Genomic DNA, 520,010 nt, shown 5'->3' on the forward strand with positions numbered 1-520,010 from the left:
TAAGTGAAGTCTTAAAGGGCAAAACTTGACAGGAGGGATGAGGGGAGCTAATAGGATACTCTCCAGATACACAAGAAAGGAATAAAAGGAATGATGGAAGTAGTAAAACATGCAGAAATATTGGCAAACTTTACATAGATCAATATTGGTGTAAAACTGAGAGATGCACAGAATCTGCTCCAGCTTCTTTGTCTTGAAAAGATATTTGTAAGCAGATGAGCTCCAGTGTCTGCCTGCAGTGTCACCCTAAACCACTCAATTACAGCGGGAAGTCTGAACCCTTCTACAGCAACTGCAGCCGCTCAGCCCAGGGGGAATGAACGAGCATCCGAGACAGCGAGGCTGGGATTTTCTGAAGCTTTACAAACCTACACCTCCCGTTGACGAAAAAGCGAACTGCAGGCACTCAGAATCGTTCCTAGAGCCTTCCATTTTCTCTCCTGCCACAAACGGAGTTGCAAGGATGTGGTCAGCAAATGTACCTTTTGATTCTGTGATACCTCCTACCTGTGACTTATGCAACAGCATGTAGCAGATAGAGCAGGAAAAAAAAAAAGGAATTTTATAAACTGGAATGAATAGGAAAAAATCTATTTCCATCTATCTTAGTATAAAAACTGAAGATGTGAGCAGAGAAAAACAAGGGGGATTAAAGATTTCCTCCCCCCTCCCTTTCCCCCCGTTGCTATAAATATTTCTGAATGTACTTTAACATGAATCCCTAAAATTGCATGTGGCCAAGCATATGTGTGTTTCTATGTATGGCTATCAACATAACGACAGTTGTGTATGCTGATTTTGTCGCCTCATGCAAATAGGACTCCCAGTTTAGTTAGCATAATTAGAAATAGACATTTGAGAGCTGGATCCTGTCCTTCAATCCCTGCCCTTGCAAAAATAACACATCCAGTCCTCAGAGGAAAACAGAGGCAAAAATGTAGAATGCAATTAGCTTATGAGTCTGTAAGTTATTTGCAAAATGTTTCTGCTGATTCCAGGTAGTGTGAGTGTTTAGAATATTTCACTGCAGGTCTTGAAGTGGACAATTCTGGCCTTTTGAGTCCTAAAAATGGTTATAAACACAGGTGAGAATTTAAATTGAATGTTTAAAAGCAGAGGTTAAAAGTTCCAAAAAGAAACAGGCCCAATAACAGTAACAGAGTGTTATTGTCCATACTAAGACTACATGACACAGCTGAACAGTTAAAAATATTAACTAAAATTAGCTTCTTAAATTTCTATAACTATCTAAAGCTGCCAATAGAGATAGAAAACGTTTAAGTATCTATTTTATAGGTACTATAAAGTGCTACAATAGTAACATCATTGATCTCTTGTGCTATCAGTTGCTCAGAGAAAAAAAAGTTGCTTTCTAATACTCCTATTAATTGCAAAAGCTATTTGAAAGAAAAGCAGCCTTTGAGTTTTCAAATATAAAGCTTTTCTTCATAGAATAACATAGTGAAATGCTTCTTCATCTTCTGTACTTCAAATGAATTGGTGTGCAAATCTCCCAAAAAAGGTAAAAGAAAGTAAATTTAGTGTATAAGACACTAGGACAGTATTATTGTTACTGTGACTCCCCAGAAGCCAGAGTATACATAAGGAAAGAAATAAGCTGAATGTTATACTCCATTAAGAATGGGATCTGCACACCAATGTGAGTTTAAATAAATATTTTAAGAGCAACAAAGCTGAGTTCTCTGTGCTTTCTGCATCCAGTGAGATGTCACAAAATAGCTCCTGGATATATTTTACTTTGTGAGACTGAAAATCACTAATAGGACCTGACTGACCATGTGGTAAAATGGATATAAAAACTGTATCTTTACCTCCTGTGGGCCTGTCCTGCCCAGCAAGAAGTATCAGGAATTGGTTTCTAGAACTATATTAAAAAGAATAAGGGAAAACATCCTTTAATGCACAGATAATTTTGGTTTGAAATTATGTGTGAATCCAGTCATCCTCCAGATAAAACAGACACGGAAAACAGTGTAATTCCAGTAACTATTATCAGCTGTTGCAAGCATGTCTGGTGAAACTTGACCCATTCTTTCAATAGATAGGCCCCCAAATTGGGAGAAGAAAGTACTTTAAAGCTCCATATGCTTTTTCTCCAATAAGTTTGTGAGGCTTAAATACATCATGGTGAGAACTAGTTATATCCTGGTGAAATGGATGAGTAATACCACCATCCTTGCAGATTGCAGAGGAAATTGTGGGCACTGCAGTATGTTGGTGCTGTCATAGGCACTGAGAAAACTTGGGTTTTCAAAAGCAATGTGGCTTCACCAAGGGTTGCATACCAAGTCTTTTTCAAAGCCAAAATTAAAACATAAAACTGCACAGTGCAGTCATATGCTAGAAATTAGAAATCTCTGATTATCTGCATGCCTGATCCAGTCTCTGGAAAAAAATCATATAGCCCAGCAGAATCTTGGCTGTATGATACAATCCAGCTCTTGAATAAAAAACATTCATATGTCCTCTTATCTGCCAATAAATTTCATAACCCTGATCTAATCATACAGAGGTGTAGTGCAGGTTCCCTTACAGTCATGATCCAACAACTCCACTGACTATAGTCTCTGCATTGCAGGATACTTTCTGGGTCATTCTCTTACCCTGAACTTCTAAATCTTACTCTCTTTCATTCACTCTCATTGCCAGTGAGGCACTCCCAAACCTAGAGGATACATGGGTTGTTTTTGAGGGATGATGCTGTAGTCTGCAGTGTGGCTCTTTTTAAGGTTCTGTGTATTCTCCCATTAAGAGCTGTATTTGCCCCTCCACGCTGAGTAATGAGTTGCTTAATTATTGAAAGGGAGATGTTTCTTGCAGGAATAAACAACTGTCAGTGGATGTGAGGTCGAGGTCTGTGTAGCAATGATCGCTGGGCACTTTTCAGTTGTCAGCCTGACACACTGTTTTGTTGCTTGTAGTGAAAGAAAGGATCTTAACCCAATTTTCTGCAGTTCCCTTATATCTCTGTATGACTTTCAAACTAAATGGTGTGATTACCTGAATCTGGAGCTTTCTCTTCTGTATTCAATTAAACCCTCTCTGGTAGGTGTGATGTTCAAATTTGGACATGAAGGCATGTCTGAAATCTGTCTTCGGGTTGTAGATTGATGGAGCAGCACATTTTTCCTTGCTTCCCATAGCCCTAGTCCTGTCTTGTGTTGTGCAGGCACAGGACTAAATCCATGTCAGATATATGTTCAAGGCAGTAGAGCCATGGACTGTTTATAAATTCAAAAATGTTGTTTAATTAATGATTTGTATGTAGGACCTCAGAGAGAAAAGCCCAGTTTATGAGTGGAGCCTCTAGACTATGTCAGAACATAAAATCTAACAGTGAAGAAACTTAGTTACTTCAATGTTTCATTAGTCTAGTGGTTTGTGGATTTCCAAATGTAACAAACAAAGAATACTTACAAGAGCTTTAGTTGTAGAATTAAGAACAGAGGGCATCAATTTCAGATTTACATTGATCTATACAAGCTGAATTCTGCCTTTCCCAGGTCTGGCTAATTTATGTACTGGGATGGTAGGATTAACCCTTACCCCACAGCTGCTAACCAGCCAGGCCAGTGGCTGCTCTAACAGCACAATTACAGGAACAGAGGTTGAACTATGCAAAATGATTTTTAAAATACTCCAGGCATGTTTTTTTCTCCATGTGTGTGTTCCCTAGGATGACATTTAAGTTGTCATGCTTAACAGGAAAGTATTTTCTCTGTGTGCAGACTGCCATAAAGGACTCTGGACATGAACAGAGCCCATCACTGATTAATATGGATGGTCATCTCCAAGTTGATTATTGTAAAATCAGGATGGTATAAAAAGGCCCAAAGGAAAAATCAACATATGCTGCTGCATTGAAAATTATTAATAACTGTATATCACCAATAACTCTCTGTGTTCAGCTTACAACGTTTCAGGTAAAAATCAATTCCAAGGACTTTAATGAATCAAGCAGTTTTTACTGGCATGAATAAAAAAGACTATAAAGTAAATTATTTCAGGATGGATTCTCTGGGGTAGCAAGGAGCAGAAATGCATACTTCTCCTTGTGAGGTTTAGCATAAGAAGAAATGATAGTCACAGTATATTTTCATAGAGAGCCTGTGTGTACTGAAAGCTCTTAAAATAATTTTGCTATGGAAAACAGGCCCTGCAGGAAAGATTTTGCTGCAAACCCACCCCCTGCCAACCCCCCCATCCAAAAAAAAAAAAAAAAAAAAAAAAAAAAAGGTGGGGGGACGGACCTGCTAGAGAAGTCATCTCAGTCTACAGCATAGATCAATATTGCAAAAGTCCCTGTTTGTTTTCTTCCAGGTTCTCATGACAGGCTTGCCAAGATGTGACCACAGCAAATGGCCAGTGGCTGCTTTGGGGTTTTTTCCATCTTCTCGGTGAGATGGTTACCAAAGATTCCCCTAGACTATTTAAAAAAAAAAAATTAAAAAATAAATTAAAAAAAAAATAAATAAAAAAGAGCAGAAAGCCCACGCTGTTGGATGCCATCTGCTCCTCCTGTGCAGCAGTTTATTCCATTCCCTGCCCAGCCCTGGGCAGATGGTGTCCATTCCCTCCCAGCCCTCTCGAGGGACAGGGGACCTCAATGCCGCCTCTGCTCGGGGAATGAGGGATGGAGGTGCTGCGGGTTGGGGCGACCTGAGAGGAGGCTCCGGGGGTGATCCCCAGCCCCGCCGGGGCGGCCGTGTCCCGCAGCCCTGCCCAAGGAGCTGCCTCCCGCCTGGGCTGGGCCGGGGAGCGGGGCCGGGCAGGTGCTTGTTGTCCCCGGCGGGAAGATGGAGGCGGCGGGCGGGGAGCGGTGATCGCCGCGGGCTGCGCCGTGAGTGTCGGCGGGGCGAGGAGGCGAAGGGACGGGAAGCGGCTGCGGGTCCCGGCGCGGCCCCGCCGCGGGGAGCGGGACGGGCGGCGGGCGCCGCGGGCAGGGGAGGGTGGGAGCGGGTTTTGGGAGGTGGGGTTTGGAAACCTCTTCCACAGGCTGCCGCTTGCGATGACCCCGGGGGGAAGGAGGAGGCAGCAGGGGGGGATCGGCTCAGTGAATGAATGGGCGGCAGCGGCGGCGGCTCCTCTGCTCAATGGCTGCTGGGCTGATACGCGCCAGCCCCGCAGCCGGTGCCTCCCTCGTCCTCCCGTATTTTGTCTCAGGCTCGCCTCGCTCGGGGCTTCCCAGACATGTTCAACCAGCAGCAGTTCCAGCAGCAGCTGCTGCAGCTCCAGCACCTCCTCCAGCAGCAGCAGCAGCACCATCACCACCCTCCGGCGCAGCAGGGAGGCCGGTAAGCGCCGCTACGCGAGGCCGGGGATCCGGGGCCTGTCCCGGGGGACCGCTCTCCTCCGCCTCCCTGCGCTCCGTCCCTCCTCGCCGCGGCGGGGCTGGAGCGGGGCTGCCCTCCCCTGGGGGGAAGGCGACAAAGGGACGCGAGCGAGGCTTGGGGGGCGCGGGCCGCGATCGGGGCAGAGCCTGGAGGCACCGAGGGGCCTGGGGCTGTGGGAGGGAGGGAGGGAGGGCGGCGGCCCCTGTGGGGTCTTGCCGTGTCCCCGCAGCGCTCTGGGGATCTCTGTCCGCCGTCCGGGCTGCCAGACCCCGGGAGCCCCCGGATGACCCGGGCAGCCCCTGGAGGAGCGGTGGGTGGGTGGATGCTCCGAGCCCACCAGGGCGGGCAGGGCAGCCGGGGCTCAGGGAAAACGCCTTCTCCTGCAGAAACACGGCAGAGCCACCCTCAGCAGACACGAGCACTTTATTGTTTTATTGTTGAACTTAGCTGTCTATTTATTTGCTTTCTCTGCCTGGGTCTCCCGCTCTGGGTGCGATGATTTAACTTATTTCTGCAGTGGCACCGCCGGCTTAGGCTGTGGCTGAGCACGGTGGGGCAGGGAGGGGATGGAGAAAATCATGTTTTGTTTGTGAAAGGAGAAAGGACATATGCCCGAAAATAACCACGGCTTTACTAAAAAAAATGCAAGATGTAAAACAACTTGGATATGATCAGTTGTCCCCGATGAGCTGAGATTTGTAGAACCGACACAAATTCTCCGAAATGATGCATTTATTTGCAGTTACTGTTATCTTTAAAGCCTTATTCGTTGCAAATTAAAAGCAATGGGATGTGAATTTAGAAAGAAAGTTAATTCGTTATTTAAGGAATTATTGTATTGCTTTATCCTTATAAGGCATTTGTCTCTGAGGTAAGCGTGGGAAATTTTCTGTTTTACTAGAAATATGAACCTGCAAATCTTTTTACCATTTTTATATGTTTTATACTATAAAAAAAGCTGCACTTAAAATGCCAGTAAAGGGCTGACTGCTAGATAGCACGGCCGCATCTTACACCCTTAAAAGTATGATTTTTGTGGTATAAATATCTCGGCTCAGAGACTGGAACAATCTAGAGCAGCAAATGTGAAGATGAGCTACTGTGAATTCTGTTAAAGGGGTTGGGTTTTTTTGTCAGGGTGGATATTTCGATCTGTGTTTGTACCTCTCTTCAGCTCTGACAGATTTAGCTGTGTCAGCAGCGTGCATAGAGGTGGGCCTGACCTTGCAATCGCCTGAAGAAGTGCCTGCCAGTTTCCTTAGACTTTTCTCTCACGTCTGCTCCACCCTCCTTAGAACTGGAGAGTTCTTCTCTGCTGCTTCTTCCTCCTCGTGTTTTAAATATGAAGGCCGTGGTTTATTTTCCCATCTGGTTCTTGCAGTTAGGGGGCACCATTGACAGTTCTGACCTGTCTGGCTCTGTGTGGGAGGTGTTGATTTTGGGAAAATGAGCTCTAAGCTACTGCGAAAACTCCCTGTTTTTTAGAACTTTTTTGTTGTCGTGTTAAATGTAGCTGCTGATCTAGATCACTCATTTCTCCTGACGGGTGCTGCATAATTCTGTAGAACCGCAGTCAGCTCCTGGGCTTTTTTTATGCTGCTTGGGAGGCTCTATGTGGGATTGGTGCTAAGGAGTTGTCTCTGACCTCAAATTGTTTGATAGACAATCTGTCAGCTTTGGAAATTCCAGAAGAGTGGGGGAAAGAGGATACAGTACCAGCGCATGGTGTCTTTTCATGCACGTATATCAGCATTTCAGCCGTTTGCTCCCCCCTTTTATGCTTGCTAGGTGCCTGGAATGGAAAGGTACAGTTTTTATTGGGTTCTCATGATAGATGCCTTTTTTCCAGGGGTTTGCCGCCGCCGCCGCAGCAGCAACAGATGCTGAGCTTACGGGCAACAAATCAGCCGTCGCTGCTCAATGCCAATCCTATGCTTCAGCGGGCCTTACTCATGCAGCAGATGCAAGGTACTGTCGTTATGGGAAACGCTTACTTACTGGAGTTATTTAATCATCCTCTTGGACTGAAACCATACCATGGCTATTTCCTGCTGAACCAGTGCAGTTCTTGTACTTGGCAGTTCCGTTTGTTGTCTAATATTTTTTTTCCCCTCTCTTTAAATTAGTCCATAGTCCTCAGAACAGAGGTTCTTCAGTTGTTGAAAATCACGTGTGCCCAACTGTTCACAACTGGGAATAGCACTAGGAGGTGTCAGGTTAGATACTAAATACATGCCTTCCCATTTAGGCTTGATGGAGCAAGTACTTTTTCCATCAATATATTTAGATAAAATACAGAGATTGTGATTATTTATTTGTCTTTCTTGGTTACAAGGTTAAGGCCATTTATTTGATTATCTGTTACATACACACTAACCTTGTTTGCAGTAGATTCTTTTGTCCAAACTTAGTACAAACAAATACAGTGTATTAAGGTAGAAGATGGTTTGGGTGTCAATTGTATTGTGAAATTTTGATTCCCTGAAATGGCTGTAATTTCTATGGTGGGTAATATCTCTGTCTTTCCATTACTGTGTTTCCAAAGGATTTTCCTTTTATTTTTGTGTTTTCAAAACAAATTTATGAAGCTGCCTTAATAATAGCATTACTAATGTAAAGGTAATAGGAAAAAAGGTATGTTTTTATTTTTTGCTTATGTCTTAACCTGACAGTTCTTTTCAACTCAGAAAATCAGTACCTGGGATAGTTTTCAAGTGCCTAGTCTACATTAATGCCTGCAATTTCTACCTTGCCTGTGAATCATGCCCAGATGTGAAGACAAAAGATTTATTCTGCATGTCGTTAACTCTCCTTTTGTTCTCTCTTGCCCATTTAATGAGAGGGCTCTCTAGTGACTCCAGTGGCTCTCCACAGATCTCTCTCAGGTTGAAGGGAAAGTGACAGTGAAAAAGGACAAGCCATGCTCTGAAGATGAGTGTACATATATTATTGTCAGGAAAAATTGTGACACTAGCCTTCAGTCAGTCATGCTCCTTCTAGATACATTTGCAGTCAGCTGACGTTTTTTCCCTGAATCTTTTATTGAGAAGTTGTATTTAAATAGTGTGCTAAGGACCTGGGGCTAATCAGATAGACCAGGATAAGATATGTTAATGAGCACTTTTACATGCACTTTGTCTTAGTGTTGCTCCTCTTCACCTCTCCATGGAGTTGTGACTTCTCTCAATAACCTACCTCAGGTAGCCACAGGTAACATGGAATATGGTTGCCAATGTTCAGTGTGGCCCTGTTTAGTACTATGAATTTTTTTGGTCATTCAGGTTTGGGTTACATGTACGAATATCTGATTTCTGTCCCTGGGAAGCATCAGCATAAATAATTCATTGGCCGTGTGTGGCTTCAGCAGTGGGAATAGGAAAAGATAAATACTTCAAATTGAAACAGATGTGTGGTGCTTTAAAGGTATCAAACCAAGAGAAGAAGATGATTTCTTGTCTTAGATTTTTTTTTTAATATAGCTATGCCCTTTTACAGTGAGGGATTATATATGGGAAGTAATAATAGATTAGATTGCTTTTGAAGACAATCATAGGGAGTATTTCCTATTGTGTTGCAGGCTTTTAACACTGTAGCTTGGTTTTTCAGATGTTGGATGCCTGTTTCCAAACTTTGCTGCCCTGTTTTGACAGCTGCTGAAAGGCTGGAGTATGCACTAATTCAAGTGAGAGAGAAAAAATGGCAATTTAAGTCCAGGTTCCCTGAATGATGGATGTTTTCTGAGGGTATAGCTGAGGCATCTGGGCCCCTCCATTCCCTCCCCCCTGAAATGGGGTGACAAGGACTGTCTTCAGAAGAAATTTTTGAGACTTGATTAATAGTCTGTGGATGCTGAATTGTTCAGAAAGCAGAGCATTATAATTGGAAATGGCAGAGTCTCAAGTGTCAGTGTTGAGGTTGACATGTTGAGCTTGCATGACAACCAGGTGGCAGAGAGGACGGTGGGATTTTTTAAAAAACTTTGATGGTGTTTTAAATAAAATGCTGTTACTGGCTTGTGTTAAAGGGCTCCATGCTATGGTTTGGGCAGTAAGCTGCACAAATGTGGGGTGAATTTACCTTTTTTTTTAACAGAGAGTTTTCATAAAATGAGACCTTGTTTGTCGCAAACACGAGTGCTAATGTGCTCAGATCAAATAATTGCTCTAATGATCTTTGCCTGGAGTGACAATTATAATTAAATAGCCTGATCCATAGTAATGTTTGCTATCACATCAAATCATTCTGTGTGCTGAAGAGGGTAGAGCGCAGTGCACCTATACAGTGCCCAGTAAAGGACAGGGTCATGTGTAGAGGAGCCCTTCCCCTCTACCTGCTGTTTGTTCAGGTGGAAGATTTTCTTTCTCCTTTGCACAGCACAGGGTGGTGAAATGCTGTGTTTGCATCTATAGGAAACCTGCGTGGATTTAACATGACAGCGCCAGCACTGCAGCAGTTCTTCCCTCAGGCTACAAGACATTCCCTCCTGGGGCCACCACCTGTTGGGGTCTCCTTAAAGCCAACTCGGCTGGGCTTCCCCAGCCTCCCATTCCAGCGGCAGAACCGGACCTTCCGCAAGGTGGGATTGTGGTTTCCAACTGCGGGGGAGCTTTGTGCTCCTTTCACACTTGCAGCTGCTGACTGTATAGTAGGTGGAGTACAAAGGAGAAGGGAGAGAGCCTTACAAAGAAAATAATGTTTTGTGCTATGCTGCTGACACAGAAATGCAGAATTCATTCCATCCCAAAGGCTTTTGCATTTATTTACATTTATGATGCAAAAGTTTCTTGCCACTACTTGCCCAAGAGAGAGAATTCCCCACGATAGAACTGTTTAAACCTAGGATATGAAAGGAGCCTTTAGAAGTATCAGCTTAAAAGTAATTACAGCAGAAGAAATCCTGGCTAAGTGCTTTGGTGTTCCAAAGCAGTTTGTTATTCCCAGACAACTTGCTCCTGCTGTGGACACTCGGCCTCTTTGGGCTGTTCTCCCAGTTTTTAAGATCAAATTCATATTTGTCCTTGTGGATTTTGAAAAATCTATAATTCTTGTTTTGTAGAAACCTTTCTCACTTTCCATCATTCAGACCTCTTTTGTATCCTGGAAATGTTTATTGGATTGACTGCTAGTTGCCTCCTCTTAGATTAGCTTTGGCATATTTCATCCCATTCTGTCAAAAAGGTGTAGTGGATAAGGTAAACTTGCTCTCTTGGGCTGTCCTCTAGAGTAAAAAGAAGAGGGATTATTTTGGACTATCCTTTTCCCTGCCCATGTACCTCTTTCCAGAATTCCTCTATCATGACCCTACCCTCTGCAAGCAGCTGGATTTCCTACAGCTGCTGCTTAAAGCACTGGGGACATGTCCTGGCTGCCTGAGGAACTGAAATGCCTTGCTCTCTTTGACCATGTAAACTTGCCTTAGGCAGGGCAGTCTACTGTAAACCATCTATTCCTTTCCATTATCACGTGCTGGAATTCCTGTTCCTGCCCCACAGTAAAACTCTGGTGCTTTGAGCAGTGTGTGTTAAGGACTAAGAGCTGGCAGTGACTCTCTCTGCCCATTGCAGGACTTCCAGAGGGTTCCTGACAGGAAGCGGGAACTAGATCCTGGTTCTTCATCTCAGACACAGGGTGATGAGAAAATGGAAATTCCAGAGGGAATGCAAGCAGGGTCAGAGCAGAACAATTCTTCACCATCCACAGGTAAGGGGGAGCCATAGTGAAACAGCTGCTTGCAAATATTATAAATTTCTCTTGACTAGTCCTGCAGCAAAAACTGGAGATGATTTTAGGCTTAATCAGCTATGTTTCTCTCTAATTGTAAATATTTAAACTGCTTGTGATAGCCCTCTGCTACGTGCTTCATGTACCACTTTTACCTGAATATTTTTCATTTTTTTAATGATTCTACTCCATTTCTCTTGCATGGAAGCCTCTCAGAAGTCCTTTTGACACTGAGCTCTGTTTAAGATGCCGGGAAAAAAGAAAACTGGTCTGAAATTAAAGCTTCCACATTGCCTTACCCCTGCTGAAGTCAACATCTCATTCAGCCAAACACATCAAGCAGAACTAGTTACAATCAGCATGCTAAGGAAAAGATGAGTTGAAAGTCCTGGTGCCAGTTGTCAAAACAGAAACTGCTGGCACTGAGTATCTTAATGTCAGATACAACAGAGATGTGGGAATGTCATCTCTGACTGAAGAGTGCACGATTTAAAACTGCAGGCTTTGATGAGGTTGTGACCAGGGAACATGAAGCAGTGAAAGCTGTCTTATTAACTGGTTGCTGTCAGGTAGATGTGCCACCTTGGCTTATATTAATGTTACCATGACCATGGCTGTTGTCACTGAGCTACAGGACTAAGACCCACTTAGCAGATATGAACATAGATTTCTTTTTTTTGACCAACACCTCATACAGTGACATTGCAATAAAACTCAGATATTTGAGGTCATTATATAACCTTGTCAGAGCAGCTCATAATTTCAGAATAAGCAAGTATTTAGTACTATTTGCTCTAACAGAGCCTCATTGGCATTTGCCATTCAGATATGGAGCGTGCTCAACGTGGCATGGTCTGTTTTGCTAAGGAAATCTCCTTCTGTGTTCCTGCAGAACCAAGAACTCCAACTGAGTCTGTGTTGAACACTGAGCCTGCAGCAAAAAGACTGAAGAGGTATTTATTGAATGGGGTATTGAGATAGTTACTGAGTTTAGAATTATTGTCTAATTTTATTTTCTGATAATTAGGGCTGTATACTTTACTGGCCTGATGTCTAGCATGTAAGAGGTGTTTCAGATGCTTGTGCACAGTTCAGAAAATCTCGTGGTGCTTGATGAGATACTGGGTGTTGTGCGGTCTCTGCAAGGGGTGATCCAATTATGAGAATGAAAAATGAGAGATGCAGCTCATTTAAATGTGCAACAAAGCTGAGTTTTATCGTGTCTTGTAAGAAGCACAGAGGTTTTTTTCTATTTTGGTGTATTTCTCCAAGTTCGTTCCCTAAATGTCAAAAATGTGATATGAACAGAAAGGGAAAGCCTTGGAATATGTTAGGTTACAGCAGACGTATGAGAGGGTAGTTTGAGAAAGGATAAAGGAAAGGGAATCCATGGTCCCTAGTATCCATGAGCGTTGAGTTCTGTATCCCTTCTGCAAAGGTTGCCTTGCCAGTATCTCTGTCTGTTGGGTAAAAATAGACAAAGGCAATCCTATTATCCCCCGGGGATGCACGGCAGGCTGGCCTTGGCAGGCCCATCCCGGCTCTCCCGGCCTCCAGAGGGTGCGGCAGGGACAGGCAGGGCTGCATTGCCATCTAGTGGGAAGGCACCTTGCGGAGTTCCCGGTGCCATCTGCACCGGGCTGCTCCTCTCCCAGAACTGTCACCCTTGGCTGGTGTAGAGGGAGAAGAGGAGGGAGTGCATACAGATTTCTGTAGGCACTGACTTGAGAATTCTCCAGCATATGTTAACGAGGATGAGTCAGGACTCCTGGGTCCTCTTACCTTCCCGGTTAGGCATTCGCCGCCTGCTCTTGGATAAGTTTCTTCACCTCGCTGTTTCCCATCTGTAGATTACAGATTAATGGATAGCTTTAGGGGGAATATTCCAGGATTACATGATCAAGGTAATATCTGAACATCAAAGTAAAACATTAAAGGATGATAAATATTGTGTGCTCAGGGACCATTGTGAGTTATGGACTCTGATTAGCAAGGAAGTGAATAAATTCAATTAAAGCTAGGTCGAATACATTTGAGTGTATGCTTTGTTAATCTGTTTGCCAAAGCTAATTTAATTTTAATTACATTAATATTTAGCAGGGTATTAATCAAAGTCCTGTTACATGCACTGAAAACAAGAATCAAGTCTGAGGAATGACAGCTCTCGCTGCAGCAAGCCAGCTATTAGGAAAATTCTTTCCTAAGCTGCAGTTAGGGACTGCCAGATTTGATGCATATATTATGGCTGGTATTTACCTAGAATAGATTATTCCTTAGCTTTTTTTTTTTCTAAGTGTTTCTAGTATCTTCCAATGAACAGATGATGGATCTGTGAGAAAAATAGTTTACTGTTCTCATACTGCCCTTCACAGATGACAAGGGCATTTCCCCCATCTATGTCATAAACTTGTATTTCATGCTTCATTGTTCCATTTCCCTTTAGCCAGGAATACCAGCCTCCTTCTTCATTTCAGGTTTTTCCCACTTCTGCCTTTGCTCCTATGTACCATCTGTACACCTGGAACAACATCCTCATTCCAGTGCAGAAAGCACTCATCATCTTCAAATCCTCCTTGAACACCCACTTCTAACATGGCATGACAAGTATCCATAGAATACCATTTCCTCTTTAAATCATGCTCGTGGTAGCTTTTGCTCCCTTAGATTGCTCCTTAGGTTTGCAGTTCAGGCTGCAAACTCTCACCCTGAGTGCTGGCACCATCTGTGTGTGGTACCGTTAGCATTGAGCCTGCTGGCAGCACCTGACAAATAATGTTGATGCCAGTCACTCTTGTTTAATTTGTGTTTGCAGTGCCCAAACCCTGCTGCATATTTATAGCCGTGTAACCCAGTTCCATTATCACTTATCAATCTGATAAATTATGCGGTGTGCATGTGTTCGGATAGCGGGATGCGGTACCTGTGCTATCAGCTGTCCTGCCTGTGCAGAAGGTGCTGCTCCCTCTTGGCAGAAGGACACCAGCAGGTGGGAATTTGAGCCACCCTCAGAGCAGACAGTCAAGTCATGGTGGAAAGTTAGTCCTGACAGAGAAATAGGGGATGGAGAAAGAGACTGCAGAGAACACTCTGTGCCCTCTGGAAGTCAGACATTTATTCTCAATAGTCCCCTCAGGAGCATTTTTTTCCTTAGCAGATCACCAGTACCAAATAAAACAAAGCAAGGCACTTCTGATTTGCATCTTGTAGGGTTTCACTTCCCCCACAAGCAGAGCTGTAGGAACTCTGAAATGAAACACAACTGGTATTAATAGAAGAGGCAGATATGGTGAAATCCCTGTAGAGGCACCATGGAGAACTCTTTCAGTTCTGACAGGTCTCTTCTCTCATGCACAGAGCAGCCAGGAGCACTGTACAGGTGATGCAATTTCCCTACAGGTCACCAGTCGCTACAGGAGAGACTCTCAGAACTCTTATTAAGAATATTTCTTGTATGAACTTAACTCCCTTCAGGCTTCTTGCAGGAGAGGACAGCTGACCAAACAATCAGTTGGTTAGCTTGTTGTCCAGATTATTTGGCTTCTGAATCCATTCTAGAACACCCACTCTACATTATTTTTATTTATTTCTGCCAAATTCTTGCCTGAAATACCACTTCCAGTAGCTTATTGATTTGGGAGTTTAGTGGAGAGTGTAGTAGGTTAGACCCCAGCCTGTGCCTTTGTGTGTCTTTTGAAACTCTTGTCTGTAACATGGCAATTAAAGTACTTTTCTTGATATCCTTGAAGTGTGACTGGAGAGTCTGCATTAGAGGATGCCACAGACAGCAAGAAAGCAGGAGTCTCGTGCACCCATGTCCAAGCTGATGGTGAGTTGCTGAACCCTGTGATTTGAACTTCTAGGGCACTCCTTGCTGGAAATGCACCTGTAGGTCCCATGGGTCTACAGAAATGTTTTCCCCCAGTTGTATAGGATGGGGAAAGGAGGATAAAATTTAGGAACCAAATCCAAACTTTGTCCCCTAATCTGTTACCTGGCAGAAGCAAATGATTGGATGTTTCCATCTTTATTAAGGATAAGGAGAAAGGTTTGTGAACTGGCTTATGGCCAACAGTGCTGTGAGGAAAGCTCCCTGACTTCACTCACCTGCTGCTTTGTATTTCCTGTCATTGCTGTTTTGATTTAAGGCTGCTAAAAGGACTCTCCCTTCTTAGGTACAGACAATGCCAAGGAGTACACAGCTGAAGATCTCTCCAGAGAGAGGAAATTCTCTGAGGAACCGAAGGCTCCTGAGGTGAGCAGACACCGCTCCATGCAGGGGTGGTGCAGAACATACAACCTCCCCCTCCATCCTGGAGAAGCCTGTTGCCACTGGGAACCAGCTGGCACCCACGTCTGGAGCTCTGTCTCCTGCTGTAAGCTGTTGTCCCTGGCAATAAGGCATAATATGTCTGCAATTAGTGCGCAGTCTGCTCTGACTTGCTGCTTTTGTACCTCTGCTGGCCTGTTCCTTACCTACTGCTGCCTATGGATAGGGTGTTCATTAAGATTTTTGTATTCAGCTGGAAAGATGGAAAGCTGAATTGAAAGAGTTACTTAAAACTCTATGTAGGGAGGGCCATAGCTAAATACATCTTTCATATTGCTAAAGAGCAAGTGTAAAAAGATTCGGGTGGTGTTAAAAGATGCAACCTGAGAGTCTTTTGCATGAAATATGTGGCCCCCATGCTAGATGTTAAATCACGACCTTAGGCTCTGTAGAGCTGTGAGCAGACAAAGATTTAATCTCAGGTGTGAATCAGACTTGGCAGTCTTCCATAATTGGAGATATTTATTGACGTGATCAAATGTATCATCCTGCCCATGTCTGAGTTCCTGACTCCATCAGGTGTTGTGCTGAGTAGACTTTAGTTTTGCTGTGGAGAAACATGAGTTGACTGTGTCCCTTAGCAACAATTGTTTGTGGCTCCAGTCCCCAGAGACTGGATCATACAGAGGCTGCAGAAACAACCATCTGTGTTAATAGGGCTGCTGCTGTGACACAGGGATTGCTGATTTAGCAGCTTTGGGAGGAATATGTACAAGAGTCCTTCTGATCAGCATCCTGTGGGTTCAAGCTTAAGTGCATTTTTCTAAAGGGTAAAGAGCTTAGGTGACATACAAAAAGCAGGTGGTGTAATTTTTGGAGTTTTCTATTGAGGGATTGAACTTAATGTTGACTCCTTCTTTTTGCAGGTGTTGAGCTCTGGAGGTTCACTGAAAGTGACTATTCAGCAGAGCAGTGAGAGCAGAGCCATCAGTACAACAGCTCTGAAACCAGGGCATTGGGCCTGCGATGTGGGCACAGCCGATCCCAACCCGGAATCAGTCCTTAAATTCTACTGTTACATCTGCAAGACCAATTGCTGCAGTCAGCAGGTAAAAATGCACAGGTCTGACAGGGTGGGCAAGAGATGGGAATTAGATGGCTGGCTTAGCAAGGGCTCATGCTTTAGGAACAAGAAACATAAGAAATAATGACAAGTATGCAGATAAAATAAACCTCTCTTGAGAGCTGGCAAGCAACCTGCTAGAGAGAGAATGTGGGTGGATCCACAGGCAGCCATGCTCTTAAGCTTTTATATTTCATTGTTAAACAGCAGTCAAAAGAAAGGAAAGCATAGCTCATACCTGTTATTTTCTATGTTTTGGATACATTTAAAAGCATTTTTCTCCTAACTGCTCTTTCAGAATTTCCAATCCCACATGGCTGGAATTCAGCACCAGCAGCGACTTGGGGAGATTCAGCACATGAGCAATGTTTGTTTTGTTTCACTACTGCCCATGGTGAAACAGCAGAAGGTGCTAGCAGGAAAAGATGGGTAAGTGTTGGTCTGCATAGAAAATTCAGTCTGAATGTGGCCCTACATGGGTTCTAAAATTTTTCACTGCACCAGGGTACCTCTCAGTTTTAGATAAGGTACAAACTCCCTCTGGTTTCAAGGGCCTTAATCTCCTTCAGGCAACTTTCTGTCTTGCTGAAGGATACCAGAGTTGACTGTGGCCTGTGTAGTTTTTAATACAGTAGATTAAGTAGGAGACCTGTTTTATCTGGTGCATTTCTGTCAGCACAAGCTAAAGCAACCTATAAGTGGGTGAGAAGGAGACAAGATAAATCCAAGTCTGTAAAGATAGGAATTGTGAAGAAAACAATGCCAGGGACTGATTGCTAACTGCAGTATTCTATGGGGAATGAAAAAGGTGTGACTTACAGCTCTATCTGTTGTCACTTCAGAGAGACCCAGCAGCGGTGGTGTAACACATGTCAGGTGCATTTCACAGGGGACCTCATCAAACATCGCAGGACCCAGGAACACAAGGTAACAGCCAGAGTGTGGACTTCATTTTGCACTGACCTTTTGTCTGGGGATTAAATGGAAGTGTGTAGCATCTCCTGCTCCCCAAGCAGCAAAGGAAAAATGACTGAAGTGGAGGGTTGTACATAAAGTTCTGCCAGTAACTCCCTCCCTAAGGGCACTGCAGTGCCCCCTCCTGCCTCTGGCATTGTTGGAGCTGCCAGTTGTCATGATGTGTCAGTATGGCCTGAGGCACCTTTAGTGTGTAATTCTTGACTTTTCTTAAGAAATACGGCTTATCATACCTGCCTAATCGATTGAATGAAGGAATTGGTGGGCAACCTCTTTAAGCTAAACTTCAGGCAGGCCAGCATATTAATTGACTTTTAGGGAAGAAGTGCCAGAACACCTATTGTGAGACACTTATTTTTGCTCTGCATGTTTTTCATCTTTTTGGTGGATAAGAATTAGGGAGTCCTTTCTGATAGAAAGACTATTTTCTTTGTGGTTTCCCAGGATGCAGGGCTGACTTTGTTTCAGGATTCATCTGCATTCCTGCAAAGCAGTGCCTCTTGTGACTTAATGGAATTTGGTCCCTCTTTCTTTAGCTGGCCAAACGCTCGCTTCGTCCTTTCTGCACTGTCTGCAGCCGCCACTTCAAAACCCCTCGCAAGTTCGTGGAGCATATGAAGTCCCCTGAGCACAAACAGAAAGCCAAAGAGGTAACACTGCCTGGGTGGAGAGCTGTGCAGGTCTGGAAACAGCTACAATGTAGAGCAGCATAATTTTCTGCTTCCCTGACTACTGCAGGGCTGAAAGAAAGGTGTGCAGATCTTGCAACCCTGTTTTAATTTTCATTTTTTGCTGAACTTCAATTGTTAGTGCTGAAAGAAGATGAGTGAAAAAGGGAGAAGGGGTTGGATGTGTCTAGAAGTAAGCTTGTTGCCCCTCTTGCAGTCCCTTCTGCTCATCACATACAATCTGCCCTGAGTCTGGGCTCTTCCTTGGTTTAACGGCGAATGCAAAGTTGATCTGATCTTTCTTTTCTGTACCTTACAGGTTAGGCTAGGAGAGAAGGAGTTGGGGAGCCCAGAAGATTCAGAAGAGTTGATCACTGTGGATGCTGTTGGCTGTTTTGAAGATGATGATGACGAAGAGGAGGAGGAGGAGGGAGGAGCCGGTGAGGAGGAAGACCGTGATGCAGTGCTGATGGAGAATGAGGATTCTGCTGCCAAGCAGGTATGCTATGCAAAAGGAGAAGGAATGACCTATCTGAAAATCTGCTGTGAGATCTTATGACTTAGTTGGTCTTTCCTGGCTGAGCTCAGACTTTCAAGAGTCTGCTCCACCTAGCACAGCAGTAGGGTGGGACTGTAGGGTTCTTCCAGAGCCCAGAGTGATGCAGAAGACAATCAGGCACTATGTGTGGGATACATGAAGGTGTTTCTGCTGTGTTGTACAGCTTCTACTGTCTTCAGACATGAACCTTGTTGAGGAGCACAAAGCAGGATTGACACAGTCTCTTTGAATATAGCCCAACAGTAGCTGGGTCTGATAGAACACGTGTAGAAGTTTATCTTGACAAATACATTCCCACTAGAGAGCAGTTACCAAGAAGGAGGTACATGGCTAAGCTCCTTCAGGCTTGGAGTGCAAGGGGGGGTTTAAAGAAGTAGTCTCCTGACAATGGGGTTTGCATCTGTCTCTGACCAGAGGCTGTGCAACTCTGTCTCTGGTATGTGAATCCTGTTTTGATCGCAAGCTTACCAGAAAAATACAAAAGCCTGGCAATTGTCATAGATACAGTAGGCACTAATGTTCTTTCGGTTTCCAGACTGGGCTGAAGGAAGTGTCTTTGGAGGATTACGAAGGAAGTGAGAAGTATTGTCCAGACACAGCCTATGGTAAGCAAGCAGAGTTAAGCACAAAGGGCCACAGAGCCTTCTCTGGCCACATGCTGTATCTGTAGGAGAGGATGGTCTCTACCTACTGTTACAATGACTTCTTGGGCCATGGTGCTGCAGCATCTGCATTGGACTGGTGCAGGTCACTGCTGCCTGGAGAAGAACCTCTCCTGAGAGCAGGATGTTTCTTTATTACTGTGTGGTAAAACATAAGGATGTGATTGATGTTTGTCAACTGCCTTTTGCTTTGAAGAAGGATGAGAGCCAGATACATTTCTAAGGTAGGACATGGAACAAGCAAGGCAGGAGTACTGAAGAAAGTAGGTAGCAAATGAGGGATGCTCTGGAAAGATGAAGTCGGAAAGCATATCGACTGGAATGCTTTCCAACAGAAATGCAGCTTGCAGAGAGATACTGAGCATCACTGACAGTATCAAACTCTCTGCTAGACCCAAACTGTGCATGTTTCCTCCGCTTCAGAACCCCCACGCTGTACCGAGCAGTTCCTCAGTCGTGCTGCTGGCCTGGTGGGCACTGGTGCCTCCAGATGGCTGTGTCTGGTCCCCACCCCGTAAGCGACCGACTTCAAACCCCTGATGGCCACTCATGTTTGAGGCGAGGCTGTTTTGTGCCCAAGGAGAGCTCTGTTTACATGAATCTTCCATATCGCTGTAACCTTCCACTATCGTGTGGCAGATGGAATAATGATTCATGCTGTGAATGTTCTCTGCGTGTTCCTCTTGCGCGCCTGCTGTCTTCTGCTTGGTTTGATCCCATTACATTAGATCACATGTTCTCTGTAGTTTTCCATTGTATTCTTTTCTCCCTTTTTCCCCCCTTAATGCTCTGTGTAGTTTCTTTGCTCTGGCAGCCAGATTTCCCTCTGAATATCAACCCACAGCCATTCCATGGTAAGACGAGATATTCAGCAAGTCATCTTGCAAATCCCTGATTAACAGAAGCAAAGCTTTCCACATCTTTTTTACCCCCACCCTCCCTTCTCTTTTAACATGCTTTCATTATTTGAGTTCCATTCAATGTGATCTGTGATTTCCCTTCCCCTCCCGTTTCGCAGGCCTGGATTTTCTGGTCCCCGTCGCAGGTTACCTCTGCAGGCTGTGTCACAAATTCTACCATAGCGACTCCGCTGCCCGGCTCGCACACTGCAAGTCCCTGATGCATTTTGAGAACTTTCAGGTTAGACCCTTTGGCGATTGCATGGCCTGACATTTGTTACCCCCCGTGCGTGTCTCTCCAGTGAATCCACCACGTTAGCTGTCTTGTCTCCAGCTCATTTCCATCATCCTTGGTGTCCATTATGCCGTAGCTTTCTCCTGGTGTGCTCTGTCTTTGTCTCCCTTGGCCCTTGTAGATCTAAAACCAGTAAAATCCTGCTTCCCAGCTACTGCTGCTGTCATCTTTTTGCCTGTTTCTGGCTGGGAATCTTCCTCAGAGTGTCCGCTGTTTGCTGAACCTGTGGAGTCTGTCATTTAGTCTAGGCCTCTTCTCTGTTAGATTACAGGTTGGTCAAGGTGGGTTTGAGCAGGAAGAGAGGCTGTTCCTTGTAAAGAAAGCTGGTGCATACGCATCTCCAGGTGTGATAGTGCAAGAACAGCTCCTTTAGCCAAAAGTGTGGGTATGATTCATCCAGGAAGAGGCCTGGTAAAATCAGATATCTTAGAAATCTGAAAATTTAACATTACAGACTCTTTATGTGATAGAATCTACAAGCTGGTGAGAGTCCATTTGTCCCCAGGGTCAGCCTGCAAGAGGAAGTCTGTCTGTCTGTCTCTGTCTGCTACCCTTTCCTAGAAACTCCTTAGCACAAAGCTCTGCAAACTGATGCTGTTCCTTTGCTTTTCTGGCTCCATCTAAAGAAGCCGTATTGCCCCTTGCTGCTTTTGTATCTAAAGCTTTTCCTACTCGGCTGGCCTGGAATCTGCCTCCATTGTTCTGTCCTGTTGACTTGCCAGGGGGTGAGGGGCCTGGATTAGTGTTTGTGGAGGGTACCCAGGGCTTGCACTGATTCTGCCCTACCCCGCGACCACTGCCTGGGCCCTCCTGTATGGGAGAGCACTATTCCCTGTTCTTGGCAGAGAGGCTCCCACATCGACTTTGTCCTCTGTCTGCACCCACAATCTACTCCCAAAAACTGCTGTACTTCCCTACCACTTTTTAAAATAGTGCTTTAAAAACCCCCCAAACGCATACACAGACATACACCCCTAACCCCCAAAACTTTGTGGGTTTTTTTTTAGTCTTCAGACAGAAGAAACTATTCCCAGTTGGCCATCACTGCCTCCAGGAAGGGGTGGAGTGCTTTAGAGTTCTGCCAGCACTCAGAGCAGTGGATTTGGAATGGGAGGAGACCACAGCTGTTCCTTCATGGTTGCTCATCCTCTCCCACTCCTGCAGCTAGTCATTTCAGGAATGAAGGAACTGGCCTTGCTGTTTTCCTGGCTTGTTTTAGATCAGCATAGAGTGAAACTGCAGCAGCAGTCCCTTATGTTACTCTTTTGGCCCATTTAGAGCTGAAATCAGATGCTCTTCAAATGCATGCCAGAATGACCTGGGGAGTTCATGAGAAGAGTCCAGACTTACATATCTGCAGGCAGATAACTATTCTTGGCTGCCTGGGTGTCTTGGGGTTGTCACAGTCTGAGTTAAATCACTGCCAGCTGCTGGGGTATTAGCAGAGTAGCTCAGCAGAGGGTTTCAAAGCAGAGAATTGTGTGCTGTTGAGACAATTTACAGCATCACTCTGGACACCAATTTGCATGCCTGCACCTGCTTAGGATTGGGTACAAAATGACTCAATTGATCCAATTCCAGTGTGATATAATATTGTTCATATCCCACAATTTGAGGACAGAGGAAGAACAAGCCTGCAGTGATAAACTGAATTACAATGTAAAACTGCCTGTCAGATGTGCTGTGATTCCACATTGCAGACTGGTGAAAACCCTTGTGCTCGAAATAGTTCCCTTAAATTGTCAGGTGTAATGCTAGTGCCATTCAAGGAACCCTTCAGCAGGCAGCTGAAAGGGAGTTGACTATGAAGAGAACTGCTGTGGGAAAGAGTGAACTTCAGTTTGTTCCTTTAGGTCTTGCTCTGTCTGGGCATTGAGGACTGGGTTTGTGCTATGTGTTAACTAGCTACAGTGAGTTGTTTTCCCAAAATCCAGTCTAGAACATGCGTAGTAGCCATTTTAATCTCTTTACAGACCTCTACTGGTTCATCATGATAGCAAGTGCAAATGAGTCATTTTATTGATGATGATTTACTCTGTGAAAAACCTCAGTGACTTGTATAACAAGATATAACTGATATTGTAGCCTTCCTGTCAACAGTTCCACTGACCGCCAGATTGTATCAGCAGAGTGAAGAAATACTGAGCTCCATCTTAAGCCTTGCTTTGGCTGATAAACATTAAATCACACCAGTAGCTGTGCAGAGCCTCACATGCCCAGGGTATGTGTCCTATCAGCAGTTGAAGCAGGAGCTGTCACTTGCACTGTTGCATCTACAGAGTCCTGAGTCTGACTAAGATTAACAGTTGCCAGATCGTGATTTCTGTCTTAAGAGCCACAGGTCTGCCATGCACTCGCTCAGCATTAAGTAATGCAAGAGGGACTTCAGTTTTTAATATCACTTTTCCTCACAGGAGCTGACCCTTCTCTGTTGAGATCATCAGCAGCCAGGCCAGGAGCTGCTGAGATCACTTGTGCCCCTGCCACTCACCACTGTTTTTGTACAGGTGTTCCTGGATCAGCTGTTGCTTTGCTGCAGTGATAGGAGCTGAGCTGGGCTTCTCTCTCACGTTGGTTTGTTTGTATTTGCAGAGATACAAGGCAGCAAGGCAGCGTGCCACAGCTGCCTACTCCGAGGCTCCTTTGCATTCCCAGGGCTCCAGCTCCCAATTGCTGGATGATCCAAAACAGCCTCTTGCTACAACAGCACATACCAGCAAGATGATGAATGATGATGGTGGGATAGATAAGGAGGGCACAGAGCTGTCAGCCCTGCAAGAACAAACTTCAAGGTCTCTGGAGGGTAAGGGTGAGCTGGCCACTTCTAAGCCAGAGGGCAAGAGCCTGGCCAGTGTGACTGACGATGTGTGTGGTATCATGGTTGTAGAAGAAGAAAGTCTACAGGAAGAGAACAAGTCCACTGCCAGTAGTGCCGACTGCTCATTCTCTGAGGAGAGCCACGCCCTAGGGGAGTCACTGGGACGTGAGGAAGAAGCCAACACAGCCAGGCTGAGGGCAGGCACAGACGACCACCAGGATCCAGGGAGTGGAGGAGGCTTAGGACAGAACGAGGCAGCAGATGCAGGCCAGGAGGCAGCAGCAGAGCCTTCCTCCCTCGCCAAAGGTGAGACAGCCGGTCTCACCTCTGCTGGGTGCAGACGCTCTTCCAGGCGCAAACCCAGATAGAGTGGCCTTAAAGGAGAGCCCTTTACATATGATATTTGCTGGAAATGTTTATTTTCTGAGTCTTTTAATAGAGCAAAACCTTCAACTTTACTGCTGTTTTTATTTTAAGAATAAATAAGCCTGGCTTTAGCGTGTCTAATACAGGATAGTGTTGCTTATTACTTGTACTGTTGGGATACAGCAGTTGTGTTGCAAGACTGAGGCTTGGACTGTTGAACCTGAAAGAAGATGGTAATGGGATTTCCATAGGGGACAAACTTTATGAAGTGATGGATACAGACTTAAGAATTCTTTGTAGTTCCTCTCATTTCCTTTCCAGAGAAAATGTTTATTATGTCTTGGGAGACTCTGCTGAATTCTGCTTCTCAGAACACTTTCCTTTCTAAGACACACACTGTTGGACAAGCAGTCTTGGACAAGTCCTAAGCTAGGCAAGAACATGCACCTTGGTCCTTTGTTAATACTACAAGGCTTAATCCAATCTGTTCTCATAGTGGAGACTCTCAGGAACAAATTTTGTTTCAAACTGATTTTAATAAAACAGATTTCTTTTAAATAACCTCTTTAACTTTCAAAAAAAACTCCTTTAACTCTACATAAGCAGAACAGTAAGACTTCCATCAAAAGTGCTGGCTCTAGGACATAATGACAAGATCACAAGGTACAGACCAGACCTCTCATGCCTTGTCAGAATATACAAGGAGGGCTCTGCTCTCTATTGCTGCTGCTGTGGTGGGGGCTAACCAGGCTGCTCTTCCTCTCTCCACATCTTGGTCCTTAATAGCAGCTCCCAGTTACAAGAGTCAGAAACATCACCCTGGTAGCTTATTTGCTTGGAATGGAGTGGAAGTGTCCAGTGATCTGGAACAATGTGCCAATATTTTGTACATCACAGTTAATGTGACTAAGGGAGAAGCTGTAGCTTCAAGGCAGCAGCTGGCTTAGGCCCTCCCTCTCCAGGGCTGTCATCAGTTACACTTAGGGACAAGCCTGGAGTCAGGACAGCCCCTGCCAACTGTGTTTACTGAGGGAAGGGGTAGAGCCATAATACACCTTGCTTGGATTTAAGGAAAAGAGAGCAGAGAAGGAGGCCCTTTCCACTTTGTGAGGAAGGCCTGCCTGCAAACTACTTGCATGGCCTCAGGTTTCCTACAGCCAGCTTTAACCAAGTGTGAGTGCCAGGCTCATGTTGGGGAGCAGAAAGAACCAGCTCTCCTATACCCACCCTTGTGCTTCTGCACCTGTCTCACAGCTAAAGGAAAACAGAACAAGGAGGTGAATGGCAGGATACAAACACAGAAAGGAATAAGTAACAGACACGAGGCACCTCTGCTATTCAAGTTTTACATTAAATTGGTGACCAGTAACTGTCCCCTAAGCAACACCAGCTGAGTCTGTGTCAGACTCTAGGCAGGAGGCTGGGATCCCTGCACATCAGCTCCTGTGTTCAGCTGCTTGCTCTGCTGCTGGAACTCCAGCCGGGTCTGACGGTTGGACTCCAGCAGTTCCTTCAAGCAGACATGTAGGTGATCATTCTTCTCCTCCAGGTGATCCAAGCAGGAGTTGATCTGGTCCAGCATGGAGTTTATTGCTGCATATTCTAAAAGCAAGGGAAATGAAAGACTGAACAATGTAAGTACATTGTCACTGCAGTCAGAGCAGGCAGTGAGAGCTCTGGCAAAACATGCCCACAGCATTTTGGCTGTGCCTTACTTGCTCTTGGGTGGGTAAAATAAAATGCAACTGAATCCTGCATGTGCTCTGATCAAGTTAGGCCAATGGGAAGCTGGAACACTGGTAACAAGATCTAAGGCAAGGTACCTGGGCAGTCCAAACCCATTGTGGGCACATCTGACAGCCTGAGATCTCACACACAAACAGGCAGTCATGGGCTGAGTGCTGACTGCCACAGTACCAGATAAATCCCAAAGATAAGTCAGCCTTTTTTGCTGCCTTTGGAATCATCTTTCCTGATAGTACAGGCATTTTGTCAGCATCTTGCAGTGTTTATTTTCTGTGAATTATCTGGATAAGGCTTTCAAGCTGGAATGTGCTGCACTCAAGCCTGGCTGGAGCCAGGCTGCCATAACAGTGCAGCCATCATGGCTGTGGCAGGAGCAGGGGATGAGCCCCAAGGTGCTGGTAGTGGCACCATTATTTCCACAGGAAGGTAAGTGTTGGACACCGAGTTCACCCACAGGATTTTCATGCTCTATTAAGGCTTTGGGTACTTCAGATTAAACGTAGACTCACTGCAGATGATCCTGGCAGTTGGTTCTCTAGGTACAGTTTCTTATTCACAGCATTGTTTCAAGTGCAGCAGTTTGCCTCAGTGCAATGGCATTTCACAGTGGTGTGTGTTAGCACTGGTACTCAGCTGAAGAGTGCTGTGCTACTGCAACACTTGCTTTTGGATTGCTCCAAGCAATACTCATACAATCCTGAAGAATAACAAAAACCCAAACTAAAAAAACAGACAAGATAAACTGCTGAGGTTATTCAGGACCCCTGGGGGGCTACAGGGGACCCCCGATGGAGACAGTCCCATGTTCCTTTCTGAAGCTGGGGGAGTGCAGGGAGGCAGAGGTAGAGCTGTGACCTGTGGGCTGAGGATTGTGAGATTGTCCCTGCAGGACAGGGAAGGATGCCTGTGTGGGTGGGACAAGCCCACACTTCAGGGGCTGGGGCTGGCTCCTCTCCACCCAGCTCCTCTGAGCCAGCCCAGTGTGATACTCACGGTGCCTGGAATGCTGGGCTGAGCTGAAGGACATGGAGAGAAGAGCGAGGATGAGGATGTGCTCTGGGCACCCGAGGAGGGTCAGGCTGCCCTGAAATCCCCCACACCAGCTCTGCCCCTCTCAGCTGCCCCTTTGCCAGGGTGTCCCCAGCACACCAGGTCCAGGCACTGCTATTTCCCACAGCTTTAAAAGAACTGTGAATATTTAAACATTGAAGTCATTTGCATTATTAATAAGCCAAGAAGTTTCGTTATGAAAAATAATCATCCTTCTTTTCTTATAACCACTTTGGAGCCATTCAGAGTGTTGCAGCCTTTAATTCTTTGGAGAATTGTGAAAGTTGGATTTGAGCTCATTAATAAAAGTTTGGCCTTGCAGGTATACACAGAGGTGGCGTTACAAGGGAAAGCACTGATGATGTTCTTGCATTTAGAAGTCAATCCCACAACCACATGCTTTCCAAAAATGAGGCACTATCAGTATTTTTCAAATGAACAGCATTTTTCAAGGTACTTGAGTTACAGCTCTTCAATGTGATGCACCATATTCCAGTGAAATGGTGAGCAGATCCCAAGCAGACATGGTAACTACTTCTGACAAGGAACATTCATCAACTTGGCAAGAAGTCTCTAATCACAGCAGAAGCTTAATTTTCTCAGTACCTAAAACTTGAAGGTTATATAATTTGTGCAGCTTTGGGAAATTAAAAAAAATAATAACCATTTAAAAATAAGCTGTAAAAACTTTTATTTGATTGCAAGCTTGGTGAATTTTTGTGGAAATATAAACCATGTCCCTGTTGGAAACACTGAGCAGGAGTATGTCAATTGCAATTAACTCCTCTACATTCTTACAAGAATAGTTGACAAAAATCAGGTTTCCTACTTGAGATGGAGAGGTCCACAGCCTCAGCTCCACTAGACCAGGACATAATTGCAACCCTTTATGACCAGCTACTGCACACAAAGCCCAGTTAATTACAAGCTGAACAACCCAATTAGTTAGGATGTAGATCCAATTTAGTGACTTTCTCCATCATATCCAATGTGTCTCTAAGCTCTTCAAAAAATGTGAAATGCAAATCACTGTGATCATGCAAAGCAGTGAATGTGCTTGGGGTGTTTCAGGGCAGAAATGATTGTCCTGTCACTGCAACCAGAACCCAGACACAACTCCTAAAATCTCCTGTGTAGGTCACATCTGGAAACTGAATGTTTTGGGAAACAGCAGCATGCAACTCTACTATTTTCAACAGAAGAGTAACATAGTGTTTACTCTGAAAGAATTCCAGTTTTAAGAGTGACCTCTACACATTAATGTTCTGCTGTCTTCTCACTTTCTCCATTGGCTGGTTCTAACCGGACAGGGCAGTGTCAGAAACTTAATACCCAGGCACTGCAGAGATGCCCCGAAGTGGAATTTCCCAAGCTACCTGCATTAAATTCTCTTTTTCCATGCATGACTACTTCTCCCAGATGCACTCACGTGATCTGCCCCGTGGTTTCGAAACCTGAACATCCTCTTTTCTGACACCCGCACCCCGTACGCCAGCAAAGGCACAAAATAGTTTTTTCACAAGGAAAAAATTCACCCCCAGAGCAACATGTAGGAAGGAGCTCGATGCCCCATGGCTGGGTGGGAATCAAACCCTGCAGCCCCTCAGTCCTACTGCCATGCAGCGAGTGCATCGCTGGCGTCGAGCACCGCTCCGGGCAGAACATCTGGGCACACCTGGGCACACCTGAGTACACCTGGACACACCTGCACTCCGCCCCCCGCAGCCCAGGGGACCAGGCCAGGCCATCCCGCGCCACGGGATCCCGTCCGAGATCGCGGCCCCGCTCTCCCGCACGCACCTTCCTCCTCGAAGGTGTCCCCGCCATCGTCTCCGTCGTCGCCGGCGCCGCCGCCCACCACGTGCGGGTCTCCGTTGGGCCCCGACATCCCGCCGCGCCCGCCCGCGCCTCGGCGCCGCCCGTACGGCGCGCCCGGGCACGCGCGGGGCCTCCAGCCAATGGGAGGGCAGGGCGCCTTGCGCGTCATGCAGGCCGGCGCTGCGGTCAACTCTGTGGTTAGCGCGGAGGGCGCGGGCCGCAGGCGCTCGGGCGGGCGCGGCGAGCGGCGCTGGGCAGGGGGCGGCCCCGGGGGTCAGTACCACGTTCCTCCGGGGATTTTTCCCCAAACGCGTGGCCAGCGCTAGGCTGTGTCCGTGCCCTCCCCAAGTGTCCTCAGGTCCTCCCAGACCCCCGCTTAGGGGTCGCCATCAGCACTAAGCCCTTCTTTCCCAACAGTACAAAGCCTTTCTTTTCCCAAGTGATGCTCCGTATGGGTAAATCTGCATCCTGTCCGTGCGGGCCATCCCGTCCTAGCGAGGGCTTTGCTGCTGAACTCCCAACTACAGCCCTGTCACCAGCTCTGCTTCGTCCACTAAGCGGCTTGAACCAGCCTCGGGTCACCTTCACACTCCTCTTCTCTGAAGCAACAAACAAGCAGGATTCACTTTGCCCTTCTCTGTCTTTGGCCTGGTGTCAGCCACACCTCAGTCACCTCGAGGAGATCCGGTGTGTGGTGCTTTCATCCCCAGGAGGGAAGTTACTGGGATGAAAATAACCCACAATTAGAGCATTGATTCAAACAGTCCTCCTGAGATCAAGGACTCCGTTATTAAGTGGGTATTTGGGACAAAGACGAAAGAAAAGGTCATGTCCTCATTTAACATTGCAGCCGCCCCTCCTTTCTGTGGGTCATAACCCTGTTGTGCTGCAGAGTCAGGCTCGTGTCGCACCCCAATTAGGGAAATTCACTATAAGTGTAATTAATAGATGTAACCACATGTTAATAAAAAAGACGATGGATTTCAGCGTGGAGATGTGCACTGGCACTGTGGGTATGTGCTGGTCAGAACCCACAGCTCCCCTGGGCAGAGAATCCCAGAAGGGGCCGGGCTGTGAGGGGTGACAGGGGCCATCTGGTGTCCCCCTCCTGCTCAGGCAGGGTCATCCCAGCGCACACGGCACAGGATTGTGTCCAGACGCCTCTGGAATATCCCCAGAGAGGAAGACTCCATGTCTTCTCTGGGAAACCTGTTCAGGGCTCGGTCACTGCGCAGGAAAGTTCCTCCTCATGTTCAGGTGGAGCTTTCTGGGGATCAGTTCCTACCCGATCCTCTTGTTCTATTGCTCTCTGCCCCCTCTCTGCAGACCCTGACAGACATCGATGAAGTCCCCTCTCAGCTGCCTTCTCTCGCGGCCGAACAGGCCCAGCTCCTTCACCCTTTCAAACGACTATTTGATTCCCACTTTAGAGTCTGGTATGTTCTCAGATTTGATAAACACAGGCCAGCGAGTCCGCCCCTCGTTGGGTGTCCCGCGCGGAGTCTGCCCTCAGCGGGGAGCGGCGCGGCCGAGCCCGAACCCCGAGCGGGGCCGAGCCGGGGCCGAGCCCGAACCCCGAGCCCGAACCCCGAGCCGGGGCCGAGCCGGAGCCGTGCCCGAACCCCGAGCCCGAACCCCGAGCCGGGGCCCTGCCCGAACCCCGAGCCGGGGCCGAGCCGGGGCGGTGCCGCCGTGCCCGGGGCGGGGCGACCGCTCTCCGCCCGCCCTCAGCCGAAGATGGCGGGTGCCGGCCGAGTGTGGCGGGTCGGAGCGCTGCTGTTGCCGCCGGCCTGGCGGCTGCGGGCCCCGGGACGAGCCTTCGGCGCCGCGGCGGGACGGGGAGGCAGCGGCAGTGGCGGCCGGCTGCTGCTGGGCGCTGCGTTCGCGCTGGGCGGCGGCGCCGGGCTGTGCCTGGCGGCGCGGCAGCGCCTGCGGGAGCACTCGGCCGCTGAGGTAACGCCGGGGGCGGCTCCCCTCGATCCCGCCGTGCTCTCCCCAGGGCCTGCGGGGACCCTGCGAGCCCCTGGGGACGGCGGTTCGCCCGCGGGCCGAGCGGCTCCTCCTGTCCCGGTTTGAGCGAGGGAAGAGCTTGAAATGGTCCGGGAGGCCCCTGGCAGAGCGTTCCTTGAGGAGCTGTGAGGAAAGGCTGTCAGTGAGGGGCTTCCTGCGGGTGCGGAGCCTTTTCTGTTGTTGCTTTTTCGCAGCACCCGCGCGGGGTTGTGTAACCCAGTAAATTGTAAATGAGAAACAAAGCCAGGTGACTACATTTGTTCTTTAATGTGTGAGGAATGATCGGCACGGCCTGTCGGGCTGCCGAGGTGTGGCAGCTTTGCGAAACATCCCGCAACTGGTGTCCCGGCGGCCCTGGGCTCTCCCTGCCTTGGTGCCGGTTGTGCCCAGGAGTGTGAACTTGGGCAGACACAAATGCAAACTCTGCTCTCCCTACCTTGTGGCCTCAACAGAGGCTGTTGTGGGGGAGGGATTGGCTTGCAAAGGCTTTTTTTTTTTTTTTTTTTTTTTTTTTTTTTTTTTTGGGTGTTTATTTGAATCCTACTGCAAATGGTTGCAGTTTTCTATAGACTTCTGTTTCACAGAATAGAACCTATAAAGGGGTAAATTGTCTGGATTTAACTTATTTTTTTTTCCTGGCTGCAAATAGGAGTTTCCAGCACATTAAATAGTTGTTTAGATAAACAGGTTATCAATCCCAATGAATGGTGAATATTTAAATATTTGATGCCAAAGAAGGCATCTGATAGCCAAGATATGCTCACATCAGATGTTGACACTGAATGTCAGTGACTATGACTTCATGACAGAAATAAGGGTAGAAGGAAGGTAGTGTTTATGTTTTTAGCAGAAAATGGAATCTTCTGTTCTCTTTCTTCCCCAGCTGCCTGCAGGGAACCTGCAGCTCACTCTCTACCAGTATAAAACCTGTCCTTTCTGCAGCAAAGTCAGAGCTTTTCTTGATTATCATGGACTACCCTATGAAATTGTGGAAGTGAACCCGATCATGAGGAGAGAGATTAAATTCTCTTCCTACAGAAAGGTGCCCATCCTGCTGGCCAATGCTGGGAGCCCTCTGGTAAGTCTCTCTGACTTGGAGCCTCAGCATGTAGGGGAAAAGGTTTTGAAGAATTTCCTTTTCAATTTAACCAGCTTCTTTTTTAAAAGTTGTTTTAATCCTGTTTTTCAGCAATTGAATGACTCCTCAGTGATAATCAGTGCAATAAAGACCTATCTTATTTCCAGGTAAGAAAACAGGGTGATGAGAGAAGAGTTGAATGTGGAGGGCCCAGGTTAAGTAGAGATTTGGAAGACTCTGAGTGTGCTATAAGTCTTTGCTGACCTCAGGCTCTGAAGCTCTGAGTGACCTGAGCCTGGCTGTGATAATATGGGTGATGCCTATATATGTTGTGATGTGTGTGATGTAAAGCAAAGCTTGTCCCTTTCAGAAGTACTTTCTCATCTGTGAGATTCTGTTTGCACAAAACCTACTTAAACATGGACTAGTGTTAGTCCTGGAACTGAGCTTACAATTAGCCAGTTATAACATCTAGAGTGAAATAACATTGTTGTGCCTATGGCCTGTCCTTTAGGTCTGCTTGAGAATGGTAGGAAGTTTTATGCCTGCAGAAATTTCTGTTCTGTCACAGACAAAAGTATGTGCACTATTATTAGTTATTTGCAAGTAGCTGTTCCAGTTGCGCTTTTTTTTTTTTTTTTTCCAAATAGAATCTGGAACATTGTGCACTTACTTTTAGAATAATACATTTTATAGTGTGTATCTTTCAATCTGTCCTTTGCTCTTGCTTCTTTTTTGTAGCAGCCAGATCAGTGCTAACTGTGTTTCTTTTCACAGGAGGAATAGCTTAGAAGAAATTGTGTCCTTTTATCCACCTGTTAAAACAGTGACTGAGAAAGGCAAGGAGGTGGTTGAGTATGAGAATAAATACTGGCTCATGCTGGATGAGAAGGAGACAAAGAGAGTCTATCCTGTCAAAGAAGTGAGAGTGTAAGTGCTCTTCAGTTTCTGAGCTCTCCAAGTAGGGTCACTGCCCCCTCCATATACCCTCAGGGTTGATGTAGATGTGAAATCCCACTAGGGCTGACAAGTCTTGTCACACCCCTGTTAGTGTTTCAAGCCTCATTAGCGGGTTTGCTGTGTTTGTTAGATAATTCAAAACAAAGCTGTTACACAGCATAGCTACCACCACCATGGTCGCACAGGCCTTCAGCTGCCTCCACTTTCCTTCTTGGCGTTTCCTCTGTGTCACAGAGGAATGCTATTGAGGGAGAGTTTCCCTTGCTGCTTTATTTCTCGTATTGGGCAGAAAACCTAATGCTGTATCTTAGTCTTAAATTCAGTTTGAGATTGGAGGAGGCTTGCCAAAGATAATGATGCTGAGTGCATTTTAGAGGGGTCACTGGAGTGTTTGACCACTGGGTAGGAGTGGGTAGGTTTGTCCAGTGGGTAGGAGTGTTGGACCTTGGAAGGATCTCTGGCTAAGGCAGCTGTGATCCTGTCTCCTGTAGCCCTTCTATCTGTACCTCATTCACTGAAAACTTTCTTTTGACTGCTCACAGGGAAGAAATGAAGTGGAGAAAATGGGCAGATGATTGGCTTGTCCACCTCATCTCCCCCAATGTTTACCGCACCCCCAAGGAAGCCTTGGCATCTTTTGATTACATTGTCCGTGAGGGGAAGTTTGGCACCTTGGAAGGTCTCTTTGCCAAATACGTGGGGGCTGTTGCCATGTTCTTCGTTAGCAAGAGGCTGAAGAAAAGGTTGGTATCACTAAGCACCAAGTACACAAGAGAAGAAATAGCTCCTCCTTAGCTGTGAACCCCAGATGTCAAAGGGCAGAACCTCAGAATTTTAAACTGAACCCTCTAATTCTGTAGGAGTAACAACTGTACTTCTTTAACTGGAGGCACTGAACCCCTCTACTCATCCACTGTTTAATTACTGATTGCCCCTTCACTCTGAAATACTGCCCTTACTTGCAAACCAAGACCAGCCCATAAAGCTGAAAGGTGATAGAAGGTTAAAGAAAGAGACAAACTTGTGTCTTCAAACTGATTCTTCTCTTGATCCAGACACCAGCTTCGAGATGATGTCCGAGAAGATTTGTATGAAGCAGTTAACGAGTGGGTAAAAGCTGTTGGCAAAAATCGACTGTTCATGGGCGGGAACCAGCCAAACCTTGCTGACCTGGTAAGGGCTTCATCCCTATGGTTATTATCATTCATTGTCACAAATTATCCTGCTGCTCATCTCTGTGAAATGGTTAATACAATTGTCCTTTGTGCAGTAATACAGTTCCCACACAGTGAGGACTTCCCCATAACTGCACACAGATCCTGATCCTTCTTTACTGTTTCCTCATGGAAAACCATGCATATTCTTAATTACCTTTCTGCCATTCACTCTTCTTGCTAATCAGAAGAATGGATCAGATAGCAGGGCAGGGGAAGAGCTGTACTGGCTTGGCTGACACTTGTTGAGTGAGACACTTGTTGTACCCTAAACTATTCTCCACTGCTTTTTCAGTGTTGTTCTGATCTCTCTGCTCTGCACAGGCAGTGTACGGGGTGCTCCGGGTCATGGAGGGGCTGGAAGCCTTTGATGACATGATGGTTCACACCAATATCCAACCTTGGTACCAGCGCATGGAAGAAGTCATTCAAAAAACTGGAGTTGCAATCTGATCCCAGCTGCAGCTGCCTCCCTGAAGTACTTGCATGGTGAAAACTTCAGAAGAAATGGCTTTTATTTTTAGAGTTGACTGGTCATACCTAATGGATTGACATGTGAGCACAGAGACCACCCTGTTCAGAACATCGAGTTACTGTGAGAGAAGGGTCCAGCTGGGTGTTTGTAGAAGGATGGGGACAGGTAAAAGAAAATGATCCTGGATGCTGCTGGAAAGGAGATGCTCTGAACTGAAGAATGCAGCAAAAAGCACTTGTCTTTCAGACAAGTGACATCCTCAAAGCAGGTTACTGTAAAAGCAAGATGATCTTGGCTGGTGTTACGGCTGTGTCAGATGTGGTTGGCCTGACCAGCTTTTGCCTCAGGCTGTCTTCTACTCATCCATGTCACCTGAAGTGTTTTCCTGACTGAGGTGCTGGAGACTGGTTTTTAAGTGACAATATTTCCTGCAATACAATCTTGTAAACCTAGAGCTAAGAAAGCTGAGGAATCTGCAGTGCTGGAGAAGGCACTACAGTGAGGCAGCGAGGCTGCTCGGCAGGGGCTCTGCTTTCTCTCTTCCATGTAAACGGTTCTCTCAGGACTTGATTCTGTATGGTGTGCACGGATAAAGGCTGGCTTTATTCTGTCCCCTTTGTGAGATCTGAGTCCTTACCTTACCCTTTACACCCAAAGAATGCGGCCTACACTGAAATCACAAATGCAGAGTGGTTATTGGAAAGGTTTGTCTTGCATGAGATGTCTGTGGAATATCCTGAAGATCAGTTTGTTCTTGTTTTAGGACAAGGAGGATTAAGAGCCATCTGCATGGCCAGGGGATCTCTAAATGTTTCTGTCATGAAAGAGTAACAAAGGATTTGCTGATGTGGCAGTCAGATTAGGAGCTGTACCTGCAGCTAAGTCTGCTTGAGCTGTGCTGAGTAGAATCATAGAATGGTTTGGGTTGGAAGGGACCTTAAAAAAACATCTTGTTCCAACCCCTGCCATGGGCAGGGACACCCTCCATTAGACCAGGTTGCTCCAAGCCCCATCCAACCTGACCTTGAACACTTCTAGGTATGGGGCAGCCACAGCTTCCCTGGGCAACCTGTGTCAGCACCTCCCCATCCTCACAGGGAAGAATTTTTTTGTAACATCCCATGTAACCCTGTTCTCTCTCAGTGGGAGCCACTGCCTCTGTCAAAGTCCTTCTCTAGCTGCAGAAACAATATTTGCCATATCAAGAGACAGTGCAGGTTCAAATGTGAGTGATCCTCTGCACAGCTGAAGGCTTTAGTGTCTTTAATTACCACTTTGATCAAGTTCTGTTTCCCTGGAAGAACAGGCAGGTTTCAGGGAATCTGATTTGTGGTATTTCAGGTGCAGCTGAAGTTGCTCTGTAATACAACTGCTTGCCCACTGTATGTTCATGGGGAGTACCTTTATTGGTTATAACAATGGTGGTGATAGAGGTTTGGGGTTTTTTTCTGAATGGAGGACTAGTTCCAAATTCAGTTACGATCTGACACTGAAAGAAGAAAAAAACTTTACAGTACAAATGGCTGTGTGGCTGCTCTGACTTTTATTTCTTTGAACTGTTCTGTACTGAAACTTATGTTCCACAGTATCAACAGGCAATGTTCTTTTAAAGAATTATATTGAGCATGCATAAACAGGAGGTTGAAGAAATGCTTGATGATAATTTCAGCATCCACCTCAACCTGAGAGAGAGGAAGATATTTTCATGTTAAATGAGGATCTGAAGCACCAAAGGTTCAGTGACTCCACTTCTCCTTGCTGTGCCGTGCTACATGAATCAGTCCTCTCCAGATGAATATCCCTAACACTAACATGCCGGTAATATTACATTAAATAAAGACTGTTTCAGGACTTTGTATCACCTTTTACAGAGTCCAGGAATGTTAAGGGATTGGAATGGACCTTAAAGATCATCTACTCCTAACCTTCCCTGCCATGGGCAGGGCCACCTCCCCCAGGCCAAGTGCTCAAGGCCTTATCCAACCTGGCTTTGAGCACTGCCAGGGCTGGGCATCCACAACCTCCCCGGGCAACTTGTGCCAGTGTCTCACCACCCTCAGAGGGAAAGATTTCTCCCTAATATCTAACCTAAATTATCCCTCTTTCAATTTTCACCTCATTGTATCACTACAGTTCCTGATGAAGAGTCATTCTCTGGCTTTCCTGTAGCCCCCTTCAGGCGCTCTGAGGTTTCCACACGACCTTTTTCTTTTCCAGGCTCAGAACATCCCCAGCCCTCAGCCTGTCCTTCATAGGGAAAAGGCTCCAGCCCTTTATCAACTTCGTGGTCTCCTCCACCATCTCCACGTCGTTTTGCTGGGGATGGTCAGAAAAAGGACCACACGGTTAACAATTTACAGTAAAACCGGCTGCATACACAATCCTGGTGTCACCTTTTAGACAGGTAAAACCCATCTCAAAGGCAACGCCAAGAAAACTGACTTAACAACCCAGTCATTTCGTCCTCCATTCAGACGCCAGGACGAGCAGCCCCTGGCCCGGGGGCGGCGGGGCTCGGGGCGGCCGTTGTGCCGCTCGCGGGGCCCGCCCGGCGCCGGGGCCGTTGGTTACCGGGGGCGGTAACCGCCGCTCGCTCAGGGCCGTTCGAATCGCCCAATGGTGGAACCGCGGGCGACGCGGCGGCGGCGGCGGCCGGGGCCTTGTGGCCGTCTTTCCTGTGTCTGCTGCGGGCATCCCCCCCCGAGTTCGACCCACGGCCGCCCCTCCAACTCCCGCCGCGCCGATGGAGAGCTGAAGTGGCTCCGCACCCCGCGAGGCGCCAATTGGTGAGAGCGGCGGGCAGGACGGGCCGGGGCCGGGGCCGGGGACTGGCTCCCCTCACCGTGTGGGCGTCTCCTCGCCCTGTAGGGAGTGTCCTCGCCATTTGTGTGGTTCCTCGCCGTGTGGGTGTCGGATTCCCGGGGAATTATTCCTTCCTCCGTGGGTTTGGGGCTCTTTCCTGCTGGGAGGCAGCGGGAGACAGCGGGCTGGGCATAACGGCGCGGGGCGGGCGGGCGTTGGGAGCTGCCGGCCCTGCCGGGCCTGCCCTGCCCTCAGAGCGGCGAGCGGCGCTCGGGCCCCGGGCCGCCTCCTCTGCCAGCCCGGGCTGCCCGCGGATTCCATGGAAAACCTCCTCGCCTAAGCCTCGTTGCTAAGGGAGGCGCGGTGGCAACGTTTGATTTGTCACTCGTGGTGATTCCAAAGCTCTGTCAGCGCTGGGCCCGGGAAGACTTCAGACCGCCCTTGGAAAAAAAAAAGGTGATGAAAACACCCAGAAAATGTTTGGAATTGTTCATGGCTGGAAGCTGGGGAATCCTGCTCCTTCAGAAGGCTGTGTCTTCCTCTTCCTGAGTTAAAAGAAGTACTGCTGTGTTCCTTAAAAATTGCAGCTAGAATTTGGAAGTTTGTAAGTGAATAGTGCCGTCATGTAATTGTACTGTTTAAAACAATTTCCATTGTCAGTATGTTAGGAATTATAGTCTCTGTCCTTCCCTCATCCTGTGCTTTACAGAGGAAGCTTGGGCACAACAGCTTTTATCGTTTGGGTTCCTGCACTTGATATGTTTGAGCCTTAGTATTCCCTTAAATCAAAAGGAAGAGGATGTTCAGAAATTGGCACCTTTTACTCTTAATCATTTTATTATTTCTGTATCAGGTGTGTCTCATCTGTCAATGAAGAAACTACCTCTTCCCCCAAGAACGTGTACAGAAAAGCGAAAACCCTGAAAGTAACTGTAAGTAACTTTACCTAGGCTGACAATATCCTTTCTGCCAGAATCAAATCAGTGCTGCTGGTGGCTTTGTGTAAGATTTGCAATTGCATTACACCTTTACGTCAGCTGAGGTATCAAGCTCCAAGATGATGACTTGAACCTTGTGTCTCTAGGCTTTTCTGTGTTGTGTCAGGTTATGGTTATGTGTTTCTGTGGAGATTAAAGAAATACTGTGATGCAATGGCTTCTAAGGATTTATGCTTTAAAAAGACACTCAAAGTTAAGCACATGTGAAGGAGCAGACAATTTCAGGGTTCTAGGATGGAGTGGTCTGATGACTTCCTGATGGTTTTTCTTTACTGTTAAATGAATTCTCCTCTTTTCCCTGCTTCAAGTTTCTCTTCGTAATCAGATTTTCTTCGCTATAGGAACCCTTGATTTGCTCACTTCCTTTAAGACTCTGAACTTCAATGATTCTTACAGACACCTGCTGTCAATCCAGCTGCGTTTGATCTTCAATAACCAGGGTAAAAACAGAAAATACAGGAAGCAGGGGAATTGTTTGTGTTAATCCTGGCTTTACAGAAGAATTGTGTGCAGTTCAAAATGGCAGATGCTACTGTTAAAAAGCTCAAATGTTAGTTAACCAAGGCTGGCCACTGTTCCTCTCTGAACACTGAAGGAAATGTTGTTATTTCCAGTTTCCTTATTCACAGGTTTCCCTTCATTGTATTTCCCTTTCCCATTTGTGGGAGAAGAGCCATGAAGAACCGTTCCTCATCTCCCCCTTTGCACGTCCATGTGGATGAAAACACTCCTGTCCATGTCCATATTAAAAAGGGGCAGAAAACCACACCTGCAAAATACCAGGTAGGAATGTGTACCTGGTTGGTTGTAAGGGCTGCAGAGAGGAAGTTGAATGGCCCTAGAAGCATCACAAAATCTTCCAGGTCTGTTCTGCTGTTGTGTTAGAGCTGTGAGACTTCATTTCATATTCAGTGGTGAATTTGCAGGGACACATTTGCTATGTTGATTTGTTGAAAGATGATTTTGGTATGATACAGGATTGCTTTTTATGTTCATGTGAGAAATGTTGCTTCCGACATTATATTGTTCAGAGGATTTTTTCCCTTTTATTTCTTGGATCTGTGTCCTGATAATGTTTTTTATTTGGCTTAATATCTGTTTTTGGAGGAGAGCTTGTACTTAGGCATTTCAAGTAGCATCTTGAGTGTTTTAAAATAAATGTGTTTAAAAAAAGAATCTTGATTCAGACCGTCTTCTGGTGCTAAGGACATTCTCTGTCCATTGACCTCTGCAGCAAAGATCTCTTCCCAGCCTTAGCCACAGGAGGCACAAGGCAAAACTGAAGCTGAGGTTCTAGCTATTCTATATCCTCTTTTGTTGCTGGATATTTATGGAAAGTTGTTCTAAAAAGTTGATGGAAGTTACTATCTCATTCTTCCTTATCTACAGACATCCTGTTCTAAGTCTTGATTAATTCTGTGTTTATTGCTAATGGCAAATTTCATAATGGGATGGAATGACAGTGAAAATAATGAGTCCTATTAATTAATTGCCAGTAGGGAATGTTTACAGCATCTGATTTTTCTCTAAGGTTAGAATTGTGCAAAAACACTTTAACTCTCCTTCCGTTAGAGCAGCTCAAGTTCAATACAAATAAATGTGAATCTTCCAGTTGACTACAGAGTAGGGAAAACATTTCCAGGGCTTTCCAAAATCAATCACAGTGTCAAATGATACAGCTGCTTTTTTGTGAGGTGAATCTGGGATGGAGAAGAGATCTTGCAGGGATCTGTCTGGTCCTACATCCTGCCATCCTGTCAGCTGAGTGTGCAAAAACCTTTCCTTCTGGCTGCTGTCAGCTTCCTTTGGTGGCTGCTACCTCATCTCATCTGTTGCATCCTGTGAAACACTGCTGATAGTTCCGTATAAATGATCTTTCATTTGCTTTTGCCTCTCTAGAAATTTCAAATGGTTCTTTAAGGGTCTGTAATTTATTTTATTTTCTCTTTCTTTAGCAAAAGCAGAAACAGAAATCAAAAGGGGATGGTGTGCGAACCGTGAGGGTGAAAACTAAGGCCCCTTGGATACCCCCAGGCAAAACAAGTACCCGTGATACCATCTTGAAGTGGGAGGTACAGCTGGCTTTGCTCTTTAAAACAAACTTTGAGGTTTATCCAAGGCTGAAGAGAGCAGTTGTGTAGTGAGAGAGTTGGGCAGATCTGAAAGAAGGCTACTGTCACCTGGCATCTATTTGAAGTGTCTTCTACAAATCTTTTTCACTTTTCAGTATAGAAAACATGAGAATCCATAGACAGCCTGTGGTCATGCCTTTCTGTCTCTAGAAGCCAGACACATTTATTTGTTTATTGTCATTTTACTAGTGCCCATCAAGATCTCACCTGGAGGCTCGGCGAGGGACTACTGGTCTCAGTCTCTTCCAAAGCATGGAGCGTTTGTGTAGCATTGTGTCATATTTTCTTTCTCGTGGCTTGATAGTTTTGCCTGTTGTATTCCTGGCACTTCCTACATGAGGATTTGCGCTTTGATTAGTTTTTCTTCTTTTTTGTTGTACTCTTTCTCCATTCTTGACCTTTCCCAGATGGAAACAGAAGGACTGTTCATAAATGTTTTTGGTTTTTTTTCTAGCCTTGCTGCAGTGATGTGACCCAGTCTCTGCTTTTTGCCAATGTTAGCTTTACAATGCTATTTATAATGTTATACTGAAAAAATGATACCCCTTATTCTCTGTCAGGAATCATCTGAGCGTCACGAAGCTGCACCTAATCCTGACTGCGAAAGGATGCAGTCAGTGCTGCGCCTCAGTGACCTCTCCACAGATGATGATGCTGCCACTTGCTGCAAAATAAACCAGTACGAAAAGAAGATTGATAACCTGATGAATATGGTGGGAACACTGAAGAAAGAGGTGAGGAGACAGTGGAAAGACCTGCTGACTGGGGCTTTGTAGCTGATCTTTTGACAAGAGGAGGCTGGAGGGAGGTCTTTGTGCAATGTAAGGCTACCCAGGCTGTTGGTGGCTTGTTCGAAAATCAATCTGAATTGTTTAGAATAGCTGAAGTGTCTTAGGGAGAAATTCACTAAGCCACACTATGAAACATTTCAAAATATTATTAATTTAATAAGTTATTGCTGTGCTTTAGCTTCCAAATAATCTCTCTTGCCCAAGCCCATTACAAAACAAAAATCAACTTTAGAACCACAGAATCATTAAGAATCACAGGATGAACTAGGTTGGAAAGACCTTTGATATCACCAAGTCCAACCTATGACCTAACACCTCCTCATCAACAAAAACATGGCACTGAGTGCCATGTCCAGTCTTTTTTTAAACACATCTAGGGGTGGTGACTCCACCACCTCCATCACCTTTCTGGGCAGAAAACTCCAGTGCCCAGTCACCCTTTCAGTGAATAATTTTTCCTGATGTCTAAGCTAAACTTCCCCTGGAGTAGCTTAAGGTTGTGTCCTCTCATTCAGTCAGTGGTTGCCTGGGAGAAGAGACTAACTTCTGACTGGCTACAACCACCTTTGAGGGAGTTGTAGTGAGAGATAAGGTCTCCCCTGAGCCTCCTTTTGTCCAGGCTAAAAAACCCCGTCTCCCTCAGTCATTCCTCGCAGGGTTTGTGTTCCGAGCCCCTCACCAGCCTCGGGGCCTCCTCTGGACACATGTAAACAGCTCAACGTCCTTCCTAAACTAAGGGCCCAGAACTGGACACAGCACTCAAGGTGTGGCCTCACCAGGGCCAAGTACAGGGGAAGAATGAGCTCCCTGCTCCTGCTGGCCACACTATTCCTGATCCAGGCCAGGTGCCATTGGCCTTCTTGGCCACCAGGGCACACTGCTGGCTCGTGTTCAGCTGCTGTCACCAGTACCCCCGGGTGCCTTTCCTCCTGGGCACTGTCCAGCCACTCTGTCCCCAGCCTGTAATGCTGCAGGAGTTGTTGCAGCCAATGTGCAGGACTTGGCATTGGACTTGTTAAAGGTTGGAAAAGACCTCCAGGATCATTGAAATCAACCTTTGATCCATCACCACCTTGTTAAATAAACCAGAGTACTGAGTGCCATAGCCAGTTGTTCCTTGAACACCTCCAGGGATGGTGACTCCACCACCTCCTTGGACAGCCCTTTCCAATATCTGACAACCCCTTCCATAAAGAAATCCCTCCTGATATCCAACCTGAACATCCCCTGACACAGCTTCAGGCTATTTCCTCATGTCCTGTCACTTGTCACCTGAGAGGAGATGCTTAATTTTTTTTATACTTTCAATAAGTTTATTGACTATGAACGATTCATTGATTTGGGATATGGGTTCTGTGTATTACTTCCGAAGCCCCTGGTTTAAGTTTTATTCCAATATCTTCAGGTCAAAATGCAGAAAATGGAGGAACAGGAGGACATGACAATGCGTCTCCTGGAGGAGCAGAAGGAAGAGCTGAATGAGGTCACACAAGAGCTGGTACAAACAGAGAATGAGAACACTCGGCTCCGGCGCAACATCGAGCGCATAAAGGAGGAGAAGGACCTGACTGTGTAAGAAAGCTTCACTTCTCACTTTCCCTGCACTAGTGGTATCCACAGGCACCTTCCTCCTTTATTGCTGACATGATTTGAGGTTGTAGCTGCTGCTGGAGAACTGATGCACTTGGATTTCTTTGTCACCTTTTGGGAGGGGGCTCCAGATTGCAATAGCTGCAGAGAAGGGCTCTGGCATGATTTTTGGAGTGGAAAAAATAAACCTGCTTTGAGAAAAAAGAATCTGCTGTTGAGGAACCTGAGAGTAGTTGGCTTGTGTGGAGGGTCAGCCTAACTCTGCAATTAGTATTTTGATGATTAAGGGGTTCTGCTTGAATCGTGATGATATTGATGGAATAATAATGAATAAACATGGAGCTGAAAACTAGAGGAGAATTTTTGACCTTTATAAAAATACAGAGCCAGGAGTGACAGCCCCTGAGAGGACAGAACCATGGCTTTTTTCATAGTGATCCTGAAGGTCTGCAAGTCTGACATTTTTGCATCTGCTTTGTATCTAAAGAATTAGTGAAGTTTGTGTCTCCAGGGGGACATTAGTGTTTTAGAAGAGTTAATTTTATTTCTTTTCTTAAGAAGTATCACTTGGAAGTTAATACTTTGTATTCCTTTTTCAGAAAACTCTGTGAATGCTTCTGAGATTACAAGTGCTGGCTAAAAACATGGAGCTGCATATCTTGGTGTGCTTTTCTGTTTTCTATTTGGCCATTCTGAGTCTTACTTCTAGTGTGGCATAAGGAAAAGCACAGCATTATGGTTTGGGTTTAACAGTGTAGTCTTGATAGAAACCTGATTTGTCTGTCCCCTGTAAATTTCATAGCTGTGATCTTAGCAAGCTCCTGGTGTCTGCTTACTGTGTTTTCTCAAAACAGCTTCCACACTGAAAGATGTTAAATCTTAAGTAGTTTTTGTTTGGAACTTTTTATCCTCTGATTTGGGCTTTTTATGAATTTTAACCCAATAAACTCTGTATCAATAGTGTCTGGTACAGCTCCCAAAGCTTCTTGTTTCTCTGACGGCTGAATTCTCCTTGCAGGCTAGAGAAGGAGTGCTTGCAGCAGGAGAAGGAGTGTTTGCTGACCAAGCTGAATGAAGCAGAGAGGGATGGAGCAGCAGCTGCCAGACAGATCCACGCTCTGAAAAATACCATTGGAAGACTCAATGTTGTAGGTGTCCCTTTTGTTCTTGCTTTTACTTCATTGTCCTGTTATATGATTATCTTTAAAAAGTAATGTTATAGTTGCTAATCTAGCAAAACCTAAGGAAAAGTGGAGGGATTTAACGTCCTTAAGATGTTTGCTGGTTTGGTTTTAAAGTGGGATATTTACTTCCAGTTACCTTCTGCACAGAACTGGACAATTATTTTGTTTTGTTTATGTTTTGTGGGTTTTGTTTGAGCTGATGTGTTTTGTTTTTCTCATACCTTTGTTTATTTTTGTTTGCTTATTTGTTTGTTTATTGTTTTTCAGGAGAAACACATGAGCAGCACAGATATAAATGCTCTAACAAGACAGAAAGAGCTTCTGCTCCAGAAGTTGAGCACCTTTGAGGAAACCAACAGAACCCTCCGAGAGCTTCTTGCAGAGCAGCAGTGCCGGGAGGTGAGAACTGCTGTGTGTGGAACCTGCCTGAGTACAGGAGGCTGTGGTGGCTCATGGGCTGGAAGGGGATTTTGAGTTTGGAATCTTTCAACTCTTTTTCCCAGCCCTGCAGCAGACCCTGTCGACCCATAAATGTTGGATAGTTTTTATTTGGGATTTTTTTCTTTATCTCCGCCTAATTCATAGAATAAGACTGGTTTTTCTCCTCTGAGCATGGTAGAGCCTCTAAGTCTTTTACTGCATTAAAAGGTTCAGGCACTGCTGTGTTGCCACTGTCTCCTCTGGATACAGCTGTATCTGCTTATCCTGCTGGTCTCAAACGCTGCTGCTGCACTTGGATTGCTGGAGTCTTGATATGGCCTCAGCTAATGGGACCCTATAGATATTCAGAACTTTGATTTTGTAGGCTCTGAGGGCAACAACAGAGAAACTGGAAACAATTCTATGCTGCACGTACAAAACAATTCTCTATTGTTTGTAAGAGCTATAGAAAAATGAAATTTCTATTCCTTCTGTTGTCTATATTCCATTTCGGCAAAAGCAGGCTGATGGTAACAGTTACCTCAGTCACCAGTGAGGCTGGATAAAAGGTTTGAATTCTTCCACATGACTTTCCCTGAGTAGTGGGAGAGTTCAGAATGGTCTTACATTGCCATCGTGTTTTGTTTTTTTTTAATCTTTGACTGGGAAGTGGAAAAGCTTTCCGAGATGGATAATGATATTTGAAATATTTAGCAAATGTGATATTTCTCTGTATCTTCTAAGAATTGCTGCTGCAGCTGGGAAGAAATAGTTAATTTTCCCAGTTCCATTTAAAGAATCTGTATAAAATTGACTTTTTAGTTAACGGTATTTGTCATGCATTTATTTTGTAGAAAGATGCCCAGAAGGTACTGGATAGGCAAGCACTGTTGCTGAAAAGGCTGGCTGACTCAGATGCAGAGAACATGGTAAGCAAACCACAATCTCTCATTTCTGTAATGATACAGCAGAAAGTTCTAAAATGGCAAGCCCTTCTTTGTCTTGTATTCTGCTGTCAAATCTTAGACTAGTGCCTTTTAGATCAATAAAAAAATTATTGAGCTTTTGTGGTAATCAGAGCCACTACATTGCTCCTCTGGTTAACAATCTGCATTTCAAAGTAGGTGGATTTTCATTTCCTTTGAAATATGGGGGCTTAGAATGGGGATAATTCTGTGTATTGAGCTCTGTCACTGAATGGATTACCTTGTACCAGTTTTTGTTAATTTCCTTCTCTGTAAACTCAGACAAGAGTTCTTCTGGGGATGAGGATGCTGTTGTTGTGGATAACAGACCATGCCACAGATTAGGTGGTCTTGACAGGGAGGCAGTTACACCTCTTGCCTTCTACCTGCCATTCTAAATGTGTTTGTTCCTGAACATTTGTGTGGTGTTTGTTTTTCCAGCAACTTCAGATCAGGCTTCAGGGAAAAGAAAAGGAATTGGAAAGCCTCACAATTCAGATAGTGACAGAAAAGGTAATTTTGTTTTTCTGGTTTTCCCTCTCTTTTCTACTTTCCAGTTCTGTAAAACCATAGGCAGTCCAAAAGATGAGGTTGTTTGCAGACTGCTATTTTGAGATCAGATGACTGGTTTGCTTATAAAACTAGACAGATACCAACTCTTACACCACCAACTCTCACACCATTGTGTTCCATATTTTGCTAATAAGACACCTGTCACAAGGATTGATAAGTAGAATTCTCTTTGCTTGGGCACTGAATTGCCATTCTGTTTAAGGTCCTGTTGGTTCCCAATGGCAAATTCCAGTCTGTTCCTTAGTTTAGGAAGTAGAGGGGGAATGCAGTGGAAGAAATCAGATATGAAGGATATTTTGCCCTAGAACATACCTTTCAGGCCAGTCATTCACATGTGTCATAAAATAAATGGCTGCTCATTTGGTCCCCTTTTGGTAGACTAAATGAGCTGTGAGGGGGCTGGAGAGATCATTCATTGAAGAAATCTGAGATTACTACTGCATATAATAAAGTGTTCCTTCTATTAGCTTGTTGAGTAAAAACGTATTTGTCTTGTTCCTGCTTATATAGGAACAAGCAAAGAAAGCATATGAGCTGGCCAAAGCTATGGAGACTATGAAAGCCCATTTACAAGCCCAGCTGCGGAGCAAAGAAGTTGAGAACAACCGTCTGGCCACACAGCTGCGGGTACGTCTGCACGGCTCCCTGGGGATTGGCTCTTCCTTTGCTCCCATGGACCAAATTCACTCACAAGGGGGAGTAGCACAAGCTTCTTACCAAGTGTGGTTGACTGAAATATTGGCTGGTGATGTTTCTGCCATTAACACACAGCATGATACCCAAATTGAGTAAGAAAAAGAGAAGTCTTTTCACCTTTGAGTCAGGAGGCAAAATCTTAGCCTTAAGGTCTATGTGCATTAATTCGATTTTATTTTTCCTAAGTTAGTTACTACATAATTATTGAAAAGATTGCTTTGGTTTAGTCAAGCATCAAGACAAGCTCAAACTATTTAATTTGCGTTTTTGGAAAAATGCTGTGCCAATTTGATCATCCTTGTTCATCTGTTCTACAGTATTAATGAGGAGGTGAAAGTTCCCCTGGTTTATTTTGATTAGAGTTTTATATTTAGCATATGTTGGGATGATGTTACAAGGAACATAAATGTGTTAATAGTTTAGAGGAGCTTTAATCTGTTCTAGTAAGAGCTGCATAAAGCAACATTATTATATGCAAACATTCCATCAATAAAAAGAATTTTCTCAGGTAGATCAAAAGACTGTTAAAACAGTATTTATTTTGGTTGGGAAAGAAATCAGTGTTTTAGGAAGCAGCTTATGAAAGAAGAAAGGAAGACTCTTGGAAGAAAAGGAAGATGTCATGCTGCCATCTCTTTCAGCATTTAGACAGGATTGTGTTGGTGAAACCTGACTGCAAATACCTCCAGGCTGAACATTGGGGATTTGTGCCTGGTTCTCATCACAATTTCTAGGAAATTAGTTGCTGCTTTGGGTTTGCAGGTGTAATATGGGCATTAATCCATATAGTGGGTTTTGTTCCCCTGCAGAATGTGGAGATCAGTGAAGCTCAGCTTAAGGAAGAGCTGGAACTTGCCTTGGAACAGCAGAAAGACACGAAGATGAAGGGGGATGATGATAAAGAGGCCCTGAAGAAAGCAATCCGTGCACAGAAAGAGCGAGCAGAGCGGAGTGACGAGTATGTGCAGAGACTGACTGCCCAGCTAGCAGAGAAGGTACCTGCTGAAACAGGAGAGGCCTAGTTTGAGGTCATGCTTTTAAATTGTTGACTTCTGGTAGCAGCCCTGGGGAGAGTCTCTTTCTTTGGACTAATGAAATTTTTTTCTGTCTTGATGCCATGGCCCATTTACGCCAAGTTTAGAACAAATCCAGTTTGCTCAGCTGTCACTGTATTCACTGCATGTCCTGAGTTAAGGGCATGTCTGATTATTATCTGTGTATCTCACACCAGTGATTATTTTGTCTTCTCCCTTACGTTTTTCCTCCTGTGTTTCCCTTGTCTGACAGGAAAACACTATTGCTGAGGTCCAGGCCAATCTCGAGTCCTGGAAGACGCGCTGCAGCAAAATAGTGAAGGAGAAGGATGACCGTGAACTGGAAGTGGTTTCACTGAACAGGTTAGAGTAAAATCAGTGCAGAGAAAGAGGCATGAGTGGGGATGCGCTCAAAGTTCAAGGATAATTTAATTGAGTAATAGCATTGAAATGAATATTTTAATTGGATTGATTGTAAATAGCCAAGTAAACCCAGCAGTGCCTAAGGGCTAGAGCAGAATTTAAGAGGTGGAGAGAGACATGTGACTTGTGCTGCTGACTTGCCACAGCAAAGGCAGACTCTTTAGGGTTTGCTGAGCCTCAAAACTGTTCCTGTGGCATTTTGTAATGCTTTGAATTAAGATAATTTTTTGGTTTGAGATCTTTTTGAATAACTGAAAATGGAAGACATTAAAAGAGATGAGTAGTATAGTTGATGCCAATTTTGTTATTAAGGTAAATAAATGTGTTAATATCACTGCAGTACAGATGCTGCTGCAGGGAAAAGTAGGTAGGTGTGGGTTGAGAGAGGCATATCTTTATCCCATGCATGCTTGAGACAATTCATTTGAGCTCCAGGGGGACAACTCCAGTTAATTTCCAGGAGGTATAAAAAGATTGAAGTAGTTGAACAGTGAAACACAGAAGTGTGCATACATGACTGGAGATGGAAGATTAAAGGATAGGGAAAAGCCATGTTTCTGAAGCTACTTTTCAAAGGTTAAGAGCCTTGCTCTTGTCACTTAATGGATTAATTTTCTTTCTGTGTGACAGCCGTATTGCAGACTTGATGGAACAGCTGGCAAAGGTCCAGGAAAAGACACGGGATGAACACGAAGCTTTGGGAGACAAAGTGCAGCAAATGACTGGAGAGAACAATAATTTGAAGAGAGAGAATGAAAGACTAAAGGTCAGTGACTCTAAGAATTTGAAGATCAAATGCTAGGAGGAAAAGAAGGGGGAATTTGAATAACTTGCTTGGCCATTGAGGACCGAGTCAAATTGCACCCATTGCTCCTACACAGTTTCAAACCTGTTCATATAACCTGACTGTGACAGGGCCAGTGTGCTGGGAAGAGACAGAGGAAGTGTACATACTGGGAGAACTGTGTTTCTTCCATGTTTTGGCTAGGAGTATCTCCAACTACTGTTTCATCTAGCTGGGTCTTAAATCTTGCCCTTACCTTTATGCTGCTGACCAGAGAATAAACAGCTGTTGCAGCTCATACAGAGAGAATGGTAATCTCCAGAACAAAAAAAAAAAAAATGACTGGCACATTTCTCCTGTTGTCCTTTACCATGAGTGATCTTGTGGGTGACCTACATCTTTTTTTCCATCTCAAACCTCTGTGCTCTGCCGACGCAAATTTGGCAGTCTACTGAAGTCTGGAAAGTTTTGGCAACTTGCATGGATAAAACTGTATTTTCTCAGTCTAGACAGCATTAGACAGCTCACGTGGCTGGTACTTCCAGGCACTCAATGGGAAATGTTTTCTTTTTTCAGTCTGCTCTGAACTCAATGGAGGACAAGCTGAACCGAGCGCAGATGGAACTGCAGCATCTCCAGAACTCTGTCAGAAGCTATGAAGGGTTGATTGAAACCTACACGGCACAGGTGGGTCTCAGAACCTTCAGTCCTTGCATAAAGGTGTTTTCTCCTTCCATTGTGGCTAATTCTGTAATGCCTTAGCTATTGCCAACTGGAGCAGTTTTAATTGCTCCAAGGCATTGCACGCATGTGTTGAAAACTACATATAACAGATAAAGCCTGCGGTCTTTTTTTGAATGTCCAGGCACAGAAGGCCCGAAAGGAAGCAGATGATCTAGCAGCAAGACTGGAGATTTGTGAAAATGAAAACCAGACAATGAGAGATGAAATGAACAAGGAGATTGAAGAGGTAACTATCCCTCTAAAGACATGTTGTAGACATTCATGCATCTTAGTGTTTTGAATCTAGTGAAAAACAGCTGTGAATAGGAAAGAAAAGGCTTATCTTGACTCTGCCTTTTGCATCAGATTTTTCTCAGGACTTGTTCAATAAGTTTTGCAGAATGAATATTTAGCAGCTTCTTTTTGACTATATGGCATTCTTCCAAGATGTATAAATGATTTAGTGTGTCCTTTGCTGCAGGAATAGTGGTTTAGAACAGTGGATTAGGTAGGTTACACCATTATCTGATATGGAACAGCTGACTTCAAAAGCAGAACTTGTACTTCTAGAAGAATTGAAACCCACAATCCAAAATACTCATTCTTACCCCATCCATAGGGAATGCCTGATCCTAAGTGAAAGCTTTTTCGAATAGGAAAAGACTTCAGCACTGGCAAAATATCCACACAGTGTCATCATGGTTGTGGACTAACAAAGCTTTGTTGAAGTAGAGAAATTTTTTAGTCTTGATCTTATGAACATTTGAAAGTTCCTCACGTTCTCTTCTTTGATTATAGGCTCGTGAGAAGTTCAAGTCCCAGCTTGCTGATCTGGAAAAACTGCCCGAGATCCTGAAGTACACTGAGACACAGCTGGCAGAGTGCCATGAGCAGCTCATGTGTTATGAGAAGAAGAACACAGACCTGTGTGCCATGATTGCAGATCTCCGTCAGCTGGTAAGGGACTGGCAGAAAACGCCCGTACCAGTGCAATCCTCAACTATGAAAGCAGAATGAATTTCTAATCACAGCAAGGTTCAAACTTCGTCTCTGTTCTCGTCTCTTTTTTGAAAAGATTAAACGTGCACTGCAAAATAAAAGTGTGTGCCATGTCTTTGTGCAAGAAGTTAGTGTCTTTGCTGGTAGCATTCCTTAATATTTGAAAGGTTTCACATGCCTTGGTGCAAAATCTTTCTGGGGCTTGTTAGCAGCTGTGGCAGCACTTGCTAATGCCAGCCCTTGCTTTTGTTACCTCCATCTTCTTTCCAGCTTTCCCTCCTGTAGTTTTCTGCTGATTATCCTGGCCTAACCATTTTCTCACCCTGATTTCAGGTTGTTTTCCCACTTTCTGTTTTTTATTCCCAAAGACTGAGTAGGTATTGCAGAGCAATTTCAGACGGATGACATCTACAGCTGTGCCTCAAGACAGCAAATTATCTCTTTCTGACTTTAGTCTGCTTAGTTTGGAATTATAAATCTCCCTGGTGTTTCAGGCTCTGATGCTGTTGTGGGCTGCTGACGTGTTTGTGGCTGCTGTTCTTGTGTGTGCGCTTGGCTTGCCAGGTGCTGCTTTGCTTGCAGGAATTTATGGGCCTGGCTTTTCCTACACCTTCCTAGACTGTAACTGGAAGCATCAGCTAAATGCATGTTTAGTTCTTTTCTATACAGTTCTCCCTTTCAGAAGCTCTCCAGAAGTTACAAATGGAACATACTTCCTTCTGAGAGCTGCATATGTTTTAGGTGGTTGGACTTGGGTGTGTAGTAACTACTCTGTGAAGTAATTATTTCCTGTAATTTTTAGATTGACCTCCAGGGGGACAAAATGGAGATGACAAGAGAGAGATATCAGGCCACCCAAGAGGAGAAAAGGCAACTCACCTTGAAGGTGGAGGAGCTAGAAAGGTTAGAAATACTAGGCTGTCTTGCTTTTTTTAACCTTCCATTTCCATTGTTTTTACAGGGGATTGAAACAGCTTCAGTCTTGTTCCAGTTCCCCACATGCCTCCAGGATTCTGTGTATTTGCTTATCCCACAAGGTTCTCTAATCAGTAGCTATCCACTGAGAGTTATATGCTTTTGCAGAAGCACCTGTTGTGAATGTTGTTAGACAATATGATGGCTTAGACAGCAGAGAAACCAGCTCCTTGTCCAATCTAGCCTGGCAATTCTGAGGTTACTAGATATTACAGTATTTTTACCTATGCTTATAAATTTCTCTCAGTGACAATGTCTCAGAAAGTGCAGTTATATGGGTATGCTGTAGCTCCTTCAGTCTTTGAAATTTTGATTAGAGGATTGGAGACCTGTTTGAGGCTCTCACCTTTCAAAGGGGAATAGTATCTATTACCAGAGGAGTCGGCACCTGACAGAAGTCAGAATGAAACACACTCCATTTAAAATGAATAGGTTTCCTTCCCTTATTGTCTTAAACTAGAAAACTAGACTCCACGAGTGCCCAGAACATAGAATTCCTTCAGGTCATAGCAAAACGTGAGGAGTCGATCCACCAGTGTCAGCTGCGGCTGGAGGAGAAGAGCCGTGAGTGCAGCTCCCTGGCACGTCAGCTGGAGATGGCCATTGAGGATGCCAAAAGACAAGTGAGTCATTTCTCATGTTTGTGAATTCACCCAAAGATACCCAGGCTGTGAAAGGGGAACAGCGAGAATGCTGAAAATACCCTTCTCAGCTTCTCAAACCTATGATAATCATAGTGTTCAGTGAAATACAAGTGATGTGCTGGTGCTGTTTGTCAGCACTGTTGAAGAACTGAATTCAGTTTGCAACAGAGAAAAGCACAAGACTGAGCTGCTGCTTATGTATGAGAATGTGTCAGTTAAACTTTAAAGGGCTTTTGTGGGCAATGGGTAGGGAAAAAACGTTCTTCCATAGACCTCCCTTTAACAAAGTTGTTCTGTGTAGGTGGAACAAGCTCGAGAACGAGCAGTCTCGAGAGAGAGGGCAGCCCAGTCCAAGATGTTGGATTTGGAGACCGAACTGAGCAGGAATAAAACAGAGCTGAACCAGTTGCATCGGAACAAAGAGGATGTGAGTGACTTGTGGGGGATACTCTTGCTGTACTGGTGGTGCCCTGGCAGCAGTTGGATTCCATAAATCATCCTGTGGATGTGCTGCTGAAGTCATGCAGAGCTGTGCCTGAATGTGATGTGCTTTTGTGTATGTCCATATATGTGTGACATTGGACATGTCTGCTGTGTCACCATTTCAGGAGTGTGTATTAAATGATAGGCAAGTGAGAGTACAGTGATGTCAATGAACTTGGTGTAAAGTTCTGTGTATGTAAGAAAAGAATCAGACTTTCCTTGTATTCATAGGAGATTTGCACCAGGTATTATAGACAGATTTCAACTTCATTTTGCCTATATCAGAGAGAGTGCTATTTCTCTTCTAGAGGAAAGGATTTCTTCTAGAAGAACTGAGAATCTTTTGTCATGTCCTATTTACCTTGCTTTCTTGCTTTAGTTTTACTTGGAATTGTACTGGCTAATGGATCAGGTCAAGCTGTCTTGTAGAAAAGGGTGTATTTAATTCCCCATAACTACAGCTAATATATTTTAAAAGCCCAACTAATTAGCCATGTTGTCTCCTGCTTTTATCAGCGGGTTGCTGAATGGAGTTGGGAACGAGCAGAAATTATAAATATCACAGCACCATCTATGGTAATGTCATCTCCTGCTGTGCTAATTCTGGCTCTCCTCAGCACTTTGGGGGAAGAGTTTAAGATGAACAGGATGAACATTGCTGCCTTTTGAGCCTGTTTTGTGCTCCCTGTGCAGGCAGAGCGCCGATACGAAAGCCGCCTCCAGGACCTGCGGGATCGGCTGGAGCAGTCGGAAAGCACCAACCGCAGCATGCAGAACTACGTCCAGTTCCTCAAGTCTTCCTACGACAATGTCTTTAGGGAAAGTGCTTTTCTGGGCTCTCCCAGCCATGCTCGCTCTCTTGTCTGAGGGAAATACTCTCCTTGCACCTTTTTTAAGCACACAGAAGGAGCTTTGTTTCAAAAGCCATATTGATAGAGAAAACTGGATGGCATTTCAGGGTCACTGTTGGGCGATTTTTTTTTTTAATTGCAGAATGAGATAATAAAATGATGTTGGCATCTGATCAAAATGTGGGGTATCAGCAATACTGGGTTGGTGCTGGAGGTTGGTGTTACACCATAAACTAAGCCCCAAAACCAGGTGGTTTTGCATATGATGGAAAATACCCTTTTCTTCCTGTTAGGTCATGATGGTTTCAGCTCTTAAAACATGTCAGAGGTTTGTTGAGTGTGTTAATTTTTGTAAGAGCTCTCTTCGTGCTTCACTTCTCATTTGGTTTCTCTGCTGGGGAGATCATGTGGGGGTTTTTGCCTGCGGGATTTTTTAAATAAGTTTTTTATACTGTTGGTGTGATGCTGAAAATAACTGAGGTGCCTGGGCTCTACACTCTCAAGAGATAATCTCCTGCACAACCACGCTGTTTGTAACAATTTTGTACCAGAAATTATGAGTTTGGTTTGGGTTTTATACTTGATTCTTATATACACCCTGATCCTTACCTTTATTTGTGAGTGTGATGATAATACTGCTTTACTCCTCCTACTGTGATTTTCTGATCCTGAGTATGCCCACCCAGGACTGAGCCAAAACAACCTAAATTTGAAGGAAATCAGTGTCACTTCATTTGGGATTTTGGTGCAAATGTCGTGTGAGTTCTGGATGTGGTGTGTGTGAAATCCTGACTTCATCTTAAGCCAACTAAGGAGCAGCTGCAGATACTCAACTTCTTAATCAAATTCCCATGCATCTTCTGGAAAATCAGGTCTTTTGTGTGTCAAGTCTCTAAAGCCCATGTGCTCTCTAGTGTCTACTGTTTCTACTAAATGTTTTTTAGGGGGACAAAAATAAACCTTGTTTTTATTTTCCTCTCTTTTGTGCTCTATTTATGTGCTATGTGATGTGGTCATTGGCAGTGTCATAGAAGTTTTCTAAACTAATCAGTTTCGAAAGATCTGTAATTGCGTGTGTTCAACACTTTAAAAATTCCACAAGTGCTGGGGGAGAAACCAATAAACTACATTTTAATTGGTTGTAGTGGGGATTTCCTCTTCAGGTACTGTGTGTGTCTGAGTTTGGAAAAGCAAACACACCCCAGAGTTGTTGGTGCAGGCAACTGAATTCCAAACTATTTCTGTGGTTCATGGGTGGAGCCTTCCCTCTGCTTCTGCGCCAGGGGCTAAGCAGCGCAAGGGGGCTGCAGCCCTCCCTCGGCGAAAATCACAGAATAAGTGGGAAATCAGTGAACCTTCGGCCGTTTCCTTAGCGCTCCGCTGCCGGGGGCGGGACTCGAACCCGCGGCCTCGGGCCGGGCCCTGCCTGTCCGCCAGGGGGCGACCGCCGCCCCTCCGCCCGGCAGGAGGCGGATGCGGCCATCGCGGGCCGGAAGGGGCGGGATGGGCCCGGCCCGGCGCGAGGCGGATGCGGCCATTGCGGGCCGGAAGGGACCCCTAGAACCGCGAGGGACCCGCCGGGCCGGGACAGGATCGCTATGGAGTCGTGGGAGCTCCGCTTCGACACTCTGGAGGCCCTGCGCCTCTCCAGCAAGGGCCAGCTGAGCTACTGCAGCCGCTGGCAGGAGGATGAGGTGAGGGCTCGCCCCGGGAGTCGGCCCTGCCCGCTGGGAAACACCGACCGCTCCTCTCGGTGACGCTCGGGGCTTGAAACACCCCCAGGGCGGGTCCAGGCTCGGGAGCGCGGGGTCAGGGAGCGGGGCTGGCCAGAGGGGGTTCAACTGTCCTGCAAAAGTGGGAGAGTCCGGAAAAAGTGTTTGAAAGACAGCAGGAAAAAGGGTTAAAATAGGATACCGCGCTTCGATAATAAAGCAGCTACTTACTGTGCAGATGTGCTCGTGGCGTGTTAAAGTTTTGTTGAATGTTAAGGCTGTGCCGCGTTCACGGAGAATGTTTTCTCTCGAGGCTGCCTTGGAAGGATGTGTGGCTCCCGTGGAGCTCTCTCCGTACTGCGGCTGGGTGCTGGACAGCCTCGGGGGGCAGTTAGCCCAAGAGATCACACCCTCCGGGACTTCAACGCCCAAACAATCCACTCCCCTCCCGAAACGGGCATCTGCCGAGAGGATCCCGCCTGGCAGCTCTTCACCACCTTCATCTACAGAGCCCAGTGAGACCAAGGTAGCTCTCTGATTATAATTCATATGTTCATGGAGCAGCTGTAAGGAAAGAAAAGTCTTAACTTGCTGCCATAAATTGTCAGATTAAGGCTGATTTGCGCTCTGTTAATTTATGGGGAAAACATCCTTAGTTTTAATTTTTTTGTGGCATGAACAGGTGATAATAAAATTAGTATTAATAAGATTTTCACAGAAGACTGTTCCACAGTAGGCCCAAAGCAAACTCCATTTCTCACCATAAAAGTCCAGGAGTAACCACACTGAGTTCTCTGGAATCTTTGAGTGATTTACGTGTATTCTGACTCTATTTTAAGAGGCAGAAGAGTAGGAAGCTGGGTATTGAGGAGTTGAGTTTTAGAAGTAATTAAGTTCAGGAAGCCATATCATGATTTCCCTCTGGAAAGAGAAATGTCCATTGTTTCTTCATTCAGTGATGGTTTCACCACATGACAGTGATACTGAGCAGCAAAGTTTTTATCATCCTGCCTCTAGTGAGACTTAAAAAATATATTGCGAGGAAAAGATATTAATGAAGCAGTGAGACGTGATAAACTTCATAAGAGAGTCTCAAGACTCCTCCTGAAGAATGATTCAAAGTATAAACCTGTCTCGACTTCTTCCAGTGTAATGCCTTCCCTGACTGTTGAGAGGACATGAGGGGTTGTTTGGGCTTTCCAGGTGTCAGTTGGCCTTTGTCAATGTCCTCGAGACTCTTGGTATGTCTGCTCCCAGTTTTATGATTGGAAAAGTAATTACCCCAATCTCATAAATGTGCTAGAGGATACTCAGAATTAGTGAGGTTGCACTGCTGGGGTATGTAACTGCTCTAGAAATGTGTATTTGTAGATTCTTTTGTCTGTTTCTTCACAAATAATAGTTTTAGGAGACTTGTTTTATCTGTTTTCCTCTGTGAGTTGCTGATCCTGTGCTTAGTTGCTGATTTTGCTTTTATGCTGACCATGCAGGAAAATGATCATCTTAGTGTCCTGGAAATAAATCAAGAAGTTGTTCCAGCAGTTCTGTCGTCTAAAGTTGCAAAAGTCGAAGGCTGCATCCGGATGTATGAAGAGATACACAGGCTGAAAGCAAAGGTAAGAAAAAATTATTGAAATGGTTTCTGTGAATCCCAGGAGAGCTCCACAGTCAGAGGTAACAGTGCAAGCATGGAAGTTATAAATATTGGGCAGTTTAGTTTGTGTTTTCTTCTGTCCAAATTGTTCAATGCCTACCTTTGGTGCCCCTCTGTCATGCAGGAGAGGCTGAGGCAGCGGCAGGAGGAGCAGGAGCAGATGGTGAGGGCAGCCTATGCCCAGGCCAGTGAGCAGCTGAAGCGCTTTGATGAGCTGAGGGAGCTAAAGAGGCATCAGGAATTCCAGGAGTTGCAAGAAGTAATGGAGAAGAGGTGAGATTACCTCTGGTATCATTAGAATTTTATAGCATTTAATCAAAGTGAGGATTAATTCCTGTTCCTGGCAATTCTGTGGTAGTCACTTGTGGTTGGAAATCTTACCTGCTGCTTTTCTTACATTAACTATCCTGTTAGAGTTTGGCTGTCAGACTAGATGTCTGGCTGTTGTTGAGGTTTCAGTGGTTAGAAAAAGACAATATTTGTGATAGCTAAAGTTTCCTTTAGCTTCTTTGAAGAATAACTTACTGTGTGTTGGTTTGTGTTTTGTCTCCTGAATGTCTTGAATACAGTTTTTCTGTCTTTATGTGTATTGTAGCTCAAAGGAGGCTCAGGGGCAGCAAGAGAAGTTGAAGGAAGAACACCGACATAGAGCAAAGGTCTGAGACTCTTAAGAATTGTCTTTCATAGAGGACCATGACTGCTGGGTGGGAACTGGAAAGACCAATTGATTTATTTGTATTTCCATGACACTCTGAAGTGAGGATAGATTTTCTGGTGCTCTCTTGGGCATCTGCTGCAGTGTGGAAATGCAGTAAAGGCAATTGTGTCATAGGAACAGGAAGGCCCTGTAAAGCTGGAGTCATCAGACCAGGAAGGAATTGTACAACTGGAATTATTGATGTGTTTTATGGTTCTTGTGTCTTTGTCTCCCCAGATACTGAACCTCAAATTGCGCGAGGCAGAGCAGCAGAGGCAGCGCCAGGAGGAGCTGGAACGTTTGCGCAAGGAGGAGGGCCAGGAGAGGCTGCGTCGCCTCTATTCCATCCAGGAGGAGCTGCTGCAGCTGAACCAGCAGATTGATCCCAACTACAGGCACAAAGATTTGCCCAGAATCGATCTGTCTGCATACAGCAATCGTGGCAACCAGCTCTGTGGGCTGGTGTCAGGGCTCATCCGCACCACGAGTGAGGTACAGGCTCTGGAGCTGTTGACTTGGGCTGTCATTCCTTCATAAAGCTCCCTGTAGTTGTCTTCAAAGGCAGCTCGTCATGAAGCCCTTAAATAAGATGTCACAGCAATGTTTTTAGATATTCATCCTATAAAGCACTCAATTTCAGAGGGGAATTCTTTCCTCTGGCACTTCAGCTGTTCTCTTGAAAATGGCTTATCAAAATGCATGAGAGCTTCTACAGGAGAAAGATTCAAATTAAATTGCTGTAAACTCTTGGTGCTGTAAAGTTCCCTTTGTGACAACAGACTGGTTCATGAATTGTTAAATACTGAACATCTTATGATTCTCCTCTGCTTATAAGCTTTTCTGCAATAGCTGGCTTTCCTTGACCTTTTTTCTTTCTAGGGTGTGATATAAATCTTGAAAGATAAAACACTAATAAGGCTAATCCTGTTTTCCAGCTTGTCACAGCTGGCTTTCAGCAGAGGGACCTGTCAAGGCTTTGTACCAGAGTTCACTTGACCTTGTCCAAGTGTATTCTTAATTTTTGTTGTCCAAGATCTTATGAGATTTAGTCATGAACTTACATTCTTTACAAATATTATGACTAATGTTATGTACAAATAAAGGAGATGGGAATAAAATATGTAGTTAGCTCCCAGATTATCTGAAGGCAAATGCTTCAAAGGCTCCTTGCTCTTGCTGTTGGCCCTCTGACACTGGAACCAAAGGTTAATGCTGTGTTACCTCTCATGTTCTTGGCAGAGAGGGTTCCCATCTCAAGCAGACGTGGCCAGCACTGAACGAGCCCTGCAGGAGATGCGAGGGTTGATATCCAGCATGCAGCAGGAAATCACCGCAGCTCTGGAAGAAAAAAAGAGGAAAGATGAAGAGGAAAAGAAACAAAAGCAGAAAGAGTTAGAGAAAAAAGAGCAGATGAAGAGTCAGACTCCTGCCCCTGCACAGCAGTCAGGGGGAAAGCAGCAGAAGGAAGGTTCGTTAGGCTTCTTTAAAAATCTTTTTTATTCCTTTGCCTTGCATTTTTTAATGAGTTTTCTTACTAGAGGCTTAGTCTTTCTTAGTTACCAACTTTTTTTATTTTTTTAATAACAGGACTTCAACTTAAAACAGAAGAAAGTATCATGCAGTGGTACCAACAGCTTCAGGATGCTGCTGAGCAATGTGTCGCTGCTTTCAGTGAAATTGGAAACTGCAAAGGCAACACTGAGGTAAGAACAAATTGTTAATATTGTTGTACAGAGATTATCCTAATTTCCAGGGTAAATAGGATAGCTTTCATTTGAAAAAAATTTAAAACTCCGTTGTAGCAGACTCTGTTACCACTTCGCTCATCCAAACTATTAGAGATATATACTTGTTTGGAAAGGATTTTAAAGTTGTTTTTTTGTTTCTTCTCCAGGTGAAGAAGATAAAAACAAACTTGCAGAAAGCAGCTACAATCCCTGTGAGCCAGATCTCTAGCATATCAGGTCAGGAAAACACCAAGAGTTCAATCCCACTGATACTGCTTTTTCTTTAAAGATTTTATCAGGACAGAAGCATATCAAGAGTCCCCCTAATTATCCCTATAGCAGAAGGCTGACCTGCACACAGCCTATCTGTGCAGTAGGGTTTGCTTGTGTTTTGAAGGCCTTCCCTCAGAGGCTTCTTTCTTCATCAGGATTAAGTTTGGTTAATCAGATGGAGCAAAGGTGCCCTTTGGGATGTGGGTCTGGGTAAGACTTTTCTGCTGTTCACTTATCTTCTGTCTCCATACATTCCCTATGTATTTGCAGGCTCTAAGCTGAGAGAGGTGTTTGACAAGATCAATAACCTGCTGTCTGGGAAGCCTGTTCAGACTGAAGGGCAAGCAGTGTCTGTGACTCAGCATCCACAGGGGCTGGAGTTTGTTTGTTACAAACTTGCAGAGAAGTTTGTGGTGAGGAAATCTCTTTTTTGAGGTGGCACAGATAGCCAGTGCTCTAGGAGATGTCTTTGGATATTTAACTGTCTCTTTAGCTATGAAGAACAAAATTGGATGTTGAGTTTGCCTGTGTTAATGCAGTGAAAAAAACTTAGTTTCTCTTTCCCTTCCAATCCTTATTTTATTTCTGCTAGGATTAAAAACTCTACATCTTACATATTTTGAACTAGGAAGGTACAGTGTCATAGAAGATAGTTTGATAGTTAATTTATGGTGTATCACAAAACTGTATACAGTCTCAAACCTTGTGTCTTGGCAGAATTTAGGGAATAAAAAACCCAACAATAATGCTCAAGAGGCAAACTTCTGACCCTGCTTTGTTGTTAGCACCTCTTAAGAAATTAAGTTGTTTTTTTGAAGTTGACAGTATTTTTCTCTCGTCTTTATTTGCAAAATTTGGGCTGTTTGAAACTTTTATCCCTGCAGGAACAAATGCATGCAAAAATCAGCCCATGGAGTAAAACTGTGACTGATTTGTAAACATTTGAAAGTGATTGTTTGGGTTGAGAATATCTGTGCAGCGTGCACTTTGAGCCTGTGTTTGCTAATCCCATTTTTCTATCCTGAGCCAGAGTTTATTGTCATCCTCTGTGGGAGCTGAGGATATGCAGCTTCATCAGCTTTTCTATCCTTGGCTTCATAGCTATGGAAACATTTGGATCCTTTAGTATAGGCCAACTACAAAAATGAGGATTTTTTTTTTCTTTTTTTGCCTGAGGAATGACTTGAAGTAGTAGTGGCTGACTTTCATTTTTCACCCTCCAGAAACATGGGGAAGGAGAAGTATCTTTTCACCATGATTCAGCTTTCCCAATTGCTGTGGTGCTCTCAGGAATCTGGGAATTACACCCTCGAGTGGGAGACATCTTTTTAGCTCATCTGCACAAGAAGTGCCCGTATGCTGTGCCATTTTACCCTGCTCGGAAAGAAGGGACTTCTATGGAAGAGTATCAGAGGTAAATTTATTACTAGGCTTTTTGTACATGAACCCTGCAAGGGTGAATACTGTTCTGAGTGAACTCTACTTTCCCCCATCCCTGAGCACATAGGTATTGACCCTGGAGGTTCACTCACAAGTGTGTAAAAACCATCCTGATCCAACCCCCTGCCATGCCAGGGACACCTTCCTTTAGAGCTCAGAGCCCCATCCAACCTGTCCTTGAGAGTTTTCTTGGATGGGGCAGCCACAGCTTCTGTGACCTGTTCCAGTGCCTCACCAAATGGTAGAATATATGATCCAGTGGGTAATGATCAGCCTTTGCAGTAATTCTTCCATGTTTTTGAAAAATCCCTATTCTCAGTACAGTTGACTGCAAGAGCTGCAGGGACTTGAGTGAATGTCTTTTGCTGTACTAAAACTAGAATGTTTTCTCACATTAAGGATTCTTGGGTATGAAATTCATGATTCTAAAGTGGAAGAACAAGATCATTTTCTTAAAAGGATGTCAGGAATGATTCGTCTCTACGCTGCCATCATTCAGCTCCGGTGGCCTTATGGAAACAAACAAGGGGTACGTGTGCGGCATTATGCTTAGAACCTTGTTACTATCCCAGGAGTCCATTAAATATATTAGAAGCTTGTTTTGCAGTTGAGGTGTGCTGAATTTAATCTAGCTCAGGATATATTTGAAGGAAAATGGTTATAACCATGATGAACAAAGCAATGCCAAGTAATTAACAGTGTGGACTTTATGTCTTCAGAATGATCCAAGTTTTATGTCAAGTTTTATAAAGAAGAAAGTCAATCAGAAAACTGTCTGTTTTGATAATTGTGCTTTACCAATCATGAAAAAAGTGCTAAGCAGCTTCTTTGTTGCTTTGTAGGCACATCCTCATGGTCTAAGCTATGGATGGCGCTGGCTTGCACAGATGTTGAATCTGGAGCCTCTGGCAGATGTGACAGCTATGCTGCTTTTGGATTTCCTGGAAGTAAGTGGTGCAGATAAGTGTTAGTAGTTAAATGTCACCAGTTTACATCCCTTTTGAGTTCTGAAGGGATTGCTGAGGTGAGATTCGCAGCAGATTTTTTTAACTTGTTCTTATTCCTTCAGAAAGGAACATGACTATTTCCACATTCTTGCAAATACAGCTTTGGAGCTGAATGGTTTCAAAACTGAAGTGTTTATAAAAACAAATTCTGTTGTTGTATTTGATTCTGTTTAAAGTTCCTGGTATTTTAAAAACAGTTGTATGGTCTTATATAAGGTCTGTTCTAAGCACTTGTCAGTTTGTACAGTGCAAGGAGATCCTGTGGCTGTTCCAGCCAAATTAGTTCATAAAACAGGATAGATTTTTTTCAGGCTGAAAAGATCAGAGCCTGATGGATATTAATCCTGTATCCTAAGAAACAGGCCTGTGCTAAATAAGAGCCAAAGTTAAAGGCTGAAGTCAGGGGGGACAAACGCTGTTGAACACAAGCAGCTTCTCTGCTCTTCAAATGCTTCTAAAGAACTGTAAAAGTACAGATGAGAAAGTGCCAATAGAAATACCCCATGGGGGGTTCTGTTAGGGGTGGTGAAGTCAGAGGAACATTTGTCCTGCAAGCTGTGTGGAGAAAGCTGATGAATCACTGCACACAGCAGTAATCACAGTGGGGAAATTACCACATTGTGCCCAGCAAATACTGTTAGGGAAGAGAACTATTTTTGGAGGGAGATGGGGGGGTGAAATGAGAGGTAACAATTTGTATCAGTGGCCACCACAGTCAACATGAAAAAAGGTAATTGTGGTAGCAGTAACAGCATTTAGAGGATTTACTTGTTTTAGTGTAGGTGTATTTCTTTGAATGTTTGAATAAAGCATTAAGTCGTTGGTATGGAACAGGATCATTGCAGCTGTCATGCAAATCTGAAACCCAATTCTGTAACCTGCAATTTGTGCCTTTCTGTATCACAGGTGTGTGGTAATGCTCTGATGAAGCAGTATGGGATTCAGTTCTGGAAAACAATGTTCTTTATCCAGAAATCCTATATCCCAAGGTATGATATCTGGGGTTAGGAATGTTGGTGTTCACTCTGAAATGACTCATCCATGTTTTCCAATCCTTGCCATCCACCCCCACACCCACTTGTGAATCAAACTCAACTTTTAAAACAGATTTTGAAACGTGCTGTTATTTCTGCAGGATTGAAGCTGTGACCAGCTCTGGACAGATGGGCTGTTTGTCACGTTTGAAGAATTTTGTGCAGGTAAAGCAGTTTTGGGGGTCTTTTTTATTAATTTAATTTTCAGGTGTTTTGGTTTTTGTTTTTTTTTTCTTTTCCCATCACTGAATATATGTATCATTTGAATAATGAGGCTGGCACTGCCTTGCTTTAATTCAGACCTCTCTCTGTGATCTAACCCATCTTTTGTAGCTCTTCAATTACTGAATTACCTTAATGATAGTTATGATGTCAAACATCTCGCTGCTTTCTTACCTTGCATTTAATATTTATCAATGAAAGTGTATTTTGATTATAAAGGAAGATCACTGAGAGGAGATTTACAGGTTGAGGAGGATTCTGCTGAGTCATTTCTGTCACAGCTACTTCTTATCAGTAGTCTGGTTTTTAGCACTTGTCCGGATTAAATATATGGGGAAGTGACACTTTGAACTGCTCTCTGTAGTGTTTGTTTGGCATTGCACTCTGCATATTATTTTAATAAAGCTTGCAAAACTGTAAAATACTTGATTGTTTAAATTAAATTGACTTAGATGATATTAAAATATGACTTTGAAGTTGTACTTTCATTTCATAGTTAATTCTGGTACATTTTATAAGAAATGCTTTGAATGTATAGTAAGAGCCAACAAAATTCCTGAGAAGAAATGCCAAATCAAGATACACATTTATTTATCTTTATTATTTGTCTTTCTCTCCATTAGAAATGTCTACAGGCACAGGAAATCCCATTACCAAAGGGCATTCTGACACCTTCCTTTTGGAGAACATAAATAAGTCCGTATTTCCTTTCCCCTTAACGTTTCATTCAAGAAGATTTATTTGCTAATCGTTGCATTAGATCTTTATAAGGTTTTTTTATAATAAATTACTGAAATTTCAAGAACTTTTCCTTCATATGTTTAATCATGTGGAAGGTGCTTTAAATCCACTGTCCTGGTGGCTACGGAGATTAAGGACTCTTGGACTGAAAAATTGCACAGTGCTGTTCAGCTCATGGAAGTGAAAATACCTCACAGCTTTATGAACTCTTAACAGCATCATCAATCCAAACACTGCTAGAACTTTATTTTTGTATTTTTTACGTCTTTTATAATTCAACTGTAATTATGCTGATGGACTTGTTTGTCTCAATATCGTCTAAAATCCGTGATGAGGCTGGTAAAGGTTGAGCAGTGCTGACTCTTGGATGTAACTTCACTCCAAAAGGCAGGACTCTGGATTGAAGGGAGGTAGACTCACTGCTCCAAAAGGTTTGTGGGGGAAAGAAGAGCTCCTGTAACCATTGAAATTCTATGGGTTTTTTTTTCTGTTGGTCGAGAAAATCCACAGCTCCTTGATGAATACAGGAGATGAGAAAGTTGTTGGATTTACAGTGATCTGTCCTTGAACTGTTTTGGTGGCTTCTAAGATGACAAAATTTACTTCTGAGTTCTACAAGGTAGTTAATTATTCTGGCAATGTACTATTGCAAGTTGAAAAATTTATTTTTACCAGACTGGGGTTTGTTTTTCCTGGAGGCACCACGGTTTGAAACTGTAGAACATGGAGCTGAGGCCATACGAGAATATGAATTTGATTTTCTATATAGTTCTTGAGATTTCTGAAAAAAGGTTGTAACTTGTGCTTTGAAATTCAGGCCTGTAAAACTTTGAAGTTGTCTTTAAAATGGTGTAGTACCTAAGTTAATTTTTTATTTTGGTTATGTATTTTGTAAACTGACTCTGGAATACTTCAGACTACTGTTACCTTGTGATTGTTCTGGAAAATTGGAAATATCCTCCTGGCATCTTTTTTTGCCAAATAACTCTAAAGCAATGCAATTTTATTAGTATACTTGAAAATGTACAAGGTTTTTTAATACTGAGTGGAGATGTTTTAATTATATATTGCATATCCATGATTATGGTGGGGATTGACTTTGCCAAGACAGTAGTTAGTCCTGTCTGTTAGAGACAATTGTCTGCATGTGCCAAACCCAAGGAAGAATTTGATGATGTACTTGTGAAATACAATACTTCTTTTTTTGCTGACAGTTACTCAGGGTTTCTAACATTTTTGGGGTAAATAAAAGTATATATTTTTGTAAAAAAACCCAAGATATCCTTTTCTGCCTCACTAAAGAACGCATCCACATACCTACTGTTTTAAAAATGCTAATAAGATTTTCAAAATGAATAATGTGTGGGCTTCATAAGAATCAATATTTATTTTTAGTTGTAGCCTGAGGGTTGTGTCTGCTGCTAGAGCTGAATGTTTGGCTTGTTTTTGTCATTTTAGCAGGTTTGGATGTTAGCCAGTTGGTTGTTGTGAAGATGCAGTGCAAATAAGGTCATATGCATATATCGCTGGTGGTTTTACATGTATGTTTATTTCAAATATGACTAAGGAGAGCATTGCAGATGTGGAATTGCTGTGCCTTCAGGACGAGAGGCATCAAAGTTGGTGTGAGTCAGACTCCTGCTTGGAGACAGGAGTTCTGGCAGTCCCAGGGATGCGATGTCACCATAAGTGCCTGTGCTTCCAATTAAGTACTTCACTCACATAAACTGTTACTAATTCACAAAGCCATCAAACCCACTCACCACTTTGAGCCAATAACATTCTTGCTGCCTTCCAGCCCTCTAATCTCTAATTATTTTATTTTTTTTTAGAGTGGAATGTGTCTATTTTAAACATTGATTTAACGCTAAAGGCTCATTTTCCTTTGAATCTATGCATCAGCTTTTCAGAAATAGCTTTCCCTTGACAGGCATTCACAGCCTTTTGATGCTGTGTCCTTGCCAGGCTTCTGGGTGACACTGCACACTGCTTCAGGCAGCCACTCTTACCTATACATCTGGATTTAAATTTTATATATATATATATATATATATATATATATATATATATATATAGGGAGGGAGGCCGTGTGTGTATTATACATGTTATCTATACATATATATATAAATGCATATCTATATCATGTAAAACTAACGAAGCTGCTGCTTTGACCGTGACTGGATACTGCACAGGTGACCTGTCCCCATCACTGAGTTGCAGAACCTCTACTCTCTGAGACCCAAACTGACCGTGACTCCGGAGAAGGGGGCAGAGACCCCTCCTGCACTGTCATTTTACCCGATTCCCCCTCTAATCATGTGCTTTTGGGTGCCCGAGGCCGGTCCCTGCAGGGCGCAAACGCCCTCCGCGCCCTGCTCCTCCGTTCGGCTCTTGCCGGAGCCGCTCGGTGCCTTCCGGAGCCCCTCGTTCCTTTCCGGACCCTCTCCCTCGGGTTTTTTCCGAATACTTCCGTCTCTCCGGAACTGCTCGTGACTTTCCGGATTCACTCGGCTCTTTCCTGATCTCCATCGTTCACTGGCGGAGCTCGGGTGGGCGTGGCTTCCCCCTCATTTCTTTCCCGATTCTTTCCGAAATCCTTCGGCTCTTTCCGCTGACCGTGCAGGGCCTCTCTGCGGCGCTGACGTCATCTCCGGCCCGGGCTATAAAAGGGGCGGGTGCGCGCGGCGCGCGCGGTCCGTGGCGGAGGGCGCGGAGCCGGCGGAGGTCCTTGCGCACCCACAGACCCGGTGAGGGGATGGGGCGAAGGGCGGGCGGGGGGCGCCGCGCGGCCTTCACCGCGCCCCGCTCGGGCTCGCCCGGCCCCGCACGGCACAGCCCGGCACAGGTGTGCGGGTGAGCCGGGGGAGGCTGAGCCCGGCCCTGCCTCCTCGGGCGTCCCGGCCGCCGCTCGCTCTCGCCCTCCGCGGATCCGCCGGGCGGTTCTTTATCGCGGGGCGCCGCAGAGCCGGGCGCGGTGTCTCCCCGCGGCCCTCGGGCGAGCGGAGCGGAGCGGAACGAAGGGCGGGGGCGCGGCGCGGGTGAAGGGCGGGCGGGCAGGGAGCGGCCGCAGCCGCCCTGGGCAGCGCGACTCGCCACGGGAATCCCATTCAGCGCCCCGGGCGGGGACAAACAAGCGGAAAATAACATCCCCGGCGGGGAACAGCCCCCGCTGTGCCTGCCCGTGCCTTCAAGGGGGCCACCCAGAATTTCTTGGGGAGAATTCCCGGGGGATGGAGCCCCCGGCGCTCCGCGGCGCCGGGAATCATTGCACAGCAATGGCTCCTGCGGCTGCCCAGCCCTGTCCAAGGTCAAGGGATGCGGCGAGGAGGAGGAAGGAGCGATGGAGAGCCCGTTCCGCGGGGCCAGAGGGTCTCCGGGCAGGGCCGGGCACGGGGGAGGCTCAGCAGGGCTGACAGACAGCGAGGCTTTTCTGCCGACCTCTGTTCCTTTCATATATGTGTTACTTTGTATGTAGGGCAAGGTCTGCTGCTTCCTTTGTAAAATAATCAGGATTTGTCCCTGCCTTGTGGTGTTTTTTTTCTTTTTTTTAAATTTTTTTTAAATTATTATTTTTTTTTTATTATTTAAAATAAATCCAAATCAAGTGTTTCTCAATTTGTTGCCCGCATACACCTTACATGCTTCTAACAGTATAAATCTGCATTGCTGGGTCATAAATGTGTGCCAATAGGACAACTATTTTCCCCGATAATGAAGGAAAACCAAGCAATTATCACTGTATATTTTTTCAGCAGGTTCGTGTTGGCTGTTCAGGATTTTTTTATAGCTGTTTTATCATAAACCAGATTCGTGTTCCAGTCGAAAAATGTACGTGACTGTTGAGCAGTCTTTCATACATATTTAAATAGATTTTGAAGGGCAATTGTCTGGAGATGGCGAATGAACATATCAGGGGAAAAAAAAAAAAAGAAAAACCAACCTAAAAAAAGCCACCTCCGCCTGAAATGGTTCTGTATCTTTCTGGAAAACAAATAATCCATTTTCATTTGGCATTTTTTTGTTTTCAGCAATGTGCCAGAAGATTCCAATGACTGTGTTCCCCCGAAGGCCTTAGTCAGGGATTCAGATCTGTTCAAAACAAATTTAAAATCCACTATTGGATTTTCATGCATTTATATGCAACTAGCAGAGAGTTCTTCCTTAAAATCTTCATTCGTCCTTATTTATGGATTGTGCAGAGGAAATAATGGACAAAAGGTTGAAAAGGGGTTGCTTTCTGCTGCATTATGTGCAGGATCTGTAGCTAATAATGGAATGGGTTAAGCTATGGAAAATATTTGAACCAAGATAACAGGTTACGTTGCTCACAAGGAGTCGTTTATTTCCTTTCTTGTTGAATTAAAAAGCCACAATATCCATATTGGTCTGACTGAAATCAAAATTTTATTTAAAGAAACAGATTTAGGTGTAATGCTTATGTGAGATCTGTAGTTCAGGAAGTTAAACATAATTCTGGTTGATTTTTTTAGTCACAAAGGTAGCAACGATACCAAAAATGATGGTTACATTTACACATTTTAAGCATTTTTTTGCACATTTTCCTCCTGCACAGCAGTAGGATAAGAGAGGCCTTAATTCTCTTGGTGGAGGGTGGTACCTCTTGGTGAGAAATTTCTATTTCTCAACTATGACATTTACAACTAACCTTAGTAATTTAACACAAATAACTTGATATCTTTGCTGCTTTTTTTTTTTTTTTTGGGGGGGGGTGGGTGCCCATTTAATGTATTTATGGGGTTGTAACTGTTTTAACCATAAATACATTGCTTTTTGGAGACAATTGATCACTTCCCCTCTATGGGAGGAAATAATACGAATTCCTCCCTTCTCTCCTCTGCTTGTTAGTGCAGTGTGGGAGTTTGTTTTTTCCATTTGTCCCCGGAGTGAGTGTAGGCAGCAGAAGAATTGGGTGGAGCAGGCTGCAGATGCCGTGGATGGAGGCTGAGCCTGCGCTCCCGGAGCTGCCCCTGGATCCAGCACAGGGGGAATGTGCCGGCTCCCTGCTGCAGCTGACACAGGTGAACCTGTGCAAATGCCACACAGAGACGTCCCCGGCTCCAGCAGGCACAAAGGCACACACACACACACACACTGCTGCAGTTCTCCATGGAGGCATTGCAGCGTGGCCGTGGGGTTGGGGAAAGCAAGGAAATTTTCAGCTGAAAATTCAGTGCATTGGACGCTCCTAACAGCAGCTGCATCTCAAAAAATACCTTCTGTCACAACTGCTGCTTGTTCGTTTTTTATTGTGGCAATTGAAAGTCAACATTTTTGTAGATACTTAGATTCCAAACTTTCTGATTGAATTTGTGTCTTCAAATTAAGCCGTCACGCCTGATTATGCCATAGCAAGAACCATCATTTGCCAAGTCCAGATAACTTGCTTTACTTTCTGTTTTGACCTTCAGATTATGGTAGTTTTTTTGGTTTGTTTTGAACTAACTGGAAAGGTTAGTACCTACTGAATTAACTAAGTTTTCCTGTTGATATTGTAACCTTCTTTTTGCATGAGGGCAGTCTGTCATTTTCAATAGCTTGGGTAACACTAACACCAAATTGTTTTTATGTGACAAGCAAAAGGAAAGTAATTAACATGTACTGTGACAGAAAAAATTCAGTCATATCCTTATACTGGTCATTAGTTGAATGTTATCTTGATTTCCCCCTCCCTTTTAGACTCTGCATTCTTCAATCATGTTCTCATCGTTTCGTAAAGTCAAAGTCCAGGTATTTTTCCATAATGCATGAAGTGCCCTTGCCACACTTGCCTGCCTTTATTGCTGTGACCTGTTTGTAACAAAAGCCACTACTTTGAATTTATTCTATACAGCAGGTACTTCATTTGCACTTAGTGTGAGTCTAAACTGTCTTTCCTTTAATACTCTTTAGTTGCCTAATTTCTGCCTGTGATGCATGATGTGTGAACATTTTATAGGAGTTGCACTTCAATATGATCAGGTTTTGATACTGATTGATTTTCCAAGAGGTTTTCATTTTAAAATGTGCTTGAGCAGAATCTTTTTCTTTATAGCATCTGCAAATCAACCATGAGGAGATCTACAGTGTAGAACATTGTGCATTCAGAGTTGGCTTTGGTTCCTATTCATCCACTTTCACAAATTTATAATCCTTGAGTTGTTGTGGTGTAACTGTTCCTACACAGTGATGCTTCTGTTTCAGTGGTGATAAAATAAATAGGTTGTATGCATCAGACTTCACCTGGGGAACACAAGCAACTAGATTTTATTTGGAAATGGTAGTGATGTAAATGTTTATACTACAGTTAAAATGATAATGAGAAGATAACAAATGGGGGAGGAAAATGCTGGGGTTAATTATATAATCTTGCATTACCTGTAAACTCTGCATTTCTGCAATGCAGTCAAGGTAATTTGCTTTCTCAGGAGTCTCAGCAGAGTGCAGTCCTTGCCAGCCCTGGATAGTTTTATCAAAGGTCTGTGATGTTAAAGCAAAAGCAAATCCAAAAAAGACCCCTTCTATGTAAAGACAACAGATTCAGGTGGGCATTTCAACTGCTCTTGTTTAAATGGTGGAACAGAGATTTTAAGATTAAATGCCTAAAAATGAACAGGTTTTTACCTGTCTTCATATTTCAAAAGTGCATAGTTGAGGCTGTGTTCAAACCCTCTTGTTTGTCAAACCTAAATCACCAGCTTTGTAACCACTTTGGTTTAAACAATTTACATTTATTTTTTCTTCTAATGCCACAATTTCTGTGTCCCTGCAATACCTGCTTAAATTTTGGGGTTGGTTTGAATTTTGCCTGCACTGTGGTTAGTCTGTAGAGGTCTACAGCATCAAGCAACAACTTCAGCACATCTTGATTTTTTTTTTTTTTTTTTTTTTTTTTTTTTTTTTTTTTTTTTTTTTTTTTTTTTTTTTTTTTTTTACTGCAGTGCTTGATTGATTTTTCTGCCTTGGAATATGTGGAAGTTTGGGGCTGTTAGTGACCTTCCTTAATAGGATATTTGGACACATTGTTCTGCTGCATGTAGTCTAACCTTAAAGTGGCTTTATTTTGTACAGTTAAATTCAACAAGGCAAAAGGCTGGGTATTAATTTTGTCCGAATAGTGTTTTAAGTCTCTGGGGTAGGATATGGCATGCTTTAGCTCCTTCTCTGTAACACAACATGCTCAGGCTTCCTTTGCAGGAGCCAGTGCTGTGCATGTTTTCAGAAGGATTCTCTTTGATTTTCCAGCAGTACAAGTACTTATGGACTTTCCTAAACCAGGCAGTCATGGTGGTTTGTCTCTACCCTGGTGTTTTTTGAGGGTGCTGTGAATGGGAGAAATGAAAGCTGGGAAGAATGTGTGTTATTCTTTATTTTCTTTGTCCTTTTGAAGGTTATTTTCGCATCCATTTTTTGCTTAAAGAAGAACGATCAGCAATCTGTTCCCATTCCCAGGAGGGAGTAGCTGATACCAGTTAAATCTTCTTTAGACAAGACTGACGATGTGTGATGTTGATGAATATTAAAAAAAATGCATTGAGCTGTTCATGAGTGCATACTTGGGAAGCAGGAATGTTTTTGTAGGGAAAATATATCTGTCACAGGCTACTGCTGAGGTCATGTATGCTGAATATATGTAATACATCAGGACTTGTCTTAAGAAAAATTTTTTACTACTTTTGAAGATCTTTATGCACTGATATCTGTTTTTCAGGCCAAAGGAGTTTAATTTTTTTTAAGCTTTATGTAATTGCTTTTAAAAATACACTAAAATCTTCTGCCTAGCGCTGAATGTATTTCACATTTGTGTTTTTAAATCGCTGAAAACATGTTTTGGAAAGGGAAATGCTGACAGCTCTGCTGTGTGGCACCAGAGTAATTCCTGTTGAACCCACCTCGATTCCGCTGTTCCCGAACTTGAATGGTGTTGCTGACATCATCGTTGTTGCACTGCGGTGTCTGTAAATACCTGCAGTTGTATATTTTAGTCTGCTATTATGTGTAATTTGTATTGACTGGGGAAGGCATAGATGGAAGGATTAGAGTAACAAGTTTGTTTCGTTGTTTTGAGTTTTTTCCCTTAATTTTCCTGCTTCTTTTTTTTGGCTGGTTGGTTTTTTTTTTTTCCTTTTTAAATAACGTCACCAAAACGGTGCAATGTGAAGAAGAGTTTCTGATTTTTTGAGTTAAAACATAAGGTGACCTAATGTCAGTCTTACAGTATGAAAGGAGGAATTAAATGTCCCCAGGATGGTCCAGATCTGCTGTCTGGGGCCTGGAAAATTCCCTCAGCCCCGTCCTTATCACCCTGCACCGGCTGTGCCGGGTGGGGCTGGAGGGGTGACACTGGTTATCTGGGGACAGCCTGGCACAGTCACATCCCAGTGCTTTGCACCTTAAAAACACAAACCACAACTTCCAGTTGGTGGAATTTGTGCGAGAAGTGCGGAGGTGTATCCCAGGTGTCTTTAAACGGTGTAGTTGAACCAAGAAGTTTTGGGAAGGTCTTGGAGGGGTGCTTGGTATTCCAGGGAGTGCTGCAGTTGGAGGTGATAACATGGGAGGGAGGGAGGGAGGGAGGGAGGGAGGGAGGGAAGGAGACTGCATTGTTCTGCAGCATCCGTGACTTTTGAGTTCTGAGCTCCCTGGTGGCTCTGGCAGCACAGAGACTGCTGACGTCGGGCTGGGGCTGCAGGAAGAACAGTCCATTATTGCTACACTAAAGCTCTTCTTTTACAATTGACTCGCTCCACTGTAGTTACAAAAGGAGCCTTTCTTTTAACCAATTCCAGCAAAAAGAGGAGCCAGATTGCCTGGCTTGTGTGGTGAGAGGCAAACCAGCTCCCAGGGTAAATTACAGAAGGTCTCCCATTTGGCTTTCGATGTTGTAACAATATTTGAAATGATATTTAAATAATTAAAATATTTCCCTAGATTAATCATGTAAATAACTAAATAATTTAAAATGTTTTCAAATCACTTTGCAGAGGTTATTTTAATATTGAAGTACAAGTTGAGTTGTATTGTACAGTGAATGAGTGTACAGTGTTCCAGAGACTGACCAGGATTTAACCTTCTCCCAGCACTGCCCAAAACCAGAATCAGCAGAGGAGCTCCAGCCATGCAGTGCATTACACCAGCTGGCACTGTGTTATTCCTGAACACAATGCAGTTTAAAAGAAGTGTTGTTGGGATTCAAACACAGCATGACAGGGCAGGAAAGAAAGTTTTTAGCAATAACTTCCTTTCCTGAAGGAAGAAGGCTGTTTGAAATAGTACTGGAAAAAACAGCTATTTTCTCAGGGAAGCATATCTGTGCTTGAGCTTGAGTTGCATTCAGGAGTTTGAGCTTTTAATACTCAGATACACTAATCAAGTGGAGGTTTTGGTAGCACTGCCAGGCAAAACCTGGGCTTCGTTTATGTAACAGTCTGCGCACACTGGGGTGGTTTTTTTTTTCCTTGCCCTCTTTAGACAGTAATGAGTGGAAGAAAAAGCAAAGCTGAATTTTCTTTCCTTTCTGCGAGTGCCGCAGTGCAGTTGGGGCTCAGAGTTCATGGGAGCAAGGAGTGCTGCTGGCACGGCTGTCCTCTGGAGGGTGGGGACCTTGGAAGGCTAGCTCAGGAATGTCTGGATTCGTCCCCATATGTTCCTTTCTATCAGATTGTCCTTTTACAAGTGCTTGGAAAACATGGCCCTGTAGATCACTTTCCAACCTGTGGAGTTTTCCATACAATTATGCAAAGTACATGTCTAGTTAAAGCATGCAGCTAACTAATGACTAAATAACAATTTAATATTTAATAATGTATTTTAACTGATTGCCCATGCCTTTTAGTCTGAGTTTCTTCCCTGTCTGATAGGATTGAGGAGAAGTACCTTTAGCTTGGAGAGTGCAGAATTGATGGTAGAAAAGCATTAAGTGAGTGACTCATGTAAAACTTGCACACAAAGACATTAATTGCAAAATTTTTTGGGCGCAGACTGTTTGTTGCAGCAACCTCATGGTATGTAGTTAGTTGTTAAACAAGTGGTTAAAGATTCAAACTTCAGTGATAACAATAGTTCCACTTTTAAAATTTGTATTACAGTTCTATTCTAGTGCCCAGATCTTTTACTGAAAATCAAATTGCTTTCTGAATGTTTAGGAACTGAAAATTAAAGGTTGTTGCAATTTTAACAAAAAAGAGAAAAAGCAGATCAGTAGTCAGGTCTTTGCTGCCTGTGGTAACAATATTAGGTTTTAGTACATGAAGAAATGTGGAAGGATTTTCATTCAGAGCAAGATCAGTGGCTAAGCAAAATGCTCCTTGACTTATTTGTCTAAGGCCAGATCCGTGAAGCTTCTTTGAAAGGTTACAGAGAGAGTGGTAGGATGGGTTTGTAACTTTTTTTAATTGAGAGAACAAAGATGCATCAGACAGAGATGTGAGTATATATATGTATGTATATGTGGGTCACTTAACTGTTGTTCGAAGAAGAGTAATATTCTTTAGTTTAGTATTGACTATTTAAAATACAATATTTTGAGATATTGTATGTTGTAAAATAGAAATATTTTATGTCTGTATCTACACGTATTTGTGCACAAACCCACATTTTTAGCTGTTATATTGGACCACTTGCATGCTACAGTTTGAGATGACACAGACTTTATATGACTGCAGCCATATTTGTCCAGATAGGTGTTAAATGTCTTTTCCTTTGCCACTTTCTGCTAGAAGTGTGGGTTTATTTATTTGTAAGATAGTTATATTTTATACACACATCTGCACACACAGAGTAAGACTGTACGTAAACCACGTGTGATTTTTTTAAAAAACAGCTTTTTTTCTGCATGGATCTCTTCCTGATTACCAATGTTGTGTAAGACAAACATAATGGAGTTCATTTTTGCTTTCAGAAAATGGATCCAAGTGGTGTAAAAGTGTTGGAAACGGCAGAAGATATCCAAGAAAGGCGTCAGCAAGTTTTGGACCGTTACCACAGGTTCAAGGAACTCTCTTCTCTAAGGCGCCAAAAACTTGAAGATTCCTATCGATTCCAGTTTTTCCAGCGTGATGCAGATGAGCTTGAAAAATGGATCCAAGAGAAACTGCAGATTGCATCTGATGAAAATTACAAAGACCCAAGCAATTTGCAGGCAAGTCCTCCTGCCACTTTATATTTCCTGTACTATTAATTTTAGGGCGTTACAGGTCAGCAGGGATAGAACAAACACAGAAATGAAACTTCATCTGAGAGTGAAGAAAGATGGATGCAAATACCCATGACCTTGCAAAGTACTCTTCAAAAACCTGGCTTTTTTACTGATGTAATTGGAATATTTCTAATCATAGATTAGATGCTACATCAGCATAGAAAAAGTTGCTCAGTGCAATGTAGTGTAAAACCAACTTTGTTTAATCCTAGAATTTGTTGGATGCCTTAACTCCCTGAATAAATGTGAATTATCACTTATTGTTTCCAGGAAAAAAAAAAAGATATTTGTAGAAAATAAGCTTGTGGTGGGTAGAACTAGCTGACAGGTTCTCTGGGGTTTGAACACTGTCATGTGCAAGAGCAAACACAAGAAAGAAGTAACTAAAACTGGGATGTTTGAAATCCCCTGTTGATCCACCACATGATACAACTGATTTCAACTGTGCAATTTTATTAGTTTGTCAGTCCTAAATATGCATAAAATACACTTCAAATCTTGCTGCTGGGGAATATGGAGGAGTCCCTGCACCAAATCTCAGTTGCATTCTTTGATGTTTTCCTTTCAGGGGAAGCTGCAGAAGCACCAAGCCTTTGAAGCTGAGGTGCAGGCCAATTCAGGAGCCATCATTAAACTGGATGAGACTGGAAATCAGATGATTAACGAAAGCCATTTTGCATCTGAAACCATAAGAGTGAGTTTTAAAGCTTTTTTCCTTCCCCCCCCCACTTACAGGCCTTTCCTTAAGCACATTGTTCAGATTGCACAGATAATTCCATATTCAAAACCTCTCTTTAAAGTTCTACAGGTATTTAATTAGTGAAATCACGAGAAAATTTGTATTTGTAAAGGTCAGAGATGGTTTTCTCTTTCATGAGCACCCAGCTCATACCTTCTTTTGGATCCAGTTCTGAGGAGAGAACTGTTCAAAGATAAGATGTTTTTGTAGTGATTATCAAACTTAATTGATAAGTGCAGCATTTCATTCTGACTTGCCTTTACTGGTTCAGTCCTTCACGCCGTACCGGACTGCCCAGCGCCCGATAGTCACGGCCACCCAAGTCGGGTCCCACATACGAGTAGGTGAAGCTTGTGGCTGTGCAGTGCAACTTGTTTTTGCAATGTCTCCTTCCTTCCTCGGTTGACAGTTTGCACCATCCTTCTGGGCAGTGCTCGGAGCTCTTTCCTCCCTTGAAACCTCTTTAATTGAACTTTCTGAGTGGATTAAGTGGTATCCGCCCATGATGTTCAAAAGCTTCTCTTGAATGACTTTCAACTTTCAGGTCTTGATGAGCAAATGCTATAGACAATGGGTGGAGTAGTTACTTTCCTGTTTTGCAAGTTGTGTGCATGTGTGGGAGTGTGGTTTTACTTTTTGTTGCCTATAAAGTTTATAGTGGTTCCCAATACTTTTGGAAGGCCAAGTGCAGCAGAGAAAATCAGTATTAAAACTAGTAATTGCTCCTAGTATGTCTATATCATGTCACTTCACAATGTTAGTTAAATATATGAATTGTTTAGTGTTAAGAGAAGTGGTTAAAATACAGTGACATGGCCTAAGTTTAACTTGAAACAAATGTGTTGTCTTAAATAAGAATAAATTCCCAAAGGAAGATGAAATTCACTTATTGAGAGTTGATTTTCATATAAAAGACTGAATATTTGAAGGGGAGAGCAGCAAATTTTTGGTATGACTTCATATTAGCATAGAATTTAAATCGAATTTTATCTCAAGATGTTTAGCTCATAGTTACGTAAAGATAACTATTTGATAGCTTCATTAATTAATAACAACTGTCTAAATACTCAGTTCAGTAATTTCTAATTTTGTGTTGCAACACTTTACATAATCTGAAAACTATTTACTGGAGATAAAATCACGAGGCTTGTCCCTCACCCTTTGTCTAAAGTAAGATTTAGGATGTACAACTGCAGAAAAATAAATAAATCTGCTGTTAAGGGCAGGAAGGGAATAAATCTCATCTTCTTTGACAGGGGATTTTAATAAAAACATCCTTTTGTTTCAGACCCGACTGCAGGAGCTGCACCGACTATGGGAATTACTGATGGAAAAGATGAGAGAGAAGGGAGTCAAATTATTGCAAGCACAGAAGTTGGTGCAATATTTACGGGAATGTGAAGATGTCTTGGACTGGATCAATGATAAGGTGTATAATTACCTCCCTTTATTGTGTCCTTGATGGGAAATTTGATCTGTGTGTGAAGAAGTTCTGTCAGCATAGAGTTGCTGGAGGTCAGGTAGTCTCAGAAAGCTTGTAAAGGCACCTGTACATTTTATTTAGTTATTCACATTGCATCAGCAGTACATGTGCAAACTACTACTGTTCTTTTCCAGCCACAATAAAAGTTATTAGTCTAAGAGGAAGCCTGTGTGTTGGAGAATACTTTTAGCATAATCAATTCATTCTTTGCTTTAAGAAGAAAAATAAAATTCAAGTTTCCTCTAAGGGAAATCTTCAGCATAAAAGCAAATATTTTTAAATAAATATTCTAAATTATTTGTTTCAGAAAGGAGATGGCTCAAAGAGCAAGCAGTATGTAGATAGTTACTAAATGATTGGAATATCTTTAGATATACATTGTAAGGACATGAACTGCAGGAGGACTGTTGGATCTTGATTCTTTGAACTCTAGAGAAGCAGACCGCAGACCACACTATCAAAAGGAAAAAGAACCACAAAATAATCACACTGGTTTCCTTAAATGATGGTTTGTTATTTTGTATCACTGTGGGTTTAGACTGTAAACCCTTTATATATAACTGTTACTGAATACAACACTGCAATTCTTGTGCAGAAATCTTGCATCAGAAGCCTACAGCAAATGCCCATAAACACTGTAAAAAGGAACAAATTCTAGTCACTCTGTGTGCTAAGAATTTGTACTTGAAAAATTAATATGACCAAGGAAGATGAAAAAATAATTCCCTTAGTGATCTTGCTTATTTTCTGCAGTAATGGATTGGTGTTGGGGCAGGGAATGGAGTTTAATGAACAAACTTTATAGTTTTAAGTCTGACCTTAAACACTGTGATTGTCTTTGACCTATTGAAAATTAGGACAGTTTGCTTCCTAATTTTTAATAGTAATTTCCCCTAGGATACACTAAAATTAACTTTTTTTTCAATGTGCTAGGAAGCAATAGTGACGTCAGAAGAGCTTGGACAGGACTTAGAGCATGTTGAAGTTTTGCAAAAGAAGTTTGAAGAGTTCCAGACAGACCTTGCAGCTCATGAAGAAAGAGTAAATGAAGTGAACCAGTTTGCTGGCAAACTTATCCAGGTAAACATTTATGGATATGGAAAATCTCTCTTGGCAAGTCAGTTATTACAGCAAACATTTGTCTGTAACTTCCCTTCTTTTCCCCCTGGTTTGGGGCAGATCTTTAAGCTTTGCTCCACTTGGGTGCTTGGCTATCTTCACCTTAAATGGTCACTATTTGATTCACTTCTTCTGCTGAATAACTGCCCCATCTGGGAATGTTCCTGAAAATGTGGAGAGTTGTGATTAGTAAGAGAAATTGTCATATTTGGGTTAAGTTTATTTCCCTGGGACAACAAGGAGGTTTAATATCTCTTCTGGTTTGATATCTGGGGCCTGATCAAGGATGGAGGCAGGGCAGAAAATGTTTCATTCCAGGGAAAAAGAAGATACTGTTTATAGCCCTCTTCCCATGGACTAATTAGTATATAGGGAAAACACTACAAGAGTATTGAATGTTTGCACAGTGAAATTTCATGGAAACTATTGAATTGGGTGATCATCTGGAAAGGACAGTAATTATAAATTGATCTCTTGAAGACCAGCAGCGTTTTGTCAATGGATGTAAAACCAAAGAAGATATGAAAAAAGCATTTTTCCTTTGCTTGCCAGGAAACACACCCTGAAGAGGAACTGATAAAGTCCAAACAAGATGAAGTAAATGCAAGCTGGCAACGTCTTAAGGGGCTTGCCCTTCAGAGGCAAGGAAAACTCTTTGGGGCAGCTGAAGTTCAGCGTTTCAACAGGTATGAACTTGGCTGGATTTGCTGAATGATGTAACCCTTGTGTGGGTGTTTAATGATGCATTCAGCTGCACACAATAGTATGAGAAGAGCTACTGTCTCCTATGGCTTTGCTTTGCTCTTCTGCATGACTTGCTGAATGAAGACCTTGTTGTTCTACAATTGCTCTAAAACGGTCATTCTGATGGAGCTTTTAAGAACTTGGCCATTGTGTTCATTCCTGCTAATGGCAGTTTTGCTCTCCTTTCCTCTAAGGGCTTTTTCCTCCAGTTCTGTCCTAGATGACCCTTAAATGGTGTGTGTTTTTTTATTGGATGTCAGCCCAATTGTTCTGGAGGCTTTGAGCAATACCTCTCTATTCTCATCTCCATCTACATGAGCAATACCTCTCTATTCTCATCTCCATCTACATGAGCAATACCTCTCTATTCTCATCTCCATCTACATGAGCAATACCTCTCTATTCTCATCTCCATCTACAGCATTTTGAGATTTGGTGTAATAAGTTGGAGAAGGATCCAGAGGAGGAAGTGGATGCACTCCATGACAGTGCTCAGTGGTGCTGTAACTCCTTGTTTGCATCTGGTGACAGTCACCTGTAAATGTGCTTCAAAGTTTCTTGATATGCAAAGAAAATTGATTTATTTGTTTTCTAAAGTATATTTGTAGTTGGCCGCAGTGTTTATATATGTGGGTTTGTATGCCAATATGTCTGGCACACGTTTGGGAACACATTGTGCTTCCTTCCTTTTTCCATACAAAACAAACTGCTTTCCATTTGTGCTTTGTTTTGAAGGGATGTGGATGAAACAATCAGCTGGATTAAGGAGAAAGGGCAGCTGATGGCCTCAGATGATTTTGGCAGAGACTTAGCCAGTGTGCAGGCATTGCTACGCAAGCATGAAGGCCTGGAAAGAGACCTGGCAGCTCTGGAAGATAAGGTACCCCCCTGAGATATATTTTACCTACAGTTTAAACAAGGTATCTGGCTTGTCAAAGGCTGGAAGCTCACTCCCTGTGCCTGGGTTTAGGTGAAGGCCCTGTGTGCAGAAGCTGACCGCTTGCAGCAGTCTCACCCAATAAATGCTTCCCAAATCCAAGTGAAACGGGAGGAGCTCATCGCCAACTGGGAACAGATCCGGACGCTGGCAGCGGAGAGACACGCTCGCCTCAATGACTCCTACAGGTGCGTCACTGCAGCAGGACGGTGCTGCTTCCCTCCTTGGTCACATTTGACAGAGGGCTTGTGGAAGGAGAAGAAAGGAGTACTGTTTCCAAAATTTTTGGATGTTTCTGGTGGTTTTGGAGCAGTCTTGTTCACCAAATTCTCTTTTACACTAACTTCTTGTAGTAAAACAAGTATTTATATGATTGAAAAGTTATTGCAGCTTTTTGTCATTCTCTGGATGTGGATCAACTATGAAAATAAATAGATGTTTTAGGACATTTGCTATTTTCTCCATCTGAGTTGAGACATGCATTTTGAAGTACATTATGTGACTATGTTTCAATTTTCCTGAAAAAAAATCCCTTTTTTAATACTTTTGTTGCATATCTGTTCACTAGTCTTTTAAGAGTCTATGAAGACTGAGGTATGAGATACTATTTGATATATTGTCCCAGACCAAATTTGTTTCTGTTGTATTTTTTTGTGCTGTGGGATTTGTCTTCATCCAGTCTTGTGTCTATACTAACCTGGTCTCTGAAACATAACCTTTTAGATCACTGTTGAGAAGACATAGTAAAAACAAACTAATTCTGATATGGTGGTTAGTTTACATCCTTTCTAGTTTTGTTTTTCTGCCCTTTGTTCTTTCCCACGATGTGGGACTTTTGGCAGTGGAGACCCACACAAATAAACTTTTCCTTTACCTTCCCTGCCATAGTCTCTTCAGAGCAATTAACAGCAAATGTAATAAAAACCAGAAACTGATCACTTTTGGTGATAAGTGTTAAGCATATGCCAAAGGAAACAACTTAAAGGCATTCTGGAAGGAATTTGAGGATTTGTTTGCTTGTTTTAAGGCTGAGGCATGTGCAGTCAAAATTTTCTGTCAGTTCCCTTCCCCTCACACTGTTGTGATTGTGACAGAAGCAGCCCTGTGGATTATCTTGAAAACTATATTTTGATTTCTGTTGTCCTCAGTGTGCAGTTAGGAATATTAATTTTACTTACGATATAAGTTATATGCAAAATGTATCTTCAGGACATTGATTTAGAACCCAACATTTTTTTTAACTTCAAAAGACTTATTTTTGACTGAAAGCATATTTAATTATGTAATAGTCTCAGCACATTTTTGTGTTGTTCTATTTCTATCTGAGGAACAGCTTTTGTTTGTAACCCTTTCTTTGGGGAAAGGGGAGAGATACTCAGCAAATTAATTATTCCCACTCATTTTTTCCTTTGCTTACCTCAGGCTGCAGCGCTTTCTCGCAGACTTCCGAGACCTCACCAGCTGGGTGACTGAGATGAAGGCTCTGATAAATGCTGATGAACTTGCCAATGATGTGGCTGGGGCAGAAGCCCTTCTAGACAGACATCAGGAACATAAGGTAGAGTGCTTATACAGCCAAATCCAGTCAGCAGCCCTCTGCTTTGTATGTCTAACACAGTCTCTGAGTCAGTATTGTGGCACTGGAATGCTTTGATTATGCAACTAACACAGTACTAGATTGCTGTCTTGATTTAATATTTTTAAATTGTTTCTAGATGGCAGATACATACTAGTTACTAAGTATTTAAGAATGCTTATGATAATATTTTATTAAAAAAATAGGCCTGATAGCAGCCAGTTGGACTAACAACTGTTTCAGTTCTCCATCATGACAATTTCCTATAATTAGGGAGAAAGAATACGGCTCAAATAAATTCTTAGTTTCATTTTAATATAGGAATTTATATGTACCTTACATGCATTGCAGGCTAATTCTGACACTCTACTAAGATAAATTTTGGTAACAGCTTTTTCACATCTCCTTCCGTAGGGAGAAATTGATGCCCATGAAGACAGCTTCAAATCTGCTGATGAGTCAGGCCAGGCTTTGCTCTCTGCTGGACACTATGCTTCTGATGAAGTTAAAGAAAAGGTGAGTTGAGAGCAAGAGCTCCTAGAAGAATTTTGTCTCTTTCTTCTGTGTCCCTTAATTTAAAAGGATGATCACATCAGGAACTGGAGATTTCATTGTTCACACAGGAGGTCATTTTCAATTCAGTGCTAACCACTTTTTTAGAGTCACAATTTGATTTTACATTGAGATGGAAGTGAACTAGATGTTAAATAAAATTATCTATTCCTCTTCCCAATCAATTAGTTGACCATCCTCTCAGATGAAAGGTCTGCCTTGCTGGAACTGTGGGAGCTCCGCAGACAGCAGTATGAGCAGTGCATGGACCTGCAGCTTTTCTACAGAGACACTGAACAAGTTGACAACTGGATGAGCAAGCAAGAAGTGAGTGCATATCTTTGAATTCTCCAGATATGGTGGACTTTAATTTCTGGGTAGTCTTCTGTAAGCTTAAGCAATTGCTGTTGCCTGCTGGCAGGGCCATAAACACCCACGAGTGAGTGGGTGCTGTGCAGAGTTATTTATCTGACTGCCTGAAATGGTGAACTGGCTGTTTCCATCTAATGCTGAAACTATGAGCTGTGACAAGTGGGCTTTTGTGTGTGTTAACTCTTGTAAAATGCTGGTTGAATACGAAGGTAAAAAGAATTATTGGCTGTTAGAAGCATAAAGCAAACAGCATGTCACTATGCCATCTTTACCTTTCAGTAATAATATCAGGAAATATCACTGGCTGTTCTTGAGCTCACTTAGAGCAGCTGAGTATGGAAACATAAACATATGTTTGTGCCCTTACTTCAGGCATTTCTGCTGAATGAAGACCTTGGTGATTCTCTGGACAGTGTGGAGGCTCTTCTAAAGAAGCATGAAGACTTTGAGAAATCCTTAAGTGCCCAAGAAGAGAAAATCACAGTAAGACATTGACATTCGATCATCACTAAATGGACAAGTAGTGAAAAAAGGGCATTTATTGACTGGGGAGGAGACACTGCTAGAGGGTGGTAAAGGATGGGGTTTGCTTTGACGAGTGATCTTCTGTTATGATCCCACTGATCTTCTGTGGGATGTATTAGCTCTAAATAACAGGTATTGTCTCTAACATGGAAAATAGTGGAAAATGTGTGGGATAGGGCTCGATTTCTGTCTCAGAGCTGGGTAACCTGGTGCTTACTTATCATACCAGCACACAGGTGGATGAATATTTGTCAAAAACCTGCACTCTTCCACATGAAGAGGATGAGGGTACAGAGAGAAAAGAGTATAAGGATAGATCTGCTAATGGCTTTCTGCCAGGTTTACTGTGATAAACTTTGGGGAATTGATATACTAAGCAAATTTGCGCACGTAATTTCTATTACACCAAATAAATGGAAACTTATTTTCCCTCTAGGCATTAGATGAGTTTGCTACTAAGTTGATTCAGAATAACCACTATGCCATGGATGATGTCGCTACACGCAGAGATGCTGTAAGTATCCAAAATACATTTGAGCTGTAGACTTTAAATCTTGTTCTGCTTTATTATTTTACATGGTTTGACTTCAATATAGGATAAGTCAGTGGGATTGTCTCAAGAGGGTTATGGTGGTGGTTCTTAGGAGCTTGAAGAATTTTAAAACCTTTTACTTTCTTTTTTTTTTTTCAGCTGCTGAGCCGCAGAAATGCCCTTCATGAAAGAGCCATGTACCGCCGCGCTCAGCTGGCGGATTCTTTCCATCTGCAGCAGTTTTTCCGAGATTCTGATGAGCTCAAGAGTTGGGTTAATGAAAAGATGAAAACTGCAACTGATGAGGCCTACAAGGTAAACACAAAAATGAATGGTAGAATGCTTTTAGAGGCAGTACCGAGCTTAATCAGTCTAATGACACAAAGCAACATCAGCCAAACAAAATGTTGCTGATAGTCGGTGGTGTTAATGACATCAGGAGGAATGGTGTAATTTTTTCCTGACCCCAAGAGGCATTTTCCCATCATGCGGTAATTGTGCTTATCCAATAGCTTAAGAATTCTGATTTAAGGCTTATTTTTGGCACCAGATCCTCTAATTAAACACCACGGCACGTCTATGAATGTAGTCCAATTTGAAAAATTCTTCAGAGACCTTTGGGTACTGATTTTGTATTGGAATGTTCTGTTTCTTTCTTCGTCTGTAGGATCCATCAAACTTGCAGGGTAAAGTTCAGAAACACCAGGCTTTTGAGGCAGAGCTGTCTGCTAACCAGAGTCGTATCGATGCCCTGGAGAAAGCTGGCCAGAAGCTGATTGATGTCAAGCACTACGCGTCCGATGAGGTGGCCACTCGCATGAACGAGGTCATCAGCTTGTGGAAGAAACTTCTGGAGGCCACTGAGCTCAAAGGTATGATTTGCTCAGCATAATGTGGGAAAATTTCTAGAGAGTTTAGCTGGGAGAAGACAGGAAATGAGTTAACTTCAGTTTCCATTTCACTTACCATGTCCTGTTCTCCTCCTGCACATCTCTCTCAGGTATAAAACTGCGAGAAGCCAATCAGCAGCAGCAGTTTAATCGTAATGTGGAGGACATTGAGCTCTGGCTGTATGAAGTAGAAGGACACTTGGCTTCTGATGATTATGGAAAAGATCTTACTAATGTTCAGAATCTTCAGAAGAAACATGCACTGCTAGAGGCAGATGTTGCTGCCCATCAGGTAAGGGAAATAATTTTTATTCCTGCCTTTTCAGATCTGTTCACTCAAAAGATGGTGTTTTCAGATATGCTCAGTCAGAGACCTTAGCAGGTCTGTTTTTTTATATATTTTTTTAGTTTTGAATTTTACAATTTGCATATCAAAAATAATTTTGAACTGGAACATGACTTGTATGTCTCTAAAATAATATCTTTATAACTTTAATAGAAATGAACTTCTCAGTCACTGTAGCCACCTCACAGAAATTCTGACCTAATGCTGTTGCTGGATCAATTTTAGGACCGGATAGATGGCATTACCATCCAGGCACGCCAGTTCCAGGAGGCTGGGCACTTTGATGCTGACAATATCAAGAAGAAACAAGAGGCTTTAGTGGCTCGTTACGAAGCTCTGAAGGACCCCATGGTAGCTCGCAAGCAGAAACTCGCAGATTCTCTTCGCCTGCAGCAGCTTTTCCGTGACATTGAGGATGAAGAGACCTGGATTAGGGAAAAAGAACCTATTGCAGCTTCAACAAACCGAGGTTGGTCCATCCTGGTAGCTCTAGGATTTAGGTATCAGAATTGCTCTGTTATGAATTGTAACTTTATAGAACATTCCCTGAAAATTTCAGAGCTGTTTGGTGTCATTGACATTGCCCAGAGTTACATATATGCCCTTGCCCTGGATCTCTGTTACGTTGCTTATATAATTCCAGTGGTAATGTAGTTTCCATAGTGCTCTGTCTTCAGTGTTAGAGTTCTCCTTGTGCAAGTTCCTGTAGTGCTGGCTGCAGCTGCCTTGAAATTTTTGTTTCATGTAGTGACTCTGATTTAGCTGATTGATTATTTTGTATCTTTCAGGCAAGGACTTAATTGGTGTCCAGAATCTGCTAAAGAAGCACCAGGCTCTGCAGGCAGAAATTGCAGGCCATGAGCCTCGCATTAAAGCTGTCACACAGAAGGGAAATGCTATGGTGGAAGAAGGTATGTCTCAATATTTTTTAACTCTGGCGAGGCTTTTGTTTTCTGGCCCAAGACAGATAAGAATTATTGCCTGATTTTTTTTCTGGTAATAGACAGATACCTGCTAGCAGAATGAACTCCTGGTCATCCTTTCACCTGAAAATAAAAATGGGTTCCTAGATGGGAACCTGTCATAATTTTGACAGATCTCTGTCTGCTCTTGATGAACACTTGTTTAGCAATTTTGTGCCTATTTTATTTAGTCTCTATAATTAAATCTGTTAAAGGGTTCTATCAGAGGTACATAATCGTGATGTGAGAGAGAATTCTCTAGAAAGACAGTAATTCTTGCTTTTAAACAAATAGGCATCTTTATTTCTGACTGGGTGTTTTTAACATGAAAATTAAAAAAAAAAAAAAAAAAAAAAAAAAAAAAAAAAAAAAAGCCAAAGGTCTGAAATAATATTTGTATGCCGCCAGAACTAACTCTGGAAAGAGATGACCTTTTCTGTTTCATCATTGAGAAATGTTATGATGTCTCATTTTATTCCTAATGATTAAGATATGGTAGTGCAGCTTGATCAACAGGTTCGGTGTTTTCCAGGCTGAGGCAAAAAGACCAGCTAAATCACGTTTTTATAATTGTAGTCTAAACAGGCTTTAAATTAGTCTAATTTCTGTGACTTTGAAGAATTACAAGTAATTTTCTATTATCTATTGGTTTTATCTGATGAAGTCCTTCAGTTCCCTCTGCTTCTGTTCCATAGGACACTTTGCAGCTGAGGATGTGAAAATCAAACTGAATGAGCTAAACCAGAAGTGGGACTCTCTGAAAGCCAAAGCATCTCAGCGTCGACAGGACCTGGAGGATTCCCTGCAGGCTCAGCAGTACTTTGCTGATGCTAATGAGGCTGAATCCTGGATGAGGGAAAAGGAGCCCATTGTAGGCAGTACAGACTATGGGAAAGATGAAGACTCTGCTGAGGTATTTGAGATTCTTGTTTAAATCAATTTTGCATAAATACAGTGTGAGGATTTGTCCCATGGTAAAAAAACGAGCTGTGATAATTTCAGGATTCTTAACAAAGAGAGCAGGTTCTTGCATCAAGCAAGATTTTGGCTCTTGATGACATGTTTTCCTGTGTCTTAGTTGCTGTTGCACATGAAGTTCTGCTGCTCAGTATATTAAACTTACTGTGAGGAAGCTTTACCTCTTTTACAGGGTTTTGGTTTTTTAAGTATAACAAAAATAATATCAGCAAATTCCTCATGGGATGAGCATTTCAGTATGAGTCTGGTTTTTGTCAGTTCATTAGTCTGGAAGTAATTTTTTTTGTCTGGCTTTGTTTTATTGATATCATTCTGCAGTCAAATACCATGTCCCAGGCAGTGCTGACTGACATTTTATCAACATGAAGTGCAGTTTAAAGACACACTTTAAAACTTAGCCATATCACTCTGGTAATAGTTATTTCTGGTCAGAGCAAAAGAATGTTGCTGAGATAAGGTAGAGGCAAAGCACCAGGAGCATTAGGACCACTATCTAGCCTGTGAATAAATAGAAGTGATTATTCCCATGAGAGTCACAAGGCTGGTAGCTCTGAAAAACCCATGTTCCCTTTGTATGGAGTCAAAGTATATATTTTAAGCAGAGGCATATTTTTAAAATGGCAAGGTGTGCATGTTGTTATTATCCTCCACTTTCAGGCTCTTCTGAAGAAACATGAAGCTTTGATGTCTGATCTCTCCGCTTATGGCAGCACCATCCAGGCTTTGAGGGAACAGGCCCAGTCATGCAGGGTAAGGAAAGAAGCTAATCATGTACCTAAAATCCATGGCTCAGCAAAAGGTAAAAACAAAGCTCAATAAGAGTTGTTGGGTTTGAGAGCTTATTGCAGACTATGCTTGATTTTCTTAGAAAAATCAGCAGTCTGTTTTTATAATCACAAGACAGCTGTATTGTTTTGAAATAAAACAATTTAATGTGGTGGTTTTCATGGTTTGAGCCCAGACAGCACCTAAACTGACTCTACAGTAGCTTTAACTAAGGCTGAAGTCCATTCTAGAACAACATTGATTATAATAAACATAGAACATCTCTTTTTTTTCTTTTGCTCTTTTATTTTTAGCAACAAGTTGCTCCCACAGACGATGAAACTGGAAAAGAGCTCGTTTTGGCACTCTATGATTACCAGGAGAAGAGTCCCCGGGAGGTGACAATGAAGAAGGGAGATATCCTCACCTTACTCAACAGCACCAACAAGGTGGGTTCTGGCCTCCTGCTTTGCTGCACTGCTTGGCTCCCTCAGTGCTGTGTGTTTTGTTTGGTTTTGGCACTTTTAGCCCATGTCTGCATTCAGCACTTCAGCTGAACCTCTTCATTTCCATCACTCCTCCACAGCTGCCAACAACTGACAGGGGACATGTCTGTGAGCACTTTAATTCCCTGATGTGGAGGAATTTTTGGCCAAATTTAAAGGAGATATGGGAGTAAGATCTCTATCTTCAAAAGACAGTTTTTCTGAAATGATCTCTGTAGTAAGAGCAAACTGTTGAGAGCATCACTGGTTTACTTGTGCTAATAGAAGTCTCTGATTTGCAACATTCAGTTGCCCAGCATTCTTTATGCTTGATGATGGCCTCACAGTGGTTGCTTTGTGGTTTTTTCGCTTCCAGGACTGGTGGAAGGTGGAAGTCAATGACCGTCAGGGATTTGTACCAGCTGCCTATGTGAAAAAACTGGATCCTGCCCAGTCTGCATCCCGAGAGAACCTCCTGGAGGAGCAGGGCAGCATAGCACTGCGACAGGAGCAGATTGACAACCAGTAAGATCTAACTGATGAGATATGACACTGCCAGCGTTAGCTGGCTTGGCCTTTGCTTCACAGATTGCCACCAGCTTAGGTTAATGCTTCTTACACTAGGGAGTAATTGTTGGAGCAAAACAAGGGGCTCCTTTGCCAGAGGCACCAGATTCAGTTGTTTTATTCCTACTCTAGATTTTCGTGTTGCTTTTTCCATTTTTAACCGTTAAACTCATGACACTAGAGCTCAACTTACTGTCTGACTTGAGTATTTTGTGTTTCTTTTGCTGTTGTACCTAACTACTTAAACTTGTTTGTTAGTTATATATATGTCCTAAGCAACTCTTGTATATGTAGTTGTCACTTCTTAATATGTGATCTGCTTTGAAAAGCTTTCTTAAATTTGATTCCGTTAAGTACAGTGCTCTCCCTATACAGGGCTGCCTCTGGAGATGCCCTCCTTTTGAGCTGGGGCCACTTTGCTGCTAGCTCATCGCTTTTTTTCTGAAATGTGGTGCCAATATTTGTTGCCATATTAGGAGCTAAAATGTGTCCCCCCTGTTCTTTTTTTTTTTTTTTTTTTTCAACATTTATAATCTTTTTTAAAAGAGCAACATATCATTGCAAACAGAAAACTGCAAGGCCTCTTGGTAATGACCTTAAAGCACATGGTGGCTGGAGATTAATTCAAGCAAGGGCTGTGGGTGATAGCTGTGAGTGCTGGCTCATCTTATCAAGCCACTTGAAAGCCAAAGCTGAAAGTTTTCTGTATACTCCCATCTGTTTGTGCAGCTACACTGTCGTTCTGTGTGAGGATTTCCTCCCACTCAGTTATGTTGAGTCATCAGTTATTACAGTGCCATGCAATAATTACTAGCCTTAGCTCTTGAATTAAAAAAAATAAATAAAATCACATAAAAAAACCCCACCAACCCTTAACAAAAAAACTTTTTACCAACATGAAGAAAAAATGCTGGAAAATTGTGGCACATTGGTCAGGATTTTAATAATATAATTCCCTTCATGGGTTTGCATGTGGCTTTTAGTAACTAGAACAGGGTGCCTTATTTTAGAGCCAAGGAGAGGGGACCACCTTTTAGTTTCCAATCCCATGGCACAAGAATGAGGAAATTAGGAGACCTTATAGAGAGAGCTCAACTGTACTGCTGAGGTTTCCTTACATGAATTGTACTCTTGGTCTGATTTGCTCTGTTTGCTTCTGAGCAACACCTAATTTTCTCCATTTAAATGTGAACTCTTACTCATCTCCTACCACAGACCAGCCATGGATGGAGCTGCTGCTTTCATTATTTTTGTTAATCTGACTAATTTTTCGCATGCATTTGCTGTGCTCCCTGTCTGTGCAGGACTCTCATTACTAAGGAGGTCGGCAGTGTATCTCTGCGTATGAAACAGGTCGAAGAACTGTGAGTAGGATTAGCCCTTTCCTAAATCATGCTGTCTCCACACTGTCACTGTTCATCCTCCCTTTGCTTCTTTCTTTGGGAATGCTGCTCCAAAGAGACACGAAGGAGGCCATTTCTGCAATGAGGATTAGTTTAGATGAATGTGGTGGTCTGTGTTTCCTCTGTTCCTCACAACCAGCCTCTTTATCTTGCTGGGCACCTCTGTGCTGCTAAATTGGTTCATGTTTATTCCATCATGCTGGTTTTGCTTACCAAAGAGGCTTTAGGGCTATCTAGACTGTTTTCCTTTAAAAGCATCGCCTGCATTTTCTGAGGTGCAGATAGAAATATTAGTTTGTTTATATAAATATATATAAAATACATCTACCAAGTATTGCATCACATCTGAATGTCTTAAGAGTTTGGGAAGGGTGGGGCTGCCATGGTTTGTCATATAAAGTAACATTCATGCTGGGTAGTCAAAAAACATTATTTATATAATGATTATTTCTTCATTTTAACAATAACTAAATTTTGAAACCTGTGTTCATATGTCCTGGAAAAGATAATCAAGTTTGCATCATACTGGTGGAAGTTGCTGGGAAATCCAAAGTCACAGTGTTCATTGGCTCTGCCTGGCTTTTCATAGCAAATATATTTAGTGAAAATTAAAAGTGAAACTTTTACTTAAATTTGTCAAATGTTGCACAGCAATTCTAAAGTTAGGTCTGCTTCTGAAAGAGTTTTGTCCTAGATCCTCTATGAGCTTTACAAGTATTTGATACCTAATGTTGTTCACTGAGGCAAACAGGTGCAGTTAGGGCAGCCTTCAAAACAGTCAGGGTAGGAAGTTTCTATTTAAACCTAATATGCAAGATGCTTAGTTCCTTTCTGCCCACTCTTAAACTACAGTAAGCAGGAAGGCACAAAGTCTCTGCTTCCATGGAAGGAGAGCTGATTTATCAGTTTGGTATATAGAGATTATAGCCCAGGATGTTGAGGATGTTTTTCAGGAGGCTGTCATCTCTGAGCTCTTGGTTAGGAAAATGCTGCAGGATTGAACTCCTCAAGCTGGGAGGTTGTAGCTGCTCAGTGTGTGCCCTTGTGCTTCAGGGTGGGAAATGAAAATATCCCCATTTGAGGCCTCTGCAGATACCTCAGTAGTGTCTGGTATTATTTGATTTCATAACATCAAAAGGAATATACTTAATAATGAAAATCGACTGCTGCTCTTGATCACTGTGGTAGGCCAATGTCCAAACTGATTCAGGACATAAAAAACCCTTCCAGATGCAACTAAAGTGTTTCATCTTCTGGAAGACTCAAAATAAAGTAAGAATGAGTATTAAGAGTGTGATTTTTCTGAATGCAGTTTTTTAAAAAACAGGCATTTTGCCTTGCTAGAGAGATTTGTAATTCAGTATCAGTGACTGCAAAACTGCTCTTGGCTTTTTTCAGCAATAGCTTGGGAAAGGTCTTGTAGGATCATCTGTGTCTGGTTGATTACAACGTGGTTTTAAATGACTGGCTGAACTTAAGAGGTTTATTTGCCTGTGCAGACCAATTCAGACATTTTTGAGGTTTCACTTTGTGTCTGTTCTAATGTAAAGCAGGTGATGTTGAAATTTTCCACAGATATAAAAAGTGTCCATTAAATGAGTTTCATGGATTTCCCAGTTGAATATAGGTGTGTTATCAAAGATACACATCTTGCTTAAACATTCAGCAGATTTTGCACTGGAAAATGGCTAGCGAAGATGTTTATGCCCTAAAGCTTGGAGGCTGGTGGATTTTCATAATCTGATGGCAAACTTGATGTACTCTAGGAAAATACCTCTTGGCAAGTAAGAGCCTATGGAGTCATTCCTGCCCTGCAATGATATTGTGGTTTAAGAGCCTGTCTTAGGCTGTGATTTGGGTTTGCACTTGCACAGTGAGGTGTTGCATGTGGAAGTTCCCATTTTGATGTGCAATCCATGTGGAGGAGAAACATGGACAGTCTTCATTCCCAACTGCACATGAGTAGCTCATCCTGTAGCAGAACAAGGCATAAGTTCTGGGATTCCCCATTTTTGAGAACCCCAGGACTTGGGAAATTCCTGTGATTGGACTCAATTCCATCTGACTGTTCCCTGCTTTCCTTTCCTGCTTGTCCCAGGTATCACTCTCTCCTGGAACTGGGAGAAAAACGTAAAGGAATGTTGGAAAAAAGCTGCAAGAAGTTCATGCTTTTCCGTGAAGCCAATGAGCTCCAGCAGTGGATCAATGAGAAGGAAGCAGCTCTCACCAGTGAGGAAGTGGGTGCTGATCTGGAGCAGGTGGAGGTTCTGCAGAAGAAATTTGATGATTTTCAGAAGGTATGTTGTGATGCTGCATAATGTGTGTGTTAATTTTGGCCTTTCCCGTCAGGCTTTCTGATCATGTATCCATGACAATTCTTCATAGCTGAGTAGGAAACATGGCTTTGATTGGACATAAAAGGTCCATAGAAGGTATATATGAATTTTTTATTTTATTTTGTGAGGATAAAGAATCCCACATTCAAGTGTCTTCAGTTTGATTACATTCCCCAGATTGCTCCATGCTTCCCAGCTCCCAGAGATCTGAAACTCTTTCACTACCTTGCAGTAGAGTCTGCCAAGCTTTGGAGGAATTTCAGTTTGTGTAAAGCATAACCTTCAGTTATGCTGTTCCTATTGAAAGGAAATACGTATTTGGTTTCCATCTGTAGAGTTATTTCCCTGAGATATGGGGTGAAAAAAAAATCTGGCAGCTGGGATTCCCTGGCACAGGCTCTCTGGGAAGTCACTGTGCTTAATTCCTGCTGTTCACACACTGGGCTCTCCTGGTGAGGCACCTTGTTCCACGTGCTTTGCTTGGGTGAATTTTAAGGCTGGGATATTTCCCTGTCCTCTGTAGGATCTCAAAGCCAACGAGTCACGCCTGAAGGATATAAACAAGGTTGCCAAGGACCTGGAGTCAGAAGGGCTGATGGCAGATGAAGTACAAGCAGTACAGCAACAGGTGATCTTTTTCTCTGCCTTAATCTAATCTTAAGAAGCAAAAGATTTTCCTCCTTTCTTATGTCTGTTGTCTTTGTCTGGCATTGCAAGATTCAGGCTGCTCTCTAGTGTGGCCATCCCAAGAAATCCTTTAGAGTTACATTTTTTAATAATGCTAGAACAAATTGCAGCAGCATCTAGAGTTGTTTCCTTTCTTTTTTAGGAATGGAAAGTCTTAACAATAATATTAAAAGTCATGAAGAATTCTTGCATTAACTTTGCTTCATATAAATTTGAAGTTTAGTCTTTATTTATTTGTGGGAAGATAGGTGAGGAATGCTAGGGAAAAAGAGAAATAAAATAGTTCAGTTCTGCATGGAGGGAGTTTGTGGGTATTCCTTTTTGGTTTGCATTTTTTAGGGGTTTTTGACAGCTTTTTACATACTTGTGCTGTAATTTTTATCCTGCGCCAACTAAGTATGAAGCATGTTGGAAAAAACATTCTTTCTGTTAGAAAATAATAAATTGTTTGTCCTGTCTCCTTTGCAGGAAGTCTATGGGATGATGCCCAGGGTAAGTGTTAATTTCTGAGGTGGATGGAGTGGCAATTGTAACAGGTTTGGGATGTACAAGTAGAAGTTCAGCCATAATTGTAGTTCTTTTCATGATGGAACTCACTAATGACCTTGAATGGACATTCAAAGATTATCTTGTCTATGATCCCTTTATTTCCTGAGTGTCTTGCCCCACATCACAGATCTAAGCAAGCAGCACAACCCAGATTGATACAAATACTTGCATGAAAAAATGTATGAACTTTGTTAAGGATTGAACACAGAGATATTTTCAAGACTTTTTTACTGTATTCTGATAGTTTTAGATTCTGCTTCATATTTAAAGCTGTTTCTTCACATTTTCAAACAGGATGAAACTGATTCTAAGACAGCCTCTCCTTGGAAGGTAGGTGTCATTGCATAGTAGCACACAACAAGAAAATAAAACAAAAACTACAGCACATCACCTTTTTTAGACCATTTGCTTCTCCTGTGCTATAGAAATTGTCAACAACCTGGATTTTGTCTATGCTACAAAATTCTGTTTAGTTTTGAGCTTGTACTATGAGGGTGATTCCAGTTCCTGGGCAGTAGATGTTGAATAATCCCTTTTTCACTTTGCATGAGTTCTTTGCTTTCTGCTTGCTACAACAAAAATGTTTTCATTCCTCAAAGTCAAAACCATTTATGTCAATACTCCTTTAGTAAGGAATATGCTGTATCCTATTAGTCATCTCTAGCTCATTTACTCCAATAGTTAGAAGAAGCCTTTCTCCATTCATTAGAGGCTAACAATGGAAGAGCTGTCACCTGCTAAAGCACAAAAATATCTTAAATATTTTTTAAATTATCCAACATTGTGTTTTCACTAGCATTTCATTCCTGTGTTTTATGTCTTGCATCCACCCTGTTATACTTAAAGCTGCTTGTACATCTTTTAAGCTGTGTGAATGTGGGAAAACCAGGTTAGTATGCAATATTTTGACAGAAAATGCAGCCGTGTTGCCAGGAACTGGTGACTTTTAAAGTTGGGTTTTTTCACAAATTATAAACATGTACGTTGAATTCTAAGAGTCTTAAAATAACCTAGCAAACTATGACTAAGATTCTGGGGATTTTTAATTCATGTATTGAATGTTGCCTTGAAATTTCCTCTTCTTTGTCCTCATTAAGATTTATTTGCTTCAATTTACACTAACATGACAGTGTTCACTTGTGAACTCTGCCCTGTAATACTGTAGTTATTACAACCAATTATTCTTAATTGCTTTTGTAATTTACATACATTGTCTTTCTTAGTGGTTTCTATTTGATTTTTAAGGACTTTTTTTTCAGTCTAGTTTTGCTTTTGGTTAGAGTTGACTTCGATGCCATAATTTTTATTTCTACCTTTTCACACAGTCTGCACGTTTGATGGTACACACTGTGGCAACCTTCAACTCAATCAAGGTAATTCCACAATTTTCTCTGACCTGATTAGAAGTTGTGAACATTTTTTACCCTCCTTTTCCATAGTCTTTGTCTTTTATTAAGCTTTATAAACTCTTTTGAATCAATTTATTGAAAGAAGTATTAATATATACAGCATTTGCTTCTCAGGTTACATCACTATCTTATTATATACATAAAGTCAGTTTTACAGCTCAGGAGAAACCCTTCAATTGTTTGGGTTTTGTTTTTTTTTTTTTTTTTAACTAAGCTATGTGAATTTGTGCATTCTTCTGGAGTTAAGCAGAATTTAGTAACCTTCACCTGTAGTGAAAGGCCAGTCACGACTTTTCACTTCCCTCATCCAGGAGCTGAATGAGCGCTGGAGATCCCTGCAGCAGCTGGCAGAGGAGAGGAGCCAGTTGTTGGGCAGTGCCCATGAGGTCCAGAGATTCCACAGGTGAGGAGTGTGTTTGGTCTTGACTCAAATGCTTTGTCTGTCAAGAATTCTAAAATACAGCAGGACCTGTTCTAAACAAATCATATTCAACCTCCAGCTTGTTCACTGGAAGGTGGTCTTTTAATTCTCTTTTTGCCTTTCCTTCCTTCAAATCAGAGATGCTGATGAAACCAAAGAGTGGATAGAGGAGAAGAATCAAGCATTAAATACAGACAACTATGGGCATGACCTGGCCAGTGTTCAGGCTCTGCAGCGCAAACATGAAGGCTTTGAGAGAGACTTGGCAGCTCTGGGAGACAAGGTGAGATTCTGAGGAAGAAAACCCAAAGCTTTCTTTTTATCTACCTGAAATGATTGAACTACAGCCGTTTTCTCTGTCTTCATTGTGTTCATTTCCCTTTCTCTAATCCTAGGTGAATTCTCTTGGTGAAACTGCCCAGCGTCTGATCCAGTCACATCCAGAATCTGCTGAAGATCTCCAAGAAAAATGCACTGAATTGAATCAGGCTTGGAATAGTCTGGGAAAACGTGCTGACCAGCGCAAAGAGAAGCTGGGAGATTCTCATGACCTGCAGCGTTTCCTCAGCGACTTCAGGTAGTGATTATTCCCCCTCTCAATTTGTTTATTATTAGTGAAGTATACATGACTTACTGTTCCACAGGAATATTTCTGTGAAGGGTTCAGAAAAGGACTGTTCTCCCTGTTGTGACTTATTTCAATGGAGAGAGGGAAAAATTCCCTATTACTCTATTTTCACAGGGATCTCATGTCTTGGATTAATGGGATCCGGGGCCTGGTCTCCTCTGATGAACTTGCAAAGGATGTGACTGGAGCTGAAGCACTATTGGAAAGGCATCAGGTATGTGAAAGATAAGTGTTTTGTAAATATCAACAAGTGTTTTTTTTCTGACACTTTCCAATTAGAATTCCAAAAACAGATCAGTTCCAGCTCTGGTTATTGAGCAGCACATCTCTGCCCCTTGCAGGAGCACCGCACAGAAATTGATGCAAGAGCTGGCACTTTCCAGGCATTTGAACAGTTTGGACAACAACTTCTAGCCCATGGACACTATGCCAGTCCAGAGATCAAAGAGAAACTGGATATTCTGGACCAAGAAAGGACAGACCTGGAGAAGGCCTGGGTCCAGCGCAGAATGATGCTGGACCAATGTCTGGAACTACAGGTACTCTACTGCCGTTTGGATAAGAGAAATAATTCCTCTTTTTATTAAAAAGTTTATAATTTCGTGGTGATAACGGTGCTCTTGATCAGTCTTGCTCATGCTTTGGATTTTTTTCTCCCCAGCTGTTTCATCGGGACTGTGAACAAGCTGAAAACTGGATGGCTGCCCGGGAGGCTTTCCTAAATACAGAGGATAAAGGAGACTCCTTAGACAGTGTGGAGGCACTCATCAAGAAGCATGAAGATTTTGATAAAGCAATCAATGTCCAGGTGAGGAGTGTAGCTGAAGTAAGGGGAAAATAGTTTCCTTTTTCTCATGCGAATTATTAGCAAAAGGAGTTCCTGCCATGTATGGCTTCTAAAGTTCAGTTCTGAATATTCAGCCATGTGAAATTTGCTGCAGAAATTTAGAAATAGCTTATGCAGATCAGGATGTATTTTATTGCCTACGGACAGTGTAGAAATAGTGGCAAGTATTTGTGTAACTTTACTGATTTGAAATTACTTTTTCCCTTTATTTGTGGCAGAAAAGGGTTTCCAGTTTCTTGTAGCAGAAAGCTGCCTAAATTTATTGAGAGCTCATACTGCTGAAGTTTTTAGCCCAAAAGATCCTATTTTCTTAAATGCCACAAGTGAAAAGTGTTGTATGTTGAATGCTGCAGTCCTGCAGAAGAGCGACTTCCTTCATAGGGTGCCAGTAATGTAAATTTAAAGAAGATAAAAAGGCTTGTTCTATTCCAGACATTGCTCATCATCATTCGACTTTAGAGAACTACAGTTCTAATTTGTGGTTTCTGGTTTGAATAGGAAGAGAAAATTGCTGTCCTGCAGTCCTTTGCTGACCAGCTGATTGCTGCAGATCATTATGCCAAGGGAGTCATCGCCAACAGACGCAACGAGGTCCTGGACAGGTCAGTGCTGCCCTGGGAGGAGAAGGCAGATGACTGGAAATCCTCTTTAGGGATGCTCTGTAGCTGTTGAAGGTGATGCCTCATGTGGCTCTAGTGTTGTGTTCATTGTATGTGTCAAATTACTGCAGGTGGCTTCGTCTGAAAGCCCAAATGATTGAGAAGAGGTCGAAGCTGGGAGAGTCTCAAACCCTCCAGCAGTTCAGTCGTGATGTGGATGAAATAGAAGCCTGGATCAGTGAAAAGCTCCAGACTGCAAGTGATGAGTCCTATAAGGATCCCACAAATATCCAGGTGAATGTGGTTCTTGGCAGAAAAATCAGAATATAATTGTTAACTTTGCAAGGCCTCCTCTGGTTTGAAAATCCATACTCAGGAATTCTTGTTCAGAGATGGCAGAACAGTGCGTCATGTAGGACATTTTCTCCTTTTAACAAGGAGAAAATGGAAGTGACATTATGCATGAAAGGAGACCCAAAATAGGACTAGGTTAGTAATTATTCATGCCTATAATTAATTATTTGTGCATATAATTAATAAGATATGTGGTATCTGCAGCAGAAAGTTTCCTAAAGAAACCCAAGTGGCTGTTCTGTCTCTCTCCCAGCATCTAGACAATAATATAAGGAAAGGGAATCCTTGGGTCTCAACTCTTTAACATTATAAAATGTGAAATCTCATTTATTTTTCAGTATTAAGGAATAAAGTTGCCTCTTATGTTTTAATTCTGGTTTATGAAGTAGTATAAATGCACTGAACTACTTCTCTTAATCTGTTTTATAGCTTTCCAAACTGCTGGTAAGTAGTTTGGACTAGCCCTGGTATGTGAATTTATTTTCTCTGTATAAACTTCTGTGTAAGCCCAAGCTCTGGTTGCTGCTCCATCCATCAGTTCATGCAATCTCTTTGTTTTCTGTTAGTTCTTGACCTCCATCCAGGTACAGCTGTTGATCCTCGTCCTATGGGTGTGGCTTTTTTGTTAATTCCTATTCAGCATCATTTATTTATGTATTTGTTTTGCAGGTGTTCTGCATGATCTGTTTAATTTATGCCCCGTTAATGATGTAGGTTAGGCCTTTTTAGGAGTTAGCCCGTAGGAAAATGTGGTTCTATCCCCCTTTTTCAGAAATTTGGCTGTTTGATCATCACTTGTGATGATTGAACACAGGGCATTATGCCAAATCCATGGGCTTGTGTTTGTAGAATCAAATGCTGGAGATGGAGGATTCAGTAATGATTGACTTTGATTGGCTTAGTTCTTGCAATAGCATAGAAGGGAATAAAACAGAAAGAACACTCCAGAAAAAGAGATGTACCAGATGGAAAGCTGACAGCACTTCTAAGAATCCAAGGAGTGGAGTAAAATGAGGATATGTGGAGGGAGAAGATAGAACAAAGAAAGGGGAAGCTAGCAAGTAAGGAATCAAAGAATAATTTGTCACTTCTGAGTGTGGTACATTAAAATTCTATTTTTTTAGTTGGAAAAAAAATTATATTAAACTAGAAAGGCTTGTTGGCAATTTGTTTTCATGGTAATTATATGGAGATATGCAATTGGCAGCTTTTAAATTGAATTTTTCAAATTGGTAGATCTAGCTTTGAAGGGTACGCTTTTATAATCTCAGGATTTGGGATTTACAGTTCCCAAAGTGAAGCAGTTCATGCAGAATTTCTCATACCAGCACTATAGTATTTTTCCTTTTTTTTTTTTTTTTTTTTTTTTTTTTTAATCTAACATTTCCTTTCATTCCATTCTCTAGGACACTCTCTACCCATGTCCAATGTCACTAGCATTTCCAATTTATACTTGCAAATTCTGTCTTGTCACTTTTGTTCTGTTGTCATATTCCTGGTGGGTGGATGGATCATGGATACATGAGAGCTGCACACTCCTTCCTACACCAAGGCTCCTGTTGTTCTCATGGTGCTCTCAACTTGGCAGAGAAAAATTAATACCAAATAATTCAGTTATGTTTTTATAGAACTTTTTGGCTTTTAATTCAGTATTTTTATATCTATATAATGGGACTGTGTATGACTAATAGCACAAAGGTGCAGAAAGCAGATAAGCTGGAACAGTGATTTCTATTAATTACCTATAGATTAGGAAGGGAAGTAGGAATTTATGCAATTACTGTAGGAGTAGAAAGGATGATCTACTCTACTCAGGATATGTGTAATTGCTTTTCAAAGGGGTGCATTGAAAACTAGGAATCTTTACTGCAGTGGCAGCTCAGCTCAGTGCAAGGAATTTTGCATTGGCACCTGTGAAATGCAGAACATGCTGCCAGAATTGTGTGTATCAGCTCACCCACAGTTTTCCCAGGCCAGAACTTGGTGGTTACTCAGGTAATCAGAGTAACCACTGGGGCAAACAGTAAATACCCTACCCTGAGAGAAAATTCTTCAGCTCAGTCTGTCCACAAAGCTGACTAGAAGCCCATGAGAACAATGGAGGAGCCCTTTGTGCAGTGCCTGATGGTGTTGGGTTTGTCCTTGCAGAGCAAACACCAGAAGCACCAGGCCTTTGAAGCCGAGCTCCACGCCAATGCCGACCGCATCCGCGGCGTCATCGACATGGGCAACTCCCTCATCGAGAGGGGTGCCTGTGCCGGCAGCGAGGACGCCGTCAAGGTGGGCACCTTCAGGACTTGCTTTGCTTTGTTTTGAGCTGCGTTCGGGTAACTGAGGCAGGACACTGTCCCTCTAGAACAAATCTTGCTTTATAGAAGCTTTTCTATTTCAGCTAGACAGTGTAGATCAGGTCAATCATTCTGCTTCAGACTCAAGGAGGATAAATTTTCTGATCTGAGGTGTAACTGGGCAGCATGAAATAGTGACTCTAACTTGCATATCTGGAATCAGCAGCCAAACTTTCACTATGTTCTAGTTTTGCATTTATCAGAACTTTTTTCATGTTTCATTTACTTATCTTTACCACTTTCTGACAGGCACGCCTGGCTGCCCTCGCCGACCAGTGGCAATTCCTGGTACAGAAATCAGCAGAGAAGAGTCAGAAACTGAAAGAAGCTAATAAGCAACAGAATTTCAATACTGGAATCAAGGACTTTGACTTTTGGCTTTCAGAGGTAATAAGATGGCAATTAATTACTTGCAAAGCATCTTTTTTTCGGTTTTTATTACTTTTGCTGATGTTAGATTTTGTGGAGCACTGTTTACCTTTGAGCAAGTCTAGATTTATTTAAAAAAAAACTTAATTACTAGTAAAATTCTTGTGTACATGTTCATGTTATTACTTATAAACAATAAGGTGAGAAGAAGCAAATTTGCATGGAATCTTTTAGGTAAAGGTTTAGTACAAAATTGAGAAATAATTTGCATGGTTTTAAAGCATTATAGTTTCAAGCAGTTTGTGAAACAATTTGTTCTTCATTCTGTGTTTCCTTCACCATCCCCAGGTGGAGGCTTTGTTGGCATCTGAAGACTATGGGAAGGACTTGGCATCAGTTAACAACCTTCTGAAAAAACACCAGTTGCTGGAAGCTGATATATCTGCTCATGAGGTATTGCTTTCCCTTTTAGTTTTGGAAGATAAATCATAGAGAAAAGCAAATTCTGTAGGTACAGCTCCTGATACCTGCTGCAGTCACAGACTTGTCGTAATATGGTTTTAACAAAACCTGTGACTGCGAGTCAGATTCTGATTTTCATCCTAACTTAATGAGCACAGAAACGAGCTCTGAGCAGTCCCTGCTCTCTCTCCCCCTGTGTCCAGGACCGCCTGAAAGACCTGAACAGCCAGGCTGACAGTCTGATGACCAGCAGTGCCTTTGACACATCCCAAGTGAAGGACAAACGTGAGACCATCAATGGGCGCTTCCAGCGCATCAAGGGCATGGCCAGCGCCCGCCGCGCCAAGCTCAACGAGAGCCACCGCCTGCACCAGTTCTTCCGCGACATGGACGACGAGGAGTCCTGGATCAAGTGGGTGTTTGGGCAATTCTGGGCTTGCCAATGACACTCATAGCCTTTAGTGTGGCTTTAGAGCTGCCTTCCAACAGCTGTGTGTCTGTAGGAGATCACCTTTGCTGCCATTCCAGAAAAACTGTTCTGGGTGTGGTTTCTTATCTGCTGTTTTCTTTGGTCAAATCCCAGTAAGCAGAAAAACACTGTTTAGACTCAGACATTTCATTCTAGTCTTTTTGGGAAAGTTCCTACCAAAAATTCCAACCTTTTTCAGTTTCAAGTACTTCCTTGATTCTAGCCAGTTGTTGTAATTAATCAAATGGTCCTTCCACATTGGTGTTAGTACCTCAGGAGGAGGGAAAGACATGAGAATGACAGAAATCATTCCAATTAGAGCATTTCTTTTGTCATGCTTTTAAAACAAACAACTTTAAAAAAGACATCTATATATATTAAAAAAAAAAAAAACTAGTACAGAGGAATTCTGTTCTTCAAAGATAAATGATGGGCCCTCTGTCAACTTCTTTCCCTCACACAGGAATGTGCTGCCAAGAGCCACTTGCCATTTGCTAATAACTATTGTACGCAACTTTTTACATCAAAGATCTTTGTGCGATGCAGAGCAGTTGTGTATCTGAGGAGTTTTTTGTTCTCTTTGTCAAGTTAGACATTTAGAAGTAATTTTCATATTTGATCTTTCTCTCTTCTCTGTTGAATTTAGAGAGAAGAAACTGTTGGTTAGCTCAGAGGACTATGGCAGAGACCTGACTGGTGTGCAGAATCTGAGGAAGAAACACAAGCGCTTGGAAGCAGAATTAGCTGCCCACGAACCTGCTATCCAGGTAAATGCCTGTCCCCGTGACAGATTTCTCTATAAGCAGCCCCTTTCTTGATTGTGGAAGAGATGAAAGCCAACAGTAGTTTTTCTGGACCCTAAACCATGCACATGAGGAAGGCAGGTGTTGTTCCAATAACTGTTTCTCTGCAGGGTGTACTGGACACGGGTAAGAAGCTTTCAGATGACAACACAATTGGAAAGGAGGAGATACAGCAGAGACTGGCTCAGTTTGTGGATCACTGGAAAGAGTTAAAACAGTTGGCAGCTGCTAGGTATGAATTTCTGTAAAATTCAGTATTAATTCAAAGTTACACAGACTCATAATGATCAGATTTACAGAATTTCAGGGTATGGGTTATTAGGAATATGATGTAACAGCATCTATCACTGATCACAGACTCTACAAGTAGACTATTGACAATGTTCCTCAGTAGAAACATGAGCCTCTTTTTGAGGTGTATGTTGTGTTTAGCCTTTTCTTGCACCAGTTGGAAACCTCAGGCTTGCAATCAGCTGGCTTTAAGCCACTGCCAGTAGGTTTTTCCTGATGAGAAACTTCTGGGAGAGAAATTGCTTCAGTCCTTTGGCAGCTGCAGGCTTTGTAGTCCAAGGAATTACTGGAGCTCCAGCCATGGCTGCTTCTGGAAGAGTGAGGGGTAGAGGTTCAGGTTCTGCACATTGTTTTTTATACCTTAGATCTCAATGCCATAAAGCAACATTGAGAAGTTTTACCTTCCCCACACAGGGGTCAGCGTCTGGAGGAGTCTCTGGAGTATCAGCAGTTTGTAGCAAATGTTGAAGAAGAAGAAGCCTGGATCAATGAGAAAATGACACTGGTAGCCAGTGAGGATTATGGGGACACCCTTGCTGCAATCCAGGTATGGAGGAAGTTGTCAGCACTTTAATTGTTGCATTATTGTTGGTTAGAACATAATAAACGTTTTCTTTATCTGTCTTTACAATTTAGAGGTTACCATTGGTTCCCTTTGAAGGCCTACATTGTAAAAAATGTAAATTCACTTTATGAAAGCATACCAATAATGTTATTTCCTGTCGAAATTACTTGCAGTTTGATGTAGCTTTGCATCTCTTGACCTCTGATTGGAAGTCAGTCTCAGTTTTCTTTTGTCCACAGAAAACCAGTAAGTTGTGCTAACCAGCTAAGATTAATTTTTGACAGAAAAAGTTTATGCTAACTGATTTATAAAATGAATTACTTTTAATAAATGGTGAGAAATTATTTTTAGAAGTGTCTGTGTCTTGTATTTGCAGGGCTTGCTGAAGAAGCATGAGGCATTTGAGACTGATTTTACTGTCCACAAGGACAGAGTGAACGATGTCTGTGCTAATGGAGAGGATCTCATTAAAAAGGTGAGCATGAGCTAGTAAAGAGAAACCTTCAAAGGCTCCCCAGGACATCTTCATGTTACAGAAGACTTGCCATTCTCTGTCATGCCTTTGAAAAGAGGTCTTACTCATTTTTTGTGGCTGAATAAGCTGTTGGTTTTTTGCTTTCCAAAGCTGTTTCTGAGACAATATCTTTCAGCTGAAGTCCTTGCTCTGTCACCAATGTCCTGAATGCCTCAGATTACTTTAATATCACACAGGATGCCTATATGTTTTTTCCTCCCTGTCACATAGAACAATCACCATGAGGCGAACATCACTGCCAAGATGAAGGGGCTCAGAGGCAAGGTGTCAGATCTGGAGAAAGCAGCAGCTCAGAGGAAAGCCAAATTGGATGAGAACTCAGCCTTCCTCCAGTTCAACTGGAAAGCAGATGTGGTGGAGTCATGGATAGGTATGTTCTGTACTGGAGTATTTGGTCACAGACAAACCTTAAACTCCTTCATTTCCAAAGGTAGCTCCTCATGTACTGTTGTAATAAGCAGACCTAAGCCCAGAGTAATCAGCAGTGCTAACCCTTTATGCTTTTGCAGTGACCCAATCTGGAACAGAGGGAATGTTTGAGATGGAGAAATGACATTTTTGCAAAATGTGTTTCATTTTCCAGGAGAGAAAGAAAACAGTCTGAAGACAGATGATTACGGACGTGACCTCTCTTCAGTGCAAACCTTGCTCACCAAACAGGTCAGTGCTGATGCTGCTGCCACCCCATGAGGGAGGAACCAGCTGAATTCTTGAGAACACACAAGAATCCATGTTTGAAATATATGCAGGGTATTGGAAAGACTAAAGAAAAATACCTTTTGTTCTTTTAATGCTTCAGGAAACATTTGATGCTGGACTTCAGGCTTTCCAGCAGGAGGGAATTGCAAACATCACTGCTCTGAAAGACCAGCTGCTTGCAGCCAAGCACATCCAGTCCAAGGCCATCGAGGCCCGGCATGCTTCCTTGATGAAACGCTGGAATCAGCTACTGGCCAATTCTGCTACCAGGAAAAAGAAACTCTTGGAGGCTCAGGAGCACTTCAGAAAGGTGCATGGCCAACCATGGGGCTACAAAAATCTAGTTGTGCACGTGATAAAAAATACACACTTGCAACTTCTGTAGCTTGTTCGTGCTTTTGCAGCTAATGATTTTGGAGATCCTGGAGAATTAACATAAGAATTTCTGAGATGCTTACAAGGCAAACTCTTGCAAGTTAATTCCAGATGAGCTCATACAGAATATTTCCATTACTGAACAACTGGATTTTTGCTCTTTTTAAGGTTGAGGATCTGTTCCTGACTTTCGCGAAGAAGGCCTCTGCTTTCAACAGCTGGTTTGAGAATGCTGAGGAGGACCTGACAGATCCTGTGCGCTGCAACTCACTGGAGGAAATCAAAGCCTTGAGAGAAGCTCATGATGCTTTCCGTTCCTCCCTAAGTTCTGCCCAAGCTGATTTCAACCAGCTGGCAGAGCTTGATCGTCAGATCAAGAGCTTCCGTGTGGCCTCCAACCCCTACACTTGGTTCACTATGGAGGCTCTTGAAGAAACCTGGAGGAATCTGCAGAAAATTATCAAGGCAAGTCAGTGAGGGAAAGATTCTCTTCATAGTTTATGACCTTTCAGTCATCCCTAGAAGCTGTTCTCTGAGATAATGGGTACAAGAGTTTGTCACCATAATACAGTCAAAATATCTCAAAATTTGTGAGCGAAGAAAAATTGCCGTTAACTATAACCTTGTGCTATTGTCAGTTGTTCTCTTCTCTGCTGTGCAATGAAGCAACTGCTGGTTCTGTTCCAGTTTTTAGGATTTTGGTTCTTAATTATCACCTGAAATGCTCTTCTTTAGATATCCACGACACTGAGAACTCAATCATGTTTTGAGGCTTAGAACCGCTGGGATGCAGCTTTTAGTTTTTGCTTTCTGTTACAGGATGAAACCAATCTCTTTATTTCTCTGAAATTACTGTTGTTCATTTCTCAGGAACGTGAACTGGAGTTGCAGAAGGAACAGCGAAGGCAGGAAGAAAATGACAAACTGCGTCAGGAGTTCGCTCAGCATGCCAATGCCTTCCATCAGTGGATTCAGGAGACCAGGTATAGTTTGTCCTTCCAGGACCTGCCCTTAGAGGATCCCTTAGGTAGTATTTGCGTGCATCCTCTGTCTCTTTGGACTGTCAAAGCTGTAAATGTCTCCTACTGAAAAACAGCTCATCAGGACTTGTCCATTCCCTGCAGTTGGGATTTGAAGGAGGCCCCATTAGCTACAGGGGAAATGAAAGCCCTGAAACACCAGACTTTAAAATTGTTCCTACTTCTGATTTCATTTTCCTACAGTAATTCCATTTATCCAGGACTTCATTTTTCTCCAGTTATTCCTGAACTAGGCTGCAGCACAGCTGGGAAGGTGGAGCACAAATAGCTCCAAGCAGACTCTGAAGTGCCAGTGGCGTTTCTGTTAATGCCCCTTTTGTATTGGGTGGTGTATTGGGAATCTTACTGGAGTTCAAATAGAGAAAGAAGATGTGAAAAGAGCTTAAAACTTCATAATCATTTCCCAGGGCTACTCTCTAATAATAACTTTATCTAAGGAGAGGGAGTGTGTTAGAAATAAAAAGTCTCAATGTTGAGCATTGCAGGTGCCTGCATTCAGTCAGTGCTGTTAGCAGCTCTGACAGGTTCTGGCTGGGGGTCAGAGGAGGTGAGTTCTGTTCCATGTAACCTGCAATTCTCTGTCTGTGTGTTTACAAATAGTTCTGTGTGTGTCTTCATGAAATAATGAAATATAAATATGATTTTTTAACTTTTTGATGTTTGCTTCCCACCCAAATATCTATCCCTCTCTTACTGTCTTGTCTCTGTCCTGCTGCCTGATGTTTGGATCTTCACATTCTACAGGACTTACCTGCTAGATGGGTTAGTATTGAATTTTATATCTTTCAAATTTTGGTGGTGTGTTCTGCTCTGTGTGTTTTCTCCTGTCATTACATCTCTTGTGAAAGCTGTGCTCAAACCCCTCTTCTTTGAAAAGAACAACCTTTTGCTGAGGTGCACAGACACAGGAAACAAGATTTTGCAGTAGTTAACTATAAACCAGTAGAAACATAACCATTTCCTAGTCAAAAGCAGAATTACAACAGGCAGCCACTGGCACACCGTGGAATTCCTGACTTTTGCTCTTGCTTTCTCTGAGGGCTTGCACAGGAAAAGCCCCTTTATTTGAGAAGATATGTGAGAATGTAGCTGCTTTCCAAAGGCAGGCTATTCTGACATTTCTAGTTTTTTAGCTTAAGAGACTTGCTTAGTGAAATAAAACATTTGACCAAAACTATTCTGAGAACAGTGAAATCTCCCAAGTATTGACTGCTTTTGATAAGGAGAAGGGAAGATTCTTACAACATTTTGCTGAATTTACATATCTTAAAACTCTGTAGTTTGCAAATATGAGCTGCCCGTTTTTAATCTGCTGCAGAACCATGGCCCACACAGATTTTAGTCTTGACAGGAAAAAACCAATCTTCCAACATGAATTCAAGAAGCTGTTGGAGTTTGCCAGCAGTTTTAAGCCCCTCTGTGTCCACAGCAGTGATTCCTAATGAGGGTGTGTGGTGGCCATTTGTCTGGAAGTGGAAAGGAAATAATAAGATCTTTAAATGTTTTCAGACTACCAAAACCTCTGCAAATGTGTCTGTCTGGTTAAATTCCTTCAGCAGGACAAGTCTCAGCACAGTGGAAGCTTTATGATAAGATGTGATGCCAAATGCCAGCAGTCTCTGGGCCAGGGCAGAGGCTGTGTGTGTGAGCCTGTGCACGCCTGTGCACAGGGGTGAAGGAGACCAGGGCCTTGCTCCTAAAGAGAAAGCTTTTCCTAATAAAAGGGTAGAATCTTCACAGATAATTCTGCTGCTTATTTGCTCTGTAAGGATCACAGTCTCTTGTGTTCTGCCGGACAAAAATAGTTTGGCCTGGTTTTGTTGTACAGTTTAATAGAACCAAGCAGATTTTCCTGGAATAGATGCTGAATTCCCTCCTCCTTTGTCAAGTAGTGTTGTAGATTAGTTCTGGTATCCAAGAACGAGTGAACAGAAAGGAGCCATTCACTGAAAGACGCAGGGTCAGAGTTAGAGATCCTCATGCCAGGCTCTTTTGTTGAACAAATTACCAGAGGGCTGCTGATACGCCAGGCAGAATTTGTCCCTAATTCTCTGTGAATAGATTAAAAATGTGGATTTAGTTCCAAGAGACATTGGCTGTGCTTAGCCTGGCTTGGTGAGAGGGAGGGCAGAGCTTCAGGCAAGTGTCATGAGAAGAGCTGCCATGTTCACTCCTTGCTTTGTAGCTTGTGTGTGCCCAGCACTGCCTGGGAGGGGTGTTCTTTGGGGAAGGCAGTAAGAACCATTTAGAGTTTAGGAAGAAAAATGGTTTTAAACAATCTGTAGATGAGCCAACTGCAAAATTTCAGTTTGTCTCTCAGAGAGACTCACTTTTTTGTGACTTACATGGAAAAATAATAATGGTTTATTTTTGTGTATGTGCAACCAGCATTTAAATAATTTTCTCTCATTAAGTACTTGCTTGTATTTGCTGCAAGGCAGTGCTGGCTTGGAGTGTGGCTCCACTGCAGTGGCCGTGTTTTGGTGTGTTCTTTCCTCTGTTCTTTCTTTCTTCCTTTTTGGAATTTACTTGGTTTCTTTCCTTTGACTAGCATAGCATATCGTCGTGTCATTCGTGTCTATCAGTATGAAGTTGGGGATGATCTATCTGGAAGGTTTTTTCCTCTTATTTTCTTACCTCACTTTGGTTTTTAAACGCACTCGTTAATTCCAAGGCTCGCTTTCCTTCCAACTAACTTTCACGGCTTAGAGATGCTTGGAGGTTTGTTTCCCTGTTGGTTCTTTCCACGGTTGGTTCCCAGCTTCCTGCTCAAGGGTCTGGGTGTGCGCTTCATCTCTAGGCGGGTGTTGAGTCTGAGCCTTAACCCTGTGGTGAGAAACACCCAGATGTTTGGTGCATTTTCATTGCTACAGAGTGATTCAGCACTTGAAATCCACATTCTCAAGAAGCTCAAAAGTATGTGGGAAGACAGAGTCCAGTGGGGATGAAAACCTGGTTTTTAGTGACTGAAATACCAGAGATTCAGGTTTTAGGAACTTTAATACCCCAGGGTCAGAGGACACCCCACCTGCACAGCACCCAGACTCACTGTCCATGTGTGGGTCATCCAGTGCGAGCTCTCACCGTACGTGTTGGAAGGACAGAGATTCCCAAACACGGCTGCTTAGAGATTGCTTGGGATCTTGGGGTGGGGGAAGAGCAGCATCCAGAGACTGTCCATAGCTAGTCTGTATGAAGATCCTGGAGCCCTGGCCACCCTGGGGACCTGCATGTAAAGCTCAGGGTGGAAATCACTGGGCAGAGTGGCTGAACCTCAGCTGCTCTGGGTGCAGCATGGAGAGATGGGGTGGGAAAGGCACCTTTCCACCAGGCACTACTGAGCAGCAGAGGTCTGTAGCTCTCTGCAAGGATTATGCCCACATTAAGACTACTTTTCAACCAAACCAGTAGTTCTCACCATCTTTTTTTACCCTCATTTTCCCCTTTGTAACACACCTTTGTAGAGCTCCTATACCTGACTGCAAATACAGCCCATTCCCAGTGACTCACCTGCAGTTGGTGTGTGTGGTGTGTGCTGGGCACAGGGCAGGGGGTGGGACTGCACTAAATTCTAATTCCATTAGGTCCAGTAAAGCGGGTGCTTTGAGTCTGGCATGAAGTGTGGCTGCTGATCACGTTGCCTTTCAAATGGGGCTAGAAATTAACTATATACAGAAATAAGAATCAGACAAAATGTACAGTGTCAGTCTGAAATAGGATGAGTCAGAATAAAAAAAAAAACACAAAACCAGTGTTTAAATATCTGTAAGGATTTTTCATTTCAAGGAAGGACTGTTAATTTCAAGCCCCACGTGCCGTTTTTTTTATGAGATAAGTGCCTTGTCTCACTCTTGTTCTGTGTTTAGGTCATGTATGGTGGAGGAATCAGGAACACTGGAGTCACAGCTGGAAGCTACTAAAGTAAGTGATGTTCACCTATGGCTAAAACAGCATTTCCAGCTGGCTTGGGAACACAGGGTAGGAAGGGAAATGCATGTAATTGTGGGGGAAAATCTTAATTGATTTTAGACATTTGGACACCTCTGGGATTATCTATTTATATACCTGATATTTACTTACATTGCAGGCCATTAAACAACACTGATGTAGTTTTCCATTTTTTTTCCTTTTTCTTAAAGGAGGTGGGGTAGGGCAGAGAAAAGGATACAGTATTTTCAGCACATTTCTTAGTAAGAGGTTTTTTAATCTTCAGAATTCGTTTGCAAGCCCTGGTTGACAGTGAGCATGGAACTGAACATTGCTCTGAATTCAATTTCACAAGTCCCAGTATATGGACATAGTATAATCCTCCTTCCCTCCCACCCTCTGTTCTAACTTTTAAGTGGTTTATTTTGATGCTCCATGATTTCTCTCCTCTTTGCTCCCTTCTCACAGCGCAAGCACCAAGAGATCCGAGCTATGAGGAGCCAGCTGAAGAAGATTGAGGACCTTGGAGCAGCCATGGAAGAGGCACTTATCTTGGACAACAAATACACAGAACATAGCACTGTGGGGCTGGCACAGCAGTGGGACCAGCTGGACCAGCTGGGGATGAGGATGCAACACAACCTGGAACAGCAGATCCAAGCCCGGTACTGCCTGGCCCCCATGTGTGGTTTGAAGTGTCTGACTGGGGCTGGGGGAAAGACAGGAGCCACAGCTGCCCATGTCTGCAGCCAGCCTTGTGTGGTCTGTGCTAAAGAGTCTCCTGTGCTCAGACTAGTGGATGCACTGAGCTTGTACATCCCCACCACCTCCCAGTTCCCTTCTGAGGGATGAAGTGAGCGGTTTTGGCCATGAGCAAGGGTGGGATCTTAGTGGGAACGGTGTTGTTCTGTGGAATAAGTGTGTAAAAGTGTTCCCACACGTTTGCTCCTTTGTCCTCACTATGGGCTGCAGCCATTGGACTCAGAGTACCACAGCTCAGGAACTGCTAATCAGCTTTGCTGCTTCCTTTTCAGGAACACCACTGGAGTCACCGAGGAGGCCCTGAAGGAGTTCAGCATGATGTTCAAGTGAGTCGCAAGAAACACATGCCAGAGAAAGGCTTGGGAGATATTTCTGCCACATGGATCCTGTTTGCAGGATCCTTTGTTGCCTGCCCCACTTTGTGCTGAGCTGCCCCATTCTCTGCCAGAGGGCAACAGCCTCCAGCCCCTGCTGCTGGCAGTGCCAATGCATTCCAGCTGGGAATACAACTGGGTTTTTTTTTGGTCAGGGAGAGGTGATTTTTAAGCGAAGTTGAGAATTTGTGCATATTTTTCATGTATGCTAGATAGAACTATTTATTGATACAAACTCATTTGTCCAGAATAGAGCCTGGTTATAACCTTGATCTAGTTTTCAGCCTATTTTACAGCTCTCAGGACTCAATAACTGACACAGATGGGTTCTGGTTTTGTTCTTAGACACTTTGACAAGGACAAATCTGGACGACTTAATCACCAGGAGTTTAAGTCTTGCTTGCGCTCTCTTGGCTACGATCTGCCCATGGTTGAGGAAGGAGAACCAGACCCTGAGTTTGAGTCTATTCTTGACACTGTAGATCCCAACAGGTATGTGAATTGGACCTTTCTGCACTGCAAAATACATGGAGGTATTGGCTGGGGAGTTGGCTGGAAGGTCCTTCAAAGGCAGAGAGCTGTGGTTGTTTTTACAAAGACTCATGTGAAAGCCTTTAGGGAGGCAAGACGGACGTTTGTAAAGAAGAAATTCACTTTCAGAGAATGATCTGGTGTTGTGTCTCCTCTGTTAAGACCTCCACTCCTTCCAGAACAGTTCCAGCCCCTCTCTGGAGGGCCTGGCAGTGCTGTGCTCTGGGTGCTCACACTGTGTTTTGCTGGCAGGGATGGACACGTCTCGCTGCAGGAGTACATGGCCTTCATGATCAGCCGGGAAACAGAGAACGTCAAATCCAGCGAGGAGATTGAGAGCGCTTTCCGCGCCCTCAGCTCCGAGGGGAAGCCCTATGTGACCAAGGAGGAGCTCTACCAGGTAAGTGCTGGTTATTGACCCTCAGGGAGGAACACACAAGACTTTTGTTCATGGATAAAGCCCAGCACTAATGGCTTGGAGGCTCATGTCACAGTGGCTGAGTCAGTTCTGACCCTGACAGGAGATCCCCTGCAGCAAACACTGAAATTGCTGTGACAGTCCTACTCAGTTGCTTTCTTGGCTCTATAGAGGAAGAGCTTTATGTACCTAAGAACTGCTCAGGTTGAATAAAACAAGAGCTACTCAAAAGCTGGGAAGAGAGTGCACTGTCTTCAGAATTTCCCTTCCATCATTTGGCAAACTAGATGGGGGATGTTTCTCCAGACAGCAATTCAAAGGAAAACCTTGAGCCTAAGTTTAGACAGTATGAACATCTCCTCCCTCTCACTGCTCTGCCAAGACAGCAAGTTTTTCCTGTCTGAATACCACCAGCTGGCAGGGAAATAAAGAGTTTGCAGTGTTTCCTTGTCGCAGTTACCTGTTCTGTCTTCTGTTTAGTGGGAAGACTCTGCTCAGGCCTTCCAACCCTTAACTAAATAGTGCCAACAGCCAGAGCATTTTCATGCTGGGTGTAGTTGTGCTGCTTGGTTTCTGCCCTGGGGAATGGGAGGGCTGCCTGTCAATGCCCCTTGGCGGCCCCAGAGCCCTCTCACCCCCACACTGTCTCTCTTTCAGAACCTGACCCGGGAACAGGCCGATTATTGCATCTCTCACATGAAACCCTACATGGATGGCAAGGGCAGGGAACTGCCTTCTGCCTATGACTACATAGAATTTACACGTTCACTCTTTGTGAATTGATCTGAAACACTAGTACCAAAAGATGCAAAAGACATGCTCACGTTTGCTGACTGTAGCTCTGCATGTGTCTCTCTCTCTTTGTGCTCTACAATAATCAATGTTACTTTATGATGTAACCTTAAAGTGCTTAGCTTAAAACTCCTAGGGAAAAGAAACATGTTGCAGTTTGCTTCAATAAAAGTTACTGGTCGAACCACATCATCTTGTGTTTAATGGTTAAATGCAAATGTTTAGGTGGAGGCAACTCCAGCTGTTGGTTACCTGTGTTTTCCAGGCCAACACTGGAACAGGTGATTGGGGAACTGTTCTGGAGTCAGGGCAGTTACAAGCTTCACACAGCCGTTGTGCTGCTCTCTCAGTCCATGATCTCACTTGCCAGCTGCTCCAGGTGACTCATTTCCCTTGGTCCCTGCTCTGTGAAGTCAGAGCTCAGCTGCCAGACTTTGACTGTCCCAGCAGCATCCCCTGCTGCCAGGAGCCGCGTGTGCTTGGTGTTGAATTCCAAACAGAACACAGGACAGTCACTCATGGACTGCTTCAGGGACACTGCAGGCTTCTGCGTGCTCCTCGCCAGGTCAAACAGGTGCACCTCTCCTGCAGACACAGATTGCAGCTTCATGGCAACAGACATAATATCTAACAGCAGGTAAGTATCTGCTTTGTCTGACACTGAGAGTTATTTTTAACCTGTTTCCCCGGCTGATGGGTGTCTAGGATGTGACAGACAACTGACATTACTGCAGGCAGCACAGATTTGTTCTGCTGTCAGAAACCTGAAACCAGCTCGCCAAATTCTGTGAAATCTCCATTCTTTAACTCAATAATGGTTGGGCAATTCTTTTAAGGAGAAAGTTTTCATTTTAAACCATTAGTTCTGGAAGTAGATGTCAAAAATAAGTTGGAAATAGATTTAGCCACAATGATCTTGCTGTGCTGCATTCCTGTGAATGACTGTGGCAACAGATTTACAGGTATCATCAGAAGTGAAAAATCACTGTGCTGGTTCACCTTCCTGAAGTTAGACATTGTTCCTTTGTACTGATTACACAGTGCAAACAACAGCCACTGCTCTGTGCTAGTGGGATCTGCTAATCAGTACAATCGATTTTAATTAATACCCAGAACACTCTTCATTTTATGCTCAAGAGGAGGCACCTGCAGATACTTGCCTTCCCCAGACGCAGCTGCAAAAACCAGTGGTCGAACTGGAGACCAGCATACACAGAACAGGTATTTCTTTGATAACTGCAGAGCAAAGAGGGGCTGTGTCTGCAACATGGAGTGCAAGTGAACTTGTCCGTCGGTCCCACAGCTCAGAAAGAGGTTCCTGGGGGAGGCAGGAAGCAAGAAACAGCTTTTTATTTTTTGCTAACGATAAAGAACAAAAATCAGTCAAGGAGCATGACCTCGGACAATATTCCTGCTTTGCAAAGGTCTGTGTTTCCTACAGAAGCAATTGCCAGGCTGTGCTGTGGGCTGTAGAGATGCAGCTTTGTTACTGCCCTCAATTAAGCTTAATGAGGGCTTGTATTGACCACTGATGGGTTGTGGCCCAGGGCTGCCTGAGAACTGCTGATCTAGAGCTGGGCATTGTTCGAGCTGGGCTTGTCTCATGCAAATTAAATACAAACCTGGGCTGTCAGCATGTTTCACAGAAACAGGGCTTGGGGCCTCCACGGATGGTGGGTGAATTGCTGGCAGAGATGGGAGCTTCTCATTTAAATTCTGGCAGCTGCTGATGTTAGAAAAATCTTCGGTAAGATACTTAGTGATCTGCCCAAGTGAAGGACTTTTTAATCTCCTTGACTTTAAACTGAGTTTTAATTGTAACAAACAGGATGATCTAAGGCAGGTGCTAATGTTGCTCATGTGCCCACAACAGTCCAGTAGGCAGCTTCACCGGAGCCCAGGGGATGCTGTTTCTCCTAATGCCAGCTGACCCTTTTTTTGGAACCTGTACACAGCCCCAGGGGCTATTTGAAAAATCTGTGTTTAGAGCCAGGCAGTGATAGTGTCCCACGCGCAGCACTTGCCTGTGGAAGGGCGAGCAGCTCACGGAGTACACGGGCCCGGCGTGAGGGGAGAAGGCGAGGTCTGCCGGAGCCCTGAGGGGAGCGGAGCCGCCGGGCCGCGGGAGAGCCGGAGCCTGGGCTGTGGCAGAGCACCTCAGGGGATACCCGCCTTCCACACCCACAACGAACACGTCGGGGTCAAAGTGTGAGAAGGACAGCGAGGTGACCCCCACGGCTGCCTCTCCCCAGCCCACCTGAAGAAAGAGATACAGAGCTGTGTGAGCTGGGGCTCCAGAGAGGCACACGAGGGCAGAGCCTGCTGCGGGCCAGCGGGCTGTTCACAGCACAGCTTGTGCCAGCTCCGTGTTTGTAGCACTGAATCCTTCCTATAAAGGGGTTCACATGAATTAACATTACAAGCAAGTTCTCCATCCCGGAAACTTCTCTTTAGAGCATGGCAAAACCTCAGCTGTTATCAGTCTTCTAAGAATTATTTCTGTATGGCAAAGGACCTGTGGATCAAGGGTGTCTATGTTCAGAAGGGGCTTTTCCTGGCCCTTCTTGGAGCAGGGCAAGCTCTGACACTTGAGCTCCAGGGTTTGGAGTGTTTTTGTGGAAAGAGAACTCTTTGAGCTGCTGAACTCACCTTCTTCAGCCGAGTGCTGCGAGGGATCTGCTGAGCCACAATGGCAAATCCTTCAGCCAAGGCCAGCCGCCCATCCTGCTCCTCCCTCCACACGAGGATCTTCCCGTCTGTGGCTACACTCAACAGCCGGCCGTGGTTTCTGTGCTTGGTGTCAGGTAACCACTTAACCTGTTCCAAATGCCACGAGCTCAGGACGATGGAGACTGTCACAACTGCCCAGCCTCTGCAGCCTGCCGTGGCTGCATCTACCCGGACACGGGAGCAGAGCCAGGCACCAGCCTGATACCAAACCAGCTTTTGGAGCTGACACAGATGCAAGGAGAGAAATGCATCTGGTGTTTAGGGCTGAATCTCCATTGCAGTTTCTGTGGTTCACCTGCCCTCACTTTTGGGATGGGCATTTATGGCACTTTGACCTAGTTCCAAACAACAGCATTTTCCTGAGTAGCAGATGAGAAATACACAGAATGTCCAGAGTCACAAGGCCCCAGAAGGACAAAATGCTTAGGAAGCCAGATTACATGACAAGCTTATAAATCCCCTTAAAGCATGTGGCTTTAAGCTTCCAAGGATCAGTAACACTTTCCCATTTGTTTTTAAACCACTCCAAGTATCATTGACTGCATCTCCCTTAATAAATGATTACAGTTGTCTGCTCTTTGTTTATCCTGGACAGTGCAAAGTTTTTGGTTTTTTTTTACACACTAAGTGTCTTTTCAGGAGCTAGATTTGGGGGAAAATGGCTAACCAAAAAAGAATCTAACTGCTGAAATGTCTGCTGAAGCACCTGGCTGTGGATGGGAACCAAAGAGATAACACAGAGCAGTGGCAACTCTCACCTGCCCCAGCCCTGTCTGCTGTCAGTGTTCTCTGTTACCTGATAGACTGGGTCAGTGTGGGTGTCATCTGTCATCCCTGTCCTCCAGATCACAGGGTCCTCTGTCCTGCTGGTATCCCACACCACCAACTCCCCACTGAACAGCCCACCTGAAAGGACAAATATAAAACATTTAAGGTCTACAGGTCAGAACAAATAGAGCAATAGTGGAAATACCCACCAGCTTCAAAGGGCAGGGCACAGCCAGTTCTGGTGTAAGAGAATATTGCTCTGCTGAAATAAGCTTATTCCCTTACAGCCAGAGATGGATTTCCTTATGTCACCTCTCTCTGAGAAGGGGATATAAAGGCAGGTGTCACTAAAGAGGCAGCGAGTCCCAGTTCAGATGCAACAGTGCACTTGTCTATGTTGGCGGGCATTAGTTCCTCAGTTTCAGGAGCTACAATGCTGTTCCTTTACAGGAAATCTGAGACTGGACTCAGAGAGAGAAACCAAAGGATCCAGGTTGCAGGACAAAAGGGTGTGTTTCAAGCATGGTCTGAGGTAAGACCAACCCACCAGCTATCAGTGATGGCTGGGAGGGATGGAAAGCCAGGCACATGACAGAACTGGGAACATCCACCACCAGGTCAGGGTGCTGTGGATTCAATGCTCTTCTGTCCAGATTCCAGGTACAAACATAGGATCTTTCTGTGCTCCAGTCCCCATCGTCCAACCTGAAAAACAAAAAGCTACATCTTGCTTTGTGTGTTCCAGAGGATTCCATGGGTCATCTCAATGTGCTGCTTTGTGTCCCATCATGAGGGGATGGAACTTCTCTGTGGGCTGGTTTAAACAGGATGTGACAGGGCACATGTCTGTGCTTACAACAAAGCGGCAGCAAGTAAATTTTGGGTACAATTTCCCTATTCTGAGACCTACTAACCATTCAAATAATGGGGACAATCAAAACAGTGCATATGAAAAGTTCATGGAAGGAATTCTGCTGGAGGTACCCACAGACAAAGAAACCACATCCTTATCTGCAAACAGTTGTAGACTGGGAGAGCAGAATGAGCAACTAAGATACAGGTTTGCCCTGTTTTACTCTTCCCTATGCATTGTCTCATAGATACCCTTTTTTGCTGGAGCTTTTAATCTAAGGAAAGGGGAGCATTAAAAATAATAATAATAAGGGCAGCTGTAGGGCCAAGAAAGAGGGGGCTGCTACAGACAGTAATGGATTAGAGAAATGATTTGTGAAACCTTTATTTCAGAAATCCTTAAACATGAGGTGTTACATGTCCATGGCAACAGGCACATGTGTGAACAGGTGCCAGGTTCATCCAGGGTGCTCAGAGACCACATTAAACATCAAGATCTCAGTGAAGATAAAGTGCATTCTCCCAAACCTCACCTACAGATATTTGCAAGTGCATCTGCTCTTTACATTTTTCAAACAGACTCTACCTAGAAACAAGTCAGTAAGATCATGTATCCATTCTCAGGATGGGGGGAAGGTAGAAGAAATTAAAGATATAATCTCAGGACTTCCCTGAGATTTTGTTACTTTGTAGATTAATTATTTAACTCGCATAAGGAGTGTATATAGATATAGATATATATGTCAGTTTATTACTGCAAAGAAAGCAAACATATCTAGACCTCAGGTCTGCCTGAGGCATCACATCAGCCTCAGCTGCACTCCCAGCTCCATCCGGATACTCACCGGCCATAGGAACAGGCAATGACAGATCCTGTGGCATTCCATGAAACACTGGTGACCTGCAGGTTTTGATCCTGAGCCTCTGGGTATGACAGTGTATGCAAACACAACACCTGGAAGAGATCAAATCCAAGCACTGAGGCAACAATCTCTGAACAGAGAGAAATGAGATCCGTGCCCAGCCCTGATGTGATTGTGTGGTTGCAGTGTGAGTTTTCCTCAGTCCAAGAATTTATGTGAAAAGGTTGTTGAATTCCTGTAGGGAAACAAACCCACAACACAATTGTCACTCAAACACAACCTCTCAGAGAGTGCACAGCTCTGGAAGGCTGTGCCTAAGAATTTACAGCAGCTGCCAGGTGTGAGTTTGGCATTCACTGAGCTCTACAAGTAACAGTTTGAAAATGCCAGTCCCAACATGTACTGTCTGATACAAATTGCTTCCATTCCTGAGCACCATGCACTAAACAAACATAATCTAAGCAGGCAGAGCTGCCAACTCACTGACTGCAACTGTTCCTAGATCCCTGCTAGGCTGGAGTGCTCTGAAGGGGCTGAAGAAATGCCTACACCAACTGCAGGCTTCCTCCTCTCACTGCTGCTACAGCTCAGTCACAAGTGGGAAGAACAGTTTTACCAAGCAAGGAGAAAGCTGGAAAAAATCCCCCAAGGCAATCCAACGGGTAATGTTTAATTATTAGAACCTGGCAAGAACAATCACAGCAATAAGGACTAGAACTACCAACTGTAACTGTAACTGACTCTGCTTGGACAGTCACCTGAATTCCGTCACTTACTGTTTCATCCTGATCTGTCCCGTTCACTTCAAAGCCATCAAAAGCATGACTTTTCCAGTTTTTATTTAGCTCTTTGATAACAGCATTCTCCACTCTTTGAAGGAATGATAAAAGCCCAGTGTAATCTACTTGGACTTCTTGCTGGAAGTCTAGGGCAGCATCTTTGCTCTGTTCTGTCTGCACCGCAGCATCTTGGGCAATATGAGACTGTGCTGCAGCTTCTGCTGTTGAAATTTTCCCAGTCTGGCAAGCTTTCTAGTAAAAGAAGACAGGCAGTCTATAATCCAAGCAGAAAAACAAGTTGCACAACGCATTCAAAGCACCTTCCCCCTCCTGCCGTTTCACAGAGACATCCCAGCCCCTGTGCAGAGCTCTAGTTCATGGTCAAACACAGGGTACCTCCGTACCTGCCCGGGTGTTGGTGATGCGTTTGTGACATTGCCATAATCTGATGGGAGCAGAGGTGCCCGAATGGCAGTCAGATTCAGGCAGTGCCCTAAGGCACGGAATAGGAAGGGCGGGAGAAGGCACGAAGGCAGCGAGCTCCAGAGCAAGGAGCGAGCAGCGCACACAGTGACAGTGCAGCACTGTCAGTGCTCAAACCGCGGGGCGGCAGCCGCTCGGGGGGTTCTTCGGCAATTGGCACACAGGGGCGAAATCAGCCAACGGAACAGAGCTGGCGGGCAGACACAGGCCCCGCTGCCTGCGGCCCCGAGCAGCGCCAACAAATACCTGAGCGGGAGGTTTCTGTCCCGGCCCCCGCTGGAGCCGCGGGACCTGCGGGGAGGTCACGGACCAACAGGGAGGGGGAAGGTCGGGGCACGATCCCAGCAGGTTCGGGGAAGGCGCAGCCCCGCCAGCCGCCCCCTGCCCGGCGGTACCGGGGCGCGGAGCGGGGCCGCCCCAGGGGTCTCTCACCGCCTCGCAGCGCGCGCTCCGGGCGCTCCTCCACAGCGACGGCACGTCGGCACCGGGGGCCGTGCTGTCCGCGAACATGCCGCGGCCGGAGCGGGCCCGGCGGTCCCGGGGGATCGGGGGTCGCTCCCGGGGGATCGGGGGTCGTTTCCGGTGGTGGCGGCCCGTGGCGCTCCCACCGCCCGCGCCTCCGGTTCCCATGGAAACGGGAGCGCCGTGATGTCACCCCAGCGACCGGCGGTGAACTGAGCCGGGCGGGGCCATGTTGGGGAAGGGCGCGGAGCGGCGGTGCCGGCCGGGCGGCGGCTCCGTGCGGGAGAGGGCTGCGGCCTATCCGGTACCTTCATTAGAGCCCTGGGTCCGGCGAGGGCTGCCCCTTTCCCCTGGGTCGCTCCTGCCGTAGCCGCGCTGGGGCCCGGCCAGTCCCGCCGCCTCGCCGGGGGCAGGAGCGGCAGCGCGGGCGGAGGGCGCGGGGTGCCAGGAGTTAAGATGGCGCCGGGGAGGGGGCGACAAAGCCGAGCGCGGCGGGTGAGGGGGGATGGGGCCGCCGCGTGAGGGGAGCTCTGGCTGCAGTGACCGTGTGTCTGCCCGGGGAATGGGGCCGGCTCAGTGCACGCCTAGTGCCCGGCGTGCGCTCTGGCCCGTTACTCGGCTCTCTACCCTCCTTGGTTTTGACGGGGGAATTACGGTAATTACCGTGTGGCCGGGCTGGCTGCAGGCCCGCGGGGCACCTCTCCGGGAGCCGCCCGGGACCCGGGTAACAGCCCCTGCCGCTGGATAATAACCCGTGCTGGTCCTGTCTGCAGGGACAGTGACTGCTGGGGTAGCTTCTTTAAGTGATTCTTCCTAACAGGTATGACTCTGCTTGGAGATTTTTTTCTAACTAACTCATTGGAACAACTTGATGATGAATGCACAGGCTAAATTTAGTGCTGGCATAAGCAGGCACAGATGCACCAAGTTCAGTGGAGTTACTCCGGCCGTTGCTGGGAGGGAGTCTGGTCTGGCCTGTGTGTGGGCACCAGGATTGCAGGATACAGAGTAGGAGCTCAGCAGAAGGGTCGTAGTGCTTCCACCTCTTGAGCACAAGTGAGTCCATTTATATCAGAGCTGAATGCAATGGTTCTTCTGAGGAATTTAAAGAACTACACAATTAACAGTGAAGTAAGAGTCCCTAAAACGCCTGGTAAAGAACTCTTATAGCCATTTTACAGACAGTGAAACTAGAGCAGAAGGAGGTTCAGTGGCACCTCCTTCAAAAGCAAAACGTGTCAATGGAACTGAATCCTCTAGAATTTCAAATCCTGGCTGGGTACTTGCTGTGATTCTTCCTCTGGCTGGTGTGGACCATTACGATACCCCATAGAAGAGCCAAGAACATAAAAGCATAAACACCCTTGGGCTGGACTGATGGCTCTTTTAGCGCTGTCATCTCTCGCTGATTAGCAGAGGGGTTAATCTGAATTTCCAAAGTTCAAGCTTGGCATCTCCAGCAGCAGCTGATTCATGTGGAATTGTGAGCAGTGGCAATCAGAGCCTGTCTGGATGTAACTCTGAGCACTTTCCCAGCCTGTTTCTCCTGCAGACAGGCTCCTTGCTTTGGGTCACTGCATGGGGCAGCTTTTCCTGTGTTGAAAAACTGATACTAAGTATTTGAACCCAGTAGCAGAATGGTTTTTTTAAGAGGGTCTTAATATTTAAGATTTATCCTCTATAAATAGATCATCTTCAGTCATCATTAAATTATCTTTAATTGGTATGATTAGAACTGCCAAGGCATTTTACTCGTTAGTACAGGAGTAAATATTATGAGTGTGAATTAATATACAGGCTGCATCGTCATAAAAATGCGAAGCACAAACTGCAATTTAAAAACTTTAAATAACTTGTCAGGGGGAACTTAAGGAGAAAAGTTTGTGGGTTTTTGAGATGGCAAAGAGATAAGAGAACTGGAATTTAAGTATGTGGAACAGACTGAAATAAATCCATTTTTTTTTAGCCAGTAGTATGCAAAGTTACTGCAAATGTAGAACATGTTCCCTGTATCGTGGTGCATGTCTGGGCTTTTTCTTCCCTGAGGATGAGAAAACAGCAAACAGCTTGAGACAACAACTGTTCTAAGTAACTGCACTTTGATCCTTTATTCCAAATTCTCTGATTTGCTGGGGTTTCAATATATCAAAGGTATTTCAAGAAATCTTACTATCTTACTTTTTTTCCTTTTTTTTTTTTTTTTTTTTTTTTTTTCTTTCTTTCTTTCTTTTTTTTTCCTTTTTTTTTTTTTTTTTTTCTGGCCTGGCAGTATCAGATATATGGATGCTTTTGTTTTCACATCATCAGAAATAAGGCAAAATCGGGGATGAGTGGGGGAGGGCTATTACTTGCCTGAGGCTACCCAGTCTCTCCAAAGTGGCTGCTTTTACAGGGCTGATCTGTGCTTTTTCCTCCCTCTTTTATGAGACAAAGTGCAGGAAGTTTTCACTTTCATACAATCGAGCAAATCAGCATCAGAAAACAACAATAGAGGGTTGAGGTAAAAAGAAAATAAAAACAAAAGCGAGGGGGAAGGCATCAGAAAAAAGACTGAGCTGTAACAAGAAGCTGCACGCTCTCGTGTGATCCCTGTGACCTGAACGAAGGAAATACTCGGAGCTGCAGCTCAGTAAAAATTCCCCCACTAGTGGGTGCAGTCGCTGCCCTCGATTTGTGGTAAATACAACTATTCAGTTCTGTTGAGGCTCTCAACAGGCGAAGCAGCAGATTGTACCCGAAAATGGAGAGACATAACTGAACCTTCTCCTTTTACACCTTCCCCTCCATTCCTTCCACCCCAAAGAGATGCATGTAAAGATGACTAAAACAACATCCACGGATCAATCCAGTCATGAGAAGGAGTTCTTGGACTTAGTCTGGCAGGGAGTGGCTTGAGAGGGGATCGATTGCCTTTGGCGATTTATGACTCTGTTCAGAGGAACAGAACTTTACACGTGTTCTCGTTTATTCAAAGCAAACCACAGCCACAAACAAAACTCTTCAACCAATGGCAAGAAGACAAAGAATTGTCACTCCAGAACCTACTTGTTTCTCTACCTTCTGTAACCAGCAAGACCTAATTCTGTTTGTTCCCTCATTGTTCCTGTCCTACCTGTGCACTGCTGAACAGCCCGAGGTGATGTGGTCTGGCTGAGGCCTGGGTACTGAACAATTGCCTTTGCATTAACCAAAGGATGTAATTTGGAGTTTGAAGTGGCTTTATGCTGACGTTTGTGCTTATTATTTGAGTATGGACAATATCTGATCAGTTACTCCCATGTTTCTTTTTTGTTAGAAATTCATGAGTTTAAAATTTCACCAGACCTTGAGGGAAGTGAGGTCTCCACAACTGTCAGTGTTCACCCCATGTCCATGTACCCCCCACCAGGTGCTCAATAGCTTCATGAGGGTTCAGGTACTCCTGTGGACTCTGTGTGTTACCTCAAGCTGTGTGAATCCCCCAGCTAATTTCTTTTCTAGTGCCATCTTTAACAGGCTCATGCATTTTCTCTAATTTGTGCCCTCCTTTTTCCTGTCCCCTCTCTCAAATGTCCCTGCAAATGCTGTGCCCTTTTTGCTTTGAAAACCTATTTTTCCATCGTAGCAGAAAACGTCAGCTCACTTCGGAAGTCCTGTAACACCAAAAGACAAGATACGTTATCAAAAGGATCCATCTCCATTAAAATCATTATTTACTGTGCTTTGCAGAATTACTTGGGGGCTCCTTACAAACTATGGGTGTGGTTTCTTGCCCTGTACAGGCGTTGTTTTTCCCCTAGTCATTCCTTCATGATTAATAATAAGACAAAGATTTTAGTCAAGTGTAACCAGACCAGGAAGGAGCAGGTGGCAGCAAGTCACCGCCACAGGGGCACAAAGGTACTGCCGGCAGGGTTAGAATGGCAAGCAGAGCTGGCACGGGGCCGAGTGCCATGGACTGCCCAAAGAGGCATCTGTGAAAGGCTCAGGATCCTGAATCCTGGCTGCCACGGTGCTCTGAACTTGGTGGCAGCTGGGAGTCTCTGCCTTGGGCAGGGGATTGCTGCTGTCAACAAGGTGACTGGCAGTGTCTCTCTCGTTTTGGTCTCATCAGCCTCTAGTTCCTGCTGAGTTCGTAGCAGCACGTCCAGCATCTCATCTCAGAAATAAAGGTACAATTTGCTGTACCACTCCTCAAACGTACCTGACCTTTTGCAGTGCTGACAGTGTGAAAGAAAACAGATCTCTTAAATTAATACTGTATTCAGTAACCATGCATGACTAAAAATTAGTTATCTGTTCTGTACATCACTTCATCAATTCATATTGTGTCTGTAGTATCTCAAACAGTTGGAATTTTAACTGCTATGTTTAAAGCCAGTGGCCATATTAGCAAGCAATGTGGACAGATATTAATCCTCAGAACAGAAGCGGCTCTCCTTTGCAAATATGTGGTTTCAAAAAAGGACTTTCAGAAATAAGTTGTGTTCCACTTGGCACCATCAGATTTGTGCTTTTGTAAAGCAAGCAAACAGAATTTGCAGGATAATTCTGGGTCACTCTTCAGAAATCTCTGTATTTATTTAATTTCAAGCACGCCACTTTCATTTCTGGGAGATTATTTCTATGAACACTGAACATTCAGTAAATACATTTTAGTTTTACTGGGGTATGGATATGTAATTTAAGAGTGGGGAACAAAATAACATTCCTACCATATTAGCCAATGCAGTAGGAAAGAGATTTGCAAGGACTCCTTTTACTGATATAAATTTTACCTCCATTTAGACAGTTTGCATATTGCCAGGTTAGCTAGACCAGCAAAAGCACTTACTCTAAAAGCCACTTCTTAAATGGCAAATAAAAATACCTCTTTTTTTTTTTTATCCCAGGTATAACAGAGATCACAAAGAATCCTGGAACATATTATACAAGCACAGAGAGATAACTTTACAAACTTATGCGCTGCAGAAAGATTATTACCTTCTCAAAAGCACATGGAAGACGAAGGGAAGCAGTGTCTTGTATAGACAAATTGGATGTGTCAGTGCGAGTGTTTTAACTGCTCGCAGAAAATGCCAAGTGATTTGTAATGATCACTTTCTTTTTATCGCCTCCCTTTATCTTGTAGCAGAGTGACAGTCTGTTACTGAGAAATAACAGAATGAACCACCCATACAGCCCGTTTCTGTAACTTCTTTCTCCAGTATATATGTAGGGTTCCCAACACAAGTACTGATCCCAGCCCAGCTTGGAAAAAAAAAAAAAAAGGGAAAATATGACAAAACAGGGCTTAAGCAGCATGAATGTGGCTCTCTCTGGAGAAGTGTAAAAGACAATTGCACCAATTACATGCTGGTTTTGGAACTCCATGTAGCCTAAGCCTATTGAAATATATATTTGTGAGCGAGAGTGGAGGGGAAGGAGGATGCTCTGGAATAAGGCCTGGAGCTGGAATGCTGTCATAAAGGCAGCAGTAGGAGGGAGAGCTATAAACTGGCTGCAATCCTCAAATTAAAAAAAAAAAAAAAAGAGTCCGGAAACATTTAAATGCCAAATTATGTGACACCTTTCGTTCCTGTTTTTTCTTTTGTCCTTAGTTTTCCATTTAATTGACTGAAACTTTTCCTATTTATCCCACCAACTGTGTAAGCTGGGCCGACTAAAGGCATTTTTATTTTTCTCTACTCTAGCCTGACGAACTGCTTATGCAACAGCTTACACCTTTAATAACACCAATAAAACTGCATCAGACCTTTAAAAAAACCTCCAAATTTCTTAGCATCAAGGTCTGAGAGAACTTGCTGCAGTGCTGGCATGTGACGGGAGGCAATTTATAAGGAATTAACTCTGACAGTCACTTTATACAGCTGATTTTCAAAGATCTAGGCACTAAAGATGTGTTAATGAGGGTACTGAGGCTTCATAATTAATTATATTAGCATCTCTTTGTTACTCTCTACAGTAGTGGCTGGTTAACATTTCAATGGGAGTCTGGTGGTATTCTTTGTGATTATTATCCAGGAGTACAGTTATACCTTAGCTCCCAGAGGGAAACGTTGCATGTAAATGCCGCTGTGAATTGCAGGAGCCTTTGGAGCTCAGTAAAAGCCCTTGAAGGAGACCCCGCTGGAAACTGAATGCATGTCAGTAAAATTTCTCTAGACTGGAGTCCCTCTTCAGATATGGACTCTCCTCCCCCTTCCTTTCCCTCCCCCCTTCCTTCCACTGAGCTGGTCCTTCTCACAAGACTAAAGAACAGCAACATCCAGCCCTTGCTGAATGTCGAGCCCCAGACCCCTAAAGGAAGGAACACTGACCTGAACAAAGCAATGAACAAAGTAAACCTGAAAATAAGGAATATTTTCACAGGCTTGAATTTTAGTGCAATAAAACCAGAGCTGCCAGAAGGAGTCCCAGAAGTGGTGAGTCAGATAATAGATGTACGGCTGTGGTGGGAGGGAAATGGTCTCTACTTTGTTTTATACCACCCCAACCCCCCTTTACAAAGGCAGATGAAATTATTTTCCAGTCATAGCACTGCAAAAACAAACATGGAGTTTAAAGGTTATTTCCTTCGTGTGTTTCTGAGAGACATTAGTTTTGACTCCAAAGGGGAAAGGAAGATGTTTTGTCAATGACCTCAATTTCTCCTCTGAAAGTTTTTACAGTATCACCTGAAGTGGCAGAGCTGCTCTTTTGTTTACTTATATATTCCACTTATTTGTGTTATTTAAAAAACCAAACCAAACCAACCAACCAACCAAACAAACAAACCAAACAAAAAAACTTACAAAAACAATTTGCTGATTTTCACACCAGTTGCAGTTAGAACCTTGTCATGGTTGGGCTCAGTTTAGGGCACAGCTTGACAAACACCTCTGCAAAGTGAAACTTGTGCAATGTGTTTTTTCATTCCTGTCTTCATGGGACTCCTTTACTTGTAACATTGTTTCTGCGTCTGCACCAGGGAACCAGATCGGAGTACTAGTCTGAGTTTTAAAAAAAGGGTTGTGGGGACTATTTCTAATTGAAATCAGATTCAGATTCAATTTAACACACACCAGAAAAAAAAAAAAAAAAATCACTGGCACAATGCAGGAACAGTGTAAAGGGGAAGAGGGGAGGAATGTGTGGCGGGGAATGCTTAAGTAGGAACTTTTACCAAAAAATAGTTTGTCAAACCATGTCCTGAGAGACTTTTCATTCTTCCAAGCCAGAGCCACTCTTTGCTGTGTGTGCAGGTAGAAATTTGCATGCAGGGATTACAGTTGCAGGGCTCTCAGAGCTATTGTAATACCCCAAAATAATAACTGTTCCTACAGACTGACACAATTAACCAAATTCCACTCACAGATCATTGTTGGCAACTCATACAGCATTTTATGTAGCTGAAGTTGGAGACCAGTTCTATTCCTGAGTTCCATCTCCAGCTCTAATGAGCAGTAACTCTGAATAACTCTGGCATTCATTTCACCTACCAGTAAAAAATTACTTTCCCCACAGAGCTTTTTACATTTAACCAGATTTTTTTAATGAGCTTTGGCATTCTCAGATGAAAATAATAATGTGCACAATGTATTACTATAGCAAAAAGCTGTATATGACAGATTCCTACATAGTTTTCCTGTCTTTTGTCTCACCTTTCCTGTCACCATACTCCTACACGGGACTCAATACACACCGTCAATGTTTGAGTAATGCCAACTTCAAACTAATGAATTGTAATTAATGTACTCGTTCTTTGCTGAGCAATGCTGTGTGTGTTTATTTTTATCTGATACTTTTTGGATAGAGACAGAGGTTACTCCCCCTGAGAGTTCAAATATCAATAGTGCTCTACATAACAAGGGAAGTTTTTAATGATTCCCACAAAAAACGCTGCCACTTGGTAACAAGACAATGCATGAAATACACAGAGTGTAAAATTTTTGCCTCTAGTGCTATTCCCAAGGGACCAAATCTAGAAGTGATAGTCAACTTTGCCTAGGATTCAGCAAGAATTTTCCTGCTGTAGGACTGAGGAGATGATAAATAAGAGATTTAAGAATTGGCCAGAGTTAAAATCCTGGAAAGCACACATTTTTAAAATTGATTTTCTAGAAATGTTGTCTCCCTTTTAATTTCCCTAAGAGTGGAGAAGATGGAGAGGATCTCCATGCAGAAGCACAAGGTACGGTTTCATCTAGTCCTCAGCATGTCTGAAAAGCCTATCCCTCATGTTCAGAAATGTCTAAGGTTTCATTGACTTTCAATTTAATATTTTAAAGAGTATTTTGACTGCCTCTTTGCCTCTAGTATCTGGGAACAAGCACCAGTGTTATGTGGCTATACATCTCTTCATGGATTACAAGCAAGTGCTCTGGTAAGTTAAAGATTGTGTAGAAAAAAAATAAGTCAGGTTTAGCAACCATGTCTAATGGAAATTTCATAGGAAAAAAATTAATACAAGTAGGATCACTGGATTTATTCAGTGACATATTGTTACTCACTGCCTGTTTTTTGTGTTACTGAACTGCTGTCCTGCTTCAAGGCAATTATCAGCCCCGAAATATTTTCATCTGAAGGTTTTAAACTGCAACAACTGTGAGGACATGTGGAAGATTCTTCTGTCATTATCTCACCCTTCAGTTCTAACATGAATGCTTGACTGGGAAGGTCTGTGACTAGTGGAGATAAATAAACAGTTGGAGCTGGTATTTGACTGGTTAATGCATGTGCCAAACTGTGTGTGTAGTGCCGGGGAGGCTCAGCAGTTCCTGGGGGCTGTCAGACTGATCACACACGGCAAACCAGCCCCGTGTCGGTGCCTGTGGCTCCCAGCAAGCCCTGATGTGACAGCCAGGCTTTGCCATCAAGTACAAGCTTGAAATGTGTGTTCTTGAAATGTGCCTTCAACTCACAGGTGTACTCAGTAACTGGAAAGCTTTCATATACTCTAAAAATTTGTCTTGCACTCCAAGGGGGAATCTTTGTTTTTAATACAGAGCCCAAGCCTGCAAGTTCTCTGTGGAAAACCAGGCTCCCAGCATAGATGTATAGTTGTTAAGCAATTGGTTACATTGCAGCAATGGTAAAATGATCCTTGGTTTGTATCTCTCTACAATAATTTCCAATTCTTTGGGAAGGAAGGCTGTGAAAGGAAGGCTGGGAGTTGCTAGTAATTACATTTACTTACTTGTGTGATCGTATATGTGCCCATTTTGCCTTGCAGAAATACTTAGGGGGAGATGTAATTTTTTTTCACACATCACTGCATTGTATTGGAGAGGATTTTGGCACATTTTCTGATTTCATTTGCCAAATGGGGGGGGTTCAAGTTTAAAATTTACAGCTGACTTGACATTCCAGAAAGTAAGCATGATTACCAATTATGCCTCTGTCTTGTAGTAACATATCTAACCAAGGAAAGAAATACTGCAGACCTGAACTTTAACTTCAGTGAGCAAATATGAGATTTCCTTTACAAAGAAAGGAAATTGATTCTGTTTAGTCAGTTCTTGAGGAAAATGTACAGTTATAACTGTTACAATATAACAGTTATTCAAGGACTGAAACTGCCTTAGAGGTTAGTTACAGGTCATGAAAACATTAGAAAGATTTGAAGGGAGGTAACTGAATATTTATCAATAAACCCTCTACGTTTTTGGGGGTTCTTTTGTTACTGTCTCAGGGATAGTAAACTCATATTCTTTTAAATTTATATTCTTTTTAATATTTATATATAATCAACATACCCTTTTTTGTTGATAATAGCTGGTTTTAGGGTAGTAAAAACAGATCTTGAAAATGTTTTTTTTAACAGTATAGCAGTTACAATTAATGATTACTTGGTTTTATATACATCAGTGTATCACCATAATCGTGTACTTCAGGAATACCTGGTAATTCATAGACTAAAGAAGCAGTTCTAGTAGGGAACTGACAGGTGCCACTTGTTCCTGCTTGGAACGAGCTTTCAAACTTGCCATCTGTATTTCAAATTCTAGCCCTTCAAAGACTAATCTAGAGAAAGACAATATAGTAAATTACAGGTGAGAAGAAAGGAAAAAAAAAACCCAAGCAGATTCAAGTGCATAGTCAAGAGACCCAAACGAAACAGAAGGAAGAAAACCAAGCTACACACTCAAGTTTACCTTGCCTGAATTGGAAGATATCCATATTAATCAATCTTGGGAGATGCAGGCAGAATAAGAAAAGAGTCATCTTGCTGTGATGGGCTTCAGGAGGGCTTTGAGACATTTCCCTCCCCTTGGGAAGGATTTCATAATCGTGCTTTTATAAAGTGATGCTTTGCTTACCTTTTATGCCCAGCGGTTACAATTGCTGTATGTGAAACCAGAGAAGGAAGGGAAGGGAGCTCCTCTCTCCTGCTGTTTGCACAGGGGAGCACAATGCAAACCCTGCACACACAGCAGCCCTTGGGGGTGGCAGTGGAAGCGAGGACATGGCTGGCGGGAAGTGACAGCTGGGAATACAAAAGAAAAAACAATGGGGATTTGGAAGCAACAGGTGGGAGCAGGATTCAGAAAAGTATAACTCAAAACTCCCGAGGAGGCAGGAACTAATCCAGGCCTCACTGAGTAGGTCCAGTAGAAGAGCAACTTGAAGACGCAAAACAGGAAACAAACAGGAAGACTATGCTAAGGTTGTATGACTGGGGAAGCAAATACAGACAGCAAAGACCTACTTCATCAAACCTATACTTCTTTCTTAACCCAGTCTGTATCCTAACACTCATCTGTGAATTATATGCTGCTGCTTTTGATTGAAAAGAGGTACTTGGCTATTCCTTTAAAAGCAAATGCGGGCGAGCTGTAGCTGTGGAGCTGCACTGAGCTCTTCCATGACAGGTGGACAGGAAAGGGACAAAAAGGGTTATTTAAAGTCTGCCTGCTCTTGGTGCAGTGGCAGGTGTGCTGGCAGACAGCTCTGTGACCTTCGGGAGCCCAGCTCCCCAGTAACTTAGCTGGATGTGACTGACAGGGCTCTGTGCCCTCAACACGGCGTGTCCCAAGTTATTTATATGGGTTTGTTTAGTCTCGAGGAGGTTCAGGGGGCACCTCATTGCTCTCCACAACCACCTGAAAGGAGGATGTGATGAGGTGGGGACCCTCTCTTGTGCCTTGCCTGCAGCGAGAGGACAAGAGGAAATGGCCTTAAGCTAAGATGGGAGATTCTGATGAGATATTTGAGAGATTTTTCCCTGCTGAGGTGGCTATGCATTGGAATTGGTTGAGCCACCATCCCTGGAGGCACTCAAGAGGTGTCTGGATCTGGCACTGGGTGATGTGCTTTAAACGGTTTGGGGAATTACAGTGGCAGTACTCGGTCAACATCGGACACGATGTTCTTAAAGGTCTCTTCCAACCTTAGTGATTCCATGATTACTTTGTGCCATGTCAAGGTAAGGCGGGCACCGCGAGAAGGTGTGGATGCCACATCCCCAGAGCACGGCAGGCTGGAAACGCGACCTCACTCCCGGCAGGGAATCGCTGAGCTCAGTCCCGGGGGAATGCCTCAGGCAGTGGAACCGCAGCCTACTGAGCACCGTGTGGGGATGGCGGAAATCCATTCCCGCCCCTCGCTGTCCCCAGGTCGGGAGCGGGGACGGGCCCCATAGCGGGCTCGGTGTCTCCAGGGGCCGTGAGGGGACGGAGCGGACGAGTGAGGGGGAACTCACGGGGCCTCGCGCGTACACCATGCCGAGGGCGCGCGGGCGCGTGCAGAACGCGCATGCGCGGCCCCTTCTCCTACACACCCCGCGCGCGCCCCCGCCCTCCCGCGCGCGCCGTCCTCTGTGTCTCCGCGCCGCGGCCACACCCCCCTGCGCCTCCCGACCAATGGGCGCCCGGTTTGGGGCGGTCGGGGGGCGCGGCCTCCCCGCGGCTGCGCACGCGGGGCCTGCCCGCCGTGTGTGTGTGTGCGCGGAGGGCAGTGCGCCTGCGCATCGCACCGCCCGCGGCACAGCGCGCCCGGGGCGGGGGGCTCGGCGCGCAGGCGCGGTACGGCCGCCGTGGCCCGGCCGGACGGGGGGGCCGCGCATGCGTGCCGCGTGCCCGCCCCTCGCCAGCAGCAGAGGAGGAGGCGGCGGTGGCGGCTCTGGGCGAGGGAGCGCGAGGGGAGTGAGAGGCGCCGTTGCCGCCTCGGTATCCAGCAGGACCGCGCGGAGGAGGCGGGAGCGGCCCGGCGGCGGAGGGAACCTGAGTGGCGGTGGCAGCAGCAGCAGCAGCGGCGGCAGGAGGAGTCAGTGCCCGCCCCCCCCCCGCGCAGCCCCATTGCAGCCCCCCCCCCTCCCTCCCGCCCTCCGCAGCCACCAACATGTCGGCGCCGGCGGCTAAAGTCAGTAAGAAGGAGCTGAACTCTAACCACGATGGGGCCGACGAGACCTCAGGTGAGGCCGCGCCGGGGGCGGGACGGGAATGGCGGCAGCCGGCGCGGCCTCCGCCTCGCGCCGACCGCCATTTTCCCCCGCCGCACGGGCCGCGGCCGCGCCGGGGGCGGGCGGAGCGCGGGCCCGGCCGGGCGGATGTGCAGGCCCGGCGGCGGCGGGAGGAGGCCATGTTAGCGCCCTTTTGTCTGCGCTGCCGGCCCGGCTTCCCTCCCCGCGGGGCCGGGCGGGGGGCGCTGCGGCTCGGCGGAGTAGCGGGACCCCCCCCGCCGCCCCTCCCGGAGCAGCATCCGCGGAGCCTCATTGTGCTCCGCCGCCGCCGCCATGATGCGCCGCCGCCTCCCGCGGCCGCGTGGTGCTGCCGGGCCGCGCGGGGATGGAGCGGCGGAGACACGCGGTGCCGGGGCCGCCCGCGCCGGCCCACGTGCGATCTCGGCTTTTAAAGGTCGGGCTTGCCCGCGGCCGCGGCGCCTTCCCCACGTGCGTCCCCCGCGTCCGCGAGGGGAAGGGTAGGGCTGTCCCCCAGCGCGGGTCGGGCCGTGCGGGACGCGCACCGGGCGCCGCTCCGCTCCGGCCGCTTCCCGCTGCCGCTCATTCATCTCCCGCGCGGTGGGTAAACAGCGCTCCGTAACACAGGCCTCGGCCGAACTTGGTCCAGGGGAAGTGCCCATTAGAAAATATCTGCCGAACGGCGGCTTTCGCGTCTCTTTCATTTGTAGCCGTCCTTTCGAACGTTCTTTTCGGTTTTTGGAAGGAAGCATGTGCCCAGATAGGCTATTTCTATTGATATTCCTTTGCTCTATAAATTACTTTGCGTTTCTTCAAATGTGTTGGTCGTAGTAAATGTGGCTTATTACTTTTTAATTAAATTATATTGACTTATGATTTAAGTGTGCCTGTAAAACAGTGTAGCGGGATGTGAGCTGTAGTTTCTAGGGGGGAACTCACTTTAAGGGCTGTTTTGTCAAACTTTGCTGTACTTCAGCTGCAGCACACCCTTTAAAGCTGGTGCTTTGAGGTCTTGTAACTCTTGGGACATTTAATAGAAATACCTGAGAACTTCTACCGTAGATCACTAGGGAATGTCTCAAAGAGAAACCCCAGGTGATTTGTCAGGCTTTTGAATGAAGGGATATTGACACGTTTTCGTTTGTTTTTCAGAAAAAGAGCAACAGGAAGCAATTGAACACATTGATGAAGTACAGAATGAAATAGACAGGTAAACATTATCGAACTTTGGAAATGTTTTAGCAGAAACCAACAAAAGTGAAAGTGTTTAGTAAAGTGAGTGCTCAGTAGTACTCACTGTCTTTGAACTCTGCCAAGATATACCTGTGTTCTGACTTTATTAGAGACATTAAAATAACAAAGAAGTGTCCTTGCTTGTTTCTTGCTTAATTGTCTATAATTAAAGAGGTAGAACTTGAGTTTGAAAATTTAAATTAATTGTGGTGTTTTTTATAATAGAAATGTATTTCACACTGGCTTCTTAAGTTAATGTGTAAGCTATTTGGTTAAAGCATTTCCCTGTTAGCAAGCAGAACCAAACACTTGGCTGAAAAGTCAGCTTTTATTATACATTTTTATTATAATATTCATGTGCTTGTGTGGTAATACACAGAAAATGCCTCTGAGATGTTAATTTTGTATGCCAAAACTCTTGGGACTGTGGGTTCTGTGTCAGTCCCTGCCTGCATGTTCTCTCCATGCCCAGTGCTCTACAAGGACTGCAAGTGACTGTTGGGAGGGTGAACATGTGAAACTGTTGCAGTATCAGGGCTTTGGATTTTGACAACGACAGTTCAATTTTAAGTCTTCAGATTTTACTTGCACAGAGTACAAAAAGCTTCCTTACCTGTCTGAAAGTTACAGTGAGCAGGTGATAGGGCTGTGTTACCCATCTGCAGACAAAACGTTTAAGAGGTAAAACACTGCTTTGCTTTCCGTAAACAAAGGTCCACCTCTGAAGAATGTTCAAGGTGTTTAGGAGGTTCCATTCAGACCAGTGAGATTGCTTGGCAGAGTGTTTTTTAACAGTTGTTACAGTTCTGAGCTTCTGGGGTTTTTGGGACACTTCATCTGCAGAGTATGGCACACTGGTCTTGTCAAACCCTTTCAGCTTTTAGTTAACTGCTCTGATGTGTCCTTAAATCCCAGTTCTCTCTGTGGTTAACATGGCTCTTTCTATTACAGACTGAATGAACAAGCCAGTGAGGAAATTTTGAAAGTAGAACAGAAATACAACAAACTCCGCCAGCCATTCTTCCAGAAGAGGTCAGAATTGATCGCCAAAATCCCAAATTTCTGGGTAACAACATTTGTCAACCACCCACAAGGTACGTCCTTAATAGCCCTCTTTTTTTCCCCTTGTAAATTCAGTGTGTGCTTGCTTGTTATGTGTCTTAAAGCTCTGAGGGTCTTGTGGAGTTGTTACTAAGCACACAAAACACCTCCTTTCTGTCCTAGATTGTATTTTTTAAGCTGTTTCTTTCTTGCACTTGTTGACCAAAAGAACATCTTGTTTACTGAAATACTTCAACCCTAAAATTTCTTTCTGCGTTTTAACTTGAAAGCTTCCCACTTCATTCAGTTTATTGGGAACTTAAAGAAAAAAAAAAAACCAACAAAAAAAAACATGAAACAAATTTATTCTAGATTGTTTGGGTGGTTTTTTTTTACTTGAAAATTAGTTCCTTGGGACTCTTGACAATAAACTTTCTACAAAGCAAATTCGTAGACTGCTTAGATTGGGCAAACTACATGCATGAAAATCTGTTTCAGAGAGAAGGATGGGTATGTGTGGGTAGGCTGTTGGCTGGTAACTTGAAAAGAAAGAGCCATGAGCAGTTGGCTTGGACGGATGTGTTACTTTTTAGATCTTCCTGTCTATCAGTTTCCTGTGTTTTGCCTGCCTGTTTTATGGCTTTATTAATGTAGGATTTCTCCTTCTCTCAGTATCTGCACTCCTGGGAGAAGAAGATGAGGAAGCACTGCATTACTTGACCAGAGTTGAGGTGACAGAATTTGAAGACATCAAATCAGGTTACAGAATAGATTTTGTAAGTACTTTAAATGATCTGTTCAGTTGAGATTTTACTGTAATTTTTAAATGTAATTGCTTGTTGGGTTGTAGTTTATAACTTAAATCTCTGCACTTACCTGTTTAGTGGCAGGTTTGACTTGATATGTGTGTTTCCATTTTGTGGGTTCTATCTCTTTGCTTTCCACTCTGCAGTATTTTGATGAGAATCCCTACTTTGAAAATAAAGTTCTCTCCAAAGAGTTTCACCTCAATGAAAGTGGAGACCCATCTTCAAAATCGACTGAAATCAAATGGAAATCTGGAAAGGTATGTGTTGCATCTGGGAGAACACAAGTGTGACCAAGTGAAAACATTACCAAGTGCTTGTCTCTTCCTGGCCAGGATCTAGATTGTGTTGTGTTCTTTACTTAAAGTAACTATTAAATGGAGAATTCCAATGACAACAGGTTTAGGGGGATCACAAAGCAGTGTGTGATCTTGTTTTATATTTTCCTCTATTTCCTCTACTTCATTTCCAACAGCCACATCTTTTATAGAATTGGCAGCCACAATAATGTGGGACATACCCAGGCAGTGTTCAAGCATTATTCATTTACTGCAGTTCATTTCTGTAGAAGTTAGAAATTACTTCAGTGTTATCCTGATGATTTTGAACTGAGTTTTTGAGAGTAGAGCTGAAGGTTGCAGTTAAATTGCTGCTTGTTTTGTCACTCTCAGACCAAGGAGAAAATGTAACACTTTTCTTATTGAGAACTAGAACTTTTCCTCTTGTATCAGAAATTCAATTTCTGTACAGACCAGTTGAGTGATCTTTATAGTACACCACAAAATCAGTGTGAATTCTGCTGTTGTTCTTCGTTAAACAGTCTAAACCTATAAATGTTGTCATTCTGTCAAGATAAAAAACCACAAGTGTGCTGTAACCATATGGTCAAAGAAATAATTTATTTCAGACTTAACAAAAAGATTGTTGCAAATTTACTACATTTCTTTTCTAGGGTAAGGTGATAGATATAGACCTTACTTGTGTTCTTCTGACCATGTGTTTTAGCAGTTTGTGTGGGGTTTTTTTGCACTTACCACAGAGAATGGCCTGAAGACTTCAGAGTGGGAAATCTTAGGCAAAAAGGCCTGGGCAGGTCTTAATCTCCAAATGAATATAGAGCTTAGAGGTGTGGAGATTTCCTTAAACTGGGTGTATGTAGTAGTTGCTGCAGTTACAACTACTCTGAGTGGCATTTAGGCATTGTGAGACCTTGTAAGTTCAGTGTGTCATTAAACACTTGTCATACTTGTGTTTCTCTGAGATAGGGAAAAGTAAATCAAATGTGAGATTCTATGAATTTTCAGTGTTCTAGTGGAGGCCATTGCAAGAAAAAAAGTGGGTTTCCTGTTCTCTCATGTTCATGAGAAGTGCAGTATTTTCTGTCAGTTGTTTGGGTTTCAAATGTGTTTTACAGACTTACCCTCAAAGAGGGAGGGGAAGGTAGACTTATTAGGGTTCTTCAGACAAGTACATTTTTTAAATAGTGCTTATAGGGGGAAAACGCCGTGGAAAGACAACTTCAGGGAACTTCTTAACTTTCTTTTCAGGACCTGACAAAACGTTCAAGCCAGACACAGAACAAAGCCAGTAGGAAGAGGCAGCATGAAGAGCCAGAAAGCTTCTTCACCTGGTTCACTGACCACTCTGATGCAGGGGCTGATGAACTAGGAGAAGTCATCAAAGATGACATCTGGCCAAATCCTCTGCAGTACTACTTGGTAGGTACAGCCCTGAGCAGGGTGTCTGCACCCACAACAGTGCTGTGAAAGAGTGAATGTGATCACTGTGGTTGATGTTGCAAATGTGTCTTTAAGGTTCCTGATATGGATGATGAAGAGGGGGAGGGAGAGGAGGATGACGATGATGATGAAGAGGAGGAAGGATTAGAGGATATTGATGAAGAAGGAGATGAAGATGAGGGGGAGGAAGATGAAGATGATGATGAGGGAGAGGAAGGAGAGGTGAGTAATCTTGCCCTTCATGCCATTCATGTGGTGTTTGAGAGGGATCTTGTAAGAATACCAAGCCATTGTGATGAACTGGTTCTTTTCTGCACCCCAAGGTGTGAGAACTGTGGCTACATTAACTTGAGTGGTTTCAGGTAGTAATAACTATGTTTGTGTATATGACAGGGAGTGGAAGTACATGGTTTCAGCAAATTTGTAAGGGAAGTGCTCCAGGAGAACTAGGATATTAATGTGACAAAATTCACTTCATTACTGAGCATTCTAGCAATGCTTTACATATAAATGGCTCTTGTTGATGCATCCAGTCATCCTTCCTACTTGTTAGTTTATTTCTGCTTATGGCCAGCCTAACTAAGACTTTCTGTTGAGTTCAGGAATTAGAAATTTGTTTTAGTAGTAAGTGGGATCCCAGGGTCAGCATCCAGGGTATTGGGAACTTAGTTTAGAATGTCTTTGTTTCTTGGAACTGGGTGTGGTGTGTCTGACTTCCAGCAGCACAAACTATGTGCAGTGGGAGGAGGGCTGCTCTGGGCTCTCTTTTATAACCTGGAATTTGGCATGTGAAAGGTGAAGCATTTTGCTGTTTGCAGTTTAAATGAGGGGGGAAAAGGTGACCACTTCACTTTCCACATGTTAAACTCATGTCAGTGCTTATAGTGATTCTAAGTCACAGTTTCTCAAAGCTCTGATGTGTTTTCCTTGGGACACTCAGGTAGTGAGTGATCTCTGTGTGGTCAGTAGCTGGGCACCTAGAGCAAGTGTTACCATCCTTTAATGAGGGAAGAGATGATCATACAGCACCATGAGTAGCACTGTAAAAAGTTCTGGTCATTACATTTGCTATCTGAAGTTTAGTGAGTAGATTTATTTAATTGTTGCTTATCTTTCAACAGGAGGATGAAGGAGAAGATGACTAATTGAACACTGATGGATTCCAAACCCCCTTTTTACCTTTTTAATTTTTCTCCAGTCCCTGGGAGCAAGTTGCTGTCTTTTTTTTCTTGTGCTCAGTCGCCTTGTTCTCTTGAGGTCTCTTTTTCTCTCCTCTACACCATGGTTCACGATTTATTTTGGGGAAATACCTTGAGCAGAATACAGTGGAAAAGAATCTACCAGTTTCTGTTTCAAGTTCATTTTTATCCCTTTCTGTCTCAAAACAAAAACTGTTTATGAATTCAACACACCATGTTCTGTGGGAAAAAAGAAAACCTTCTGCTCCCTTCACTCTGCTGGAAGCTGAAGAGTGCTAGGCCCCTGTGTAGTAGTGCATAGAATCTAGCTTTTTTCCTTCTTTCTCTGTATATTGGGCTCAGAGATTACACTGTGTCTCTATGTGAATATGGACAGTTAGCATTTACCAACATGTATCTGTCTACTTTCTCTTGTTTAAAAAAAAAAAGAAAAAAAATGACAAAAAAAAAAAAATAAAAATGGGGTTATAGAAGGTCAGCCGGGGGTGGGTTTCAGATGTTTGGGTGGGTTAAGTGGGCATTTTGACAACATGGCTTCTTCTCCTTTGGCATGTTTAATTGTGATGTTTAACAAACATCCTTGCAGTTTAAGATGACACTTTTAAAATAAAATCTTCTCCTAATGATGACTTTGAGCCCTTCCACTTGATGGAGAATCAGCAGAACCTGTAGGATCTTATTTGGAATTGACATTCTCTATTGTAATTTTGTTCTTGTTTATTTTTAATTTTTTTTTTCCTTTTTTTTTTTTTCTTTTTTTTTTCCTTTTTTTTTTTTCTTTTTTTGTTTTGTTTTTATTTTTGGTTTTTTTGGGTTTTTTGTTTTGGGTTTTTTTTTTTGTTTGTTTGTTTCACTGGAAAGGAAAGAAAGATGCTCAGTTTTAAACGTTAAAGTGTACAAGTTGCTTTGTTACAATAAAACTAAATGTGTACACAAAGGGACTGGTTGGTCTTCACTGAAAGAAACAGTTTTGATATCCTCTTTAGAACTTGCTTGTAGTTTCTCGGCTTTTTTGGGGGCATTTTGTCAGTATCTCTGTAGTGCAATGCAGCCTTGTGGTTGTGTGGACTGAACCAGTTCATGTAGTTTCCACTATTTCAGTACCTGTAAAGTGTTTCCTTTGGTAGTTCTACTGCACACTGACTCTCGAGTTCCCTGCAGGGTCATGTGCTGTGTGTGAAGACACAGGTATATTCATGTTTTGCAAAAAGGAAAGTCACTTGATTTGTAGAATTTTTAATAATTTGCAGTACTGTATCTCCAGTACATCAGTTTGCATGAAAATACCATGCAAGCTCAAAATAAAAAGACCAAGGGGTGGTCTTAAAATATTTGGGTGGTTTTGTAAGTCTTTTCAGTTGAAAACAAATCTTATTTGCAAGGTAATTCGGGGCTATTTCAAAGAGCAAGATTCTTAGTAAAGTTCATGTATAAAAAATTGCTACTTCACTGCTTTTATTTTTCCTTGGTAGCAGCATGTATATGTGCTTTAGATACACTGTACTCTCATTTTAAGAGACTGCATTTGAGAAACTTGTAACAATTTCACATAAGAGGTTGTTGGAACTGGTATTCCACAAAATGTAATGGAAGTTGTTTTAACATGTTTGCTTTTGAAATATTTAAAAAAAAATGTTCTATCAGCTCATCTGAAATTCAAACAGCTCTTTGGGTGCGTAGAAAAGACTGTCTTCTGGGAAGACTTGTTATATTCTCTGATTCCTTTTCCTCACAGAATCTGCTGTAGTCAAATTCAGCTTTTTTTTATGCTTAAGAATACACTTGGCAGAACAAGATCAGTGTCTGGTTGAGACGTGCACAAATAACATGTGTGAGGGAAAACATTCTGTAAGTGTGTGGTCCAGCTTGGATTCAATCCAGTTATCAGAGACAATGCAACGTCCAGTCTCATGTGATCAATGCAAAAATAAGACAACTATGTACTTTATTCCATCTCAACAAAAGCTTCTGCCCTCATCCTGCTTTGCAGAGCCAAGTACAACGTTGATCAGTAATGGTTTCCTGCCATCTAGAGAGAGAAGGAACAAAACCCATGAAGTCCTATAAATTCTAGTGTTTTTAAATTTGATTCCTTTTTGTTGTAAGATTGAAAATAGCTTCCTGTTGTGGTAGAGGGTCGATGTGCTGTTACTTGCCATGATGCCTCATTACTTAATTTTTATGTAGTCCTAATTGTAGTTCCTCAAGGAAAACAATCTTTTGATAGTCTTGAATGCTTTAGGAAAAATATTGTGCCATTGTTGTTCCATCCCTGTTGCTTACTAGCAGAAAACTTATAAAAACTGTTTTGAAAGTAATCAAAGCTTCAGGCTCTGTAAAGTCAAATACCAGGAACAAGAAATGAGAAGTCTGGATAATTAAATGCTACTTAAGAGATTTTTTTCTTGTGCATTCTTTAGGATTTTACAGGGTGCCAAAATACTCTTGCTACTGTACTGATAATACTGAATTTGCTGTGAAACTTGAGGGTTTACTCCTGGCAATGGCTAAAGAGTAAACTAACATGGTAAAAGAATAAACCATATTAGTTATGTTATTTAATTTTTTTTTTTCTAGCATGGAAATGGTTAGGGATTAACACATTTCTCTGCAATGCTAAAGAAATACTACAGCTGGCCATCGTGTGCTCTAACTGTTCACTTAATGTCTAATTTGGCTGAATATATGTAATGGGTGTCCATTTCTTACTGGATTTATTTTATATGTGTATAAAGAGCTTTTTAAAAGACATCCACCTTGGATAATAATGGAACATTCATTCTTATTAAATATCATTAATTCCCCACTGCTTGAGCTCCTCACATCCAGTTAATCCCACCATGTGAAATTTGTCACAGGTGCTGGCTAACTTCAGGTTTTTTGGCCTGAATTTCCAGGGTTAGAACATAGAGTTGGCATCAATTTAATAAAGGTGAAGCTTCTGTGCTGGGGCTTTATGGCCTAAGTATCTCAAAGGTTATTTTTAAGTTTAAAATTTAATTGCTATAAAATGGAATCTTTTGTCTGTAATTTCTAGTGCCAAAGGAAACAAATACATCTGAGTGTGTAAATACAGTTAGAAAGGTTTGGGGTTTTTAAAGAGGTTATCTGTGTACTTATTCATACTTGTCAACATAGTTTCTGTCCCTGTAAACAACCATTATCTGAATCAATTTCTCAGCCATTTATGATATTCATTTGAATCTGTAAGCTCTTTGTACCACACGAAACCAGGTGCATAAGGATAGTACTTTGTTTATTGGATACTGTTCCTGAATTTTGAAGCCATGTTGGTTTTTTTGTTTTGTTTTTGTTTTTTAAAGATAATGAAATCAATGAAATAATTTCTCTGCTGTACCTTCAAGCTATCCTTCAGTTTGAAGGAATTAAAATACATTTAACTGTTACTTGATGTTACCATTTCTAAGAGTCTTTTTCAAAAGAATCAGTTTTTTAGTCCCAAACTCTGCACAATCTTTCACGAGTGAGGTGGACAGTGTTTGCTTCTCCTTTATGGAGGGGAGTGAGGGGAGGTCTCAAGTGACTGGTGCACAGTTGCTTCCTGCGGGAAACAGATTTATGCTTAATGTCCTTCCTTCCCTCTCCTGGATTAAAAATTGAAACTTTTAAGACTTTTTCTTGATCATTACCTTCCCCGCGGTATTGTGCTCTCTCGGGTATATATATGGAGGACAAGGGCTGCCGGTTCAAGGTCGGGACGCGCCTTTAGCCCCCACCCTGCTCCGGGAACCCCCCCCAGAGTCCGCAGAGCTCCCGGGCCGGTGCCGCTGCCCCTTGGCGGCTCCGGGGACAGGACCGGCACCAGAGCACGGTGCCCTGCGGGAGGGATCCTGGAAGGGCTGGCGGGGCACGTCGTGCACACAGTTGTGACACTTTACCTTCCCGCGGGGCAGGGGCTTACCGAATGGGCAGGAACTGCTGATCCCACCCACGGCCCCCTCTCTCCGCAGGATTTGCGGGGCACAGCTGAACCACGCCCAGGGCAGGGGGCTGCGATGTTGGGTAGCCCAGGGACACGGGCTCTGGGATCACCCGGGAGCTGAGATCCAGCCCTTTCCCTCCAGCCTGGGGAACTCCGGCTCCCAACTCTCTGAACTGCCCCCTGCCCTTCCTCTGCCTCTCCTGGAGGGTCTGAGACCTGAAGGAAGGAGGGGGAAGCCGCTGCAGGGACCCCAAAAGACCCCTGGAGGCACCGTCCCAGCCAGAGCCCCCCAAGCACATCCCCCCAATACCCTAATTCTGGCTGCTGGAGGTGTGAAAGCGTCCCTGCTCCTCTGGAACTCAGTCTACACTAAATAGTCGGATTTTCCCCTTTCTAGTATTTCCACTGAATGAACAGTCAAATTAAAATAATTGCTTCAACACTACAGAGAGCCTGGATCATGTTCTAAATAGCATCAGGTTTCTGAAGGGTTTATATTAATCAAATGCACTTGCTTTATTAACAACAGGCTTTGTATTAGTTTAAGGCTTTATTAATTCAAGTCAGTTAAGCTAGGTCCAAATTTCTAATTTTATGATGAGTTTCTTTTATTAATTACTCAGTTGTAAATTGCTTACAAAACGTTTAGGCTAGAAAAAAACTGTTCTAATTCAATAAAAGAAACACTTCTGTTTATTAGTATATTTTTAAATTTCTATGTGGGAATACTATCACCTCCAAATGCTTTCTGATTCACAGTTGTGCACTGCTCCATGATTGAAAAACATATTAGTAGGGTAGTAACATTATGTAAGACTGCTGAGGAGCCTCTTTAAACACCTGAAAGCAACAAGTATCTTTTCATTTTGTTTTGAGCCCTGGGCCTGTGACACACAGCCTGTTCTGTGCGATGTACACGGCGGTCCTGCAGCACGGTGTATTTTCACCACCCTAGCTGGGGGATTGCTGCCAGCCTCCCCACTGCCGGGGGGATGTTTGTTCACTCAAATATTCAGCAGAAACCCCAGACCCTGCCTGTGAAGGGGCAGTTCTGCAGGGGAAAGCTTCCGCAGAGCCCAGCACTGTGACAGGCATCGCCCCGTTCCGGGGATGGGAACCGGGGATGGGACCCAGGGCGAGCCGCACTTCGCTGGTTCCCCCGCGAACAAACGCCGGTCACGGGGCCATGTGGAGAACTGAAACCGGGAACCACCTCTGGCCCAGCACAAAGGGCCCGGCTGGGGCCACCCGCAGGGCTTTCTGCTCAGGGCTTCCAGAGGGACGGAGCGAGGGATCCGCCACTCGTCCCCTCCCCTGGGCACGGACCCGCAGCCTCCGCGGGCACCGACCCCTTCAGCCTCTCTCCAGCCTCTCCTTCCCCGGCGGGAGGTGTCCGCTACCTCCATCCCTCCCTCACGGCACCTCGGCCGCGCCTTTCCCCTCGGGGCGGGCGGAGGCGGCGGCACCACCTCGGCCGGGGGCTGAGCACCCCTCAGCCTGGGGCTGAGCACCACCTCAGCCGGGGCCGGAGCACCACCTCGGCTGGGGGCCGGAGCACTCCTCAGCCAGGGCCGGAGCACCCCTCAGCCAGGGCCGGAGCACCCCTCAGCCGGGGCCGGAGCACCCCTCAGCCGGGGGCCGGAGCACCCCTCAGCTGGGGCTGAGCACCCCTCAGCCGGGGCCGGAGCACCACCTCGGCTGGGGGCCGGAGCACCCCTCAGCCGGGGCCGGAGCACCCCTCAGCCAGGGCCGGAGCACCCCTCAGCCGGGGCTGAGCACCCCTCAGCCGGGGCCGGAGCACCCCTCAGCCGGGGGCTGCAGCGGCGGCGCCCCGGGGCCGTGAGGGAAGGGCGGCTCCCGCTCCGTGTCCCGCTCCCCAGGGCTGCCCGCCGGCAGCTCCCCCGGGCCGCCCCCGCCAGAGGGCGCTGGCGGCGGCCCCGGGACCGCCGAGTTTGAAAAGTGCCGGTCCGGGCGGAGCAATGGCGGCAATGGCGACCCCGCAGGTGAGCGCTGAGGGCTCGGGGGTGGCAGCGGGGCGACCGGCGCCTTAGGGAAAGGCGGCACCCGCGCCTTTTGGGGTTCCCTGCCCCCCTTGGGCGTCCCTGTACTCTTTCGCGGTCTCTCCATCCGTGCTCCACCGGGAAAGCGCCGCACCCCCTCCGCCCTTTGGGGGTCTTTCGCGGGGAAAGCACCGCTCCGCCCTTCGGAGGTGCCTCCATCCGTGTCCCCGCCGGGAAAGCACCGCGGCCCTGCTCCCTCTGGGGGTCCCTGTGCCCTTTGGGGGGTCCCTCCATCCATCCCCCCGCCGGGAAAATGCCGTGTCCCGCCCCGCCGGGAGCTCCGGCTGTGGCGAGGGGCTTCACGCCGCTCCGCTCCGCTCCATGGCCGCGCCCCGAGGAGGTGCGAGAGGGTGTGGGGAGCTGGTGGGGTCCCCTAAAAATGTCCCTGTCCGCCTGAGGGACATGGGGTTCGGGCCAAGTCGATGCCTGCTGGGGAAATCTCTGGGTGTCGCGGAGATGGTGGAGGCGAGGCGCTGCGGGGCCGGGAGGGCAGCCAGGCTCCGCGCCGGGAACACAGCGGAGAGGGGGAGATGTCCTGCCCTCTTCCCTTGAGACTAAAGTTTCAAGCCTAATCTGGGAAAGAAGGGACAGAGAGACCGACACAAAGAGCGCTGGCTCCGCCTGACCGGGTTCTTCCCATCATCGGGCTCGCTGCTTCCCACCCTCAGCCTTGGGCTTGGGAAAGCTCCAGGCAGGACCACAAGTGTCTTTTTCCTAAGTTAGCCGTGACTTTTTCTTGTAAGACGTGAATGTGGCTCTCCGACGTGGGTCTCATTGCTAAAGCACAACGTTGCTGTGAAAGATGGGATTTAAGATGTCCTGAGAATGTTTGGGCTGCAGGGAGGATGGCAGCCTCACCACTGGCTTGTTAAATCAAATTATAAATCAATTTCTGTGTTAGTGCTCAAAGTGTAAAGGCCAGGTCTTTGCTCTGGGTTTTGTGCAGGTGAAACTAATTTCCAAGCTGGGCATAACTGATGGGATCTTCCTGGCTGCCATCCAGAGGATTAAGTGTAACTCATACTGCTGAAATTTTTGCTAGTTAGAAAGCAGTCTGGATACTTGGGTATGACACGAGCCTGGCAGAAGCCCTGGGTGAGCTCCAGTATCCCCATTACAAGTGCCAAAAACAAGCCAAGTTCAGCTACTTTGGGTATTTCTCTGCAAGCTGTAGATGCATTTCAGGCTTGTATTGGAGACTGACCTTCCTGGGGAACCCAAGAACAGCTGCAGCACAGGCTGTGGCAGTGTCCTGACACCCCCCTGAAATTCCTGAACCAGAAGGCAAAATGGCTCAACTCAAATGCAATTTTTTCTTTCTCATGCTTCTCAAAAATGGAGGATTTTATCTTTCTGGTGCAAACAATGTTGACATTATGACATATTACCCTCTGAACCGCAGAGAGGAAGATGCGGAAGTGAAACATGTTACATTCTAGATATACTTAGAAATTTAGCCTATGCATTAACTGATGTTCAGATTAGCTTTTGGCAGAGGCTGATGGGGAGAAAGTTGATCTGAGAACTGCTGAGACTTACCTGTTCTCTGAATCAATACCCAGAGCTTTGTATTCAGCACCTTTTATTGGTATTACTGTTGTGCCACTGCTCATTCCTTTGCTCTGAGTGCATCCAAGGGGGGAAATTCTTACACCCATTTGCATAGTTTGGATAGAGGATGAATCTATGTGCTTTTATTAGTTATTTAATTGAGAATTGTAACCATCAAACTCCTTTTAGTAACTTGCTACAGACTGGATAAAGAGCTTTTTCATTTTCCAGCTTAGGGCTGGTAAAGGTTGCCTGTGACTCAGGAACTCCATGATTCAAGTTCTTCCTCACAAAAACTTTGGATGTCTTTCAAAGCTCTGGCTTAGATCCTGGCTTTACTAATTGGGCGAGAACTTCCTGGAACCAGGATGTTAGTCTGAACCTTTTTGTTTTGTTACCAATCTGAACAACTCCTATTTTGGCTATTGTGGCCAAAGCTTGGATTTAGGCCAACTTTTAAAATGGATTTTTTTTTTCCTTTTTCTTTGTGCTATTGGACTGAAATTGTAGCAAAAACTAATCAAGGATGTTTGGTTGAGTCTTTGATTAGGTAGTTGTTTCTGGAGGGAGCTTTGGATGCACAGCACACTCTGGAAGTGTTTTAATGTACATGAGTAACACAAAGCCAGTGTGGTTTGTTGTTGGAAATGTGGTCAACCAGTGACAGTGTGTGAAAACAAGTCAGCATTCTCGAGCCCTGTCTTTAGGCACTGATGTGCTCTGTGATGTTAAGCCAGTTACTGTAGCAGTGTTTGACCTTTTTTTTTTTTGCATTTAAGCCAAGAGTGTGAGTTATTAATGTAAAGTCATGAATGCATTCATTGCTTTGGATGCCTTAAAGCTGCTGTTCCTGTTGAAGAGAGAAGCACAAGCTTTTCCTTGGATGTGTTTTGGTGTTGGGTAGCACCCTTTGCAGCTCCTGTGTGAATCCAGTATTTATTTGGGCAGTTAGATAAACCTCTGCTCTGCCCAAACTGGGTATGTCCAGAGTCTGTGACAGAGCAGCTCTGTACAGAGCTGTTGCTGAGCCATATATCACTAGAACAAGCAGTATTGGAAAAGATATAAAACAAAGCCCAGGACAAGCATGAATGTCACTAATGCTACTCAAAATAATCAGTGTTTAACACAGCCTTTAGAGAACAGAGATTGGGACACCAGTCTGCTCACCATTTCAGACACAGCAGACAGTCAAACTTATTCTTCTGCTTGTTCATTTGTAGAAACAGCTGTAGGGCTTGTGTTTTCCTTCTTCAGGGACAACAGCTGAGAGTTAACACATGTTGTAGCATTCCTAAAGCCTCTAACAGATTAGCTGAGCTGTGTCTTTGAGCAGCCAGCATCAAGGCATAATCAGATAAAAATCTGTATCTAAAAGATCATATTGATAAAAGTTAATGTTGATCAGAACAAGAGCAAATATTGGCTGAGCTTTGATTCTTGAAGAACAAAGATGTGTGTAGACATTAAATAACAAGGGGACAAGTAAGATGAAGGGTTTTCTCCATTATGGTTTAAAATCAAATTAAGGCATGTTAAGATCAAAGTTGTGTTCTGTCTTCTGCAATTGAAATGTAGGTTTGTCTTCTTGACAAATTGGTGAAAAAATCAACTTCAGAATTTCTGAATGAAATGAAGGAGTGGAATCTTTTGAGGGTATTGCTGCAGTGTTGTAAAAATGGTTGGACAGTGTTCTCTCTGAAATCCTCTTGCTCAATGCTCTTGGGCTACAGGGCAGCTCTCTCTTGCAGCTGGGCAATGGTGTGAACTTAATGGATCCAAGCTTCCAGCAGAAACTGGAGGGTGAGAAGGAGCTGCTTCGCCGGGCTATACAGAAAGAACTGAAGATTAAAGAGGGAGCAGAAAACCTGCGCAAAGCCACAACAGACAGAAAGAATCTCGTTCACATCGAGCACATGCTGAAATCTTCCAATCGAAAACTGGAGCAGCTGCATTGGGAACTTCAGGAGCTCAATGCAAAGATTGTGATAACAGACAAAGAGGAGAGTATGACAGGTAGGTCTTGGATCATGATTGACTGGAACATTCTGTTAGAGTGCTTCAATCTCTAGAGATAGTGAATTGATAGAGCCTTCTATTGAAGGTTCATGAGTAGTGGGAGCCTCTTGCTATTTAGCTGATGAAATTGTCTATGGTATAAAAGGTTCAGAATGGTGCTATAAAGGTGAAAGGAGGTGTAGGGAGAAAACCAGCTGAGAGTGGTGGGCGTGGGCAATATTCAGGAGTAGGTTGTAGGTGGAATTGAAGAGATTTGAATAGAATTTCTGAGCAGTTGAACATCCAAGTATTTTATAGGATGAATGATTATAAAATGGGAAGAGTGCTTTTTAGGATGGATTCATTGATAAATTAAGAAATATTTACAGATATGAGCTTGAACTTTATTTGAAAGTGCTTCCCAGTCTGTTTTGTATACAAGACCTTTTTGTACCTTATTTTATAGCCTGACTTTCCTTTGCAGAGTCACCCATCTATAACCCAGTGAAATGAAACAAGACAAGATGACTAATGGTATCGATTGTGTTGTTTGTGCAGATGGATCTGTATCTCCAGATCCCTGTCTCTGGGAGAGAAACCCAGACCCCAGGGCAAGGAAGGTTGAAGCTTTGAAAAAGCAGCTGCATGTTGAAATGAAAGTGAAACAAGGAGCTGAGAACATGATCCAAATGTATTCAACGTCCAAGGTAAGCAGGAATAAAGAGCCATTTGGGAGCATGGATTACTGGATCAAAATTTGTATTTTAAGTCTATACAAAAATGTCTCTCTGATAATTGACGTGGGAGAGAAATTAATTTCAAAGCTTGCTTTCCTGAATCCCAGCTCTGTACTTTGAGTCTCGGCATAAAGACAGCATGTAAGGGTAGTATAAATTTACGTTAAGTCACTGACAAGGAAAGAAAGCCAAGAAAGCTTTGGTGTTGTAACTGAGTTAGTTGGTGTGATGTTTTGATACAACTGAGTTGTTTAGGATAAAGACAGAATGTGGTATCTCTTTATGTGAGAAAAATTTTCACAGGTTTACTGGATTCATATTCATCTCATTTTTTGAGTTTGGCATAATCGTATTTAAAAGTCAAAAGATAATTTAAAACATTTCAAATCCAAGCTTATTGTGAAGCTGAATTCAATAAGACCAGCAGTGTTAAGAGGGCTGTGGTGTTTTTATTTGTTCAAAACCTCTGCTCACAGAACACCATAAGTGCAGTTAACCAGGGAACAAGAAGTCTCAGTGACTGCAGGATTTGTTATTAACTGGGCACGTCCTTGACCTCTCCTTTCCCTCTGCAAATGGAGATCCTGATCTCAGAGCCCTCAATCCTCACTGGTGCCTCCTTTACATAACCACTTGTGTATTCCATTCCAGAGTCAGTTTTGACCCTTTGTGCAGGTACCACCTCACCCTCATATGTGAGGACATCATCATCACGCATTTTTAGTGATCATGGCTCTCTCTCTGCATCTGATTCATTTCGCCAGGAGCGGAAGCTGTTGGCTACAGCTCAGCAGATGCTTCAGGACAGCAAGACAAAGATTGAAATAATCCGCATGCACATTGGGAAGGTATCTCAGTCAGCAGGAGGGATGGAAGATACAGTGGATCCAGCAGGTAACATGCTTTAAGTAACTGATACAGCCCACAACAGCCCTAAGATCCACAGTACTTGGCTGATTTTTATCCTTGCCATGTTTTACCTCCCAAATGGCCAGTGAGGATGGGGACCCCCATCAGTTCTTTGGAGCTGCGGATTGAGGAGCTGAGGCATCACCTGCGCATTGAAGCTGCTGTAGCTGAGGGGGCAAAGAATGTGCTGAAGATCCTGGGGGGGAGTCGGGTACAGGATCGCAGGTTTTTGGCTGAGGTAAGCAGACATTGCTCAGACCTTCTTGAGAGGGCGGTTTCATGACCCCACATTAGTTATTTAACATGAATGAGCAGGGTTAACCAAGTTACTAATTTAAGAATTCTTGTCTCTCTGTCGAGACAGACTAGGATCACTTTTCCTTCTTTGGATAGCATTCCTTGCTTTGGTGAAATTTCTCAGGAACATCAGAAGTGACACTGGTGGGGGGTTCAAGCTCTATGGGAAAATATTTTGTCTTTGGCCTGTATTAGCAAGATGATGTTGTCTTGTTGGTTTTTTTCTAAGCTTACTCTGGTTCATAATATCTGGTCTGAGGCGCTACATGGAAATTTTCTGCCTGTTTTCTGTTCTTCACGCTGGTAGGCTCAGGGTCGTTTGCAAGAATCCTCTCAGAAGATTGATCTGCTGCGCTTCTCCCTGGAACGTCAGCTCAGTGAGCTTTCTCCTGATCACCCAAAAAGAGCACTCATCAAACAGGAGCTCGTAAACACTTCCTCCCTGGGAGCCCGGCATGGCAATATTCAACCCACTTCAGTCATCAAACCTACAGCCCTTACAGGTAAAGGGATCCTGCATGACATGTTGTGAGGAGGGCAGAGAGAAAAATGAATTCTATTTCTTCTCATTGTTATGTGGACACTGGATTTTCTAGGAGCTGGACTTCTGTCTTCTAGGTCAGGCAGAGCTTTCTGAGCATACAGATTTGCAATCTATTAATCTGAAGTTAATTTAAACTATTAGCCAAGAAATCATGAATCTGAGAAATTCTGGGACCTCTTTGAGGTCAGATTGGCTGGAATCACTTTATCTTTTACATAATAATATTCCTTATTCTCCTAAAATTCCTCAGGAACACTGGAAGTGAGACTGATGGGGTGTCAGGATCTATTGGAAAATGTTCCAGGACGTTCCCGAATGACAAGTTCTTCTCCTGTCTGTGGCAGCCCAAGTGATTTGAGGTCCCTTTCCCGGACACGAGTTGGGCTGGGCATCCATGGCCGTGGTGTTGCAGGAAAATACCGGAATGAAGAGCCATGTAGTGAGTACAGGGTTCCCTTTTGACCTGCCTGTGGCATATCAGAGCAAAGGGGCTTCTCAGTGGGTCAGCCTGGTATGAACGTTGTTACAAGAAACCTGATTTCTGCAGAACTAAGAGAGAATGAATTGCATTATGCCTGGTCCTCCTAGAAATTGGAATCTCCAGAAAATTGGTTGGGATGTCCACCTTCAGCATGAGAGATTTTCTTTGGTAAAACGTTATAATCTATGTTCCCTCCTTTGTCCAGATGAGGTCCTTGCTGTGCTCAAAGTGGACAATAAAGTGGTTGGCCAAACAAGCTGGGGACCAGTTAATAACCAGGCGTGGGATCAGACCTTTGCCATTGAGCTGGACCGGGTAAGTCTGCCTCAGATTCATGTGGTGTTTGTTTTTCCATTTAACCTTACTTTGCTTGTTTAGCTGCCATTCCACTTAGCTCAACTCTGTATTGCTGCTGTCCCCATGTCCTTTGATTTGTCAGTTAGCTTGGCCTTCCCCTGAAGGCAGAGCATCTCTGCTAGACATGCAACTTGAGCAGCATCTGCTGTCCTTATCTCCTCATCTGACCAGTTTTATTTCATCTTATCAGCAATGTAGTTCTTAGGGAGCCAAGACAGCAACTTCCAAGAGGGCTTGTAGCTAAGAACATCTAAAATCATCAAAAGCAGGGAACAGAAGCACTAAAGAAGTTTTTCATGCCTACTCTTTAGTTTACTGATTTTATTTTATTTTTACAAATACGTGTTCAATTTCCAGATCATGGAGCAGTATGTAATTATTCTGGCTTTGTTTTTTTGTCCCCCCACCATTCACCCATCCCACCAGTCTCGTGAGCTAGAAATTGCAATTTATTGGAAAGATTGGAGAGAACTCTGTGCAGTGAAGTTTTTACGTTTGGATGACTTTCTTGATAATGAACGTCATGGGATGTGCCTCTCGCTGGAGCCCCAAGGAATGCTTTTTGCAGAGGTATAAATGTAAGCTTTGTTTCTTTTTCAGAGAATTCTGTCTGTTTAGGGTGTCTGCCCTGAAAACACTTGTTCAACCCAGAATACAAGGAATAGAAGGAGTAATAATCTAGAAGGATGGAATGATACCTGAAATCCTCTTGTATCAGTAGCCCATATGAAAATAAAGAACAACACGATGTAATAGAAGTGCACATGCTATAGCCTGGAGTGACTCTTGAGCTGCTCCACTGTAATTATGTGTGTGTGTACTGTGAAATCCGTTCTTTTTTATTTGCTTTCATTATGAGTCATTGGTGGCACTTTAATTAAACATATGGCTTAATGGTCAGGATTGAATCACAGAAACTGTAGAATCAGAGATCTAAACTCCCTCTGGCTATGCTTATTTTATCATCTTTCTGAGGCTAATAATAGTTTGAAGTACCATCAATGTAGAGATCATCTTGATAATCCCTTAAAAGCTGCAGTATTTTCTCCTTTGTGTTGTGATGAAAGTTCCTGTTGTCATTCCAAAGTAGGATCTGAACCTCATGTACCAAAATTTGCCTCCTCTCTCTGCCTTCTTGTTTTTTGTGGTTGGTTTGTGGTGTTTGGTTTTAGTTTTTTTTGTTTTGTTTTGTTTTTACTTCTGTGCCATGAACTAGTGTGTCTGTTATTCTACAGATGGGTGTGTTCTTTATGCGTGGCTTCACAAATTAGATAAAGTTTTTGGGAGATACAAATTGGTCTTAATTCTGGGGGTTTTCCGAATTTCAGGTAGCAGATAATTCCAATCTCTAAACCCACAATTGAAGTAGCAGCTGTGTAGAGAGTGAATTTGGAATAACCGAGTCTGGGAGTGACTCAAAACTTACCAAACAGATAGGAATGGAAATTTTGATGAGAAAAAAAGCTTGTGTGAAAATTTAGGTTTACAATTTAAGTGGAGAATCCTGACAAATCCCTTTTGCTTCTCTGTCAGGTGATGTTCTCTAATCCTGTTATTGAGAGGAAGCCAAAACTGCAGCGACAGAAGCGCATTTTCCCCAAACAGAAAGGTGAGTTGCTGGAGAAGTGACTGTCCAGGGTAAGAGCATGGGTTTGCACAAGCAGATTCAGCTGTCCTACTCAATCTGGGAGATGTTAAAACTCTTACTTAAAATTGCTGTATATGTGGAAGTTTGTTTAGTCACATGAAGTGCAGGCAGTCTGGCTGCAGCACCATGTGTAATGTAGTATTGTCATGGTGCTGTTACTCACAATTAACATTGCTAGGAGGAATTAATTGCTAGTTATTTAACAGACTACTTAGCTCTGGGGCCTCCAGCATAAGAAGGACATGGACCTCTTGGAGCAGGGCGGGCCACCAGGATGCTCAGAGAGCTGGAGCCCTCTGCTCTGGACACAGGCTGAGAGAATTGGGACTGTTCAGCTCAGAGAAGGCTCTCAGGAGAGCTTGGAGCCTCTCCCAGTGCCTTAAAGAGGCTCCAAGAAAGCTGGAGAGAGACTTTGGACAAGGATCTGGAGTGACAGGACAAAAGGAGAATGGCTTCCCACTAGCAGGGCAGGATTAGATGGGATACTGGGAAGAAATTGTTCCCTATGAGAGTGGTGAGGCACAGGTTTCCCAGAGAAGCTGTGGCTACGCCATCCCTGGAAGTGTCCAAGGCCAGGTTGGACGGGGTTTGGAGCAAACTGGAATGGTGGAAGATGTCCCTGCCCATGGCAGGATTTGAATTAGATGGTCATTAAGGTTCCTTCCAGCCCAAACCATTCCATGATTCTATAAGAAGATCCAGGACTCAAACTGTACTAATTTAACCAGCCATGCTGTTACTGATGAACAGATATTGGAAGGTTTTCTGGAAAACTCTGAATTACAGAACACTGTAGCATGAACAGGCTACTGACTATCTATCAAGTCTCTAGAGCTGTCATCTCAGATTTAAGAGATCTATGGACTGGAATAGCTTGCATACTTTCTTATTTTTCTGCAAATTCTTTCTTGTGAAGCTGAATAAGGTTAAACTTTACATACAGAGCTTTTGTGGCAGTGGGGATAAATGAGATTTTATATTTATACTCTTCAGGAAGTTGTAAAAATAATGAAAATATCCCAAATGTTTTACTCTTTTTAACACATTTTCAGAAACTTCCTGTTAACAGGCTGCATAATTAAAATGTAGTGTTGAAAGAGAAGAAAACCTGACTTGAAGTAAAATAAATTTTTAATGTTCTATTCAATTTCAATTTGAAGATTGTTATGGTATTATATGGAGCTGAACTTAGGTGAAATAGCAGATCTGTTTCATCATCATCATTAATCTTTATTCCCGGGAGAAAAACCCATTCTCCCAAGGGTGAGCTACACTTTTGGGGTAACCCCCAGGTGTTTGGTTGAAAACTAGAGTTTAACACTACGTGAGACTGTAATTTGTTTGTTGTAATCTTACTGGTAATTTGACTCTGACTCCTCCAGGGAAGGAATTTCTCCGAGCTCCTCAAATGAACATGAATGTTGCAGCCTGGGGTCGCCTGATGATGAGTTTCCTCCCTCCCTGCAGTTCCATCAGTACTCTGAGTCCCCCACTTCATGATCCCAATGGCACAGACTTTCCTCCAGTTTCCCCACAAAATCATGGTGATTCAGTGGCCAAATTGAGTAGGTGAGTGATGTCCTGAGTGTTGTGTAACACTCTGGAATGGGCGTGGGGTAGATCTTAAAATTCTGTAGCACCTTATTGGGGTGGAAGAAGACACTGATGAGAAAAACGTATCTGTCTAAAAAAAAGATATACAGTTTCTGTGTTCTAAAGGAAAGAAATTTCCATTCATTAAATGTCTTCACTGGTACAGTAACTGATCTGTGCAAGGTCACCATGTGATTGTTGTGATAAAAATGCACTCTGCTTTCATGAATAATCTAGCACTCAGAAGGGACATAGCTGAGATTTTGAATGTGCTATAGAGGAAAATTTCCCCCAAGGTATATTTTTTAAAATTGAATCAGTTATTCTCTAAAGGCATTCTTCCCACTGAGGCACAGGACATAGGAAAGAAAAAAAAAATTACTCAGTTACTGTGTTGCTATTAAAATCAAGATTTCTTTAAATTCTTGACTTATTTCTACATACCTGTGTTTCATTAATTTTATGGCATCAGAGAGCCAGTATTAGAATTTGAGTCTAACCAACTTTTAATTAATTTATGAGAGAAAATGTTTTGTTGGTACTTAACAGACTTATGATGTGAGTCAGGGAGTCCTGTTGTCCAGTGGTTTGGACTGAATTAGCACACCAGAGGTGATGCAAAGGTGTCTGTGTACAATGCTCTGCCCTAAGGCAAAATCTCCTTCAATTCTGTCTTACAAATGCAGTGACTTCCCTGTGGCTAAGCTTACATTTGCTGATGAAGCACCACCCAAGCCTCCACGCCTTTTTCTGATGGCCAACTCCAAGGAATCAAGGCCATCTCCTGCAGATTCTCCGGTAATCATCTGGGCTAATTTGGAATGTTGTCTTTGCTGGTTGGTGCTCTTTTAAGCCCCTGTTCCTCTTATTTGTTTATTACTGAAGAAATATAGTCTACTTTAGGCAGGTGCTTCATTAGCTGGCTGATCTCCAGGAATTCAAAATCCAGTGAGCCATTTTGGCATGGAGTCTTCAAAAAGAGTTGCATTTCCACCCCCCACACCTTATTTTTTAAAAATTATAACTTGCTTTTCTTGAAGAAGCAAAATTCGGCATTGGGAGTTCAGGGCAAGAGTACAGAACAGACTGACAGACTGCACAGAGAAAGCAGGGAAGGAGGGTAAGCAAGACTTTCAGGAGCAAATTAGGTTTTTTGTCATTGAAGAAACTGAACAAAACCAAGAGCAGCTCTACTTTTCTGACAGGAAGGAGCAGGAAAATTGCTTTGAGCAGTAAAATGACCTGTTCTACCACATTTTACCCTTTTTCATTTGGTTTTTATGATAGAGGAAACTGCATTCTTTGATCATTGTGACTCTTGACATGAGATGGCATTTTCTAGGAAGTAAATGTTCTATCCTAGACTTTTTAAAGTATTTCTTTTAAAATATTTGACCCTATAAAATCATTATAGATGGGAATAGTTTTGTGTGCTCATAGATAATCTGTTTTTATGCTACTTACCTTCAAGCAGAGGCAATGACTGTCTGCAAGAATATGTCTGTGGTTGTGCTGGATCCTGGCAAAGGAGAAAAATTGGATGTGGGTGTTCAGGAGACGTGGTAATTTCAGAGAATGACCCACTGTATTTTTCTTTTTCCTCCTAGTGCCTGAAGAGGCTACATGTTGAGGAAAAGTCTTGCAGCACTTGTGTAACAGGATTTCCGGTCCCAGCGCCTCCAAGGTAACCGTGGATAGCATGGGTTGTCTCAGGTCACAGATTAAGGAGTCAGATTTTTGAGCATGAAGTCTAAAATTCTGCTCAAGGTGTGCTTTGGTTTCTCAGCAGCAAATTCTTAATGCTGAGTGTGAACAATACAATGGAAAATCTGCTCTGAACTTCACTTGTTTAAATGTCTGCCGTGTCTTATCTGTTCATTAACCCAAATAGTGAGCCTATTGTTAGACTCTGCATTGCAGTGTAAGAGGTGATTTAGTAGAAGGTAAAGTAATTTAGCTGCCTTCAAGGGCTTCCTTGTGTTTGAAGTACTGTGGTGTAGTATATTTAGATGTGTCTATGTGCTAAGTAATACATTCCAGAACTACTTTTGGCATCCCTCACACTCTTCTATTTCTGTTGATTTGCAGTACATTGTCTCTCATTAGGATGAGAGGCATAAAACAGGAAGATGATTATAGTCTGTGGCACTTATACTGATACATTTCATATTTAACAGGGATACACAGCAGTAAAAATAACCAAGACAAGTAAAAAACCAGTTTACTGCTGTTGGCCAAAGACTGACTTAAAAAGCGAAGACAGCAAAATCTTTATGGACAGATACTCAATACTCAGCTTTTCATTTCACTTTACTGGAGGAGTATGGAGTATCTGTTGCCTTTTAAAAATGATCCTGGACTAAAGCATTTAGGGTGTAGGTTGTTCTATTATTTGCAAGCAATTTCATAGCCTGAGTTTCCTTGATAACACCTTGTGGCTGACATAACATTCTATAGCATCTCTTTATTCAGCTGTTTTCTTCTAAAATGTTGTCTGTTGTCCCAGTGTGTTTTATTTTCAGTTCCTGCTTGAGAACTTCTATTCTTCTTACACCCTTGTACTCCTAGCACTGTAGACATGTTCATTTCTGATTACAATTGCTGCTGAGCCTGCTCAAAGGAGAGTAGGTGAACTGGAGTTTTACTATCCCAAGGATGGGGGTGGAGAGGAACTAGTCCTGTTGTTGAAAGTAACTGAGAGAACAAGCCTAGAAGAGTCAGAATTGTTGTTCCTGTTGCCAGTACAGGTGGAAGTCGGACTGATGCCAATTTCTTTACATCAGGGTTGCCTTCTTCCTTCTTAAGTGGCAGAACAGCAGCACAAGTTTTAGTTGTCAGGATTAGGTGAGGGGTGGTTGGCACAGCTGATTGCTTTCCTTTTTGCTATAAAGAGCTTCTTCCCTTGACACAAACACACAATCCTTTGTTATTTGCTCATGCATCTCTTGGATACTGTCTCTTCTCTGTTTTTCTGCAGGAAAAGGACAGTTCAGCTCGAGGATTTTCACTGCATCGCTATGCTGGGCCGTGGCCACTTTGGGAAGGTAGTAGAGAAGTACATTGTGGAGGAGGGCAGTGGTTGTGACAATGGGGCTCTGCCTGGAGGTCTGAAGAGAAATATTGCAGTATAGGAGAGATCTGTTGCAGTGCAGATACAGAACAAAAAGCCCAGCCCAGCCACAAACCCAGCCTACCCACACAAGCAGCTGGTAACTGTTGTTAACAGTCAAAATTGCTGAGTATTTGTGACTTCAAAGCCTGGAGAAAGCTGTCCTGAGAGTGCTAAATCAAGACATACCATTACCATTCCTTTCATGATGATCACTAGTGGAAGAGCTCCATTCCCCAAACTGTGGATAGCTCCCTCTGTGAGAACTCTGAGGTGCTCCTAAAGCACTGGGCCAGGTGTGATAGTACTGTTTGGGAGAAGGACATAACTTACTCTGACATCCTTCTGGACTGCTGCAGCACAAGGAGCAAAACAGAAGTGCTCTGTTTTTCGAGTTCCTTGAGTTTGGTTTTGGAGATGACTGTCTGGAGTGGATGGAAATAGTTGGCGTCAATTTGACTTAAAGTAATCTGATAAGGAAATATGTGATCATTTGAAGTACAGCTTTTCTCTTGTGTTTTAGGTGCTGCTGGCCCAATACAAGGCAACTGGGAAGCTCTATGCCATCAAAGCCTTGAAGAAAAAAGACATTCTTAGGAGAGATGAAATTGATAGGTAAGCTTTGTTTAGCGATGGTACTGCTGCCAGTAATCAAATGTTAGCAGGGATGGTGTGTACTGGCTGTGGTACTCTTAAGGTTAAATGTGACCTTAAGACTTGGATAACTAAAATCAGAAATAAGGAAACTTAGAATGGTATCTGACTTTTGTAAGAATGACACCTGAAGAACACTCTAAAACTCAAGGTTTGGAAGTATATAAGATAAATATTATATTAGCCCTCACTCTTAATTTCTCTAACTTAAGATGTAAAGATTTTCTTCTTTGTCCTCTCTTTCTCAAAACAGGCTTTTCTGCTGAGTCTGTTTAACGTTTTCGTTCTTTTAATCCTGGCAGCTTGAACTGTGAGAAGAGAATATTTGAGGTGGTCAATTCTTCTGATCATCCATTCCTTGTGAACATGTTTGCATGTTTCCAGACCCCTCATCATGCCTGTTTTGTGATGGAATACACTCCAGGTGGGGATCTGATGATGCGCATACATGAAGATGTCTTTCCGGAGCATATGGCACAGTGAGTTAGAATTAGTCTTGTCTCCAGGGACTGTAAATTTTTTACTTGAATCTCATATATTGCCTGATAACTATTTCTGTCTTTTAGGTTTTATACAGCCTGTGTAGTGTTGGGGCTCCAGTTCTTGCATGAGAAGAAAATTGTTTATAGGTAATGCAGCAGAGACTCAAGACAGTTCAGCAACTTGAAGGTTGATTTTTCCTGTAGCTGTGTCTGGAGCTCACTCTCTTGCTGGGGTTTCTAATCTTTCTGCCTGTCTTTATTTTCCCTGTCACTATCAGCATGTTCATTGTGCTCACAGTAGAGAAAGTCACCTAGAAGCTATTCATCTGGCATGTTGCAGGTGATTAATCCTCTGTGACATGTCAATACATTCTGGGGGGCACCTGTAAGTCAATGCTTTCTTTTTCACTGGGGTAGTCAGGTAATTTGTCATGCTGTTGTGGGAGCTCTTTTCCAGATGAATAAGCTCCACTCAGCTCCAAGCTGCTTTGTGAGCCTTTCATTTAGGGGAAAGTATCAATCAATTAAGGGAAAACTTCCAAATAATGCACAATTAAACCAAATGTAGACTTTACTCAATCTAGATTTTATTCTCTTTATCAACATCTACCTCCTGCATCTTGCAAAAAAACCCATTTTGGGTGGAAATCCTCAGTCTTCATCCACTGTTTTCTTTCATCTTCTTTGCATGCAGGGACCTGAAATTGGATAATCTCCTTTTAGATGCTGAAGGATTTGTGAAGATTGCAGATTTTGGATTGTGTAAGGAAGGTGAGTAACTGGAGAAGCCGAAATGGAGCCGTCAGGATCAGTTTAGGATCTGGACTTTAGTAGATGTTTGTTTGTAACTTGTATTAATCCCCATTTAAAAAATTAAAGTCAAAAAAGCCAAACAACAAAAAGCACCTCACCTATCTGGCCATGCTGAATTTGGGAAGAATACCTTGTGTTATCTTCAAGAGACTTACGAAAGCATTTAAAATGTGCTTTTTTGCTCAAAGGAGCCAGAATATAGGATAATATAAAACATGAAAATGAGTAAATGAGCAGTGGAACATGCAGGAAGTTCCCTTGGGTTTGCTGGTTTTTTAAGCATTGTCTGCATATTTGTTATTTGGAGTCTTTGGGGGCTTCAGGTTTCACATGTCTCACTTCCCCTTGCCCAGGTAACAACGTTAGGTGACAAACTACATCTTTCAGGAGGTGGGGCTGCATCAGATCCATTCAGGAACTTGTGCTGGATTTAACCAAAATGTCCTTTTCCTACAGGAATAGGTTTTGGGGACCGCACAAACACCTTCTGTGGCACCCCTGAGTTTCTGGCCCCAGAAGTGCTGACAGACATCTCATACACACGGGCAGTGGACTGGTGGGGCCTGGGTGTGCTCATTTATGAGATGCTTGTTGGTGAGGTAAGGCTAGCTTCCCTCAGAGGATCTCACTAACCACACTTGGGGACCTGGCCACCCCAGGTAAAATTCACTAACCAGGCTTGGGGACCTGGCCACCCCAGGTAAAATTTTGCTAAATGTAGCCAACTATTTATTAGTACTTCAGTTACATTTTTCTCATTCATAGTGCTTGCCAAACAGTAATTAATCCATACAACTCCCTGCTATTCTCATGCTTATTTAATAGTGAGGAATGGGTGCTATATGGGTTGAATAACAGAATGTCCCAATTGCAGTCACCATTCCCTGGAGATGATGAGGAGGAAGTCTTTGACAGCATTGTCAATGATGAAGTCCGGTATCCACGATTCCTTTCAACTGAAGCACTTTCCATAATCCGTAAGGTAAAGGGCTGATGGGTCTCTGGGAGCTTGAGGAATCTGCATTTACTGTGTAAGTGGATCCAGAGGGGCTTGATGAGGATTGTATAGTACTTGTGTGTGTAATCTGGAGCTGCCCACATAGGCTAAGGAAATATTAAACATTTGCACATATTTTCCCTTCCTTCTCTTTGCATAAATGCAATTCTTCTGTGTAAGAATGACTAAGCAGGCTGCTTACTGTTCCTGCTAAGTCTGGCACGGAGAAGTGTTAATTCAAGGGCAGAAATGTCAGAGCCATTCAGTGGAGAAGACTGGATTCAGGTTTTGAATGTGACCCCATAGTCACAGGTGCACAATTAAGCTGAGATGCTCCATGCAGTTTATGGCAGGTATCTTATTGCTGTTGGCAAGTTGTTTACAAGGAACTAGGTCTGAGTTATTCCTGGCAGATGATGACCTTGGTGCAAAGTGAAAATGAGGAAACACCAAGGGATCATTCCACCTCCTTTCTTTTGTTTTTTTTTTTCTCTGGAACATTATTTCTGTCCGTCCTTGTTCCCATTGTTTAAATTTGAACTGGTATTTCTGCAGCTGCTTCGGAAATGTCCAGAGCGTAGACTGGGAGCAGGGGAAAAAGATGCAGAAGAGATTAAAATTCAGCCCTTTTTTAAGGTAGGAACCTGGTTTATACCTCTCCCTTGTTTCTTGTGTTTGAGCAAAGAGTGATTTGCTCTCTGTTGGTATTGAGGGTTCCCTTTGTTTTCAGGGAGATCTTAGTGATAGTTTCTGTTGCACCTCATTGCTTCAGTCAGGAATACACATGACTCTTAAGAGAAATGGAGATTAAATTGTTTCATGTCAGGGGTATGCATCTGTTCCAGGCAAAGGTGTCACCATTCCTCCTCATTATTACTCATCTGCCCAAGTTTTTAGCCTTATAACCCTTGTCTGGCTTTGCACTGGAGCGAGAAAAGAACTTGGATGTCAGCAGAAATTGTTGGGATCTACAGATCTAACTGGCCACAAGTGAGCTATAGTTTTGTGCCTCCTAAAGACAGTTGTAGCTGTAAAAATACACTACATGGAATCTCTGCACTACCTCCTGTGCTCTTTGTTTTGGGGCTTTTTTCAGTTATTTTTTTTTTTTAAATTAGTAGAAATAAGACGTGTTGCAAATGATCCGTAAGGGAGGCTGCATTTCTCCCTCTGACTTTCACATTTCATAAATAATCCTTGTATCAATCTGGCCTGTTGCCTTCCTTTTCTTACAGGGACTTGATTGGGATGCCTTGCTTGCCAGGAGGCTGAAGCCCCCCTTTGTTCCCACATTAAGAGATCCAACTGACACCAGCAACTTTGATGAAGAGTTCACTTCCCAAAAGCCAATCCTTACTCCTCCTGAGGAGGTTTCTCTCCTAACCTGTAAGGAGCAGACTGTCTTCAAGGACTTTGACTTTGTTTCCAGACACCTTTTAGATGTGTGAATTCCTGGGCTATGAAAACGTGGAGAGATTGTTACCACCTTGAGAGAGCATAGAGAAGACTTTGCAGGGGCAGTGGAAAAGCCAACGGGATCTGTAGTACAGGTAGTGCTGATGATCTGTAATACAGGTAGGCCCCAGGATGAGGTGCCCTGCAAGCTGAATTAACCTGCTGTGGGTTTTCCAGCCTCATTTGTTGGAAGGATACTGGATGTCAATTATCTTTAAGGAATAATTAACGTTTGACTGGGTATATCTTCTTCTGTCATTGAATGTAGATGAAATTTGGAATTTAAGCTGAACTTGATGAAATCAAATCATCTCTGCAACCCAGGTTACTCTTTGCAAAAAGCCTGAGTAAGTAGTGTGACTTTTTAAAGTTGTAGCATAGTAGGGGAATGGCCACTGATTTTCTAGAGATTCCCTCCTGGTAATAATTTTATGCCATTTCCCACTCATAAAAATGTGTATGCCAGACAAGAAATGGACTTGAACACTACCAAGACAATGATGTTTGATAATGATCTAAGTGATTTATCATAAGGAAGTTGAATCTTTCTACTTAAGGTTGCCAGCTCTTAGCTATTGTTTTTAATGATATCAAACTCCACAGCTTTGCACTTTTTTTTTTCTTTTTTGAAAATAAAGTTACCTTTCCATATAATATATATTTAGCTTTTCATCTCCTTTGTGTCAGCTGAATGTTTCAGATCAGGGCTAACCAAAATGCTCAACAGGTAGAACTTTAGTTTTCTCCATAAATGCCAGTAGTAATATTTTCTTTCTTCCTGCCTTCTCACTCAGGTTGTCTGTCCACATATTGCACGGAGTCATCAGCTGTCAGAGACCAATGACTGCAGTCAGGTTATCTCTCCACAGATTTTATCAGTGTGTACGTCCTGTATAATTTTTTGGGACAACTAAATGATGACAGTCAATACTGGAAAAATCAGTGAGTTAAAGGTGATTTGACTGCCTCATAATCTCTCTTGGAATTATACTTGATAAGATACATTTTCATGTCTTAAATTCATAATGTTAGTTTATTGGGCAAAAAGGGAAGGGTTATTAGAGATAAGGCATCTGATGCAAACAAGGACATAAATCATTGCTCTTTCAGTTTGTCTTCACTAGATGGAGACAGGAGTGGGACTAAGGCAGCTGTGCTGTAGCTGGAGACAAGGATCTAGGGAATTGTTAAGCCAAGGCAGGTCCTAGTGCTTCAGGATTCAGTGAGGTAAGAGCTCTGTTCGTGCAAACCAGGGATATTTCACACTCAACCTAGAGTTTCTATTTTCAGAGCCAAGTCTAGCTGCTTTTGAAAATTCCTGTGTACAAACATCCTTTCTGCCTCCTGGTCACCCTGGCAGTGCACTGGCCAGTTTAGAGCAGGATACACATTTTCCTCACTCTTGTTTGAGTGGCAGTTGCTGTTGGCCCCTGTGGTGTGTTTTGTGGCTTTAGTTCAAGGCCACTGTACCGTGGGAGGCAGCACAGTGGATTGTTAGCACAGGTGAAACCTAGAACTTGGGTTTGAAGAGAGAGTCACAGAGAATTTAAAAATGCGTATTTAATATTTTATTTTATAATTTATGGTTGAGTTAAAAAAAAAGGTAAATTAACATCCTGGTGTACTTTAAAGAAATACCAAACAAAGCAAAACTGCTTTGAGCTGTTGCACCTGCTGATTAACTTCCAGTTAACTGATACATGAAGAACCAGGAACTGCAGTGTGACAGATGATCCACCCTTTAGCAGGTACCACAGCAACACAAGCAAACTGCAGAATCCTTCTGAATGGTGTAGCAGCTTTACAAAAACAATCCTTAGTGTTCTGATATCCCCCTGATAAAACTTCTACCCTAAACAAACCAGACTGTGCACAGATTACAAACTCTGGAGCTGGTCAAAAAAAGGATCTGTTGCTGCATTTAAATTGCTTTTGGGCTGTCATGCTGTGTTAGTAACTACACTGTCTTTTCATGAGTGTTCATCAACTTTAAACCCTGAGTGCTTCTGAGTTGGTGTTAATTCCTGAGCCAAGACAATTAAGGCACAAGGTAATTTTAACTAATATTTTGTTGTGATTTTTTTTTTCTTTTCCTTGTTTTGTTTGTTTTTGTTTTAACAGAAAAGGGACTAAAATTCACACCACAGCCTTTTTTGTTTTAAAGCTAATATCAGTCATCCCAAACTTCCTTTTAATTCCTCATGGTAATCTGAAGTATGACCTTTTATTTCAATGGAAAACAGGTCCTCTTGCTGCTGTCCTGAAAACTGTCAGCATCTCTCATCTCAGTTAATCAACCAGGACCTGGCAGCTTTCCTCCTGCATTAAAATTGTATTATTTTATTAAAATCTCACACTAGTGAGTTGAGGTAGCAGTAGTTTTATCAACAGTGTTACTTGAGTTAGGCATGAGGTACCCACTTCTGCTCCTGCTTCTCTCCCAAGCTACAGCAAAGGCCTGAGCACAACATTATCTGAGAAATAACTCAGTAGCCAAGGATTACTTTTCTGTCCAAAGAAAATGATGGTATCATTCTTCACTGACTTGATTCAAAACAGTGAATTGTTAGCAGCATCATCAACTTAAAAACCTGTGAGGAAGCTGCTCAGGGCATCACCAAATACAGGTTAATTATCACATAAGAATAATTGGGTGTCTTACAGCTCTTTCTCATGCACATTAACAGTATTAAGCCTTAAGTCTTTGTGGAAAGCATTAAGTTGAAGCGTGTGGCCAAATAAAATTTGCTTTTGACTCTAAATATTTACTCAAATATTTTTCTTACATGCCTGATGCTACTGCCAAAAGACACTGCAGTTCTCACAGTCAGAACTTGGCTGAAAAAAGGCCACAGGAATTACATTGATCCTAGCTGGTTTTATCTGTAATTGCTGCTGTTCCCTAGCAGCAAAAGGCAAGGGAGACCTTGGAGAAGTCAACACAAATAGTCACACTAATCTTACATTTTTTATGGTGAGATGTGGATGCACTTAACAAAAGGAAATAAATTTAGAGAAATACTTTTCTCAGTCTGGAAATGAGCTCTGCTGGCAGCTTTGCCCTTCCCAGAGCGGGATTCTTGCCTTTAACAGTGTTATTTATATATAAAAATAACCCTGACTATCCCTGAAATGTAATTTTCAGATGAACAGGTTGTGGGGCAGGTTGCATAGTCCCTGATGTGTTAAAGTTCAGTGCAAGGAAACAGAAGCCATTGCATTAGCAAAGCTTTACCCAGCAGCCTGCCAGGTGTGTTGGCACAGTGAGACTAGACAGGCTCACTGTTCTTGTGAAAATAGATGTTCTCCCATGCAGTGAGGTGGCGTGAACAGAAGAACCTCCAGAGATTGAGGATTATCCCTTGGTCAAAGGGGTTCTCCAGCTCGGAGTGCCGCAGGTAGGAGATGCGGTGGGACGACATGAACTCCCAGGTCGTGGTGTTGCATGAGATCAGGTACAGCTGGGAAACAAGCAGCAGCAGGACCACAATGGTGAATATGAGTATCAGGAGGAAGGACATGAGGAGGAAAATGTTGTGCTGCAGCCACTCCCAGGATTGTTCAAAGTAGAGGCCTGACCTTCCAATTCAAACAGAAATAAATCTGCAGTTAAAGAAGCAGAACTAGTTTCATCAACTAAGCAAACCTGATGACACGTTTAAGTTTGATTCATAATTAATGAGCTGGTGATAATCCTCAAATACAGAGTGTTAATACACTATGAAGTCCTGAGAGACTGCACCATAGGGATTGGAATCTAAGTTTAGAAGATGCTGTTTCCCCTGGCAGCTGTGAGACACAATCACTCTGGGTTAACTCCTCTCCTGAACAGCTGGAACCCTGCTGGAGTATCCAGCACTTGAATGTGTAAACAAAAATCATGTTACAGTGACTGAAGCAAAATTAACAATGAAACCCAAATTATCAAATTCTGCTCAAGATTAGGGCACTTCAGGATGCAAAAGAGGGTGAAGATCCAAAGCCAGTCCAGCCACTGCTATGTTCTCTGCCAGCCCAAGGAGCACCACAACTTTCAACAATCTCAGAGGTTCAAATGTCATCTACCAGCCTTACCAGGCAACATGGGCTCCCCACAGCAGAACCACAAGCTGCACACTCAAGTAGACTATGAAGAGGGAGTGATTCCTTTCTCCTACACAGTTCTCAAGCCAGGGGCAGTGATGGTCATAGCGCCGCACACAGTGCTGGCACAGCTGGCAGTGCTTGGCTCGCATGGGTTGCTGCAAAACACAATCAGAAAAAGAAAATACCCACTGGCTACAGTTCATGGCTGTCCCATTCCTGTTTGGTAGAAGAGAACATAATGGAAATCTGTCTTTCTCTACAATATTGTCCCTAAACCATGTGCTCATGAGACAACAGTACATCAACATTGCAAAGACAAATCAAAGGGCTTGTGATTCTCCTGGTCAGGACCCAAATGGGTGGCATTCAATTTAAGAGACTCTCCTACACTCCTCCTTGTCACTGCTAGGGACACGAAAGAACTACACTCGCCATCAGGTTTAAGTGAGGAAAAAAGAAGGGCAGTTTATTATGATTTGGGGTTTAAATAGGATTTGGAATTTGGTTAAGGATTGGTAGATGAGGGGAATACCTCTCTGACCTCAGTGGTCCATTCAGAAGTCCAACACAGAGAGGTATGTGAAAACAATCTACTTGTTCTTGTTACATGTGTGAGAAACTCCAGTTCAAGAATGTAAACAATCAGAAGGCTAAAGAATCAGAGTGCCACCTCCTATCTTCACATTTTCATTATTATCTACGTATTATAGGAAGTCCAGCATGCCAAGGAGGGAGACAAAGCCAATCAGTGTAGTCAGGAAAGCATGAGCCAGAGTATTAAGGTAAAAAACTAGGACCACTGCTATCAAATGGAGTGGGCAGGGATGCAATGCTTTTTGGGGATACACAGAGAAGTGCCTCCATGTGAGTACAAGACACTTGCACAGAAAACAGCTCTATTACCAGGCACAGAGAAGATAGAAGACCTGGCAGAGAAAAGTAGCACTTCCTTGGATTTGTCGCCTGCAGAATATAAATGCTTTGCCAGCTTTTCCTTTTGCAATAAGCTCATTCCTCCTGGTTGATACTCTTCAGAAATTTATGGGAGCTGGAGTAATGCTTAATTTCATTAAACTGATAAGGATCACTCTGAAAACAAGCCTTTCTAGGCTTTAGGCAAACTGTTTTAAGAGCTAATTTCACTGCTGTAATTTCTCCTTCATGTTGTCTTTTACCATTCAGGCCAATGTTTTGTTGTTTTAAGGCCTCTGAACAAGTTCACAACAATGAGCAGTTCCCACATGTCACACTCAGCTGCCTTTCTGACTATCAAGGTATTTTCAAAATAACTTCCTTGATAGTACTGCAAGGTCTGGCTGACATGGCAGTAAGAATGTAGAATGCAAGTTTCTCATGGCAAAAACAGTTTCTTGTTTCTATAAGCCAGCAGGGACTTGTTTCAGCCTTGGAAAATTGGCCTGTGTGCCAGTGTCCATCACTACTACTTGTGTAGCTACACAGTCTGCCCAGCCTCCTATGAGCAGCAATTACAGGCCACCAACAGCAGCTGAAGAACAATATAAGCTTTCAAATCACTCATCCCTTCCTCTCCCAGTATGTTCTGGATGCCCACCTTCACCAGGCAGTAACCACAGCGCCGCAGTTTAACGTCACCTGGAATCTGAGGGATCACCACACCTTGTCCTTTATTTTCACCTTCCTACAAAAAAGAGAAAGGGAGGGATTGAGGAGGGTTCTTGGGCTGCTGTCTAGACATGACTGAGCTGTCTTGCTGGATCCTTTTACTTAACAGTTACACAGTGCTTGTTATCTCTATCATTAGGAACAAAATAATTCCTTAGAATTCCTACAGAAGCTGCAGACAGTTATGGTACAATGAGAGAGAACAGGTTACTGTAACCCTCCAAAGAACGTTTGCACAGAGGCAGAAATAACTGGACAAGATACACTCTGGGAGAAAAACAAGGTTAGACTTCACTTCGAAACACAATACCAATGTCTTTTCAGTATGAGCATTGCTAATTAGTCATACACAGCCAACACTGACATTAATGATGGGTGACTAAGATTGATAATGCTTTTGTCCTACACGGTCTATAAGGTAGTGAACCTTGAGCAGACTATAAGTTACTGAAACTTTGCACCTCCATTTATTTCACTGTAACTTGTAACTTGTTTGTGGACGTGTTCTCTGAGCAGGCAACAAATCCATAAAGAGTTCAATAAACAGAGCTGCAGAGAGCACTGTCTGTCAAGCCTGCCCTTCAATTCAGGGCTTCTTAGCAATGGTTATTGTAAAATAGGTAATATATACATTCCACAGGGCACTGCAGCCTCTGCTCTAGGACAGGACTTGGGCTCAAATGGCACAGTTATGTACAAGGGCAGTGTGGTGTGGAAGGCACATTTAAAACCTGTAAACCCTACTGCTGTTACAAAATACCAGTGTGAGACAGTTTGTCCTCATCTCCAATGGTCTCTGCTTGTGCCCTTCATGCCAGCACAACAGAAACTGTTTCGGATTGTTCTTACCTACCAGAGTGGAAAAAGCAGAAAAGCCTACAGACTTTACAGCTCCTCCACTTTGTTCTATTCATGAGGGGATTTACCTTCACTTCCTCTTCAGGTTTAACAAAACCCGGATCCATGAGAGACACCCTGAAGTACAGCAGAACCGAGCATAACACCAGCAAAACGAAGATCAGCGGCTGAAGCAGCTCCCCGCGCTCCTCTTGCTTCTGCAGATCTGAAAGGTACCCAAAAAACACAGAGCAGCACTCCTTTTGAAGCGTCCGGGTTTTTCCCCTCTGGCCTCACTAAAGGGGTCACGAATCTATTAAAAGGAAAAGGAGAGAGACCAGGCGGAGAGAGGAGAGGCTGAGAAGGGGCTCCCCAGACCCCTCCTGCCCTCGGGGCACCCCCGGGCCGCGGCCGGGCGCAAACAGCCCGTGTCCCGCAGGGCCCGCAGGGCCCGGCCACCACCGCCGTGCTCCCTCCCGTCCCCCGCCGGCCGCCCCCGTCCCCCGCCGGCCGCCCCCGTCCCCCGCCGGCCGCCCCCGTCCCCCGCCGGCCGCCCCCGTCCCCCGCCGGCCCCTGGGGGCGGAGCGGGCCCGGCCCGGCCCCGGCCCCCCTCCCCGCGGCCCGGGCGGGCCCCGCCTCACCCGTGCGGTGCAGGAGGAGCCCGAGCAGCAGGGCCGAGCTGAGGGCCGCGTGTGCCGCCCGCACCCAGCGCCCTCCGGGGTCCATGGGCCCTCGGCTCCACGGGCTCCGGGGCTCGGCCGGCCCGGAAGGCCTGCGGGCAGCGCTGGCGGGGCCGGGCGGGACACGGGCAGCGCCCCGAGGCGGGGCCAGGCCGGCCCAGCCCTGCGGGGGAGGCTCCGCTGCGATGTTGGGCTCCTGCTGCTGTCCCGGCCTCGGCGCGCACAGTGAACCGGCTCTCCTGGGTCCTCTTGTCCCCCACTCCGCCCCGGTGGTGCTGTGCCCTGCGGGACCTTTCCTTTGGGAATGTTCTCCCGCCCTTACCCTGCGCTCTGGAGCGCAGGGCTGGGCAAACCGTTCAGAACCTCCCTTCCAGCGGGGCAGACACTGCTGGGTGTTCGGAGTTATGGAAAGGTCTTGCATGATGGGTTGGGCAGTAGGTGCCGTTCAAAGGCTCCTCGAGGTGGTTACCGAGGTGTTGCACTGTGGTTATTCCATGCTTTGGCTTACAGCCCCTGGGAAGAAGCGCAGAGAGGCTGTGCCTGCCTGGGAGCTGCTACACGGCCCATTAACCAGAGCCTGGAGAAGGTTTGACATAACTCCAGGAGGGATTTGATCTGGCTGAGATGTCTGCAGTCAAGAGGATCCTGGCTGGGTGAGGATCCCCGAGGGCTGCCGCGGGAAGCAGGTATAGACTTCTCAACAGACACCTAAAAGCAACTGAATTGCACCTGAGATGCGTTTTTGTGTCTTGCTAACAAAAAAACCCCAAACCACCGAGGTGACTATAGCATATATATATATTTGCACTTTGAGTGTCTAAGGGAGATGAATGTCATCACAGATCTGTAAAAGTTAAATCAGTGCTTTCTCTTTAATCTCTGTTCACTTTTAACATAGATATATGTATACCTCGCTGCTTTTGTTACCTTCTTTCCCAATAAAAATTTGGAAAGAAATACATTCTTTATAAATTTACCCTCCAGCAGCTGGTAGTGGATTCCTTGGTATTGTTTGCCCACAAATTGATTATTTTAGTCTCTTCACATGAGTCAGTGGCCACCTGCTGATGCCAGGAAAGCACCTGGTTGTGTGGGTCACTTAAATGGTTTACCTGAGACAGGTGGGTTGAAATGTTAAAAAAAAATTGTCGACTAAATTTTCAGCAATCATTCAAACCGTTTTGGGTTTTTTTTAATTCTAGGTAAATACAAAGCCTATGCTTCTCTTCCCTCAGACACCTCAGGCTGTACTGGTGCTCAGGACAAGGTGGGTAGTGTCTTTCCTTCTTCACGGAGAGGTGTAAATTTTAAAGCTTAATGAAAGCAATTTGAGTAGTAGTAATATTATCCATTTGGAAGTAGAAATATTTTGATGTTCTAAATTTATCTGTCTTAAGGAATGTATTCTCACTCTCTTTGTGATTAAAATAATTTGGTGCATGTTACTCCTTATCTTCTCCTTCAGCTTTGAAACCTGTCTGGCAGAGATCAGAGCTTATTTCTTGTCTCAAGGGTTTCAGCCTCTGTGACTGGTTGAAATTAGGCTCAGTTACAGAAAGTCTCTACTAGTAAGTTTCTGAGTGGAGAATCTGAGTTCCTATGGCATTCCAGCTCAGAATCCCGTGCTGCTGGAAGGCCAAGGTATCTCTCTGTACTCTTACAACACAGCATGTTTTCAGAGGCAGTTCGGTTTCATACAAATGCTCTTCCCATCCTGTTTACCTTGCTCCTTTACAGACTCCACAGTGACCACTGAATTCAACTGGCACTGAGCCCTTCCAGGACCAGGGTCTTAAGAAGAAAGGAAGAAAGTCAGGCTGGCCTTAAAGCAGATTGGCTTTTCTTAAGTGCTCAGATCCTGCCCCTTTCAAAGCCCAGGCTGTGGAGTGTGAGCTGCAGATACATTACAGCGTCCAGAGCAATTTGGACACTCAAATATTGTCCTGATTTTTTTCTCCTCTCACACAATTTCCTAACAATGCTCTCATCCTCCACGGCTTTCTTCTGTTGACAAGCAGTATTGTGTCTTTTGGAGTGATGAAAGGCAAAGGCACTGAACAGCATCATCAACACGTGGCAGTTCCTTTCATTTTTAATTAAATATATGACAGCCAATGGACCAGTAATGTACCTAAATAAACCACATTTGTAGAACAAAGGAAGAAGACACTCTTGAGCACTAGGTTTAATACACAGCGGGTATCCAACGGATACAACAGAAAAGTTAATTCATTCAGAATTGTAAGGAAGCAACAGTTGTGCATTTTGATTTTTTTGCTCAGTTTCACCAGGTACAAACATTTGAACCAGGCCTCAGCATTAGGCAGGTCCATGGACAGAGTAAAAGGAGATGCTTGCTCATTATAACTAAGGGTATTTTCATTGCAAAACAAGGAAATACATATTTAGTTAGCTTAAAAACTTTTTTTAAAACAAGAAAATAGTTACAGAGAGAATCAGTGACAATTATATGAAATCAAAACAGTCTGCTAAAGCAGAAATGTTTCAGTTCAGCAGAGTATGTCTCTCACTCCTTAAGTGCTCTCTTCTCCTTCAGCCCCGATGTTGCTTTCCATCCATTCCTGATGACTACTGCCCTCTGTGCTTCATACACATACATGGTTGTCATGGAGACCAGCTGTTTCCCTACTTTTAATTCTCTTTTTCCAGCACAAGCTGTCCTCTAACACCTGAGCTGTGGCAGACTCCTCCCTAAACAGTCTCAAGGAAATGTCTTTTCTATGGATAGTGCCTGACTGCAGTGCCCTCTAGCTCTTACCGTACTGGTAATTAATTGCCTTCTTCAGGTAATGAGAGGGAATTGACTCACAGCTCCAAGACTTTTCTTCCCACTCATCTTTTGCAGAGACCAGAGTGACAGCAGCAGAAGCCCAGCCAAGGTGACAAGCTGGGTAGGATTCAGTGCTGAAGAGAATCATTTCAGTAGGAAGGTGCAGGGAAACAGCAGCCATAGTGCAGATGAATTATCTGCAGTGTTCTGATTGCCACAAATATCAGTGCTAAACTTTCTTGGCTTGGTCTAGATGAGAAAGTCTGGTGCTTCTGGGTGTTAAACATCATCCAAAGTAGATGCCAATCCTTATGAGCAATTCCTCCCACAGATCTTGTAAAATGGAAGCACTGGTGGGAAGTTGCTCACCAATTTGCTCTTATCTGCTCCACAGAACATGGACACCTGGCATTGCTGGGTCACTGACAAGGGCCATTGGAGGACAGGGCAGCCTCCAGCCAAGAAGGAAACCACACAAAGTTCAGGTAGAGGGTTCCTTTGTTGCCACAGTCTCTGCAGGGAGCTACTGAGTTGTATTCGTGCTCTGCTTGCCAAGCTTTGGAATATTAAAGGAAATGTAGTAATGAAAACATGAAGAGTCTGAGTGGGCCAACAGCTACTGAGCACAAAGAGACCATCTGCAATATCTTTATATGCTATGAACTTCTCTCCAGCTGGATTTTCATTTGAAAAATAGAACCTCATTCTGGTTTTCTGAGCAGGGTTGGTCACTGGCTGTATAATTTTGTGTGGAGCTGAAATTTCCTGGCTTGTTCCTTTCATCCAGCAAAGCTGGAAGGCCTGAGAGGCATCCCTGAGGCAGTCAAGCATTTCAGGATATCCAACTTCCCCTTTTACATTAAACCTTCATTTAAAAAATCTGCCACTTTGCTCTCCCTTCCTTTGCAGAACACTGATGTGATATCTGCAGGCAACTCTCCTGTTCTGTCCTCAGCTCTAGATCTATGGCACCAGTTAAATCCTTGCCAAAAAACATTTTCAGGTCATGCTTTATGCCTGTTGTTTCAGTTAGGGAGATTGAGGCCCAAACTCGTTTCAGACTTCCAATTACAGAAATTGTTGGATTGGGCTCTGGTGCTCAGAGGGTACTTTTCCCTCTTTACTCCTGAGGGGAGCTCACAATCTTGAAGACACTGAAGCCTGTAGGCAAAGCTCATGTTACTCTGACAGGGGTGTTATTCCTTTTAATATGCTGCCTTAGGTATTTACCTTGCTTGTGGCCTGACTCAAAATTTTAGGTGAGGCTTTCTGCAACAGCCCAGTTAGAATTTCCTCTTTCCGCTGGGACTGGTGACAGATTTCAGCAAACTGAGCTTTTCTGACAGCCTGGCCTGGTTCCATTCATCTCCTTATTGCTGGGAAATTGAAACCTTTTTATCCTGGTCCAGGCTGAGGTGCAGCCCTTGCTGAGGGTCTGTGAGCAGTGAGGACAGAGGTTACCTTTACTGTGTGAAACAGCTTTGATGCAGTTTGGATCTTGTTAGTTTGGGATGCAGCAGGTGAGACTCCAGTAACTACTCAACTTGTGGAAGCACTGGTTTGGAAAACCCAAACCTTTCGGGGTCTCAAGGCAGATAAAACCAAGCCACTGGTTGTTCTTTAGCCTTGATGTAGTTGTGCCAAAATCTCTGAGTAGAGCCCAACTGCTTGGATTGGATTGCAGTGAGAGGCTGGGATCTGCTCCAGCTGAGATGGGAAATCCTCAGCTCCACTGTTTCCCCAGCATGGCAGCTGCTTTCTGGGGACAAGGCTTTACGATAACCTCACATCTGTCATGTGTCCCCTTCTGCTCTACTCCCACCTTGCCAACACAGTCAGAATCTTGAGTGCTTTTTGTCAGCAGAAGGCAGGAGCTTTCACTACATAGGCATTGGAAAGGAAGCAGATGTGGAGGGTGGCACTGCCATGTGAAACAACTTCCCAAGGACAGCAGTACTAAATGGGAAATGAAAGAACAAAGCCTGACTCCCCTAACAACCAAGGCTGTATTTTCAGCCCCTCTTAGTTTTGCATCTAGAAGGAAGATTAGCAAATGTTACACAGAAAACAGATCTTGAAATAAGCTTCCCCATCTCAAAGCTCATAGGGACACAAATTCTTGGGAAACAGGAATAAGAGAAAATAACATTTCAGACGACTGCAAAAAAGTATAATTTGTCAAGTTTTGCAAATCTTATGAAAACAATTTAAAAGTGACACAAAAATATATATAAGTTTGAAAATACTTAAAAGAAAAAAGTACAGTTCTCACAATACCAAAACAAATGACATATGGTTAAAAAGGAAAAAAAAAAGACATTGAATAACACCGTATTGACAGTAAAAGTAAACCTCTCCAGGCAGTTGTGTTCTGTCAGTTAAAGTGTCAGTTTTTGGATCAAGGATCCATCTCTAACGTGCTCACAAGGACAACATGAACTCTGAGCATTAGCAGAACCTCATAGCAGCGACTCAAATCCGAGAGCGAAGTGTATGAGGGAAGAGAGCAGCAAGTTACTGTGCTCTGAGGCCTGAAATGTCCCAGCCTGCACGGCCATAGGCTCATCTTCCTTCTACCAGGCACCACATCTTTTCTGGATCCCTTCTAGGGGAAGATTTGTGAATTGTCAAAGAACTGTGATGAGCAGTGTGCTGTGACATGGACAGCTGTGCTGTTGACTGCCTGGCTGTGAGGCAAACCTTGGCCTTCAGCTCTTTGAGCCATTACAGGTCTGCAGTGTTACAGGCGAAGACCAGCTCAGTGGGACTCCCCTCTCACCTATGTCACATGGACTGGAGTAATGCTGCTGATGGGACTGGGACTGCACTGGTAAGTGCTTCTGGGAGTCAGATAGGAATAGGGCCTTCTGCTTCTGAGAAAAGGGGGGAAGATGTTGGGGTGGAACAAAAGGTGCTATTTCCTGGGATTGCCTTTCAGAGGGTGCCTGGAGGCTCCCCACCTCCAATTCCAGTAGTTGTGCTGCAGTGAGCTTCCTGTGAAGGGAGATTATGATGCTACTGAGCACAGCTTGTGATGACAGAGACTGAGGGAGGGCAGGACAGCTCTGGTCCCTTCCTGGGACTTGCATGAAGGGGTACAGCTGCTCTGGACTAGGGCCTAGGACAGTATAGTATGCAGAGGGAAATACTCTGTTTGGCTTTGTAGCCCTTCCCTACAAAAGAGAACACAACTGAAAAAGGTGGTGAAGGACTGGAATGAAGATGTGTAGCCCTTTGTGAACAAACCTTGTGCCTTGTTGCACAGGCTCCCTTCGAGAGCGCAGCTCTGTGTAGCCAAGAACATAAAACTGGTTCTACTGATCATCCCTGACCTTCTGAGGCTGGGTGGGCTGGCAGATCCTACTGTACTGCCAATGGGGACAAAACAGACCTCTTGACTTTATTGGGAATGCCTTACTTCCAAATGACTCACAAAGAATTAGCAATGATTCCATTAATATGAGTCTTCTATTAAAAAGCCCTTAAGGGAGTGAATTAGCTTGAAATGTCTTCTCTAGTTTCTCCATTTATAAGTCTCGCTAAAATGTCAGTTCTTTTGGTCTGTCTCTCTGGTATTGTGTCCTCCAACCTCTCTAACCAAATAAATAATTCATCACTGCCTGTTGCCCCACTGAGCAGCCAATGCTGATTGAGGACTGGTGTTCTTGTAGACATCACAGGACCTCATGCAGTACAGCAAAAGGGAATTTTCTAAAAAGTGGGAAATAAACATGTCACACTAGTGATCACACAACTAGGTCTTCAAGGTCATGGTCATTTGAGGCTCTCTTTGTGGTCTAAAATAAAAAGGTTAAAAGATACATAATGTAATTGTCTTTGTTTTTTGTTTTTATACAGAAATCATACACACGGAACTTCAACCTGAAACTTCATAACAAAAAGTCCACTAAGTTAAGGAAAGCATTTTGTTGTGCAAAAAGTCCCTCCCCCCTCCCCTAATTCACCTTCATCTACTGAGGGTCTCACACACACACATAAAGTTTCCTTCCAACGGGTGAGTTGGTAAGAAAGAGTCCTCCCTATGTACAGTGAGTTAGAGAGAAGCTGGATACAGTGCTGGCAAGAGGCATTGGGTGACTGCCTCTATCTGGAAGTGTCCATGTTCTCCTCCTTAAAGTTACTGCAGTGCTCTATAACTTTCCTATGGATAAAACAAGGACAAGGAGAGAGGGTTTAGTTTAAAGCTTATTGCATCTCAGCTGTGGGACAGTAAGGTAAGAACCGTCCCAGAGTTGATTTCTGTGTAACTGTGTCCTGTTTGTATCTGAGACACAAACTGTGTCAAAACCAGTAAACTCCACAAAAGCAACTTAGAAGGTCAAGTTATGGTAGTGCATATCCAGATCCAGCTGTGACTGTTCATTCATTACCCCCATATCCAAAACCTCAGATGCCTTTAAATCCCACCAGGAAATACATGAGTACAAATGTTTGTCATTCACTGTGCTGTCACCTGTCCCATCCTGCACACTGTGTGTAACTGTGACTGTCTTCTGCAGGCTCCAGTCCCCTCCAGCATTTAGCAACCCTTCAGCTGTACCTGCTGCCCACTCACCATGTATATATTCTCATCAGGTATATATTCCCAGATCTCTATCTCTCTGTTCTATTCATCCCGCAGGTATGAAATTACAGCTCTCACTTTGCCAATGACCAGAAACTGCAGTTGACATTTACAACTCTGAAAGGATGACTCCAAAGAAAGGTGTCATTGCAAGAGTGATGGACTCTACCTTCTGAAAAATGCTCTCATTTTAACTGTGCAGTTGGCAGGTCAGTGACAAGCCAGTATGATTCTGAAGGCAGGTAGCCTATCCAAGTAAAGGGAAAAGTGCTAACTGGAGACTACTGGCCTAAGAACTGCAATTAACCATGTGACTCCCTTGTTCAACAAGCCAATCTACAACTCAGTTGCCTGGCAATGATCTGTGTGTACTGCCCACCTATAAACATCTCTAGTCTTCTGTTTTCATCCTCTTTTTCCTCTGCTTCTCCTGTGTTTAATTTATACTTCTCATACACATCACTACAGGCCTTGGTTTGGTAGCCTCACGTTATGTGGAACAATTAAAAACTAAACTAAGGCTAAACTGAGAGTTTGTGATGGTGCATTGGTGTCCTACCGGGCCATTTCCTTGGTCTCTTGTCGTGCTGAGGCCATTTTAATCATGTCCTTCAGGAGAGGAATCCCACCTTCTTTGATCAGCAGTGGGCAGTACTTGTCAGCTGCAGAGAAAAGAATAAATCAGGTCTTTGTGAACCCTCACAACAGTGGTACAAAGGGTGGCAGGAGGAGAAGGAGAAGGATCAAAACCATGAAGGAATTTCCTACACACCAAGTTTAATTAGCTTTATTTGGCTGTGCTGCCTGGACATTCCTGCATCATTCAAAGAAGGTTTCCTCTACCTACATAGTTTATCTTGGAAGACTTTTTCTGCTGACAGCCTCAGGTCCACCCCCTCAACTTCTACAGTGCAGGGAGTATGATTTCAGAAAGAGAACTTACGGTAGACAGAGACCAGGTTATAGAGTGCCCAGGTGGCCCAGTGCTGGCTGACTGGGGAGATCCCTTGTGGAAGAAGTCGAAGGATTGGTTCAAATGACCTGCACAGAAATATTACAGAAGTTGTTAAAAATCCAAGAGCTACTTCTTTCAGCACCTTCGCCACTCACAGCAAACTCTGCTCATAGATACCACAGCAGTAAATCCATTGGCATGTCAAAGATTCTGGCACCAAGGCTAAGTCAGTGTCTCAGGGCAGTGCTGGCAAGGATTACAGGCCCCACCACTTCAGCACAAACACACTGCCCAGAGAAACAGCTGCAATGAAGGCAACTGAGCCCAGGAACTGATTTCCATTCTCCATTAGGCATTTCCTCACAAGAGCTGAAATCCAGCAGCACTGATCAGTTTGAGGAGAGACAAAGCAAAACTGTACCCAGGCAAAGCTGTCTGCACACGTGCAAGGGTTGCTGTTGTTTCTTCTGACAATACTATACTGTCTATACTGTAAACTGGCACTGGAATGCCAGTTCTGGATCCCTGCCAAGCACTATAAGGGAATTCTGAGTACCTGATACCCTCTTACAGGAAGGGGTTTAGAGGATTCCAGCAGTTGTATTAACCTTGGAAGGGATTTCTGGTAACTGTGTCTAAATATGCCCCAGAGAAGAGTGAAAGCATGTGACTTTGGGAAGCAAACAGACTTAAAAGGACAGACTGCAAAGGACAGCAGTATCAGAGGAAAATGCTTAGGCAGTCCCAGACAGACCATGGTTTTTCCTGAATTACTCAATTTCAGCAGAAACATGCAGGAGAAATTCTGCTGCAAAACTTCTCCCATAGGAATTGTCAGGTAAGGTGTCTAATTTCAGCATCTTATGTAACAAGTTTCAAAGAAAGATGTAAAACCCTCACTAAAGAATATGTCCCTGAGGATGTTTTGCCTTCATTCTGAACAGAGCCTCCATGCTAGGCTCTCTCTCTTCCTTTCCCTCTGTTGGTGTTTCCTTCCTGTGACAATCCTGGCTCCTGTGTGAGTGGCCCAATCTTTTCCATTCCTCACCTATAATTGATATTTCTCCTGGAGTTGATATCCCAGCTCTGGATGGCTGCCCACATCCTCTTCACAACTTCCTCTCTGTGAGGCTCATAGATCCTCCAGGCCTCTGGACCATCAAACATGATATGGGAGAGCACTCCACAGGCATTATATGACACCTCAATCCCATCAGCTTTGCTCTCCAGCAGGTTGCTGCCAAGAGAGAAGAGATCACTTAGAGCTGCTGATGCAGTAAAGATTCCCAAGTCTCACAAGGTGGTTCAGGAGAAGAGATCAGAGCCCAGCTGGTTGGCAGCCAGACACTCACCTGAACACACTGATGAACTGGGAGGTCATGAGCTGAGGGCGGAGCTCCTTCACTTCTGCCACGTTGCCCAGGAGGCCCAGCATGTTGCGGTGCAGCTCCTGCTTCTCTGGGAACTCCTGGCCAGGCAAGGAACAGGATTATACACATGTAGGACTCTGGTGATGCTGAGAACAAGCAACCCTGGGAAAAAACTGTACAGCATATCTAGAAAAGCTCAGTATTTTTGGGTGGTCAGCAATGGTTCCTTGGCAGGTGCCAAATGGTGCTATAGGGATGTGTGAAAAGGGAGGATCAAAACCAGGCTCACTTTTCACTGCTGCTCTGCTTGAGGGGGCTGAGCAGAGACTGGCAAAGGGGAAGATGAGTTCACTGTAAGTTTCTCTGTTCTACTGGCTAGGTGGAATGATGTGAGAAAGAAGAACTTACACAAGCTTTTACTTTCCTCTTTGTGAAATGTAGGAAGTAATGCTTGGAGAGGAGCAGAGCCAGGGATCCTGTCCAGGTACCTGCATCTCCAGTGCTCCTGTCAGCATCTCTCCAAACACAATCACACACTTACTTTCAAGCACTCCAAGAACAGTTTCATGCCACTGTAGTTAAGGAACATCTCGCAGTTATCTGGGGTCTCATCAGTGATGTTCCAGAGGGCACTCCAGGAGAACTCCATCACCTGATCACACTACAGGGAAAGGGACAGAATCAGAGCTTTGCTAATGCAGGAGCCTGGTACAAACCAATTACCTGTTTCCTCTCTGGCATCACCCTAGATGACTTCAAAGGTAAGAAAACCTTGTTGTTCACTTTCAACTTGTCAGTAAGTGGCTTTTTTGTTTAATATTTTTGCCTCCCTGTCACATTCCCCTGCCCTCACCCTGGGACAGGAAATTCCGCAGCGTCAGCTGAGATGTCTTGTTTGTTAGAGAAGCTGAGCTGACATTCTGGGCTGATCTCCATGCCTAAGTCAGACTGAAGGGAAGATATTCTATGTATACGTTTTTTCTAGGAAACACTCACCGTTTTATCAGCCAACTTCTTCTGAATTAACTTCAGCATTGTCTGTGGGCAAAGAAAGGGGAAGAGTGAGAAACTGTTCAAAAATCTTGGAGCTGAAACTTTACCAGCCCTGCAGTATCACAGCAGTTATGGCCAATTTTGACCTTTTGCAGAGAACCTACTTGATATATCTTTCTCTAAACCACTGGGACTGGGTCATGTTCCAAGTTGCAAGTATTCACAAAGCTGAACTATGCCACAGTCCCAGCGCTCTTGAGTTTGCAGTTGAGTCAGTTTTGAGCTGTATGACAAGGTCTGGGATGTGGCATAACTGTGCCAAAGCAATAGCCTATGCAGTTCTTGGAAAAGGTGGGGGATATGGGTTGAGTTGGGAAATTAAAGGAAACTTGGGAAGAAGTAGGAGGCAGTGACAAGGTGGTATGAGATATGGAAATAACGCGATGTGGTGAGATCAGATGATAGATTACAGTGCCTTCCTGCCCTCACACCAGCCTGTCTCTGAGATCATAACTTGCAGTGTTGGTAAGCAAGTGAAGGGGTTGGTTCCAGGAGAGGTCAGCATTGCTGGGACACTCCGTGACATTGCGAGGTTGGATCGTGGCTGGAGGCATTTGATGGACAGCTGCAAGGAAATTGTCCTAGCCTGGGTTACGGAGAAGTAGACACCTTGGGACCATACCAACCATGACAAACCCCATCTTGCCCACAGCTTCTTTGTGGTCGTTGTCCACCTGGCAGACCAGGGCGTTGCAGAGGTGCACAGCGATGCGCTGGATGGACTCGTCCTGCCGGCTCTGGTTGAGGATGTTCAGCAGCAGCTCGTTCACTCGGCGGTACTGGAACTCCAGCTCCTCAGGAATGCTGAAGTTACACAGTGTCAGGCAGCAGTTCCGCTGTACCTGGGTCAAAAGGAAGCAAACACTGGGACAAGTGGCTACAAAAGCACAGATCCCACCACCTCATGTTTCCTTGCTGCTTGGTACTGAAACCATCTTCTTGCCTGACTACAGCTACTGAGATTTCTGTTACCCTCTGACCTAGTGCTGTGCTTTAGCCATGCTCCATGACTGTCACTCCAGTCTCCCAAGGTTACCCAATTATCCAGAGCCCATTGCTTTCCAAGTCTGTTCCTCACTGCCTGTGGGCTCTCTACACAGCTGACTTCCAGTACAGAGATTTGAGATGTTTCTTTCTGTTGACTCAACACCCTCTTTACCCACAACCACTACCCTGCAGCCAGTGCTGGGTATCTGTGTGTCACATACCCCTTTGACCACTGCTCATGGATAAAAAGGAGCACCCTGCAGGTAATACCCATTACTGAGTGGAGACTAGGAGCAGACCTAGGCAGTAACTTCTCTGCCTTGTTTAACTCCCTGCAGGCAGAGGAAACCCAAATGCTGACACCAGGCTAAAGAACTGATACAGGGAAAGAGGACTATGAGAACCAAAGGTGCCTGGGCTGCTCTTACTGTGACCTCCTGGTAGGACTCCATGCCGTTCAGCACCACCTGGATGACCTGGCGCCGCAGCTTCACGCTCTGCTCCATGCGGTACTCAGAGTTGGTCAAGTAAAAGAGTGCAGCGCTGCCTGTCACCTGGATGTTTTTGTCATCCTTGTGGCACTTGAGGGCTGTGATCACCAGCTGCAAAGAAGCAACATGGAGCTTCAGTGCCATGGACTTGCTGCTAATTCTTGGAGTGGCTGTTTGAAGCCTGCAAAGAATGCATGGCCCAGGCATTGGAGGAATGTGCTTAGGAAATGAAGGTAACCAGTTCCACTGCACTGCTGGAACTTTCTCTGGAATGGCCTGATACAGCACCCCAGGGTGGAAAAAAAGACTGGGAGTGCAAAATTCCCCTTGTCAGGGTGAGACCAAGGCTTACCTGGAGGGCTCTCAGCAGCTGGCTGCAGCGCTCGATGCGGGCAATGTCAAAAAGCAGGTTGATGGCCCGGGAAGTGATTTCCGGCCGGTGCTCGGTGTAAGCCTCAATAGCGTTCAAGACTTGCTCCTCGTTCTTGTCTCCACTCACCTGGTGTGGAAGAGCAGAAAGAGTCGGGAGAAATTATGAAGGAGGAAAACCAACATGAGAAGGAAAGTCTGAAAGCTCAAAGGGTATACCTTCCCTCTGCCCTAAGAATAGATTCAGCCCAGAATGAGACAGGTTGAGTTACTTTTCAGCCCAGAGGGATAAGAAAGGGCACCTTTGGGGCAGGAGGATGCTATTCAAAAGTAGGACTCCTACTGTCTTAAATCCTTTTCTGTAGTCCCAGACATCCTTCAGGCAGGATGATTGCTCCATGCTTTCTCCAAGGGGCATGTTTTTCAACCCTTATAAAAACTATCAGTGGTACAGGTCTTGCTTTCTGGCAGTTTTCTTGCATTATTGAAAGGTCATAGCTCAGTTGTCATACCCAAGACCCAAAGAGCTCCACTCTACTGGCAGCCAGTGTTCTAATGTTCTTTCAGCTTCTAACAAGTTCCTACTGCCAGTATTCCTGCAGCCTCCTTACCTTGTAGGCTGGAATATGGGTCAGGCGGCAGAGGGATGTTTCAAACAGGCCCAAGAACTGCAGTGGTCGTTTCAGACCCCGGAAGGGAGCAATGCTGCTCTTTGCTGGCTCAATGCTGGGGGCAAAAAACAAAATTGCTCATGTTGGTACCATGTTTCTTCAGGTGTTTCATGCCACAGAGATGGCTGTCAGCCCTCAATTCACTCTGACTGTAGTGCTTCATATCCAGAGTGGTAAAAGCTACACTTCATTTTATACCAGGCAGCTGCTTATGAACATAACTCTAAATATTCATCCCAAGTGATCCTGAATGAAAGGTGAATGTGCTGTATAGAAGCAGCAGTAAGAATTACTGAAGACAGGATGCAGCTTTCCCAGGTAAAATTTGTCCTGGAAATTCAACAGTTGATGTGAAAATTTCCTCTTTAAGGGCTGTGGATTTCATCATCCAATGTATTTATAATGTGATAGACATGCCAAGTCTGCTTTTGTGAGCCTGCAGGAAACACTGTTTTTGCTGCCGTGTTCCTTATTGACCAAGACCCAGTGCATTTTCACCAGCTCTGGTGAAAAGGAGCCAGTACTGTCTCACTTCTTTGCTTCTGTTCAGCAAGTGCTGAACGGGAGGGCAGAGCTCTTGGCTGATGTGGAAAACTAGACCTCTAGGTATGCCTCTGCTGAGGAGCACCAGGATTTCCAAGGCTTGATCTACCCAATATCCAGGTTAAATCTGAAAGTAGGCCTTTAGATTCCAAGCTCCTAAAACACTTGGCCCTCCCATGAATGCTGATGTATTGACTCAGTGTATAAATGTTCTGACAGAAGAGCCTGGATTTCTGCAAGGATAAGAGTATTTTGTGTAGGAAATGTGTAAAGGGCTTTGGAGTCCTTTCAGAAAAAAATCCTGCAGGAGATCCCTGGGAGAATGTGTGTGGAAAAGAACTGAAATACTTCAGATATGCATGGCAGGCAGATGGGATGAATTCTTTATTACTCTTACAAGTCCTTACATGTGTTGCATACAGCAATCACAGCTGATTCTCACACCAGTCTCTACTGTCAGGGGAACCTGGCAAGAGTTGTATCCTGCTTTTTAGTACTGATTAGACCTATAGAATTCGGGAACTCAGAAGAGGGAACTGCTCTTAATTAATCTTTGACTGATCTATCCATCCAAGCAGACCTCAGCAACTGCTGTTTCCTTACCTTGTCTGACCCATCTTCTCCTCCATGCTGGGGATAGTGCAGTTCTCCAGCATGGTGTGCCCTGAGATGTCGAGTGAAGTGAGGTTCACCAGATTTTCCACAAACAAGTTCAGAACCCGCCGGGTCAGCTTGAACTTGTAGTAACTGGACAGATGGTCTCGGGAGATATCCAGGTGCCTGCAAGTGATAGAGAGCATCTCATAGCCTTGAAAGCATTAGCTGGGGCTTCTGCCTCCCTACCAGAGCCAAGTGTGATTATTATTTATTATTTCCTTCCCAAGATACAGGAATGTGGTTCTGTAGGCTCCAGCAGCAGCAGCTGGCCCTGTGTCTAACCAAAGCACACAGGTATCTGGTAGAGGGCTATTTGGAATGGACCACAGTGAATTATCTAGCCACACATCACAAAGGAAATTGCTCCAGGCTCAGAAACTACTTTTTCCAAACTCCATCACAGCAGCCACCTGAGCATTTCTACCTGGAGATTAAGATGCACCAGAGAATCTGTGCATCCCCAGAAACGTATCTTGCCTCCTCCCACAAATTAAGTTACACAAAAAGCTGAACCCAGCAGTGGGTACCTCTCTGATAGCAGGCAAGAAAACCATTACTGAAAGACCTTTCCCTATCAGCTGGAGAAGGACAAAGAAGGAAGAATGGATCTGCTGACCTGAGCTTGCGAAGCTGTGCGATCACTTGGATGTGCTCCTCTGAAAGGTCCATGTTGTAAAGCACTAAGGAAACCAGACTGTCCTTCCACTGGGTGAGGAATCCCACATCATTCAGCTGGATCCCAGAAAGGTCGAGAGCTGCGAGGGAGGCCAAGGGCCGCAGCAGAGTCTCCACGTTCACCCCCTCGATCAGGCGGCCCAGGTTCAGGATGCGCAGGCGGCTGAAGCCTTCAAAAGTAAAGTCCTTGACCAAGACCTGGCGAGTGGGGTTCACGAGGCAGTCGTCCTCACAGCCTCCAGGGTTCTCCTCCTCGTAGAAGATATTGCAGCAGCCAAAGAGGCTCAGGGAGATCAGTGTGTGGCTGAAGCTCACCAAGGTTTGGAGGCTCTTGGCTGTCAGCTTCTCACAGTTAGTCAGGTAGAGCTCAATAAGATCCTGAAAAAAGGGAAATCAAGGTTAGAGATGTTTCACAGGTGAAGTGCCCACCCTGTTTGCCCCACACCTCCCACTGGGACGGCCATGTATCACCCAACTTGACCAGTGTCCTATGCCATTCCCAACAGTGGCTTTGGGAGCTGAGAAGCTGAAGTTAGTCCAAAGAAAGCCTGGACAGCAAAGGATGGAGCCTTGGGAATCTCTGGATATCTGGGATTCTAGCTGGTGCCCGTGCTGCTTCGTGATGTGGCAGCTTTCAGTGCAACCCCACCTGTTTCCTGATGGCCTCCAGGTCCTGGTCCTGCACAATGTGTTCCCGCAGGTGGATCCGAGCTAGCCTGGTGCTCCGTGGGTCTGAGAAGAGCGTGAAGAAGCTTTCATGGGGTTCAAAGATGCTGTCTGTCTTCACCAGCTCTACATACCTGTGTGAGGCAAAGGTGTTAGCACAGCACAGGCTCAACCACAGCTCTGGCACCTGCACTGGTGACAAGGAAGTGTGACAGAGTTGTGAGCACACACCAACCCACTCCCCCCCACCCCTCCCTATCACCCAGATCAGCCTTTTGGGCAAAGGAACTCACCCACCTCTTCTGGCACAGAATCAATGATCCCTAGGAAAATCTTGGGCAAAGATTTGTGCAAGACTCTGCGTGAGTGAGCAAATTGGATTCTGGCAAACACAGACTCCAGGAGTTTTTTCCCTAGCTGTTTATACTTAGTAATTTAATTATTTTTTTCATTTTTCAGAAAATTAGCTGGCCAGAATTCTCTGCCAGACTTTGTGGGCACAAGTTCAGCCAAGAGAGACTGCGACAGCCAAACCACATAAATCACTGGAAACAGGTTGCTTTATAAAACTATGGGAGCAGCAGCCTAAAAATTTAACATCTGTTAGCACTTTGCACTCTTATTTCTCTGCTTGGGTAGAGTGTTGTAATGCTTCAGTGACAGGAAATGGGAAGGCTTCCTTGCTGCTCACTGACATTCTAGGAAGAAGCAATGAGTTTCACTCTGGGTTTACTCTTTTCATTTCCCTTTTTACAGCACCTCATTGAGCTTGCACTAACTTGGAAAGGGTGATTACCACAGAAATTAGAATGACAGCAGTAAAAAAGGTAACACTTCCCTCTGAAGTTCACGCAAACCCTTATTTGCCAACACAATCAACCGGAAAAACGCAGCCCTACGAATTCTTTCTGGAGAACTATACTCCTTCTCCTCTGAGCTCCCAGCTCCCTCCCAAAGCAGGCCTGAAACGTACTCATTGACAAGTTTGTCACAGATCTCGCTGGGAAGGAAGATGTCAGGGTGGAGCCGGAGCGTTTCGTTGTCCAGGAGGTAGCAGAGGGTCCCCTCCAGGTTGCGAAGACAGTAATCGGTGCACAAGGTCATCAGAGACTCAGGACTGTCAGATGCCATCTTGAGGGAAATTATGGGTAGGGGAACAGCAGAAGGAAGATTTTGATGCAGGAGATCCTTCCCTCAGATGAAGTTCTGGGATGAATTTATGGGGCCATCAGGACAGCTGTAAGCAGAGAGGGGGAAAAAGATGCATTGAGAAAGGCACAACTGCAAATGTCCCACAGAGCTGTCAGACCAGCAGGATGCTTGTTGGATTTACAGCCCAACACTTGCTGACCTCAAAAGGACCCACAGCAATTTGGCCTCTCTGGCAGTGTGCCCTTAATTCCTTGGTATTCCCACTCCAAGGGAATACTGTGGGAATGAGTTACTGTGATGTGCTTGGAAATGAGGCTACACAACAAAACGTTTCCTCATTGCAGGGTTATCTGGCTGACAAAGGCTCTTGGAAAGGGAAGTGGTAGGAGCCACATTGCTTGGTTTCCTTCAGAGTGGGTTGGATAAACCAGCAGAACATTTACTGTCAGCATAATCTTTTGTATAGCACTGGTGGGATCTGTGGCCCCGTATCTCCTGTCTGTCATTCTCTTTGCCAACATTCCAAGTTTCATTTTCAAACTCAGTGTTTCTCTGTAGTGCCAAGCCAGAAGCTTCATGCAAGTCCTTGAACTAGAGTGTGAAGCGGATCAGAAGCCAGAGGGAAACAGACAGACTGGTCTGGGATCCCTTTGAGTGCAGTGTAAAGGCAAGGATTGTGATTGTGCCTCTACATCCAGCTCACCCTCACCATCCCAAATCTGCCACAAAGAATGATTAAACTGGAAAATGGCAAGGTGCTCTTGTCCTTCTTCATTTTTGGAACAGGATAAAGGACGGGTGAGGCAGACAACTGGGAGAAACGATCCCTGTCTGTTTTCTGATTTGAAACTACTTGACTGCTCTGGTATAAAAACCTGCTCACTGGAGCCTTGAGGGGCTTATCAGAGAAGTTAGCTTAAAGAGCAACAGTGACATTTCACTTTCAAGGGGTCAAATCACATTATAAGCAAACCTAAACTTTTCTAAATATCTCCACAGACACAAAAAATTGTGTTGATTTTTTTTTTTTAATATAAAACCTATGTCTTATCAATAATGTTCCTGCTGGCCCTGAGAACACTGATGCTGTGGAGGTAGTTGTTATTCTCTGCACCACAACTGAGCAGCCATTGCTGGAGAAGTTGTTGCAAAATGTCCTTAACCATATTCCGTTTCTGATCTTTATCCTGTAGCTGCAAATCGCAGGACACTTGTGTGTCACCAGCTCTCTGCTTCTCTAAAGCTTCTGCTGCTTTCTCATTCCTTCATTCCTTTGGTATCAGTATAGAAGACAGAACAGTTTAACTCCCATTCCTCAGCTTAATCACTCTAAAAGGTAAAAACCCCCAAAACCTCAGCAACTATAAAAATTATACTTTTAACTCTCTCCAGTCATAGTGTTAAAGATGGAACGTGCTCTTTTAGTCACTGAGTGCTGAGCTAGGAGTCACAAGAACATAAAACTGTGACTTCTCAATAATGCCACAATAGCTCCACTGAGGTGCACGTGGTCCCATCAATGAAAAGGAGGGGTTTTAACTTTGATAAAGGAGGAGCTCCACAATCCACAGTTCTCACCTTTGGAGTTAAATAAAGGGAGAAGTCAAGACTGAAATGGGCCAGTGAGTGCAGAGCATTGTCTCCCTGGCTGGGAGGTCCTGGCAGAGGGAATGCAGGTGAGAGGAGGCTGTCCTGTGTCTGCTCTGGAGATGAATCGGCCTCACCTCAGAACAAGTCCCTCTCGCAGATTTTGCCTGAAGCTTGCTGGAGAGAATCTTTCCAGAAAGGCAAGATCGACAGGAAGATCTGAAGGAGCTGGGAAGCGTGTTCTGCTGTCCCTACCAGTTCCCCTGTGCCATCAGACAGGAGGTCCCTGCAGCCAGTGTTCTTCCACTGTTTACTGCCGACAGCCAGAGAACTCAGAAACAAATTCCCATTGACAATCTATTGTCACGTGCAGCTGGAAACAGCCAGTGCTTGGGGCTTGTCCAAGCAGCTCAGAGCACCAGAGGGCAAGGACTGCCTTCCTGTGGCTCTGACAAGCCTCTGTTCCCTCTCTGCTGAGACCAGCACAATGCAGCTGGTTGATGTCGGCCCTGAAGAAATCAGCTGCCCTTTAACTTCTGAGCTCCCCGTGATCCACCAACACAATCCCATGCAGAAGTTTAATATCAAGAATGGTTAAACTGTCCCAGTGAAATAAGACCAAAGAAAAGCTTTCATCCTCCTGATTTATTACAGATATCTGAGCAGCTGCTGTGACCTTTTGTCCAGAGCACACCACAAGCTGGCCTCTCCCCCCTTACACTGACATGACACCTCAGCAGCAGAGAGGGAAGTAAGAGTGTCAATAGCTGCCCTGATCAATACTGCCTCTAGTTATAACCTCCATGAGTGACAAAAAGAAAAGAACTGGAGAGGCTGAAAAATCACTAATATTTGTCTAATTGTTCTCCTCAGGAAGCTTCACACAGGATGAAGCTGCCTAGTGACTGCCACCAGTGCTTTTCCAGCAATGAGCTGCCTGGTGCCATGTGGGTTTTGGAAAAGTTAAAGACAGATGCACAAAAGATGCTGAAAATTCAAGAGCAAGAACTGAAAAGTGACCAGAACTTCAGCTGCCAGTATTTTTTCCAATTTATTTCTCTGATGGATTTGCATCCATCTTAGTGCACCAAAGAATTGAGTTCCTCAGAACCTCAGGAGCAGGCACACAAAAGCCATGGGCACACAGCCCTCTCTGTTCAGTAACAGCACCCTCCTGCCCTCCACAGACCCAAAACCAGGTGCAGTACAGGCAGCTCTGCCTACCCCATCCCCAGCAGCCAGGACCCACCAGCCTCTTTGTGAGTACTTCTTATTTCCAGGCTGTATCTGCATTGTCACAGCAATCCAGGCTGCACTGGCATGTGAGGCTCAGGACCTCTCCTGGGGCTGCCAGAGCCAATATCCTCCTCTCCCCTGGACTTCAGACCGATCATCTCTCCCAGCCTCTCTCCAGGCAGTGCCCGGAGCCAAGCCTGACTCACCGTGGCTCCACGCCAACCACACAACATTTATGCTGTTGCTACAAAAATGATTGGCAAAGCTGACTGTTCCAGCATCAGGGACTCGTCCAAGGAGAGGGCAAACAATATGCACTGACATGAGCTGATTACAGCGACTTCAGAATTACAAATGTAATGTAAATGCAGAGTTTGGCACAGGTTATGCTCTAAAGGGAAACTGCACTGTCACTTCAGCTGGCATCTTGCAGCTGCAAATCACTGCGATTAATTGATGGGTCATTGCTGCCTTTGTGAGGAAACACCATCCCTTCTTACACTAGGGAAAGTGAAGTAGGAGGAGATCGATCCTCTGCCCCAGCAAAGCCTGCAACTCCCGAACTTGTCAGCCAGCCAGACTGACATCGTAAATAAAACAGCTCGCACCCGCCGGGAAATGCGTTGATCTTTGTACCTGCCTGCAGTAAAGATGCTCCTTCAGCTCACTGAATTACATCATGGATTTTCGTCCCATAAGTCGCCTGCCCAAGAGGAGTACCTGGAGTCACGGCTCTCTGGGCGCTGGGGCTCCAACAGCCCGTGATGGTCCCTACCAGCCCCACGGGCAGCGCCGGCCCCGAACCCGAGCCCTCCCTCGTCCCCAGGCACTCGGAGGTCACCTCGCCGGGCAGCGCCGGAGCTGCGGCCGCGGGCCAGAGCCCTCCTGCCCGGCGGGGCCCGGCCGCTCCCGGCAGTCCCGGGAAGGGGACGGGGACTGTGCCGGGGGCACCGTCCGGTATTGCCGGGGACGGCGGTTCCTGCCCCCGCCCAGGCGGGCAGGCGCGGTGCCCCCGGGCCGGGCTGGGAGGCACCGGTACTCACCTGGCGCCATGGGGGACTGGTCCCGGGTGGTACCGGCTCCCCGGGGCGGGCCGGGGTCCGCGTCCTGCTCGGGCCCGCTCCCCCCGCCGCAGCCTCCGTTGTCAACAAACCCGCCGTCACTTCCTTCGCCTCCGCCGGAAGCGCCACCGAGTCCTTCCCCGGAAACGCCGCCCGGCCGGAACGCTCGGTCACCGGGGACCAGCGGGGACGGGGACGTTCTGTGACGTCACAAGGCCGTGACGCCACGCGGCGGAGGCACTGACGTCACTGCGCGGGGCAGAGCTTGGCCGCGGCGTCCCGGCAGGGCCTTCCCGCGACGGGTAGGCGCAGCCCGGCCTGTCCCTCGCTCAGGGGCTCCGGCTGCCGCCACCGCAGAGCCAGGGTCCCACCGCGCCCCCTCACTGAGAGCGGCCATTCCCGCGGGCCCCGCTCACGGTTGCCATTGGCATGGTCTGGAGCGTGCCCGGGACAGCGCGACCACGCCAGGAGTCTCCTCAATGCTTGGGGAACCGGCTGCTCCAGCCCGGGGGGTCTCTCCTGGCGCTTGGTGCCTGGAGAGGGCCGCAGGCCGTGTCCCGAGGCCGGGGAGCGCTGCGAGCGCCTCGAGGCGGGGAGGGGCGGGGCTTACCGGGCGGGGGCGGGGCTTGGCCAGCAGTAGAATGAAACGGGGCGGGGCACAGCGCGCGGAGAGGGGGCGGGGCTGTTTGTTATGGGCGGGAGGAATGGGGCGGAGCTTTGCCACGGAGGGGGCGGGGACAAGCACTCAGGAAAGGCGCCCTGAGGCGGGCGGGGGCGGGGCTTAGCGCAGGGCGGGGCCGTGTGGAGACGGCGGTCTCACCACGCCCTCAGGGGCGGGGCCCATCCCGCATCCCCCTCCCCGGGCAGCGTTTCCAGCCGGAGCGTTTATGCGGCGCGCGGGGAAGGGGCGCCGGGGCCGCCATGTCGCGCCTGCACCAGAGCAGGTCGGTGTTGGGGTCTGTGTGGGCACGGGGGTCTGTTCCCTCCCCACCCTGTCGGGGCTGCGCTGCGCGGGGCGGGGGCTCTCGAGAACTGGGGGCTCTGAGGGTTTGGGGGGTCTCGGGTTGCCTGTACCAACCGTGATGACGCCCGCTTCGGTCCCTTCAGGATCGCGGACTTCCAGGAGGTGCTCGGCGAACCCACGGTGGCTCTGAGCAAGCTCCGCGAGCTGTGCTTCAGCGGTGAGTGCGGCGGGGAGCGGCTCGGCTGGGGAGGGGGCTGCGGGCACGGCGGTGCCCGGGCTGGTGCCGCCCCACACGGGCTGTGCCCGGGGGAGGCACTGCCATAACCCCGGCAGCGTCCCCGGGGAAACTTCGTGCCCTGAGGGGAGCCGGAGTGTTGCCAGGCCTGTTTGTGAGGTGACATCAGCAACCCGCGGTGAGAGATGGGCTAACGTGGTTATTTCTCTGCCTGGTGTTCCGCAGGAATTCCCTTTGATGGTGGGCTGCGCTGCCTGTGCTGGAAGGTGGGTTTTGCTTGGGATGCTTTTCTTTCTCGCGAGTGATGCTTTCGGTTCATTAAGTACAAGTTGCGCTTTTTTGGCGGTTAAAGTTGTAAACAAACAAACAATAGATCCAGAGCTTAAAAGCCACTAGAAGTCAGCAGTAATTTGTGGAGATCAGCACTTTGCATGTGAACAGCCTCTGTTTTAAGCTAGCAGTGCATTTTGGTCAGGTTAGCTATTGATCAGTCTTACAAACTGTTCTGTGTTGAAAGCCAGTCCCTAAAATATTCCTGATTGTTGCTTAGCAAAGTACTTGGCTTTTGGACAGAACTCCCAGTATCTCCCAAGAGCCAGTTCAAGCCACTGTGTTTGCTTTGCTCATCTTGCAGGTGTAACAGCTCTTTGAATACTAATTCCTGTTCACCTGTTTCCTGTGCAGATACTCCTGAACTACCTCCCTTTAGAGAAAGCCTTATGGAGCTCTTTGCTGAAGAAACAGAGGTGAGGATGTTGGTACTTGTCCCTTTATTTCCAAAGATATCTGCAGAGGAGGAGAATAATCTTTAAATAATTAAGTACTTTCATAAAACAAATTGTTCTTGTGTGAAATGTGCTGTTCTCCCAGCTGCCTGGTGGACTGACCCCTTCAATTACACTGGAGAGAAAATGAGATGCCTTCTGGCTGAGCAGGGTGGAACAGAGACATCTGTTTGAGCTCTGTCTGTGTGTTCACCTTGACCTTATCTTCCTCATTGCAAATTCCTCTTTTCTTCTTTAAGGGATCTGTATTCCCAGTTCCTAAAAGAAATGATTATCCAGCCTGGGATTGCCAAAGCCAACCTGGGTGTTTCAAGGGAAGATGTGACCTTAGAAGATCATGTAAGTGTTGCTAAGCCTTTGTGCTGCAGAAAATTCCTTGGGGATTTTTCTGGCTCCCTGGGCTGCTCCTGGCTCTGTTCCCAACTGTTCTGCCCTACCAGAGGGAGGGATGGTTCCCAGGTGCCAGCCTGGCACTTTTGTCATGGTAGCCTTGAGTGTGAATTATTTTCCAAGCACCAATGGCTCTGTAGAGAGCTGTTTCCAGCTGTGCACTCCCTCCTCCTGCCCTTTGGGGCTGCCTCCCCAGGCTGTGGGTCTCCTAGTGAAAGGAGTGAACCTCACAAGAGGTTCCTGGAGCCATGAGATGCTCCTCTGGGAAGCTGGGTCCATGAGTGGATTCAGACCAGAGGATAGAAAAGAAGGAGAGTCAGGCTGGACTGTGGTGTGGTAGTCAGGAGAGTTGGTTATTTCTAATAATGTTGCTGGGCTGTTATTTTTTTAACAGACTACTTCCTGCATGCCTTGGCTTTCTCTTTTTCTGAAAGTGCTGTTAGGAGAGTGTATGTGGGAGGAGTGAGTGAAGTAACTGATCAGAAGAGACTGTAAAATGATACAGCTGCTCCCATGACCATTCTGAACCTTCACTCCCCTGCAGTCACCCAGCCCACTGTGATCTCTGGAGCCTTGGTGGTGTAAAACTGGCGTGTCTGTGAAACCACACAGGCAGGTCATAGTGATCTTTGAATCCCTTGGAATGTAGCTTGTTGCTTTCTTGGTTAGTTGTTAACTTTGTGTGGATCTTGGTGTAGAGAGAAGAACCACAACATCAAAGTACTGGGTGGGTGGATAACTCTTACCCCAAGTCCAAATACCATCTCCATGGTGGAGCTGAAATCAGGAATCTTGTTAACAGAGGGGAAAAAAACCCCAGCCTGATTTGGGAACAAACTCTTGAAGAGATGAGTGAAAAGGGATTGAAAATGTGACAGAAAAAAATGAAAAAATTACCCTGTTGTGCTCAGATTGTGCTGATGGCAGAGTGACAGCAGGAATGTTAAATCACTGTCTACTGAGGATTTTGGTATGTGTGAAACACACTTGTTCTGTTTCTGTTGTTTCCCTTTAGCCCCTCAATCCAAATCCAGACAGTCGATGGAACACATACTTCAAGGATAACGAAGTGCTCCTCCAGATAGACAAAGATGTCAGGTGTGTGAGGCTCACACTTCTGAACCCGAGAGGTTTGGTCAACAAACCGCACTTTGAAAACAAAGTTTAATATTAAACCCAGCCTCCCACTCAACGTGGGGCAGTACTTCCTTCTTGTCCCTGATTTCCTTGTGTGTCCATCCCAGGAGGCTGTACCCCGACATGGCGTTTTTCCAGCGCCCCACGGATTATCCCTGCCTGCTGATCCTGGACCCCCAGAACGAGTTTGAGACGCTGCGCAGGCGGGTGGAGCAGACCACGCTCAAGTCGCAGACGGTGGCACGGAACCGCAGCGGGGTGACAAATGTGAGCCCTGGCTCGGGGCTGTCCCTGTCACAGGGCAAGGTCTTGGGTTGGGAAGGGGAAGGGTGGTTCTTGGGCTGTTCTCTGTTTCTCTTTCTGTTTGTGCAGTGGAATTAAAGGAGCACCGCAGCAGATACTGAGCATTCTGGGGGCTGGACATTGTAGAACCAGTTGAAATGCCTGACAGACTGTAGGGGATAATAGGTGTATTTAGTTTTAAGGATTTTTTTTACCTGACTTCTGGTAGAATTTGGAGTCGCAAGTTATTTTATGCCTGACATACGCCTTCCCATATGGCAACAAAACACTAAAGGGTTGCTTTACTATGAATTTATTTCAAATTTCCATAGTTCTCCAGAACTGGATCTCAAACCTGAAACTAGCTGAGTATCTGAGAACAGCTGAGTATCTGTTAAAGCGTGTAGTGTCTTTCCTCTTTCATGAATGTGACAGCACACATGCTGTTGGGGAAGGTGGCTTCTCCCACAGCCATCAATACCCTTCCCTCATACTACTAACAAAGAAGTGGAACCGCTGTGGTTTTTACTGTGTGAGATCACGTGGTGCAATGATTCAGAGGGAACTGTGTGTTGCTGCACAGACTTTGTTCTTCAGGGACAGCCAGCACCAGGACTTCCCTGCCTGTGTGCTCCCAGAGTTGCTTGTCTTGCTTTATGTGGTATAAACCACAAGCCCAAATCTTTTGGGGAGCCTGTGTGTGTTAAAAGCCAAGCTTGGCACATGTGCTAAAGGATCTGTGCCAGTTGCATATCTTGATTCAGCCTTGTTTTCCAGGTGAGCTCCCCTCTCAAAAGCACCCCCAGCTCTCTGAGCGAGTACGAGGTTCTGCCCAACGGCTGCGAGGCTCACTGGGAGGTGGTGGAGAGGATCCTGTTCATCTATGCCAAGCTGAACCCTGGGATAGCCTATGTCCAGGGCATGAATGAGATCGTGGGGCCTCTTTACTACACCTTTGCTACAGACCCTAACAGTGAATGGAAAGGTGAGGAAGCCTATTGGCTGCTCAGCAGCGGCTGTGGTACTGGGACTTTGCTGCATGGCATGAGGCCTTTTGGGGAATTGGTAGGAGCTGAATGGGCTGGGAGTGATGAGGACATGAGAAGTGAGGATTTTTGAGCAATTTTTGTTTGTTTGTTAAACTCAAAATTCCCTTAGAAGCTCCTGTTTCCTTGTACTAAATATAGATGTTAAGGAAAAATGGAAAAGGAGGACTTTGCCTCTTGCTTCTGCTTCACAGGAGCTCTGAGAGTGTGTGCTGGTGGCAGATTATGTTCTTGGGCATAGATAACTGTTTTGTGACCTCATGTCATGAAGACCTTGTGCTGGACACAGGGTTAGTATCTGCAGTGGCTCTGCAGATATTTCTAGTTTTAAAAAAAGAAATATAAAAGTTTGTCTAGCCTTAATCCAGACCAAGCAAGCAAAGATCTGGTAGGATCTACTCCTCAAATCCAATACAGCAACCAGATTATGGAGCAAGGATAATTTTATAGCTCTGTATCTCTCTCAGTGAGGCTTCCTCTATTCTCCCATGTTCTTATTTTCTTTCCTCAGAACATGCTGAAGCAGACACATTTTTCTGCTTTACCAATCTAATGGCTGAAATTCGGGACAACTTCATTAAGAGCCTCGATGATTCTCAGTGTGGTATTACCTACAAAATGGAGAAGGTGTACTCCACCCTGAAGGAAAAAGATGTGGAGCTGTATTTGAAACTGGTGAGGAGCCAAATGTTTCTCTGGGTCTTGGGTGGGATGTGAGGAGTGGCTTAACAGTGCACATGAATGTCAGTTTTTGTTAAACTGTGCTTGAGCAGAACACAGAGAGTGTATGAAGGGCTTTGCCTGTGGGGCAGAGAGACTCTTATCTGTGAGCTGAAACAGCCTCTCCTTGTAGTGAGCCCAGAGTGAGCTGACACAGCAAGGCTTCCTCCCCTGCCTGCCTCTGAAAGCAAACTATGGTTGTTGCACAGCTGCCAGGTGGGAGTCTGAAGGGACTTGGCCAAGATCCTTGATCACCTGCATAGCTGGAACTGGAGTCTTTACTCTCTTGTAGAGATCAGTCAAAACATGGGTTTTGCTGTAGAGCTTTTCAGCATTCCAGGTTACAAAAATCGCTTCTGCTTTAAAGAGCAATCCAAAAAACATCCCCCACGCTGCAAACACACACTTCTATTGCCACTGGATGCCCTGACAGCACTGCCTTAAACTCCATGGAGCACATTCCAAAGGAGAAGTGAAATCCAGTGAGCTGGATGATTCCAAATTCTACTGTTCCCTTTCATCCAAAGGTTTTCAAGTGCTTTGCATTTGTGTGAGTTTTGTAGAACATGTAGAAGGCAGCTTTCATTATAAACATCATCAGTCTTAGAGTCCATTTGGCGTGAAAGTCCAGGGAGACTTTGGAAGGGAAAGCTATTCCTGTTACTGCAACCTTGAACGAATTACACTGAGATCTTTTTCTGTCTAGAAAAGTCAGGATATGTTTTTTTTATAATCCAGAAGATGGTTCGTCAGCACAGTGACACAGCCCACAGTGTTGGCTGGTAGCTGATTCAGTGGGGAGAAAAACTGCTTGATGTTTGGCTGGCAGGAAATGGTCTTGGCCATGCAGCAGCTGGTCCTTAGGAATATCGGCAGAATCCTGAACTTGTTTGACCTTGATTAAACTTATGCTACCTTAGATTTAACATTGGAAAACAGGAAAGCTTCAGGCTAAAGGTGCTTACAGCATGTTTTACTGACCATCAGTGTGAACCCCGTTACATCTTTGTTTCTCTTTGTGAATAGTAAACCTTTTGATAAATACAAGGGTTCTGGAAAGGAGAGGAAATCCTGACAAACAGTGCCTGTGCTAGCGGGGGAGGGCTGCAGCTTTGCAGATAAAATGCTGTTGAAATGGGAGCTTTAAAATTACTTGGCAGGTTTAATGGAACACAAATGGCGCCTTTAGGGGGAAAAGCTTCCTTTACTCCATGTTGTGGACAGAGGAGCATTTTCTGGCTTGGCTGTAGGTGTGGAGTGTGGCTGCACCGAAAATCTCTCAGTCAAGGCTGAATGGGAGAGTCTTCAAAGGATGCAGAGGTTTTCCTGCTGGTGCAGGATGAGCTGGGAGCTTAGAGCAGCGTTGGGGAGGAGACGGGGATGGAAACACGGGGCGCATCTCTTGCCTGTAGGGAAGTGGCCGGGAGCATGTATTCATTGTTTGCCTGGTGCCTGTCTGACAGCAAGAACAGAACATCAAACCCCAGTTCTTTGCCTTCCGCTGGCTGACGTTGCTCTTGTCCCAAGAGTTCCTGCTGCCAGATGTCATCCGCATCTGGGACTCGCTCTTTGCCGACGACAAGCGCTTTGATTTCCTCCTGCTCGTCTGTTGTGCCATGTTGACGTAAGTACACACACAGCCTTCCTCCTCTTCTCTTCCATGGATCCAGGAGTCTTCTGTAGGCATGTGTTAGGGCATCTGGTGAAGAGGTTACAGGTTTTAAAGTTTCTTTGTAAAGAGTCAAAACTAGCTGGAGTAATTTCCATCTTTCAGGCTCATCCGGGATCAGTTGATGGAAGGAGACTTCACTCTGAACATGAGGCTGCTACAGGTAAGAATTAGATAGAGTGGGTGCAGAGAGCAATTGGAAAAGCCTTAAAATAGTACTGAGAGAGGATGACAGTATGTGAGAGGGTGGGAGGGTATGCCTGGTTCAAGACAAGTACCACATTTGTGATGTTTGCATGCAGGAAAATCTGTAGGGATCTAACAGCACTCTCATTATTGGAAGTGGGAGTCTTTAGCACATGCATCCTTTCTACCCTAGAGAAAAATTATCATAGATTGGAGGTTTCTAATGTTCCATTGGTTTGCAAAAAAAATTTGAATAATTTCAAGCAAAGATGTGAAACCTTATGTAACACTGCCAAATTTTTTTGGCCAAAGGGTTTTGTTTAGTTCTGAGATCTGTGAAAGCCTTAGGTTGGAAACGCCTGCACTGCACAGTTGGATATCTCACGTTCTGCCAGTTCCTGCTTTGGGCTGTGCAAGATACTGGCTTTGATAAGGCTCTCTGGCAGGCCAGGTTACTGTGCCCTTGGAGGACAAAGTGGAAAAAAAAAAACCCAACAAAACTTCTGGAAGGGTAATGAGGTTTGATCGGTTACAAAACAGGAAACTGTAGCTGTTAAAAGAGTAACTGAACATGGTGTGTTATAATAGGCTAAGAACTTTGTTGTCATGGTTCGCCTTGCTTAAGTGAAACAATCTATATCAAGAATGCTGGGAAGTCACTAAAATCCTTTTGTTTCTTTGCCATAGGATTATCCTATCTCTGATGTTCATCTGATTTTGAAGAAGGCAAAGGAACTTCAAGATTCCAAATAGTCCGTGGGCCTAACAAAAGTTGTCAAAGAACTGTGTGGCAGTGGATCCTGGGAGATGGCCCCTTGCAGTGTGGTGCACTAAAGCTCCTACTGGTCTCTGCAAGGCTTCAGGTTTTGTTAGGGTTACTGGCCCCCTTGAAGATTTCCTTCTACTCTATTTATTAGGTCAAGGACTGATTACTTCCCCATCTACTTGGGTCCTGCACTCCAGATTTTTCCACATCTCAAATGCCTCTTTGCTGCCAAAAGCAGTTCTTTGTATCTTTTTTAATGACTTTGAGTTTGGGGAGAAATAAACCTTCTGTCTGCATATCCCTGAAGGGATGGACTCCTGTATGGTGGAAGTAAGACACGGAGTAACTTCTGATGGGGAACGGACAGTGAATGTTGGTGGGTGAGGATAGAAGGATCTTTCTCTTGTGAATAGAATGTATTCCAGTGAAGTCACACATTCTGCCATTGAAGTAGATTCTGGATTCTCCTCCCTTGTGTCTGCACTTGGCCATCCCTGAGGCCTGTGAAGAAGAAGATTGCATCACTTTGTGGTGAAGTCACCTGGCAGTTTGCACTCCTTTGACTGGGAAAGAGACTTGGGAAGCTGAGGTGGGAGGACACGGTGACAGCTGGTGGCTTTGTGCACTCAAACTGCCTGAATCCAGAACTGCCTTATCCACGAGGTCTCATTGAAAGCAAGACTGGTGGTTTTAATCCCCTGGTGAAGTGTAGTTCCAAGTCAAGCCTTACTACGCACAGCCTTAGAGCAGGATTGTTGCTGCAGGGAGGCCTCATGCTGCTCTGAACTGGAGCATATCCAGCTACAATCAGGATTCTGAAACACGAGAAATGGACACCTAATCATGTGCAATGAAGACAGATGTATTTAGGGGCTTATACAGGCACAGAACTGGAGTTTTCTGCCTCAGTGGCTTAAATAATACTACTCGCATTAAGGTCTGGTCACAGTAACCTTGCTGTTGTCTCACAGTACTTCTTGCCAGGAAGAGACAGTTCTGATCTGCACTAAGAGTCCCTGTCTAGCACAATCCAGCAGGCACACAAGCATCTGCCACGAGCTGGCTGCTGGGGCTGATCCACTGTTCTGTCCTGGTCCTGTTGGAGTCACAGTCACAGCTGGACACTTAATCCTCCTGAGAGGAAAACTGCTGCACTTCAGATACGGTCGAGTGGGCTCAGGTGAACAGGGACTGAGACAAACCACGGGGAGAACTGCTGACCTGCCACAGTGTTGACTTGAGCAGAAACCTAATCCTCAGAGACAGGAACTGCCAGCACCCAGGTGCATGCAGAAGCTCTTGAGTGAACACTAATCCAACATGCTTTTCCCTTTCTTTCTGTGCTGTGCTGGCTCACCTCTGCTGTTGGACACTGCAGTTTTTGGTATTTATCAGTGTTGATTTGTTAAAGGTCAGTCAGTCTTTGTAAGATCTGCTTAAGCTGCTGCTGGCCTAGACTTGCCCTAGCAGGAGGGATGCTGGCAGCCTTCAGCTCTTTTTACTGGTGTTATTTCCTTCACTGAAGGCCTTCACAGGCTGCTGTAATTCTCACCAAAGTGTGTGGGGAGATGGCAGGACAGGCTGGTGCACGTACCCATGTTCTTATTGGCAATCCCAAGCAATCCCTGCCTCTTGAAAAGATGCTCAAGTACCACTTGTGCAGCCATGTGTTGCTGCTGTGTTGCAAGAGCAATTTAAGGTTGAAAGCAATCTGTAATTAATACCTGTGGCAAGAGTATCCCTCTCTGCTGCAATCTTTTCTTGAGGGTATAGTTTTCCTCCAAGAAAAATGGAACAGACCAGGATAAGAGTGTGATGAAACATCTGCTGTAGCCACTGAATGGGTGTTTCTGAGCTGTTGCAGGTGGCATTAAGTCTCAGCCCTTGGGTACCTGCACTAGGGAGGCTGTTGGACAGACTTATGTGGTGAAGAGCTACCTGGGAGGTTGTCTACAAACGTAGAACCAGAGGGTCCCACTCTTAGGCACAATTGTACCTGTTCCAAACACTTCTGCCTCAGAACTGCTATAAATACTGCTGTAGCTTTCCCATTCCATGCACAAACTCTGCTCTCATCTCCCTGTATACCTGTGCTGTTCATTTTGGGTTCCCCTGGCACGTGCAGGGTTTCCTTATGCTGGAATTTCTCACTGGCAGCAGGACCATCCATGAGTGTTCCTGCTCTGAGCAGCTGGAACCTGAGACAGCAGCAGGCAGATCAGGATGTAAGCATTACTTGGAGATGAACTTCTGCACGTTTTCAGCATAGCTTTGGGCCCTGAGAGTGACCATCCTGCTTGAGGAGGGCACAGGGGAGGTGGCAGTGCAGGTGTTGTGCTGTCTTGTCCTCCCTTAGGTGTCCAGGGGCTGTGTTACGTCACCTTGCTTCAGGGGGTGACAGTGAATGCCTTTGAAAGGAGTTTGCAGTCGTTTAAAGGGATGAGAGATTTGGCTGCTGGAAAGGATCTCTGGGGTAAATTCTGTAGCCTTATCCAGACTATGGCTGCCAAACCTATTGAGTTCTTTGGGGAGAGCTTACAGCAACTTTGAAACGTCCAGACAGGCTGTTCCGTGCATAAAAAGCTGTTTTATATTCCTGCTTATTTCCTTCCTGTGTGGTAAAACTTCTGCTGTTGAAAGGAGTGGTACTTTTCCTTGTCTTGGGACATCTATTTCTTTATTCCAAGACTTTCTCCTTTCTTTAAGAACAAAACCAGGTTTTCTGAGGGAACAAAAAAAAAGTCTTAACCTTTTACCAGCTTTTGAATGTCCTCATGTTTCCCTTGGCTTCATTCCTCAAAAGTTTTTGGTGATTTATTTTTTGTTGTTCTTGAAGTGAGATGATACTTAACTGGTGTTTCCTCTCTTGTGTTGCCAAGTAACACCTGCTCCGGCCTTGAGATGCTTCTGCTTCTGGTTTCTTACAATCCTGACCTGCTGAAAGAGCTGATCTTTGGGGTGGGAGGTGTTAGTCTGGGGTGCTTAGGGGACCCATTCTGTCACAGGGACTTGAACAGAGGATGTTTAAACAGCTCTTAGCCCGTGTTCCTTCCAGGCAGGACTACTGCCAGACGGGAAAGGGAAATCACCTTCAGCTGGGAGGGAAAACAGGACACTCCTGGATGTGGGAAGAGGAGGTCTGCTCTACCTGCACCTCGCTGCAGTTCAGGCTTTGTAGGACTTTGTGGCTTTGCCAATGAGGTGCATCAAGTCACTAGTGGTGGTCATTCAGGAGACTGATTTTGAGTTTGAATTTTGTGGCCTGACCTAGAATTATTCACACTTTGGCACTGAGCAGAATGGAGACCAGAAGTTGTTTTGGGGGAGTCCGAGGTGTCTGGGAATCAGAGGCTGGTTGTCCTTAAGTAATGTCAGTGACTGTTTTAGCTGTTTGGAGCAGTGCTCAAAAATGCCCTTTCCCCAAAGAAAGGAACAGATAACATCTTTTTATTCCACTTTGTTTGGGAAGAACTGCCAGAAAAGGGTGTAGTGAACATTTCATCACTCTAAAACTCTTTTTTTTTTTTTTTTTTTTTTTTTACGCTTCTTTTTTCAAACACTATTTTTTGTGACGTTTCCTTTAACTAAACGGATGTCTGTGCAAACCTCTCCTGTCGGTGGGAGTTGGGGCTGCTCCAGGTGTGAGAGCAGCACAGCGAGCTGCGGGCAGCCCGGCTTTTCCACCGCCATCTCCTTTCCGCGATGGTTCCGCTTTGCCTTCTGCAGGAACACCTGGCACGGGCGCGTCCCCGCCTCGCCGAGCGCGGTGTCCTTGTGCCCCGTGTCCGCGGGGCCGCGCCCCGGGATGGCGGCGCGCCCGCCGTTCACCCTGTGCGCGCTCCCCCTTAAAGCGGCGATGCCGCCGGCGCAGCGCGGCCGCCCGGGGCTCAGGCGCGGCCCGTTTAAGGGTGGGCCGGGCCCGGCGGAGGAGCGGCCATGCTGCGGGCCCGGTGGGTGCTGCCGCTGGCGGTGGGCGCGGGGCTGGGGGCGGCCCTTGCGCGCCGGGAGCCCCGGGAGCCTCGAGAGCGAGGCGATGCGGCCGAGGGGCTGCTGGCCTGCCTGCCCGTGCTGCCCGCCGTGGCAGCGGCCGGCCTGCCCGCGCCGCCGGGCTCGGGGCGCACCGAGCTCAGCAAGTACGGGCTGCCCGGGCTGGCGCAGCTGCGGAGCCGCGAGTCCTACGTGCTGTGCTACGACCCGCGGAGCCGCAGCGCGCTCTGGGTCATCGAGCAGCTCAACCGGGACACGCTCAGCGGCGCTTCGGACCGCGCCGCCTGCGACTTCCAGGAGGACGACTCGGTGCACGAATATCACCGCGCCACCAACGCCGACTACCGCGGCAGCGGCTTCGACCGCGGGCACCTGGCCGCCGCTGCCAACCACAGGTGGAGCCAGAAGGCCATGCGGGACACCTTCTACCTGAGCAACATCGCCCCGCAGGTACGGCCCGTTCAAGGGCAGACGCTGCTCCCTGCGGGAATCTCCCGGGAGTGTCGCTGTGTGTGTGCCTGCAGCAGCTCAGGCAGAGAGAGGGGCCAAAGTGACTCGGAGGTGCCGTATTCCTGTTAAATTGAACAATAGGGATCCTGCAAATGCACCTGCCTGTGCGTGCCTCTCACGCTATGAAAGAGAGACCCCGTTCAGTGCAGCTCCTGTCAGGAGCAGAATTAAATAGGTAGATGAACACTTACAAAAATTACAGCCTTAGGCAATGGGTTCTGTCCTGGGTGTGCAAACCAGGCCCAAAGCAGAGGTGATAGTGGAGATCTCCTATGGAAAGTGCTTGGGGCTCTGAGATGTGTTACAGAAAAGGCAGGTGGGGTGACTGAACAGTGAGGAAATAACCCAGCAACTGACTACTGGTTGTGTTTCTAGAATCCTCATTTAAACCAGAATGCCTGGAATAACCTTGAGAAGTACTGCAGAAGCTTGGCAAGAAACAACAGGAATGTCTACGTCTGCACAGGACCCCTCTTCCTTCCCAGGTAAACACGAGGCCTGAGCTGTGCTGGCAAAGGAAAACAGAGGCTGAGGGACCAGACAGGAGGACTCTCCTAAGGGCCCTCTCAGTAGGTGAGACCAGCTGTGCACAGAGGTTCTGTGGAAAGGTACCTCATTAGAATTAGTTTATGCATTTCCCATTCAGATGATTATTTCATAAATCAAGCAGGATTCTTGAGCTGCAGTATAGCCAGCTTGTTTTTGTTTGTAGCCCTTAACAATTCAGTAGATTAGCTGATTACCAGATTACACTGCACACCCCATGCCTGCAGAGTAAAGCTTTCAGGTTCAATGTCATGGACTGCTTCTCCACTTAAGGACATGACTGTTTTCAAAGGTCTCCCTCCACATAGCACCAAAGAGCAGCTGTCTCCTGTTGAGATCTCTTCAGCAGCAGGAAATAGCTTGGAAAGTCTGATAAAGAGAGCCAGCAGGGAGGGGACTGGGGAGTAGCCCCAATGCACAGCCCACCTCACCATGTCACACAGCCTCTGCCCCAGCTATGGTTTACAGCCCTGTTGCAGGAGCAGAGCTGCTGCCTGCTGTGAGTGGGGGCTTAGGGGGTGTTGGAGGACTGAGGGGGTGGAGTGACACCAAACTAGGAAATAACCTGGGATGTTGCTGTTGGTGCAGGATGGAGGCTGATGGGAAGATGTATGTGAAGTACCAGGTGATTGGGAAGAACAACGTGGCTGTCCCCACCCATTTCTTCAAGGTGCTCATCTTGGAAAAGGAGAGTGGGGAGATTGAGTTGCGCTCCTACGTGATGCCCAACAGCCCTGTGGATGATAAAATCCCCCTGGAACGGTTCCTGGTTCCCATCGAGAGCATTGAGCGAGCCTCAGGGCTCCTCTTTGTCCCAAACATCCTCAGGAGAACAAGTAACTTGAAAGCCATCACAGCTGGAAAGCACTGAACTCTGACTAGAACAAATCCAGGTAACCCCTGGCAAGGGACTGGCAGTCACCTGCAGAATCATAGTTCCTTGTACAGTTGTAAATGTGGGAATGAAGATTCAAACCTGTGCTTCTCTCTGTCCTTCCCCTTGAGTCTAACTGAAATACAGACACACAACAGGTCTTCAGAGTGGTCCTGGCAGGAGGCTCAGGGGCACCTGGCACTGTAGCAGCTCTCTAGGATGTGCCCCATATCCACTGCTGCCTTGGGAGTTGTGTGAGGCTCGTTCAGGCATAAAGGGAAGTCACTGTTGCTGTTTAGCAGGGAAGGAGGGGAGCAAGATGGGAGCCAAGGGAGGAGAGAAGTTCCTGCCTTCCTGAGGCCAAAGAACTGTACAATTGTTTTCTTTCAGAAGATAGTTTTAGCAGTAAAGCTTTGAACACCCATGGTATTGGTTGTTTCTTATCTGCTCTCACCAAAGCTCTGAATATCTCAGCAGGAGGAGGGGAGGATGGAGCCAACTTTTCCAGCTGCTTTCCTGCCTGAGCTCACTGTAGGCAGAGCTTAAGGCAATCACAGATGGAACCAGACTGTAATGAGATGATGTGTTTTAGTGCTGAGGCTCAATTGAAGCTCCAGCCCTTCCTGCTGTTGGGAAAAGATGAAGCCTTGAAGGGGGGCTGAGGGAAGTCAGGCTGAGGCAGGAACAGCTTCTTGGCATAAGGATAAAGTCTAACTTCACTTCAGTCTGTAGGCCACATTGCTCCAGAGGCAGTGAGTTGCCTACACCAAGACACACCTGGATTTCACAGCATCTGAGGTTCCATACTGCTTTATTCGTGCCCGAGGTGTCTGAGGGGCCGAGACCAAGTCTGCTGCCAGGCTTGTGCCAGCTGCTGGGAAGCAGCAACCAGCCCTTGGCTGGACCATGCGGGCAGGAGGGCACAGCCCTACTGCTCCCAGCAGCAGTGAATGCCTGGCTGGGCAGCACTGCCAGCTCCAGTCACTGTGCTTTGGTCCCACCAGGCTCCTGGAGTCACTTGCCCAGCACCCCACTTGAAGAGCTGCCTCCCCAAGGGCAAGGTCAGTGGTTTCCCTTCTCAGCTGTCTCTGGGTTTCTTCACAGCCTTCTCAATGTGTGGCCTCAGTGCAGACAGAGAGATCAGCAGTGCTTCCTGCAGCAGGGGCAGGCCAGTCAGAGCACACCTGAGCTCTGTGTCACTGTCACAGGCAGACACAGCCCTGCCCTGGGCACACCCAGCCCCATCAGCCTCACCTCTGTCCGGATGGTTCTGCTGCCTTGGCTGGGACATGTGTTCAGGTAAAAATCAAACAACACACTTGGGTCGGTGACCTCCAGGTTTGGGTCCACATCAAGCCCAGCTTCCAAGCCCTCAAGGCCTCCAAATACAACAAGGGCATGCCTGGGGAGAGCACAAGGACAGGGTGAGAGGGCAGACTGCCCAGCTCTGGGTCCAAGCTCCTGTGTGTAGCTGAAGCAGGGAGCTGTGCCTGTTGTGGATGGTGCCCAGGGCAGCTGCCTCCCCGCCAAAGCCCCAGGACATCTGGCCAATGTGACACTCCCCGTTACCAACTCCAGAGGAAGAGGAAAGAACTGGCTTTGTTCTGGGGTATTTCCCCCTCCTCTGCTGCTTGCACCAGCCTCACTGGGAGCTCTTGAGTGGGGCCAAGCAGGCAGGACACAAACCTGAAGGAGGGCAGAGTGACCTGGTCCACGGAGCTGCCTCGTTCTGAGGTCCCAATAGAGAGATCATAGCCTTCCTTGAATGGGCAATCAGAAAAGACAGCACCTGGGAAACAGAGTTTGGGGGTATTACTGCCATGTCGTCACCCCTGTGCCTTCTGGACATGCTAAAACACCTTGTGGTTAAGTGGTGGCAGCAGCAGGAGTTGCTTTCAGTGCCAAAAGTGCATCTGGAGACAGAATGACTCCTTATTCCCACAATTCTGTCGCTGCAAGCATCTCCCGCATCCTTTTCCTCAAAGCTCAAGACAGGTGCCAGGAACCATCCTCTAACAGCTTACAGTCTTCCTACAAGTTCCAAGCAACCAAAAGCTAGGAAAAGAATTTTCCAGGGCTCTTGAATTCAAATTCCACTGCTGGCTCTGATGTGAATGAGTGGGATGTAGTTATCAGGAAATAGAGAAGGGCACTAATTCATCTCTTGCTGTTGTGCAGCCATTTGGAGCAATGGTGAGTGGAGGTTACAGTGGAGGGTGACTGGGGTGGTTCACGCCTTGTTTCAGCCCTAAAATCTGACTGCCACATGGCTGCTGGCTGCACGTGTAAGCCGCCCTTCAGATAAGGAGATTTCTAGGAAAGAGATGTGTGCAGTCAGGAGGCCTCCAGACAGGTGTGGAAGGCCAGGCAGAGAATCTCTGTGGATACTCACTCAAGCAGGAGGCCAGGCGGACGTTGTAACCCCAGTACAAGCCTGAGACTTCCCGGGGGTGCTGCGAGGACACCACTATGCCTTTCCGCACTTTGGCTTCTGAAAGAAAACAAAGAGGTTTAACAGCCCCTGTGATCTGGTGAGATTTGACCAGCCACAGCCAGCAGCTTCTCCTGGAACAGGACACTGACTGGGTGCGCAACATCACCCTCTCTTTTTCCAGAATGTGAAAAAATATTCTGGAAATTCAGTGAGTTCTGGAAAGCCTGTGAGTGTGTTTGGGCTGTTTATTGCTGGTCAAAGAGCTGACAGATCTTCCCAGTTATCAAGTGAGGCATGGTAAGGGGGTTACTAAATTTGTGTACGGAGTGAAGGGAACATGCAGAACTGTTGGATACCTTCAAACCTGTCACATGGAAGGAGCAGGTCCTGCAGGACTGAAGCTTACAGATGCTACTGGAGCCATGGATTACCTGGATTCTGGGGCTCCTCCAGGCGCACGGTGACTCGCAGACCAGGGTTCAGCTGTTTGTCAATCTGCACCTCCTGCAGTGACAGTCACCATCAGCACCAGACATTCTGGAAGGACTGGGGAAGGTGGGGAAGGAAGGGAATCCTTTGAGGAAGTGGGGGTCTGTTCTGGCCTGGAGCTGGAATGAGGAGCTCTGTGTGTGGCTCGGGGGCTTGGCCATCAATCTGAAGCTTATTTTGCTACTCAAAGGTTCAGCTGCAGCAGTAAAGCAATGATCTGCTGGAATGTGCAGGGCTTGGGAAGCCACAAATGTTGCCATGGCAGAAGGGACAAGACAGCAACAGCCTTAAACCCCCTGCCAGCTCACTGCAGCCTTCAGGAACCCAGCAGCACCCACCCTGCCTGCTTCAAATCTGCCAGAGACACAAGGGAAGTTGTTTTGGCACCTGTGGGTAACAGACACACCTTCCTCATCCCACAGTTAACAAAAGAGCCTCTGCCTGGCTTTGCTGGCCGGTCCAGCACGACTCCCTCCCTGTACTCCAAGTCCTCGTCCACCCGCATGTGGTGGGGGCTGTCCAGGGGATTCAGCAGCCCTAGAACAGCAGGGAGCAAAGAGGTGCTGGGGGGAAAACACAGCTGGAGGTGCAGGTGTTCCCCTGCTCCTTCCCTCTCAGTGCTGAAGTAGGGAAGAGTCCTGGCTGTCCCACATACAATGAGTGAGAGCTCAGGAAGGAGAGAGACAAAGGCATCTTACCTGCAAACTTCAGATCCTCATGTTTTGGAAAAAAGGATTTCCTCAAGTACCTGTCACCAGAGAAAGACGAAATGCAAAAAGGTGTTTTTATGGAATCTGGATCTCAGTTCTAGCCCTGTTTGACTTAAAGGAGCAGAGTATAAAGAAAAACAAACTTACTGAGGGCACTCCAAGTACTGCAGGATCCGAGCCAACTGCACACAAGCCTTGCCTTTCTTCCCAATTCCTTTAAAATCCCCCTCCACACTCCTGAAAGTGAAAGCAAGCAGCTTGTTAACTCAGCATTAGATTGGTCAGGTCTCCAGAAAACCAAGCCTTGCTTCTTAATCTGACAATAGCAGCACCTCCCTCCACTCTAACCCTTTTAAGAGGGCTGCTCCAGAGGCAACCTGGAACTCTCTCAATCAATAAACTCTCTCAATAAATCATCCTTGAAACTCTCTCCATAAGCCAAGTATCTTTTCCAGTTTTGTTTTTTGATCTTTATATATTAATATGATTTGTCAGTCGGATGCTCCAGGATTGCATGGTTTGGCCAATTAACTCAGGTAGAGGTCCAAGTGAAAAACTGAAGGATAGCAAAGCATCTTCTATAAGGATACAGGCCATGTCCTGTCCCTCCACAGAAAGGTTTAAGGCTACAAGAGAACTCGTTGCTTTGTCAACCCCGTGCTGGGATAAATGATCTGAGCTGCCAGGGCAGTTTAGGAAACACCTTTTTCCCTGGGGTATAGTGGTCCCAGTAGTCCTGGCACTGGGGAGAAGTAAATGCAGTTCCTTTTTGGCTTTAGCTTAATAAGAGTGAAGGAACAGAAAGCTGAGAGAAAATACTGTGCAGAACAAGATAGCTCTTCCTTCAGAGAATTACAGCATGGCCTGGGTTGGAAGGGAACTTAAAAGATCATCTTATTCCACCTCCTGTTGTGAGCAGGGACATCTTCCACTATCCCAGTTTGCTCCAAGCCCTGTCCAACCTGGCCTTGGACATTTCCAAGGATCCAGGAACAGCCACATCTCTGGGAAAGTTCTGCCAGAGCCTCACCACCCTCACAGGGAGGAACTCCTTCCTAAAAATCTAAGCATACTCTTCTTCATTCTTGGCCTTACTGTCAGAGTCTGTCCAAGGATGTGATATGCCTCACAACTGTCTCCAGTGATTGAGGTACTGAGACCCCAGACTCTGAAAGGAGCCCCTGGCCTGGCTGAGGTGGAATGTTTGCCAAGTCTCAGAGGACTGGTGTGCATCTCCATGAGAACGGAGTGCGAGAACAATGGAACTAGTCACAGTGGACTGAGCCAAGGCTGCCTGTCCAAACTGGTCTGTCTGTACCAGAGGTACAGCTTGCAGCTTGTTCCTGAGCACCACCCTCAACACAGGTGGTTCCTGCCTTGGCTCTGTGCCCCTCACTCTGGTTCCCTTTGGCTCTGTGCCCCTCGCTTTGGTTCCCACCTTGACCAACCCATAAAACTCTGGAGATCCCACTCACTTTTGTGATCACCCCACTGGAGAAGATCATGTCTATAGGCATTTCTAGGCCTCAAGGACTTGTCCCTCCACGTTGGCAGCTATAATCCCCTTCCCTCTTTCTCTCTCTTTCTTACTATTCTCTATTTTCTCTCCCCACTATCACATTTGTTGGCACTAACTAAAGGTGCATTTTTGTTTAAGTGAACTGAGTTGTCCCTGCTGTGTCTTTTGCGCTCTGAGATCCCTAAAACGAACCATCAGGTTCCCCGCACGTATTTGCAGACCCCGGCACTGACCTCACATCCTCTCCGTGCTCATCAAACACCACGACCTCGTCGACACAGAAGATGGTGCAGGCGCGGGCGATCTGCCCCGCCAGGTACGAGCGCAGCTCCGGCGACTGCGCGTTGTTCAGGATGGAGCCGGGCAGGGCCACGCTCAGCGTGTGGTGACGGCCTGGGGAGCACAGACATGACAGAGTCATGGCCTGACAGCCCATGTGCAGCATCACGTTTACTGCTCCAGCTGAGCCTGAGCTGCGGGAAAAGCAGCTTCTGTTTCTTAGTTTAATCACAGGTTTTTCTCTTAGGAGAGATGTCTAGTGCAGTGGTTGCACTGGAGTTCTGGTGTGCTGCTAGAGTAGTGCAGTGTTCGTGCCTGTTTGGGCGTGTGGACTGATCCACACAGGATCTATGCAGTAACACCTTTCCTATCGACAGGTAACACTGACTGCCTTTTAACAGCCACTTTTTCTAGCACTTTCCACCCAGGTTTCCCCCCTGGGTCACAGCGGCATCACCTCTGTCTTCCTTCTGTTCCTCCTGCGTCTGGGCTTGTTGTTCTGCCAGCTCTCGCATCCGCTGTTTCTCCAGTTTCTTCAGCAGCTTCAATTCCTTCCATTTCTTTGTCTCTGCTTTCCCTGGAACGGAGAACAACGCCTGGCGTTAAACACCGCGCCGTGACCGGTCCGAGCGACGCCGGCCCCCTCATGTGCCCAGCCTTCCTTACTCTCCTGCTTCCAGCGCCGCCAGTCCACCTTCCTGTCCTCAACCTACGGGGGACAGAACACGTTACCGGCCGCGCTCCTCTCGGCACGCCCCGGGCTCCCCTCGGCACGCCCCGGGCTCCCCTCAGGGTGGCGGGCTGGGCCCGGGGCGCCCCTGCCCACCTGCGAGCCCTTGGACCGCTTCCCCACGCTGCTCTCTGTGTCCGCCATCTTCCCCGCGCCGCCGGCCGCGCCCCCGCACCGCTGATTGGCCGGAGGGTGCGGGCCCCGCCCACAGCGGGGAGGAGCCCGAGGTCACGTGGTCGGTGTTCAGCCGGCCGCGCGGCAGCGGAGCTAAGCAGGGTCGGTCCCGATCCGCGGGCGGAGGGGTGACCCTTGGGGACAGGGGAGAGCGGGGGCAGCCCGGTGCGCCGAGAATGATCTCAATTCCCATGTGTATATGGCTATGTGTGTTGTAACATCTGGGTACTTGCGCGTGTCTTTGCACAAGCCCTGTGTGCGTTCTGGACCGTGAGTAGATGCACCCTGCCCTTTGCGGGTTGTGTCATGGCCTCGATAAGAGCCCACACATGTGGGGGTGTTGCAATTAATCTTCACGTTAACAATCTAATTGCACGGTTCTTTCTCTGTTTCAGCGATTGCGACTCTCCCCATTTTGGCACATATTGTGCACAAGGGCTTTCAGCAGCACCTTCACCCACCCAGGCTGAGCAGGTGAGGTGGGACACCAGGAAAGACAGGTGGCTGTTTGCCTCTTTCCCTCTCCCCTTCCTTCTTGCTGGCCCACGCAGCTCTGCCTCCCAGGGGATTGGTACCACCAGCTGCAGCCCAATATGGAAAACCTGCAGAGCTCTCCCCACCAGCCTGAGTGGGACAAATAGCCACCATCACAGGGCCCAGCACAGATGAGGCAGCTCTCAAAGAGAGCTCCATCAGTCCTGCAGCCATTACAGAGACATTTACTCTTCCACAATTGCAGTAACTCCACTTTATTAACTTAACTGTTACAAACACTCAACACACAGTCTGTCACACATAACGTCAGCGTGGTTGATGATGATGTTTTACACTCTTATCCAGGCTGAAATCAACACTGATGCAAGAATTATCTCTCCAGAATTGCTCATGTTACCCCACCAGCTCACTGAGTGGGAGATTGTGGTGGCCACCAGCAGTAGAAGCCAAGGCCATGGTGCCCATCCTCCCCTGCCATTATGTACACTTGTCAAAGGCCAGAAGGTTTTGCTCTGCAGCCTGGACCGTGCTGCCAAGCCCTGAGAAAGTGCCAGCAGTAATTTGAAAGGTTTGACAATAGCCAGGCTACTGATGGAAGCCTCTTTCATGGAGGGAAACCAATGGTGTAGTCATCTTCCCCAGAGATGCACAGAAAAAAAATAGTGGGAAAATAGTTTATGATGAGAAATGTCATTTCACAGGGTTTATAATCATCAGGAGCATAGGAGTCACCCTACTGATGGCTGATGATACTGTCTAGTCCTATGGGAACGTGAGAGCTGGTGGAAATGCTGCCCTGAGTGGGAATGTGGAGCAAGACAAGCCACACAAACCCTCCAGCATGGCCTTAAAGGTAGGTCCTGAAACACCTTTTCAGAATTCAATGGTGAGACAGACCCCAGGAACCATCCTCACTTGTGTTGCTGGATGCATCCCAGAACTGATTAACAAAGTTTTTACATGTAAGAAATGTCAAATCCTGTCAGTGCACACAAAATCTCATTTCCTGAAATCATTTCACAGTGACTGAAAATGTCCCCCAGGCCCTGGGCCTGGAAAAACTTAACCATTTGTCTGACAGAAAATGTTAAAAGCACCGAAGTAAGAACATATCGAGGTCTGTAGACAAGTGAAGAGCAGTTGGGGCAGATGAGGACCAAGGAGAGCCTGGTTCTCTCTCAGTGTATTCAGGAGCTGGTTTTCTCCTGTTTCCATTTTTGCAATATGTCATTTGCTGCCTTCAGTGTAGCTTCCTCCTAAAAAATACCACAAGTTTGGTCAGTGGCTCCCAGCCAAATCCTATTCCCCTTCATGGGAGCCATTGTTGATGCAAAAATCCTGTTCTCATTCTGGAGCATTGCAGGTTCAGTGTGAGACAGGCACAGCCACTGAACAGCTAAAGGGGCACCTAGAGTCCCTTCCTTGGCCAAGAAATGTAGGATGGTGATGGGACAAAGTTTAGGACAGCCCTGGCACATCTGCTGCCCCCAGCTCAGCTCATGTGTCTGCAGGAGTGGTTGCTCCAGCTGGAATGCCATGGTGGGGCTCCAACGCTCAAGGCATCCTGCATTTCTTCTTGTCATTTCTCTCATTAACCCAGCCCTGATTATTGCTCCAACCTTGCCTTCCTTAGTGCTGTCACGTGTCTCACCTTAGCAAAGCAGAACCGGATGAAGTTGCTGTAGTTGTTCTTGTGGGCCTCACTGTAGAAAGCAGAGAGTGGGATGGCAGCGAGCCCCTGGGAAGAGGAAGCACGTGGAGATGAGGCTCCTGCCCTGCAGCCTGCTGTGCCCCAGTGTGGGTGAACTCCAGACCCCCAGCCATGAGCTTGGGTGGGCACAGCCAGCACAGTGGGCACAAACCCACCCAGGGCAAAGGCAGCAGAAAGGGCCAGACCCATTTACCTTGTTCTTGACCATCCACTTTGCAAATCTTTGGTCATAGGGCTCATCTGAGTTGGGGACATCAGGGACATCAGATTCTGCAGGAGAAGCACAGCAGGACAGAGGCTGGGGCAGCTCCCAGGAGCCTCAGCTGAGCCCCAAGCCCACATCCTTGCAGCTTGGATGCAGAGCATGCAGTCCATCCCTGCTTTGATGATGGTTTATGCAGGTTCCTGTCCCTGCCAGTAATACCACCCCCCACACCCAGCCCACCTGGGCAGGACTGCAGGTGACTCACTGAACTGGGAGATGTCTGCCACCAGGAAATAGGTGCCCTCGGGGATGATGGGTTTCATCCCCACACCATCCAGGCTCCTGACCAGCCAGTCTCTCTTTTGCTGCAGCTCCTTGGGCAGCTGGACAAAGTAGCTCTCTGGTTTTCCATACAGCATGAGCTCCCTCTGGAAACCCTGAGCCACGGCCTCCTGTAAGGAGAGAGGAGCATTGCCCAGTGGGAAGATGGTCAGGGCTTTCTAGGGAACTGAAGTTCCTGCAATTCACAGGTGATTTGGGAGCTCTCTGCCTCCAGCCCCTCTGAACTGCCCCTTAGATCTGTCAATGCAAGATAAAGAATATACCCCAGGCAGGCTGGACTCTCTCCTTTCTCCCAGACATGGGACAGCTGTAGGGAGAGAGGAAAGAGCCTCTCCAGGGCACCACGAATCACCTGTGTGTGCCTTTCAGGTCAGCCATGGGCAAAAACACCATCTCTTACCCCTGCTCTGAGGGCTTGGGAGTTGCGGGGCCAGGTGCAGGGAGCTGCCTTACCTGGGCAATTGTGGCACAGTGGTACACTGAGTTCTGGTGCACAGTACGGACGTGCTTCAGTAGCCTGTCAGGTCCCACAACCCAGCCCACCTGCAGCCACAAGAAGAGGATGAAGACGGTGAGTCTCTGGGTACCTGCTCAGGCTCCTCTTTCTTTGTCTGTGCTGGTTTCATTGTATTTTCTAGACAGAACTTTCATGAAGCACCTCTGGTACTTTCAGACCCTCAGGCTCAAAGCTGAGTGTGGCTGCAGTGTCCCTGGAGCTGCGCAATGGCAAAGGGACAGGGAGGGGACACAACGAGGTGCCACATGGGATATTCACCTTCCATCCAGTGGCACTGAAGGTCTTCCCAGCACTCCCAATGATCACCGTGCGGTCCCACATCCCTTGCAAGCTGGCTGGCAATGAAAGGAGAGAAACCCCAATGGCAGAGCTCAGCATGCTCCTTTCTGGGCTGCAGTAATGGCACATGGGAGCTCTCTGTCCACCATAATCCACGGTGATCTTTCGTGTTCACAGCACATCTTTCACCTGGATGAGCTCCAAAGCACATCCCAAGCAGGCAGACAGGTTTCTCAAGAGCATCTCTTTTTAATTAAGCATTTTCACAGGCATGCGAAAGCCTCAGGGGCTCTCAGAGATGCCAAGCACCATCACCCTGCATCAAGGTGATGGCATGTGACTCCAGCTGGAAGAACAGGCTGAAATCGTGTTGAAATGGATTTCCTGAAACTAGATACGCTCAGAAAACTGTGGCTTCACAAAGCATGGGAAAAAAGTCCATTTTGCTGGAGCCAAGGGCCTTTTTGTTCTAGACCTCTCCTCTGACTGGCTCTGAAGTCAGAGCTTCTGTTTAGGACTTGGTTTGGAGGCTGAGACTGAAGTGCAGCAAAATACCTCCAGTGGGAATTTTTATCATGCCTAGTACAGCTGTGCAGGCAGGCAGCTCCTGAGATTTCCAGTGGGATTTCCTGGGATTAGCCAGTGAAATCAATCCCCATTCCCTGCCCTGAGCAGCCCGGCCCCGCCCCGTACCCATGCGGATGTGCTGCTTCCCGTCGTAGACCAGCCACTCGTACACCTCGTCGCTGATGCACAGCACGTCGTGCTTCACACACAGCTCTGCAATCAACCCCAGCTCCTCGCGGCTGAACACCTGCAGCAGGCACGGCAGAGAGACAGCAGGAGCATTTCTGAGCCCCTGCCTGCCTCTGCTTGTCCCTGAAGGTTGTGTGTATCCTCCTGGCACCCATCTCCCACGCCAGGGAGGGCAGGAGCTGGCTGTAGTGGTCTAACAGAGCAAAAGCATTGCTGGCACAAAAGACAAGGCTTAAAACCACCAGGAGACTGAGCACAGCTTGTGTAGCCCCCACAACACCCACTTCCCTTGTGTGCAAGGCAGGTTGAGTCACTGCTGCACTGCAAATGTGGCTGCAGCACCCCAGCAGCTTCCAGGGCCCAGCAGTGTTACCTTCCCCAGAGGGTTGTTGGGTGAGTTCAGGACAATGGCTTTTGTCCGTTCACTGAATTTAGAAGCCAGTTCAGCTGGGTCCAGCTGCCAGTCTGCACTAGACATCAATTTTCCGTCTTTTGGAGGATTCTAGAGAGAACATGGGACTCTGTGTCTGCTTCATTTACCACTCACCTCTTTGCTGACTGCTGTGACTCTTCCCTTCTCCACCTACTAACCGGTCTCAGAGGGACAAACACAGGTGTCCCACCAGCCATTTTCACCATCGGCTGGTAGCAGTCGAAGAAGGGTTCAATGATTATCACCTGGAAGAAAGAGACATGTCAGCATCCTCCTGGTCCTGCTCAGACCTTCCCAGAGGAGTGCAGAGAGCAATGGGAGGGACAGGACATTTTAATCCCTTCATTACTGTAATGCAGAACCTGCATTGCCTGTGGACAGTGTCAGGAAGGACACCACCACTCAGCACTAAAAGGGTTATTTTGCTTTATACAGAAATGAGGCAGTGCCCTGCAGTAGACAATTTCCTCCTTTGGAAGCTCAAGTACTGCAGAATGGGGATAAAACCAGTTTTGCTTTGGAAAAGGACAAAGAAAACCAGCCTGCAACAAGCCCTAGTCTTAGGTTACCTCATCGCCTTCATCCACTAAAGCCTGGAAGCAGCAGAACAGGGCCTGGTATGCCCCCACAGTCACCATCACATTGGTCATAGGATCCAAGTCTCGTCCAAGCAGCTTCTCAAAAAACTGGGCTAGGACCTTCACCAGAGGTGGGTGGCCCTGTGGGGTGAGAGGAGGGTGGGAATTGGGTTGGAGAAGACTCCTAAACCAAGGATGAATCCTTGGAAGGGGACTGGGATGCCAAGAGCCCTGTGAGATCTTCCAGCCCAGCTGCTTCAAACATTCCAGTAAGGCACAGGGTTACTGGGAACAGTGGGCATGGGTTGAGGCTGGATGTGTGTTTTGCCCCATATTTTTTCCTGTTGATTGCTGCCTGATGAGCTCTGAAGCAGCCAGGGCTGATGGGGAGGGAGGGGGTACTGCTGGGGAGGGAGATGTGTCCACGCACGAAGGCACGGGTGTACTGGTGCAGCATGTGGTTCCCTCCGCTGAGGGCTCTGGAGAATGCCTCTGTCAGAAAGTCTGGTGCAGGGAAGTCAGGGAAGCCCTGGCCCAGGTTCACTTTGGAGTAGGTAGCAGCCAGTTTTACAAACTCCACCCTGGAGAGAAAGGAAATAAAAGCACTTTCAGGGGGTCTGAGCAGTGTGCTGGCACCAGGTCTGCATGCAGCATCCCTCTGGAAGGGAGTGGGGTTGATGTCCCTCCTGCAGAGCTCACAGGCAGGCAGGAGCAAGCACAGGTCATTTCAGACCTGTTGCAATTAAACCAAGCATGATGAACTATTGCACTGGAGGGATGGTTTTAATTTATTCCCCCAGGAAACAACTCCTGTGGTCAGTGTGTGGTCACAGCTGAAAGCTGAAAGCTGAAAGTGGTGCTTCTGATTACACTGGACTGAGCAGGAGGGGACTTGGGAGGTTTTCAAGCTCATACCAGCTCTGCAAAATTTAGCAACTAGACACTGGGAAGGCCCCTGCCGAGGGCAAGGTGGGCTGAACTCGTTGCTCACCTCAAATCAAACAAGAGCCAGCTCACTGGCAGTTTGTAGCTTGAACCCAGGCACAGCAGGGCCTTGGGGAAAGACCCTTTAAATGTCTTCTTCCAGCATGCAACTTTCCCAATGCCACATTGTACCTGGCAGGATGGGAATGGCGTTTGCAGCAGCCCTTTCCCTGCCTCTCCGCTTGCAGTGCCCCAGGGTGAGATTGGAGCAGGTGCCAGGCTGAAGCCAGTGTGCAGCAAGCACTTGGCTCAGATTTGGGTGACACTGGGATCATTTGGGTGGATGGGTCAGAGGGAGGGTGATGCTTCTGCCTGCCCAGAGGTGCAAAACACCTGATACATCATGAAGTGAGAGCGGCAGGTACACAGCTGACTCACACTAAAGTCTTCTGGGACAAACTTGCTCTGATGTACTTCCTGAACACATGCAAAACAGTTGAGGGAAACTTCTGCTCTGTGCTGTGTGGCTACTGTGGATTTAATCTTGTTTTAGGATACCTAAAACCACATCTACCACCTGGGTAAACCAGATATTCTTTAAACTCACCAGATATTTTTATCTATTCCCTCCAGCCTCCGGGCTTGCACTGGCCTTGACATTTTTGCCTGCAGAGAGTGAGAAAGAGAGTTTGAAGCTTTTAAATGAGGCCACAAAGGGACTATGGCCTCCCCAGGGAAGTTTTCCCCAACAGGTGTGCCCTTTAGTAGTGCTTCATGGGCTGCTCCTGACTGACCTTGGAGCAGTAATACTGTTGCAGTGGTTTCTGCTTTCACTTAAAAGTTTCAACAAGAATTGGGAAAACAGATGAACAGGAGAAGCTTTTGTACACTCACTGGGGAGGTGGCAATGCCTTAAACCTCATTACCTGTTGGGATTAGTCATGGGGTCAAGCTCAGCCAGACTGTAACAGCCAGGCCAAGGACCCCAGACCTCAAGCTTTTACCTTCCATAACCTCTCCATCTTCATTGGAAGGACCTCCTTACTCTACAAGCCATTAAATACCTCCTTTTCCTAGAAGAACAAACTATTTTATTCCAAACTATTTATCTGCTGCTCTATGAAGTAGCAGAAGTAGATACTCTTCTGTCCTGATGAAGCACTTGGTGAGGGGACTTGCTCTAGATCCTATAAAATGTGAGGAGTTTTCTATTTAAAGTCCATGTCAAACCCAAGCAGTAACTAGGTACAGGGAAGAGAGAGCACAGCACAGAGGTCAGTGTGATGTAGAGACACTGAGGCACCATGCCGTGACTTGTTTGTTATTTCCATGTACATCATGGACCAGGGGAGTGGAGAGAAAGACAGCAGGAAATACTGAAAGCAAAGCCCTCCTTCCAGTTGGATAAGCACAGTGGGAGAAAATTAGATGTGCTTTATGGGGAATTCATCACGAGGATGATGAAAAGCGGCAGAGACAGAATTAAATAACTGAGCAGAGCAGGGAAAAGGTACCCAGAGAGGGAAGGGGCTGGAAACTGGAGACAAATGATGCTCAGTGCACCAGAAAGAGCCAGCATGGGGGGATGAGGAGGGCAGCCCTGAAGCAATGAGTCAAGAAAACCATTGTCACAACAGCAAATAAAATACATTTGAACTGGAACAAGGAAGGCATGTGAAAGCAGCTGAGGTGAGATGCAGAGCTGGGATGTGCAAGGGTCTGTGCTCTCCTGTGCCAGGATGGTGTGGGGGATACTGGGCCAGCCTCCTCCCAACACTCAGCTGCAGCAGGACTTACCTGCTCCCCTCTGCCTTTCCCACAGCACTGCACGAGAATTTGGGTAGTGCCTCAAGGATATTTTGTGCTGAGGTCCTTAGATTTTTATACAGATTCAGCCCTTACCGGAGATCTTTGCAAACACCCTGCTGAGGAGCCTGTGTTTCAGAGGGTACCAGGAAGTGGACTCTGCTCCACTCTGGTGCCAGGCAGGCAGCCAATGACAAGCAGAAGTCACTGGCTCCTCTCCCTCTCCCTCTCCCTCTCCCTCTCCTCTCCTCCTCCCCACACAAGCTCATGGCTGTTACAGTCACAAGACCCCATGCCTGAGCTGATTTGGGTAGGAGCAGAAGGATTTATGTCTTGGGAAGTAAAAGATAACTGAAGGTAAAATATTAACCGCTCCAGTGCTGTTCTTGCAAGGTGGGGCTGCTGCAGGCCACAGGTCAGAGAATTTAACAGATGACCAAGTGTGACAGGCATCAGTAGGAAGAAGGTGCCTTAAGCCTTGAAATTCCCAGTTCTGAGGAAAGGCCTTGTCTGCTTCAGGAACAGAAATAACAAATACTTTTTTTTTTTCTGATGTCCCCTCCATCCTGTCCCCAGCCTGTGTGTGATGCTGCCATGGAGAGCAACACAGGCTCAGGACCATGCAGCCCTCAAATCTGTTTCAGCCTGTTCTGGTCTACAGACAGAAGGTGCAGTTTGCCTAGCACCCACACAGGAGAGCTGAGTGCCAATGCAGAAGATTTGGCATCCATGATCTTCCACCACTGACTCTCTGCTGGGTGTGACTGCCTTGCTCTGCATGTTGGGATCTCTGAGTGGGATGCTGATATTTTCCAAGTACTTTGCAAGCCAAGAGGCTCTAGTAGAGACCATCAGATGAAGCAACTCCACAAACAAGGAGCCTTCTCCTCTCTGAAGGATATCCCGTTACTTATGAGGATTCTTTAAACACACTCCCTGGAGATAAGCAGGTACAGAGGAAGTGGCATTTCCTGATGTGCTCTGTCTGCTCTTGCTGTCAAGGTGAGCTGCCCTGAGCAGGCTGCCAGCCAGGAGCAGTCCCACTGGGCTTTCTATACCTCTCTGGAGCAGGAGCTACGTCCAGCACGGCTGTTCTTCTCCAGCAAGAAGTGACGCAGGGACGGTCCCACTCTCCTGAGCATACCACGGCTCCTGCTGCCTCACTGCTACAGGCACAGACCTGCAATTCCCCGGAGACAAAGGACAGGGGCTCAGACAGTTGCTCCACAGGGTTAAAGAAAACCTGCGGTGGGGCAGGCCCAGACACGAAGCAGAGGTTGTTCTGCCACAGAGAGGAAAAGGCAAAACGAGCAGCTTTGTGTCATCACTGCAATGTCCAACACTGCAATGTCCAACTTTGTGCCCATGACACATAGAATAAGGATCACAAGGGCAAACATGATTTCTGCCTCCTCTCTCCCAGTCCAGGCTTCCCCACTTTCACCTGCATAGATGGGAGTGGTATGGACACCAGTGAGAGGACATCCTCTGGGAATTTGGAACTGAGCATCAGCTCCCCATCCAGTGTCACTGAGCCCAGGTAACTCTTGCCTCTGCCCTTCCTCCCTTGCAGCACCTTCACCTTCCTGGCCCACACAGAGAATCTCTGGCCTCTCAGCTGCTGCAGTTCTGGTTTAGTCACAAGTTTTATTCCAATTAACTAATTCATTCCAACTAATTAAAGGATGTCACTTTCTATCTCTAAAGAGATTTTGGTGATTATCTTTCCTTCAAGGCCCCAAACAAATTAATTTCTGTGTCTAAGATGCAGCCTGTTCCTTCACCTCAGGTTCCTTCAACTATTCTACAGCATTACTTAAACATGCAGGATTTTAACTAAAATAAGTTAATATTTTGTTAGGTACTTGAGATAAAAGCAATGAGGAGGGAGGATGCATGCACCTTTATTATGACCAGCCATTAATTAATTTATTTATCTGCCAAAAAATTAATTAAAACAAGTTTGAAGCTGACCAGCTCACAGGTAAGCTCTCAATACTCCTAAGGGCACTTTCCATCCTTACTTGCAGGATTTGAGTCCCCAGTGTCTGCATATTTTGTTATTTCTAAAAAAAGTGCAAAGCTGCCAGCTGAGACCAGTGAGGTTTCACACCTGTTGGCCAAGTGGGAAAAAACAGCACAATTTATGGAAAAATGGGAAGCTGGAGCATCATATTGCTCGTGACTATGAAATCTCCACCTTGTGCTTGCATGACACTGAGATGTGGGGGGACACTGCAAAGCAAAGGAGTCCTGGAATGAGGAGACCTACCCTGCAGGGGACAAAATCAAAATGTGGCAGTAAAAAAAGGCTTTATCAGATTACAGCAAACTATAGAGCTGTGTGAGAGCTGTGCACAGGGCTGGGGGCAGCAGCAGGGAGCAGCCGAGAGGAAGGGTTCACTGGACTGAGCAGAGGATTTTGGAGGTGACAGCCAGAAGGTCACCTCGGGGACTGGCCACTGACCATCTCCAGCCCGCGGGTCGCAGCCTTCTCTATCCCGGCGCTGCTCAATCCCCCCCTTGGCAGCTCGGGGGTGCACCCGGGAGGCTTTGGGGACGCGGCTGTCCCTGGATGTGCCCAGGAGGAGCGCAGGACCAGGGCGGCTGCACGGCGAGAGCAGCAGCAGCAGCAGGAGCTGACACCGGGGACAAAGCAGCTGCCAGAGGGACAGCGGGGACAAAACCAACTTACATCGAGCTGCGCCGCGCTGCTTTACGCTGCAAAGCCTGTCACAGCCGCGCAGGCTGCCCTGGCACACATCCTGCCTTCTCCTCTGCCCGAAAGGCTTCATCTGCGGCTGGGACTTCCTGGGAGGAGCCGCCGAGGCCGCAGGAAGGCAGGACTGCAGCCACAACCCTGGTGGGGAGGGGAAAAGCGCACCGGGAAAAGGCTCTGTGAGCTCAGAGGGGTTTGGCTGCCTGGGGAAATATCCCAGCTTGTTCAGGTGGAAGCTCACGCTGGCATAACCATAATGGCATTTTTTTTTGTGATTTGGTTGTGTTATAAATGCAGTATAATATTGGCTTTTGCATTTATGTATCAGCTTTTGCATGTTGTTATTGGTTACAAGTATTTTGATATGGTACAATTTATAATTCCTTTTAGCTGCTTGTTACTATAATATAATCTCTCAGTTTATGTATGCAACGTTTAGCCTATATAAATGATAGTGCAATAAATAGATACAATATCATAGGCCTTAGCGAAATATGAAAATAAAGATTATACAGTGTTAAAATGCTTTGATGTAATTAACTCAGAAAATGGTGTAAAACAATTTTGTTGTTTCTCACATCTGCTAACTGGCCTGTCCAAGTGATAACAGTGACAAAAAGCAAAGCACCAGAGAAGAATTTATTAACCCCTCTTATCAGGGAGTGTGAAACAACAGGATGGAACCACAAAAAGAAATAAAATATATTGACCTAATCTACAGGATGTCACATAGACAAATCAGAGGTTAAAACCAAACAAAAGAGTCCTTGGAATATCAAAATCTCACAAGAATGTTTGAATAATAGGTGAGCTCATTAATATGTATGTACCTCCAGTAATGTAGCAGTTTATAGAGAACATTGTTTTAAGTTAAAGGTGTGTTCTTTGGCTGAATGCCAAAAAACACCCTAGCGCTGGCTATTGTCCCTTCTGTCCCTTATTATTTAAAAAGTTCTAAAGTGTCACCCCTGCATTTCTTGCTTTCAAGTGTTTGAGTCTTTGGAGCAGCTTCTCACGCTGCTTCATGTAAACAATATTGTATTCTTAGAATTTACCTGTATGTTTTGCATTCTTGTCCTCTGAGAGAGAACTTGACTGATGGTCATATTGACCAATGGAGTCAGGAGGTTGTGACCTCTTTGGGCCAATCTTGGCCCTCTGTACAAAATGTATATAAGCCTTTGGAGTCAGATAATAAAGAGCCTTCCATGTTTCACCAAGCTGCTGCCTGCCGTCCTCTGTGAAGGTCCGCTCCCACGTCGCAACGTGTTGCCCCTCTAAGGGCAGGGGTAACACTAAAGAGCGAACTTTTTTTTTTTTTTTTTTCACAGTTGTAAATACTTCAGCATGGCAATGGCAGGGAATTTCCCTCTGAGTGAAGCCTTTGGTCATTTTGAAAAATGAACTTTTAAGTCAAAATCCTCTCCAAAATTTAATCCTGCAGGCTTAATATTATCAAAGAAAGGAAAGGATAAGTGTAAGGTCCTCCTGCCATGACACAACCTATAGCAGATCCTGGGCTGTGGGTGGCCAGGCAGCGATTTCAGTGCGGGAGCTGAACTCTCCATCGGTGTTTGAGCGCTGACAGTTGCTGCAGTGAGGGGAAAACTGCCCTCTCTCCCCTCTTCCTTTTGTGACAAGGGTTGACCTACAGTGATGATTCAGGCTGTGTAAGTCTCCCGGATAATATCTGTCTCTCACAGCAGGAAAAAGTGAGCCATGGGGAAAGGAAGCAGCTGTATCCACTGTGCCAAAGGTTCCCGATCCCAACCCGACATCCCACAGGCATCCCCGAGGTGATTAAGCAGGAGGGAATGTCTGCAGGGGGAGGAAAACTCTGTTTTCTCAATTTCTGTTTAACTCAAACACTGAAACAAACAAATGGAAGGAAAACTTGGCTCTGTAAGAATGTTCATGTCACATCCTAAGCCATTGGGTGGCTCAGTGGCATTTTTTCCTGTGCTTTCTTTGCCCTGTCCTTCACCAGCTTTGTGCCTTCCCTGGTTGTTGTTTGCCTGTGAACTGAGCTCGTTAGAATAGATATATTAGCAAAAAGCAAATTTGGCAGAAAAGTGGCCAATTTTCTGTCAGGTCCATGAGTTGAACCGGCTCAGGGTGGGTGTGAGGGCAAAAGGTCCTGCAAGGACAAAGAGATGTGGGCAGAGAGAAAAGGGGATGGACACAAGCCCCCACGTTCTCAGTCAGGATTTAGACTTTATATTGGTCCAACAGTATCATGAAACTTCACCTTAATGCCCTCTTGAAATTCAGCAGAAACATCTGGATGAGGTCAGTGATGTAAAGGACACATCTGACTTTGTACCTTTTATGGTAAAACTCAAGGAAAATTACTACCTTCTTTTTTCTTCAGGTAATTTTAATTTAACAAATGCATCTGGACATGAAGAATTCTTAATTAGCATTGAACTAAAAAAAAAAAAAAAAAAAAAAAAAAAAAAAAGCTCTTGCACTGGGCTTTTTAGGGTCTACAGCACTATATCCTGGCACTGGGATCCCAGTTTTTCTGATATAGGTCCTGTGCCTATATATATACCTCTGTATAGATACAGGAAGTTGCCAAGACTTATAATATTCCTAGAAAACCACAGAAACACTTATTGTTACAGACATCACTGGTGTCTACAAGTTAAAATTGGCTACACTTAACCACTCAGAACCGCCCGCTGTACACTAATAAAATTACAATGAATGCCTTTGAACCACTCTTTCTGAATTTAAAAAGAAATTATGCTGCGCGCTTGTCCTCCATTGCGTCAGAGAAGTAAAAATAATTACCAGTGAATCACTTTTTTCAGGCACCGCAGCTGAAGGCTCTCAGTGACGGCTGGAGGAACTCAGGCGGCTCCTTTAAGCCCGGCGCCATTTTGAGCTCTGCCCGGCTCCAAGATGGCGGCGCCGCCCTCTCTCCCCTCGCCTGTTCCCGCCCACCCCGCTATGGAGCGCGCCCTGCACAAAGATGGCGCCGCGCCCGTGTCTCCCTGCCCGCCCCTAAGATGGCGGCGGGACCGGGCGATGATGGCAGAGCCGGGCTGGTGAGGTCAGATCCGGGGTGGGGCCGCGGAGGGTAGGGCGGACAAAAGGCGCCGGAGCGGCGTGAGGAAGGGTGGGCGCCGCGGGCAGGTGGGTGCGGTGGGTTCTCCCGGCGGTCGCGGCGGGCAGGTGGGTGTGCCGCGCTCCCCTCACGCCGCGGGCGGGCTGTGGGGACGTGTCCTCCTGTGGGGCGGTGTCCCGGAGGGGATGGGGTGGGACGGCGGCTCGGGGGGGGCTTGGCTGAGGGGGCTCGGAAGCGGCGGGCAGGAAGGATTTGCTGAGTAATTCGGCAGCGGCTCGGTCCCTCCGCGTCCTGCCGTCCCCGCTGTCACACCGCCCGGTGCGGGGGGTCCGTGCCCCGGCTGTGGGGCCGGGCAGAGCTGCTGTGTGCGCAGCGTTCCCCCAGCCAGGGCGGGACGCCGCTGGTCGTTACCTGCGGGCGGAAGCGCGCTGGGATTTATTTATATCTCCCAGAGGATGGTTCTCTCTGTGTCCGCAAAGCCGCGGTGGAGTGGCGGGGGCTGGCGCCGAGGTGTGCTGGGTTGAGGCTGGTGCCCATTGCCTGGAGCGGGGAGAAGGTCAGAGAGTCCTTTCCTGCTGGTGCTGCCTTTGCGGCACTGTGGTACGGCTAAAATCCGAGAGCTTTGGTTTCCAGGGTGTTGCTTCAAAATCTGTCAGCCCGAAGGGTAACTTTGGGATCAAGAGGAATGAACCCTCGGACATCCTCAGCATTGTGGGATTGGACTTTCTCCCGCTGATGTCTGTTCTTTTCCATTTCTCACTGTTGTTGACACAAGGCTCTCCAGTGCTCTGCAGTCCTCTCCTATATGGCTGGGAGGCTGGATGCTTGAGAGATCCCTGTAAGGGTCTGCTCCCTTGCCTGTTTTCCCATGCCCCGTACTGACATGCAGGAAGCAAGGGAAAAAAACCCAGCCCTGCTGTAATTTTTGTTGATGGTGCTAAACTGCTTCCGCCTCCAGAAGATCCCTGTTGTGAGGGAAGGGAGGCAGTTGCTTGAATCAGGAGTGGTTAGGAGTGTTATCTGTGCTCTCTGATATTCTTGATAGTAACATTTAAAGCGGATCAGGCTTTTCAGACTAGGAAATAGACAGTAAAGCCATCCCTTTCCCTATCTGGCAATGATTAGTTATTCTGTTTCTACTTGTGTAGGGATAGTTGTGATATTAGTATTTGGTGTCTGTATTGGCTGGGTCTGCAAGACCTGCTTTTTGGTAATTTCTGTTAAAATAACAGATGCTGGAAATTCTTTCCTGCTAAGAGTTTTACTTGGCTCCTGGTGTTCTTGTCATGTTTCTAGGTATCAGCATGTCTCCTTCTGGCTCCCAGTAACCCTCTGAGTTGTTTGTTGCTTCTTAGATATACTGTTTGCTGAGCTTTTACGTGTTCCTCTGTGAACTCAATCCCCTCTTTTTTTGCTGATAATCCGTGTTTCATTTCAGGGAAGCTGTTCCCATGGCTTGTGAGGAGTGCAGCGCTTCAGCACTCGCTTGGGACCCGGCACGTAGGAACATCAGCCCCTTCCAGCACAGAGAACTGACGTGCAGATAGCAGAACCCTGCTGCAAGGTGAGGGCTCTGGGCCAGCTCTGAGTGGTCAAGCCAAAAAAAAAAAAAAAAAAACAAAAAAAAAAAAACCAAAGAAAATGACCAGGGTCCTGCTTAGCCATAGATGCAAAGCACGGCGTGTGAGGTAATTGATATGGCAGAAAGATGGTTGATCAGGCAGTGGTGGGGAGAGTGCTGGTATTTAATTGTGGTAGTGTTAATTCAATTCTGGGAGCCTTTAGCCAGCTTGGAGGTGACAAAGAAGCTGAGCCTTGTCCAAAGTAGAATATAACTGTATATAGTCACCCATTAAACTAACTCCTGGCCACATAAACTCTGACTTCTCACTGCACTTAACAGTAAATACAGAGGCTGCCGAGTAAATTTTTTGGTGACTGCTGCCTGAAAAGAATGTAGCTGAGAAATAGGAAGAGCTGTTGGGTTTGGTGGGTGCCCTTCCATTTCCTGTGGGGTGATGTTTGTCCTCCTGTAAAGGCGTCTCCAGGCAGCTTTTCCCAGTGCACTCACCAATCACCTGTGTGGGTGTCAGTTAAGCAATGGCAGACACTAGTTGCAGGAATCTCCCAGCTTCCTTGGTTCTGCACTGGGACAATGATTAAAAGGACTTCAGAATTCTGTGCCCATTTTGAGGAGGGGAAGTTCTATCCAGCTTGGCCATGTTCTGAGCCAAGATGTGCAGTGGGTTAATTCCAGACTAGAAGAAACCTCTAAGGCTTGTTTGGTGTTCTGGCAGTTCACTGACTTTTTTTTTTTTTTTCCTTGTCATGGTATTTGAAAACTCTTAATGCTTTTAGGTCAAAGACAACGTGCATAAATATTTCCTTAAAGCATGCCAGAAGCCATGTGTTAAAAGCTAATGTTACCACGCTTGAGATGTGAGTGCCTGAAGCCTTCCAGTGGTGAAGCTTCCTTTCTGAAGCTGGTTACATCTTAGTACTGCTGCAGGCAGTCAGAGAGATGGTCTGTGGCTTGGGGGTCTCTGATGCTATTAAAAAAAAATTAAGTAAGCAGTGGGAGGCCACATGTATCAAATTATTGCTGTGTGATTAGAGCAGGCTTTTTAGAAGCCTTTCTGTGCTTCTTCCACACACTAAAGAAGGGTTTTTTCAGTAGAGTACTTAAGAAGCAAGCTGTTTTGTGTTTAACTGAGCTTAACTGGTATCTCTGAAAATAGAGAGGTGAATGGTGCTGGAGAAGGGTTTATTAGGATTTTTGTGTAGGACTCATTAAAGTGAGGAGGGGTATGCACAGCTATTGTTTGGGTAATGGTTAAAATTCAGAGTCTTCAGCTGCAGTGTGGTGAGTCTCCCTTTATGCATTTTTACAAGTGTTTTCAAACCCAGCTTCAGTTTAGGATATGCACATTAATACTGAACAGGCATTCAGCAGTCTACAAGTCTTGAATGCTTCCAAGCAGCTTTTTACTTAAACAGCTGATGTGGTGTATGTGTCTTGTATTGCAACTAGAAATTCAGTTTCTGTAGCTGGGTTATATCTGCCCTTCCTGCTGATCTGAAAGTGCTTGTGAAACTAAAAGCTATTTAGTCCTGACCCCCTTCCTGAAGTAACAGTGCTGCCCTCACCTTGTGTACCAATCATTGTTAACAACTGCTATAAAGTTACCTTGGCAATTCACAAAGCTCCTCTGGTGACTGCTGCTCCTGTAGCTTCAGCCTACTTCTGTGCATAGTAAAGATTTGTACTGGGCTAGTTAACAGGTTCTCCTTTAGAGATGTGGTTTTATCAGGCCTTGATGATGGAGGGTGAGGTGGCCTGTTCTTTATTAACTAATACAGTCAGAAAATGTTCTGAGCTGGAAGTCACAGTCACAGTTTTGGAGTTGGTGGTTCTGAGGGCAAGCCCTATAGCAAATATACGAAGAGGTACTTGCTCCTCTTTGCTCACACTGGGGCAAAATGCTAGTATGCTGATAGTTTGTCTTGATAGTCTTGCATTGCTCCTGTCTGTGTTGTCTTTCATCCTGACTGGCTCATCTCTTGGGGCTTGAAAATAGCTGTGGTAACACCCATGGATTTGTACATGTTGTGACAGTCTGTCAACAATGAATTAAGTTATCCTTGCTTTTACACACTTTGAATTTAGTGTTGATTTCTTATCTGTTGTTAGTGATGCCAAATCTCTGTTCTGTCTACCCTTCCCACAGATAGCAGCTGGTTCCTCCAGCTTTTGGTGCTGGAGTTAAGTGCTGAAGAGCCCTCCCTGCATCTGGTGAGGTGCTTGGAGTAGTTACTTAAGTAGTTACTCTTGAGTAGTTACTAAGAGAATTAATTCAATCACTTGTATTAGGCAGCACAAGGGACTGCTTCATTGTTTCCTGTTGGAAGAGGCCAGTCTTTTCCAAGACAGCTTCAATGCCCTGTCCTTGAAGCATTTTTGTTATGGCAAAGAGAAAATTAATTTTGGATAGGAAGCCTCTGGCCATGTACATTCATAATTTATAAGCTGACACAGCCATTTTGCTCTGGTTTACATCAGTGTTGCAAGTCATCTGATGGCACTTAAATTTACAACACCAGCACACAGTCCCTGCCCCAAGTGTCAGTGATGCTGGTAACTGCAGGCTGTGCTCGGTTCTGTGCAGCTGCGGCAAAACACTGTCAGGAGGCAGAAAATGTGGCAGGCCAAGCCAAGTCTAGCATGGATTGTTCTGGTGGTGCAGCTGTTCTTCCCTGTGCTTGTCAGGACACGCATGGTTGTGTGATGGTAAACAGGAGCTGTTGCACTAGGCTTAAGACTGACAGAAAGTCAGCTAATGGGTAGCTGTAAATATGATAAAATACTGCCCCTGTTGTAGGTGGGTTATTCTTTCTAATGAGCTTCAGTGAAAGACAATGTGATGCAGTGAATTCACTTCATCCTGCTGTGTCTTGTAGGTTGGGTGGGGCTGAATGTTGTGAAAACCACCTTACCCTGCTCTGTGTTGGGTTCACTGCCTGTCCAGCTGAGAGAGGAGTTTAAGTTCTGGCAGCTGCTCTTCCACTACTCTCCTTGTCTAAATGATCAATGACCCTTTTAACTTGACATGGAATCGTAGAGTGGTTTGGGTTGGGAAGGACCTTAAAGATCATCCAGTGATCATGTTCACTTCTCTGCCTCAGAAGATGTTTTGTCCCACAGGAGAGGTTTATCTTTTTAAAGCAGAAGGGGCCTGATACAGGGATAATGGTTATTTAGGGTTTTGGCATCTGGCTTCACTGCTGGTTTTTTCTAAGCAGCAAAGGACAAAACAACTTGAGTTGTTCCATCTCATGTCTTGAGCTTTTCCAGTTGATCACGTGGATGTCCTTGAGCTTGGAAGGTTTTCTGAGGGGTGCCTGAAAGCAGCTCTGTTTTCAGTCTCCTTTTTTTTTTTCCCCTCTTAATTCTGGACCTAATAAATGTGGGGGAGGAGAAATATAAATTCCCAGTCCTGTTTCTGCCCAGTAAGCTCTTGCATTTCCTGATTTTTGAACAAAGAGCTCTGTGTCATGCCCTTCTTTAGGATTTCAGGTGGCAGCTTGCTGAGGAGGGAAGCTCTGCTCTGTTGAAAACTTACTGTAACGTGTTGTAGCTCGTTGATAATCAGGGCTGTAGTCTTGAAAGTATCAAGGCTTTTATTTCCTTTATCTACCTCTGATGCTGTCACCACCCGGTCAACTCCCTTTTTCTCTGGGCTTCTGAGAGGTAAGAAATTCTGTTAGCAGGGTTTGACTTGTGTTTTAGAGTCTGCAATCTTAAAATGAAACCAACTGGTAATTAAAAATATGCGTAGATGAAACTAAAGAGTTGCAAGATTCAATGCAAAATTCATCCACGTCTACTTACATAGGACTGTTCAGTGAGACTGATTCATTTGAAAGCTGCTCTAAAGGTGAGGATTTTCTTCAAATTAGGGAGGTTGTGCATTCTTGTGTGTGTCCTGAGATTGTGCATATAAGTGCTTTTTGGCCACTAGCTTTGTTAGTAACAGAATGGCCAGCAGGGAAGAGGAGGCTGGATAAAGTATTCAGCAGTGATGAGTCAAGCTGACAAACTGGCCAGTGAAACAGGACAGTGATGATGTTTCCATTCACTCTGTCCCCAGCTGGATGTGCTGGCCAGCAGCTGCAGGCAGGAATTTGCACACTGTTTAGCTAGGTGTCTCTTGACAGTAGGTCAATCTTTAGTTTTTGAAATTAAATGGTTTTGGGTAGAGGAATTGTCCAAATCAGAGATTAGTCACTCTGTTAATGCCTGTGGTTTGTGGGAAGCATTCATGATCTCAGTTCTGTCAGCCTTTAAGAAGGTACTTGCTGCTTTTATGATGTCTATCAGCCAGATATGTTTAATCCTGTTTCTGACTGGTTTTACTCTATAGGTGTGGTTTGTTCAGAATGTCCCTGTTATTCCAACATGAGTGATTCTCTTTCTCCTCCAGGTGTGTTTGGTAAAACATAGGATTAATACTTGGTGATGCTTATGGTTGGCTGAAGGATGGGTAGGTTTGGCAGGCTGGTTATGTAAGTCTGGAGCTGCTGTTCCTTCACTTGGATCAGCCTGTTCAGCATTAGTGGGGAGGCTGTAGGTTTGTGCCCAACAGGCTGAGGCAGAGATGGTCCCTGGTGGGATGCAAATCTGGATCCAGGTGAATTTACAGGCCCTGAAGAGGTATGTACTAGCCAAACATGGAATGTGTAAATATTTCAGGAGAATATTTGAGGCTGGATTGCTCCTGTTGTATGACAATGAGGCTTTAGCATGCAGCTATTTTACTGAGCAATCTCAGATGTTGCTGCTCTAAACTGTCCTGGGGTGGTTCTGTACTGGATATAGAAAAGTCACTCAGTTCAGGTGTTCTGTGCTCATGTGATACAAGTGACTTGGCAAATAAAGCTTCTCCACAGTGAATATTTTGCTGCTGGTAAAGCATCCTGAAATCCAACTCTTAACAAGAGCAGAAGCTTGAAATCTCCTGTGTGCTGGTCCTGGGGATCTTGGTCTGCTCTTGGTCACAAGGAGGGGGAGGTAACTTTATTTCTGACCAGCTTCATGCAAGGATTGCTCCCAGTCCTATGCCAGGCTAGTACCCTCCATGTAAATCTCTGTTCTACTGCCCACGTTGGGAGAGTTGGTGTTCCAGCTACCTGTGTTTTCTTTCTGTGGAGTGGTGGAAATCCCAGTCCATGTGGGAAGAATCCTCCTGTTCATGGGAGAATCAAGTAATAAAGATGAACCCTGAGATTTTACTTTTAGTCTGCTGTTGTCATCCACCCTAGCAGCAAAACTGCTCTAATCCACCATGGAGAATGTTGCAACAAAAATCGTGTTCAAAAATGATTGCAAGATGGAGTTCACAAAATAAAGATGAGATTTGATGACAAGATACATCTGATGTAGAACCATCAGGAATTAGAATTGGATTGTGTGCACAGGGAATCTGGGTGAGGAGGGATGTGACTTTCCCCATTTACCTTTAAGTTTTTGCTGGTACTTTCCCTTTTACTGCAGATGCTGGGACTAAGATTAGATAAGACAGCAAATTCCAGCTCCTGGAAAGGTGGCCCTTAGTTTTATTGTTCCTCTTAGAGACTTGAGTGGGGTCTCCACTGCTGCCAGAAGTGAGAATTTGCTGTCAATGTTCTTTTCTTCCTCTAGTGCCCCTCTCATTGTTCCTGGGAGGCAGGAGGTTTCCTGCTCCACCCTGTTGATTGCTGACACTGAACTGTAATAGGTTCTCAAGGGATGCTCATGATTTCTTTTTTAGCTGTCTTGTAAGTGCACAGTGTAAAGGGGGATTTCCTACCCCATGTAAGCAGAATTAGGGAGCCAGCTGTGCTAATTTTTTTTGTTTCCTTCCTGCATATCCTGAGCTAGAAATCAAAGTGAGTAGAAAGCTCATTTCTTGTGAGAAAAGAATTAAGACTTTTCTGGATTGAGCAAAATGAGTAGACCCAGCACTACAACTCATGTTTGCAAACGTCATGAGATGCCAACTCCTGAAAAGAGATCATCCCAATTTCATAATCCTGCTACTAAGGGTCTGGTATTTCCTACAAGTTTCTCTACATGGAGGGATGAAGGAGGAAGCAGGAAGGATCTTTGAGGAGAAGTGGTATCAAGAGAAGAGGAAAGACATAAACTTTTTTTTTTTCCCCCTTGATATGGAGTAAAAAGAGTAGGTTCTTCTATGAATAGCTGCTTAACTGCTGGATTCGTTTCAGATGTTTTGGTGTGTAGAGAGTGCTTCTGTACCCTGCTTTATTCTGAAATTACTATTTCTGTAGTAGGCACAGACAGCTTTTCCTCAGTGTGTCTTGCCTAGGGCTTGCAGCAAGGTAGTCACAGGGCTGGGAGGGAGGCTTTGAACATCTTGTCACTCTTCTCTGGCTGCTCAGGTGCTGTCCAGAAGAAGTTCAACTTTGCTTGCTTCCTCCCCTGTGGATGCTCAATTCTCCTGCCCTGTTCAGTGCAGTTCCTTCTGCAGAGGTCTGTCAGCCATTTCTCAGGGACTCTGCAGTCCTACAGGACATTTTTTTCCTCTGACAGTGCACTAGATAGCTGTTTTCATACCTTGTTTGTGATTTTACTGGTTGATCATTAATAGATTTGCTGTTCCTTGTTTTGCTGAATTTCTAGAACAGGTAGTACCACTTTTTCTTCTCAAAATCACCCACTAAAAGAATAAAGGTGGCATTTCCCCAGTCTCTTTTGTGATGTACTAACATAGTGCTGGACCTGGATGGGCAGAAGGAAAAACACTACTTCAAGAATGGTTTTCATCTGTTAATCTACCACCTGTAGTTGCTTGAAACCTTCCCAAGTAGCACTGAGCCAAAGCTGTTATTGGACTATTTATTGTTGTAAACAGCACACCAAAGAATAGTGTTGTGTATTTAATACCTCTAGGGAATGTGGTGCTTTTTGAGTTTGTGTTAGGAATGGCTTTCTTTGCAGTTCAGTGATGGAAGTTAATTTTAAATAAAAACTTGAATTCTATCAAAGCAGGTGGTGTGGGTACTCCCACTGTCACAGAAGGCTTTGTCCCAGCCAGTGCTATTGAGCTTTCAGCCCCCCGGGACTTGTTGGACTGTCTGTCTAAATGAAATGTTATGGCTTGGGGTACCATGCCTGAATTTTTGTTTTCTCCTTTATACTTGAATTGTGGGAATTTCATAATGACTGAAAGATTAGTGCTTGTCTTGCTCCTGACCTTTGCTAGAAGGATGCTGTGGTGTTACTGCTTTTTCACCATCATTAGAATGAGTTACAGTGGCTTCACGTTCTTCTGTGTTACCTGTCAGATAGGGGAATTTTGTGAGCTCCATTGTCCGTGGATCAGTCAGGCTTTGGGGCTTTCTATGGCCTGTTGAAGAGCATGCTTGAAATTTCATCTGCAAGTCTGAAGGACAGAACAAGCACTGCCATCAGGCCTGTGCTTCCCAGAACCTTTTGGTTTCCTTAATGACTCTTAAATCCCGGTTGAGATGAATTCTAGGTAGGAGTGGTTGGTCAGAGAAGCAAATTCTTCAAAGTATGTTTTCCCCTTTCTCTGTTTCTGGAATAAATAAGGCAAAAACCCAGCTGCTACAGCATTTCAGTACTCAATTTATCAAAAGGCAAGTAGCTAATCTTTCCTTGGAGAATTAATACAAAGGAAAGAAGCAAAGATTACTTACTTGGAAAAGTCATGATGTTGAGCAATGCTTGTTCTCTTTTCCAGCTTACTTTCTGAATGTCATAATGAGTTGCATCAATGAAGTGGTTATAGGAAATATAACTGTATTGTATGTAGAACTTTTTCCTTGCCCCTTCAATCTGAGAACCAGCCATATGCAGAATTTTATGTAGAAGCAGTAGGAAACCAATGATAAATATGCTCTGTGTGTATATTTTATCCCTTCTAACAGTGCTGGCAAATTCCTTCATCCTTGAAATAAAATCCCTAGATAAAACAGTAAATTTCCAAATACTGCTCTGGTCAAGGGAGTTAAGTCTGCCCTGTGGGCTTTATTTAAGTGTGTCTCACCCCACAGACTGCTAACAATAAGTACCAGTTCTGAGGTTTTGTGACAATTTGTCTGTCAGGGAAGACTGAACAAACTTCACTGCTTGTGCTGTAGCAAATGATTCATAGGCAGCTTCATTCATTTGTCTCATGGTTACTTGAGATTGCGTCTTGGCTAATCCCAGTTTTGCTATGCCAGCACTTAACATGTGTTTTCTCATGCCCTCTTGAAGAGCAGAACAAAACCCTTTAAGCTGTTTCTGGTTTGCTTCCAGGTGAATCATGATTCCAGTCACCGAGCTGCGCTACTTTGCTGATACTCAGCCAGCCTATCGCATCCTGAAGCCGTGGTGGGATGTCTTCACGGACTACATTTCCATAGTGATGCTGATGATCGCCGTGTTCGGAGGGACGCTCCAGGTCACCCAGGACAAAATGATTTGTTTGCCCTGTAAATGGGTCACCAAAGACTCCTGCAATGACTCTGCCAGGGGATGGACAGTGGCAGCCCCACAGCGTACCTACTACAACACTAGTCTTGTTCCCTCTGCCGATTCAGGGCCGACGGGGATCCGATACGATCTGGACCGGCACCAGTACAACTATGTGGATGCGGTGTGTTATGAGAACCGTCTTCACTGGTTTGCCAAGTATTTTCCTTATCTAGTGCTGCTACATACCCTCATCTTTCTGGCTTGTAGCAACTTCTGGTTCAAGTTCCCAAGGACCAGCTCCAAGCTGGAGCATTTTGTGTCTATTTTGCTTAAATGTTTTGACTCTCCATGGACAACGAGAGCATTGTCTGAGACAGTGGTGGAAGAGAGTGATACCAAACCAGCATTTGGAAAAATGAATGGCTCCATGGACAAGAAATCCTCCACAGTCAGTGAGGATGTGGAAGCCACTGTTCCCATGCTGCAGAGAACAAAGTCTCGAATTGAGCAAGGGATTGTGGATAGGTCTGAGACTGGTGTCTTGGACAAAAAGGAAGGTGAGCAAGCCAAAGCACTCTTTGAGAAAGTGAAAAAGTTCCGTACTCATGTGGAAGAGGGAGATATAGTTTATCGCCTGTACATGAGACAGACCATAATCAAAGTAATCAAGTTCATTCTGATAATTTGCTATACTGTGTACTATGTTAACAACATAACGTTTGATGTAGATTGTAAAGTGGACATTGAGAGTTTGACTGGCTACAGGATGTACCGCTGTGCTCATCCTTTGGCCACTCTCTTCAAAATCTTGGCCTCTTTCTACATCAGTCTGGTGATTTTCTATGGTTTGATCTGCATGTACACACTGTGGTGGATGTTGAGGCGGTCACTCAAGAAATACTCCTTTGAGTCCATCCGGGAGGAGAGCAGTTACAGTGACATTCCTGATGTGAAAAATGACTTTGCTTTTATGCTCCATCTGATCGATCAGTATGACCCCCTCTACTCCAAGCGCTTTGCTGTCTTTCTGTCAGAGGTGAGTGAGAACAAATTGCGGCAGCTGAACCTCAACAATGAGTGGACTTTGGAGAAACTACGCCAGAGGATCACCAAAAACTCTCAGGATAAGCTGGAATTGCATCTTTTCATGTTGAGTGGCATTCCTGACACAGTCTTTGACCTCATTGAGTTGGAGGTCTTGAAGCTGGAGCTTATCCCTGATGTCACTATTCCTCCCAGCATTGCTCAGCTCACCAGCCTTAAGGAATTGTGGCTCTACCACACAGCTGCCAAAATTGAGGCCCCAGCCCTTGCCTTCTTGAGGGAGAATTTGAAATCTCTCCACATCAAGTTCACAGACATTAAGGAGATTCCTCTTTGGATTTATAGCCTGAAGACACTAGAGGAGCTTCACCTGACAGGGAATTTGAGCGCTGAAAACAACCGGTACATTGTGATAGATGGATTGAGGGAGCTGAAGAGGCTGAAGGTGTTGAGGATGAAGAGTAACCTCACCAAGCTGCCACAGGTGGTGACAGATGTTGGTGTGCATCTTCAGAAGCTTTCCATCAACAATGAGGGCACCAAACTCATTGTCCTCAACAGCCTTAAAAAGATGGTCAATCTGACAGAGCTTGAGCTGATCCGGTGTGATTTGGAGCGCATTCCTCACTCTATCTTTAGCCTCCACAATCTGCAGGAAATAGACCTGAAGGACAACAACCTAAAGACCATTGAGGAAATCATCAGCTTCCAGCACTTACATCGTCTCACTTGCCTTAAGCTGTGGTACAACCACATTGCCTACATCCCCATGCAGATAGGCAACCTGACCAACTTGGAGCGCCTTTACCTGAACCGTAACAAGATAGAGAAGATCCCTACCCAGCTCTTCTATTGCCGGAAACTTCGGTACTTGGATCTCAGCCACAACAACTTAACGTTCATACCACCAGATATTGGACTTCTTCAAAACCTGCAGAATCTGGCAGTGACAGCCAACAGGGTAAGTGAGCAAAGAGCTCAGTTGCTGTGTGAGGAAATAGCGCTGGCACTTCTGTTATCTGTGTGATTAAACATGCTACAATGGTCTGTGGCTGCGGCTGGCACTGCTTTTGTATCTCTCTGAGGGGTTTATCTAAGGCCAAACATTGCAGATAGCTCCAGGGCAAGCCTGTCTTCCAAGAGTCCTTGTTCTGTTGCATTTCCTCTCTTAATAGTGAGACTGCTTCCAAGTGCCAGTTGGAGGCTGTTTAGAAACCCTGCAAGTCAGTTGTTTCTCTGCAGTTGGAAGCATGTAGTCTCTAGACTGACATTAATTTTGGGCTTAAAATTGAGATCTGAGAAACTGTAGTCTTAATCTAAAACTATGTGCTTAAATCTGTCTACTTCAAGCATGTACTTTTACTGTGGGAACAGCCATGTAGAGAATGCATGTCTGGCTTACAGCTTTCCTTAGAGTACTTCACATTTGCAGGGAGTACTGCATACTTTGGTCTTGTAAACATGTGCTTTTTGTGTCAATCTGAGTCCAGGGTAGATTAAAGAGGATGACCAAATGTGCTCTGCTGTCTAATTACCATAAGCTGTTTCTTGGTTTGTGTTGGGGGGTGTTTATTTGCTTAAAGCAAACTATATCCATGTCTATTTTTTTGTTCCTTTGTTTAAAACTAAGGAGACTTCAATTACCATTTAACAAAGCTGAAGCTTTCATTCATTCTGTCTGCAGATTCCCGGGAGACTCTTTTTTCTCTTTATTATCACTTGAAGTTGAAAAAGCCTCTAACATAAGTACAAATTGCAGATAGACATAATTAGGTGCTTCTGGTTTCTTCTGGGACCAAGCACAATTGTCCTGGAGCAGCACTAGTTTTCACAATCATACTTCAAGGTCCTTCCTACTATTGGCAAGATCTGTTCCTGGCTGAACACTGTCAGATTGCTTGTGAGAGACACAGAACAGCTTGAGCATGGTTTGGCTTTTCACAGAAGTGCTCTCAAATAAAGTATTTCATTGCTAATGCATTTCAGTATTAGACAGGGTTCTTAAAACTCCAGCCATATTCTGAGTTTAGTGTCTGAAAGCTTGTCCCTCAGCAGAGCAGGGGCAGTCAGTCAGCAGTTCCAGCTGAACAGCTGCTCACTGGGGTTTCCTGGCACTGGAGGGTTGTGCATCTGTTTGTGTGGGTGGCTGAAGCTCTGGTAGACTTTGTGGTGTGTTACTGTTCAGAACTCAGATCATTCTGCACCATTGGTCTTCTGGCAGCCTTCCTAGCACAGCTTCCCAAGGGTTAATCTGCAGTGTATCCTCTGCAGTTTTGGGGCATTTCTTGGATGAGGGGAGTTAGAGGCAGCTCCAATTCCTGCAGAACAGTGTGCCACCACCCATTTCTCTCTGGAAAAAACCCATGCAACAGGAAGGCTGGAGGAGCCTTTGTTCCAGTGTCTTCTGGAATAAGAGGTGGTGAGGATCCTGTGGAACAGCCAACCTGTACCAGGTACCTGGGCAGGCCAGGACTACTGGGGCTCTGACAGCCTGGTTACTCCCAGTAAATGGTGACAGCAAGGAGCACAAGGAATGGTAGACTGGCACTTCCCAAGGCCAAGAACTATCTCAAATGTCCTCTCCCAGCTTAGCAGTCCTAGTAAATAGAGGCTTCTGGAGTTGGCTGGCACTACTGTCCTGCCTGGAAAGCAGGCTGTTATAACACATTGCTTCCTTCCTAAACCAATACTTGTCCCTCAAATAACTCTATTATTTTCAAGAGTCTGTGATCATATGTTGCTGTTTGCAAAACACTCCAGTACCAGTAACAATGACTGCATTGAATTGTCTCTAATTGATCTGGTTTCATCTTGGCTTTTCCTTTGACTCCTCATTCAGAATGGATTACAGGCTAATTTATTCACAAATGATGTGATACATAATTTGAGTTTTAGAAAAGTCATGTTTGCTTTTAAAGGCAAATGATAACCTCCAAGCTGAGACTTTGTATTAAGGGGAACCTCTTGAGTTGCTGCATTTAGTTTCTAGCCTGGTGTTTGCTAAACCTTAGCCATAAAAAGAAATTTGTTCAGAGGACTGGACTATTACAAGGATTTGCTAGAAATAAACCTTATTAAATTAGTGATTCATGGTTACCTGAAGGTGGTGCTGGGAAAGCCAACAGCTGGTGGCTTCATTGTTGTTGTGTTTTGGCACTGTAAGAAGCCTCTGGAGCCTAGAAAGTCATTGCAGTGTTTCACAGCCCTACAGAAATGACGGAAGAAGATTCCCAGTTCCCAGGGCCAGGAGGTTGTACCCATGTAGCCTCTTCTCACCTTACAGCCCAATCAGAAGTCCTGATTAAATCCAGTCTTTTTTCAGTGTAATGTCAACTGTAGAATGGCTTCTTAAAGCAAAGGAGCTAAGATCCAAGGAAGAATAAAGGATTTGGGATTGAAAGAAGCAAATACGGATGAAAGCATGAGGCAGTGTAGGCCAGCTGTGAGCAGGTTTCTGGTCCTCTAATCCTGGCTTTGGAGACAATATCTGCTTTAGTGACCATCATTGGTGATCTCTTGTAACCAGTGCAGTGTCTGAAAGAGGAATCCATACAATCATAGTGCTGGAAGCGCCCAAAGCAGGAAGCTCAGAAAGCAGGAACTTGAGAAATAAATGGATGATTGAAAACAATGACTCTGTAAACCTTGGAGCTTCGTGTTGGCTTGTTGGTCACTTGTGAAGGCATGTCCATGTCTACTGGTGACTTTGCCTATGATTAGTTTCTTTTTTTCAGATCGAGAGTCTCCCACCAGAGCTGTTCCAGTGCAGGAAGCTGAGGACCTTGCACCTGGGGAACAACGTGCTGCAGTCCCTGCCCTCCCGGGTGGGAGAGCTGACGAATCTGTCGCAGATAGAGCTGCGGGGGAACCGCCTGGAGTGTTTGCCCGTGGAGCTGGGGGAGTGCCCGCTGCTCAAACGCAGTGGGCTCGTGGTGGAGGAGGATCTCTTCAACACCCTGCCCTTGGAGGTCAAGGAGCGCCTCTGGAGGGCAGACAAAGAGCAAGCTTGAGCCCCAGAGACAAGGGAAAAGCCTCTGATCAACTAGAAGGAAGCAAAAGGCCATTTCAGTCCCCTTTCACCCAGATGCTCCCCTTTCTCCACTCCAATCGCTATCAAACTGGCCAAGGAGTCCTTGACAAACATGGCTCTGAATGAGTCAGCTTCTTGCCTCAAATGCAGGATGGGGGAGTCTTGGGATCAGGATAAGGATCAAGACAGATTAATTGACCTCTGAGCAGGGCCCAGGGGGAATTAAAGGTGTTGCTGTTCTTCTGGACAGGAATTGGGGTGAGGTAGATGGTGCTGGTGAGAAGAAATGACCTTTGAATGGAGGAGAAAAGGAATGTGGGGATTGCTGCATTACTCCTAATAGAGCTTATAGGTGTCAGGGACCGAGGGAGTCCAGTGTCCTGCAAGTAAAGATCAAGAGATAAGGAAATCTCTTGAACTTCCATCTCTGTGACAGCTGGTACTGTGACAGCTGCCCTCTGACTCAGATTCAGTCAGTGAAGCCCCAGATTGGGGTGGGATAGGACACAGACAGCAGATTTTATCTAGGTGCTGGCATTAGGATTTGAGAGATAAACATCTTGCAGCTACTTGAAGGCAGAATTTTTAAACAAACCCTAATTTTCTTTCCCCTTTGCACACTCCCCAGCTTCTCTGCTCCTGGAGAAGGAACCAAACTATCTGCTCCTTTAAGATTACACTACTGTAATGGTTTCAAGTCACTTGTGCGGATGAGTAGATCACAGCATCCTTCTCCAGCTGATGTCCTGGAGGCACTAACTGACACAATTCCAGAGCTTTAGCCTGTTCTGAAATGGATGGTTATAGTGCAAGTGGGAGATCTGGATAAAAAGCAGTTGAAGTCTCTAATCTGCTCTCTCAGAAGCATTAAGTTGCTTCAGCATTTGGCTTTTAGTTCCAAGCTACTTTTTAATTGCTGGTATTTTGTTGCGTATCAAGCAGGAATGTACAACTGGCCAGTGTGTGAGGGGCTCTCACGGGGTTGGAGAGGAAATTTGGGCTTCCTCTGCACCTCTTGTCCCTCATCCTGCCTTCCCCCACAATTAAGTTGTTAAATTAAATTGTTCATTGCTCTGCCAGTGTTTTTCATGGATTGTGAAGTCTAGAGAGCTGCTTGATTGTTCTGTTGTTCCCCTCACTTTAATGGCTGTCAGTTCCTGTTGCACCTCCTCAGCTAAATAGGAGGCTAATACTGATTGAACCTGGTGCTGGAAAAGAAACCTTGTCCTCCAGTTTCTTCCCTTTCATTCCCTCAGTGTTAAGGAGGAGAATGAGAATCCTCTGTGGACTGAGCTCTTCTGGCTTCCTGGAACAGAACAGCCTTTACTAAAACCAGTTTGACCTGTTTGGTAGTATTTGACAAAAAAACCTCAACCTCCTGGGCTGGCAGAGGTAGATAATGTGTAACAGTTACCGGTTATCATGTCCTTAAGGTGGGATGGTTAAGATGCTTCCAGGACACAAAGGTCTCAATTTTTCCATCAGAAGGAAGAGGAGGCGCCTGTACCTACAGGTCCTGGTTGTAACATTCTCCATCAGACCAACAGGTCGGCTCCAAGGTGCAGTGCTGCAAGCTGGGGCATGAGAAGTTTGGAGGACTCCCATGTGTACAAAGGGGAAGCTACATCCAGCTCCAGAGTGATTCCTGACAAGTTGCCAGCGAGTGCCCTGGCTTGTCACCTGGTTGTGGTGATCCCGTGGATATTGGGGCAATAAGGCACAGTGTGGCTCTCTTCATCAGATGTAAGATATGAAATATATATATGTACTCCATATGCTGAAACCATGAACAATGTTAACTGGACTCTGGATTTATTGATGTTCAGATGCTTAAATAAAGCTACATTAAAATCAGGAGATCTGTTTATAAAACTGCTTTTAAGAAAAATGTAAATCTTGCTTCCCTTAGTCCATTCATTATGAAACATCTAAACAGTCCAGTGGATAATATAATTAAATCTCTCTCTGGGAGGCAAGGTACTGTAAAAGCTTTTCTGGCTTCTAATATGGTTAGTGTCTTGAAATTGTGTTAAAGCTGGGGCCACAGCTGAAAAGATGGGGAAGGACTGATGCTGTTGGATTGTATTTGTCTGAGCATTTTGGATCGCAGAAAGGACAGAAATTGCTAGGTTGGGCTTTGCTTTTGATTAAAGTAGGAATGGCTTCAGGCTTAGCTACAGAAATGCTGTTTTCCAGTCAGTTCCCTGTGGTGGGTGTGGGGCTGTTTGGATGGTGAAGAAAACTTTTTTTTTTCCTTAGTCTGTGCTAAGATAGCACTGGAGAGAAATTGCCACTGAATGGAGATGTGGACTCTGTTTGCTATTCAAGGCCACTGGGTGGCCTTTATTACACACTTATTTTGGACTAGGCAGGGCTAAAAGGGCAAAGCAAAGTACCCCCGGGAGTTTCACTTGGCTCACAGGAGCAGTGAGATTTCTCCAGGATATCTAGGTTGGAGATGAGTGCTTTGACTCTTGATTTCAGGTGTGGTCTTAGTTACACATTCTAAACTTTGCACAGCTGGGTTAGAGTTTCTTTAAGCAGCTCCTGGAAGTGTGCTGCAGTGCTTCTAGAAGCTAGCAAGCCTCCTGAACAGCTCTGTATCCCAGCAGGATGGGTGAACAACGGGCTGTTCTGCCAGAAGGGAGGGACTGCCTCCAACTCCTGACCAAGTCACAGTGCTGTGCTCCTACTGCTTCCTGAGTAGACACTGCCCTGGGCCTGAGGTGTGCAAAGCAGTTGTAAGACAGGCTGGTACTGATCATGCATGAAAACACCAGCTTTGTGCTGCTCTTGTAATAATCCAAGCTGAAGTCTCTTGGTTATGGCTGCTGGGGCTTGAGAGCTCCCTGTGTGGCAAAATGGGGATGAGCAGTCTGATAATGTTCTGTATGGGAAACAAAGGTGACACAAATACATTACCACTCTGAAAGAAAGCAGTATGTATTATTTACTTCTGATATGTGCTGCTTGGTCTCCCTTTTGATTCCAGGGTATCAGTCTTGTATGATAAGATGGAAAAAGCTTTAAACCTTGCAAGGATAGGATCTAGACCATGAGTCCTGAATGTGTTTATGGCTGAGGACTGCTGCAAAACTCAACCCACAGCAGAGCGAGTCACTTCCCAAACTTTCATGGATTGCTCATTCTGTGAGGGGTGTCTTTACATCAACAATCCATCCTCACTTGCAAGTATTCAATCCATGAATATTCTGTATTTTACTTCAACTTTCTATCAGTCTGAAGCTTAGGGGGTTTATTTCTGACACAGATCTGTCCATTCACATAAAGCACTCAGTTTAAGCAGATAATCACTGGCCTGCTCAGTGTCTTGTTCTCTTGACAAGCTTTTCAAAACAGTAGCAAACCAGATTATTTATTAGCTGTTAAACCAAACAGCAACATGAATTAAACCCACCTGTTTCCTTAATAGCACTTCTGAGCTGAACTCTTGGAGAACACAAGGATGCGCATCCCGTTAGGATTGAAGGTTAGTGACGTGCACTTTACCTTTCCTGCTAAGTACCCCAAAAAATGATAAGTTGCAATTAATTATTTTGAACCAGCTGAAAGGCAAGGAATACCAAACCTATTAAATGTGTAAAATTGTGCTGTACTCTGACACTATGCACTGGAATGTTAGCTGAAGTTGTTCTGTGTTTCAGGTGATTTTCTGATTTTATTATTTGATCCCCAGTTAATTCAGCAGCTGGAAGTAATTTACTCTGTCAGATTGAGTAGTTTGATAGCTGTTACAGGTATCTTTCATGATGTGCTGTTCTTTCATATTAATTGTTACTTCTTTTGAATATCCTACCTCATTTTTTATTTTTCATATTACCATTTATACACTCCATTTAGCTCACTCCATTTTAATTAAAGTTCTTGGTGTTCATTACCATAAGTAGTATTAAGTGGCTTTCTGTTGCTGAACCACGTGAAGCCCTCTTTTATTTTTTCCCCCCTCTTTAACAATTGAGTCTAGGAATTTTGAGAACAATAACACATCCTTTACAGAGGAGGAGTTGTCTGGAAAAGAGTTTCAAGTTGTATCAATTCTTAGGCTGTGACATTGTTTCCTTACCTCTTTTCCTGCTTTGGACTGGAACTCACATGGTTTGAGTTCTTTGGATTTTTAAACTTTTTTTTTAGTCTTCCTTCAGGGGAGGAGTAACTTTTTTCCCTCCTCATCAATAGCTGTGCCTTCTCTAGAGCTCAGTTAATGTAACATCTCCCCAGAGGCACTTGCTCATTGGATTGTATTTGTAATAGTGCCTGCCTGAAGCCAAGTCATCCCTTGAAAGCTTTTTTTTTTTTTTTTTTTTCAACCATGGAGAGATTTCCTAACTTCTAAGGTGACTTGTCACTGCCAGACAACACTGTCATACTGTAAGCAGAGTCACCTGCTCTGAAAGTCACCTAAGGTAAGGCTGTGGGGATGCTGACTAGTAACATTGTTGCTTAAACTTCACTTCAAAATTTTTTCTTCTATTTTAACCCTACTGTTTGGCCACAGTGGATAATGTGCTTCTCCTGAGCATATGCCAAACTCAAGTGTGTTTTCTGTCCTACCTCATTCTAACAGTGTACAAAGCACAACTGGAATGGGGCAGGATTATTAAAGTTTGATTCACAACCTTCTCCCTCCAGCTGTGGCAGTGGGTTAATATTCAGCTGCTTTGGGAGTATGAAATCCTCCAGAAATCTCACATCCAAAATCCAGTTTCAAAAGTAGCAGTACTTGAATTGCTGGATCCCAGTGGCAAAGGTCAACTTCGTGTGAGTCCACACAAATGCTTAATTTAGGATTCCTGGAATTTTCCATCCCTTCCTCCCTCTGTTTCCTTTAAAGGAATTTTATTGTACAATGGAAGAGTTTTTCTGGAGGAGACTTAATGAGAAGGGGGCTACTGAGCCTGAGTCATCTTTACAGCTGACAAATGTGTCCATTTCAATAAGTCACTACTCATGGCTTAAACATGGTTCACTCCCATTGTGTAAATGCACAAGCAGGGCTGTGGTTTGGCATCTGAGACCTGCGACTTGGTGTAACATTTCAGAATCGTGACATTCACTTTGTACATGGGATTGTTTGGGCAGCTGAGCAACAGCACCTTCCCCATGAGCACTGAGGGCTGCTCTTGTTTGCTCTGAAAGACTTGTATGACTGGACACTTCACCAGAATAAAAGTTTTAATTTGCATTTTCGTTCTATGTCTGCTTTCTTTGGTGTTTCCTGTGTATGAAGGCATTCAGCCTTCCATGATGTCACTTTTCAAAACACAGATGTTTGTAATTCCAGCTATTGTGTAGGATTATTGGGTTCTTTTACTCATTACAAAAGTCCGTGTGGATGATGACAATCCTTTATGAATTCAGTAGATGCACAGAGAAAGAGGTGCCGCTCTGTGACAAGCTGGGGCTGTGTCACAGATTTCACTATCACTTCAACAAATGTCTGAAACAGTTTCTGTTGCTGAGTTTTAAGGCTGTTACCATAGGAATTGTCTTTAGACTGGTAAATTATTTCAGTACCTGCCTTCCCCATGGGCTTCTTAACTGGAAATGCTGGCAAGATAGCATCTTTCCCAATTCATGATGTGTTACAGAGAATCAGTCTGTGACTTGCAAAGAAAATTTGAATTTCTGTGCAGCTCTTTTATTGTGTAGAAAGGTGTTTCTCTTGTGTTTTGCCTTCCCTCACTTCCTTTGTCCGTGACTACTTGACCACAGTGACATTGGTCCCACTTCTGACAGAGAACGTAAGCAGGTGAGTGGGAATTTGTAATGCTGCTTATTGATGAGTTTTAATGAAATGTAGGACTGAACCAAGAAAGGAGAAGATAAAATGTCCCTTGTCATCTAAGGCTCACCTGGACCTCAGCTCCTTTTGGCTGATTTACCTTTTGGAGGATTTACCTGGTCTTTGAGGAGCTGAGGAAATCATGCTTTCTTTGCTCCTTGTTTCTCATTAAGTATTCTTGTTGCTGATCATATCAAAGACTTCAGGAGAAGTGAGGTGGTCCAGTGGAAATTTTTCCTCCCTGATAACCCTGGCAGCAGTTTTGGTGTGAGTGCTGAGCTTCTTGAGCTGGCTTGGCTCCAATTGGCTTCAATAGGAACCCTTATTGGGATAATTGTACCAGTCCAAAAGGCTTTTGAAACACTTGATCTGTACCTTTCCTACAGATGTGGGATGGGCTTTGGCAGCCTCCAATAGAGTTTGCCAGAAGTTTTCTTGCAGAGCTGGCAGGAGAAAATGCTGGATCTGCAAAAAGAACTCTTGGAGGAGGAGGAAGGGAAGAAAAAGGAGCCATTTCCCAGTTTTGTCTAAGTACTGTCAACCTTTCTGCATAAACTTACGGGGAGAGGCTTTACAACGGTGGCATCCTTCTCTTTGACTTTTTTTGGGCATTGCGTGGCCAGAGTGGTTTTCCTTTTGCTGGAAAGGTCTTTCTGAGCCTCAAAACAGGGGCACAGCCAGAGTGGGAAAGAACAGGAGGACTCCTAAGGACAGACAAGGAAAGCTCCTGGAACCAGGATGGGTTTTATCTACTGGTAGCTGCTGCATTGTTTGCTTTTTATCTGCTATTTATTTTTGATCTGCTATTTCTATTGTTCAAAACATTCCACGGAACAGGAAAACTGTGGTTTGCTGCTGTGGCATGAACCAAAACAGCCTCTGGAGTCATGGTGTGTGCGTAAGGCGGGGAGTGGAGAAGGTGACGCGATAAATTGCTGGAAAAAAACACCCGGTGTGGGAATGAGGAGGACGTGACACGACAGTGACGGAGAGGGACTAAGGAGCGGTGTGGGAGTGTTTTCCAGGAGTGTTTCTCCAGGATTGCTGCCTCCCGGGGAGGGGTGAGGTGGGTCACACAATCACCTTGCAGGCAACAGCCTACAGCTGGTTTTTTCATCCCTGGTCATGCATCTGCCTTAAAAACTTTTCCACTCCATCAGTTGGTGAGAGACTGTTAAGAGGAAGGGGGAACTACAGGAATATTTTTTGATTAAAGTCTCTGGCAGAATTTAACTTTTTAAGCTATTGAATTAATATTCTCCTGTGTACAGGGAAAAGCCTGAAAAAAAGTTAAACTCCTAATTTCCTCTTTATTAAAAAAAAATCTAGTAAGATGTGGAGGGATTTTATCCACAATATTTACAGAATAGAAAACTTAATTTTTTCAAACAGCCTCTCTTTAAATGGATTTTCAGTTGCTTGGATGTAAACACTTTTCTGTGAGCATTTTGCATTCCTTCCTTTTGCTGGGTTTTCCTTTGGCTGGGTGAGCGATGCAAGAACCCGCCCCCATGGTACTATTTTTGTGAAGTGCTGCTGCAAGGGTGTTTTCGGTGTTTCCTGTAGGAGCCAAACACGTTTTCTTCTAGAGAAAATAACCTAAACACGTTTTCTTCTAGAGAAAATAACCTTCCCCAAGGATTCCCAATGGGAGGGATGTGTTGGCTGGCAGCGCCACCGCTGGGCTGGCAGCTGTTCCTCCCACTGTGACTTTTAGACCTACTTTCTGTATTTTTGTCCTCTGGTTTGAACTTTGTGTAGATTTGGCTTTACTTATTTGTAAATATTACATGGACTTCTGGAGCTGCAGGAGAGCGAACAGAGCAAGTGAAAGTTTAAATTACCAAAAAGCGGCTGTGAATGAAAATAGCAGAAGTATTCTTCATGGGTTTTACCAAACCTTCAGTGAAAGCTCTTTACCACCCTTTAGTCTGTCACATCCTGAGCTGGGGAGCCCTTTCAGGGGATATGCTAAAGTGCTGGCAGGACTCACTGACTAAGCAAAGAGGGCTCTGTAAGACCCTGAATCAGTACTTTAAATTTGTTCTAAGGCATCTTGATCTTCACACTTGAATCTTATTTTAACCCCCCCTTACCAGTTTAACTGTCCCATTTTTGAAGCTGGGCTATTAATTAAAAGTGATTCCTCCTTGGAGCTCAAGTGTTCATCAAGTTTGTGATTGCACTTGAATAGAAAAATTTTGCGTGCTTTGTTACCACCAAGAGCCAAAGCAATACTGTGCAGTCCTGAACGTCCCTGCCAGCAACAAAGAACTGGCGGTGGGGACAAAAATCTCGAGCTGTGCAAGAGTCCAACTACCCAGCGCTGGCTTTTATCACATGCTGGGATAAGGATCACGTGGAGAGGCGGTGAGTCAGCCCTGCAGAGCGCGGGTGGCATCGCGGTGTTGGCGGTGGGCTCTGGGGAGCTTCTGCCCCGATGGCATCCCTAACCCAACAGCAGATCCAGAAGGTAAGGACAGAGCTGCTCTGCGGGGAGGGAGCGCGTCCGGAGTGCAGGCAGGTGACACTGTGAGTGAGATACAGTCACTGCTAGTTAGCCTGTCAGCAGGACTAGCCAAGATCTGCTTTACAAACACTTTATATTCTCCTCAGCTTCTTGTATTACGTTAATTTTAGTGCGTGAGTGTTATGGCAACAAACTCTTCCGGCGGCATCTTGTCCCACGGAGCTCTTGGAGGGATTTCTCCTGTGCCCTTTCTGTCTGCTGCTCTGCTCTCAACCCTGAATTCGAAATCTTCCTGGCAAAGGATAATCTCTGGGGCATTCTATATAAAGAAACTAAGTTCACTGCCAACAGAGTTCGTTCTGCAAAGGATTGTGTAGTGAACTGTGAGAAATCACCCAGGGATTTTTTTCCTTAGAGAAAACAAAGCTTTCCAGCTTGTAAAGAAATCTCATTCTGATTTGGCACAAGTATGACTGCCCTGTTTGTGTTAGTGGGCTTGGCAGTTTAATAGCTGCTGTTTGCAGGTGTTAGATAAGATATCGTTGAACCACAAAAAGGCTCTGGTGATGAGATCTCTGTTTTGTAGACTGGGGGGGTTGAAATAGATTGTTCTTAACTGCTTGGCATTTCAGCCTCTTAATGAACCTTTTGCAACAGAAGCCCCTCCTGAAATTAAAAATTAAGAACGTGCTGCCTGGCTGCGGAGCTGGAGCTGGGATGCTTTTCACACTGTATAGTGTTTTCTCTTGCTTTGTGCTGCTTCCCCCGAGGACTCTGGGGACGAGCAGTCACCCGGTCTCTTCTAGTTCCATAAGGATGGCTTCCTTGTCCTGGAGCAGTTTTTCAGCGCAGAGGAATGTGACAGCATGAGGAGTCAGATCCAGAAAATCGTCGCGGAGATGGAAGTGCCGCCGCACTGCCGCACCGCGTTCTCCACCAGGGAGGAGGAGCAGCTCCAGGCGCAGGTACCGAGAAGGGCAGGGCTGCCCCTCTTGGAGAGCTGGAAAGAGGAAGGAAAAAGGCAAATTGCTGATCAGGGTTCACTCTGGGGTAACATGACTCTTCCTTCTAACTGAACATAACACAGGGAAAGGAATTTGCTCTCCAGCTTTCTGCAAACGTTTGCTGGGATGTTTTGAAGAGTGTTATCAGTGTGTGGCTCTGCTGTGCTTTGAACCCCTGGTAGCCACAGGTATGTCTCACAGATATACTTTGTACATGTTCTGCAGACAGAAAACTGGTTATTTGCCAGGCAGCCAGCAAAAGAAAAGCAAAGGTAATCTCTATGTGAGATGTTTTTATAAAGCCTTGGTAAGCACCAAGACATGTGGTGTTGTGGAAAGCCTTTTTATGAGTGATTTTTCACTGTGTTTTGTTTATGCTGTGGCTTGGTGGGAAAAAGTTGCAGGTGAGTGTTAATGCTTTGATTGAAGGTTCATTTATGTTTTTACGAGAATGCTATCTTTACTGGGCTCTTATCCCTGGCAGGGTAGCTCGGATTATTTCCTAACCAGTGGAGACAAGATTAGATTCTTCTTTGAGAAAGGTGTTTTGGATGGGAAAGGTAAGCCCTGCCTGAGTTAGCTACATGGAGGGGATGGGAAAAGGCTGAGTGAGGGATCAGGGGGCAGTTTCCAGCTCAAGGAATGATTCCTGCTTTTCAAACAATGTTAAATTATGGTTTTGTTTTGTAGGTAACTTTCTAATTCCAAAGGAGAAGTCTGTCAGCAAAATTGGCCACGGTATGTTTAAAGGATGGGGTTTGGAGAGGGATGGACAAAAGAGATGTGGCTTTCAGACATGAGGATTTCTGCAGACCTACTCACTGTACATAACTGTCTCTGCAATGCTTTCCATGCTGCCCCTCACTCTCTGCTCTCAGAGGACTGTATGTTCTGTTCCAATCCTTTTCAAAAACCCCTTCTCAGAGGTTTCTCAGCGATGAATAGCTCAGAGTCACTGACATGTGAAAGTTTGGACTTCAGCCCTTGGCTCTTTTATGTAAGAGATTTGCTCTGAGAATTTACCACCTGAGACTATTGACATTCAGTACAGACCAAACTCTCTCCTGTATCCTGTGCTGGGTTGCTGATATTGAAGCTGCCCTCTGTCCCACCAACACCTTTTCTTTACCCTTACTGGTCTGTTTGACCTAATTTTCTACCAGTTCCTGGACTTGCATTTTGATCTCTTTTGTTTTGAAACAATACATGGAAAACGAGAGCAGGATTCCCTCCACCTGCAAATGTGAACTTTGTTCTGACTAAACTTCACTACAGCTGGAAATTCAGTACTAAGAGTTACTGTTCTTTGGTTTTCTCAGAAAAACACTCTCTTCTTCCCAGGCCCACTGCCATTCTGTCATGCTTCAGCTTTTCTTCAGGGGAAGTGAAAACAACTGTAGATTCCTGCTGACCCAGCAACTTAACAATTCAAAAGCCTTTTCTAGTCTTATTTTCTGTAATTACTCATTTTGGTCAAGTCTCATCCCTTGCTTGAGAGCAGCTCCTGCTGGACTTGGGCAAGTGTTCTCGTGGCAAATCTGATCAGAATGAGCTGGAGGCACAACTCTGAGTCTTTGCTTTGTGGATTTGTCAGAGCTGGGTTGTGGCAAGAGTCTGCACAAACACTGACCTGCTGGCTGGGGCTCTCTGAAGGGCACCAAAGATGAGCTCTAGGTCCTTTTTGCAGTACTTCACTTTTCTGGTAGGTCTTAAGAGATGTGTTTTTAAGGATGGATTCACCCTGAATAAATGTGCCTCAGGGTCATGTGTAATAGTTGTCACTTGTGTAATATAATACTGAATCACATAATATTCCATTTTGTTCACTCTGTTGTACATTAGCTTTTATGTGTGTGCAGTTTGTGGCCAGGGAGTGATTATATTTATGGTCTTTAATGATGTAAGTGTCCTGTCACATTTATCTGTCTTGGGAGGGATGAAGGTTTCTGGCTGCAATTTACCCTGCTTGGCTGTGGTGTCTGCAGCTCATCACTGAGAGCTGCATTTCCTTCTCTTCCTGAAATCTTCTATCTGAGCCTTTTCTTTCCCCTTAGCTCTGCACGCTTATGATCCTGTCTTCAAGCAAATCACACACTCCCCCAAGGTGCAGGTGAGCTATTACTGCTTCCTAGAATGGTCTTGGGGAAGAAAAATAAATTGCAGAGTAGTTAATGTTAGTTTTCCACACTGGCAGGGGGAGTAATTTTGTCAGTGAAAGGAAATTTAAATATCTTTAAATAATAATGCTAAATAGTGTGCAGAAAACATAAATCTTGGAATTTTTTTTTTCTTTTTTGCAGGAACTGGGGAGAAAACTAGGACTTGAGAGACCAGTAGTTGTGCAGAGCATGTATATCTTCAAGGTACAGTAATTCACGTCTTGTCACTCAAGAAATAAGACCCTGTTAAGTGAGAAGCTGTGAAACTCTTCACACATCACTTTTTTTTTCTTTGCAGCAACCTGGCATTGGTGGTGAAGGTGAGATTTGTGTTATCTTGATATCACACTGCAGATAATGCTCCTTTAGGAAAGGAATATTACCAGGGAAAAGGCTCAGAATCAGATTTAAACCTGTGAGTTTGGTGGTCCAGACCTTCTTAAAAATCTTTGAAATCTACATTTTTCCGAAAAGTTTCTACATCATATGCGGCTTGAACAAAGAGCTGCTTTTACATTTGCAGCAGGGTAAAAGGTGGAATTTTAATGTAAGATTTAATGTGTGTGATAGGTGGGTGGGCAGGGGAGGGCTCTGAGTCAGGGAGATGCAACACTGAAATCCTTCTAGAGGAACTGTATCCCATTAAAGACCCCAATGACAGTCTTTTCTTGCAGTGACACCACACCAGGATGCCACCTTCCTGCACACAGAGCCTCTGGGCAGAGTCCTGGGGTTCTGGATCGCCCTGGAAGATGCCACACAGGAGAATGGCTGTTTGTGGTTCATCCCTGGCTCTCACACCAGTAAGAGCATGTGTGTGACCATTGCTGGTCACCAGCACAGTCCTCTAGAGCACACAGGGTAGCTTTAAACTTCTGCTCACCTAAAGATTCACTCAGTGAGTGTAATCGTAATGCTCTTCAGGTTTTGAGCCACTCATTCCTCAAATCCTGGAGCCAGCTGTACTCCTATCATGGTTTGTGCTCCTATAGAAAGCACAAATGGACCAAAGGTTGGCTTTGCTTAAGTGTGCGACTATTTGTGTTCCTAAGAGTCTGTTGCAATGCACAGAAGGGGCCAAAAAGGCAAACAAAAGGCAGCTGTTTGATCTGTTTCTGCCACAGCTGGAAAATCCTAAATCTCTACTTGATGAAAAAGACCCCAGCCAAATTACTAAGGAAAGTGTGAATATAGTTATAATAAAGTTCTTATTATTGCCAAGAGAAATCACTGACATTGTTCCTTTGCTGTGCAGAATTTAGCAGGGTGTTTAATTTTCTGTGTGCTTGCTTATTATGTGGATTTGCAGATGGGATTACCAGGAGGATGGTCCGTGCAGCTTCAGGTGCCTCAACATGTGTAGAATTTGTAGGCTCAGAGCCAGCCTATGATGACAAGCAGTTCATACCTCTGCCTATAAGTAAAGGTACAAACAGCCCCAAATGTGGTGCTTCACAGCACAAGATAACATAAGGGAGCTAAAATCATATTTTAACCCTGTACCTTCCCTTCCACTGGAAAGCCAGAGTCATCTTTTGGAAAACAGCAGTCCAGGTGATTTTTTCCCACAGGTGGACTTATCCTCATCCATGGTGAGGTTGTCCATAAGAGTGAACTGAATAGCTCAGAGTCTTCTCGCCATGCGTTCACCTTCCACGTGATGGAAGCCAAAGGCACCACCTGGAGCAAAGAGAACTGGTAAGGGGGTGATCCTCACAGGTGCCAGAGGAAATTGAAGCCTTTCCAGTGCAATAGGATAATGTTGGGGGTCAGTTTGTTGGTAGTATCTCAGCTGGTGTTGATTTCGTACCTGCAGAACTGGAATAACCTCTGAAGTTTTGCTTTTATTTCTTCTTTACTCCCTAGGCTCCAGCCAACTCCTGAACTGCCTTTTCCATCACTCTACACTTAGTGACTGGCTTGTGGAGTCAATAGCTGATCAATATTCCTTTCTGATTGTTCATTCACGGTCTCTTTAAAAACAACCTTCCCTAGATCAGCTCTCAATGTTCATTCATCCTCCTCCTCAAAACTGGGACCGTTGTCACGGCCCAAAACCTGCAGTAGACAGAAGATTCTACTGCAGCAGGAGTCCTGCCAGTATGAGAGTAGTCACCCAGTCCTTTTGGTAAGGAAACACCTTCAGTCTTGAAAACAAACCAATTAAGACCATTGCACTTCGATTGGGACCACTTACCAAGTATTTCTCCTTGCAGATACTCAGTATTTTCTTGTGTTTAGGAGCTTAAGTGTATTTCTTGGCTGGTTGACTCCAGCAATGCAGATGATAACATGTTGTGGGGAGAAGTTTGAGTTTCACCCCTAGCTTTCTGTCTTACTGTTCAAATAACAGTGATTTAAAACAATCCTGTAGTGGGTAAAAAGAAGCAGGAGGTCAGCTTTTTATAGTCAATCTTCTAAATACTCCTTGCAGACAGTAGCTGAGTGTTTTATCTCTGGTTGTAATTAAAAATATGACAATCTTTAAACATTCATGTTGAAATGATGGAAACAAAAAACCTAAATCAAACTCTTTACACCTAAATAAAAATATAGACATTTTCCTTCTCATCTCTATCGTATTTTCTTTGAGGAAGACACAGTATGACCTCCCAACAGATGGGGACAGTGCTAAATTGTCTGGTGAGCAGCTGGAACTCTCAGTATGCACAAGAACAATTTCTATCCTCAAAACCTCACCAAACCCAAACCAACTTATAACAAGGAATGTTTGGAAATGCAAGCTACACCCTGGGCAAGCTTTAGTCTGTATCCTGAACTGAACAGAAGCTGTGTAGGTGCGATTTCACCAGGACTGGCAACTCTGAGATAGGAGCCCAGTGTCACCAATGCAGGAATTATATCAGAGTCACCCTAAGGCTGCTGAGGGCCGTGGCAGAGTGGACCCAAATCTTACTGACTCATCTCTCTCAAAAGTAAATTGGGGAGCTGGGTCAGGGCAGCAGCAGGAACATTTAATGCAAAATTTCTGCATTCAAAAACTGCCTTTTCTACAGTTTGTTCAAAAGTTGGAAGCAGGGTGGAGGGAAAGCAAATTTCTCTACCTCCAGAGGTCACCATGATGTCAGTGGTGAAGGCTGTGGCTTGTGACAGAAGCAACTCAAGTTTTGTCAGCATCTTTCCAGGAGAGGAGTTAATAGTTTAGAATTCTGCTGAGGAAGGATAATTTGTCCTGACTTGCACCACTACCTGCAGCATGCAAAACCATCTGCTTCAAGTACATAAATAAAAAAGCTGGATTGATGGGCAGGATTCCCTGTTAAATGTGAAGGAAACAGCCCAGCAGTTACTGAGTTTGGATTCTACAGCGCATCTGACAATTTTCTGTTACTAACCAGCTCTGGCCAACTCTGGCATCCTCAGGGAAAGCAGCACCAAATCTCAGGAGCCCTTCCCAGGCAGGGGGATGAATTGGGCAATGCTGCTTCTCAGCTATTCCAGTCCTGGCTTGTTGCAGGGACACACAAGATTGGATTCTGGAGCCAATTCTGCTGACTCAGGACTGGCTTCACTCCATCCCTGGTCTTATCCTCCCTCCCAAGGCATGGTCTCAGAGCTACAGGCCTGCAGGACAGTGTTGTTTAAGTTGGACTTCCCCCAAACTGTTCCCAAAAGTGAATTAAAAAAGGGTCAGAAGTGAACTTCATGATGCAAACTAGAATCCTGGAATGACAATCTCCTGATTGGACACATCCCTGGAGACAGGAAGGACATTTGTGTTTTGTTCTAATGGACAGTGGGCAAAACAGTGAGAAGAGACTGTTGATACAGAAGGGTTTCATACATAGAAATGAAGTGGGGTTTTTTGGCCACAAAATGGTAGCTGTAATTTTAATTAAATGGATGGACTTCGGTAGCTTTAGTCAATTTGTTGATAGAAGCATTTTTATAAATTATTTGATTAAACATCTGGCTGAAAAAATGTGAGAAGTAGGACAGTGTAATAGTAGAAAATTTTATTGACTTCAACAGATTTTCTGCTTTCAGGATTAATGTGTAATTAGTTTTAGCTGTGACTTAATTTTCACCCCATATTCATTCTCAGTTAATTTAGAGATGAAATCTTGAGAAAGAGAAAATATTTTTCTTTCTGAAGCAAACTTCAGGGCTAAAGATTCACTGCTTTTATTAGTATGGTCTGGAATGAGGAGTGTCTGACATTCCCAAACCTTCACCACCCACCCTGCATAACTCAGCTGTGGCAGCTACTGATTTTGGAGTTGTGTTTGTGCATTGTGGTGTGGTTTTGGCTCTTTCTGATGAGGACTGGATGTAGCTGGACATTTGTACCTGGTTTCTGTGCCCACCCTCATTATCAAACATGCTTTACATTGTGCTTACACAGGAACAAGAGTTCACACATTGAACACAAGACACAGGACTCAGTGCAGAAAACAAGGTACAGTACAGAGGTAGGAACATCTGAGAGACTTGCTTATTTTTTCCTCTCTAATCGACTTACCTCTTCTTCCTCTGCTTCCCTTGAGCACCCAGAAGAAACTTAAATTGCTTTATTAAATACAATTACTGTTTTTATCAGTCATGTTTGTTGGTGTTAGAACATAAATCTGGCTATTTTTGACAGGTGTAAAAACAAGATCAAATCAAAACCTTTATTTTAAATAAGTCCTTTTCATTTCTGTTCTCAACAAGTTTCTCTGCTGTACCAAAAGATCAGCTTTGAGCTTTCATTACAGTGCATTTCCTAGTACCTTTCTCTAGGAAGGGAGAAAATGCTGTTCCTGGAAGTGCTTCTATGCCATGAGCATGATCTGGAGGTAGAGAGGCAGCAGCAGATTATCAATTTGAGTGGTGTAAGCTTCCAACAGAGAAACCAAACTCACAGATGCCAGAATCCAGGCGTAGCTGGCGTTCAGGTTCACACTGTTGTCAAAGATCAGAATGAGAGCCACAGCAATGATCTGAGCAAAAATAGCTGTCATTGTCCCTTCAAAGGTCTTCTTTGTTCCTGGCCATTTGATTTCCCCCATTGTACTGCCAAAAACAGAGGCAATGGTGTCTCCTACCCCTACTGCCAATACCCCGGAGTAGGGAACCAGTGCTCCTGCCCCAGGCAAGGTGCCTTTAGGAGCACAAGACCTGGGAAACAACCACACTGGGAGGGACATGCCAAGGAGGAGATAAATATGAGTCAAGATTAGAGGTCCACTGTCTCTTTCATCCAAGAAGAGAGAGAGCAAATGCCTCAGGGTTTGTCCAAAGGGTTTGATCCTGAAGTACCGAACATACTCTAAGAAGATAAACACTGCCAGACACAGCACTGCAGCAACGTAGAGGAGCTGGCGGTCATAAATTAGTCCAGGAACATATGTAGCTACAACAATTAAATGGAAATATTTCCTGGTTATAGTCGAGGCTTGGTGTTTTTTAGATTCAGATGATCTCTTAGCATTCTGGTAGAAAACTACACCACATGCCGAGGCAGCCAAGAAAGTCCAATACACAAGAAGGTAAAGTCTTGTCTGTGTCTGAAACAGAAACTGGAGCAGCCAGAACAGAGGGTTCCTCTGGATCAGTCGGTACAGCCAAGGCATGATGACCCCTAAGCCTAACACTGCTGTCATCATGTGGAAAAACATGGAGGAGATCCACGTGCCTGAATCCATGAAAATGAAGAGCACAGTAAAAAAAAGACCAAGAAGAACAACTCCGACAACTGCTACCAGAAGGAAGAAGTCAATGGGATCCCCTCTCCCCTCGACTACATTCAGTGAGCGTTTAATGAGCTGATTGAGAACAAAACTCACACCTCCAAGAACCAGCAGTGCTTCTCCAGGAGTAAAACATCGAGGCAACAAATACAGCAAGATCATACTGAGGTAGACAAAAATGAGCAGCACCTCTAGAACCTCTATCACTTCTGAGACAGTCAAGGAATGTTTCATGGTGTAGACAATCACACTGCCAGCAACACCAGTCAGGATGCAAGTGTTGGTTGGCATGGGTTTGGTGATGCCAACTGCTAAGACGGACAGGAAGAGGGCGAGCAGCATTCCTGTGGAAGCCACCACGATGCCAAAGCGCTCGAAGTAGACGATGCCGGCAGCCCTGCACCTCTCCTTCATCACCACCCCCAGCAGGGGGATGACCATGCTGGCGGGCAGGAGGCCGCTGTTGGCCGCCCCCCGGAACTGGAACACAGCCCCTCCCTGCTGCAGCAGCCGGTCCCATTTGAACTGGACGTAGAAGGCCTGGACGGCCAAAGCCAGGGCACACCAGGAGAAGCGGTCCCACACCACCGCGTGCACCGACAGCGCCACGGCAAACACCAGCAGCGACTCCACCACCACTGGCTTGTTCAGCATGGTTCCAGCCCGGCCTGCCTCCAGCTTGCAGGATCTCAGCAGTCCCAATGTGCTCAGTTGTCTGTTAGGAAGAATTCCCGTCCATGCTATTGAGATTCCTATTAAAAAACAAACAAAAAAAAAAATCAACAACAAACAACCCCCCAAAAAAACCCAAAAAACCAAACCAAAACAAACCCAAAGAAACAAAAAAAAAGCAGCAAGCAATTAAAGCAGCTACTTGGACAGGTACGGTGTTTGCACAGCTATTTTGTTCTCAAACTCAATTTAAACTGATAGTTACGTGCCAATTACTAATGTCAACACACAGATACTTAAAAATATATAAAACCAGTGAGGTGAGCCAATCTTGCACTTCACCTTCTCTAAGTGAAGGCTCACAGCCCAGTGACAGCTGTCCTGCAAACCAGTCTTTCCTTTAAACTTTTGGACTGGAAGATAAGAAGCTGACATAATGAGCAACAGGCATATTTACTCTGTTAGGTTAAATCTCATCTTATCTTCTTCAAAGAATTACAGACATTGGCAACATGGTGCAATTCTCACCAGCATTTATTGCTTCCTGGCAACTTTGATTTCTCTATGGATACATAACTCGATAATCAGGCATTTATAAACCTCAGCCATTACACTGGCACCTCTTCTGGGGTCTTTGAAGGTCTCAGGTTCTTTATTTCTGTTGGAAATATTATGGATGATCCAGTTGTGAAACTGCATTACTTCATCCTTTCTGGCCCACCCTTAAGCTGATTAGCAGCAAGGTCTTACTGAATTCTGCTCCCCAAGTCTCATTGCCAATATCTACAGCAGCTCCCTCATGGAAGTTTATTTAAGGTTCTCTTTTGGGTTTTCAGCCAGTGTTGAATGCTGACACCAGATTACAAAGCTGACAAAATAACAGCAATATCACTGAGGAACTATTACAGTTTGTACTGTCAAACTTCCTTAGACAGTGTGTCTGCAGTGTTTAGATATTTATGACTGTACTGAAAACTTAATTATTGATAGATTGCTTTTTGGCATCCTTATTCACATAGCCTGAAATACTTGATTGCAAAACAGCTTCATTGCATGCACTGTTGCTACACAGCTCCAGCAGGCCAAGTGTAATCTTTTGTCATTGCAATTAATTTCTAAACAGGAGAAGAATTATTCATGCAGTCAATAAAACAGAACTGGTCTGGGCAATATCTTTCTCCAACCAGTAATGGTTTTAGGGTTCTCTCGCTGCTGTTTCTGAGCAGTGGGGAGGGGGAAGCCTGAGGCTTATTGGAGAAGCAGCAGAGTAAATGTCACCTGCCAACCAAAGACGGAGTCCTCCTACTCAAGTCTGGCAACCTTAAGCTTGCACCCCATCTCTTGTATCAAGGGCAGCTTCCCCGCCTGGCTGCAAGACTCGGCAGAATTCCACCCTGGGCGAGTGTTTAGACCTGACAATCTGCAAGGCGATGTATTTCAGTGCTGAGTTATTTCGTTTCTTTGTGCCTGCCGCAATCCCCCCCTCCACACCGTTTTTCAGGTAGCATGAAGCTCCTCGGCACTGCCGCTCTCTCGTCATGGAACGGGACCCATCGCCCTACGGTTCGAGCCAGTTTCGTGATTCGCATCCCGTTTGCTCAGGGCAGGGAAGCTTCCCACTGACGTGCCGCCAAACGGCTGGTACCCTCGCCTCGCTGCAGCCCCTGCCCGCTCCCTCTCTTCCCCACGCCCCCGCAGCGCTGTGGACTCCCCTCAACCCGTGGGCTGCCCGCGCCCTGTCCTTCCACGCCGCTCGCCGCCGCCTCCCGTCCACCTCAGCCGCGACACCACCAACCCAGCCTCCGCTACTGGGAGCGACATCCGCCCGGGGTAGGTGTCGGAAGCGCTCCCGGGTGATTCCCGGTTCCAGCGCGAAGCCGCGGCCCCGCCCCCGGGAGCCCAACGCGCACCCACCTCACGGGACGCCGCCATCTTGCCGCGCCTCCTGTCACATGACCCACCGGTGGGGGCGCGTCCAGAGGGGCGTGGCTTGTGGAGCACCACGTGACGCCGGCGTGGTCGGGGAGGCGGGCTCAGGGTCACGTGACAACGGAGCGAAGATGGCGGCGGGCGGGCTGAGCGCGAGGTATGGGGCCGCGGCCGCTCGGGCGGAGGGGACGCGGAGGCAGCATGGGGGAGGCCCCGGCTCTCGTCTGCGGGCGGACCCCGCTCCGCGAGACCGAGGGCCGGGAGGGGCCGGCGGGGAGGGGACGCGCGGCGCGGGGCCGGGAGGTTTTAACTGCGGCGGGGCGCGCGTCGGGCTGGCCCCGCCCCCGCCTCGCGCGCGCGGTGAGGCCCCGCCCCCCCCGCTGAGGGACCCTCAGGGACCCCCCGGGCCCAAAGGCCGCAGTGACGGGGGGTGTTATGGTTATTTAATTGTGTCGCACGAGATGAGGCTGGGCAGGACTCCCTGGGAGCCGTAGCTTTGGCGGGGTCGAGGCTCGGTCTGCGCTCCCATGGCGGGGATGCCCGACGGACGCTCGGCTCTTCCCTGAGGGCGAGGGGCGCGCCGGGGCCGCCGCACCTCCCGAGGGGCTCCTGCGGGCCTACGAGTCAAAATACACACGTGGAGATATGTAACGGAAGCGATTCAATGAATCTCGTGTTCAGTGATCGCCTTAGTTCGTGGTTTCGTTTCTCCAGAGTACGTTATTTGTTATAACGCTGTTACGTTTTGGATTTTCCGTAGTGCCTAATTTTTATTAAATGAACGACACCTCTGTTAGTTGTGGTTGTATACAGAGAGCTTTCCTTCCTTGGAGCTTTGTTGGTGAGGGGACAACAAACCAAGGTCTGTTTTATTCACAGAGTAGGTTGTGAGGGAATGAAAAGCAGAGGGGTTGGCTTTGCTAGGCTGGGGCTCAGGTCTGACAATAAGTGAAAGAAGCTGTGTGCGAGACAAGTGAAGGCACTGATCTGACATGATCACTGAACTGGGATTCATTGAACTGCTTCTTCTACATTGCTGTTCAATTCTTGTTAAAATTCTGGGCCTTTGGGTGCTCTGTGTGGGCTGAAGAGGTTCATGTCAGAGAAGTGCACCCAACTATTGAGGAATGAGCGGGGAGAAATTATGTGATGGGTGTGCTGGAAATAACAGGTGTTGTCATTCATTAAGTGTCACCACATGTCAGAAGTTGCAGATGACTTTCCCTGCCACAGGGAGTTATTTTAATAACGTTATTCTAAAAATAAGGCGCTGAGTGTTCTTGTGCAGACAGTCTTTGTGTGGGGAGTTGGGGTGTTTAAATCCTCATCTGTAATACGTTGCTAACAAGTCATCATTTGTCTAAATGAAATACTCCTTTTGGCAAATATCTTTTCTCTGGGGTGTTGTAGGCAGACTTTTTTTTATTTTTGACTGCATATGCCAGGGTCAGGATGTGATCTGTAATTCCTTATAGTGCAGGTTGGCTTTTCACAGAGCTCTCACAAAGAAACCAGAACCTGAGTGTAAATGTTCTGGTATCTGTGTAAAAATGGTGCAGTTTTTCACTTCACATCATTTTATGCTCTGCTTAGAGTGGAGGATAAAACCGATGGAAGAATTTGTTTGAAGGAGAACACTGAGTGTAACAATAAAATACTGCTCTATTAAGTTTTCAGTATACTGCTTTCATTAAGTTTCTTGTTAGGAGCCTTAAATGTTGAGCAAAATCAACCTGAGCTGGTAACCTGCTATCAGTGTGAAGCTTTGATATGAATTCACAGGTCTTGCTGTCTCAGTTGTCACCCTCTCTGTGTTTTTCCTTGGTATTTCTAGGACATCTGAAACTCATTAGCTAAAAGCTAATGTTCCCTCAATCATTTTTCTCTCATTGCACTATTTGCTGCAAGTTAATTGCAGGTTTGAAAAATGTAAGCTAAATGGAAGACTGAAATAACGTTCATCATTAAAATACTCTCCACCTTTTCCTTGTGTTTGCAGGAGCAGCAGAGAATTATGGACAATTCTGCTGGGCAGATCAGCTTTGAGAGAACCAGTAAGTTCATGCCCTGGTGGGCAGGTTTGGCCATCACTTACTGGGCTCCATGGCCAAATACATAATTTGTACACCTCTTCGAATATTAGTGAAAATATTTTTTGCTGCTCTTCCTTCTTTCTCAGCTTGTTTTTTGTTCTCATACCTCTGCTACTTGTTTATTCTTCTACTGCTTGTTTACAGCTGCATGAACTGCCTGCAAGGGTGTGTGGGAAAGGTGGTTTCTTTTCTGGAGTGGGCAAAGGTGCTGCTGCCTGGATTGCCCTGGGGTGTTCATGTGTGGTACAACTATTGTCTTATTTTAAAGTCTGAAGCCTGTGCTTTCAAGAATTTGCCCAGATAGGAATCCAAATGTTTCTAAATTAAATTCACTGCCTCCCTTTTCCTCACCCTCCCTAGGAACAGACAATGCTGTTCACTGCCCCGTTCAGTGCTGCATCTGGGATCACTCTGAGCCACTGACACCTGCCTTGTGTTGTTCCTATCTCTTTGTGGTGGTGGAATTTCTTTGCTTTGCTGAAGATTAACAGATCTAATGTTTGGTAAAGCACTTTGAAGGGTCTGTTCAGTGGTGTTTGGTTCTGTTTCAGGCCCAGATCGCTGCAGAATTGAACAAGCACTGGCAGAGGCTGTTAGAGGGACTGTCATACTACAAACCACCAAGGTACAGTCACTGCCTGATTTTAGCAATGAATCTCTAATGTGAGAGATATTAGAGAGATATTAGATATTATATTATCTTCCTAATAAGTAGAGAAAGGTTACAGAATGTTGTTGTATGAAATATTGCACGGTCACTGAAAAAAAGCAAATGTTCACTTTAAACTGATAAAATGGAGAACTTTAAAATTATGCCTATTTAATTCTTTCCTTGAGATTGCTGCATTTTTAATGACTAGAATTTCTTTTCACTTTAGTACGACTTCAGCAGAAAAAATTAAAACTGATAAAGATGTAGCTGCTCCACTGAAAGAGTTGGGTCTGAGGGTCAGCAAGTTTTTGGTGAGTGAAACTGCTCTTGGATAATTTTTTATACCTGGAATGAATTGTTATGGGAATCTGATACTGAAGCAACCTTTGTGATGTTGAGTAGTGAGAAACTTAAGATCCTTTCAGTTCAAAGTAATCTAAAGGGTGCTGAAGTACATGTTGGGGCTCTAGGTCAAACTTCCAAAGTGATGAGTAACCTTGAGGTGCTGTGGTTTTCCTGGTCCTTTTCAGCAGCAGCCACCTGCTATTGGTCTGAGTTGGGTTCTTCCAGGCCAACTGCTGAGCTAAAAAACTGATGTCTCTTAAATCAGTTGCCTTCTTTGACAATCCTCTCAGTTTACCTGCAAGGTTCTGTTCTTTAAGCCAAAAGTTTAGAGTTCAGTGACTGATGGTACCTTTATTTAAATGACTGATGCTCCTTTAGCTGAAGTTAAACTGCAGCTCAGTGACATTAAAGCTTGTGTATTTGGCTTTAAAAGAAGTGCTGATTAAAGCATCTGGTGCAAAAATGTTCTTTTGGCATGTTATTTGTTTTGAAGATAAGAGCTGCCTGAGTATTTGGAGAGAATCTTAATCTTTAATGCATTCAGTTGCCTTTTATTAATTTCTGATAATTTTTCTTTCTTTTGTTCAGGGTCTGGATGAAGAGCAGAGTGTGCAGTTGTTACAGTCTTATCTTCAAGAGGATTACAGAGGAACAAGAGACTCCCTGAAGGTCCATAGCTCCCATTTATGTTCTATTTACTCCACATCTTTCCTTAGTAACAATTGTTTTTTGATGCAAATGGCTACATGTGAGTCCTAGTTCTGATGGGGAAATGGCTTTGTAGCTTTTCTCTGGAGCTGCACCCAGGCTTATCTCTTCCTTCTTGGATCTCTGCAGGAACTCAGCTCCTCTCTCTGTCAAAGGAATACAGGAAAGCTACAGATTTGTGAATGGGAGTGGAGCTGAAAAATAAATATGTAGTTAAAAACAAGTGTTTTGGCTTTGTGCTTTGGAATCTGTCATTCTAAATGAACTGAACTGGAAAGAAAAGTTGTTTTTTATTTGTTTCAGTCATTTTGTGAACATATATTTTGTCAGTAGGTATTTATTTTGTTGTATTTTGTTTACAGACAGTTCTTCAGGATGAAAGGCAAAGCCAGGCTCTGCTGCTGAAGGTTAGTAGATTCCATTTGTATTTTCTGTGGAAAAGATCTGTTGGCTGCAAACCTACTTTATTTCTGTGGAAAACCTTGAAATAGTTGAAGTATTCCTTTATATAAAGGATGGCTTTTAGAAGGTGCCTCTGAAATTGAGGAGTGTGCATGTAGATTTGAAGAGCGTCAGTAATTGCTACAGAAATGTACTTTTAGGCATGATATAAGGGAATTTAGCTGGGTAGATGTACACTGCCCTATTTTCCAAAGCTTGTAGGTTTGTGTGTCCCTGTCTGACATGACAAGATTGATGATAATTTCTGACAGAGGGTAATAGGGATGTCTTTTTGCCTTTTCCATGTTTTCTCACCTAACCAGTGTAATTATAGAGCTGTCGTTATGGCAATCCTAGACTGAGTTCTGTAACGTTAATGAAGTGTTGGGTTTTTTTCCCCAAATTCAGAACTGCTCAGTTGAAATTCCATCTGTATTCCTGTGGTGGAGGCCTTGGCAGTGGATGGGAGAGGGAGGTGGCTGGGAGTTGGACACTGTGCCAGGTTGGTATTGATGGCACTTTACATTCACAGCTCGCTGACTACTACTATGAGGAGAGGATCTGCATCCTGCGCTGCGTCCTGCACCTGCTCACCTATTTCCAGGATGAGAGACACCCTTACACAGTGAGTACAGCACAGATGTTATTGGAACAGGCTAAAGATGGAAGCTGTGGGGTAAAAAGCCCACGAGTATCCATGTGAGAAGTTCATGGACTTGTTTGTTCCTTTAAGGCACAATACTTCCAGTGCATTGAAAAGTTGGACAAGGAGCTCGTTCCGAATTACCGCAAACAGTTTGAGGCGCTGTACAAAGCAGAAGCTCCTACGTGGGAAACACATGGAAATCTCATGGTATTTTGTTTCTTACTATCATTTGCCAGGCTTATAAAATTGTTTCTTATACATAGTGTATTGGAAAATACATCTGTACAGATGCAGTTAAACAGGACATTCCTCCTCGTCCAAGAAACATAAAGTTTGTTTTCTCTCTAACAGAAAACACTTCTGCTCAGAGGAAGAGTTTCATGAACTTACTGTTCCTTGTAATAAATCTGTGGAGAGCACTGGGCCAACAGAACCATTTATGTGTAGTTGTTCATGATCTCTCTGTACTTAAAGTGGCTTTCCTTGCCATTGACACAATTGTTGGCTACACAAGCTGCTGAAATGCTTCCACACTTCTCAGTTTCTGACTGCTTTGGCTGCCCTGTGAGCTTTGACATGTGATGGTGGAACTTTCCTTTGTGCAGACAGAACGTCAGGTTTCCCGGTGGTTTGTGCAGTGCCTTCGGGAGCAGTCCATGCTCCTGGAAGTCATCTTCCTCTACTATGCATACTTTGAAATGGCACCTGAGGAGCTCCTGGCATTTGCAAAGATGTTCAAAGAGCAGGGATTTGGCATGAGACAAACCAACAGACATTTAGTAGATGAGAGCATGGATCACCTCGTGGATCGTATTGGGTAAGTGTTGTGTGGGTGTTTGTGAAGTGGGTACAAAGCATAACAATTGTTTTTCTCAGGAAAAAATGCATTTGTAATTATGTCTTCCTTGTTCTGTGTGGGCCATGACTCAAAGAGGGAAATGAGAATCCTGCCATACATCCTGGTGGCAGAGAGTTGTAGAGGTGGAAAAGCTATCTTCAAAATTCAGTGACCCTTTGTTGTCTGTTCAACCAGAAAAGGTGGTTCTGAAGGTTGTAATTTGTCCTGTACTAGCATTTCAAGACAAAATTTGGATTACATGCTGTTAATTTCTTGCAATTTCTTACTGCTTCAAAGAAAGCTGAGCAAAGCAAACTAAAGGTTGCTTTTTGACCACTTAAAAATCACCTGAATTCCCAAATAAAGTTTCTGACCTACTTGTTTTTACTCTTCTACTGCTTGTAGCTACTTTAGTGCTCTTATTCTGGTGGAAGGCATGGAAATTGACTCTCTCCATGAGCGTGCTTTGGATGACAGGACAGAGGAGCACAAGTTGGCCAACAGTCAGCACATCCACCAGGTAAAACACTGGCAGAGTAACCAACCCCTCCCCAACCCTAACAGTACAGAACTTACTGTGATAGCCAAGGCACTGCTATGTCTGTAAACTCCTGGTCCTTGGGCTTGTTGGCCAAGTGCAGAAACTGGCATCCACATACCATGAGAAGGGCACAATTAGCTATATGCTTGCTGAGTAGGAATTACTTCTAGATCTCAGTTATTCTGTTTTTGATTTGTCTCTGTGCAGGAGATGGACGATCAGCTGCTGCAGTTGGGGGATGTCTCACATCATGCTCCAGTGCTTTTGGCCTGGGCTCTGCTCCGTCACACCATAAACCCAGAGGAGTCCACAAACATCATCAGGAGGTTGGGCAGCACTGCTATCCAGCTGAATGTCTTCCAGTACCTGACAAAGCTGCTGCGATCCCTCAGCAGCGGGGGCAAGAACGTGAGTTTCTTCAGTTGTACATATGAGCTTTTGAAGGTCTGACAGCTCCTGATGTACAGCTGTGATGGCAAGCAGATGACTGAACCAATGTAGTGTGTTTGCCATTGTGGATCTTGAGTACTGGATGATTTAACTCTGCACTAGTCTCTGTATAGGGCTTCATTAGACAACATGGTGTATTAGGGTAAACTGCTTTGTAGACAGAAGGTAGTGAAAGCAAATCCTTTTGATTCCTAGAAATGCTTCTTTTTTTTTTATTTCTAGTTTTTTATTTCTAGGAATTTCTAGTGATAATAGTAGTGGCAAGACTTCTTTCAGTGAAATACTTTGTGTTAATGTGGAGCTTAACTAATGACTGCTCCCTGTTTTGCTGCTCCTATGCAGCAAAGATACATAAAAAAGGCAGTTGCTTGGTGTGTAAAGCAGACTGAGTAGAGTTACAGTGTGCTTGTAATTCACAGTCTTTCCCATAACAGCCTTGTGTATGCTTTCTTTGCAGTGTACTGCCAGCACAGCTTGTATGTGTATTTATGGACTTCTTTCATTTGTGCTGACATCACTAGAATTACATACATTGGGCAATCAGCAGGTAAGCATCCAAGACCCTTTGCATTTCTTACATAATTTAAAATAACTGATGCTAATTGCCTATTAAATTGTAATCCTGCATTTCAGACTGCAGGCTTTATGTGGCTTAGGGAGACCCAAATGAGTGATTTGCTGGTTTTCCTACTGCATTTACACAATGCAAATCTAGTAAACACCTCTACAGACTGGCAGATTACTAATGAAAGAGCACATCATGTATTTGAAGTCCTATGTATATGAAACTAATTGTTGATCTGTTATTCCCAAAATAATGGAAATAATACAAGCTCCATTTTCTGAGTTGGACTGGATATTTTACAGCTCTCTGCAGATATTGTGGATGCATTTATTGTGGCCAGTTCATTCATGATGAGGAGCATGGCTTTAGGTTGTGGTCTGGGGGTGGGTGTGTTTTGGCTCCAGGAAGTAGTTACATCTTGGTGGGTAAACATGGAAACTTATATTCCAAAGATGTGGCAGAACCTCATTGGGATAAAATCCATCTGTGTGGAGTAGCTTTGATTTTTTCCATCCTATCTTCCTTTGTAGGATATAATTGATGCTGCATGTGAAGTCCTGGCAGCCTCCAGCATTCCTCAGCTCTTCTGGAAGACGGTGAGCGTGTTTGCAGCTTGTTTGACCTACCTTGTTTGTAACTAAGACCTGATAAAAGATTCCCTTTTAGGAAAGGCTGGTTGTATTTAGTGAGTTGGTTTCTAGGAGGGCCTGAGGAGCAAATGTTCATTTGCATCTATCTTTGATTTACTTTTGCCCTTTCCTGCTTTTTAGGTACAGCCTTGGCTTTACACTTGAAAAGGATACTGGAACGAGTTTTTATATAGGTGATAGTTGATACCAGGGCTGGGGCTGCAAGGATTGAACTAACTGCTGGCAAAAGCATTCTGCTTATTTTTTGTTGTCACAGAATTAGGATGATATGTAATGCCTTACAGTCTTACTTCTTGCCTTATACTTGCAGACTGCCTCATGCTTTAGTCTGTGCAAGTGTGATCTCCAGTCATTGGAGTGATACTTTTGTGCATGATTGATGTTGAATGTACAGCTTAAAAAGGAGCTGTAATCTTGTGCTATACTGAGACCCTTTTAGCTTTTCTTTTTAGTAATAAAAGATTTATTTTCTGTTTCCACCACCAGGAACCTACTGCAGGTCTGGGTATTATCCTGGACAGTGTTTGTGGGATGTTCCCCCATCTTCTCACTCCTCTCCTTCAACTACTCCAAGCCCTTGTGTCTGATAAATCTACTGCAAAAAAGGTACAGGATCTCTCTTGGTGTTTGATGATTTGTTTCAAGTCAGGGATGACATGCTCTGTGATTCTTTCTTTCCATTACATGTGCTTATCTCAGTTGTAGTCTTAGGTAACAGACATAAGCTTTTGTTTAAAAGTAGTGGACAGGGCTCCTTTAGAGTTGTGTGCTGTTGCAGGATGCTGTTTTCTGGCTTTTAGAAAGCTTTTCAACTTCAATGGTTGAAGATTAAGATTAATGCTAATTTTAGGTGGTACTGACCTGATTCATTTGATAAGACTTGTCTGAACATGAGGGCTGTGTAATAATGTTTTGGTAGGATTGTGATGTATTAGAAAGGTATTATACACCTCAGGTAAACTTGCCTGTTCCTGGAAATGGCCTGATTGATAAAATTTTGAGAAGCTCTGGCTCTTTGGCTGTGTTGTTGAAGCTCTCTCTGATGCAGGTATACAGTTTCCTGGATAAAATGTCCTTCTATATTGAGCTGTACAAGCACAAACCTCCAGATGTGATCTCCCATGAGGACGGCACGCTGTGGCGAAGACAGGCTCCAAAGCTCCTCTATCCTCTTGGTAAGGAAACTGCACTTGATCTTTTCTTACTGAAATGCTTTGGGGGATTTAGCTCTTTCTTTACCTGGCTTCTAACTCACTTGTGACTTTGACTTTGTTTCATCTACTTCTTCAACTATAAGGACTGGGTCAAACAAATCTCCGGATACCTCAGGGAACAGTGGGCCAAGTGATGCTGGATGATCGGGCTTATTTGGTACGGTGGGAGTATTCCTACAGCAGTTGGACTCTGTTCACCTGTGAGATTGAGATGCTGCTTCATGTTGTGTCAACAGCAGGTGAGGCAGGCTGGGAGTGTAAAAGAGAATAAATAATTATTAATTGGTGTCAGCTTGATGTTAGTAGTAGGACTAAACTGCTCTGAGTACATTTGGAAGAGCATGGAATACCTTTTCAGAAACCTGATGATTATTATTGTTCTGGAAAAGGCCAAGAGCATGTAGTGAAATGAGATACACTTTAGATGAGGAAAAAGTTGAGATAGATAAAAAATGTTTTTTTGATATAGGAGATGGTTGGTTTTGAATCATGTAGATATGTGGTCAGATAAATGTGCATTATTCAGGCTTGAGTACTGCTGAAGTATGATTTTGCATTCCAATGTTTTGTTTTCTTTACCCAGATGTGATTCAGCATTGCCAGAGGGTCAAGCCCATAATTGATCTGGTTCATAAAGTCATCAGCACTGATGTATCAATAGCAGATTGTCTTCTGCCAATCACATCACGAATCTACATGCTCCTGCAGAGGTGAGTCACTGACAGCAGAGGTACCTCAGCAGATGGAGCAACCTGGAAGGATAGCTGGTTACTTATTTTGCCAAGAGCTTTACAAGATGTGTGTCAGTGCTGGAACTCCCCAAGACTGATGTTGAGCTCTCAAAACTGTTCTGGTTACACATAGGTTAATGCTTTGATGAAGCAGAATGGCCCCTTTTCTCCTTTTTTCCTGAAAGGTGTGTAATTTTATCCCTTTTAAGGCAGTTTTGATTATTTACATGAAAGGGGGATAAAACATAGCATTAGAGCAGTAACTCACAGGTTTTAAAACAGTTGTACTTATTAACTCCTCCCAGAGTTAACTGCCTGGGAATTGATGTTCAGCTGTATAATTATTGTTTGCTGTGACAACCTGCTGTCTTACTAGCCTTGCTCTGGCAGTAAATTGATTTGACTCAGGTGTGAGGGGGAGGTGGCAAGTCTAGACTGAAAGTGCAGACTCTGTTGCCTGTATTTATCTGCTTAAATTTTATATGTGTGTACTTCAGTGAGAGTGAAAGAAGCTTTTTGCCCAAAAAAACAGACTAGACCACAGGTGACAGTGCCTTTTTTCATGTGTGCTGTTTCTTTTTTGTAGGTTAACAACTGTAATCTCTCCCCCTGTGGATGTTATTGCTTCTTGCGTCAATTGCTTGACAGTCCTGGCTGCTCGGATGCCAGCCAAGGTGAGGAAAGCACCTGCTGGTGAGAACTAGTACATTTATATGTAAATGAGAAGGAGTATCTGTACCTCTTCTCTTGCAGGTTTGGACTGACCTTCACCACACGGGGTTCTTGCCATTTGTTGCCAATCCACTGTCCAGTATGAATCACATGATTAGGTATTCATGTTCCCCACCCTATTTTTTTTAACCTAATCAATTCATAATGTGCAATAAGAACTTTTTGCCAGTGTATAATCTCTGTACCTGATGTCTCTCACTTGTGTCAGAATCCTGCTGTTCATGTGATGAACTCTCTTGCTCATTTCACAGTGCAGAGGGAATGAATGCTGGGGGCTATGGAAACCTATTGATGAGCATGGAACAGCCCCAAGGCGAGTACAGTGTTACCATCTCCTTCCTGAACCTGGTAACAACTCTTGTCCGGGTGAGTGCTTCTGGAGTGCTCTGATGTGACACCAGCTCAGAGCTGTTATGACTGACAAGTGAAAGTGATCTCAGCCATGTCTGAGATCAGTCTCTGTGCAGCAGGGCTCTCTCATCAATTCTTGCTTGACTCTCCCTTCTGCAGTGCTGTTTGTGCTTTCTCTGACCTGATTCTTACAAAAAAACATTTTGACTAATCTCAAATGACTACAAAAGACTAGAAATTCCTTGTAAATCTATGTCCCCCTGTCCCATGGTTTTCTCACACTTCAAAGATAATAAGGAATATCTTCCTCCAAAAGTTTTTATGTCCCCCTCCTGGTTAAATAACATTTCTGTTTCTCCTAGGGACAACTTGGTAGCACCCAGAGCCAAGGCCTGATGCCCTGCATTGTGTTTGTTCTGAAGGAAATGTTACCAAATTACCACAAATGGAGATACAACTCTCATGGAGTGAGAGAAAAAATTGGTAAGGATGTTAAAAGGGAGAGTAGGAGGGGAAGGGGATTAAAGGATCATCTGCCTTCTTTCTAGCAGCAGTTTGGGATTTGCACTGTACATCTCCTGATATTGTTAGATGCTGTGATTTGTTTGAAAATATTAGGAACGAGGCAAAAGTTTTCAAAACCTGAGTAGTCCATTTCATCTCTGTTTTAGGGTGCCTAATTCTGCAGCTGATCCATGCTATACTGAACTTATGCCCTGAAATGGATCCTCGCAGCAGGTAAGACAGGTGAGAGGTCTCACACCTGCAGCAGACTGGTTTACAGTGCAGGAATCACTGTCATTTTGTTTCAGTTTTTGAATTCAAACGACTAGGAGGGAGCTGCATAGCTGTGTGTAGTGCTGGTTTCAGCTCTTTGTTGGCATTACTGAGTACAGGAAGGGTAGCAAAATGTTAGGGACAAGAGCAAATCACATTGGTTTCTAGAACTTCTGGTAAAAAGAAAAAAAAGGAAAGAGTAGATAGATTTTCTGGGACAGACTGCCATCCACTTTCCTGTTTGGTGTACTCTGATGAAAGTAGAAGGGAGAGTAAAGGAAGGGTCAGTGGGGGTGTAGAAATGAGGAGGTTACTTTGTGGTAGTTTTCTAAGTGCAATGTGGCAAAATACCACAAGTGCTCTTGGTGACACTGTCCATTGTTTGTGTCACAGCAACGCCCCTAGCCTGCAGTCCTTGTGCATCTTCAGCCTGGCCAACACGGAGGCGGGACAAGCTGTCATTAACATCATGGGGATTGGGGTGGACACCATTGACATGGTAATGGCCTCCCAGTCCAGCAGGTGAGTGGGCTGTGGCTGTTTGGGCAGCTTCTGTGTGCTGGCTCTGAGTTATACCTTATAACTCTGATGGAGCTTCCTCTTTGAATGCTGTGGAAATAATAACTGTTGGTTGTGGACACAATTGTTACTTTTCCTTTGGCAGCAGTGATGAGTCCCAGGGCCAAGGGCAGCTGCTGATCCAGACAGTGAAGCTGGCGTTCTCCGTTACCAACAACGTCATCCGGCTGAAGCCCCCGTCCAGCGTGGTGTCTCCCCTGGAGCAAGCACTCACTCAGCATGGTGAGTACTGCTCCCTGGGCAGCCTGGCAGCTCTGCTTCTGGTGGTCTGCAAATGGCACCCTGTGTCTCATCACAAACATGAGTTAAGGTTTCCAGGTTACAAAAAGTGGTTGTTACTGATGGGAGAAGGCCTCTTCTCCCTCCTCTAAGGCATTCTTCCCCTCTGGGACAGCTTTTAAAGGATTAATCAAACATAGCTTATTGTTTGCTGCTTTGTAATGAGATTAGTGTAATTACAGAATATACTAAAACAGCTGCTGTTAATGCCTCTGGCTGGACCCATATCACATTCTTTTGGGAGACCAACTTTGTTCTCATCTTCTGCTGTGGAAATCATTATTTGGTAAATAGTTACACCTTGTTGTTTCTTCTCTTAGATTTTATTTGTGTTCTCTCCAGGTGCTCATGGAAACAACCTTATTGCTGTCTTGGCCAAATACATCTACCACAAGCATGACCCGGCACTTCCACGCCTGGCCATCCAGCTACTCAAACGACTGGCTACAGTAAGAAAAGACACACACCAGTGCTCCTTTGCTTCTCCTCTTGTGACTGACTCCAGCACTGAAATTTTTTCAAATAATTTCCTCAGGCTTTTTTGCATCAGGGAGCTTAGTGCAAGTCAGTTGAAGCAGGGTGGACTGACAGCTGTGAGCTAGGACACATGAAAAATCATCTAAAGGATCCTTTAATTTTTTTCACATGATCTTCTGCTGTTTCAGAATTCACTCATTGAGGGACATACCATGAGTGTGTTTTTTTTCTGAAAAGTGTTTTCACCTCCAGTTGTTCTATTCCCAATTGTTGAGCAACTTTCTCAAGTCACACTCTTACATACAATTCCTAGACTTTCCTACCTGGAATTTTACCATCTTACTGAGAAGAGTATCCTATGTGACTTTTTATCAGGACCTTTCAACTTTTAGACTTCTGGACTTAGTAAAAGCAGACTTTAGACTTAGAAAGCCTTTTACGCTTTTTTTGTCTGCTAAACATCTGAATATTTGTAGCTTTCTTAAAGCATATAGATCCAGAAAAGGGCTTATTTATTGCAAGAAATGTAATTCCAAAACTGATTTTTTCTTTGTCTTTTCTATTTCTTTTGTAACCTTTGAGAAATAAGTGAGGATAGAGTAGAATTGCTCAAGAGGAAAATTCGGATCACTTGTCACGTTTTTTTCCTGCTTAATGACAACTTACTTTGATAGGTTCATAGCTTCAATATTAAATATTTTTGAGTTTCAATACAATCACCTTTGTTGTAGAATTAAGCATTCTCTGCAGCATGTTTATTTTCCCCTCTGATGTTTGTTTCCATGGGTAGGTTGCTCCCATGTCTGTGTACGCCTGCCTGGGCAGTGATGCTGCCGCCATCCGCGACGCCTTCCTCACCCACCTGCAGAGCAAGATCGAGGACATGCGCATCAAGGTCATGATTCTGGAGTTCCTCACAGTTGCAGTGGAGACACAGCCTGGGCTCATTGAGCTGTTCCTGAACTTGGAAGTGAAGGATGGCAGTGATGGGTCAAAGGTACAATAGCAGATACTTGCCCGAGAACTCACTGCTTTTTTTTGGCGTATTACGGCACTGGATACTAAAATCTGATAGTTCTTATTTGTAACCTGATGTGCTTAATGTAAAGATAAATGCAGGTTGTGCTTGTGTTTAATGGATGTGGTGCCATCCCAGTTTCACTTTTCCTTGTAACTAAAGAGAAACTTTCCCTAATATTTCAAGGCAGATACTAAGTTAGCAACAGAACATCTACTAAGACCAAGGGTGTCTGTGACCTGCTTTGTTCACTCCATGTGCCGTTCCTTAAGTGACCTTAAAACACTCGTTCATGACACTCTGGCAGTGAGAAAACTAAAGATTTGGGTACAGTGGGCAATATAGTTCTCCAGCATCATAACCACTTCTAACCTCTTGTCTCCTTTTGCTTTAGGAATTCAGCTTGGGGGAGTGGAGTTGTCTCCAAGTGGTGTTAGAGCTGATTGACTCCAAGCAGCAGGAGAGGTACTGGTGCCCTCCCCTCCTGCACCGTGCTGCCATCGCCTTCCTGCACGCACTGTGGCAGGACCGTCGTGACAGCGCCATGCTCGTGCTGAGGACAAAGTGAGTTGGTGTTCCTCCACATGGCACTTGTCTTCCTCTTTTCCAAAACACTCTTTCTGTGGTTTATCAGACTGTTCAGGGTCATTTGCACCTTAGTCAGTTTGTGGTGACAGTATGCAGTGTGTGGGTTATGAGTGTGGAAGATGAGAAGCCCCAGTGTGTCAGAAACAAATACTTTTCTGTTTCTTTTATATGAAGCTAAATAAACTTGTATTTGCCAAAGCGTATTTTCTACGAAGTTTGGAACACTCAAAATGCTGCTAGGCACATGGCATGAGGGAGATAACTGATAATACTTTTGTTTATGTCTTTTAGGCCAAAGTTCTGGGAAAATTTAACTAATCCCCTCTTTGGGACTCTTCCTTCACCTTCTGAATCATCAGAGGTGAGTTACATCCAAACAGAATGAGGAGGATTTATGTACTTCTCAGAAAAGGTTTCTAAATGATGTGTGTGGCTGTTACCTCTGCTTGCAGCTTCCTAAAAGGAGCTGTGACTAAAGTGAGTTAAACACAGGCAGGAGATGAAGTGAATGCTGTCTGGCTTTTCAGAGACTGGGCGGAAATGAAGTGTCTTTTGAAATTCTGTGCTATTTATTCATATATGAAACAAAAACAGCAGTGTGGTAGCTGTGGTAATATTCATTGTAGAAGGTGTGTTGTCTGAAGTGTATTCCTATTGCGGGCTCAGGCTGGCTGGTATCATGGAGGAATTGATTAAGTTCTTGTTCTTCCTTTCTGTGCAAGTTTTTCCCTTCATTGTGAAAGCCCCGTGCTCTCACTCAAGAGTTTGAGCTCTGAGCACAGTATTCTGTCCTTATTGTCACCAGTCTGTGGTCAAAATGGCATAAGTATTGCTATTGTGGGAGAAATGAGTCTCCTGCAGAACTGGAGTATCAGCCGTCCCAAGTGATGGGTAGGGATAAATCAGAATTTCACTTACCCTGTAGAGCTCAGATTTTAATTTTTTTTTTGGTCACTTGGTGTGTTTTTTTTGTCTTCATAGCTCAGTGTCTTGGATACCTGTGCCTTAATAATGAAAATCATCTGCTTGGAGATCTACTATGTTGTCAAGTGAGTCTTTGGTAGTCTCTCCTTCATCCCTGTACTTTTTAGTTATCTAAACTCTGTGTGTTAACTCTTGATACAATCACTAACTGCAGAAAGATATTACAATTCTTCTGCAGCCCTTAGTTGAGAATGTATCAGTATTTTCCTTGTATCCTGAATAAGAATATACAGTATCTATTAAAACTAATTGTCAGCTAAGCCGAGTAAACCTGTAGTGATTGAATCACATTTTGTAGTTTTCTCCCTCTTGATTTGTTTTCCTGAAAGTAACAGCTGTTTCCTATGTTGAAAAGTCAGGATTAACTAAAATTCTGCTTTAAAAAAAATCATGGATTTTCTTCAGGGATCATGTTTTTCCTTCATATTTGATGCAAAAAGTGGGATTCCCTGCACAGGTCAAATATGTGGAATAACCTTCACTTGCAAGCTGTGTCCTTGACTTTCCTCCTTGAATCTTGGAAGAAGTATATTTTCTGACCCAAGAATAAATGAAGATAACTTCTCCTCTTGATTTGGTCAGGGGCTCGCTGGATCAGTCCCTGAAAGACACACTGAAGAATTTCTCCAGCAAAAAGCGTTTTGGCTACTGGTCAGAGTATGTGAAGTCCCTGGCACAGCATGTGGCAGAGACTGAGGGCGCCAGCTGTGCCTCCATCACCGAGTATCAAATGCTCATCTCAGCCTGGAGAATGCTGCTCATCATCTCCACAAGCCATGTAAGGGCTGCCTCTTATCTTGCTGAAAGTCTGAAATGAACTTTTTGAATAATACAATGTCAAAAGCTTCCTAGGGCCAGCTACGCAGAATTCACTGGTTTTTTCTTTCAGTAGTGTTGTATCTATGAACACAGTACAAGTTGGCATGAGCATGGTGCAAGAGGTTAGAGTGGGTGGTGTTTTGCTGTTTGATCAAAATGAGCATATTGTCCTCTGAGCAGAAGAGGGAGGTAGTAAATAATTTTTAGTGGGTTTCTAAGTAATTTTGTACTCCTGACAAGCTCTTCCTGTGTCAATTGAGGCAAGGATGCACCATTAAACAATTAGTAATTTCCGGCTTCTTGTCAATGGTAATGTAGGACTAAAGTGATTTCTGTAAAACTCAGCAGCTATAATATTGATGGATTCTTAAAGTAACGAAACAGTAAACTGATTTTAGGCTGCTTAGAAAATGCGCCTTTTGTTGTGCTGATTGATCTTTATCTTTGTTGATTTAGGCTGATATCATGCATCTGACTGATTCTGCAGTTCGTCAGCAGTTGTTTCTGGATGTGCTAAATGGCACCAAGGTTTTGGTAGGTGTTGCTTCCTATCAGTTCTTTCATTTCCTAATCGCTTATCTTCTTTGCACTATTTCTGCAGATGCTTGTAATCATAGAGTTTTTTAGATCTTGTGAAAATGGACTAAAGCAGAGTCTCTCTCCAGACTGATGAGCTGCTTAAATCTTTGTTTTGTATGTGTCACTCTTGTCATCACTAAATAACCCTGCAAAGGTCCTGGCTCTGGTAATTTGGTGGTGGTGCTTGGGCTGAGCATTTCTGAAGTGTTTCTACAGGTGACTGTTCCAGCTGTAATTCTTACAGTATTTCTCTTTAGCTCCAAGTTCCCATGTCAGTGCCCTGTCTGCAGCTGGGATCTATGCTGTGCACCCTTCTTCTGATCCTGCTCAAGCAGTGGAAAAGGTGGGTATTTTGTTTGTATAATTATTAGTCACTGTTAGAAATAATAACTTGGGAAATCATGTTTAAATAAAAATTTGGGAGATTATGTTGAAGTGTTTGTTCTAGTGAGAATCCCTTAATGATCTGGGGAGCAAACAGAAGCGTTATTGAATTCTCTTTTGGGATGTCAAATATCTCTTGGTTGTTGCTGAAGTTGTTGTGAGAAATCTCTGGTAGCAATACAGTTTATTTGGTTTCCTGCTTGCTGGTGAAAAGTAGCAAAAGAGCTTTTGTGATAGTCCTGCTTTCTAACTCTGATTCTCACAATGAAGGGAGAATGCATTCTCTTCATTCTGTGCAATGTCTTTAGTGAGATCAGGTGGTGACTTAAACTTTACTTTGAAGAACTGCTTTTATTTTTGGGGGTCATATAACTTATGATCCACACAGTTCATTCAAGCCAATATATTTATTGAGGGATCTTGTCTAATCTGAAGAGCTCTCCCTTTTTGTTGTCAGCGAGTTGAGTTCTGTGGATAAAATCATAAACTCCTTGACGCAGATTCTGGAGGGAGTACTACAGGCAGATCAGCAGATGATGGAGAAAACCAAAGCCAAAGTATTCTCAGCTCTTATCACTGTTCTGCAAATGAAGGAGATGAAAGGTGAGGTGGTGCATGTGCAGGTGTTGAGGTGCCAGGGCTGAACACACCTTACACTCAGCATGTGCAAGATAAACCTGTGGTGCTGGTAGTAGTGCAGGGTGCTGAATGTAGTCACCAGCCTGTAGGACTTCTCTCCTTTTTTCTTCCTTTCTTTAGCTAGTTTTGGAAAGAGGTGAAATTTATCATTCATTCACTCTATCTCCATGTCTTCCCTTCTCTTGTCTTTCCCTGACAATAACCCTTGTTTGATCAGTTTGGTTCCTGTATGTTTTTGGAAACAGCTCAGTGGATGTGTAAGTCAGGCTCTCTCAGAGTGACCATAGAGCTTGGATTCTGACATGGGTTTCTAGTTAGAGATGACAAAACACCCAAACACAAGAAAGGGAACATTTTGTAACAAACCACAAACACCAGTCTGGTCATTACTCCTGTCCCTTGTGGGGCGTCTGGCATTGCAGTAGCACTTGAAAACCCTCAGTGGAATCTGGGCAGTATTTCTCTATGCAACACATACAAAGGCAACTGTGATTAAAACTTTGTCAGGCTACTTGTCTTTGTTCCTTGTCCTACTGCTTTGGCACTGCAAACTTGTATATTTTGAAAAATAAAGCAGAGGGTTGGTTTGATTTTAATTGTTTTCTTTGCTGTTGAATTTGAGTTTCTAGTGATGCTGGTAAAAGGTGGGGCAATTTATTTTAATGGTTTTGATAAGAATGTAGTATTCATATGGATTCAGAGACCATAGACTGCACCCATTCTGCATAAGTTGATACCAGCAGTCTGAAGCAATGGGTAGGAATTGCTGTGGTGGAATAATCTGTCCAGAGTAGTGCTTGATTTGTGTTTTGACATGTCATGAGCTTATATGACTTTGTATGACAAAAACTGCATGTTTTTGTTACTGAGTTGAATATAATCCCTTAATATATTCTTCTAGACATAAACATCTAATTTAGTCACAGCTCCTCACATTGTTTTGTTGGTTTTGAAATGAGAACACAATAAATGCTAAATGAGAACAGAATAAATGCTAATTCCAAGAAATGTGGCTCAGTGATGTTACCAGTTAAACTGGAAAGCCGAGTACAAGGACTGTGTGTTAACCGGTGTCTGTTGTGTGTGTCACAGTGAATGACATCCCCCAGTACCCCCAGCTGGTGCTGAGTGTGTGTGAGACTCTCCAGGATGAGGTCATTGCACTTCTGGACCAGACTCGGCACAGCCTGACCTTGGGAGACGCTGCAGATGACAAGGACAGTATGGAGACTGATGATGCCTCCCGAGTAAAGCACAAGGACCAGCGAGATGGGGTAAAGGACCTGCTCATCTACTCTGTAGTCTTGCCTCTTCTTTCTAGACAGAAGTTTTATGATGCTTGGAATGACTTTCCCTTGTAGCCTGCTGCCTTCAAAGGAAGTTTCAGCAGTTTCTATTTCAGAATTACTCGATGTTTTCTTGGCTCACATCAGTCTGGGAAGTTGGCTGTTGCTGCCTCTTCTTCAAATGAGTGTTAGTAAATGCTTTTGAGATTTCTCTTGGTACAGCCCTGTACCTACCTACCTTTCCTTGACCCTGCAGGTGTGTGTTCTGGGTCTGCACCTGGCTAAGGAGCTCTGTGAAGTGGATGAAGATGGAGACTACTGGCTGCAGATTACTAGGAAAGTCCCTGTGCTTCCTACCATCTTTGCTGCACTGGAGATCAGCTTGAGAATTAAACAAAACCTTCACTTTACAGAGGCCTCATTACATTTGCTGCTGACCTTAGCAAGAACTCAGCAGGTAAGAGATGCAGAGAAGTGAGACCACATAGCTGTACTCTTTAAATAAGAAAAATCTTTCTCAGTTTTTATCTCATTATACTGTCTGTGAATGATGAACTGTAGATAAAGGATGTTTTTTGGAGGCTGGCAAGCAGCAGATCATGTATGTATACCTGCTTAGTGTGCCTTGTTCTCCATACTGGGATGTGTGGGAAAAGCTGAATCAGCCAGGCAGGCCTGTCATTTACAGTAGGCACTTTCACTGAATGAATACTGAAATGCAAATTCTTCATTAGTTTTAATAAAGTGTTATTTATTTGTTACAAATTCAACTTGTCTGGGGCTTTAGGTGAAAACAAGGTTGTTCCAAAGCCCTTTGCAAAGATTATATATGTGACAAAGCAGGTGATGAATATAATTCTGAGTACAGTTACACAGGTTCAGTTTTGCTTTTCTTGATGTTGAACTTTTAACAACATAAGAGGTGTGTGTAGATGGAAGTTCTGTAAAAGGATGGTGACAGTGCAAACGACAGAAATATCTACTGCAACACAAGTCTCTGCAGTCTCAGAGAGCAGAGGCACAGATCCCAACAGCAGTCTGTTCTTGTAGGGAGCAGCAGCAATGGCTGGAGCTGGTGTCACCCAGAGTGTCTGCCTGCCCCTCCTGAGTGTGTACCAGCTCAGCACCAATGGAGCCATTCAGGTGGGTGCTGCTTCCTTCATTCATTCCAGCTGGGAGTGCACCTGGAGAGCTTCTCTTGCCCTCACAGACTGTGGCTGGAGACTGCCAGAACGGTGTGGAGGGAAAAAGGTCACTTACTTTTGTATGTGATTTGTTCAGACATCTGCTTCATCCCGGAAGTCCCTGGATGCCCCGTCCTGGCCCGGGGTCTATCGCCTCTCCATGTCCCTGATGGAGCGTCTTCTCAAAACACTGAGATACAACTTCCTGACAGAAGCTCTGGACTTTGTGGGTGTCCATCAAGAGAGGATCCTTCAGGTGTGCTACAAACTGCCTCTGGGCTTCACTGGGCTCCTCTGTTTAGCAGCAGTGGGAATGAGTCAGAAAGGGCAGAAGCACTGAAAGTCACTCCTGCCTTGGGGAGGGTTACAGTGGAAATAACTGTGAGAGGAGGATGCCATGTTATCCCATCTGTCACTTACCTGTCTGTTATCATGGCCCTGATTTACTTATCTCTCCTTCCCAGTGCCTGAATGCAGTACGGACTGTGCAGAGCTTGGCCTGTCTGGAAGAGGCTGATCACACTGTTGGCTTCATTCTTCAGCTCTCAAATTTCACAAAGGAGTGGCATTTCCATCTGCCACAACTTATGAGGGACATGCAGGTAGGAATCAGGATATTGCTGTGGATAAGACATTGCCTTGGAGTGCAGGGATTTGGTTGTCTTAAGAGAAAATGGCACTATATCACTTTTTTATTCCCACTCCTTTAATGGCAATTACAACTGAGGTTATTTAACGGCCCATTTTGTCAGTACCTTGTCTCAAGTGAGGAAATATAATTGTTGGCTTACTTTCAGTTCTTAGTGCCAGGTGATTTCAAGAAAATACTGGGAAATTAAGAGACTGTAGATCCTTTGTGATCACAGTGCTGTGTTTGGATGTGCTAGCTTCCAGCAGTGGCAGTGAATAGACAGGGTTTGAGCTTTTATGAGATTTCTCCCTGACTTTATTTCTTTCAGGTGAATCTGTGTTACCTGTGCCAGGCCTGTACCTCCCTCCTGCACAGCCGTAAAATGCTTCAGCACTACCTGCAGGTGAGGATCCTACACCAGGCTTTAGATTAAGTGTTGCATGACCATGTTCTGTGTTAGAAGGAAGCATTATTCATTATCAAGGGTCTTGGATATTGAATGGATTGTTGATAATCCTCATGGTGATTATTGACACTCACCAACAGTTAGAATTTGCGTTTCTTCACAGCAAAAAAAAATGTGCAGAGAGTAGTCTGGTCTCTGAAAGCCTTCGGACTGTGTAAAGTCAGTCCTAGATAACCAGCAGCCTGTGCTGAATGGTCTGTTATTATAAGGAGGCTGCATTGCTGAAAGACTCTGGAGTGCCATTAATTAAACCATTGTTGATCTGGTGTCCTTGATTTGATTTAATTTGTTAAAGGGAGATAGTTTGTGTTCTTGGGACATCTTTAGATGCACGGGGTGGAGATGATGCATTGCTGCTGCAGTGTTCCTTCAGCATGGCTCAGGCTTGCTGTGTTGATCATTCTTTTTCCCTGAATGTGGAATCTAAACAGCCTCTGCAGCTGCCTCCCTGCAATGCAGTGTCTCCCCAGCCCACACCAACTGTAGATCCTCAGCAAGTGACAGACTTTGGGTGCCGTATTTCCTCACTCTGTTTGTTCACAGTGTATTTTTTTTTCTCAAAACATTTGTCCTAGTGCAAAATAATCATATTTGTCATTCAAGACTTTCCCTTTTCTATCTCCCCAGACAAAAAATGGTGACTCCCTTCCATCCAGCATGACTCCCCGAGTGCAGCGGAATCCTCAGGCCTCCTCCAAACACCCCAGCCCCGAGTCAGAGACAGCAGAGCAGAAGGCCCTGCTCACAGTGCAGTACAGCCTCCTCAAAATCCTCAGCAAGTCTCTTGCTGCCCTGCGCCACTTCACCCCTGACGTCTGCCAGATCCTCCTTGATCAGGTGGGCTCTCCAAAGGGGGCAGTTTCCAGCATTTTCAGGGATATTCTGGGTCTGTGTCCTGCTTGATACAGTGACCCCACTGTGTACCTGTCTGCTCTTCTGCACAGAGCAGGAAGGCAGGAGACAAGAAATTTGCCTTGGGGATCAGGCACTGCACATTCTGAAGAGAAGACTTGGCTGAGCTTTTGTGTGATCTGCACAAGGCTGTGTGTGTGTGACATTACTGGAGCAGACAATAACCCAGTTGGTTTGTACCTTCAGTATACCATTCTTCAGGAAGAATCCTCTTGTCTTCCTCTCATGGTAGTGTGACCCAGTGCCTGGTCTCCAGGTTCAGAAAAGGAGGGTTTAATCCTTAATTCTGGCAGTGTCCTGCTGCAAACTGTTGGGTAGGGAAGGTCCTTCTGTGCCTCTTGGAGCACCCAGTACCTTGGTGTGCCAGTGATGGCAGCTGTGTGAGGAGAGCAATGGAGTCTGATTGTGCACTGCTGTACAGAACACTTCACTGCTCCAGTTGTGCACCTGAGACTTGGGAAATTATCACAGTTCTTCTATTTCTCCATCTAAAAAGCATGATAAGGGACTGGGTATTCCTGTTCCTATGGCAACACCATACTCATGGTCTCCAGGGTCTCACTCCTCTTTCTATTCCTTCACAGTCTTTGGACCTTGCTGAGTACAATGTGCTCTTTGTCCTGAGTTTCACCACACCAGCCTTTGATTCGGACGTTGCACCTTCCTTTGGGACCCTCCTTGCCACAGTCAACGTGGCCCTGAACATGCTGGGAGAGGTACTGGCCCTTTCTGTGTCTGGGAACACAGCAGTGATCCCAGACTGCTCATTCAGCTGACACTCTGAAGAGTATGAGTAGTTATTTTCTGTCTCTAATGTCTTTTTTTCCCTCAAAGATGGATAAGAAGAAAGAACCTTTCCCTCAAGCTGCAGGGCTGAATATGCAAGAAGGAACCAAAACCCTCAAGTAAGTTTCTAGTTATTTGATGTAGTTACAGCCAAGCAGCAGTCCCAGCTCCTCAGATCAGAACTGAAGTTCAGAGACATTTGTGTATCTTCATACATCCCTTGTGCATAAAGTCTCCCAATTACTATTTGACCTGGAAACCAGAGTGTGCTGACCTTTTTGGCTCCTGCTGATGTGTGTTTCTTTGCACAGGTCTCTGCTCATGTTTACAATGGAGAACTGTTTCTACCTGCTCATCTCCCAGGCAGTTCGGTACCTGCGGGACCCGGCCGTGCACCCCCGGGACAAGCAGCGCATGAAGCAGGAGCTCAGCTCAGAGCTGGTGAGCACCTTGTGCTGTCCTCCCACTGCTCAGTGTGCCCATTTCCCAGCATGGCTGAACAGCCTTGGGCTGCTCATACTGGCACATTCCTGTGCCACTGCACCCAGCTGGGGAGGGAGAGGGTGAATGATGGAATGAAGTTGACTTGTTACACACTCTAATTTCAGAGTACGCTGCTCTCCAGCCTGTCCCGTTACTTCCGCCGGGGTGGTCCCTCTTCACCTGCCAGCGGGGTCCTTCCCTCTCCCCAAGGAAAGTCTGCCTCCAAGCTGGGTCCAGAGGGGCAGGAGCCCTTGTTCCAGCTCGTGCAGGCCTTTGTCCGGCACGTGCAGAGATAGATCCTATCCTGGCCCTGCCTCCCTTGTCAGGACTTGCAGCAGAACAGTTCACCTCCACCACAGAAGGCATCACCTTTGGCAGAGCTGTAATGAGGACTGGGAAGGGAGGGAGGCCGGGTGTGAGCAGTGGTGTCACCTGAGAACGAGATCCCATGGAACTCTTGCCACCCAGGAGCAGAGTGAATGTAAGGAGAGCCCAGACGGCTCTCCATTGACCAGCCCGCGTGCACGGTCTGCTCACTGTCTGCCAGAGCATCCTGGCTGGGTACAAGCACTGAACAGTCAAAACCTTTATTTTTATAGCTTGTACCTCAGCTGGGGAAGCTGTGGCTGGATGGGGAGAGAAGATGCTTTCTGCTGGGTATTAACTCTGTTCCTAACACAAGGTGCAATCTGTGTCTCCTGTGTGGAGTCCAGCTAAGGCACACCCAAGGGATCAGCCAGCAATTCAGAGACCATCTTTCTACTGCTATTTTTGTACTGAATGGTTCAAGGCACGATGGTGTATGTGTGCTCACGCCTTCCCTTCACCCTGCAGTCTGTGTGTTGTGTGTGTTTCTGAAGAGCAAGGCCTCACTTAAGGTTTTTATGTCAAGATTCCATTGCTCCAGTCTTGCAGTTTTTTGTAACTGTGCCCTATTTATACTGATATTAAAACCTTTATAGACAGCAGCTGTGTTCATGGGTTTGTGTTGGACACAGCAGGACCAGGTCTGCAGTGCCTGGGTGGTAGTTCTGCTGAGCTGAAATCCCAGCTAATGCTGTGACTTCTGAGTGACAAACCAGAGACTGAAATGACTGTAATTAAAGGCTGATTCCCTGGGTTCCCCACAACCCACTCCTTTCTCTTACTCTCCTGTTGAGGAACTCGTAGGAGGTTTGAAATGAGCAGCACTATAAAATACTCCTCAGGGATGATTCCCCTGCACATGGTGCTGAGGGCCCTGCACAGGAATCACTGTCTGCAGTAAAGGTGCATCATGTGGTGTAGCTCTAGATCAACAAACTCTTTAAGGTTCTGAGGCTCAGTGTGTAGGAAGGACACTAAGAGAAGGTCAGTGATTATTGCTCAAAATACAGCCTGAAATCTAGACAGACTTATCTAAGGTAAGAAATCAAATTTCAGTGTAGCTGTAAGCTATTGCCCAACCAGTTATTTCCTAAATAGACACTTGATTTCTTTACCAGCCAGAACTTTTTTAATTTCAATGGTTTTAAGATTAGAGCTAGAAAATAAGATTATCTTGCTTTGAGGTTGTTTGGGCTTTTTTACCTTGTGAGCTTAAGTGCTGGCAATATCCTGGCACATTTGTTTGATCTAGTGTCACATGCCCTGAGGGCTTTGGAGAGATTTGAACTGGCTGGAGTAAAGTCTTAAAGCAGAAGGGAGAGGGCTTTGTGAGGTGGTGTGAGCATCCAAAACCCAACGTTGTTTCCATGGGGCAGCCTGTAACCAGAAACAGTTTGTGCCACGGGGAACTGGGTGTGACCATGGAGAGTTGAAGGTAAACAACTCTGCAGAGACAGCAAATGGATGAGGGCTGCCAAGGAGAGGGGAAGCAAAGCTGGAATCTGGTCCATCTAAGCAAGTTCAGTTGAAGCAGAGGCTGTTACTTGACAGCTCTGGTTGGGATCTTACCTTTTGTTACAGCTTTGGAAGTTGCAGTGTGCTCATCACTGTATTGGTGTTCAACGAGAATGGATTCTTCTAGATGTTTATTCAAGCACCAGAGTGAGTTGGTGGTGCTCGGCAGGAGCCCTTGGTGCCAGACAGCAAAAGCAGTGGGAGTGTTGGTTACATGTGTTTTAGAGCTCCAACAGCATTTTCTGAGTCGTACCTGTCCCTGTCCCTCAGGCACAGAGGGGATCCAGCCAAGGAAGGCTCCCCTGACATCTGCAAAGCAGCAGCACAAGTGTCACCTTCCTGTACAGAGTCAGGAGTAGCAGCAGATTTTCCATGTGCTTTTTTTCCTACTGCAGAGGGAACAAGAGTGCTGGTGCCAGGAAGATAATTCCTTCTGGCTGCTCTGAGGGAAGAGACCATTTTCTGCTTCATTAAGCTGCTGCTGCTTTAATGTACCAAGGAGAGGAATAATGGGAACAGGGATGTCACTGGCCTGAGGGAAAATATGCATGCTGGAAAGAAAACAGGCAGGAGTAGATCTCTAATAGATCAGGACTATGAGAGTGGTAGGGTAGTCCTGGCAGTTTTAAAACTAACTAGAACAACAACATCATTTGATTTCCCTGTTCTCTAACTAGAACAGCCAAGCATTATTGCTGCATTACAGAGCATTTCAACAGATGCTTTTCCCAGGAGTTCCTTCCAAGCTGGGTGTTAGGGACAAGAGTTTGGGATTTTAGATTAGCAGCAGATCTAGTTTCCATAACAACTAGAAAAGTCTGTTAGATCTAGAATAGCACTTGGGTCTCTCAGCAGCTGAAGTCATCCTGCTGCTCTATTTTTGCTTCAGGTGCAGGAGGAGCTGTTGTTTCCCAGAGCCCCTGAAGCTGTAGTACAACTGAGATGTGTCAGCTGGGAAAGGACCCACAAGGCTCTGACAGCGTGTTGGGAGTGTCAGGTGGGACAGGAAGGATGAGCAGCTTTGTTTTGCTGTTAACCCCAGCTGCGAACCCTGGGGTAGAGGAGAGCACAGAGCACTGCTTTCACCTGAGCTGTTCCCTTTGTCTCCCTGCTTGTCCCCACAGCCCTGTGGCTGGGGACATGACAGCCCTGAGGCCACAGAAGATGCTGAGGCAGGAGGTCAGGCAGTTTGTTTATTGGCAAATAAGTGCTGAAATCCATGAGCCCCACAAACACAGGTGCTCAGTGCCCTGTTACATTAGAATGGTCACGATACCTTTGGGGAAAGTGCAAAAGATCAATAAACAAGCAAAGTTAATTCTGACATACCCAGGGGAAGGGTGTGAGCGGAGCTTGGTGCAGGTGAGTTTCTCTTCCATCCAGCTTGAGTGGTAAACTTGTGACACATCAAGTGGAAGTCCTTTAGGTGAGCTCTAGCTAAGAGTTCATTCCAGAGTGAGCAGGCACACACACCCACCCCCCCACCCTGAGCTAAACCACCCCAGGACAGCCTGGACAGCCTGGCTCGTGGTGTGTGTGTGGCCAAGAACAGCTTCTTGTTGGGGGTCACAGCAGGTAGGACTGTCCCTTTCTGCACTAGGATGCACCAAGTCTGTTCACTGCTGACATGGGAGGGGAAACATTCATTATTAAATCATTGATTCAGGGTGGAAATAAAGTCAGGCTAAAACATGCCTGGACCGACACACTGAAAGAAAAGCCTGGACAATAACACAGGGAGCAAAGCTTGTAAAAAGGCTTGTAAACTTTGCAGTCCAAGAGCAATTTCCCAGAGGAAATGCAAGCAAGATGCATGGTCCCTTGCACAGAAGTTTGGGGTTAGGCCCTACAGTAGCAGGTTGGGTTGGTTTCCACAAAGAAATCTTCCAACTTCAGGGGACATGGGGAGGTGGGAGCCTCCAGGCCCCAGGACAGTGACTGTGGCTCTTGGCCAGCCATGCATTGCTGGTCTCCCAGGGGTGAGCAGGTTGGGTGGATTTAACAGGCTCCTAAATTTTAACTGCAGCCTCCTTGCCTTACGTGCCAGGAGAGGTCAGAGGGGGTGTGGGACACTTCCCTACTGGAATGCTCCATGGTTGGACTTGGGCAATTCTACTGCTGGAGAAGAGAGGAGGGACAGAGGGAGGGGCACTAACCCACACCAGACACGAGGGTAACTGGTGAGCAGCTGCTGAGGTACACAGCTCACTCAGCCCAGGAGAGCCACTGCAAGGAACAAGACTAGGGCAGGGAAGGGAAAAAGGAATCAAGGAATCTTGTGCCATCAGGACTAACCTCAAAGCAGGCTGTACTGGTAGGTGACAAATTCAGTCTTGGGTGCCATCAGTCCTTTCCCAAAACCTCACTGTAACAGTATTCCCACTTCTTTCCCACAATTCCCATATTAGCAATGGAGTGTCGACCCTGAAGAGAGCAATGGTCTCGGATGAGGAAATCCGCATTAGAAGTGCCAGATGAGGGGTGCATTCTGCTTGTACATTCTTCTTCCTTAACCTTTAACTTAACAGTTCCAAGTAAGTGACAGGAACTTTCCCTTTCTGGTTGCCTCTTTCCCCTATCAGCCAGTCTGGATCCATGCCTGGCAGACTGTACACAGTGATCATCTGGGGAGAAAAGACAGCACATTAGACAGGACCTTACTATGCAGACAGAGCCAAGAAGTTCAGCCAGATGGGGACTGAAAGAACAGTAATTCCTGAAGTTCATTTAGCAGGCATCTGTGCCCTTTCCCTGGAGCTATCTGCTACACAAGATCTATGGAACATTGCCCAGTGATGTCCCTGTTGCTTTTTCATTCTCCAAAGGGACTCAAGGTACTTTTACATGTTGCTATGTCATCCCTTCTGAATACAGAAGTTCAGTCTAGAGAACAGGAAACTTTCCAACTTGCTGAATTTTCTTTTTTTCTAAGCATGATTAGAGCAGGCCTCAAGCCAACAGCTTATCTCATGGCTCTGGATAAGGCAGCTGTATTTGGGGGTCACAGTGAAGATACTGAGTATTGGAGTATTTATTTTGGGTACAGTTGGGCTTCAACAGGAGGAGTTATTTGAGTGATGATAAATAGTAAATGGCCACGAGCACAAGCTCACTGCAACTCAGCAGATACGGGTATCCAGGTAAAGACTCTATTAGTTTCATAAAGCAGGTTTTAAGGGCAGGAAAAGGAACCAAAGTCCTTGTTGGGCACAGCACGAGCTGCTGGGCAGTTACAGCCAAATCCAACACTCAGCAAAGCCACCAACCTCATCTGCAAGAAGTGCCAGCTCGGTGCTGTCAGCTGCCTCGTAGTCGTAGAGGACTCTGGCCCTGCGTGTGCCACTGGCAGGAGGCTTGACTTCATTGGGGTTCAGCACACCTTCTGCCACAGTGTTGGGCACCCCAACAATTGTGGGCACCACGGGAATTGTAGGCACAGCAGGGAGAGTGGCAGCAGCAACAGTGGGAGGAGAGGTAGCGGCTGCGGGAGATGCGGAGTCTGCGTTGCCTACGAACGTGCCTGAAAATCTTACAGGGAAGAAAACAGCACAGTTCAGTGAGGCTCCAGCCTCAGGAACCTCAGTGAGCTCTTCCTTTCAGAGCAGCTGCTCAGCAAAGATGATGCTCAAGAGTTGCAGCCTCCATACTCAGCTATAACATACCCACGCTACCCTTCAGGTGCGGAAACACTCTCAGTTCTCAGGTGCTGACACTGTGCAGCAGGTGACACTTGTCTGCCTATTCTGACTCCAGTGCTCTGTTTCCCCACCCTGCAGAGTACCAGACTGATGTGTGGCACTCAGAGGGGACTGGGCAGGTGCTGCTCTCGGCTCTGTTTGACTGGGTCCATTGTGCTTGTCCTTGCCCTGCTCTCACACAGTCTGTGTTACCTGTTCTACCTGCTAATTCTTCTGGAAAGGGATGGGCATTGATGCTGTTGAACTGGATGCCACAGCTGGAGGCTCCCAGGCTTTGCAGGCTCTCTAGAGAGAGACAGTACTGGAGCTCAGGCTCAGTTATCTCAGGGGGTATAAGTTCTGGCCCTGGCAGTGATCACAGAGACCCCACAGTCACTGAGGGGAGGAGGAGAGTCCTCAGAGCTCATCCTGGCTAATATCATACTTACATTTCTCCTTTAGAGCTGCAGGCATGGAAAAAGAATGGAACAGGAGTGTGAGTAAGCATGTAGAGCCAACAGCCCCTCCTTGGTCAGGCCTGTGCTGGTGTGATAGAACCAGACAAAACATCTCAGCCCACCCCATGGGATGTGCAGCCAGCAGCACGGAATATGAAATCTGGGATTTGTTACTGCTGCAGCAGAGCATGCTCAGGCTCATTGCTTGGCAACAGGAATTTGAGTCCTGTGTGATTTAACTAATTTAGAGGAAGAATGTTCAAACTCCCATGGCCATTGTGCTTTGAGAAGAATGTAAAAATCCAATGGCAAAGTCTGCTGATCACCACTCTGTAAACTCAGAAGCTCTGTCAGAGCTGTGAGGGCACTTTAAACATTATGACGTGGGAGGGGGAAAGAGCCCTGAGCTGGGGGCAAGGAAGTCAGTAACTCTCAGAGAAGTAAAAGCAGTCTCTTGTCTTACCTGCCCAGTTGCTTCTGTAGATCCAGCATGAACTGGTAGCACTGAGCATAGTAGTTGGTCTGAGACTCCACAAACTCATGCAGACAGCGAAGATGATTCACCTGGAGGGAAAAGGACCATCAGCTTGACTGAGTTTGGTTGCCAGGCACAGAAACTCTCTTGCTGCAGCTACTGCTCCCCTGAGGTACCCTGAATTTACTACCACTTTTACCTCTATTCCACATGCAGGACTCCATGATCCTGTTGGCAGGATCCAGGGGTCTCTGCAGTCCCTGACACCCCCGGGTGCCCAGGAGGACTCACGTGTGTGCTGCTGATCCCCTCCAGCAGCAGACGGGTCACCTCTGCCTGGCGGTCGAACTCGGTCTGTGTGAGCCTCAGCTCGTGCTCCGCCTGCAAACAGGATGGGGGCTCAGGCAGCACAAGGCAGGAGGAGCCCAGTGCTGCCTCTGCAGCCCCCTGCCTCCACACCCCCCTTTGGCAGCAAGACACGGGTGCTGCAGGATCCACCTGCAGCTGTGACACTGAGCAGCAGCCACAAGAGACCCTGGGTTGGGATCCCAGAAACCTCTGGCTGCATTTCAGCTTGATTCCTTCTTAGTCCTACATTGGATCACTGCAGGTGATGGAATGACAGCTCCAAACTGATGCATCAAGCAGGGAAGCTCCTATTCCCACAAGACTAGAACGTGAAGATGGGGAGGCTTTGTTAATCCTGAGGTATGTGAGAAGTCAGTCCCATGCTGGCTCTGGTCCCTTTAATCCCCTGTTTCTGCACCTGTAGGCATAGGAATGTCACAGCCTCCCTAGGCTTCTCTCTGGAAGTGCAGTGGTTTTGTTTTTATCACCACAGAACAAAGACTGAGACCAGGCATCATTTACCAAACTGCTGCTGCTAATTGAATCTGCAATGGAGATGAAAATCCTAATCCAACTTCTACCCAAGGGTCTCCTTTGGGGCTGGTTACTGATTCTGAGCTAGGAGGAATTAAACACTGGTGAATAGCAGCCAGCTCCACAGCAGGCTTTGGGAATTCAGTGATAGACTCACAAACTGAAGACTCATCTCTCCCCCACACCAAACAGTACATTTACACCGGGGCAGTTTTGCAGTACCAGAATACTCAGGTGGATCCTGGCAAGGAGACCCAGAAGGGCTGGAGCAGCCAAGTGCTCTGGAGCTGGCTCTCCTCTCCTGCTGATGGAGAGGGGTGACAAAGCATCCCTGTGTGTTCTCTCCAGCAGGCAGCATTTAACACCAGTGCTGGTGTCCTCTTGGGATGTGCTGTGGCTGGTCACAGAACAGTGACACCCACTCAGCTCCAGCTCACTGGAAAGAGAATCCTTTCCCCTTCTCCAGGAGCAGGCAGCCATCAGAGCTGCCTTGGTGCAGGGGCTCCTTTCGCTGCTTTGGGAATGCCCTGACCATTCTGGCACAGGACTGACATGTCTGGAATTGAGCCCAGAGGGCTGATCCAGCCAGGCTGACAGTCTCAGAGCAGAGGCCAACCACTGGTGACCCCAGAGGAGACCCAGTATTCCCAGCAGGACAAGCTGGAGGTGCTGCTGGGGCCAGCACAGCTCTCATCTGGTACCAGCATTAGCAGTGTAGAGCCAGGCTACAACAAAGAAATGCTCTGACTGTCTTTTAATCAGATTTGTCTATTTTAAGCTGCAACTCAACTGATCTATTTTCTTGCATCCTCTGTATGAAGGGGATTATTTAAAGGAGAAGGGGGAATGTAACAGGAAATACCAGTGCAATGGCTTCAAAACACCAAGTGATTCCTGCTCCCTTTGATTCTCGAGTGATTCTTGAGCTGAGACTCCAGTATTCAGAGATATTTAAACTTGTGCCAGGCAGACCCAGCTCTATTTGGTGCTGCCTGGAATTTGCCTCTCCCTGCCAACTCTGACCAGTTGCAGGATGTAGTTTCCTATAAAGCCAGAGCTGGATGATGACCTAGGAGGCCCCTTCCAGTCTTGTGCTTCTCCAGAACATGGAGAACTTCAACATTAACTTACACACTTTGGTCTATCCAAACAGAATAGCCCAAAGAGAAAGGATAGAGGAACAGCACTTTGCATGCTCACAGCTGACTGCACCCAGCTTGTTTGGTTTAGGGACTGAAGGATTTAAAGGACAGGAAGAGCTGGGTCAGGAACAGCCAGTGCATTCTGTGGATGCCTTTGCAGTAACAGCCACAGGCTGCTGTCATGCACAGCACACAGGAACTTCTGCCACCCTGCACTTCAGGCTTCACAGCAATGCCTGCTGGGGGTGTCTGAGGTGTGAAAGGAACAGGATCCCAGAAGGTGTCTCTGGAAGCTCCATGCTGTCCTGGAGCTCCACACAGAGCTCACCTTGGTCTCATCCCTCCATCCATCTTCATGGACAAGTCACACTTCCCTTCCAGAGCCTCCACGGATCAGAAGGGTAAGTGCAGCTCACCCAGAGAGAATCAACTCCATGAGGCTTCAAACCTCCCCCCCCCCCACCTGAACTGCTCCCTGCAGCAGCTAGGGATGTGCACTGTCCTTGCTCCAGCTCTGTGTGGAGCCAGCTGGATGGACTGGGCCAGGGGCTACCAGGGGCACATGGAGGATCAGAGCCTTGGCCACAGGAGCAGAGCTGGGTCACACCTCACCATCAGCTCTGCTCCTGTCACACAGTGCAGGGTTCTGAGCCTCCTTTTACCACACACACACACCTGGATGCCAGGGAAGTGTCTTTCACCAGGGACAGCCAACAGGCCCATGGCTCATCTCAAGCTGCTGTCATTGCACTGAACCACACAGAGGGATCAGGGCTGGGGCACACAACAGCAGTGGCCCCTGATCCTCCCTGCCTGCCAGCAGGAAGGGTTCCACAGCACCCCCGTCCTCTGAACACCCCCAGAAGGTTTGAGCACAATTCCAGCTGGGTACTTACTTTTTCCACCTCGTCATTCCAAAGCTGTAGGGGCCACAGAGCAACAGGAAAGAAGATCAGTGTTGGAGACGTTGTGAAGCACTCGGCATTAACACCAACAGGCAAGGACGCTCCAGGGACACACCAGGCCAACTTCAGGGACAAGCCAGCCCTTCACCCAGCAGCAGCTGCCAAATCCTTGCCCCTTCCCCTCGTTCCTGCACCCTCGAGTTCAGTTTCACAATGGGAGAGCAAGTCCCTGCCCCAGAGTCAGCAGCATGCCAGCTCTGCTCCCTGCCAGGGCTGCTACAGCCACTGCATTCCGCAGGCTCCAGAAAAAAAAGGAATTAACAGAAGAGCCCCCTGCACAGCAAGGCTCATTTGCTGAAGCTGCAGAGGCTGGTGTTGAAGGACAGCCCTTCCTTTAGGAGTGTGGAGAGGCAAGGGAGCTTTTTGAGCTCAGGCCACACAGAGGCCACTGTTCCTCACCCATGGTCCTGAGAAATGGGATAATCCACCCAGCCTGCTCTGCCAACAGGCCTGTTTAGCCACAGGAAGGAGGAAGCAGGGGCTGGATGCTGCCTCTGAGCCAGGCAAAACATCACACCACTCCTTCCTACTCTCTTCACCCACAGGGGCACACTTGAGGCAGCAGAACACTGGACACCCCCAGCTGCTTGTGGGATCTGGCTTCAGGACATGAAACAATGAACAGAAGTCACACGCGGCAATGGCAAAGGGAGAGAGGAGGCAGAAAAACACATTGATCTTCCCAGAGGTCCTTGGCTTGGCCTTTCCTCAGCAGCCAACTACTGCCTCAGTCCTGGCAATGTGAAATCCCTCTGGATCTGGGAGCACAGCAGCCTGCCTGCAGCACCCACACCAGAGGGGCCACGGGAATGACCCCTGTGGAGCTCAGCCTCACCACCCAGTGTCACCTCTGCAGGTCAGGGAAGGTCACCAGACACAGCTGACTTTTCACTGGGGGCCTCTGTGCTGGACATGGGTGTCAGAGGGAGAGCAGGCTCTGCTTGGACCAGACTCTCTCAGTTAAGCTTTAGTCACCAATTGTCCTCAGGTGAGCTGTGGGAGCCCCAGCCCCAGCAGCCAATATAAGGGGCACCTATGGGACCTGCCTGCACTGGGGAGGGCTGAAGCAGGAAGGTGTTTTGCCAGGCTCCTGGGATTGCTTCATGGTATGTAGCCTGACTGGCATCTCATAATTTCACTTGAGTGAAATTATTGTACTGGTCTGGGTGCTGAGGTTGGTGTTTTCTTTGACTTTTATGGGGATGTTTTGTTATTGCAAATCAGGAACTGGTTCAAGTAAGGCCTGGCCAACTTCAGCCATGTGTGGGGACACAAGTCTCTTCCCCTTCTAAGAGCTCCTACTCTGGAAGGAGGTGGTGGAAGCATCCTGTAGGAAGCTGAGAAACAGATCTTGAACTGCTTCTCTGGCACGAGGCCTTAGCTGGCACATCCCCATGGTTTTGGAGCAAGGTTTACTCTATAAGCAAAGGGAAGCTTCCCTCTGATCCCAGGCCTTCCTACCCAGACACTGTGGACAGTACTTAAGCCATGGCAGCCCCATTTAATCAGTGATTTTGTAGCCAGATTTGTTTTTCTTCTGTTGCCTTTGCTGTGCCACCTCCAGGTCTGACCCTGTGGAGTTCTGGGACAGTCCAGCTTTGCCCAGATCTATCCCTGGGCTAAGACTCTGTGTGGCTCCTTTTTGGACAGCTCAGAGAGCAGAAAAGGCCACAATCTGCTATTGTCTTCCTGCACCCTCGCTCAAGCCAGAGGAATCCTCTTTAAGGTACTCAATATGTTTTTCTTGGAATCATTCCTAGGAGTGCAGCACATGGCAGGGTCTGAGAGAAAGGGATATTTAGGCTTGCACAGCTCACATACACCTTCTTACACAAAAACAAAAGGTCAGTGTGGGAGAGAGGAGAAATGGCTCCTCAGCCTCCAACTCGTACAAAACAAGGGAGGTGCTTTTTTCCTTGGATTTAATTCCATCTGAGCCCTCCTGTCGTGGAAGGGGAAAAAAAAATAAAAGCACCGTGTTATCCACCTCTCCAAAAACCAACAGTGTAAATTTAGAACCCAAATCAGAGCCCTGCTGAGGGCGTGTGGTCCAGGAGAGAGCTGACCTGTTTGCTCACCTGTAAGACAAAGCTGTTACCTTGGGCAAAACCAACCCCTCCCTCCAGAAAGGAGCTGAGCTCAAGAGTGAGGTGAGCAGCAGCCACTGCTCTGCACTGTCAGTACACACTAGGGAGGAGCACAAGGACTCTGGCCTGAAAGAAAAGCAGAGCAACAGGATGAAGAGCTCCTACCTTGCTGCAGTGCCTGACCCCTTGGGATGAATGCTGGGATTTGAGAGCTTGCAGCAAAGCAGCCCTGCCTGTACAGAGCCAGAGAGCAGCCTGGGCTCAGCCTGTGTTTTGCTAATTAGAGGTGCAAACTGTAATTCAGGTCACCCCTGCCAGTGCAGCTGGACTTCAGGTGGCCCTTCACCCACCAACTGCAGCCTCTGAAAGAGTTTTGGAAGCCACAAGGTCTGACACTGGTCAGGCCAGCACATTTCCCACAGGCACTCCTGGTAGGAGGCCCTGGTGTGCAATCATCAAACCTGATCAGGTCAGTGCTGGCTGCTCTCTCAGAGCAGCAGAGCTCCCAGAGCCCTGCTCTCGCTGCCCAGTGCCACTAGCACCAGAAGAGCCCAATGAGGAAGCGCTGAACTAGGCAAACATGTCCCAAGGTAGATACTTGTTGGCTAAAAAACCTCACAAAATCTGTTTTGTTATGTCCCTGTATGTGGCACCTGCTACCCAGAGCAGCTTTGCAGTAGAGCAGAAGCAGATCAAGGTACTTTTTGGTGAGGGCTGGATGTGTCCAACTGAGTGTCTGGACACTCCATGAGCTGCCAATGCACATTGTACAAATGATTTTCTTCAGGAGTGCTTTAGCCCTGGTCTGTTCAGAGGCAGGGAAAGCCCAGTTTCGCTCCTCTGGGTCTCACAGAGCTGAACTGCAGTCCCTTGGAACAGACCTTCCCAAGGGAGAAGCCAGAGCCACCAGCTGGCCCTGAGCTGCACTAGGAGACAGGAGAACTGAGCAGCTGCTGCAGCATCCCCAGGATCAGCTTCTTCTGCAGCACTCTCATCACTGAGCCTGGGACTGATGGAAATAATTTTCTAGGTATTGTGCAAAGCTATTTCTGATCCCAGCATCGCTCTCCAAAAAGGTCAGGACAGATCCCTCTAGGAACTAACACTGATGCTGCCAGCTCAGACACACCTCTGTCTCCAAATGGGATGGATTTCCCATTAACCAAATCCAGCTTGTTTCCATAGAGTTTTGTGTTTCTGAGAAGGCTGAGCTGTCCTTTTTCATATCTGCAGATCCCATTCCCCAGCACTTCCACTCCCAGATTATTCTATTAGCAGGCATCAGTGTTGTTCTGAATGCTAGTTAGGAAGCAAGATGATCAGTTTTCAACATTTTAACGAGAAATGTGACATTGTGCAATGAGGAGCCATGAACACAGCATGGGAAGTCAATTGCTTGGCCACATCCACTCAGTGCAACAGAGTGAAGACACAGCAGGCTGTTCATCCACCCCAGTCACATCTGGCTGTGGAACAGCTGCCAACACAATGAAACAGGGAAGAATGACCTCTGTTTGCAGAATAGACAAACCTGCACTGTTATTGACACTGGTGGCAGAGATTCCTCCACCTTTGCTTCTCTTGACCAGCTTCAAAGCCTCTGACTCTGACACCAAGGCACAGATCAGGCAGTCACAGGTGTGATACTGCCACTGTACAGCTGGAACCATCCAGAAAGGCCCCTCTTGGAGGTTGTTCCTCTCAATTGCTCCCCTAGCAATGAAAACCCATCACAAGTTCCCCACTAGAAATGTGGAAGGGAGCTGGCAGGGAAGCTGGTTTGGAAAACAAACCCAGCTGCAAAGGGCCAGACCCTGAGCAGACACCCACACAGGGGTGATGTGAACCCCGGAGGCTGAGTCAGAGGAACTCTGGGCAGCCCATGTCACATTAAAATGTTGAAAACAGCAGAGCACTAGGCCTGAGTTTAAGTCAGGTAGAGAGAGAGGCAGGAAGAGGTTGGAGAGGCAGTATCCAGGAGGAGGCAGGATCCAGGAGGAGGTGATCTTACCGCTGATGCGCTGGCCGAGAGCACGTAATTACGAGGTCTGGTTTCCTGAAAGTCAGGCACAGCCTGGGGGGGAATAGAGTGTCATGTACAAGGCACTGGAGGAGTCAACAGGAGTCACTGGGTGATGGGTGGAACAAGAGACTGGTGGCTTTTTTCCTGCCTGTGCTGGGAGCTTTGCTTGGGTTCTGATGAGAGGCAGGAAGGAGGTCTCCTGACATCTCAGTGGTGTGTGGAGGCCAGGCTTGTGCAGGCACACCTGGTACCTGAACAGCAGACACTCCTACTGTTAGGAACTCTGCCTGTACTTACAGCTGTCAGCTCATACAGCACGATCCTAAAGGCATTCCCATTCCCTTGCAGCCAGCAGGTCGCTCTTGTTGCATTAGTTCAGTGCTGTGGGCAGGACCTTCCTTCCCCTTGTCCTCCTGCCTACAGTCACTGTCCAGGGCTCTGCCCCTGAAGTAGGAGTGTTTACCAGCACTGGAGCATCCCTTCCACAGTGCCTAGTACTGCTCTCACTCTCTCCAAGCGCGTTTCCTCCTAGCAGAGCCAGATCTGCTGTTTTCAGGAAGGCACATGGCTTAGCCAAGCCAGGTCTAGCCAAAGGCAGTGTAGGAGTTTCCATCCCAGAGGTCAGGAATCCTCCAAACCACCTTCTCCACAGCTAAACTTCTGCCCTGAGGCACAAGACTCGAGCACACTAGAGACTTTCTCACTGGAAATTCAATGGATCCAGTCCACTCCTACACAGTTACGGGCTCATTAACCACCACCCAACGTGGTGGTGGTTATTCAGTGAAGACCAGGCCTCCTCCTGGGATGGCCTTTGGCTGTAGCACCACCTAAAGAGACAAACAATGAGCTGCCTGACATCAGGAATCCTCCTGGGCAGCCCTTACTGCACAGTGGCTGCTGTGTAGGGCTGGCACAGTCCTGCTGAATCCCAGCTCTGGTGTTAATCCCCTCAGGCCTCTCATTCTCTCCCAGGTTAATCTCCCTGCAGTCACCCAGATCCACTTACACACACTGACCCACTTTGCTGGGCCCCAAGCAGCCAGTTGGAATGAGTGACCAGTGTGTGGAAGAGCACTCAGGCAGTCCCAGTCACCCTTTTTTTTTTTTTTTTTTTTTTTTTCATACCATTTAGGAGTTTTAGGGATGGCTGGAGGAAGGAATAAGGAGGAGCAATTCCTATCTCAAGTTAAACTTGAATATAGGGAGAAAAATATGCACCAGAAAGGTTTGAGGCCAGCATAGCAAGTAGGCTGGACTATTCCCTGTGAGGAGAAAGGATGTTTCACAGAAATAGCTGCTTATGCTTTTTGTTTTTTGAAGATCAAGAGCAACTGAAGAAACCTCTCCTCCCATTCCCTGGTCTCCAGGGAGTCCCAAAACTAGTCACAGCACATGGGATGAAGGAGGCAAGCTTCTCTTGTACTTCTGTGCATGAAGAAGTTGTATTTGCAAGCAGTGGTCAAAAGGGACCCACCTCCCTCCTCCTTCCACTCTGGCAATGGGGAAAAGGGGCAGAACAGCACCACAACCAGACCATCCTGTCTGTCATTGTCTCTGGGCTCCTTCCAGAGAGGGACAGGCCACCCAACCCCACCTCCTCCTGCCTGCAGCTGGAGGAGCCCGAGGGGGGCTTTAGGGGAGCCCCTGCCTCTCTTGAGCACTGCTTGCAGGCAGTGTGGATGGACCTGAGGGATGCTCCAGAGGGGCTGCAGGCAGGGCTCTGACATTCCCATCCTTCTGGAGCAGCTTCCCCAGGCAGCCACAGCCCTGATCACGCTCAGAACATGCTGCAGGGCCAGTCCCAATGGGACAAAGGAGGTATGAATTTTCTTTTTAAAAATGGGAAAGAGACAATGAGAGGTGTTAAAGGAAAAAAAAAAATCACAGCACTGTTAGCACAGTCAATACTCACATCTCCCTCACACTGAGCAAATTACAAAGAAACAAAACAAAAAGGTTAGTAAACAAAACAGCATCAACAGGAAGGAAAAAGCACAGAGTCTGTAGGAAATGCACAAGCCCAGGTGCTCCACAGCAGCTCAGGGGTCTGGGCAGCAGCACTCGAGGGGCATCAGGAGACAGAAGCTGTGGGAACACAAATTTGCACTACAGAGGGGAAGAGCAGCAAGAGAGAGGTGAGCTGGGAGAGCTGGGATACTTCAGCTTGGCTGGGGAGGTGTGACACAGGACTCCAGGCATGTTACAGGGAATGCTGTGATCTAGATGAGGTGTTTAGAGCTGAGGAAGCAGCTCTCCCTGGTGCTGGGAGCTTCCACCTCATCATCCAGCAGTCACAGAAGCACCCAGAGCCCAGGGATCCACCTTTTTGCTGAGATGGGTCCCCACAGCAGCAGCTGAATTTGTTCTGCTGCTGTGGTCAGTGTTTCAGCCACTCTCCTACTTTGAGGCTTGGCTTGGGGAGGACACCCTGGAAAGCCTGGATTGGCTCTCACCTGCCTGGGGCACCTGAGAAGTTCCAGTGGGAAACAAAGTTTTTCTTTTCCAGCTACAGAGGAGTCCCTAAACTAGGGGGGTGTGTGCAGGTGAGAGGCTTTGGGATCACCTCCTGTAGGAGGCAAGATAAAGAGGGTGGAAAGGGAGGAAGCACAGGAGGTATCTGAATTCCTGCTCTGATCTGAGCAGAAAGATAAAGCAATGGCAATTCCCCCTGAGACTGGGGGCACTGTCCCCTTCAGAAGGGGAATGGGGGATTCCTGAAGTTACTTTCAGAGGATCTGGGAGACCTGACTGATTGGAGGAGGCTTTTTTAAAAGGGCAGTGCCTACTTCTGTTCACAGCTGTCCTGTGTAGGTCTGAGCACTCTGTCAGACCTGCTGAGGGAGGCTGCTGAGCTTAGCACAGCTTCCCCACATGCTGTGGATGTAACTGGAGCTGGAGGAAAGGGAAAACACCTGGGAACTGGCTACCCAGGGAGAGACAAGGCCAGAGGCCCAGCTGGTAGATGGTTAGACACAGGCTCACAGCAGGGCTGTGGATCCCAGTGCATCCCAGAGAGTGACTGAGAAGGACCAGCTGATTATGACTTGCATACATTTGCCAGTTGAGCTCCCGGCCCCAAAAGCAGAACTTGGCAGGTCCTTGTGCCAACAGCCAGAGCTCTACAGGATGACAACCAGCTCCACCCAGGCCCTCCAGGGAACCCATCAGTGCCCAGTGTGATGAATTCCCCAAAGCTAGAGGGCAAGACAAGCCTGTAACTAGAGCACCATGAACTGAGTGATCAGAGAGGCTCAGGGACAGACCCTGTAACCAGTCTGACTCTGGCTACCCCTTACAAGCTCCCACAACACTCCTGCCTGGGAGCTGGCAGAATCCTAACTAGTCTGACAAGGGTGGGACTGCTGCAGAGCTCCAGCCTTTCCCTTGTGCACCTCCCAGCTCAGCTCTCTCTTCGCTTGGTTTAAGATCCCCTGTGAAAATCAGCAAGACCTCAGAAGATGTAGCCTTTTAGTTACTACCACAACTCATCCAGCAACCCTGATCAGTCAGGAGGCAGGAGCCTGGGTCAAGTGCAAGTTTCCAGACTCCAGAAGCTCAGAACTGTTTGGTTCAACAACTCCCCCAAGGGAGGAGATCTCAGAAACAGGCACATGGCTTCTGCTCCCAGTTCCCTTCCATCCCAGATGAGGAACTCCCTCAGTGTGCCTGCCAGAGACAGGACACAGCAGGGTAACCTAATTTTTGACCCTGTGAGCCCAGCCCTGGGGCAAGAAGGACAGGGAGGGAAATGAGGGGAGGAGTTACCGCTGCTTTTGCCTCGGCAGCTTTGGCCTTCTTCAACCTGGCCTTGCAGGCGTCCAGGTCCAGGCGCCGGTTCTGCAGGATCCTCCTCTCTTTCTGGAAGGGATAGCACATGGGTCAGAGCACATTGCTTAGAAGCAGGGTTGAGGAGAGGATGTGCTATCACCTAGGAATCTTCATTAAAACATACCAGGGAGAAAGAACCAGTTGCTATGCTCGTCTCCTTAGCAGGAGTTTTGGGGCTGGTTGCCAGGGATACAGGATAACCTCCTGGAAACAGGGCAGCCTGTGATGGGTGGTACCCATAAGCTGCAGGAGCGGGGAAACGAGTTACTTTCCTCATGCACATCAGCTGGCAACTCTTCCCCATCAGAGGGGGAACCTGACCAAATCTAGACTTGGTACTCCCTCATCCTCACATTCTTTAAGAGGAGAGATATGGACTCACCCTTTATCATAGGGAAAGAAAAGGGGTTCTCTTAGCACTGTTTCCCTCTCTCCCTGCCCTCCTTTGTCTCCAGGGATGTGACAAGCTTCCCCATCCCTGCTACCACACTTACAGAGATGGTTCTCCAGTCCCCTTCCAGGAAGTTGCGCAGTGGGGTCAGGAAGTTGATGGAGGCAGAGCGGATGAATTCTCGTTCTGCTGCGCCCAAGCGCCTCTGAGTCTCTCCAACTTTTATCAAAGTCTTTCCTGCAACAACAGGAACCTTCAGCTCCAGAGAAACCAATTAACGTGTTGTTGGCTTCAGCCAAAGCTGTCGTGCTGGGGGACACAGGCACCGCTGTACCTCGCCTGGGCAAGGTAACCTGCCTGTCCCACACCAGCTCCAGCCCTACCCACTCTGCTGTTGGCCTGAGGCATCTTTTCACTGCTCCCAGGGCAGCTCTGATCTTATCTATCTGCTGAGGCACTTAGGGCACTGATGTATTTTACTGCTCTACCTGCTTGCACAGACTGATCCTTCTTTGCCTCATAAAACAGAGGCACAGGAACAGGGCAACAAATTAAAAAGCACCAGAGCAGAAAACATGAGTTGATTAGGCAGTGTTGGCTATAGATGCAGTTACAGCTGCTCTGGCTGTAACAGGACTCACTATTGAACAACTATTGATTTGGAGAGCAGGAACAAAGCTCATGGCAGGGGCAAGGGCAGCTGGAAGTGAAGGCTGTGTCTCTGTGCAAGTGTGCTGCTTAAGGAAGCCCAAAATTCCCCCAGGAAGGGACAACTGTGAGGATTTAAGAGCAGAAAGGTGCTCTGTGTAGTGAGGAAGGAGCCTGCTGCCCACATCTCAATGCAAAACAGGGATATTCTCTTGGGAAGGGATGGATTCCCTGGACTTCTTCATTAGCCAGGCTGACTTACCATAAGGTGTCCCTGGCCCAAAGTCATTGGCTGCCTCTGTCATGTACTGGGCCAGCAGCTCCCCATTGGTGACCCGGGAAGGGACCTTCCGGTCAAGCTTCTCATACAGGAACTCTTCCACTCTGGCACCTGCAATGGGGACACCAGGGGGCTTGAAAGAGCATCTCTGAACTGGGATTCATGATAGCCCACCCCATGCAGTCCTCAATGATGCACCGGACAGCAGGCACCACTGCCAGGAGTAGCCGTCCCTGCCCCAGGGCACTGCCAGGCTGTAAGGTGCTCTCAGCTGCACAAGGAAGGAGGACAGGCCCTGCAAAGACAAGCTTCTCCCAAGCCCCACAAACTCTACAGGGCTCTCTGCCAGAGGCCATGACTTCGAGCACTGAGCTGCAAGTGCCATTTGTCCTTCAAGCCTTAGGAGAAGCTGGACTTACTGGGGTTTGGCTGTAGCAGAACTTCAGTCTGACGCAAGATCTTCTCTGTCCAGTTCTTTGTGCAGTCTGCCCTGGCCAGAAGGTTTTCAAAGTGGGCATCAAGTTCAGTCTTCTCAGCCTGGCCCAGCTTTTCTTCAGTAAACTGCAGGAAGAAAGCAGTCATTAGGTCTTGTCCTTCCACAGCAAATTTAGAGTGTGTTAGAGAGCTAATAAGGGACAGTGAAGCTGGTTTTGTCTTGTGCATTTACCTTAGAATAGAGCTAAAAACCCTTCAAAGTGTCATTCTTTTTTTCCTAGGCATCTTTCAGGGGAAGAGGGCAAATTTTTTGTCCAAGAGTAGAACAAGCATTGGGCTAAAAATAAACTCCAGGTTCAAGAGGTGTTCCAGAATAAGTAACTGTTAATAAGGTCTAGTACAAAAATATTCCAGTTGTGAGGGATCTATTTAAATATGCACATGGCTTCCACTGCTTCATGCAGGAGAGCAACAGACATCCTGCACATGAGGGAAGGTGCTAAATCTCCGTACCTCCTACTGACCAACTGTGTCCTGCAAACCCAAGGGGTCAGGAATGCCACTACCACCTGATGTCAGGAGACTCAAACTCAGGATTTAGATAAAACCACTTCCAGCAAGTGACTCTTCTTCTGGGACACCCTCTGAAGCAGGCAATTGAAATATACACTGTCCAACTCTTCTCAGCACTCAGATTCATACTGGCAATGGACAATCTCTCCCTCTGCAATTCCTTTTAAGTTTAAAATTAGCAGCAGGGAGAAGTCTCCAGTGTTTTCATGCTGGGCAGTGACATCTGACCAGGTTTGTCAGTCTGGAGATGCAGCCTCAGATGGCCTGGACACCCTCTGTTGCTTCCTTGAGGGATTTCTGAGAGAAGAGCCCATTCCCTCTCATCCTGTCCCCATTTCCCACTTGCTCCTTTCAGTGAAGTTGGCCAACTTCAGAGTATTTTTAAGCACAATTCCCTGCTCTTGATAGAACCAGCATCTTGTTGGATTGTGCAAAAAGATCCTTTGGACAGTTGTGCCACCTGGGATCCTACAAAGGCTCTAGTTGTCCCCCAACCCTTGTTAAAGGTCTCTGATGCCACTGCTGAGTCATCAGGACATGGTACTGTGCAATACCGGCACAGTCAGATGCCAAAGATTAAAGCCTGGCTAAATCTCTTAGATGAAATGCAGCTCCTGTCTGATCTACCACTGGTGCCTTCTCCTCTCTGCTTCCCTACACCAGGGCTCAGCTCTAGATGGGCCGAGATGTCCCTTCCACAGAGTCTTGATCTGGTGTCTGCTGCCCTTCCTGAAAGGCTTCCTGGCCAGCTCCTTCCTTTCCCACCCAGCCCAATGCTGGGAACAAAGCGAGATAAGGAGAGCCCAGAGCAGGGGTAAACAGCCCTCGGAGTCCTGTTACCAGATGTCTGAGATATACAAACCCTCCAGGTATGTTTACACAGTGACCTGTTTGGGACGATCTGGGCTCCAGCCGGTGAAGGGCTGTGCTGGATGTGGGTGGGGACAGATCCTCAGCTGCAGGGACAGGGATCGTGTCCCTGGTCTCTCCTCTGCACCAGCTGCCCTGGTTAATGGCACATAATTTTATCTAGGTCTTGCCATGGTCCCCTGGACACTGCTGGACATGGGCGAAAGCAGATTCAGGGTGAGAGGGTGTTTGTATTGTTTGGTCTGTGATTTCCTTGGGGGTCAACATGGCTTTTAGCAGCTGAGGCCGCTTTCCTCTGTCACTGCTGGGAGCCCAGGGCTGTTTTCAGACTCTGCCAGGCTGGGCTGAGTCACTGCCATGCAGCAAACTGGGACTTCCCAGGTATTTGGCATCGATTCTTGAGTCATCTGTTTAAGATCTTTCCTAAACAAGCCAAGACTCTTTGATGCAAAGATAAGTCTCTCTCGCCCCCCTTTCCCAGACAGCATTTTGAGACCTCATCTCACTTTCAAGTCCAGCTCTTTTTCCTGCAGTTTAGGCTTATCCTGCACCAGCATTTGCCCTGGAGCTGTCAAACCTAAACCCAGTTTCTTATCAACTGAATTGAGTCAGCCTCTTACAGCATTGCTGCAGTTCCAGATCACTGCTGAAGTCTTCCACCATCCCCACAGTGCTGCTCCACTGTCCTGAACCACTTCAGCTCTGGGGCTCTTTGCTTTATTAGCAAGTGATATCTTTGGCATCACTGTCCTCTGTGGCTGTTTTGTGTAACTCAGTGCAGGGGTCACAGCTCAGCACTTGCCAGAACTCAGAAACTCAATTCTCATCTCAAGTCAGGCACTAAAGCTGTTTGTCTTGCAGCAAGACTGAGGGCAGCACCAGGATCAGGCAAGGCTGGGTGCTCTGCCAGAAGGGAAGGATGGGCAGGAATCTCAGTCACAGCCCCTGGTTCCAAAGGGTCAGGCCAGAAAACAATCTCTCATTCAGGTTTTCTTTCAGGGTTGGAAAGGAGGGCATGAAGGTTGGGAAGTGGGTGCAAGGCATGGGAGGCTGTGACTCCACTGACATTTAATTCCCTCAGTGTCTCCCCAACCCCTGCCCAGAAGCTGGATGTGCTGAACTCAGCCCAGGCACAGCCTCGGGTGGTTGGTGCCTCACTGGCTGCCCTGGGTGCTATCCCTGCCCAGAGCTACCTCCTCCTGAGCACAGAGAGTCACTGATCCAGCTCAATTTGACCTCTAATGTGACTTTTTAGACCTATCAGAGAACCCACCCAACTTCACAGCAGCAGTGGGGATGTGCCATGAAGTGCAGGGAGAGCAGGAGCACCTGCTGCAGGAGCAGCCTGCCATGAGATCAGATGAAGCTTCTCCTGGAAGCACAGCCAGCACAGGGGATTACAGGTAAGTTACACTGACCTACGAGCTGGCTTGTGTTTTTGCCTGGTGCAAGTGGAAATCTGAGATTTGAGGTGGCAACAGAACTCAGCTGCTGTTCCCTTCTTACCTGGTGCCCAGTGAAAAAAAGGGTAGAAGAACAGCAGTTTATGAAATTTGGCTACTCAGGCATTTCAGGCACTTTACAGAAATCCTGTAAAGGATTTCTATTCCTGAGAATCTATTTCCATAACACAGAAATTCGATTGAAAAAAAATTCACTATGACACCAAGAGAGAGAGGAGAAATAAACTCATCAGACCTCAAGCCTCCTAACTGTAAAGACAGATTTAGAGTATTTTATATCTTGCTGCTCCCAGACTAGAAGCATTGCTCTCTTTTACAACAGACTGCCACAAATGGGAGTGATACTTGGTTTTGTCAAGTTAATTTACAGGCTTGGTGCAGATCCCAGGGGAGAGAGGCAGGGCTGGCAGAGCACAGGCAATTGCAGTGCTGAGAAGAACCTCCTGCTCCTCCATCCTGCCGTGGCAGAACTACTCCCATTTGTTTTCTAGAACCTGAGGAGTGGGTGAATAGCCCTGAACCAATTCCCAGATCTGCATCCTGGGATCATGAGCCAGTGCTGAGAGGCTGCTCCCCTGCAGGGAACATCCCTGCAGCTGACCCAGAGTGGATGCTTAATAATGCAGGGCAGCCTTTTGTCAGTGCCACTCTCACTCTCCAGGAAGAGCAGAGCTGTGCTGCATTCCAGGACATCAATAATTCAGCCAAAGGTTGGGTTTCCTCTGGGAGGCTTGGCTGGCCAGCAGGAACAAGAGATGCTTTACCAGGTGGGCAAACAGGGTGACCCAGCAGGAGAGCAGCACTTGGGCCACAGACCCAAAAGGAGCATGGACATCCTGGACTGCAGTTAGGGCAGCTGCCCTAAGCATTCACAGCTTGGGGTAAAGCCCCTTCCCCCAGGAGAGTTGGCAGACACATGTCTGGGATGTCAGGAGGGTCAGCAAGCAGTGCTGAGCTGGGGGGACTCCTCTGCACTACAGGTACAGATCAGACAGGCTGGGCCTGTGACTAAAGGACATCAGAGTTAGGGTTTAAAATCGCCCATGCTGAAAGGATCAGCACCTTCCTCTCCTTAAAAGTCAGGGGAAAAAAAATCCCAGTATAATAAAAGCCCAGCCCTGTATGCTGTGATCTCTGACAGGGTTCCTTGCAGAGGATCTCCTGGCAGAGTTCAGGCCCTTGTACCACTTGCAGGGTCTCTGTTTCATCCAACTGGATCTTACTTCTGACTTTCCACTTTCATTTACAAAGCTCAAAACAGGGCCAGGAGATTTAAACCAGGAATAGTCTCCTGTACCTGCCAGTAGATAGTAAACCGTTGGGTTTTTCAAAGCCTCCAAATAGCTCAACATGCCCAAAACACAGTAACATTTGCTGTTTTGGTGATCAAAAGCACAACACAGTCAGTTGAGCAAATCTGGCTCCCTCTTTGCACAGGGTTACAGTAGGAAAGAAGCCACAGCCACTCAGCATCTTAAAATTACCTAATTTTCAGCAACTCTGGAGCAGATAGAGAGTCTGCTCCAAGTATTTGGTCACCAGGAGTCAGGAAAGCCAGGCTGGGAGCCAAGTGAAACTGTGCTAGAGGACAGAAGGAAGCCATTCGCAGGGACAGCCTGGTTAACTCTTAAGCACAGCATTTAGGAGAGAAAAACACTGTGGTGGTGGGTTGACCTTGGCTGGACATGAGATGCCACCAAGTCACTCTATCATTTCCCTCCTCAGCAGAACGGGGGGTTGAAAATGAGGTGGAAAAACCTCATAGTTCAAGATAAAGGCAGTTAAATGAAGAAAAAGTTGTGTGTGGAAGCAAAGAAAAACAAAAAATTTATCATCTTCTTCCATCTGTAGGTGATATGTGACCACTCCTGGGAAGCTGGGCCTCAGTACATGTCATGTAGCTACTCCAAAAGACAAATGTGCTCTATAACAATGCCCCACCTTCTCCTCTCTCTCAGGTTTTATTGCTGAGCAATGTTCTATGGTATGGAATATCCCTTTGGGCAGCTTACATCAGCTATCCTGCCTGTGTCCCTACCAAGACTCTTTCCTTGGATCCCCTTCTGCTCTCTCAACTTTTAAAGTGTGAACACTAATAAGGTCAGCAAGCAGAGGGTTTATTTTATCTACTAATGATAAAAGTCTATTTTATCACTAGAGATCAGGGAGCTGGGTTAGTGAGTCTGTCTGCAGGGGCATCAAGATAGAGTAAGTCAGCCTCTAGCTGTTTTAGTAATGACATTAGGGGGAGATAAGCACCGAAAAGCTGTATTCACACTTGGGCATTTTCACCCAGAGCCTGTTTCCATCAGAACTGACAAAAGACAGACACAGTAATCCAGACCTCCCTGGAAGAGCCTGGCTTGCAACCTGTCTAGAACAAAGACATCCAATGTGTGGCCACAGAGCTTCCCCTGGCCAAGGTTTGGGATCAGACACACTCACTGAGAACTGGAAGGTGCATCTGATCAAGGAGGGAGGCTCTTCTTCAAGTGAAGATGAGAGGGCCTTTTAGGAGTCTGTCTGCAGGTGCTGCACCCCTCAGAGAGTGCTGATCTGATGCTGCAACTGGTACTGCAAGTGTCAGTGCAGGGCACCCTCAGGTGAATGCTGGATCCTACGCAAGCTCTGTGCCCTTGCAGTGCCCAAGCCCCAAAGCTTGTCCCCTACTCCCAGGATAGCAGAGCTGTCCACTGCTTTCCTACCTCAACTTTATTATCTGCTCTGCTTTTCTGGAGGAGTCCTATGACTGAGCAAGGAAGAGCCATGTAAAGGAAGCAGTGGGTTTGAGCTGTTTTGATTGGGGTTTTTTTTTAATGAGGAACCCAGTCCAAAATCATTCTTCCAGCACCTGTGTTGGGTTGTATTTGACAGATTTCAAACCAGCTCCTGCCCTGAGCCAGCCCAGAGGTGTTGTGCTGACCATGTCCTGTCTCCTTTCTCCCTGGCTGAGCCCTAATTCCAGTTCAAGTGAAGCTCCTCTGTGCTGGTCAGACAGCTCTGCCAGACAGCAGGAGCTAATGCTGTCTGAACAGCACATAATGGCCAGTCCATTTATCTCCCAGTCGCTGCAGTTCCAGAAAACATCATTTTGTTGTATGCCTGGAGCTGGAGGAAACATCTCCAAATGCTACAGAAAACAGTTTTTCTTGACAGCTTATTCCCATCCTAGATCTGCAGTGCTAAAAAGTGCTACAAACCCATCCCTTACTGCCCACAGCAGACCTCAGCTGTCACTGCTGGCTCTTGGGGGAGATGGGGCAGGGCTCACCAGGCACCCAAAAAAGGCTGAATTCCCCCAGCAGTGACCTATCATGAGCTGGTTTTCAGCCTCAGAGATCCCTTTCCTTCCAGTTCCCCCTCCTTACACACCTGCTCGCTGTCCACAAGTGCCAGTGCTCATGTGGTTTCAATAAATTACTACTGTAATTAGGCATATGAATATTCATGTACGAGACAGTGGAGTAGGTGTAGCAGGCAGAAGCCACGATTTATAAACGCCTCCTTACTCTGGAATCACTGTGTGCAGACACTGTTCCCAGGCCTGTCTCCTTCCTACGCCCCGGAGCTAAAAAACACTTATCAGAGACTTACAATAAAGGCTTCTAAACATAAGATTTCTTTCCAGCATTTCTTCTGCATCCAAGGTCATTTACATGAGAACAGCATCTTTAGGCTTTCCCATCTGCTCCTTATTTTGAACCTGTAGTTAACATCTCCCTTTTTTCATAACATATGACTCACTGGCACGGTTACAGGAGGTGATATCTGCTTACAGGAGACCAGTCCCCAAAAGAGCCAGAATTACTCCACTGCACAGAAGATCTGGAATGAGGCAGCTCTGCTCTGTTTGTTTACCAAACCCCACACAATAGGCAGAGCAAGAAGCCCAGTCCCAGAGTCACCAGCTGGACCTCACTTTCCAGGCAGGATCCCAACCAGTTCTGACCTGCTTCTCCTGGCCAAACAAGAGCAGTTTTTTCAGTCATTATGCCCAAGAAACGAATACACTCAGCAGCTCCATCTCACCACCTGCTGCATGTCTGCTGCTTATGTGTACCCAAATTTTTTCACAGCTCCAGGGGGGGTTATCTCATCCCTAGAAGCTCCTGATCTTGAATTTGTGAATATCAGAATATTTTGAGTTGGAAGGACCCAAGAAGTACAACTCCTGGCCCTGCACAGAAACAGCCCCGAGAATCCCTCCTGTGCCTGAAAGTGTTGTCCAAACGCTTCTTGAGCTCTACAGGCCCGACCTGCTCACCCTCAGCAGCTCCTTCCCATCCCTTGAACGTCCCAGTGTTTTCCCAGGGCCTAGGATCTCCAGCTCCTCCCCAGGGGCTGAGGTGCAGACCAGGGGCAGGGCAGCTCCAGCACCTATCCCCAGCGACACGGACCATCCCACAGCCTCCCCGAATGACTGGGCTTGGAAGGGATCTCTGGAGAACATCTCGTCCGAGCCCCCTGCCAAGGCAAGGTCACCTGGAGCAGGTGACACAGGAACGCGCCCAGGTGGGTTTGGAGTGTCTCCAGAGTGGGAGAGTCCACGCCCTCCCTGGGCACCTGTTCCAGAGCTCCGCAGCCCTTCCCGGTGGGTCTGGGCGCGGACAAAGCAGCCGCCTGCCAGATCACACAGCTTTGTTTCCTTGAGGTCAACAATGGCCAGGCACGAACGCCCCCGCACAGCCCTCGCCATTCCGAGCACCGTCCCCGGGGCTCTTCCCTTGGGACCTTCCCCGGCACCCCCGAGCTGCGGCCGGGGGCGATGCTCCCGAGGTGATGCATCCGCGGGTGATGCTCCGGGGGCTGCGGCTCACACAGACGGACCTGCCCGGCTCCGATCACCCCCTCCGGCCTCCCCGGGGCCTGGGCCAGCGGATCCCCCGCGCCTCCCGCCCCGCGGCCTCCGGGCAGTGCCGCTGCCGTGGCGACCCGCCCCGCCTCACCTGCATGGCGCGGGAGAAGAAGACCCCCGCGTCCGATGCCAGTTTCTTCACGTTGAACTCCATGGCGGGCCGAAAGCCGCCGCACCGCGCCCCCGCTGTCACCGCGCCGCTGCTCCGCCGCCTTTTATAGCGCCGGGTGACGCCCGCTCCGCGCCTCTTAAAAGGGCTGCGACTTCTTACCGGGTCGGTGCGCCCCGGCAGCGCCTCGGCGGGCGGGGCGCGGGCGGCGAGCGCGGCCCCTTTAAGGGCGGGGGCGGAGGCGGAGGGAGCTGTCAGCGCTCGCCAATAGGAACTCACGCCACTCTCCCCGCCCCTTCCCTTCCCGCTCCGCCGCGCTCGCCGCCGCATCCCCGAGCCGGGCGCGTTCCGATTGGTGCGGCGGCGAGGGATTCTCCACTCTGATTGGCTGGAATGGGAATGGAGGCAGTGTCTCCGCTTGGCCCCGCCCCCGAGCGGGGTGGGCTGCGGCGCGGGGGAAGGAGACGCTGCCCTTCCGCGGCCATGGCGCGCGGCGCGGGGAGAGGGCGCCGAGCGGGGTCGCGCGCCCCCCCCGCCGCGGTGAGTGGTGCCGCCCGCGCCCGCTCGCGCCGGCCGGGCCTGCCGGGCTGCACCATCGTCAATGGGGGGGGGAAGCAGAGGGGAGCGCCGGGCCGGGGACCCCCGGCTGAAGCCGGTCATGGGGGTGGGAGGCGCGGAGGGTGCGGGATTTCCGGGTGCGGGGACGGCGGGGATGCCTCCGGGGTGAATGAATGCAGGGCCCCGGGGATGCAGCAGGGGTGCGAGGCACCCGAGGGCGCAGGGGGGCTGCTCAGGGATGCGGGGGTGCTGCGGGGGATGCGGGAGCCCTTTCCGCAGGGCCCAGCGTGCTGCAGTGCAGGTGCAGGGGGTCCCGTGGGACGCTCCCCGCCAGGCCGGTGGGTTAAACCTCCAGCACCGGGTGCCCACGGCGGGCAGGGCTGGGGAGAGATGCCCGGACAGAGGGGCTGCCTTGGTACCTCGGCGCCTGCACGCCCTATCGCGGTACGGTAACCCCAGGCTGCTTTCCGTGCCGAAAATTCCTTGCACTTTGCTCTTCTCGTCTGTGCTGTGGCCAGGACGTTGTGTTTAACCTTGTGGGCAGAGCTCACGTCCGGTGTCCGGTCCCTGCGGGCTCCCGCTGCCCGGAGAACATTCCGCAAGGTGCTCCGGGGTGGGTGTCGGCTTTGTCACCCGCCTTCTGGGGTCACACTTCAGTTCCTTCTGTCCCTCTGTCCTTGACGGGAGCACATCCCCCCTGCCCAGCCCCGCTGGCAGCATTGAAACCTCCTGGGCAGAAAAAACTCCCTTTGGTTGGTGGCTCTTGAGCAGGGCTGTGATGCACAGGAAACTGTGCAAAAGCGGAGTTTTGGCAGCGAAAATGTGTGTAAGGTTATTTGGGATAATTGGGAGGTTTTTTATATGAGGACTGCAAACAAAATCCCTCCGACCACATGCAGCCAGGTCTGGTACACGTAGAAATCTCTGGGAGTTGTCAAATCCCAGGGTGCTGCTGCTGTGGAGCAGTTTGGGAATCTGTCCCCGTGGTTGGTAGGAAAGCACAGGAATTGTTGCTGCTGGTGAGAAGATATTTTGGATTTGCTGCTCCAAGTGACCTGATGTGTGTTTTGTGAAGTGCAGTGTAGGGAGGAGCAGGGCGTGTGCTCCCCTCACTCACCTGATTTTCCCCCTCTTCCTGCAGGACAAGGATTTTTGGATGAAGGCCAACTCCAGGACTCTCAGCCAGATGTCAGAGAAAAGTTGGATCCTTCCGTGAGCAGCTCACACAGCATCCACAAGTGCCCTTCCCCCGTGGCAGCTCCTGAAGGTGCCAAGATCCTGGTGCAGACATGGCATTTAGAAGGACAGAGGGAATGTCCATCATGCAGGCCTTGGCAATGACCGTGGCAGAGATCCCTGTGTTTGTTTACACGACGTTTGGGCAGGTACAAGGAGCAGGAAAGGTTTTCCTGTCACATTCCTTGGGCTGGCTCTGTGGGGTTGTCTGTGTGAGATGGAGGCACAGTGGGGTGGTCCCAGGGGACTTGGGCAGTTTGAGGGATTGCAGGAATTGCAAGGGGGAGTTGGGGGGGTGGAAGAGAGTTGTTCTGAGTGGGTTTGGGGAGGAGAGAAAAGCACTTCCCACATCCCTCCCTGGGAGAACACGCAGGTTCAATCTTTCTCTTCATCAAAGGTGCTAAAAAAAGACTTGTCTTTTAAAGAAGACTAATATCTTCCCCACTTGTAGTGATGCAGCACTTGGAGCAATAAAGCTCAGCTTCACGCCAGGGTTTCAGAGCTGAATTTGGGCAACCTGGATTGCATCTGTCCCGGGCTGTGTGCAGATTTTGCAGTGTGTTTTGGCAGTGAGGATCTGAGACCAAGTTCTCCAGGCCCTGTCAAAATGATGCTCCACAGTCTCTTTGCTGCTATGTCTTAGTCGTGTAGCAGGGGGCGTGTTTTATGGGTGGGAGGGTAAAGCCAAGGGGTTTAATGATTAACACTGTTTTTAAATTTTTATTTTTTTTAAAAAAGGGCAGCAGAATTGGATTTTCATTGTTGCTCTTCCATTTCTTTTGTGTTTAAAGTCTGTCTTCTCTCAGCTGCGGCTCTCTCCAGGCCTGCGCAAGGTGCTGTTTGCCACAGCCCTTGGGACGGTGGCCTTGGCTCTGGCAGCTCATCAGCTGAAGCGGCGCCGCCGCCGGAAGAAGCAAATTGCCCCGGACAAGTGCGGCTTTAAGCCGGGAGGGATCACGGTGCCCATCCTGCCAACAAGGAGGGTCTCCTCCGTGAAGAAAGGTTGGCCTTGTGAAAAAAGGGAAAAATCCCCAAAGAGGTTGTACAGGGAGCGATGGGAAGGTGTGGGGAGGGGAAAGCAAAGTCATCTGTGTAATGCTTCCATGTGGAATGAAGTGGGAATTTTGAAGTGCAGTGCCATGAGCATGGGGTTTGGGGAGCAAAGGGAGAGACTCTGAGCTCACAGTCCTCGGGAACAAAAGGTGTCCTGATGTTTTCCCTAGGTTTGCAGTTCTCATCTCCTTTCCTGTAGACAGAAATCACAGAATTCTGGGGTTCTGTAATATTAGCCTGTGGACCATTACCAGGCTGCCCCAACAATAACGACCCGGGCATGCAGTGACCTGGTTCTGCATTGATCTCGTGATGTCAGTGCTCAGCTGAGGGGAGGGGAGGGTGGCCTGAGCCAGGCTGGGCAGTTGCAAGTGTCCATCCAGCTCTGTGGTGACTCCCAGACTTTGGGCAGCTTCCTCACCTTCCTGTACTGATTTTAGGGGTAAGACTGACCCAGGCCTTCAGCAAAGCACTTTAGGAATTAAGCATTTGTTTGGTGAAACATTAAAATCAAGGGAGCAGCGTCCACATTCTGCCTGTTCTGAGGGAAGGTGGAGGAGTTTTTGCTTAATTATTTCCACTTGCCTCTTGCTGTCCATAAGCAGTGAATACACTCTTCAGCCTCAAATCTGCACTGACACCAGTCTCAGAGCAAAGCAGAGCAGACAGGAGATCTGTGGCTTGTTTCTAGGTATTGGATACTGCTTTGCCCATTCACAGTTACTCTGGACCAAGGTGATGTTCCCCTCCCTATTCCCTGCTGCAGTCACCTGGGCCTAAAATCCCATTTTTGTGTGACCTTCCCAACTGCAGGATACTCCAGCAGGGGAGTCCAGAGCCCTGGCAGCAAGAGCAATGACACGCTCAGCGGGATCTCCTCCATTGAGCCCAGCAAACATTCCAGTTCCTCCCACAGCCTCGCCTCGGTAAGGACCTTGTTGGCAGGGCTGGGAGATGTCAGTGCACGTCCCTGTCACGAGGTCACCAAGTCCTTGGGCTTGTGCTGGCCCGTGGAGCAGAACAGGTTGCAGTATAATTGTAGGGTGGATTCTGATGTTAACCTTGCATTGAGTGTCTGGAGTTCCCTGTGAGCAGCAGTTTTGTGTCACCAGGAGCTCCAGGGTTCCTTTGCCAGTTTTTTGGACAAGGAGGAGTCACAGGAGGGATTTCCCTGTGGGACATGGCCGTGACTCCTTGGAGCTCTCCATGACCCTCTCAAGGAGTTAGGCTGAGTTGTTTCTGGGTCTCCCAGCAATGAGGAGCTTGTTTGCTTCCCTCTAAGGTTGGGGTTTGGGTGGCCCAGCAGCCCCTCCCTCCTGTCCTGGGGCTGCTCACAGCTTGCTTTGTTCTTAAAACCAAATTAACTACCAAAATCTGATAGCTCTGTTCAGGAAACAGCACAGGATAAGAGCACAGCCTAGTCATTCTGTCTTCCCCAAAGCCAAAAACCAGCCTATGAGTACAGGTAATTCAGGCTTAACCAGGTGGGAGAAACCATCAGGGCTTATATCCACCTTTTGTGAGACCAAAACTGGAAGCATTTGTGTCTTCAGGACCTGTTTCACATCCCATTGCTCAGAGCAGGGGAGACACAGATGAACCTCTATGAGTTGCTGCAAAGCGCTCCCCTGTCGTTGCCTGGGCACAGAGGCTGCTTGGCAATGCTGGAGCAAGGAGAGGGAAAAATCATCCCTTTGACAGGAGCTGTCGGGTGCCAGTGCTCCTCAGCACATGCTGGTATTGCCGTTTTTAGTAGAGATAAAGCAGCAGGAGTTGCCAAAAGCCGTGCTGGCTGGAGCGTGTCTCCAGCAGACGGCAGTGCCGGCACGGTGCTGGGCAGGCACAGCATTCCCCGGAGAGCTGGGCTTTGATGGGATGTGTCCTGAGCACCGAACTGTGACCTGCTCTGGCCTCTTTCTCCTCCACAGGGATTCACATCTGTGTAATTCCCCCTTGGCTTCTCAGTTCACATAGGTGCTGTTGAGGTTTTGTATCACTGAAGTTCTACTTCTCTCTAAATAAACAGCAATCCATAAATACCCTTTTCCACTGCTGATGCCTGAGTGGGGATATCCCCACGGAGAGGCATCTGTTTCTGTACAGATGAGCTGACTCTGTACTTACAGGTTTTATATTACTTGGTGGGAAAAACAGCTCATCCTTTGCACAGCTGTAGGTTTTGCCTGTGCTCTCATTTGCTTCTTAGGCTCCTCTTTGCCATCCAGTAAGTAAATTGGCAGCGGTGAACTGATGATTTGCAATTTGGGATCTCAAGGTGATTTATTAACACTCCACAGGGATTGATCAGTGGAGGCAGGACAGGAGTTCAACTGTCAGCTGTTTATTGTAGCTTTTTTTTAGTACCAGGCTGATGTTTGGACATCCTTCTGTAAGCCACAGGAAAACACTAGTCATTGATAGTGTTGAATCCAGCAGTTTATTGGGTCAGACTTTAGAAGACATTGGTGCCCTGGTGTGAAATTGGACAAAGCTGAACTGACACTGCTGTGTGGATTGTCAAGCTCAGCCCTCCCAGGAGAGGGTCTGGTTGCAAAGAGAAGAGTGAGGATTCCCCTTGCCCTCTGGGGAATCCTCAGCTGTATTTTTTCTGGGAAACTGTTTCTTTTGTTTGGACTGTGCTTGCTTCCTTGCCACCTCCAGTGTTTTTTGTACAGGCAGCTGGGGCTGATATGAGCTTTCCATAAAAATCCTGGTGCCTTTGTAGCGATTGCTTTGGACCTTTCCTGAGCTGTTTCCTCCATCGATGCTCTCCTTTTAGTGCTCATCAATACAGGGGAACACAAGAGCAAACATGGGGAAGGAAAATGCCTTTTTGCTGAAGGCTGGTGGTGTTTGTCTGCAGCTTATCTCTAACCTTAAGAGAATTCAAAAGGCATTTGCTGCCCTCTGCTCCCTTCTTGCAGATGGTAGCAGTCAACTCCTCAAGTCCAATACCCCCAGGGATGTGGGATGGCCAGGCAATGGGAGATGCTGGAGCCATTGGTGATTCCAGTGCAGAAAGCCTCTATGTTCAAGGTAAGCAGGCACGAGGGTAACATTGTTCTGGGGAGGTTGTTTATCACTGTGAGAGCAAGAAGGGGATGAGAATTGACACAGAGAATCAGCAGCTCAATGTAGAGCTCTAACAGAAACTTCCCTTCCATTCTCAGTTTAAGCTCAAATACAAATCCTGTCTTCTCTTAAAAAAACCCACCTATTTTGTCAGTGAATAATTTACTTCCAAAATACTGCTCTTGAGCAACAGGAATCATCTTGTGCAGAGAACAGTGTTTTGGAAGTAACATGGATGATGCTTTAACCAGTTTGGGGATGTTCTCCTTCTAATCCAAAATAAACCATATTTAAACAGGAAAGAAATAGAATGAATTTGTTTATTCTTTCTGTTGGGGAGGGATTTCCCTCTTTGCTGGATTGTCTGAGTGAGCGAAGACTCATCCTGTATCTCTTTGTTCCTGAGTGCCCTGGGACACTCACAGCCATTATTTGGTTGGGTTTCCAGGCATGGAGCTGTTTGAGGAGGCCCTGCAGAAATGGGAACAGGCACTGAGCATCAGGCAGAGGGACAGTGCTTGTTCCAGCACCCCTGTGCCCTGGGACAGCAGGAAACAGCAGGAGAGTATGTCTGAGAACATTTCAGAGGTAGGTCCCCACATGCTGAAAGGCCAGCCTGGGTGCTGGAAGCAGTAAACAGTGGGAGGTTAAAAGGAGAGCAAATTAAGGGCAGAGTCAGGCCAGACTCTGTTTAAGAGCTGTCTGTATCTGCAGCTTCCTTATGCAATGGGAGTGGGTGTTTTTAATTTCTTTCTCTTTTTAATATGTCTCGCCCCCTCATTCCCCAGCGTTTCCATCCACTTTCCAGCCTTGTGTCACTCACTGTCACACGTGTCCTCCCGTGGCACAGCCTGTGGTGAGAAAAGGCTGTGATGAATGCAGCACTGCTTTGGCTGGCAGTGTTGTCTCTGTAACTTTTTCCATGCATTTAAAATGGAGATCTTGATGGTCACGGCCACTTCTGGGAGCTGAGTGGAGGGCAGAGCCCAGCTCTGTGTGTGTGGATGAGGAAAGCAGTGATAATTTGGTAGGAGCTGGATATGGCCCTGGTCCCTGCAGGGAGATGTGTACCTCACTCAGCCTCTGCAGCTACAAAAGCCAGATTTTAGGACAGCTCCTTGCTGTCTGGGGTTTGAGGACTGTGCAGGGAAGACCTGTGTTAAAGGAAATCTAAACTAGAATGGCTCAGTTACAGCCTGCTGTAACTCAGGACTGTGAAAGGAACTGAACTCCCAACTCTCCAGGAGTTCTCACTGGAAAAAAAGTGTTCCCAGCCTTTTGTAAACAGAGTCTGGTGTAGTACGAGGGACATTTGTCTTTTGTGCTGGATAATATTTATCCAAGTCAAATCTGGATTCTGTTGTTGTTGGCTCTCCTTGAAGGGCCTTGTAGTGTTTCTAAAACTGCCTGAAAACTAGTTGATTCATTATGAAAATAGATTTTGTGCTTCTTGTTAATGCTTCTGTCTTCTGGGTGAGATACTCATGCAAACATAGGGCCATGAAGGCAAGATGCTGTTTAAGTCTTATTTTTCCCACACCTTTTATTTTTCCTCATCCCCTTGTGTTGTTTACAGCAAATTTTGCTTATGCCCAGCACCTTAGTCTAAATATTCTGTTATCCAGTTCTGGATGTCTTGTTATATTCAACACAGGTTTCCTGATACGATTCCTCCTGGAAGTTAGGCTAAAGTCAAAAGGCAGGAGATTTAAGTGGCATATAACTTATTAAAATACCTGTTTTTCTGGATGGCAGGCTAAAATTCTTTAGTTCTTTCTTCCTTTTTTAACAGGAAAACAAAATGGTGAAGCTCAAGAGCCAGAGAGTTTGAGTAGGCTGTGTAGAAACTTCCCTCCCCGTGCATTATTAGCTGCATTATAGGATTAATGAGTCCTCTCTCTTTTTATTTTTAATCACTTAATCTGCAGACTGCAAATCTCATTTTTACTGAAAATTTCCTCCCTTATTTGTGCTGTCCAATCTATCTGTGCCCAGCTGGCTTACTGAGGGTGACATTTATGTGTGTTCCAGGAGGAGTCCCAGAAAAGGGAGTTTGCTGAGAAGCTGGAGTCCCTCTTGCACCGAGCCTACCACCTCCAAGAAGAGTTTGGCTCCTCGCTCCCATCAGACAGCGTGCTGCTGGATCTGGGTAGGGCACCTGGCTGTAGTAAAATGCCAATTTCCTGCCTGGTTTTATGTCCTTTCTGTTAGCCAGGTAAAGGAGGAGTGACAAAGTGGGAGTGGAAGAGAGCACAGGAGCTAAGAGGAATGTTGGACCATGAACTCCAACACATGAGGCTTCTTTCTCTCCCCCAGAGAAGACTTTGATGCTTCCCTTGGCAGATGGATCACTGCGGCTGCGGACGGATGATGAGGACAGCTCAGCTTCGGAGGATTCCTTCTTCTCTGCAGCAGAGGTGACTGAAGTGTCAGCTGTGTGTCACAGCCCAGTGGCTTGGAGGGAAGGCACAAAGGCAGCAGAGCCAAACACATCTTGGGAGAGGAAGATGATCAGACACAGAGCAACAACTCCCAGGCTGGGAGGTTCATGATGGATGTTAGGGAGAGATTTTAATGAGGGCGATGGTGCAAGCTTTTCCAACCAGCACTTCCATGTCGTCTTAGCTACTATAGAAAACAGGCCATATCAGCTAGGAAAGTGCTGTTATCTAATGTGAGATGGCGTGGTGGTGTATATTTTATGGAGTATTGAGCGGTGTTAGAGCTGAGACAGCTTTTGGTGAAAGAAGAAATATCTTTGCATGAAACAGTTGTCACTGACAAACTTTGCTGGCTGAAGATTCTCTCTAAGGCTCACCTTGTTTGTGTGCAGTTGCTTGTGTATTTGCAAATATTTAATGAGCTCATTTTGTTCTTCCCATCTCTCTTGTTACCTCTACAGCTCTTTGACTCTCTTCCGTTTGAGGAAATGCCATTCCACCTCTCCAAGCCAGTGGCAGCATATGAAGAAGCTCTGCAGTTGGTGAAAGAAGGGAAGGTTGCCTGCCGGACACTGAGGTGAAGAGCCAGCTGGACCTGTGGGACCTTGTGTCTCCTGGGGCACTGTGAACACATCATCTGCCTTTGAGCAGCCCCTTAACCAGAATAATACTTTGAGGTTGTAAAATCACAGCATCCTTCCTGCTGGTTTGGCCTTCTCAGGGAATTAACCCCAGATTTTAGGGACTTGCATGTTAAGAAAATTAGGAAATTAGTGATAGGAAATGTAACTGTTCTGGGGGACTGGCACAGTCCTGTACCAGCCTGGCAGAGGTGCTCTGTTCCCCCAGGGAGCTGGATAAAGAGAATGTGACTGTTTCTTTCTCCTATGCATAGACTGGGGATTTAGTTTTTTGTTTTTAGGAGACCATAGTTATAGGAACACCAACATCAGAACTAGAATTTACACAATTCTTCCCCTTTCCCTCTAGGACAGAGCTGCTTGGCTGCTACAGTGACCAGGATTTCCTGGCAAAGCTGCATTGTGTCAGGCAGGCATTCCAGGTGAGAATGGCTCCTGGCTCCCAGGTTTCAATGGCACATGGCTGCCACCAGCATGTTCCTGGGGAGCTCAGATTTGTTTCCTGGGTTCCAGCTTATTAAAGGTTAACAACACTGGTGTGTGCAGCATTGCACTGCTTCATGTCCTGTTCTTTTTTCACCCAACTCAGAATTTGAGGGTGTGTAGGAGCTCACAGGAGACAAATATTTGTGTTCACTTTGCAGGAGCTGCTGGAGGATGAAAGCAATCAGCTGTTTTTTGGGGAGGTTGGGAAGCAGATGGTGATAGGACTGATGACAAAAGCTGAAAAGGTAAGAAGTTTGTGAAATAACTAAACTATGTCTTGAGCACAGGGATACTTGTTCCCCCATCCCAACTCGGAGTTGGTCCAGTGTGTTGGAAGAAGAAAACTTCATCTGCATGCTGGGGACTACTGTGATGTTGATGTCAGCTCAAATCCAAGCATCAAACTTCTGTTTTGTTTCTCTGCTCTCCCAGAATCCCAAAGCTTTCCTGGAAAGCTACGAGGAGATGCTGCGTTATGCCTTGAAGCAAGAGACTTGGCCAACCACTCAGCAGGAGCTCGAGGGAAGAGGGGTTGGTAAAGACATTGTCTTTACAGAGTTGCAGAGGAGTTGAAAATAATCCTTGCCCAGAGACACTGTGGAATTCCCATCCCTGGAAGTGCTCAAGGCCAGGCTGGATGGGGCTTGAAGCAACCTGGTTTGGTTGGGAAGGTGTCTCTGCCCATGGCAGGGGATGGAACTGGATGGTTTTAAAGTACCTTACGAGCCAAACCACTGTAATTGAATTATAATACATATGTAGGAATGGCCCAGTAGTGAAAGACCTGCTGTTGAAATACGATTACATTGACTTCAGCTTGTTACATCTTCTTGCTTCAAACCAAAAGACCCCATCTCTCTTTTTAAAACCCGTTCCCTTTACAGACTGTTGTGCTCCCTGACAGGTGGTGTGCATGAGCTTCTTTGATATTGTGCTGGACTTCATCCTCATGGATGCCTTTGAGGACCTGGAGAACCCTCCCTCCTCCGTGCTGGCTGTGCTGCGCAACCGCTGGCTGTCCGACAGCTTCAAGGAGACAGTACGTGAGACAGGGAGTGCTGCTGGTGTGAGTGTGAGAGCAGTGCCAAGGCCAGAAAAGATCATAACCTCATCTTTCCTGGCTGAGCTGAATTCTCTCTTTATAAATGCCACCCTTTCCTGAAGCTCTGAACAACAGTCTTCTTGTGCATGGAAATTGTTTACGGGAAAGCTTTCCTTATTTTGAAAGCATCTGGTTGGCAACCAGACTTATGGCTCTAGGGGCCTTTATCAGTGATGCCATGGAGATGTTAAAAGATGACAGCACCTATTTTTATGAATGAGAATAAAAGGGCCAAAATGTAGGGAAAAATGTGTGGGTTTTAGCATGTGGCCCTTCATTCTTGGCAGTTCCTCAGCAGCCATTGAAGCTCAAATTGCAAAGCTTTCCTTTAGTCCTGCCCCCCCAGCTGTATTTTTAAGACTGATTAGTTTGATAGACTGAGAGTAAAATGGCACTTTGTAACAGCTGTCTGCTTACAGGGAATCATGGGCTATAGGGCAACTATGTCAGATCATATTAACAATCTTCAAAAACCCTTCGGCTTCTCTGGAATGGATCTGAAGTGGCTAAATCTGCTTCCAGTTAGCTTCAATTTTGTCATTTTAGAGTTGTTGGCTCAAAAGGGTGACTGCTTTGATGTTTTGATGACAATGTGTTGGTAAACTTTGGGGTTTTTTAAATAATCCCAGTGACTAATGGGCTCTCTGTGTTACTTGTAGGCTCTAGCAACTGCTTGCTGGTCAGTTCTGAAAGCAAAAAGGAGGCTTCTGATGGTAAGCAAAATTTATCAGAAGGGAAATAATCTAATGTATTTGAGGCTGAAAAGAGACCACACAGATCTTGAGAAAGTATGAAATCCTAAATGGTAGAAAACTGAACAGAGTCACATTCTTTGTGATGCTTTAGAGCCCTGGGGTCCTGCAATCACTGCTCCAGTGCTATGTCAGTATTTTACTGAGTCAGTCTGAGTTTATTCTCCCTTTTTCTTAACGTGAGGATTCAAACAACAGTGTTGCCTGTCTGTTATTCCCTCTCCCTGCTCACAATGCTGTAGGAATGGCCACAGACCCCAAGCAACAAGGGACTGCTCCTGAATTTATTTTCCTTGCTGGCAGCAAAATGGTTCAGGCACTGCCTCGCTCCCCAATGCTGATGCTAATTAGCCATTACCTGATGAGTTTCATTTAAATCTGTGACTTCCTAAAGTATCACAGTAGATGAGTTTATGGAGCAGGGGAACAGGAAGCCACAACTTTACAATCCCGGCTCTGAGACAGGGTCTGTGGCCTCTGGCAAGGTTTCAGCTCGATCCCACAGCCAGCTGGTATGACAGGGTTTGGCTCCTGAGATGGCACGGAGAGAAATGAGAGCACTGGAAGCTCTACTGGAGCTGTCATGCAGTAGCTCTGCCTTGGATATTTGCATGTCCTTTCCTGGCTTGGTCAGCAAATTATAAATAGAGGCTATAAAGGCTGGCTGGTGATTGCTTTTCATTTTCTTCTGTTCATTTTCCTCTTGAAATAGCAGTTTAGAAACATTAAGATGAAAAGCTCTAGTCATCCTTCAAGGGATCTGAATGATAAGTGTAGTTTTGCAAGAAGAGCTGTTCCAAATAGCTCTTAACTTGAGTTCCTGAAGCTTTCTGGTAGGGAAGTTGGTGGCTGATATGGAATAAGCTGCTAATTCTGTCTGAGAATGAAGACCAGCTAATTCTGTCCTTCCTTGTGACAGGTACCAGATGGCTTTATCTCTCATTTCTACTCCGTATCGGAGCATGTCAGTCCTGTTCTAGCCTTTGGTTTTCTGGGGCCCAAGCAGCAGCTATCTGAAGTCTGCAGTTTCTTCAAGGTAAGGTGGCTTTTCTGTACCTCATCTGTGTGGGACTCCTGTCTGCTGGCTTAAAGCTGCTGATGTGTGATGATACCAGCCACTAAGGGTGAAGGAGGTCTGAAGTTTTTCACTGAAGGAGTGATTAAATACTGGAATAGTCTGCCCAGGGAGATGGTGGAGTCACCATCCCTGCATGTGTTTAAAAGGAAACTGGATGTGGCACTTGATACCATGACCCAGTGAGGTGTTAGGGCTGGGTTGGACTCGATGATCTTGAAGGTCTCTTCCAACCTACACATTCTGTGATTCTGTGACTGTAAACTTCCTTCTTGTTGCAGCACCAGATCGTGCAGTATCTGAAGGACATGTTTGACTTTGACAACGTGAGGTACACGACAGTGCAGTTGCTGGCAGAGGACATTTTGCAGCTGTCACGGCGGCGCAGTGAGATCCTCTTGGGATACCTGGGCACCGAGAGTTCCCCGGAGATGAACGGCACTCTTCCTGGGGAAACTGAGCCACTGAAGGAGGAGCTCATCTGATGTTAGTGGGGGAAAACACTTTTGTACAAGGACCTTTTCCTCCCAGAGATGGATAAGACTACCTGCAAAGTGTGGCGGTGGAGGCAAGACTGTGTGAACACACAGCAATCTGGCGGGACCTTCTGCTTTTTGTAGCCAGTAGTGTTTGCTGGGATGGATCCAGGACCACTTGCCAACTTATGGTTTGAATCTCTTCTTTGTTCCACCTTCCTGTCATTATTATTCCTTTCAATGTTTCATGTATACATTGTGTCCTGAACTGCCCGGGCCCAGATTTTTGCCCAATTCTCTTGAATAGGGCAATATATGTACCTGTTTTGCCTTTGTGTTTTCTGGGAGGTGAATCCCTAACGTTTACGATTGTGTGTGGGAACAGGAATATTGTTGGTAAATTCTCCACTTGACCATTAGCTTCTCAAGGAGGCTTTGCTTGCTTTAGGATTTTTATTACTGTTCTTCTCTGCTGTGTTCCTACAGATTAATTACTGCTGATTTTTACCTTAAGTGTGTTAACACATGCAATGTGACTAGCAAAGATTTCTTTCCTGAGGAGGAAGAAAGAGTTCTTTAAAGCACTGAAGTAAAATGCAGACTTTTGTAAACAGTCTGAAGCTCTAGGGAAATTGGTCTGTTCCCTTGGTATTGCTGCTGTTTGCAGACCAGATGACGAGCTCTGTGGTCATCCTTGCTTAGGAGGTTGCTGAGGTCTATGTTTGCCCCTAAAGCAAAGGTTAGTGTGAGGAGCAGGGGGGATTTGCATTCTGCCTGTGCTTGCACAAAGTCTTTGACATCCATCAAAGTGCCTTGCTGGATTTCAGAATGAGCCAGCAGCAGTTTTTGCTGGGTAGGAGGTGTGGGGTGTGTACAAGCAGGGGTAAAGGGTAATAATGTGGTGCCTATTGCAGTTGTGCACAGGGTAGTGAGAAGTGTAGATGCCGGATGTGAGGTTATGTGTGTGGATATTTGGAGAGCTGGGATCAGACTTCTAGGGAGGAAATGACTCTTTACAGTCTGTCAGTTCTGGGTAATGATCAAATGTGTATGTGTGTATGGTAGTGCTTCTCAAATGCTGTGATCCTGACTGCCCAGCATCTGGAATCTGGCTGCTTTGGGATGTGAGCTGAGTTGGATACTCGTGTAGGACAGCAGCAGAGGAGTGTGCTGAACTTAGAGAATCATAAAAATCACAGAATAATAGAATATGCTGAGTTGGAAGGGACACATCAGGATTGAGTCCAACTTCTGTCTCTGTATGGGACACCCCAACATTCTGTTTGCTGAAGGAGTTGTCCAAACTTCTTGAACTCTGTCAGGCTTGGTGCTGTCACTGCTTCCCTGGGGAGCCTGTTCAGTGACCAGCCACCCTCTGGGTAGAAAACCTTTTCCTGATATCCAACCTAAACCTCTCCCGATTCAGCTTCATGCCTTTGACTTGAGGCAGTCCTGGCTTTTGTGTGAGGGTTTGCAATGATTTTCTGAGTCCTCTGTGAGGACAATGCCACAGCTAAAAGTAGAGATCTAGCCAGTGCCTTTTTCTGTTTCAGTCCCCATATAGGTCCAAGTCTAACCCTTGGAATGAGGAGGTCTTCAGGACTTCCACAAAAACATGAGCCTCACTGTTTTTGTTCCAGACTGAATAGTTACCCCTTGTGCCTGTGAAAGACACAAGGCTTACCCGGATGTATTTTTGCACGTGGAAAAAATACGTAAGAATCTGGAATTTCCATATGAGTGGAAAGTCAGTGCATGGGCTTGGAGAATACAAATGCTTTCTTCCTCTTCAGATATCTAGTGTGGATTCTGCTGGTAAAAGCAGGAAGGAAGTAAACAGAGAAAAAAGTAAACAGGAGGATGTAAAAGGAGCAGATAAATGTGCTGTGCCATGTATTTTAAGGACACCCTCCCTGAACAGGGAGGTGGGACCAGATGACCCACTGTGGTTCCTTCCAACCTGACCCATTCTGTGGTTTTGTGATTCCTTGAAATGCTCCTGAGATGTTTGCAGGGGGCTGTGTGTAGAGCACAGTAACATCTGGTGCTCTGTAAGCACATCAGACTGATGTGGCTTATCCTGGAAACCAGATTAATGCAATAAACAGGACAATGCTGAGGCAGAAATTAGGAGCAGCTGCCCCAAGTGAGGCTGCGTGGAATAAACTGTTATGAGAAGGATTTAAGAGACAGCAGTTGAAACTATGAATGGTCTCTGAGGTGTCTTGCTCCTGGCAGTGTGCAGGAAGAGAAGAAATGGAGGATGTTGTATTAGCATGACACACCTGCTACATGTAAACTGTGATTTGAAAGTATGGTATATTCTGAAAGCAAGTTACTTTGCCAAAAAAATAACGGTGATAGTGCTTTGTGCTCTTGTATGGCTGGTTTAGAAGAAAGTTACTTCAGCAGCTTTTGTACAGTGGTTAAAAAGATGCTAAAATGTGAAGATTAATATGAGATGGACTGTAATTCTAAAAAATCTGTGCTGTTAAATTCTCATTTTTAGTGTTGTTTTATGTGTATTTATTTACTATTTTGAGTGTCCTTGGCCTCAGTGCTTGGGCAGCCTGCCTGTTTTGTGTACAGACAAGAACACTGGCTGCTGACTTTGGGCTTTTGCAGGAGAGGATACTGAAACAGGGTCCCCCTGAAGCAAACACTAACTTGCACTGTGGCTTTTTAAGCTGAGAAATTGTAAATTCCTAATCAATCAAATGAAGAAAGACTGTTTTATTACAGCTTGATGCTTTTCCTTAGCCCTTATTAGCAAGTAGGTTACACAGCCCTCCCAGTGAAGGTAAAGAGGAATCTGCCACGGGAACATGCGCAGCCTGTTGAAGGTCAAGTTCTCCGCCTTTTCCCTCCAGTAGTGACTTGGTCCTGCACCAGCCAAGGGTGTTTGCCGAGACAAACTGGTTTTATCTTTACTGGGATGGATGTTAAACTTCTCTACACCTCCCCCTCACTTCATCGCTGCTTTTTGTTCCTCCCCAGTCCCAGTGTAGCTTGAGAGGAAAGGCAGAAAGGTGCCTGCAGCCTCTGAAGGGAACTTCAAGGATCAGCGGGTTGACAGGGGCTGTTCCTGTGGAAGAAGCTTTTCCTGGCCTAAGCAGTGGTGTCAGGGACTTGCTGTGTTCAAGTCCTTGGGATGTAGGGATCCACTGATCCCACCCAGAGCAGAGCCCCAAAGTCACCCCGAAGGTGACTCTCGTACTCACTTGTGTTGCAGGGTGGAATTAAAGGGTGTGATGGAACACCTGCCTGCCCTCTGGCTTCCTGAGATCCCTAGAAAATCCCTTCCCAGAATATTGTGTTTAGCAACGGAAATTCTTCAGCATTAGCAGCAGCTGTGTATTTGGGTAGAATCCCTTGAGATAAGACATTCGCTTTTTTTTAATGATGAACCCTTATTCTCAAGGGGTTAAATCATCCTGGGCTGACACTTGCAAGATTTTAACAGTGATGGGGATTTAAAGTGGCTTAGCAGCTATGAAATAAAATCCCTCAATATGTCTGATGCTTAAACAGAATTTAAAATATGCATGACTTTCATTTTTTTATGTGGAGGTTGTAACAAGCTTCATCAGAGGTTAAAGTACATCCCTGGTACTTTAATATGTATGTAGAGACTAAGCCAAATGGCTCTAGGAGGGTCTTTATGATCTTTTAAGCACATTAATAAAAAAAATACGAGGAAAAATCTGCCTTGTATCTACAAGATCAGTGTGGCTTTGAAGAGCATGACTTGTGTTGTCTCATACAGGGAGGTGGGAAAGCAGGATTTTATTTATCCCTCTTCAGTAGAACATTCCTCTGCCATATCTGAAACTAATGAATGTAAACTTGTGCCTATTTTTTTTTTCTTGATTTCCTAAAGGTGTAAAATTCTGTTCTTGTTTTTGCTTCTATCTTTTTTTTTTTTTTTTGCAGCTAATTTTTTAAAAATACCTTTAATCTTAGGATGTGGGCATTACAAGTAAAATAAAACTTTCCTTCATGATTGTGGCTTTTGTTCCTAAATTTCCTGGCAAAACATGCTAGAAACTCAGTCTTTGGTTTCTGATTTAGGTGACAGTTGTGGTGGCACGTCTGCTGCTAGTCATGGTATAAAACAGGGCTTGCTGTTCCTTGGGCTAAAATGAGGAACTGGAAAGGCTTAAATGTAAAGTTAAAGGGTTTGATTGCATGGGGAGTCTTCCTGGGTCTACTGACAAGTCCACAGATGAAGTGGGCTGTAAAGCAAACAAAACAACTCCCTGTACTTTGAGCTGTGGTTGGAAACTGTGGGATTTCATCTTTCAGATTTTTCTGTGGTGGTTTGGCTGTGTTGGGGTGTGGTGTGAGCAGGCTGTGATGAAGAGATAACAGAAATCCCAGTGAGGAGCAGAACCTCTTAACCATTGTCCAAGTTCCTGTAGCACTTACCAGCTCCCCAAACTCTGTGAAACCCAGACTAAAGCCTGTGGGTTGGTATCAGAGCCGCCTATCTGCTGAGCAAGGCATGGAAATAATCTCCTTGCTCTTCTGAAACATCTACAGTGGATTTAAATACTTTCATTCTCAAACGACAGAGAAACCAGACTGAATCAGATTGGCTGTTTCTTACACAGTGATTAAAATTTCATCCCTACGCTTAAAAATAAAGTAAAAATGAGTTTCTGTTAGCATTAATGCAAGCCTGTCATGAACTCAGATATATGCAAATGAAATGTTCGTGGATAGGAAAATTTTTGTCTCACGCCACACCCTGATCATTAGTTGAGAGAGTTAAAAGGAGTTTATCTCAGTTTCCATGGAGTCAGACTCCACAGTCATTACAGCTCCAGAGCAGCTCCAGCTCTTTGTGCTTTCTTGTGCTGAGGCACAGAGCAAAGGCTGCTCCGTGTATTGACACTTTTTTCTCCTGTTCAGGAAGGAGTGGGTGAATACAGCAATGAAGCCCACAATTTTCAGTACTTGTCATGGTACATAGAACAAATGTAATCCACTCTGCCAGCATAACTCTACATTGAATAGCTTGGAAAGGAGGAGATTTATTTAACTTGAATAATGAAAGGAGTAAATCACTCATGCTTCCTCATAGCAGTCTTCTGCAATGAACTGAGCTCCTGCAGTAAATATTTTCTCTTTCTTTCCAAATGATAAGACTTCAATGCTATTTTACTCCTTGAAATGCCAGGGAGGATGTCAGCTATGAAGAGCTTGCTGAAATTAATGGGACATAATCATAATTGAAGCAGGTATATTACAACTGCAGGAGAAGGAGTTTCCTACCCTTTTAGAAATCTTAATTTATGGGATAGAAATCCTGGTCCATGTGCTTCTCTGCAGACACAAATTAAAGGCAACCCCGTGCCTGTATTGATCACTTCTTGTGGGCCTCTTGCATATTTATTTTTCTGTAAGCTTTTTTTTTTTTTTTTTTTTTTTTTTTTTTTTTTTTTTTTTTTTTTTTTTTTTTTTTAATATTGAATTAACTTTGGTTGTTTGGTCTGAAGTGGATTTGCCTTCTGAAATATTTTTGGTCCAATGCTGCTCCATATTCTGCTTTTCCTCAGGCTCCCCAGGTAAGTCTTATTTCTGGGGTCATGCATGGGAACATTCCTTTGGCTCGGTCTTCAAAGTGGGTGATTTCAGTAGTTAAAGGTGTTTGGGGGTGAAATAAAAGTATCACCCGGCCAGGTGTTTGCCTGACCTTTGCAGAATCTTTAAAGGATTTTCTGCCAGGACTTAGGAAAAATGGTTTTCTGTGAGGGTGTTGAGGCCCTGGCACAGGGTGCCCAGAGAAGCTGTGGCTGCCCCTGGATCCCTGGAAGTGTCCAAGGCCAGGCTGGACAGGGCTTGGAGCACCTGGGCTAGTGGAAGGTGTCCCTGCCCCTGGCAGGGGATGGAATGAGATGGGCTTTAAGGTCCCTTCTCAAACAAGCCATTCCGAGATTAAATTAATTTATTCCTGGCTTTTCACATGTGCAGGTCCACACGGGAGCTGGTCCTCCTTTACAGAGCTACATGTGGTTCCTAAGTGTTACTTCAAAAAGTCCAAATACGCATTTTCAACAGCGCTTGGACGTTGTCAGTGAATCGCTCCTGTGTGGGGCGAAGAGAAATGTGGGGTAGGGCAGTGGTGTAGATGCTGTGATGTACAGCTCAGCTACTAATACCCGTTTGAAACGAACGATCTTAATTTAAATCCATCTATTTTTTTATATTTTGTGATTTATTATTATTATTATTATTATTAACCAGCAACTGGGGCGGCTGCAGCGGGATGTGAGGGCAGAGCGGGCGGCAGCAGAGTGGAACCCGCGGGCTGTTTCCAGCGGGGTGAGGGATGTGAGGGAAGCCCGGGCTGTCCCCGCCAAGGGGTGAGGGAAGCCTGGAGCGGGCCGTGCCGGGGCGCGGGGATGCGAGAGGGGCTCGGGGTATGACGGGAGCCCATCCCGGCCATTTTCCCGCCGAGCCCCCGCCTCAGCGCCCCGCGCCCGCCGCGCCAGCGCCGCTGCTGATTGGCTGAGAACTGGCGCCACGGCGAGCTGCCGATTGGCCCATCCGCACGGCAGTTCTGGCCAATGACGAAACGCTCTGCCGCCCGCCTTTCTTGCGACTGGCTGTGCCTCTCCCTGTGCTCGCCCGCTGCCGGCCTGCGGTGCCGGCAGCCGATTGGCTGAGGCGCTCCCCGGGCTGGATGTTTAATTGGGCGGTGCTGGGCTGCCCGGCGCCTCACCTGCCGCGCGCCGCCATTGGCCCACCGCTCCCCGCGCCCCCGCCCATTGGCCGCACCGCCCCTCAAGAGCGTCCCGATTGGCCGTAGCGGCCCGGCCCGGTATCCGGGTAAGATGGCCGCAGTCGGGGAGTGCTCGCTGCCCGCGCCGTGGCGGCCGGTCTCCCTCACTCACGTCGAGTATCCCGCAGGTAACGCTCCGTTTCGCCACCGCCGGGCCTCCCCACCGCGCCTCCGGGCGCGGCGGGCCTTTTCCCGCCGCTCCGCGGCGCCGCCGAGGGCCGCGCTGGCGACTGCCAAATAGTGAGCCATTGAGCATCAGGGCTGAGGCGGCAGGACACGCGTGCGCGTTGGGGGCGGCGAGGCGCTCTGCCAGATTGGGAGCCACGGCGGGAGCGGCGGTGCGCATGCGCGGTGGGGACTCCGGGCTGGGGGGCTGCGGGGGGAGCACGGGGAAGGGGACCGGGCTCGGGGGGGCGGCTCCGTCCCGGGGATCTCGGAGCCGCCCGGCCCTCCACTGCCGCCCTGCCCACCCCACACCGCCGCCTCGCTGCCTCTGCAGCCCTCTGGCCATGTGTGGTGCCCCTGGCTTCGAGGTGAGGGTCCCACCCACGGCGTGCTGGTCCCCGCTGCCGCCCCAGCCGCGTGCCGGTGTCGGTGTCACCTCCCTGCTCCGCCTGCTGGGGTCCGGCTCGGCGTGTCACCTTGCCAGCGGGCTCTGGGGGCCCTCGTGGCAGCCCAGGCAGTGGGGATGTGGCAGGGTGGCCGTGTCCCCGGGCTGGGCTCCGTTGCCAGGGCAGTTTGGTGGCCGTGCTGGGACTGAGGGTGGCAGGGTGTCCTGTCCCAGGTGGGTCTGGTGGTTTTTCTGGGAACGCTTCGGTCAGTCAGCGCTGAGGGAAATGCCCTGAGGACTCCAGGCACAGCGTGTTTTGTGGCTCAGCTCTTGTTGGGTCCTGGCAGTGTCGAGAAGCAGTGGGTGTCTGAGTGCAGGATGGGCTGTTCCAGCTGGGATAGGTGTGACCCACAAAGTTCCTGCACACCAGCAGCCTGACCCAGGTGGAATGAATTCCTGATGTGCCAGTGTGCAAGGGCTGATGGGTCTGTGTTCAACTGGCATATGTCTAAACTGTGTCCCATCAGTACCTCTGGTACCTTTGGCACTCCTGTGGGTGCTCTGTGCTGTGTTTGGATGCTTGTTATAATCAGAGATAAAAGAAAAATGAAGTGTCAGAGTTAAAGTATTAACCATTTGCTCAAAATCCAAATCTTGTCTAAACACTATTCTCAGTATTTCCAGTTTTAGTGAGCCCCCAACTTGCCGTGAAGTGTTGCTGTATGTCCTGTTTCAATAGCTGGATTTTAGTTCCTGCTGAAAGCTCCTCTCAGTAGTACAATTCCTAAAGCTTTTAAAGTGCTTAGGGATCTTCTGGGTTGAAAGTGCCCATTTAGCTTGGAGACCTGAAATGTGACAACACTGAGAAAATATCTGGCACTGGAGATACATTATTTCTTGGCCCTCTCCCTTATGGCTGTTTCATGGTTTTCTGTGATGCTTTATGTGAAATACTGGCATTTCCTTTTCTGTCTTGCATTTTCCTCCATACCGTGAGCTCCTCTGCCATCCCCCTTCTCAAATATGTTAATGTGTCAGTTTGGGAGAGATGGGAAATAAGCTTGCCAGTAGCATTGATATATTCATCTTTGTATCTCATCTCCTTATCTGAACCTGACAGTATGCACAGGGCGCCCTATGCTCCATTTGTTGGATTGGTTTGGGAAATGAAGGTGGTGGAAATCTCTGCACAAGGGTTATCTGTCAGATCTTGAACAATGTGACATAACCTGATTATGTTCTCTGCATTGAAAGCTCTTAAAACAGGCAAAGGGAGGAGATGACTGTGTGGAGGGGTAAATCATCACCCAGATTCGGGTTGTGTATGGAGGGGACAGGCACTGTGTTTATCTTGGATAAAATATGTATTTATGAAAGCCTGTAAAGTGGAGACAAAGGACTAAAAGAATAAAACAGCTGGAGGTATAAAAGTTTGTTAATTTATTTTCATAGAATCGTTTAAGTTGGAGAAGCCCCTGAGATCACTGAGTCCAGCTGTTCCTCCAGCACTGCCAAGGCCATCACTAAACCACGTCCTCAAGTGCCACATTTACACAGCTCTTAAATCCCTCCAGGCATGGGGAGTCCACCACTGCCCTGGGCAGCTGTGCCAGGGCCGGGCAGCACTTTCTGTGAAGAAACTTTTCCTAATATCCAAGTTAGACCTCTCCTGGTGCAACTTGTGGCTGTTTCCTCTTCTCCTGTCCCTGTTCCCTGGGAGCAGAGCCCTGGGTTCCTCCCTCCTGTCAGGGAGTTGTGCAGAGCCAGAAGGTCCCCCAGGAGCCTCTTTTTTTTTTTTTTTTTCAACAGGCTGAGCTGCCTCAGCTGCTCGTGGTGCTCCAGACCCTTCCCCAGCTCTGTTCCTTTCTCTGGACATGCTTCAGCCCCTCAATGTATTTCTTGTTGTGAGGGGCACAAAACTGACCCCAGGAGACTTGGTGTCATTGGTGAACTGTCTGAGAGTGCACTCGATCTCCTTGTCCAGATCATTAATAAAGATATGGAACAGAACCTGCCTCAGGTTCTGAGCCCAATCCCAGCTGGATTTAGCTCCATTCCCCACCAATCTGGGCCCGGACAGGTTTTTTAACCAGAAAACAGAGCACCCATCCAAGCTGTGAATGTTCTCCAGGAGAATGCTGTGGAAAGCAGTGTCACAGGCTTTACTAAGTCAAGGTAGACAACATTTTGGTCTAAAATAATGACCTGCAGTAAACGATAGGTCTGATGCTTTTACCTGGAGTTGGGGAAAGTGCTCTTAACTTTATATAGAAAGCTGTTTACATTCAGCCTGGGCACATCTAAAGTCCAGGTCCGTAATGCATCTAGATAATGTATATTTATAAAGGAGTGATGTTGGCAGCATGCTCAGCACAGTGGAGTTAATGTAGCCTTGTGCTGCTGAGAGGGGTTGGAATGAGAAATAGATCCTGCTTTTACCAACATCAATTATTAAGCTGTCTTGGCACGTCATGCCCTGCTCTGTGGCAAACAGCTTCAGCTCTTGGCTGATCCAGAGGCTGCTGAGCCGCTGTGGCAACTGCCTCTGAAAATCTCCCGTCTTTAAAGATTTCCAGTGCAGAACCCCAGCTTTCATCTGCCATGGGTGATGATCCTGCTCCCTGGGACTGGGTAAAAAGCTGTCACTGCTGATTTCTGCCTGGCAGATGAAGCCTGGATTTGGACTTCAGCTTCTAATTATTAAGGGGAGAGGTGTCTCCAGAAAGGTGCTCCCTGTTCTGATCTAATGTTTCCTTATCCATAGTGATACATCAAATCCACCTTTAGTTGCTTGTGTGGCTGCACAGCTCCCCAGAGCTTTCTGTGATGTCCACTTTGAGCAGAACAAATGAGAAACAGCAGATGAATGCTGTGGTAATCAACTGCAAACTGGTCTGAGGAATGGAATCTTGGAGACCTGACTGAAATACTATCCATAGGGAATGTTAGGATTAAACATAGGACAAAAAAATATCAGCCATGGCAATGCTGCCATGGGTGTGCTAAAGCACGCTGCTGCAGAGGACAGCCTGTAAAAATATCATCCTGATGCTGCTTTCAGAATTTTTTGATCCTGGAGCATTTCATATTACCAGCTCTGCTTTGGTGAGACCAAGAATGATCTGGCATAGTGTCAGGTTGCTGGCAGGTAGGCAGGAATAATCCTTCTTCCCTATGTCCTTCCAGTAATGAGCTGGTGATTGCATCAGGACTGTTAAGTCCTTTGATGGATGTATAAAAGCTGTATCTCTAATTGTTCTTTGAATCCATTTCCGCTTTGCATCTCACGTTGTCTTTGGCACTGAGCTTTGTAGCTTAATGTGGTTGTTGTTTCTTTTTTGTTTTTAAGTCCACTGCTCAGTAATTTCATCAAACACTCTCTCATGTGCAGTGAGAGGCAGCAATTGTTTGCTGTCAATTTCTCCGTGTAATTCATGACTTTATAGAGCTGTTGTATCATCTGTTTTCCTCTTCCAGCTGAAAATCTGATTTATTTGATGTTTTCTGAGTGGCTGCTGTCGCATACTTATCTTTGTCCCCATTCTATTTGCCTTTTCTGTGTGTACTCTCCCTTTTTAGCTGGTGACACCAGAATTGCATAATAAATTTTTGTAGTGCTGTAAACTTCTGTTGTGCTCTGAAAAATGTTCTTCTCACTTTTTTGACTGCTGCAGAGCACTGGATGCTACTCTGAAGGTATTGGCACACATCAAGTCTGAGGGTTTTTGTTTGATAACAACTGAACTAAATCCTGTCATGTCATGGGTATAATTAGGGTTGTTTTTTCCCGTATGTATTGCTTTGCATGGGGTGACTTTGTGCTGCAGACTTAAAACTCATCTTCAGGGACTTCCTGCCTGTAGGGTGAGTTTCACTGGAGAAACATTGAGTTCCTGGTTTGTTTGGGGTTTTTTTATTATTATTTGGAGAAAAGAAAGAAAACTTCCTCTCTTCAGTGCAGCTGGGATTCTTAGAGCTCTGGGACTTTCTGGACCTCCTCACACTGGACAAATTCTTTAAGGAGAGAAACCTTGTGTGTCAAACCTTTTCTCTGCAGAGTGACAGAATGTTCCCATTTTCTCAGTTTCTCCAGGATGTTTCCTACATCCAGGCAGAACTGGAGGGGCAGGTGTGCAGAATCAGTCAGTGAGGGAAGAGGTTCAAAGGTGCTGGTGCTGTGTCTGTGCTTTGGCTCAGCAGTTCTTGTTGCTGTTCAGTATCAGCACATGCAGCTCCTATAGGAATGTTTGTTCTGATAACCCTCCTGTGATTCTGCAAGGTGGGAGCTCACAAGTCAGGGCTCATTCCATAGCTAAGCAGCATCTCTTGGAAGAAGCAGATCCCACTCTTGTTTGGCTGCTTTAATGCAGGGTTTATGTTTAATCTCTCTGCCGAAGTTATGTCTGATTCCTGTCTTTATGCCATAATTTAAAGCCTCCTGCAGATATTTTTGCTGTCCCACAGCTTGTGTTTTGGGGATATGCACAAGCAGAGGAAATGACTCTTTTATATTATGAACATTTAGTGATGTTATGCCCACGACACACATACACTGTATGTTGTCTGTGCAACTTGCACATGTGCTCTTAGCCAAGAACACACAACCAGTGCCACAAATAGATCCTTCAATAGGAAGTGGTGGTGGCAAAGCTCAGTCTTGTGGTAGGATGTGGTTGGGGGCTGTTGATTCACATTTTTACATCCTATACAGGTTAAGTAGATGTGGTGAAGCTCAGCTATTTCCACCGGCAGGATGCTGGGTAAAAAGTTGAATTGGAGCAGAAGTAGATGCTGAATGAAGGCTGAAAAAATAGCGTGTGTCTGAGCTATGTATAGTGCTGCACGTACTTATCTCTTTGGCTGCCCAAAAAATGAGGTTGCTGCATCCTTTATTTTTGCTTTTTGAGCTCCAAATAATATTCAGGGAAAGCTGGACTTTAAAAAGCAGAATTTAAAACTAAATGAAACCCAAGATATATATTAAGTAGATTCTCTTTTTGCGTTTTTGCAGAGATTTTGTCTCTGTTCCTGCCGAGCAACTGCTTTAAAGGTTGGAGGAACTGCTTTAAAATTCCCAACTTTAGTAAATTAAAGGAAAATTAATTTTTATTTAAAAAAGGCAGGGGTGCTGCCTGCTATATCTGAGTGGACTTTAAGCCGTGGCTCTCCTGCACGTCTCCTTTCCCTGGGAATAAGTCTCGGAGCGCGGTGGAGCGTGAGAGGAGACAGGAGTGACAGAAGTGATCACGCTCAGAGGCCCCTGGAGCACCGAGCGCTGAGCAGCGCTGGCCTCTCTCTCAGAGCTCACTTTGCCTCCTCCCCTGGGGATTTCCAGCCCTTTCAGAGCTGGTTTGGTCACCGAAGCTCTGCCTTGAGCTGCTGATCCGGCAGAGTTTGTGATGGCTTTAGTGTGTTTCCTGGGGTAGCTCCAGAGCTGCCTTTAGTGCCCAGCTGTTTGTTTGCCTCCTTCAGAGAAAAAAGTGGCTTTGGAATGTGGCTGTGTTTAATTCCCATTAGCCACGGGAACATGAGGTATTATTAGTGTTATCTGCTCTGTTTTAAATGGACTGCTAAATATTTGAGGAGGTTTTGTGTGAGAATAGGATTTGGTGCCTGTAGGCACATCTGGGAGTGATGGTTCCTCTCTCAGGTGTGGCTTTTGTGCCTATGAAGTCTGAGTGATTTGATTTATTGGGAATGTTATCATGTAACATAACAGAGGATTTTGAGTTCGCTGCTGCTGATCCTATTTAAATTAAAAGACTGCTTGCTTAAGTACCTTTCCACCATCTGCACAAGAAATAGAGCCCTCTGAGAAGATAAATAATCTGGTTTGGCTTCTACTTGACAAAATTATGGCTTTTAGTGGGGAAGTGCTAAGCCTTTACATACTGTGGATTAACAGAGTGAATGATCTGAAATGTGGTGATCTCTTGATGATGAGCTCTCTTTATTTGGTAATGCTGGAATTGAGACTTTTGGAAAGTATTCCTAAGGCTTTCAGGGTAGTTTAATTGTCTCTTGACAAGGTGGCTTCTCTCATGAATTCCCTCATCATTGATAACAGGACTCATTTTGTTGAGAGTTTGTGATTTACGTAAAACCATAAGGGGCTTGATTCTCTATTGCCAGGTAACTGATACTGTCACTTACATCCCCTTTGTGTTACCATAATCCATTGCTTTGAGAGCATTTAGAATGCACCTGATGCAAGTCAAACCTGCCATATGGAGCAAGAAGAGTTTCAAATTCAGCGTCTTCTAACACTTTTCAGGTTAAAACCAAAGTAGAACCTCACTTCAGTGGGAATTTAGTGTACCTGTCCTCCAAATCTTCCTCCTTTTACCTGATTCCTGCTAATAATCCTTGCTGCTGGTTTCCAAATTTAACCCAGAGTTTGGAATTCCAGAGGCTTCTGTGCACTATACCTGATGTAACCACAACTATGTGGCAATAACATCAGCAGCATGAACTTTGTTGTAAAGGAGCAATAACTTCCTTTTTTATCAGTTCCAGCACTCGGAGGCCGGGGTTAAAGTCCTTTTTTCCAAGTGCTGCTTTGAAATGTGGGTGCGTGGGCTGGGGAGACTTGGTGTCTTGCAGTGGAATTAATCTAGGAATGAGTCCAATGCTCAGCCTGGCAGAGGCATCCTGTTTCCTTTTGAGAGGAGGGAAGGACAAATTTATGTGGGGGCTGATCCTTTTGTGTTCAATGATGGGCTGGAGAGGATCTGGTCTGTGAGAACCAATACATGAAGCACCCATCTCTTCTATTGCTCTCTGGGCTCATACAGTGAGTTTGTGGTGACTTCTGTGTTTAAAGATTCTCTGGCAGACAGTTCTCACTCTTCTGATGTGAATTGCTGATCTTGGAGCAAAATTGCTCTGATAATATTTTGTTTCCTCAGAATTTCTGCTGACATCTTTTCTCCAAATACTTCTGTATGCGTCTCTTTTTGGGGAAGAGAGGCAAGAGAAACTTGGATCAAAATGCACAGCTGCTCCTTACTGTTGCTGCCCACTTCTGTGTCTGTTGTAGTTCAGAATAAAGGTTTTGAGGGACCTTGTGACCTCTGTGAGGTCCCAGTGCTGCTCCCAGATTCTCCCTGGGGGTTAACTAGACTGTTAATTATTTGGGTTGGAGGCCCAAATCCCTTTCTGTGTGGTACAAGTGGGCTACTGGTTAAAAAGGCAGAGTCTCCTTTATTTCCCTGACATCTCCTGCTATGTTTAGCTATTTATTTCCTTCCCATTTTGCTAATGCTAGTGTTCGTGCAGACACATGGTGAGACAGATTAGGAAGCTGATCCAGCTGAAAACTAACCCATTTTAGTGAGGGAGTGGAAAAGGATTTGCTTGGGGACTGTTTGCTGGCACAGAGAAGAAATAGGAATGAGGGGAAAGGAAAGATGCTGCCTCTTCTACAGCAGCCTGTGCTCATGTTGGATTAAAGTGTCTCTAGGCCCACACCCATGGTTATTGTTGTAAACTGGGTGGCAGTAATCTCTGCTGAATTTTTCCAGGCTCTTTTCATCTCTGATTTTGAAAACCTGCGTTGAAGCATTGCTGTCTCCCTGCCTGAGCTCCTCTGTCATTCTGGAACACTGGGACTTACTTGCTACACTGCTGAGTTTGCCCCTCTGCTCTGTGGTGCAGGACTCTGACTGACCCATGTTGTGGTGGCAGGCAAGTACCTGTGAAGTTCACACTGATTTGTTTCTCTTGTTTGTTTCCCCAGGTGATTTCTCTGGCCAGCTTTTAGCTTATTTGAGTCTTGGTCCAATATTCATAATTGTTGGTTTTGTAACACTCATCATATTCAAGAGGGAGCTTCACACGGTGAGTCCTTCTCTCCCTTCCCAGCCTTTCCTTTTGACAAAAGTCTTTTCCTTTGTCACCTGGGGCTCCTGCATTCACACTTCTTTTTCTCTCTATAAGGAGGAAGCTGAGGAAAGCCATCTTCCTGTCAGGGAACAGCAGGAGACACTTAGCACCGTACCAGGTTGAAAGGCTGCTCAGCCTTTTCTGACTTCTCTGTTACTCTGGTGTGTTTTGGACATTATCTGTCCAGAGCCATCGAGGGAGATGTCTGAGGAAGTACAGAATGCTGTTGCAGAGTGGGAACACTCCCAAGATCCAGTAGGATCATAGCACTGGGCAGCATATGCAGGAAATGGTGTGTGTAACTCAGGGGGATGCACTTTCTTTGAACTACTGAGGCAGAAAAGGGGATAAAAATAAAACCTAAAGCTTTCCAAGGGAGTGGATCTGTCTTTAAGGGCTGCTTTTCAAATGTGAGTTGAATACCGGGGGCAGAAGAGACTTGTTTCAATCCAAATTCTTACAGTGCTTTCTATCTGCTCTGCCAGGTAGTTGGGAATCAGTGTCATGGATAAACTCCCTCTAGGATGTATAAACCTCTTATAACATTTGTCCTCAGTAAACAGATAAAACAGGGGCCACTGAAAGGATTTTGACAGCACATTTTGAATGTAGGGCCACAATGTCATGGGAACCAGTGGCCCAAGGGACCTGGGAATAGGAGTTTTAACTTAGGGAAGGCAGCTGTTCAGTTTTGGCAATTCAAACGTTTTGTGTTGGCCCAAAAGAGAGAAGAAAGCAGAGTAAATATTGCACAGATTTACAGGATTCTCAATACAGGGATTTGTTTGGTGTTGGTAATGAGACAAGTACTGAGGTTGATTCTCAGTTCTTCACATGGGAAGTCACCACTGGGCTGGAGAGAGACACTGGCTGACTTGCAGCAGCCTTGTCTGTGGCTCAGGATGTGCAGTGAAAAATTGCTTCATCATGTGGAATGAGAATGAGTGCTAAGGAGGTAGAGTGTCATCACCAGCTGGGAATTTGATCATAGCAGCAGGACTAATTTAGGGGAGGTGTATGAACTGTGAAGTTGAAGTGTAAAAATAAATGCTACCAGGTCTGGCTTAGTTCAGAATGTGAATTCATCTTAGACTGAAGACAGCAGCTTCAAGATGAAAATATTCACAGAGGGAAAAGCCAGAAAACCTAAAAAGTCACCTTTGTTTTAAACTATTTACCTGAATAACAGTGTCTGCACTCCCCCTGTTGGTCATCAGGAAAAGCCAATCCCCAAAAACCTGCCCTATTAAAAAGGTCACTTTCTGCACTTGCTGGTGCAATATTCTGGCAGAAGTGCCCTATTCTGTGTAATTTTTGTCTTTCTGTGTATCAGCTGCTGAAAAGCTGCATGTATACACAATGTGTTGCCAAATAGAAAGTGAGCTGAAAATAAATGCTTTTTTTCCTCAGGTATAGAATTTGGAAGCCATGGGTTTTAACCCTAGTAGTCAAAAAAGAAAATTAGAAACATAATGTTTGGGGTTTTTGTCAACAGAAAGAGCCTGGTAAGTAGAAGGATCTCTTAGAGGGGATGACACAGCTGTCTTGCCTTCACAGATCTCTTTCTTGGGAGGGCTGGTGTTCAACGAGGGAGTGAACTGGTTAATAAAAAATGTAATCCGGGAGCCTCGGCCGTGCGAAGGTAGGTATGGACTGTGAGTGTGGTGGTGTCAGGGGAGTTTGGGGGGGAATGCTGACTGAGGGGGCTTAGAGGGTCTTTCCCCCTTTGCCTCACATTGACTGTGGGTGTTTGGGTGTAAAAAGGCTGACAGAGCAGCCTGAGCAGGGACATGTCCTGTGAACTCTGTGCATGCTCCAGCAGCGTGGTCTGGCTCCATATCTGGAGTGTTCCAGCTGCTGACCATACCTTGACCATAATCTTTTTTCTTCTCTTCCCAGAAGCCCATTCAACAGTGACCACAAAATATGGGATGCCGTCCAGCCACTCCCAGTTCATGTGGTTTTTCTCTGTCTATTCCTTTCTGTTCCTTTATTTAAGGTAAAAATTCCAGGTCAGGTTTTGGCTGTTAATATGTTGAAACACCTGAAGTGGGTGGCTCCCTTGCTGGGTGCCACTTCAGTGGGATAATGGAATTAAATCTGAGGAGCTGCACAATTTATTGTGGCTTGCATGGGATTGGAGCATGTCTGTCTCCATCTGAATGTAGGGCTGGAGTTACCATGGCTGAAAACTGGGGGATGTGAGTGGGCTTCCTTTTACCTCTCAAGGTAAAGGTCTCCCAGTTTTCTTTTTCTAAGCTGTGATGGTGCCCCAGAGTGAGGGAAGAGGTGGGGGATAGGGAGGAGAAATGAAGAGCTGCTTTCTCATTTTGTCTCAGTTTAAGTGGTTAACTTCAGTCTTTTAGATAATACTAGCTGTCCACTTGCATGACTTTTTAGTTGACTTCCCTTACCAATTACTGGGTTTACTTGTGCTTTAACAAAATTCTTGCTGGGGCATGGCTCTGTCTGTGGCTCTATGTGTGGAGGAAGACAAAACTCACAGTTCCTCCTGGCTCTGTGGGTGATGGAGGGACTCTGTTGCATATGCTCAGCATGTGCCTCTCACATCAGTGTGAGCATCCTGCCTTCCATCACAGCAATCCCTGCTCACAGTTGGAGGGAAAATACATCTGGCTTCTTGGCTACTCTTTAACTGCTGCCAATGGGACAGATAGCTGCTGGGATGGGATTGAGCTGCCCACAACCCCAGTGGGGTAAAGCTTGCCTGGGGTTTCAGAGGGAGGGAGGTCAGGACTGCTCAGCTCCCTGCCCTGTGCTAATGGCTCTCCATCTCTTTCAGAATGCACCAAACAAACAATGCGAGGTTTCTGGATTTACTATGGCGACACGTGCTGTCCATCTGCCTCGTCATAGTGGCTTTGCTAGTCTCATATAGTAGGTATGGAGCAACTGTTTGTCTTCTGCTCTCATACAGCCTTGTGGCCTGTCCCAGCCAGCAGCCCTGGCATTCCTTATCTTGCCTTTCCCACCTCATTCTCCACTGCGCCCTACAAGTCAGAGCTTTGTAGAGGTGTTGCCGTGAGAGCCAATAAACAAAGGTGCTCTGTGTGTGGTGCTTCACAGAAGCATTTACAAAACCTCAAATCAGCTGAGCTTGTGCCAATTCCCCATGGGCTCCAGTGCCATGCTCCATCCAGCCTCACTGCCTCACCCTTTTTCCAGCACTGAGTGTGGAAGCATTGCTCCATGCCTTGGCACACCAATATCTGCAGCATGTGGATTGCTACAGTTGATCAATCCCACTGTTTTTCTTGAGCATTAGTTAATCAAAACATTTATAGCTGTTGGCTTGCAAGACTTAGTTGTATTAAGATAGATAAAGAAAATGGAATTGTGGTCGTGATTTTTTTTTTTTTTTCTTTAGTGGATTAAATGTAAAGTGAGCTCCAGTGATTGGAAAAACAGATAAATTCAAGCTAGAAATAGGGTCACATTTTCCACAGGAAAGTAATTACCTGTTGGCACAGTTCACTGTACACTTCAGCTGATTACTTATTACAAATTATTTTAAAATCCTGGCAGAACAGATTTGTCAGAGGTATATGGTCTAATTAAAACAAAATTAGAGGAAATCAAGTGGCCTATGTTAGACAGAAGGTCAGATGAGATGATCATAATGATATGTGGGTGAAAATAATTTTGAATGTAGCTTGTGCACACATAACAGGCCAGCAGTGCAGCTCTGAGTGGCTGCAGTCACAGTGAACACATTGGTCATGCAGCCTCTGTGCCTGTCACATTGGAGAGCAGGAAAATCACAAAAAAAAGTGCCCATGTTCTTGAAAGCCTTTAACGCCCCAGCTTTGGTGGCCTGGAGGGGCTTGAACTTTGGAAAAATCTCTTTTGGGAGCTAACAGTATTAGTTCTTCAGTTGATCCAAAGATGGATGATGAAGAATGTGGAGGGTTATTGAGTTAAGCTCAAATTAGAAGTGCTCCAAGCTGAAACTGCTGTAGCAGGGAAGAATTTTCCCCAGTTTTTTTCCCCCCACTATTTTTGCCACCTTTTTACTGAAAAAAGACACCCATTTTTAACATCTGGAGGATAACTTGCACCCATGTCTGTGGTTCCAGTCACACCTCAGCTCCTCAATCTTGACTCCTTTTGTTTTAAAGCCTGTCTGGTGACTCTTGTCTTCCTTTGCAGGGTTTATTTGCTTTACCACACCTGGAGCCAAGTCCTATATGGAGGTGTGGCAGGAAGCATCATGGCCATAGCCTGGTTTGCCTTCACACAGGAGATCCTAACTCCCCTCTTCCCGAGGATAGCTGCGTGGTGAGTCTCTTTATTCTGTGGAGGTTTGTTACAGATGTTAGAAATGAGAATTCCTGAGCTCTGTCCCAGTTTTGCATACTGGCTGTTGTGTAACCTACTTTGTTCCTCCATGTTTTCTTGTGCATGTAGATATACAAAGGATCATGTGTCCTTGGTAAGGATGGGGAAGAGGGAATTCAATCAATTGCTACATTTTCTAAAGCCCTACTAAAGCTGAGGTGTGGCAGTGTGCTGGAGGAGCTTTTGCAAGATGAGCAGGAGACCTTTCTTAATGTCAAATGACCTAGTCAAATCGCAGAGCTATTTACCTGTAACATAGTCTGGAAATACTGTATAAGGAAAGAAAACGAAGTTTTTGATTAAATGTAACAAAGAATCCTTTTTCACAGACTGAAGTGATAGAATAGTACTGTTAAGGAGAACAGGTTTTGTACTTTTTTAAAAAATCAAAGTTGCAGTGGAGAAGGTCTAATTATTCCCCCTTTCTACCACATTGTCCTTTTTCAGGCCAATTTCAGAGTTCTTTTTAATCCGAGATACCAGCCTCATTCCTAACATCCTGTGGTTTGAATACACAGTCACGAGAGCAGAAGCAAGGTAGGTGTTGAGTCGAGGAGCTGTTGCTGCTCTGACCTTTCAGATGCAGTTATTAATTAATTTTCTGATACGTAGCTGATAATTTTCAGCTGCTGTGGGTAGAATAGCTTGAAGTAAAGAAATATCAAGCTGTGGGTTAACGACTGCATCTGAAAGGTGAGTCTGAAGAGGGTGTGATTAAGAATTTAATCTCATTTAAGTAGCATTTCAGCTCTCTGGCTCATGGTTTTTGCAAGCAGTTGTTTATAATCTTGCATCCACATGTGAGCTTGTGTACACTGAAGATGGGGTGGATGTTCTGGAGGGTGGGAAGGGCTGATCTGCCTGGCGGGTATGGTGGGGGCACTTTAGTTCTGAGCTAAGCAGAGGCGTACTTTAATCCTCCTGTATTTCCCTGTGGTTTGTTGCAGCCCCCTGGGCTGGGGTCAGGGTGCCCTGTGTCAGCTGTGGCTGTGTTGCCTTGCAGGAACAGACAGCGCAAGCTGGGTACGAAGCTCCAGTGACCGGGAACGTGGGGACCAGGGCGCGTTTTAACGGAGGCAGACAAGAGCAGAGACCTGGGAGCAGCAAGGAGCCTTTTAACAGACGGACCAAAGGAACAGGCAGGGACCATACCCAAAACCTGAAAGCCTTTGCTCTGCTTTAGCAGCTAAGCTGGATGCTCCCTGATGCATGTGGGACCGTGCAGGAGTAGAAACTCATTTTGAACACAGATGCACATGGTTGGATGCACCATCGTGTCTACGTCAGGGGAGGGGGGAGAAAATGCCTGGTGTCGTGTTCGGGGGAGGGAAAACCAAAAATGAATCTTTTCTGTGACTTTTTTTTTCAGCATGAAATATACACACTATTTATTTATTTTTTTAAATGGAACTATTGTTTATGGGGTGGGTGAGGCGTTGATTGTGTGTTTTTATTTTTTTTTCCTTTTTTTATTGTTCGGGTTTTTCTTTTTTGGAAGAAGATGACAAAACTAATCTCAAGTTGGTCATGTTTAATTAGGGCTTTTAATTCTTACATGCTTCTTAGGAGGGGGTGGATCTAGGAAGGGTGACAGAAGGGAGAGGAAGACTTTCCTTTCTGCAGTCAGTTTGGGAGATCAAAATCAATTCCAACTGTACTTTGTACAGAAAAAAAGACAGACTATAAAGATCTGATTTTTAACACTAGTGACAAGTTCTGCAGGGAAGCCTGCATGGATACCAGTTAAGGGGAGTGTGTGTGTAAAACAAAGGAAAACCACAAATATACTGACTCTTATTTTTTTTTTTTCCACTGCTGCTCCTGTTGTGTAATTAGCAAGAGTGTCCTTTTCAGAATCTCTTCTAGGTGGCAAGATAATCATACATATCTCACATGTATTCCATTTCTTCCTTTATACTTTTATTATCTCAGGGTTGCTGTGATCTGTACAGCTTTTGTTGTACTGAGTGTGCCGAGGGCACTGGGAAGCCTGTTGGTTATAAGCAGTGCTGTGCTCCAGTAAGAGTCAGCCCAAAGCCTTACAAAATTCAGTTGCTGGTCCCTGTCTTAAGCACTGGATTTTATTTTTTTTTTTTTCTGTTAAAGCTTAAAGGAGGGATTTTTAAGAATGAACACAGTGACAACCACAAATGAACAAGGCAAATGACTAATAACTAGCTCAGCTGCTCTCTGAATTATTCCTTGAAGAGTCCTGTTAGACTCCATCCATGAACTCCCAAGTAGGGAACTTGTCCTAGCAGAGGCTCCTGCCAGTTATCACAGTAGCTTGGTGGGGGTTCTGCAGCTGTAACCTCGAATGCTGAACTCCTACAAGCAAGTTTTGCTTTCCATCCTTCTTCCATTCTGATTCTCCGTCGGGCCAGTGGCTCTGGATGCTGTGTCTCTGTGGGAGTGTGCCTGCCATCTCTGTGTGCTGGTGATGCCTATGACCTCTGTGACCCATGAGTTGACCTGGCAAGGGCTATACTCAAAGTGCTTCAGGGCTGTGCATGGACACTTTTTCTGTATTTCTAGTATATAATGCAGCAGTTCAAGTGTAACTACAGAGAAGTATTTATTCAAAGCACAATTGACTTGAACTTTCACAGATAAAGGACAGCTTCTGAACTGGCTCAAAGGTCATCGGTGTGCCTTCGATGCAGTCATGAGCAGAGGTAAAATGACTGTCACATCTCAGTCTTGCTGCCTGTTTTACTATCTCCACTTTAATCTGATTCCTACATTATAAAGCTGCTTGAAGTGAGATTTTTTTTTTCCTGTTCATCCTAGTTATTTTAATTTTTTTTTTTAAGTTTTCATCTGTGCCTGTTGCTATAGGAGTTTGTGTGTTTGTGTGGAGTGGGAGCTACTGTTGGACACGCAGAGTGTTAACTGTAGAAAGTGATCCTGATCCAGGAGATCAGGAATGCAGGCTGTTTAAATTTCTGTGTTTAAATAGCTATGGGTAGTAAGTTAACTGTTTTCAGTTGGTACAGCAAGTATATATAAACATTTTTAAAGAACTGTTTAGTACTTGCATAACACAAGCCATCCTGTAACAATCTGAAGGACCCAAGCACTGGATCTGCTTTGAAGGTGCATCATAATAAAGAGGCATCTTGCAGCTTTCACAAGGACATTTCATCTGCCTTAGACCAGCTCTGTTGGGATGAGACAGGACATCAGGTCCTGTGACATGGTGGTACCACATGTTTCAGTTTGAAAATTGGTACTTATGTCTTGCAAAACCATTCATTTTCTCTTTGTATCTCTTGTAAGTGAACTTACAAAGCCAGAACAGAGATCACACCTCTCTTCCCCAAGGCTGCTGAAGGAGTGGATTGTTTCAGGAATGGCTTAGCACTTCCCCAGCCTCTCGAGCTGTTATGACAGACTGCTGGAAAAAATAAATATGGAAACACCTATTGAGCATAGGGAGGAGGGTTCGTCTCCTCATGGAGAGCAGTGCAGTGTAAAAAGCTGTTCCACTTCATGTTGCCTTCAAACCCAAGCTTCCTACAGTAATTCTTAGGAGTGAGGGAGAGGAAGAAGAGCTCTTGTAAGACACTGTAATAAACTCTCCTCTGTTCTCTGTGAGTTGTTTGTAATCTGCATCTTCTGCCTACTTTTGCTGTACCTTTTCAGAAATCTTTGCAATACTTGATATACAGTAGAAATTCCTTAGTGATTCCATGGATTTTCTTAACTAAATGGTGCTGTGCAGGGAAAAGATTTGAGCTCTGCCTTATTATCCTACACTTGTATGAAGTCTCCTGCCACTAGTTTTCTGAAATTGAATATTTTCTTTGGAATATGTGGCTTTGCAAGCAGATGGTTTGTCTTCCTCCCCTGTACTCAAGGGGGCTGGATGGAGATATGACAATAAAAGGAAGGTGACAGAATGCTGTGGTTCACTGTTCTTGCTATCCCCACACAAACGTTGTCCCATTAAGGGCAGTTATGTAACTTCTGCAGTGTTTAAGGAGATTTAAGTCTTTTTGTAGCATTTATCTGTTTATTGTGTCCCAGTTTATTCAATGAACATTTCCAAACTTTGCATGACATGAATCCCAACAGTATTTAATACAGCTAACTAGCAAAACATGCAACACTATCAGGCTGTGTCAAAACTTGCACTCATACTTTGAAAGTTATCTGAATATTTTCAGTCTTTGAATTTCTGAAATAATTTGTTCCAAATCTGTCATTTATCTGGAGCTTTATTTTCGTCTGCTTAATGTGTCTTTAAGACAATGGACATCTCTTGATAAAACAATCAGAAACAGGGAGAACAGTATTCAATAGGTCAACACTGAAAAAATCTCGAAGATACAAACCTGAAGGACATCACATTTTAGAACTTGTATCATAAGAATTTTTAAAGGAAAAACCTTTGTAATGATTTTAGTGTCCTTTCAAGCACTTTAAAAACCAGCTTCACTCATCTGAATTTCAGCTCTGTGTATCAGTAAGGATGCATTAGGTGGTTTATTAATCTTGTATCTCTTGAGTCTGCTCCCTGCAGCTGTACTCTGCTGAAGCTAGTGGCTTATCCAGATATAGATCCAGAATAGATCAATCCCATCTTCTGAGGTACAGTCCTCAGCAGCACATGCTTATGCTCAGTCTTTAATAGGCACTTTGCTTTGAGAGCCTTCCCCTTTGAGACAGAAGTGGAAAAGGGCCAGTCTCAAATTCTTCAGTGGCACTACTTGTGCTTGAAGGCATTGCAGACATGGAAAAATAATTCATCCCCTGGCAACAGAGGCTGATTCAGTATGGGGGGAGGATTACTTTGGCAAAAGGAGTATTTTTTTTCCATGTAAAAGGCTCCATAAATCCAGATGTTATTCCAGTAGGATTTGTTCTTTTCTGTAGTATTTACACAATCATTTAGTTTGATAATACTGAATATCCTCTTGCAGTTTTCAGTCTCATTGATACAGAGGAGTCACCAGAGCAGGGGTTTCTGCTTGCAGGTCTGTGGTGCTCCTATTCATGTTTTTAGGCTGTCTCACTCCATTCAGGATTCTTCTAAAAGATCAACTAAATCCATGTAGATCATGTGAAAGTGGCAGTTCAATCAAGTTCAATACAATCACTGGCTGTGCAGGTGAGTTTCAATTAAATTTTCCTCTTTTAAGGTTTGTTATTAGGTATAAGATAGAAGCTTTGAAATAACAACCTTTCAGGAAAAAAATGCCAAAGCATTGGCTTGTATCTTTTGAGAAGCAATTTAGAATTATTTTTTCTTCTTTTACTTTAAAAGCCTGTAGTGCAAATTTCTTCATATATGTTCATCAAGGCACTTTGATCATGTCCCTTGCAATTGTTTCCCTGTTAACAAAACAGGCCATCACACTCCTAATGCTTCTTGTCTATGGTGACATCCCAGCAGACACATCTTGAAGGGTGTGCAATTTAAATACAGAATTCCTACCACAGAAATAGCACTAGAATTCTTCATTACCATAAGGTTTTACTAAATAAAAGTCTAGTCAGGAGCTTGGGTTCTGACAGATTGGTTGGAAGTAGTTCCTATGCTGCCATTGTATGTTAATGTTTATATATAATCTTTTACTGTCTCAAGTTTGTCAACTGAACATAAAAACAATACCATATGAGATCATTCTCTCACAGAATAAAACTGGTACAAATTGGAGCAATATTTCAGTAAGAAATAACACCAGAGTGGCAGAAAAGGTGCTGTGCTATTACTGTTAGTGGCTGCCACAGCGCAGAAAAAAACCTACAGGGTCCACGTGTACCCTGCTTTCTTCCTGTTTTTCAATATTTTCTGCCTTGTTACAGCAGAGTGATGTGAAAGAAGGGTTTCTGCAGCTGTTTTTCCTTTGGCCATTAACAGATTTCAACTTTGTGGGCCAGGAGTGGAAGTATGTTCTGGAGTTCCTGATCAGAAACATCCTTATTTTTCCACAGCTCAGGCATAACGTGCACAAAAAGGCTGTTTCTGAAAGCAAGGTGTAAAACCACATAGGGTTGATGTGTGTGTCCACATCAGGCATGTGGCTTGTTAGTAAACAGCATCTTTTTGTTTTTCTCAGCTCCAAAGAAAGGTACAGTGGAACAAGTGTCCTGCTAAATGCATAGGAAATCCCTTCTCCTCTCTGCAGATGTGAAGGTACATAAAGCCAAAGCTGGCAAAACTTACATTAGGAGGAGTTTTGTAGAAGCTTTATGGGGAAAAAGCTTTAAGCTGAGCTGGAAGATCAATGGTAGAATCGTGGCAGGAAGCTTAACAAAAAGCCCAGAGCAAGAACAATAATAATAAAATAACCTGGAACAGTAAAAAATCACCTTAGCCTGTATCAAGTCAAGCTCTGTTGTTCAGAGGGTCAGTGTAAGAGGAAGGAGATCCTGGCATCCCGAAGAAGGGGAAGGGAACATTCGTGTAAACCCTGTACTGGCTGAAGTGCCCAGGATAAGTAGTGGAGTGTACTCTAACGAGACTGATCTGCTCTGGCTTAACTTCCTTCTCCCCTTGCTGAAGCTGAATGATGAAGTTTTGCTTCATCAGCAGTAGAAAAATCTTCAGTCAAGATTGGAAGATGCTCTTCAGAAGATGAAACCAGGAAAAAGACCTGGTCTTACAGTAGTTTTATCATACAATAAACATTCCCTGCTTTTCCTGAACAAGAACTACCTAGCTCACCAAATGGATTTAAATACTGGTAAGGTCTGTGCTTTCTTCATTCCCTTACGATAATTTTCATAAAAATCATATTTGAGTCCTCTTTGAGGACAGGAAGGTGCACTTTGCATTGATGGGAGAGGCCCTGTCAGTTCTACTTTGGTTTGAGACTGTTTCCTCTCACTACAGTCTGGCATCTGCAGGTGACAATTCTGTAACATCTTGCTGAAAACAAATGGTAGGTATCTTCTTAGCTTCCAGGGCAAGCTGTTCTCTGAATTGTTTTCTGAGGAACTGGGAGCTTCAGTGCATCAGGGATAGCCCATTTGACTGGGGGATTTCCCTCTTACAGTTTGGATTTGGGAGCAGCCTGGAGCAAGATCCTCATGTCTAGCAGTGCTTTCTCAAGATAATGTGCCATGCGGGCTGCATTTGTGTCAGCACAGCTATTGAAGGCTGAAATCGCAAAGTTGATGTGTTCCTCCATGGGGTTGTAGCAGACTCCGTAGCCATCTGGAACCACGGGACCAAAACACATCACACAATCCGTCTTGGCTGGGACCTGTGGAGACAATGTGATTAAAACCTTCTGACCAGTCAGAGAAAAATTAAACCATCAAATGCAAACAGCTCTGTCAACAGAGGAAACTCATCTCACTAAACTTCTCTAGAGGGGCCTTGGTCAACCTCACCTCCCACCACACATGTGCTGGACCCTAGCATTTAGCAGCAGTGTGTTTTCCCCTGCATTTGCACAGGAGTGCTTCCCCTCAGGGTAAGCACTGAGAAAATTTCTCAGCCTTATTGCAAAACATGAGGGAAACACCAGTAGTAGGAAGTCACAAGTAGAACTATTGAGTAAGAATCAGAGCACAGCACTTAACCCAAAGCAGTTCTGGCTGCTGACTTCACTGATCTCACTTGGAGCTACACACCAAACACTCCTGGTGATCCTGGCTTTGGTTGTGTTAGTGTTTTAACATGTCTATAAGGGACAGTGGCAGGTGTAGGATCAGATCTGTAACTTTATGGGATTGGCAGTCAGCTAAGAAATTCCTGACCCAATGCAGAGGAGTTTCAAAGAGAAAGGAAATGAAGAGAAACATAGAGAAGGAAGGCATGAAAAGGAACAGGGAGTACTTGTGGCTCAGATGAGTTGTACCTGGCTGGTTGAGAGGTTGAAGTGCATTGCAACAGCATAGGCTGTGTCCATGAAGAGCTCGGGGATGCTCACCAGGTCCTCGATCGCCTGCAGCTTCAGCCCCAGGAGGTGCCGGTCTATTGCATTGCCCCGTATGGCCTGGAGGAAAGCAAGGATGGACACATGAAGGCCAGGCCAGCAGCAAGTGAGCAAAACTTTCTTTGGGTTAAAGAAAAGAACACTTCTAAAAAGTCTCTAAATGTTTAAAGTTAGAAGGAAACTAGATTTTGCCTTTAAGACCAATAGTCTTGTTTGTAAGGTCTGTGAAATTGAACACAACAGTGGAAACAATCTTACAGTTCCTGCCCATAGACTCCCTCTGGTTTAAAGGCTCCTCATGCAACTTTGGTGTTTATCAGCAACAATGATGGTTAAGAAATTAAGCTATTGTAATACTTGATTCTCTCCTTTAGGCCTGTCACAAGGGACACTTAACACACCAGCTAGAGAGGTTTCAGTCTGTGGCCATAGAGCACTGTCAGGTCAGAGTCACATCTTTGTAACACTAATGGCCACACTGCTGTGTCACAAGCAAAAGGTGTTCAGGTCTTGTCTTTCCCCAGAACTCTCATTTGCTGGGTAAATCCCCAAGCCTGGCTGCACAGAGAACACTCACCATGTCTGTGTACTCCCTGTGGGCCTGCGTGGCTTTCCTCAGCAGGTCTGCTTTCTCCTGCTCCTGAGAACACACAGATCTGTTTTAAGTTTTTCTGCAGAAAGGACAACCTCATTCTGGCTGCTCTATAGGATGGAGGACATTTCTGCTTTGTGTGTCTGTATGAAACTCATTTGTAATTAACAAGACACAATTTTTACATCATTTTGTTTGGCAGTGTTACTTCATTCTGAATAGAGTTCATCCATCAGTAGCAGAACTTAGTTTGAGTAGCTAAACAGACTTATGAAGGACTTCTTGCTGGGCTCAGAAACATCCACATGTTTCCCAGACTTTCAGTACAAGTGCTAGAAAACTCAAATCAAACCCCTGATGTGTAAAGATACTGCAAGCTATGGTTTAGCTCAATATGGGGTGCAGCCCTCCTTAGCTGAAACCAGATGACACAGTGTTAGCCAAATAAGCAACTTTTCTCTTTCCTGGATTCCTCTTACTCCAGTTCTTTGAGATCCTCACCAATTTGTCAGGGCTGTCCATGGACTGCACAAAGTTGAGGGAGGCCACGGAGGCGGAGCGGATGGTGTCGGTGCGGCCCAGGCGGAACATCCTCAGCGACGCGCTCTCGTATGTGGCACAGGCGTGGCCATACATCCTGGGACAGGGAGGAGAGAGCCACACAAGTGAGTCTGTCCTGGGACAGCCTTCTCTGTGCCACCTTTATCAAGCTCAAGTGTTTGAGTCTGTCAGTGAGGAGGCTGAGGAATGACCTATGGGTGGTCTTACCTGTAGTACGCCAGCTGCAAGGCCAGCTGGATAAAAGCATCAGGGCTTATCTTCTCTGACTTGGGGAAACCTTTCCCAAACTGATGAAAGACCATGACTTTGATATCCAGATCTTCGACCATTCTACAAGGAAAGAAGGAGGAACTGTTCCTTTGTTGCTCATTCTTGTAACAGAGAGGATGGGGTTTGCTTTCACAAGGCTCAGAGGGAACAGGCCATCTGGATCTGACCTATGCAGGGACAGAGAGCTCCAGCACACATAGGTCTCTTTAGGAAACACCAGAGAGGTAGGAATTTTTTGCCACTACGGAAAATCTTCACCAGGTTTATGCGCCAGTATTCTTAGATGGATCCAGTAAAACTTGGTTCTTAGCAAATGGGATGAATCAGTAATAACCCCTTTCCAGCACCTCTGACCTTATTCCTGGCAATGCTTTTCAGCTCAGCTCAATGCTGTTGAGCCCAGAAGTCACTGAGAAAACTCCCTGTCATCAGTGGGGAAAGCCTCATTTAAACCACTGACAGGCTCCAAAGGGGAACACAAATTACTCCCTCAGTCACCCACCCACTTCTCCACTGCTTCATACTCACATGTTGAGGTTCTGCTTTGCGTCCTCTATGTCATTCTTGATTTCTGGGGTGATGTTGAACCGCAGCTTTTTGGGCATTGGCAGAGGAACCGTGGATGATTTGCCCACCTCAGGTTTCTTCCTGCACAGAGAAATGGTTCTGTTTGACAAGACCTTTGGCATGAGGCTCAGCTAGGAATGCCAGAGCCGGGATAGAAATGCACAGGAGATCTTCCCTAACACCTTGTGACACTGGTCACAGCCTGACAGACCCCTCCCAGTGCCACTAAGGGATCTCCAATGCTGAGGAAAAGCAGGGGCAGGACTCACGTGAACTCCACAATGTGATCCAGAAGAGCAACAATGGGTGGGCCTTCAGAGGGAGCATGCTCATATACCAGACCACAGGAGCCATCCTCAGCAATGATGAACTGGGAGAGAAGCACGAGAGGACAGCACTGAAGACACACAGTGTGTGAGGCAGAAGATACCCAGAGAGACCTCAGTGTCTCCCTGTCTGTATCAGAGCCTGTCCTGGCACACTGAAAGGTCTCCTTTAGCAGGACAGCAGTGGATGCCTTTCAGCAGGTGCAGAAGGTCTGAGAGCCCTTTTACGGTTCTGCAAAATTCCCTGGATAAGGGTGTGCCTGACATTGGTGTGCTCAGTGCTTTGGCCATACAGAGAGGTTCAGTGGTTCTGATTTACTGAGATGCACCCACAGTACAGGAGTAACATTTGCCACATGCTGGCTTACCCTTATTTTTCAATCAGCTGGAACATCTAAACTTTATCCCCTTAGTGAAGAGTTCCAAATAGGAATAAAACAGCTGAAAACACTATGAAGAGTCCAGCAGGTGTGAGAAGAGTCCTCTAAAGCACCATTGCTACAATCCGTAAGCCAGGATATACCAACTAATGAAGGAAAAGCTCCAATAGCAGCTGCTGTTGAAGGATCTTGACAAGACTGAATGGAGAAGAGATCAGAGGGATGCTGTGGGATGGCAGTGTATGTTTCAAAAAACAATACAAAATGCCATTGGGCAGCTTCTGGCAGAACCAGGAAAAGTGACAAGCCTGGAGGAGATCCAAGGAACAGACCTCCCATTGCTTGGGCTGTCTCCGAGCAGACGAGGCATTGTTCACCGCAGGCAGAAAAATGATTTATAAGGAACACAAAGACCTGCTGCACTGAATAAACGTGGGCAGAGGCAGAAAAGAAACAAGTCCCCGAGGCGGGGAATGCAACAGCAACAAATGCTGGTGACTGCAGGGGGAACCACAGGATCTCACACTGTCAGCCACCACTCCTCTCTTGACATGAGAGAGACATTTCCTGTAAAATGTTCCTGGGATTTTTTTTGACTTTTGTAGTCTCAGGAAACACCTCCAGAGCCACCTCTTCAGCACCTTAAGAGCACCAGCTCTTACCTGCAGGGTCTTGTCGAACCATCGGTTGCCGCTGTTGAGGCGGCTGCCGCCGCCATGCAGCATCTGCGCGGCCACGCGGCTCTTGTAGATGTCATCGGACACCCGGGGCATGGGGGCATCCAGGCACACGGTGCAGATGCTCTTCTCAATGGCACGCACGGATTCCTTGTTGGTCTTATCTGGGAGAGAAATGAACCGGGAGGAAGAGGGAGTTGTGTTGTTGGAAGGGGAGAAATTTGGAAGAGGGTTTGAAGGATGCAGTGTTGGGTTCTCACTGTACCTCAGTGGGGGTGTGCACAGCTATTCTATTAAAATTGCAGCCAGCTGGTTTGTTATAGGTGTGGACATGCTGCATTCACCCTCTTTTTTTTTTCACTTTTCTTACATCCTACCCATTTGCAAAGCAACAAACTCTGTGATTTCACTAAACTTCACACTTTGAATCTGTACCTTCCAACCACAAAATTACAATAGATTGCTTCTTTAAGGTGGAAAGCTCATGTTAGATGTCCAAAATAAGCTTCCAAAGAAAGAACTGAGCAGAGCATAGTGGGGAGTTTTGTTATTCAAGGATCTGCAGTGTTTCTTAGCACTTGTGTGTTAGGGGCTCTACAGACCTTTAATGAGGTTGCTGTAGGCTTTTGCCCAGCTGTTCCGGTGGTTGGTGGTGAGGATCCCAACAGGTTCTTTGTTTGTTTGGAGGGAGGTATTCCAAATCTTCTCCAGCTGAACAAAGAGCTGGTCAGCAGTAAGAGGAGATCCATCACTGTTGTAAACATCCAGCTCAAAGAACTGAAGGTGAGAAGAGTGGACAAGGACAGAGACAGAGCATGAGAGAATAAAATTATTGTCCAGCCCCAGAAACTGGGAACAGCTCCTTTGAGAAGGTAAGACCTGGCTGAAGAATTCAGCTTGCAAGACCCATCCTTCAGCTTTGAAGGATGCTCAGAATTGAGAGACCCAAGTCCAGCTTCCCTTGCAGGGCATAAATACAGTCCTGGTTTAATGAAGCCATGGTAACAAAGACCAATGAGGAATTCCTGTTTCTGAGACTAAGCTGCAATGGGAGGGTTTGTTATCCAATTTCCACTTTCAGTTTCCAGTTGCAGACATAGTTTCTGAGTTTTGAGAGACAGGAATTACAGGGACAAGAAAAAGAAAGACAGTATTTTTCTGCCTCTAGTCTGTTGCTTACATATGGCAATTCTGACACTGCCCAAAGGGGATAAAGGGAGCAGGAACAAATCCTTGGTGAGGCAAACCTTGTGGGCAGAGACTTTTTTATTCCCTTTCCTCTGGATAACAGCTAGCAAAAGGTACACCTGCACCTCAACAAACCTTGAAAGCCCAGCAGCTGCCCTACCTGGAAGTTGTGAACGACTGTGATGTGTCTGGACTGCTTTTTGCCCTTGGCATAGTTGACAATGGAGTCCCGCTTGGGCCCGGGAATGCGGCAGGATGAGAGGATCTGGTAGTACTGGTTCATGCAGAGGGGCTTCCCACCCATGTACTCCACTGGGAGGGTCTCACTGGAGACACAGCAAGGTAAGGAGGAAGGAGAGAGAAAACAGATCAGTGGGAACAGGCCTGTGCTCCCCATACAGGTCACAGGCTCAGCCCTGCAGCTGCACTCACTCACTCACTCACTCACTCACTCACTCACTCACTCACTCACTCACTCACTCCAACAAAACCTAAAGGTGGTGGTGGCATAAAAAAGGTGCTCTCTTTCCCCATCTCTAGCAGCTTTCTTAGTACAGGCTACAAAAAATGTCTGTTTGCTGGTCTTTCATTTGGGAAGGGGGAACAAACACTGTGCTTCCTGTGACACCAGAGAATCAGATATCTGGACCTACTCCATGGCTGTAGTTCTGAGTGATGAGTGTCTGACGTGCTGATATGATTCATGAACTAGGCAGGGGCTCAGTCACTCCCTTCTGCAATCATATTCCAACTACCCTGAACTTTGACTGTTGGTGTTGGTAAACATATTTTTGGACCTTAAATAAGGCACGTCCAGCAATTTGCTCTGGTGACCAAAAGAAAAAGGGTAAGGGAAGAACAAATTTCTCTAGAGCTCATCCCATCTAGCTAGAAAAGAAACGCCAGGAACCCAAAATTAGAGACTCAAATTCCTGCTGCCTGAGCTGTAGCTTGTCCTGTGAGCAAACAGAAGTACAGAACTCTGTGGGACTGCCAGTTATGCCCTCCAAGCATGTTCCCATACCACTAAAAGCATTAAGATAAACAAAGAACGTGAAGACAGAAGAATAAGTTTGCTTTTTTCCCACTGGAGGGGACTGTGACAGTGAGCAGTGCTGGGAATTACAGTATCTCTTTTCAAATATGTACTGTCATCTCTCGCCTTTCTATGTGGAAGGGAGATTTATGGACAAGGCTCATCCTCTCTGTGACAGTAAGGAAGGTGTGAGCTCTCAGGAGGGTCAGTAACTCACTTGTCAATCATGGCCTTGAAATCCAGGATACCCTCGATCAGCTTGGCAGCAAACCTGGAAAAATACCAAACGTAACAAGCTGAGATCAAGCACAGACTGTCTGGGGCTGAGGGACAAGCTGAGGAGGATTAGCAGAGCTGTTCTCTGCTCCTCAGAAAGCTCAGCCTTTCTGCCAAGCCCTGTTGTGCCATCTCTGGTTCACTGATACACCCACTCTGGGCTGTGATTTGAGATTGCTGGATAGTCCTACCATGTGGCACTTTCTTTTTTTGATGTGTCTTACTATACAGCCAAAGAACTCTGGACAGCTTTCAAGAAAGGATTTAGTCATGCATTCATGACCCTTTAACAGCAGCCTTTGCTACTGATGTGTTATGATTTATCACATCTGAGTTCTGATTCTCAGCATTAAAACAGCACCAAGAGAATGGGATTTCTGCCCTTCCCTGGCCAGGGGCCACCTTGGAGTGTCAAGCCAAGATGCAACTGTTTTCCTCTATAACCAAGACACCAGTGCTGACTGAGTTCCTACCCCAGTGAACATCCTGCTGCTAACACAATTCCAGAGAACCTTCTTCTGGCATTGAGGGCTTGGAAACAAAGGCAGATGTGCTGCATGTGGACTTTGAGGTGTTGTGTTTACCAGGATCAACGTAAACACTGCCAGTGCCAGCTCCCAGCAGGGCTGTGACAAGCCATATCAAGCTGCTTAGCTGGAAGTGAAAGACTGGCCTTCTCTGACATGGGAACTCACACCTGTCCCTGAAGGAAGGAGGCAGGAGGTCACTGAGACAGGAGGTTGTGTTGGCTGAGTGAGGTGGTGCCAACATTTTCAGGCAGTATCCTTTAGATTCACTCAGCCTGTCCAACTCTAGGAAAGATCAAAGGACACAACTCCAAGAACCTAAGGGTTCTGTGAGACATTCTGCAAATGTCAGTTTTCAATGGAAATTTCTCAGCCTTATTGTAAAACATGAGGGAAACACGAGTGAGAGAGTCTGTGTTCTTTCCAGAGAATGAACAGCGTGGAAGTAGAGTTTGGATTTGAGGGGATGGGAGAGGTTGGTTGACTTGTTTTCAGCCAATAGTTTTGCCAGGTTAGGGAGTAAAATTCCTACCCCTTTCCAAATCTGCCTTCTGCTTTTGGCAGCTTTAGTTTCAAGCTATACTGTCAAACTTCTTTGTGCAGCCACAAACTACACAAACACACATTTAGACTGTATTTTACGCAGGAGCTCATCTTCTTATGCAGCTGCTGAATTTCACTGGTTGGGCACTTGCAGTTCTCCAGATTATTTGGAAAACTTAGGAGTAAATAATATGACAGAAAGATTTCAAGACATTTGTGTACTCTTGCACTGTTGTAAGGCTAATCCTCTGCTCAGGTGTATCAGGGAGTGGGGTGGAGGATTTGTTCCCAGCCTCACTGATCCCCTGGCTGGTATTTTTGATCTGCCAGGGCAGTGCTGACTGGTAACTGTGGCAAAGGTAACTGTGTAAAGGTTGGTGCTAAAGTTTTGCAGGTGGATTCAACACACTCCTAATGGTGGTTAAAAATTAAAAGGAGCCCACGAGGAAGAGAGGGCATGACACGGTCTGAGTGCAAGGAAATGCTTGGGAGTGGAAAGGCTGGTCACTGTGAAGTTTCCCAAACCATGAATCACAATAAGGGGCAGTCCCTGTCAGGCTCCCTATCCATATAAACTAACAAACTCCAGAGGCATTTCTGGGTGATCTCCTTTACATGCCTGGGCTACTTTTTATGCCTCCTTTAACTACACACATAATCACAGTGCCTCCAATACGTCCTCACAATGTCTCCAGCCAGTGATGGGACCATTTTGCAATGAAGATCTGTACTTGAGCAAAGACCTAAACATAGTTTCTCAGTCCTTGTTTACTACCTGAACCACTAGACTCTTTGGTTTTCTCCCCTGATTAAATATTTAGTCTGGTGCAACCAGGAGTTTCCTTACAGCCTGGCAGCCTTGCCCTTACGGCACAGACAGCTCAGACCTGGGGACCACATTGTAATTACTCATTCCCAATCTGCCTTAATACCCTCATCCCTGTTGAGCACAGAAAGCTCATCCCACCTATAACCTAAGGGAAGGTAGAAAAGGATTTTACCTGAGCTGACCTTGTCGATCCAGAAAATCCTGCTTAGGTAAAACCACACCTGGGCTGGAGTGGACCACAACTGGCAGGCGATATTCCAGGTAAGCTGTCTTCAGCCACCAGTCTGAGAGCTGGGATGGAGAAAGAAAACATGCAGGGAGCTGCTGCTGTCCAACCCAATCTTGGCTGATGGGTCTCAGCATCCTGCCCCCAGTTCTATCCCACACCTTGCAAATAAAGTGTTTGGGGTTTGTACTCTGCAGGTGGAAGGGGAAAGGAGGATTTGAGCAAGGCATGGATTTTGGTGCATGGGTTTCCTGAGCAGAGGGTTTCCTTCAACTTCTTGAGGCAGCTATGTGATGCTGACAGGTTCAAGCCTTCAGCAGCCAGAGGCAGGGCCAGTGACTCTCTGTTCTGCCATAATCTCTCTGCTCAGCCAAATCCTGGTGAGGAGTTGGCACAGCTTGGGGAAATCAGCAGCAAACTCTCAGGAAGCTGATGCCATTGAAACACAGGTGCCAGTGGATGCAGCCAGGACAGGGATGCACATCAGCCCTCCACCCTTCCTAACCAGAGCTGGAGTCAAAGCTCTGACCTACCCAGTTCTCTGTTTTCCTGGCTCTCCTCTCCAGGCCTTTCTGCAGCCTCTCCCCGACGCCCCCTGGCTTGCGGAACTCCTCCACCAGCCCCTGTGTGTGGCTCAGCTCCTCGGGGCTGACGATGGGCTGCAGGGCCAGCAGGTACCGGTCCAGAGTCTGCTGGAGGGGTGGCACAGGCAGGTGGGGCAGCGCCTCCTGGTGCAGCTGGAATCTGCCTGGGATCTTGTTTAGAGCTGTCTGCTTCAGCAGGCCACAGGGCCTGGCCTGCAAAGCACAGAGCAAATGTCGAGACAAAACTTCACCTAGATTTAGAGGTCTCCATCCCAGCCTCTCTGTGGGCACATGGGTGTCCCAGCCTGGGAGCAGAGCACGGCTGTGTGCTGGAGAGGGTGCAGGATATCCAGGAAAGCTGTGAAAGAGAAAATCCATCTCCCAAGATACCTATTCTCAGCTCCTCAGAGAAAATGCTGCTGGGATAATGACACATCTCCCCACTCTCTGGACACCTTCCAGCTGAGAGTCTCCAAGTGATGGACAAAGTCAAACCCTTCCATCCCATGGTAAGTGGGAAGAAAAGTTGTGAAAAAAAAAATCTTATGTACTATCAGAAACTTTCATTATTTCTTACAGAAGCATAAGGCTAAAAGGCAGAACCCTTGTGCCAAACCAAAGTACCCTTTTGGCTTGGAGAAGGCAGAATTTAGCTAAGTTTGGGGCAGTATTAAAATCCCTCTTCTTTGTCTATTCAGGAAACTGTGGGTGATGCTAAAGGGCTCCTGTGATCCATTTGGGTCATGTGGGAGCAAAAGCCTTAGAAAGCATCAACCACTTCCCTGGCTGGAGAAATATAACAGAGCAAACCCAAGTGCTCACCAGGAAATCAACTCACCAGTTTTCCCCAAAAAGAGTAACAACATTCTTTTGGATGAAAGGGGTTGGACATTCCTCAGCTTGAAGATGTTTCTATAGTACTCTCAAGGTTTCCAGTTCCCTCTGCACTTCCCTCTCCCATGGATCTACTGAATCAGACACTCCTGCTGGACTCTGGACTTTGCATTGTGAGTGTACTGAGGATGCCAAGCCACTGAGAAAAACATTCCCTTTGACTTCCAAAGCAGTGAGAAAATAGCTGTCCCCACACCTCCTCCCAGCAGTTGAGCACAGAGAAGAAAGAGCTAAATCTACAAGGTGACAAAGCCTCCCCAGAAACTGCCCTGGTTTTGGGCATTTGGGTCTTTGTGGGACCTGGAAAGAGCTGTGAGACTGAAGTTTGGAGAAAGAATGAGAAAAACAGCAGGAGGAGGAATTACTGAAGCATAAAAGAAGAGTGGAACTGGGAGGAAAAGAAAGGTGTTGATCACAGCAGCTTGGGCATACTGTACCTTCTCTGCTTGCTTCTGCTTCCTATCCATGGCTGGTAGGACAGAAAAGACCGTAAACCTCTCTCTCCCTCGGCCTGTCTGGTCTCCTCTTCCACCTGACAATGTGCTGCCCATGCAGGGCGTCACCTCATTAGCCAACTGCCACAGGACTGCTCCAATCAAAGGGCTCAAGGGCTGGCACAGCCCCGGCAGGGGACAGCAATTATCAACCCGTTTGGTTGCAACAACTGCCCTGAAGGTGCCCCTCTGGGCAGCTGATCAATACCTGGCTAGAGCCTCTCTCTGACCAAGCTCTGGCCTCCACCTAGGGCAGAAGTGAGGATGTTGTTCCTTCCTTCCTTTGCCTGGATAACAAAACAAATGTGGCTGTTGGGAGAGGTAGCTGGACTTAAGGCAGGACAGACCCCAGTTTATGTCCTGGAGGTGGCACTACGTGCAGTACCTTAACTGCCCTCACTCCCCATGCAGGTGTGGTCATTATTGCAAGCTGAGATTTTGGGGAGTTATAGGTTGTCAACTCTTTAAAAAAAACCAAAACAACAAAAATCAACCAAAAACTGTCTCCACAGCAGGGCAATGAGAGTGCCATGCAGTCACAAGGAATATCAGCCCCTCCTTCATGTCTGTTTAATGAATTGAGGGGTTGACAAGCAGTCTCCATAGCTTGAATAGAAGATGATGATTCCAAAGCAAACAGCTGCAAATTTTCCTTGGGGTAACAATGAAAATCCCAAAACAAACCCATGGAAACCACTGTATGTTAAAATGTGCAATGCATTTATCTTCCCTCTTTTCTGTCCCCTGCTTGTTTGGTTTGGGGTTAAACTCAAGGATTTGGTGGGAGGAGGAACAGTGATCAGAGCTGAGGAGGCAGCTGGCAGCAGAGGGAACAAACATCCCAAAGGTCCCCACAAACAGCAGACAGGGCCAGCCTGTGGGCTGGCATCACTGCTGAGCCACGTTCCAACACAGCAAAGAACCTTTCCCAGAGCCTGCAAAGCTGCTGGGAAAGAAAATCCACCTGCTGAGGTGGGGGCAGAAGGAATTTCATACTTGATTCTTAGCACAGCCACAGCACTGAGTGTCAGGATGTCAGAGGTTTGTCTTTTATTTTAAAATCAGAATCTGGAGTGCTCTTTAAGCTCAGAGACAACTGGCCCTGCCTGGTCCCTCAGTAACTGTAGCTGGTTTTCTGCTGCCCTGTCTCCTTCTCTCAGGAGCAAAAGGGACTGCAGTGAGCAGTTCCCAAGCCTGGCAGGGATCTGGCAGCTCCTCTGCAGCAGGATGAGCACGTTGGGAGGCACCAATACCATCTCCCTGGGCTCCCCTGGCCCCTCCCTGTCCAGCAGCCCCAGCTGGACATCTCAGTACAGGAGAGACAAGGCACTGCTGCAGAGGGTCCAGAGGAGGACATAAAGATAATTAAGGGACTTGAGTATCTCTCGTATGAGGAGAGTGAAAGGCTGTATGAGTTCATCCTGTCTAATCTGAAGAGGAGGAGGCTGACAGGGAATCTCAACAACCCATATGAATATCATCAAGGTGGGCGGCAAGAGGGTGGGTGGTGCCAGACTCTCTTCAGCGGTGCACGGTGACAGGAGAGGGAGTAATGGCCATAAACTAAAACACAAGAAGTGTGTCCTCAACATGAGGAATAACTTTTTTACATTGAGGATGGCAGAGCACTGCGTCCTGGTGCCCAGGGGTGGCGTGGAGTCTCCCTATGTGGAAACATTGCAAACCCACCTGGACACGTTCCTGTGTCACCTGTCGCAGGTGACCCTGCACTGGCAGGGGGATTGACAGGGTGATCTGCAGAGATCCCTCCCTTCCAACCCTGACAATTTTGGGACTGTCATCTCCATCCCGGACAGCCTCACCGCCGCCAGGCACGGGAAGAAACCAGCAGGCCTGGGGAACTGACTTCGGCAGGGTCCCTGCCCGCTCCCGAGGGCGGTGGCACCGCCGGGAACCACCGTCCGCCCTGCCCCGGGTAAAGGCCCCGCACGGTCCCGGGCTCGCCGCCCGCCACCCCTATACCCGGCCCGGTGCAGGGACCCGCCCGGCCGCCACCTTGCGCCCCGTCCCCGGCCTGTCCTGGAGGAGCAGCCCCTGCCGGTGTCGCTCTTACCGCAGCTCTGGCCACCAAGGCGAGCATGGCCCCGCGCCGCCGGTCCCGGGCCCGCCGCAAGGACACCCCGGCCGCCGCCGCTCCACCGCTCCGGGGCGGGGCCGCCGCGCCGCCATCTTGGAAGGGGGCGAATCCCGCGTGGCCATCTTTGAGAAGGGCAGTGATGCTTTGAGCCGAGGGAGCGCCGCGACTGGTGTCAGAGCCATGTTGCGGCCACTCGCCCCGCTGCCTTCTCCCGGAGATGGTGAGGAGGGTCCTCTCTCTCTCCTCCGCGCCTCCGCTCCTCTCCGCGCACACCCGTCCTTCCCTGGTGTGGGCAGGGAGGGCCGCGCCCTGCACAAACATGGCGGCGTGAGCACGACGGTGGCCGGCAGGGGCCGCTCTGCCGTGTGACTGCCCGGTGAGCGACAGGGCCGGGCGGCGTGCCCTGCTCAAAGATGGCCGCCGGCGGCTTCGGCCTGCGCGGAGGTGGGAGGTGAGGGGCGGCCGGGCCGGGCTGCGGGAAGATGGCAGAGAGCGAGCGGCGGGCAGGTGAGGGGCGGCCGGGGCCCTCGGGAAACCAGCGGCCTGTGGGCTGAGCTCGGGGCCTCTCGGGGCGTGCTCGGGGCCGGGGAGCGCCGGTCCAAGGCTCCGCGGTTCGGGGGTGCTGCGCTGAGGGCGCCGGGCCCGGGCTGCGGGGGGCGGCGGCAGCAGCGCCCAGGCCGGGGAGGGGAAGGAAAGGGTGTTTTTGCTGAGGGTATGAAGGATTTGGGGCCCCCGAGTCTTGGCACCGCCCCAGGGCGAGGTGGATGGCCGGCACTGAGCCTCTGGATCGGGGATCCCTGTGACCCCCAGCCCGGTTTTGTGGCCGGTTTTGGTGCTGAGCCTGTGGCTGGCCTGTGACTGCCCCTCCTCACGCCGCGACACAAGGCTCGGAGTGCCTCCTCCTCTCTCCGGGCTGCTGCTCGCCATAAAGCTCGCCCGCAGCGCTCCCTCTCCATCACACCGGTAGGGTTGGACTGTGTATTCACCCCGGAATACTGTAACCCTTGCGGCCCTCACTGTTTACTTCCTTGAGCATTCCTGCCCTCCTCACCACGAGGAATTGCAGAGTGTGGGTCGGAAGCAGTGACGGCTGAGAAACAAACGCAAAGAGGTGAAAGGAGTTCTGCTAATGGGGAACATCCAGATCAGGGCACTGCCCTGGGGTTTATGTGTCACCTGTACTGATGACGCTACAGGTGACACATAAACAAACAGCACAAACATCAGTGTTTGCCTTTTCACATCACTGCTGGGGAGTTTTTCATTGTTCTCGTGTTATAAACTCTTAAAAGCAGAACTCCATTGGTTTGGTGCCAGTTGCCGTGAGTTGTGTGCTGGATTTTCAGAAGAGAGACACACGTGTCTTTAATTTAAATTCATCATGTGTTGTTCCTCTCGTCCTTGTACCTGGAAGTTTTGCTGTAACTCCTGCAGGAAGGAACCAAACATCACAACCTTCAGGGCAGGAGATGAATTTGTTCTGTGCATGGGGAAAGTGAAAGGCAGAGAAGTCAAATGACTGTCAAAGGTTGTATGACAAATCTATAGCAGAGTTTGTGTGGTTCCTGGGACTTTGGATTCCTTTTAATCTAATCTGCCTGCTAGAGAGCACTGTGGAAAAGGCTGCTGATGCTTCTTCTCAATGAAAATGCAGCTGGTGGTATTTTAAGGAGTTGGAGTTTGGTGGTGTTTGTTAGGGAGACAGTGCCTGAACTGGCTGGGTTGTGGATGGCAGCTGCTGGAGTGTGTCAGGGCAGCTGGTGCTGCATAAGTGCCTGCTGATTTTCTGGGATTAAAAAGGTGAAGTGAGTGACAGAATTCATAAATTGACATTAGTGCCCAGGTTCCTTGACTGTGCTCTCTGCACTGCCTCTTGCTCCTAAAAGTTGCATTTACAGGAGCGTAATGCAAATCACTTTAAACCTCCTGGAACTTTTCTCGTGTTGCAGGTTGTGCCCTGGGTTCAGATGCTAGGGAAAAGAGCCCCTCTAATTCATTAGAAACTCACCTTGCATTAAATATTGCATCCTAGGCTCTGAGAGAGCTTTGAAATTAAACAATCTTCACAGCTTCCACCTGGAAGAGGCTGTGTCCATCGTCCCCTAAGTCCTAGTGCTGCCTGGACCAGAGCTTTGGCTCTGGGCTGCATTTATTGCACTGCTCCAGCTTGTCCATGCAGGAATTATCCTTTCTAGAGGAATGAAGGTCAGGCTTCACACTTAACCAGGCAGAGTTAGTTTGTAGGAGAGCTCAGAGCTTCAGCATGACCTGAGGCTTGGCTGCACTAGACAGAAATAATTAAACTGGCTGCATGTTGCCTTTGCTATCTCCTGCACTAGTCTCTCTGTCCAAATGGGAAATGCATCTTTAATGATGAAAACAGACATAATGCTTCTTTCTGAAGGCTTGCAGTGTCCTTAGCAGGATGTTGGTGAGGAGGACTTGGTGAGATTACATCCCAGCTGGGATGGATTTGTGTGCTTTGTATCTCCTGAGAAATAAAGCTTGTTTCCAAGAAAGAAAAATAGAGGATTTCTCCTTCTCCAGTGCCTCTGTTTTACCTTTGTTTTTTCATCTCCCAGGTACCTCTGAGGAGGTGGCTCCTCCTGTCCAGACATGCTTCATGGTCCCCAAAAAGGAGATAAATGTGGTTTCCGACATGGCCAAGTGGAAACGATCTCAGGTATGGCTCTGGGGACAGGGAAGGCTGGGAAATGCTGCTGATCTCTTGGTGGCAGCCAGGTCTGGTCTGGGAACAGCCAGGAAGTAAAGGAGGTTTGAGCAGAGAATGGGAGATAATTGAATTTGTGTTTTACAGCAGAAGAGTTGATGCTTGTTTGTAGGAAAATTACTTGGCACTAATGGTTACTGCTCCCTCCCAACAAGCTGAATGAGAAGCTGGTGACTGTTTCATCCTACCTGGCCTGTACTTTATAACCAAACTGGATTTACCCAGCCTTGTTTGAGCTCACCTTAAACATGGTTCTGCTGCCTGGCCCTGGTAGCACCAGCCTGGGTTGGTTCCTTCCCACTGTGCTGTTCTGGAAAGGACTCTAGAGCTGAGCCCTTCAATTTCCTGGATATTTTTTGTTTACAGCCTGTGTGGATCTGGTAGAACAAGCAGGTTCTCCCCTCTCTGCCTTTGAGGGATTGGGGTGTTGTCCCAGACTTGTCTCACCTCTTAGAAGCAAATTCTCGCTTGATGACTGATGTCAGCTGTTTTGAGAGAAGCTGGGGTTATAGCCAGGTGTCAAGGAAGCCTCTGGGTGCAGCTTCCAGTTTAAATCTCCTGGGTTTAAGGACTTGCTCCTGATCAGGATTTCGATGCAGGGAGGGAGAAGTGGCAGTGTGCTGCTCTGGAGCTGCACTGGAGATGATGCTTCCAAAGCAGAAAATTTAAAAGAGAGGAGGAGTAAGGAGCTTGGGCTGTCTCCCACTTCCAGACAGTGAGCATGGGGCAAGAGTCCAAAGGGGAAAGGGAAGGTAACAGCACAGGTCTGGGAGGAGCAGGGCAGAGCAGGATGCCTGGGCACAGCTGAGACTCTGCAGAACCGAGGAATTTGACCCGATAGGAGCTGAGGGAATGATTTTGGGGTCAATGTGAACATTTTTAGGATTCTCCTTTCTGTAATTTTCACAGCAATGCAATTGCCACCTGCCTTCTGCTGAAACTGCTGCCAAAAAGAGCAGTAATTTCACAGCAAGCCCTGCACCCCCGGGTGTCTCCAAGGAAGTGTTGTATGTTGGGAAAGGTTCCCTTTGGGTCCAGGATGCTCTTGTGCTGTGTTTGTGCTCAGACAGACCCTGGGCTCTCCCTAAAGCTCTGCCCTCTCCGTGTGTTTGCAGGCATACGCAGACTACATGGGCTTCATCCTCACTCTGAACGAAGGTGTCAGGGGCAAGAAGCTGACCTGTGAATACAAAGTTTCAGAGGTAGGAGAAGAGTTTGGATCCCCTTGTTACTCCTTTCCTGCCTGTTTTGATTTTTTGATTGTTTTGTTTTGTTTTGTTTTGTTTTTTGGCTCTACAGTGAGTATTTCCTGGGTGAGGAATGAATTGGTAGCGTATCTGGGAGCCAAGGGGGAATGAATGTGGTTGGGATGTGGTTAGGGATGCAAATGTCAGGGTGCCATTCTCCCCTCAGGATGCAGAGACTCTGGACGTGCTTGGTGGATGGGGAATTGAGCAAGTGGGTGGAATTTGGTGGGGAATCAGTGATGCATGTGGTATTCCCTCCTGGTTGCAGGCAAAGGCTGGGATGTCTGTACCATTCCTGTTCCCCAAGTGGTTTCTCTGTAGGCAAATCTGTGGCCAAACCACTTCTCTCTGTCCCTTCTCATGTCTCAGACTGTATTAATTGCACTGATCACCTCAGCACAGGCTGTAGCTAAGTTGTGCAGGCTCTGCTTTGAGGTCACAGCTGTGACCTCAAAGTGTGTCACTGGCTGCACCTGCCTTGCCCAGGGTCCTGCTAAAAGTCCCGAGTCCTGCAGAGCTCACAGGGGTGCTGGGTTGAGCTGGGAGATTTCAGCTGGGCTAGGAGGTTTAACCTGTGGGGGCAGGATTGCCCCTTCCAAGGTGTTAAGCAGAAAGCATCGGGTTTTCTCCTTGCATGAAAGTGGCTGTCACTTGTCCCTGCCTGCTGCCATAGCCAATTTTAATGGCTGTTCATCTTCTCAGGGCGTAGTGGAGCCAGAGGGAAAGGGCAGACACCCTCAGTGGTGTCACTGCTGCCCTGAGGGTTCTCTGGGTGCTGCCAATCCACAGAGCACACGCCGGCCACCAGCTTTGCTTCCTTGTTGCACGCTGAATCCCCCTCCCTGCAATGAAGAGATTCTTGGATACACTTTTACTGATCACAGCTGTGCCAGAAAGCTGAGAGTGATGTATAAAGATCTAGGCAAAATGGGCAGTACCGGCAGACTGGGCCCTGTGTTTATAGCTTCATTCTGGTGTGGGAGGGCAGCTGATGATGGTGTTTAATCCAGTCTTCATGTTTGAAGTACGGTGTTGAGTCCAGCCTTCCCTTCTAGGAGCCAGTATGTGAATGAGAAACTCCCTGTAGTTCATGGAGGGGATCAGGGATAATGAGTCTCTCCCTAACAGGCTTTGTGCCCCCCTTTTGTTCCTTCAATTCAGTAGAAACTGCTGTCAAATGCTGTTCTTGCTTTCTGCTGTTTGCATTTCACCTTTGAGTTTTGTCTTTGTCATGATCTTACTTGTTCCCAACCATTCACAGAGCACTTCTAGGGAAACAAAGCATTAAAAATGAACAAAACAAAGAGGGTGGGGAAACGCAGCTCTCTTCAACAAGCCGTTTGAGCTGTCAGGAAAAGCTGTACCAGGGCTGTGTCTGCAGAAGAGCCCTCTTGGAGTGAATGTTTTCCATCCGTGGTCCCAGTCCAAGTAGCAAACAAGAGACACGATCCCAGCTGCTTGGGAAGTGGCAGGGAACAAATCTCATTCCCTGCACGCTGAGGAGAGCAGAAGCCTGTGACTTGAGGCACAGGTGGAGCATCCCCAGGGTTGTCTTGTTGATGAGGTTGCTTGTTCACACAGGCTGCTTTGTAGATCAAACTGCTTATCTGTGCTTTTAAAGGCTCAGCCCCTCGTGGCCTCTTCTTGCATCTCTGCTTGGCTTTCTTCTCTTTTGCTGTACCTGCTACCAATGTGCTTTTGTGCCATCCCATCTTCCTCCCTGATCAAATGCCAGGGACACCTTCCTTTGGCAAATGACCTCCTGAAATCCTTTCTGCTGAATGCATATCCTCTCTGTGAATTACTGGTATTGTTTTGGCATGGAGGAAAAAATGGAACTATGGTCTGCTGTGCTTTGAAAGAGGCAGCTTAGTGGTTTCCAGAGAGTGTCTGTCGATACCAACCTTTCTGCTGGAGCAGGAGCTGGATCCTGTGGGGAATGAGTCCCCTTGGAGACTTGCTGAGCTTGCTCTGCTCCTACTGACACATTGTGTGGAACTGTCCAGGGTTTGCTGGAGGCATCTGACAGGCGCTGATAGCAGACTCTGGCACAGACACTGCGTCTGGCACAAGGTTATGTGAGTGATAGGCTGTGACCTGCCTTCCCCTCCTGGAGGGAGTGCTTTCCATGTGGAGATCCATCAGCAACTTGCTGGGGCTGCAGCCTGGAGCAGTGACTTGGATCAGAGGAGCAGTGCAGTGAGGAGGACGAGGTTAATTTTTGCCGTGCAAGGAGCAGACCTTCCCTTCAAACAGCCCAATGCACTGGGGGAAACCGGTCGGTCTTGTGGCTTGCTCTGCTTCCAGGAAGCAGATTTAGCAGCTCCCCATTCTGACAGAGCCTGAGGAGCCCAGAGGGGGAGAGTTGGTCGCCACGGGCAGCTTTGGCTGCCGTGATGCCTCCTCAGCACCTCTGTCTGCCTGGCCCCTGCTCTTGAGAGCTGCTGACAGGTCTGTGCTCTGTAGGAAGCCCTGTGGTTTGCCTTTGGGACTGGTGGCAGACTCAGGGTCAAGGAGATGCAAAATCAGCACAACGAGAAGAGCAAGGAGAGCGGGGGGGGGGAGGCTGCCCTTGCTTTGATCATTGGAAAGGTAAAGCAAGAATAGAGCTTAAAAACCCAGCCAGGCAAAACAGGCTGCAGTGGTGCTGATGGCTGTGTTCCCATAAGCTCCTTTCTCCCCCACAGGGGTCAGCCCTGGCTTCCTCTGCTGGACAATGGGAAGCTGCTTCTTTAGTTACCCCCTTTTCAAAGGACCTTGAGCCCAAAATGAGCTGCAGCTCTTTAATTATTTATTGATGTGGCTGAGCCGGCAGCTGAGTCCTGCTCTCCTGTGTTCAGTGGGGCTGGGCTTTTAATCCCTTTAAAGCCAGTTAGTGGGGAAGGGGAGGTTGGACTCTCTGCTCCCCAGGGAAGGAGCTGGTCCATGCCAGCCATTTATCCAGGCAGCACCGAGTGCTCGTGGAGAGGGTTTGAAATACGACGGCTGCTCATAATGAGCTGCTGGTGCTGGCGGATAAATCACCAGCACGATTTAATTATTTAATGCAATCCAGTGCTGGGGATGCTGTTGCTTAATTGGAGGGGAATGCAATAGCCAGGAAGGAGTAGGCCTGAGTCCAAACGTGGCCCAGTGCAATGGGAATGTGTTTGATTCCTATGGTGTTTTGGGACCAGGGAGCTGAAGCAGAGGGTGCTGTGCTGCTTCGGTCCACTCGTATCTGGGCCACTGGGCTGTTAGTGCCTCCAGGGCCACCCAGAGCTTCAGGCTGTCTTGTCCCTTTTTTTTGTGTTCCTAGTGTGCTCAGGTCTTGTCCCAGTCTCTTGTCTGGCTCAGTGGCCAAATTTTGAGGTCCTGGGGTGGGAGGATCCTTCTCCTGCTTGTTCCAACTGGCTGATCCTACCGTGTCCTTGGGGTGGCACCTCAGGAGTTACTGTGAGTGGGAGTCTGTGTCTGCCATGAGACCCTTCCTGCCAGGAGGGGCCTGCAGCTGGTACAGTGGCAGCACAGCTCTGCCATGCCTGGCTCTACCCACCCCCTTCGAGTGGCACTTCAAGGGCTGCAAACTTGCTGGGCTCTGCTGTTTCCTTGTCGTCCCGACAGCAGCATGAAGAATTGAACCCCAACCCAGGAGACCAGCCAGCTTCACACGGTCGATGCCTCCAGCAAAGTCAAACCAGCCGCTGCTTCTGCTGTCCTCTTTGTCCCCTTGAAGGAGGAATCCCCTCTTGAGACAGAGGAGCCTACATTGCCCGGGGCCTGGCCAGCTGCTGTGGTGGCTGATGGCTCTCCAGCTGCTTGGAGTAAGGCAGGGAGAATCCCAGAGCCTCTGGTAGGCTTGACCAGTTGTCAGCAGAGCCTCCTGAAACCGTCTGGAGCTGCTAAAAGTGCTGCCTGGGGTTTTGTTTTGCCTCTTGGTGTGGGGGGTGTAGCTGTTCTCCAGCCATTTGGGCCAGGCAGGGGGGTGGTGTGTATTGGCCAGCTCTGGTCTGACAGTGCAGCTGGAGACATTGTGCTATGTCACCTGCTGCACCTCTTCTCTTTCATGGCCATTCTCATATATCCTACGTGGGTCCCTCACTTCCAGCACCAGGTGTGAAAAACATGGCTGTGGTCTTGCTGCTGTTGCTGTCTTCCCATCAGCTTTGTATTTGAATTGAGACATCTTTCTGAGAGCTGAGAGCTTCTCATTCCTGCTCTGATGACAGCACTGGTGGGCTGGCCAGGCTGCCTCTTCCCCTGGATAGGTTGTATTTTGCCACATGCAGTGGGTGTCCCTGGGCTGGAGCTGCCTGATGGTCTGACTGGTAGGAGTTTGAAGCAACAGGAATCATGCTGAGAAGGTTGACTTGCTGTACAAACATGTCGTGGTTTAACAGCATCAACTGCTAATCCTGGCTCCTAAGAGACACTTCAGGACAATTATTAGAGCCTTAAGAAGGGCCTTTAAATCACATCATCAGCCACTGGTGAGGATGTGTAGCACTGTATACGTGCTGCTTTTTATCCTATGGGGAATGCAGGACCCTTAGGATGTAAAGCCTGAGTTACGTGTTGGAGGTCCCTGAATTGTGTAGCACTTCCCTACCTCTCAGTCCTGTGAGGACTATTCTACAGCTGGGAGCTTGCTGTAGCTCTTCTCCAAGAGATTTTGGAGCATGGTGCTATTACAGCTCATGAAAGACTGTGTGGGTGACTAGGGAGTCTGCCTGAGGCTGGACTTTGTACTGGGCTGCTCTCCTGCAGGGAAGATTTGTTTTTCTGTCCCCTCTGCATTTTGAGGAGGATTGGCATAGCCCATTTCCACGGTCTTCTCTTGGGAAGAATGGTATGGGCTTTAATGACTGCCATCAAGGGGAGAGATGTCAGAGACTGAGGGACTGCCCTGTTTTATGTCACTGTGACCCCTCACCCTCTTGCTCTCTGTAGCCCATTGAAAAGCTGGTGGCTCTGCTGAACACCCTCGACAGATGGATTGATGAAACCCCACCAGTGGATCAACCTTCTCGCTTTGGGAACAAAGCCTTCAGGACCTGGTACGCCAAACTAGACCAGGTGAGTGACTGTGTCTGTGCTGTGTAGTGTTACCTGCAGCTCCCACAGAAGGGCAGTGTGCCCAGCAGGGGTGGGAGAATGGCTCTGTCACTGTGTGGCAGCCAAGCAGCTCACAGAGGAATTGCTCAGATAAGCCTTGAAGGATCCACCTCTTGGTACGTATCACTTACCCCTGACTTGGTGCTATCTTTTCCTCTTGTGAGAACATATGGGCCATGTAAATGCTCTTGGCTGGGTCTCCAAGTTCTGGATGAATCACAAGGGCTGTCCAAGCCCAAGGAATTCCTTTGCACAGTAACTGCCCACTGTGTCACAAAATGAGAGAAAGATCAGGGAAAACTGCTCTAATTCCTTCAGCTCAGAGCACTGGCCCTGCACCAAACTCTGGAGGAGGCACAGCCCCAGTCCCAGCAGCAGTGGCCTTGCAGCTGCTCTGCTGCTCTAGTGATGCTTTTGTCCTGGAGATGGCTCAGTGGGTAACTGGTTCAATGTACTTTGGTGATGAGGCTTTTCTGTCCTACAGGATGTATGTGGCCTGAATTGCTCAGGGCAAGCTCTCCCTCACTTGTTCCATCTCTGGAGATGACTTCTCCAACAGGAGAATTTTCTCTTCTCTCATGCTGCCTTCAGGCATTGCAGAGCACCATTGCAGCCCTCATGCTGTGACAGCATCTGAGCACAGGGTGTCTTGTCCCTGGGGACCGTGACAGATCTGTGCTCACCCATGGGAGTCTTTCATGTCTTTCAGGAGGCAGAAAGGTTGGTGTCAGCAGTGATTCCCAAGCATTTGGCTGATGCTGCCCCAGAAGTGGCCGTGTACCTGAAGGAATCCGTGGGGAACTCCACCCGCATTGACTATGGCACAGGTACCTGGGCTTGCACACTGGCCAGGGCTGGGTTTGTCGGGAAGGGACCCTTTGGAGTTGGGAGCTTTGTTTATTTAAATATATCATTATCACTATTTTTAGGGCCAGCTGGAAATGAACACCTTCCTTTTAGGGCCCACTCACCCCTCTGCCCTGTGTGGGCTGTGACTGAAAGCTGGGAGCTGTGCTAGAGCTGTGACACCCTTTCACATCTCATCCAAGGAAATGGGAACCAAGCTGTTCTGGGATGAGCTCTAGGACCTGCTTCACTGCATGCAGCAGTCCTGCAGCAGGCAGTTTAAAGGGATAAAATATACTGGCTTGAATTGGAACTAGAGTGAGAACCATGTTCATATTCAATAGGGGGTGTCCCGAGAGGGACATCACAATGGTCTGGTGGTCCCTAGAAGGGAATCACTGCTTATAGAGGGACTTTGAAATGTGAAGGTAGAAGCACCTGAGGAGATACTAAATTTCAGGAGAAGTAACCACACAGGCTCCAGTGAGAACTAAATATAGAATTGTCTGCATTCTCTGCTCCTCTCTGGAGGGTAGCCGTGTCCTTAGCAAAAGGCAAGAGAGCAGGATGCTGTGAGTGCAAGAAACCTGACTTGGGACTTGGGCAGGGCGAGGAATAGGAGGCCGTGGGTAAAGACTGAAGGATTGGAGGCTGTGCAGTGCTGGCTGCGGCTCACTGGCAGCAGGGGGAGATGTTGTCCTTAGAAAGGCTGGATGGGGTTTGGTCAGCTCGGAGAAGGAAATTCAACCTCTCCTCCCATCCCGGGTGTCCCAAGCCAGGGGCCATGTCCCAGCTCATGGTGTCCAGACTATGGGTGCATTTTGTTCCTACACTGGGAGCTGCACCTGTCCATAGTGTGGAGCTGCTGATCTTAAATTCTCCCTTTGTCTGTGGTCCTTCCTACTAAAAGACGTTTCTGGGTTTGCTGGTTGTTTCTTTTCCTTGCTGGTTAGCTGGAGGGCCAAGCTGCAGATCCCAGTACCTTCTGGGACAGTCTGTTCCTGGCAGTATCATTGGATCTGCATCCTTCCAACACGGAGATATTTTTGTAGCAGGAGGAAATCTGTTTGCTTGCAGATGTGAGGTTGTCTTGCATCCCCCAAGCAGATGACTCTGCAGTACTCCACTTCCCTTGCTGTTCCAAGCTCCTGGGAAAGTCCCTGCGTTGTTCCCAGCATGCCCAGTTGGAGCTCTTTTTCCTTAAGAAGTTCTTTTCTCTAAGTTAATCATCACCTTATGAATGTCTAGAAGGTATAATTTGGGTGGGTGCTGCAGGGGAATGAAATATTGTCAGCTCATGGCATTAACAGTGACAACAGGGTTGAGAGGAGACTGTGACTGCTGTGATTTCTGAAGAGTTGTGGTGCCCATAGAAAGGTTGTCCTGGGGGGCAGAGACACCTGTGTCACGTCTCTTCATGTCTTTTAACTCCAGGGCATGAAGCTGCATTTGCAGCCTTTCTCTGCTGCCTCTGCAAAATCGGTGTGCTCAGAGTGGATGACCAGATGGCCATTGTCTTCAAAGTGTTTAACAGGTGAGGTAATGGGAGGAAAAGGGCTGGAAGTATTGGGCTGTTTAGGGGGAAGGGTAAAATGGGAAAGCTGAAGACAATTTTAGACAAAATTAGGAGCAGATGTACTTTTTAATGGACTGTATACTGACCCATTAAAACTATCTCAAAAAGAGGTGATGTCCCCCCGTCCTCAGAGGCAGTGTCCTTCTGGAAAGTTACTTTAATGGAGCACAAGTTACTGAACTCTGTGGGTGAGGCTTTATGCTTTGTGATAGACAGGAATATCTGATCAGAGGATCTAGCATCTTTTCAGGCATCAAAAATAAAAAATCTATGCAACTGGCAGGCCTCCACTGCTCCTCTAGATGTGTTTCCAGCCCAGAAGATAGAGTTGATAGTGATGAAACTGGTGGAATGGGTGTTTGGAGTCCAAAGATGTAATCCCAGCTGTATCACTGTTTGGTGGCATGGAAACAATTTCCTTCAATAGTACTTCCAGCTTTAATTTTCCACCTGAAAAGTGGAAGTAGTGATTGCTGTAAGGTAGAAAATTCTGTGCTCTTTTGCAAGTTGGTGAAGGGATGTGAAGTGTCAATGTTTTCAGATAGCAGTGGGGATGAGGAAAGATCTGCATGATCATAAGATATTGCAGATAAAACAAAACCCTGCCACTGGATTTCTCTGTGCATTTGGAGTTAGGTACCATTAGGCTGCTTTCTATGGCAAAGGAGCTGAATATACATTTTGTGAACTGTGCTGTATGTGGGGGTCTTGCTTACAACTGATAAATTGTGTCCTTTCTCTGACTGGTTGTTCTTGTCCTCACAAAAGTCAAAGACAGAGAAGGCCTTGCCTTAACCCTTACTGTTCTCTTTGGTCTCAGGTACCTGGAAGTGATGCGAAAACTGCAGAAAACTTATAGGATGGAACCTGCTGGGAGCCAGGGCGTGTGGGGCTTGGATGACTTCCAATTCCTGCCTTTCATATGGGGCAGTTCCCAGCTGATAGGTACTAATAAAAATCTTCTTGTGTCCTGGGTTGCCTATTGCCCCATTTGTCTAGGTTCTAAAGATGATGGGACTTGGGGCTGACTTTTAAATTCAAATATGTCAGATTTGTGTATAATACAGCAGGAGAGTTTGGGGCTTGAATTTTTTTTTTTTTTTTTTTTAACTTCAGCTTTCCAAATAAAGCTGGTTGGGAGATGGAAGTCTTCCTTGTACAGTACTTCTGTCTTTATTGCAATCAATGCAATGAAGCTTTTTAAAAGGAAAGTCTTGGTTTTGGTGCTAAAAAATACAATTTCTGTTCTGGGGAGTTTTGTCCCTGCAGAGAAACTGGAGAGGGGTGTGAGATAGAAAGGAGAAACTCTGTTCTGCCATTTAAAGAGTTCTGATGGGAGGGTTGTACTTCTGGGTGAGGGGCTGCACACCACCTGGTTGAACCTGGTCTCAGGAGGGGATTGCCATGCAGGTTACTTCCTGTTGTCTCTTACTCTTCTTAGACAATCCCAGTCTGGAGCCTCGGCACTTTGTTGATGAGAAGGTGGTAAATGAAAACCATAAGGACTTCATGTTCCTGGAGTGCATCCTCTTCATTACAGAGGTGAGGAATGGAAGGTTTGTCCCACAGGGACATTCTCTTGACATTAGATACTTGGCTCTGGCAGTGGTTTTCTCTTCCTCCTTTGCCTGTTTGTTTGCTCTCATGGAACAGTGCAGATGAACCATTGTTGCATGGCTGAGGTGTTCTCCTTGAATGAGCTGAGACAGAGATGTTGAGAAGAAAGTGAAATCAAGCTGGATGGGCTGTGGATTGTAGTTGAAGGGAGCTGTAACAAGTGCAAACAAATAACTGTGGATCATCACTTGGATCAGTCAGTGGGAGCTTGGATGGAGAAGATTGGTTCCTGTAGATACACTAGGAAGATAAAGTAGGAGCTGTGAAATGACTGGGCTTGCCAAGACAGCCTCCTTTCCCTGCAGCCATTGGGTGCTTCGTGGCAGCCCTGGGCCTCTCTTTGCTTAGGGCAGGCTCCCAAACCTTTCTGCTGCTCTGTCTCCTCCAGATTCTACCAAAAGAGTTGCCCATTAAATGCACCTTATTTGTAACTGACCTCGAGCAGAGGTGGTGCTGAGATTGCCCCAGCTGGCAGCACTCTCAGGACTGTTTCTGCTCAGGCACTGCAGGACCCTTTGGAGAGGGGTGGGTGATTCCTCAGCCTGTTGGCAGCCTTGGGCTGTTTCTCAGTGAGGGAGCTCATGGCTTGCTGCCTGCAGCATCAGTGGAGGATTTGGCTGTGTTTCTCCCAGTTCCCTCACTGCACAGTCTGGACAGGGAGAGCAAGAACTACCTGCTCTGCTGTGGTGAGGGATTTCTTGTCTCTGGCAAGAGGAAGTTGATGGGATTAATTTTGAAGGACAGAGTGCAGTTCTTCCCCTTTGTTCTGTTCACTTTCCCCCTTCCTCCCCTCTCTAATTTTGCGATTAGATGAGAAGGGAGGTTACAGACTATGAACTTAGCCTTTCATGTAGGAAATCTTCATAGGAGCCTCTGGACCAAACCCCAGGAGGTGCTGTGTCAAGTCCTGCTAAATCTAGTAGGGTTTGTTGGTACTCAGCACCTCACAGGGTTTAACCCTTAATGCCAAGATAAATCATACCATGGGTAATAAAGAGGTGCTGGTGGAAGAGATCAAGATGAGGACAGGAAATCAGGAGCCAAGATGGTCAAAGATTTATTTTAGTTTAGACCTCTGTAATATCAGAGAGTGCACTGACCTGATAAAAAATATACATCTCTTGAAATGTGTGTAGAAGATTCTGCAGCCCCCACTTGACAGGTGAAGTTTAAAATACCCAGCACCATCCTGCTGCTTCAGGTCACTCTGCTTCTGCTTGCAGAAAGTCAGCTTTTTAGTAGGCTTTTCAAATAAGCGATTTGAGTTCCTTTTCCGCACATTTGTTGTGAATCACGGAATTCGGTGTTTCTTCCAAGTTACCCAGTGCCACCTGGTGGCAGGGAGCCCTCTTGGCCCTCCTGCCGTGAGCTGAAAGGGACGGCAGCAACCTGCATTACCCCATCCATGGTGTATTCAATGCATCCCCATGCGGGTACTGCTTCATTTTTATAAAGATTTTCCTTTTAAAATTTGGATTTTTCCCCTCCCAAGTGCCCGGGAAGGCTGTGACTGCCACTAGGGGGGAGGGCGAAGCAGCTTCAGTGCCCTCCAAATGCTTTCTCTCCAAAATCAACAATGAAACAAAATAGCAGGAAAAAAAGATAGAAGGTATTAAAGACTTTAATAAATGAACGATATTATTTTCTTCTGAGCTTGTCATCTGGAAACAGCTCTCCTTTAAAGGTGTTAAACGTGTAACAAACACCACAACAGTTCCTGTAGTGGGTCTGGTGCATCTTTCTGACATGGGAGCAGGTTTCGTTTCAGACTACAACTGAGGAAGGTTGTTTTCTGTCAACTGAGAGAATATTCTCTTGAACAGATACTGTTCTCAGCCCTCAGGTGATGTTTCAGGAATATGAATATATGCTGTTGTGGTGTTTGCCAGGTGTGTATTTAAACCTCAGGCTTTTAAAGCAACAGCAAGGTGATGTCCAGGCTAAACTCACCATGCCATCCTCCTTAGAGGAGCACCCAGGCACGGCACTGAATCTTGCATGAGCTGACCTGATGTTGGGAAATCTGCAGGGTGGGTTCAGACCTAAACATGTGGTTCTGGAACAGGGTGAGGTTTGCAGAGCTGGCTGGGACTCGAGCTGTTCCCCTGCTGCTGCCTTTGCCTGCCAAAGGGGTGTGTGTGGTACCTGAAGGTGTGAGGATGAGGAGGGCTTGGGAGCATCCCTGTGGTTCCCACTGCCCAGGGGCTGTGGAGGACAGTGATGCAGGGCTGCCTGTGTGTGTGCAGAAGAGGGGAGCTGGGTACACCTCAGCTGTTGTGGGGGATCAGTGCATTTGCCCAGATGCTCCTCTGAGAGCTCAGGGCAGGCAGCAGGAATTTCAGCTTCAATCTGGCTTCTAAATTTGGGAAGGGAGGGCTCGGGTTTCTGCTGGAAGGGAAGGAGCTGACAGGAAAGCACGGCCTCAGCCGTCCCCCTCCCCCCTGCACTGACAGAGGAACCATTTACAAAAGGCCGATTCTCTTGGGAACCGAGAGGCAGGAACGCCACGTCTGTGAGTAATTTCCTGCTCAATATGGCTGCTCTGACTCACTCTGTTCCCCTGGGGTCACTGCGGGATTGCAGCGCACTCGCCGCCTCTCGCTCTCCCCCCAGCTCTCCCTCTTCGCCCTTTGTGGCTGGAAGGAGATGATTTTTTTTTTTTGCTGTTCCCCTTCTCATCCTTGTTATTTTACCCACCCTAGCTTGAAATCATAGCCAAGCCGTCCCTTGCTGGGTGTCCTGGGTGAGGAGGGCTACAGTGATGGCTGCGCCAGGCATGAATGTGGGACTGGCCAGCTGTGCCTGCCTCCTTGGCACTCTCTGGCTTGGGACAGGGAGGAGAGCATGGTGTTGGTGGTGCCAGCTGTGACCCTGTGAAGGGCAGTGATGCTGGGGGAAGATTTGGTGTCAAAACTCAGGCAGCCAAACCTCCTGTGTGAGGAGGGGAGGCTCTGATGGAGCCGCCTGGCGCGGAGCTCCCTGGCAGCCTCTGCTTTGGGTGCCCACCGGTGCCAAATCCTGGTGCTGGGTAACGCGCCGGTGCTGCCGGGGAGCGCCGTGCTTTGTGTGTGTGCACGTTTCATCTCATACCCACAAGGGGACCGGGAGAGGCTCATCTGTCATCCTCCAGCTCACGGGAACCTCCGAGGGGAAGTGGAGATGCACCCGCGCTCCCCTGGCACAAAGCAGAGCTGCAGAGCCGCTTCCCCTGTGCTCCAGCCCCAAGGCCTGAGGGTTTGAGGCACATCATCCTCCAAGCAGTGGGGTTTTTGGGTCCTCCCATCCTCTCCCTCTCTTTCTTTCTTTCTTTCTTTCTTTCTTTCTTTCTTTCTCTGCTGCAGGCTGGTGTCACACAGGCATTGCAGAAAGGCAGCAGCATTTTCCCAAAGCACATTGATTGGCCTTGCTTGCTTTTTTAGTGAGCAGGGAGGTTGTTTTGGAGGTGCTTTTCCCACCCTCTCTCCAGGCTTGTGCGTGCACGGAGGGAAGGGGTTAGTTGTTTGAGCCCCAGGTCAGGAATGAGAGTCCAAGAGATTCCTCTCTCCCCACGCTCCTCTTTAGCGTGAGCTTCGGCCTTGTGGTTTCTGATGTCATGGGAACTTCGCTCAGTCAGAGTGGCTGTGTTGTATTTTTCTCCCTGAGGGTCTGTTTTTGTTCATGGAGGAGAAGGAGAGACAACTACCCAGGGAATCTACATGCAACTGCCCCTGATTGCAGCTTCCCTCCTGCCCTCCCTCTTCCAAACCCCTCGCCCTGGGAGGAGAAACAGTGAAGGATAAAAAAAAGAAAAACAATTTAAAGCATCTGCTGCAAGCCAGCAGCTCACAGCTTTGGAGCTAGTCTGGAGAACATGTTTCCTCTGTTCCTGCTTCCCCTAAAGCCCTCCTCAGCTAGAGGCAGGTGTGGAGTGGGCTGTGGACACAGAGCTGCTGCCAACCTGCACTGCCCTCTGTATTCAGGGAAGGCAGCAACGGTTGTCGCTGCTACTTGTTGTTGATCTGAATGGGGAATGAGTCATTTTCTTGGAAAGCCCAGCAGTGCTGCACTGGGAGGTTTCTGGGTAGAATAGGAACAGCGTTGAGCCAAGCTCTACTGGGGGAAGAATGGGACTTATGTGGGGCTTTTTTAATGTAGTCATTAAAAGGGAGGTGTGCAGCGGGAGGTCTGATTAGGAAAGCATGGCAGGAAAAGGCTTAATTTTATCAGGGAAGGAGGGGAGCTGGATTGCCACGGCTTCATGTGATGTGGCCACAGCGGGAGGGAGCACAGAGGGAGGGAGGGAGGGAAGACACAGTGAGATGGCTGGTGCGTGGGTCACTGGGCTTGGTGGGAATGTTTGCTTGGAGAGAGTGTGAGCATGAGTCACTGCTGGTGCATGAGCTTCCTGGCTGGCCCAGCTCCCTCAGCCCTGTGCTTGGGTCTCTTTCAGATGAAGACAGGCCCCTTTGCCGAGCACTCCAACCAGCTCTGGAACATCAGCGCTGTGCCCTCCTGGTCCAAGGTCAACCAGGGCCTCATCCGCATGTACAAGGCAGAGGTGAGTGCTGTGGGCACGGGGAGGCTGCTCGGCCACACACCTGCTCCCTTCCACAGCACCCTGGGTCAGTTCTTGTACTGCTCCAGGTGTGGGACACCAGCACAGCCATTCGTTACTCCCTGCTAACTGTGGCTTGGGAGCCCTTGGCCATTCAGGCACTGCTGGTTTGAAGGAAGCTCCTGCCTTGTGTTTGCCCCAAAACCAATCACAAAGTGGCCATTCCTTGCAAACATGACTTTTGCCATGTCTTGTCTTACCATAGTGCAAGTGCAGATCTCCAGATTAGGGCCGATGTCTTCACCTGCTTGTTCTTCTGCTCCACCGCTATTTTACCAGCTAGAGGAGACTTACTTTAAACTACCATCCCATCTTTCAAGAGCCCCAGAGCAGCCTGAATGCTTCCTACTGATTTACCCTTTCTACAAACCCCATCCATGCCATATGCCGGCCCACTGAGATCACAACCACCTCTCTGGTTTGGCCACCTTCTGCCCACCAGCTCTGCTGGTGTGTTCCCAGGCTTTCCTGGTGAACCCTGACCTGGAGAACTGGGCAGTTTTGGCTCTCCCTTATCTTCCTTCCTGCTCAAACTAACCCTGGGCTTGAGGAAGCAGGACGGGAACTGCCACATCTGGGCCTCCGGAGAGAACAGTGTTTGCTTTGACCCACCAGCTGCACTAAAACGCTGGAGGAGCAGGGATGGTGCAACTCCCTGCTGGCACCAGGGGGTGGGTGGGGACCGGTGGTGCCTGAAAGAGTTAATCCCACACCCTGCAGTGCTGCTGGTGCTCCTGTTGGGAGCTGGGACCAGCTCCTGTTGCTGGGACACACAGCTCTGCTGGCAGCTCTGCTCAGGCCCAGTGCACAAAGGGGTTAACTGTGCCGAACGGCCGCTCCCTCCCCCAGCCCTTCCTCTGCACTGCACATCCTGTGTTTAGGTTCCAGGCCACATACCTCTCTAATCTGTGAGGTGTCACTCCCAGGCCCACTGGCTCCTTCCGCCCCCAGCTCAGTTTTCCTCCCAGCCTCCAAAGAAGAGAAGTGGGGCTGGGGGCTGACCCCCTCGCCTGGCTGCTCCTGGGAGGGGTGCCCTGGGCTGCTCCGTGGAGAGGGGGCTGTCCCTTGGCTGCAGCTCTGTCACAGGGGCAGGAGACACTGCCTGCTGGAAAACCCTGAGCTGGAGGCTAAGCTGTGAGAGCTGAGGGGTCTGAAGGGAAGACCACAGCACTGTAAGTGCCTTTAAAGTGAAACGTGAGTTTCCTAAAGCCTAGATCTTCAGTGTGGTCTGCTGCTGCCTCAGCAGCCTTGTCGTAGTCCTTCCTTTCCTTTGGATTAGTTCCCTCACAAGCTGGATGCTCCCCTGGCATCACACATTCCCCAGGATGTTCAGGTGCTCCTGCCTGGCACCTCACGTGCCCTGTGCCGTGGTTGTTCCCACCCACACATGGGTGGAGGAGCTTGGCAGTGATGAGCCCACAGTGCAGTGCACACATTCACTGGTGTCTTGGGGCCACCGTGTGCTGGCAGATCTACTGTCCCCTGGCTGGAGAGAGCACAGCTCAGGGACTCTCTAGAGACTCGGAGATTCTTTGGCTCTTCTATGTGTACCCAAGGCGTGGTCTTTTCTGAAGGCCTTAGTCTGTTTTGAGTAGCAGGTGACTTTCTGTGTGAAAAGGCTGGATCCAGTACTGGTAGATTTCTAGAAATATCTGAGATGTAGCTATGTCAAGGGGAGAATGCAAAAACTGCTAGGAAGGGTAATGATACTAATTTAGGCTAAAGTGTAAAAAATATTGAGTCAACCAAAGAGCTTTAATTTTTTTTTTCCTCAAATAATATATGTAGGTCTTAAAGGACTAATCCTAAAAACATGATCCTTGTGCAGTGTTGTCCTCTCTTGCCATGGCATGGAAGCTGTGTTCACCTGAATAGGCAGAGCAGAGGGGGCACTCCTGCTCAGGGGTCCTCAGGGTTTTTTACAATATTATCTCTTTAGATATAATCTGTTTTTAGGGGAGTTTTCTATCCTGATGCTGGCTCAGCCAGTTCCTGCCTGGCTTGGGAGATAAAGGGCTGTGGATGTGGACATGGCAGCATGGCTGGGCAGAGCTTTCAGTTATAGTGTGCCTGGCCCTGCAGGTTACACCAACATTTGGAACTTAGAGGATCTCTTAGACTGATTTTCTGGCAATGACACATGGTTAGGAGTCACTTAACCTTCATCCTATGCAAACTGAATCCATCTGGTTGTCTAAAGCCAGGTACAAAGTCACTGCTGGAGTTCTTGTCTCTTTTCTGCTGGCTCCCAGTGTATTTCTGCTCTCTGTGTAGCCTTCACCAGTGCAGTCTTTCTGCAATTAGCCACTGCCAGCATTAGCAGAAGGGAAGTCAGCAACACTCCTCAAGTGCTGATGTGGGTCTTTGTCCGGCTGAAGGCAAGGAGCTTCTGTGGCAGAGCCTGGGGCGTGTGATGGCAAAGAGAGGGAAGTTTTGGGGTTGTGGTGTTGCTTTGTCTAACTGACAAAGTGAGAGCAAGATTTCAGGTTTTATTTGTTTTCCCCTCCCTTCTCCCTGCCCCTCTCATCACCCATTGCAATTAGATCAGGTGAAATCAGACACTCAGCTGGAGGCTGGAGCTCTGTAACGCACCTGGGGTGGCTGAGAAGTGCTGGGTGTGGGACGGCGCTGACCAGGACCAGGATTGAATGGAGGCAGCAGCAGAGGATGGAGTCACTTGTTGGGGACAAACCAGGAGAAATCCCACTTGGTGGGAGTGGGCCAGCCCCCAGACCTAGTTCGTCTAAAAAGCACTCAAAGGCTTTAGCTCTTCTCTGTCTCCTCTATGGGATGACTTTGGACAGCTGACAGAAAGCTCAGGTGTGTCTTTGTGTCCAGGAGCTGTGGTCTGGATCCAGGCACTCCAGGGTGGATGAGCACTAGACTGAAGACAGTGTGTCTTCAACTCTGTGTGTTTATGAAATCCCAAATGTGTCTATTTATAATATAATGGGTGAAGATGTGTTTGCTTGAAAGTCCATGGACTTTTCTTATTCTCTCCATCAAAGGCAAGTGAAGAAGTTGACAGAATAGAGTGTGGTTAAAGCAGCAGCCTTGATGTTTTTCCCCTGAGCCTGCTTTTGAGTCTCCTGACCTTTCCTTCTCTGCAGTCAGTCAGGAAATACTTTCCATTGTAACTAATCTAGTCCCAGTTCCATCTTTAAAGGTTGGATTTGGTGCATGAATCTACTCCCCACTTGAATCCTAAGCAGACCTTCAGTGTCATCAAGATGGTGGCAAGAAGAAATAAGCCTGAAATTGAGCTAGTGTTGGGTACAGTTTCATCCACAGCTGATCTAAGAAAGGCCCTGTTGCTTGGTACATCTTATAGTCCAGTAAACTTGTGCTAGTCCTTCTGGATAGAGGAGAAGTTTCTCTGCTTGTCTCTTCTTGAGCTGGCGATGTGTTACATGGAATGGATACCCTTTCTTCCCACTGGTGGTCAGGTCTCTTCATCTGGAGTCCAAACCAGTCTGGTCTTCCATGGGAGTCCTTAGAGTTAATTGGGCTGACATTTCTAGCTGTCAGAATCTCCAATGTTTATTTCTCTCTGTTCTCCCCTTGTGTCCGTGTTACCCAGCCCCGCTTCCTCTTGAGAGTTTGTCTAAGTGGTTGTGTGGAGAGACAGCAGCAGCTCTGAGCATTAGGAGGCATTGAAGGTGACATGCCCTGATGCTTGCAGGACTTACTTCTCCTTGGTGCCTTGCCATGGAGATTTGTGGTTTTCTGCCTGGCTATTATTCCCCAGGAGTGGATACAGCCATGCTGTACTTTCACCACCTCCAAACTTGTTTGATTCCATTGTGCTTGTGCTTGGACCCAGTTGCTTGATGTCTGGCTCCAAAGGGATTATTGTAGGCCCAGGCTTCTGAGCACAAATCCTCCTGCTTGCCCATGACGACAGCACGAGGGCAAGGGGGCCTGTGCCCAAGTCCTGCCTTGGGGTGAGAGCTGTCTGCAGCACACAGCTTCCTCCCCAGCCCCAGAGTCTCCCCTGCTCAGTGAGTCCAGTTTGGCCCCATGGAGAGCACAAGACTCCTTCCTATGGAGAGTTGTAATCACACCATGGCTGATGAATGCTCACTGCTGAGCTCTGTGTGATGGAGTTGAGCCTGCTCTGTGCTCTCCATGAGGTTTGGGCAGTCTGAGTCTGCAGTGACTCAAAAACCAGATCCCTGAGTGGCTCTGCCAGGCAAGTACTGGCAAACTCTGACGTGGTTATTTACACAGTCCATGACCTTCCTGCCATTGGACTGGTGAGTGGAAGGGGCTGTGCCCTTGCAGCCCCAGAGCCTTGTAGCTGCAGGAAGTAGCTCTGAGCTAATCTGCTTTGTAGTGGATCTATGTAACTGACCCGTGATCCATTACTCTTCAATGGGAGGTGGGAATTTCAGGGGTGAAGGGTTGTTGGAAATAGGTTCATATCTTAAACTATGGCTGCAAAATCACTGGTGCTTATCCATCAAAGACCTGAGAGTCTGGAATGCAGTTTGAGCAGGGCCTTACAGCTACAGAATGGTGCCTTAAACCCAGAGGGTGGGCACTGGCCTGCGGGGGGGAGAGTCTCTCTGCCCTGGGGGATTCTTCAGTTCTCAGTGTTTGTAGGGTGAAGCTCTTCAAAGACATCAGCTCAAGCAAGGAGAGTGGTGAGGGAGAAAGCTGCTGACATAGACATGCTGCTTCTGCTCATGCTTCAGGCCTCCCCATACTGAATTTCAGTAAGAAAAATACTCTGGCTGAAGGAAAGGGGATGGGGTTATGAAGTGCTACTGGCCTGAGAAGCCTGATTGGAATGGGGGGGAGGGGGCGGGACATGGGGCTGATCCTCTACCTTTGTCTGAGCTGAGTGGCCCTGAACTTGTTGCCTCCTGACCCTGCGGGAAGGATGTGGCTCAGGCTGTGTGTGTAAGGTGGAAATGTCTCCTGAATTCATCTCTCTTTATCTCCCCTCCTGCAGTGCCTGGAGAAGTTTCCTGTGATCCAACACTTTAAGTTCGGCAGCCTGCTCCCCATCCAGCCTGTGACATCTTAAGGAGGCCGCAGGAGGAGCCGAGGCAGCGGAGGCACAGCACAGCGCTCTTCCTCCTCCCCTCACCCCTCCTCACCACCCAGCCCACCCATTCCTGCACATCCTCATCGGCAACCACAGATCCAAAGCACTCGCTGGCCTGGCACGGGAGATGGGACCTGGAGCAGCTCCTCCTGCACATCCTCACCCTGGGGATGTCTTGCCAGCGGCCGAGCTGGGGCCGTGCTGCTCCGCTGTGCCGCATCCATCCGCGCGCCTGCTGGGAATGGGGATGGGTTTGAGCAGGGGTTCCCCTGCAGCAAGGGCCCTCTGCTTCGCTTCCCAAGAGAAAGGGGTGTGGAGGGGAGGAAGGCACGTGTGTATGTGTTGGGCAGTGGTAACTGCAATTTCCCTTTTGAATTTCATTGGAGTTTCCTGTTGCTGTTTGCTTTGGGAAACCACTGCGCGGGGCGAGGTGTGAGCCTGCGCGTGTCTGCATCAGCCAACTCTGCCTGCACCGGAGGTCTGAGACGGGAAAAGGGAGTTGTAGGATGTGTCTGTGGGTTGTGGAAGCCCAGAGTAGCATCTCTCCATTTTTCTTGGTAAGGAAAGTGCCCTCCCTCCACCTCTTCTGCAAGGTTTCCTGGGTCTTTCTTTTCCACTAGCACCTCTTCTCTTGGGTGAAGCTGGGAACCTTCTGGGCTGCAGGGGTCTGGCTCTGGAGCTGGAGACAAGGTCCCTGGAGGGACCCAGCTCTGTGGGAACAGCTATGCAAAGATTCTGCTCAGGCTCCCTCTTAACTGGCACAAAACCTCTGACACATTGACACACATCCATAATTGGGTCCAACCTGCCCTCTGCACTCCCCGTGCTTTGCTGCCCTAGGGCTGGGCTGGCCTCAGTGGCACAAGGTGACCATGGTTGCTCCCGCTTGGTCATAAATTGTAGTGACACCCCCAGAGCAAAGGGATTTCCCCACAAAGCAGCAGGATCCTCAGCTCTTCGAGGGGGACATCCCTGGAGCACAGGCAGCATGAGGGGGCAGCATGCAGCTTCTCATGCGTTTATATACTTGCACTGGAAACAAAAAGCATAAATAGCCCAGGACAGCAGGTTATACCTGGAGAAAGCTCTTTCCCGTTGTCCTTCCCTGCTGGTGTGGCTGTGCTGGACCTCAGGCTGGGGGACCAGACTTGCAGTGTCACCAGCAGCTGTGTGTTGAAGGCATGTGGTCTGGATTACACCAGCAGCATCACTGGAGGGCAGAAAGGGCTAGTGCTGTTTCTGAGATGAGCTGCCTGTCCACAGGTCGTTACCAAGGTGGTGCACAGCTTTGCAGCTGCAGTGGGGATGTTTGTTCTTGGGGTTCCCAGGCTGGGTGTGGCAGGGACAGAGGTCTGGACTGGTGTTTGCTGGGGATCAGGAGCAGTAGAAATCCTTCTTCTGGCATTCCTGCAGACCCTGAAGGGGCTGCCCCTAGCCAGGCCACTCAGCTTTTCCTGCTACACTGCTTTACTGCTGGGGTGGGGGGAGGAAACCTGGTTGTGATTTTTTCTTTTTTTTTTTTTTTTTTAAATATTTTTTCATTATTTTTAACAGACCTAGTCACTCCCTCTTGTAAAGGTTCTTGCAGACACTGAGGGGAGGAAGAGTAAGAAAAAAGTCTAAGTTAAGAGGTGGTGAAATGTCCACAGAGCTGAAGCAGAGCTTTCTGGCACTGTTGCTGTCCTGTCTGCTCCTGGTTTGGCCCTGGGCAGGGGGTGGGGGACAAGGAGCTTTTGACCTGCCTGAAACAACTCTATACACTTTTATTTTAAATGAAAATGGAAGACTGGGGTTAAGTCTTGTTTTATTTCTAAATGGGATGTGTTTTGTCTTGGCTTTCCAAATGGATCCACTCCTGGAATGTTGCTGGAGATCTGTGCTTGCTGGGACTTGATGAGTCCATCTGCAGTGGAGTAGCCTGTGCCTAGAGCAGACTCATGGTGTCTCCACCTGTGTCCCCTCACGTTGCTGTGTCTTTTGGCAGGTGTCCCCATACTTTAAATGACTGTGCAGCATCTGGCCAGCAATGGCTGAGTAAAGGCCTCTGGTTTTCTTTATCTGCCCAAGGGTGAGGAAAACATCTCTCCCAGGTTGTCTTGTGGAAATGACACTTCCATGCGGATGAGTGTAAATTTTGACATTGATACATGGGAGGGGCTCCAGGAATGTGGAATACAGCACCAAAAAGGGGTGGAGAGGTACTTCCTTCCCCTGCAGCTGCATCATTGCTCCCTGGGACAGTGTCCCTGGGCTTGGAACCTGTGGAGGCAGTGTGAGGAGGCTCATGCACAGCTCTGTTGCTTGCCCGAGTCTGCACATCTATCCTGCTGGGGATTTGGGGCTGTCAAGCTGCTAATTCTCATTTGAGTCTTACCAGCCTGCTTGGGATGTGCCCCCATCATGTGGCAGCCACTTGCTTTGCCTCCCTTCTGCTCCCAGTGACATCCCCCCTGGGCTCAGCTCCTCTGCCCACGCATGTGGCAGCACCCAGGGCTGCTCTGTGTCTGAAGCAGCACTTCCCACCTCCCCCTGTGTTGTAGGTTTAATTAAAGTTTCTGTGTTTTGCACTTGTGACTGTGTTGGTCTCTCTCAGACTGGGTTTGCTCCCGCTTTGGGAGCGAAGCCAGCAAAGCCAATGGCACAAGGAAGAGGCTTTGTGGATGCACTTGCCATGTCAGTGGTTGACCTCGTGCTTGCACTAAAATTGATTCCTTATTTAACTGCATGATCAACTGCATCCGGTCTGTCTTTGTGTCCTTACAAGGTGTCTTTCTGTTGTATTGTATGGTTTATTTATTAACTTTTTTGCTGTGTCCATCCCCCATCCCATCTGGCATTTGGCAGGTAGGTGATGTGCAAAGCCTGATCCCAGGCCAGCAAATACCTCTTGAAGATCAGAGACTCTCAGAACCAAAGGATGTTTGAGCCTTGTTTCTGAGGCAGGGTGAGAACTGGAAGCTTTTTCTTCAGATGTTTTTCCTGTCCTGCTGTAGGAGCTGACTCAGGACTTCCAGCATCAGTGTAGTTCAGCAGCTTTGTTGGATTTATAATAGACCTGGATTAAATTAAACCTGGACCTTCTCATGAGTGGTTGGAGGTAGTGTAGCTGTGCTTAGCAAATGCTCCTTGTCTCTGGGTTACATCTTCTCCATCAACATAGGCCAACTGTGTGAGTGTGTGTTGCTAAAAGCAGCAGCAGTGTGGAGGGCTGGATGGTGAGCAGAAATGTCATCTTGGATCACAAATGTTTCCTTTGAAGGCACTTGAATTCGTCTTGAACGTGTCCCTTGGCGAACATGACGCAGAGTGAAGGGGAAGCAGACGTAGCGTGGGTTTCTGGCCATCTTCCCCCTCAGCCCACTGACCAAGCCATTTTTTTTTAAAGTCAGTTTTCAGAGTTGTATCTTTGGGGTTGCCATACGTAGGCCAGGTCGTGTTGCTGTTTAACAGCTGTTACCTTTGCACGGGGTGCGTTTTGTGAATCGCTGTCAGCCTTGCCCTGTCTCTTCCTTCACAGCCCTGTTTTATAAGTGATCACTCGTGGCAGCCAGTGATGAAGTAAGAGTTGAGTGAAGCATCATGTGGAGATAGAAGTAACAGAATTAAAAAATAGAATACTTGATGTCATTGCTGCTGTATTAACTTGTGCCTGGTGTGTGGCTCAGTTCCACGGTGCAGTGCTGGGATCCTGCGAGTGGATAAACAAAGCAGCCCCCACAGCAGGACCTGCAAAATCTGAGTGGGCACTTGCCAAGATGAAGATGAACTTTGTACCCCAAAGACCTGGTGCTGAACCACACAAGAGCCCTGGACTCTACAGTGTCCCTGCAAGTGCACTGGCTTCCTGAGAGAGGGAAAGAGGCAGAAATGGGTTGGAGGAGGTGAAACTGGTTGTTAATGATAACTGCTAAAGTACCCTGAACTCTCCTGCTGCCAACGTGCTGGTGGAAACCTTGTACAGTTGAGAAATTCATAAGAATCTTCTTGCTGCTTCAACAAGGACTCTCCTGGCTCAGATGTAGAATTTAACAGGGCTTTTGGAGGTCATTTCATGCTCTAATAGCCAAGAGGAGATATCTTCATCCTTTAACTTTGCTTCCCCTTCGTTGGATGAGCACTCTTGCCATTGACATTGGAGAAACTCCTTGAACATCCTGGAGACACACAGGGTCTTGTAAAATTGTGCCAAACTTCAAACTAGGATGAGCCAAATTGACAAAGGCCGCATTCAGTGAGGGCTGAACCGTGATGGGCATCATTAGCTTGGAGATAGGCTTGTTCTGAGGAGCACGGGGCTGTAAGCAGGTTTTGGAGGTTAGAAAAGGCCTTTCAGGGGGTGGAGTGGTTGCTTCTGCTTGCTATAAAAAGCCTGGGCTTGGGAATGTCTACATGGGCCGGCTCTAAGCAGGGCATTAATGCAGTTGTCGCTAAAATTGGAACGAGTCCCTCCCTATGTTCCCAGTTGCAACTGTAACACAGATAATAAATAACATTGAAATCCCACGTTAGAAATTTGCCTCCTTAATGCTTGATACGGTCACACCCATGGAAACAAAAAATCTCCAGGAGAGGAGTCCTGTAGGAGTGGTGCTGTGGGGTCCCAACCCAATGGACACTGAAGTGTGGGGTTAAGTCCTCCTGAGCACATTTTCCTTTCCTTTTAGAAAGTAGATTAAGGTTTTGCTGACCCTATAAATGGAGGAAGGAGAGAAAGCAGAGGATCAGTTCTTTATTTCTTCTCCTGTGTTTTAAGACACCTGGAAGAGATGAACTCAAGCAGACTGCACAAGTCAAGGTACCCAGATTTTCCATTTGGAGATGAATTCCTCCCAGTTTTATGTGTTAAAATGAGGGGGTTTTTTGAGATGGTGAAGTGTGTGATGCTGGACACCAGCACGATGCTCCAACAGCTGTTGGGTGGACACAGCACTTTGGGCTTCAAGTGCTGATGATGCTTAAGGATATCTGTGTTGTACTATGGCTAAAAGAGCAAACCATGACAATATTCCTAAAAGTTTGGGTGTCCTGTGAGGATATGAACTATAGAGAAATTACTGGTGTGGTTAGAAATTCCAGCTACATTGTAAGATACAGGAGTATATTCTTGATAATTATCAAGTACTTGCGGATCACTGGAAGTGACTGCTCTGCAAAGGGCCTTACTTTTCCATGTTTAGAGCATATACCTTCAAAAATATTAGTTTAGGTATTACATACCCCCTTTGAAAAAATTCCCTTGTAGGCGAGAATAAAACTTACAAAAAGGCTGTTACAGAGATCATCAACTCTCTATTAGATAGCTTGGAATATGCTCCACTAGCACCAGAGTTTAGTCTTCTCCAACTTACTGTAGAGGATTTGACTGTATCTTGCTGATCCATCCACATTTTAATTTCCTCTGCACGGATACATATTGCAGGATGCTGGAAATCCCCAAGCCCACTGGAGCTGCAAGACTGGATGTTTCATCCTGTAACACCAATAAAATGTTAATGCATACTAATAGCAACAGCAAAGGGGTTTATGGAGCGAGCTTGGAAGTATTTTATAATTGGTAGGGTATCTGTGTCTCAGAGAATTTGGGGTTAGAGTCATCAAGTATTGCACTTTGTCAACACAGGAAAAGAAAAACCCTCAAATATACCTCAAACCTACTAATTTTTATAATTAAAAGGGAAAGATGGGAAATGAATCCCTGGGGAGAGAGTCAAACATAAATTTCATGAAGATGAGAGAGCTGCCACTGGTCAGGATGGATTTGGGATCTGTGTGTTCAGTTGCCTGCTCTACCTAGAGACGCACTGTGACCTTACCTGAGGACACTGCCTCGCTTTCCCACCTGGAGACCAAGGATAAAAACACCACCCTGCTGTACAAACCCAGTGAACCTGGGCATGGGGTGACATAAATACATCAGTAAGATGAAATCCAGGGAGCTGACCAGGAGTTGGTTTCCAGCAGCTCGTTGTGTGTCCTCTCTGCCCAGCCTGGTGGTGTGATCCTATTTACTGCGACCTAAGGTACCAAGACCAAGGAAAAATTGAAACTGGGGTCAGAGGGACCAGATTTCTTCCCTCTTGCAGGGTTTCCATTTGCCAATCTTTGGTTGCATCCCTTACTCTGCCTATTCCAAGCAGGTGTCTGGGTGCTCTGGTCACTGCCTGTGGTGGTGAGGACCATGGGACAAAGAAAGGAGATCACACCCTATCTGGAGCACGGCGTGGGAATTGCTGATGCACCCTGGCTAGCATTTGGCTCCCCTTCTCTTCCCACCAGATTGAAGCATGAGGTCTCCATGGTCTATGGGCAGTAAGGGAAGAGCCTGGATGGCCATAGTGCTGCTTGTTATAATAGATGTGCTCCAAAACCTGAGGATTTTCCCGAGTTAACAGATTCCAAGCCCAGGAATAAGCCAGAGGCACTGCCTGACCCTGCAGGCACCAGTGGGCTGAGCTGAAGGAGCTTTGGATGTGAGTGTTCCTGAAACGATCTAAGGCTGAGTTAATCCAGTGATAACTCCAGGGGGAGAAACTGGAGGCTCAATCCTCCCCCTCATCTCTTGTGTGACTGAGCCAAGGGCACAGCACCACGGAGCCTGGGGTTTCCATGTCCTGGCTTTTCAGCTGTCCTTCCCTTCTGGTGCATATGGGAGTGGAAGAGGCAGGGTGCTCATGGTGCTATGGGGACAACAAGCTGGGGGGAGATGGGTGGTGGAAGACAGCAGACACAGAGCCTGGGTATGGGGGTTCTTCTCTGGCCCTGAGCTTTCCCCAGGCACTCTAGGTTCTGCTTCACCCCTGTGCAGGGTCATCCCACATCCCAACCCGAGTCCTACTGGAAGCTGTCTGCAGAGCTTTCCCTTGCCTCACACCATCACGGGGCTGGTGAGGGTGAAGCCTTGTCCCTTTGCATGTATTTTAGGCTGCTGTTTCCTCTCCAGCACCAAAGCAAACAGAAGGGTGAGTTGCTGGAATGCCCTTCCCTGAGCTGTGCATCCGAACAGCCCCGTCCCTCTGCTGGGGGGGAGGTGATCGGGAGATCTCCGAATCCTGAGCGCTCTCTGCCAGGCAGGCAGCACCGGGCTGCGCTGGCAGCCGTGAGAGGAGGAGGAGGAGGAGAAGGAGGAGGAGTGGGCATGGGCAATGGTTGGTGTTTTGTTCATCCTCACCAGGGAGAAGAGGAGAAACAAAAGCAGGAGCAGCGCGGGGCACTTGGGCTGGCTGGGCGAGGAGGAGACAAAAATAATTGTGCAGAAATTCATCGGGGAGCTTGAAAAAGGGTGATTTTGTGAGCAAACAGTCAGCTCCCAGCGCAGAACTTCCCAGTCTCCAATTTCAAAATTCCATTCACATCAACATCCACTTTCATGTTGCAAAACCTGGGGAAAAAGGGAGGGAAAAAAATATGCAGCTTTACACATTTCAATGCAAAAGTCTCATTTTGGTGAGGAAAAGAGGGAGAAAGCACTGCTTTGGGGGTCCTTTATTAGAAATCGAGCTCCCAGAATGGAAATGTGGAAATAATCAGGGACCTGAGGCTGGTGGGGTCACCCCAAAGCTGCTCCTGTCTGTTGGGGCTGAGCCCAGTTGGGGTCATGAAGTGGCTGCTGGAGCTTCCCATATGGGAAAGGTAGGAGCAGGGGCAGGGTGCAGGTGCTATGCTCTGGCACGTAGGAGTCCTCACTCATGGGTTTGGGACAACAGGTATGGGGGGAAAACATATGGATTCAGCCCAATGGGGGACCTGCCAGCCAGGCAAGAAGGGGCAGCTTCAGTCCCAGAAAAAGGAGGAGGATTGCAAGGAGCAGGAATGATCCACAGCAGCATCATGGATGTGGGGGTTTCCCTGGGAAAACCCTTTCCTCTCCTCTGGGCAGAAGCATAGATGGGGTTAATGCTCTGTCTCATTCCCTGCAGGTGTGGGACAGGTGATTCTGCTCAGCTGGACCAGTCATGGGGCCAGGAGTGAAGATAAAGAGCAGGTTTTAGAGGGGACTCCTCTGTCTATGCTCCTTTATTTATAACACCTGGAGTCAGTCAGTGTTTTCCCTGAGGAAAGGAGCCAGGGCAGCTCTGCCTGGACTCTGCCTCTGGGGTTGGTCATCTTCTCTCCATGCCAACCTCCATGTGCTGTTTGGCATTGGCTGAGATCTTGGATGAAGCTCCTGCCTGGCATAGAAATCCCAGAGAGCCACTCTGCTGGAAATGTCTTTTGCCCTGAGAAGCAGCTGGAGAAGCCCTCAGCCTCTAAAGGTCAGCAGTGCTGCAAAGCAGCCCCAGGTCCCTCTGCAGGTGACCAGGACCATCACTGGCAGCACAGCCCCCTCACCCAGGAGCAGCAGTGACACCACAGGAGCCAGTGCTTAGGAGAGCAGTTAATCCCACCACTGGCTTAGGGATTTTGCTTGGCTGAGCTGTGTAAGTCCCAATGTGGAGCAGTTAGCAGCTGGTTTTCCTCATTTCCCAGCTTGTGGGGGCAGCAGATCCTTCTCTGTAGACCCCTCATTGTGTTTCTCTGATGGAAAGGTGGCTGAGGGGGTCTGTGCACCCCAACTCTGCTGCAGAGCTCTGCCCAGCTTGTGTCCCTGGGGTGCCAGTAAACCCCTAAATCATTTGGCATTAGTGTCTTCTGAATGCTGAGGGAGGTTTTTTTGCTCCTGCTGTACACCCAAGCTCCTCGTGCGTCGATGGTGGTGGCAGAGTGTTGCTGAGATGGCTGCTCTGTGCTTAGCGGCTGCTGCTTCTGTGAAAAGTGCTTTTTACTCTAATTTTTCTATTGTGCTGTTTTTGCTGTTCGATGTGAGGGACAGCAGCTTCTGGCACACAACAGACTGCTCCCAACTTTCCCACCGCGTGCTGGTAAATCCAGGGCAGGCTTAACTCAAGGAGCAACATTAATCATCAAATCTATAAGCAGGATATAGAAAGGCCAAGTGTGAATAATTACTGCTCAGGTGCTAATCACCCAGGCCCAGACCAAACCCAACACATTAAACAGACTGCTAATGGCAGTGGCCTCTCGACCACGTCCTGGGTCCCCCATTGCTCTCCTACTGCTCTCTCTGCAGAGGACTCCTACAAACATCTGCCAGCACGTGCAGATCCCAAAATATTCTTCTGCTCGTTCATGTTTAAGCTGGGGAGATGAGATGGGAGGGATCTGATTCAAAATCAACAGATGGAAGGAAGGACAGATAAGTCCTGAGCTGGGTTCTGCAGAGCACAAATTTGCTCTCCTGAGGATGGGCTGCTGGGACTGGATATGGGCTTGTTCTTGGCACTTGTGGTTTAGGAGGATATGGAGCTGCTCCAGCTGTGGGTCAGCACCTGGGAATTGGTGCTTGGCTCATGGTGTGAGGGTGGGTTTTCCTCAGGTAGATGCCCAACCTCCTCCTGGGAGCTGGGGGTGAGCTGGGCTGGCAGCCTGGGAGAGGAGAGGGTCAGTTCTCCATCACTCCACCAAGGATGTGTCTATCCTTGTCCCTCCTGGTGCAGACAGACCTGTTGGATGTGCAGTGACATCCTCCTCCAGGCTGAGCTGCTTCAGTGGCACGAGGACTTGGCTGAACCCCTGGTTTTGGCACTGGGCTTGGTCTGTTACTCCCTAATGCCAGATCTGAGCCCTCTGAGCGCCAGCGGGGTGTTGGGGGTGCAGGGCAGAGCCCTGTGACCAAGGGGTTTGTGCTGACCCTCTGCTATTGGTGGGCCTGGCAGCCACCTCTGCAATTGCCTCTGGGTCAGGGAAATGAAGCGAGATCTGGGCCCTCCTGGGTTCCAGAGGCAGCTGCCAGGTGCCTTCTGCCCTTCCTGCCCGCCCTGCCGAGGGCAGCTCACGGGAAAAGCGCACTGGGCTCAGGTGCTGCTCCAGCCTCGGGTTGAATTTCTGCCTCTGTTACCGGAGGCAGCGTCTCTGCTCGGGGCGGGGTGACTCTTTCCCCAGACCAAGGGGGTTCAGTGTGGTGATACTGAGGACACCACAAGCAGCCGATCTGCTTGTGGAGAGCATTTTGCACTGGGAATGGAAAGCCACAGCTGTCTTGCAGCTGGCGGTGTGTGCACAGAGCCGGCTCCCTCTGCCTTGGCACACTGCAGGGCTCCCCTGGCTCCCCTCACTCTCCCCATCTCTCACCTCCTGCGGTTCTGTGCCAGCCACACTCCACTCGTCCCTTCCAGAGGAGCCCTCTGTGCTCCAGAGCTGCCGGGCACAAAACGCTGGCGATGCCCGTTCACCCCCAGCTGGGAGAGCGCTGAGGGGAGAGAGGACATGGAAGGATTTTTAGGGTCAAACTCTTTAGTATCAGCTAAAAGTCGGGCAGTGCTGGGGTCGGAGCTGGCGTGGGGACAGGCGCTGACAGGGGAGCAGAGCTCACAGCTGGGTTGGGGAGTGCAGCGGTGGCATCTGAGCTCCCTCAGATTTTGGGTTCTCCACCCTGCTCCAGCCCATCTGTTCTGCATCTCTCACCGGAGCCAGGGACCCGAGGGGTGGGGGGCGAGGTGTGCTGGGCGCCTACTGACACACTGGGGGGGGCACAGCCCCTTCCCCGCAGCACCCAGGGGGTTCAGCCGGTTTGTGAAGGGATCAAAACATTTTGTGCCTGGGAGACGAGGAGCGTGTGCGAGAGTGAGGATGGGCTTGTGTTGGGGGTGCAACCTTCCCCTGTCACCTCCCTTCTAGCCTGAATGCTTCTGCCATCATGATTAATTTATCAGGTACTTATGAATATGCAGATGAGACTCTGGTTTCCAGGCTCTGCTTTCAGGAGAGGCTGTGATGGGCTTTCTGCTGCTGCCGCCGCCTTCGTAAGAAGAAAAATGTCATGTACCAGCGTTTAAAATAAATAAATAACTGCGCCACCGAGAGCGTGTGCGTCTTCGCGGCTCCGCGGAGCTGTGGGATCTCCTCGTTCCTCAGTGACGGATTTTTGAGTGTCCCTGTGGCATATGCACCCCGACTCCCCCTCCCCGTGTGTGTACCGGTGATGCGGAGGCGTCTTTGCCAATTCCAGCCTTTGAAACCTTGACTGAAGCCCCAGAAACTTCCACTGTGAAGGAGGGCGAGAGCTGGCTCCCCCCGGGAGAGGGGAGATTTGGGGGAATAGGTGCCTCTGGGGTGGCGGAGTCCTGCAGGAGCGTGTGCTTCTCCTGCCGATGGCCACTTTATCACTGGCAGCCCCGAGGTCTGGGAGATGGGGAGCGCTTTGGGAGGGTGATGGATGTGTGTGCATGTGGCTGTTGGGCTAAAGCGAGTTCTGATCCTGTCTGGCTGGGCTGCCTGGAGCAGGGGCTGTAGGAAAAGGATTTGGGTTTAAGATTCAGCAGCCGGCTGCGCTGACCTGTGGGCGTCCGCAGAAGCACCTGGGTTTTAAAACTTCCCCCAAATACTGTGTGCAGCAGCCAGGGCTATGGATGCAGGAGCATCCAATGCTTCTCCTAATCCCATTGCCGGGACCCCTCTGCAGCCGCCCCCGGGGCGGGGAGCCTGGACCCCCGGGGCAAAGGGAGCGGGATGGGGCCGGGGCAGGGAAGGGGCTTCTTCATGGCCCCACGGGTGAATATTCATCCAGCTCTTGTTTGGCAGAGCGAGCTCTGGTGCGTTCAGCAGTGCTCCCGCAGCGCCTCTGCGCCTGGGCAGGGGGTTACAGGGCTCATATCCTCAATTGTAATTTCTTTTTTGAGGGGAGGCTGTTTGGGGGATCAGCAGGGGAGGGGAGCGGCGCTCAGCCCCGCGGGACGGGACAGGACAGGGCTGCCCGGGGGCGGCAGCAGCGGCGCTTGGGGACACCGCGGCCGCCCCTGTCCCTTCCCCTGCCCCCGGGGGGGGTCGCGGCCGCCCCCCCTCCCGTTCCCCGGCCCCGCGCGGCGCTGCGGGTCCCGCGGCGGGCGCCAGGGGGCGCAGCCGGGCCGGGGGCTCCGCTCGGGCTCCGCCGCTGCGACCCCCGAACCCCTCCCCGCCCCGCGGGCCTGGCCTCGGGCTCTCGCCCCCCGAGAAGGGAAGGCTGAGCTCGCACGGCGATGCGCGGGGCTGGGAATGGGGGGTTGTGTCCGTGTGTTGATTTGGGGGAGGGGGTCCCGGGGATGCCGGGGGTGCGGGGGCACAGGGACGGCTCCATCTGCGGGATTTGCGCTGCGCGCTAGAGACTGTGCGTTATGCACGGGGTTAAAAGAAATTATAATTCTCCCCTCCTGAGGTGGCCGGGGGGTGTTGTTGGAGGGGTGCGGAGCGGCCCCGACTCGTTCCTGCGGGGTAAAGGAGGGGAGGAGACAAATACATGCACAAAAAGGGGGAAAAAAAAAGGAAAACCCGCCCGCACCACCCAGCGGCCCCGCGCGGGGATAACAAACTCCAACTTAAAAAAAACTTCCTGAGCGCGTCGAGGGGCGCGGAGGCGGCGGCGCTGCCCAGGTGCGGGTCGAGGCGGGGCCGGGGGGTCCTGGCTGCTCCCCGAGCTCCGGCCCCTTCCCCAGCGGCCCTTCCCCAGCCGGGACTCGCTTTGCGCGGCCCTGCCGGGCCCGAGGGGGGGCTTTTGTTGCATCCTGGTGGCCGGAGGGGCTGCGCGTGTGTGTGTGTGGGGAGAGGGTGAATCTGAACGGTCTTGGGGAGGAGACAAAGGGGTTTTTCCGAGGCCGGGGGACACACGGGGTGGGTCGGAGTTTCGGCAAAGGCTCCCCGGTGCGGAGGGGAGGCAGCGGCTCGGGAGAGCGGCTTCAGCGGGCTGCGGGGCGAAGGAAAACAAGGGCACAGCAACTTTATAGTCGACTTTTTATTAAGATTATAAATTTAAACAAAATCTGAACAGTTTTACCCGGTGATATACAATTCCATATGCACAAAAATACAGGCTTACAAACAAAGAAAAAGGAGCAGGAAAAAAAAGAGAAGACCCCAACAGACCGTTTGGCAAAGCATCCTCAGTTACACACAGTGCTGATACCGTGAAGTTGGGAGTGGGCAAAAGAAAGAGGAAGGGACGACGACCAGAAAACCCACCTTTTTACAACAAAAGGTTTTTATTTAAAAAAAAAAAAATGTAAAAAAAAATAAATCAAGAGACTCTACAGGAGACAATCTCTTCACAAGACCAAACAATGCTGGTTTTATGATTGGGAAGGCTGAAACCGGAACAGTTAAACTTAAGAAGAAAAAAAAAAAAAAAAAAAAGGGGAGAAAAGAAAAAAAAAAAAAAAAAAGGGTCAGACCCGACACACACATTGGAGACGTGAGTCGTGTTCCACGGTTACCTGCGGCATCACAAGCACACACCCAGGCGGAGGCTCCGGGTGCCAGGGGTGACTCGCCCCCTCCCTGGCGTGGCGGGGCGCAGCCCGGAGGGACCCCCGGCCCCAGTTTTCCCCGTTCCCACCCTCCCCACATTCACAGAACCCTCCAGCGCTCCCCTGGCACAAGCGGTGGGAAGAAGTCACATCGCACACGTTTCTTCTGGGAGGAAAGTTGAAATGTTTTCATTTCTGCCCTTTTTTTTGTTTGTTTGTTTGTTTTAAATATATAAAGAAACGCACAAAAGCGACGGGGCAGCAGCAGCTTTCCCCTGTCCGCACCCTGAAAGGCGGCGAGCCGGGGGCGGCGGGAGCCGGGGGGCGGCCGGGGCGGGGAGCGGGGCCGGGGGCGCTCCCGCCGCGGGGTCCCGGGGCCGGGACCGGCTCTCACGTGGCGCTACCGGCCGCCAGCACCGGCCCCGGGAAACCCGCCGCCAAGAGAACCCCGAGCGGACACAAAGAGGATTATTTAAATAGGTGCTTCGTTGTTGCCTTTTTTTTTTTTTTTTTTTTTTTTTTTTTTTTTTTTTTTTTTGTTTGTTTGTTTTCGTTTGTTTTTTGTTGTTATTTTTTTTCTCTCATCTCTGCAAAAATAAAGTCCCAAGATCTTAGAATTTTTTTTCTTTATTGTACAATTTATAAAACACTAGCGCGGCTCTGCCCTCCCGCCTCCCCTGCGCACCCCTCGGCACCCCCCTCCCCTCGCCCCAGCCCCCCTCCCTGCCTTTGTTTCAGGGTCCCCCCTCCGGAGCCGCCGTCCCTCGGATCGCACCCCCGTTTTGTCAGCGCCCCCCCCGCACCCCGCCTGCTCCCCCACTTCTCTCTAAAACGCGACGATGGCCCGAGTCCAGGCTCCCAGGCTCGCCAGCGCCTGCTTGCTGCACAGCTGCCCGTTGAGGGGCTGCTCCGAGTCCGCCTGCTGCCGGCTCACCAGCCCCGTGAAACCGGAGCCGAAGATGGAGATCAAGTTGGAGATGTTGGAAGAGTCCTGGGGGTGCTCGGCGCTGTACTCCTCGAAGCGGGCGCGTTTGGTGCACGGGGCGAAGGGGGGGCCTCCCGCCACCCCGCCTCCCCCCGGCTCCCCTTCCTCCACCCCCTCCTCTTCCTCCTCCTGCCCCGGGTAATACTTGCGCTTGGTGCCGGGCGCGGGCGGCGGGGAGGCGAGCCCCGGTGCCGGCTGGCAGCAGCAGGGGCACTGCGAGCAGCAGTCCTGGTGCAAGTACCCGTTCTCCACCGTGGTCACGACGTGAGTGTCCAAATCCAGCACCGTGGTGCGGCTGCTACAGTGCGGGGCCCCGCCGCTCCCGAAGTCACAGCCGGCGGCGTAGAGCGGCCCCGGGGCCGCGCCGCCTCCGCCGGGACCGGCGCTGCCGGGGGCCCGGTAGAAGCCCGGGGACGAGTCTCTGCAGGGCGCTCGCTGCAGCTCCGGGGGCACGGCGCACACCGGCGCCTCCAGCAGCTCCGCGCCGCCCCGCGCGGCCCCGCAGCTCCGCGCCTCGCGGTCCTGCGTGTCGGCGGGCAGCGGGAGCGCCGCCAGCTCCGGCGGGGCGGCGGCGGCGGGCGGCGGGCAGGTGGGCATGGCGAGGAGCGGGGCGCCGTCGGGGTAGTGCTGCTGGCGGCGGTAGAGCTCGGCGTAGCGCTCGCTCAGGTAGAGCTGCCGGGCGTTGCGGAGCACATAGGAGACGAGCAGGTTCTTGTGGAGCTTGATGCCGCCTCGCTGCGTGCGGGAGCTGTGGATCTTCCGCAGGGAAATACTGATCAAACTCTGCGCATCGAGGGTGCACTCCATCCTCCTCCGGCCCCTCAGCATCGGCTCTCGCCGCCCGCGCAGCCAGGCACCCCGGCCCGCATCCACACGGCAGCCGGGCGGGTGCGGAGGGTCGTAAGGAAGGAGGATAAAGAGGCGGGGGGGGGGAGGGAATAAAGGGGAAGGAGGGGAAGGGGAAAAGGGGGGACAGAGCCTGAGGTCGCTGGAGAAGGGGGGCAAATAGAGAGGGGTGTCTTCAGGGGGCGGCCAGCGGCGGGAGCAGCGCGGGCATCGCCGGGGGCTCCCGCTGCTGCCGCCGCCGCCGCCGCGCTCCGAGCACGGACGGGCAGCGCCACCAGCGCCGCGCGCGCCCCCGCCCCGCCCACCCGCGCGGCCCCGCCCCCCGCCCGCCCCTCCGCGCGCGCCCGCCCGCCCCGCCCACCCGCGCGCGGCCCCCCGCGCCGCCCGTACCTGTCGCGCAGAGACACTGAACGCCCGCCCGCCCGGCCCCCGCCTTTTATACCGCTGCGCCGGCAGCGGGGCCCCGCCTCCCGGGGCCGGCGCTGCCAATGGGAAGGCGGCGGGCGGCTTGATGGGCGGGCAGCGCGGCCAATAGGAGTGAGGCGGGCGCCTCGCGCCGTTCAAATGGTGTGAGGCGCGGCGCGGCCGGGCAGGGCGGCGGGGGCTCGGCCGGGCCGGGCGAGGGACACCGGGGGTACCGGAGGTCCCGCCCGAGCGGCGGCGGAGCCCGGACACCGCCTCCCTGCGCCGCTCCCCTCGCACAGGTGAGCGGGGGGCGGTGCCCGCCCCGGTGGGCGGTCCCGAGCGGGGGCGGGGGCGCGGCCCGCCCCGCCCCGTCCCGCCCTGTGGCACCCCTGAGGCACCCCTGAGGCACCGGGTATCCTCAGCGGGACCATCGGTGGTACCGGCACGCTGTGTGAATCCCATGCCCGGGGGTGCTGTGGGATGCCCCGCTCCGCTTTGGGCTGTCCTAACCCCGGGAGTTCCCGGCTCAGGTGCTGGTCGCACCCCGGTACCGCCGGGTCCCCCCGCCCCGACAGCCCCGGCGGGGTCACTCTTGTCCTGCCCGCGGGGCTCCCGCCGTCACCCCGCCTGTGGAGGGGAGTCAGGGCTTTCCCCCGGCGCGGGGACAGGACCGTGCATCAGTCACTCCTCACAGAGTGCCCCAATCACACCTGGTTTTCCCCCCAAAGTGAGAGCAGCACCGCGCGCGGGTTAATTATGGGCTAATTAAGGCCTCCCGTCCCGCCTCGGGGCGCACGGCAGTGTTGGCTCCGCAGGGCAGCGCAGCCCCGGCTCTTTCTCACAGAGGGGTGTGAGGGGAGGGATCTGGGCTGGTCCCTGGGTGCTTAGGGACGCAGGGGCTCGGGGGTGGGTTTAGGGGATGCAGAAACTCAGGAGTGTCCCCAGGTTTGTTGCTTAAAAGCCCCGGTCACCGAGAGACCAAACCACCATGCCCGGGGAGCAGTGGCACCCGCTGGAGCTGGTGACACCGTAAAGCAGCAGCCCTTGTCCACCAGGTAAGAGCTGGGGGGGCTCAGGGCAGGAGGCTGCACTGTCTGGGTGGGAGAAAGGGCTGTCAGATGGGTAGCCAGGAGGGGACTGCAGTGCCAGGGCAACGGGAGCTGCTTCGAATGGCATATTTTGTAGAAAGCAGAAGGTGGGGCAGAGAGGAGGGAGTTTCTCCACTGACTGCAGACATCCTCCAGGCTGGGTGTCTTCCTTGGGGTCACCCTGGCATACACATCTTAGCAGTAGCTATGGGCAGCCTCATGTCTGCGTGTGGTGGGAAGCCCATTGCAAAGAAAACCTCTGAAGCCCTTGTTCCTGCTGGGCAGCCCAAACTCTAAACCACAGGGGCAGTAGTACAGGGTGATGATCACTGGGGTCATCAGCTCACTGTGCAAAACCTGGGCTCCATGGGGGTTTTGAGGGGGATGCTTGGAGGGCTTTTCTTGTTTCCTGGGCCTGGCTCAGCTTGACCATGTCCTCCACTCAAGGGAATGGGAGCAGACCCAGCACCACAGAAGATTTTGTTCCTGCAGAAGGGGCAGCTCATTGAGGGACAACTGGCTAAGTCCTGCATGCTCATGGAGCAACCTTCTCCATAATCTGCCTTCAGCCACACAAAGTGGGGTGAATGATACTCTGCATTCCCAAGCTCCTGTAGGATGCTCTTGTTCCTAACGTAAAAAGTGATCACAACCCTGTCCAAAGGTGTGGCAGAGGGTATGGGCAGCGTTGGGTATGGGGGGTTATGCTGTGTCCATCCTCTCCTCCCCCAGGCTCTCTCCCTTGCAATTCTCCCTGGCTGCAAGTTGGCTTTTACAGGGCTGTGGCTGCAGAGCAGCTGGAGGTCTATGAGGTGATAACTGGAGCTGGTCTGTGCAGATACTACTGGGTGCAGCAGGATTAGGTTTGGACACATTGCACAGGTCACTGCTGAGCTTTGGGTGCTTTGGTGGCTTTAGCCAGGTCTTGCTGCTGCTCAGCGAGATCAAAAGCTCTGCCATTATGGGCTTTTGGGGTTGGTACTTGTGGACTAAGCCTCAGCTGCATGTTCTCCGTCCTCACAGGCACTGGGGAACCAGGGCAGCAAGTGCTGCTGCTGCCAACCTGTGCCATATCCTCCACCCAGCCAGCGCAGGCAGTGATTTCTTTTCCTGTTGAGCTGGCATTTGCTACTCTCTGGCCCATCTCCAGCTGTAAAACTCCAGCCTAGGTGGTCCAGACTAAGATCTTGGATTGCCCACTGTCTGACTGTGATGGGGTGGCTTGGGCAGCACAGATGGGGCCAGGCACAAAGCACTGCCCTGGCACTCTCTGCCTCGAGCTCCTGCTCACCTTCCCACCTACGACTTGAGCGTGGCCTCAGGACACTGCCCAGTGCTGGCCCTCTGCTTTTTAATCATCGAGTGGCCCAGCTGGCCTTGAGCTGTGGATTTCAGTGGAGGGTCAGGTTTTGCAGAGCTCTGCTTGCAGCTGTGCCGGGTATATGGAGGTGCAGAGGGTGGCGCATCCTCGGGGCCGGGTCGGGCACGGCGGGGCAGCCCTGGATGCAGGAGCTGCTGCTGTCTCTGCCTGTCAGAGAAGTGCCCTCTGCTGTAACTGCCTGAGAAGCTTCGTGGCACCAGGAAAACCCGAGAGCACAGCAGGAGCCTCTAGGAGATGAAGACGGAATTAAAACTTTAATCTTATTTAGACTCTGGGTAATTAATATAAAGGCTATAAAACGTGGGCCTGATCCTGGCGCTGACTGCGGGGCACCGTGCTGTGGCCGGCAGGGCCGCAGCAGCTGCAGGCTGGCTCTCCTCCCCGGCTGGCTCTCCTGGCAGGTGCCAATGTTTTGTTTGCAGACACGGTGGCTTTAATCCTGGAGCTGGGACGGGCTATGCACTGCGAGAGCCACACTGCTTCAGTTTGGCCTGTGGACTCCAAAATCTCCCAGAGACAGGAATCTGGCTGATACCTGTCTTGGCACACGATTGCAAGCTCTGCTTTTCTAAAGAGGATAACGAGTCCTGTCCATTTTCTGGCTCTGCAGCAGCAAGGTGAGGCAGGATGTGTTTGGTGCTTTGCCTTTCTCAGGAAAACCTGTGTGTCCTGTCCAGCATCCCTATCCCCTGGTGTTGGGGTTTGGGTGCCCTTTCCATGGGCAAGACCCCTAAAGACCCTACTGCTGTAGTGGACAGTTCATGTAAAACCATCCAGGTTAAATGTAATTCCAGCTTTTACCTGGCCTTTATATGGTGAGGACCATTATTTCCTCAAAGGAGAAGAGGATGGGCCCAGGATTTGCTCTCTGGAGCACTGAGCTACACATTTTCTGGTGTAGATGATGCTGGTCCTGGAGACTGCCTGTGATGTGGGCACTGTGGGGCTGCTCCTGGGCTGGGGATGGTGCAGCTGTACCACATCTGGTCCAGCCCTGCTGATGTCCTTGTGCCAGGGCTGGTTTCGCAGCCGTCAATCCTGCAGCAGGATCCAGCAGCAAAACCTGGCGGTCCGCTGCTCTCAGCTGCAGAGTAAACAAGCTGGCAAGAGAAACCATTTTGCTTCAGCTAGTAGGAGAAACCCTTTTTAGGTAGCACTTCCAACTGGCAATGCTCTCCTTCATTAACCCCCTCCTTCCCTTTCCAATGAAACGTGAATTTGCAGCGATTGGAGATCAGGCGCTTGCCAGTGCAGCTTTGCCACCCAGAGCAACAAACACAGACGTGAATTTACTGCTTGATCTCATAATTTCAGTGCAATTAGACTGGCTGCTATAAAGCAATTTCCCCTTGAGCCTAGGAGTCCTGGGCCTGGGCACTGCCCAGCTTTTCTCAGACAAGGAAATGGAGGCCTTTGGGTATTGGCTGAAACATGAGTTTTTTTAGGTGCACCTGGAACTTGACTCCCTGGAGATGCGTCTATGAGCTGGAGCTGTGGGTGCCTGCCGTGTCTGAAAAGGAGCCTGCTTTTCAGGCTTACTTATTACAAGTCAGGCACCCAAAGCTAGTGGGAAAACAAGCCAGAACAAGGTTTTCAGGCTGAGCTCTTGGAGCAGGGCCGGCCTCTGCCACCTTGTCCTTAAGCTGGGCAAACTTAATGTTGCCTGGCTCCCCAGGCTGCTCCCCATCTTGGGGGGACTTGTAGGGCAGACCCATAGGTTCTGCTGCAGTGTATGGGGAATGGGGCATGTTGGCTCCCAAAGCCAGCAGCCCTTGGAGAGGCGTATCCATCTGTACGAGAGGGCTGTGAGTAGGGCTGTCACCTCACTGTTGTAGCTGTTAGCTCTTTCTCACAGCTTTGGTATCACAGTCAAATACTTTGTATAAAATCCTGGAGAAAAAGGGATTGAAGCCATACTGAAAAACCATCCATTTAATTATATTTTCTCCATGCTTTTAGGTGGGGAGCTGTATAATGCCTCCCAAGCACCACCGTGGCACTGAGCATGGATGACATGCTCAGTATTTTGATTTGGTCTGCTCCTACCTAAATTCACCAACTCATTTCCTGTGTTCCTGGGAACCTCTGTGCCGGGTATGAGTGCTCCTGTAAGCTTCCCTGCCATTGCTTCTTGGCCTCTTGCTGCTGTGTGGCCAAGCACCTGTTCCCCACATGGTGCTTACAAACTCTCCTGGTGCCTTCTATGCTCCTACTGGAGTGTTGGGAGGGCCCTTGGATGGGAATTGTATGCTGCTTCTTTTAACTTATCCTGGAAGGGTTGGATTGAGGAGGTTATTGCTACCAGGATCCTACTGCTGATCCTCTCCTGAGTGCTTATCCCGCTGCAAGGGGGAAAATGCAGGCTGTGTTGGCCAGCTGGTGATGTGACCCAAAGGAGAAAGGGGTTTCTGTCTGTGCTGATGTATTTTAGCCCATTGATGGCTTGCTGTGCCCACAGGTCAATCTGCAGTAGCAGATCTGTTCCTTGCTAGAGCTGAGGAGGGGAATGAGCTGCTGATGGTGTAAGCAGAGCTGTGGGTGTTTGTGGAGAGGCTGCAGTGTCCAGGCTGGTCTTGGTGTGAGCTGAGTGGCTCATCTCCTGCCTACAGCTGCTTGTGTGATGCTCTCCAGGGGCAGCATTGTAAAGCTCCTGGAACAGGTACTTCCCCATGTCTCTAACAAACCTGTCCAGCTGTGCTGGTTCCTGTTGGTGCCTTGTCTCCTTGTTCCTGGCATTGGAGGCCATTGATTTCCTGCAAAACCATTACAGGATGCTAAAGCTGCAAGATAATGCTGTGTGGCAAGCTTAGGAGCTGCCCTTTTGGGAAGAGGGGATACAATTGGGGTCTATTCCTTCCGGTGAGCATTTCACACCTTGGACTGGGTGCTCCCCTGAGCCCTGCTAGCCAAGGAGCTCATTAAACCTCACTAGACAGACATAGTGCTCACCCTCCTCCTGTGGTCATGTGGGATCCTGGGAGTTCCACTGACACTGTGGGAGAGAAAGCAAGTCTGTGCCAAGGGACTCCCTTAGCAGCTGGTGGCTCTCTGGAGCTGCTGTGGGGTCTTGCTCCTGCCATCCTAAAGCATCACTTCCAGGAGCCATGCAGTGCCCTGGGCAGACAGTGCTGTTTGCTGGGCTGTGGTATCTGATAGAGACCTTATTCTAATTGCTAGGTCAGATATCCTGCACTCTTTATTGCTCTGTAGCCAAGAGTTGATCCCCGGACTTGGTCTGACCCCGAGTTACAGCTGCAAATGAGGCTGTGCTGCAACACAGTCCTTACCCAAACTGGGAAGTCTGTCTCCAACACCAGCATGAATGAGGGATCTTACCTGCAAATCCTGTTCCCGTCTGTCCTGGGTGGAGCAGGACAGGACTTGCTAGGGACTGAGTGGGGTTTGTAATCGTGCTCCCTGCTGGCGATGGGAACAGCAGGCTTGGAGGAGGCTGGGTATCAGCTGCTACAGGGTTCTGGGAGGGGTGGAGACCAGGCACCTGTGATCTAGGGCTAATCCTGCCTCTCTTTCCCCTCCCATCTTGCCTGTCCCGTGGTTTCTAGACATTCAGCAGAGTAGGGCAGGACCTGTCTTACTGCACAGGCAGTGTCTGGTACAGGGAACTCTTGGGTGACTCCTGTGATGGGCACTGCTCATCTCCAGTGACATGACCTGCCCAGGGCTCGGGATGCAGGTGACACTTGGCATTGAGGGCAACCAAACCAAATTCTCTGTTCTTTGCCAAATCTGTATGGAGGGCAGTTGGGGTAAAAACTGTAGTAAAGTTGGAGCTGAGGCTCTCCTGGGGAATGAACGCTGGGGTGCCGAATGGGAGTTTGGCCCCGGGCGCGGTGGGGTCCCAATGGGAATCCCCCTCCCCGCTGAAAGTGATTCCAGGAGTGCTGCCAGCCGGCGCGGGGCTCCGAAAGGGTTAATGGCAGCTCGTCTGTCATGGAACATCCAGCCTTTCCCGAGCAGAGCCCCTCCGGCCGGGAGCAGCGTGGCCTTACGGTTCCCCGCGGATGGACAGACGGACGGCGGCAGAACTACAATCCCCGGCAGGGAAGGGAGCAAACCCCCGGGGTGTGCCGGGACTGGTAGTCCGGGGCCTGGCGTGGGGGGTCCCCGCTGCCACTCGTGGCTGGGGCGGGGGGACCCGGAGGGAATGTGCCGGCTCGGGGAGGAGCCAGCGTGTTCACCCACTTTGTTGTTATATACCTTAAAGGAGCAGTGGCTGTGCCCGAGCGAGCTCCCTAGCGGAGCCGCGCAACCCGGGCTGTGGGCTTTTTAAAGATAAAAATCACTCGCGTGGCCTCCCTTATTAACGACATCTCCCGCTCTCAGTAACTCCTTCGGCGCCTGGGCATCGCCAGCCGGAGCGGTGCCGGGCCCGCCCGCCGCGGGGCTGCTGCGCTGCGCTGGACCGCTCTGGTCCTGCATCCCCGCCAGAGCATCCTCCTCACGGCGCTCTCTGTCTGGGAGCCCGGAGCTGCCGGGGTGTGAGTGCGGAACCCCCCAGCGCTCTTCACGCCACGGAAAATCTATTTCCTTTCAGGGGGGACATCCCCGCTCATGGCGGCCGCAGATAAAGAGCTCTGGAGAGAAGCGTGGAGTTAGCGACGACGTGGGCAGCGCGGCAGATTTCTCATGCCACTGTGGCACGGCCGTGACCTGGAGATTTCTTCCTCCCTCCGGCATAATTCAGTCTAGCACCCGGTGCCTCCAGCTAAACACCCTGGCCGGTCCTGGCATGTGCCCAGCAGACACCCACATCAAAGCCACCGCGGCTTGCCTGGCCCCGCGCCAGCAGCTACCTCTAGACAGCTTGTGCAAACCTGGAGGGAGATGACTGCGGAGCATCCAGCCCTCAGCAGCTCCCGCCTGCTGTGGGGCAGCCGGGGCTGGCTTGGGTGTGTGGTGGGAGCCACAGCTGGGTGGGAGATCCCATACTGGGGTGGTGGTGGGGGTGCCTGTGAAACATCTGTCCCAGTGAGGCTGGGCAGCTGCAGCCCGGCTCTGGCTGCTTTCAACTGCTTTGTCCCTGCTTCCCTGTGCTGGTGGTCATTGCCTCCATGCCCCTCTGAGCCTCAGCAGAGGGGGATGAAATCTCTCTGGCAGGTGAATGTGGGGAGAGGCTGGTGGAGCGCAGCACAAGAACCTTGCTGACTGGAAAAGCAGGAATAACCACCCAGATGCAACTGGTGTGGGGGGGCTGTGGTGCTGCAGGGAGCTGGGGGATGCTCTAGGGCAGGTGGCCCAGGCCTGCCTTCACTTCCCAGGGTCACACACTGCGGTTCACACGTGGGTTGCCGCCAGCATGAAGACAAGAGGAGGGCTTGGGTGGCAGAGATGAACCCAGCACTCTTGGCTGAGCCTTTTGCTCCTGGGCTTTTGGGTGCAGCTCAGCCTCCTCACAGCCTGGATGTTTGCCTGCTGATCTCCTTGATCCTTTTTCCCTCATGACTGTAGGTGTTGGAAAGAGCATTGGGAACATAGGCTCCTGCCAGGAACTGGGCTCTAGCTGGTCCATGCTATGAGTTCAGGATAGTGTTCAAAATGCACCACCCTGGTGCCTGGTCCAGCATTACTGGCAGAGGTGCTGGTCTTGTTTGGTTTTGGAGTTGTCTGGGTGAAATTCATACCCGGAGCAGAGGAAATGTTCCCTGGGGTGCAGAAAGCTCCTGGTGAATGAGTGACACGGTGGGAGCAGAAGGGCTGAAGCCCATCAGAGCTGGTATCTGGAGAGCCCTGCTGTGCCTGGCCCTGGCTGCCCTGTCTGCAGAGCCTCATGTGGTTGGGTCCTGGAGCACAACCCATGCAATTGAGACCTCTTGGACACACTGAAGGCAGCAGAAAGACCCTTCTGGGCTGCAGCAGAGTTGATATCACATTCTTTTTGGTGCAAAAGGAAACAGTGGAGTGGGAGAGGCTGCCTGTGGTGAGCTGCTGGCTGCTGCACCCCTCAAGGAACCTGGGCTGCAGGAAGCCCATGATGCTGCTGTGCTGTGGATGCAGCCAGCCTGCTGCCTCAGGGATGCTGAGGCAAGGAACCATAAGGGGTCCTGCCCTTGCTGTTGCCAGTTCACAGCAGTCTATGGAAGCAGCAGTGCAACCTTTACAGTGAACTGTGAACAACGAGGATCCTATGGGATGCAGTGAAGATGGTAGGGGTTCAATCTAGCACCTTGTGCTGTGCCTGGCTGCTGTCCAGAGTCTGTTCAGAGGCTAAGTGAGGGGCGAGGTTGTGGGTGCTGTATACTGGACTTGAACCTTGGTCCAGTCACTCACTCTGTGTGCTCCTTGTGGTCCCTGTCCTCTTTTGTGCTGCAGTGCTGGCAAGTTGCTGCCTTGCAAACAGCTCCTGTACATGTGTGTGCTGTGCCTGGCCCAGCAGAGACCTGCCTACAGGGCTGTGTGAGCCCTGATACAGCATTTGAGGGGAAATATGGGCTCCACAGAGACCTGGTGGAGAAGGGCACATGAAACCTCTTCTACAGGCCTGTTTTAGCTCTGTTGCTTATTCCTTTTTGCTTTTCATCCCTTGCCTGCCATTTGGGAGCCTCATACCAGCAGCCGTATAGCTGCCTAACACATTGTGATGGTTGTGTTTGCAGCAGGTGCCTCTAAGGAGCCCTGCACTGAGGCTGCTGAGGTGTGCGCCCTTCCACATCCCTCGAGCTGATTGCTTCTGACACAGTCCTGCTCAGACTAAGGCTGAGCCTGGACCCTTTCTGTCTGATGTTGGAGCAGAAGCCCCAAAGGGTGAAATGCAGCTGCTAGAGGAGGCAGCAGGAACTGTGGGTTGGGTGTCGTGGAGGTGAAGCTGTTTGCAAACAGCTCCTGGGTGCAGTGGCAGTTTTTACACTGTGTGACTTTCCCATATGCACAGGCATCTCCAAGGCTGAGGGGAACTTTGACTCTGGCAAGGGTAGAAACGATACATCGCTAGGCTAGCGTTGCTAGAGGAATTAAGAACCAAGCAACTGCATCCATAGGAACCTCAGTTCTTCCCTTATCCCCTTGCACATCGAAGTTAATTGCATTTCCTACTGACACATCAAGCTGTCCTGCCACAGTCATCTGTGGCAAAGTCAGAGCATCGTGGTTGCTCTGGGATATAAACCTCACCTCTGGTGTCTCGCTCTCTTGGGGGATAATGTCTTTCCCAGGGCTGTTTGTGGTATGGTCAGGTCTTAGGAGCCTAGGGCTCAAGCTGAGTTGTCTTGTCAGGTCTTTATGGGTATCTCTTGAAGGTGAGACTTGTCAGGCTTAAGCAATGGATGAAATTTTTTTAATGGGTGTTCAGCAGCCACTGTGGAGATGCTTAAAGGCATAAATTTTTTAAGAGCATAATGGATGTTAAGCTCTCAAAAATAAATCCTAAGTCTCTCTAGCCTGTGTTTCCCAAGGTATTGGCGGCTAGCTTAAAATGAGAGAGCAAGGGAAATGAAATAAAAGGCTTTTAGATGGTGCAGATCACCAGTGTGGAGCTCCTGCTTTCTTTATGTGTCTGAGTTAGCACTTTGGGATGCTGAGGATCAGGTCAGGAAGGTCTTAATCCCTTGTCAGTGCTTTGGGGATTCAGACTGGAAAACAGAGTTAAAGGGTTTTCCCCACAGTAGGAAGATTGGTAGTGCAGAGTAGGCAATGCTGGGTGCTAAACCCTCTGGCCCAGAAGACTTAGTGATGGCAACCAGAAAGTCTGGTCCAAAAATGCATGGAAGTTCTCTTAGTGAAGCAGAGCCAACGAAGTCTGGGTGTGGGAGATGGGCTGGTGCCTTCCTCCTTCAAGCAAGAGGCAGGAAGATCTGGACAGAGCAGCTCTGTGCAAACAGTTCCAGGGAGATGACAATGAAGCTGTGAGGTGCCAGGGCTTCCTCTTCCACCCTGCCCAGATGAGCTTTTCCCATGGAAGTGACAGCCTTGTGCAGGCTTGTTCCTTGTTGCACCAGGAGTGGGACAGCAGGGAGGAGATGCTCCCTGCTGGCTGGTGCAGTGTCCCAGTGGGAAATAGAGAGGAACTGACTTTGTTCTTCCCCAGCCACTGTTACCCCCAGGCTGGGAATCAGAGCCACTTGTTCTCTCTCTCCAGCCTCAGCAATGGGAAGGAGGTGGAAGGACATTGTGCTGGTATGGGCAGCACTGCTGAGGGTGCCAGGAAGTGACAGCCCAAAACTTGTTTGATGTTGTTTTCTTTTCCCACCACTGGAGAAGGGAGGACTGCAGCTCCAGGAACATGGTGCTCATGCTTGTCTCCTCCTGCCCAGAGGGGCTGGCTCAGAAAAAGTGGGAGCAGTCCTGATCCCATGCACAACCCTGGGAGGTGGCATGAATGCAAATGCTGGCATGCTGCAGTGCTGCACCTTTGTGTTGTTCATGCCAGCTTCCCTCCCAAATCTGGTTGGAAACATTCCTGCATTCCCCATGAGGTCAGCTCTGCTGTGGCTCTGCTTGCTGAGGTCAGCTTGTACCTGCTGAGGGCTTGGCCCCATTTTATAGAGCTTTTCCATGAGGTGTGCCCTGGGAATGCCCTCCCCTGGGCTGTGGTAGCAGTGCTTGGAGATGAGCAGTGCTGGTGCCTTCAGGAGGCTGAGGAAGTTAAGGTGCTGGGCGATTTGCACCTGGAGTTTCTGCTCCTTTCTGGGGTTTGGAAGCAGGTCTTGACACACTCTGGGGTGACAGGTTCAGAAACATCAGGTTGTGAGTGCCTTGATGGCAGGAAGAAATAAGAAAAGTAGAAGGTTTGGAAATGGCCGGGGAAAACTATTCCTTGAAGTATGGGTTGATGCAGAAATGTCACCTGCTGCTTTTCTACTTCAGCCTAACCCTGTTCCTCAGTTCTGGTAGAGATTGGTGTGTCATAATGGGAATAGGAAAAACATGTATTTCTGATGTGGCCTGGGTCTGCTCAAAGGGCTGTTGTTTATGAAGTCTGACTGCCTTCCTTCATCTCAAAGGCACCTCTGGATTCTCTGTCCCATCACAGCTACACCAAGGAACAAAAGGCTCTCTCTATCTTCCCCTCTTCCCTGACAGCTGTGAGGATCAGGGCTCTGGCTGCTCCTCGAAAACACAAGGTGTGTCTGCACCAAGAGCCTCTGGCAGGAGGCTGGCATGGGATGTTCCTCCTTGCTCTGTTTTGCACATTCAGATTTTCTTTCCTGCTTCTCCAGCCCTCTCCAAGCACTGCTCACCCCTGCTCAGGCTGGGAGAGATTTCTGGGTGATTGCTGCTGGAATGATTGCAGGTTGGAGAACACTCTCCTACCCAGCACGAGTTTGCAAGTTCTCTGGGCTCCCAGCTGCTCTGCCTGCTGCTGCTGCCTCTTGGGGGAGGACAGGAGGGACGAACAGGGGGTCCCTTCTCCTTGGCACAGCTGCACTGGGGCTCTCTGCAGCTCCCAGGAACCAGGCATGGCAGCTCTTCCCCAGATGGAGGATGGGACCCTGGGGGTTATTACTGTCTGCTGCTTTGCTGCCCACAAAAAAAGCCTGAGGGCTGTTTAGTGCTGCTGTTCTGCTGTTATGTATTGAATTGCACCAAACCCCATGATCCCCTCTGTTATCCCTGAAGATGGATGCAGATGACTCCCCTCCTGACATGTGCGTGATCTGTGTGCGCTTGGCTCTCCTCTCTTCCTGGGCAGCTGGCAGGTTATTTTTGGTTCTGGAGCAGCCCAGATCTGGTTTCTGCTGGGGTGAGTCCCTGCCCAGCTCACCTCTGGCATCCCCCGGGCTTGTGGGAGGTGAGGAGGAGTCTTCCCTTGCCCACATGTCAGCTGGAGCCGGCAGGGATGCTCCAGTGGTCCCCTGCTAGAGGACTTGTCTGGCATTTCTGTGGAATGGCTGCGAGAAGGGGACATTGACCAGGTCTATGGGGACTCACCTGGATGTGGCAGCCCAGGAAACCTGATCTGTGTGCCTCTTTGGGATGAAAGGGATGGGCAGGAGCAGCTGGTGCTCTCTCAGGGCTTGGAAATCCAAGCCAACACCTCGCCACGTGCGTCCCTTTTGGCTCACAGGCTGGAGGAACAGCATCCCCCTTCCCTTGGCTCATGGCCTCCTGCCAGTGTCCTGCAGGGAAAGCCCCTTTAGAAGGGCATTGTGGGGGCTGAAGTGTTTTCTGGGGACAGCCCTGGGGAGATGCTGGGGACCTTCTGCCCTGTCTCTCCTTGGGAAGGCCTCACTTGCAAGGCTGTTCCTTCTCTTAAGCTCCCCTGCAATTTCAGCACTTTCTTAAAATCAAGGTTTGTCCCAGCAATCCTGGAGCAGGGCTTTATTCCACTGCAACGGGATGCTGCTCAAAGCATCCTTTCCACATCTGTATGGTGAGATTTTCAGAGGTTCCTGCTTACCTGGAGGGAGACAGAGGGTAAATGCAATCAAATAAATGTTTTTCACATGTTAGACACAGGTTGAATATTTGTTGAGCACTGTGGGCTGTGTGGGAAAGTGAGGCTGATTGTTCCTCTGTGCCCAGCTGTCTCTGTAGGCTGGTGGAGCTGAGCACCTTACTGGAGGTGAACATCTTGGTGGAACTGAGCCTGTAGGAGGTATTTTGAGAGTAGCTATCCACAGTGGATGTGTATCCCCAACTGCTTTGCTGGCACTGTGTACAGAAATCATTATACAAGGCTTTTAGTAGGCTAGTGTTCTGTTTATTCCAGTATTTGGTCCTATGCTCTGCATGGGTGCTCGAGAGCCTGTGTGCCCACAGTGGAGGTGGGGTAAGAGCCCCTCCTCAGGCAGTGCTGGCTGCCATGGCTATGGACACTGCATCCAAACAATGCTGAGGAGACTGGGACTAAAATCATGGGGTATATACTTGCAAGGTGGTGGTTGGGAGAGGTGGCTGCCAGGGATTCTGCAGGTCAACCTGAGTGTCAGAGCTGCCCTGATGTATCCTGGGCATCAGGAGATGCTGCAGCACTCCCTGTCCAGTGCTTCCCATCCTCAATGGCACAGCTTTTTCTCACTGAAAACTCTGTCCTTTTCTCCGGGGAGGGAGCATCAACACATCCTCCCACGCTCCTGCTCATCCCCTTCCAACAAAATGCTGCTCTGACGTTTCTCTCTGCTCCTGGCAGGAAGTGAAGCTGTTTCCAGTCCCTGACTGGGGCTTGTGGTGTAAGCACACAGGTCTGGGCTCTTGTGCTCTGAGCATCCTCCTTTTCTGCTCTGTGTTGGGTTTCTGACTCACCTCTCAGGACCTGAGAGCCTGGCTCCTAACTCTGCAAGGCTGGCTCCTGCCAGCTCTTATGTTGGGAGAGCTCATCTCCCCATGAGCTGAGGGTCTCCTGCTACCGAAAACAGAACCAAATCAACTGTGAATAGGCTTTAACTTACTATTCAGGAATACAATAGAAAATCAAAGAGATGTTACATCTCCTTCGACTGTCTGTGTGCCTGGTTTCCTTTGTTGCAGGTGACTGAAGGGAAGAAAATAGGTTTGTTATGAAAGCACCAGGTCCAAACTGCCCTTCTCTGGCAATCTAGAAACCAGGAGATGTAGAGGTGCTGGCTTGTGTGGACCAGGGCTGCTGTGGGTGGGAACAACACAAGGCTGAGGCTGGTGGCTCTGTTGCCCCAGGTTGGCTCTGCAGGGTACAAAGAGCACCTGAGCTCTGCACAGCACAGCAGGTTTGGTGTGAGGGGCTTTGTCCAGCCTTCATCCCTGCCCGAGCCCTTGCAGGGGACAAGCTGCCTCCTTGTGCCTCTTGCTTTTTGGCTGTACAACATGGAGGGAGCATATCTTCTGCCCCTGTGCTGCTGGTCTGTGATCTGTTTCTTCCTTGGTCTGGCTACTCTGTTGGTGGGCACAGCCTTTGGCAAAAATCAACTAGACCAAGAGCGAAATTCAAATGCACAAAGCAAAATATTCGCTCTGAGGACTCCTAGGGCTATTCTGTGCCACCGAATTGTCTCATGGGATGTGTGATAGGGCCACAAAGCTACTGTGAGGGGTGTGGTGCTGGGCACGGAGAAGGTAAGGGGTCCTTCCTACAGAGCTTAATTCCAAGAATGCTGCTTTCAGGGTGGGCTTGTTGGCAGGGGCTGAGTCCCACCACTGAGAGTCCTCCACGTCCAAATCCCCTTCTTATCTCTGGCTTAACTGGTGCACAAGCCATGGACAGACAAACAGACATCCCCTACTGCACCGGGCTCGGAAGGGGAGGCACAGCGTGGTTACATTCTCTGCGAGTGTCGGAGTCCTCCGGCCCCACGCGAGCTCCTGCCAGCCCCGGGTGTGGGTGCGGGCAGCAGCCTGTGGCTGGCAGCGCGTTGGACCTGAATGCGATGTGAAAACTCAGGCTTCCTTTTTGAAGTTTGACACCCGGGATTTTCCCCACCCACCAGAAGGACTGAAGACAAAAAAGAGCAGAAAAAAAAAAAAGGGGGTGGATGGGGGAAACCCTTTTTAAACTGCTGGTGAGGGCATGTCAAGGAGGCTGAAGCTGAAGGGGCTGTGGGGGAGGGCTTGGTGGGTGTCTCTCTGGCCGGCCAGCTCTGACTCACCAACATGTGCAGGTCAGCCGAGTTTCGGATTGAGCCTCGCTCACCCGGCAATACCGAGAGAGGTTTGCAGAGGCAGGAGGGAAGCAGGAAAAAGTGAAGAGCCATTGCATCTTGGCAGCGTGTGCTGGCCCTGAACTGCGTCCCCTGTCTTGGCCCTTGCAGTCATCCCAGCCTTGGAGGAATCAAGTAGGGTCCATCCAACCTTGGGGGAATCAAGAGAGCTGGGATTTGGCCCCACTGATGTAAGGGTTGCAGAATTAGGCTGCCTTAAACAACAAAGGCCTTGCTCTGCCTGTCAGACAGATACCCCAGGGGCAGACTGTAAGCGTGTGGAGTGGAGGTTCCTCTTTGCAGAGGTAGGATGGGAATGTTTTCTGGTCCTGCCTGTCTGGTTTAACACTCCCAGCTGGAGCTTGGATGATCCAAAAGGGAACTTGATCTACGATGCAAGGCTACGACTTATTTTTATTTAAAACTTCTAAAGCCTGAAGCTGCAAAGCTGTGACTTGGGCAGAGATTCACCAGATAGACTCGATCTGCCAGGGATGGAGTTGTGGACAAAGGTTGGATATGATGCCTGCTTGTGGGAGGTTGGGCTGGAGCAGTTCCAAATGAGACCTGCAAAAGCAGCACCAGGATCCCACCCTGTCCCTCATCTCCACCCAGCTGTATGCCTCAGCTTTTGGTTTGAAGTCAAAGCTTTAGGAGGTTGAATGCGGCTGCCTTTGGCATCCCCAAACCCAGGCTTGACTCACATGGTGTGTGCTCATCTCTCTGGAGAGAAATGGATGTTTTGTGTGTCTGAGTGTGACCAGATGGGTTCTGGAGGATCTGCTGGACCTCACTGGAGCCTGAGCAATGGCTGCACCTGTGCAAAGTGACACTCAGTCCAGCTTGTAGTTCAGCACCATGTAAAGAGACAAGTGAAATTCCAGTCCCCAACACCATCCTTTACCTCATCCTGTGGGGTGGAGGAGAAGGTGCTCTTCCCAGAGCTGCTTTCACCAGGAATAACCCATGCCAGCAGCAAGTGGAAGAGGGGGTTTCTGACCAGATGGTGTGACATGTCCCAATGGGAGCTTGCAGCAGCTCAGAACAGCCACCCTTTCTGTGACTGCCCCATAAGGTTAAGCTCAGAGATGTTTCATGGGAAATACTTCCAGGTCCTAGAGCTGCAAGGAGCTGCTGATGTATTCTGTGCCTCAGAAGGACAAATAGCTGGGGTGTTGGCCATGACAGTGGTGTCAGGACTATGCCAAACTTTGTATGAGGTCTCTACTTGATGAGGTGAGCCCACCCATCCAGGGCAGGAGGAGAAGGGCTTTGTAGTCTTGAGGCAGCTAAGGCTTGGCTGGGGGGCTTGTACTGTCACCCCAAAAGCTTGGGTCCCATCTTCTTGCCTTCTTCCTGGCCCATGCCCTCTTGTTGCAGACTGTGGGGTTTATCCTTATGATTTTAGCCCACCAAATGTCATGGTCCACTTCTCCTCAGGGAACTTGCAACCTGCTGCTGCACAACAGAACAACTGCCTGGCTCTGCCTGAAGGTGTCCTGCCTTTGGCGCCACAGCCATGCCAGATGCTGAAGTCTGGAGAGCAGCACTGAAATCACTATTTCAGCTGGAGCTGCTTCTCCTACCCTCATGGGAGGGATGCCATGTACCAGTTGCTGGCTGCAAGAGCCATGTGAGCAGAGCCAGAGCAGAGAGCTGGGATGCCTACTAAGGGGAACAGCAATTCCTCTCTCTCAGTTCTGGGTTTGTGAAGCACACAGTGAGGGAGGGAGGTGGCCATTCCGCTGAAAGGTTAAAATAAATGTGCCAGAATCCTGCTGCCTCCTGTAGCTGGAGTAGGGGAGGGAGGGAGGAAGCTGTTTGTGCAGTTGTTCCTAAAAATCAAATGTGAAAGGAGTGGAAATGCTGCAGCACAGCAGAGGGCATCTTGGAGGGGAACCTGTGTGCCACCTTCATGAGGTCCATCAGCCTCCTCCTGGTTCAGATGCTGACCTCAGCACTGCTGAGACTCAGGGAATGGTGTCCTTTGAAGCCCTCTCTCTCTCCCCACACAGAGTGGCTGAGGGTTTGCAGCAAAACCGAAAAATGCCTCGTCCTAGAACTGTGCCTTCTGCCAACTTCTCTTATCAGAGCCTGTGCGTTCGCCTAAAGCCAGTCGCTGTAGGGCTGGGGCTGGGGAACAGCCTGCTCTTACACTGCTCGCTTGCCTGCAGCCTGTTTGCATTCATGATTGCATCCGTGCATTAAAGTGCTTTGAGCTCCTCGTTACCAAAGTGCAGAGTCTGAGTTTTAACGAGCCATCCGTGGGAGCTGGGACTGGGAGAGATGAGCCGCCGTCCTGCTGAACCACGGCAGAGCTTGACAACAGGCACCGCTGCCTGGAAACGGTGGGCAAAGGCTTTATTGACCACTGGAGGTCACTTTTTCAATAATGCAGTACAATCCAACTTTATTTTGTCAGTACCTTTCATGCAGGCTGCTTCTGAGCTGCTCAGCAGATCCGCTGCAAATGCAGGGAGAGGAAAGATTTCTGGAGCTGGGGAGGTGGAGGCTGCTCAGCAGCACGGGGTGCAGAAAAGGCTCTTGTGCCTCAGCAAAGAGCCAGAGGAGGAGGAGGAGAAGAGAAAATGAAGCAGCCTGAATGCTGCTTCCCTGAGCTGTAGATGCACCTTCAGGCTCTCCATAAGTGAAGGAGTGTGTTTGGCGCTGGGGGACTGGAGGAGGGGTGGGCATTGCAGAAGGGTGTCAGGGGGTGGCAGGTCAGTGCAGGTGGGGCTGGGTGCTGTGCAGGGAAGGTCACCCAGCATTTCTCAGCTCGAGACAGGCAGTTGTTGGGAAATGAAGGCCCTACAGCAGCGTGGTCAAGAATCCAGCTTGCTGCAGCTGTTTGCTCTCCTAGAGTGAGGGAGCTTCAGAAACCCTGTGATTTCAGCTTACAAAAGAGGCTGGACATGGGCAGGCTCAGGCCAATTCTGACCCAGAAATTGTGCCTGAATCATGTTCCTTTGCTCCCTGCGTGGTGCTGAGCTGTTCCTGGGAGGTGACTGTGATGTCCTGCCTGCACTGCCTGCCTGCTCCAGGCATTGAGGCGGCATTTCTGTCCAGGTTGAAACCTCACAAGGGCTTGATCACCTGCTCCCAGCCCTGAATGCTGTTCTTGGACAGGAATAGCTAGGGGAGACTGTGAGAGACTGTCTTTGGTCACCCCAAAATCCTATATAGGAGTAAGAAAGGAGATCCTGGGACTCTCTGATGCTGGCAGCTGCTGCTTTTCTGAAATCACGGGGAGGGTCTCTGTACTGGGAGGAGCAGAGTCCATGAACACAGAAAGGGATGGAGACTGGGGGTGGAAAACCCAGCTAAAAGCCTTTCTAAGGAGTCATGTTTCTTTCAGCCATGTAGAAAGTAGGTTGGGAAGCTGGTTGTGCCAGATCTGCCATGTGGGAACTACTTTTCCCTGCTGCACTTTGGTGTTCAGGCTCACCCAAGGCCAGGAGTGACCAGAAGTGGCCTGGAGGGGCTTTGTGTCCAGGCTGCAGACCCCTAGGACGGTCGTATGATGATACTTGCTCAATCTGCCACCCCCTGACTCTTTATTCTGGAGTAGCTGTTTTAGAAGGTGATGTTTCCATCATCCCCAAAATGAGCAGATCTGGGGATTTGGCCTGACTTGATATCATCATTTCTCTCTGAGAGGTGGGAAAGGAGTAACTGTTTTCCATATCTGTTTCTTCTACAGCTTAGGTAGGAAGGGGCTGGGTTTGCATGGAAATGTTGGTGGTTGTGCTTGGAGACACTGGCTGTGGGCTGGGAATCGGAGCAGTTGCTCTCCCCAAATTGCTGCAGGACCCGGACACATACGAGGACTGTGAGCATTTAACCACCACAGCAGATGGGACTCAAGACGTGTCAGAGAAAATATTTAAAGATCCATTTTTATAAAGCCAATTTTTGGCCTATAAACCACCCTCCCCACAGCTCCCAGTGCTCATTGCTGTGAACTTCACTGCTCCTGCTGCTTAGTCCCACTGCCAACTGGCAGGGCCCAGAAATGTGCTGTCTTGGTTTAGCACTGGATTTTTCTCCTTTTCCCCAAACCTCAGGATTTTATTTTATTTGTTTGTTTGTTTGTTTTATTTATGGAAGGAATTTTCCTGCTCTTGGCAGAGTGGAACAGGAAGTGATTGTTCTAATGAGGAAGGGTGTATCCTGCTTGCTGCCCAGCCCCATCCCTCTCTCCTTGTTTGTGCAACAATTTTTACTGTCTTGGCTGTTGCTGGAGGCCAGAGCACTCCTTCCTGAGCTGTTTTCCCAGCCCCTGTTCTAGGACATTTTAGAAGATGGGGACAGGGTAATGTTATTTGAGGGGAGCTCTGAGTCTCCCTTTTCTACCCCAAACCTTTTGGGGTTTCTGGGATCAGACAGACTCCAAGGCTCAGTGACATGTAGCCAGATAGAGGTGGATGTCTTCCTGCTGCCTCAAATTTGTTTTGCAAAAGGCTGAACTGAGGAACATGTCTCCAGAGGGTGGCAAGACTGGGACCTTGTGTCCCCTTTTGCTCCAGAATACATCAGGGACAGGTGCCAGGTTCCCAGAAATGATCCCTGACTTATTTACAGTGTGGAACACTTTCCACTTTGCTCTTCCCTTTGCTGCTTTGTCTTTTAGCCTGGGCCCTGTGGAGCCAAGAACGGATATAGCTGCTAACATGGGCAGCTCTGCTTCTGAATGAGCAAAAGAAAAATAAATAGCATCTCAAATGGCAGCCTGTGTGCAGTGGGCCAGGTTCCTGCTCTCTTTCCAGCCCTACGACTTGGGGTAGTTACTTCTGACTTGCTTCTGCTGTGAAAGTAAGATGGTAACTGAGCCCAGGGACATTTTGGGATAGAATCAATTTATATCTCCCAGTGCTTCCATTTCTGCCTTGTATTAAAAGCTGCTCAAACTCTCCTAGGAGAGATGCTAACATAACTCGCTGGTGTCTCTGCAGTGCTTGGAGATCCTCAGATGTGAGTGGTTAATGGTTGGACTTGATGATCTTACAGGTCTTTTCCAACCTAAACGATTCTATGATTCTATGGTTACAGAAGCTTTTAATAGCACTTAACTCCTCTGGAACGAAGTCCAAAGCAAGGGGAAATTCACAGCTGATAAGAAAAGCCATGTTGGTGCACTGGGTTAAACCCAGCATTGTGCCCTCTAATTATGCAGCAGTGGCCTGGGCTTCTGGAGTAACTGAGGAAGACAGGATGGTTGTGCTTGGCTGGAGGGAGCCAGGGCTTGATTTAGTGCCTGTTGAGATCAAGGGCCCTTTGATTTCAATGCGTATTGAATCAGGCACTGCAATATCAAATAGGCTAATCAGATAATAACTTCAGATTGTCTGACATAGATTCCTGTCTCTGAGTTGGGGCAGGCAGAGTAAATTGGGCAGCCAGCTGGACAAGGCTGTGAGCTGTGGGCTGACAGCCCATCCCTAATGACCAGGATGTCCAGTAAGGGACTGGTGGCTAAGATGGTCTGGTACCAGGTATGGGATATGGGTCAGGCATTGTCCCTCCAGGCCAGAGATCAGCACAGGGCTGTGCCCCTCTCCCACCTTACTCCTGTGTGGGAGTTAATGCAGGCCTGGCATGCAGGATAATGGTTACAGAAGCTAAAGAAGGAGAGAAACTTGGGGTGATCTTGCATTGTTAAGCCCACATTTCCAGGTTTCTGCACGCTTCCTGCAAGAAATGATTGCTTTTTTTGCAATCCTTGGTGTATCAAGCGGGCACCTGGAATCGTTTCTGCTGTAAGTGGGGAAATTGGGCACAGGAAGCGGCGGGGTGTAATGGGATGCTGATGCTTGTGGAGGGTTGACTCTGTCTGGCTGCCAGGTGTCCACTAAAGCCACTCTGTCACTCCTATCAGCTGGACAGCATGGAGAAAATGCAACTTAAGGCTCATGGGGTGAGATAAGGGCAGGGAGAGATCACTCACCAGTTACTGTCATGGGTAAAACAGACTCGACTTGGGGAAATTAGTTTAATTTATCACCAATCAAATGAGAGTAGGATATTGAGAACTAAAAACTAAATCTTTAAACACTTTCTCCCTACCCCTTCCTTTTCCCTGGGCTTAACTTCACTCCCAAATTATTTACCTCTTTGCCCCCAGCAGTGTAGGGGGACAGGGAAAGGGGATTGCATCACAAGCTGTCACTGTCTGTTTCCTCCACAGAGGGAGGACTCCTTACCCTCTTCCCTTGCTCTGGATGTTTTGTTGGATTTCTCCCCCCATTTCTGGTATGTTATCCCAGAGGCACTGCTTTGTGGGCCTGTCTAGGAGCTGTCTGGCATGGACTTCGTTGGAGATGGGTGAAGCTTCCAGTGCTCCTCAGGGATGTTAAATCTCCAGGATGCCAGTTTGTGGGGTAGTTGTCCTGAGACTTGAGCTTTTTTATGCTGCATCCTGCCTATGCTGGCAGGAAACCTGTTCTGTAGCATGGGCTGCCATCCCTTTCCCAGGATGCCCAGGGAATTGTGCCCTGCTCTTGCAGGAACATGAGATGTTTGCAATGTCCCTGATCTCTCCTGTGCTGCACCTGTGGCTCCTTTACTGGGGTTCTTGGTTGTTTTTTATTTGGTAGGTCCTGGGGAGGTTTGTGGTGGGGAACAGGGCAGGGGTGAGGTACTCTGGGTGTGGGGTATGTGTCTACAGTGATTGAAGCATCATCTCTGCTATCAGTGCACAGCTGCTCTGCTGGGAAAGGGGTGGCTACTGTGATGTGGCCGGCTCAGAAACAGCCCCTCCAGCTGTCACCTGAAGCCTGGGGTCTCACCTCGGGTCTGGCCTTGTAGATGAAAAGCTTTGGACGTGCTGCTTTGCAGGCACTGGAGCCTGCAAAGCCCAATCCCTCTGGCTTTGTCTAGCAGTTGGGTTTTGAATTACAAGGTCTAATTCTGAAGCCTGTTCTGTTTTCCTGTGGCTGGGGGGAAAAAACCATGTAGTGTCCCACTCTGTGTGTGTTATGTGATGTCTGAGTTTAAACCCCAGCCCATCCCACGATTGCTCTCTGTGGCTGCAGGAATGTTATCTCCGAGGTCTGCACCTGCCCTGATAGACTTGGCTGGAAGTGGGTCAGTAGGTTTAAAAGTTCTGGGAAGATACATTGTGATCGTATCAGCATCACACCATAAAAGAAACAAGCTTGAAGTCAAATTCAAGGCAACAATGAAAACTTGGAGAGGAACGGAGAGAAGAGGCAGCGGATCAGCAGATGCAGAAATCCCTCTGGGTCCTATCAAGTGTTTCACCAGTGTTAAATGCTGAGTAAAATATAGTGTCTGAGAGATCAGAATCACTGGGTATTCCCTCCGGATGAGGAGATTCCGGGTTGAATATCTCTTTGGTGAATCATCTTCTGGAGCCGTCGGAGCAGAGATCTGGCATGGGGTTATCGCTGGGTCCAACTGGCTGCTGGAGGTGACGTTGCTTCCAGGCTATTTGGGCAATCCTCCTTGAAGAAGATACATAAATAGCATCATCCTGCTCTCTGCCACTAAAGCTCTGTTTCCTGAATGCTTGGATTCAGCAACAATAAACAAAACTCTTCTGGGATTGTCTTGAGAGGGCATTTACAGGGGAAGGGGCAACTGGAGGAGTTTTGGCAGGAGCGTGTTCTGCTGCCTTTGTCTCCAGTAGGGCTTGGGGAAGGACAGCCCACAAAACTTTAACAAAAGCATCTCAGGAATTTGCAAGACCCGTTGAAGGGCTCTTCCACGTCTTCAGCAGCTTCTGGCTGTTTTGCTAGATCTTCCTCTGTGAGCTGAGAGGTGGGTTACTGGCAGAGAGATCAATACAGGGGAAAGAAGCAATTGCTAAACGACCTTCATGAAAGATGCTGAAGGGCTTGTGTGGCACAAGGAGGTATCAGGCCAATGTGAGAGAAATTGTATAAGGGAAGTCTGTGAAAGAGATGGTCCAGTTAGATTTTTTTTTTTGCTTTGCTTTTTCTTTTAATCCCTCACTGTGACTCTTACAAAGGGGAGATTGGATGTGAAAAGACTATTTTATGTTGCATGAAGAATGTGGTGGGAGGGACAAGACTGTGCAGCCTTCATGGTGCCGTGGAGATGGGTTGTCTTCTCCAAGTCTGGTCTGGGGACGTGCTGTGAGGAAGAGTTACCTACTGCCTTTCTCCCTTGTTTTGGGGAGCCAGGTATCAGCTGTAGCTAATCTTGGGGACTGCTTGTCTACATTATTCATCTGGGATCTTTTGAGACACTCCATGTGGACAGCATGAGAGTTGCAGATACTCCATTTGAAAAGCTGTAGAATTACTGGGAGAGGGAGTGGGTTTAAATTCTATCTCCTGCAATATATCAGCACAGGCTGGGTCTCCCTGATCCCATGGGGGCATGTATTTGAGGAAGAATCCCAACTACCATTTGCTTTACTACCCCTGCTCAGATCTGCCCAGCCTTGCACCAGGACAGCTGCTCTTTAAACACCAGGAGTGTTGTCTGAAGCAGTCAGCAACTCTGGGCTCGCCTGTGCTGGGCTGCTCTGCGACTTCAGTGCTCCGAGTACAGACAGCAAGCTGTTCCTGTGCGTGGGCTACCGGTGCTGCCAGGAAAGCTATTCTCATTCAGGAGAGAGAAATGAGCTGTGCAAAAAGAAGGCACGTCTTGTATTGATAGGCATCGCCTGCCAGTTCAACCAGTACATGATGGTGCTGCTCCATGGAGCTGGCTCAGGAGGTCTGAGGGGGATGTGCTGGATGCAGGAGACCCCTTGGGCTGTGCAGGTATCAATAAAGGATCCTCCTGGCTCCTGTGGTTAAATTCGTATGGCTGGCCCTGGGCGGGATTCTGCAGGGATTCCTTGCAACAGGGACAGAGTGACACACTATGATGTGACACAGTGGAGGACACAGTCCCTTGTGTGTCATGTGGGTGTTAAAAGTGATGTCCCACTGCTGCTCCCAAGGCATTTTCACCCCTTCTGGCCCAGAAAGAACATGAGTGTAGAAATGCCTTGGGCTGCTTTTTGGGCTTCTGTAGTCTCTTTAACATTTTTTTCTTGTGTGGTGTTTGAAGCTTGCTGAGGATGCTGCCTTCATGCTGCACAAGGAAGGTTTTATTTCAGCCCTTTGCTTGCATCTTTTGGGAGGAAACTGCTGGGAGTTTTAAAAGAAATGTCGACACAATCCTTCCTTTTGGATAATTTCAGCTCCTGGTGGAGGTGTCTGTGTGTCAAGCAGAGTCCTCGAAGGATTGGGCGGAGGGTGCTGGAGCCACTCCACGCTGTAGCCCAAGGGCTCTGATTTTGGGCACAGCCAGGCTGGCAGGGTGCCGAGCTGCAGGAGGCTCCGTGAGTGCTGGTATCTCCTGCAGATCTGGGATCTGCTCAAGTGTGTCTGCCCTGACGCCAGCCCCTGCTCCAATGGTTTGTATGTGTGTGCCTGCCCTGTGATCCCTCGGCCTGTTTTGGAGATGGGAGCTGCCTGTGGGAGTGTTTTTGCCCCCAGTTTGGCACAGGAGAGTAAGACGAGGGGAACTGGCCAGAAAAGCGGGGAGATTTCAAGCCATGCCTCTGGGGTGGGAGAGGAAAGCTCAACTTCTATGTGTCTCATTACATCACATTTCCCTCTTCTTCTCCCAAAAAAGTCCCCAAAAACTATGCAAAAAAGTGGGAGACATGTCTCACCCTGTAAGCTCCCCATGACAGCCTTCGAGAGGGAAGAGACTCCAACTCATCTCTGCCTTGCCAGGACACAACCCCTTCTCCCTCCCCTTTTTGGGGGGCGGTGGGGCTCCTCAGCCAGGGGCTGGCATTCCCCCTGGCCATGTTGGAGGCCCCTGGCCCACCATGGGCCCTGTCCCCTGCCGGATGTCAGGGAGCCAGACAGGCTGCCCTGGCCATCGCAGCTGAGCTCCCAGCCCTGAACAATGGGGCCATTGAGGGGCTGGAGCTGGGAATGAGGCCTGGCTGGCCCGGCTGTGGGCTGTGGACAGAGAGGACAGCTGAGCCTGCTTGTTCCACCCCAGCCGAGTTACAGCCCAAAATAGGCACCTGGTGGCCATTCAGAGGCTGGGTCTCTTTGTCTGGAGGCCACGGCTTGTTTGCATGTGGGGATTTTGTGGAGTATTTATGGCTGGGAGAGGGGGAAGGAAGGAGGGAGCCTGGCAGTTGCGTGACCTTATTTTTATTTGGTTTTTTGGTGTTAAAAAGGCAGGACTGATGGTATTTTTGTCCCCACCCCACATCTTCCCATAGGTGCTTATGTTTCCTTGCAAGCCAGGCACCTCTGTCCTGGTGCAAGAGCAAGATGGTCATGGCTGCCATGATGGCTGGGTTATGGACCAAGGGGCAGAGAGAAGTGCCCCATGGTGAGGTTGCGGTGCTCCCAAAAGCCATTGACTGTGGTCAGTGAGAGGGATGAGATGTCACCATTTGGTGAAACCACTGCCATGTCCCCATTTTATGTGTTTGGCATCTCTATCTGCCGTCCTGGTTGCTAATCCCAGGTTCCTGTGTGGCTGCCACAGCCACCTCCTGCCCCGTGGGGTGCACATGGGTGTCTGCAGACATTGCTTCTCCATCCTCCTTCACCAGACCCTCCTCTGATCTGCTTTCGTGAGACTGAAATGGATTCTGTCTGGCCCTGATAGACACTGAGCATCTGCTGTGCCCAGTGACTCCGAAAATCGCGCCTCTTCGGAGCCGTGCGTGGATTTAAGGACTCGACGTGAGGTGTCTGAAGGGGTGGTTGTGGCTCAAGCCCACTTTGAGTTGTGCTGCTAAAAGCAGGGGTTATATCTGCATTGGGAAGGGTGTAAAATTAATGCAATGTTTGGATCAGCTCATTAACTAACTGTGCTGGTCCAAATCTTGCCCTTGGAGGCATGTGTGTTGCTGCCAGAGCCATCAACATAAAGCTTCTCTGCAGCACAGCCGGGGATAGGATTTGGCCTGTTTATATTCACGGTGCAAAAAGGACCGAAGGATTAATGACTGATTACTTCTCGGGCCAGCGGGAGCCCTGGGTACCCATCCAGTCTGCAGATAAAACGCAGGGCAGACCAAGACAAAGCTTTGCAACAGAATCCTCCCAATTACCTCACCGATCTCCCCGCGTGCCGTAAAATGCACCGTCAGCTCTGCAGCCGGCTCTCAGCCCAGGGACCAAACACCTCCCGACACTGCTCCGAGCCGCGCCGCGAGCCTTTGGGGAGAAAAGCCTCATTCTCCCTCCGCCTCGCCCCTCTCCCTGACTTGGGCATCATTTGGAGGTGTTTTGGTGAAGCCTTGGCTGATCCCTACCTGTCTATGCATGTGTTTGAGCATCCTGTCGGCCCCCCCAGCGGAGCCTGCGCGTTGGATGCAGTTTCTATGGTTACTGCAGCTCCCGGGCCCGGAAAGAGCAGTTGGATGCTGGAGCTGGCAGGACCGACGTCTCCCTCTGGATCAGCCAGAAACTTGACAGGGAGTGTGCAGGAGTGACAAAGAGGAGGAGAGAGGGAACCCAGGAAAAAGCCGTGTGCCTGCTGGGTACAGGGGTTGCCCCCAACAGGCTGTCCTCCGAACAGGCTCCAACACAGAGAGGGGGAGGGAAAAAAATAAAAAGGATGATGAGAAAATTGCAGTTCTGGTGCTCACATGAAGGTGACATTTGTTGTAGCATCTCTAACCATCGATTCGAGAATCTAAACACATGGAAGTTTTAACTGCTGCCAGAGCCTGACTATTCTACCCATATTTGTTTTCTCCCAGCCCTTCTTTCCTCTTATTTAATTCTTTAAGGGTTTTTTATCTTGATATTTTCCTTCCTACACACACAAATTTCCTCCCTGTGTCTATATATTCCTATCCTGTTGGTTAGGCTAAAAGTTCAAGGCACGTTTAGCCCTCACCACATGTGGTGTTGATGGCACTTGGGAATAATTGGGAGTTTTTTGGCAGCCTTGCTGCTGTGGCCACGCTGGTGTCCTGCTGATGGATGTGAGCACTGGTGTGCAAGGATGCAAACCCAGTTGTGTGTTTACATCTGCAATCAGGGACTCCCCTTGCCCCATCATTTAATCTACCCTGCCCCAAATACTCATTTGTGCCCACCAAATTGGTTCAACCTCATAGGCTGCACTTGCAAAACCCTTTCTTTCTGGCTTGGCCACTTCATCTCCTCGGAACAGCCGTCAGACAGGGCAGTGCCTCCGAAACATGCGTGCTGTAATAGGCATCTCCATCCCTGCTCTTATGGGAAGGGTGTGGGGACAGGAATGAAAATAATTAAACCAAAGGCTTGGGCAATGAAGGGCTCTCGCCCTGACCTGCTTGGGAGGTAACTGGGAGCACAGGTCTCCCTGTGCTTCCCAGGTGAGGAAGGCTGCTCGCCCAGGGAGCTCTTGGTGAGCCCTGAGCCAGTCAGACTGGCTCTCCCATCTCCCCGGGGCAGCTCCGAGCACTGAGGCTCTGTCAGGAGAGGGGTTGCAATGGGTTGTGGCTGTCCCTAAGTCAGAGAGGAGAGGGCAGGCAGGCAGGAGAAGGATTTGCAGAGTTCTGGCTGTTTCCAAGTCTGGCAAACTGAAAAAAAATCTCTGTAATGTCAGGAAACTGCACCCTGCCTTGTGCACCAGAGTGTCTTGTGGGTGGAGAAAGGATGGAATATAAGTTGAGTGGCGCTCCTGGATTTGCACTGGGGACTTCTGCTATCCCCAAAACACACTGTCTGGCCCTGCCCACCTTGTCAGTGGAGCCAGTGGCTCCTCAAACTGCAGGGGTGGCAAGTCTCCTCCTCATACAGGGCCAGCCCAGCTCCTTGCAGAGGGGAGAGGCAGCAGTGCCTGGGGAGATGTTACATGACTTTTTCTGACCTGTGGCCTAGTTTTAAGGGAGCCACTGCCCTCAAAACTGTCTGGCCCTTTCCCCTCACCTGCTCCACACACTCACATCACTCCCTTTTCTGACCTACACTGGGGCTTCTTAGGCTGACAACTGATTCACCCAGGCAGAATATTCTGGACTGTTTGGGCAGATTTCTGGGTCCCAGGCAAGGTTGGTGATACTTCTTCAGTGGGGTGGTTGCAGTTGGAAATTCTCCTTCCTCTCTGTCTCTGCAGATGTATGAGGACCAATACCCAATATCCTGAGCCTTTCTGTCTGAGGCTGTGCAAAGCCTGGGCTGGATGCAGGAGGGCTCAGCTCCAGCTTGGGTGTTCCCACAGGGCTAACACTGTGGATGTTCCCAAGGGGACATCACAGCATCTGCAGCAGCACTGGTTACTCTGCTGTTATAGGGCCTACCCATGCTCTCTTGCTTCTCTTGGGTCCTTTGGGAGGTGGTGAAGCAGAGCAAGAAGCAGCAATTTACCCCAGACCCTGTAGCTCAACCTCCCTGTCCTGACTTTGCTGGATGGACTCTGCAGCCCTGGCAGCCAGCACATTCCTGCCAGCAATTCCCAGGCTGCTGCCACCACCAGAGATGGTGGTGGGAGGCAGAGAACAGGGTGTCTGCAGGCCCCCAGCTCTCTGAATCACCTGCTGAGCCCTTTGGTTGCTGGGACTTGCAGCTGCTTAAGCTGTGTTTACCCTTCCCCAGTCCCTTTTCTCCCTTTTCCCCAGGCAGACTGAAGCCAGACAAGAAAGGGCAGATGTGTCTCCCCCTCGACAAGTTGCTGCAGGTGAGCCGGGAGCTGCTTGGCACGCACACCTGAGCCACCTGGCCCTCCTGCTGTGTTAACCATTTTGTGCAGGCAGGCAGGAGCAGTGCTGCAGCGGGGCTGGGCAGCTCGCCAGGGAATGCGTGGGAGCAGGGGCCGGGGGATGCTTCGGGGAGAGGGAACGGCCCCGCTGAGGATCCTTTTCCTGTGGCTGCAGGCGTCGAGTCGGGCCACTCCCAGTCTGGATCGGTGGCTCACGGTGGCCTCTGGAAATGGAACATCAGGCCCATAGTTTTCATATTTTCCCTCCTCCTGCCTTGCTCCTTGCAGAAGGGAGCCCCTGGAGAACCAGGTCCATCTGGGAGCAGGGGATAGAAGGCAGAGCTGGGCAGTGAGCAAAGTGTTTTTCATCACTGGAGCTGGGCGAGGTGGGTAAGGTTCACTCCTAGCCCAGCACATTGGATGGCTTGTGTCTCAGCTGAGCTGGACCCAGACTGGTCCCTGTAAGAGGTGTGTCCTGCCTTGATGTCGAAACTGGACTCCCTGGAGGGCATCATGTTCCCTGAATAGGATCACACCTGCAGTGCTGTCCATGTGCTTTCCTTGGGTTTCAGTGCACCTGCCTGGGTGGCAGTGGGAACAATCTCTTAGAACTGGATGCGGGTATCCATCTTCAGGGAAGCTGCCTAGAAAGTAGCCTGGTTTTCTGAAAGAGCAAAAGCTTTATTGAAAGTAAGACTTTCCCTCCAATCTACTTTCCTTGTCATGAAGGAGCCATGGTGACTTCTGTTGAAGGAAATGAAACCCAGTTTTAGTTCCATGTTCTGATAAATGTTTGAAATATGATAGAGAATGCCTCTATATTGGTTTTCAGCCCAGGCAAAGGGCAAAAGTTTTTGATTGATTTATATTTCAAACCTCTCTTGCCCCACTTGTCTGCCTGGAGTTCCAAACCTCAAAGTGCCCAGCTCCAAGATTTTGCACATGGGCTCATTTGGGTTAAATTTAAGGCTGTTTTTATCTGCTTCAGGCAAATGTCATTGTGATCCTTTTGGTGTCACTCTGCTGTTCCCAAGTAGGTTCCTAGAGAAACAGTAGGAAGCTGAACATGTACATACATCTCCAAAGCACTCGGGTATTTCCAAGTGATGCAACCTCAGATTCCTTCCCCACCTCCCCCCGTTCCCCTTTGTTTCAGACTTTTTTAGCCTCAAAGATCAGCTTGGGTTTGGGGTTTTTTTGTACTGTTTTAGACGTCTTGAGGCAGAGCCTTGCCTGGGGGGCAGAGATGGGAAGCCCAGGGTGAGAGTGGTACATGCAGGATGGCTGGGGACATGCTGAGCCCTTGGGAAGACCTTGTTCCAGTCTGTAGGTCCATCTGTGACTCTGTCCTGGCCGTGAAATGCTCCCATGGCCAGGACACATCATCAGGTGAGAAATAACATCAGCTATTTGCATGCAGGCTAAGCCCATGGATCAGGCTGAGGAACGTGCTTTTTTGTGTGCAAGACCAGTTGCCTTTCCACCAGGACAGCTGATCTCTGTGTTAAAACAACAATTTAAGTCATTTGCTGTTTACATGCTCCATAAACCCATGGATTTTGGCCATTGGTGGTCATTTCTTGCTGGAATATTCCAGGTTTCTACCAGGCCAACCCTTCCAATTGCCTGTGTCAGTATTACAGTGCTATGTGACTTCTCTCAGCCCAGTGTGAGAATGCTCCGGTGAGGGGTTTTGCTTGCTGAGGGTTTCACACACGTTGTTCTCCCCAAAACCTGCCCTGTCGCTGAACGTGTGCCAATGAACCAGCCCAGGGAGGGACTGTTCCAGTTTTACTCATCCTCCAGTCCTGTAACCAGCTGGCAGCAATGTCAAACATGACTTGTCCCTGTAGACAAAGTCATGCTCGACATCACTGTAATTAATCCGATTCCTCGAGGTCGTGGTTCGAACATAACCTAATTGTCTTGGGGAGGCAACACCCTCTGGATCACGTGGTGTCTCCTCTCAGGTGTAGGAACTGTGTGAAACCTGGGAAGCAGCTGAGCTCAGAGGGGTCTCCTGGCCCTGAGTTCTCCCCCCAGTGCTGAGGCCTCCAAGTGAGGGGTTGGGAACTGAAGTGGAACCATGGTTTTGTGTGAAGGCCTGCCTTTCTGCTGCCCACCTGCCCATGCAGCTCAGTCTCCTAGGAAAGAAAAATGGATTGAAAATTGGTTTGCTGCTGGGAAAAGAGGCAAGCAAGAAGTTTGTGTTCTCTGCTGGGATGTGGGACTGGAATCATGAGCCCAGAGAGGGGAAGGAGAGATGTTTTCCCATCAACAAAAATCTTTAAAAAATAAAATCCTGCCCTCCTACTGCATAGGAAAAACCCTTTTGAAATAACCTGTCAGAAATTTCCATCAGGGCTCGGGCTTTCTGAGCTGTTCTCTGGAATAACCAGTGACGGCGTCTGCAGCCCTTGTGTGGGCTGAGGGGACTTGAGTTTCCCTTCCTTGATGCTCCATGGGGGACTGACATGGTTTGTTTGCCCTGAAGGCTCCGTCCTCCCCAGGACAAACCTGGGTGGATATTCCCTTGGGTCCTGCTGTTCCCCACAAAAGCTCTTGTTTTCATTGTGCTGTAACAAGGCATCTGGGGTTGTGTTCCCAGCAGCTCTGCCCTGTGAAGGGACACACATGGTGGAAGAGACGGGGAACTCCAGTGCCTTGGTTCTCTATTTCCTCTGCTTGGGTTTTATTTCCTGAGTGGCTACAGTTCATTTAATGGGCAATGCCCTGTGCTTGAGCCTTTGCACTGATTTTGTACGTGAGGGTAGAGCCCCACTCTCAGTTTGTCCTGCTGCCACTCTCCTAAAACCCATGGGGGAAGGAATTTGGGCTCCCTATTTGCAGGGAACAAGAGTCCCGGTGGTGAGGCTGGGATGTGAAACAAGCCAAGCGTTTTGTTTTGTAGCTCTGTACATGGCAGCGTGGCTAAACGCGGAGGCAGATTTCAAGGCACGGTCGTTTAACTACACTGGGAACGTCTGATTCCAGGCATGCTTATTTCACAGATTTTAGTTGCACATTTCCTGGGCAACAGTTTTGCAAATGTAATTCTGCAGGTAGGCTTTGGGGGCTGAGGGCGGCGGGTGCAGCTGGGCGAGCGCTCGCTAGCAAAGGAACACGAAACCCTCTTCCCCCTGTGCCTTGTGGGTTTGGTGTTGTTTTGTTTTCCTTCTTCAAATGAAGAGTTGGAAAACATCTGAGACCAATACTGGGATAGAGTGGGAGGAAGGGAAGATTTTAAAGTCCTGGTCAAGAAAATGGGAGCAGTTTCCTTTATGGATTATGAATTTGCTTTCATAGCTTGGCTCTAGTTTTTTTGCAGGGAACATGGTTTGGCTCCACTGTCTTCAGCAAAGCCGGACTAAAGTGGCCTCAGTGCAAGACAGACTCAGAATTTGGCTTTGTCTTTTAAGGGGCCCATTCTGTTGCTTGTTAGTGGGTCAAATCTTGGAGCTCTGACTCAGGCTGAACTTTCAGTAGCTTTTGCACCTGGAGATTTAAATATCTGTCTGCAGGGGAGGTGAACACCAAACGGCATCCCTAGCTGCAACTCCTTAAGATGTTACCTCCCCCTTCATCCCCTCTAGCTGTTTATTATTTTTCTCCTGCCGCTGCTTACCACCTCCACGATGTGTCAGAAGAATGGGACATGAATGCTCCCACCTCAGCCGCTTCAGCACAAAGTCTGGCAGCGGCTTCCTTCCAGCTGCTGGGGAAAGGGGGTTTAGGCAGAGCTGCCAGCCTTTGCCCAGGAGCCTTGGAGGGAAGTGCGAGAGCTGTTCCACCAGCGCTGCGCCGGCAGCGGGAGCCTCCGGCACAAGGGAGCAGATGAACAAGCTGCCGGGGGTGGCAGCGGTGGTGATAACATCTGGACCCACCCGAGGAGAGCACATCTCCCGATGCTGTAAGTGCACGGCTGGGACCTTTCGCTGCTGAGCTGCCCCTGCTCCCACTGAGTTCAGCAAGAGTTCGGTGTGTTCAGCCTCTCGCAGGTGCGGGGTCGTGCAAGCCGCTGGCGTTGGGTTTGATAAGGAGCCACACCTGAGAGAGCGCGCTGGGACTGCTGCCTGCCGGGCTGGGCGAGTCCCTTTGGGATGGCTCCTGCCAAGTTCCCAGGTACAGCCTATTCCAGTGCAACAGGGAGTCCACTGGAACCAGTCGTTGAGCTGCAAAGCTCTTCCTGGGATGAGGAGTGGCTAAAGAGCCACAAATAACCTTTAAAAGAGAGTTGCTGTAGAAGCCAGAGAGTCCCAGGGGAGCTGGAGCCTCCCCCCACCTCCCTTTGCTGGCTGGCGGGGGGCTGCGAGCAAAGCATTCCCATCGCTCCGTGCAGGGAGACAGCCCCGTCGCCTTGCCGCAGCCAGGGAGGCATCGCTGCTCTGCCAGCTCCCTCTTCTTCCCTTTCATCTTTTTTTTTTTCCTCCTCCCGAGTCCCCCTGAGTCCCCCCGCAGCCTCAATCCGACTTGAAAATCTCAAGGCAAATCCTGCTAAATAGGGAGATTTCGCCCGGCTGCGTCCCTGCCCTCCCTGGTCTCTCGCTCCCTTCGCCGTTTCTGGCCTGCTGGGTTTTGTGTTTCAGTTGTTATAAATAAAGCTCCAGGCACTGATTTGGGTATACAATGACACCTTGTGTTATTAGACAGCACAGGACAGACTTTGCAAGGGGAGCCTGCTCGCCCGCCCTCCCTCCCTCTTCTCCGCTGCCTGCGGGCAGCCTCGCGCAGGCTCGGGGGCGGCTGGCAGCAGGTGCTTCTGCCTCCCCGCTGCCGCCCAAAATCGCAGCCCCCAGAGAGAAAACCCACCCCAGAACATCCGGGCCCCTGCTTGGACCGGGCTGGGTTTAAATAGAGGTGGCCGTGGGAACTTTTTCATTTAAAGAAGGGAGGTAGAGGATGATGGGAAAAGTCTGGAGTCGCCGTGTTTTTGTGCAAAAAGTGGGTGGGGAAGGGTTCTTAGGGGTGAAGTCAGGGATGTCATTGTCACCCATCACCTCAGCCCTGCTGGGAGTGAGCTCGGCTTACTCCCCAGTCACCCAATGCTGTGCAGCTGGGCAGGATTTCATCCTGTAGCTGTGGCAGCTGGATCCTTCCCTGCCTGGCCACTGTGCACCTGGCTGTGGTGGGATCTGAGCATCCTTTCCCCTCACATTGCCACACTCAGCCCTCAGAAAAGGTTTTGTCTGGTGAAAGACACTTCATACCAGCCACCTGCTCATCCCTTTCTCCCCCTGGGATGAGTGCTGGCTGGAGTGGGGGGAAACTGAGGCAAATATTGAGCCACATGTGCCTGGTTTTGGCTCTTGGCATTTCCTTCCTCATTTCAACACCGAGATTTGAGGACAGGACCCTGGGGCAGCTTTTCTGAGTTATCTCCTATGTTTCACTGGTCATCTCTCTGCAGGGAACTGGAGCCAGTCTCTGAGCATTCAAGTTGTGGAGAATTTGAAGCAGCAATTTAAAGGCAGGGGAATAAAAGTGCAGCCCATAGAGGGAAGGTGGCCTCTCATTGGGGCTGAGTTGACTTATCCAGATTATTTTAGTTCTTTCAAAGACTTTAGGAAGTAGGGGTTTTGGGCACTTCTCTAAGTGGTTCTGGTTATTACAATTTTACTGACAGTTTAAGGCATTATTTGAATTGTGTTTGAGAAGTCAGGGAAAATATCAAATATTAAAATTCCCCCTTGGAAATTGTTTTTTGTACTTTTTGGTATTAGTTGTTTGCTTTTTTATTTCCCTTCTTGCCTGTCACCTGTGCATTTGGGCTGTGAGGATGGGGTACACCAAAACCCCTTTTTAGCTGGATGAAGGGAACTTCACACTTGGTGGCTGAGTCACCATGGCCAGAAAAGCAGGCTGGGATTGCTGTTTGCAAATTGCCTGTCCAGCTTCCTCCTGAGGAACAACGTGCAATGGAGCAATGGAGTTGGTGCCTGGATTATGCTGGTCTCCCCTCTCCCCCTCCCTCCCCACCTCTCATGAAAGGAAGAACATGTAGCACATGGTGGTTTTTTTTTTTTTTTTTTTTTTTTTTTTTTTTTTTTTTTTTTGTGGTCTTGTGTTCACTTGGCTTGTGGAGATGCAGACTTAAGAAGAAGGTACTAAGTACCCTCTTTTCACGGTTTGTGATGCCCATGTTACTTTATAAGGTAAATAACCCAAACTATCCAATAAAATTCCAACACTGTGCATTAATAGAGTAATGGAGATATTTAACATATGCAGTGGGGCTGCTATTCCAGAGCCCCGGGCCTGCTTTAGTAGCTATAGCAGGAGTGAATAAGATATTTTCCTGCTTTTATTTATACACATATAATATCAAATATTAGTGAGTTGTTGCTTGTTAGTGTTAGCCAAAGGGGTTAAGAGAAATAAAAAGGCATTTCGCAACCATATCAGGGGAGAAAGAGCAAAAGTAGGCCCATTAATAAATGAGGGAGCTGAATCCAGCAATGATATTGAAGTGACTAAGTTACTGAGCTGCTTTTAAAATCAGTCTCTGGTAAAATCAGTGGAGACAATTAGGAGACCTTGTCAGATACAATCATGGGCTCCCAAATAGAAGAGCAGCCCATGAGGAAATAGGCCACGAGGAATAATAGAATGAAGGTAGCAGCTGTTGAAGTCAGAGGAAAAGCTCATGTTGAGTCCATGTAGCTGTCACTGGGATGTTGTGCCAGCAGGTCAGAGATGTTCCTGCTGCTGGATGGGTGCTTGTGTCTCACCTGGGACACAGGAGAAATGTGGGATGGGAAAGCCTGGGGCAAGGGAGGCTGAGGTAGAAAAACAGGCTGAGCTGGGCAATTTCCATCTGTCCACATAGAGCAGGGCAGGCATGGGGGGAGAAGTGCTGTTTCACACTCCCAGGAATGCTCCTGAAGTTAAAAATTTGCTCCTGTGTTGTCTGAGCTGTTGGAGGTGGCAGGATTGTGGGAAGAAGCATAGCATGGGGCATGGAAGTGCTTACTGGGGGTCAGAGCAGCCCAAGGGAACTTCATGGACACAATATTCCAGTTCTGCTCAGTGCCTCTGGGCCTCTCACTGGAGATACGTGGCCATGGAATGAAAGCTGTGGTGAGATTCTGTAAATGAAATGTAGGTGAGCAGGGGTAGGCTGAACAATACCCATCCAAGGGTCACATTCTCCATCATGGGCTTTTTCTCAGGATGGTCAATGTCACAGTTTACATCTCTCTCCCACATCATTGTGAATGTTTTTATTAGATGCGCAAAGACAGTGAAGGCAAAGAGGAAAGAACCACAGAGAGAAAGCCTGGGAAGATTTGCTGTGAGAGGGCAGAAATAGCCATGCCACAAGGAAAATGCCAAGTGGATGTGATTGCAACAGAGATCCAGAGGAAAAGAGCTTCTTGCAGAACAGCTGAAGAACTGGAAGACTTGGAATAAATGTCACCACAGGAATGGAGAGCACTGGCCTAAATGGTGTTGTTGGGGACCCTCTCTTAAGCTGGTTGTGGTCACAGAATGGCTAAAACCTTCTGCTGTGTGCATCTTGTGTAAGGGCAAGATCTGCCATTTGATATTTTTGGGGCAACAGATCCTGAGGCCACGTGTCAGACAGCCCTGGAGACGTTACCCTGGTTCCTTCTCTCTTGCTTGTGCTCACTGCACTTTTCCAGTACTCAAGTCTGGGCACTGCAATGACAGTCAAGTGTAAACCCACTGGGAAGGGATTTGGAGTAAAGTACTGCAATGACATGGAGCCTGATGGGTAAGTGCAGGAGGAAAGGTTAAAGGAGTTAAAGCCTGGGATTCTGCTGGTTACTTTGCAGGGATGTCCAGGATTCAAGAGACCAACTGCAGCCCTGGGTGCAGTCCTTGGTGAAATGATGTGTGGCAGAGACTGTCACTGTTCTCTAGAAAAGAAGAGTGTAAATGCAAAGGAAGGGATTTGGAGGTACCCAGCCTTTAAAATTTCAAGTGAAGGTGGGAGCAGTAGGACTCAATCACACAAAGGAAAATGGAGACTGAATAATGGTTAAAAATCCCAGAGAACGAGCCAGCAGCAAGAGAGTGACTCTCCAACGACAGGCTGGTAGTGCCAGGTTTGAGTTGTTTTAAACACAATTATGCAAAGATCACAGATTTAAAGGTGTTTTGCAGGAATATGGTAAAGGGATAGGTTTGCTTCAGCCTTTTTCTCTTTGCTTGCCCTGAATTCCTTTGGCTCAACTTGTTTTTAGAGGAATTGGTTCTTGAGGAGCTCAGCCAGGGCTTGCAGCTGTGCAGAGGGTGGGAAAGCTCCCTTGGAGTTCCCCAGCTCCTCCTCGATGAGAAGGCAGGTTGGCTGGTTGGTTTATTTGTTTATTTTGGTGCAGAAAGATAGGATTTTGGAATCTGAGTCTGATTCCTAGCTTGTGGGCTGTTCAGTGAATAACAAAATCCCTGTTCCTTGGCTATAGTTCTGTAATGGGAGTAAGGACCTTTCCCTCCCCACTCCCTGCTTTGTTATCCCTGTCACTTGCTGGGATGGCTCCTGATCCCCTGGCTGGGTGTTGGATTGACCTTCATGTTAGGAGGTGTGAGAGGGGGAAACTGGAACAGTATAGTCCAGATCTCTATAAAAGCCCTGTTCCTCCTAACTGCCCCAAAACGCCTGTTGAAAATGTTTGAAGAATGTTGGATAAGCAGCTTCCCAGTGTTGTGTGCTTTATTTGTTAGAAAATTTGAAGGCGGGGAACTGATGATGTGGTTTGAAGAGATTCCCTAGGAAATGTAAAACCATGTAGGGATAATTTCTTGATTATTATTTTTTAATGACGTTGGGATTAGGAGGATCTTTGGAAGAATAACAAGACAAGCAATCCTTTCTCTGCAGGTAGGAGACATGATTCTGATTCCCATGTGGCTGAGGTAGCCAATGCAGGGATGAGCATTGGACAAGTGTCCATAGTGTTGGGGAGATGCATCCCCTCCACCTCTGCTGGCTTTTACAGGTTGGCCCTTCTTTCTACTTAATCCCATTCCTGCTCCTCTTTCACTCCAGCTACTTAATCTAGAAAAATTCATAATACATTTTTAATGTGCCTTCCCTGCATGCAGGTTTTCTTTCTCTTCTCTGTGCAGACACTTTTCACCCCCTTAATGTCCCTGAGCTGCACCCTGTGGCCCACAGTCGAGGTTGGCCATGATGGGTTTGCTCTGTGTGCTGGAATGCCAACTGGCAGTGCTCTCCTTGTGTCACTTCTGATGTTCAGTGCCTTTTTCCTTCCTTCACATGACTAAGGTTTGTACAAATCTGTTCTGGTTTAAATCTATAATGGGTGTTTGAGAGAGAGAGGGTGGAAGAGAGGCATGCAGACCTCACCCTGAAAGCCCAATCCATCCCCATTCCCACACTCCTTCCAAAAAGAAAGGCAAAATAGAATCACCTGATCCCCTTTTCTTCCAAGTCTCATGATTTACAATCAGCCTTTGGTGGGGGGCTGCCCCATAGAGTTAAAATTCCGACGGACACTGTTTTCTAGTGTTTTGCACACCTTGCCTCCTCCCCAGAGTCCCAGGAGCTACTCATGAAGGAGAACAGCACACTGGCCTCAGTGGCACCAGATGCACTTAGTCTCGTGTGTGCCCATTTTAGGGGTTGGAAACGTCTACCAAGCTTTGTCATTTTGTGGGTGACCTGCCTCCAGTGTCTGCCCTCCTGGCATTGCCTGCTCTTTCTGGGTGGCCCCAGGGGGGTGGCTAACTTGGGAAGCCACCCATCTCTGCAGGATGATAAATCCTGTACTTGCAGAACCACAGACACATGGGCTGAATTTTGCCAGATTTGACCCCTTTTCTCTCAGTTGGATGTGTGAGGACTAGAGATGTCCCCCCAAAAAAGTGTCCAGCTCCCCTACAAAGCACTGTTTATGTCTCACTTCAATTTCCTATTTAAACACCCCTTGCTGCTGGAGGTGACAAATTCCCTGGGTGACCCCAAAGGGGAGGTGGCTGCCCTCTGTCACCGTGGTGGGGACCCGTGCAGGACACCCAGCAGGAGCCCACAGCCTGCCCAGCCTGCAGTACCACGCTGCTCCCTGCTCTAGCCCGGCTGAGCCGGGAGCTGGCTGGTGAGCCAGGGAAAAAAGAGGCTGCAGCAAAAGATGGAACAAACAGAATTTTTTTTTGCATCTAGAGGGGGAAGCACAGAGCTAAAAATAAAACGGGAAGATCAGTATCTGTCAGGCTGACGGCGGATTGGCTCTGTGGAAATGCATGTAATTACCAGGCTGTAGGTAGACATTTGCATGGAGCGAATAGCAAGCTACTGAGACAAGGTTACGCTTTAACCTTTAAGTCCTGAATCTGCTGGAAAACTAAGACAGAACTGCAGGAAATTAACTTAAATTAATAGAGTTGCTGTGACTGAGCCACATGTTACTTCGATGTGTGTCACTTCACGGCACAGAGTGTCTTGCTGCCCCTGTGCCCTGGCTCCCGGAGGAGGGACATGCTTTGGAAGCGAGTTCGGCGCGTGTGGATCTCCTTCCTCGCTTGGGGATTCAACTTGACTGGGGAGAGGAGCTGTGGCTTTTTGTGGTCCATATTCCTCCTTTCATAGCATCCTTTGAGTTGGCAGTCTCCAAAGGCATGGAAGGAATTTGGGCAAAAGGGACCCCCACCCTGGGGCAGGCTGTGCCATTGGGTGGTGGGTGTGGGTGAAATCCAGGTGTGCTGCTACGTGGAGGGCCAAGGAGGGGATGTGGTTGGGGGGTGGATGTTTTGTTGAGTGTCTAGAGCTTGAGCTCTGTGTGCAGAACTCTGCAGGCACTATTTAGTGCTGAAATTGAACAGATTACAGCAAAGATGGTTCCTTTGTGCATAAGAACTGCTCCAGTGAAAAACATAGAGGAACAAAATCATGCCAAAACAAAACTCTGCGCTCCCACTCTGGGCTCCTGTTGATGTTCCTGATGCTCTTGGCTTGCACGTTGCCTGCTTCCCCCTCTTGCTGTTGCCCATCATCCACTGGTCAGGCAGCACTGTGTGATGGGAAGAGAGGGACTCCCCACCAGGAGGGGAGATGGAGATGCCATGGGCACATTTCCCATTCCCAGCTGGCACAACCACTAGAGCTGCTGCTGTGGGATGCAGGTACAAGCAGCTTAATTCAGCTGAGGATGGAGGTCAAACAGGCTGGAAAACATGAGGCTTTGAAGTCTTCAGTGAATTTTCCTTTCTGTTGTCACTATGCTGCCTTGAACCATGGGTGTGGCTTGGAGAATCCAAAAATTTCCAGCCTCTTTGCTAGCCATGTTAGCCAGGCAATGCTTGTTTCCAAAATTACTGCCTTCTTCCCTCCAGCATGAGGACAGTCTTGTCTGCTGTACTGAAGCCATGGCTTAGCTCAAGCTGGCTGTGCTTCTGTGCAGCGCAGCAGAAGTTGAAAGTAGAAACAGTGTGGTGGGACCAGGTGGTGCAGGGCATGACCACTCACCTCCCCAAGGGGCTGGGCCACTGGGAGCTCAAGCTGCTCCACTGGCTCCCCATCAGCTTCAGAATCCAATTTAAGGCTCTGGCCCTAATCTTCAAAGCAACTGATGGAGGAAGTGCCAATGGCATCAAAGGCTGAATTTTGTTCTGTCAGCAGCACAGAGGCTCCTCTGAGGCAGTCTAGAGCATGAAGGCTGGGATGAAACCTAGGAGAGCAATTGCAGCTGGCCAGGATCTGGCAAAGGTGGACGGGGCTTCTGTGGTTGGGGCTTCTGACCCAGATTCTGGGATTTTGAAGTTGGTTCTTTGCTCTATGTGACACTGGACCCAGGTTCAGGTTCCTGAACACCATAAAATCCTCAAACCTTGTGCTTTGAGGAGTTTATGTAGAGGGAAGCTGGGGCTTTGTCTCTCTGCCTCTAGTGACCCATCTGCAAAAGACAGATAAGTGCTGCCTCATTTCTTGGGGCAGCCAGAGGACGAGCACCTTGGAGACTGCAAGACCTGAGAATTGGAGACATCCTAGGATGTACTTTAGGCATGAGAGGGAGCAGAGTCTGGGCAAATCTATACTATGCTTATCATAAGGGAACAACTCATCCTTTTTTGCTCTTTCATCAAATGAAGGGACCTTCATCTCCCCAGCCAGGCATTAGACACAGCAGGTACCTGGCCCCCAAAGGCAGCACTGCTGGAGACTGTACAAAGCCTGGAGGATGCTGTAACATCAGATGTGGAAGGTACTTCCATGCTTCAGCAATGACCTGGGATGAAGCCCACAGTCTTCCTGCCTGGCTGTTGGGAGGTGGAGGATCAAATTGTGGTGATCAAGGTACAAAGTTTGGCTCTCCATGTGTTGAATGTCTTTCTTGCTGACAAAAAATTAGAGTTAAAACAGTCATACATTAGCTCAGGGGATGATTTGCTTTATGACTTCTTCACAATGAAAATGTGGTGTAAAAAGGACATGAGGTTCAGATCTCCCATTGTGCTGAGTTCTGTAATCCATCTGCCTCCTGCCTCCCTGAATCTGTGTTTGAGGAGTGGAGACTGAGGCAGCTTCACACATAGAGGATATCATTTTCTTGAAGTGGTCCTGGAGTCAGATCTTGGAAAACTTTCCCTTCCCAAAGAACACTAGCCTCTTTGGAAATCTTGCTTTGAAGGTTTCTTCCCCACCTTTTCGGAAATCCCCCTCCTGGATGCCTTTCTGTTTGAACTCATTTCTTCCAACCCTTCAGCCAGTGGTGTTTTTAACTCAGGGTGCAGCCTAGGAAAAGAAACTGGAACACCCTGTTTTAACTACAAGCTTCTCCTGCCTGCAAAACAGACAGACCTTAAAGAAAGCCAGTTGTGCCCAAAATTCAGGCTGTTGTTTTTCTGGCTCTGTCAGCTGGCCTGATAAAAGCTATGGCCTCTCCCTCTCTCTGACTGCCTTCGATCCATGCTCTTTTTTTTTTTTTTTAATGTATGTTGGTTCCTCATCAGCAAGCAGCAAGCAAAAGCCCTCTCTCATTACAGCAGCACAAGGCAGAATTTAAGTGTTGGATCTTTTGCAGGAGGAGAAGGGAAGTCTGAAACAGTTGTTGGAGAGGGAAGAGGGAGGTGCTGACAGTGGGGATGACCACCAGCTTTCCAGCAGGCCTTTGTTGAGCGTGCATGTGGCAAGGTTTGTCCCTGTCACTTGTCTCTCTGTCGTAACAGGCTGCTTGTTCCCACGGGCTTTACCATTATTTTGTCACCTCCTTCCTGGGTTCCTGCTTTTGTCGATTGTTTGTGAAATCCTGAGGGGATTAAGTTGTCCTTGGAGCCCCAGCCACAAGACAGTGCCCCAGGGCATGGGGGGACAGTGGAGGAGGCTCCTGCTCTGCTCTGCCTGTGGCTGCTCACACACAGAAACACCTCCAGAAACACCACTTTCCACAGTGAGCTGGTTTGAGGTGAATTCCAGTTGAATGCCACACTGTAAACTTGGTGTGGGCAAGCCCTTTGGTCTGGTGTGCCCATATCTACCTGAAACTGGCTTTAAATTAGTCTTGGTAGCAGAGCATAAAGGACTTGGTGTGTCGGATAAGACCAGGTCTGCCAAGCTCTGTCCCTCTTGGAGTGAGTACATGCTCTACCCAACATTAGATGTACCCATCACTATAGCAAGCAAGTTACCAGGATCAAATACCAGTGCTGTAAACCCACACCTTGATGAGCCTGGGAAAGCTGGAGTGCTGTGGAAGCCCAGCTGACTTGTTCTGAAGCACCAAGTGCTCGGTCCAGTCTTGTGTTGGTCGTCCTTGCAGCTTTGACGCAATGATACATTTTTGTTTTTGTGGAAACGAACCAAAAGAATGAGGGGAAGTGCTTACAAACTCATTTTTAATGAAGATCCTGACATGCAGACTGATCCTTTGTCCAGATATGAATGTATTTATGCCTGTGGCACCTTGCCATTCATACAGAGACTTACACACTGTGTAATATGATAGCAGTGTATACAAGTGAGGTTGGAGTACAAAAGATTGAGAGATCAGGGTTTGGCCTTTCCTTCCCCTGTTCTTCGTGGGGTTAAACTGGTTGATACCAGCTGAGGAGAGAGTGCTTTTATTTTTCCTTAACTTGGTTTAGAGGAACACTAAGCTCCAGTATTTGGTGTTGGTTGTACATCCTTGGTACTGTTCTGTTAGGGATGCCTGGTGTGATGGAACCCTGAGCTCCAGTGCATTGAGATGCTGGAAAGAGGGTGAAAATCCCAGCTTTCATCTTTTGTCACAAGTAGTATCTGAAGGAATTCGTACTATTTTTACTGTTTGTTTTTGTTTCTCCCCTCCCCTTTTAACTATGCACCTTAGCATTTTCTGTGGGCCCTGTCACTGGGATAGCTCCATTTGGACTTTGAAACAGATGACTCAGCGTCATGGTTGTTTAGAATAGTTTTAAGTTATTTTTGCTATCCAGCCCCATTTTCTATCATCATGCTGCAATTACTGAAGTTCCAGCTCTGCAGGGGAACACTTGCTTCTTTTAAACAAATGGTTTCCTTTGGAATTAGAAAACTTCGTTTATGGAAACATTTCTGTGGGCCTTTGATTATTAATCTATCATGAAGGGTCTAATTTTATTTTATTAAAACTATGAAATCTTAATTTTAGCAAACCTAAATTTGGAAGCAGCTTTTGAACTAAGGCAATTCCTTTAACATGAACTTTGGGGTGTGTGTGTGTTTCTTTTTAAAAGGTAAATCTGCCTTTTGCTGGCTCTGTGATATGTGGTAAATCCTGTTGGGCCTGATCTGATGGGACTGGTGCTGGAGGGAGCCAAGCAGGGCTGAGTATCGGTGTGGGAGATCCGATCTCCACTGGGAGGGCAGCCTGGACTGGGGCTGGCTGACACCCCCTGCCCCAGAGCCTCTGTTCTCTCTGCCTGCCAAAGCCACGGGCTCAGTCCTTGGGCTTCAGTGATCCTACCTGTGCTGGGAAGGGCTTTGTCTGGTTTTTCCACTTAGTTCAAAAAAGAAAAAGAAAAGAAAATGTTTGCTGTTGTGTTGGATTCATAAATGGGACTTTTAAGCTGTTGCAGCTGTCTGGAGACTGTTCAGACCAAGCTGATTTCCAAGTGGGGTGGCACAAGCATTTTTTAGTCCATTCACATGGGTTGATGTAACACCTGGTTGCTGTTTTTTCAGAGGTGAGATGTGCTGGCACCAGCTCTGGAGGTGCTGCGCCACCTTCTCCTGCCCTGGCTCTCAGGGACCAACTTGTGTGGGAGAGCAGAGACCAGATCTCTCTGGGGGATCAAGGGATCAGGAGATAAGAGGCTGAGAAAGGGGCTGGGGAGAGGCAGAGGCAGGACTGCTGGGCTTCCTCTGGGCATTCATGATTGTCGCCAGCTCTTGATAGGCGCGAGCACCCATGTGCCAAATCCTGCCTCTGAGTCATGGGGAATTCACACTGACAGGCCTCGGAGCCAAACCTCACCCCAAGAGATTTCTCCTCTGGTGTTGATGAGAAACTCTTCTCAGCACCATGATTTTAAATTGTGTGAATGAAAAGACTGAATGTTTCCCTTCTCTGGGGTGCACAATAAGCCTTGCCAGGCTGGGGCTGTCCCCGGGTCCCCCACAGGACCCTGCTGAGACCATCATCCAGGACATGGGGCTGTGAATGGCAGGGGACATCTGGCTGTGCGATGCCTGGGGCTGTGCTAGCTGCTGGGAGCTCTGATGGCTTTTGGCCAGGGCTGAGGATGGTCCCCTGCCTCTCCATCAGGCCATGAGAAGGGGAAGAAGAGGGCTGCATTCCCAGGGATTTTTTAGGGTTTTGCTGGGGTGTTTTTTTTTTTTTTTAGGGAAGGAATGGTGCTGCATTTAGATGCTTGATCTTAGGATGGATTCCTCTCTCCCACTGCCTCTGTACTCTTGAGAAGCCTCTTGGCCACAGCAGGGAAGGGGTTAAAGCTTCCTCGCTGGCCTGGGAGCTGCTGCTGGCTGCCTGTTGCCCTTCCGGGGCTGCCGGGCTGAGGTTTGCTGGTATGCGTGCAATGCGGTGCTGGCCGGCCAAGAGCACCCAGCCCTCGCCCCAGCGCTGCGAAATTCCCGGCACAGCCTCCCCTGGCTCGTTCCTTCAGTGCTGAGTGATGGGGCTGGGGATCAGGGACCTGGTGGGAGAGCAAAGCCAGGGGCTGCAGGATTCCAGTTAGAAAAGAGTCGAGCTGCAAGGCAGCAGCCTGGGCTCCACTGAGACTCTCTGGCACAGGGGAAGAGTCCCTGGACACATCTTTGTGCTGGCCCAAGGTTTCGTAGCTTGTCTGTGCTCATGTCTCCACCATCACGATGCCACAGGCAGGGAATGGGAGGGTGGCAACGTGCTTTGGCTAATGCTGTGGGATTACACCTGATGGGGAGCTGAGTTTCGAGCAGGCTCTTTCTTCCTGGGGCACGGGAGAGTGTTTAGTGCAGACACAGGCAGGAGCTGGAAAACTGCAGCAACAGCAGTAGTATTCAAGCCGAAACATAGTGAGAAGCCTTGGAGGGAGATGCAGACTTTGAGGGAGATTCAGCTTGCCTGGAGTTCTCTCTGCAAGAAAAATTTATGTCCCTTATATAACTGGGGAAAAGCAAACAAAGAAACTTGTCTCCAAGTGGGAACGTGGTGTCACTGGGAGAAATCCTGCAGCAAGAGCGAGGCTTCTGCTTCACTCTCAGGGTTGTTAACTCTTTGGCAGAAGGACAATGCTTTTAGTGCTGATTTTCTAGATAAATCTCTTGAATATTCCTGAAGAATTGTGTGTGAGTTCCCTCATTTAAGCAAAATAGCAGGAATAATTTTTTGCTCTGCTGTTTTTTGGTGTTCAGTGGGGCTGCTTCTGCCCAGGGAAGGGATTGCTGCTGGCTCTTCCATGCTCCCCCACATTCTCCCACCAGCCAAAACCTTTGCTGCTGCTGAAGGACTGTGCTTGGCCTTTGATCTTCTACAGCACCGCCATTGACATTGGCAGGAACAGTCCTGCAGACCAAGGCTGTTATATGGTGCTAATTTTGTAGTCTCAGATAACAGAGCCTCTCTAAAAATGTCATTTGGGGCCATTTGTGGGGTGAGTTTGACATCACTGACTGCTGCAGGGATGTGTGTCCTGCGGGAGGGCCTGGCACACGTGGGAAGTGGCACTCAGTGTCACTGGGGAGGCTCGTGGATAAGGTTTTCAGCAAAACAATTTTCATTTCTCTACTGTCTGTTAAACTTTTCCAAACTGACAAATAAAGCCCTTGGTTCCTCCAGGCTCTCAGGCCAATGCCAAAATAAGATCAGTCAAAAAAGGAATAAAAGGAGGAGTGTGATTTTGGGTTATGGTTACACCATAACTTTCTTATTAACTCAAATTAAGTTAAAAAGGAAATTGATTTAACCAAGGGAGGCATTTCAAATGCCAGTGGCAATATACTTGATTGTGGTTTTTTTCTTTCTCTGCACAGGCAATTATCAAATAAATCACCTTTGATATGAACTTAATATTGACATAATCACTAATATATTTATCCTTGTCCAGTGACAGCTATTCAATAAGTTGTTTTTCTGCTGTTTTGTCAAACACCACTTTCTTTTGCCTTCAAGTTTCTCTGGCAAGGCAGGGGGACAGTTTCTGGGTGGAAATCCCTGAGTTCCCTCTGTGAGATTCTCACCCACTGCCCTTTCACAGGGGCATTGCTATTGCAAAAACAATTCAATCCGAATATAATTAACAGCCCAAAATGTTTCCAAATTGTGACTTGCTGTTGAGAGGGGAGTTGGTGTTGTGCAGAGAGCTGTAGAAACCCCTGTGTATAGATGAACCAACCCTTCCCAGATTGTTTGTGCCTGTAAATCTCCAGCAGCTGAGGCGGAGGGGTGGGACTGTGCAGCACATAAGCAAGTCAACAGCTCAGCTAGTGCACGTTGCCACTGTAGTCTTACTTTGTTGGTTTGCCTTTTTTTTTTTTTTTTCTTCCCCCCCCTTTCTTTAAGGGAATAGGGCCTGTGTGATCCAGCCTGTGCATGAGCACATACGTGTCTCTCCTTTTCTCTCTCTCCATTTGTTCCCGCCTCCCCCTGTTTTTTACCCAGCGACGAGTTCCAATTACATTTGGCTGAAGGAAAGAGCTCTTGTGTGGTTCCCACAAGCCTTGTGAAAATGGGTAGGTGGGTAAAGAGAGAGTCAAGTGCTCGATAGCTGCATGAGAGCTCAACCCTTATGAGACACCAGAGAATCCACACTGGAAAGGCTACTGGGAAGCCTGTTTTGTTTGCCTTCCCACCCCAAAACTGCCTGGTTTAGAGGAGCTGGAGGGTGGTAGGAAGCAGCAGGCACTGCTTTGCTATCCTGGGCTCGCTGGACCTGGCAAAAGGGATGTTTCTGGAGGTTGATGAGGAAGATCTGGCAGCATGTTCCCCTGTGCACCCTTTGGGCTGTAGGTGCAAAGGCAGGTGAAGGTGAGTCAGCTATGAAGAAGCGGGTGGTTAGATTAGATCTGGCCATAGCAGATGATAGCTGGACAGGGGAGGAAAAGGCAGGCTGCAGACAGCATTTCCCACAGGAGCAGAGGGGCCAAACCCTGCAGGACAGTGAGGCTCAGTGGGCAGGTATGTACACTTGTCTGTCTGCAGCCTTGGGATGTTCAGAGATGGACAGCTGAACTTTGCAAGCTCCTCGTTTTCCAGAAGGGACCCTTGCAGGGAGAAGCTGAGAGAATGTGGTGCAAAGCAGCAGCTGCTGATACACTGTAGCATGTTCTCCCTGCAGAACATTTACACTTTTTGAGCTTGCACCATGCCAGGGTGTCCACACTGGACCCTCTCCTTGCCATTCCCGGTCCTGGACCTCTGCTCTCCATGTGCACCAAGTGAGTTTTAGTGCTGTGGCTGAGAAGTGAAACCTGACACAAGTAAATACCTTGACAGTCTGTTTTCAGCCGGCAGGGAATGTAAATTATCTCATTTGAACAAGGCTAATGCAGAATCAAGCCGTTGGTCCCAAATATCCCTTATAAGTGCAGATGAGAAATATTCATGGCATCTTCACTCCCAGAATATTGCTTTTATCTTTGTGGTTCCTTGAGTGGCAATATAAAAGTTACTGATTTTGCACTTTTTATGCATCTGAACCTGCAGACTTTGAAATCAGTAGGTTTGCCTGCGTGATTTGCCTCGTTAGATCCGTATCCTTGCAGACACTTTGGAATTATCTACTACGTAAGCTCCACTGTACCTACTTGTTATCTTGGGTGTAACATCCTATCTTGGGAGCATCCTTAACCAGGGCATTGGGACAAGGGAAGGTGAGGTTGGGTTGGGTCATTCCAGGGCAAGGTAGAAGCTGACCATGAGAGGAGCTCGTGTGTGCAGTGCAGAGTTGTTGTGACTCCTGCGGGTCAGTCAAGCAGTGGTGGTAGGGTGCATGTGAAGATCCACGGAGCCAGCAAAGAGATACTCAAAAACTTTAAGCCAGAGCCATTTTGGGGAGTTATGCCCTCCAGGTTGGCATTGGCCTAGAGCTTGGCCTTGCTTTCTGGAGCTCCCCATAACTGGGATCACCCAGAGGAAAAGAGGGATGTGCACTCAGCACTTACTGTCCAGTCAGGAAAGGTACTGGGATGAAGAGGTTGGACTTCTTCAGCACATCCAAGCACCACTTATTTCTTCCATGGAGCCCAGCTCAGGCTGTTTCAGGGATGTTTCTGTGCTGCCGTCACCTGAGAGCTTGATTACTGTCAGAATATCTTGCTTCAGCTCAAGCACAAGCATGGCTGGTGCTGGGGGTCTCACCAGCTCTCCTTGCATTGGTGATGATGGGAAGAGGGCCAAAGGCACCAGTCTGCCTGGCTGGAACATGGCAGGGGCAGCAGCTGGACATCCCTGGGATCTCACCCTCCTTCACAGCAGCCTTTGCACGCCTGCGAAGGTCAGATTGTCCCAAAGCCTTGACAAGTGTTTGCGGTTGGACGTCTCCCGGCTTTGCTTTTCTCTCCGTAACAGGTTTTTCCCTTTAAGAACGCAGAAGATTGATTCCCTTGCAGGGCGCATCGCCGAGCCAAGCCATGTCCAAATGGTTTGCACGTCTGCATTTTTTACTGCTCTCGTTTAATATGTATGCAAATGCAGTCTCTCCTGTCCTCACTCTCTGTGTGGGTTTGCACAGTCAGGAGCACATTCCCATTACTGCTGCCCATCTCCTGCTCTGCTCGGCATTCGAGGAGACTGCCTTTGAAACGCTGATAGATGGAGGTGCAAAGGGAAAAGAGAGAAATGACAGATTTTTGTAATTTCTTTGCTGGGGAGGGTGGAGGAGTTGGGAAACCAGAGGAAGGAGGTTTAAATATATGCAAAATTGTTTATTGGGAGAAAGGAGGGGCGGGCTCCAACTCCGAGAGTCAGGGAACGTATTTCGTATGCCATTCCATTTTCAAAGGATTTTAGCTGGAGGTTAGGGAAAAAAATCTAAGCACTGGCAATAATCTTGTGATAGTGGAAATATTCAGCTTTTCTCCTGATAAATAGACACATGTCATAACTGAATCAGTGTTTCAGGCCTGGAAAGCAATGTTGGGTGGTTTTTTTTTTTTTTTTTTTTTTTTTTTTTTTTTTTTTTTTTTTTTTTTTTTTTTTTTGTTTTTGTTTTTGTTTTTTAATAAATAAGGAGCAAGATGTCCAGGATAGTTCCCTTCAAGGGCGGTAGTGTAGGGCTGCTGCTACCTTGTTTTCCTTCCTATTTTAATAGCTGTATTTTTCCAAAGCATTTTAAAACCGGCACCTGTGGACCCTGGACACTTGTGTACCAAGAGCTACATTTTTATAAGTGAAACAGGAAACTGAACTCCAGCTAAGGCCAAAATATGGGAAGCACCTTTAGAAACGTGGTCAGAAGTGGGGAGCTTTCCCTGTCCTCAGTGATAATAGGTTTTTTAATTAGGCTGTTTGAAGTTGCAGATCTCCAGTTTTGCATCTGCTCAGAGGTAACTGTGAAGGCTGAGGAGGTCCTTGCTCTTGGTGTGGGAAGCAGGGGATGACACATCCTTTCATTTCCCAGATGACTCTGGAGGGGAAATGGAGGCTCATGCTGCTTCCCACCTCCTGCGGTGAAACTTTAAATCTGGTCAAAGAGCCAGATTTTCAGGTGTATTTTAGGCACTTCAAGTCGTGCCCTGTTTTAATCTTTAAACACAAAACACCTTTAAAACCTGGTTAGTTTCAAAGCCCATTATGGAGTGCCAAAGCCTTACCAAGCTGCCGTGGCTGATTGGGAGTGTGGAGCAGGAAGGCTGCCCAGAGCTGGGGGCCATGTACCCCAGGGCAGGGGTAGCTGTGGCCAGTCTCCTGCTGTGCCCTGCACAAGCCTGGCTCTCTCCATGGAGCATGGATAATTAGGTTGAAGCCAGATATTTTTCAACCTCTTCCAGGAATTCATAGACAAAGTCACTTTTTTTTTTCTAGAAGCCAAATGGCTTTGTGTGCTGGGAAACCCCCTGTGCTGCAGTAGGACTTGTCAGATCTGTTGACTTTTCCATCTGCAAGTTGTGTAAGAGTGTTCTGTGTCTCTTGTGCTCGATGTTGTGAAACTCCTCTCCATGCAGTAGCATGGAAAAGTCCCTCTGTGGGGGAACCACAGCAGCACACTGACCTTCTGCTGGAGGTTTGGTTCGTGGAACTCAGATCTTGTCTTTGCTTTTGGCACAGAGTTAGAGGGACCAAGGGCAATGCTTAAGAAGCATCCTGGTGTTTGGAGGTGCTCAGCTCCTCTGGTGGTGTGCAGGAGTGAGTTTTCTTCATGCAACAGGCATGGGAATTCTTGTTTAGAGATGAGCTCCACAAGCTGCCTTCTCCTGCCTTTACCTCCCTGAGAATCTGGGAAAAGCCTGCCTTTGGCAAAGTTGAGACACGCTGTAGCTGTCAGCCCAGGTGGGATCACAGCCTCCCCTCTTCACTGAGCCCACAGCCCGCATTCAGGGCTGTCTCTGACACAAAGGGCTGCTCTTTCTGCTTCTTTTCTTTCCATCATATTTGGGAGGTTTATCCTGTCCATTATCAACTCTTGTAGGGCACAAGCACAGCTCCTGCCCCACTGCTCCTGGCTGTCCCTCACTTCCTCCTCCAGTGTAGTTGCTGTGAAGTGTCTCATGCCACCGTGTCCTCACTCTGGTGGGTTTGTGCTTGTGATCACAGGCTCCAAACTTCCCCTATTACTGTTGGTTTTTGAACAGTGCCTTTTTATTGGCAAGTAGATTCGTGGAGTCTTTCTACTTCCTTCATCTGTAAATTGTCCTCTACATAACGAAGGAACCATTCTGGCTATGTTTTGATGTGTGTGTCACCCAACAGATGTCTGGGTGGTTAAAGTGCCCCCTGAGTACAAATATCCTGTGTTTGTGAACTCTTTGATAGTTGGTTCAGGAATCTTTTTGTTCTTTCTTTCTCTCCTCCAGTCCTGGGGGTCTGTAGCAGATGCCTGCTGAAGTCGCTCCTTTGTTTTCTGCTCTTGATATCTGTGCCCACAGTGTCATTCCTCTACCCTCTCCCTTATCAAATTAGATTATCTCCTTCTCGTAAGTACTTTTGACACATGCAGCTGTGCAAAGGCATGATAAGCATATTGGAACACACTGTTTGTGTCTGCTGTTCATGTCTCTCGTCCTCCTCACATCTTAGGGCCAGGCTGGCACATTACCTGCCATTCATACTGGTACCATCATAAGTAAGTCGAGCTGGCTAGAGAAGCCAGCTTCTCTGCTTGCAGCCAAGCCCTAACACACCTTTTGGGCACTGCCACATCACCCTGCATGGGAATCCCAGGCCCGTTTTGTCCAGGTGTGTCCTCACTTTTCCTCCCTGCTGTCTCCCTTTGTGTTTTGGGCTTTCCTGGTGGCACTGAAGATCCCTCAGAGTGTTACAGGCTTCTCCTTGCTCATTCCTTGGCTCCCTGCCTTTCCTGGTTTCTACGTGTGATCCAGAAAAACCTCTTTGTTATTCTGTCCTTCCTCCCCATCACAAACTTGTGTTTCTGTTCCATCTTTCATGAAAAGGTCTAAGCTGAAGGTGAAATGTGATAACAGCCTTCAAAAATATGTCAGTGGCTGCTGCAAACAGGATAGGAATAAACGATTCTCTATGTCTTACAGTGGGTAGGACAAGAAATTATGGGCCTAAAGTACAGTACAAGAGAGATTTAGGTTTCATGTTCAGATATCCTGGGGGTGTAGCACCAGAGGAGGCTGCTGGGGAGTCACTGGAGGGGCAGGTAAGATGAGCAGCTGTCAGGAGAGGCTGGGAGTCAAGGGATAGTGGGGTGATCCAGAAGATTGTTTTTCTTCCTCTTCAGCCCTCTTACCTCCTGTTCCACATGCTGGAAGCCTCCAGCTAGGCAAGGGGCTTTTTGTGTCTGACTCAACCAGGCTCATGCCTTTCTCTATCCTTGCTTTTTGTCTCTGTTGCTGCAGTTCTGGCAAATGCAATTGCAGTGAGCCTGGAAATAGTCAGGGCAAGGCTCTCCTCTCCAAACCTTTCCTTGGTGCTTGGTGGCTCTTTCAAACCCCATACACTGGTGGAGGCAATGGCAGGTGCCATCAGGGCACTGGGATGTGCAAAAGCAATTGAAATGAACGATTTGATACACCCAGAAGGGTCAAGGGGACACACTCAGAGGTGCTGCTCAAGGCCCTTGATGGGAAGCTGCTGCCAGCTTTGCAGAGGGATGTGTTCAGCATGTGTCAGTGCAGAGATGGAGATGGGAAGGTACTGAAGCTCTGTCTCAGCTGCTGATGTGGGGCTCTCTTTAGCTCAGCTCTTGGGCTGACTCTGGGAGGGTGGGCAGGAGGGATGGGAGCTGCCCCACTGCCAGCAGCTGTGTGCCCACCCTCAGTGGGACACCAGGACATGCAGGAAGCTGGGGATTTGTAGGAGTCAGGGAAGCAGGACTCCTTGCAGAGCTCCCCATCCCCACCTCCTCAGTAGGACACTGCAGGGCATCAGCCAAACTGCTGTCTATGCCAAAACAAAAATTAGGGAGCCCAAAATTCACAGAGGGATCCATTTGAAACAAGTGCATGAGTAGCCACTTTGTTTCTGACACTGCTGGCTGGGAGGTCACCGAGTCCCCTGGGCACCTTCAACTGCCTGCTCCCGACACCCTCCTCTCCTCACCCTTCCCCATCTGGCACTGCCACGATTGTGTCGGGGTCCAGCCACATCTGTGCTGTCCCTGCTTCCCTCCCCAAACCTCCCTGCCTCCTCTCCCTGGGGTCCTGCAGAGGTCCAGGGTCCTGGTCAGCCATGACCCCCTTCACTCACCTTGCAGCATCAGCCCCATTCACAGCTCCCTACCATGCGAGGCGGGCAGGGAGAAACAGGCAGATGAATAATTTATTATAACGATGCAAAATAGGGTTTTAAAACTCTACCCATATAAATATTTATTTTTGACTCGTTAGCACCACAGCTGCCTCCATGCCCCCCAACCCTTCCCCTTCTCCTTTCAGAAGACCGCCCCCCCCAGCCTTTGGGCTATCGTGGCTGATTCTCCTGGTTCATCTGTCTGTCCGTCCGTCCATCCTGCCCTTGCTTTTCACACGATCTGAGCCCCGGTGCCAAATGCTTCCCGGGAAAGAGGAAAAAAACCCAACTCTTTCTTGCCTACACGCACACAAAAAAACAACAGGGGGAGGGGGGAGACGGAGCAGCACACACAGGCACACGCACAAAACCCTTTGAAGCCTGTGCAGGGTGAGGGTTGTTTCTGTGGTAACGGCGCGGGGATTGGCGGCGGTCGGCGGGGGCCTCCATCCCGCCGTGGTGCCGAGTGATTAATGAGCCGTTGCTGGGCTGTTCGGGAGCGCCTGGGCCGGGCTGGGCACCGCGGGGCTGCTCCAACGCCGCCGGACTTTGGACGCTTCTTCGTCCTCCCCTGCTCGCCCCCAGCCATGCTTGCTTCAGCAGCACCCCACATCTCCTTGGTGTGGGCTCCTGTGGGATGTCAGCCCTCTGAGGGATGGGGCAGCCAGGCTTGGGACATGTCTTTGTCCCCTGCGCTGATGGTTCCAGACCTTTCTTGGGGCTGTGGCCTTCATTCTGACACTGGGCCTTGCTCCTCTGTGCTGCTGTTGGTCCTAGAGCAGGTCAGGCATCTCTTCTGGTGCAGAGATGGACCAGAGCTCTAGGGGTTCATGGTGGCATCAACAGGGCCTCAAGGCAGTCCCACCTGATGGGTGTAGGTGAGCCCACACTATTTTGGGGAGTGTCACTCACAGCCTCACCTCGACACCTGCCCTTGGCCTCATTGCTGCCTGCAGCTGCCTGTCTCTCTCCCACCCTACAGCTTCCCAAGGCTGAAAGGTGGCTTATAGCTAGCAGTGACAAGAGCTGTGCTCTCCTTGTCCCATGGCCAGCCTTATTTTCTGGCACTACCATTGATCCAGGTGTGACTGGAGTGCTTGTACCATCTCCCAGCGAGAGCTGCAGCTCCCAGAGAACCTTACACCACTGTGTGCTTTGAAATACACCTCGTTTTGCTTTCCACTTTGAAAAGGCAAAGGAGAAACAGGCATAATTCGCATCTCTTGGGTGAACAATAATAATGAGTGAGTTTCAAATCTCTTTCCCCCAAAATAGCCAAACCAGAACACGCACAGCCTTCCCGAGTTGCTGTCTGAAACAGATGTGCTGCCAGTGAGCAGCTATTTATAATGTGCAGCATTCCCTTTTCAGCCGCAGTGACTCCAGCCCTCGGCTCTCGTGCTCGGCAGCTCCTTTTGAAGCCTGTAGCTCTAATCCGGGGACTGTTCCTGGTGCTGTTAAAAATCTCCTCATAAACCCGCTGGGGTGCCAGAGAGCTGGAGCCCTGCCTGCTCTCTGCCTCTAAAAGAGGTTTATCATCCCCAGAGGCCATGGGATGGGATGGTCCCAACCAGAATGGAACAGCACTGGGATCTCGTTGGATGTTGTGTCCCAGACATCATCACAGCTGCTGGCTCGGCAGAGCACTGATCCCTCTCTGCCTAAGGGCTGGAGGCTGAAACACTTTCCCAACCCCTAATTCGAGAGGACATAGGACAAGGGAGGGTGAGGACAGTGTTGCTGTGAGGGGAGAGGTTGCTATGGGTTTGAACTGGTCCTCAATGAAGGAGAAGCATGGCATGATGGCCTGGAGGGATGCAGACAGTGTGGGATGAAGAAAACTGAGGATCCAATTAAAGTGAGATTCGAGGGGGTTTGCCAGCACTGGCGCCCACATTTGCACTGGCTGTTTGCTGGCCTGGGAAGTCCTACAGCACCACTGGAGCTGTGGGTTGGGCACCTCGGGCTACCCAAGGACTCTGGGGGGCTCACAGGAGCCTGTCCCAGGAGGGGATGCAGCCCACGATGCTGCCTCGGCCCCTCACACAGGGATGAATAAGTGTGCTGGTATGTCGGGGCTGAGGGCTCAGTACGGCACGAGCATGTGGAAGCTGTTTATTGCCACGGCTGCTGCAGGCCCTGCTCTGTCTCCCCCAACCAGCTGGGCCGGTGTGGCTGCTCTGTGTGGGGCCAGTGGGGCCCCAGCCCGGGGTGGGGGTGGGCGACTGCTGGGAGACAGGGCTGGTTGGGCCGAGGTGTTTGCTTTTATCACATCCCCTCTTTTCTGTTTGTTTCTCTCCCGAGCGGGGTGTTTGGAGGCATGGAGGTCACTCAAACCAAATCCTAGGTTTTGGGGACAGCTTGAAACTTTGTCCTTCCTTCCTGGATAGGCTGGAGTTTTATCTCCAGCCTTTCACAGCATGGTCATCTGGGCAGCTGGGAGCTGGGTGATCTGTAAGGAGCTCGTTGAAAAGGGACATTCTGGAAAGCACCCCCAGAGTGGCCTAAAATCTGCTTCTCTGGCTTTGCTCACTCACTGTTTTGGAAGTGCTAGGGGATGGGGTTCTTCATCAGTGGGCGGAGACCACACATGACCCCCAAACTCTGTCCTTTGACCTCCAAATCCCATCTTGAGTGAGAGTATTTGCTTGTCCTCCTGAGCAGCACCAGGTCAGCCTTGAAAATAATATGGAGAGTTCAAAATGGCCCAGTGAGTTTTCTCTAACATAGGGTGGAATTTTGGGAAGGAGCAGAGGGTGGGCTTCCTTGGCAGGGCTCTGTCACCTCGGCTCTGGCAGGATGATGGATCAGCTCAGCCGAGTGGAGACACAGAATCAGGTTCCCTTGAGGACGGCATCCCTGGCTGAGGCTGGAGCCTTCCTTGTTTCCAGTGGTAACAGACAAACCTTTGCTCCTGAAAGAGGGACTGTAACACAGCCCATGGCAGTGAAGCCTCTTAAAAGCTGGTCTCATTGCAGCTGTGTTAATTATTAATAGGATATGGGGAAGAAAACACTGGAAAACCCCAACTGTTTAAGGCAAGCTGTTACCTCATCTCTGTCCACTGGCGTGGGCCTGGCTTTCCCCTGATCCAGGGGGAGATTTCTGGGTGTCTTTTCCAGTGACTGTGTGTTGGCAAGTATGAATGAAGGTGCTTGACCACCCCTCTGAAAACCACAGCACTCCTAAACTGAGGAGCTAAATGGGCCTTAGCTTGGTCTTTAGCAAATATTTGCCCCCCAAGGTTTAAAGTCCTTTTTGGCAGCATCTCTGCCCAGCAAGATGCTGGAATTGCAGGATCTGCTGGCACAGAGGCACTAGGGTTCCTGTCCCAGCCCATGGCACCCTGCAGAGCTGTGTGGGCAGAATGAGACCCAAAGATGGTACTTGAGCTGCACCCACACAGTGAGTCAGGCACCTCGGCAGGCAGTTTTGAGGAAAAATAAAGTAATGGGGAATTTTCATCCAAAGGGCTTGTGGACTTTGAGGGTTTTTTCTGACTTGTGGGTACCAGGGCTGTCTCCATATGGGTAACTGGGAGGCATTTCCATGGAAATCAGCAATGTTGCTGCAGTGGGGACCCCATGGCACACATTTGGGCCCTTCATCAATGCTGCAGGAGCAGAGCTTGGCATGGAGAGGCACCAGCCTGATGGAGGCTCTTGGCACAGTGGTGCCCTGGCTCCATGGTGTGCAGCTGGGAGAAGCTTTGCATTGCCCATGGAGTGAAGGGGAGGAGATCCCAAACCTCTCGTGCAGGTGATAGCCATCGGTGCTGCCAGCCCATCTGCCTTCCCACCACCCCTTCCAGCAGCCCTTGCTTCCCACAGCACCCTCCTCTCTCCCCTCTCCCTTCTCTTCCTTTCCATTCCTCATTCCCTTTCTCTCCCTTTCTTCCCCTTGCTCCACCCCCCTCCAGACTCCTCTGTGGGGCATTGATTTTTCCATCCATCAGTGAAACGCTTGAGGAAAATGAAAGAGCATCTTCTCGATCGATCAGGAGAACTCTTCAGCCTGGGGTCAGGAAGGGTTTGAATCAGCTGCTCCCCTGGCATATAATTACCCCCTCTCTCCCAAGCTGGGGCTTTTCACACGCCTGCAGGAGCAGCCACCCCACTGTGGGGCCAGAGCATCACTCTGGAGAACACATCCACGGGTGCATCCATGCTGGGAGAAAGTGCCTGGGGATGTGCTGGGTTTTGGGACTCAGTGCTGGGCCAGGTCTGGGCGCTCACCCTCGCTCAGTGCCGAGCAGGGTGTGTCGAGTGGGTACGAGCAGGCGTTGCTCCCGAGCCAGAATCAACTGCTCTGTGTCGAGCTAATTCTGTGCAGAGCTTGGTGAGGGTGGGGAGCTCTGAGGCTGCGAGTTTAGAGAAGCTGAAGGAGAACTAAATCTGATAGGAACCCAACTCTCTTCTCTGTTTTGAACATCTCATTTGCACGGAGCATCGTCTGGGGTACACTGCACAGACGGACCGCGTTGGTAGCAGCCTGGAGATGCCTGTGGAAATGCCAGAGTTTGCCATCTGGTACCACGCTGGCCCCTGAGGTCCCACTGCTTTCTGCCCTCCCCCAGAGAGCCAGCAAATAGCTGAGGGAGCTTCTCATTCCACCGTGGGGTGGCTGCATGCAAATGTTGACTTCTTCCTGGCAACCGGCGTGAGTCATGCTGGGAGCTGGAGGGGGACGTGGTGCCTGTAGCTCTCCTTCCTTCTCTCTGCTTGTGGACTGCTGCCTGCTTGCATGGAGGTGTTGGCACAGCCTTCTTGCAGCTCTTGCTGGAGCTCCATCTCTGCTTGGTGGGATGTGCTCACTGCTTTTCTTGTGAGAGGTTCCCAGTGCTCATGTGTGCACTGGTGGGGTTCAGCAGTTGAAACATGTAATGCATTGGGGCTCCTGCCTTGAGTCTTGTGACACAGCAGGGAAAATTTTTCCTTTGGATTTGTCCTAAGGAAAGACCTTCTGAGCTCGCATTCCCATCAACATGGAGGGATACCAATCCCAGAGCCTACACCAGACATTCCAGCACATCCCAGAACTGATAGGTTCAGCATTGCCAGTCTCCATTGCCCCTTAGGCTCTTCACTCCCCATTTCCCCTTATTTTCCATAGGTATTGGTCAACGCATTCCCTGAACTTGATGAAGGGGTCTCAGACCATAAAGGTGAACAGCACATGTCTGGTTGGAGCTTGCTGGACTAGAACTGGGACACAGCATCTTCCTGTGCATCTCCATCTAACATCTCTCACTGGGCACATGCAGTATGAAATCATTATCTCGAGGGTGATGAGGTAAGAGAGCAAGAGGGAAATGCATTAACCATGGGGTTGTTGCTCCATGTTGTGCCACTTTCACCTGGGAGCTCAGAGCCTTTTAATTCTCCTTGTGTTTCCATGCTGGTCTGGGAACAAGTATGCATGGAAGGAGATGAGGACAGAAAAGCAGGATGAGAAACCAAAGCTGAAAGCTCCTGCTCCCATCACAGCCAGTTCTGACCAGCCAGGCCAGAGCTCCACTGGAGAAGGACAATGCAAAAGTTTTGGCTTTCTCCCTCCAAACCAGCCGGTATGAGGCTGCTCTGGCATGGATGCATTGCAGATGTGCTGATAGCAGTGAGCTGAGTGCTGACACTGCTGTGGAGAGGCTGTAGGTAAGGCAGAACTGGGTTTATCTGCACCACAGATAATGTCTCCTGCTGAAAGCAGCTGAAACAGCTGCCTCCTGGCTTTGTGGCACAGTTTATTTTACAACAGGTAATGAGAGCTTGTCCCATGTCCCTGGTAAAACCTTGACATTAAACCCTGTCTGATCAGGGTCTTTTCCCTGGTGGGATTTGGCATCAGTCAGGTAGTTGGGGGAACTTCACTTAACCTGTGAGTGTTTCATCCTAATATAAAAGTGGATCTAACCCAGTTTTCTTGAATCTTCATTGCTCCACTGATAGCAAGGGGGAGAGGCTGATTTATGCAAGTGTGTATGGGATCTTCCTGTTACTCCTTGAAGACAGAGGGCTTTGGTGAGCTGTCACCAGGTACTGACACTGCTGGGTTCAGTGCAGATAATAGGGATAGGGGAACTCATAGCATCTCTCCATTGCTCTGCTGACCATCTTGCTTTGGTCATATTCCTTGGTCTTCCTGCTGTCTCCTTGTTCCCAGGTCTGTAAAATGAAGATAAAATACAATCTGACTTGCTGGGGAGCTTGCAGCCCAATTAAGAAGTGCACAGTAATTAAAGTGAGCTCCTCCATTCCTGTTGATATCCCATAACCATCAGAGGGGCTCTGGAAAGCTCTGGGATGTTGGAGTGTGAGGTTGCGACAGAGACAAAACAATACGCTCTCAGACTGCTGAACAGAAAGTGGATCCATGTGTTAATCTGGGAAAAGGAGTGTGAAAATAGCTGCAAATCCTTCACGACTTTGTTGTAATTTCTCCCAGATAGGATACAGCCTGCTCCACACTCCAGCCTCCTTGGCTCCCAGGTCATTACTGAGCTGAACCTGAGGCTGATGCGAGGAAACCCTGTCCCATTGCTGGGCTTTGTGTGGGACTGCTGGAAATTTAGAGGGAAAGGGTTAATGATTGCGTTGTTTGGGGGCAGCTGGGGTCCCAATGGCTTGAGGATCAGCCAGGTCTGCTCCCTGGTGTGTCTGGGGCAGGTTCCTGGCTGGCTCAGCCTGGCTGCTGGAGGAGCCAGGAGGACGCCCAGGCAGGCAGAACCGAGTGGTGCCTCTGACAGCAGCATGCTCACATCGGGTGGGTGACTGTGGGGTGCAGAAAGCCAGCCCCTCCCAGCTGCCCAGCTGCCTTTCTGCTAATGCTCATCTAATTAAACAGCAGCCTGGAGTGGCTGAAACCAGGGCAGCGGGAGAGCTGAGGTTTGCATTCAATAGGTTCCTGTCTCCAGCTCAGGAACCAGAAGAAAAACCCATTTCATATTGTCAGATCAATATGCAGGTGGCGTTCCCCCTCCTTTTCTCTTCACCTTCTCCAGCTCTCCTTTCCCCTCCCGGGCCAGGGAAGCTTTTAAAAACTAGAGCTGGAGTGGGATTGCTAGCTGGTGGTTTTTGCACCTCATCCCCCATCCTGGATGCCGTGTGTGCTACACATGTGCAGGACAGCTGAGAGGTGCCAGGAATGGTGATTGCTGGGACCATGATCTCAGCAGGTATCTGGGAAAGCAAGTATTGGCTTCAAACTGGGGCATGGTCCCTCCTTCAGGGAGGATTTTCAGTCAATAAGGTCTCCAAAGAGCTCCTGTCTCTTTGCTGAGCCAGTCTGCTCTGCTCCAGGACTGTGAATGTGGGTAGGATTTGACCAGCAACTTTTGTCCTGCTTGCTCAGGTACAGGCGAGGCTTAACAAGAAACGACATTTTATTTTGCTGCATCTTTGGCTTTCTGGAAGGAGATGCTCTTCCTGGTGCTTCTGCTGTTGTAAATGCATTCTTCTTCCCAAGGTGTCTTCTGAAAATGAGCTCCAGCATGTTGTCAGTGGTGGAGAGATGATTATGGAGAAGCAGCTGTCCGTCCCCTCCTGCCAGCTCCCGGCGAGGAAACGGGAGGGGTGGGGGCTCCTCTGGGTGCTTGCTGCTGGCAGCAGATTTTGCAGTGCCTCATCCAGGCTGTGGTGTAAATAAGCAGCTTCAGGCTTTGGCCTTTCCTACCTCATCCCAATGCACCGGGGCAAGCAACCACCATGTAGTGCCCAGCTCCGTGCAACCTCCAACCGCGGGGTTTTTTTCACAGTAAGAAAGTTGTACAAATCTTCCCCAAACGTCAGCCTGCTCAGGCAGCCTGCAAGGGGTCGGCTTCAGCTCCTGTATTGTTTCTCTCTGCAGGAGAGAAATTACTGTCCTAATTCTTCATGCAAAAATGAGGGATTGGAAACAGGCTGAAGGGGAGAGGAGCTGGATGAGTGCCCCAGTGACCTCACCAACTCAGAGGACGGCAGCCCTATCTGAGGTTACCATCTCTCTGTCTTGTCTCTGGTTCCTCTGTCATTAATGCTGAGCTGGATTTATTTGGTTTATTATCCATGCTCCTGCACCAGGATTCAAACACTGCCCAGCAGTGTCTGAGCCATGCTGGATCACAAACCATCTCGGGATGCTCCAGCCAAGAGGGAAGTGAGCTCCACACCTGCTAGCAGGGCAGGGCTGTCACAGCCAGATGCAAGCTCTTCCCCGGTATCTCCCCCTCTTCCCCTTGCCCTAGCCTCAGGCCAAGCAGGAAAAATCCTTCAGCAGACCCCAGCTGGGGCTGCTGGCTGCCGGCTTTCCATGGCAACGGTCCATCAGGGGGTCGGAGTCGACAGCAAAAAATGCTGCCCCCCCTCCTTCCCCCGCCTGGGCTGCCGGTCGCTATTTTGATTGCATTCCTGGGGAGCTGGGCTGCAGATGTGGTCGCCTTATCTTGGGAAGGTCTGAGTCAGTTTTTCCCTGTGTGACAGAGCAGGCAGCTGAGGCCTGGAGGGAGGAATAAATAACTCCTGAGGTATGCCAGGGACGTCTGTCCCTGGGGACAGGGTGCTGGGCCAGGAGCCTTCCAGCACCCCGATCCTGGAGTCACGATGCCCATGTCACAGCACATACATAGGGGACAAGGGAGGTGTCTCCTCTGAGCAACCTTCATACATCCTTGACATCTCAACCAAGGGAAAAAAAGGGTTGACCCAAGAGTATCTGTGAGGTGGGCTGGATCCTGCCCCCAGGAAGACCTGAGGAACCCATCCATGGGGGAGGAGCATGTTCACCCTACAGCACATGTCCATGATGTGTGTGCTCACTGCTCCTCGACCCTCCCTGGTGTGTTCCCAGAGAGTCAGGAACTGATTCTCTGCAGCTCAACATGGGGTGACTGAGAGCAGGATCCAGCCCCACGGACCAGACACACTGACTGTCCCCCAGTCCTGCTCTACATCCAGGGGCTGTGAGCAGAGCTCAGTGTGCAGCACCAATGGTGGCTGGCTCTGGTGTAAAGGAGGTGGGACAGTCACTCTGGATCCTCTGTTGCTTCCTTCCCTTCCTCAGGGAGATGATGTCCTCTGATTGCTTTTCTGCTGAAGAAGCTCACACCTGGATGCTTCACCATGGATATGTGGTGTCTGTGTTCCCAGCAAAGCTGTTGCTGCAGCCCTGGTGATCGGTGCAGGTTTCTTGCTGTAAGCTGAGCTCCTTCTGTAAAGCAAAGACCTGAGGCACAGCCTGCTCAGAGCTGAGGGAGTGTTTTCTGCAAGGTGCCATTATCTCTCCAAAGCACTAACCCCTCCAGAGGTCATGCACTGAATAATTATCAGTCCAACTTAAGAAAAAACACATCTACATTAAGTGTTAAACACATTACAAGTTTTCCTTCTGTTGGTGGGATCATCAGCTGGGGTTTTCTAGCATTTTCCTGAAGTCTGGCAGCTCAGGGAACAATTATGCTTTGTTTTCATCTTTATCTTCCTTTCTCCAAGTGAGAGCAGGGTTTGTCATGCAGTCCCTGGCTCGGACCTGGTGGTCATAGGCTTTCAGGAAGGGTGGCAGGCAAAGGAGACCCTTCAGTGATGGAGGGTGGGAAATGCAGAGCCTGGGGAAAGGCAGGACACTGAGGTCTGTCCGGTGGCTGTGGTGGCCACCATGTCCTCCCTGCTGCAGTGGGACCTGGGGCAGCAGCATCACGTTCAGCCCACGTGGGACTGGCTGGACACCATGGGATGTACCAGTGGCATCAGGACTGGGGTCCAAGCTGGTTTCCAGTCTCTCATCTTGGAGCAGCAGCCAGGAGCCAGGGCTCGGGGGAGGGTTTCTATAGCAACAGCTGCCACTCACTCCCCATCGTGGATGTAAATTAGTTAGGATTTTATTAGTGTGCAGAATTTCAAGAGGCCAGAGCTGGCAAAGAGGCCTGATGAATTCGGGACAGGAGTGTTCCAGGGGAGTATTTTTGGGAGTTTGGGCCGAGGCAGGGTTTGGGGTTTCCGAATTGTGGGAATGTCTGGTTCTTCACTCCAGGGACAGTAGCCACATCTGAAATGGCTCTGGGATTTCCAGACTTCAGGCAGCAGGTTGGATAGGGAGCACCTGCTGTCAGGCCCTGGGCTGGGCAGCTCTGTGTCTCCAGGTGGAATGTCAACATCTCTTTATCTCTGTTTTGCGAAAAGGTTCCTCAAAAGGGCTAAAAGTGTGAGACCATCTCAAGTGACCAAGCTGGTGCAGCTGCCTCTGGAGGGTTTTCAGTTAACAGCTTGATGATGAAGCTGCCTGATGGATCAGCAGGAGGACTGGTGGGTACCAGTGACCTTCTGGACCAAAGAGATGAGGAACTGGGGCTTTTTGAGAGTCATGGGTGGGGCTGCAGTCTTTATTAGGGAGTCTGCATGTCTGATCCCTGAGCCACGGGCTCCTTGTTAGACAGATAATGTCTGGGTCATGGATATCTCCATGGTCATCTGGATTTTTGCTGGAGCTGATCTGGAAAAGTGCTCCTGGTTGTCAGTGCTGCTCTGTTGGGAGCTATCCTCTCTGTATGCTCAAATGTAAGCAAATAAGCAGCGTGATTGTAATGCCAGTTGTTGCCCCCAGATCAGAAATCTGCTGTAAAACTTATGTGAAAAATTCTGATTTCTATGTGTTTCCCTTTCCTGTGTGGTTAGAGCTGAATTTCAGAACTCATATTTTCAAATCTTTGCCTCTAACCATGAGAGCTGAGGATTTTCCTTTTAACAGAAGAAGTGGCTTAGTTTTTCCTTTTTAAAATTTTTCTTCAATAACTTCATGGCTCTGGGAGCAGGGGCTTTCTGGAAGTCAAAAGGTTGTGCAACACCTTGTGATGGTGCTGTGATATTTGCCAACACTGGGTTATAGCTGGATGGTGATGTGTAAGGTTTATATATCTAGTGTACAGATAATATGAATGTGCTTGTGTGCAGCAAAAAAAAAAAAAAGGGCTGGAAGCACCCTTGAAATACTAGAACTTTGGGGCTGGGCTGGCTGGTTGGCAAGTGTGTACTTGATTTGGAAGTGGGATGGGGGGGAGAAGACAGATTTTTTTGTTTTAAGAGTGTCATGCTGCAAAATGACTTACAGAGGAGTGGCTGATGCTCAGCTCAGATGGGTTGTGCTGGGATCAGACAGGGAGTTTTCCTGCCCCATCCTGTGTGAGTGGGGCTGGTTGCAGACAGATCCAGCTGCAGTTAGTGCTTGGGGGGACCCTCTTGGCTTCATCCATAAATACTGACATTATAATTACTGTAACAACCTGCTCTTCTCTTCCTGCATGGCGTTCATTCCCTGGCCTTAGGTAATGCTTTTTTTCTTGTTGATTTGCTCCCTCCTTCACCTCCCCCTCTTTTTAATTCCTCAACACACTGTGGAAACATCAATTAATTAATCTAAATAATAGTTATTATTCAAGAACCAATTTGCTATCATGGCTTGCACCGGTGTGGTGAAAATAACTCACCCAAAGAGATGAGAAATTTGGGTTATTTGAGCTGGGGCAGTTCCTTCTCTGGGTGTGTGCCCCAGTACAGGGCATGGTCAGTGCTGTTGGGTTTAGCAGGACTCTCTGCCCTGCCCAAGGTGCTGCCTGCTGGAAAGGGCAGCCCCTAAGGCAGGGTTTGCTTTCAAAATAAATTGGCCTTTTGTATGGGACCATGTCCTAAGCATGATGAAAATGTTAAATGTGCTGATAATGCAACTTGAAACAGATCCACAGAGACTTTGCACTGGTGTCCTGAATGTGACTGTGAATAGAAAAGGAATTGGGAGATGTGTTGGGTAATTGGGCTGTGAACTCTGCAGGTGTGCCAGCAGTGCAGGAGGTGCAATCCTGGACTGGAACAGGGGTGCTGATCAATGCTCCCCCCTGATTCTGGAGAGGATTTGATTCCTATGAGGAAGTCAGCACAGACTGTGTTAGCCAGGGCAGCAGAGCTTGGGGGACTCTTTCTGGAGCTCTGAGATCAAATTTGGGCTCCATGTTTTGGGGTGAAGTGACCCTGAGATGGTCATGTCTGTCCCACTCACAGGACTGAGCAGAGTGTGCACAGAACATGAGAGAAGAATTCTGTCCTTCAACTGAGGGAGACTATCTGAGTCCCCACTGTTCTGATGGTTTCCAAAATTAGACCAAGCCCTCCCTGGGCAGCAGCACTGGGGCCTTTGGGCAGGCAGCTGCTCCACTGGAAGGGATGGGGACCACACAAACCTGATGCAGGGAGAGTGATGACTGCTCCATACCTGATGTTAATCAGCACTTTGGAGGATAGTTGTCCCCAGGAGAGTGGGCTTTGCATTTACAGGAGGAGATGTAACAGCTTGGGGACCCCCAGGTACCTTCCCCAGGTTTGTGTGGGGGCCCTGAGCCAGCCCCAGTTCAGAGAACTGATCTTGGTGAAGGCAGCGAATGAGGTGCAAACCCTTGAGCTCCTCTTTCAGCTCCATTGAAGGAAAGAGACTTTAGGTGCATGCTTGAATTTAAGTGCATGGTAAAGTGTGTTCCCATTCCTGGGCCTCAGATAGGGCAAAGATGGCTGCATAAATCGGGAGATAGTGTGACAACACAGCCATGAGCTTGTTCCCATCTCACACAAGGCTGACTTTGGGGATTAGCACTGGGCTACTTATTTTGCAGCCCCAGAGTTGGGGCTCTGGAGCTGTCCCGCCTCTTTGTCATCTCCTGAAGCCTCGCTGCATCCTCCTCCTCATTACAACCTCGATCCTTCCCTCTCTCTGGCGTCAGCTGCTCTCCCCAAGGCTGCTCCATCCCTCCACTGCCATCCCTCTGCCTGCAGAGCAGAAAGCGTGGCCCAGATATTTTACTTCACATCAGCACAAACCCAACCCAGATCTTTCTCCGGGATGGCTCAGCCGGGCAGTGCATGAGCAGAGCCAGCCCTGCAGCAGGGTGGTGGGGGAGACCCCCGGGGTGCCCCTGCCCCTCTCTGGGGTTGCAGTTCCCCCTCTGTGGCCGTGCATCTGGCTGCTCTGGGCTGCCCGGGAAGCTGGAGCCTGTGATCAGCTCGGAAGGCAGCAACAGCAGCCTCTGCTTTTCCACATGTCGGTATTTTTAGCTCTGCTGTGCATTAGCGTGCAGGAGCTCAAACTGCGAATCCTGGCTGAGGTTTTATCTGTTGTGACAGCCCTTAGGGCTGTAGTCAGACACTCTCTCGCTTGCTTGCTCCCTCTCTCCCTTTTTCTTATTTTTCCTTTTTTTTTTTTTTTTTTTAAAGTTTGGAGCTTGAATCTGCTCTCTCCCTATGGAGACACTGTGCAGCTGTCAAGACAAGGGACCAAGGGTGGGGAATAGGGTCCAAAGCGTGTTTTGAGCCCCTTTACAAGGGAGCTCTATTCAGCTCCTTTCTGTATTTTTCCATTCCTCCTTGCTGCTGCTGTCAGAGCTGGAGTGGTCAGAGCTGATGCTGCAGGATTAAGTACTGGCTCGCCCCTGCTGCCCTGCCCCAAAGGGTCCCCAAAAAGCTGTACTGGGTGACAGCTACACGACTGCTGGGGACAGCAAAGCAGAGAGCAAAGGCCAGCCTCATCCAGCAGGCTGGGGTTTGGCAGATCTAGTGCTCTGTCTGCTGCTGCTTTTTCCAATTTCCTTTTTCCAAACAGCACAAATGTTGCCCTTTTTTGGGCTGCTTTGGGCTTCTGGCACCCCAGAGCATTGCAAGGGGGGGAATCAAAGTCCCTTGTGAGGGACTTGCTTCAACACAGAAGGTTTTTACTGTGCTTGAGCATTGTGTCTGATCTCCCCTCAGAGAACAAGACCCATGAATTCACCCTCCACCCTGGCTCCATACAAGCACCAACACTTTGGTATGGATTTTTTTAAGGAGGGTTTTCTTTATTGCTTCTTCTCTTCCTGGACACCTTCTCCCACACCTCCAGGACATTTTCTATTTCCCAGAGAGCTGCACAAATTTGCAGCATCTTTTCGCCATCCCAGTATATCTGAAAAATCAGCTGGAAGTGGGGTGGCAGAAAAGGCAGCATCATGATGCCCTTTGGAAGGGTGAGGAACTAAAGTTCTAAATAGATTTTGGCTTTCCAGCCCTCTCAGTGACCTGCCATGCCAGGATCTGCCCATGTAAGTGTGGGCTTCAAGGGAACAGGAGTTGTCTGAAAATCTGGTGCCCATGGAATTTGCCCAAGGTCATGGGGAAGTCAGGGACAGAGCCATAGATGCCCATGCCAACTCTGATGTCTCTTGGAAGAGAGAACAGATCCTATGCAGGGAGGGTTGATTCATCCTGCTTTTCCTTCTTGGGAAGGCCTTCTTTAGGGTACTTAACCATAGAGTGTTGAGGAAAATCTGTATTAAGATAGTAAGTAGGGATTTGGTATTTTTTAGGCTTTTAATGCCTGAGGAGATCACAGCAGCACTCCAGTGGTCCCAAGGTAGGCCAGGGCTATGTGTCCCCAGGAGCTCAGTGTGTGTGGATGCTGAGGGGGCTGGAGGGAAGCAGAGAGGGGAGAGATGTTTGTGATGGGTCACAGCTCCTTTACACAAGTCTGCCCACACCACATTTCCTCCTGGAGTCACATTGTTTGCAAGTGCAGCAGGTTCAGCATTCGGCAGCTCCCACATCCTTGTCCAAGATGGTGCTGGCGAGGACTAAAAGGCTGCAGTGATGGGTCAGAGGGTTCCAGGAGCACCAGGAGCTGGCCTTGTCATCTGGTTATCTGGGGACAAATCCAATGGGGAGCCTCGGATATGTCCCTGGGTCCGCCTCCTTCATTTGCATTGATAAGGTGTGGAGGGATATCCCAAAGTTTGTCTGGCAAGTCCACAAATCGGGCAGCTTTTCTAATTAACTGTCCCTCCACTGTGATTCCTGTGTTCTTCCCCCCAGTTCCTCCCTCTCTTGCTGGCAGCAGCCAATGCTGTGAACCACAGAGACAATCTGCACAGTGCTGCCAGCTTAACTTGCAGCAGGGATTGCTGGAAATATCTGGTGCCTTTGCCCTTTTACAGGAAGCACCCAGGGATGAGGATTTTGCAGCTCTGTGGTGCAGAGCAGGGTGTGTGGGGCTTTGCTCCAGTGGCATTTTCTTTGTGCAGGTTGTTTGTGCCGTGTGTGTGTTCTTGGGAATAGCCAGGGCATGGCAGGTATCTTTGCACAGAGCTTTGGCATCTCCAAAACAGCCCCTGAGCAGCTCTGTGAGGTTGAGTTGTCAACTTCTCCTCCTCTCCTGGGGAAACCCCACTGATGGCTGCAGGGGGCAGATGCAGGTTCTCTACATCACTGAAAACCCAGTACAACAGCTCAGGTTTGGAGCTGCTTCACCCTCTCTGGGCTCTTCCTCTTGCCGAGGGAAGCTGCTCACAGCAGCTGGAGCTGTTTCCTCTGCGTGCACCAGGTCTCTGTCGTTGCAATGTGGGGCCAGCAATGTCTTCTTTTCTTCCCTCTTCCAGGGCTGTGACACCTGAGTAGTTAGATGAGGTCTAAAGGAATTTAAACATTGCTAGGTTTATTTCCAGATGTTAAGCTGGGAGATTAAGGAGGGGGGAGTGGGGAGTGGGAATGGGGATAGAGGAGGTTAATACTTTAGGAGTTTTTAAACTTTAAAAACATCTTGTGGCACCCATGTTAATGCATCTTCTTCCATTAATAGTGTCCTTACACAACTCCAAACACCTCAAGAATTGCTCTCTAAACTGTTGGCTGATGTCCTCAAAAGGTGATGGCTGCCATGGGGCACTTCCCTCCTTGAGCCAGCTGAGCTGTTCCCGTGCTATCAGACCAGTCCCTTGGGCACACCTTGCCCTGTGTCCTGGAAGAGGCTGGATAAAGGCAGGTCTGTGTGGGGGCTCTGGGTGACTCCAGATGCTCATGGTGCTATAAATCAGACTCTTCCCTTTTGCCTGATATCCTGAGCCTTCCCAAGCTGCAAGCAGTTTCTCCGCTTATCCCCAAAGCCACCCACTCTTTCCTCATCCCACTCCTTTGCCTCCTTGCTCCAGAGCTGTCTGGGGCTCTCGGTGCGGCCGATGCTTCGGCGCTGCCAGGAGTTTGATCTCCAACTGCTTCCCAGCCCCCTCGCGCATGTGGGCACCGGGAGGAGCTGAGAAAGTGGGGAAGAGAGGAACAGCAGGAGAAGAATTCTTAAGTGAGGGGGAAGAATGAGGAAAGCAAGTAGGGGGGAGAAAAAGTGAGAACAGGGAGGAGGAGGAGGGATGAAGGATGCTGCCTTGTCCTTGGATTTATATTGGTTGAGTTGCACTGGATTAGCTAAAAGTGGTGCAGAGCTGCCTTCCCCTCCCTTTTCCTCCAGGCACACGCTCCTGTTTGGAGCTGAACGCCTTAATTCATTTCAGCTTCAACCTGCTCCTAATTGACTTAAACCACATGGAAAGAAACTCTGCTTCCCCAGCAAGTGGCTGCAAAATTGCACCTTCAGTGAAGTCAGTGTGATTCTGCATTTAAAGAAACACGGAGTCTGGCAGGGATGTGTGCAGGGATATTGGTGCCAGGGGGCTGTTCTGAACTATCTGGAGCCCCACTGGGCTGCTCCTCTCCAGAGAAGCTTTGGTCTCACTCAGAGCAAGTTGGGATTTGGGGGTGATGGGGGGCTTTGAGTTATGGGGATTTGGCTGTTAGAAAAATTGCTGTTTCTTCTCATTCCTCTCTCCTCTATCCCTTTTCTCCTGCTGCAGATGTCTGCTATAAAAAAGAGAAGAAAGGGGGAAAAAACCCCACCCTCCCCAAATGTCATGATAATGCTCACTGGAGGGCTGTTTCTGCTGCACATCTGATATGTATGACAGGGTCAGATTAACCGAGCCTCTGATTTCCAACCACAGCTATTCTGAAGGCACCAAAACCAATGCAAAACACCCCAAAGGGACTCCTCTGTGCTGAAGAGGAGCTGGCCAGGCAGGATGAGCTCATGGTGCTCTGGGGACGTGCCAGCCCAGTGCTTGGCGGGACCAAACACTAGGGAAGAAAGAGGAGAGCATGCTTTGGAGATGAATCTGGTTTTCTCAAACTCAGGCTTTCAGGGAGGCAGAGATTTTCCTTTGTATTTAAGGTTGGGGATTTCAAAGACAGAAGGGGAGCAGTGCTGGTAACTACAAGAAGGTATCTGATGTCAGGGGATGTTCTGAAAACCCCTCTTCCTTGTTGAGGGCTCCTGTCACACCTGGACACGCTGTCTGAATGGAGGGCAGGAAAGCCTTTTTATTCCTTCCTCCTATTCCCTCCTCTTCCACCTCTCTGCATCCTCTGTCACCAATTTTGGCTTTGCTACGTTTCTCTCCTTCTGTTAAATTCTAAACCCGAGGAGTTACCCAAGGTTCCGGCTCAGCTGTTTTTTTTAATGAGACATTTACCCATTTTGAGCCCTAGAAAACAGGGCTGGAAGTGACTTCTGGAGACTGATGTGTCCTGGTGGCAAGAATTATACTCAGACAGTGTTTAACTTTTCCCCAGCAGAGAGTCCACCACCCTGCACAGGGCTTCTTCCCAGGTTTCCCTGGGTGATGTCCGTGTCCCAGGGCAGCACTGCTCCTGTGGGATGGCTGCCAAAAACATCAGCACCACCTCCTTGCAATGAGAGCTATTTGGAGGCACTGGGGCTGGAGATGCTAAAGGGGAAAATGTTTCCCAGGGCAGGGAAAGTGAGAGGTGTGAGGACCCTTTTGGCACAGGGCTCTGCTCCCACAGCCGGTTCTGGGTTCCATCGACCCTCCCTGGGGCTGGGGGTCCTGCCAGTACAAGGGACACCTTATGAGCACCCCTTGTACGTCTCTGGTCGCCACTGGCTGAGAGTCTCCCTGGGATGGGGCTCGAGCAGGAAATGAAGATGAGAAGAAGGGGTGGGAAAAAAAAAAACCCAAAAATCCCCACGGAGCGGGAAGCGGGAGCCGGCTCAGCTGATGGGGTTGCCATGGCGACGCGGCGGTGAGGAAAAGGAAAAGGCAGAAAATAGCCCGATGCCGGGCTGAGACCTGCGGGAGCCTGGCCCGGCAGTCTCCTCCATCCCCGGCCCTATTTCTGTCCTCCTGCCTTTCTCTTTTTGCTTTCCTCCCCTCATACTGTTTGATCTCCAGCCAGAAACGCCCCTCTCCGAGGAGCCATCGAGGGGTGACTGGGGAGATCCTTCTCTGCAGAGCTGGGGTGGGGGGCTGAAGGGAACGTGTGAAGAATCCTCTTCTGTAGGGCTGGATGTGGTCAGGTCTGTTCCCTTTGGGGGGAGCCAAGTCACATGCAGAGGAGCAAAATGGGTCCAGGGTTAGGGAGCTACCCAGAGCTGGGATGGGAGCTGGAGAGCCCAGGGGATAGCACAGCTTTGGTGGGAACACACTTCTACCCATGCAAGCCAAGTTTTGTTTCTCTGTGTGGGTCAGGCTGGGTCTGGATCTGTTGTCTCCTGACAGGTGATGCCCAGTTTTAAGGAGGGACAGAGGTTTTGTTTCATGTGCTGGATTGTTTTCCTGTCTGGGAAAGTGGTGCTTCATAACCACAGCGAGTCATTTCCTCTCTCTGAGTCAGACCGGGGCCTCTTGCATGGTACATATTAGGTCTAACCATTGATCCTAAGCTCACTGAAAAGGAACAGAAACTCAGACTGGTTAGAAGAAGAGAAAGTGTTGTTGTGCCAAGCCCTGGGGGATTTGCCCCCAAAAACGGAGATACCAATCCAGGCTCTTTGCTTTATCACAAATATTTACTTTAAATTTAAGGTTACAGAGTCTGGCCATTTTTTTACTTTTCAGTAAAAAATAAAGGTAGTGTTTCCACTTCCTGGAGCTCACTCCTTCTTCCTGCATGGGAAGAAGCCATTGCAGTTTCTCCCTCTTCTCCCACCCTTTGTGCCTGTACCACATCACTCTGTGGTCTCTAATAACTTGTGCTGATGCTTGGGATGCAGATGGCCCAGCTAATGGGGCTCTAGCAGTAAATCTCCATTACTGGGGCCAGTTTTGCTATCCCTCACTGTGGCTCTGACCCTCACCTCACCCAGACTCTCATCCCTGGGAGGCCAGAGGGGAACAGGAATTCCTCCTGATGTCAGTGATGTTCCTGGCACAAAGGAAAGTGTTGGATCCTCCTGTTCTCATCAGCTGCTATTTTGGAGGCTGGCTCCTCTTGCAAAGTTTGTTCCTCCCTTCCCTGTAATTCCCAGAGACATTCTGCAGACACCCCAGCTCTTCCTCCCAAAGGAGGTGTATGTGAACAGCTTTATGTGGACCTCTCACACCTGTGTGTGAACCACCTCCTATAAACTGTCCCTGCACTCCCTTTTCCCTAAGGACAGGGGCAGGAAGCATGCATGGAGAGGTTTCCAGGTACTGGGGTTTTTAGTGAGAATACATCACACTGAGGAAGCAGAAAGCTGCCTGGAACTGAAAAATGGCCTCAGAACTGTGGCACATGGTGCATAATCAACCTTTTCTGTTGACTTCCCCACCAGAGCCTGGATGTATTTTGAACATGTGCATTTCTCTGTGCAGTCTAAATATTAAACATAGCTTGACTAAGAGTTCACTTAAACCAGAGATGGACAAATATCTGAAGGTCATAAACATGCAGCTGAGTAATTATTTAGAGTGGTCTAAGGGATATAACTATGGGTAATGGGATGAATGGAGGAAAGGAAAATGCAGTGCAGTTGTCAGAAAATTCTCCTCAGGTCCCTGCTTAGTGCTGTAGAGGAAAACATGTAGGTCCTTGATAAACCTGGAGGGATGATTTATGGATTGATACATGAAATGATGGCAAAATCCCCAAGGAGAAGCGGTGAATGGCCCATCTCCTGAGACTCTGCAAACTCAGCTTTGCAAATCTAGTAGATGAGGGGCCATGGGGCACCACGGCAGGAGAGGAGCTGTTTCACTGACAGATATTGTTGGCTGATGACCAAATGACTAGAAAATGCCCACGAATAAGTTAAGGCTGAAAGTGAGGAACTGGTGAAGGAGGGGATGAGAGTCTGGGCCAACCCTGCAGGTGAAAAAACTGATGGGTCTGGAGATGGAACCGTTCATGTGTGGGGCAGAAATGGTTTTGTGACCCAGCTGCTCACAGGTGATGAATGTGTCAGCCTCCAGGTTATCCTAAATTCCTGTGTGATGCACTCTGTGAGGCCAGGTCCATCCTCATGTCTCCATTGTTACACTGCCAATAATAATCAGAGCTCAGGGAGAGCAGCAATCTTCCTTGGCAAACATCTAGACATTCCCCAGTGCATCTGGAGAGCTTCTTCTAACTCCAGTGGATGATGCATCTTGTAACACTAAGGGCTTATGTCTGTATCTTGTGAAAACATACCTAAAAAATTGCTGGAATTGGTTTGAGGGATGTACTGAGTTACCTTTTAAATGTCTCCACCTCAGCATCAGTTGTCTTGGAGATGGCAGCATCCTCTACCAGGGTGAGATGGGTACCAAGGACCAAAAAGGGCTCTTCTCTTTCAGTCTCCCTTTCTCCAAAAAGTAACTACAAGAAAATTTTAAGCAAGGTGCTGTTTCTAGAAAGCCTTTTGCACAGCTGAGTGTGGTGTTTCCAGAGGATCCTCCCTCTCCCAGCATGTCCCACTCCTAGCACAGGATGGGAGTTTGCTCTCCTGGGACTTTCTCCTCTCCACATGGATGATTGACAGATGTCCCAAAAGGACCTGGGGAGATCAAGGGCTGTGAGTATGAGGAGTGAGGCCAGGGCTGACATTTGGTGTCCTGTTCCACAGATTGTCCCTCAAGTAGGTGTGAGGGAGAATGGAGGGTGAGGCTGCTCACATTCCCACACTCCTCCCCTATGGGTACAAACAGCCTGGGACAGACTGTGAGGAGTGAGGGGCTTTGGGGGCTGCTTTGGTTGCCTTGAGCACCTACAGTGTTCCTTTCCTGGAGCTGTTGGTTCCTGGCTCCTGGTGCTGGCAGGATCTGGGCTGGGAGTATGGCCATGCTCTGTCTTCCTCCATCCTGGCATGGCATTAACCAACTCCTCCTGCACTGGTTTGTGCCACTTTACTGCTTCCTGCTCCCCGGCAGGATTTTACATCTTGCCCAGTAATGCTTGGTTTCCTTAATAGCGTCTCATGTGGGATTTTTTCAAAGGCTTTAGGACAATCCCAATAAATTATATCTACTGATTTCCCTTTATCCATTGTTTTGTTGATTCCATCAGAAATCCTCTCCCAGAGAGGACGTGCAGGCTTTGCCTTTAGAAGCCAGCCGGGCTTGTTCCATTTCTATCTTAGCCATTTCACGTTTCAATTAATTTTGAAACATTGAATTATTGTTCTCAGTATCCCTTGGAAAGAACAGTCTGAGGAACACTGCTGGCTTGTGCTGCACCTTGAATCTGCACACAGCAGTCATAGTTCCTGGCCAAGAGGGGATGCTTTTGGTGGGATGTTTGCAGAAGTGGTGCTCATGTTGAGACACCATCCCCATTTCCAGGAGCTGGGATTTTCCCAGCAGCAAAGCGGTGCATCTGAAATAATCTGCTCTCCAAAAAAGCCCAGCTCACCTCGGAGCACAAACGCAGGAGGCTCCTCATCCCCTGCGATGTCAGCTGACCACTAACTCGCCCCGGCTTTGTCCTTGAAACCCAAAGAGTGGGAGTTTGCCGCCAGGCTGGCTGAGGCTGTGAGGAGCAGGGAGGAGGCGGCGAAACCGGCCCGCCAAGGGTTAATAATTTCCATTGCAATTGTGTCATCTCTTTGGGGACCTCTCGCTCATTTCGCGAGCGGGCGCTGAAAGCCGAGGCACGGGGGCTCGTTCTTATTCAGCTGCACGCAGCTTCAGAAGCACCGGACGGCCGCGCAGCTGGGCTCGGCCACCTCGGCCTTGCAGATGGATGGAGAGAAAGGATTTGTGTGCCTGCGTGTGCTTTGCTTGCGTGCGCGCGTGTGTGTCTGAAACCTAATTGTCTGCCGTCTAATCCGTCAGCCGGGGGGACAGCTTGCACAAGCCCCTTCCAGGCAGGCTGATAAATGCAGCGCTGCCAGGCCCCTCTGCGAGGCAGTTTGGTTTAATTGGGATTGCTGCTACGTGCGCGGACTTGGCGTGCGTGGAAGGGATACTGCTCGCAGGGAAGTGCGTGGCCAGGCTCCCAAGGGATGGCCCCTGTCTCCAGCCGGGCTCCCGGTGGGATCCTGGGAAACGCTGTTTAGTGAAGAGATGTGAGTGCAACCCAGTGCTGGATGGGTGAGGTTAAGGGTGGCTCCAGTTAAACCAGTGACAGCAATAGTGGCACTGTGTGATCCTGCCCTTACGGACTTTGTGCCTCGGGGCAGTTCAGTGTCCTCAAGACTGGGCAGTAAATACACCCAGCTTATGGCACCTGGAGATCACCCAGAGTGTGTGTGACACAGAACCTATGGACATCATTGTGCTGGTTTGGAGGTGTCACCTGCCATCCCCAGCTCAGCATAAGGAGCTGTCCAGGGCTGTCCCCTGCTCCAGCTGTCCCCTGCCCGTCCCCACAATGACCAGCACCTGTGAATCTCTTGAGCATCTCCCAGCCCTGAGCTCGTGGCAGCTCAGGGACTCCCCAGGCTGAAGTGGCATTTCATCTTTAATACCCCTCAATGGATTTCCCATGAATTTGTCTAGTTGATTTTTGTAAACATGTAATTTTTAATCATCCCCAGAGAGCTGTGGCAAGGACTTCACTGCTTAACCATGCACCATGTGGGCAACCGTCTCCTCTTGTTTCTTTTGAACCTGCTGCCTCTTAATGTTATTGGATATCTCCTAATTCTTTTACTGGGAGACGCAGCAAGCAATCAATCTTGGTTCATGCTCTTGAGGCCACAAGTGTGCCTCTCTGGCTGCTGCTTTTTCAGGCTGAGATCTTCCTCCTTTGGACTATTTTTTTTTTTTTTAATCAACCTGCTCCAGATATTTTTCTAGCTCTGCTGGTGATGTCAGGAGTCCGTATGTGGCGACATCCTCATCCATTGTGTAATTAAAGGTGATGTCATGATTATAGCAGATGGTATTTGCATCAGCTTTGGTTGCTTAGTGCATGTTGATGTCAGGGGATCCTTGTGTCCTGCCCAGTCATGAGAACTTCTCAGAGGCTGCTGATCCAAAGCCTGAGGGTTTTGTAATAATATTTAGCCTTTGAGTTCCCTGTCTGAAAGAGGCAGGGCCAGGTATTATTTATCAGGAATCACTCACTGTGCTTTGCAAGACATTCCTGACTTAAAGGAGTGACTTGTCCTTGTCATTTCATCCCTCAGATGCAGTCATCGCTGGATTGATACTCAGAAACTCTTCAATCATAAATGTACACCAGGTTCCAGGACAGGTGATTTGAAGGCATCATGCTTGCAGGTGAGGGATTAGAGGATGCCAGACTGGCCACTTGTGTAGGCACCTCCCTAATGGCTGAAAAATAACAGTGTGGTGCTGCTTTATACTAGACCCCAGCAGGGTCCCAGACTTGCTGCAGGGTTTGGAAAACAAGAGGCAGGAGCAGGATGCCCAAGTCCAGGGTTGCCCTGACCCAGACTGGGTCATGAGGTGGCACCCCACCCTGTTCATCCTGTGCTTCCCTGCCCTGAAAGTGTGACCAGTTACCAACAGACCCCCACCCAGTACCCTGCCCTCCTGCTGCTCTCTGCTTCCCCACCCCTCCTCCTCCCTCTCCCTTTCTCCCTTTACCCTCTCTTTGCTCCTCTTTCTCTCCACACCTGCTCCTCTCCTTCCCTCCCCTTTTCTCCTTCCTCCTCCTCCCCTTGCTTCTCTCTCTATCCTCTTATCTCATCCCCTTGTTTTTCTCCTCTCTGCCTGTCCAGCTGATTTACATGCATGCTGCGTTGGAGCAGCTCAGCTGGATCTAATGCCTCCTGCCGTGAGGAGCAGAGCTGTCTCCGGACTCGCTGCACAGCGTCCCTGGGCAAGGGCTGGGAGGTTCTCTGTGCACCCCACCACCTTGGGCCATGCTTTGGCCCCTTTCTTCATCACCTTTTGCTCTTCATCCCCTCTCTTTCCTTTCTACATCCTTTAGCTGATGCTGCTGCCCTTGCTGGTGTCTTCTCCATTTCTCCTGCCAGGTCCCCAGCCCAAGTGCCCACTCCATCCTCACTCCTGGGTGGGTGCATGAGGATGGGCCAAAGCCCTGCAGCCAGCCTGGGGGATCATTTATTATGACTGGTGCCATTCCTGTGGCCTTGGCACCAGTGATAACTTGAAAACCTGATGCTGAATTTTCCCAGGTGGAGCCCAGGTAGGTCCCCCCTCCCTCCACCTGAGTTCTCATGTGGGAGCCTGGGGCAGCTCTCCTGTGCCCTCATGGCCCTTGCTGCTCATGGAGCTGGGATCGATGTGTCTGTGTTATTCTCTGGCTCTAATCGCTCCCTTTTCCTTTCTGCTGATTTGCATTTCCATGAGAGGAAGATGCCCTGATTAATATCCCCTCAGAAGAGCTTTATTGCAATGGCTCCTGCCTCTCTAATTGGAAAGTGGTCTTAACCTTTCATGCAAGTGGCTGGGACACTCCCTGACTGCCAGAAATTCCATGAAGGGTCTTGCTTGTCCTGAATTCCAGGGGAATGGGAGGTTTGGAGGATGTAACTCTGCCTCCAAAGTGGGATAGGGATCCCTCTGCCCGAGGAGGACTCTCCTGGGCATCATACCTCTGATACCAGGGATGGGACCATCCCCAGCACAGTGGGTTGTCTAAACAGGAGTTGTAGAAAAGGCATTGTAGCAGGTGGATGTGCTGGGATGTTCCAAACCCAGTGAGCACCCAGCCAGCCCTGAGCAGGCAGCTTGATGCTCCCCAGCTCACACCCACATGCCAGTGAAGGGCTCATTGAGAAGAATGTTCATATGGTGTCGACAGAGCTGTTGCCATTTACCTTCCTGTGGCTGGGAGGCAGGATCTGACCCGGCAGCTGGGATTCTACAGCTCTTGCTCCCTGGGGAGTTCCAGGCCCACCACTAACCCGCACTGGCAGCTTGAAAGGCTGCCTTGCACTTAGCTGCTTTCTGATCTTCAAAGGCTCTGAATGCCCAAGGAAATCAGACCTCGTGCCTTTTCATCCCATGCAGTTCCCAGATCCAGAGTCTCATGCAATTTATTATCCCTGACACGTGCCACTCCCTCCTGGCTGTGCATGGGGAGGGAACATCACTGCACTGCCGCCCTTCCTTGGGTCTGGACGCCCTGGCCATGGTGCGAAGCTGCTGCTCCTTGAGTGCTCCCCATCCCATGAAGCTCGAGGCAAGGCCAGGGAAATTTGCTGCCATTGGCACTGCCAACTTCATCCTGGCTTCCCAGTGATGTGCCCTCTGGCTGAGACTGGCAGCTTCCCGCTCCAGGCAGGTCCTGGAGTCTCCTACCAGTGGGTTTTGCTGCTCCATCCCTCTAGCCAGGGTTGGCCATCCCCACAGTGCCAGCTACAGAGCCTGTTTTGCCTATGCCTATGGCTATTTTATTAAGACTCTGACTTGTCTCCCAGGTGCTTTTACCTCCCCTTCCCCAATCCCTCTCCTTCTGAGGCTACGGAAAAGATTTTGGGTTTATTTTAAATTATTTTTTAATTTTGGTGTTTAAGCTGGTTTAGCGGCTGCAGCAGTGAGTGTTCCTGATAAACAGCCCGGGAGATCCAGGGAATAATCTCTCTGCCTGGTGACGGCACAGGCGCCTATCGCAGCTGCTGGCAGCACGCTAAAAAGCCGTCTTCATCTGCTGCCTGCTCTATCAGCCCAGGGAGGGAGAAATTGCCTCCATCCTTAATCATAGAATTCAAAATCCCAGCTAGTCTGCACCTTTTATTCTTCAAGTTCACAGTGTTTTGCAGTGTGGGCAGGGGGAGAAATATGCAGTGCTTAGATGGAAGCAGGAGTTGGGGAAGGGACTGGGAAGAGGTGGGTGTGCAGCAACTCTTTTCCCTTTGCCAGGTGTCTCCAAGACTTGCCACCCCATGATGCTTTCCTGGAAGCTCTCTCTTCAGGGAGGTAGGTTAAGGCTGTATTTTTAATGGTCACAGAACACCATTCACAGGGGCTCTTGTGTACTCTGAGGGGTTGTGTGACACCACTGTGGTTGGAGAGAGTGTGTGCACTGACAGCCACATATTCTGAAGCCCCAGTGCCAGGGCAGCTCACTGGATGTGTCAGGGAAATTTGGTTAAAAAGGCAGATGAAAGGATAGAAAAACACAAGGGAGAGCTGAGATGTATTGTAATTTCCCCACCAACGAGAAAGATGATCAATCTTGTCTCTGTGTCATAGACCAGGTCAAGTAAAGCAACTGGGTTTGGGGCATCAGAAGGGCCCAGGTTTATGGATAATGTCCATAAATGGCTGGTGCAAGTCCCCAGCCACACAGGAAATGAGCCCTGACTAGAGAATGTGTGATGCTAAAGTCATAGTATCTGTCAGGGGGTGGTTTTCTGGGGTGCAGGAACACATCTCAATACCCCACAGCGAGTGCAGAGCAGTGAAGGGATGGAAGGTGCCTCTGCTCCACACTCAGTGCCACTAAATGACAGTGTGGCACCCGTGGGCTGTCACTGCTGACAGTTGCTCAACCCAACAGTGGGAACACAAGCACTTGCCATGCCAGAGACTGGTGTCGGAGTAGCTGGAGATTGCCTTTAATGAGACAGATAAAGCAAAATGAAAAGCAAATTAAGATGCAGGATGCAGGGTGTTGGGAGCTGTCTTGAATGCAGCACTGTGACTTTCCTCGGGGGAAGCTGGGGTTGTAAATGATGGTGGAGGCACTGCAGAGGCAATTGTAGGAGATGGCCATCTTGGATGGGCTCAAACCAGAGAGCCCTTGAATCCTTCCCAGTGCCTTTTGCAGGTACCCTGCTTCTCCAGAACCCACTGTGAGATATGAAACAGACCCTTGTGTTGCATCTTTGGTCTCAAAGTGTACAAATAATGGTGTCTCACCTCCCCTGTCCTTCCTCCATCTCCAGTGGCTGGAGTGGGTTTGGGAAGCCCTGCAGTTACAGGAAACAACTTTTCAACCATGTCCCAGTGATGCTGATGGATTTTGCTGGCTCCCTGCAGCATGGCTCCTGTGGTCCATGGCTGTCTGGGATGTTGGCAGTCCATCCTAAACTTTCCATTGAGCTCAGAGCATCTGGGCTATTTCTGTAAAAATCCTGTGCTGGATCAGGAGGCAGGAAAGGGGCTTCTGCTGCAGCCAGGTCTGTTCTTAAGCAGAGAGTGTTTAACACAAAAATCCCTCCTGTTTCTCAGCAAAAAAACACTCAGGCGTTGACTATCAACGTGAGCAGCATTGCTCAGGCAAATGGTGTTTACACCCCGAAGCCTTCAGACTTTCTGGATTTTACCTGCTTCTCTGCAGAAACCCCTTGAGAAAATGTTACTGAACAAGGCAATACTTGGGTGGATAAACTGCCTGGAACAAACGAGCTGGAATTTGTACGATCCCATTCTTCATGTAAGAAAGATGTCACTCTTTAAGCAGACCCTGGGGAAAGTGCCTACCCCGGGGAGCATCACCCTGGGCTGCCTGTGTTGGCCATGCCCTGATCTGCACCGAGGTGCCTGGGTTTCCATGCACTGCAGTGCTTTTTGCCATCCCTTCCCAGGAATCATGAGTGGAATCACAAACAGGAGCAAAGCAAGTTCTCATTTCCCTCCTTCCCCCTCCCCACCCCAGCTGCTGAAGTGGGGTGTTGAGAGGGAGGTTTGGTGCTGCATTTTGCTGGTTCTGTGGGAGCTGATCCCACAGCCAAAGGCATTTGGGGACACAATCCCCTCCAATTGTCATTGCTGGTCCTTCTCATGGTGCAGCTATTTCTGCCTCAACTTCCCAGGAAGCTGCCTCCAACGCTCCCCAGTCTAAAACCACGCTGGTTTAGAGAGCCAATTTCATCCCTGCTTCCATGTCTCATTTGCATATATTTGCATAGCACACAGGTTTATGGGAGGGGAGGAGGCGCTGGAGAGGCACATCCTTTATTCCTCTTGTTTTCTTTTTCTTCTCTCCCTTTCAGCAGAATTGTATTTATTTATTTAAACCCAGTGCTGCTGCTCTGAGGGGCTCACTCTCAGCTGAGCCCCACAGGTGACTCAGTGGTGGGTGACCTAATGCAAGCTGGGACTAAACTTACAGAATTTTCACTCACTATAGGTGATTGTGTAGGGCCTGACACTTGTCCTTCTTTCCACAGCATCTTCTCTGGCAGGCTCTGGTGCTACGTGGCCTGGGAAGGGGGTAAAGATTTCCTCATCCCAGCTCCCTATTTGTGATAGCCTTGTGGGAGTGAAAAAACAGCTGTTTTCCCCAGAGTTTGCTGGATTTTTCCTCCCCTGTCTGTCCTTCTCTAGGTTTTGGTACTTCCCTGACACTCTTGAAGGGTTGTTTCATCTGAAATCCAGTAGAATTTGACACTTCTTTTGGGAAATGGCAAATCCTTTCCCTTGGGATGGGTTTCATGAACCCCAGAAATGGCCCTTCTGATCCTGAGAAAGGTACCTTGTTTCCTCCTGCTGTAGCCTCCCCTTACCTCAGTATGCTGGGAATGTGAACAGCTGGGATAATACATGCTCAGGGGAATGTGATGACCTCAAAATAGCTCCATCCCTGTGAGCAACCAGGAGCTGGGCAAACGAGGTAGTGTGTCTTGGTGTTTGGGTTCTCATTTGCTGGTTTGGGAACTGTGGGGTCATCCTGATCAGCCACAACACTTCTGGAGTGCAGCTAATGCGGCTGGTCATTAAAAAAAATTAAACAGCTGTACCTAAACAACTCCTCTGCCTGTTCCTCTGTCCTCCTTGGACACATCCCTTTGCATCTCTGCCACACTGTCCTTTGCTCTAAGATGGGTGAGATCAAAGAACTCCTTTCCAGCCTACTGAGGGAGAAGGGCAGATCAGCAGGACAATATCATGTTGGGGTCTTGGTCTGCCACCAGCAGGGCTGTGCAGACACTGGGCTCCCTTCAGCTGAGTTGCTTCCTACCCCAGGGCACCAGGAGAAAGAGAGACCAGGCTGGGAACAGCAGCACTGGCAGGTGAGAGTGGCCATCGGCACACAAGGTGAGGGGAGCTAAGTTCCTGGAGCAGTGAGGTGCAGGGTACTGGGATGTTGTGAACCAGCCCCGGGAGCTGTCTGGAACATCTCACATTTAGCTGGGGTTTAATTTTTTATGCAAAATCCTGTTTGCAGCAAGCCCGGTGTTGCGGTTCCCGGTACTGCAGAGTGTGGAGGCAAACTGCTGAGCTGCCGGCTGTGCTGAGAGCCGCCTCTAGCTGGGCAAGGGGGAGAGCTGCCTGGCTGTGACCAGCACAGCACAGCTCTGCTCTGCCATCCCCCTGCACCACAGAGGCACCTGGGCAGGGTGGTGTGGCCAGTGGGGGCTTGGCTGTCACCAGTCACAGCTGGGGTGTGCAAGACCTGGGCTGGCAGCACAGCAGGGCTTGGCAGAGCTCCGTGCTGGAGAATGTCTCCTTTAAAACCTGGGATCAGAAAAATCTAGAGCATCTCCTGGAGTGAGGGCCACAAAGGCCTCAGCCTGGACAGGCAGAGGGCTCAGGACACAGCCTGCTCTTGGCTCCAGTGCCCTCTCGCTCCTGAAGCTTTCCAAGCTGCCCAGCTCAGAGGCTGTTTGTCTTCAGCTTGACCGCCTCCCCCGCCTGTCTACTCTGCTTCCTCATTCTCGGTGTGGGGTTGAGCAAGAGCAGAGCAGAGCCTCCTCGGGATCAGGGTGAGGCCAGGGGGGCCTCTAGTTCCAAGTTCCTTTTTTGTTGTTGTTGGGTTTTTTCCCCTCTGTTTTTTTCCCTCCTTCTTTGCTCTGCACACAAAGCTGGGCTATGATGAAACTCCAGCTCTGCCTTGCTCACAGCATTCATGCACGGCACATGCTGGAAATAATTGTCCTTGGTGGAGCTCTGCAAACTGCAGAGTGATTTAACTGAAAAGAGGTGGAAAGGAGTTTTATTTCTACACATGGTGTTTGAGGCTCAGTGCAGCCTCAGGTTCATCTGCAGGGGGATCAGAGGCAGCCGTGGGCTCAGGCTGGATCTGCAAGCCCTGCAACTGTGGCCATGTAGTGCCAAGCCTGAGTTAATATCTTTTGCCATTCAGCAGCACTTTTTACACTGAGCTTGACATGGCTTTGGTCTTCTTAGCCTCAAGCTGTGGCTGCCTGCAATGCCCCATGTAGTACAACCACTGCAATGGGCTCAATATCAACCCTCCTGTTGGTTTCTCCAAGTTTGGGATCAGATGCTACAGTGGGAATTTCTGTAGGTGCCAAGTCGTGCTGATAAGGGAAATATGTTCGGTGCTAGCTGAGTGTAGAGTGTTCCTCACAACCTGGCCTCTCCTTTACATGCCTTAAGCCATGGGTGATTTTGCAAATCTTGGTTTACTTTTTTAGGTGCACAAACCAGCTGGGGAATGCCTGTCTTGTCCATTGCATTATTTTGATGGACAGAGGGAAGCGTAAACTGAAAGAGGAGATTGGCTCCAGGACCTTTTGGAGGTGTTTGGAGCAAGGATTTTGTCTGATCTGCTTTAAGGACAGGGCCCATCTTTACAGGGCAAAGATGTAGAAGCCCCAGCCACCATAAAACCTCTTTGAATGAGATTTTGTCTTGCCTAATGAGACCTCCCTGTCCTGTGCCAGCAGGAGTTGTGTGTGCAGAGTGTGTTCTCAGCACCATTCAGGATATAACTCATTCTTTAGTTTGCTCATTATTCATACCACGTCCTCCTTCTCCAGTTCACAAAACAGAAAGTTTGTCAGGATGTGTTGTGGAATTTCTGCCCACAAAACTAATTTTTCTCCAAACTTCCCATTCTTTCCAATACCCAGCCCATTTTCCTGTGACATTGCTCTTGGTCACTGTTGTTGTTCATCTCAGCTGGCTTAGCACTTTGCAGTTGGTCAAGGTCAGATGTGACTGTTTTCTGATCCCATTGGGATAAAGACCAAATCCTTTTGCTATGAAAACCTAGGGCACAACTATCCACCCCTTGGTGAGGAGGACATTGCCACTGCTTTTTTGGTTTCACCAACTTCTATTCTCTTCTCCTCTGGCATGAGGAACAATACACAACCTCTAAACTGGTTTCTCCTACCAGCTCAGGAAGATGTGACCTCACATGTTCTTCTCAGAGCTCTGCAGAAAAAGGCTTTTGCATTATTTACTCTGTTTTGGAGCTGGAGCCAGACCTGACTCTGGGCTTGTTCAGCTCAAGGCAATAGAGGTGGGAGTGCAGCCCTCCCAGTAACGCCATCAGAGCCGCTGGAGCTGGGCTCAGGTTTCTTCCCTGGCTGGTTCTCCTTGCTCAGCAGAGTCCAGCCCTGTTCCCTCCTGGTGTAACGCTGACACGGGTGTTTTTAGCTCAGTTCAGCCCTGGTGTGGCTTCCCCAACTACCACCCACCAGTCAGGCTTTGTGCTTGAGGTGCTCCATCCCAGCTGACCTGGGGCCAACCGGCCCTTTGCAGGCACTCGGTGGTGAGGCAGAGCCAAATTCTTGACTTCTGGCCCTTCAGCTGTGGCCAGGGTCGGTGTGGGGTGGGGAGGAGGAGGAGGAGGGGGAGGAGAAGGGCTGCAATGTCAGCCCCGGTTGGAGTCCCCCCACCCCCGCGCCCGGGGAAGAGATGGCAGCCGACTTTGCCCCCATCCATCCACCCTTGCTAAAGCAGAGCTGGGAGTGGGGGATCCATTCAACACCTGCTTTCCTCTCCCCCTCCTGCCGCCCTCATCCCCCTAATTCCCCCCTCCAAAATATCTTGCATCATCTAAAAAAACCCCACATTCTCTCTGGCTGCTTTTTCTTGCTAACCTCCGCTCGCTTTGCCTCTCCTCCCCTCCCTCCCTCCTCTCCATCTCCCTCCCTCCCTCTCTCTGGGGGGAAAAAAGGTCATTGCGCAAATGATTAGTCAGAGCTCAGTTGCTGTAGCAACCGGCTGCTGGAACTGGGACAGGCGTGCAGCGAGGACAACGGAGAGGTCGAGCATCAGCCGGGCTGGGGGAGCCCAGCCTTTGTATGCGCGCCCGGGAGCCGGGGACTCGGGCGCTGCGGAGCCCCAGCTCCAGCCACGCGTGGGGCCCTTCCGCCGCCAGCCCCGACCGCCCGCTCGGCTGCGGAGCGTTTGGTTGCCGGCATCTCGATGCCACCGTGGAGTCGGTACGGCCCTGGTGTGTTTCTCCGGTGTCTCTTGGCGTGGTGGCACCGTCCCTCGCCGGGAGGGAGGGTCCTGCTCTCGGCGGAGCGGCCGTGGAGAGGGGCACGTCGTGGGTTCCTCCCAGGGAACGCATGCCACTGGGGTTCAGGGCTCCTTGTCCTCTTGCAACATCCCACACATGAAATATGAAGCCAAGTTCCTCCTGATCCTTCACGAGGAACCAGGCGTTAACTGTGTCCTGCCCAATTCCGGTTCCAGAGTGCTGCAGTCCCTCTGCCTTCAGTCTCCAGGCAGCTTCAGACAGAGGCTTTTCCAAATCTTCCTTCTTTTCTCCCTGCCCTAAACTTGAGGACAGCAGCCTGGCATGCAGCATCCATGGGCTGCTTGGCCTTGGAGTACAGAGCAAGGGTTCTTCTGGGACTGCTTGGGCCACATACACGGTGGTTTTTCATCACCGTGGTCATGATCTCCCAGTGGTGTTTTGCCAAGGCTGCTGGAGACCCTGCAGTGCTGGCTCAGCCTGACCCAGTTAAGCCCCAGCCTGGATGGTGGGGCCAAGGAGGGTCAGCAGCAGAGCCAGTGGGAGCACAGGCACAGACCCCTCCAGCCGTCTGGTGGGATCCTGTGCTGTGCTGCAGAACTGGGGAGGATGGAGGGGGGAGCCCACCTCAGTCCTTGCTTTGGGCACTGCAGCACCTCAGCTCACCCACACAGCCCCCAAAGTGCTGCTGCATGGGCCCTTCAGGGGACCTCCATGTGTGAATAGGGACCTGTTTCTGTCACCAGCTCCCTGCTGTGGAGAAAATATCAGTTCTAAATTGGGTGGGGTGAGAGAACCTTGGCACTGGACTGTCTCCATCCCTGCTGTTCCCCTTGCACAGCAGTCCCTCAGGGGCTGAAGACCAGTTTATTTTTCAGTGTGCACTGCCTGGGTATTTGAGTAGGCTGCTCCTTGCTCTTCGTGAGTTGAGGAGTGATTTGGGATCTTGCTTCCATCTGGGGTGTGTGTGGAGTGTGAATGGGCTTGAGGTTGCAGGGGGCTTTGAGACTTCCAAAGGAAAGTGCTGGGGCAGAGTGATGCAGTGGGGCAGCTGGAAGTTGGTGCAAGTGCTGCTGGGGAGGGGATGTAAAACCTCTGCTTTGGACTCTGGGCAGGATTTTGGGAATGTCTTTGGTCTCTTGCTCAAGGTTGAGCTCTGTGCATCCATCTAGAAAGCTGTGGGCTGGCGTCCTCAAGCCTAAGGAAATTATTTTAGTCTGACTTTGTGGGAAACAGCAGGAAAGGGCTATTTATGCAGAAAATGGCTTCCAATAAACACGCTTCCTTTGGGAGTGGAGAGAAATTGCTGAGATGTGCTGGAAGTCTTTTCCCTTTCCTGGGACTGTCCTTATTGCCAAGAGTGAGCCAGCCACGCGGCACGGCCACTGAACGTGCCCTGCTCCAAACCCCTGTCCTCACCTCTCCATCACCCTGTGGGTGGAGAGAGGCTTTCAAGGGCACCTCTCACTCTGCCTTGCCCACTGATGCTCCTCTTGGTAATGGTCCTCCAAACCTCTTGAGATATCCCATGGGTCCCAGCATTTTCTTCTTTCCTCCATTTTTTGGAGTTGTGTGATTGCAGAGCACTGGCAGGGGGATTTCTGGTTTAAGGGTTTCTTACCTCATGGTTGCAGAGATGAGCTTAGCAGAGTGACGTCAGAGTGGCCTACAGGTTCAAAAGCCAACAGGGAAATAAAAGCAAGGCAACTGATCCTCTTTCTTTTTCCTTTTTTCTTCCTTTTTTTTTTTTTTTCCTCGCAAATCTCATTATTTTAAAGGCTCTTTCCTGATTTTTCCAGTGTCTGGAAATCTTCAGGAGCTCTAAATGCTTGGGGTTTGCCATGCTGTTTTGCTTTCTTTTAGTCCTTTTCTTCCTTTAGAGGTGGTGAGTAAACCCTGCAGATTCAACCCAGCTCACTAATATTTCAGATTATTGAAAATAACAAAAGAAAGGAAGAGTGAATGAATCTGAAGCCTCCAGGAGAGGGCCAAAAATCCCCTGTGACTCACCTAAACACTATTCTGAGCTTGAAAACACAAGATGGTGCCTCTTGCTTGCTTCCCTTTGCAATGGGCCAGGGAATCATAACCATCCAGAACATGGTTTGGGTCACAAGGCTCCCAGGTTCACATTTTCTTCTACAGATTTTGTCTCTCAAACTCCTTCTCTCTCCTTAAGGATCCCCAAGGTCCCGGTCAGAGATAGTTGTGCCACCATTTGAAGGCATCAACCCTATTTTGATCATCCATGAGTTCAAGAGGGAACTCTGAGAGCTTTTCCCTTTATGGATCATATCCAATTAAGGCTTAAAGTAATCAGCACTGTCTATGATTATTTGGAGCCCATCCATGACTGTATGAGAGCCTCCTGCATGGAAAGAGCGTAAGAGAGGAGAGCTTGGGAACGTTCTAGTGACTGAGGTGATGCAATCCAAGGGGATGGGGAAGCTTTAAAGCCATTTGGCAAAGCAAGCATTTGCAGTTTCACCCATAGCCCTGCAGCACTGCTCTTCACTGAGAACCACCTGCAGAGCAGGATGTGTTCCCTGGCTGCAGAGAATCCCTGAAGTGGGGTGGGTTATGACCTGGGCTGGCTGAGCCTCTCCGGGCAGGAGCAGCTGGGAAGGGGAGCACAGGGTGTGCAGCCCTTCCCTCAGCCTGCTCATCCCAGTGAGCGTGTGCTCCTCCAAAGAAATGTATTTGTGAGCATTTGTCAGTGATTGCTATTGAAGGAGGCAAAAATCTATAACCTGGGGTCAGGCCTTTCTTCCAGGCTCTCATGTCATGAGATTCTCTCCACCTCCTCCCTCAAACTGCAGGGAGCAGCCCCTCTGCACTGTGTCTCATCTCGCTGACACGGCTTGGCTGTAGTCCGTGTCCAGGAGGTCGCCGGCAGACGTCGGCTGTCGCTGGAAAATAGCTGGAGTGGTGTCCTGGGGACGCCGTGGGTCCAGGCAGCTCGAAGTGACCCCATCACTGCAGCTGCCCTGATGGGCGAGTGCCACGTGCTGCCAGCACTGCCAGCCCAGGCTCTGCCACGGCGGGGTGGGCGATGCTCCTCGCCGGGGTCTGTCAAGGGAAATCCACCACGGAGTTAATGTGTGCTCTGCTTCCAGCCCTCCTTTGTTAAGGGGTTTGGCCCAGTGCCACGCGGGGAGCGCGGCAGGCAGCGCTAGGGGCCAGCGGGGACAGCTTTTGTTCAACGTTGTGGCTCCCCCATGGAAAGGACGGTTGGCCAAAATGGGGCGCGTGCGAGCGTGGCAGTCGCTCCGCCTGGGGAGGAGCCCAGCTGCTCTCTCTTCGGCATTGAATTCCCTGGGGCTTTGTGGGAGCACGAGGAAGCTGTTCACTCCTAAACCCCACTGAGGATTTTGCTCATGCTGTGGCAGAGTGCTGCTCCCCGTGTCAGCTGAGTGGGCGCTTGGGTGTCCCATCTGTAAGGCCCGGGACCGAGGCTTGTTGGGGTTTCCCTCCATTCAGTGGCATTGGGGCAGTGGGTGACTGTGACATGAGACAGCTCCTCTGCCCGTCCTGGGTCAGGGCCAGGTCCTGCTCAGCTTTAGTTAAGCTGAGCACAGCTAGCAGACCGCCGGATTTGGCCCTCTCCATCTGCTGGAAACGCTCCCTGTTTTGCCCAAGCCTTTGTTTCCTCCCAGCTCCTCGTTATTTTTCATGGCGTTTTCCCTTCTGACTCTTGTGCTGCTCGAGGCTGTTGGTGCAAGCTCAGCATTTGGGCTCGTGCTTGTTCAGCTGAACATGAATCTGTGCAAGCTGGGTTATTTCGTGTGCTCCCCAGCACAAGGGGTCCCAAATAACGAGGCTCAGCCCCACCTCGGCTCTTTAACAACAGCGGGGAACAGCACGTCCACGTGAACTCAAGCCCCAAAACCCACGGGGAATGACGCAGCGAAGGTGAAATTTCAAAGGGAGACGGGAAGTGCATGGCAAGAGCAGGGGAAACAGAGGAGAGAATAGCCGGAGCTGACCTCAGCAGGGAGGGGAGCCCGGCCGCACGCATGGAAGGGAAATGGGAAAAGGATACAGCTGGGACCGGCTGTGACACCCGTGTGCTCTGCCCCAGCAGTGTCCTGCTTCCCGCTTTTCCCCCAGGATGGGCCGGGGCAATGGGCCAGGTCAGGGCTGGCTCCCAGCACACCAGGGCTCCTGGAAGCGTCCATCGAGGATTGACTCAAATGCGCCCATTGGGGCAGCTCTGGAGTTCGGCCACCGGCAAACAGGGATGCTCTCGGGCATCTGCATCCCCAATGTGCCAGGAACTGGCAGCCAGGAAACAGCCCTGATCTGATGACCGTCAGCTCCGGCTCGCTGCGGGAAGGGCGCGCTCAGGGGCGGCGGGGGCAGATCTCGTCCTTCCAACCTTCCCGGCACGGAGCGGGAGCCGGAGGTGTCACCGCCATCAGGGCCGCCTGTCGAGAAGCGGCACAAGCCGTCCCAGGGTAGCTGCTGTCCCTTCCAGCCCTCTCGGTTTTGCCCAGGGACGGATTTCTTTTTGTTTTTGTTTTTGTGAAAAATACTCAACATAATGGGATTTTTTTCTTCTTCTTCATGAAACTGACTGTGACATTTTTAAATGAAGAGTTCCTCCTGTCCTTCTGCTCTTCCCCTCTCAATCTTCAGTGAAATGTCTCGTTTCCCTAAGCCCCCATTTTTTTCCTCAGGATATGCTCTTTCAGGAGGAGGCACAGCAACTTCAAGACTCTTTTTTCTGGGGTTTTCTTTTCAAAATAGTAGAAAATTTATTAAAACATCCCTTTTGAACCTGTTACAATGGAATGAAATTAATTTTGTTTTTTCCTCCTTCTTCCAACTAGTTCTCATCTGTTCTTAGTCTTTAGTGTGGGAGAACTGGGATAATAAATGGCAGAAAGCAGATCCTACTCTTTCTTTACTCAAGGGGAAGATTTTTCCATCCCAGTTGAACTCTTCCTTTGGGGCTGGAGGGCACCCAAAAGCCAACATCTGGAGAGGTTCATGCTTCTGACCTTCTTTTCCCTCCAGTGGAGGGATGTACAGAAGGCTTTGGGGGTCCGTGGGGGTTTGGGAGGGCTGGGATTGTCCCAGGGTTTGACTGAGGGATGGTCAGGGTGGATGTGAGGACTTGGGAGCTGGACAGCAGAAACCTCAGCTCCTCTGTTCTGTTCTGGGCTCTCCAGCAGCACTTCCCAGGTGACCTTGGGGAAGTCACTTTGTCACTCTTCACATTCATTTCCCTACCTCGAGAAGAGGAGAGCACTTTCTTTGCACCTGTGGGCTTAGGTAGGCATCTGATACCTTTTGATCACTGAGTTGCCACAGGAATTTGATCAGCCCCCATTGACTCAGTTGGAGCAGAGGACAGTAGTTTTTCTTCCAGGCTGGAAGTACATTGGCTGCTTTTCAAGAGTAGCTACTGGTTTCTCAGAGCTGAAGGCACTGGAGGTGGAGATGCTTCTATCCTTAGACAACACAGCTCTCTGCACCCTCTTGGCACCCAGGAACATCCAAACCAGCATCCGCATTGCAGAAATTTATCCTTCCTGGTGATCTGAGGGTCTCTCCTGATCCAACCTAGACACCTTCACACGGCTTGGCTGGGATGTGGGGACATGGGGCAGAACTCTTGGGCTTTAGAAGAAAACACCTGAGACCAAAAGAGGCTTGAGGCTGAGGTTACTCCTTCCAGTGCAAAAGTCTGGGCTCAGAAGACTTAATTTCAGCCACCCAAATTAAGTCATGCCACAGAGATCCTGTCTGAGTGGATGATGTTCCTCTGCCTTGAATACACAGCCCATCACTTGGAGGGGGACCTGGCAAAGAGGTCTCAGGACTGAACTGCTGCTTGTGTGCATGGGAGCCTCTTTTCCCAAACTCAGGCTCATAGGCAGCAGCTGCTGCAGCCCATGTGGGAGCCTCGGAACCCCTGGAGCAGGGAAGGGGAGCAAAGCAAACAGGCTTTGTCCAGGCTATTTATTTTGTGCTGGGGTAAGGGTTTTTTTGTTGGTGTTTTTTTTTTTTTTTTTTTTTTTTGTTCATTTCAGACATGCGATGAGTGTGTTACTCAGCCATGACTCGAGAACTTGTGAGCAATAAAGTCATCCTGAAGTCTGCCAAAAAAAATCTTCTTAGCACACCCACCTCATCACACGTTCCCACTGTAGCTACTTTGGTGCGATCTGCCGCGGGAAGGCGGCTACCTCTCGAGGAGGCTGCGGTAGCCATCTGCGAGCTCGCGGCAGTGGCCCGTGGATGAACTCGTGCCCATCAGCACAGTGCCATGGGTGTCACCTGCCTGGTGACTGGGACCCTTCACAGGCATCGTCACAAAGATGGTGGGCTGGAGCTCCTTCCAAAATCCGAGAGAAAACAGAGCTGCGAAGGGTTGGGTAGATTGGTGGAATTTTCCTTCTGCTGCAAGGGCTGGGTTTTGGAATGTTGGTTTTGACCTTTTGGGGTCAAGACTGACCTGAGACCTCCATGAGGAGGAGAGCTCTGGACACATTCCTCTTCCTGGCCTGAGCCAAACCAGCTCCAACAGGGTTGGCTGGATGTGAGGATGACTTGAGGCTCCAGAGCCCTGCACCAGCCACCTCTGCAGTCTGGGAGTGGTGATGAGCAGAGTGGTGCATCCTCCAGGCTGCATGAGAGGAGACATGCACTGGCAAACCATGAGAGGGCTGTTGGAAGTGCCTGAGAAAATGTACATTGATGCTAAAATTTGCATTTTTGGGAGCTGGCTGGTCCTTTGGATAACGGGTCAGGGTCCAAGGTCTCCGTGTGTGAACTCTTACCCTTCAGCTGGCCACTCTGCCTGTGGGGTAGTGCAGCCCTCCACTCGGGCACCAGGGGCTCTGAAACTGGGATGCTCCTGGAGCTGGATATCACGGCTTGCTGTAAGGGAAAGCCCTGCTCTGCCGAAGGCAGAATGGGTCAGGGAAAGAAACAACCCCATGGTCTTGGACATCCCAGCAGCAGTGGGGAGGTGGGGCCATGCAGAACCCCCTCACCTGAACTACCAGGGTAAGAACTGCCACTTCCACGGCCTCCTCTCCCCACCCCTTCCCTGCACCGAGGCTCTAAATAATTGATAACACTGATAAATAATAGATCTTGTATTTGCTCCTTCTCTGTCTCTGGCAGGGCGTGTGTGCTCGCAGCCTGGCGCTGCTGCATTAGGGTTACGGGGATGGGGAGCGCGGCTGTTGGGCCGGGGTAGGGAGCTCTGCAGCGGGGAGAGCATTCCGGGGAGATAAAGGGCTGGTTTGATGTGTGTTCATGTGGCGGGGCTGTTTTGCCTTGCATGCCTTTCTCTTTTGCTTTATTTTTTTCCTGGAGTGAAGCCTGGCGCCAGCAGTCTGGAACCAGCCTGACAAGCTTTTGAGTTATGGAAAGGGGGAGGAAGGGGGGAGGAGAGAGAAAGAGGGAGCGAGAGAGGCAGGGAGGAGGAGGGCGAAGGCAGAGGGAGGCAGCTGGGATGTGGATTATTAGGGGAGAACAAGAATACACACAAGAGGCTGGTGGGGTGAGGGCTGGGGGCTACCGGGGCTTGCGGGGAGGGGATGGAGCTGGCTTCGAGCAAACCTTTCAAAGCAGATTTTTTTTTTTTTTTTTTTTTTTTTTTTTTTTTTTTTTTTTTTTTTTTTTTTTTATGGAGGGGAGAGAGAGGGGGAATTGAGTCATTTTGGGCATGAAACGCAAACCTCGCCGCGTCAAGGAACAAGGAAGTTTTTTAAAGCGCCAATTAAAGGGCTCGGAGAGGTCCGGGGCTTTTAAACAGCCTTGGGAAGGGAGAGGGGGGGGCGGTCCTGGCCGGCGTTCAGGCTGCCGTCCCATCAGGACATTCCTTTCTGCTGAACGCTGCTGCTCCCAGCCCTCTTCTCCTCCTTTTCCAAGCTGCCGTCGAATCCTTTCCAACTCCCGCGTCCGAACCCAGGGAACTTTGCTCCGTTTCATCTCTCGCCGCCTGCCTCCCCCCCGGCCCCGGCCTGTGCTGGGCGCTTTGATCACTGAGCTGCCTGCACAGAGAGCCCCGAACCCCCGCACTCAGCACCCCCGGGACGCAGGCGCCAGCAGCCCCTCCAGGGGCTGGCATGGCCAAAAATTCCCCCCCTGCCTTGATGGAGACCCCCGTCTGCCATCACGTCCTTGCTCGGGGAAGGCAGCTGCTGCAGGGATTTGGTGGCTGCAGTGCTGGGGGGAGGAGGGCTCGATGCCCAACCGGGGACCTGGCCCCACAAAATGGGAGAGGGCAAACTTGCCCCGGAGGGGCTGGGAGGGGGTGGGTTAGGCAGCGTGTTTGGAAAGGTCCCGTCAGAATGCCCACCCCTGGGAAAGCCATGTGGTGCCCATGAGGGCTCCTCCTGTGCTGCTTCGGGGGGGTCACAGCGCTGGCAGCAGCGTAGCCAGAGTCTGGAGCACATTCACTGGAGCAGGGGGATGGCAGGCAGAGGCTGGAGCAGCTCCATGGCATGTTTTCCACTCTGAGACCCCCTCATCACTTCCCGTGGGTGTCCAGCAGCAAGAAGCACAGGAGGGAACTCAGCCTTGCTGCTTCAGCCGCCTTTTGGAGTGGGGAGAGAGCTATGGCACACCAAGGAGTGCCGTGCCTACACTGGGGGAAATCCAGAGTGCTGGCCAGGGGACGAGGATTTGGAGCAGCTTTGCAGGGGCTTTGTTTGGTTTGGTTTCAGCGCAGCCTATTTAACTCCAACAACTGGTGAAGGCTGGAGAGAAAAGAGCTCTTTGTTACAGGCTGAACAGCCCCAGGTCTTTAACTCAGCTTGTGGGGAAGAGCTCTGAGAAGTTGAGATAGCCCAGGGACGGGGCTGATTTTGGGATGGGCAGATTTTATATCACTCACACCTCTAAGGTGAAGAATGAGAGTGAGGGTTTGAATACCCAGCTCCCAAAAAAAGCCCAGCACAAGCCCTGCGAAGCACCACCATCATCTGCCAAGTCTTTGTCTTTGCAGAGGAGGTGGAAGGGGGAACACCCAGTTTTCTGAAATCTCCATTACAGGTTGCCTCTGAGCTGCAGCTCTTCATAAAAAATACTTCTTTCTCTGGGTTTCCAGGAAGCAAAATGTTGCCCTCCGCTGTTTGCAGTGTAGCTGGAACAGAGAACTCGCTGCATCCGAGCCCATCCGGTGCTTCACTCCAGTGTCACATCTGTGGTAGTGGTCAGGGGATTTGGAGAGACACAACTCCCACCCAGCCCACAGATGCTGCAAAGACCTGCAAAAGGTCCTGTCATCCTCCTGAGCCATCAGGAATGACGACCTGCCACTCTCAGGGTGAACTGCTCCTGCCCTGGCACAGGACTGAGACATGGGGGTTGACCATGGGTTCAGCTGAGGTGGATCCAACCAAGACCAACCTTTCACAAGAAAACAATGCAAAGCAGCTTGGTTGTGCACCCTTGGTACAAATTCCTCATTTTCCCCTTCTCTTTTTCCTTGGTGACTCTTCAAGCTTCTTCTGGTAACTTTAAAACTATGCTGGCAAAATTGTCCCCCAGCTCCTCCTTGCTAGAGATGCAACACAGATGGATTCATGCCTGTTGTCTTTTATAGACCTTCAACATCAGAGTGTTGGGAGTCTTAAACCAGTAAGTGGAGGGAGTGAGTACTTTCTTTTTGTAGATGTGAAAACAGAGGCATAGGCTACTTACCCAGGAGAGAAGAAGTCAGAATTTAGGGCCAAGAGGGACACAATTTAACTTGGAAATCTTTTCTGCATCAGCTTCCCTGACATCTCTTGAGATGTTTCCATGAGGGAGGAGACCCTTTCTCCCTTCTTCTTGCCCAAAAAGGATCAGAAGTCAGGGACAGAGCTGACAACATGGAACCATGGCCCATCCCCAATCCATGACCTCCCCGCCTGCACAAGGGGCAGCAGGCAGAAATAAAACACAATTCAGGGCTGGCAGAGCTGGGGGATCTGAGGAAGAGCAGGATGAGTCTTGGTGGGGAGACCATCCTCACCTTTCATATTCTAATGCCTTTCCTTTTCCTGATTTGTGAGCTCTTGGGAGTCCTGCTGGGAATTCGCTCGAATGGAGGCACACACCGCTGTCCCTCGGTAAATTACGCAGAGATATAATGAAGGAGGAGAAATCAGTTACTCTGTGACTGTGGCTCCCCAGGGGACCTTAATTCAAATATTTGTGGAGCTGAGCAAGTGGGGCATTGGGGAGCCGCCGAGTTGGAGTGTCTCTCGACAGGTTGCTTGCAGGTGGTTGGCGATGGGGAGACAGCACTCTGGGATACAGGATGCATCCCAAAAAAGGCTTCAGGTTCTTGATGGAGCTTTGGGTGTCCTTAGGGTTAAGGTTAGGGTTAGATGGAAGAGGAAGATACTAGGGGAAGGTGGGACTATGGTCTGGCTGCAGCTGCCTGAAAAAGGGAGGTGAGCTCCAGCCTGCAACTGGTGGCTGTTGAGATGGGGCAGCTCCGTGTGTCCCTTTACCAATGGCTCTGAACAGTGTGAGGTGCTGGGGGCACCCGCCCATCACCTGTGGCTGGGCTCTGCATCATCTCCTGGGGAGGGACTGAGACAGTGACCTGAGAGGGGATAGGGAGGAGCAGGGTTTGCAAAGCCAGGACAGTTTTCTACTGCCCACATGGCCTCTGTTTCCAGTACTGGAGGTAGAAAGGGTTAAACACTGCATGGCAGCAAAGAGAGGGCAAACCCCACATAGCTCAATTTAGGAATGAGAAATCGATTTACCTCCAGCTCCATTCCATCTGTGTGCCCTTAACCCAGGCTTCCTGCTCCTGTCCTCCCAGGGCACACCAGTGCCTTGGACCTGAGAAAACAAATGGGATCCAATTTGCCCAGCCAGCAACCTGCACCAGCAACTGGGGCACAGCTGGGGGGCAGCCCCTTGCTGGATCCATGCAAGACCCCTCAGGTCCCACTTCACCTTGATGGCCAAGGCTGTGGCTCCAACAAGGACACAGTGGCCCCGTGGCTGTGCTGTGGTGCTCTCTCCTGCTTCAGCAGTGGGTGCTTGTGCATGAGCATGGACAGCTAGGGTGCAGGATGAAGTGGGGTGCAGGGTGAAGTGGGGTGCAGGGTGAAGTGGGGTGCAGGGTGAAGTGGGGTGCAGGGGGCTCAGTCCCCAAGGAGAGGTGGTGGTGTGGAGGCCGAGGGCAGCTGTGTTCACCTGGTGCCATTCTGCACGGCCTCATTCTCACAACATCACTCCGGCACTCAGAAGTGATGCTGCTACCAGGAGTTTGTGTGTGAGACACACTTCCCTCGTGTGCCAGCATCGTGCCCTCGGTGGGGGCAGTTTTCCCTCCGGCTCCCGGGGCTGCCGAGCGTGGCAGGGACAATCCCACAGCCACCCGCATTCCCAGCCCTGCCACCAGCCAGCACGGGCGGCCTCCCCACGCCGCGGCCCCTCGCACGCCCGGCGCCTTCGGGGCTGCGCGCACACGGCTCCGCGCGCGGATCCGCAGCACGCCAACTGTTGGGAAGGGGAAGGGAAAGAAGAAAAAAAAAAAAAAACAAAACCCCACCGACTCAGCCGAGAGAGGTGGGGGGGGAAGAGAGAGAGAAAGAGAGAGAGAATGACAGACTGCAATCCCCCTTGAGTGCCTAGCCTCATGAATATTAATAAGGTGGTAATTAAAATGCAGGGACACAGCAGGACGGATGCAGGCGCTGCCTTCGGAGCGCTGGGAACGGGGGGAGCGCGTCTTTCCAGGCAGGTTTTGATTCCGTTCTCTGATGAAAAGAAGAAAACGGAGCCTTCAACTTTAATCAGTTTAGAGTTTTTTTTGACACGACATATCTTTAATTGCTGATATTTCTGCTCTTCTCAAACCCGGCTCCACCGACTCCAGTCTAAGCGGAGATAACGAACCACGCTGAAGTGCCGTGGATTCGTGCTGTATTTACGCCTCGACTTGTTTGCTACTTTCTTGGGGTTTCACCTCTCTGCCTGGGGTTGGAATGTACAGCCCTGCTGCCGCTTGCCTCTGCAGCCAGGTGTAAGGGTGGAAATGCAGCCCGGCACCTCTGTGTAACACCCCCCTCCCGCCCTGCTCCACTGCATCCTCAGGGAAAACTGCTGCTTCTATTTTATTTATTTATTTATCTTCCGGGGGGGGGGGGCAGTAAATCCCTCTTTTTGGGGCCATGGCTGTGTGGTGAACTTGGAGTTGGACATGATGCCACCTGGTCTGGGTGGCAGGGTTGGAGGTTTCGGGGCATGGCTGCTGGCAATGAGAAGGATGGGTGGGGTTAGGTAGGGTTGGGTTGGGTTAAATCAGGCTGGGTTGGAAATCAGGACTCCTGAGAAGAGACTCTGTTCCCCTCTCCAGAGGAGGTTCCTTCAGTGTAAGAATAGAGGTGGCTGTTGGGTTTGCTGAGTTATTGTTAAGGAGGCTTCAAGGGATCAAGGCTGGGGGAGGGTCCTGTGAGGGATGCACAGGGCAGGGCTCCAAGGTCTGTGAGGAAGGAGAACCAAAGTGTTCCTCTTTCATGGAGAAGGCAGTTACTGCAGTGGGTCTGGTCTATTGATGGAGAACCATCTTGCTGGAAAAATGAATGGAAAGTGTTGCTCGGTGCCCAAATGGAATGTCTTGGGTGTGGGAATTGGACCATGCCAACCCAGAACAAGGATTTAGTAGGCAATTTCTGGTAAAATGGAAAAGAAATGAAGCCACAAAATACCCCATCCCAGTGCAAGCAATTGTTCTAGGTAAAGCCAGAATGCTTGGTTTAGCCTGAAATGTTTTTTGTTTTGTTCTGTTTTGTTTGGGGTTTGCCTAATTTACTTAGATCTCTTAGATCTCTTAGATCTAACCCTTAGATCCCTTTTTTTACATTGAGCAATTTTTTGAATTGAAAAAAATAGATGCACTTTTTTTTTTTTTTTTTTTTTTTTTTTTTTTTTTTTTTATGAAGAAGTCAAGAAGAATCTTTTAGAAAATGCCTGAATACAACAGATCATCAGGTGACTGATGTGAGAAGGTGATTTGACATCTTCAAAGCCATCGCCTCTGCCCAGCACTGGTATTTCTTTTTTTCATTCTAAACAATTTCTCAATTTCACCCTGAGTTTCAGGATGATTCAGCCTTTTTGAATCTTCCAATTGTTTGTGAATTTACTATTCCCTCAAAACCAAACAAAGAAAATCCCCCTCAGCTCCAAGAAAGATGACAGTGACCAAGAGAGTAGAGCACAGTGCAAGTCCCATCACAGCTGGTGCCTCCCTGCCAGGGTTGGAGCTGGCCATGGAAAGACAATGGGAACACTCCTGGATCATGGATGGGCGATAAAGGTTTTGCCCCGCCTTGGAGACACTGTTTCCCAGACAGTGACTGAGTTTCAGGGAGTTGCTGTGATGTGTTGGTTTGCTCCTGCATCCTCCTGGGTCCAGAGGTGTGTCCCAGGAGGATATCCTGGCCTTTAGGCTTAACTGCATTCCTGCAGTGCCATTTCTCCATTCCAAGCTTTGGACTTTTCTCTCCCCTGGGAACCTGTCCTTATGCCCTGCCTAAGGGAGAGATGGTAAAGAAGAGCTGCACCATCTTGGACCCCTTGAAATTTTGTTGTCCAGTGTTGGAGGTGTTTGTGCAACAGGGTCTTTTCCATGGTGTCTTTCTGTAAGAATGTGGGATGACCTTATCTACCAGGGGCTTGGGTGTCCTGGGCTCTGTCCCATGGCAGGCTGATCTCTCCTTGTTGTCCTGCCCCATATCAAGGGGAGCAGCTGAAGCAGAAGAGGCTTAGGGCTTTACTGGATTCAACAGCTGGATCTATCCCTTTTTCCTTTGTTCTTCCTCATCTGAGGTAAATAATTTCCTATGTGAAGGGAAGGCTGGTGAGCCTGGATGCAGGTAGGGGTTGTGAATTGAGCTGAACTCCTTGGCTGGAAGGGCAGGTCATTTTGCAGGAATGCCAGCTAAGTTGGCTTTCCTTAGCTATGCTGGAGCTGTGAAATGTGAGGATGAGCTGGAGACCCCACCAGGGATCATGGCACACACAGGCAGGGGAGGAACTAGGAGATAGGAGCTACAGGGAAGACAGCACCCATGGAAGGGGCCACCTTGGGATCAGCCAGCCTTAGCTTAAGAGGCTGGTGGATAAACACAGCTTTGGGTGTTTAGTAGAGGGAAAAAAATATTTTTCCTATGTTGTTTTTTTTTTTCTTCTCCGCTTCTCCTCCTTCGTGCTCTCCTTTCTCCTTTCCTGCAGCGCTACAACAGCTGGCTTGAGGCAGGACAAGGGGAGAGTCTAGCCAGTGTCTGAGTTCCCTTTCGCCCCAAACCTCGCACGGCTGCCCTCCAGCCTGTGCTGGAAAAACCTTAGGATATATCAGGTGTGCCCTGCAGATGGGGTGAGGGGGTTGGGGCACTGTGGTGACAGGGACAGCCCCGGGTACAACAGACAGCCCAGGGCAACAGCCTCGGGCAGGCTGGGAGTGCAAAAGCCTGGGGTGGATAGAGAGAGAAGATATCACCGTGCTGTTAACAGAGGATTTAGGTGGTGAAACACAAATGGGACCTGGTGACTTGCATGGGGAACAGAGGTTAGGCTTGGGCCCAGCTGTGAGGAGCATGAGAGGGAGGGTACAGGATGGCCCCAGGTACTGATTCCTGGTGACACCCCTCCGGCAGTCCCAGTCACCCCCGAGTCACATCCTGCTTGTGCTGGCTCGTGTCTTATCCTGCTGCCTGCAATTTCTCAATCCCTTTCCCTCCTGCCAGCGTTTCCTGGCTGCTGAGGTTGCTGCAGGGCTTGTGGGGCAGGCAGTGCTGGAGGGAGCTCCAAAGGCACCGGGGAATTTGAGATGGGAATGTTTTTGCTCACTTAGGGATGGTCAGAGCCTGGCCCTGTTCTGGCTCCTGGCTGTGTCCTGCCATCACTTCTTTCATGCCCAGACTGTCAGCGGTGTGGGGCCACAGAGGCTCCTGGTGCAGAGTGAGGACTCGCAGGTCCCTCACACACCCATGCTGGTGCCTCCAGCCCCAGCTGCCAGGGCAGGCAGCTAAGTTAGGAGTGAACTGGATGCTTATTCCCCTCCTGTCTCCTGCCCTGAGCCCTGCACTGAGCTATGGCTCTGTAGGGATGTTTGGGAGAGCAGAGCTGGGGCTGCAGATCGTGCTCCTGCAGGGCTGGTGGTGAGGAGCCAGCCTGGCTCACAGTCCCAGGCTGAGCCACGCTTGGATCCTGCAGAGAAAACAAACACTGAGCTCCATCCTACCCTATTTTACAGCAGAACTGCCATTTAAGGGAGGATTTGGAGAGAAGACATCTTCTTTCAGACCCTTTTGCAATGCTGGACCTCGCTCTACAGAGCATCCCAGCAGCTAAGGGGTGATCCTCTGGCAGCTGCTTTCCTGCTCTTGCCGGGTCCCTGCCTTGTGCCCAGTGCCCTCTCCTCCTTCCCAGCCCCATCTCCGGAGGGGCTGTACTTCCAGCTCTCCCGGCAGCGGGCTCCGGGAAGGGCAGTGTCCTCCTCCGGGACGCTTTGTGCCCTGGCACTGGAGCGGCGGGGCTGAGCCAGCCAGCGCGGGGGGTGAGCGCCGGTGCCTCTTGGCTCCGCTCAGCGCTGGGGTGCTGAGCTTAGGATTTCTGGCCCTGGAGTCCTTCTGCATTGGCCAGGAGATTTCAAGGGGAGTTTTTGGCTGAGCAGGGAGATGCTGCAATACATCAGCAAGCCGGAGCCTGGGGGAGGCGGCGGGGGGGGGTGCTCAGTTCTTAGCTCTGCCACAGACTCTCTGGGATAACCTTGGTCAAGGCTTCGTGCTTTCCTTGCCCTGCTGAAAAGCAGCGCCCTGTCTCCCACTCCTGTGCTGGGAAATTTGCTTGTGCTCAGAGCCTGGCTGGCAAGGGGGGAGAGTGGAGGGGGTCTGCACAAACACCGGCGTTTTAGCACCCGGGTTTGGCCTCGCAGGAGTTTTCCCCCTGCATGGTTTGTACCCAGGTGTGACCCTGCCTTTGCTCCTGCCTCCTACTCCCTGTGCTGAAGGAGAAGCTGAGTCCCGGCAGTCGGCGGGGGGCTGCCAGCTCCTGCCAGAGCTGCACTGCAGCAGGGCTGAGCCATAGATCCCTGAACCCCGGGATCACTCCCTGCAGACCTCACAGCTGGGGGGCTGGAGCTGCTGGTCCCACGGTGACCCTGAGCAGCTGCCACCCTCAAGGCAGTGCTGAGGCCCGTGGCGGGTTGCAGGCAGGGATGTGGGTGCCCAGGGAGCACCTGTGGCTGGATCAGGAGCTCCCACGGGCCAGGCCACGGGGACATGGCACTGGGGTGCTACATTTTGCCTACGGGAAGGCAGGACACCTCCCAGGGAGCCCAGGAGGGATATTGCGCCCCGGTAAGTTTGGAGCTGAGACCATCACTCGCCATGGGGTGCTGGCCCTGTGTTTCCCTTCTCCTCCATCATCCTCTGGGCAGCACTCAAGGGAGCACGGCCGGGCAGCGACTCCGACCCGGAGTCCCGGGTGATGGAGAGAGGTCTGGGCTCTCCACTTCTTCCCTCCAGGCCACGCAATGGTTAAATTCCTTTCCAGCTGAGCTGGCAAGCAGAGCCCAAGCATATTAGTCAGATCCCTGTAGGGGGTGGGGAGGAGGAAGGAGAGAGCAGCGAGGAGGGGCCGGAGCGAGCCGAGCCGAGCTATTCTCCGGGGCGCGAGTGCAGGGAGGCAGGCGCAGCAGGGCTGCTGCTTCCCAGAAACTTGATTATTTTTAACCCAGGAAGAAGAAAGGAAGGAAGGGGGGGGGGGGGGGGGTGGAGGAGGAGGGGGTAAATCTGGAGGAACTGGAAAACAGGCAGTTGGCATTTGCAGACAGCTTTGCAGAGGGGAGGGATGAAGAGCAGGAAGGTGAGCGAGGGAGGGTCGTGCTGTGGCACAGGGGTGCCAGCGCTGCCCGTGTGTCTCCCCGCACGGCCCGGCCCTGGCGCGGTGCTCAGGACAGGACAGCACAGGATGCAGAGCCGTGCCAAGTCCGGCTGACGGTGTCCCCGCTGCGGCCAGAGAGCTCCGGCTGCCCTGTGCCTTCTCCTCCGGCCTGTGCCGGCACACAGCGGTGCCCCGGGCCGTCCTGGCCGGCAGGATGCGGCCGGCTCCCCTCCCACCCGGCCGCTCACACACAGCACAGCACAGCACAGCACAGCACAGCACAGCACAGCACAGCACGGCACAGCACAGCACAGCACGTACACCGGCGGTTGTGGCTTCCCGGATCCCTCCTCTCCCTGCTGCCGGGAACTGTGGCCATTTCAGAGCGCTGGGGACATGCAGGGGACCCTGCGGGGCACTGACTGTGGGGACGTGTTGGTGGCTTCATGGGCTGCCGGTGGGACCCTGCATCCCTCTGCAGGGTGGGGCTGGTTGAGGCTCCCCAAGTTGCTCTAGAAGGCTCAGGCTGCTCGAGGGAGGAACACTGGAAGTATCATGCAGGAGAAGGCAAAGGCTTTTTTTCTTGCAATGCCTTCCTAGGCTTCAGTGGAATTCTGGCATAGGAGAGTGGCAGAGAGGCCTCAGTGGCAGCCCGGTGGCAGTCCCAGTGCAGCTCATGTCTACTCCCTGGGACAATACATTTGAAGCCCTGCAGTTCTCGAGTCTTTGGGAAAACACTCCCCCAAGCCCACAAGTCGGTCACAGGTCTGGGCTCCTTGTGGTCCAGCTCTGGGTTAGGATGGGCTGGCCAAAAGCTCCTTTTGAAGGTCAAACAAAGCTCAAGCTCACAAGGGGAAGACCTGCCACTGCTCTTATCACATTTGTTTCTCTGCAGCACCCACATGTGTTGGCAGCTCAGTGTCCTCCACGGCTGGAGCGTTAGCAGCCCTGGCTGTGGAGCTTTGCTGGAGCTGGACACCCCATCCCTGAGGTGCAGAAGCCCATGGGGGAGCTGAGCACCACAGCGCTGGGAGCTGAGGGCACCACTGCCATGGGACACGTGGACAGTGAGCAGAGCTGGTGTTCCCATCCTCTGACCCTTGCCCAGGGAACCCTGCACTGGGAAATGGCATCATCTCCACAGACATGCCATGGCCAGCCAAGGGAACAAGTGGACGAGTCCCTCCCCAGGCAGGTTTGGCCACCTTGGCCCTTTGTGGGACTTGTGCTGTCATCTCTGATCTGCCACAGTGGCCAGATCCTGAATGAGGCTGATTTTATCCCCACAGCAACATTAGTGCTGTGTACCCAGGAGAGAAAAAAGTCCTTGATTTAGCAGACATGACCAGACCTGGCCAGAAAATGGATGTTGTTCCTCAAAGGCAGAGAGGGACAAGGACAAACAGCTGAGTTGAGCCAGTTTGGGGTCCGGCATTGCTCACAGTACAACCCATGCTGGCAGAGTATGCTGACTTCTGGGGTTTGCTACAAAAATACCTTCTGACAAAGGTGTCCCTGCACTGAGGGGCCCAAGTGGGGCTCGCCAAGGATATTTGCCATAGTTTAGATCCCAGGGCAAAGTCACCCCATCCCAGCTGAGCAAGCTGAAGCTGGGGGAGCTTCCCTGTTGCCAGGCTGGATTGCTAGTGAGGAAATCATGTCCAACCTGCTGGGTATTCCCTCGTGCCTCCTTTCCAAGCATTAAAAGTGCTAATTAAACCAGAGCTGTGCTCCAGTATCTGGAGGGATCAGCCGCCTTTCCCAGCAGACAGGCCATGAGCCTCTGCAGGGCAGTCCCCAGTGCCATCCAGCAGTGGAGAAGGTGGCTTGGCCATGCTGCTCAGTGCACCCAAATTTAGAAGATGGCTGGCACAACCCTGGAGCTGGAGATGCTTCCAAAGGGGCTCATCTGCAGGGCAGCCCCATGGGCAGCTGAGTGGGATAATCACCACCCCCAAACCCATGGAAGTGATTGAGACAGGGCACTCAAATTCTCCTTCTCACCTCTTCCCCTCTGAGGTATTTGGAGCTGGCTGTCACCACAGAGCTGGGGGGGCACGTGGCGGGTGTTTCTAGCGGGAGGCAGGAATTCCTGACTCACAGCCAGTTCTGGGTGTTAATTCCCTCCTGGGAGTCTTGGCCACATCCCAGACCTGCAGGCAGCACAAAAGCCCCTCAGAGGGCCAAGGGCTGGAGAGGGGAAAGGGTAACTCCTCTGGTGGTGGGTGGGGAGGCAGGATGAAGGAGAGGACAGGAGGGATGAATTTTAATCCCGTGAATTTGCACCAATGACCTCCCGTGATTTCCTGAGACCCAAGGGAGCTGAGGAGCTGCAGGAGCAGTGTACATTGAGGTGCCCAGCTCCAGGATTTACATCCCCACTGCTTGGAGGAGGTGTGTGCATCCCCTGGACTCAGGTGTGAGGATGAGGTGTCCATCCAACCATCTGCTGTTGGTCTGGGGAGCAGCTCCATGGGCACTCCGGGCCAAATTCTGCCTGCTGGGGAACTGCCCCTCCTCTGGGGCACCCCAACCTCCCCAGGGGGCTCTGCCTGCCGTGCCCTCAGCCCCAAAACTCGGGCTTGCAGGGAGAGTTGAACCCAACAGCTGCCCCCTAAAACCAGCCAAAGAGCCAGGGCTGAGTCAGGAATTGTTTGCACCTCCTTCAGAGCCGCTGCTGTGAGGGCACCTGGGGCTGGGGCTGGAGGGGGTGTTGGCGATGGAGGACCCTCCGAAGAGCCCCTTGTGCTGGAGGGAGCCCAGCTAACCGCCGGCAGGGTATTTTTTTTTTCTCTCTCGCTCTTTGTTAAGCTCCCTTTCAGCTGAAATGGCAATGCCTGGGTGTTCTGAGCTGACAATAATTGCTGCAGTCTAGACACTGTCTGGTATGAGGCACGGGGAATCAAAGAGGCCCCTTCTCTCACTGCGACTTTCACACATGCTCTCTCGCTCCGGCTCCTTCCTTCTCCCTCTCCCATGTTCCCTTGGTCTTTGCCTTCTTTCCCCCCCCCCCCTTGTTCCCCTCTATCTGCCTCTTGTCGAGATGGAGGAGAAGCGTCAGCATCTTCCCCCCCACGCTCTCCCTCTCTGCCGTCTGTTCCTCTCTCCCGCTCCCCCTCTCCCTCGCTCCTTCTCTCATCTGTCTCCTCTCTCCTTCCTCCACTCTTACCTTTATGCTATTCCCTTCCTCCCAAAGTTACAGAGAAGCAGGAGGGAGGGCGGGCAGTGCCGGGGGTTTAACTCTTTCCTCACCCTCTCGTAGGTTCTCCTCCCCATCCCAGCCCCTTGCTGGGGTCCAGGGTGTCCCTGCTGTTTGGGGGTGCTGGGCTCCTCTCTGGGGCTGTGGCATCGGTCCTGCGAGGGGTTGAGGAGGTGCTGCCAGGGCTGGTCTGGGTCAGAGGAGGCCTGGTCAGGGCAAAGGGGGCTGGACCTGGATCCAAGGGGATTCCCTTTGCTCTCTTTTTGCCTTCCCCACACCACAGGTGTCTCTGTCTGCAAGGGAGTCCATCCTTGGGGACACGGGTTGTTCCTTCAAGTGCTCTACAAGCCAAAGAGGTCTTTTCCCACCCACTCCAGACCTCAGCAGAGCTTGCTGTGCTGCTGGAAGGGGAGATTGATCCCAGCTCACCCATGGCTCACAGCAATGCTGCTGCCTCAGGCTGAGCTCAGCTGCCCCAGCGCTGTCCTGTGCCCACTGCAGGCTCCAGCCAGGCCACGTCCCTGTGGCATTTCCAAGGGATTCCATGTGGTCAGCTCCAGTCATGCTCAGGAATTAGGCTTTCCTGCTACAATGTATTAACAGATAATTTCCAGCTCAGCCCTGGACTTCTATTAACCTCTGATCCCTGTGCAAAAGACCCGTTTTCTATAAAGCCCAGCAAACCCTGTCAAGTTTAATTCATGTGAGATCTTATTGCAGAGATCAGACCGTAAGTGGGGAAACTGAGGCAAGAGATGGTGAACAAATTGGGTCAGTCTGCTGAGGTCAAATCTGCCACAGGCCACATAATCCCCTTCCCTGGGACCCAAATTTGTCCAAGTGAGCAGCTCTCCTATGACCTCCAGCATCTCACCTCCAGCCGTGCTGCTGCTTACCACGGAAAAGTCACATTAGGAAAGTATGTGATGTATTTTTAAGTGTCTATAATGCAATTTAACAGCTGGAAAGGAGGAAGAACGCCAGCCCCATGCAATCTGCCAGATCTCTGCTGTCCACGAGCGAGGGCTCTGTGGACTCAAGGGTTTTTGGTATGGTTGGGGACCTTGTTTGAGAAAGGGCAAGAAACAACCCCATCCTCAAGATGGGCTCTGACTCATGAAAGGCAATGCGTGCAGGATGGTGAGAGCACTCAGCAGCTCCCAGGGTGACATGCCTGTCCCCAAAAGCCACCATGCTGAGTGCTGTGGCCAGATTCAATTCCCCAAAGAGCTCAGTCTCTTGGCTGTGCCTTGGTATTGGGATTCTTCACATGCTCTGGCAATGGGGCCTGCAGTGGAGGTTTCTGGGATCCCCTCTGCACTGGAGGCATTTAACACAGGACATATTTCCCCCTGCCATTCCCAGCCCCAGGTTTCTGCCATGCTCCCGGGGCTGGATGTACTGTGGAGGTGGGTGCTGCCAGACTGCACCATCACCCTCCTCCCCCAGGATGGGAGGGGTATGTGCCCCCCACGTTGCTCTCTCAGCCAACCCCCAACACCTTCTGCGCAGGGAGGGAGCCCAGCAGGGCTGTGGTGTGAGCAGGATGCTGTGCCCAGGATCTGATGCATCCCCTCCTGCCTTCCCTGCCCACATCCCATGGGAGCCTCTGCCTCCAGTGCACCGAGATCCTGCCAGTGAGGGGTAGAATGGCCTATAGCTGTGTTCCTCCATGCCAGCCAGGTAGAAGTGCTCCTGCTGCTAGTATTGGGTCTCTAATGGGGCTGAGCTCTAGTGGGGATCCTCTATGGTGTGGTGGCTCTTTGGGCAAACACAGTAGGGCTCATCTGGGGTGTTGGGGTTGGTTTGCTGCCTCCAAGCAGCTGGGTGCTAAAAGGGAGTGAGCTTTTTGCCATCACTGGCATTACTCCCCTATGCTTCTCCTTGGAGGACTTCTCCCCCACAATGGTCCCCAATAAGAAGAGGAAGAGAGTGAGGCCTATTTATCCAGGGGACACTCCAGGGCAAAGCTCCTGTGAGGTGCTGATTTTCCCCAGGGCAGAGTTTGGGGGCTGGAAGCTGCTGGCAGCTGGTTCCTATATTCAGGCCTTTGCACACACACTGGAAAAATGAGCCATGGGATGGCCCAGTGGGGAGGGGGCTCAGTGAGGGGAGTCTCTAGTGAGCACTTGGAGGACCCAGGGATGCTCAGAGCTGCTGCCCTTTGCTCACCTTTTTGTGGGGAATGTTGTGAACTCAGAGTCTTCTTGGGCTTGGGCAGAGCATCACTGGGCTTAGGAAGGGCTGAGAGAGGGAGAGCAAGTGGAAACACAAGCCAGGGAAGGGAAACAACTTGCTGAAAGTCATCCCCGGGCCAGTGGCAGAACCAGGAATAAAATCCAGGTGTGCTGAATTGGTCCTTAGGTCGTATTCACGCATGTGGTTGCATTAACACTGCTGTCCCTGAGCAGGGGCCAGTACTAGAAATGGTTTCTCAAAGCTACTGGTGCCCTCCAGGGAGCCGCAGTGCAGGCTGTGGGGTTGGGAGAAGGAGAGGTCTGCATGTTTGGGGTCCCTTTTCCCCTAGAGCGTCCTCCAAGCTTGGCTGTGTGGATGGGGAATGCTGTTGGATGCCGGCTGATAGGCAAAGTGGTTAAAAACACTGCCTTTATTTGGAAGCTTATCTCCAAATCCTAATGAAAACACAGAGGGAAGCCGGGGACAGCGGAGGGGGAGGACTCACACCCCAGCGTGGTGGGGACCCGGCTGGGCCGTGCTGAGCAGGGCCACCTGGTGGGGTTTGGAGTCTGGGGATTTAAAAGCTTTGGGATAAAACCCAAGGAGCCAGGGCACGACCATGGGTCCCACACCCAAGGAGAGAGAGCCTGCAGGGGCAGCTGCAGCCCAGCTCTGAGTGCCCTGAATTTGGGATTCCTTCAGATATATATATATATACTTATTTATTTTTTTTAATTAGGGGCTCAACGAAGAAGAAAAAGCTTGAAACCAAGGAAACAAGGGAGACAGAAAGGAAAATGTCGGCTCCTGCAAGACAGAGCAAGCTGGCTCCAGCACCCTGGGGTGAGGGTGGGTGCTGTCCCTGCTGCCCTGACCTCTTCTCCATGGCCACGGGGCAAAAAGGTGACCAAGTTGAGATGCAATGAAGAAATGAGAAGGTGAAAGGGAGCCTTGTGCAGGAAGGGACGAAGGAGGGTGCTGAGCTGCTCAGGAGAATTTGTTTTGGTGCAAGAGGGATGGTGGAGGAGGTGAGCAGAGATTTTAGGGTATGCTGTAGAGCAGACAGCAGCTATGGTGGGCTCAGCAATCTGAGCTGGACTTCCCAGACACCAAAATAATATTCCCAGACCAAAAGTTATGGAGTGGAAGGGCTGGGAAAGCTGGGGATGAGACGTGTGGATGTGTGTGGATGTAGCCGTGGCTGTGCCAAGCCCCATAAATCACAGCAGTGCGGCCTGAGCCTCCATCGGAGGAAATTCTTCCTTGCCAGATTCGAACATTTCCCCTCAACAGCCTCAGCTTTCTCCACCGAGGAGCAGAGACCAGAGATCCTGATGATGGCAAGTGCAGAGGCTTTCTGGGGGGCATCCCGAAGGAGGGGTTCACTGCCCCACAACCCACGGCCATGGGGGCGCTGGGCAGAGCCCAGTTCTGCCCCGCCTTGGAGCTGATCCGGAGCAGCGCTGAGGCTCCGGGAGTGCTCCCCACCATCGCCCCATCCCGTGCTCTCGTTCCCCCATCCACTGCCGGCCGGGCCCAGCTTTGCTGTGCTGGGGGAGCGTTAGTTGATATTTTCCTGCGCGTCCCCAGAGGGTTTTTTCCATCACACAGGCAGAGCGGAGCGGAGCGGAGCTGCCTGCTCGCCCGGCTCCCCCGCCTGCAACCTCTGGCACCGCTTTTCCAGCGGCACATTGTGCAAATGTAACCTTTCAGCGAGCCACTCCTACGGCAGGAAGCCGGGGGGCTCCGCTCCTGCCAGGAACGCAGCCGGCGCGGAGCTGGAAGGCAGCCCGTTAATCAGAGCCGGCTGACAGCGAAGCGCACAGCCTGGGCAACAGATTTCTGCTCCCTCTCCCTCGTTCGCGCTGCCTCGCCTTCCCGCTCCCGCTCGCTGCCGCTCGGCTACACGGTCTGCCCTGCCATCCCGCCTGCCTCCCCTTCCTCATCCTCCGCTTCCTCTCCATCCTCATCATCCGCTTCCTCCCCATCCTCATCCTCCGCTTCCTCTCCATCCTCATCCTCCACTTCCTCCCCATCCTCATCCTCCGCTTCCTCTCCATCCTCATCCTCTGGTTTCTCAGGGTGCCAGCTGGGCTCCTGCTCCCAGGCACTCACTTTTCCTCCCCATGCCGAGCCAGAGCTGCCCGTGCCTCTTGGCATGAAACCTGATGGAATCCAGGTGGGGACCTGTCCCAGTGGCCACCGTGAGGATGGGACTGGCTGTGACAGCAGCAGCCAGGTTGAGGTGAAGCACACACCTGTGTGTTCAAGGAGCATCATGCCCCTTGCCAGCCAGCGGCACCATGCCCAGAGATGCTGTGCTGGAGGGTGGGATCCCTGTGTGGCTGCAGTGCTCCCCAGGACCCAGCACAGGGTCCCCCCAGTGTCCCACCCAACCATGGGCTCCCTATGACACCCCAGTCAAGGCTGTGTCCCTGGGGCTGGGTCACAGTCATTTTTCTCTCTCTTTGAGGCAGACCCTTGTCCACCTCCTGCCTGCTCCAAATAAATGTGAGTTTTATTCAGCAGCCAATACATCAGGGGGGCTCTGCCTTGCACCCACACACCAGCACATCCACACTGGCACTGGCAGCCACTGCCCCCTCAGGAGAGCTCATCCCCAGCTTGTTTCTCCTGGCTTGTGGCAGCACCATGGGTCCTGTGTGGCATCTCAGATGTGCAGGGCCAGGAGTCTCTCCCTGGGAAGAGGAGCTGGTTGGATGGTGAGTCATCCAACCCCCATGGGCTGTGTCCCTGCTGGGGAGGGCTGGGGTGGGTTAAGGTGGTTGCACTGTCCAAGGCAATGGCTGGTGGGACCAGCTTGGGTGGTGCTCCCCAGCTGCCAAACACACCTTCATGCCCAGGTGAAGTCCAGTGAGGAGGAGAAGGCAGAAGAAATTCTATCATCACCTGTGCAACAGGCTCCCTTTGGTGCAGCGGAATGCAGGGCAATGTTAGTGTTGGGCACTTGTGCACCCTCACTTTGGGCTTGCCAAGAGTAAAAGGGCACCAAAAATGGTCACATCTAACCCTGTTCTTCCCCAGTTCCTCCTGCCCCTGCAAGACCAAACTATGAGTGTTTTGCTTCCCAAGTGAGGTTGTGCTGGAAGCACCAGGGATCCCTTCAGACAGGGACTGCTCCACAGTGCTGTGACTTCAACCCTCTCCTGATTGCATAAAAAACATCAGTCTAAGCCCTGTGTGGGTGCTGAGCTCATAGGCATGGCCAAGCAGAGATGCAGGGGCATTTTTATCTGCTCCTGGAAAAGGGTGTGCTTTGCTGAGGATGAAAAGTTTGATTTTTGGAGCTGTGGGTTCAAGGGCTCTTCCAAGTGCCCTCAGCCTCATCACCAGCCCAGCCACTGCAACCCCCTGCATTTATTTTTCATGTCTGATTTCTTCCAGTCTTTGAAACACGAAATGCGCTGCATTGTAGCATCTGTTTTTGTGGTATTTCCAGCCCAGCTGGAAGCAGGAGGCACTCAAAATTCAGAGATGGGGGGAAAAAGGGATCTGGTGAGATTTTGTCTTCCTGCCAAACTCACCAAACCCGGGATGCCAGGAGAGCCCTGCTGTGGGTGCAACATCCCAGGGCCTCAACTCCTCCATCCTTTTCTGGTTGTCTGCTCTTTGCTCATCCCAAAACATCCTCTCATTCCCAAATCACTTTCAGGACGCTGCACAAAGCCTGACCCTGCTGTCGGAGCTGCGGATGGGCGGATAATACAGTCGCTGAATTTATTTCACCTTTTCCTCTGGTTGCGAATTGTCCAGGAGCAGATGGCGATTTTCTCAAGTGTATCCGTTATTCGAAGTCACTCACTGAGACAGCGATGGCTCAAACAAATCCCAGGCCCCCTGCAAAGCCATCATTTGGTCTTTCCATCTGCCCAGCCACCGCTGTCGGCGTGGGCTCGGCTTCCGAGGGAAGCGGGGAGCCCGGAGAGCCTATGGATGTGGTCAGCCCCCATTGTCTGCACCTCTCTCCCACTTCATCTCTAAGCTCTGGAGGGTGGCAGGTGTGGCTGAGATCCACATCCCACCTTTACTGGGGTTTGAGAGGCTTGGGACCACGCTGTCTTGCTTGCCCAGTGCCTTTCTGTGCAGTGACACGGTGAGGGTAACTCACTGGGACAGTGCCCAGTTACAAACTGGGAAGCTGCTTCTCAGGAGAAGACGCCAGAGGCTGTTTCTGCTGCACCTCCCTTCCTGACCCTGGGGGCAATGGGTGTTTTCAGGGTAGTGAAACACTGAAACAGCCACAGGAAACCTGAGAGCTGATGTGTGAGGTGTCCCTGCGGCACAGGCTGGTGTCACAGCCAGAGCTGGAGGTGCTGAGGGTTTGTGTGTGCAGGGGTGTGCCCAGCTTTGGGCAATGGATATGCAGAGGGGACCTGCAAAGGCAGCTTGAGGATGACCATAGATAAGCAGAGCCCTTCCTTGTGTTGGCCCTGTGTTGGTGGCACCTTGTTGGAGAAGCCTGGGCAGGACTGCGAGGGATGGGCTTGGACTGGTGGCTTCTGCCAACCTCCTCCAGTACCTCCAAGGAGACCTGTGTGCCCAGGGCTCTGCTCTGGTAGATTGGGAAGGGGCCGGGTGCAGGCTTTGATCCATCCCAGGATAACCCCCACCTCCAAACCCCAACAATGTAATTGTGAAAATGAAGACAACTGGGGAGAAACACATGAATTCTCAAGCTCACTCCCAGCCCAGCAGTCAGTCCCTGGAGCTGGGGCTCCAACTTCCCCACCCAGAGAGGGGCTGAGCCAGAGAAATGCTCCCGCAGCGATCTGCTCCCTCCTCCTGGCTGCATTTTTTTTTTTTTTTTTTTTTTTTTTTTTTTTTTTTTTTTTTTTAACTTTCCATTTCCACGTCTTCTTTCTTATTCCTTCCCCAGCAGAGATGCGGAGGTGGCCGGAGGGGACTCAGTGTCTTCTCACAGGGATACCAGGGCCATGCAGAGGGCACTGGGGGGGCTGTGAAGGGTTTTCAAAGGGTGAAACACTTTGAAATGTCGTTTCCTCTCCCCTCTTCACCTCCCCCCGGGCTAAACAAATACCCCCCGGCCGGGAGATGCCTCTCGCATCCCGCAGGCTTTTGTTCCCAGGCTTTTGTCTGGGGCTGGGAAAGGGGCCAGGATCCCTCAGCCTCCCCCGGGACACACATGCAGACAGGGTCTTGCCTGTTTGGGATGTTGAGAGGGAGGCAAGAGGTGAGAGCTGCCTGTGCCCGCTGCCACAGGGCTTGGGGACATCCCAGGAACAATCCTGGCGTGCCTCAGTGGCCTCCAGCCGTTGTCCCCCTTGCCTGTCACATCACTGGCGCTTTCTGCCCATCCCTGGGAGCTACTTATGGGACAGGTCCTGCTCCATCCTGTCCCCATTGTGTCAGCAGCACACCCTGCAGGCTCTGTGCATGGCCACCAGTGCCACCAGGCCATGGCCTCCCCGTGGACACCCCCAAATGCCAGTTCACACCCACCACCCCTGGCACCTTCCAGGCAGAGAATCGCCGGCTGCATCCCCGTGTCAGGGACCCTACAGAAACCCGAGCAAAAACTGTGTTTTTTTACAGTGACCTCTGGCCCTCAGGAGCCCATCACCTGGCTTTTCATTTACATCCCAAAAGCCACTTTAATTACACCTCGGGGAGGGATCACTTCAGGGAGTTGCTTTTTGGGGCAAAGTTTTGGTGGGAAAAAAATCTTATGAACAGTCGAACAATCCTTAAGGGACCGAGGAGACTCGAGAGCCAGCCTGAAGCCTGTCCCTGCCAGTGACAAGAAACAACTTGATGAACTCTAAGCGAAGGTGAGACTCCAAACAAACCCTCTGCAACCAAACCCTCTGGAAAGCAAACCCCATCTTTGCCCCGGGGCGAAGTGTTTCTCCGGTGACTACGTTTGGAAGAAAACAGGATTGTTTGAAATGTCCCCTGTTGTTCCTGCCTCCCGCCAGGAATTACAAAAAAGAAAATAAATACCCGATTTTTGTTATTGAAACTTGGAAAGTTCCCCTGGGAAGCGCAGACACCGCTTGCCCCAGCCCAGTCCTCTCGTGTCCCTGTCCCTGCCGCCGCTGGTCCAGCCTCTCGGGCCAGCTGCAGCCAGAGATGTGCAGAGCCTTTCCCAGACAACAAAAGCTCTCTGGCTGCCTGATTTCCCTCTGCCTTATCTCCCTCCGCGATAGCCAGGTTATCGAGAAATGGAAAAGGGCTCAGGACAGCCTGACCCCAATCCCTGAGGGACAGGAGATGGTCTGGGGTCGGGGGGAGGGGGAAGCTTTGCGTGGGCGGGGGGCTGTCAGCACTCAGGGGTCCCATTCTGCGTGGGGCTGAGCCCTTTTTCTCCCACTGACATCCTCCTTGCGTGCAGTGGGGTGAGCAAAACCTCCTTGGGGAGCAGCTTTGGAGCATGGGTGAGCGCTGACCCCTCCGGACCCTCCTGGACACTCCCCCGGGGGCGGGCGCGGGGGGCTGAGCCCCGGCGGGGCGGGCGGAGGAGCCGCGGGGCCGGACGGTGGGAGAGCAGCCCCAGCCCCGCGCTTGTCACCCAGACAAGAGATCAATAACTAATTTCACTGCAGCAGCAGCGCCGGGTTTTTTCCAATAATTGTGAGCCGGCGGTGGGGAATGAGGCTCTCAGCACCGCTCCACACCAGCCTGCACCCGATCAATCGCCACACCGCTGGGGCAGCAGGAAAACTCATTTTTCTCCTTTTCTTCTCTCTCCTTCCTGCTCTCCTTCCTTATCCCAGTCCGTTCCCTCCTCCTCCTGCTGTGGCGCTGCCTGGGGGCTGTGTCCCCGTGCTAGGTGGGATGTGGGCTTGGGCTTTCCCGAGCTGGCCCCGCGGTGGTGGGTGGGGACGGTGTGAGCCTCCTGCGCTGCCTCAACAGCCTGGAGCACTTTGGTCCCTGTCACCCAACCCTGGCTCCTTGTGCAGAGCACCAGCCCCAGCAGCTTGGGTGAACGTAGCAGAGCTGAGGTTTCTCCTCTCCTTGTGGGAAAAGGGGCTCCCAAGGATGCCTTGGCTTCTGCACTGTGACTTTTCGTGGCCTATTGGTGCCTTTGTGTGGTCCAAATGTGACTCGTACATTTTATGGCGTTTTTCCCCCTGAGTTTTCATTCCCTGAGCAATTGGGCTGCTCCAGGTCAAGGATCCTACTGAGGTTCTTCTGTAACTATCCTTTATCCCTTCTGCTTCTGCAACCCTGCAGTGCCTCAGTTTCCCTCCTTGTATCTATAATAGAGGGGGCTGAGAACATTCCTTCCTGCTCCTTCCCATGCCATTACAAGCTACCATGAGCTCCATGTCCAAGGTGGAAGGTGTTGCTGGTTCCCAGCTCACAGGTACTGATTGATTTTGGGGTCCCACGATCCCTGTACCTGTGAGGTGGCAGAGAGGGGTGCTGTGTGCTCAGTGTATCCCTGGGATTGAGAGATATTCCAAGGTGGAGGCTGGAGGCACCTTTGGATCTCTTCAGCACCTCCAATGGGTTGTGTATGAGGTGTTTGGGCGGGGCAGGGAGGAAGGCTCAGCTGTGGGTTTGTCACTGCAGCACCTTCCAAGCCCATCCAAGCCCTGTTCACCCCATGAGAGTGGCAGCAGTGCAGCCCCTTGTTCTTCTCCCTTATTTAAGACTCCTCTCACTGGTTCTCTGGGAGTATCCCCATGAATTAAAGACTGCCTTTGCTGTGGAGCAGTGAGAGCTGCCTGCATAATTTCAAAGTTTTATGACTTGCCTTGAAGGCTCCTATTGATTGGGGTCCTCTCTGGCTGATGGAGCTTTTAGTATGGCCTGGACTGGGCAAGCAAGGCTGGAATCTCAGCCTGTCCAGCTTAGCTAAATCACAGCTTAAAACCTCTGTAGCATGAGCAGGACACTGCTGCTCCTTGGGGGGTCTCCATGTGCACATCCACACCAGAGTTGTTTGCACTTTGAGGTGCTTTTGGCTTCTCAGTCTCAGCCCAAGAGCCGAGACTCTCCATGGGGCCGTGCCACATCCCACATGGGGTTTAACCTGGAGAATTATTTTCCCCAGGAGAATTATTTTCCTGGGTGGGCTTGGTGTGGCTTTAGGAGTTGGAGTGAGGGCATTTTGAGGGGTTTCTGTCCTGCTGAGGCTCCAGGCACTGCTTACTGCTCACTGGGGCAGAAGGATGCTCGTGGGATTTGGAATTTCTGTGCAACACCCACTGCTGGGTGCAAGCAACAGCTTCCCCATGAGTCACACTGTGCTGGCACAGACACACCCGTGGGCCAGCAAGGAAACCAGGAGCATCTCTCCAGAGTTGTCATCTGCCCCGTGGCTTGGCTATGGAGAGGAGCTGGCATCACCTTCACTTTCAAGCTCTCCCCACTACTGCTGGAGGCTGTGGGGCTTCAAGGGCCATGGCACAGCCAGAGAGGGACCCTGCTTGGTGCTGAGAGGTGGGTGCTCCCCCAGCCCAGGTACCCCCACACCTCCCATGCCACCACTCCCTCTGGGTACCACGGATACCTGGGTGCTTTTCCCACTCCACCCCATGCACAGAGCTGGGACTGGTGTCCAAGAACCCCCTTCCCAGTGGCTGTTTGACATCAGAGAATGCACAGGAGTTGGTGATGAGTGTAGCCAAGCTATGACTTACTTCTGCAGCCACAAAATTGGCTACTTCCACCCTCTCCCAATTTTTGTGTCCTTGGGGGAGCCCTGCTCTCACTCCCTGTTCCCCCCAGGCCCAGGGGGGCCAGTGAATGGCTGGGCTGGAGTTTGGGACATCAGCAGGGAGCTGGTGGGAGACCCCATGGCTCCTTTAAGAAACCCACAACCGGCTCCAGAAACCAGCTCAAGGTCACAGCGGGAACCTGCGGACTTGGCAGCAGCCAGCGAGGGAGGAGGGATGAAGGGAGGGAGGGAAGCAGCCCGAGATCAAAATGAAATCATGGCCAGGGAGAGGGGCTGGCTGGCTGGCGGCACAGGCGGGAGGGAAGGTGGGGAGCAGCTGAGCAGGACGTGCAGGGGAGTCCCACCCATGGGTGTCCCCTGGGATTGCTGCAGCCCCAACCCCAGCACAGAGCTTTGAAGCTTCCCTGTGCCCCCCAGCTCAGAGCCCTGTGCCCTCCGCAGCTCCAGCCAATGTGCCTACGGTGATTCAAGCCAAGGAAAGTCCCTATGTTCCCCTGGGGCCACCCTGGGAATGCTGGAGTCACTTCCCTCTCATGGGACTTCCCGGGCTCCACAGGAGGTTTTCCAGCTCCGAGAGGAGCAGAGCAAGAGGAAGCTGCTGTCTGGGAGGGTTGTATCCTGCAGCTCATGGCGCGGTCCACTCCCAAACTTTTAGCTTATTTCCCTTTTAAAGCAGCAGCTCCCTGAGTCCTGTGATCACTGCTGAGTCTCTGCCTTCATTTTGGGCCAGGAGGATCTTTGGAGCCACCCTCAATCAGAGACCACAGTGGACAAAACCAAGTCTTTAAAGGCTCAAGGAAGTTAATAAAAATTGGTTAAAAGCTCACAACATTTCATTTTTTAATTTTTTGTTATTGAAATGAACCTTACAATTCTGGGTGCTCCAACTTGCCCTCTGGGCAAGTAAAGCTGGATGAAGTGAAGGCATGAGGGATGAAGATAAATGCTGTTGGAGGGGGGATGCTGACAGCAGGATTAGCACATCCCTTCACAGCCTTGGGACCCGATCCTGTCCCAAGGCCATGCAGGGAGCCCCTGGCTGAACCCACTGTGGGGCCTGGGGGCACAGGCAGGAGCTCAGACAGACCTGACCCAGGCTGAGGCTGCACTGTGGCTCCAAAGCAGCTCATTTTGGGGTTGGTTCAGCAATGCCCAATTTTAATTTTCATCAGCAGAATTAATCTGTGGAGTTATTTTCCCTTCCTCCCCCTCCCCTTCCTCTCCTACCTGCTTTATTCAAAGAATTTGATCATTTCTCCCAGGAGCTCGGCACCATTAACATTCACTCCCAACGTGTGTGAGCTGTGTTGCATCCTCAGGTGCTGCTCCTGCTGCCAGCCCTGCTACCCAACCAGGCTCATGGGAAACCTGGTCATTAGCTTCTCCTTCCAACAGCCTGGGTTGGGAGAGCCCCTCCATCCCCCAAATCCACACCTGGCATCCCCCAAATCCACACCTGGCATCCCGCAAATCCACACCTGGCTGTCACAGCACAGTAAAGGAGGATGGCATCCTGAGCTCCACCTTTGCTCTGATGGAACCCGGGCTTCTCCAGCAAATTAAAGCCAAGGGCTCTGAGAAGAACACCCAAGGCAGAGGAATGGCCAAGAGTTACAAGGTTTGGTGGTTTAAGTCAAGCAGATTGCTGACCTGGGGCTTTCCTGGTATAAATTTCCTGCATAAATTTGCAGGCTTGTTTTTCATTAATAAGGGTTAACTAACAAATTACTGTTATTATTATTACTATTACTACTGTTATTATCATTAATGTTATTAAATATTGCAGGCCAGGCTGCCTTCCCCAGCACTAGCACTGAGGACCTGTGGCTGGCAGTGCCTTGGCTCTGAGTGCTCCACAGGTCTGTGTGCTGTAGATCTACGTGTAAACTATAGAATCTATATGAGAAGGTGTTTGGTTTGCTTTCTTCGCTCAGTTGAGCTCTGAAGGGGGCCCAAGAACTTGGGAAATTGAGGACAGAGGAAACATGGAGGCTGGTAGTTTTAATGGTTGGCTGGATTGTGCTGGGGAGCACCATGACCTGTGCCCAAACCCAGCCGGGTTTCACCCCTGGGGTTCCCCAAAAGCTTTTCCAACCCCCATTTCAGGTCCTTTTCCCCTCCACAGGTGCCCCAGCAGTGACACCAACCTCATATCCAGCCACTTGCTTTTACATCCAAGGGGATGCTGATGGGCAGTACCAGGCACAGGCAGGAAAGGGACTTTTGCAGCATCTGCTGCCTGTTGGATGCTGTTGAAGGCAGCAGTGGCAGCACCTGCCTGTGTGCAGGCACTGAGCTCACCTGTGCCTACCAGGATGAACATTTCCTTCCTGAACAGGAGCCCTCCTGGGATGTCTTGCCTGGCAAATGAAATCAGCTTTGAATGGGAAGTGCAACCAAGCTGGCCCAGCCCAGGAAGAAAAAGGGCAGCAAAAAGAAAAACAAATTCAGAAGCTGGGAAAAAAAAGTTTTTAGAAAAGGTTAAATGCTGTGTGTGCTGCTGTCCCTGTCACTCCCCCACGCCCAATAGCCACGGTAGGGAAGGCTGGCTTGTCCCACCAAGGTAGTGCAGAAAGGGGTGATATTTCCATATTTCCTTTAGCAGGATTCCTGCTTCAACACAGTCCTTTTCTTCCAGTTCTGGCTCTGGAGAAGGGAGCAGCTGGGTGCTGAGCCTGCCACAGCCCAGCCGTGCTGCCGGGCGAGGGCAAACAGGCATTAGCTGAGCCGGGGAGCCGAGCGCTTTATTTTTAGTCTTGGTTTAACAAGTATTAATTAATAAGAGTGCAAATGCTAATGCCGAGATGACACAAACTGCGTTGCCTGAAATGAATGTTTGGGGCTTGTCTGCCAGGATTTACAGCCGGGTGGGTTCACAGGGGCGAAATCATTGCTCAAACTGCAAGGATAAGCTGAGCCGGCTCCTTCCCACCGAGAGCGGCATCGGCCGTGCCGCAATGGGATGTGCCGGGGGCTCCGGGGCCGCGCCGGGGGCTCGGGGCTGGGCTCGGGGCTGGGCTCGGGGCTGGGCTCGGGGCTGGCTCCGCAGCAGCGCCTTGTGGTGCCGCACCAGCTCATCCCTGCCTGCCGAAATCTCCCAGGAAGTTTTGCTAAGTGTGGATTATTTTAGTCTCTGCCCGTAGGAGGTGCAGGGTCATGCCTTGCAGAGGGATTCTTTCACCCAGTGAAGACTTCAATTTTTGGAGAAAAAGATTCTCTTTCCCCATGTCAAATCCTTCTGTCCTGCTTATTCCCTGTCCATGTCTTCTTGCCCTGAGAACTGGGCTTGGTTGGAGGGTTGGCAGGAGGCTCAGGAGAATGAGGGGAAGAAATACCCCATGGAAATAAGACTTGAAGAGTTTTTTTCCATCAGCACCAGCATTCTGTATAGTTTTGTTGGCATCACAGAAATTACGAACTTGAAACTCCATCACTGTTAAGTCTGTTTTTAGGATGTTTTTAGGTTTCCAGTGAGGTGCTGTGAGACAGGGTGATGGTGGCTTGGGGTCCTGTGGGTCATCCAGCAACTTAAACCTCTCCACTGGGGTTCTTGAATCAGAGAGGGAAGAGTCAGGCCAGATCCAGACCAGGTTTTCCTCCTCTTTCTCCTCTCAATTGCAGGCAGGAGGGAGCTGCTACCTGCCTGACACAGCTGCTGCTGCTGCTTTGGAAGCCCAGCTGCCTCCAGCAAGCCCTGCTCACCTGGGATGGCAGAGAGCTGGAGGCTGAGGAGTGTGGCCAGTGCAAGCTGGGCACATGCTATGCACTGAGAGCCAGGGACACTGCTTGGTGTCCACACTGCATCCTGCCACTGCATCCTCCTGCTGCATCCCTCCTCAGCACACCTCATCCTCCCCAGAGTGCTCACTGCATCCCCCAGCCCCTGAGCTGGGGCAGAGACAGGAGCTGGCAGGGACTCCCACAGGAGGACTGGATCC

The 520,010-nt window shown here is 47.9% G+C and overlaps 25 protein-coding genes across 55 annotated transcripts; 15 read left to right on the plus strand and 10 right to left on the minus strand.

The window, feature by feature from the left end:
• Nucleotides 1–4,986: 4,986 nt before the first annotated feature.
• CIZ1 (CDKN1A interacting zinc finger protein 1) lies at nucleotides 4,987–23,709 on the plus strand (the record flags this gene model as incomplete). Of its 3 annotated transcripts, none has more annotated exons than XM_083876004.1 (16): nucleotides 4,987–5,315; nucleotides 7,204–7,322; nucleotides 9,764–9,930; nucleotides 10,919–11,054; nucleotides 11,968–12,028; nucleotides 14,822–14,901; nucleotides 15,248–15,327; nucleotides 16,269–16,451; nucleotides 16,764–16,894; nucleotides 17,308–17,392; nucleotides 17,977–18,090; nucleotides 18,428–18,607; nucleotides 19,203–19,272; nucleotides 20,348–20,469; nucleotides 23,116–23,326; nucleotides 23,411–23,709. In XM_083876004.1, the coding sequence occupies exons 1-16, from the start codon at nucleotides 5,212–5,214 to the stop codon at nucleotides 23,707–23,709; spliced, it is 2,142 nt and encodes a 713-aa protein (XP_083732130.1). In that variant the 5' UTR covers nucleotides 4,987–5,211. The 3 variants fall into 3 exon arrangements, with proteins under 3 accessions (XP_083732130.1, XP_083732131.1, XP_083732129.1); XM_083876005.1 differs by having other exon boundaries at nucleotides 23,116–23,315; nucleotides 23,411–23,571; XM_083876003.1 differs by having other exon boundaries at nucleotides 23,116–23,709.
• An 81-nt stretch (nucleotides 23,710–23,790) lies between these two features.
• On the minus strand, nucleotides 23,791–28,437 carry BBLN (bublin coiled coil protein). The gene is made up of 2 exons (XM_083876007.1): nucleotides 28,304–28,437; nucleotides 23,791–25,309 (listed from the first exon to the last, which is right to left on the minus strand). The coding sequence occupies exons 1-2, from the start codon at nucleotides 28,389–28,391 to the stop codon at nucleotides 25,116–25,118; spliced, it is 282 nt and encodes a 93-aa protein (XP_083732133.1). The 5' UTR covers nucleotides 28,392–28,437; the 3' UTR covers nucleotides 23,791–25,115.
• A 1,621-nt stretch (nucleotides 28,438–30,058) lies between these two features.
• Nucleotides 30,059–34,668, plus strand: PTGES2 (prostaglandin E synthase 2; the record flags this gene model as incomplete). The annotated part of the gene is made up of 7 exons (XM_083875588.1): nucleotides 30,059–30,274; nucleotides 31,215–31,409; nucleotides 31,521–31,576; nucleotides 32,187–32,339; nucleotides 32,912–33,112; nucleotides 33,425–33,542; nucleotides 33,908–34,668. 7 exons carry the CDS (start codon nucleotides 30,059–30,061, stop codon nucleotides 34,034–34,036), a joined length of 1,068 nt encoding a protein of 355 aa, XP_083731714.1. The 3' UTR covers nucleotides 34,037–34,668.
• A 3,045-nt stretch (nucleotides 34,669–37,713) lies between these two features.
• Nucleotides 37,714–54,164, plus strand: ODF2 (outer dense fiber of sperm tails 2). 3 transcript variants are annotated; one of them, XM_083875582.1, is made up of 20 exons: nucleotides 37,714–37,792; nucleotides 38,473–38,641; nucleotides 39,814–39,930; nucleotides 40,551–40,724; nucleotides 42,187–42,353; nucleotides 43,390–43,519; nucleotides 43,823–43,954; nucleotides 44,830–44,904; nucleotides 45,382–45,453; nucleotides 46,024–46,140; nucleotides 47,019–47,204; nucleotides 47,497–47,606; nucleotides 48,297–48,432; nucleotides 49,027–49,137; nucleotides 49,316–49,420; nucleotides 49,972–50,130; nucleotides 50,975–51,075; nucleotides 51,608–51,770; nucleotides 52,093–52,218; nucleotides 52,968–54,164. In XM_083875582.1, exons 2-20 carry the CDS (start codon nucleotides 38,534–38,536, stop codon nucleotides 53,139–53,141), a joined length of 2,463 nt encoding a protein of 820 aa, XP_083731708.1. In that variant the 5' UTR covers nucleotides 37,714–37,792; nucleotides 38,473–38,533; the 3' UTR covers nucleotides 53,142–54,164. The 3 variants fall into 3 exon arrangements, with proteins under 3 accessions (XP_083731708.1, XP_083731709.1, XP_083731710.1); XM_083875583.1 differs by having other exon boundaries at nucleotides 38,488–38,641; XM_083875584.1 differs by having other exon boundaries at nucleotides 37,750–37,792; nucleotides 38,530–38,641.
• A 498-nt stretch (nucleotides 54,165–54,662) lies between these two features.
• On the plus strand, nucleotides 54,663–64,878 carry GLE1 (GLE1 RNA export mediator). Its single transcript, XM_083875659.1, has 16 exons — nucleotides 54,663–54,819; nucleotides 55,151–55,363; nucleotides 56,328–56,453; nucleotides 56,616–56,764; nucleotides 57,087–57,147; nucleotides 57,426–57,680; nucleotides 58,428–58,656; nucleotides 58,776–58,891; nucleotides 59,083–59,152; nucleotides 59,459–59,601; nucleotides 60,412–60,602; nucleotides 61,028–61,157; nucleotides 61,471–61,575; nucleotides 62,542–62,624; nucleotides 62,771–62,834; nucleotides 63,515–64,878. Exons 1-16 carry the CDS (start codon nucleotides 54,724–54,726, stop codon nucleotides 63,581–63,583), a joined length of 2,100 nt encoding a protein of 699 aa, XP_083731785.1. The 5' UTR covers nucleotides 54,663–54,723; the 3' UTR covers nucleotides 63,584–64,878.
• Nucleotides 64,879–66,313: 1,435 nt separating this feature from the next.
• On the plus strand, nucleotides 66,314–112,580 carry SPTAN1 (spectrin alpha, non-erythrocytic 1). Of its 4 annotated transcripts, none has more exons than XM_083876158.1 (56): nucleotides 66,314–66,379; nucleotides 74,530–74,769; nucleotides 75,395–75,520; nucleotides 76,854–76,994; nucleotides 77,982–78,128; nucleotides 78,720–78,853; nucleotides 79,647–79,791; nucleotides 79,882–80,036; nucleotides 81,271–81,406; nucleotides 81,839–81,940; nucleotides 82,166–82,303; nucleotides 82,721–82,831; nucleotides 83,310–83,387; nucleotides 83,565–83,720; nucleotides 84,073–84,277; nucleotides 84,406–84,587; nucleotides 84,867–85,110; nucleotides 85,430–85,552; nucleotides 86,299–86,516; nucleotides 87,239–87,331; nucleotides 87,661–87,795; nucleotides 88,208–88,356; nucleotides 89,703–89,762; nucleotides 91,900–92,098; nucleotides 92,661–92,765; nucleotides 93,293–93,316; nucleotides 93,668–93,703; nucleotides 94,699–94,746; nucleotides 95,094–95,185; nucleotides 95,342–95,486; nucleotides 95,599–95,780; nucleotides 95,946–96,045; nucleotides 96,173–96,370; nucleotides 96,493–96,639; nucleotides 97,177–97,280; nucleotides 97,409–97,571; nucleotides 99,780–99,911; nucleotides 100,229–100,366; nucleotides 100,697–100,801; nucleotides 101,014–101,222; nucleotides 101,926–102,046; nucleotides 102,193–102,314; nucleotides 102,788–102,920; nucleotides 103,315–103,413; nucleotides 103,684–103,843; nucleotides 104,057–104,133; nucleotides 104,273–104,482; nucleotides 104,716–105,012; nucleotides 105,418–105,530; nucleotides 106,332–106,349; nucleotides 109,454–109,508; nucleotides 109,983–110,179; nucleotides 110,549–110,602; nucleotides 110,996–111,142; nucleotides 111,434–111,581; nucleotides 112,257–112,580. In XM_083876158.1, exons 2-56 carry the CDS (start codon nucleotides 74,533–74,535, stop codon nucleotides 112,380–112,382), a joined length of 7,419 nt encoding a protein of 2,472 aa, XP_083732284.1. In that variant the 5' UTR covers nucleotides 66,314–66,379; nucleotides 74,530–74,532; the 3' UTR covers nucleotides 112,383–112,580. The 4 variants fall into 4 exon arrangements, with proteins under 4 accessions (XP_083732284.1, XP_083732282.1, XP_083732283.1 ...); XM_083876156.1 differs by lacking the exon at nucleotides 66,314–66,379 and adding an exon at nucleotides 69,333–69,380; XM_083876157.1 differs by lacking the exons at nucleotides 66,314–66,379; nucleotides 106,332–106,349 and adding an exon at nucleotides 69,333–69,380.
• Nucleotides 112,581–112,691: 111 nt separating this feature from the next.
• Nucleotides 112,692–119,376, minus strand: DYNC2I2 (dynein 2 intermediate chain 2; the record flags this gene model as incomplete). Its single annotated transcript, XM_083876160.1, has 9 exons — nucleotides 112,692–112,976; nucleotides 113,552–113,709; nucleotides 114,416–114,648; nucleotides 115,041–115,208; nucleotides 115,918–116,027; nucleotides 116,437–116,594; nucleotides 117,587–117,696; nucleotides 118,381–118,635; nucleotides 119,299–119,376. The coding sequence occupies 9 exons, from the start codon at nucleotides 119,374–119,376 to the stop codon at nucleotides 112,738–112,740; spliced, it is 1,509 nt and encodes a 502-aa protein (XP_083732286.1). The 3' UTR covers nucleotides 112,692–112,737.
• Nucleotides 119,377–131,551: 12,175 nt separating this feature from the next.
• On the plus strand, nucleotides 131,552–138,190 carry SET (SET nuclear proto-oncogene). The gene is made up of 8 exons (XM_083875697.1): nucleotides 131,552–131,701; nucleotides 132,860–132,917; nucleotides 133,892–134,034; nucleotides 134,654–134,757; nucleotides 134,934–135,047; nucleotides 136,335–136,505; nucleotides 136,602–136,748; nucleotides 137,648–138,190. Exons 1-8 carry the CDS (start codon nucleotides 131,629–131,631, stop codon nucleotides 137,669–137,671), a joined length of 834 nt encoding a protein of 277 aa, XP_083731823.1. The 5' UTR covers nucleotides 131,552–131,628; the 3' UTR covers nucleotides 137,672–138,190.
• Nucleotides 138,191–143,602: 5,412 nt separating this feature from the next.
• PKN3 (protein kinase N3) lies at nucleotides 143,603–162,188 on the plus strand. 3 transcript variants are annotated; one of them, XM_083875885.1, is made up of 22 exons: nucleotides 143,603–143,671; nucleotides 147,031–147,295; nucleotides 147,836–147,984; nucleotides 148,779–148,908; nucleotides 149,010–149,161; nucleotides 149,528–149,723; nucleotides 150,015–150,203; nucleotides 150,451–150,560; nucleotides 151,029–151,172; nucleotides 152,136–152,211; nucleotides 153,633–153,819; nucleotides 154,530–154,641; nucleotides 155,451–155,527; nucleotides 156,821–156,887; nucleotides 157,476–157,567; nucleotides 157,909–158,085; nucleotides 158,173–158,235; nucleotides 158,783–158,859; nucleotides 159,358–159,500; nucleotides 159,776–159,883; nucleotides 160,454–160,534; nucleotides 161,134–162,187. In XM_083875885.1, exons 1-22 carry the CDS (start codon nucleotides 143,648–143,650, stop codon nucleotides 161,344–161,346), a joined length of 2,832 nt encoding a protein of 943 aa, XP_083732011.1. In that variant the 5' UTR covers nucleotides 143,603–143,647; the 3' UTR covers nucleotides 161,347–162,187. The 3 variants fall into 3 exon arrangements, with proteins under 3 accessions (XP_083732011.1, XP_083732010.1, XP_083732012.1); XM_083875884.1 differs by having other exon boundaries at nucleotides 143,640–143,671; nucleotides 147,013–147,295; nucleotides 161,134–162,188; XM_083875886.1 differs by lacking the exons at nucleotides 143,603–143,671; nucleotides 147,031–147,295; nucleotides 147,836–147,984 and adding an exon at nucleotides 148,591–148,689 and having other exon boundaries at nucleotides 161,134–162,184.
• Nucleotides 162,189–163,419: 1,231 nt separating this feature from the next.
• Nucleotides 163,420–168,682, minus strand: ZDHHC12 (zDHHC palmitoyltransferase 12). The gene is made up of 5 exons (XM_083875935.1): nucleotides 168,562–168,682; nucleotides 168,010–168,146; nucleotides 167,013–167,099; nucleotides 165,428–165,594; nucleotides 163,420–164,932 (listed from the first exon to the last, which is right to left on the minus strand). Exons 1-5 carry the CDS (start codon nucleotides 168,644–168,646, stop codon nucleotides 164,623–164,625), a joined length of 786 nt encoding a protein of 261 aa, XP_083732061.1. The 5' UTR covers nucleotides 168,647–168,682; the 3' UTR covers nucleotides 163,420–164,622.
• A 2,000-nt stretch (nucleotides 168,683–170,682) lies between these two features.
• On the minus strand, nucleotides 170,683–189,985 carry ZER1 (zyg-11 related cell cycle regulator). Of its 2 annotated transcripts, none has more exons than XM_083875528.1 (16): nucleotides 189,432–189,985; nucleotides 185,387–185,650; nucleotides 184,397–184,547; nucleotides 183,689–184,125; nucleotides 183,019–183,195; nucleotides 181,813–181,927; nucleotides 181,185–181,331; nucleotides 180,770–180,943; nucleotides 179,981–180,196; nucleotides 179,298–179,339; nucleotides 178,843–178,962; nucleotides 178,284–178,399; nucleotides 177,980–178,168; nucleotides 176,920–177,017; nucleotides 176,536–176,638; nucleotides 170,683–175,553 (listed from the first exon to the last, which is right to left on the minus strand). In XM_083875528.1, the coding sequence occupies exons 2-16, from the start codon at nucleotides 185,542–185,544 to the stop codon at nucleotides 175,496–175,498; spliced, it is 2,301 nt and encodes a 766-aa protein (XP_083731654.1). In that variant the 5' UTR covers nucleotides 185,545–185,650; nucleotides 189,432–189,985; the 3' UTR covers nucleotides 170,683–175,495. The 2 variants fall into 2 exon arrangements, with proteins under 2 accessions (XP_083731654.1, XP_083731655.1); XM_083875529.1 differs by lacking the exon at nucleotides 189,432–189,985 and adding an exon at nucleotides 188,377–188,484.
• A 301-nt stretch (nucleotides 189,986–190,286) lies between these two features.
• On the plus strand, nucleotides 190,287–200,529 carry TBC1D13 (TBC1 domain family member 13). The gene is made up of 12 exons (XM_083875940.1): nucleotides 190,287–190,393; nucleotides 190,557–190,630; nucleotides 190,874–190,914; nucleotides 191,333–191,394; nucleotides 191,673–191,772; nucleotides 192,839–192,921; nucleotides 193,068–193,227; nucleotides 194,020–194,227; nucleotides 194,800–194,963; nucleotides 196,472–196,632; nucleotides 196,783–196,840; nucleotides 197,551–200,529. The coding sequence occupies exons 1-12, from the start codon at nucleotides 190,371–190,373 to the stop codon at nucleotides 197,614–197,616; spliced, it is 1,200 nt and encodes a 399-aa protein (XP_083732066.1). The 5' UTR covers nucleotides 190,287–190,370; the 3' UTR covers nucleotides 197,617–200,529.
• A 127-nt stretch (nucleotides 200,530–200,656) lies between these two features.
• On the plus strand, nucleotides 200,657–203,549 carry ENDOG (endonuclease G). Its single transcript, XM_083875943.1, has 3 exons — nucleotides 200,657–202,066; nucleotides 202,502–202,611; nucleotides 203,261–203,549. Exons 1-3 carry the CDS (start codon nucleotides 201,566–201,568, stop codon nucleotides 203,541–203,543), a joined length of 894 nt encoding a protein of 297 aa, XP_083732069.1. The 5' UTR covers nucleotides 200,657–201,565; the 3' UTR covers nucleotides 203,544–203,549.
• Nucleotides 203,550–204,587: 1,038 nt separating this feature from the next.
• On the minus strand, nucleotides 204,588–209,876 carry LOC310917561 (putative methyltransferase C9orf114 homolog). Of its 2 annotated transcripts, XM_083875942.1 has the most exons (12): nucleotides 209,804–209,876; nucleotides 209,644–209,686; nucleotides 209,435–209,554; nucleotides 208,932–209,091; nucleotides 207,327–207,416; nucleotides 207,168–207,217; nucleotides 206,876–207,006; nucleotides 206,412–206,484; nucleotides 205,939–206,037; nucleotides 205,233–205,335; nucleotides 204,801–204,948; nucleotides 204,588–204,699 (listed from the first exon to the last, which is right to left on the minus strand). In XM_083875942.1, the coding sequence occupies exons 1-12, from the start codon at nucleotides 209,849–209,851 to the stop codon at nucleotides 204,625–204,627; spliced, it is 1,140 nt and encodes a 379-aa protein (XP_083732068.1). In that variant the 5' UTR covers nucleotides 209,852–209,876; the 3' UTR covers nucleotides 204,588–204,624. The 2 variants fall into 2 exon arrangements, with proteins under 2 accessions (XP_083732068.1, XP_083732067.1); XM_083875941.1 differs by having other exon boundaries at nucleotides 204,603–204,948.
• A 1,529-nt stretch (nucleotides 209,877–211,405) lies between these two features.
• On the minus strand, nucleotides 211,406–223,543 carry KYAT1 (kynurenine aminotransferase 1). Of its 4 annotated transcripts, none has more exons than XM_083875936.1 (15): nucleotides 223,443–223,543; nucleotides 220,697–220,787; nucleotides 218,986–219,107; nucleotides 216,729–216,787; nucleotides 215,628–215,778; nucleotides 215,189–215,338; nucleotides 214,734–214,864; nucleotides 214,560–214,656; nucleotides 214,124–214,244; nucleotides 213,410–213,486; nucleotides 213,088–213,177; nucleotides 212,558–212,744; nucleotides 212,281–212,357; nucleotides 212,028–212,114; nucleotides 211,406–211,632 (listed from the first exon to the last, which is right to left on the minus strand). In XM_083875936.1, the coding sequence occupies exons 3-15, from the start codon at nucleotides 219,067–219,069 to the stop codon at nucleotides 211,564–211,566; spliced, it is 1,380 nt and encodes a 459-aa protein (XP_083732062.1). In that variant the 5' UTR covers nucleotides 219,070–219,107; nucleotides 220,697–220,787; nucleotides 223,443–223,543; the 3' UTR covers nucleotides 211,406–211,563. The 4 variants fall into 4 exon arrangements, with proteins under 4 accessions (XP_083732062.1, XP_083732064.1, XP_083732063.1 ...); XM_083875938.1 differs by having other exon boundaries at nucleotides 214,560–214,688; nucleotides 214,778–214,864; nucleotides 218,986–219,116; nucleotides 220,696–220,787; XM_083875937.1 differs by lacking the exon at nucleotides 220,697–220,787.
• Nucleotides 223,544–223,721: 178 nt separating this feature from the next.
• On the plus strand, nucleotides 223,722–240,629 carry LRRC8A (leucine rich repeat containing 8 VRAC subunit A). Of its 4 annotated transcripts, none has more exons than XM_083876009.1 (4): nucleotides 223,722–223,796; nucleotides 225,158–225,283; nucleotides 233,543–235,706; nucleotides 238,480–240,629. In XM_083876009.1, the coding sequence occupies exons 3-4, from the start codon at nucleotides 233,550–233,552 to the stop codon at nucleotides 238,753–238,755; spliced, it is 2,433 nt and encodes an 810-aa protein (XP_083732135.1). In that variant the 5' UTR covers nucleotides 223,722–223,796; nucleotides 225,158–225,283; nucleotides 233,543–233,549; the 3' UTR covers nucleotides 238,756–240,629. The 4 variants fall into 4 exon arrangements, with proteins under 4 accessions (XP_083732135.1, XP_083732136.1, XP_083732134.1 ...); XM_083876010.1 differs by having other exon boundaries at nucleotides 223,724–223,787; XM_083876008.1 differs by having other exon boundaries at nucleotides 223,736–223,826.
• A 6,208-nt stretch (nucleotides 240,630–246,837) lies between these two features.
• On the plus strand, nucleotides 246,838–252,782 carry PHYHD1 (phytanoyl-CoA dioxygenase domain containing 1). 3 transcript variants are annotated; one of them, XM_083875729.1, is made up of 11 exons: nucleotides 246,838–246,948; nucleotides 247,855–248,013; nucleotides 248,537–248,612; nucleotides 248,743–248,790; nucleotides 250,107–250,162; nucleotides 250,353–250,415; nucleotides 250,510–250,531; nucleotides 250,886–251,014; nucleotides 251,521–251,637; nucleotides 251,783–251,909; nucleotides 252,078–252,782. In XM_083875729.1, the coding sequence occupies exons 2-11, from the start codon at nucleotides 247,915–247,917 to the stop codon at nucleotides 252,121–252,123; spliced, it is 783 nt and encodes a 260-aa protein (XP_083731855.1). In that variant the 5' UTR covers nucleotides 246,838–246,948; nucleotides 247,855–247,914; the 3' UTR covers nucleotides 252,124–252,782. The 3 variants fall into 3 exon arrangements, with proteins under 3 accessions (XP_083731855.1, XP_083731853.1, XP_083731854.1); XM_083875727.1 differs by having other exon boundaries at nucleotides 246,937–247,051; XM_083875728.1 differs by having other exon boundaries at nucleotides 246,948–247,051; nucleotides 247,819–248,013.
• DOLK (dolichol kinase) lies at nucleotides 252,140–258,557 on the minus strand. 5 transcript variants are annotated; one of them, XM_083875723.1, is made up of 2 exons: nucleotides 258,491–258,557; nucleotides 252,140–256,656 (listed from the first exon to the last, which is right to left on the minus strand). In XM_083875723.1, exon 2 carries the CDS (start codon nucleotides 256,556–256,558, stop codon nucleotides 254,987–254,989), a length of 1,572 nt encoding a protein of 523 aa, XP_083731849.1. In that variant the 5' UTR covers nucleotides 256,559–256,656; nucleotides 258,491–258,557; the 3' UTR covers nucleotides 252,140–254,986. The 5 variants fall into 5 exon arrangements, with proteins under 5 accessions (XP_083731849.1, XP_083731852.1, XP_083731848.1 ...); XM_083875726.1 differs by lacking the exon at nucleotides 258,491–258,557 and adding an exon at nucleotides 258,372–258,410; XM_083875722.1 differs by lacking the exon at nucleotides 258,491–258,557 and adding an exon at nucleotides 258,068–258,212.
• A 46-nt stretch (nucleotides 258,558–258,603) lies between these two features.
• NUP188 (nucleoporin 188) lies at nucleotides 258,604–283,291 on the plus strand. Of its 2 annotated transcripts, none has more exons than XM_083875720.1 (44): nucleotides 258,604–258,662; nucleotides 260,505–260,559; nucleotides 261,150–261,223; nucleotides 261,477–261,561; nucleotides 262,184–262,264; nucleotides 262,666–262,710; nucleotides 263,277–263,369; nucleotides 263,478–263,597; nucleotides 263,996–264,207; nucleotides 264,634–264,748; nucleotides 264,977–265,177; nucleotides 265,677–265,766; nucleotides 266,315–266,380; nucleotides 266,921–267,040; nucleotides 267,483–267,609; nucleotides 267,732–267,887; nucleotides 268,232–268,358; nucleotides 268,966–269,053; nucleotides 269,133–269,209; nucleotides 269,363–269,477; nucleotides 269,825–269,945; nucleotides 270,134–270,200; nucleotides 270,633–270,761; nucleotides 270,904–271,040; nucleotides 271,440–271,546; nucleotides 272,365–272,571; nucleotides 272,987–273,156; nucleotides 273,472–273,541; nucleotides 274,162–274,229; nucleotides 274,747–274,942; nucleotides 275,440–275,517; nucleotides 275,820–275,905; nucleotides 276,404–276,549; nucleotides 277,678–277,859; nucleotides 278,128–278,328; nucleotides 278,922–279,014; nucleotides 279,153–279,311; nucleotides 279,520–279,657; nucleotides 280,015–280,089; nucleotides 280,780–280,989; nucleotides 281,649–281,780; nucleotides 281,899–281,969; nucleotides 282,162–282,291; nucleotides 282,459–283,291. In XM_083875720.1, exons 1-44 carry the CDS (start codon nucleotides 258,637–258,639, stop codon nucleotides 282,627–282,629), a joined length of 5,217 nt encoding a protein of 1,738 aa, XP_083731846.1. In that variant the 5' UTR covers nucleotides 258,604–258,636; the 3' UTR covers nucleotides 282,630–283,291. The 2 variants fall into 2 exon arrangements, with proteins under 2 accessions (XP_083731846.1, XP_083731847.1); XM_083875721.1 differs by having other exon boundaries at nucleotides 270,907–271,040.
• A 2,103-nt stretch (nucleotides 283,292–285,394) lies between these two features.
• On the minus strand, nucleotides 285,395–309,468 carry SH3GLB2 (SH3 domain containing GRB2 like, endophilin B2). Its single transcript, XM_083875592.1, has 11 exons — nucleotides 309,361–309,468; nucleotides 301,493–301,634; nucleotides 301,056–301,184; nucleotides 300,249–300,382; nucleotides 299,692–299,784; nucleotides 295,912–295,974; nucleotides 291,745–291,768; nucleotides 289,116–289,205; nucleotides 288,813–288,913; nucleotides 287,481–287,742; nucleotides 285,395–286,838 (listed from the first exon to the last, which is right to left on the minus strand). The coding sequence occupies exons 1-11, from the start codon at nucleotides 309,421–309,423 to the stop codon at nucleotides 286,731–286,733; spliced, it is 1,209 nt and encodes a 402-aa protein (XP_083731718.1). The 5' UTR covers nucleotides 309,424–309,468; the 3' UTR covers nucleotides 285,395–286,730.
• A 364-nt stretch (nucleotides 309,469–309,832) lies between these two features.
• MIGA2 (mitoguardin 2) lies at nucleotides 309,833–326,275 on the plus strand. 3 transcript variants are annotated; one of them, XM_083875589.1, is made up of 16 exons: nucleotides 309,833–309,918; nucleotides 311,078–311,321; nucleotides 311,964–312,174; nucleotides 313,039–313,151; nucleotides 315,150–315,261; nucleotides 315,746–315,885; nucleotides 317,329–317,446; nucleotides 317,614–317,714; nucleotides 318,200–318,315; nucleotides 318,729–318,801; nucleotides 319,024–319,110; nucleotides 319,298–319,396; nucleotides 319,770–319,904; nucleotides 320,627–320,680; nucleotides 321,639–321,755; nucleotides 322,076–326,275. In XM_083875589.1, the coding sequence occupies exons 2-16, from the start codon at nucleotides 311,226–311,228 to the stop codon at nucleotides 322,277–322,279; spliced, it is 1,776 nt and encodes a 591-aa protein (XP_083731715.1). In that variant the 5' UTR covers nucleotides 309,833–309,918; nucleotides 311,078–311,225; the 3' UTR covers nucleotides 322,280–326,275. The 3 variants fall into 3 exon arrangements, with proteins under 3 accessions (XP_083731715.1, XP_083731717.1, XP_083731716.1); XM_083875591.1 differs by having other exon boundaries at nucleotides 317,641–317,714; XM_083875590.1 differs by having other exon boundaries at nucleotides 311,979–312,174.
• Nucleotides 326,276–329,091: 2,816 nt separating this feature from the next.
• DOLPP1 (dolichyldiphosphatase 1) lies at nucleotides 329,092–348,550 on the plus strand. Its single transcript, XM_083875607.1, has 8 exons — nucleotides 329,092–329,185; nucleotides 337,346–337,446; nucleotides 339,049–339,133; nucleotides 339,391–339,490; nucleotides 340,295–340,393; nucleotides 341,662–341,790; nucleotides 342,298–342,387; nucleotides 342,854–348,550. The coding sequence occupies exons 1-8, from the start codon at nucleotides 329,110–329,112 to the stop codon at nucleotides 342,888–342,890; spliced, it is 717 nt and encodes a 238-aa protein (XP_083731733.1). The 5' UTR covers nucleotides 329,092–329,109; the 3' UTR covers nucleotides 342,891–348,550.
• On the minus strand, nucleotides 346,053–361,932 carry CRAT (carnitine O-acetyltransferase; the record flags this gene model as incomplete). Of its 4 annotated transcripts, none has more annotated exons than XM_083875603.1 (15): nucleotides 346,053–349,064; nucleotides 349,665–349,802; nucleotides 350,320–350,382; nucleotides 350,836–350,971; nucleotides 351,103–351,225; nucleotides 351,694–351,813; nucleotides 352,002–352,102; nucleotides 353,101–353,279; nucleotides 353,718–353,892; nucleotides 354,464–354,629; nucleotides 355,557–355,610; nucleotides 357,687–357,805; nucleotides 358,274–358,537; nucleotides 359,656–359,761; nucleotides 361,787–361,932. In XM_083875603.1, the coding sequence occupies 15 exons, from the start codon at nucleotides 361,930–361,932 to the stop codon at nucleotides 348,849–348,851; spliced, it is 2,106 nt and encodes a 701-aa protein (XP_083731729.1). In that variant the 3' UTR covers nucleotides 346,053–348,848. The 4 variants fall into 4 exon arrangements, with proteins under 4 accessions (XP_083731729.1, XP_083731731.1, XP_083731730.1 ...); XM_083875605.1 differs by having other exon boundaries at nucleotides 359,656–359,750; nucleotides 361,787–361,853; XM_083875604.1 differs by lacking the exon at nucleotides 361,787–361,932 and adding an exon at nucleotides 359,163–359,289 and having other exon boundaries at nucleotides 359,656–359,750.
• A 276-nt stretch (nucleotides 361,933–362,208) lies between these two features.
• On the plus strand, nucleotides 362,209–387,135 carry PTPA (protein phosphatase 2 phosphatase activator). Of its 2 annotated transcripts, none has more exons than XM_083876161.1 (10): nucleotides 362,209–362,317; nucleotides 364,393–364,493; nucleotides 365,657–365,743; nucleotides 370,718–370,843; nucleotides 371,592–371,709; nucleotides 373,163–373,262; nucleotides 374,125–374,249; nucleotides 374,746–374,846; nucleotides 379,351–379,458; nucleotides 384,473–387,135. In XM_083876161.1, the coding sequence occupies exons 1-10, from the start codon at nucleotides 362,293–362,295 to the stop codon at nucleotides 384,545–384,547; spliced, it is 966 nt and encodes a 321-aa protein (XP_083732287.1). In that variant the 5' UTR covers nucleotides 362,209–362,292; the 3' UTR covers nucleotides 384,548–387,135. The 2 variants fall into 2 exon arrangements, with proteins under 2 accessions (XP_083732287.1, XP_083732288.1); XM_083876162.1 differs by having other exon boundaries at nucleotides 362,215–362,261.
• Nucleotides 387,136–398,559: 11,424 nt separating this feature from the next.
• On the minus strand, nucleotides 398,560–399,764 carry IER5L (immediate early response 5 like). The gene has a single exon (XM_083875957.1). It carries the CDS (start codon nucleotides 399,650–399,652, stop codon nucleotides 398,666–398,668), a length of 987 nt encoding a protein of 328 aa, XP_083732083.1. The 5' UTR covers nucleotides 399,653–399,764; the 3' UTR covers nucleotides 398,560–398,665.
• Nucleotides 399,765–520,010: the final 120,246 nt, after the last annotated feature.

Source organism: Zosterops lateralis, assembly GCF_965231275.1.
Source record: "Zosterops lateralis genome assembly, chromosome: 20".
In the NCBI taxonomy this organism is placed as follows: Eukaryota; Metazoa; Chordata; class Aves; order Passeriformes; family Zosteropidae; genus Zosterops; species Zosterops lateralis.

Coding starts and splice junctions, on each gene's coding strand:
- ZER1 (XM_083875528.1), bottom strand. CDS start 185,544: ATGGCATCTGACAGTCCTGAGTCTCTGATGACCTTGTGCACCGATTAC. Junction 180,197..180,769: donor AGTCCTACCAGGAGGTCACA/GTAAGAGCAGCC, acceptor CTTTTGACCCAG/GTACAGCGGAACTGCTGCCT. Junction 178,169..178,283: donor CAGTTCATCAGTGTGTTCAG/GTGAGTGTCTGG, acceptor CTCTCTTGGCAG/CAACCTGCTGGAGAGCAAAG.
- ZDHHC12 (XM_083875935.1), bottom strand. CDS start 168,646: ATGGACCCCGGAGGGCGCTGGGTGCGGGCGGCACACGCGGCCCTCAGC. Junction 167,100..168,009: donor AACCTGAAGAGGAAGTGAAG/GTAAATCCCCTC, acceptor TCTTTTTTGTAG/GAAGGTGAAAATAAAGGACA. Junction 165,595..167,012: donor GTGGTTACTGCCTGGTGAAG/GTGGGCATCCAG, acceptor TGTGTTTTGCAG/CAACCCATGCGAGCCAAGCA.
- SET (XM_083875697.1), top strand. CDS start 131,629: ATGTCGGCGCCGGCGGCTAAAGTCAGTAAGAAGGAGCTGAACTCTAAC. Junction 132,918..133,891: donor GTACAGAATGAAATAGACAG/GTAAACATTATC, acceptor TTTCTATTACAG/ACTGAATGAACAAGCCAGTG. Junction 136,506..136,601: donor ATCCTCTGCAGTACTACTTG/GTAGGTACAGCC, acceptor TGTGTCTTTAAG/GTTCCTGATATGGATGATGA.
- PHYHD1 (XM_083875727.1), top strand. CDS start 247,019: ATGGCATCCCTAACCCAACAGCAGATCCAGAAG. Junction 250,416..250,509: donor AGAGCATGTATATCTTCAAG/GTACAGTAATTC, acceptor TTTTCTTTGCAG/CAACCTGGCATTGGTGGTGA. Junction 251,015..251,520: donor CATCCCTGGCTCTCACACCA/GTAAGAGCATGT, acceptor GTGGATTTGCAG/ATGGGATTACCAGGAGGATG.
- SH3GLB2 (XM_083875592.1), bottom strand. CDS start 309,423: ATGGAGTTCAACGTGAAGAAACTGGCATCGGACGCGGGGGTCTTCTTC. Junction 300,383..301,055: donor TGGGCCAGGGACACCTTATG/GTAAGTCAGCCT, acceptor CTGTTGTTGCAG/GAAAGACTTTGATAAAAGTT. Junction 295,975..299,691: donor CTGCCGAGGCAAAAGCAGCG/GTAACTCCTCCC, acceptor ATTCCCCCCCAG/GCTGTGCCTGACTTTCAGGA.
- LRRC8A (XM_083876009.1), top strand. CDS start 233,550: ATGATTCCAGTCACCGAGCTGCGCTACTTTGCTGATACTCAGCCAGCC. Junction 235,707..238,479: donor TGGCAGTGACAGCCAACAGG/GTAAGTGAGCAA, acceptor TCTTTTTTTCAG/ATCGAGAGTCTCCCACCAGA.
- IER5L (XM_083875957.1), bottom strand. CDS start 399,652: ATGCTGAGGGGCCGGAGGAGGATGGAGTGCACCCTCGATGCGCAGAGT.
- KYAT1 (XM_083875937.1), bottom strand. CDS start 219,069: ATGCTCAGGAGAGTGGGACCGTCCCTGCGTCACTTCTTGCTGGAGAAG. Junction 213,487..214,123: donor GAAGCAGCACATCCGCATGG/GTACGGGGCGGG, acceptor TTTCATTGCCAG/CCAGCTTGCAAGGGATGTGG. Junction 212,358..212,557: donor GGCAGACATCTCCCAGTTCA/GTGAGTCACCTG, acceptor CTTCTCCTGCAG/AATCTGATGTCCCTGATGTC.
- GLE1 (XM_083875659.1), top strand. CDS start 54,724: ATGGAGTCGTGGGAGCTCCGCTTCGACACTCTGGAGGCCCTGCGCCTC. Junction 55,364..56,327: donor CAGAGCCCAGTGAGACCAAG/GTAGCTCTCTGA, acceptor CTGACCATGCAG/GAAAATGATCATCTTAGTGT. Junction 62,625..62,770: donor CAGAAATCCTATATCCCAAG/GTATGATATCTG, acceptor TTATTTCTGCAG/GATTGAAGCTGTGACCAGCT.
- ENDOG (XM_083875943.1), top strand. CDS start 201,566: ATGCTGCGGGCCCGGTGGGTGCTGCCGCTGGCGGTGGGCGCGGGGCTG. Junction 202,067..202,501: donor TGAGCAACATCGCCCCGCAG/GTACGGCCCGTT, acceptor TTGTGTTTCTAG/AATCCTCATTTAAACCAGAA. Junction 202,612..203,260: donor GGACCCCTCTTCCTTCCCAG/GTAAACACGAGG, acceptor CTGTTGGTGCAG/GATGGAGGCTGATGGGAAGA.
- LOC310917561 (XM_083875941.1), bottom strand. CDS start 209,851: ATGGCGGACACAGAGAGCAGCGTGGGGAAGCGGTCCAAGGGCTCGCAG. Junction 209,687..209,803: donor AGCGGTCCAAGGGCTCGCAG/GTGGGCAGGGGC, acceptor TGTCCCCCGTAG/GTTGAGGACAGGAAGGTGGA. Junction 206,038..206,411: donor GGAGGAGCCCCAGAATCCAG/GTAATCCATGGC, acceptor GTTTTCTTTCAG/AAGCCAAAGTGCGGAAAGGC.
- ODF2 (XM_083875582.1), top strand. CDS start 38,534: ATGAAGAACCGTTCCTCATCTCCCCCTTTGCACGTCCATGTGGATGAA. Junction 39,931..40,550: donor ATACCATCTTGAAGTGGGAG/GTACAGCTGGCT, acceptor ATTCTCTGTCAG/GAATCATCTGAGCGTCACGA. Junction 47,205..47,496: donor CTGCCCAGCTAGCAGAGAAG/GTACCTGCTGAA, acceptor CTTGTCTGACAG/GAAAACACTATTGCTGAGGT.
- NUP188 (XM_083875720.1), top strand. CDS start 258,637: ATGGCGGCGGGCGGGCTGAGCGCGAG. Junction 261,562..262,183: donor TGAGGGTCAGCAAGTTTTTG/GTGAGTGAAACT, acceptor TCTTTTGTTCAG/GGTCTGGATGAAGAGCAGAG. Junction 271,041..271,439: donor GCAAGCACTCACTCAGCATG/GTGAGTACTGCT, acceptor TGTTCTCTCCAG/GTGCTCATGGAAACAACCTT.
- SPTAN1 (XM_083876156.1), top strand. CDS start 69,348: ATGTTCTCATCGTTTCGTAAAGTCAAAGTCCAG. Junction 81,407..81,838: donor ACAGACATCAGGAACATAAG/GTAGAGTGCTTA, acceptor CTCCTTCCGTAG/GGAGAAATTGATGCCCATGA. Junction 97,281..97,408: donor CGCAACGAGGTCCTGGACAG/GTCAGTGCTGCC, acceptor AAATTACTGCAG/GTGGCTTCGTCTGAAAGCCC.
- TBC1D13 (XM_083875940.1), top strand. CDS start 190,371: ATGTCGCGCCTGCACCAGAGCAG. Junction 190,394..190,556: donor TCGCGCCTGCACCAGAGCAG/GTCGGTGTTGGG, acceptor CGGTCCCTTCAG/GATCGCGGACTTCCAGGAGG. Junction 190,915..191,332: donor TGCGCTGCCTGTGCTGGAAG/GTGGGTTTTGCT, acceptor TTTCCTGTGCAG/ATACTCCTGAACTACCTCCC.
- MIGA2 (XM_083875589.1), top strand. CDS start 311,226: ATGGCATTTAGAAGGACAGAGGGAATGTCCATCATGCAGGCCTTGGCA. Junction 311,322..311,963: donor TTTACACGACGTTTGGGCAG/GTACAAGGAGCA, acceptor TTGTGTTTAAAG/TCTGTCTTCTCTCAGCTGCG. Junction 319,905..320,626: donor CCGACAGCTTCAAGGAGACA/GTACGTGAGACA, acceptor TGTTACTTGTAG/GCTCTAGCAACTGCTTGCTG.
- PTPA (XM_083876161.1), top strand. CDS start 362,293: ATGGCAGAGAGCGAGCGGCGGGCAG. Junction 365,744..370,717: donor GTGAATACAAAGTTTCAGAG/GTAGGAGAAGAG, acceptor TGCTCTCTGTAG/CCCATTGAAAAGCTGGTGGC. Junction 371,710..373,162: donor CCGCATTGACTATGGCACAG/GTACCTGGGCTT, acceptor TTTTAACTCCAG/GGCATGAAGCTGCATTTGCA.
- PKN3 (XM_083875884.1), top strand. CDS start 143,648: ATGGCGGCAATGGCGACCCCGCAG. Junction 153,820..154,529: donor TCAGTGGCCAAATTGAGTAG/GTGAGTGATGTC, acceptor TTACAAATGCAG/TGACTTCCCTGTGGCTAAGC. Junction 156,888..157,475: donor GCCGTGGCCACTTTGGGAAG/GTAGTAGAGAAG, acceptor CTTGTGTTTTAG/GTGCTGCTGGCCCAATACAA.
- DOLPP1 (XM_083875607.1), top strand. CDS start 329,110: ATGGCCGCAGTCGGGGAGTGCTCGCTGCCCGCGCCGTGGCGGCCGGTC. Junction 329,186..337,345: donor TCACGTCGAGTATCCCGCAG/GTAACGCTCCGT, acceptor TTGTTTCCCCAG/GTGATTTCTCTGGCCAGCTT. Junction 342,388..342,853: donor GTCACGAGAGCAGAAGCAAG/GTAGGTGTTGAG, acceptor GTTGCCTTGCAG/GAACAGACAGCGCAAGCTGG.
- BBLN (XM_083876007.1), bottom strand. CDS start 28,391: ATGTCGGGGCCCAACGGAGACCCGCACGTGGTGGGCGGCGGCGCCGGC. Junction 25,310..28,303: donor GGACACCTTCGAGGAGGAAG/GTGCGTGCGGGA, acceptor CCTTGCTTTTAG/AATATGCAGCAATAAACTCC.
- DOLK (XM_083875722.1), bottom strand. CDS start 258,116: ATGACGAGAGAGCGGCAGTGCCGAGGAGCTTCATGCTACCTGAAAAAC. Junction 256,657..258,067: donor TTCATGCTACCTGAAAAACG/GTGTGGAGGGGG, acceptor GTTTTTTAATAG/GAATCTCAATAGCATGGACG.